Source organism: Pseudophryne corroboree, chromosome 10 (genome assembly GCF_028390025.1).
Source record: "Pseudophryne corroboree isolate aPseCor3 chromosome 10, aPseCor3.hap2, whole genome shotgun sequence".
NCBI lineage: Eukaryota > Metazoa > Chordata > Amphibia > Anura > Myobatrachidae > Pseudophryne > Pseudophryne corroboree.
In genome coordinates this window covers 41,852,877-42,424,882 of record NC_086453.1, presented here as the reverse complement: position 1 = coordinate 42,424,882, position 572,006 = coordinate 41,852,877, and the positions used below count along the sequence as shown (strand labels likewise).

Here is a 572,006-nt window from a genome sequence, read left to right as displayed (position 1 = left end):
TATGTATAATGGAGAGAAATAAAAGCTCCTCCCTAAGTTCCTGGATGCCAAATCACCATCCTTAGTATCTCTGTACAGTATTTTCTATTAGAGTACTAATTAGTACGAACAGCTAATTAGTACCATAATAGAATATACTGTACAGAGATACTAAGTACGTTGATTTGGCATCCAGGAACTCAGGGAGAGCTTTAATCTCTCTCCATGATACATAGAAAGATTAAACTTGCCACTCTACGTTACAAGCTGTTCGTGCTAATTAGTACACTAGTAGAACATACTGTACAGAGATACTAAGGACGGTGATTTGGCATCCAGGAACTTAGGGGGGAGCTTTTATCTCTCTCCATTGTAATCTTTCTATGTATAATGGAGAAAGAAAAAAGCTCCTCCCTAAGTTCCTGGATGCCAAATCACCATCCTTAGTATCTCTGTACAGCATGTTCTACTAGTGTACTAATCAGCACAAACAGCTTGATAACGTAGAGTGGCAAGTTTAATCTTTCTATGTATAATGGAGAGAGATAAAAGCTCCTCCCTAAGTTCCTGGATGCCAAATCACTGTACTTAGGGTCTCTGTACAGTATTTTCTATTAGAGTACTAATTAGCATGAACAGCTAATTAGTACCCTTATAGAACATACTGTACAGAGATACTAAGTTCGGTGATTTGGCATCCAGGAACTTAGGGAGGAGCTTTTATCTCTCTCCATTATACATAGAAAGATTAAACTTGACGTGTACGTTACAAGCTGCTTGTTCTAATTAGTACACTAGTAGAACATACTGTACAGAGATACTGATGGTGATTTGGCATCCAGGAACTTAGGGAGGAGCTTTTATCTCTCTCCATTGTAATCTTTCTAAGTATAATGGAGAGAGAAAAAAGCTCCTCCCTATGTTCCTGGATGCCAAATCACCATCCTTAGTATCTCTGTACAGTATTTTCTATTAGAGTACTAATTAGTACGAACAGCTAATTAGTACCATAATAGAACATACTGTACAGAGATACTAAGTACGTTGATTTGGCATCCAGGAACTCAGGGGGAGCTGTTATCTCTCTCCATGATACATAGAAAGATTAAACTTGCCACTCTACGTTACAAGCTGTTCGTGCTAATTAGTACACTAGAAGAATATACTGTACAGAGATACTAAGGACGGTGATTTGGCATCCAGGAACTTAGGGGGGAGCTTTTATCTCTCTCCATTGTAATCTTTCTATGTATAATGGAGAAAGAAAAAAGTTCCTCCCTAAGTTCCTGGATGCCAAATCACCGTCCTTAGTATCTCTGTAAAGTATGTTCTATTACTGTACTAATTAACACGAACAGCTTGTAACATACAACACAGATTCTCACAACACAGATTCTCTAATGCCGACGATCTACAGTACTGTGTTGCTTGAACAGTTAGTTGCATCAGAATACACTAATTTATATTTACTAGTATGTCTATTGGTGCTCATTACCGCTGTGTTTTTTAGATAGCGAATGAGTCGCTCCTGCAGAATTACCCCAATTTGTGTGAAACCTGTGTGCACCCTTCCATTGAATGTTTTACAATGGATTACAAAGAGAAATAAATAATTAAGTGAATGTCACGGGAACACAAAAAAAAATTTGCACTTTGGGAATCGAACCCGGGACTCTCAGCGTGGCAGCCGGGAGCCTTCATCACTTGCCCACAACACTGCATGGAAGATTCCCAAGTTCATGTGTAAAAGTACTGCAAAGAGCAATTCCTTCCTATTGGTGTTCGTTTATGCCGTTAGGGGACTCGGGCACTCATTTCGTGCACTGTACATACTGTAAAGTCAATGAGCTACATTATTCCTTTCACACATTAGTTGCGTCTGCATACACAAGTATTTTAATATGTTCATTTCCGTCTGTATAAACTATACACACAGTGATTTGGCATCCAGGAAGTTAGGGAGGAGCTTTTATCTCTCCCCATTGTACTTAATACTACGGGATTTGGATGCTCACATATCCCTAACATCAATAGACCATACTGTATCTGTAACTTGTTCATTTGCATCTTTATATGTTATACTATTTGCATCTGTACTGTATATACTGTTATAGACTGTATGACATACTGTAGCATAATGTAGCGTAATGAGATGCACCAGTAAAGTAGTTCTTACGCTGTAGTTCAGTATTGTATTTTAATGGAGACCACACGCATGCGCATGGTGATTTTAAAAAGCGACATCTGGTGGATGATCTTAGGTATTACACTCAAAGGTAACTCCAAACGCTCTGTGCGCCTCCCTTCGGCTAGGCGCACCTCTTTGCGCCCAGGCACGCTGCATATGCCTGATCACGACTAACGCCTCAGTCAGCCAAGATAACAGAGGACCCATCTGTAGGAGTCACTATTTCAGGTGACTTAAAGGCAGGTAAGCAATGTAACAAAGCAGTGAGGAAGACTAGTCAGATGCTTGGCTGCATTGGGAGAGGAATCAGCAGCAGAAAGGAAGAAGTAATAATGCCACTGTATAGGTCATTGGTACGGCCTCATCTAGAATACTGTGTTCAATTCTGGAGGCCATATCTTCAAAAGGATATTAATACATTAGAGATTGTACAAAGAAGGGCAACTAAAATGGTGCATGGCCTACATCACAAAACATACCCAGAAAGACAAAAACATCTCAATATGTATAGTTTGGAGCAGAGAAGGGAAAGGGGGAACATGATAGAAACTTTCAAATATACAGTACAGGTACAGTATCAAGGGTTTTAACAAAGTCCAGGAGGGAAACATTCTCCAAATGAAGAGAAGCAATAGGACATGAGGACATGCACTGAGACTAGGGGGGGGGGGGGGAGGTTCAGGGGAAATTTGAGGAAAAATTACTTCACAGAAAGGGTAGTGGACAAGTGGGATAGCCTCCCATCAGAGGTGGTAGAGGCTAAGACAGTAGAGCGATTTAAACATGCATGGGATAGATATAAGGATATCCTTACAAAGAAATAAGGATCAAATAAGGTTTGAGATAAAAATATGGTAAAAAAAAATGGGGGGGGGGGGCAGACTAGATGTGCCAAGTGGTTCTTATCTGCTGTTAAATTCAATTTTTCTATGTTTCTAAGGTAGAAACATAGAATGTGACAACCGATAAAAAGAAGAACCACTTGGCCCATCTAGTCTACCCCTTTTGTTATCCTAGGGTTTGTCAACCCTACAGTATTTGATCCTTATTTCTTTGTAATGATATCCTTATGGCTATCCCATGCATGTTTAAATTGCTCTACTGTCTTAGCCTCTACCACCTCTGATGAGAGGCTATTCCCTCTACCACCTCTGATGAGAGGCTATTCCACTCATCTACTAACCTTTCTGTGATTTAATTTTTCCTCAATTTCCCCTGAACCTACCTCCATCCAGTCAGTGGCACTACAGGTCTCAGTGTGGCACTACAGGTCTCAGCAAGGTAGCACCTCTCATTACATGTAGTTAGGATGTGCAGTCTAGAAACATAGAAACATAGAATTTGACGGCAGATAAGAACCACTTGGCCCATCTAGTCTGCCCCTTTTTTATTATCCTTTAGGTAATCTCAACCCTTTTTGAACCTTAATTCTTTGTAAGGATATTCATATGCCTATCCCAAGCATGTTTAAATTGCTCTACAGTCTTAGCCTCTACCACCTCTGATGGGAGACTATTCCACTTATCCACTACCCTTTCTGTGAAGTAATTTTTCCTTAAATTTCCCCTGAACCTCCCCCACTCCAGTCTCAGTGAATGTCCTCGTGTTCTAATACTTTTCTTCCTGTGAAGAATGTCTCCCTCCTGTACCTTGTTAAATCCCTTGGTATATGTGAAAGTCTCTATCATGTCCCCTCTTTCCCTTCTCTCCTCCAAACTATACATATTAAGATCTTTTTGTCTTTCCAGTTTTTGTGATGTAGAGCATGCACCATTTTAGTTGAACACAGTGTTCTAGATGAGGCCATATCAATAGCATATACAGTTGCATTATGACTTCTTTTTTTCCTGCTACTGATTCCTCTGGCTATGCAACCAAGCATCTGACTTGCCTTTCTCATTGCTTTGTTGCATTGCTTCCCTGTCTTTAAGTCACTTGAAATAGTGACTCCTAAATACATTTCCTTCTCAGTAGTTTCCATTATAGTATTCTTGATACTAAATTATATTTAGACCTTTAGGTTTTTGAGACCTAACTGCATGATTTTGCTTTTTTTTAGTGTAAAACTGTAGTTGCCACATTCTAGACCATTCCTCAATTCTAACTAGATCATCAATTATTTGTTCTTGTTATGCACACCAGTGCCTGCAGGAAAGTACTGGTGTCAGAACTGTTATGCACTCCAGTGTCTGCAGGAATGTACTGGTGTTTGAACTGTTATGCAAAACAAATGGACTCACAGACAAACTGGGGAATATGACATAACGTACACAGAAGGTAATAGGGTAACAAAATACACACAAAGTGAACAGAGAAGCCCAGAGGCTAAGGAACTGGGTATCTCCCTTGTATTAGAACTGCACAGATGGAAAAAGCAAGATGTTGTGTTTTAATACATAGAGAACCCGAAATGCTGTTGCTAAGGGCAACAGCAAAACCCTAAAGGGTTACCAACGGGTGTGGCAGTAAACTCCTTGGTCAGAGATGGAATGATAGACACAAGGAGAGTCTCCACAATCCTATTTCTCACTTGCAGTGCACAGGTTTTAGCTTACTGCCACTAAACTGACCCCCTGACACCTAGCACAGTGAGACAGGATTAGACAGGCAAGTCTTAGAATACAGCCGCAAACTTGCTAAGTTCACAGAGTAGTAACAGAACCCCAGCAAGCTAAACGACTGACTCCAGTCTTACTGCTAGGTCTGGATTGGCAGAGTGTAATACCAAATCCCCAGGCCTATTTGCAGTAAGCAACAAACAAATACAAAGCTACACAGTACTGGCTAACTTTCATGAACTGACTAACCAACAAAGATTCAGCAGCATCTGCTTACCCTGAAAAGAGGCCTTATAAAGCAGGTGCTGTCCACGCCCCACTCAGACCTCACAGACTGTGAGCACAAAAACCAGCACCGGATCCCCTGCCGTGCACAGAGCCTATAACCACTGCACAGCAAAAGACCCGAACCGGAGTATCAGCTGCGCTCAGGTTACTCCACTAGCACTCGTCTCCCGGTTGCCATGACGACGTGGCAGCACAGGGCAGGAGACCCTAACAGTACCCCCCCTCTGACGAGGGGTCAAAGAACCCCTACCACCGGGTTTATAGGGGAACTGCGAGAAGAAAGAGCGTATCAGTCTGGGGGCATGAAGATCACAACTGCGCACCCACGACCGCTCCTCCGGGCCATACCCCTTCCAGTGCACCAAAAATGACAGCCGACCCCGAACCACCTTGGAGTCAAGAATCCTTTCAACAACAAACTCCCTCTGGCCACGTATCAGAAGAGGGGAAGGTCTTCCACTGGAAGAAGGATTACTAATCGCCCGTTTTAAAAGGGAACAATGAAATGTTTTATTGATACCCAAAGAACGGGGCAGATCTAACTGAAATGCCACCGGATTGATAACCCTGGTGATCTTATAAGGGCCGATGAACCGGGGCCCTAACTTATGAGATGGCTGTCTCAACTTCAAATTCTTGGTAGACAACCAGACGAAGTCTCTTAATTTGAAGCTGCAGGGTCTTTTCCGCTTATCAAAAACCCTTTTGGTCACTAATGACACAGACACAAGGGCTTTCTTCACTTTCCGCCAAATACCTCTAAGGACCGAAACCACAGAGGAACCACCAGGCGTGGAGTCCAGGGGGTCAAAAGAATTGGCCTTAGGATGATGCCCATACACACAAAGGAAGGGAGAGATCCCTGTAGCAGAGTGAGCCGCGTTGTTATAGGCAAACTCCGCCATGGACAGATGAGCAACCCAGTCAGTCTGACACTTGGAGACATAACACCTGAGGAACTGCTCCAAGGACTGGTTCACCCTTTCAGTCTGCCCATTAGACTGCGGATGGTAGCCTGACGACAAGCTGACAGAAATCTGGAGATCGGAACAAAATGCCCTCCAGAATTTGGCCACAAACTGGGATCCGCGGTCAGAGACCACATCAAGTGGCAACCCGTGGAGACGCACAACATGCAGCATAAATAATTCAGACAGGCGTCTGGCTGATGGCAGCCCAACCAGTGGAACGAAGTGCGCCATCTTCGAAAACCTGTCAACGACAACCCAGATGGCTGTCATCCCCGAGGATTTGGGCAAGTCCACCACAAAATCCATTGAAATGTGGGTCCATGGCTTAGATGGGATAGAGAGTGGATGTAATGGGCCAACAGGAACCCCTCTAGGAGTCTTATTTCGGGCACAGATGTCACATGCCCGAACCCATTGATCCACATCCTTAGCCACCGAGGGCCACCACACCGCCCTAGATAGCAACTCCCGAGTTCTGGCAATACCCGGGTGACCTGCCGACTTCTTGGCATGGAATTCCAGGAACACTCGCTGTCTTAACCTAGGAGGCACAAACAAAAGACCTACCGGAAGGTCTGGAGGAGCCTTCTCCTGTGCTCTAAGGACTAATGATAAGAGGTCCTGGGTAATGCCCACTTTAATACATGATGGGGAAACAATGGGCAACGGCTCCTCGGTGGTCTCCTGGATTGGAGCAAAACTCCGCGAGAGCGCATCAGCCTTGATGTTTTTTGACCCAGGGCGATATGTTATCAAAAAATTAAAGCGAGCAAAAAACAAAGCCCATCGTGCCTGCCTGGCATTGAGACGCTTCGCTGACTCTAAATATGCCAGATTCTTATGGTCAGTGAGAATTGAGACCACAAACTTAGCCCCCTCAAGCAAGTGTCTCCACTCCTCGAGTGCATCCTTAATAGCCAACAATTCCCGGTTACCCACGTCATAATTCATCTCGGCAGGCGAAAATTTACGGGAAAAGTAAGCACAGGGATGAAGGCGATTATCAGACACTCCCATCTGAGAAAGCACTGCCCCAATACCCATCTCAGAGGCATCCACCTCCACCACAAAAGGACGCTCTGGATCTGGGTGTCGCAGCACCTTGGCCGAAACAAATGCCCTTTTGAGACGGGCAAAAGCCGCTTTAGCCTCACAAGACCAGTGAGCAACATCCGCCCCTTTCTTAGTGAGTGCCACCAAGGGCGCCACTATAGACGAAAATCCAGCGATAAATCGTCTATAAAAATTCGCAAAGCCCAGGAAACGCTGAAGCGCCTTCAAACTAGTGGGCTGCACCCAATCCAGGACTGCCTGTACCTTGGAACCCTCCATTTGGAAACCTTCTGGGGAGATAATATATCCTAGAAATGCGATTTGCTGAACTTCAAATTCGCACTTCTCCAGCTTCGCCCCAAGCCGGTGGTCTCTGAGTTTCTGGAGGACTAAGCGTACATGCTTCCGATGTTCCTCCAGGGAATGGGAGAAGATTAGGATGTCATCTAAGTATACAACTAAGAATCTATCCAAATATTCCCTGAGCACATCATTCATGAAATCCTGGAAGACTGCCGGGGCATTACAGAGCCCAAAAGGCATCACCAAATATTCATAATGCCCTGAGTGGGTATTAAAGGCAGTCTTCCATTCATCCCCCTCTCTTATTCGGATTAGATTGTACGCACCGCGTAGGTCAATCTTAGAAAAAATGGTGGCAGTACGAAGCTGGTCAAACAAGACCGAAATGAGAGGCAGTGGGTATGAGTTTTTAATCGTGATACGGTTCAATTCCCTGAAGTCGATGCAGGGTCGCAACGAACCGTCCTTTTTACCCACGAAGAAGAACCCCGACCCAACTGGAGACTGTGAAGGTCTGATAAATCCCTTAGCCAAGTTCTCCTGAATGTACTCTGCCATAGCCTGAGTCTCAGGACGTGACAGGGAGTACAACCTGCTCTTGGGAAGCTTAGCATTTGGCAACAAATCAATGGCACAGTCATAGGGGCGATGGGGAGGTAGTACCTCTGCAACTTTTTTGGAGAACACGTCCGCAAAATCTGCATAACACCCTGGCAATCCTGGCAAACTTAGCTGCGAGAGCCTGACTGGAAGGCTCAAGCAACTCCTGAAACAATCAGTACCCCAACTAAGAATCTCCCCAGAGACCCAGTCAAATTGAGGATTGTGGGCCCTTAACCAGGGTAACCCCAACACCAATGGGGCAAAAGTACAGACAGTCACATAAAAGGACAATTTTTCAGAGTGTGTGGCTCCAATAAACAAAGAAATCTGGCTAGTGCAAGAGGTAATTTTACCTTGGGATAATGGTTCCCCGTTTAACCCACAAATCTCAATTTCCGATGCCAAGGGTACTAAGGGAACAGAGTGTTTCAGGGCGAATTGGCGGTCCATAAAAACCCCGTCGGCCCCACTGTCCACAAAGGCCTCAGTCTTGACAGTTTGACCGAGGATCTTCAAGGTCACCGGAATGATAAAAGTCTTCTTGGGAAATTCTGACTTCTGGCCTGACAGGATATTTCCCATCACCCTCAGGCCCTGAAGTTTTCCGGCTTTTCTGGGCATGATACTACCACATGACCTTTATTCCCACAGTACAAGCACAACCCCTGCTGTCTCCTCCGCGTCTTCTCACGCGAGGAGAGGCGGGTAGCCCCAATCTGCATAGGCTCCTCAGAAAATTCCTCAGAGTCTGAGGTTCCCTTGGGAAGGAAGGAAATCTCAGTCTCCCTTTCAAGCCTACGCTCTCTCAGCCGTCTATCCACCCGGATGGATAACTGCATGAGCTGATCCAAGCTATCAGGCAAGGGATATTGTACCAGTTGGTCCTTTATCTGGTTAGAAAGACCTCTTCGGTACTGGTGTCTCAGGGCTGGGTCATTCCACTGGGTATCATGGGCCAACCTCCGAAACTCCGTACAGTAAACCTCAACTGGCCTTCGCCCTTGCTTAAGGATCGAAATCTGAGCCTCGGCTGAGGCCGTCTTGTCAGGGTCATCATACAACATGCCCAGTGCCGTAAAAAAAGCATCAACACTTTTAAGCGACGGACAGTCAGGCTGCAACCCATATGCCCAGACCTGTGGGTCTCCTTGTAGCAAGGAAATCACTATGCCCACCCGCTGAATCTCCGACCCAGAAGACTGAGGCCTAAGCCGGAAGTATAGCTTGCAGCTCTCCTTGAAACAAAAGAACTGCGAGCGATCTCCAGAAAAACGATCCGGGAGATTTACTTTCGGCTCCTTAACCCCTGCAGGTGCTGCTGCTGCGGGAGCTCCACCAGCAGCCTGGGAGGTGTGCATTTTAATGGACAAATCATTAAATTGTCGAGTCAGGACCTGCACCTGATCGACCACCTGTTGCAACGTATTTTGAGGGGTATGCTCCATATTCCCACAAAATTTCAACAGGAGTATTAGGCTGCTGAATATGTTATGCACACCAGTGCCTGCAGGAAAGTACTGGTGTCAGAACTGTTATGCACTCCAGTGTCTGCAGGAATGTACTGGTGTTTGAACTGTTATGCAAAACAAATGGACTCACAGACAAACTGGGGAATATGACATAACGTACACAGAAGGTAATAGGGTAACAAAATACACACAAAGTGAACAGAGAAGCCCAGAGGCTAAGGAACTGGGTATCTCCCTTGTATTAGAACTGCACAGATGGAAAAAGCAAGATGTTGTGTTTTAATACACAGAGAACCCGAAATGCTGTTGCTAAGGGCAACAGCAAAACCCTAAAGGGTTACCAACGGGTGTGGCAGTAAACTCCTTGGTCAGAGATGGAATGATAGACACAAGGAGAGTCTCCACAATCCTATTTCTCACTTGCAGTGCACAGGTTTTAGCTTACTGCCACTAAACTGACCCCTGACACCTAGCACAGTGAGACAGGATTAGACAGGCAAGTCTTAGAATACAGCCGCAAACTTGCTAAGTTCACAGAGTAGTAACAGAACCCCAGCAAGCTAAACGACTGACTCCAGTCTTACTGCTAGGTCTGGATTGGCAGAGTGTAATACCAAATCCCCAGGCCTATTTGCAGTAAGCAACAAACAAATACAAAGCTACACAGTACTGGCTAACTTTCATGAACTGACTAACCAACAAAGATTCAGCAGCATCTGCTTACCCTGAAAAGAGGCCTTATAAAGCAGGTGCTGTCCACGCCCCACTCAGACCTCACAGACTGTGAGCACAAAAACCAGCACCGGATCCCCTGCCGTGCACAGAGCCTATAACCACTGCACAGCAAAAGACCCGAACCGGAGTATCAGCTGCGCTCAGGTTACTCCACTAGCACTCGTCTCCCGGTTGCCATGACGACGTGGCAGCACAGGGCAGGAGACCCTAACAGTTCTACCCTTCCCAGTGTGTCTACCCTGTATTAAAGGGCACTGGTCCAAGTACAAATACATTGGGATCTCCTCTGATAACATGTCCCTTCATAGAATACACACCATGTACTACAATTGTCTGTTTCCTATCCTGCAACCAGGTTCTTCTCCATTCCACTGTTTTATAATTCAATCTCACATTTTCAAGAGTATTTTGCAGTCTGCAATGTAGGAAAGGCCTAAGACAAGTTTAGATATCATAGATCTATGCCTCCCCCCTCACTCACACACACGGACACACACTCTCACACACACACACACACACACACACACACACACACACACACACACCTATTATTTTAGTCATGCAGTAAAAGAAGTAACTTGTTTGGCATGGTCTCCCACCAGTAAATCCATGCTGTTTGGGATTCTGTAATATGTTTGATTTGAGATATTCCACAACTCTTTCTTTTAAAAGTGTTTCTATTACCTTCCATACTACTGATGTAAGGCTTACTGCTTTGTAGTTTGTTGCTTCCACTTTTGTGCAGTGGTACTACTGTACATTTGCTCTTTTCCAGCCCTCTGGAATTGTACCTGTATCTAAGGACTGGTGAATAATTCTGTTAATGGTGCTACCAGCACATCATTAAGCTCTTTTAGTATCCTTGGATGTATCCCATCTGGCCCCATTAATTTACCCACTTTCAGTGTTGAGAGTACTGTTAGGACCCTCTTGACTGTAAATGTACTTTCATCTACCTTATTTTTAGGAATATCCTTGTAACGTAACTGTGGCCCCTTTCCTTCTACTTCTGTAGTAAATACTGAGCAAAAATATTTATATAGACATCTGCAATTGCCAACCAAAACTCACACACTCTGTCTTATGTTTTATTATTCCTCCATTTGATTTTCTTCTTTCACTTATATACTTAAAAACAGTTTTGCCCCTTTTATCTACTGACTGGGCCATTTTCTCCTGAGCTTCTGCTTGTGCACACCTGATTACCTTCGTAGCCTTCTTCCATCTGACAAGATACACCTCTTTTTTATTATTTTGAGTCTGCGAAAGACCATCTTTTTCGCTTTCACACTAGTTGGTCCCACTTTTGTAAACCACTTTGGTTTCCGTTTCATACAATTGACCACAAATGACTAGGTGCACCTCACTTAGTCAATAAAGCAGCACTAGAGTCCTCCTTCTATAGACCGCAGCTCCCTTCCTTCAAAATATCCTAAACACATACTGGAAAAGTGCTCAGAATTATTATATTCATACGGCACCTATTGGCAAAATGTGAGAATAATATGGTTCACAAGAGGAGTTCTCAGAGCTGGGACAGAAATTTATTTTCAGCTTCTAGGTACCAAGCTTAAAATTTCTGACTAAAATGTAAAATTTCCTTGTGAACCACTATTCAATATGCAATGATATGAGATGTCCTAACTATGTCCAATAAAATATCTGAGCTTGTCAACATGTTCTTTGGAGTCTCTATAGATACAGTGCACCCTCCTACCAATAATAACACCCAGAATTGAGGACCAATGGCCCTTTTAATAGAAATGCTTAACATTTTGTTAAAACATATATTCCCACAGAATAGGCAAAAAAATTCCCAATCTTCTTTACCCTTTATATTGAGAGTGTGATCCCCCTTTGACCTACGCGTTTCATCTCCATCTGAGACTTTGTCAGGGCTATATCTAAAAATAAACATAGTGTCTTAATGATTTAACCACTTTATATAAATAATTTACAGCAAGAGAATAAAATTATATAAAATTCAAATTGCCTTATAAAAGGTAGAATATTTTTGAATAATATACTACTGACATCAAAACTTATCTAATTTTGTATATTACTCCAAATCATGCAAAGATAACCAATATTAAATACCTTGAATGGTTGTACAAGTGTAACAGTAAAGATTAATGGTGTATCAAAAATAGTCCTCCAGGTAGATACCGCACGTTATCCAACCTAACAATATCAGAAGGTACTTTAAATTTAAGCAATCATTTAATGGGTTATAGACATCAACTTCACTCAAGTGTATTTGTATTATCCCCAAAACATATCTACATTAATAGTACCCACAAGTATAATCGAATACATAAGGGATCGGAGGCCCACTGCGCTCGCCATAGGATTTATTCCCACTCTATGGGTGTCGTGGACACCCACAAGTGGGAATAGGACTATTTTGCTGGGATTCTGGCTGGCGGCATTGCCAGCTGGCGGGATTCTGGCACTGGTATGCTGACCGCCAGGATCCCGACAGCTGGCAAATTGAACGGATCACACTATAATATGTCTTAGTCTTTGACAGCTATAATAATGTGATTTTCTAAATGGTATAACTCGTTAACATATCATGTCAAAATAAATAATAAATATCCTTCCACCACAAAGGAAAACCAATGGAGTCCTAATGCTCTCTGTACAAATATTAATATTTAACACTTACACATAGGTATGTAGCAGTGACCTCACAGGCTTGAAAGGTTCAACAAGAAACATGGAGAATATGCTTAATTAATTGGGTTTTTATTTAGAAAAAATATTTCCAAGGTATGGTTACAGAGAAATATTGTAACCGTGGACAAACAGATTATATTGCATTCGTTTCAAGAATATAACAAACGGGGAAATAAAAAAAAAAGAGGGGCAGATGTATTAACCTGGAGACAGCATAAGGAAGTGATAAACCAGTGATATGTGCAAGGTGATAAAGGTACCAGCCAATCAGATCCTAACTGTTAATTTACTTATTGGAGCTGATTGGCTGGTGCCTTTATCACCTTGCACATATCACTGGTTTATCACTTCCTTATGCCTTCTCCAGGTTAATACATCTGCCCCAGAGTTCTCTCTGGCTGCTAACAAACGACTGTTCATTCTTTCAGGGTTAATGCACATCTCCTCTATGCTGCTTTCTGGTGGGTACTCATAGTTAGGGTAGAAATCATATCAGATACATTTCCTTACATTTTGTTCACATCACACCCTGGTACTTGTTCCTTGGCATGGTTAGTTGCAGCTCAGATGGGATAAATGTCATTATTAATGCATACAGTGGAACACACGGCTATGTCAGATTGCTTGCCTGCATCATTTTGCTCCTGATATATTATTTTATTTTATAATGTTATTCCGACGACCCTCATCCTCACTGGTTCTGAGATAGGGTCAATCTGTTGCACCAGTTGGAAGGTTTCAATTCTTATCACTTGGTCTAGATGAGGAAGGGGGGGGGGGTTGTGGTTGGCCTTCGTGTGTGTCTGTGTTTGTGCAGAGTGTGAAGGGATGGGAGCTACTATGGGGGTTGTTGCCAGGACAGATATCATTGCATCAGTAATGGCATCACCCTCATTTACGTACAGTATGTGGCGCGTATACTCCCCAGATTGGTCCAACATTTGTGTGCAAATGAGGTAGAACTCCCACCTCCCAGATGCCTTTTTTTCTGAGCCCCAATGCAAATTATCTCCAACCAGGGGTACACTGGGGTACACACCACCTATCCCTTGTACAGAAATAGTATTTACTGGGATAATGGAGCAGATGTATTAACCTGGAGAAGGCATAAGGAAGTGATAAACCAGTGATAAGTGCAAGGTGATAAACACACCAATCAGCTCCTAACTGTCAATTTGTATATTGGATCTGATTGGCTGGTGCATAAGGAAGTGATAAACAAGTGATAAGTGCAAGGTGATAAATGCACAAGCCAATCAGATCCAATATACAAATTGACAGTTAGGAGCTGATTGGTGTGTTTATCACCTTGCACTTATCACTGGTTTATCACTTCCTTATGCCTTCTCCAGGTTAATACATCTGCCCCATAGTTCTCTGGTCTCACTGTGGCTGGGTGAACGAGAGTCTGGTATGTTCCAATATTGAGTACCAAATTTGTGAGAACTGTGTCCTCTGTCCCCACCCAAGATGTCAGTGGAAAAACAGGTTTACATTCTAACACAGTGGCATGTGTGGCATTAACTTTAGACCACATTCAGGGCCGTCTTAACAGCAGTCTAGGCCCCTGGGCATAGCAATGTACTGGGCCCCCTACCCATCCTCCAGCGGTAGGGGTAGGGGTTGCTATCAGTGGCAGCTTTGATATCCCACAGGCAGTAGGGGGTGTTCTATCTTCCGCTCAGCATGTAATACCTGGAGCAGTAATTTATGCTAATTACTCCTTTACTGCACAGATGGGCTTAAACTGTATAAGAGAGCATTGGGCTGAATGAAGAAGCCCTGGTAAATGACTTCCAGAGTGGTAGGTGGTGTTTAATACGTAGGGGAGGGGTGGATAGGGGAGTGGACTTAATATTTATAATTTTCCAGTGGGAGGGCAGCTTGCTTGACCGCAGATATCTCAAGTTCCTGTAAATAGATTTCTTAGCTTGGAATTTGATAAAAATCTAGAGAGTTACAACTTTCAGAAAGTTCTGGGGACTTCGGAATCAGAGTTCAGGAGCCAGAGCAATCCACCAACGGAAATCTAAAACTGCATATTAGGTGTGTGGAGCTGGAGCAGGGACCAGCTGCTTGAATGCTGATATTTCTGGTTCTGGGCATAGTAGAGACAAGTTGCCAATGTCCACCAAAAGGGGAGAATCCCAGCTTTTGGATTGTACCTTCAGAAAAAACTCTAAGTTAGACAGAACCTGAGATATCTGGCTGGGAAGAGCAATTAACAGGCTTGGATGGGGACCACTGCTTTCAAGTTGGATATCTCCGGTTCCCCAGGGCCGATTTTAAAAAATCTGGTACCCCTGTAAAGAGTGGACCCTCAGCTATTAGCCTAAGGCCCATCTACTCCTGGGGCCCCTGGGCAAGAGCCCATTGAGCCTATACGAAAAGACAAAAAGACGGCCCTGACCACATTCCACTATTAGGGGTTTCCAAACTATCCCCGATTACATCAGGTTTCTCAAATAAAGCCACATAATTGCACAATTTGACACTGGCACCTATCCGCCTCCCACCCTTACATCTATCACAATAGAGACTGCAACACTTCAGGTGCTTTACACAGAGTTACACAATTTCAAGATTCAGCATTATCACATACTACCTGAGATGTGTCACATGGTTCAACAGAAATAGAGATAGCAGGTACAACATTTGCAGGAACATATTGAGATATTAATCATCCAAAGTCAGTACTCACTCCACCACATACGAGCGCTCCTGGCGTGACTAGGTGATCCGTCCGCCTAGTCACGCCTTGAGCGCACAGAGATTCTCCCATTCTAGTGAATGGGGCGCGTGCACATCACAGAAGCGCGTGCGCCCCAGAGTTGGTGATAGGAGCGCCCTTGCGAGCGCGCCCAGACACAGATGGAGCCACGATTAGCATGGCTCCATCTGTACTTCCACCTCTCTCACAGAAATAGTCTCCTCAGCAATTACAGTATGTGCTCTTTAAAATCAGCCTCATCTAGTATCACATTTCGGGCATCTTGTGGTAGTATGATGCTTGCTCCATCAGCTTTCACCTGCCGAGTAAACTGGGCCTCTGTATGCGATATCTCAGTAGCATATTCAACATTGACAGTAAATATTTGGATATAGTGTTGGCGCTCATCATATATATATATATATATATATATATATATATAATTAGGTCACAAATGAGGGAATGATGTGTATTTGTAGAAATGTGTTGATATTGTACAGTATGTGTGCTGAATAAGGGATGGATGCCAAAGTACTATAAAATGTCAGGTTGTGTTTATTCAACCAGACTCTAAAGAAAAGTCACAGTGCTATCTGGTATATTTGTGATTTTGAAAGTCAAAGCAGTGTTACTGCCAACAGGGGCCTCAATGATATAGGTATCAGAGAGTCTTTTAGGAACCCCTTTCAACATAGGCCCCTAATCCCAGAGCCTATGTCCCATGTAGGTGACTACACTTGACCTTGCTGTAGTTCATAATTTCCAGTAAAAGTACTTAGGTATTAAGGAGTGTGTGGAAGTAAGTGGTGGCGTCCGGCTCTGCACTCTCTAATTTCTGTTAAGTCTCTGGCAAGGACGTCCTCTACTCCACTGTATGGTGTGTGCCGCTGCCGTGGTCCCTCTGTCGCACAGATGTGCTGCGATTCTTGCAAGTGTTTGGAGCCGTGAGACTAGCACTTGAAACTGATGCTGTTGATGTGCCATGAATGCGGCCTCCATCTCTCAAAACCTTCTAAGGTATGTTGGCACCCGTCTGTCTCTCCCGGTATGCGACTTCTGGGTAAGGGTCACGTGGTTTGATATTGCGTGATGCTGCGATACCTTTGTCCTCTCCAGCCAGGGAGGACTCATGTAGTTGCGGCTGTTAGAGAGAGTTTTACACGGACATTACTAACGCGTTTCACCATAAGGATATCCGTGCAAATAATGAGTGTCGATTTAAAAGAATCCCTGTCCAATCACTGGGACATGGGCGTATCTTATTGGTGTAAATGCAGTCACTTTATGCAATGCAGCATTGCGGGGGTGTGGCTGATGAATTCTCTAGCATCCCGCTGATGTATACCTACATTGTGTACCTGTGATAGGTTGAACAGTGGTATATTGTCTCTTTTCAAAATAAATGACTGAACTATTATGAGACAGTCTGAAGTTTACTGTTTTCTTATCCGTGTTATTACTGCACATGTCCAATGTACAGTATCTATATATTGAACAATCCTTGTGATCTAGTCTATATATATATATATATATATAAAATCACATATACAGAGGCATTAGGAAGTTGAATTAAAAAGGGATAGCTGGTCATTGTTACGTATTAGTGATTACTTTCAGATGTAAGTGTAGAGAGCTAAGGGGGAGGAGAACAAGGGAAAGAGAGCTAGAGAGGGCAGGAGGAGAGGGTAATGGTGGTGAATCTAAATATACTGACATGGGGAATATAAGAATGGAACAATATGCATGAACGGATAATCAGAAAGTGAATGGATGATGACACCTTTTACTTCGGGTGTCTGATAGTATATATCTTCTCATCTCTCTACCCCCCCCCCCCCCCCCCCCACACACACACACACAGTAAAATCCACCACTCAGGTCAGTGTCGGTGAAGCCGACTACACTGGCTTCAATGTGACAGGTAGTGATTTTCTATTGGAAGTCCTACCTGACAGTCACAGACAAACAGGTCAGTCCCATTGGGAGGTGTATCCAGGGCCATCCTAACAGCAGTGTAGGCCCCTGGGCAAAGCAATGCACTGGTGCCCCCTACCCATCCTCCAGCGGTAGGGATGGACGGTGCTATCAGGGGCTGCTTTGATGTGATAGGGGTGGGGTGTGCTCAGCATGTAGGACCTGGAGCAGTAATTTCTGCTAATTACTCTTTTTCTGAAAATACGGTGGGAGAAAGGGCAGGAGGGAGTACAATAAACTGTAGAAGGGGGCATTGGGCTGAATGAAGGGGCCCCAGTACATGACTTCCATGGTGGTAAGGGGTGTTTAATATGCAGGGGAGGGGTAAATAGTGGAGTGGGCTTAATATTTATAATTTTCCAGTGGGAGGGCAGCTTGCTTGACTACAGATATCTCCAGTTCCTGGATATAGATTTCTTAGCTTTCAATGGGATAATAAACTAGAGAGTCTCACCTTTCAAGAGGTTCGGGGGACTTGGGGATCAGGAGCCAGAGCAATCCACCAATGAAAATATAAAACTGCATACCAGGCGTGTGGATCTGGAGCAGGAACCAGCTGCTGGAAGGCTGATATCTCTGGTTCTGGGCACAGTAGAGACAATCTGCTAGTGTTGACCGAAAGGGGAGAGTCACAGATTTTGGAGTTTACCCTGAGAAAAACTTTAAGTTAGACAGAACATTAGATATCTGGCTGGGAGGAGCAATTATTAGGCTTGGATGCGGACCACTGCTTTGAAGTCGGATATCTCCGGTTCCCCAGGTCAGATATTCAAAAATCTGTTACCTCTGGAAAAAGGGGACCCTCAGCTATCACCCTGCGGCCCTTATACTCCTGGGGACCTTGAACAACTGCCCATTGAGCTCATACAAAAAGAAGGCCATGTCTGTGTGTAATTAATGATCACCCCTCTGCTTGTCTTGTATCATAAAACACCCCTCATAACAGTCTCTGTTTTAGCAGTGCCTATTGCAAAATATAAATGCAAGAGAAAGATGAAGTAACCATGAGTGAGGTGGATGCAGAGGTGTAAGACATGATGGCACACCGATCGTTTGAAAGTGCGAGCTCCTGTGCCTAGAGAAGTAAAAAAAAAAATTTTTATAAAAACTAAGCTGCATACCTCTCAACTGTCCCAATTTTCGCCGGACAGTCCCATTTTTTGGATGCTGTACCTCTGCTCCTCCCGTGGACCACAATGTCCCACGGTGGGTAGGCAGTTGGGACGACCCCTGCCACTCACTGTTCTGCTTAGCAGCATCTATTTACAGGTGAGAGGGAGAGGTGGCATGGGTAGTTGCTCCCAGAGTACTGGACATGCCCCCACAGTGGGGAAAACAGGGATGTGGCTCGTGATAGCGACATTCCAGCAAGGCCATGCCTCCTTTTTCTGAGCACCGCCCCCCCCTTTTGGGCGCATGCGACTTTGCTGTGCGCATGACTCCCAATTTCAATGTCAAGCATGATGGGAAGTACTGTATGAAACTGGAATAAAATGTAGGCATTTAAATTATTTGGTGTTTTTATTAATTTAGTGTATTATGTGCGAAACCACCGAAATAACATAAATGAACTGCAGCAGATATCCTGGTGTTATTTTCTACAAAAATATATTATCTCAATGCAGTAAATCCTCAGTGTTTGATACTGTAATTATTGTATTTTGTATCTTCACCCCCACCAGCCCCTTGTTCAGCACTTCCGGATGAGTTGGCTATTTGTAAGAATATGGATTTGAAATTTATTGCTGGCATTGGAGCTGGTAAAATCCTTCTAATGATCCTTATTTTACTGGGACTTCTATATTTTCCAAAGAAATGCATGAAGACAAAACAATTAGGTAAATGCTTATGTGTTCTATTAACACACACACACACACACACACACACACACACACACACACACACACACACACACACACGTATTTGGAATTATTTGCAATTGCATTCATTAATTGTACATTACACATCTGCATACAGTAGATGTGTAGTTATTTACTGCCATGTACAGTATGTATAGTTTTGTATTATGTTTTTTCTTTACTCTTGTTTGAAATGTATGTCCTGTTTTGTTTATACTATACTTTTTATGAACTTGTTGTGCCATATCAATAAGGGATAAAATAATAATAATAATAATAATAATAATAATAATAATAATAATAATAGATATTTGCTACATGGACTTTTTAATTTGCTGTATTTTCTGAAGTATTATATTCAGTACATACTTCCTGTAGGATAAGCCCTCTGAGAAAGAGAAGAACAGTGAAAACAAGTATATCCTTCAAATTAGCACAGAACTATACAGTATGGGGTAAATTTACTAAGGTGGGAGATTTTTAGAACTGGTGATGTTGCCCATAGCAACCAATCAGATTGTATCTATTATCTTCTAGTAGCAGCTAGACAAATGTTAAGTAGAATCTGATTGGTTGCTATGGGCAACATCACCAGTTCTAAAAAACTCCCACCTTAGTAAATTTACCCCTATGTTTGTGGGTGTAGCCATGAAAGTGGTCACATTGAGCGTTGCTGTTGGCAATCAGAGTCTTTAAACTCCTGAGGCCAAGGACCAGCATTCGGGAAGAGATGTTATGGTCCACCCTTGGAAGAACAACCCAAAGATGCTGGGCCAAACACAATATTGCAGAACCAGGTTACAGCAAGAAAAATTTGGGGTAAAGTTGTGAGGTTCAGTGTATGACGTGGTTATGGCTTCATAAATCAAGATGACACCAAGAGAGATGTTTGTGGACTTAATTCTGATTTGTATGCAAACCAGATGGTTTGCGCACAAATCTAAAGGTTTGGAGTCTGCATGTGCAGAATGGGTAATGCATGATCATTCCCACTCCCCCCTTAGCTGCAGCATGATTAACTGAGGGGTGAAGCATGGGTGGTGACTGGGACCATTCTAGAAAACAGAACGTATGGCCCCCATTTAAAAGGCATGCCTAGGTTCTGCATCATCATATGCAGACTTCTTGGACCCTACAGAAGAAGTCAGGTGGCCAGTCTGATAAACTTCAGCTCATGCAGGCTGGCTACGTGCTATGACCATCATGACCCATGGTCGCGATAGTCGCAATGGTTATCTGATGCTGCGCCTTTAGATGCAGCTCCCAGATCACAGATGCATGCAGCAGGTGTCTATTTCCTACAGATGCCTCATGCTGCATTTGAATTGTTATTGTATGGTATTGTGCAACCACTTCATTGCAGCTATGCAATGCCAACCAATCTGAATCATGCCCTTTGTATACTACATAGCCATCCAAAAGAAAAATCCTAACTGTAGTTCCAAAGTCTGAAAGGAGGAGAACCTGTTGAATTGAATGTGGTAAATGGAGAGAAGGGTGTAAAGTCCGCTAATGTGAATGGTCCTGGAGGTGTTCCATTGCAAGGCAGTAGATATGCAGTGGATCACGACCATCGCTGGCTTTATCCAACCCACAGATGGTATTATCAACAGTGGCAAAATAGCAGATGTTACAAGGCCCCATGTCAATGGAGAAAGCAACATGGACACCCAACACAGTTTTCTGTTACCTCTAGGAGGTGCTTACTACATTTGGCGTCACAAACAGGATACCATCATTGACCAAAGAAAGCTTCACCCCCTACCCCTAACAAGATGTCTTAGACAGATCACCAAGATGGCCTAGGAGTGGTGCCATAGAGAAAAATTTAAGTCATAAATACTATTTCACCTATTACTATGCCTTATTATATTTGGGTACCATGATAACCTGAATAATTTCCTAATATAATGACTTAACTTTTAGTACATGCTTGTTCTCATTATACAGAGTTTACCTAGCTGTTTTGTTAGGCTTTATTCTTTCTAAAACCTCATATCCCCTAATACATGTACAGTATATCATTTAACAGCACTTATTGCTACAACCAGGGCCGCAACTAAGTGGGCATGTGACCTGGGCACTGGATTGGAGGGGCACCAAGACAGTCAGTTGAACCCCCCCAAGACAGTCAGTTGAATCCAGTAGTGGTTGCTTAGAGCCCGGCGGAGCTCAGGCTCCAGACTCTTGTATCTGCCACCCAGCAAGGAGCCGGGCACAATGCTTCGCAGTGAAGAAACTCAAAATAAACTGCAACTCCCAGCAGCCCTTGCTGCCAGAAGCAAGGGCTGTCAGGAGCTGTAGTTTACTTTCAGTTTCTTTGTAGAGCGGTGCACCCAGCACCCAGGTGTGTGACTATGCATACCTCCCAACTGTACCAATTTTTGCGGGACAGTCCCATTTTTCTGGGACTGCCCCGCTGTCCCACCCATGGGCAGCAGTGTCCCGCGGTGGTGGTGGGGGGGTGCAGTTGGGAGGCTCCTGTCATCGCTGCCCTGCTTAGCAGAGCATCTGTAAATAGACGCTGTGTGCATGCGCACAGCATCTATTCAGTGAATACAGAGGGAGAGGGGGCATGCCAGCGGCTTACAGAGCGCTGGTCATGCCCCCTTCAGTGACGACAAATGGGGGCGTGACTCGCGATCACGGCACTGCCACGAGGCCACCACCCCTTTCATTTAGGTCATGCCCCCTTGTTGGTAGCTTCATACGGGAGTCCTGCTTATGAATCCCCAAATGTTGGGAGGTAAGCTATGTATCTGTATGTATCTGTGCTTGTGTGTGACTGTATGTATATTTGTGTGACCCTATATATGAATGTATACAGTTAAGTGACTTTATGTATATATGTGAGTGAATATATGCATGCGTGTTTGTGTTTAGGCGTGTTACAGTATGTGTGCATGTGTGTCATAGTATGTATGTGTATAGCTGTGTGATTTTATATATGTATGCATGCATGGGTTATTATCTTCTTTTCTTCAACTGTAGACCAAATATATTAAAATTATTAGCATCCCCTCCGCAAGAAGTTTTACAGCAGATACTAGCCCTTTGCATGGAGTTGTTAGTGGGTCCACACACACACACACACATATATATATATATATATATATATACGTGCAAAGTAGGTGGCACTCAGAGACTTGAGGAAAGATGCAAATGGTGCTTTAATTTGACGTTTCGGGCATCAACCCGTCATCAGGAGTAACAAACAGTGTGTGACATATATATTTATATATATATATATATGTGTGTGTATACTAGAGATGTGCACTTGAAATTTTTCGGGTTTTGTGTTTTGGTTTTGGGTTCGGTTCCGCGGCCGTGTTTTGGGTTCGACCGCGTTTTGGCAAAACCTCACCGAATTTTTTTTGTCGGATTCGGGTGTGTTTTGGATTCGGGTGTTTTTTTCAAAAAACACTAAAAAACAGCTTAAATCATAGAATTTGGGGGTCATTTTGATCCCAAAGTATTATTAACCTCAAAAACCATAATTTCCACTCATTTTCAGTCTATTCTGAACACCTCACACCTCACAATATTATTTTTAGTCCTAAAATTTGCACCGAGGTCGCTGGATGACTAAGCTAAGCGACCCTAGTGGTCGACACAAACACCTGGCCCATCTAGGAGTGGCACTGCAGTGTCACGCAGGATGGCCCTTCCAAAAAACACTCCCCAAACAGCACATGACGCAAAGAAAAAAAGAGGCGCAATGAGGTAGCTGTGTGAGTAAGCTAAGCGACCCTAGTGGCCGACACAAACACCTGGCCCATCTAGGAGTGGCACTGCAGTGCCACGCAGGATGGCCCTTCCAAAAAACACTCCCCAAACAGCACATGACGCAAAGAAAAAAAGAGGCGCAATGAGGTAGCTGTGTGAGTAAGATAAGCGACCCTAGTGGCCGACACAAACACCGGGCCCATCTAGGAGTGGCACTGCAGTGTCATGCAGGATGGCCCTTCCAAAAAACACTCCCCAAACAGCACATGACGCAAAGAAAAAAAGAGGCGCAATGAGGTAGCTGTGTGAGTAAGATAAGCGACCCTAGTGGCCGAGCTTGAGTCTTTTCATTTTTCTAGCGAGAGGCTGAGTGCTTCCATCCTCATGTGAAGCTGAACCACTAGCCATGAACATAGGCCAGGGCCTCAGCCGTTCCTTGCCACTTCGTTTGGTAAATGGCATATTGGCAAGTTTACGCTTCTCCTCCGACAATTTTATTTTAGATTTTTGAGTCCTTTTTTTACTGATATTTGGTGTTTTGGATTTTACATGCTCTGTACTATGACATTGGGCATCGGCCTTGGCAGACGACGTTGCTGGCATTTCATCGTCTCGGCCATGACTAGTGGCAGCAGCTTCAGCACGAGGTGGAAGTCGATCTTGATCTTTCCCTATTTTTGGAACCTCAACATTTTTGTTCTCCATATTTTAATAGGCACAACTAAAAGGCACCTCAGGTAAACAATGGAGATGGATGGATACTAGTATACTTATGGATGACGAGCGACTGCCGACACAGAGGTAGATACAGCCGTGGACTACCGTACTGTGTCTGCTGCTAATATAGACTGGATGATAATGAGATAAAATTAAAATATATATATATCACACTAGTACTGCAGCCGGACAGGTATATATTATGTAATGACGGACCTGCTGGACACTGTCTGTCAGCACTGCAGACTCCTAAAGTAAGCTACTAGTATCAAGAAGATAGAAAAAAAAAAAACCACGGGTAGGTGGTATACAATTATGGATGGACGAGCGACTGCCGACACAGAGGTAGCTACAGCCGTGGACTACCGTACTGTGTCTGCTGCTAATATAGACTGGATGATAATGAGATAAAATTAAAATATATATATATATCACACTAGTACTGCAGCCGGACAGGTATATATTATGTAATGACGGACCTGCTGGACACTGTCTGTCAGCACTGCAGACTCCTAAAGTAAGCTACTAGTATCAAGAAGATAGAAAGAAAAAAAAAACACAGGTAGGTGGTATACAATTATGGATGGATGAGCGACTGCCGACACAGAGGTAGCTACAGCCGTGGACTACCGTACTGTGTCTGCTGCTAATATAGACTGGATGATAATGAGATAAAATTAAAATATATATATATATATCACACTAGTACTGCAGCCGGACAGGTATATATTATGTAATGACGGACCTGCTGGACACTGTCTGTCAGACTCAGCACTGCAGACTCCTAAAGTAAGCTACTAGTATCAAGAAGATAGAAAAAAAAAAAAAAACACGGGTAGGTGGTATACAATTATGGATGGACGAGCGACTGCCGACACAGAGGTAGCTACAGCCGTGGACTACCGTACTGTGTCTGCTGCTAATATAGACTGGATGATAATGAGATAAAATTAAAATATATATATATAGTACTGCAGCCGGACAGGTATATATTATGTAATGACGGACCTGCTGGACACTGTCTGCAGAATGCGTTTATAAAAACACCACACGACGAGTGTTTAACTTTTTCAGGCAGACAATCACAATATACTGGTGGTCAGCAGACAATCACAATACTGGTGGTCAGTGGTCACTGGTCAGTCACACTGGCAGTGGCACTCTGGCAGCAAAAGTGTGCACTGTACTTAAAATATGTACTCCTGCTATAACTGCTCCCCAGTCTCCCCCACAATTAAGCTGTGTGAGCAGTGAGCACTCAGCACAGTCAGATAATGATATACAGTATTACATATGATGCAGCACACTGGGCTGAGCACAGATATGGTATGTGACTGTGTCACACTGTGTATCGTTTTTTTTCAGGCAGAGAACGGATTAATTAAACTGGTGGTCACTGGTCACACTATCAGCAGCAAGTAGTACTCCTCCTAATAATATGCTCCCCAAAATTTGTGTCTCTCTCTAGTACTCTAGTCTAAACGGAGAGGACGCCAGCCACGTCCTCTCCCTATCAATCTCAATGTACGTGTGAAAATGGCGGCGACGCGCGGCTCCTTATATAGAATCCGAGTCTCGCGATATAATACGAGCCTCGCGAGAATCCGACAGCGGGATGATGACGTTCGGGCGCGCTCGGGTTAACCGAGCAAGGCGGGAAGATCCGAGTAGCTCGGCCCCGTGTAAAAAAACCTGAAGTTCGGGCGGGTTCGGATTCTGAGGAACCGAACCCGCTCATCTCTAGTGTATACATATATATATATATATATATATATATATATATACAATGCTCAAAAAAAAAAGGGAACACTAAAATAACACATCCTAGATCTGAATGAATGAAATATTCTTATTAAATACTTTGTTCTATACATAGTTGAATGTGCTGACAACAAAATCACACAAAAATGATCAATGGAAATCAAATTTATTAACCCATGGAGGTCTGGATTTGGAGTCACACTCAAAATTAAAGTGGAAAAACACACTACAGGCTGATCCAACTTTGATGTAATGTCCTTAAAACAAGTCAAAATGAGGCTCAGTAGTGTGTGTGGCCTCCACGTGCCTGTATGACCTCCCTACAATGCCTGGGCATGCTCCTGATGAGGTGGCGGATGGTCTCCTGAGGGATCTCCTCCCAGACCTGGACTAAAGCATCCGCCAACTCCTGGACAGTCTGTGGTGGATGGAGCGAGACATGATATCCCAGATGTGCTCAATTGGATTCAGGTCTGGGGAACGGGCGGGCCAGTCCATAGCATCAATGCCTTCGTCTTGCAGGAACTGCTGACACACTCCAGCCACATGAGGTCTAGCATTGTCTTGCATTAGGAGGAACCCAGGGCCAACTGCACCAGCATATGATCTCACAAGGGGTCTGAGGATCTCATCTTGGTACCTAATGGCAGTCAGGCTACCTCTGGCGAGCACATGGAGGGCTGTACGGCCCCCAAAGAAATGCCACCCCACACCATTACTGACCCACTGCCAAACCGGTCATGCTGGAGGATGTTGCAGGCAGCAGAACGTTCTCCTTGCCGTCTCCAGACTCTGTCACGTCTGTCACATGTGCTCAGTGAGAACCTGCTTTCATCTGTGAAGTGCACAGGGCGCCAGTGGCAAATATGCCAATCTTGGTGTTCTCTGGCAAATGCCAAACGTCCTGCACGGTGTTGGGCTGTAAGCACAACCCCCACCTGTGGACGTCGGGCCCTCATACCACCCTCATGGAGTCTGTTTATGATCGTTTGAGTAGACACCTGCACATTTGTGGCTTGCTGGAGGTCATTTTGCAGGGCTCTGGCAGTGCTCCTCCTGTTCCTCCTTGCACAAAGGCGGAGGTAGCGGTCCTGCTGCTGGGTTGTTGCCCTCCTACTGCCTCCTCCTCGTCTCCTGATGTACTGGCCTGTATATTTATGTATATTTATTTTTATTTATTATCAGTTTCTAATATAGCACAGCAAATTCCGTTGCATATATATGTATTTATATATATATATCTGAATGGGCCCCAGCAATATCACTGTATGGGGCCCCAAGATTTCTGTTGCTGACACTGCTAATAACGCCTGTTGCCCAAACGGCACATCACTCAATAATCACTTGCTTACTTTACAGTTTTCCACAAGAAACGTGCATCATCACACTACGATCAGATTCATATAAATCACACAATGAAACAGGAAGATATAACACCAACTCAGTCAGCATAAAAAGCCACCAAACATATACTAAGGGTAACCACAAGGACATTACTTATAGCGGTTAAAACGCCACCGTGTTCACCCTGGGGGAGCCATGCTAGACTGTCTAATTAGCCATGACTTAATAAAGGTCAAAACCGGAAGTAGAGAGGGGGTAATTCTGAGTTGATCGCAGCAGCAAGTAGGTTAGCAATTGGGCAAAACCATGTGCACTGCGGGGGGGTCAGATGTAACGTGTGCAGAGAGAGTTAGATTTGGGTGGGTTATTTTGTTTCTGTGCAGGGTAAATACTGGCTGCTTTATTTTTACACTGCAATTTAGATTTCAGTTTGAATACACCCCACCCAAATCTATCTCTCTCTGCACATGTTATATCTTCAACACCTGCAGTGCAGATGGTGTTGCCCATAAGCGAACAAAATTGCTGCTACAATCAGGTCTGAATTAGGCCCAGTGTCAGTGAGAGATAGAGAGAGGTAGACAGTGTCAAGTAGAGAGGGCAAGACAGTGTCAGGGATGAGAAAGAAAGAGCGAGAGAGAGAGAAACAGTGTCAAGGAGAGGAAGAGAGAGAGAGACATTGTCACGAAGAGAGGGAGAGAAGGATTGAGAGACACTGTCAAGGACAGAGGGAGAGACACAGTGTCAGGGAGAAAGTGAGAAATAGACAGTGTTAGGGAAAGAGACAGTGTCAGGGCGAGAGATAGAGAGAGTGTCAGGGAGATAGAGAAAGGGGAGAGGGAACGAAAGACAGTGCCAGGGAGAGAGAGAAAGGGAGAATGACAGTGTCAGGAAGAAAGACAGTGTCAAGTAGAGATTGAGAGTATCAGGGAGAGAGGAGTGAGAGATAGACAGAGTCAGGGGGAGAGAGAGAGACAGTGTCAGGGAGAGAGAGCTAGTAACATAGTAACATAGTAACTAAGGTTGAAAAAAGACAATTGTCCATCGAGTACAGAGTGTCAGAGAGGGAAAGAGAGACAGTGTCAGGGGGAGAGGGGGGGGGGGGGGGGAAGAAAGACAGCGCCAGGGAGAGAGAGGGAGAAAGACAGTGTCAGAAAGAAAGACAGTGCTACGGAGACAGTGTCAAGGAAAGAGAGACAGTGTCATAGAGAGAGAGACACAGACAGTATCAACAAGACAAAGAGAGAAGGATAGGGAGACAGTGTCAAGGAGAGAGGGAGATAGTGTCAGAGAGAAACAGTGTCAGGGAAAGAGAGAGTGTCATGGAGAGAGAGAGAGAGAGAGGAGGGTAGAAACACAATGCCAGGGAGGGAAAGAAAGAAAGAAAGAAAGAAAGAAAGAAAGAAAGAAAGAAAGAAAGAAAGAAAGAAAGAAAGAAAGAAAGACAGTGCCAGGAAGTAAAACAGTGTAAAGGAAAGAGAAAGAAAGTGTCAGAGAGAGAGAGAGACATTGTCAAGGAAAGAGACAGTCTGATAGAGAGGGAGAGACAGTGTCAAGGACAAAGGGAGAGACAGTGTCAAAGAAAGAGAGAGGAAGAGAGAGAAAGTGTCATGGAAAGTGCGAGGGAGACAGTGTCAGGGGGAGAGAAAGACAGTGTCAGGGAGAGAGGAAGACAAGGAGAGAGAGACAGTGTCAGGAGGAGAGAGTGTCAGGATGAGAATCAGTCTCAGAGAGAGAGTGGGAGAAAGACAGTGTCAGGGAGAGAGAGAGACAGGGATAGAGAGAAAGCGATGGAGAGGAGCAAGAGAGAGAAAACTATCTGACTGCAGCACAGGTCACGGGCATTAGGCCCGTGAACCGTGGCACTGCTCTGCTGCTGGGAGCTGGCCAGGCTGGGGCAATGGTTGCTGCAATGTGCCCCCTGCTACATCCTCCATGACTGCAGCCTCCAGTAGGGGGGGGGGGGGTTGCTCTTGGCAGCGGCTGTTTTGTCTATCGGGCATGGGCGTAGGGGGAGCGGTGGGCATGGAAGCAGCCCAGGCCCTACAGCAGCTGCACATGTGGTAGTTACCCCACTGGAAGTAGGTATCTGGCAGGCTGTAACAGGAAGAAAAAAAAATCCTGTGTACACCTGTACAGCAGATCATGTGAGTCGATGGGCTATTTTGATAGGAGGCCTGGATCTGCAACTCCATCCACCCTATTGCTAATCTGAGGGGGAGAGAGGGAGGGAGACACAGTGCAAAGGAGAGAGGGAGAGAGAGACAGTGTCATGGAGAGTGAGACAGTGTCAGGGGGAGAGAGACAGTGTCAGAGATTGAGACAGTGTTAAGAAGAGAGATAGAGACAGTGTCAGAGTGAGACAGTGTCAGGGAGGGAGAGAGAGAGAGGGAGAGAGAGTCAAGGAGAGAGTGTCAGAGAGAGGGAGAGAGAGACAGACAGTGTCAAGGAGAGAAAGTGGGAGAGAGACAGTGTCAGGGAAAGAGAGAGGGAGAGAGACAGTGTCATGGAGAATGAGAGTGTCAGGGGGAGAGAGACAGTGTCAGGGAGAGAGAGACATTGTCAGAGAGGGAGAAAGAGACAGTGTCAGGGAGAGAGGAAGAGAGAGGGAAATAGAGACAGATTCAGTGTGAAAGAGAGAGAGAGTGTGTCAGGGAGAGAGAAAGTGAGGGAGAGGAGCAAGAGAGAGAGAGAGAAAAAAAAACACTGCCTGACCACAGCACAGGTCTTTGATGGGGGCGAGCACTTTATGTCATCAGGCCCGTAAATCACGGCACTGCTCTGTTGCTGTGAGCTGGCCAGGCTGGGGACAATGGTTGCTGCAGTATGCTTCCCTGCTACATCCTCCACGGCTGCAGCCTCTGGGGGAGGGGGTTTGCTATTGGCGGTAGCCGTTCTGTCCAGCGGGCGTGGGTGTTGGGGGAGCTGCGGGACCTGGAAACAGCCCGGACCCCATAGCAGCTGCACACATGGTAGTTATGACACTGGCAGGTGGCCTTGGTCAGATGGCTCTGGCAGGCTGTAACAGGAAACATACATTTTCCTGTGTATATCTGCATAGCAGATCCTCTGGGCGCTTGGAGCTGCAACTCCATACGCCACACTGTTAATCCAGCCCTGGTTGTACTTGAAAAGTATTTTACAATTTATATGTATTTTATCAGGTAATACTTTTGGTATATTTTCCAGGGAATGAACGCAATGAGCATGAAGAAGCAGAACCTACTTATCAGGTATGAAATGGCATGATAATAATAGAGATGAGCGCCTGAAATTTTTCGGGTTTTGTGTTTTGGTTTTGGGTTCGGTTCCGCGGCCGTGTTTTGGGTTCGAACGCGTTTTGGCAAAACCTCACCGAATTATTTTTGTCGGATTCGGGTGTGTTTTGGATTCGGGTGTTTTTTTCCAAAAACACTAAAAAACAGCTTAAATCATAGAATTTGGGGGTCATTTTGATCCCAAAGTATTATTAACCTCAAAAACCATAATTTACACTCATTTTCAGTCTATTCTGAATACCTCACACCTCACAATATTATTTTTAGTCCTAAAATTTGCACCGAGGTCGCTGTGTGAGTAAGATAAGCGACCCTAGTGGCCGACACAAACACCGGGCCCATCTAGGAGTGGCACTGCAGTGTCACGCAGGATGTCCCTTCCAAAAAACCCTCCCCAAACAGCACATGACGCAAAGAAAAAAAGAGGCGCAATGAGGTAGCTGTGTGAGTAAGATTAGCGACCCTAGTGGCCGACACAAACACCGGGCCCATCTAGGAGTGGCATTTTTGTTCTCCATATTTTAATAGGCACAACTAAAAGGCACCTCAGGTAAACAATGGAGATGGATGGATTGGATACTAGTATACAATTATGGACGGGCTGCCGAGTGCCGACACAGAGGTAGCCACAGCCGTGAACTACCGCACTGTACTGTGTCTGCTGCTAATATATAGACTGGTTGATAAAGAGATAGTATACTCGTAACTAGTATGTATGTATAAAGAAAGAAAAAAAAACCACGGTTAGGTGGTATATACAATTATGGACGGGCTGCCGAGTGCCGACACAGAGGTAGCCACAGCCGTGAACTACCGCACTGTACTGTGTCTGCTGCTAATATATAGACTGGTTGATAAAGAGATAGTATACTCGTAACTAGTATGTATGTATAAAGAAAGAAAAAAAAACCACGGTTAGGTCACTGGTATATACAATTATGGACGGGCTGCCGAGTGCCGACACAGAGGTAGCCACAGCCGTGAACTACCGCACTGTACTGTGTCTGCTGCTAATATATAGACTGGTTGATAAAGAGATAGTATACTCGTAACTAGTATGTATGTATAAAGAAAGAAAAAAAAACCACGGTTAGGTCACTGGTATATACAATTATGGACGGGCTGCCGAGTGCCGACACAGAGGTAGCCACAGCCGTGAACTACCGCACTGTACTGTGTCTGCTGCTAATATATAGACTGGTTGATAAAGAGATAGTATACTCGTAACTAGTATGTATGTATAAAGAAAGAAAAAAAAACCACGGTTAGGTCACTGGTATATACAATTATGGACGGGCTGCCGAGTGCCGACACAGAGGTAGCCACAGCCGTGAACTACCGCACTGTACTGTGTCTGCTGCTAATATATAGACTGGTTGATAAAGAGATAGTATACTCGTAACTAGTATGTATGTATAAAGAAAGAAAAAAAAACCACGGTTAGGTCACTGGTATATACAATTATGGACGGGCTGCCGAGTGCCGACACAGAGGTAGCCACAGCCGTGAACTACCGCACTGTACACTGGTTGATAAAGAGATAGTAGTATACTCGTAACAACTAGTATGACTGACTATGACGGTATAAAGAATGAAAAAAAAACCACGGTTAGGTGGTATATATTATAATAATAATACAATTATGGATGGACGGACTGCCTGCCGACTGCCGACACAGAGGTAGCCACAGCCGTGAACTACCGCACTGTACACTGGTTGATAAAGAGATAGTAGTATACTCGTAACAACTAGTATGACACTATGACGACGGTATAAAGAATGAAAAAAAAACCACGGTTAGGTGGTATATATTATAATAATAATACAATTATGGATGGACGGACTGCCTGCCGACTGCCGACACAGAGGTAGCCACAGCCGTGAACTACCGCACTGTACACTGGTTGATAAAGAGATAGTAGTATACTCGTAACAACTAGTATGACACTATGACGACGGTATAAAGAATGAAAAAAAAACCACGGTTAGGTGGTATATATTATAATAATAATACAATTATGGATGGACGGACTGCCTGCCGACTGCCGACACAGAGGTAGCCACAGCCGTGAACTACCGCACTGTACACTGGTTGATAAAGAGATAGTAGTATACTCGTAACAACTAGTATGACACTATGACGACGGTATAAAGAATGCAAAAAAAACCACAGTTAGGTGGTATATATTATAATAATAATACAATTATGGATGGACGGACTGCCTGCCGACTGCCGACACAGAGGTAGCCACAGCCGTGAACTACCGCACTGTACACTGGTTGATAAAGAGATAGTAGTATACTCGTAACAATTAGGATGACACTATGACGGTATAAAGAATGAAAAAAAAACCACGGTTAGGTGGTAGGTATATAATAATAAATAATACAATTCTGGTCGGACGGACTGCCTGCCGTGTGCCGACACAGAGGTAGCCACAGCCGTGAACTACCGCACTGTACACTGGTTGATAAAGAGATAGTAGTATACTCGTAACAATTAGGATGACACTATGACGGTATAAAGAATGAAAAAAAAACCACGGTTAGGTGGTAGGTATATAATAATAAATAATACAATTCTGGTCGGACGGACTGCCTGCCGTGTGCCGACACAGAGGTAGCCACAGCCGTGAACTACCGCACTGTACACTGGTTGATAAAGAGATAGTAGTATACTCGTAACAATTAGGATGACACTATGACGGTATAAAGAATGAAAAAAAAACCACGGTTAGGTGGTAGGTATATAATAATAAATAATACAATTCTGGTCGGACGGACTGCCTGCCGTGTGCCGACACAGAGGTAGCCACAGCCGTGAACTACCGCACTGTACACTGGTTGATAAAGAGATAGTAGTATACTCGTAACAATTAGGATGACACTATGACGGTATAAAGAATGAAAAAAAAACCACGGTTAGGTGGTAGGTATATAATAATAAATAATACAATTCTGGTCGGACGGACTGCCTGCCGTGTGCCGACACAGAGGTAGCCACAGCCGTGAACTACCGCACTGTACTGTGTCTGCTGCTAATATAGACTGGTTGATATTTAAAGAGATATTAGTAGTATACAACAATACTATACTGGTGGTCAGGCACTGGTCACCACTCCTGCAGCAAAAGTGTGCACTGTTAATTAATATAATTGTACTCCTGGCTCCTGCTAACAACCTGCAGTGCTCCCCAGTCTCCCCCACAATTAATTATAAGCTTTTAATTTATACATTGATGACTGTGCAGCACACTGGGCTGAGCTGAGTGCACACAGACTGAGTCACACTGTGTGACTGACTGTGCTGTGTATCGTTTTTTTTTTCAGGCAGAGAACGGATATAGCAGAGAGAAGTGAACGGATATATTATATTAAATAAAAGTTAACTAGCAACTGCACTGGTCACTGACTGTGGTAAACTAACTCTGTCTGCGACTCTGCACAATCTCTCTCTATCTAATCTATCTATCTCTATTCTAATGGAGAGGACGCCAGACACGTCCTCTCCCTATCAATCTCAATGCACGAGTGAAAATGGCGGCGACGCGCGGCTCCTTATATAGAATCCGAGTCTCGCGATAGAATCCGAGCCTCGCGAGAATCCGACAGCGTCATGATGACGTTCGGGCGCGCTCGGGTTAACCGAGCAAGGCGGGAAGATCCGAGTCGCTCGGACCCGTGGAAAAAAAAGTGAAGTTCGTGCGGGTTCGGATTCAAAGAAACCGAACCCGCTCATCTCTAGATAATAACAGGTGTAATAGGATCAGTACTAATTTTCAATACTATATTATAATAAAACTTTAGTTATAACATATAGTGTTCTTACAGTAACATAGTAACATAGTACCTAAGGTTGAAAAAAGACAATTGTCCATCGAGTTCAACCTATTTGTGGTCTCCTATGCAGTCTTATTATAGGACTAGTTATTTATGTTAGGACTAGTTATAGTAACTATAATGCGTTCTTAAGCACCATAACCCTGAATATCTTTATCCAATAGGAATTTATCTAACCCATTCTTAAAGGGTTCCGGTATAAAAGATAGACAGTGTCTAGTTAGACAGTCAATAGATAGACACCATATGTTAGACAGACATTAGGTCGACAAGGTCAAAAGGTCGACATGAAAAAGGTAGACAGTACAAAAGGTCGACAGGGTCAAAAGGTCGACAAGAAAAAGGTAGACACCATGTTTTTTGCATATTTGTGGTTTGTGTGGATAGTTTTGTCATCTGGGACCCCCAATTGTAGAAAGGCATCCCCTCGCGGGGCTCGCTTCGCTCGCCATGCTTTGGGCTCGGTGGCTCGCTGCGCTCGTAACAAGGTATATATCCAACTCTATGCCGACATGGATAGAGAAGGTATGAAATAGTCCAAGAATATGTTACATTTAAAAAAAAAAAACATTTGTCTATCTTTTTTATGTCAACCATTTTCATGTCGACCTTTAGACCCTGTCGACCTTTTGTACTGTCTTCCTTTTTCATGTTGACCTTATGACCCTGTCAACCTAATGACTGTCTAACATATGGTGTCTATCTATTGACTGTCTAACTAGACACTGTCTATCTGTCAACTGGATACCCTAGGACACATTATTATTATTGAAGTCATTTTAAGGAATTTCTCTGATCTGACTCACAGAGGGGCAGATTTATTAAACCCGGTGTAGTGATAAAGTGGAAGGTGATAACGCACCAGCCAATCAGCTCCTAACTTCCATGTCACAGGCTGGGTTTGAAAAATGACAGTTAGGAGCTGACTGGCTGGTGCGTTATCACCTTCCACTTTATCACTTCACCGAGCTTAATAAATCTGCCCCACAATGAGATATTTTTACTTAGATTTAATAAAAATGTAAATTTAAGTATAGTGTATCACAACAAGGCAACGTCTGTCTCTCAATGTTTTGGGGGTACCAAGAAGAAAGAAAAAATATATAGTGCACACTGTATGTGAATATCATTCTTATTTTAAATGTATATTTACTCCCCCAGGCATAAAATGTAAAAAAAAAAAAAACCCTGATAGGAGCGCCATGGAGTGTATAGAAGAGAAGACTATGGGGGTCATTCCGAGTTGATCGCTCGCTAGGTTGTTTCGCTGCAGTGCAATCAAGTAAAAATTTGTCAAAACTGCACATGCGTATGCACCGCAATGCGCAGGTGCATCGTACGGGTACAAAGCGGTTCGTTGCTGAGTGATGGATTTAACGAAGAATCCATTCGCACAGCGGATCGCAAGGAGATTGACAGGAAGAAGGCGTTTGTGGGTGTCAACTGACCGTTTTCAGGGAGTGTTTGAAAAACGCAGGCGTGTCCATGCATTTGCAGGGCGGGTGTCTGACGTCAATTCCAGGACCAAAAAGATTGAAGTAATCGCAACGGCTGAGTAAGTCCAGAGCTACTCAGAAACTGCACAAACTGTTTTTACAGACCTCAGCTAAAAAGCCGTTCGCACACTTGCAAAGCGACAATACACTCCCCCATGGGTGGTGACTATGCGTTTGCACGGCTGCTAAAAGTAGCTAGCGAGCGATCAACTCAGAATGACCCCCAATATCATTAAATCCTGGTGCGCCGCTAAAAAAAAGTCTGTGCGGGATCTTAATACAGTCAAAAAAAGAGATAGAAAAAGTAAGCAGCGCTCACAAAAGCAGTGACATACTCTTCATTAAAATATCCAGGGAGACGGAAATAATCAATAAAATGTATTACACATTTATCAATGCAAATATTCAGTTTGACACATTAATATTAAAAGGTCAGAAACCATGTCACAGACTACTCCAATAGGATCAGTAGTGTCTTGCTATTAGCAAGAGAATAGGGAAGCTCACTGCTAGCAAAGGAATGGTTAATAACATGTCATGCACAAATGGATATCCTTGGTTCAAGGCTAGAAAAAAAAAGGAGTAACGCTGTAATAGGATGTATGCAGCTGATAAAAAGTGATACACTGTAGCTGTTGCTTATTCATAGACAGATGAAGCAGCCCAACCACACCAATAATGACTCTTTGTAGCAATTAGTTGCAATCACAATTAATAATTATCCACAATGGCCCTCATTCAGAGTTGTTCGCTCGCTAGCAGATTTTAGCAGCATTGCACACGCTAGGCCGCCGCCCTCTGGGAGTGTATCTTAGCTTAGCAGAATTGCGAACGAAAGATTTGCAGAATTGCGAATAGAAAATTCTTAGCAGTTTCTGAGTAGCTCGAGACTTACTCCTACACTGCGATCAGCTCAGCCTGTTTCGTTCCTGGTTTGACGTCACAAACACGCCCTGCGTTCGGCCAGCCACTCCCCCGTTTCTCCAGACACTCCCGCGTTTTATCCTGGCACGCCTGCGTTTTTCCACACACTCCCAGAAAACTGACAGTTTCCGCCCAGAAACACCCACTTCCTGTCAATCACACTCCGATCACTTCAACGATGAAAATTCTTTGTTCGGACGTGAGTAAATCTACTAAGTTTTGAGCTAAAATACTTAGCGCATGCGCACTGCGTACCATGCGCATACGCATTTTCGCCTTAATCGCTCCGTTGCGAAAATCGTAAACGAGCGAACAACTCGGAATGACCCCAAATATCAGTGAAGGACACAGGCTGTGAGAGTGGTTGACACAATGGTGGTCATTCCGAGTTGGTCGCTCGCTAGCAGTTTTTAGCAGCCATGCAAATGCTATGCCGCGTCCCACTGGGAGTGTATTTTAGCTTAGTAGAAGTGCGAACGAAAGGATCACAGAGCGGAGGCATCATTTTTTTTGTGTAGTTTTAGAGTAGCTCAATACCTACTCAGCGCTTGCGATGACTTCAGACTGTTCAGTTCCTGTTTTGAAGTCACAAACACGCCCTGCGTTCGCCCAGCCACGCCTGCGTTTTTCCTGGCACGCCTGCATTTTTCTGAACACTCCCTGAAAACGGTCAGTTGACACCCAGAAACGCCCACTTCATGTCAATCACTCTGCGGCCAGCAGTGTGTCTGAAAAGCTTTGCTAGAACCTGTGTGAAACTACATCGTTCGTTGTAATAGTACGTCGCGCGTGCGCATTGCACCGCATACGCATGCGCAGAAGTGCCTTTTTTTTGCCTCATAGCTGCACAGCGAACGAATACAGCTAGCGATCAACTTAGAATGACCACCAGTGTTTGAAAGCCACAATGAATGTAGCGGTGTAAGGTCTTATATTACCTCACAGGTGGCTTGGTAAACCTGAGCGTCCTCAGGTTAAGTCCGTTCTGTAGTCAATTCCCGTGGGTTCCTTATTAAGGCAGCACTGTGCGGTGAATGAGGCACTTCAGATATTCCACTGTATGTTCCTCTAGCTTGTACTCCGTGCAGGTTTCATACCAAGCAGTGGGAGTGGAGAGGGAGCGGCAGTGACCGTGCGGATTACACCGTGTAAGCAACAGATCTGGAATAATGGGAGGAGTGTAACGCGTTTCGGCACAGAATTACGTGACTTTCTCAAAGGCACTTCCCCAGGCATGCCTGATTTTTTGGCATAAAAGCTGGAACTTTTCTTTTCAGTAGATGTTTATTGTATAGTGTTCAATCCCAATTACACAACTCTTTCTAGCCTTTTTTTTCTGCAATAAAACATACTTAAAGTAGTGCAATAGTGATGAAACAGTGGCGGTTTCCATATAACCAATTTCACTCACAGGGCCTGATGTGTCTGTTGCCAGAGCCATGGCTACGATAATATGCAAACCCTAGTATCATCCTCCCCCTGGATCAGTTGACAGCATCTGAGTGTGCAAGCCCTGAGACAGCCACTATATTGCTGATATTCTGGCTGCCCCATCCACCATGGAGCGGCCAGGTTGGCACAGCAGGGGGCCTGGCATGGTGGATCGTGGCATGGTTAAATCACACTGTATGGGGGTAGAACAAGGGTCATGACTATGTCATCATGGCCCCACCCCCTAGCAAAGCAATGCCAAGATTACCAGCATTTAGAGGCAGGGGGCGGGCTCACAATGATGCAAATCAGCATTTATTGGGCCTAATTCTGAGTTGATCGCAGCAGCAAATATGTTAGCAGTTGGGCAAAACCATGTGCACTGCAGGGGGGCAGATATAACATGTGCAGAGAGAGTTAGATTTGGGTGGGGTGTGTTCAAACTGAAATCTAAATTGCAGTGTAAAAATAAAGCAGCCAGTGTTTACCCTGCACAGAAACAATATATATCCCACCCAAATCTAACTCTCTCTGCACATGTTATATCTGCCCCACCTGCACTGCACATGGTTTTGCCCGACTGCTAACAAATTTGCTCTTGCGATCAACTCTGAATTACCCCCATTGCGTCATCGGATCCCTGGACCACCCACTATGGACAGCGGTTGGGGGGAGTGGGGGGTACTGGGTCACTATTTTCGGGAGCCTCCCTGCCAGGGGATGCCACTATAAGCATCTCATTATGCTGTAACACCGCTGGTGATTCTGGACACTCCACCATCGGTTCACCATTGAAACATGCTCCAGCTTAGGCAGGTACAGTTTCTTTGTCTGAACAGGGCCTCTCTCCGTGGCGGTGGCTGAGTGTCTAAGAATCCAGCTGCTTTCACCAACATGTCCGCAACATATCACACCCATGAGATGTCATTTCTCTTCTTCATCCACTAGGGAACTCTCAACACTTTGCCGACCCATTTCGGAATCCGTCTCTCCCAATTGCAACAGAATGGTTTAGCGTACACTCTGCGTAATGCAATGGTGGAACTACCATTGGTGCAGCAGGTGCATTGCACCAGGGCCCCTGAGGACGAAGGGGCCCACTGCTGCCCATACCAGCAATGAGTTATCCTCTGTCTCCCCACCCCCTGCCGCCATACCATATTGAGAAATGTTGGATGATTGGCCCAGTGCAGAGACAGGGTGGGTCCTATTGCCTGAGGGACCTACTCCTTACCTTAGGTAGGCAGGGGTGGCCTTCTGTGCCAGACTGATAGAGGAATCCTGCCACCTATCAGCGCTGATGATCACAGTCATATACTGCCTCTAATTACCACACAGCTGTATATTATTTCTGATTCACTGCTGTCTGTGAATTAAAGGCAGCTCACACCCGGTGTAACTGGCGCTGTCAGAGTGTGTCTGACCGAGTGTCAAACTGAGGTAAGTACAAGGGGCAGGGACCCCTGTCACAGACAGAGCAGAGGCCTCTGTGTTTCTGCCCACACCAAGATACATGCCCCCTGTTCTGCACACCACACAGGACATTGTGCTTGTACCCTTGTCACCCACTGCCTCTCCCTGTCACCCACTGCATCCCCTGTCACTCTCTGCCTCCCCCTGCATTCCGCTGTCCCCCTCTGCCTCCTCTTTCCTTCCGCTGTCACCCGCTGCAACCCCATGCCTTACGGTGTCACCCTTTGCATCTTCCTGTCACGCACTGCCATGTGACATATCGTGAACTTAGGTTGAGGTTGAGGAGGGGGCCCCAAATTATATTTTCTCTTAAGTCCTAGAGGATGCTGGGGGTCCACATTAGTACCATGGGGTATAGACGGTTTCACCAGGAGCCATTGGCACTTTAAGAGTTTGAGAGTGTGGGCTGGCTCCTCCCTCTATGCCCGTCCTACCAGACTCAGTTTAGAAAATGTGCCCGGAAGAGCCGGTCAAGGCTAGCGGAGCTCTCCTGAGCTTTTCTATTTAAAGTTAGCTTAGAGTTTCATTTTTTACAGGAGGCATTTGGCAACAGCCTCCCTGACAGCGTGGGACTAAGGGGGGAGCAGTGTCCACCCTGTGGGGTCTGAGCCACTGACTCCGCTGACTGGACACTGAGCTCCAGAGGGGTCAGATCGTTCTCCGAAACAGGGGACCACTCAACCTAGCAGCATGCCGCCAACCCCCTACAGAGCTGAAGAGTGGTGAGTGAGACACCGACCCCCCTAGCATGCGGGGGGTCGGTGTGAAGATGGCGGCACAGGGGAGGGAGTGCAGTATTAACTGCGCTCCTATGAAGGTCCAGAGACACATGGTGCGGTGCTGTGAGGGGCGCCCTCGGCCAGCGCTTACCCCCACACTGGTCAGCAAGTCTGTTGGGGTCCGCGGATCTCAGCCAGCACATTTCTCCTCAGGCCAGTATAATCTGTGAAGAGCGGGAAGACAGCGCCATTAAGGGGGCGGAGCTTCTCCTCAGAGCGGACCCAGCAGCGTTCCAGCGCCATTTTCCTGCCTGCATAACGCTGGATGGAAGAACAGGTCCCTCCACAGCAACTCCAGCTATCAGTACACGGTACCAGGGGGTTGTAGAAGGGAGGGAAGGCTGTAAAACGATTGTGGCTCCTATTAAGGGACACAGTCTGCACTGGTAAGGGGTTTCCCTTTACTGAAAGCGCTGTGGTGAGGGTTGGCTCCGATCTCTGTGTCTCTCTTGCCATTCTTGGGGGGGAAACTCTGTCTGCCCTCACCTGTGTGTGTGTGTGTGTGTGTGTGGAGTGTTTAGTGGTCTCCTTTAGCTATGTCCAGGGACACTGTGTCATATACTGCAGAGGATTTATCCTCCCAGGATGATCCCATTCCATGTAATCAGGATAGCATTGGTTTAGCACAGATACCAGCAAGGGAACCAGAGTGGTTTTCCTCTATCAAATCTTGGATTTCTCAGATTTCTGACAGGGTTGCAAGTAATGAATCTGCAACCCAGGTATTACAGAGCTCTATGGCAGTATGGCCTGTTTCTGGTACCTCAGGACGCTCCGCTATTTACCCCCACAAACGTTTGCTTGTGCATGTCACACAAGACGACACGGATGCCGATTCTGACACTACAGATGGTGATGGGGATGTGTTGCGGGGGTCCGCATCTCTTGCAAAGGGGGTGCAATTGTTGATAGAGGCTATCAGGGATGTTTTAAATGTTAATGATTCCAAACATGAGCAGGTTGAGGAGACTTTTTTCACTGAAAATAAAAAAGCATGGGTAAACCCTGAGAAAAAATTCCAGGTCCCTAAAAGCATCCAGGTGGCATTTCCTTTCCCTGAGGAGGATAGGAAAAAATGGGAAAACCCACCAATTGTTGACGCCTTTGTGTCAAGACTCTCAAAGAATGTGGTTTTACCTGTTCCAGGATCTACCGCCTTAAAGGAGCTGGCTGATAGGAAAATTGATAACACGCTTAAATCGATGTATACTGCTTCAGGGGCCATATTACATCCCACTATTGCTACTGCATGGATTGCAAAGGCAATAGTATAGTGGTCTGCTACCTTACTTGAGGATTTGGATATTATGGATAGGGAAGACATTGCTTTGTATTTACGCAACATACATGATTCTTCAGGTTTTATGGTAGAACCCATGAAAGACCTGGGTTCCATGGCTGTGGGAATTTCTTCCATGTATGTTTCAGCACGTCGGAGACTGTGGCTGCGCCAGTGGTCAGCCGACGCGGAATCCAGAAGGAGTGTGGAGTCCCTAGCCTAAACAGGTCAGGCTCTCTCTGGGAAAGCTGTAGATGCGTGGATATCCACTGCTACAGCGGGTAAGTCTCCGTTTCTTCCCTCAGCATCACCTGCTCTGAATAAATCTATCTCTTCATCTGCACCGCAGTCCTTTCGGCCTAACAAACCCAGAAATGCAAGAACATCCAACACCTTCTTTAGGGGAGGTTAGGTTAAGTCCAAGAAACCTGCCGCTGCAGGTTCCCAGGAACAAAAGCCTACTTCGGGTATGCCAAAGTCCTCCGCATGACGGTGGACGGACCGGCCCGGTGGTGGGGCCAGTGGGAGCGAAACTCAGATACTTCAATCATGTCTGGGTATCGTCTGGCCTGGATCCCTGGGTGATATATATTGTGTCTCAGGATACAGGCTGGAATTTCAAAGTCTCCCTCCTCATCACTTTTTCAAGTCAGGCTTACCAATTCTGTTGGAGGACAGCACAGTACTACAAGGCGCTGTCCAAAAGCTGGTGGAGGCACAGGTCATTGTGCCGATACCACCTCACATGCTGACAAAGGGTTACTATTCAAACCTTTTCGTGGTACCAAAACCGGATGGTTCGGTCAGGCCCATTCTGAACCTAAAATCATTGAACCCCTTTCTAAAGGAGTTCAAGTTCAAGATAGAGTCTCTCAGGGCGGTGATATCAGGTCTGGAAGAGGGAGAATTCCTGGTATCACTGGATATCAAGGATGCGTACCTCCACATCCCGATCTAGCTGCCGCATCAGGCTTATCTCCGCTACGCATTGCTGGACTGTCATTTCCAGTTCCAGGCCATGCCATTCGTCCCCTCCGCAGCACCGAGGGTGTTTACCAAGGTGATGGCGGAAATGATTATTCTCCTCCGCAAACAAGGGGTGAACATCATTCCATATCTGGATGATCTGCTGATAAAGGCATCGTCGAAGGAGAAGCTACTGCAGTCCATTGTTCTCACAACACGACTGCTCCAGAGTCACGGTTGGATTCTGAACTTTCCAAAGTCACATTTGGAACCGACCCAGAGGTTGTCATTTCTGGGAATGATCCTGGATACGGAAGTGCAGCGGGTGTTTCTTCCGCAGGAAAAGGCGTTGGTGATACAAGCTATGGTCAGGGATGTCCTGAAGCCACCCCGGATGTCGGTTCATCAATGCATTCGCCTATTGGGAAAGATGGTGGCCTCTTACTAGGCTCTCCAGTACGGGAGGTTCCACGCTCGAACCTTCCAACTGGATCTCCTGAACAAGTGGTCGGGATCTCACCTCCACATGCACCAGAGAATTCGTCTGTCACCAAGGGCAAGGATTCACTCCTCTGGTGGCTCGAATTGCCTCTCCTTCTGGAGGTCTGCAGGTTTGGGATTCAGGACTGGGTCGTTCTAACCACAGATGCGAGCCTCCGGGGCTGGGGAGCAGTCACTCAAGGAGTAACCTTCCAAGGACGGTGGTCAATCCTGGAATCCGGCCTGCCCATCAACATCCTGGAACTAAGAGCCGTCTACAACGGTCTTCTTCAGGCGGCCCCTCTTCTGAGAAATTGGGCCATTCAAGTGCAGTCGGACAATGTAACAACAGTGGCTTACATAAACCGACAAGGCGGAACGAAGAGCAGAGCGCCAATGTCAGAGTTGACAAGAATACTCCTCTGGACAGAAAGACATGCGTTAGCGCTGTCTGCCATCTTCATTCCGGGAGTAGACAACTGGGAAGCAGACTTCCTCAGCAGACACAATCTCCATCCAGGAGAGTGGAGCCTCCATCCGGAGGTGTTCAAGGAAATAACAGATCTTTGGGGACTACCCCAAATAGACATGATGGCCTCTCCTCTCAACAAGAAGCTTTGGCGTTATTGTTCCAGGTCGAGGGACCCACAGGCAGTGACAGTGGACACCCTAGTGTCTCCTTGGGTGTTCCAGTCAGTGTACGTGTTTCCACCACTCCCACTCATCCCAAATATCCTAAAGCTCATAAGGAGAACAAGAATTCAAGCGATCCTCATTGCCCCAGACTGTCCAAGAAGGGCTTGGTACGCGGACCTTCTGAATCTACTGCAAGAAGAGCCGAGGCCTCTTCCTCTTCAGGAGGACCTGCTGCAGCAGGGGTCGTTCGCTTATCAAGACTTACCGTGGCTACGTTTGACGGCATGGAAGTTGAGCGCCTGACACTTGCTCGGAAGGGTATTCCGAAGAAGGTTATTCCTACACTCATACAGGCTAGGAAAGGGGTAACGTCTAAACATTACCATCGTATTTGGAATAAATATGTCTCTTGGTGTGAATCCAAGAAGTTTCCTACGGTGGAGTTTCAACTGGGACATTTTCTCCTATTCCTGCAAGCAGGAGTAGATATGGGCCTGGGGTTGGGTTCTGTAAAGATCCAAATTTTGTCCCTATTAATTTTATTTCAGAAACAATTGGCTGCCCTCCCTGAGGTTCAGACCTTTTTGAAGGGAGTTCTGCATATCCAACCTCCCTTTGTACCGCCTACGGCACCCTGGGACCTTAACGTAGTGTTGCAGTTCCTCCAGTCGAATTGGTTTGAGCCTCTACAGGAGGTAGTGGTCACGTTTCTTACATGGAAGGCGATCACGTTGTTGGCCTTAGCTTCTGCTAGACGTGTGTCCGAGCTGGGGGCTTTATCCTGTAAAAGCCCTTACTTGATCTTCCACGAAGATAGAGCTGAGCTCCGGACGCGCCAGCAGTTTCTTCCGAAGGTTGTGTCGGCATTTCATATAAACCTATTGTGGTGCCAGTGGCTACTTACTCCTCAATTACATCAAAGTCCTTGGATGTTGTAAGGGCTCTGAAGATATATGTGAAGAGAACTTCTCACAAAAAGTCGGACTCTCTGTTTGTCCTGTATGATCCCAAGAAAATTGGGTGTCCTGCTTCTAAGCAGACGATCTCTCGCTGGATCAGGTTCACTATCCAGCACGCTTATTCTACGGCAGGACTGCCGTGTCCAAAATCTGTTAAGGCCCTCTCTACTCGTAAGGTGGGTTCTTCCTGGGCGGCCGCCCAGGGTGTCTCGGCAGTGCAACTTTGCCGAGCTGCAACTTGGTCTGGGTCGAACACATTTGCAAGGTTTTACAAGTTCGATACTTTGGCCTCTGATGACCTGAAGTTCAGTCAATCAGTTCTGCAGGAGCCTCCGCGCTCTCCCTCCAGTTCTGGGAGCTTTGGTACATCCCCATGGTACTAATGTGGACCCCAGCATCCTCTAGGATGTAAGAGAAAATAGGATTTTGGTTACCTACTGGTAAATCCTTTTCTCGTAGTCCGTAGAGGATGCTGGGCGCCCGCCCAGCACTTCGTTTTCCTGCAAATGTTATTTGGTTCAGTACCACTTCGTTTAGTTGAGTACTGCATTGTTACTTGGTAAGTAATGTTTCAGCAGTTGCTGAGTAGTTCAAGCTACGTTGGCGTGACGTGCCTTGTATGTGTGAGCTGGTATGAATCTCACCACTATCTGTGTATAATGCTTCCCTCGAAGTATGTCATCTCCTCGGGCACAGTTTCTAGACTGAGTCTGGTAGGAGGGGCATAGAGGGAGGAGCCAGCCCAAACTCTCACCCCTCAAAGTGCCAATGGCTCCTGGTGGATCTGTCTATACCCCATGGTACTAATGTGGACCCCAGCATCCTCTACGGACTATGAGAAAAGGATTTACCGGTAGGTAACCAAAATCCTATTTTTGCACCTGTGCCCACCACTCACAAGTCCCGCCACATGTGTAATGCATGCATCGTAAGGGTTTTAATGACTTTTTCCTACGTGCAGTTGCAAATAATAACATGAACATCAGCATTGCACTTGAATCATGTTCCTCTCTGAATCAGGCCAACAAGTCATAGAGAAAATAAACATCGCTGGTACAAGGAAATTGAATCTGCAAAAACCGAATCCTTGGTGCAATTTTCTGGTTTTGACAAACTTGTTACCTTAAAAAGCGCTGGATTGGTATTTCATGGGACTGATGTTTCCGGTAGTTACACAACTTGTCAGTACTATCAGGTCCGGTTCTAGACCTTGTGGCGTCCAGGGCAAAAGTTTCCTTTGACGCCCCTGACAGGTTAAACAGGGTTAGTGCGCACCTAAAAATAGGGTCGTGGCATCATAGGGAAGGGGCGTGGTCACATTTATGCCCCCTGTAGTTTTTCCCCCTGTAGAGTTGTGCCCCCTGTAGCTGTGCCCTCAGTAGTTGTGCCCCCTGTAGCTGTGCCCTCAGTAGTTGTGCCCTCAGTAGTTTTGCCCCCAGTACTGTGCCCTCAGTAGTTGTGCCCCCATTAGTATTGCCTCCTGTATTTGGGCCCCCTGTAGCTGTGCCCTCAGTAGCTGTGCCCCCAGTAGTTTTGTCCCCTGTAGCTGTGCCCACCAGTAGCTGTGCCCCCTGTAGTTTTGCCCCCAGTACTGTGCCCCCCATTAGTTTTGCCTCCTGTATTTGGGCCCCCTGTAGCTGTGCCCTCAGTAGCTGTGCCCCCAGTAGTTTTGTCCACTGTAGCTGTGCCCACCAGTAGCTGTGCCCCCTGTAGTTTTGCCCCCAGTACTGTGCCCCCAGTAGTTGTGCCCCCATTAGTATTGCCTCCTGTATTTGGGCCCCCTGTAGCTGTGCCCTCAGTAGTTTTGTCCCCTGTAGCTGTGCCCACCAGTAGCTGTGCCCCCTGTAGTTTTGCCCCCTGTAGCTGTGCCCCCTGTAGCTGTGCCCCTAGTAGTTTTGCCCCCAGTATCTGTGCCCCTGTAGAGTTGTGCCTCTAGTAGTTGCGCTTACTAAAAAAATACTCACCAGCCCCGCTCCTGCTTCCCGACCGCTGCTGCCCTCTGTCTCCGGCCGCCGGCGCTGCTTCACGGATCTATGGGAGAGACATTGACGTTTCTATAATGGGTGCAGTGTGCGCAAGGCACACAGGTTCCCAGGTCCAGGGGGGCCCACCCCGCACCCATTTGCTTAATACTTACCTCTCTGAAGTCCCCCGTCGGAGCCATCCCTTTTCGGCAGCGCAATAGAGTTTGAACACTAGGGGGAACAAACTCTATTGCGCCTGCTGAAAACTCCAGAAAGACGGCACGGCGGCCATTTTTCCGGAGTTTTGCGCATGCGCATTACCAAAATTTTCGGGAAAATGGCCGCCGCGCCGTGTTCCTGGAAGTTTGCGCATACGCAATAGAGTCTGTTCTCAGACTCTGTTGCCGCTGCCGCAGGGAAGGATGGCACCACCGGGGGACTCCGGAGAGGTAAGTATTAAATCCTGTGCACAGTCAGAGAGGAGGAGGCCCCTGATGCAGAAGGCTGCACACGGGCCTCCTCCTCTCTTAAAACACCCCTGGGGATAGACGTCATGACGTCTCTCCCATAGCACCGCACAGTCACTAGAGGTCAATTATGACCTCTAACGTCTGCGGCCGCTCCCACAATGCCGAGCGGTGCGCAATGATGTAAAGCGCACGGCACCAGTAGCGGCTCTTGGCACGGTGGCGGCGCCCTTGGGACAGGGGCGCCCCGGGCAAAAAGCCTGCTTGCCCGTGGCAAGAGCCACTACTTAGTACAATAGTACATTCGAAGAAATTAAAGAGTACTGGCCATTTTTATTGCAAAAGAAAACATGTTTCTTTAAATAAGTGATTCATAATAACTGTAGGGCTGCAATTGCTATCAAAGAGAAAATTGATCTAAAATGATTTTAAGCTAAGATACACTCAGATTCTTCATCTCTTCTGTGGCTGTAATGTCTATGGATAATAGGGGGCGTGATGTCACTGGAAGGGGCGTGGTCTCACCGCACAACTGTGTTTTCATCACTCTGAGGGTGTGTCCAGAATTCCTGCACCACCTGTGACAGGAGCTAGCAGCTGCATGATAATGTCACAGTGCAGCAGCCGCCTCCCACTCACTGCGCAGGAGGTAGCATTTTGGTGTCACCCCCTGGAAGGGTGACTCACCAGATGCAGTCCATATCCCCTTCACCCCGTTACTGATGCCACTGCTTATATTATATGATTTATGTTTAGGTGGCTACACACTAAGCAGTATATTGTACAACAAATTGTTCTGACGTGGATTGGAAACAATGCGGGTAATTCAGAGTTGATCGCAGCAGCAAATTTGTTAGCAGTTGGGCAAAACCATGTGCACTGCAGGGGGGGGGGGCAGATGTAACATGTGCAGAGAGAGTTAGATTTTGGTGGGGTGTGTTCAAACTGAAATCTAAATTGCAGTGTAAAAATAAAGCAGACAGTATTTTACCTGCACAGAAACAAAATAACCCACCCAAATCTAATTCTCTCTGCAAATGTTATATCTGACCCCCCTGCAGTGCACATGGTTTTGCCCAACTGCTAACAAATTTGCTGCTGCGATCAACTGTGAATTACCCCCAATGTGCGGTATCCTATTACCTGCGAGTAAGCATCTGGAGAAAAAAACGTTTTTTTGGCGATTTTTCCCGATGCTTCACCAATATTTTTTTACAGGGTATCCTATTAGATCTCCTAGAAAATATATTTTTTTGTGCGAAAACACATCGGTTCACTGAAACCTGTGTGTTTTCACCGCCGAGAACCTGAAAAGCCGGCGCTCATCAGGGATTTTGTTTCGCCTGCCTGAGACAGGTGAAACAAACTCCTGATAAGCTGCGGTGACCCATCAGTGTACCATGTCCACCGCTGCAGCAGCAGGCTGCGACTACAGTGAGGGCACCACGGAACCAGCATTCAGTGATGTGACCCCTGGCGGGGAAGCCGGATCCACCGCCGTGACCCGCATCCCCCGTATTTCCCTGCCCCTGATGGCGGTCACATGACGGGGGATTGGTCATGTGACCTGGGAGCCAGAGGTGCCGTGCTACCCTGACTGCAGCAGGAGCTTTCAGGAGCCAGCACCCGGTGCAGAAACACAAAAACCTCAATAAGCTGCAGTTCGTTCCGGCTTATCGGGGCTAATAGGATAGCCTTTGGTGATATCATTACCCGCTGTAATGTACCCCAGGTAATTGGATATCCCCCAATATATCATACTGATCGTCCCATCTGATGTTCTGCATGTCAGATTGTACAATCTTACAAACGATGGCATACAGTTACATGTAACAATACATTGCCCCCTCATGCGATGTATCAAGCAGTGTGTACGGTGGCACAATGTATTGTTAAATTGCAATGCTCTGCTGGCTGGGACACACATAATGTAGTGTGTACCCAACCTTACTGTCGGGTTACCATATTCTGTGTATTCTACAGTAGACTTAAGCTAGTTCTGTCATTTTTCCCAACATCAGCAACATGAAGCTGCATCTGTTTTTTTATTTTTGTGTTTATTTAAGATAATTCCTTTAAAACTCTTATTAGAACAGTAGCAGATCTTGCCACGGGCAAGCAGGACTTTTGCCCGGGGTGCCGCCTTCCAGAGGGCGCCGCACCATGGCAGGATCCGCTACTGTTTGGCAGTGCCCCCTCCCACCAACCCTCCCGCTGTGTCCCCCGCTGTGCAGGGAACTAGACGCTACCCGTCTAGTTTCCCTTCGTGGAGGGGACCTTTTCTGTACGGTACTTGATGACATCATCGCGCACTGCACAGCATTGTGGGATTGGCACAGACTGGCACAGACGCTAGGGGTCATGATTAACCTCTAGTGTCTATGATGTGCGATGGGAGAGACGTGACGTCTCTCCCATAGATCCGAGGAGAGGAGCGGCATCGGCGGAGGTCTGCAGCAGTCGGGATTCAGGAGCGGGGATTGTAAGTATTCATTTTTTTTTAAGCAGCGCTACTGGGGGCACAAATGGGGGCGCTACTGGGGGCACAAATGGGGGCGCTACAAATGGGGGCGCTACTGGGGGCACAAATGGGGTCACAACTCTACAGGGGGCATAAGTGACCACACCCCTCTATGAGGCCACGCCCCTATTTTCCACCCGGGGCGCAACAAGGGCTAGAACCGGCCCTGTATTAGAACATGTTCTTTCAACAGTGACGCTCCATTGTTACGGCTTCTGGAAATGTTTCAAATTGAATATTATTCTTATTATAAACTAACATTTCTTTATTTCTGTTTGTAATATGTAACTCTTTCTTTTATTATATTTTCAGAATCTAAAAAGACAGAAAAAAATGACATCTACAGCAACATGAATACGAAACAGCAAATATCTACGTAGACACCTCTTTTCCTGGAGAAATACACACCAGCTCAGTGTGAAGTGGGGGTTATTCAGACCAGATCGCTCCTCTGTGAATTTGCAGAGGTTTGCGATCAGATAGCCACCGCCCAGACAGAGGGAAAACCTGCTCCGTGCAAGTCTGTGTACGCCGCGCGAAAATCTCAGCGTTCGCCAGTCAGCTGCAAATATGTTCACAACTCACTGACCATCAAATGTTTTTTTCTGGTCTGTTCAGTCTTATGACACAATTCAACATTCTTATCTTCAAAATAATCACTAATTAAAATAAAATATATTATATATAGTATTATATACTGTATCTCCTAAAAAATAAAAAAAATAAAGATTGTGTGGGCTCAGATGCTGACTTAGGGGGTAATTCCAAGTTGATCGCAGCAGAATTTTTTTTAGCAGTTGGCCAAAACCATGTGCACTGCAGGGGGGGGGGGCAGATATAACATGTGCAGAGAGAGTTAGATTTGAGTAGGTTATTTTGTTTCTATGCAGGGTAAATACTGGCTGCTTTATTTTTACACTGCAATTTAGATTGCAGATTGAACACACCCCACCCAAATCTAACTCTCTCTGCACATGTTATATCTGCCTCCCCTGCAGTGCACATGGTTTTGCCCAACTGCTAACAAATTTTCTGCTGCGATCAACTCAGAATTAGGCCCTTAATGCATTGTTTACGGTCATGGGGGTCATTTCGAGTTGATGGTAGCTGTGCTAAATTTAGCACAGCTACGATCGTAAACTCAGAAATGCGGGGGGGACGCCCAGCACAGGGCTATCCCGCCCCGCATGTCAGTACTGCCCCCTCCCCCCGCACAAATGCAAAGCATCACCTTTGCATCTGTGGAGTAACTCCCGGCCAGCCAGCTCCTGCGGCTGGCCGGGAGTTGTGTCACTGCCGCTGGCCGCAGCGGCTGCGTGACACGTCACGCAGCCACCACGCCCCCCCAACGGTCCGGCCACGTCTGCGTAGGTTGGACCGTGCCTACTAAACAGCGGCTTAACGCCGCCGTTCAGCCCCCACCTGCCCAGCGACCGCCTCTGTCCCAGAGGCGATTGCTTGGCACCGACGACTGCGATGCGCCAGCGCATGCGCAGTTCCGACCCGATCACTACGCTGCAACAAACTGCAGCAAGCGATCGGGTCGGAATGACTCCCTATGTCCTGTAGTTAGGAGTTTTTGGGTCTGCGTCTGGAAATTTACTTCAGATAATTTGCTGAACAACAATATGTCCCTCTCTCTCATGAATGGGTCACTTTAGGGATACTTCTCAGAGGCACTAAGATTTATAAAGGGGGCAAAAAGTTACTCTTGGCTGTATCTGCAGCGGCTAGAAAATGCATCCTTTAGATGTGGATTCAACCGAGCCCCCCTTCTCTAGAGTTATGGATCAATAGATCTACAGTAAAAGGGTCGATATTTATTAGGGCGACACCAATTGGTTGACACGGTCAAAAGATCAACAGTAACAAAAGGTTGATATGGAAAAGGTAGACAATGGAAAAGATCCATATGACAATGGTCGACACACAAATGGTAGACACCCTTTTTTTGCCTGGGGGGGGGGGGTACATTTTGATTCTGTTCTCATCTGTGACCACCAATTGTTGAAACAATATGTGTGTCGACTGTTGTCGTGTTGACCATTTGAACCTGTCGATCTTAAGCATTGTTTACCTTTTACCTGTCGACCTTTTGACCATGTCAGCCTAATGCATGTCAACCATATGATGTCGACTTATTGATTGCCTATCTAGACACTGTTGACCTACAATATAGTCCGGAAACCCTTCTCTAGACTTGTTTAAGGGAGAAATTATTATTTTTAATGCACATGAATTGGTTGGAGGCCTCGCTCTAAAAAGAGGGGTATACAGCAAAATTCTTCACAATTTGGGAAAGCTTTTTATATTCCTAATCACCCTCTGTAAAAAGGCAAATTCAAAGTTGTTTCCATTCAACACTCTGATACGAAACTCAGGTATTTTTACATATCCCCCCGATTACTCTATAACTGATTATACAGTATGTTGTTCTTAGTGTCTGGTCTTCTCGTTTCCCTATGTTTAACTATTTTATATTTAATTGATATTGACACTTTTTTTTATTATTTATGTAATCACTACCACATTTATTAACATCTACCTTTTTATTCAGCTTATGCTGTAGAAAATATTTAATGTATGTTCAAGCTGTATGAACATCTTTGTATGTTATTTACTCCAATAAAATTACAATATTTTTGAAAAACGTCTAGCTAAGTGGTCTCAGCCTCAACCCTCTAGTACAGTGGTTCTCAAACTCGGTCCCCAGGACTCCAAACAGTTCACGTTTTCCAAGTCACCTAGCAGGTGCACAGGTGTATTCATTACTCACTGACACATTTCCCAGGTCACCTAGCAGGGGCACAGGTGTATTCAGTACTCAATGACACCTTTCCCAGGGTCACTCAGCAGGTGCACAGGTGTATTCATTACTCACTGACACATTTCCCAGATCACCCAGCAGAGGCACAGGGGTATTTAATACTCATTGACACATTTCCCAGGTCACCGAGTAGGTGCACAGGTGTATTCATTACTCACTGACACATTTCCCAGATCACCCAGCAGGTGCACAGGTGTATTCATTACTCACTGACACATTTCCAAGGTCACCCAGCAGGGGCACAGGGGTATTTAATACTCATTGACACATTTCCCAGGTCACCGAGTAGGTGCACAGGTGTATTTGTTACTCACTGACACATTTCCCAGGTCACCCAGCAGGGGCACAGGTGTACTCATTACTCACTGATACATTTTCAAGGTCACCTAGCAGGGGCACAGGTGTACTCATTACTCACTGACACATTTCCAAGGTCACCCAGCCGATGTACAGGTGTACTCATTACTGACTGACACATTTCCCAGATCACCCAGCAGGGGCACAGGTGTACTCATTACTCACTGACACATTTCCCAGGTCACCCAGCCGGTGCACAGGTGTATACATTATACACTGATACATTTCCCAGGTCACCCAGCAGGAGCACAGATGTACTCATTACTCACTGACACATTTCCCAGATCACCCAGCAGGTGCACAGGCGTAGGTTTCCAAGGTCACCCAGCAGGTGCACAGGTGTATTTATAACTACTCATTGACACATTTCTCAGGTCACCAAGCAGGGGAACAGGTGCATTCATTACTCACTGACACCTTTCCCAGGTCACCCAGCAGGGGCACAGGTGTATTCATTGCTCACTGACAAATTTCCCAGATCACCCAGCAGGTGCACAGGTGTATTCATTATGCACTGACAAATTTCCCAGATCACCCAGCAGGTGCACAGTTGTATTCATTATGCACTGACACATTTACCAGATCACCCAGCAGGTGCACAGGTGTATTCATTACTTACTGACACATTTCCCATGTCACCCAGCAGGTGCACAGGTGTATTTATATTACTTATTGACACATTTCCCAGGTCACCCAGCAGGTGCACAGGTGTATTCGTTACTCACTGACACATTTCCCAGGTCACCCAGCAGGAGCACAGGTGTACTCATTACTCACTGATACATTTTTAAGGTCACCTAGCAGGGGCACAGGTGTATTCATTACTCACTGACACATTTCCCAGGTCACCCAGCCGATGTACAGGTGTACTCATTACTCACTGACACATTTCCCAGATCACCCATCAGGGGCACAGGTGTAGTCATTATTCACTGACACATTTCCGAGGTCACCCAGCAGGAGCACAGGTGTACTCATTACTCACTGACACATTTCCCAGGTCACCCAGCCGGTGCACAGGTGTATACATTATTCACTGATACATTTCCCAGGTCACCCAGCAGGGGCACAGGTGTACTCATTACTCACTGACACATTTCCCAGGTCACCCAGCAGGTTCACAGGTGTATTCATTACTCACTGACACCTTTTAAAAGAGCCACAGGTGAATCTATTTAGTTTACTTGTGTTTCTGTGAGGAGACCTGGAAAACATGAACTGTTTCGGATCCTGAGGACTGATTTTCAGAACCTATGCTCTACCATTCCCAACAGATCATGTTATGAGGATTTATGTCTGTGGAAGGAGGTGGGATAATTACTATTCCAGCAAAATAGATTAACTCATATGGTTAAAGAAATCCACAAAACATGACCTGTTGGGGGTACTTGAGGGTTGGAATTGAGAACTATTCAGGAAAGACAAATCTCAAAACTACTTCAATTATTATCTTTTTTGCTGACATCTATCATATAATACACTTCAAATATATGTTTCTACTGTATATACAGTATGTCTTGTTGAGAAATGTTACTGTATAAGGTGTGGTAATTACTATATGAACACTGCTAAATGTTTGCACAGAAGAGACTGAAGAGCTTAGATTTCCCTTCACACGGTCCATCACAGATTGCCTGTACACAGTAAACTATTTAATGGACAACGGAATTATCTGTTGTTCCATCCTTCATTAAACTGCACTGGGTCACACACGATATCTTCTGATTGGTCGTGCAACACGGCCAACCAGATGTCCCATGCTAACCGCGGGAATGCGCAATGGGGCATTCACATCAGACGATATGCACGATTTATCGTTCCAATACAGCAGTTCATGCCGGTATCATCTTGACATCTTGATGTCTACCTGGCATTACATGAACAGTGAAAGCTCCTATGATACTGATCAAATAGCGGAGCTGTGTAGAATAGCGAGGATTCACTTGCCAGTAGATTTGTATTTCTGCCCATCATTAGCCACCAGATTAAGCCACCGGTGATATACAAGCCACTATTTTGGAGGACCTGACATTTATTGTCCACCAAATTGGATGTATCGCTGAACCATAGACACCATATACTAACCACCAGAATGGAGGACTGCCGAACACTAGCAATCAGATTGTTGTCCTAGTTGAAGGACTTGCCACCAGAATACACTAGCCACTAGAATAAATGTGCTGCCATATACAGTATAGTATAACTGAATGGAGGCTCTGAGGTATACTAGTCACCAGGTTTGAAGTCTTTCTATACACAATAGCCATTAGATTGTAATGAAATCCACACACTTTATGACATATCCGATGTATCGGCCACATTCAGCCACCACATTCGGGTAAGCTTTGTACTGTACTCACCACAATGGCCTCTGTTTTCCCTGCTAGCCACCAGTGAGGACCGACTAGTAACCAGTGTAAATAGGGCCTTTCATATTGGGGGTCCCAATATTTATCATGGAAGTGCAATATATTGTCTCGGCCTACTTCCTATTGCTGTAATGTCAATCTAAGTCTTTTTCATGACTTTCATCTTCCAATGAATCGATTCATCATCAGCAATAACTATATAGCTAATTTGTAAATAAACAATATGGTCTGTTTAGATGCAAACTACAACTAATATCCAAGCCTTATAAAATACATATGATATGGTGATGGAAGTTAAAGTGATTTTAAGGAGAAAACCCTTTGAGTTCTGTTTATTGCACGCCACATCTTCCCATGCAATAGACATTTTTGTGATAATTTCCTCTCATTGGGCCTAATTCAGACCTGATCGGTAGGGTGCATTTTTTGCATCCCTGAGATCAGGTAGTTGACGCCTACAGGGGGAGGGGGAAATCGCTGTGCAGGTGTGCGATCGCATGCGCAGGAGAGCTGCACAAACAGAAGTTTGTGTAGTCTCTGATCAGCCCAGGACTTACTCTTCCAGTGAGATGATCGGGGCCGGAGCTGATGTCAGAAACCCTCCCTTCAAACGCCTGGTCCCTCCTGCGTTTCTCTGCACCCTCCATAAAAATGGTCAGTTGTAACCCACAAACGGCCTCTTCCTGTCAGTCACCTTGCGATCGCCCGTGCAATCACTTTTCTCGCACATCCCGTCACTGCCCGCCGATCCCCATCACTGCGGACAGACGCGCCTGCGCAATACGGTGTATACGCATGCCCAGTTCAGACCTGATTGCAGGCTGTACGAAAATGCAGCCTAGAGATCAGGTCTGAATTAGGCTCATTATTACCATGTGCACAATTGAATTGTATTTCACAAATTGTACCCTTGATCTGTGAAATCCAAGCAACAGACCACAATGCGTATAAGATTCTCCTTTTGGCATTTTTTATTTTAAGTAGCCTCATTTAGACTAAAATATTTGCTAAAGAATCAGCTCCAATGTGGAAGGACTGGGAAGTGTAACTTGGAATCTTAGCTCTAAACATGTTGTAGAGTTGTGCGCAGACCCCCCCGTGTTTTAGTTTTCATTCATCATCGTGTTTTGGTTTTGGCAAATCCACCCTCAAGTTTATTGGTTTGGATTCAGGTTTTGGTTCGGTTTTTGATTCCTTTAAAATCGATTTAAAAAAATGATAGTCATTGATAAAAATAAATAAAAATTGCTAAAACATTTTTGGAAGTTTACATGCAATCCAAAACCCGAGTTTGCTTTTCAAATCCAAGTCCAAACTGACAACAGACCCGAGCCGGTTTTACTTGGAACCCCAAAGTGATTCTGAACTGGGACTCGATTTGACTCAGAACCCCTAAGTTCAGGTATGTTCGTATTTCAGGAAACCAAACCGCACATCTCTAACATGTTGACAATACACAAAAAAGGTGAAACCTGATCAGAAGTGATTTATTTAAATGTATAAACAAATTAATACATTTTCTGATTTTTACCTTTGTAAGCCAAATGCTGAACTGTAATCATACTTTTCTGATCTTCTGTAACATTTCCTGGTATATATGCAAGAGAAGTATCGGCTAATCTGAAAGACCAAAGCTAGAGTGACCAGTGAATAATTATTAAAGTGTTAAGAAATTTAATATGAAGAAAGTCCTAGGTTTTCCCTTTTTTTCGACTAATAAAGTCTATGTAATAGCAAATTATTTTGTGTTTTTTTCTACTAACACTGTGAAAAAAAAATTCTAAAGGGCCCTACACACTTGGTGATATTGATGGATGATATGAACGATATCATTCAAAAAGGAATGATACAGTAAATCGTTAATATGTTTCAGTGTGGATGCATCAATGATATACGATGCGTGTCCTCGCAGTTGTTCATTGTTGGCCGATTATCATTTATTCATGCAAGCCAATTGGATGATATTGATGTAATGTAATGTCATTTTGTCCAAATTAGCCTGAAAAATCGTTCAGTGTGTATGTAAAAAATCGTTGATGAAATATATAATACGATATTTATAAAAATATAATGATAATATCGTTGGTTGTCAAAATCAGCCAAGCTGCCAAGTGTGTAGGGCCCTTTATATTCCTTTAAAAGTCCTGAGCCGAGCGCACAACTGTCTAGGAAGGCATGGTCCCGGTAGTTGAGTTACTGTGTAGGAGGAGCCACTGGCAGATGCTGAGTCAGGAAGGGCCGTTGAGTGTTGGGATGGGACTGGTCCTAGGGGAATGTGAGCAGCCAAATCATAAAAAGATAATGGAGTGGAGTAAGGACCTTACTGTACACCAAATGTAGAAAGCTTGACACCAAACAAAAGGAATGTAAGGATAATTATGGGAGTGTGGCTCCAGTGGGAGACATATAGACAAACTCCAGCACAGAAAGAAATTAAGGACTACTAAATGAAGAGATGGCAATGAATGGCTTCAGAGAGAGCTGTGTGGTTCACATGGAGAGTGGGCAAATGTATAGAGAAAGCTGCCAGTTGTTCCAAAAGAAAATCTAGGAAAAGGAAATCTGTCATGGCAGTTCCAAGATTATAATACAAATCTGCCAGGCACATACAATAGAGGGAATTCTGGCATTACAGAGGGAAGACTTTATTCTCCAGAGTAAGATACCAATGATACAACACAAGCTAAGAACAGAGGCAGCATTCCGTGAAGGGCACTCATGATATTAGAATATTCTATTTCTGTAAATAGTTTGTGATTTATTGTTAAATTACATATTTGAGAGATTGAAAATCCTTATGTACTGTCCTTATGCCCCCAATATCCAAACCATACAAAGGGTAAGTCATGTATACATTTTGATAAGTGAAATAAATAAAAAAAAGTTGATTAAAAATGGTTGTTGGTATCTTATTTTTGTCTATTGCATATTGCAATGTACAGTCTTAGGTCCAGGGTCATCCTCTATTTTATGAGTTTAAGTAGTAATCTTCCAAGTAAGGGTAGTAGACTAATCTTATCAGGATTATAAAGTCATTAATGTATTGTTAATAATCATAGTATGTTTTCATAATATGGAGTCTGCATCAATTTGGTTAACCAAACATGGCCATACTTAAATTATTTGTAAATTATTTTCATGCATCTCAATCCTGGGATAGTAATGGAACAATTTTAAATTGTCACAAAAAGGTAAAGCAACTAGTAATGAAAATTCCTTAATTTTCAACCCTTGGCCCGGGCTTGTTAGTGTGGTCCAGTGGGGCCTGGGTCTGCTGCTGAGGGGGTGGGGTGGGGGATGCTGGGGTGAGGGGGTGGGGGGGGTGTCCCCCTCTGCAATGTGCACATAAAATATTTCACATTTTTTTAGGGAGGAAGCGTGGTCAGGTCTCCCATATTTGGTCATGTCCCCCCAGTACCAGGGCCCTTGTCGGCTTTTGATGGGCCGGAGTTCCTCCACCTACCTACCAGTGTTACTAGAACACTTTGAAAAATTGATAACACACAGTATCACTAGTGTTGCTACTGGTAATTGAAGATTGCAAAAGAAGAAAATTATAAATGACATCTATTCAGTGCAAATTATTAATCATTCTCATTCCCTAGTGTAAGAGGTTATCACTGGAACATCATTTGTGGAATTCAGATAATCTTTAAAGATTTTGAGCCCCTTTCATTGGTCACTAGTAATACTGCACTATCAGGCAAATGTCTTTTACATTTTTTACAGAAATTTCAGTGGGTGTTCCTGGGTGGTAACAATCGGGTAGCTATCCAGACACGGGCATGTCTCAGACCTGTCGCAGCCAGTGACTGTGATTTTTTTTCTGCAGTTACACTGATTTTGGCGGCCATGTTCAGAAGAACATTCTGCACCTCCGTAGGGACAGTGCAATGTCTGATCATGAGACCAATGTGCATCCAATGGTGTAACTTTTTATGTAAAGTGCTGTACAAATCCCATCAGCTTCAACATTAGCTGTCATGCCAGCTTTACCATCCACCTCTGGATTGGGATATAGCAGCAGCTCCTGCATGCTGGCAGGGAGTTACTTGTCTTTGTGATGGTCACAGCAGCTGCGTGTGATGTCACGCAACCGCTGCAGACCCCCCCCCCCCCACGGTCTGGCCACGCCTGCGTTGGCCGGACCGCGCCCACAAAACGGCAGCCAAATGCTGCCGTGCCGCCCCCGCCCACCCAGCAAATGCCTCTGCCTGTCAGTCAGGCAGAGGTGATCGCTGGGCAACGACAGGCAGCCGACGGCTGTCTGGCATGCGACGGCGCACTGCGGCGCTGGCGCATGCGCACTTCTGACCTGATCGCTGGACTGCTATTAATGGCAGCATGCAATCAGGTCAGAATGACCCCAATGTCTTAAGGCAGCAGCGCAGATCTTCAAAATACAAAATTTAAATATGGAGGAAATAAATAAGGCCCTGTAATATCATGATTGCTACAGTAATCAGGTAGACTTTATAAATTAATTTTGGTGTATATTTATAAAAACTTTTTCTCAGATGCTGGAAGGGTAATTTAAAGCATAATGTATGAAATTGTGTCTGTAGCACAAAAATGAATCGTGCGACAGATCTCTTATCACCAATTTTTTATGCTATATAATTGAATAGTCTGCAGATGAATATATGATGGAACCAATCTTTTTACTTACCAGTAAGGTGAGCTATATATAAACAGGAAATGCACAACAACAATGGAGATATCTAAAATTGTTCTCCCTATTATTGTCATGGAAATGCAATAGGATTATGGGGGTCATTCCGACCCGATCGCATGCTAGCTATTTTTTGCAGCGCTGCGATCAGGACAAAACTCAGCAAAACTGCACATGCGTATGCACCGCAATGCGCAGGTGTGTCGTATGGGTACAAAGCGGATCGTTGCTGAGCGATGGATTTAACGGAAAATCCATTCTCACAGCTGATCGCAAGGTGATTGACAGAAAGAGGGCGTTTGTGGGTGTCAACTGACCGTTTTCTGGGAGTGTTTGGAAAAATGCAGGCGTGTCCAAGCGTTTGCAGGGCGGGTGTCTGACGTCAATTCCGAGACCAAAAAGACTGAAGTGATCGCAACGGCTGAGTAAGTCCAGAGCTAATCAGAAACTGCAAAAAACGATTTTTGTACCGCTCGGCTGCAAAAGCGTTCGCACAATTGCAAAGCAAAAATACACTCCCTCATAGGCGGCGACTATCTGATCGCTGCGCTGCAAAAATAGCTAGCGAGCGATCAACTCTGAATGACCCCCCATTTCTGTATCTATTATGATTTAGACAGGTTAACACTAAGAACTTATTGGGCCGGATTGAAATGATATCGCACCCGCTATCTCCGGTCTAAAGTGACGGGTGATAGAGGGGCGATATTCAAATGTGCCCCGCTATCACGCTGATCGCGCTCACTACAGTCTGGTTTAGGTGCATCAAGCACCTAAACCCGACTAAAGTAATGGGCGCGATCGGGAAGAGTCCCGCTTGGGTGCCCAAATGGGTCTCTTGATACGCATTTCAGCACGCTACCTCCGGAGGTAGCGAGCTGAAATTAAGTTGTCGCGCCCGTTGGTGAACGCGATAGGGGGCGGGAGGGGGGACTGAAGATTTGAATCCGGCACTTCGAGTTTTACTGAGGCATGTAAACTGTACATTTATTTTATGCAATTATATATTTTAATATTGGTTATTTTCAGATTAGTATACAAGACAACTGAGCAATTTTTACCATCAATATTTTTTCTTTACATAAAAAGGGACCGTAATAAGAATAGGAGCCCGATGTCATCAATTATACATCCTTGACTAGGGAAGCCAATCCCGGGCCTTTTTTTCAATCCCGGGTATCGGGATTGAAAAATAATCCATCCCGGGATTCCTGGGTCACCCGAGATTGTGTTGAAGGTTTTAAAATTAAAATCTTCTGTGCAACCCCCCCAATTCCAGGGTCCACTTGCTGCAGGTCTTGGGAAGTGAGGTGCGGTCCAGGCAGCACGGGCAGCTGGCATCAGACTGCGCAGCGTGACCTCTGGCTTCACGTCACGCTGAGCAGTGTGCACAGCCAGGGCAGGGTAAGCTGGGAGGAGGGAGCTGGGCAGCATTTAGTCTCCTGAGGATGCTCAACGCTGCCTGGCATTGAAAAAACATTGGGCTTTCTAATCCCGAAATCCCCGGGATTGGAAGCTCCAATCTCGGGATTGAAAGGTCCAATTCCAGGATTGAATACTGGCCAATTTTAGGCGTAAATCCTGGGATCCGGCCGAGCCTGGTATTGGCCACCCTATGCTTGATACTAAACACTGTTATGAGATAATACAATCACTAGAACTCTGGCACAGAAGATATAGTCACCTTGAGATGGTCACAGGATTGTCAGTGACTGATACAGAAAAGCCCATATGTGAAAGCTGTTTACTAGGAAAACAAAGTTGTCAGCCATTTCCAAAGTCAGCACCACTTGAGGCAGTACATACAGATATGTGTGGTCCAATAGAGGTCAAGTCAATAAGTGCATACAGATACTTTGTAACTTTCATTGATGACTTCACAAGAATGAAACATGTATACTTTATCAGAGAGAAGTCTAAAGTAGTGAAGAAAATTGCAAACTAAAAGAGACTTGTGGAGAATCAAACCGGTTAGAGACTTAAGACTCTTAGATCTGAAACTGGTGGAGAATATGTAAATAGACAGGTGGATTCCTTCTTGAAGAAATATGGGATTGAGCATCAATTGACCATTACCTGTACTCCTGAACTACATGGTGTAAGTGAGCAAACCACACACAAGTGGAGAAAGCAAGATGTATGCTGAAGAATGCAGGACAAGACAGTTATGTGTAGAAACCATGGGGGTATTTCAGATCTGATTGTAGATGTGCTAAATTTAGCACATCAACGATCAGTTACTCTGACATGCCGGAGGACGTCCAGCACAGGGCTAGTCCGCCCCGCATGTCAAGTCCTTTCCCCCTCCCCCTCGCACAGGTGCGAAAGCATCACACGGTAGCAATGGCTTAGCACCCGACGAGTAGCTCCCTGCCTGCGCAGCCTAGCTGCGCTGGCTGGTGGCTGCCCGACACTTCCCGGGTCACAGCGGCTGCGTGTGGCTTCACACAGGTTCTGTGGACCGCCCCCTCAATGGTCCGGACATGCCTGCGTTGTCCAGACCGTGCCCCACCAATGGCGTTCTAATGCCATTGGCACGCCCCCTCCCACCCCGCGAACACCCCTGCCTGTCAATCATGCAGAGGTGATCGCAGCCATGAGATGCTTTTAGCATCTCACTGGGCTTCCTGGGGTGAACGTACGCACTCCCCAAAGGGCTTCAGATTGAGAGCGCTACCGCTGCAGCAATGAAGTCTGAATTAATCCCCATGTCAGCAGCATTCTTCCTGAAAATCATCCTCCCACAGTTGTCTTTAAAGACAAAACACATATTGAATCACAATGAAAGAGAAATCCAAGTGTAAAGCATCTCAAAACTTTTGAACAGCCTACATACACATACCACAAGAAAGAAGATGCATGTTGGATTCAAAATCCATGAAGTGTACAATGCTTAACTATTGTCAATAAACTAAAGTCTACAAATTATGGACTCTAAGTACCAGAAAACTTATCAAATCAAGAGATGCCATATTTAAAGAAACTGCACAAATTACAGAAAAGCTGGAATGCAAAGTAAGTATGTGTCTCTGAATATGCCAGCAGCTGGAGAGATATATGAACCAAAAGCTACCAGTGTGGACATTCAACCACAGAAAAGAACTTCTGTGACATCAAATATCAACAATCCACCTTAAAGATATTATGAGGAATTAGCAGATATTGCATTCAATGAACCTCAAGATATCCAGAATCAAAAGTTACAAGATATCTGGTGTGAATGGTAGACCAATATAGGCAAAGAGATGTAGAAATCACAAGTGCAGAAGACATCAAGAACTATAATAATGACAATAGTACTGAGTTATATTTAGACAAGACACTGTAGAAATTGTCCATTCTGTTAGAGTTTTGCTGGTAATACTTCCCCCTCCCCCCAAAAAAATGACTAAAATTACTTGAAATGTTGATGTTTTCTCGTTTATCTCTCAGTTTTTTGTAGGTTGCTATGTGAAAGCTTAAAGTAAATGTTTGTGTAACATGTAGAAGCTTGAAGTGAGGGGAAATTGTTGAAGTTGGAGAACACTACTATTCATACCATATCTTCAGGTTCTTACAGGGAGGCTTCAAGTCCCTAGCTAAGATTGCTGTTGAATCTTTATCTGTGCATGTGTCATCTTGTCACTGTGTCACAGTGCCGCAGTGGGAGATAACTGTCCTCAAGCTTCGCTCAATGACTAATCTGAGTGTGTACGAGTTGTGAGTACTGATGTAAACATGCAGCACTGTCATTGTTACACCATACTGTATGTAAATACTAATACTAATTTCCATATTGCAACTATGACACATCATGCATTTAAAAAAAAAAAAAAGATATTTCCATTTGGGGATTGAAGGATTTATCAGAAAGAAGAGGATGTCCTATGTAATATTTAAAAACAGGTGAAAGAGTATTTGTGGGAATCTTCAAAATGTAGATATATTTTACTTTTACTACAATGGGCAGAGGCAGCTAGCAGAATGTGTATTAAGGTTTGTCATATCTGCACTAGCTATGTATTTTTTATGTGCACTATGGGGGTAATTCAGAGTCATGCAGAGTCATGTGATGGCTACACAACTGATTCGGAGCATCTCCAAATGGCAGGTCTTGTGCGGTGTTCCCAGCATGCAGTATTTAGTACCTACCAAAAGTGGATGAAAGAAGGACAACCGGTGAACCAGCGGCATGGTCATGGGCATCCAAGGGTCATTGATGTGCTTGAGAAGCAAAGGCTGATCCGTATGGTCCACAGAAGAGCTACTGTATGACAAATTGCTGTAAATGTTAATGCTTGCTATGAAGGAATGGTGTTAGCACATACAGTGCATCTCAGCTTGTTGTGTATGGAGCGGTGAAGCCGCAGACCGAGCAGAGTGCCCATACTGACACCTGTCCACCACTGAAAGCACCTACAATGGGCACCTGAGAGTCAGAACTGGACTATGGAGTAATGGAAAAAGGTGGCCTGGTCTGATGATTCATGTGTTCTTATACATCATGTGGATGACCCGGCGTCGTTTATCTCTGGAAGAGATGGCACCAGGAGGCACTATGGAAAGAAGGCAAGCTGGCAGAGGCAATGTGATGCTCTTTGCAATGTTCTGCTGGGAAACCTTGGGTCCTGGCATTCATGTATCACATACCATTCATGGCAATGGTGTTTCCTGATGGCAGTTCCCTCATTCAGCATGCAGTACACCCTGCCACACTGCAAACTTGTTCAGGAATGGTTTTAGGACCATGATACAGGGTCAAGGTGTTGACTTGGTCTCCAAACACCCAATATGGTCAAACATCTGTGGGATGTGCTGGAAAAACAAGTCTGAGCCATGAAGGCACCACCTCGCAACTTACAGGTATGAAGGATATGATGTAAACATCTTGGTTCCGGATACCTTAAGAGTCCAAGCCTCAAGAAGGCAGAGCTGTTTTGGCAGGATGAGGGGGGCCTACATATTAGGCAGGTGGTTTCAATGTTATGGCTAATGGGTGTATATTTATGTTTTTTTAAATTGGGCGCAACTGACAGTGTGTATCCTCTGTTTATAAATAAATTGCAGAAGTGCTGGTTACATACATTTGCTAATGTATGTTAAGTGTTAGGACCATACCGTTAGCAGAAGCTCCATGATGTGGCGGATGGCTTATTTGAAATTGTGTGTTAACTACGACTTCTGCATTTTCTAAATAAATAGGAGGCAGTTTTCATTAGACTTTTTTACTGGTCCAACATCAGAGTGCTGGGGAAATTTGTGCTTTTCTTTTCCGAATGATTACTTTATCTTTATTTATTAGTTTTATATAAAAAGTGAAACAGGAAAACCAATATCCCATGTGGATGTTGGCTTTTCAGGTCATATATATTTACAATCCAAGTTATACAGTTCCAACACAAGAATCCCTATCAGAATAGAGGGGGTTATTCAGAGTTGTTAGCAAACCAAAAAAGTTAGCAATTGGGCAAAACCATGTTGCACTGCAGGTGGGGCGGATGTAACATGTGCAGAGAGAGTTAGATTTGGGTGGGTTATAATGTTTCTGTGCATGGTACATACTGGCTGCTTTATTTTTTACACTGCTATTAGATTTCAGTTTGAACACACCCCAACCAAATCTTACTCTCTCTGCACATGTTACATCTGCCACACCTGCAGTGCACATGGTTTTGCCCATTAGTGTGATTTTTTTGTTTGCTAAAAACTCTGAATAACCTCACTTGGAACTTATGGAACTGCTAATCTTCGCTAGTGAAGCTGCTGCACAGGAAAGAAGATAAATGGCCACCAGAGCAATCGCAAAGTCCTCCGTAATTGTATCCTCATAAGCCGCAATAACGAGTAACATCTACTCCTACACTGGGGTTGACCTATGAATACGCAGACAGGTCATGGCAGCAGCAATGCTGACGAAATGTTTCTCTATGTACATGATCGCAGCTGAAGGAAGATACATGCCTCTAAAAAAAACAGACATGAAATGAATGGGGTGTGGGCACTTATAGTTGATATTAAAAGGTTGGTTACATATTGTAACAGGAGGACCTTATGCTTATAGTGTAACCCAGTGCAACCACACTTGTTGTCCAATGCTTTAATCATATTTGCCAACTTGGGTAAGTGAGGTTCTGGGAGGTTCAAGAAAAGGAGGAGGAGTCATGGCTTTGTGGCACTATGGAAATTTTTCTGACAAGAGTCTGCGCTAATTTCATTAACCCCAGTATATGTATCAAAAAACCACCAGAGAAGTTTTCCATTAAATTTGCTTTTTATTTTCTATCAATAAAAATATTTTTTCTTAATAAATGGTGACATATTTCTTATAAAACAATGTATATCACATATATACAAGCAACAGTATCACATGTATACACTTGCTGATCTATACCTAGATGTAAGTGAACATATATTTTAAGTAAAGTGGTGAAATTAAATGCTTACAGTATCTGTGCACCCTCAATTCTTTCTTATATACCTGCATAATTATATACATAAATGCTTCTAGTAGAGCAGGCTTTTTCAGCCAGTGTGCCGTGCCACACTAGTGTGCCGCGACCAGTTGCAAGGTGTGCCGTGGAGCCAGAGCAGCTTCCTGCATCTACAGAGTGAACTGTTGGCCCGGGCTCTTCTTAGAGGATTAGTCATGCTCCGGCCGTGACCTATGCCTTCAAGACACGGTGGTGTGATATCATAGGTCACGGCCGCTGTGTCTCACCACCCAGCTAGCCCACCTGCCTGCATACACATCTTCCAGTTTCTGCCTGCATAGTATTCGCAGCACTCCACTATGAACAACCCCCGCCACTGAGGGACAGGAAGGAGGACAGCTGACCGGTAGGGGCTAATATTTGTTATTTTAGTTTTCCTGTGGGGAACAATAGGATTTATGTGAGGAGAATAAGGATTTATGGGGGGAACAATGTGAATAATTCATGGGGGAGCAATAGGATTTATGAGGGGAGAATAAGGATTTATGGGGGGAACAATGTGAATAATTCATGTGGGGAGCAATAGGATTTATGTGGAGAGCAATGTGATTGAGTTATGTGGGGAGCAATGTGATTGTTTTTTCTGCGTAGGCCAATGTATGTGTGGATTATTTTACTGTGAGGGCTAATGTGTGTTTTTTTCTGTGGGGAACTAATAGTGTGCCTTGGCAATTTTAAAATATTGGCCCTCATTCCGAGTTGTTCGCTCGCAAGCTGCTTTTAGCAGCTTTGCACACGCTAAGTCGCCGCCTACTGGGAGGGAATCTTAGCTTATCAAAATTGCGAACGAAAGATTAGCAGAATTGCGAATAGACACTTCTTAGCAGTTTCTGAGTAGCTCCACACTTACTCGGCATCTGCGATCAGTTCAGTGCTTGTTGTTCCTGGTTTGACGTCACAAACACACCCAGCGTTCACCCAGACACTCCTCCGTTTCTCCAGCCACTCCCGCGTTTTTCCCAGAAACGGCAGCGTTTTTTCGTACACACCCATAAAACGGCCAGTTTCCGCCCAGAAACACCCACTTCCTGTCAATCACATTACGATCACCAGAACGAAGAAAAAACCTCGTAATGCCGTGAGTAAAATACCTAACTGCATAGCAAATTTACTTGGCGCAGTCGCACTGCGGACATTGTGCATGCGCATTAGCGACTAATCGCTCCGTTGGGAAAGAAAAATAACGAGCGAACAACTCGGAATGACCACCATTGTTCGGTGTGCCGCGAGTAAAAAAAGGTTGAAAATCACTGTAGTAGAGCATGGAACTGTATGCATATCAGGAGCACTGGCTCGCCAGGATGAGGGATACTTGAAATAAAGGTGGGAATCAATGGTTTTTTTTTCCTGCACTGGGGATTTCTGCTGTCATAATCTACTATTTACTACGTTAGAAATACAGGTTATCCTATAATCTACTTGCACCATGGTAACCACTTCCCTAGTTGTGTAAGTACAGAAGTGGTTCATTCAAATGATGACCTCATCTGACATAACATACATCAGATCATAATAGAAGCAAATAATGCTCTACTTACAGCACGTACACTTAAGCAATAATTCAGACAGTTGCAGCAACATCGGGGGAAAAAATACCAAGAAGGTGAAAATGTATAACACCAACAGAGGAGCTATTTCATTATTTTAACAGCTGTGAAAGTAAAATAATTTAATTGTAGCTAGAGATTTTTCTAAGATACTAATATAATCCGGCCGAACCCAATGTAACATGGACAGTTCAGGGAAACTTTTAGGCTCCTATATACACTGCTCAAAAAAAGATCTGAATGAATGAAATATTCTTATTAAATACATTGTTCTTTACATAGCTGAATGTGCTGACAACAAATCACACAAAAATTATCAATGGAAATAAAATTTATTAACCCATGGAGGTCTGGATTTGGAGTCACCCTCAAAATTAAAGTGGAAAAACACACTACAGGCTGATCCAACTTTGATGTAATGTCCTTAAAACAAGTCAAAAGGAAGCTCAGTAGTGTGTGTGGCCTCCACATGCCTGTATGACCTCTCTACAACCCACACAAGTGGCTCAGGTAGTGCAGCTCATCCAGGATGGCACATCAATGCGAGCTGTGGCAAGAAGGTTTGCTGTGTCTGTCAGCGTAGTGTCCAGAGCATGGAGGCGCTACCAGGAGACAGGCCAGTACATCAGGAAACATGGAGGAGGCCGTAGGAGGGCAACAACCCAGCAGCAGGACCGCTACCTACGCCTTTGTGCAAGGAGGAACAGGAGGAGCACTGCCAGAGCCCTGCAAAATGACCTCCAGCAAGCCACAAATGTGCATGTGTCTACTCAAATGATCAGAAACAGACTCCATGAGGGTGGTATGAGGGCCCAACGTCCACAGGTGGGGGTTGTGCTTACAGCCCAACACCGTGCAGGACGTTTGGCATTTTCCAGAGAACACCAAGATTGGCAAATTCGCCACTGGCGCCCTGTGCTCTTCACAGATGAAAGCAGGTTCTCACTGAGCACGTGACTGACGTGACAGAGTCTGGAGATGCCAAGGAGAACGTTCTGCTGCCAGCAACATCCTCCAGCATGACCGGTTTGGCAGTGGGCCAGTAATGGTGTGGGGTGGCATTTCTTTGGGGGGGGGGGCGCACAGCCCTCCGTGTGATCACCAGAGGTAGCCTGACTGCCATTAGGTACCGAGATGAGATCCTCAGACCCCTTGTGAGACCATATGCTGGTGCGGTTGGCCCTGGGTTCCTCCTAATGCAAGACAATGCTAGACCTCATGTGGCTGGAGTGCGTCAGCAGTTCCTGCAAGACGAAGGCATTGATGCTATGGACTGGCCCGTCCGTTCCCCAGACCTGAATCCAATTGAGCACATCTGGGACATCATGTCTCGCTCCATCCACCAACGCCACGTTGCACCACAGACTGTCCAGGGATAGCGGATGCTTTAGTCCAGGTCTGGGAGGAGATACCTCTGGAGACCATCCGCCACCTCATCAGGAGCATGCCCAGGCATTGTACAGAGGTCATACAGGCACATGGAGGCCACACACACTACTGAGCCTCATTTTGACTTGTTTTAAGGACATTACATCAAAGTTGGATCAGCCTGTAGTGTGTTTTTCCACTTTAATTTTGAGGGTGACTCCAAATCCAGACCTCCATGGGTTAATAAATGTGATTTCCATTGATAATTTTTTTGTGATTTTGTTGTCAGCACATTCAACTATGTAAAGAACAAAGTATTTAATAAGAATATTTAATTCATTCAGATCTAGGATGTGTTATTTTAGTGTTCCCTTTATTTATTTGAGCAGTGTAGCATCAGATCATATCCATCCTATAACCTGTAGCGACAAAGCGCTGTCATAAAGCAAACACTTTATCACTCATTCGGAGAAAGTCTGTCCTGCTATCATAGGCATCAGTATGGAATTGCTAGTGATGTTGAGATGACCAAGTTTTTTATATATTGCAGAGTATTCAGTTACTTTGAGTTAATTACGTTGATATATTCTTCTGACCAATATTTTATTACAAAGACATAAAGATAGTGAATTTAGGTTCTGAAAATTAAGACTGAACAGTACTGGAAATGTATTATTGATAGTCTCACTACCTAGACATTGCCAGGATAGGATATACTGTATCTCAGCATCCAAACAGGGGACTTGTGTAAAAATCCACAGGAAGACATTTACATTATTGACCTGTTCAGTTCAGCAGCTGGGAGTCGATTGGCTGGCAAAGTCCTCTTAAACTGCAACCAAATCCTGTAAGACAACAGGAGAACAAAGGCTGAAATATTATGTGTTGGTGACTGCCGGTATAGAATAATGGTGAACAATGGCGAATGCACACACTGGTGCAGTAGTCTAGACTCATGAATCCGAGCAGTATGTGAACACCCATATGGATGATGTAATGTCTGATAACATATGGTTGGTATAGTGGACCTAATTCAGATCTGATCACTGCTGTGCGTTTTCGCACAGCATGCGATCAGATCCAGCTGCGCATGCGTATGCACCGCAATGCGCATGAGCATCGGACAACAACGGCCATCGCCGGTCAGCGATGGGATGGTGCGAGAAAAATCCGATCGCATGGGCGTTTGTAAGGTGATTGACAGGAAGAGGCCGTTTGTGGGTGGTAATTGACCATTTACAGGGAGTGTCCGGAAAAACACAGGCGTTTTCAGGGAGGGTGTCTGACGTCAGCTCCGACCACGATCAGCCTGTTCTCATCGCACTGTAGGAGTAAGTCCTGGGTTGCGCACAGACTGCACAAAGGGAATTTTCGCAGCTCAGCTACGCATGCGATCGCACACTTGCACGGCGACTATCTGATCGCAGGAAAGCAAAATTAGCGGCCCAGCGATCAGATCTAAATTAGGCCCATAATGTGGCCAGCATGTGCAATATAAATAATTTATGGGAGCTCATATCTGATATATTATGTAGGGCATGAGAGGTTCCTTATCCCATCATCATTTCAAGTACCCATGTTTTAAATATGGGCAGTGGTTCCTTCCAGCTCCGTATGATATTTTTCAATCTTGTGATTAGCAGAAATATTATTAGGATCATTTTAATTATTCATGTGTTTATGCACATTTTTTATATAATTGTAATCCAACTATTGATTTATCAGACCTTCTATAATAATTGTTAATTATTTATACAGGTCCTAGATACATCATTAATATCACTTTATTAGTCGCTTGTTTTTTCTTATTTAAAAATTTCTTTTTTACTGTCAATGATTCTCTCAGGATACAATATTTTTCTTATACATTTATACTATATTATATATAATCTTTATTACGCACTCTCTTTTAATTAGAATCAGTTTATAACTTGTTTTTTGTTATGGTATAAGGTTCTGAAAATTTTCAATATATAAAATATATATACAGGCCTATAGTCATTATAGCGTACATTGATAATTACAACTGGAATTAGCATCATAATATATTTCATCAGTATTGCTTTCCGTGTTTATGAAATTTTATCTTACTCTTATTTTATGTATCCATGTGTTAGCTCCGCCATTGCTTTTCAATATATATTCTGTCTTTTAATATATATTTCATTCTTCTTTTATTTGGTTCTATTTTATAAGGTATGTAATTAGCCACATTGTTATCCAAACAGCCAAGGAATTTACCAATAAATGTATGTGGTAATATACTGATTAGTCACATCTGTGTAGGCTAAATTAAGAGCCCTTTAAATAAAGATACGCTTTGGAAAAGGAGTCATCTTTGAAAAAGTCACGGGTCACGTGACGAAACGCGTCAGGACTCCTCCCCTAATGCTCATTCACTGAACACTTACATCCCGGACGCCTTCAGGTCACAGCTACCTCACCCGGCATCCACCCATAGCAGCTGCGGACGGCTTATATCTGGCTTCACATCAGGCCGCAGACGCAGTGCGGCCCCGACGACCGTCTTCAGCATCCTCCATCTCGTTTACTACCGGCGGACGGTGCACGTCCAGGTAGTTTGGAAGGAAGTTTACCATACGTCTGGACACTCCAGACGGCGTTCGATTCAGCAGCCGCACACCTGCCTCTCATCTATCTGCACAGCACTTTTAAGGTGACATCAGCAGGTTTATTAAAAGAAACTAAGCTTGCAGCCGGCTTATTTATTCAGATACCTCACGAATTTTCCAGCTTTCCACCTATTGGGCATACTTCTGGACTAACCCGAGGACGCTCGGGCACACCAGCCCTCCTGGTGAGGTAATCTCTTATATCTATAAAATCAATCAAGCTGGCAATTCCAAATGCGTGCAGCCAGTCACTGTGATTCATTAAGGCATTTCATCCAGTAGCTGTAGCTACATTGTCTCTAAAGGACAGTAACATTTTGACACATATTCCTTGAACTTTTATACAAATCCAGTTCAGTGAAAATTTCACCTACAGAGAGTACTGCAATTAAGGTTCAGATAAATATATGTGTTTTATAAATTTCTGTATTCAAGCAGCAATTTTATCCTAGTAGAGTATTGTTATTAATAAACATATATACCCTTTATTAACACATTTGATTCCTTGGCTGTCATTTGAACCTGTAAAATTTTGGTGTGTGGGTTTTTTCATGAGCGCCCCTATTTGTATCTCATTTACAGGGAGTGTCCGGAAAAACACAGGCGTTTTCAGGGAGGGTGTCTGACGTCAGCTCCGACCACGATCAGCCTGTTCTCATCGCACTGTAGGAGTAAGTCCTGGGTTGCGCACAGACTGCACAAAGTGAATTTTCGCAGCTCAGCTACGCATGCGATCGCACACTTGCACGGCGACTATCTGATCGCAGGAAAGCAAAATTAGCGGCCCAGCGATCAGATCTAAATTAGGCCCATAATGTGGCCAGCATGTGCAATATAAATAATTTATGGGAGCTCATATCTGATATATTATGTAGGGCATCACTGCTATTGTATGCCAGTTTATAGAGCAATATCGACTTATGTACATAGAGCCCATCAGCTTTTTTGTTCCCTTCAATGTTCACTGACACCATTGCTAGGCACAGGATAGGGACATACTGTGGTACCCATTAGGTGTAGGGCTATGTAGGATACCCATTACGGTGCTTCTTAGACAACACAAGACAGGATGCTTGTCTACAAATTCATAACATTTTAGGTCATATACATACAAACCCAAACACTCCCACATATATGTCAGGTGTGACCATCACACAGTCAGCTACCAGGAAAGGACTTTTGGGGGTTGTTGGTGGTTAGGGGTTATCGTTTTTGATTAGGGAAGGCTGAAAGATTAGGAGAGTTTCCATCAACTTCTTTTCCTGCAGTTTGGCCACCCTGTGGCAATGCTCAATTTCAGCATAGTCAGATCACAGGAGGACACATTGAGGTACTTAGAGGATCAGGGACAGCACCTCTCTCTCCCCTTCAGCGCTCTGCAGATTTCTGTGACTTATCACATACAGTAGAGGAGGGAAGGGTACACAGGTGACGAGATAGGGAATCAGAGGAAGAAAATGGGTAAAGACTGAACTGCTGCCTATACAGAACACAGCTGTGTTACAGCAGAAACTCCTTTCAGTTTCAGGGGGTAAAGCCGATTATTTAACTGATCCCTTTTAGTATTGGTAGAACGATTTTGGCCAAGTTAGAGTTGCATGCAATCCTGCCGTAATTGCACTCATATTGCATGCATGGATCCCAAGGCAGAAAAGTCCCCATTTGTACCACCCCTATTCTCTTGGTTAAGGAGCTGCCATCATTATCAGTGAGTGCTTGCACCACCACTTTGTCTAGTGCAAGATATTTTCCTGGAAACATATGAATCTTTGTGTACACACAATTCCACGTGTGCATTCTCATTACACTTAGCCTATACACTAATTCCCCATTAGAACCCAGTAATGCCCCTTTAGTTACATGAGGAGATGCGACTGAGTTGTGTAGGACTCTGAAGCCACCATGGACAAATGTGCATGGCTCCGTAACATGCATAGTATGAAACAATTTGACCACTGAGCTAATATACAATGTCAGATAACTGTGTCACTGTCTGCCTAGCTCTGTCTCCGGAGTCTAGCTTATTGCCTTCAGCAATTGCAACACACTGTAATCTATCATCACCAACTCTTCCTGTAAATATTTCCATTTAGCGTACAGAGCAGGGAACTGAAACTGCGCAGTTTATTTTTATTTTATTTATTTTTTTAAACAGAATGAGCGATGTCACAGCCAGTAATTATTACAGGGGTTGTTGCCAAGATACAGGAAAATATCCCTGAAAATGACAGATGGCAATACAGTGGTATCCGGGTGACAGGTCGACAGTCAGAAGGCTGGCAAGCAATAGGTCGACACTAAATGGTCAACATGGTCAAAAGGTTTACATGACAACTGCAACTGCCAGTGAGTCCTGGCCGGTGATGTTGGACAGTGTTTGGGGTCCAATAGTCGAATATAGAATCCCCTCTATTACTAAAATTCAATTTGCAAATCGATTTTAAGTCAAACTCTAAATAGAACAATGAATTGAATCATGTTAGAAATTCGATTTGTTCTTCTAAACACCATTTTATTGGTAGGAAATTGATTGTGATGACTTTTAAAGTACCCTGAAGCATATGGAGTAGTGTGGCTGTAGGAATAATGGCTGTCCAAGGTTATGGTATGTTGTGCACCTGTCTGCAGTATGCAAATTACCACCTGACTGAGAGAACCCAGGAGCATTAATCAGAGCAACATCAGCAGCTTCATGAGTTGAATACTGCACACGGTTATATAAATGGACATCATACCTAGTCCATGATTGTGCAGTAGATAGCAGAATAGCACAATATGTGACACTTTTGTCGGATGATGTAATGAAACATAAATTCATGAGTGTTGTATCTGGCTATCCTGGTTCGTGCCATGATGCATACATCCTCAGCAAATCATCCCTGTCTGCAAAATTTGAGGTGAGTCAAATGCCAGAGGGGTGGTTGTTGGGTAAGTTACCTGTATGTGTTAATGAAGTAGCTAATAGTACTTGTTACCAGGGCAGTAACTATGTGTGTGCCAGGTGTGCCTGGCACACAGCGCAGTTGCCCTGAGGGCGCAACGGCCAGCGGCATGTAATGAGTCTAATTGACCAATTACATGCCGCCTCTGCTGTGTGCGCTGCGGCCACGCTGATGAGGAGAGCAGAGCCAGAGACAGCGGAGAAGGAGGAGGAGGGAGGGCGACTGGAGCCGCAGCAGCGCTATGTCATTGGTAGTAGCACCGCTGAAGCTGTCCCCTCTCCTTTCATATTGGATGCTCGGCGCTGCTGTGAATGCTGGGATGTGGTTCCTTCATCCCAGCATTCACAGCAGCGCCGGTCAGCCAATACGGAAGGAGAGGGGACTGCTGCAGCGGCGCCTCTACCAATTGCAATGCGCTGCTGTGGCTCCAGTCCCCCTCCCTCCTCTTCCTTCTCCCCTGCCTCCGGAGCTGCCAGCACGAGGAGCCTGACTGCCAGCTGGGAGAGATGGTAAGTATATCTCTCTGTCTCGGTATTTCTCTCTCTCTCTCTCTCTCTCTCTCTCTCTCTCTTTATCTCTCTATTTCTCTATCTTGTCTGCCGCAATGTGTAAAAAGCTGGACTGGCTGCCGTAATGTGTAAAAAGGGGACGCTGTCTGCCGTAATGTGTAAAAAGGGGACGCTGGTTGCAGTAATGTGTAAGAAATGGGAAGCTGTTTGCCGTAATGTGTAAAAAGGGGGACGCTGTCTGCCGTAATGTGTAAAAAAGGGGACGCTGTCTTCCGTAATGTGTAAAAAGGGGACTCTGTCTGCCGTAATGTGTAAAAAGGGGACTCTGTCTGCCGTAATGTGAAAAAAAGGGGACTCTGTCTGCCGTAATGTGTAAAAAAGGGCGCACTGTCTGCCGTAATGTGTAAAAAGGGGGACTCTGCCGTAATGTGTAAAAAAGGGCGCGCTGTCTGCCGTAATGTGTAAAAAGGAGACACTGTCTGCCATAATGTGTAAAAAGGGGGACTATCTGCTGTAATGTGTAAAAGGGGCTCTACCTGGTGTAGTGGCGCTACTGTGCAGCTTAATTTGAATAATGGAGACTACTGTGCCCCATAGTATGAATTGGTATTATTTTGTGGCCACGCACCTTCCCCATGAAGCCACACTGCCCCTGTCTTCCAAGGGGAGGGGGGGCGCCAATGCCGTTTCTTGCACACAGAGCTAAACTGCCTAGTTACGGCACTGCTGGTTACTATATTGTTCTAATTCCCACACCCTCTTCCCCCACAACAGGTGATTTAGGCTATGGCTATTGCTCCTGGCTTCTGACTCCATTGTTAAATCATCAAACTCCTGCTGAGCATAAGTATAAAGAGGCACATATAGCCACCCAATCAATGTCAGAATGCACCTTTAGTCTATTAAAAACAAGGTTGATAATTTGGGGGGCTTATTATAGCATTTGGCAAAAGTGTCCAATATTGTGCTCTGCTGCTGTCTAGTGCATAACTGCACATTAAATAAACCACAATAAACAACTGACCACGGGCCTAATTCAGGTCACATCACAATTGCGATTCAACCAACATTTTTGAGAAAGGTACGCTCTGTGCACACGCAGTTCCCATCCTGTGCATGTGCAAGCAGTTAAATGACTCTGCCTGATTGACAGGCAGAGGCATTCATGGTGCGAGCGTGGGGTGGCAACCAAGCATTTTTGGGGCGGTATCGACTAAGTCATGTTGGCGGCATTTTCGGTCGGCTGGATATCTTAACACGCAGCCACTCTTATCAAAGAATGGCAGCAGGACTCCTGCCAGCGCAGCCAGGCTGTGCTGACAGTAGGCATCCATAGTTTCTGCGACCATGCTGTAATTGCGGTGTGATTGCAGTGGGTAGGTAGCATGCTGGGTGGCCTTGCCCTGTGATGGACTGCCCCCAGCATGCAATTGCAAGGATCTGCAATCCTTAGTGAATGAGGATGCTAATGGCAGCCAGCAATACGATCGCAAACACGATTGCAATCACAAAGCTTAATAAGAGAAGCCCCCTGCCTCCGCAGCCTGGCAGTGAAGGCAGTCAGGCCATCACAATTTCCCGTGTTGCAACAGCTGCATGTGATGTCACGCGGCCTCCCTGAACCCGCCCTCATTTTTACTGTCACATCCCAACACCGCGTTGAGGCCCCCACAACACTGTGTCAACATCCCCGATTATCCCACGAACATCTTTGCCTGTCAATCAAGCAGAGGCGTTCGCATTAATGCGATGCAATTGCATTGGCTGGCCCGCGCATGCACAGATTGGGACCTGCACATGCGCACTGGGCTTGAAGCGGGCATAATGTGACTGCATCGCATTAGTGGCTCTTATGGACTAAGGCCCTATGTAAGCACAGAAAATGTCAGGCAGGCAGGAAGGCAGATTAGGGCTAAGCGTATTCTCTGGGAGTAGGGGTGACAGGTGTCCTGAGGAATTCATCACTTAGCCTTCTTCATAGGATACAAGTAGATGAGGACTGGTTATCACATCATTATAAATACCACCAATCTCCCTGGAGCAATTATAAAGCAGCCCAAAGATGGCAACCCACACTGGCATCTCTCTACATGCAGAAGTAGGCAGGCACCCTCCGCCTACTACTGTGACATCATGATTTGGAAAGAAGTTGGCTGCTCTGATGAAAAAGTTGGCTAGGTGTGTGGGGCAGCGTTTTAGTTGGAGAGATACAGTAAGTTGGACAGTTACATGGTTGGATGGGTAAGCCTGCTAATATGCGCATATAAAGGCATTTGCAGTTTTAAATAGGACTGATCTCCAAGGAACATGATTCCCATGTAAGTGTATGCAGTTTCTGTACTCCCCTCAGCCTCCTCTATACGCACATATGAGGCATATAACTCCAATACCATCAGAAGCATTAGTGCATACATACACCGTGCAGAGAAACACATTATTAAGCTGAGATAATAGACTTACATCTAACTGTAAATGTGTCTCAGTGAGTCCAGGCCAGCACAATTGTGGGTGCAAAGCCAACATGCAGCAGATTAGGAATGGGGTGTTAGATGTTCTGTAAATAGAAAAGGGAAATAGAGAAGAGAAGAACGACCCATGAGAAATGCTAACATCTCACAGTCACAAGACACAAACTAGAGAGAGACACGGATCCTGATCTGTGAGTACAATGGGTTATACAGCAGCTTTTAGTTTTTGAATCCCAGGTGTATTGGTGTTAGTGATGTATTTGTAGTGTTTATATACAGTAGTTTTAGTAAATGTGATCTAGTCCTTTCTCCAGTGTGAAGAATTAGTATCATCTATCATCATCTATCATGTGTAACTTTGATAAAAAAAAGAACAGACTATCTGGGTGCAGAACTTACAGATGTGTCCTCATACTATCCTGTTACGCCGTATGGAGCGATTCCTGTGCGGCACAATGTTTCCTCCATTGTGTTACTTTTTCCACAATTTTGCTTATAGTGTACTGTATATTAAAACAAGCAGACAGTGTAGCATGTATAGTAGTGGGGAAATCAATTAGCCGCGATAACCCATTTTCACGTGAAACGTTTTTACTATTCATAAAAAGTTTTCAAATTCCGTGAAAAGTGGTTATTTCCCAATTCAATTGCAGGTGAAGTTAACACCCGATAATTCTCCATAGGATTAAAAGCAAAACAATTTTCAACACTTCCTGAGCAGGTGAAAAGTTGGGGAAAAATCCCTATTTTAGGGTCAAAATGTTGGGACTTGGGGCCTAATTCTGACCTGGTCACACGCAGGCTATTTTTTGCACTGCTGCGACCAGGTAATCGCCGCCTACAGAGTTTGTGCAGTTTCTGCACAGCCCAGGACTTACTCAGCCGCTGTGACGATCCGGCCCGCTGGGGACTTCAGGAATCCTCCTCCGGAACGGGTGGACACTCCTGCGTTTTTCCTAACACTCCCAGGAAACGGTGAGTTGCCGCCCAGGAACGCCTTCTGCCTGTTAATCGTCTTGTAATCGGCCCTGTGATCACTTTCGTCATAGAAACCATCGCTGTCCGGCGACCCCCATCGCTGGGCAGCGACGTGCCTGCGCATTGCGACCCGTGCGCATGCACAGTACAGACCCGATCGCACGATCTGCAAAAATATGCAGCGTGCGATCGGGTCTGAATGACCCCCCTGGTTCATAACCACTGGGACACCCTCCTTAATAATTGATTAGACACTTAGAATTTTTTAATTATATTCATTTGGCCAATAGTGACATGTAATTAAATGCGGGGAAAAAGGTTAATTGATATGGCACAGGCACAGGTGCTGTATGAATGGGACAGGTGTTTTTAAGATTGCAGGTGGGCCTTTGAGGTGTTTTTTGATAAATTATGTTTGAATGTCAATGACACAAATACATACTTACAGCATTTTTGCACCGCTAATATAAGTAGACCATTTATTTTGCAGAAAAACACTATATTTTTTTACTGTTTTACAAAAATGCTTATAACAGCCATTTGACACACTTTAAGAACCCCAAATACTTTTATTATGGCCGCTAATAGACCTGTATACTGTTATCCAATATTATATTGGGCCTAATTCAGACCTGATCGTAGCAGCAAACTTGTTAGCAGAAGGGCAAAACCATGGCCCTCATTCCGAGTTGATCGCTCGCAAGCTGCTTTTAGCAGCTTTGCACACGCTAAGCCGCCGCCTACTGGGAGTGAATCTTAGCTTCTTAAAATTGCGAACGAAAGATTCGCAATATTGCGAAAAGACATCTCTGTGCAGTTTCTGAGTAGCTCGAGACTTACTCTGCCAGTGCGATCAGTTCAGTGCTTGTCGTTCCTGGTTTGATGTCACAAACACACCCAGCGTTCGCCCAGACACTCCTCCGTTTCTCCAGCCACTCCCGCGTTTTTCCCAGAAACGGTAGCGTTTTTTCACACACACCCATAAAACGGCCAGTTTCCGCCCAGAAACACCCACTTCCTGTCAATCACATTACGATCACCAGAACGAAGAAAAATCCTCGTAATGCCGTGAGTAAAATACCAAACTTCTTAGCAAATTTACTTGGCGCAGTCGCAGTGCAAACATTGCGCATGCGCAATAAGCGGAAAATCGCTGCGATGCGAAGAAAATTACCGAGCTAACAACTCGGAATGACCACCCATGTGCACTGTAGGGGGGGCAGATATAACATGTGCAGAGAGAGTTAGATTTGGGTGGGTTATATTGTTTCTGTGCAGGGTAAATAATGGCTGCTTTATTTTTACACTGCAATTTACAGTAGATTTCAGTTTGAACACACTCCACCCAAATCTAACTCTCTATGCACATGTTATATCTGCCCCACCTGCAGTGCACATGGGGGGGTCATTCTGAGTTGTTCGCTCGCTAGCAGATTTTCGCTGGCGTGCAAACGCTAAGCTGCCGCCCTCAGTGAGTGTATATTAGCTTTGCAATAGTGTGAACGCTTCCATCGCAGAACGGCTACAAAAAAAATTATGCAGTTTTAGAGTAGCTCAAAACCTACTCAGCGCTTGCGATCACTTCAGACCATTCAGTTCCGGATTTGACATCACAAACACACCCTGCGTTCACCCAGCCACGCCTGCGTTTTTTTTGGCACGCCTGCGTTTTTCCGAACACTCCTTGAAAACGGTCAGTTGACACCCAGAAACGCCCACTTCATGTCAATCACTCTGCGGCAGCCAGTGCGACTGAAAAGCATCGCTAGACCATGTGTGAAACTACATCGGACGTTGGGAAAGTACGTCGCATGTGCGCATTGCGCCGCATACGCATGCGCAGAATTGCAGTTTTTTAGCCTCATAGCTGCGCAGCGAACAAATTCAGCTAGCGATCAACTCGGAATGACACCCATGGTTTTGCCCAACTGCTAACAAATTTGCTGCTACGATCAGGTCTGAATTGCCCCCATTGTCTTTTATTGGGGTACAGGTAGACTTCCCCATTTTAACCTATGCTTAATACATGATAAAATAGCAAGAGTTATCATGTGAAATGCTTAACATCATTTTCTAATTGGACTGCATGACAAGTTAACACTCGATAACAGGTGATAAGTGAAACTATTGGGTGATAGGTCCGTTAAGTTAACACTGGAAAACGTATCATTTATCACTACTAATTGAATTCCTCCCTAAGGCAGCAAAGCTCTGATTAGTAGAAATAAAAAAGTGTTTATTTTGTCAATATTAAGTTTTAGGAGCCTGATTTAGAATTGTACACTATTGCACATGCTCAAGAAATCGGCTATGCAGTACCATATAGCCAATATGCAAATACAGCAGGAGGCGTCTGGTATAAATAGATGCATCCTGACTGCTTCCGTGATTTGCTGGTGTGTTTCAAGACGCACCATCGGATCACACTGCGTGACCATCAGTCATCTGAGTTACTTCAGGATGACCAGATCAGGGGGGTGATTTCGAGTTGTTCGCTCGTTAGTTTTTTTCGCTACGGAGCGATTAGTCGCAAACTGTGCATGCGCAATGTACGCAGCGCACCTGCACCAAGTAAATTAGCACAAAAGTTTGGTATTTTACTCACGGCCTAACAAAGATTTTTAATCGTTCTGGTGATCGTAGTGTGATTGACAGGAAGTGGGTGTTTCTGGGCGGAAACTGGACATTTTATGGTAGTGTGCGAAAAAACGCTGGCGTTTCTGGGAAAAATGTGGGAGTGTCTGAAGAAACGGGGGAGTGTCTGGGCGAACGCTGGGCGTGTTTGTGACGTCAAACCAGGAACGAAACTGACTGAACTGATCGCAATGTAGGAGTAGGTCTCAAGCTACTCAGAAACTACTAAGAAATTTCTATTCGCAATTCTGCTAAGCAAAGATACACTCCCAGAGGGCAGCGGCTTAGCGTGTGCAATGCTGCTAAAAGCAGCTAGTGAGCGAACAACTCGGAATGAGGGCCTAGGTCCGCAGCCGAGGTCAGCAAATCTGCGTCGCCAGACATAGACACATGGCCTCGTCAATCCTAGAAAACGGAGTTGACGCGCCTTTGTTTTGAGGAACGGACCTGGTCGCCGCCCCTTTTATGTCGACAAATGCTCTTAGCCTGTCAATCAAGCTGGGGTTTAGGGGACACTGCACGCAATGGTTAATCCAGCGCTGTGTACTGAATGGGGGCATTTCTGAAAACTGATACAAAGGGAAAAGGTTGTTCTGCCAATGGGGGCAAAACTTTTCAACTATTAATGAAGTGGAAGGTATACAAAAAGAAACATTATTTTCCATCTTATTGTAAGTTTTGTTTTATTTTGAAAAAATAAAATTTTATTTTACGCTTTATTATAGTTTCTTTTTTTAATTACATACAGTATATATATATATATATATATTATATAGGGACATAAACATATTTTAAGTGCTTAAGGCCTCTGAAGGTTTTGGGGCCTAATTCAGATCTGATCGCTGTTGTGTAAATTCGCAAGGCGGCTGATTATTGATCGACTGCGCATGCTTACGGAACGTAGTGCGCATGCGTGAGGCCAAACTGTGAACAAATCCAGCTTTTTTTTTAATCGCTAGCCATATGCAAATTTATTGACAGGAAGCCAGCGTTTGGGGTGGTAAATGGCCATTTTCTGGGAGTGTCAGGAAAAATGCAGGCGTTCCTAAACGTTTTCAGGGAGGGTGTATGACGTCAGCTCCGGCCCCGATCAGCCTGTTTATATCGCACTGTAGGAGTAAGTCCTGGGCTACACACAGACGGCTCAGACTGGAAAAATCATTCCATGGTGAGTGAGTTGCGTACAGATTTGCCGCTGACCGGCGATCACAGAGATTTTCGCACGGCGTACGCAGACTTGCACGGGGCGGATATTCACTCTGTCTGGGCGGCGACTACCTGGTCACAAACCTCTGCAAATTCACAGAGGAGCCATCAGGTCTGTATTAGGCCCTTAATCCGGCCCTGGCAGTACACAAAATAAATTATCTGTCAGCTCTACACTTAACGTATATGACTCACTGAGTTATTCGAGCTGCACATGTTTGTCAAATAATCATAATGATGGACCTAATGGAGATAAGAAGTTAACTGGTTTTAAGGGGGGTACTCACGGAGCGATAATCTAAGCAATCTGACTAGATTGCTTAAGGGGGGTACTCACGGAGCGATATTCTAAGCAATCTGACTAGATTGCTTAGAATATCGGCAGGATCGCTCCGTGTGTAGCCCCCTCGGCGATAGCGATGCGCGGCCCCGCACATCGCTATCGCCGCTGCTAGATTGGCCTGCATGCAGGCCAATCTAGCGGGTCGCTCACTTCACCCGCTGGGTGAAGTGAGCGGCCCCCCCGTCTCCCCCCGCACGCTCAGCACAGATCGCGCTGTGCTGAGCGGCAGGAGAGATGTGTGCTGAGCGGTTCGCTCAGCACGCATCTCTCCTTGATCGGCCCGTGAGTACTGGGCTTTAGATTTTAAGCCTGAACGCTCCGTGTGTACCCCCTACAGCGATAGCGATGCGCAGCCCCGCGCATCGCTGGTGCTAGATTGGCCTGCCGTGATGGCCTGCCGTGCCATCATTCCGAGTTGATCGCTCACTAGCTGCTTTTAGCAGCAGTGCAAACGCTAGGCCGCCGCCCACTGGGAGTGTATCTTAGCTTAGCAGAAGTGCGAACGAAAGGATCGCAGAATGGCGGCAAAATATTTTCAAGCAGTTTCTGAGTAGCTCCAGACCTACTCCTACCTTGCAATCACTTCAGTCTATTTAGTTCCTGTTTTGACATCACAAACACGCCCTGCGTTCGTCCAGCCACTCCCCGATTTCCCCAGGCACACCTGCGTTTGTATCTGATACGACTGCGTTTTTCAGCATTTTCCCGGAAAACGTTCAGTTACCTCCCAGAAACACCCACTTCCTGTCAATCACTCTGCGGTCAGCAGTGCGACTGAAAAGCGTCGCTCGACCTTGTGTGAAACTACATCGGGTTTTGTGAAAGTACTTCGTGCGTGCACAGTGCGCACCATACACATGCACAGAAGTGCCAAATTTTAGCCTGATCACTACGCTGCGAACAACGGCAGCTAGTGATCAACTCGGAATGACCCCCTATGTACTAAGACTTGCGGTGAGATGCAATGAAGTCTGAGATTGCCAGTGGTGCGAGATGTTTTTTGTAAAGGGGCAAACACTTACAAGGCATGGTTTTGCCTTGTAAGTGTTTGCCCCATTAAAAAAAAAATGTCCAAGATCAGTCGGCATCCTGAACCTCCGGTGATCCCAGACTCCATTACATCCCGCCGTTGGAGAGAGATAAAGTGGAGAAATATAATCTACCAGCCAATCAGCTCTGAACTGTCAATTTTCAAATACTGCTTGTAACATGACAGTTAGGAGTTCATTGGATTGTACTCTATCTCTGTCCAAGGCTTAGTACATAGACCTCATAGAAATCAGTGGAACCAACTACATGCTGGGATTTGCCAAGGTTTTTTTTTTTTACTTTCTAAACAGAAACCCCCATCTTTCCTGTAAGTTTATAAACCCCATTCCTGCCCCAATAACACAGCATTTTTGAAGCTTTGCATGGAATTCTAGGAACCATGGAGTCTTCTACCTGTATATATTATTATGTGAAATATAATAAAATATGGGCCCCAAAAACTAGACCCGGGGGGGGTGGGGGGGGGGACATAGGTTCCTTGTATTTTTAACTAACCAGAATTAAGCTATGCTAGCCGGCACTTTTGGAACTATAGAAGGTAGAATTCACTGCGTCGAGTTCACATACGCCCACCCCCCACACCCCATAGTGCCAACCAGCCCTGTGCTGGTCCAATATTCTTCTACTACCAGCCTAGGCTTAAATAATGAAGTCATGTTGTTTATAAATTGGGGGGTGGGGGGTTGTCGGAGACATTGTGTTGCCATTCTTTAATATTACATGTAGTTTCTCAACAATTTCCTTTCCAATACTCTTGCTTTGACAAATTAAATATCACTGTTGACCTGTTAGATGCACCATTGTGCCCAGTCTGTGTTAGACAGCAACTCCCTCACCACCCAATATCTCCAGGTGACAGCTGCAAGCCTCTTCTCGGGATCAATATGATGTACAGGCGGACGGGATGCCGACTGTCTATATCCCGACAGCGTGCATCCTGCCTGCCAGAATGCCAACAGCGGGGCGAGTGCAAACAGTACCCTTGCGGACTCACAACGCTCACCACACAAGCTATTCCCACTCTATGGGTGTCGTGGAAACCCACAAGTGGGAATAGCCCCAGTGCATCGGGATTTCGGCTTGTGTCATTGCCGGCTTCCGGGATTCCGACAGCCGGCAAATTGACTGCATCCCCTCTTCTCTGTTGTCCTACAAAACCATACGCCATCATGGAACTAGGTGAACAGCACCAGCAAAGAGGCTTTGGTTATCTCTCCTATCTTGTGCTTCGGGTACTAATACCCATCGTGTATATTTCCCAGTTTGGAGGCATAAATTACATTGCCTCAATCATTAATTAATTTTACCAAATCACACTTTATTACATTTCCTTCCAAAGAGTCTTTAAATAGAAGAAGTTGCGAAAACTTGGTCAATTCTGAGAAAATACCGTATGAGCAAATAGCAAGTTCATAGTAAGCCATTGGACTGGAATATCATGACAACCTTTCCAAAATTGCATGGAGGCCCAACTGTTTGGCTCTAGTATACAGAACTACTATTAGCAGTTATTGTTGTAAAATGAACATCATGGCATTTTTTACACATTTTATATAAATAGAAAGACTGGAAAGATTTAGAAAATACGTTTTTTATGCTTTTTCAAATAATAAATGTTCAGCATGTAGCATATGGTAGATGTGCAGGAGTGTTCTCAGTTTTTAACATCTATTTCAGAATCCACTTATATGTAAAGTAAGCCCTGAGTTCCGCTAAGTATTTGGAAGTGGCTGAGAAAAGGTGTGTGACATGGGGGTCTATCATGTGATCATCACCCTGTTCCTGCTCTGGAAAGGTAAGTGTCATACTCTCCACCTCTCTACAAAGCTTTAAACGGGCTCTCAAGACCCACTTCTTCATCAAACCCAGTCGTCTCTCATCCTAACCCTCTATTCCATGCTCACTGTATACCGCATCTGTGTCACCCCTGTCTGTCTACCCCTCCCCTTTAGAATGTAAGCTCTCACGAGCAGGGCCCTCTTCCCTCATGTGCTTTTCCTTTTTTTATTTAGACTATCTTCTACTCCATATTCCTTACAACAGCACCTCCTCGGTTTCTGTTTCCCTGATGCTTACTGTATGTCTATATACCATGTGCTTGTCCTACATTGTCTTGTACTGTAAGTCGCTGTTTGTCTTGTTTTGCTCATTTGTTTATGTGCTTTGTTAGGTGCTGCAGAATCCTTGTGGCGCCATAGGGATAAAGGTTAATAATAAAACATCATAAAAAGTGTGACATAGTGACATAATAAAAGTGTTGGCGGCGAGTGCACCTGCCATGTGGTTATACTGTATATAGTGATAGAAATTCTGGCCATCAATTGTGAAGCTTGTAACAGCTGTGCAACACCTTCAATGATAGTGTTATACTGTATATCTTTATTTGCACATACGCTACTAGATTTCCATCAAAGTAGAAATGTTTATGGAGCCAGAAAGAGATGTCTGGGCTCAGTAGACGAAAACCAAGCCCACCCGAATTTTAGGGATCTGAGTGAATCCGAGCCTAACTCAGGTTTTCCAACAAAGCTCGGATTCCAAAATGAGGCAAAACGTAATCTTCCCGGTGTCATATCTCTCATGTTTTGGATTTGATATAAGTCGCTCCCCGCAGTGATCGGGTGCCATTTCAGCACTGTATACTGCGCGGAGAGCATGTTGCTGAGCATCTCTTAAGGGCAATAAAAAAACAATAAAAAAATGGTAAGGAGCATTTCAGTGGGTGTTGGGACTAGGCTAAGCATGTGGGGCAGTGGCACTGTGTACTGTGGGACAGTGGCACTGTGTACTGTGGGGCAGAGGCATTGTGCAATGTGGGGTAGTTGTACTGTGGGTCAGGTGTCTGTGGGGCAGTGGCACCGTGTACTGTGGGACAGTGGCAGTGTGTACTGTGTGGCAGTGGCATTGTGCACTGTGGGGTAGTTGTACTGTGGGTCAGTTGTCTGTGGGGCAGTGGCACTGTGTACTGTGGGACATTGGCAGTGTGTACTGTGGGGCAGTGGCATTGTGCAATGTGGGGTAGTTGTACTGTGGGTCAGGTGTCTGTGGGGCAGTGGCACCGTGTACTGTGGGACAGTGGCAGTGTGTACTGTGGGGCAGTGGCACTGTGTACTGTGGGACATTGGCAGTGTGTACTGTGGTGCAGAGGCATTGTGCAATATGGGGTAGTTGTACTGTGGGTCAGGTGTCTGTGGGGCAGTGGCACCGTGTACTGTGGGACAGTGGCAGTGTGTACTGTGTGGCAGTGGCATTGTGCACTGTGGGGTAGTTGTACTGTGGGTCAGTTGTCGGTGGGGCAGTGGCACTGTGTACTGTGGGACAGTGGCAGTGTGTACTGTGTGGCAGTGGCATTGTGCACTGTGGGGTAGTTATACTGTGGGTCAGTTGTCTGTGGGGCAGTGGCACTGTGTACTGTGGAACAGTGGCAGTGTGTACTGTGTGGCAGTGGCATTGTGCACTGTGGGGTAGTTGTACTGTGGGTCAGTTGTCTGTGGGGCAGTGGCACTGTGTACTGTGGGACAGTGGTAGTGTGTACTGTGTGACAGTGGCATTGTGTACTGTGGGGTAGTTGTACTGTGGGTCAGTTGTCTCAGTGACGTGCGGTGAGGTCAATGGCTGGGGGGGCACTGGCTAGTATCCGCCAGTGGGGAGGGGCAGAAATCCTTCACAGTAGAAAATAATATAATGTATAATGTCTTAGAGACATAAACTATATTTTAATAATCAATTCAGAATTAAAAACATACATAACCTAGCAAAGAATCAAACCCATGACCCAGCATTGTAAAGCAGAGCACCTAACCATTAGGCCACCAAACTACTTGCAGCAAGTAGGCTTTGTTTGGAATATTAAAAGTCTATGAAAACAACATTTTGTGAAATAAATAGAAACATTTCACCCTAGTTGGGAATCAAAACCATGGGGGAAATTTACTAAGCTCCCGATTTTGACCGAGATGCCGTTTTTTCATCAAAGTGTCATCTCGGTAATTTACTAAGCACTAATCACGGCAGTGATGAAGGCATTCGTAATTTTTTGCAAGTTCAGGTAAAAAATTACGAATGAATACACCATCGGTCAAAACGCGGCTGTTTAAGTATGAATCTCGGTCATTTACTAAGAAGTGCAAAGCAAAAAACAAACAAACACTGCCGTGAAAAATTACAACTCGTAAAAAAGTGCTAAAAAAAAACAGACCTACTTTTTTTTCCCGTGATTGGATAGGCATGCAGGGATCCATGAGATCCGTGCATGTATATCAGTGGGAAGGGGTGGGAAAGTTGTTATTTTATTAAAAAAAATTGCGTGGGGTCCCCCCTCCTAAGCATAACCAGCCTCGGGCTCTTTGAGCCGATCCTGGTTGCAGAAATATGGGGGGAAAAATGACAGGGGTTCCCCCATATTTAAGCAACCAGCATCGGGCTCTGCGCCTGGTCCTGGTCCCAAAAATACGGGGGACAAAAAGAGTAGGGGTCCCCCGTATTTTTAAAACCAGCACCGGGCTCCACTAGCTGGACAGATAATGCCACAGCCGGGGGTCACTTTTATATAGTGCCCTGCGGCCGTGGCATCAAAAATCCAACTAGTCACTCCTGGCCGGGGTACCCTGGGGGAGTGGGGACCCCTTCAATCAAGGGGTCCCCCCCCCCCCAGCCACCCAAGGGCCAGGGGTGAAGCCCGAGGCTGTCCCCCCCCATCCAATGGGCTGCGGATGGGGAGGCTGATAGCCTTTGTTGTAAAAGAAAAGATATTGTTTTTAGTAGCAGTACTACAAGGCCCAGCAAGCCTCCCCCGCATGCTGGTACTTGGAGAACCACAAGTACCAGCATGCGACGGAAAAACGGGCCCGCTGGTACCTGTAGTACTACTACTAAAAAAATACCCAAAAAAAGACAAGACACACACACCGTGAAAGTATAATTTTATTACATACATACACACATACATACATACTTACCTTAAGTTCCCACGCAGGTCGGTCCTCTTCTCCAGTAGAATCCAAGGGGTACCTGTTGAAGAAATTATACTCACGAGATCCAGGGGTCCAGGCTCCTCGGGAAATCCAGGGGTAATCCACGTACTTGAAAAAAATAACAAAACGGTGTCCCGACCACGAACTGAAAGGGGACCCATGTTTGCACATGGGTCACCTTTCCACGAATGCCAGAAACCCACTTTGACTTCTGTCTAAGTGGGTTTCTGCAGCCAATCAGGGAGCGCCACGTTGTAGCACTCTCCTGATCAGCTGTGTGCTCTTGTCCTCACTGACAGGCAGCACACGGCAGTGTTACAATGTAGCGCCTATGCGCTACATTGTAACCAATGATGGGAACTTTCTGCCCTGCGGTTGACCTAAAGTGACGTCACCGCTGAGCTGAAAGTTCCCATCATTGGTTACAATGTAGCGCATAGGCGCTACATTGTAACACTGCCGTGTGCTGCCTGTCAGTGAGGACAAGAGCACACAGCTGATCAGGAGAGTGCTACAACGTGGCGCTCCCTGATTGGCTGCAGAAACCCACTTAGACAGAAGTCAAAGTGGGTTTCTGGCATTCGTGGAAAGGTGACCCATGTGCAAACATGGGTCCCCTTTCAGTTCGTGGTCGGGACACCGTTTTGTTATTTTTTTCAAGTACGTGGATTACCCCTGGATTTCCCGAGGAGCCTGGACCCCTGGATCTCGTGAGTATAATTTCTTCAACAGGTACCCCTTGGATTCTACTGGAGAAGAGGACCGACCTGCGTGGGAACTTAAGGTAAGTATGTATGTATGTGTGTATGTATGTAATAAAATTATACTTTCACGGTGTGTGTGTCTTGTCTTTTTTTGGGTATTTTTTTAGTAGTAGTACTACAGGTACCAGCGGGCCCGTTTTTCCGTCGCATGCTGGTACTTGTGGTTCTCCAAGTACCAGCATGCGGGGGAGGCTTGCTGGGCCTTGTAGTACTGCTACTAAAAACAATATCTTTTCTTTTACAACAAAGGCTATCAGCCTCCCCATCCGCAGCCCATTGGATGGGGGGGGGACAGCCTCGGGCTTCACCCCTGGCCCTTGGGTGGCTGGGGGGGGACCCCTTGATTGAAGGGGTCCCCACTCCCCCCGGGTACCCCGGCCAGGAGTGACTAGTTGGATTTTTGATGCCACGGCCGCAGGGCACTATATAAAAGTGACCCCCGGCTGTGGCATTATCTGTCCAGCTAGTGGAGCCCGGTGCTGGTTTTAAAAATACGGGGGACCCCTACTCTTTTTGTCCCCCGTATTTTTGGGACCAGGACCAGGCGCAGAGCCCGATGCTGGTTGCTTAAATATGGGGGAACCCCTGTCATTTTTTCCCCCATATTTCTGCAACCAGGATCGGCTCAAAGAGCCCGAGGCTGGTTATGCTTAGGAGGGGGGACCCCACGCATTTTTTTTTATTATTTTACAGTGTTTAATTAAAAAAAAAAAAAAACCCCAGCACGGATCACACAGATCCGGCCGAGATTGATTGTAAAAAAAGTCGGCAGTGTTTTGCTAATCACTGCCGTAAAAATAGGTAAAAAACCACGAATGACATCGACATCGGAACAAAAGAAAAACCCGAATACGACAGCTTAGTAAATCCATCGTAATCAATTCAAAAAGTTGCAATTTTACACTGTCAATGTCATTCGTGATTGAACTTGGACATGAATTTGGAAAATACGAATCTTAGTTAATGTACCCCCATGTCCTCCAGCATTCAACCTAACTGATGCCTATAGCAGATAGTTATGGTTAAAATAGAATCATAAAAATCAATGTGTTAAATGAATATAATTGCAACCCATAATGGGGACTGAACCTAGGACCTCTTGGTTGCTAGCCAGCATGCCTAACCACTACACTACCAGCTCATCCACACAAACATCCTGACTAATCCATATATTACATCTATAGTAAATTGCATTCACTTGTCAGAGTCTTTGTGTGCAGGGTCTGCCCCCAACAGACTGAGTGTCGGAGAGGAAAGGAGCTGTGATGAGAGGGGTAGGGGGTGTCACCAGCCCCTGCTCTGGCAGGTTGGGTGCCTCTGCCTCGGGCTGGGCTGATGTTATGTGGCCAGGTGGCCGGAGCTCATCACATTGGCCAGGGGATAAGCTGCACTGCTGCAGCTTCAACACAAAACTGTATGTACTGTGGCTGTGTTACAGGAGAGGGGAGCCTCGGGGAACATGCTACTCACCCACATTCAAAGCCAGATCCTCACAGACCTCCTCTCCGTGTATGGGAGGGGTGATTGGAGGAAAGGGGCATTGTCAGAATGATAGACAGAGGGGAGAGCCAGACAGGGGCAGGGGCGTGCTCTGTATATAGGCTGAGGGGACAGCCCTGTCATTGAGGCAGAGTTAGAGCTGCCTCTTCTCGTTTTTTTGAATGGGCTTTTTCTGCCGGTAGCTTGGCCCCGCCCCCCGCCTCAGCCACTTTATTATTGACAGCCAGAGGCACTGCTCCCGCTGCCTCCCATCCACAGCTGCCTGCATTTACACAGCCTAAATGATGAGAATAATACAAAGAAGATTTAAATGACACAGAATATGTGTTATAAATATCTTTGTCAGTATGGCACTGCCTCCCCTGACTGCACGTCCCTGAGTTGTCGGTGGGGCAGTGGCACTGTGTACTGTGGGACAGTGGCAGTGTGTACTGTGTGGCAGTGGCATTGTGTACTGTGGGGTAGTTGTACTGTGGGTCAGTTGTCGGTGGGGCAGTGGCACTGTGTACTGTGGGACAGTGGCAGTGTGTACTGTGGGCCAGAGGCATTGTGCACTGTGGGGTAGTTGTACTGTGGGCCAGTTGTCTGTGGGGCAGTGGCACTGTGTACTGTGGGACAGTGGCAGTGTGTACTGTGTGGCAGTGGCATTGTGTACTGTGGGGTAGTTGTACTGTGGGTCAGTTGTCTGTGGGGCAGTGGCACTGTGTACTGTGGGACAGTGGCAGTGTGTACTGTGGGCCAGAGGCATTGTGCACTGTGGGGTAGTTGTACTGTGGGCCAGTTGTCGGTGGGGCAGTGGCACTGTGTACTGTGGGACAGTGGCAGTGTGTACTGTGTGGCAGTGGCATTGTGTACTGTGGGGTAGTTGTACTGTGGGTCAGTTGTCTGTTGGGCAGTGGCACTGTGTACTGTGGGACAGTGGCAGTGTGTACTGTGGGACAGTGGCAGTGTATACTGTGGGGCAGTGGCATTGTGCACTGTGGGGTAGTTGTACTGTAGATCAGTTGACTGTGGGGCAGTGGCACTGTGTACTGTGGGGCAGGATCTTCAGGCACAGTTTAAAAAAATAGGTGCCAGGGTGTCTATAAGTGTGTAATGAGTTACAGTTTGAAGTTGTCATTCAAAAAGAAATAGAAAAAACATTATTTTTTTCTAAAACTTTTGTGTCTTCAGGGCCAGGCAGTGGCACTGTGCTACAATAACACTCAGTCGGTGCTGTGCCACCTACTGCATTAATAATATAAGCACTGTGAGTCACAGTGTGTAAAAAAATAAATATCAAAAACAAGAAAAAAACTTGTGTGTGTTCAGGGCCAGGCAGTGGTACTGTGTTACAATAATGCTCAGTACTGTAGGTGTCGTGCCACCCCCTGTGTTAATAATTTAAGCGCTCTGAGTCAATATGAATCAAAATCAGTCAATGGAAGAAAGTCTAGGGGTGACCACATTAGCTATGTGTGAGTCTGACATTGCTGACACTGTACTTGTAGAGAATCCTCCTCTCATGATTTCTGTACCCTCTGCAAATGTGGGGGCCATTGGTCTTTTTTTGCATAGACATTTTTATTGGTTATAGCTCTATTACATAATTAACTTGCAATACATTTAAAAACAGATATACATGCCGTGTGTTTGTGCCGCTTTTCTGTTGCTAAGTTTAGCCAGCCAGCCTTTGGTCAATATAGGTGAACAAAATTGTGAGCCGTGACGTGGTCAATATTGACTAGAAATGAATGGAACTGAATGTTATTGAGGTCAATAATACTGTAGGAACAAAAATAAGCCCACATTACATCATTTTACCTGTTTTTAGCATTTAAAAAAAACACAATACAGGTCCAATACCAGAACCAAAACCAAAATATGAAAATTAATCCAGATTCAAAGCCAAGATTATGCCATATACATAGACAGAAATCCTCAAATTTGACCTGTTGGGAAAACATGAGGATGAGGTTGAAAACGCCTGCTGTAGATTATGGTTCATCCATTAGCAGCTACTGATCAACATTTTACATTAAATTGCTTACAAACATTAAGCATTATGGAATACCACAAGAAATTCAGTCTGAAAATGACACCAGATTGTCCACATGTGAAGTGTCTATTTTCACAAGGATGACATTAACATAATGTGGACATTGTCATAATGACATGGTGTTTTCAGATGATTCTATCCCTATCCCTAAACCCAGAGCTGTAACTGACCAATTTGATGCCCAAGGCAAGATTCTGGCTGGTCACCTTCCCCACCTCCCACCCACCTATACCCCAGTGTGGGACATGAGAAGGGGGCATAGCCTCACCAAATTGTCATGGCCTTGTAACAGTGGAACATTTTCAGAACCAATATGTTTGGGGTGGTCAATTTGGAGTGAATCTGGTGCTGTATGGCAGGTATATTGATGATATTTGTTTATTATTTGGTAAGGGGACACTGAATCTTTTGTCACATATCTTAAAACTAATTGTTTTGGGTTATGTTTCACTAGCACTTGTCACACCACAGATATCAAATTTCTTGATGTCGTGCTCCAAATTAAAGATCACCAAATAGTCACTATGAGTTGTGTCACTATAGTCACGTGGATTGTGACAGTTTCCTTAATTGTTCTAGTTGCCACTATAATCTATAATCTCTCATTAAGAACATTCTGAAGGGAAAATCTCTCAGATTAAGGTGTACCTGTACTGAAGATTGTCAGTTTGTAGCACAAGGTGAAGATTTTACAAAAGCCTTTAAGAAGGTATGTCCTGAAGGTACAGTATAATCCAGAAAGATTGTTCTGAGGCATGGAATAGACAATCTCTACTAATTCCTTAAAAAATTTTTTACAGGTATGGAGGCACTAACTACTAGAGAAACCCCTTTGTTTGTTTCTAAATATAATCTAAATCTAATATAGTTTAACATATTTTGAGAAAAAAAACTTTTCCATTCTTAAATTGGATAAACTTATCAGCATGTCTTGATGACGAGCTGAAGATGGTTTTCAAAACACCAAACAATTTGAAGAGTTATCCAGCACCTAGTCATTTCAGTTCCACAACATTAGATAATTATAATCCTGAAGGCACATTTTGTTTACACAAAGATTTATTAGGCCATTTAAAAATTGGAAAAATGGGCTGAATAACTTGTCATTTTATACTACATTAAGCCCAGTACTCACGGGCCGATCAAGGAGAGATGCGTGCTGAGCGAACCGCTCAGCACACATCTCTCCTGCCGCTCAGCACAGCGCGATCTGTGCTGAGCGTGCGGGGGGAGACGGGGGGGCCGCTCACTTCACCCAGCGGGTGAAGTGAGCGACCCGCTAGATTGGCCTGCATGCAGGCCAATCTAGCAGCGGCGATAGCGATGTGCGGGGCCGCGCATCGCTATCGCCGAGGGGGCTACACACGGAGCGATCCTGACGATATTCTAAGCAATCTAGTCAGATTGCTTAGAATATCGCTCCGTGAGTACCCCCCTTAAGAGTAAAAAGTTAATCTCTAGCACTTTAGATTCGAAGTTTGAAGCTTGAGGATTTATCAATTGTCAGATAATGTTTGTGGAGTATTTGATCACCTGTGTGTGGGTGGGATATAGTATGATGGTAGGACAACACATACGCTAATCATGAGATTATGTAATGTGATTAAAGGCTGTAGATCACATGGTTTATCCCAACATGTTTCCTTAAAATATAATGGGGATATCAAAGTTCTTTACATTCAAGGTAATGTATAGAACACATAAGACCCACTAAGAGAGGGGGATAGATTTAACCTTGTGTGTAAGAGAGAGGCTTTTGGGATATTCTCTCTCTGGACACTATCACCTACAATATGAGTCTTAATGAGTCCATAGAAATGAATAATATTTGAGGACTATATAGGCATTTGTGGTAGAATGTAAATTTAATATCTGATGCATTATTTCTTTTGTATGTGGATTTTTGATTGGTTCATATATATATATATATATATATATATATCTCCTATATAATAGCCCTATTCTGTGACCTTGTGATTCATTTGCTAACGCTGGGCGGAGTTACAACACTGGGCGGAGTTAGTCAAATGAGTCACAGAGATCTGGCCAAATCTACAGGAGACTAGGAGCAGAAGCAGATAGCATGGGCATTGGGCATGGTACAGGCAGGGGTGCAGACCTCCCAGCTTTCTGCAGGAGCTTTATCCAGGCAGAAGGAGGGAAACACACTCAGCGAAAAGGGGGCGTGGCTTCACGGGAGGGTCCCCGTTTTTTCGTCAGTGAGGGGGCATGCCCAGCGCTCTGTGAGCTGCTGGCATGCTCCCAGGGGCTGATTATGAGTCCGGGGGGCCCAGGGCACTTGTGACAGGGGAGCCCTATCTCATTGCTGTGCCTGCTGTGGGTTGGGGGCGTGGCCTAATCGCGGCCCGCGCGACCACGCCCCCTTATGCAAATTTCGATTTTTATTTTTAATTTTTTTATGGGATTTTGGCCCCTCAGCTAGGGCTAAATCCAGAGGAGGTGGTCGCTCCCCCTACACACCCGCACAGGGAGAAGAAAGCAGGGAGACTGCTGCCTCCCTGCAACACCACAGACCTGCCAATATGCAGCAGCGTGTGCTGACTGTAGCACAATGCTGCCGCTGTTGCTGGCAGGACAGGGGGGGGGGTAGCTTCTGAGCTGGGACAGAGCTACTCCAGCCGGGGGGTCCCCTAAAACTGTGGGGCCAACGGTACGTATCCCCTGCCCCCCCCCACCTTAATCCGGCTCTGCTGCTGGAACCCCCCCATTAATCCGTACCCCCTGATGCCCCCTCTCCCTCTGTCTCCACCATTCACCGCTGATCTGCTAAGCAGAACAGCGAGTACAGGAGCTTTCCAACTGCCCCCCCCACCGCCGGACACTGCGACCCGCGGGTGGGACAGCGGGACAGACCCCAAAAAATGGGACTGTCTCGCGAAAATCGGGACATTTGGGAGGTATGGGGGTGTGTGAGGGGTATGTCATACAGACAGACGGGCACCGGCTCACTGTGTGCTTGACCCCCCACATCGGCATACTCAGCAGGGTCTCTCTGATGCGGAGGAGCGTCACTTTCTGGCACACTCCACGCTTCTTAGCTGCAGTTTAGTGGGGCACCTGCCGCTGTGCAGGTTCCATACTGCCTCTGTTATCTCCAGCCCCGGCAACCCCACCGCTAGCTGCAGCGCTGCCACCCGCAGTGGAGTGCGCCCAGCTCATTCACACACTTTAGCTGGTGGGTAGCGCTGCAGAAATCCGAGCTGCTTGCAGGCTCTGACCCACTCCTCCCTCCAGCCGCAGCGTCTCCTGGGAGCTAACCAGTCACTCCCAGTCTCCCCTTACCACAGTGCCCAGAAGCCGTGAGGTCCGCGCCACGTGCATGCTATGACCCCCTCCTCCCTCCATCCGCAGCATCTCCTGGGGGCTAACCAGTCATTTCCAGTCTCACCTTACCACAGTGCCCGGCAGCTGCGCGAGGTCTGCGGTGTGTGACTGAGGAGGGGGGGAGGGATGCGGACGGGCAGAGGAAGCAGGACTCCAGCCTGAGAGAGTCAGCCATGCCAAGTCTCCAGCAGCAGCAGATCCCAACAGGTTGGAGTGGAACAGCAGCAGCCAGCAGCAGTGACTCCGGTAAGACACATCTGTCTGTCACCACTGTTTTGTCCCTAATACCAATCTCTCCCGTGCCCAGTGTTCTGTCATGTCCCTGTCACCCCTGGCCTTGCCCTGCCACCCTTATCCTGGCCCTTTCACCCTTATCCTGGCCCTGTCACCCTTATCCTGTCCCTATCATTTCTGTCCTGGCCCCGTCACCCCTGTCCTGGCCCCGTCACCCCTGTCCTGGCCCCGTCACCCCTGTCCTGGCCCCGTCACCCCTGTCCTGGCCCCGTCACCCTTGTCCTGGCCCCGTCACCCTTGTTCTGACCCTGTCACCCCTGTCCTGGCCCCGTCAACCCTGTACTGACCCTGTCACCCCTGTCCTGGCTCTGTTACTGCATACCCTCCAACTACCTTTTATGGCATGTACAGTACCCGCAGCGCCTCCAGACCTCTCCCCAATGCACCACACCTCCGCACCTTCCCCTCCACCACATGCGGCACTCCACCCCTCCCCCACATGCTGTGCCTCCAGACCCCCTACACCACCCGTAACTCCCACTCCTCCACCCCTTCACCACCCACAGCACCTCCAGGCCCCTTCCACCATTCACCCCCCTTATATGTCTCCCCCCACACCTGCCCCCCTCCACCCGCAGCATCTGCAGACACCCTCCTCCATCAGCGGTCCCCCTCTCACCCACCCCTCCCCCACCAATGGCACCCCCGCACCTGCCCCTCCACCACCTGCAGCACCTCCGGACCTCCTTTCCCATCCGCCGCAACACCCGTACCTGCCCCTACCCTACCCATGGTGCCTGCGGCCCCCTACCCCACCCCCGGCACTCCCGTCCCTTCCCATCCCACAGCACCTCCGGAACCCTTCATCCATCCACAACATCCCCACACCTGCCCCTCTCCCACCCGTGGCACCCCTGCCCCTCCCCCACCTTCAGTGCCTCCGGACCCCTCCCCCATCTGCATCCCCCACTCCTCTGCCCCTCCCCCACGCGCAGCACCTCCCGAACCTTCCCCATCCGGGCCCCACCCCCACTTCTGCCTCCCTCCACCCGCAGCATCTACAGACACCATCCGCAGTCCCCCCCGCACCCGCTACATTCTGTACATCGTGCCCTGCAGGTGCTGTTCACGCCGTCGCAAGGGGCTACGCCTCCTTCACCATCGCACGCCCTTTCATTGTGCAATATTTAACCACTAACAAAGGAATGCAGGTAATACTCCACATAATACAAATATTAAACCCCAGAAAGGCATGCAAGGGTTAAGGGGGCGTAGCCCCTTTCGACGGTGTGAAGAGCGCCCGTAGGGCGCGATGAAGCACCTAGTATATATATATATATATATATATAAAAATGAAAATGTGTCCTTCTGTCTTTCTATACAAATCCACAGTTTACAAGTGAAGATTGTGTAATCTTACATACGAGCGTATTAAAAAAACGGCGGAGGCACTAAAACAATTTTAAATCCCTAGCACCCATAGGCGGGCAGACAGCAGCACAGAGTATATCAGCATAACGCCCGAATTGCCGGAGCGCTGTTCTCAAAAATTGGTACACATATGCCTTACACTCTGGGAACAAACACTGTGGGGGGAAGACACCCCTAGCACCACTAGGGGTGTGGCAGCAGCACTGAGTATTTCAAGAGACAGCATAACTCCCGAATGCCTGGACCAATTTACACCAAACTTGCTACACATATGACTTACACTCTGGAAACAAACACTGCGGGGGACAGACACCCCTAGCACCCCTAGGGGTGGGACAGCAGCACAGAGTATGTCAGCAGACAGCAAAACTGTGGAAGGCCTGGAACAATTTACACCAAACTTGGCACACATCTGACTTACAATCTGGGAACAAACTCTGTGGGGGTTAGACGCCCCTTGCACCCCTAGGGGTGGGACAGCAGCACAGAGTATTTCAGGAGACAGCATAACTCCCGAATGCCTGGACCAATTTACAACACACTTGGTACACATACTGTATGACTTACAAGCTAGGAACAAACACTGTGGGGGTAAGACACCCCTAGCACCCCTAGAGATAAGGCAGCAGCACAGAGTTTTCCAGCAGAAAGCATAACTCTGGAATGCCTGCAGCAATTTACACCAAACTTGCTACACTTATGACTTACACTCTGGGAACAAACACTGTGGGGTTAACAAACCACTATCACACCTAGGGGTGGGCCAGCAGCACAGAGTATATCAGGACATGCATGATATATCAGTGATGACAGGGCTGCATGTGACAGGGCCAGTGACATGATGTGAGGAGGGGAATGCAGGTAGCACAAACCCACACACTGAGAGTTATATAGTGGATGTAGCACTGTCCCCCAGCAGCACAGAGTATATCAGGAGATACATAATGTGCTGGGCTATATAAGAAACTGTAAAAAAATTATCATTTCACAGGGGCACTGACATGATGTGAGGAGGGGAATGGGGTCAGCAGGAAGCCACAGACTGAGAGTTCTATAGTGGTAAGAGAAGGGTCCCTTGGGGGACCAAAAAGGGGTCTGGCTACTACAAAAAGTGCGTCAGGGAAGCAAGATACAGGGCCGTCTTTTCGTATGGGCTCAATGGGCTCATGCCCAAGGGCCCCAGGAGTTTAAGGGCCCTAGGCTGATAGCTGAAGGTCCCCTCTTTCCAGGGGTACCAGATTTTTGAAAATCGGCCCTGGGGAACCGGAGATATCCGACTTGAAACAAGTGCTCCCCATCCAAACCTGTTAATTGCTGTTCCCAGCCAGATATCTCAGGTTCTGTCTGACTTAGAGTTTTTCTGAGGGTATAATCCAAAAGCTGTGACTCTCCCCTTTCAGTGAACACTGGCAGCTTGTCTCTGCTATGACCAGAACCAGAGATATCAGCCTTCCAGCAGCTGGTCCCTGCTACAGCTCCACACGCCTAATATGCAGTTTTAGATTTCCGTTGGTGGATTGCTCTGGCTCCTGAACTCTGAACCCCAAGTCCCCAGAACCATCTGAAAGGTGGGACTCTCTAGTTTTTTATCCCATAAAGCTAAGAAATATATTTTCAGGAACTTGAGATATCTGCAGTCAAGCAAGCTGCCCTCCCACAAAAAAATAATAAATATTAAGCCTACTCCACTATCCACCCCTTCCCTACGTATTAAACACCCCATACCACCCTGGAAGTCATGTACCAGGGACCCTTCATTCAGCCCAAAGCCCCTTCTACAGTTTAGCCCCATCTGTGCAGTAAAGGCAAAATTAGCAGAAATTACTGCTCCATGTCCTACATGCTGAGTGGAAGATAGAACACCCCCTACCGTCCGCGGGACATCAAAGCTGCCGCTGATAGCACCCCCCACCCCTACCTCTGATGGATGGGTAGGGGGCCTAGCACATTCCTGTGCCCAGGGGCCTACACTACTGTTAAGACGGCACTGGCAAGATATGCCTATATACTAGCTCTCCAAATCTAAATTAACGAACTATCATTCTAATTTACCATCCTCATCCCCCAATGCCGGGTACTCCAGCTAGTGTATATATATATAATGCTGAGTTGATCGAAGCAGGAACTTTGTTAGCAGTTGGGCATAACCATGTGCACTGCAGGGGAGGCAGATATAACATGTGCAGAGAGAGATAGATTTGGGTGTGGTGAGTTCAATCTGCAATCTAAATTGCAGTGTAAAAATAAAGCAGCCAGTATTTACCCTGCACAGAAACAAAATAACCCACCCAAATCTAACTCTCTCTGCACATGTTATATCTGCCCCACCTGCAGTGCACATGGTTTTGCCCAACTGCTAACAAAGTTCCTGCTGCGATCAACTCAGCATTACCCCCTAGGTGAGGTACTACTGATTCTTTTTTTGCTATGGTGGATGCACTCAATAGACTGGATAGCCCCATCAAATTTACTGCTGTTATTAGTACTGTTTCAATAGATTTCCTGGATGTTACCATTCTACATAAACCACCTGTTCTCGAATACATGCTATTCAAAAAACCTATGGACCGAAATACTGTATTATGGGCGACAAGTCATCATCCAGACAAACTGAAATCTAATTTAGCAGTTTCACAGTTCCTAAGGGTTCTCAGGAATAACTCCAATAATGTGACAGCTGATCTCCAGCTGGAGGAATGCGCAAATTGGTTTTGAGAGCGTGGATATAAGAATTCTACGGTGCAAAACTGCCTTGAGAAAAAAACAAGCTGCAATACCAAATTACACGCGGTTGAAAGGTCTATCAAAAAGAACTGGCCAATTATCAGCTCTGATCCAAAGTTTAAGACCATTGGCTCGACACCCCCTTTATTAATTGTACGACGTGGGAACAATTTGAAAGATATTCTATTAAGATCAACCATGCGGCCTTGACCAGTGTGTGAAAACATGTGGTTAAACAAGCACTATGGATGTTTCAGAATAGCAACATTTCCCGTGCTGCTGCTGCTGCTGGATAAACACAGGAAATGCTGCTGTAAACATCCTAGTGACATTTGGTGGACCCGTTCATTCCAAGTAAAGCATTCGTTACCTCTAAACCCAATAAATAAAGACACGGAGACTTGAATTTGGCAGAAAAATTGCTAGCTATTTATTTGACCCTAACCATAGCAAACCTGTAAATGAAAACTTTGTTAAGATGCCGATACAGCCGGCATATGGTGGCAGCAAAAAGAACGGCTCTACTAACCTAAATTAACCGTAAAATACTAAAAATTCAAAACCATCCTAATTTTACTACAACTATCAAAAACCGGTAATAGGTGACAACTCCACCCCCACAGTGACTACCCACCGCTCCTGGGTGCCCTGCCGCTGCCTTCCCGGACGGGTGGTCAAGCGGCCAATAAGTCGATGGAGGTGAGTGCACCTAAACCAAATCAAACTGTAAATCACTACAGCTTACCATACAACCACCAACTGCCGTTCTTTTCCGCCAATAAATAGCCAACGATAAAACCAGCCAACAATTTAATGCCAAGGCACTCCGTGCCAGAAACCTTTACCAACAGGGCGGGAGGGCGGGAAGGCAATTTCACCAACAAGAGAGAGACAAAATGTCTATCCTTCCCTATATATACTAACCCTCCCCTTTTCCCAAAGGGCTGTACTTTCCTTCCAGCTAGGTCCACCCCTCACAAGATGTTTAACTCATTCCTTTCCTATGCTGTCAATTCTCTCTCCTAAACATCCTAGTGACATTTGGTGGACCCGTTCATTCCAAGTAAAGCATTCGTTACCTCTAAACCCAATAAATAAAGACACGGAGACTTGAATTTGGCAGAAAAATTGCTAGCTATTTATTTGCCCCTAACCATAGCAAACCTGTAAATGAAAACTTTGTTAAGATGCCGATACAGCCGGCATATGGTGGCAGCAAAAAGAACGGCTCTACTAACCTAAATTAACCGTAAAATACTAAAAATTCAAAACCATCCTAATTTTACTACAACTATCAAAAACCGGTAATAGGTGACAACTCCACCCCCACAGTGACTACCCACCGCTCCTGGGTGCCCTGCCGCTGCCTTCCCGGACGGGTGGTCAAGCGGCCAATAAGTCGATGGAGGTGAGTGCACCTAAACCAAATCAAACTGTAAATCACTACAGCTTACCATACAACCACCAACTGCCGTTCTTTTCCGCCAACAGCGAAAGACTCCTTCCCAGAGTCTTCGCACCGCCACCATAACCTCACCCTAACTCCAGCAACCCTAGGAACAGATCCTCCAGGAAAAAACATCATCCCCTCATTGGATAGATGCACACCATCAGGCCGAAGAAGGTGACTTTGTCTCTGACTGAATCCTAGGGTGGCGAACCACTTGGCCTCCGTGGGACAACCCACTTCGCCACCGCCCCATTCACCTTCTGCCTGGCCTCCTCAATTTCGCGACCGTCCGTCACACCTTGCCAACTCAACCTTGGCACCATCAAGAAGAACACCAATATACAAGTGGTCCATTCCCCTTCTGCGTGGCCTCCTCAATTTCGCGACCGTCTGCCACACCTTGCCAACTCAACCTTGGCACCATCAAGGAGAACACCAATATACAATTGGTCCACTGCTGCGGCCAAACTTGCCAGATCCTGTATCATGGCCCACCGCATCTCCAAAGAAGTCCTCTTCCCCAGGTCGTTGCCACCTAAATGGACAACCAACACCCTAGGGCTAACATGCTTGCTGGCCTGACTCACTAGTCTACTTCTCCACTCCGTCCACATCATCCCTTGCCAACCAAGCCAACGAACTTCTCGAGCCCTAGGAAACATCTGCGCCCCCTGCGAGGCCAAAACTGGGCGGCCCAATACACATAAGAGTGGCCAACCACCAAAATAGGCCAGTCATCTTCCAACCAACCTGAAGAGGAGGAAAAGGGGTAAAAGTGGTTACTAATCATCTATACCATTGTTTAATTTACTGCATTAACCTGAAGGATCTGCCAAAAAGAAAAATTTTGCTGTCGTATATTGCAGCAGTCTCGTCCTAGCCGATCTGCACGAGCAATCAGCCAATTTGAAGCCTAACATGAACACACAAAAGGGAAAGATGAAAATAACAAAAAAAAGGGGGGGGGGGGGAGGGGTAAAACATGTAATAACTCAGCTGGAGGTGAAAGCATAAAGACCTGCTGAGGGACTCTGATTGAAACAGATTAGCCGAATTGTGGATTAGAATTCAGTCCGTTAAGTCAGGCAAAAAATTGCAAAATAACTCCAGACCCCCGCTGCCGGCTCATGCCAGCAACGGCGAGTAGCTAATCCCTGAGTAGGATAAAAAGGGGAGACAAACAAACGCACTACACCATAACGTACTGAACTGTAATAACATGATTAAACGACTGGGATTGACACACAAGTACGCGCGAGCTAACATCTCATGCAACGGGGCGCATATACCATCTGTAACTTGACGACTTCCATCGCCCCACCGCCTGGATCTCAGCCATGTAAAATCCCGTCGCCGCAGCCGACGTCGCAGCCCCTATGCGGGAGGAATGCGTCCCGAACGCAGCGGGTGGAAGGCCCAAGCTCGCAAGACAGCGACCCAGCATCCCATGAAATAGATACGTCGTCACCGGCAGCCCGTCATAGTGCAGCGGCCATGACCCCCGACCGTCGGGCCGTACTGCCTCATATTGCACTGCCAACCTCACTGGGCAAATGCTCTCCTCAAGAGCCGGAACCAAGGTGACCCATTGACCTCTCCCCACTTGGTCCGTCTTAGAGCGCCGCAATCTGCAAAGCAAGGACTTCTCACCCACCACCACGTCCCCGACCAGCATGCGCGAATCTGCTCGCTTAGAAGGCGCTACCAGTTCCGAAACCCTAAAAGCCCCGTGGTAAGCCATTGAGCACGCCAAAATGAAGAACAACCGCAATCAAAACATGGACGACGCGACACCTCTAACCGCCCTGATGACATCCAGCAACAAGGCCGCCTCAATGGGCCTCCTCCTGTCAAGCGGCGTCGGCGCGACTCGCGCCCACCCTTTCATCGCCTTCAACAGAATCCCGCTCTTAGCCACGTCGGGGACGCCCTTTATTCTGCTGAAAACGAAATCCTGGCTAAGTACCGGGAGACCACCGCTCTGGATCTACCAGAAACATAAAGCTGCCAAATAAAAGAAAGCATCCTCCGTTGCCCGTTCTTACCTTGCTGAATTCGTCCTTAAACAAACTCCTCCTACTCGCTCCAAGCTTACGGCTTACGCGTGGCTGGCGCGACTGACCGCAACGCAAGACCCTCCAATCCGTCCCGATACCTCCCAACATAAACGGGGAAACTGAACACCATGTTCGTCGGCCTCCGGTGCCAACAAACAAACACTTACCCACTGCCCTCGTGACAGAGCGTCGGCAATTCCGTTCTCCAGCCCCGGCACATGTTGCGCGCGGAACCACACGTTCCGACGTAGGCATGTCTACAGCAACCGTCCCAGCACCCGCAGAATGACAGCGACTTCGCCGCCTTGTTATTTATCGCATGCGCCAATGCCCAGATTGTCACATCTAAACAAGATGCTGCGAGGAGCCAGCCGTTTGCCCCAAACCTCCAGCGCCCCCATAATGGGGAAAAAACTCCAGAAGCAAAAGGTCCCTGGTTACGCCTTCGCAATGCCGTCCACGAAGCCGCGCACCAAGATCCCTCCCGATAACATCCGTATCCAGAGGCCCCAGCCGCGTCGGTGAACAACTGCAACCTAGTGCTGACCACCGTTGGAGCCTGCCATATACACACCCCGTTGAGATCCTCCAGGAATGAGGCCCATATTGCTCCATCCCCTTTAATCTCGGAGGATCATCGCACGAAATGATGTGGTCTGGCAGACCCCGCAGTCGCCCTTTCCAGCTTCCGGCAGTGTGATCTTACGCGACCCTTCGAACCGTCCAATAGCTTCGCGGAGCTTCACCACCTTGTCCCGATGCAGCCGACCCGATCCTGCCGATGTGTCGAAATCGATCCCCAAAAGGACAAACAGGAGGACGGTCCCTCAGTTTCCTCCTCGTCCACTGAAACGCCGAAGTGGAAAAAACAGGGCTCGGATGCTGACCAGCAAGTCGCCGCACCGTGCTGAATGTGCCGCCCCGCACACAGGAAGTCATTGAGGTAATGGGCGACCCCATGACCCCTTGGCGAAGACTCCACGAACCAGTGTAGAAACGTGCTAAACCGTTCGAAAAACGAGCATGAAACGGAACACCCCCTCGGCAAACCATTGCCGATGAAATACTCCGCTCCGAAACCCCATAAAACGGAATGAGTCCGGATGTAACGGCAGCAACCGAAAAGCGGACTCAACCTCAAACTTAGCCATGAGTGCCCCAGTCTCGTAACTGCGGACCAGCGCCAATGCCTCGTCAAACGACTGATAAACCACCGAACCATGATCCGGCGGCCTCACGTCATTGACCGCCGTCCCCGATGGGTAAGAAAGATGTTGAATAATCCGAAAAGCGCCCGGCGTCTTCTTCGGAACCACCCCCACTGGAGAGATGACCTCCGTATCCACTGGGCCCGAACCGACACCTCGCTCGCAACAGGCACGCGAAAACAAAACTAAAACCGGAAAACAGAAATTTTGCATCCGCCCTATTTGGATACCAATTTAACCCCTTGCCCATCGTTTCTAAAGCAATTGGCGTTGGAGCTCTGTGGAGCGCTCCCGCCCGCGGCCTGCCTGGGATAAGTCTGCTTACCCCGGGTACCTTGACAACTGCCTTTGAAGCAGGAGGAGGCTGGATTTGGCCGATCCGCCGTCCGCGCCTTACCCCTGGGCGGACAACCCTGCGCGGTGGTGCCCGTCCGCCCCCGGCTTCCGGGGCTCCTCCGTCTGCTGTGAAGCCAGAGTGACTTTGAGCCAGACCTAGACGTCCTTGAACCCAAAGTCCATGACCCGCTAACCATCCTGCTTCTACCTACGCCACTCCGATCCCGAAGAAGTGCGCTGCAAGTCATGTATGAGAAGCATGTACCGAATCACGTTCCTGTGCTCGACCGGCCTATCTTCCAGGTAGCACGCCGCGAAGACCCAAAAACCGGCCAGCCAGTTATCGAAGGTACGGAAGGCCTCGGCCCCGATGTCCCTCTTTGCAGCCGCCGACCTATACTCCTTCTTCGCTTCCTTCGTACAGCCGAACACATGCACGAAGTCCCACTGCGAATCTTCCTACGGCCGCTATCCCGCAGGCCCCGCATCACTGCAGTGCAGTCGCAGCGAACAAAACTGTGCAAATCGATGCGTTTCTTGGCCCTGCGAGCTTCCTTCCTAATCCGCTTACGCCTCTTCGAGCTCCCAGCTGCCCCGCCGCCCTTTTGGCGAATTTAGTCGCCTGATTCCTCGCCCTAGTCGCGCTACTGACTTCGGACGCCTGCGACGACAGAGCAGAGGAAAAGGAGGAAGAGGAAAAGCTGCGAGAACTGGGACTCGTGGATGAGCCCGCTACCGATTGTAACACCTCACCTGAACCCGTCGACTGCACCGACACGGAATCCTCCGGCGTGGCAGAACCGACGTCTTCTTACTCGTACTCCACCATCTCCACTTCGCCGCGATCCCCTGCAGGAGAGAAAAAGGGGCGAAAGACACAGGAAACAACTGCGGCGCATGCCGAGCAACTCGCGAGGGGGTTGTCCCCGCAGCGCGTCCCTGCCCGTCCTGTTCCGGACAGTGCTCCAGGTCTGAGGCGGCCTCTCCGAGCTCCCTGCAGGCGTGGCAATTCGCCGCGCCGCTGAAGCTGACCGCCTTCCGGACCCGCCTTCCATCGTGGCCGCGTCGGAGCTTGCCGCTACCCCCGGTGACGTAGCCGCAGCCAGCGGCCGTAATGCCGCGCCCACCTTGGCCAGAGCCAAAGCCAGAGTTCCGGAGGGGCCCTTACTGGCCCGAACCACGGCGCCGGCTCCCCGGTGCCCCCAGCCGGGGCCCGTGCGCGCATACCCGCATGACGCCCGACGGCGTCACCCGGGGGCCGACGTCTGCCGACCCGTCCGCCTTGGCGGGTAACAAAGGGGGGAGGGGGCGCCCGTCTCTACCGAGGGACCGACCGCCGGCGCCAACGCTGCTGTCGCTCTCCGAACCCCCCGCAGATCGGAGCCAACTCCGCCCACTAGGAGGGATCTGCGGCGAGGCCGGTCAGCGCCCGCAGCAGCCCAGCGACCCCCTACCCCCTCCCCGCCCCCCCTCCCCCCCGCAAGCCACTGGCATCTGGCTCCAGGGGAGCGAGTTGGGGAGACAGAGATATGTGCGGCGTCGCTGCGCGCGCACGCGCGCAAATGGCGCCGCCTGCTGTGAGCAAGGGCTCGCGCGCTCATCGTGCGCGCGCCCCGACTCCTGGTGCCTCTAACCCCCCGTGTTCCCCCTGTTCATCCCTCCCTGCAGAGCCCTGCTTATGTTATCCTGAGGGAACCACCCTCATACCTCTCCTCCCCCCCACCGCCCCCCGCCGGACTCCGGCTGCAGGGGAGCAAGCTGGGGAGACCGGGAGGCTGGCGACGCCGCTGCGCGCCCCCGTGCACGAACGGCGACGCCGGAAGCGAGCGTGGGTGCGTGCGCACCTAGTGCGCGCGTCATACTGCTTCCCGGCCGGCCGCATCCCTCTGCAGATCCGCCGCGCGAGGCCCAGTGACAGACCTCGCGCGGCTAGCAGCCGAACTCCCTTCTGGCCCCTCCACCCTGCAAAGTGCTCAGGGAGCTGAACATGAGCCCCGTGCGGCTCCACGGACGGGCGCCCACAGCGGCGCGCATGCGCGCGCCCGCGGTCGCCCGCCTCACACTAATCACCCGCCGCGCTCGGAGGTGGGGGCAGCCGCCCTTCCACCTCCGGGCGGCCGGGACGCACCGCTGGCCCACCTTGCCGCTCAAGTCCCTCCGGCAAAGCCGGCCCGGAACCCAGCGACAAGGCCGACCCGGGCTGCCGCACCGCGGCCCTGCTCGAGCCCATGGAGGCCCAGCCAAATTGTAGAGGGGGAATGCAGAGGAGGGTGTTAAAATAAAGCTAATGAGCCCCAGGGGAAACACAGCAAAAGTTGGGAAGCCTGCTATGCAGCACTCACCCACTCAAAGGCAATTTCACCAACAAGAGAGAGACAAAATGTCTATCCTTCCCTGTATATACTAACCCTCCCCTTTTCCCAAAGGGCTGTACTTTCCTTCCAGCTAGGTCCACCCCTCACAAGATGTTTAACTCATTCCTTTCCTATGCTGTCAATTCTCTCTCCTTCTGTTTGTATACTAGTGCCTCCTGATGAATGTCTGGGTAAGACCTAAAATGTTTGGGACTACAAGCTGAGTAAGACTATTTAAAATAAACTTTTCTGTGCATTTGAAGTTACCAGTCTGGAGAGTGACCTTTTCATGATTCTCTCTTTCTGTGTATATGTGGTATTCCTCATACTAGAACCAATAACCATGTACTGTATCTTTAGATACTGTGTATTAATCCATTGAGTTATCCATGCACACATTACTGAGAATTGCTCTTTGTATATTTAGCTTAGATTTTTCTTATGCTTATAGACTTGTTAAATAAGTAATAACAATATATTCTCTTAGACTAGCAAATATGACTGGCGCAGGTTTATAAAGATTTAGATGGTTTTGTAATTTGTATTTCTATCTTCTAGAAAAATATGAAACTCTGTGGTGGGTCTTGAACCTGCAACCTTATAGATGCTATATATGGTAGATAATAAGCCAACACAGCTTGGCTTGCTATTGCAGGTCTGACAGTTACTGTATGCTTACAGTGTTTAAACCATTGTGGATTTCAATACAGAGATGAGTGGGTTCGGTGGCCCCCCCTCCCCCCTCCCCCTCCCTTCCCCCCGGACTTCATGCTCCGATCACGGTTTTGGATTCCATATAAACAGCTACGCCATTTTCACTCCAGACTTGGAGAGTGAGGGAGACAGACCTCTGTCTCTCTCTGTGGGTGGTGGTGTCGGGTGGGGTTAGTGTGTGCTCTTTAGGGGTGCTGCTGCAGTCACTGTGGTGTATCTGTGCTGTGTTAGGGGCGCTGTCCTGGCTGTCACTGGTGTTTCATGTGCTGTTACGGCCGGGTGCTGCAGCTGTACATGGGTGTTGCTGTCCTGGCTGTCACTGGGTTATACAAGGGGCAGGGGCACTGTCCTCCTGTATGCTGTCAAATATAGGGGTGCTGCTGGCCAAGTATGTTCTAAAAATTCATGGGTGCAGTTGTTAAAAATTAAAAGCACACTGCTCTTGTATGCTGTCAACTATAGGGGTGCTGCTGTTCATATAACATTACACTGGCCCTGTATGCTATAAAAATTCAGGGGTGCAGTGAAAATAAATGTACACTGGCCCTGTCTTGTATGCTGTAAAAATACAGGGGTGTTGTGAAAATACAGGGGTGCTGGAACTGTCCATGGTTGCGATGGCTAGGCCTGACCTTCACAACACTGTATGGGAAGAGGAGGTTCCTACCACCATTTGCACACCTCACAATATTAATTTTAGTCCTAAAATTTGCACCGAGGTCGCTGAATGGCTAAGCTAAGCGACACAAGTGGCCGACACAAACACCTGGCCCATCTAGGAGTGGCACTGCAGTATCAGGCAGGATGGCACTTCAAAAAATTGTCCCCAAACAGCACATGATGCAAAGAAAAAAAGAGGCGCACCAAGGTCGCTGTGTGATTAAGCTAAGCGACACAAGTGGCCGACACAAACACCTGGCACATCTAGGAGTGGCACTGCAGTGTCAGGCAGGATGGCACTTCAAAAAAATAGTCCCCAAATAGCACATGATGCAAAGAAAAAAAGAGGCGCAATGAGGTAGCTATGTGACTAAGCTAAGCGACCCAAGTGGCCGACACAAACACCTGGCCCATCTAGGAGTGGCACTGCAGTGTCAGACAGGATGGCACTTCAAAAAAATTGTCCCCAAACAGCACATGATGCAAAGAAAAAAAGAGGCGCAATGAGGTAGCTGTGTGACTAAGCTAAGCGACCCAAGTGGCCGACACAAACACCTGGCCCATCTACGAGTGGCACTGCAGTGTCAGGCAGGATGGCACTTCAAAAAAATAGTCCCCAAACAGCACATGATGCAAAGAAAAAAAGAGGTGCAATGAGGTAGCTGTGTGACTAAGCTAAGCGACCCAAGTGGCCGACACAAACACCTGGCCCATCTAGGAGTGGCACTGCAGTGTCAGACAGGATGGCACTTCAAAAAAATTGTCCCCAAACAGCACATGATGCAAAGAAAAATTAAAGAAAAAAGAGGTGCAAGATGGAATTGTCCTTGGGTCCTCCCACCCACCCACCCTTATGTTGTATAAACAGTACATGCACACTTTAACGAACCCATCATTTCAGCGACCGGGTCTGCCACACGACTGTGACTGAAATGACTGGTTGGTTTGTGCCGCCACCAAAAAAAGAAGCAATCAATCTCTCCTTGCACAAACTGGCTCTACAGAGGCAAGATGTCCACCTCCTCCTCATCGTCCGATTCATCACCCCTTTCACTGTGTACATCCCCCTCCTCACAGAGTATTAATTCGTCCCAACTGGAATCCACCATCTCAGGTCCCTGTGTACTTTCTGGAGGCACTTGCTGGTGAATGTCTCCACGGAGGAATTGATTATAATTCATTTTGATGAACATCATCTTCTCCACATTTTGTGGAAGTAACCTCGTACGCCGATTGCTGACAAGGTGAGCGGCTGCACTAAACACTCTTTCGGAGTACACACTGGAGGGAGGGCAACTTAGGTAGAATAAAGCCAGTTTGTGCAAGGGCCTCCAAATTGCCTCTTTTTCCTGCAAGTATATGTACGGACTGTCTGATGTGCCTACTTGGATGCGGTCACTCATATAATCCTCCACCATTCTTTCAATGGTGAGAGAATCATATGCAGTGGCAGTAGACGACATGTTAGTAATCGTTGGCAGGTCCTTCAGTCCGGACCAGATGTCAGCACTCGCTCCAGACTGCCCTGCATCACCGCCAGCGGGTGGGCTCGGAATTCTTAGCCTTTTCCTCGCACCCCCAGTTGCGGGAGAATGTGAAGGAGGAGATGTTGACGGGTCACGTTCCGCTTGACTTGACAATTTTCTCACCAGCAGGTCTTTGAACCTCTGCAGACTTGTGTCTGCCGGAAAGAGAGATACAACGTAGGTTTTAAATCTAGGATCGAGCACGGTGGCCAAAATGTAGTGCTCTGATTTCAACAGATTGACCACCTGTGAATCCTGGTTAAGCGAATGAAGGGCTCCATCCACAAGTCCCACATGCCTAGCGGAATCGCTCTGTTTTAGCTCCTCCTTCAATGTCTCTAGCTTCTTCTGCAAAAGCCTGATGAGGGGAATGACCTGACTCAGGCTGGCAGTGTCTGAACTGACTTCACGTGTGGCAAGTTCAAAGGGTTGCAGAACCTTGCACAACGTTGAAATCATTCTCCACTGCGCTTGAGTCAGGTGCATTCCCCCTCCTTTGCCTATATCGTGGGCAGATGTATAGGCTTGTATGGCCTTTTGCTGCTCCTCCATCCTCTGAAGCATATAGAGGGTTGAATTCCACCTTGTTACCACCTCTTGCTTCAGATAATGGCAGGGCAGGTTCAGGAATGTTTGGTGGTGCTCCAGTCTTCGGCACGCGGTGGCTGAATGCCGAAAGTGGCCCGCAATTTTTCGGGCCACCGACAGCATCTCTTGCACGCCCCTGACGTTTTTTAAATAATTCTGCACCACCAAATTCAATGTATGTGCAAAACATGGGACGTGCTGGAATTTGCCCAGATGTAATGCACGCACAATATTGCTGGCATTGTCCGATGTCACAAATCCCCAGGAGAGTCCAATTGGGGTAAGCCATTCTGCAATTATCTTCCTCAGTTTCCGTAAGAGGTTGTCAGCTGTGTGCCTCTTCTGGAAAGTAGTGATACAAAGCGTAGCCTGTCTAGGAACGAGTTGGCGTTTGCGAGATGCTGCTACTGGTGCCGCCGCTGCTGTTCTTGAAGCGGGAGGCAATACATCTACCCAGTGGGCTGTCACAGTCATATAGTCCTGAGTCTGCACTGCTCCACTTGTCCACATGTCCGTGGTTAAGTGGACATTGGGTACAACTGCATTTTTTAGGACACTGGTGACTCTTTTTCTGAGGTCTGTGTACATTTTCGGTATCGCCTGCCTAGAGAAATGGAACCTAGATGGTATTTGGTACCGGGGACACAGTACCTCAATCAAGTCTCTAGTTGCCTCTGAATTAACGGTGGATACCGGAACCACGTTTCTCACCGCCCAGGCTGCCAAGGCCTGAGTTATCTGCTTTGCAGCAGGATGACTGCTGTGATATTTCATCTTCCTTGCAAAGGACTGTGGGACAGTCAATTGCTTACTGGAAGTAGTACAAGTGGTCTTCCGACTTCCCCTCTGGGATGACGATCGACTCCTAGCAGCAACAACAGCAGCGCCAGCAGCAGTAGGCGTTACACTCAAGGATGCATCGGAGGAATCCCAGGCAGGAGAGGACTCGTCAGACTTGACAGTGACATGGCCTGCAGGACTATTGGCTTTCCTGGGTAAGGAGGAAATTGACACTGAGGGAGTTGGTGGTGTGATTTGCAGGAGCTTGGTTACAAGGGGAAGGGATTTAGTTGTCAGTGGACTCCTTCCACTGTCACTCAAAGTTTTTGAACTTGTCACTGACTTCTGATTAATGCGGTCCAGGTGACGTATAAGGGAGGATGTTCCTAGGTGGTTAACGTCCTTACCCCTGCTTATTACAGCTTGACGAAGGCAACACACGGCTTGACATCTGTTGTCCGCATTTGTGTTGAAATAATTCCACACCGAAGAGCTGATTTTTTTGTATTTTGACCAGGCATGTCAATGGCCATATTCGTCCCACGGACAACAGGTGTCTCCCCGGGTGCCTGACTTAAACAAACCACCTCACCATCAGAATCCTCCTTGTCAATTTCCTCCCCAGCGCCAGCAACACCCATATCCTCATCCTGGTGTACTTCAACAGTGACATCTTCAATTTGACTATCAGGAACTGGACTGCGGGTGCTCCTTCCAGCACTTGCAGGGGGCGTGCAAATGGTGGAAGGCGCAAGCGCTTCCTGTCCAGTGTTGGGAAGGTCAGGCATCGCAACTGACACAATTGGACTCTCCTTGGGGAGTTGTGATTTAGAAGAACGCACAGTTCTTTGCTGTGCTTTTGCCAGCTTAAGTCTTTTCCTTTTTCTTGCGAGAGGATGAGTGCTTCCATCCTCATGTGAATCTGAACCACTAGCCATGAACATAAGCCAGGGCCTCAGCCGTTCCTTGCCACTCCGTGTCGTAAATGGCATATTGGCAAGTTTACGCTTCTCATCAGAAGCTTTTAATTTTGATTTTTGGGTCATTTTACTGAACTTTTGTTTTTTGGATTTTACATGCTCTTTACTATGACATTGGGCATCGGCCTTGGCAGACGACGTTGATGGCATTTCATCGTCTCGGCCATGACTAGTGGCAGCAGCTTCAGCACGAGGTGGAAGTGGATCTTGATCTTTCCCTATTTTAACCTCCACATTTTTGTTCTCCATTTTTTAATGTGTGGAATTATATGCCAGTATCAATAGCAATGGCCTACTACTATATATACTGCGCACAACTGAAATGCACCACAGGTATAGAATGTAGATGGATAGTATACTTGACGACACAGAGGTAGGTACAGCAGTGGCCTTCCGTACTGTACTGCTATATATACTGGTGGTCACTGTGTCAGCAAACTGCACAACTGAAATGCACCACAGGTATAGAATCTAGATGGATAGTATACTTGACGATACAGAGGTAGGTACAGCAGTGGCCTTCCGTACTGTACTGCTATATATACTTATGGTCACTGTGTCAGCAAACTGCAAAACTAAAATTCACCACAGGTATAGAATGTAGATGGATAGTATACTTGACGACACAGAGGTAGGTACAGCAGTGGCCTTCCGTACCGTACTGCTATATATACTGGTGGTCACTGTGTCAGCAAACTGCACAACTGAAATGCACCACAGGTATAGAATCTAGATGGATAGTATACTTGACGACACAGAGGTAGGTACAGCAGTGGCCTTCCGTACCGTACTGCTATATATACTGGTGGTCACTGTGTCAGCAAACTGCACAACTGAAATGCACCACAGGTATAGAATGTAGATGGATAGTATACTTGATGACACAGAGGTAGGTACAGCAGTGGCCTTCCATACCGTACTGCTATATATACTGGTGGCCACTGTGTCAGCAAACTGCAAAACTAAAATGCACCACAGGTATAGAATGTAGATGGATAGTATACTTGACGACAAAGAGGTAGGTACAGCAGTGGCCTTCCGTACCATACTGCTATATATACTGGTGGTCACTGTCAGCAAACTGCAAAACTAAAATGCACCACAGTTATAGAATGTCGATGGATAGTATACTTGACAACACAGAGGTAGGTACAGCAGTGGCCTTCCGTACCGTACTGCTATATATACTGGTGGTCACTGTGTCAGCAAACTGCAAAACTAAAATGCACCACAGGTATAGAATGTAGATGGATAGTATACTTGATGACACAGAGGTAGGTACAGCAGTGGACTACTGTACCGTAATGCTATATATTATATACTGGTGGTCAGCAAACTGTGCAAAACTAAAATGCACCACAGGTATAGAATGTAGATGGATAGTATACTTGACGACACAGAGGCAGGTACAGCAGTGGCCATCCATACCGTACTGCTATATATACTGGTAGTCACTGTCAGCAAACTGCAAAACTAAAATGCACCACAGTTATAGAATGTAGATGGATAGTATACTTGACGACACAGAGGTAGGTACAGCAGTGGCCTTCCGTACGGTACTGCTATATATACTGGTGGTCACTGTGTCGGCAAACTGCACAACTGAAATGCACCACAGGCATAGAATCTAGATGGATAGTATACTTGACGACACAGAGGTAGGTACAGCAGTGGCCTTCCGTACCGTACTGCTATATATACTGGTGGTCACTGTGTCAGCAAACTGCACAACTGAAATTCACCACAGGTATAGAATGTAGATGGATAGTATACTTGACGACACAGAGGTAGGTACAGCAGTGGCCTTCCGTACCGTACTGCTATATATACTGGTGGTCACTGTGTCAGCAAACTGCAAAACTAAAATGCACCACAGGTATAGAATGTAGATGGATAGTATACTTGATGACACAGAGGTAGGTACAGCAGTGGCCTTCCGTACCGTACTGCTATATATACTGGTGGTCACTGTCAGCAAACTGCAAAACTAAAATGCACCACAGTTATAGAATGTAGATGGATAGTATACTTGACGACACAGAGGTAGGTACAGCAGTGGCCTTCCGTACCGTACTGCTATATATACTGGTGGTCACTGTGTCAGCAAACTGCAAAACTAAAATGCATCACAGGTATAGAATGTAGATGGATAGTATACTTGACGACACAGAGGCAGGTACAGCAGTGGCCATCCATACCGTACTGCTATATATACTGGTAGTCACTGTCAGCAAACTGCAAAACTAAAATGCACCACAGTTATAGAATGTAGATGGATAGTATACTTGACGACACAGAGGTAGGTACAGCAGTGGCCTTCCGTACCGTACTGCTATATATACTGGTGGTCACTGTGTCAGCAAACTGCAAAACTAAAATGCATCACAGGTATAGAATGTAGATGGATAGTATACTTGACGACACAGAGGTAGGTACAGCAGTGGCCTACTGTACCGTAATGCTATATATTATATACTGGTGGTCAGCAAACTGTGCAAAACTTAAATGCACCTCAGGTATGGATGGATAGTATACTTGACAACACAGAGGTAGGTACAGCAGTGGCCTTCTGTACCGTACTCCTATATGTTATATACTGGTGGTCAGCAAAATTATGCACTGTACTCCTACTATATACTACACAATGCAGCACAGATATGGAGTGTTTTTCAGGCAGACAACGTATACTGGTGGTCACTGGTCAGCAAAACTCTGCACTGTACTCCTCCTATATAATATTATACTGGTGGTCCGCAGTCCCCACAATAAAGCAGTGTGAGCACAGATATATGCAGCACACTGAGCACAGATATGGAGTGTTTTTCAGGCAGACAACGTATACTGGTGGTCACTGTCAGCAAAACTCTGCACTGTACTCCTCCTATATAATACTGCTGGTCCCCAGTCCCCACAATTAAGCAGTGTGAGCACAGATATATGCAGCACACTGAGCACAGATATGGAGTGTTTTTCAGGCAGACAACGTATACTGGTGGTCACTGGTCAGCAAAACGCTGCACTGTACTCCTCCTATATAATACTGCTGCTCCCCAGTCCCCACAATAAAGCAGTGTGAGCACAGATATATGCAGCACACTGAGCACAGATATGGAGTGTTTTTCAGGCAGACAACGTATACTGGTGGTCACTGTCAGCAAAACTCTGCACTGTACTCCTCCTATATAATACTGCTGGTCCCCAGTCCCCACAATTAAACAGTGTGAGCACAGATATATGCAGCACACTGAGCACAGATATGGAGTGTTTTTCAGGCAGACAGCGTATACTGGTGGTCACTGGTCAGCAAAACTCTGCACTGTACTCCTCCTATATAATACTGCTGGTCCCCAGTCCCCACAATTAAGCAGTGTGAGCACAGATATATGCAGCACACTGAGCACAGATATGGAGTGTTTTTCAGGCAGACAGCGTAAACTGGTGGTCACTGGTCAGCAAAACTCTGCACTGTACTCCTCCTATATAATACTGCTGGTCCCCAGTCCCCACAATTAAGCAGTGTGAGCACAGATATATGCAGCACACTGAGCACAGATATGGAGTGTTTTTCAGGCAGACAGCGTATACTGGTGGTCACTGGTCAGCAAAACTCTGCACTGTACTCCTCCTATATAATACTGCTGGTCCCCAGTCCCCACAATTAAGCAGTGTGAGCACAGATATATGCAGCACACTGAGCACAGATATGGAGTGTTTTTCAGGCAGACAACGTATACTGGTGGTCACTGGTCAGCAAAACTTTGCACTGTACTCCCCCTATATAATAAAGCTGCTCCCCAGTCCCCACAATAAAGCAATAAGCACAAATATTTGCATCAACTCAACAATGAATAAACGGAGAGGACACCAGCCACGTCCTCTCCCTAACATTTCCAATGCACGAGTGAAAATGGCGGCGACGCGCAGCTGCTTATATAGAATCCGAATCTTGCGAGAATCCGACAGCGGGATGATGATGTTCGGGCGCGCTCGGGTGAACCGAGCCATACGGGAGAATCCGAGTATGCCTCGGACCCGTGTAAAATGGGTGAAGTTTGGGGGGGTTCGGTTTCCGAGGAACCGAACCCGCTCATCAATATTAATAATATCGTAGGATCAAAATTACCTCCAAGTTCTGTGATTTTCGCTGTTTTTATGTTTTTTTAAAAATCACCCAGATCCAAAACCCGAAAGGGTGGTTTTGGCAAAACCAATTCAGATACAAAACGTGAGCGGGGATCCAGATCCAAAACACAAAACCTGAAAGTGTCCGCTGCACATCTCTAGCTCCTAATTGATACCTGGTTCTTTTTGGTTTTTATTTTTTATTTTATTTTTTCTATATCTTTCTGGAAATCTTATATAGATACTTATTTTATACATTTATACATAATATATTGTTTTTTTACTATTATTTTTTTATATTTTATTTTTTTATCTTTTTAATCAGGATTACACCTTTGAATATATTTATTTGTACCTGAATTTACAGAGATGTGCGGCTGGCACTTTTCGTGTTTTGTGTTTTGGTTCTAATTCCATTTTCGTGTTTTGGTTTTGGCTTGGTTTTGCCAAAACCACCCTTTCGTGTTTTGGTTTTGGTTCTGGATGATTTTTGGAAAAAAACATAAAAACAGCTAAAATCACAGAATTTGGGGGTAATTTTGCTCCTACGGTATTATTAACCTCAATAACATTCATTTCCACTCATTTCCAGTCTATTCTGAACACCTCACACCTCACAATATTGTTTTTAGGCCTAAAAGTTGCACCGAGGTGTCTGTATGACTAAGCTAAGCGACACAAGTGTGCGGCACAAACACCTGGCCCATCTAGGAGTGGCACTGCAGTTGCAGACAAGATGGCACTATTCAAAAACTAGTCCCCAAACAGCACATGATGCAAAGAAGAAAAAGCGACGCAATGAGGTAGCTGTATGACTGTTCTAAGCGACACAAGTGTGCGGCACAAACACTTGGGCCATCTAGGAGTGGCACTGCAGTGGCAGACAGGATGGTAGATTTAAAAAATAGGCACCAAACAGCACATGATGCAAAGAAGAAAAAGAGGTGCAATGAGGTAGCTGGATGGCCAAGCTAAGCGACACAAGTGGCCGACACAAACACCTGGCCCATCTAGGAGTGGCACTGCAGTTACAGACAGAATGGCACTTAAAATAACTAGTCCCCAAACAGCACATGATGCAAAGAAGAAAAAGAGGTGCAAGATAGACTTGTCCTTGGGCCCTCCCACCCGCCCTTATATTGTATAAACAGGACATACACACTTTAACAAACCCATAATTTCAGTTACATTGTCTGCCATACAACTGTGGCTGAAATGACTGGTTTGTTTGGGACCCCACCAAAAAAGAAGCAATCAATCTCTCCTTGCACAAACTGGCTCTACAGATGCAAGATGTCCACCTCATCATCATCCTCCGATTCCTCACCCTTTCACAGTGTAAATCCTCCTCACTGAGTATTAATTTGTCCCCACTTGCAGGGATGGTGCAAATGGTGGAAGGAGCCACCTCTTACCGTCCAGTGTTGGGAAGGTCAGGCATCGCAACCTCTGACACACTTGGACGCTCCTTGGGGATTTGTGATACCATCTCAGAGCACACAGTTCTTTTCTGTGCTCTTTCCAGCTTAACTATTTTCATTTTTCTAGCGGGAGGATGAGGGCTTCCATAGTCATGTGAAGTTGAACCACTAGCCATGAACATAGGCCAGGGCCTCAGCCGTTCCTTGCCACTCCGTGTGGTAAATGACATATTGGCAAGTTTACGCTTCTCCTCCGACGATTTTAATTTTGATTTTTGAGTCATTTTTTTACTGATCTTTTGTGTTTTGGATTTTACATGCTCTGTACTATGACATTGGGCATCGGCCTTGGCAGACGACGTTGATGGCATTTCATCGTCTCTGCCATGACTAGTGGCAGCAGATTCAGCACGAGGTGGAAGTGGATCTTGATCTTTCCCTATTTTTTGAACCTCAACATTTTTGTTCTCCATATTTTAATGCGCACAACTGAAAGGCACCTCAGGTATACAATGGAGATGGATGGATAGTATACTTATGGATGACGAGTGACTGATGACACAGAGGTAGCTACAGCCGTGGACTACTGTACTGCGTCTGCTAGTATAGAGATGATAATTAATGATATAAAAAAATATATATATAACTACTGTAGGTATATATAATATAATGACGGACCTGGTGGACACTGTCAGCAGACTGCTAAACTACTAGTATGAAGAAGATAGAAAAAAAAAACCCCACCACAGGTAAGTATACAATTATGGACGAGCACTGACGACACAGAGGTAGCTGCAGCCGTGGACTACCGTACTGCGTCTGCTAGTATAGAGATGATAATTAATGATATAAAAAAAATATATATAACTACTGTAGGTATATATAATATAATGACGGACCTGCTGGACACTGTCAGCAGACTCCTAAACTACTAGTATGAAGAAGATAGAAAAAAGAACCCCACCACAGGTAGGTAGGTATACAATTATGGACGAGCACTGACGACACAGAGATAGCCACAGCCGTGGCCTACCGTACTGCGTCTGCTAGTATAGAGATGATAATGATATAAAAAATATATGTATATCACTACTGCAGGTATATATAATATAATGACGGACCTGCTGGACACTGTCAGCAGACTCCTAAACTACTAGTATGAAGAAGATAGAAAAAAAAACCCCACCACAGGTAGGTATACAATTATGGATGAGCACTGATGACACAGAGGTAGCTACAGCCGTGGACTACCGTACTGCGTCTGCTAGTATAGAGATGATAATGATATAAAAAATATATATATATCACTACTGCAGGTATATATAATATAATGTCGGACCTGCTGGACACTGTCAGCAGACTCCTAAACTACTAGTATGAAGAAGATAGAAAAAAAAAACCCACCACAGGTAGGTATACAATTATGGACGAGCACTGACGACACAGAGGTAGCTACAGCCGTGGACTACCGTACTGCGTCTGCTAGTATAGAGATGATAATGATATAAAAAATATATATATATCACTACTGCAGGTATATATAATATAATGACGGACCTGCTGGACACTGTCAGCAGACTCCTAAACTACTAGTATGAAGAAGATAGAAAAAAAAACCCCACCACAGGTAGGTATACAATTATGGACGAGCACTGACGACACAGAGGTAGCTACAGCCGTGGACTACCGTACTGCGTCTGCTAGTATAGAGATGATAATGATATAAAAAAAATATATATATATATCACTACTGCAGGTATATATAATATAATGACGGACCTGCTGGACACTGTCAGCAGACTCCTAAACTACTAGTATGAAGAAGATAGAAAAAAAAACCCCACCACAGGTAGGTATACAATTATGGACGAGCACTGACGACACAGAGGTAGCTACAGCCGTGGACTACCGTACTGCGTCTGCTAGTATAGAGATGATAATGATATAAAAAAAATATATATATCACTACTGCAGGTATATATAATATAATGACGGACCTGCTGGACACTGTCAGCAGACTCCTAAACTACTAGTATGAAGAAGATAGAAAAAAAAACCCCACCACAGGTAGGTATACAATTATGGACGAGCACTGACGACACAGAGGTAGCTACAGCCGTGGACTACCGTACTGCATCTGCTAGTATAGAGATGATAATGATATAAAATATATATATATATATATATCACTACTGCAGGTATATATAATATAATGACGGACCTGCTGGACACTGTCAGCAGACTCCTAAACTACTAGTATGAAGAAGATAGAAAAAAAAACCCACCACAGGTAGGTATACAATTATGGACGAGCACTGACGACACAGAGGTAGCCACAGCCGTGGACTACCGTACTGCGTCTGCTAGTATAGAGATGATAATGATATAAAAAATATATATATATCACTACTGCAGGTATATATAATATAATGACGGACCTGCTGGACACTGTCAGCAGACTCCTAAACTACTAGTATGAAGAAGATAGAAAAAAAAACCCCACCACAGGTAGGTATACAATTATGGACGAGCACTGACGACACAGAGGTAGCCACAGCCGTGGACTACCGTACTGCGTCTGCTAATATAGAGATGATAAAGATGATAGAGATGAACAAAAAAAATATAACACTACTGCAGGTAAATATTTATATAATATAATGAATGACGGACCTGCTGGACACTGTCAGCAGAATGCGTTTATAGAATAAAAAAAAAAAACACCACAGGAGTGTTTGTTTTACTTTTTCAGGCAGACAATATACTGGTGGTCACTGGTCAGTCACACTGGCAGCAAAAGTGTGCACGGTACTCCTGCTATTAACTGCACCCCTGTCTCCCCCACAATTCAGCTGTGTGAGCAGTGAGCACTCAGCACAGTCAGATATACATAGATGATATTATCATGCAGCACACTGAGGCTGAGCACAGATATGGTATGTGACTGTGTATCGTTTTTTTTTTCAAGCAGAGAACGGATTATAAATAAAACTGGTGGTCACTGGTCACTATCAGCAAAACTCTGCACTGTACTGAGTACTCCTAATGCTCCCCAAGTAGTAAATCAAGTGTCTCTCTAATCTATTCTACACGGAGAGGACGCCAGCCACGTCCTCTCCCTATCAATCTCAATGCACGTGTGAAAATGGCGGCGACGCGCGGCTCCTTATATAGAATCCGAGTCTCGCGAGAATCCGACAGCGGGATGATGACGTTCGGGCGCGCTCGGGTTAGCCGAGCAAGGCGGGAAGATCCGAGTCTGCCTCGGACCCGTGTAAAAAGGCTGAAGTTCGGGGGGGTTCGGATTCCGAGGAACCGAACCCGCTCATCTCTAGTTACCACATGTAGAAAATTGAAGCCAGTGTCTCAGCTCCCGTGGCCATTCTCTGTGACTATAATGTTACTCAGATTGCCTATTATTAAAGGATCTGCATATTTGTAAATAGATGCCGAGATTAGCGAGGCCACCGGTGGGTGGCTCAATCCATTTCCAGACAGCTATAGCTTTAGCATATTCTCACACATCCGCTGCATACTGTATGTGTCGCAGCTATGATACATTAGCATTCATCTCTGACCTCTTATAATTGTCTCTTACAGTGTATGTTGTTCTGCAGTATATTATATCATGTGAGTAATCTTTCAGTACATCTCTCCACAGATACCACATGTCAGGAAGCGGCTGTTTATTCAATTCAGGTGAATGATGATGTCTCTGTACAGGAGGGTCTGTGTGTCACCATCCCTTGTAATTTTACTGCAGACAATAGGAGGACATTCACAAGTTCCACAGGATACTGGATAAAATATGTATATAAGACTGTAGCCTCCAATGATAAATCTGCTACTGCGGTAAAGCCAAACTTCCACCTGACAGGAAATCCAAATATCGGGGACTGCACACTGACAATAACTGGTGCTAGGAAAGAAGATGACGGGAAGTATTATTTCAGGTTTGAAGAATCTCCAAGCAGTTCAGTCAAATATAGCTATACATCACTTATGGTATCTGTGAAAGTGACAGGTAAGTTCTGCTTTGATTTATACTTTGTGAATGCATATGAATGTTTACTCTTAGCTAAATGATCATGTAGCACCTTCACAACATAAAAGTGTCTCCATCCCTCCCTTTGAGTCGTACTAGTATGTTATTAGTATCTATCAGTATGTGATAGTTTTACTATTATGTCTAGTGGTCCTGTGGGAGATGAGAGGTGTGATTTTAAAACTGCACCAACAAGCATCTCATACTTCACAGTGAGTGTTGGCCTATATTTCAGATATTATAATTATTTTGCAATACTGCTTTGTACTTTGTTTGGTGACTGGAACACCATCATGCTCTCAATTTACTTTCCCTAAATTCACACTTCTATGGAACCTATACTCTCTCTCAAAGTTCCCTTATTTTTAAATGGATCTAAAAGTATTAAATTTCCTAAGTTTCCACTCTCTTTTTCTGGAGTTTATACCACGTAACTAACTTGTTATATGTTGTCATAGTGTTGTGCAGTAATGTTGTATTGCATTACTGCAAATGTTCCTCGATAATGGAGACTTACCAGTTGCTCCTGTAATAGTCTCTGTAGACTCCCACATGGGCAGCATATAGAGTAGTAAATTTAGACAGATGCATCTGCCTCCCTATGCTCCTTGTGCTTCTAGTGAGCATCTCGCGATGAGTTTTTAAACTCAAGGATGGTTTCTTAACTACTCGTAGTGTGTAATGTGCAGCAAGTCGAGCTGTTGGTATTAGCTAGTCTGTACAATGTAGTAAGTGTCTGGGGTAAAGGAGTGTACTAGCTCCAGCTGTCAGGGTTGTACAGGTATTAATTGACAGCAGAGGTTCATGCAGCCACACGCCTCCTCGCATATCCATGCCTGACTCACACACTGTGTTTGTTTTTTCCCTGTGAGTGCCCAAACTTGTTTTGTTTGTTTGTTAGTTTGTTTTTTTCCTGTGGGGACCAATGTGTATGTTTTTTTCTGTGGGACCCAATGTGTGTGTGTCTTTTACTTTGGAGGCCAATGTGCATCTTTTTTTCCTTTGGGGGATACATTGTTTTGATTTGTTTTCTCTGTGGGGAACTTTATTTCTCTTCTTTGGAAAGATTTCTTTAACTAAAATCTAAGATTTTTTGTTAAAAATTTATTAATTTCGGATATAGTTGGAATGGGGGATCCAAAATTTACTGCACATGGTGCTGGCAGACAGTGGACGGCCCTGATTGATAATACTAGCTGCTGCCAGACTATTTTGTAATACTACTTTTTACTTTGTTTGGTGAGTGGAATACTATCCTACCCTCAGTTTATGTTCCCTAAATTCACACTTCTATGGAACCTATACTCTCTCACAGTTCCCTTATTTTTGAATGGATCTAAATGTATTAAATTTCCTAAGTTTCCACTCTCTTTTTCTGGGGTTTATACCACATAACTAACTTGTTATATGTTGTCATAGTGTTGTGCAGTAATGTTGTATTGCATTACTACAAATGTTCCTCGATAATGGAGCCTTTCCATGGCTCTTGGAATAGTCTCTGTAGACTCCCACATGGGCAGCATATAGGGGGTCATTCCAAGTTGATCGCTCACTAGCAGTTTTTAGCAGCTGTGCAAATGCTAAGCCGCCGCCCACTGTGAATGTATCTTAGCTTAGCAGAAGTGTGAATGAAAGGATGGCAGAGTGGCTACAAAAAAAAATTTGTGCAGTTTCAGAGTAGCCCAATACCTACTCCTAGCTTGCGATCACTTCAGACTATTCCGTTCCTGTTTTGACGTCACAAACGCGCCCTGCGTTCGGCCAGCCACGCCTGCGTTTTTCCTGGCATGCCTGCATTTTTTCAAACACTCCCTGAAAATGGTCAGTTGACACCCAGAAACACCCCTTTCCTGTCAATCACTCTGCGGCTGGCATTGCGACTGAAAAGCGTCGCTAGACCTTGTGTAAAAGTACATCGGCCGTTGTGAAAGTACGTCGCACATGCACACTCGCCGCATACGCATGCGCAGAAGTGCCGCTTTTTCACTTAATCGCTGCGCTGCGAACATTTTTCACTAGCGATCAACTCGGAATGACCCCCCATAGAGTTGTAAATTTAGACAGATGCATCTGCCTCCCTATGCTCCTTGTGCTTCTAGTGAGCATCTCGCGATGAGTTTTTAAACTCAAAGATGGTTTCTTAACTACTCGTAGTGTGTAATGTGCAGCAAGTCGAGCTGTTGGTATTAGCTAGGCTGTACAATGTAGTAAGTGTCTGGGGTAAAGGAGTGTACTAGCTCCAGCTGTCATGGTTGTACAGGTATTAATTGACAGCAAAGTTTCATGCAGCCACATGCCACCATGCATGGCCGTGACTGACTCACACACTGTATTTGTTTTTTTTTCCTGTGAGGACCAAAGCTTGTTTTATTTGTTTGTTTGTTTGTTTTTTCCTGTGGGGGGCAATGTGTCTGTTTTTTTCTGTGGGGCCCAATGTGTGTTTTTTTTCCTGTCAGGGCCAATGTATGTGTTTTTTTTCTGTGGGGGCCAATGTGCATCTTTTTTTCCTTTGGGGATAAATTGTTTTGTGTTGTTTTCTCTGTGGGGTACTTTATTTCTCTTCTGTGGAAATATTTGTTTAACTAAAATCTAAGATTTGTTTGTTATAAATGAATTAATTATGGATATAGTTGGAATGGGGGGATCCAAAATGTATTGCACATGGTGCTGACAGACAGTGGACAGCCCTGATTGATAATACTAGCTGCTGCCAGACCACATTAGGCCATACAAGGCCAATGTTTCAAGGCTCAAACCTCCACAAAACAACAGAAATAAAAGAGAGAGGCCTTGTAAGTCATATAGTTTGAGTTCTATAGAAGCATCATTCCCCTTAACATATTAGGAAAATTGTATGACAGTCTCGTGGGGAGGGTTAATGTACTAGTGAATTGGATCAGTGCTAGCCCAGTGCTACAGACGTAAAAATAGAGTTCTCTTACCCACAATATTATAATGAGCTTAGAACTTTCATTAATGCAACACAATTGTACAGTACTAATTATGAAAGATTTAAGCTCTGTTACTGGGGTCATGTGCAAGCAACTTGGCTGTCATTACTACATTATTTTTATTATACAGTAGATACCTCATTGGCGTACCTATAATGGGTGCAATGTGTGCAATGCACATGGGCCTCTGGGTCCAGGGGGGCCCATGCCGCACACACTGCACCCATATTTTAATACTCAGCTTTCCGAAGTTGGGTGCTGCAGTTGCAGCCAAAATGGCCGACGCGCATGCGCAGTAGCCAAATTGGTCACCAGAACATGGCTGGTGCCATGCTTACAGAGACCTGTGCATGTGTAGTAGACTCTGACACAATGTAGAAGAGGGGGTCCACCTGGAGGTGCACACGGGCCCCCTCCTCAGTTAAATTGCCCCTGTGTTGTGTTGTATTGTATTGTATTGTTGTGGCAATGTCATTCTAGGTTATAGTGCATGTTATTGTGAATATATTCCCATTGTTAAATTACCATTGTTATCTGACGCCATATTCTCTTCTCACATTATATCATGTAATTCTGTTTACAATTGTCTTCAAGTGTTTGCATTTGTCACATTTATGCATAAAGGGGGTCATTCCGAGTTGATCGCTCGCTAGCAGTTTTTAGCAGCCGTGCACACGCTATGCCTCCTCCCACTGGGAGTGTATTTTAGCTTAACAGAAGTACGAACGTTTTTATCGCAGAGCGCCTGCAAAAAAAAATTGTGTAGTTTCAGAGTAGCTTCAGACCTACTCAGCACTTGCGATGACTTCAGACTATTCAGTTCCGGATTTGACGTCACACCCGCCCAGCGTTCGCCCAGCCACACCTGCATTTTATCTGGCACGCCTGCGTTTTTCCGAACACTCCCTGAAAACAGTCAGTTGACACCCAGAAACGCCCACTTCCTGTCAATAACTCTGCGGCAACTAGTGCGACTGAAATGCATCGCTAGACCCTGTGCAAAACTACATCGTTCGTTGTGCCCGTACGTCGCATGTGCGCATTACGCCGCATATGCATGCGCAGAACTGCCATTTTTTAACCTGATCGCTGCGCTGCGAACAAATGCAGCTAGCGATCAACTCGGAATGACCCCCAAAGTGTCATATTTTTACCACTCTACATTTTATCCCATTAATGTCACCTAGAGAACAAATCATTTTCAAACAGAACTCACTACTTATCAGCTGTTAGGCCATAGGTTACCAAGCCTTGAGATGTGTAGAGGTATAGTGGGTGCCGGTGTAATCAGGCACTTACCTTTCTCAATACACTCTCACCTTCTGGCCACTGAGATGTTACAGACAGTCTTGGAACTCAGACTGGACGACTTCTCTCTGGAAAGAGACAGATGTGAGGAGACATTGCATCTAATTAATGTTAAGACACAGGCCATATTAGGCAACAAAGGAGAGGGCACCTCAGTAGCTGGACCAGGCAAGGTTATCAGTGGCAAAATGGCCTCATGTCACAAACACTCAGGTGGATAGAGGATGCAACCTGTTCTTTAGGTATTGGCTGAGACCCAGTAAACAGGTGCGGAGTAAACAGGTGTTGTTCAACAGGGATCTCAACTAGGAGTTTTGGAGTTCAATGCACCTGACACGATGGTTGCATCCCTCCCCCTGGGCTCCCAGGTATGGGGCTGGTATACACTGGAACTGTATAATAATAGTAATATGCAGTGAGGTGTTAAACATGGAGATGACGGACAAGTGTAAATACCAAATTAGTTTCTAATGAATATTTAAAATGCCCGCTCTAATTTATACTGCGGACGCCAGGCGCATCTTTGTACCATATACGATAAAAGTGTGCTGTACGTCGCAAAACACTACATCCCTTAAGAGAAAACAATACACCCACACATAATCTGAGTTCCAAAGCTCATTGATGTATATATTTGTTATTAAAAGGATATGTATTCAATATATCACAATGTACAGTATACATATAGTTACATGGTTACAATTTATACAGTAAGCAGTTAATACAAACTAGATCAAATAAATACAGTTACAGGCCAGCAAATACATCACCATATCTTTCTCATATAAAGTCTTCCCTGCATATCACTCTCTCTCTCTCTCTCTCTCTCTCTCTCTCTGTGTAAAATCATGTAGGCACCGGACTGGCAGCAACTCCACCATCGTCTGGGACAAAACAGCAACTCCTGTGTGTCTGATCGGCAATGTACTATCTAGTTTGGGGGAGTGCACAGACTAGTCTAAGGGAGGGAACTTTCTCATTCATGATGAGTCACTGGTCTGTTCATATGCTAACAAGGTTCAGCCTTAAAGACATCAAAAGGGCTGGCGTGAGTTTCCTGTCCATCACCTGCTTGGAATGTCCATTGTTCTAATAAGAGTGACTTTAGCTTTCATACATTTAATCATAACTACTCATAGCAATGTCCTATAACTTAATAACAAGCATCAAATGAATCTACACATTAATCTGGTTACTGTAATACCAAACACGACATGTCTATCTTGCTTCGTTCCAATAATACACATACATGACGTTACTCCATTATATCATTTTAAATCATTATGATGTCTGGCGCTTGATATGTTATAATTATGTGCTATATGAAATATGTGTCAAATCTATCTCTGTGGCATGTATGTGTAAATGCGTATGTTACCATATATTGCTGTGCTCGCTGCGCGTATTTGCAAGCATAGCGACTCATAATGTGTGGGGTCTGTATGTTCCTCTATGTAATATTTTTGGCTTCGACACAAGAGACAGGGTTGGAGATGGACAAGTAGGTTAGGAACAGGTATAGAGGCAGACACTAGGATGGCAGGAACTGGGAATTAGGGGTGCAGGAACCAGGAATGGAGCACAAGGAAGCTGATTAGTTGGAAGTACAGGGCCACACACTGAAGCAAGTTATTAGAGCATATGCTCGGGCAATGTTCAGTGCCGAAATACTCCCTTTTATAAGGAGGAGATTCAAAACACTCAACAAACATGACATCTTAGTTGGCGCATCTGTCTCTTTAAATCTGGCACAGTGCGGTGGTCTTGGGAATGTCTTAAAAATGTATGGGGAGTGCATAGCAGGTGGCTATGCAGACACATGAATATGGTCCATCTCAGGGCCATAACTACGTGTGTGCCAAGTGGGCTTGGCACACAGCGCAGTTGCCCTGAGGGCGCACGGTCAGCGGCATGTAATGAGTCAAATTGACTCATTACATGCCTCTGAAGTCTGCGCCGCGCGCCGCCGCCGCGCTGTGGAGGAGAGCTACAGCGCCGGGCAGCGGAGGAGGAAGAGGGAGGGGGACTGGAGCCGCAGCAGCGCTATTTCATTGGTAGTAAGCGCCGCTGCAGCATCCCCCTCTCCTTCCGTATAGGCTGCCCGGCGCTGCTGTGGATGCTGGGATGCGGTTCCTCCATCCCAGCATCCACAGCAGCGCTGGGCAGCCAATACGGAAGGAGAGGGGGATGCTGCAGCGGCGCTTACTACCAATGAAATAGCGCTGCTGCGGCTCCAGTCCCCCTCCCTCCTCCTCCTTCTCACCTGCCTGCACCGAGGGAGCTGCACGAGGAGCCTGTCAGCGGGGAGATGGTAAGTATGTCTATCTCTCTCTCTCTCTCTCTCTCTCAGGGGGACATCGTCTGCCATAATGTGTAAAAAGGGGGCCTGGCTGCCGCAATGTGTAAAAAGGGGGACTGGCTGCCGCAATGTGTAAAAAGGGGGACTGGCTGCCGTAATGTGTAAAAAGGGGGACTGGCTGCCGCAATGTGTATAAAGGGGGACACCGTCTGCCGTAATGTGTAAAAACGGGGACGCTGTCTGCTGTAATGTGTAAAAAGGGGATGCTGTCTGCCGTAATGTTAAAAAAGGGGACGCTGTCTGCTGTAATGTGTAAAAAAGGGGACCCTGTCTGCCGCAATGTGTAAAAAGGGGGACTGGCTGCCGCAATGTGTTAAAAGGGAGACTGTCTGCTGTAATGTGTAAAAAGGGGGACGCTGTCTGCTGTAATGTATAAAAGGGGCTCTACCTGGTGTAGTGGCGCTACTGTGCAGCGTAATTTGAATAATGTAGACTACTGTGCACCGTAGTATGAATTGCTATTATTTTGTGGCCACGCCCCTTCCCCATGAAGCCACGCCCCTATATATTTTTCACGCGCCTACGGCGCGCACTGCCCCTATCTTACATGGGGGGGCGCCACTGTCGTTTCTTGCACACAGCGCTAAAATGCCTAGTAACGGCACTGGTCCATCTTATGGGCATATTATGGGAGTATCATGAGCGTGCCACTGTAGTGGTTGCAGACACGGGCACTTAATTATTCACAGGTTGCACCAAGCAGTATTTGAGCTTAAGAAGATGCTGACAGTGGGGGTCTCATATGTCTCATACCTTGCACACGCAGAGACACTGCTGTAAACCAGGGAAGAACTTGTAGGAGCATTTGCATAAAGTCGCAGACGTGCGATCGGCAAATGATGCAGACTTGAATGAGACCCTAAAAGAGATAAAAAGGCATATGTAATAGTATCCGAGTTTGCCGGCGCAAGGTTTTTTTAAAGGGACAATCAGTTACAAGCAGTGGTGCTTGTATGCGGGTACGCTTGGGTACATATAACCCTTAAGAATATGGCAGCGGGTACGTAGTACCACCTGCCACACACTTTGCACCCGTGACCGCCATTACCACAATTATAATGCGCCACAAAGTAACAAGAGCATGGTGCTTGGAAGCATGACAGCGCCTCCCAGTTTGTCAGGGTTACTGGGAGAGCAACGGTGATGGCATGATGCTACATCACACTTCCTGCTCTGGTGGCTGCAGCTGGCGTGAAGAGAGGAGCCTGATTGCACTTTCCCACAGTGTCTCAGGCTGGGAGCATTCATTTCTAATATAATGTGGACACTACTATATATGTCTATTATACCAGGGGCACTACTACGCTATATATTCCTGTTATAATGGAGGCATTATTATATATTGTTAATACATTGGGGACATTACTATATATTTCTATTATACTGGGAGTATCACTATATTTCTCTTACGTCCTAGTGGATACTGGGGTCTTGTACTTTAGTACCATGGGTATAGATCGGGTCCACTGGAGCCTGTCACTTTAAAACCTTTAGTGTTTGTATGCGTGTGCTGGCTCCTCTCCTCTATGCCCCTCCTATCAGACTCAGTTTAGAAAAATGTGCCCAAGGAGCAGGGTGCATTTCTCTGGAGCTTTGGAGATTTTTATTTAATTTTAATTTAGTTTATTATTTTCAGGTAGCTCTGCTTGGCAAACAGACTACCTGCTTTGTGGGACTTAGAGAGAGAACCGAACCAACCTCCTGAGGGTTAATGGTTCGTAATCCCAGCTGACAGGACACTGAGGTATTGATCACTCATCGTCAGTATGTGTGCCCAAGCCAGCAGCTAGCCGCCACCCTCTAACAGATGCCGAAAACCTAGGTGCAGTGAGTATTACACCGGGGCCCCGGTTAGCAGTTTGTCAGCATGTCACATGGCGGTCACGGGCCTGGAGCTGCAGTGCTCGCCGCGGACAAACTGTCTCAGGGCTGTTGTCCCACAGTGCTTACTGTCTTTAAGGCTTTGTGTGGACTGTATAATACTTTTCTCATCGGTTTTAATACTGAGGCCAGTATAATCTCTGTGAGGGACTGTGCGCCATTGCATGGAGAGGGGCTTCCCAGAGCGGGACCAGCGGCGGGAAGGTGTCATTTCCTGCGGCTGTGGATAATCAAGGCTGCATGCACGCTGCTCCTCCAGGACCCACGCTTTTACAGAATGTTGAAACTGGCACCAGGGGGTCATAGACACGGGGGAGCAGGTCAGCGGTAGTGCCGCTGCACTTATATCACATACACTTATTTCCGCACATTGTACTGCTGTGTTCTGTGTGCTGGGTTCTCTCCTCAGTGTCACTACAGGGGCTCTCTAGGGTCTGTGTGGGGTGTTGGTCAAGGGTCTGCGCTGTAGTTTCTGTATAATGTCTGCGGACATGGTTATGTGTGCAGCTTGTAACTCTACCCCGTCTTCAGCGGGGTCACTCATGTGTGAGCAATGTTCCTTATCTCCACAAGTGCCCAGCTTACAGGCACCTGACTGGTTAGATAGCTTTAAGAGCATGATTCAAAATGTAAATTCTGAATTAGCTGCAGCTAAAAAAGAGAGACAGGTGTTAAAACACTCCATTAACTGTGTGGCTAAAGCAGCAGATTACAAGAAGGCTTCTCAGCCCCCTCTAGTGGCTTCACATAAACACTCACTGCCACAAGTTTTCCAGTCTGATTCTGATTTTGATCAGCCAGATGTGGATGATGATGAGGATATGGACAAAGACAGCTCTCTGTCCCCTTGGGTGGAGGCTCTCATTTTTGCTGTAAGAGAGGTCCTCCACATACCGGATCAGGAGGCGGAACCAGATGAGGAGTTATACCTTAATGTTAGACCCAAGAGTTCAGCTACCTTTCCGGTGTCTAAAGATTTAAACTCTCTGGCCAGGGAGGCTTGGTTAAACCCTGATAAAAAAAAAATTGAAAATTCCTCAGAGGTTTTTATCTACCTTTCCCCTTCCAGTTGAGGATAGGAAGGTCTGGGGAAAAAACCCCGTCGGTCGATACTTCTGTATCCAGACTGTCTAAGAAATTGGTACTGCCTGTTCATGGGGCTATATCCCTGAAGGAGCCAGCTGACCGCAAAAATGTGACAACACTCAAGGCAATTTATACGGCAGCAGGCGTAGCACAACGCCCCACAATAGTTTGCGGGTGGATCTCCAGGGCTGTGGTAAAGTGGTCTGATAATGTTATTGATGGTTTTGACTCTCTACCCCGGAGTGAGGTCATTACTCTGCAGTAACATATACAGGATGCTGCAAATTTTATGAGAGAGGCTACTAAGGAGTTGTGTAAGATAAATGGCCGCACTACTGCGATGGCTGTCTCAGCACCCAGAGCTCTGTGGTTATGTCAATCGGCAGCAGATGCTGATTCCAAAAAAGGGTGTCGAAAACTTCCCTTTACAGGTGATGCCTTGTTTGGAGAAAAATTAAATGAGTGGATCTCCCAAGCAACGGCGGGTAAGTCTACCTATCTGCTGTCGGCTGCGCCGCCTGCTAGACGTTCTTACTCTTGACCCTCCTTGCAGTCCTTTAGTGTGGCAAGGTTCAGAGGCAGGGGCCGAGGGGTCTCCACCACTTCCAGAGGATCTCGTGGTAAGTCCCATAAACCTGCACCTGCTGTCTTCCTGGACCAGACTACCGGATCCCCTGCTGCTAAGCCTTTCGAGTGACGGTTGGCCCCAGGGACAAGGCGACTTTCAGGTAGGTGCTTGCATTCAACACTTCGCCCATGTGTGGGCGGAGTCCTGCTGGGATCCTTGGGTGAGGGACCTCATTTCCCATAGATATCGGCTGACATTTCAAGCACTCACTCCTCACAGGTTTTTCAAGTCGGGCTTACCAGCTTTACCTGCAGCAAAAGTTACCTTGCAAGAGGCTATTCATAAACTTTTGAAAACAGGGGTGATAGTTCCTGTACCTCCTCTGTTACGCAACAGGGGTTTTACGCCAGTCTTTTTGTCGTTCCCAAACCAAACGGTTTGGTACACCCCATCTTGAACCTGAAGTCTCTAAACCCGTATCTGCGGGTGTTCAAATTCAAGGTGGAGTCCGTGCGGGCGGTGGTGTCCGCTCTGGACGAGGGAGAGTTCCTGGTGTCTCTGGATGTCAAGGATGCTTGCCTACACATTCCCATGTGGCCCCCTCATCAGGCTTACCTCAGGTTCGCCATCTTGGACGACCATTTCCAGTTTCAGGCCTTACCCTTTGGATTATCCACAGCTCTGAGGGTCTTCACCAAGGTCATGGCAGAGATGATGATGCAGCTGCGCAGGATGGGTGTGAACATAGGGGGTAATTCTGAGTTGATCGCAGCAAGTTTGTTAGCAATTGGGCATAACCATGTGCACTGCAGGGGGAGCAGATATAACATCTGCAGAGAGAGTTAGATTTGGGTGGGTTATTTTGTTTCTGTGCAGGGTAAATACTGGCTGCTTTATTTTTACACTGCAATTTAGATTTCAGTTTGAATACGCCCCACCCAAATCTAATTCTCCCTGCACATGTTATATCTGTCCCCCCCTGCAGTGCACATGGTTTTGCCCAACTGCTAACAAATTTGCTACTGCGATCAACTCAGAATTAGTCCCCATAGTCCCCTATTTGGACGATATCCTAATAAAGGCTGTGTCCGGGAAGCGTCAACTGCACAGCATCGATTTGACTACCTGCCTGCTCACGGATCTTGGGTGGATCCTAAATTTTCAAAAATCTCACCTAGAACCAACCCAGCATCTTCAGTTCCTGGGGATGATACTGGATAAGGTATCTCAAAAGGTGTTTCTCCCGATGGACAAAGCCTTGACTATCCAGGCTATGGTCCGCTCGGTGCTCAGTCCTCACAGGTTGTCCATATATCTTTGCATCCAATTACTGGGCAAGATGGTGGCTGCTTACGAGGCAATCCAATATGTAAGGTTTCATGCCCGGCCATTTCAACTGGATCTGTTAGACAAATGATCGGGTTCTCACCTTCATATGCATCAGGAAGTGACCCTATCTCCGAAAGCCCGTATTTCTCTATTATGGTGGCTTCAAATTCCTCACCTGGTAGAGCACAGAAGTTTCAATATCCACTTGTGGATTCTATTGACAACGGATTCCAGCCTCCGGGGTTCGGGAGCGGTGACCCAAGGGGCCCAGTACCGAGGGTTATGGTCAGTTCAGGAATCGGCTTTGCCAATAAACATCCTGGAACTCAGGGCAATTTACAATGCTCTTCTACAAGCCTCCCATCTCCTGAAGGGTCAAGGTTCTATCGGACAACGCCACGGCGGTGGTGTACATAAACCGACAAGCAGGAACAAGATGCAGAGCGGCGATGCGAGAGGTATGAAAAATCCTCCTCTGGGCGGAGGCCAACGCAAGGGCCATCTCAGGCATATTCATGACAGGAGTGGACAACTGGGAAGCAGCATAGGCGTGCGCAGCACATTTTATAAGGGGGTGCACAACTGGAGTGGCATGCCTTGCTCTGCCTACCGGACATGCCTGGCACCATATATTAGCAGTCAGAGAGAAAGAGGGAGAAAAAGAGAGAGGCGAGACAGAGGGTTAAGAGAGAGGCCCAGGGTAGAGAGAGAGGGCCAGGGTAGAGAGAGAGGGGGTACAGGTGGCACTGTGTAGAATGTTCTGTCCCCGTACCCACTAGTACAAGCATCACTGTGTGTGTATCCCTTCAGTACAAGAGGCACTAGGAACCTGAGGCAGCAGCGGGTCCCCCTTTCAGCACCGGCAGCAGCGGTTCCACTCTTCTGGTTTCTGTTGGATTGTGACGTCGGCAACAGCATCAGAGAGGAGAAGAAAAGGTGAGAGTAGGGACTGGATCGCCTCCTCCCACTAGTACTGCATTGACAGTGCTGCTGTATGCCCCTTCAATGCACCACACTGCCACAGGTCCCTGCTTAAAAAATAATAACATATATATATATATATAAAAAATAAAAGTGTTACAAACCACATGGGGTGGGAAAGGGCCAGTCTGCCTCCTCCCCCTTCCTGGATCATACAGTGCACCCAGTCACCCCACACACATATTGTCTCCTCCAGTCACCACTCTGCCCCCCCATACATACACACATACACACACATACACACACACACACACACACACACACACACATATATATACACACATACATACAGTGGTTGAAGTGGAAATTTTGAAGTGGGGGTATGGAAAAGTGAAGGTGGAAATTCTCCAGAAAAGGGGGTGTGGCCACTCATAGGAGGTGTGCCCTTCAGTGTAGTTTACCACCCCATATAACCCTTATACACATTATGCATCACAATAGTAGGACCCCTTATACTATCTAGTACTATTGCACCTTTCACATTATAGCACACGGTATGAGCCGAAATTCACATTATAGCACATGGTATGAATCAAAATTCACATTATAGCACACGGTATGAGACGAAAATTCACATTATAGCACACAGAATGAGTCGAAATTCACATTATAGCACACAGTATGAGCCGGCATTCACATTATAGCAAGCGATATGAGCCGAAATTCACATTATAGCAAACAGTATGAGCCGAAATTCACATTATAGCACACAGAATGAGCCGCAATTCAGATTATAGCACACAGTATGAGCCAAAACTCATATTATAGCAAACAGTATGAGCCGAAATTCACATTGCAGACAGAATGAGCCGCAATTCACATTATAGCACATGGTATGAGCCGAAATTCACATTATGCCACACTGAATGAGACAAAATTCAGGCAGAGTAACAGCATGGACATAGTGACAGGGAGAGTGACAGCAAGAGCATACAGTAGGGACTAGGGAGAGAAAAAGGCAGCAGGGTAAAATTACCTATTGAGCTGTGGCGGAGGCTGTGGACTGCGGTGCAGTGGATGAAGCGGCTGCGCGGCCGCTCCTGATTGGCTGTCGGTTTGAGAAAGCTCTGTAACCAGTGGATGCAGCGGCGTGGATCTTCAGTCAGTGCTCGAAGTGCCGTTATTCCATACCGATGCATACGGCCCACTCAGAGCACTATATGTATATATATATATATATATATATATATTAGCTGAGCCAAGTAATCAGTGGTTTACTGAGTGCACTAATAGATTGTAGGTACACTCAGTAAAGTATGGATTGTTTGGCCCAGCTAATTATATATATATATATATATACACACAATTATTCAGAGGGCGCACAACATTATTACTATTTCAAAAGAGAAATCAAACCAGCGTGACCCAAAGGACAGTAGATTTAATAGAATGAATTACAATTCTGATACATTAAAATTCAATACAATGGTATAATGTTTCATAAGTACAATAGTCATTTGTACAAAAACATGGTACTTTCCAAAAATATTTTTTACACAAAAATCCAACGCGTTTCGTCCGCTACGGACTTCATCAGGGGTACAGGTCGTAGCTGGTGATGTAGATGGAGGAAAAAAGGGGAAAAGAACAAAAGAGCAAATAAGACATCGGTTGATATCACATTTCTCATTTCTCATTTTTGTACAAATGACTATTGTACTTATGAAACATTATACCACTGTATTGAATTTAATGTATCAGAATTTTAATTCATTTTATTAAATCTACTGTCCTTTGGGTCACGCTGGTTTGATTTCTCCTTTGAAATAGTAATACTGTTGTGCGCCCTCTGAATAATTGTATCTATAACCTATGTTCATCTCCCACTAGCAGGGAGTTTTTTCAAGAGGTGCTGCCCGACTTTAATACAGCGCAAGATAAAGGGTATTGTTGTTTTATTATATATATATATATATATATATCCTAAAGTAACAACCCTTCGTTTATAAAAAAAAATGTATTTCCCCACAGACTCTCACCCAGACTGGAGAGAGACTGAGCGCGGGCAGGACTTGGAGCCGGGAGGACAGCAGAGGGCGCCGCGGCCAGGGAGGAAGGGAAGGAGGGGCCGGGCACACGTCACATCGCGAGGCAGTCACTCCCTGGCTACCGATGACTGGCGGCAGTGCAGCATGATGGGAGTGGATGTAACCGCCGGGCAGCGATGCGCACATGTGATCCGATCGTTGCTATCTGTGTGCTTCTGTAGTAGCACTGCTACAACAGCAGCACACAGACCGCGATGATCGGATCGCAGGCATGACGTGCGGGGGGTGCCGGACATTAGGGGGTGCCTGTGCCAGTGGCGGAACAAGCAAGCGGTGGGCCCAGGTGCGACAAAATGCTTTGGGCCCCCCCCCCATCCAAGTCCACCCCGGGGGCAGTGCGCGCCGTAGGCGCGCGCAAAAATACATAGTGGCGTGGCTTCGTGGGGAAGGGGTGTGGCCACAAAATAATACCAACACAGTAGTCTCCATTATTCAAATTACGCCGCACAGTAGCACCACTACACCAGGTAGAGACCCTTTTACACCTTACAGCGAACAGATTCCTCTTTTTACACATTACAGCAGACAGCGTGCCCTTTTTACACATAACGGCAGACAGCGTGCCCTTTTTACACATAACGGCAGACCGCGTGCCCTTGTTACACATTACGGCAGACAGCGTGCCCTTTTTACACATTACGGTAGACAGCGTGCCCTTGTTACACATTACGGCAGACAGCGTGCCCTTGTTACACATTACGGCAGACAGCGTCCCCATTTTTACACATTACGGCAGGCAGATTCCTCCTTTTTACACATAGCAGCAGGCAGATTCCCCATTTTTACACATAGCGTCAGGCAGATTCCTCCTTTTTACACATTACGGCAGGCAGATTCCCTATTTTTACACATAGCGTCGGGCAGATTACCCCTTTTTACACATAACGGCAAACCGCGTGCCCTTGTTACACATTACGGCAGACAGCGTGCCCTTTTTACACATTACGGCAGACAGCGTGCCCTTGTTACACATTACGGCAGACAGCGTCCCCATTTTTACACATTACGGCAGGCAGATTCCCCTTTTTACACATAGTGGCAGGCAGTCCCCCCTTTTTACACATTGCGGCAGGTAGTCCCCCCTTTTTACACATTGCGGCAGGCAGTCCCCCCTTTTTACACATTGCGGCAGGCAGTCCCCCCTTTTTACACATTGCGGCAGGTAGTCCCCCCTTTTTACACATTGCGGCAGGCAGTCCCCCCTTTTTACACATTGCGGCAGGTAGTCCCCCCTTTTTACACATTGCGGCAGGCAGTCCCCCCTTTTTACACAGTGCGGCAGGCAGTCCCCCCTTTTTACACATTGCGGCAGGTAGTCCCCCCTTTTTACACATTGCGGCAGGCAGGCACAAGAAAGAAAGAAGGAAAGAAAAAGAAAGAAAGAAAGAAAGAAAGAAAGAAAGAAAGAAAGAAAGAAGAATTATACTTACCCTCAGGCTCCTCGGTGCAGCTGCGTCAGACGACGATTCTCGGGCAGTAGAGAATGAGGAGGAGGGAGCCGGAGGACGGAGCCGCAGCAGCGCTTTGTTACTGGTGGAGGCGCTGCAGCTGCTGCCCCTCTGCTTCCCTATAGGCTGTTCTCGGAAGACAGCCTATAGGGAAGCAGAGGAGCAGCAGCAGCAGCGCCTCCACCAGTAACAAAGCGCTGCTGCGGCTCCGTCCTCCGGCTCCCTCCTCCTTCCCCCGTCTGTACCGCTGCTCAGCTCCTATCTCCGGGCGGCTGTGCGCTGCGGGCAGCGGTTGCCTGCAGCGCACAGCGGCATGTAATGAGTCAGTTTGACTCATTACATGCTTGGGCCCCTGGACAGAGGCGGGCCCCAGTGCAGTGCACTGCCTGCACTGCCGGTAGTTCCGCCTCTGGCCTGTGCGCACCAGGCACCCCCCGTGCGCACGCCTATGGGAAGCAGAATTCCTCAGCAGGCACGACCTCCATCCGGGGGAATGGGGCCTACATCCCCAGGTGTTTCAACAGTTAGTTCGCTGGTGGAGCTGTCCACAGATAGATCTGATGGCTTCTCGTCTCAACAAGACACCATTACTGTTCCAGAATGAGGGATCCGCAGGCTGTAGCAGTGGATGCGCTGATGACACCATGGACGTACTGGTTTGTGTACCAGTTCCCTCCTCTATCACTGATCCCAAGGATGCTAAAAGGCTAAGAAGGGAAAGCGTTCAGGCAATTCTAATTGCCCTGGATTGGCCTCGATGGGCGTGGTACTTGGACCTCCTGGCCATGTCTCTGGAGGATCCCTGGCCTCTGCCACTCCAAGATGATCTTCTTCAGAAAGGTCTGTTCATCTATCCAGACTTACAGCGGCTACGTTTGGCGGCTTGGAAGTTGAGAGGGAGATTCTAGTGAAAAATGGTCTTCCCTCCAGGGTTATTTCCAGCATGGTCCAGGCCAGGAAGATGGTTACATTGAAACATTATCATCGTATCTGCAAAAAGTATGTTTCCTGGTGTGACAGTAGAAAGGTTTCTCCCGTGGAATTTAGAATTGGTAATTTTCTACTTTTCCTGCAAGCGGGAGTGGATATGGGCCTATGTTTGGGCTCCATCAAAGTTCAGATTTTGGCGACCTCTTTTTTTTTCGAAAAACAATTTACCAGAAGTACAGACTTTCCTGAAGGGTGTTCTTCATATGCAAATGCCCTTTCTACCTCCCACGGATCCGTGGGACCTCAATGTGGTTCTGTTCTTTCTCCAATCGGATTGGTTTAAACCCTTACATAGGGTGGAGTTGAAATTTCTCACCTGGAAGACAGTAATGTTATTGGCATTGGCGTCTGCCAGACGTATCTCTGAATTAGGGGCCTTATCCTGTAAGAGACCTTTTTTGATTTTTCATGAAGACAGGGCGGAACTTAGGACTCGTCCTCAGTTTTTGCCTAAAGTCATGTCAGCTTTTCATGTGAATCAGCCTATTGTGGTTCCGGTGTTATCTGATGCTTCCGTTGGTCCTGAGTCCTTGGATGTGGCCAGGGCTCTGAAGGTTTAAGTAAAAAGGATGGCCCATCATTGGAAATCTGACTCGATATTTGTCCTTTATGATGCATCCGAGATTGGTCGGCCAGCTTCTATGCAATCTATTGCTCATTGGCTCCGGTTGACCATTCAACAGGCCTATACTTCGGTGGCTCTGCCTTTGCCGACGTCTATTCAGGCCCACTCGATGAGGTCGGTGGGCTCTTCCTGGGCGGCTGCCCGGGGTGTATCGGAACTACAGTTGTGCCGAGCTGCAACGTGGTCTGGTTCGAACACGTTTGTTAAATTCTATAAGTTCGATACCGGGGTCAAGGATGACCTTCGGTTTGGTCAGGCGGTTTTACAGGGTTCTCAGCACTCTCCCATCCGTTTGGGAGCTTTGGGACTTCCCCATGGTACTAAAGTACAAGACCCCAGTATCCACTAGGACGTAAAAGAAAATAGGAATTTTAATACCTGCTGATAATTCCTTTTCTCCTAGTCCGTAGTGGATACTGGGCGCCTCCCTCAGTACTTCATTCCTGCTTACCTGTGTAAGTATTTGGCTGGACCGACATTGCGGTCCCATTATGTTGTTGGGATAGCCGTGCTATCCAGGTTAGGTTGGTGTTTCCATCCTCTGTTCTGGTTAGCGCCCTCCTTTCGTTCATGGATGTGTGTTAGCTTGTTGCCTCACTGCTGTTGCATTGTTCTTCTCTCATATTATGTCCATTTCCTCGGGCACAGTATTCCTAGACTGAGTCTGGTAGGAGGGGCATAGAGGGGAGTAGCCAGCACACACATACACACACTAAAAGTTTAATGTGCCAGGCTCCAGTGGACCCGATCTATACTCATGGTACTAAAGTACAAGACCCCAGTATCCACTATGGACTAGGAGAAAAGGAATTACCGGCAGGTATTAAAATGTCTATTATTTCTATTATACTGGAGGATTTACTATATATATCTAGCCTTGCCTCCAAAGTGCAAAGAAAAGGGGCTTTGTAGTGTGGCCACGCCACTAGTGTCATGTAGCCACTCCCACTTGTGGCATGTGGCCACGCCCCCTCACCACACATGACCACGCCCATTTTTAAGCACTGAGTACCACTAAGAAAATATTTCTACTTGCACCACTGCTTACATGCCTTGTAAATGATTGCTGCTTTAAAAAAAAAAGTAATCCCGCACCTTCGGCAAACTCGGACCCTATTACATATGCCCCATTGAGTCATATGCAACTCATCCTGATAAATACTGTAGCACGATACTGAGTCTTTCTCAAGGGGCATACAAAGTAGACCATTTAAGTGGACGATATGCACGATAAAGATATTATCGTGCATATCATCAAGTGTGTATGCGCAATAACTATGTGTGCTCCCGCGGGTCGTTATCATTTATGTTTATCAACTAGACATGCAGTCCAATTTAGGCTATATCTTTCATGACTGCATGTTCAGGAATGGGAGGCGTGACGTCATTGAACCATATTGTTCACTATATCGTTCAGTGTGTATGCACTTTATCTTTCATTCTGCTGTTGGGGACATTTCTAGGGAAATCTTTATCATTATCTTTATTGGTACAAAATTGTCTAGTGTGCAGGGGCATCTTAACAGAGGAGGGGACCCGTGTGCACAATCCGGGTGGGCTCCCTCCTCTCCATGGCGCCGTAGGCTCCGGCAATATGCCGGAGTCTACTGCGCATGCGCAGGTCTCCCGAAACATGGTGCCCACCATGTTTTGGAGACAAAAATTGAACTGCGCATGCGCAGCGGCCATTTTTGATGTGTTCTTTGGCCGCGACGGCTGCCGCTGCAGCGCCCGGCGGTGGACTTCGGACAGGTGAGTATGAAATATGGGTGCAATGTGTGCGGTGTGGGTCCCCCTGGACCCAGGGGCCTGTGTGCACCGCACAGATTGCACCCATGATAGAAACGCTAGTGCTAGTGTGTACCTGCCTTCAGGGTTGAAAAGTCCAGCACAATAAGGAGCAACAACAAATGCTATATTTACTGTAAGAAGGAAAGCAGTTGATAGTTCATGTGCGCGCTCACCCCATTACTCTCCATGGTGCCGCCGGCTCTAAAGGTTGAAATGCCAATCACACCAAATGTGCTCCAGGAGTTGTGTGCAAGGGCTGAACTGCACAGGATTGGGGTGATTCTGAGTTGTATGCGTGTGGCCACTTTTCTGTGCCTTCTGAGCCATATACCTCACCGTGGGTATACTACAATTGGCCGCCTGTCGGGATCCCTGCGTCCAGCATAACAGCCCATGGATCCTGACTGCCAAAATGCAGACAGCGGGGAGAGCGCAAAAGAGCCCCTTGCGGGGCTATTTATTCTCCCTCCAGGGGTGTCGTGGACACCCCAAGAGGGAGAATAGTTGTCGGTATACCGGCTGTCGGGATCCCGGCGCCGGTATGCTGAGCGCTGGGATCCCGACAGCTGGTACAACGAGTGCCTCCCCTCACCTCATGTCCCTGACACACGTGCATTCTATTTACTTTTATATGCTAATGTGAGATTTACCTGACGTCTGCAGAATGTTCATGTGACTGATAGTGGGAGCCAGGGGCGCAGCCAGAACTTTGTGGGCTCCATAGCAACATTTTTAAGGGCTCCCTGTTCCACTGCACCGCCCCACAACAGTTGTTAATGTTGTGCCCCATAATAGTGCCCTAGGTCATTTTTTGAACAATAGTAGAGCCCTAGTCACTGTTACAGTATATCACATTGTACGGCTGCCAGTGTACATTATGCCACACTATAGTGCCACCATTTCATATTATGTGACATTATTAATGTACTCCAGTTCTTTTTATGCCACATTACAATGAGCAGGTGCAAGGACATACCTAGATATATTGTAGGCAACAAGGCAAAATTTTGTAAGGGACCCTGTGTACCACCCAATGGTGAAAAATGTATATAACACGTAACTTTGTCAGCAAATGTGCGCCCCATAGCAGCTGCACTCCCTGCACCTATGGTAGCTACACCCTGTATATAACACATGTAACTGTGACAGGGAAGGTGGCCTCTCTCAGCTCTGGTCCCCATAGCAGCTGCACTCCCTGCACCTATGGTAGCTACACCCTGTATATAACACATGTAACTGTGACAGGAAGGTGGCCCCTCTCTGCTCTGGGCCCCATAGCAGCTGCACTCCCTGCACCTATGGTAGCTACACCCTGTATATAACACATGTAACTGTGACAGGGAAGGTGGCCCCTCTCAGCTCTGGGCCCCATAGCAGCTGCACTCCCTGCACCTATGGTAGCTACACCCTTGTATATAACACATATAACTGTGACAGGGAAGGTGGCCCCTCTCAGCTCTGGGCCCCATAGCAGTTGCACTCCCTGCACCTATGGTAGCTACACCCTTGTATATAACACATGTAACTGTGACAGGGAAGGTGGCCCCTCTCAGCTCTGGGCTCCTTAGCAGCTACACTCCCTGCACCTATGGTAGCTACACCCTTGTATATAACACATGTAACTGTGACAGGGAAGGTGGCCCCTCTCAGCTCTGGGCCCCATAGCAGCTGTACTCCCTGCACCTATGGTAGCTACACCCTGTATATAACACATGTAACTGTGACAGGGAAGGTGGCCCCTCTCAGCTCTGGGCCCCATAGCAGCTGCACTACCTGCTCCAATGGTAGCTACACCCTGTATATAACACATGTAACTGTGACAGGGAAGGTGGCTCCTCTCAGCTCTGGGCCACATAGCAGCTGCACTCCCTGCACCTATGGTAGCTACACCCTGTATATAACACATGTAACTGTGACAGGGAAGGTGGCCCCTCTCAGCTCTGGCCCCATAGCAGCTGCACTCCCTGCACCTATGGTAGCTACACCCTTGTATATAACTCATGTAACTGTGACAGGGAAGGTGGCCCCTCTCAGCTCTGGCCCCATAGCAGCTGCACTCCCTGCACCTATGGTAGCTACACCCTGTATATAACACATGTAACTGTGACAGGGAAGGTGGCCCCTCTCTGCTCTGGGCCCCATAGCAGCTGCACTCCCTGCACCTATGGTAGCTACACCCTGTATATAACACATGTAACTGTGACAGGGAAGGAGGCCCCTCTCAGCTCTGGGCCCCATAGCAGCTGCACTCCCTGCACCTATGGTAGCTACACCCTTGTATATAACACATGTAGCTGTGACAGGGAAGGTGGCCCCTCTCAGCTCTGGTCCCCATAGCAGCTGCACTCTCTGCACCTATGGTAGCTACACCCTGTATATAACACATGTCACTGTGACAGGGAAGGTGGCCCCTCTCAGCTCTAGTCCCCATAGCAGCTGCACTCCCTGCACCTATGGTAGCTACACCCTGTATATAACACATGTAACTGTGACAGGGAAGGTGGCTCCTCTCAGCTCTGGGCTCCATAGCAGCTACACTCCCTGCACCTATGGTAGCTACACCCTTGTATATAACACATGTAACTGTGACAGGGAAGGTGGCCCCTCTCAGCTCTGGGCCCCATAGCAGCTGTACTCCCTGCACCTATGGTAGCTACACCCTGTATATAACACATGTAACTGTGACAGGGAAGGTGGCCCCTCTCAGCTCTGGGCCCCATAGCAGCTGCACTACCTGCTCCAATGGTAGCTACACCCTGTATATAACACATGTAACTGTGACAGGGAAGGTGGCTCCTCTCAGCTCTGGGCCACATAGCAGCTGCACTCCCTGCACCTATGGTAGCTACACCCTGTATATAACACATGTAACTGTGACAGGGAAGGTGGCCCCTCTCAGCTCTGGGCCCCATAACAGCTGCACTCCCTGCAACTATGGTAGCTAAACCCTGTATATAACACATGTAACTGTGACAGGGAAGGCGGCCCCTCTCAGCTCTGGGCCCCATAACAGCTGCACTCCCTGCAACTATGGTAGCTAAACCCTGTATATAACACATGTAACTGTGACAGGGAAGGTGGCTCCTCTCAGCTCTGGGCCCCATAGCAGCTGCACTCCCTGTACCTATGGTAGCTACACCCTGTATATAGCACGTGTAACTGTGACAGGGAAGGTGGCACCTCTCAGCTCTGGGCCCCATAGCAGCTGCACTCCCTGCACCTATGGTAGCTATACCCTGTATATATTATAACACATGTAACTGTGACAGGGAAGGTGGCCCCTCTCAGCTCTGGGCCCCATAACAGCTGCACTCCCTGCAACTATGGTAGCTAAACCCTGTATATAACACATGTAACTGTGACAGGGAAGGTGGCTCCTCTCAGCTCTGGGCCCCATAGCAGCTGCACTCCCTGTACCTATGGTAGCTACACCCTGTATATAGCACATGTAACTGTGACAGGGAAGGTGGCACCTCTCAGCTCTGGGCCCCATAGCAGCTGCACTCCCTGCACCTATGGTAGCTATACCCTGTATATATTATAACACATGTAACTGTGACAGGGAAGGTGGCCCCTCTCAGCTCTGGGCCCCATAACAGCTGCACTCCCTGCACCTATGGTAGCTACACCCTTGTATATAACACATGTAACTGTGACAGGGAAGGTGGGCCCCTCTCAGCTCTGGGCCCCATAGCAGCTGCACTACCTGCTCCTATGGTAGCTACACCCTGTATATAACACATGTAACTGTGACAGGGAAGGTGGCCCCTCTCAGCTCTGGTCCCCATAGCAGCTGCACTCCCTGCACCTATGTTAGCTACACCCTGTATATAACACATGTTACTGTGACAGGGAAGGTGGCTCCTCTCAGCTCTGGGCTCCATAGCAGCTACACTCCCTGCACCTATGGTAGCTACACCCTTGTATATAACACATGTAACTGTGACAGGGAAGGTGGCCCCTCTCAGCTCTGGGCCCCATAGCAGCTGCACTCCCTGTACCTATGGTAGCTACACCCTGTATATAGCACGTGTAACTGTGACAGGGAAGGTGGCACCTCTCAGCTCTGGGCCCCATAGCAGCTGCACTCCCTGCACCTATGGTAGCTATACCCTGTATATATTATAACACATGTAACTGTGACAGGGAAGGCGGCCCCTCTCAGCTCTGGGCCCCATAACAGCTGCACTCCCTGCAACTATGGTAGCTAAACCCTGTATATAACACATGTAACTGTGACAGGGAAGGTGGCTCCTCTCAGCTCTGGGCCCCATAGCAGCTGCACTCCCTGTACCTATGGTAGCTACACCCTGTATATAGCACGTGTAACTGTGACAGGGAAGGTGGCACCTCTCAGCTCTGGGCCCCATAGCAGCTGCACTCCCTGCACCTATGGTAGCTATACCCTGTATATATTATAACACATGTAACTGTGACAGGGAAGGTGGCCCCTCTCAGCTCTGGGCCCCATAACAGCTGCACTCCCTGCAACTATGGTAGCTACACCCTGTATATAACACATGTAACTGTGACAGGGAAGGTGGCCCCTCTCAGCTCTGGGCCCCATAGCAGCTGCACTCCCTGCACCTATGGTAGCTACACCCTTGTATATAACACATGTAACTGTGACAGGGAAGGTGGGCCCCTCTCAGCTCTGGGCCCCATAGCAGCTGCACTCCCTGCTCCTATGGTAGCTACACCCTGTATATAACACATGTAACTGTGACAGGGAAGGTGGCTCCTCTCAGCTCTGGGCCACATAGCAGCTGCACTCCCTACACCTATGGTAGCTAAACCCTGTATATAACACATGTAACTGTGACAGGGAAGGTGGCCCCTCTCAGCTCTGGGCCCCATAACAGCTGCACTCCCTGCAACTATGGTAGCTAAACCCTGTATATAACACATGTAACTGTGACAGGGAAGGTGGCTCCTCTCAGCTCTGGGCCCCATAGCAGCTGCACTCCCTGTACCTATGGTAGCTACACCCTGTATATAGCACGTGTAACTGTGACAGGGAAGGTGGCACCTCTCAGCTCTGGGCCCCATAGCAGCTGCACTCCCTGCACCTATGGTAGCTACACCCTGTATAGAACACATGTAACTGTGACAGGGAAGGTGGCTCCTCTCAGCTCTGGGCTCCATAGCAGCTACACTCCCTGCACCTATGGTAGCTACTCCCTTGTATATAACACATGTAACTGTGACAGGGAAGGTGGCCCCTCTCAGCTCTGGGCCCCATAGCAGCTGCACTACCTGCTCCTATGGTAGCTACACCCTGTATATAACACATGTAACTGTGACAGGGAACGTGGCTCCTCTCAGCTCTGGGCCACATAGCAGCTGCACTCCCTGCACCTATGGTAGCTACACCCTGTATATAACACATGTAACTGTGACAGGGAAGGTGGCCCCTCTCAGCTCTGGGCCCCATAACAGCTGCACTCCCTGCAACTATGGTAGCTAAACCCTGTATATAACACATGTAACTGTGACAGGGAAGGTGGCCCCTCTCAGCTCTGGGCCCCATAACAGCTGCACTCCCTGCAACTATGGTAGCTAAACCCTGTATATAACACATGTAACTGTGACCGGGAAGGTGGCTCCTCTCAGCTCTGGGCCCCATAGCAGCTGCACTCCCTGTACCTATGGTAGCTACACCCTGTATATAGCACGTGTAACTGTGACAGGGAAGGTGGCACCTCTCAGCTCTGGGCCCCATAGCAGCTGCACTCCCTGCACCTATGGTAGCTATACCCTGTATATATTATAACACATGTAACTGTGACAGGGAAGGTGGCCCCTCTCAGCTCTGGGCCCCATAACAGCTGCACTCCCTGCAACTATGGTAGCTAAACCCTGTATATAACACATGTAACTGTGACAGGGAAGGTGGCCCCTCTCAGCTCTGGGCCCCATAACAGCTGCACTCCCTGCAACTATGGTAGCTAAACCCTGTATATAACACATGTAACTGTGACAGGGAAGGTGGCTCCTCTCAGCTCTGGGCCCCATAGCAGCTGCACTCCCTGCACCTATGGTAGCTACACCCTGTATATAACACATGTAACTGTGACAGGGAAGGTGGCCCCTCTCAGCTCTGGGCCCCATAACAGCTGCACTCCCTGCAACTATGGTAGCTACACCCTGTATATAACACATGTAACTATGACAGGGAAGGTGGCCCCTCTCAGCTCTGGGCCCCATAGCAGCTGCACTCCCTGCACCTATGGTAGCTACACCCTTGTATATAACACATGTAACTGTGACAGGGAAGGTGGGCCCCTCTCAGCTCTGGGCCCCATAGCAGCTGCACTACCTGCTCCTATGGTAGCTACACCCTGTATATAACACATGTAACTGTGACAGGGAAGGTGGCTCCTCTCAGCTCTGGGCCCCATAGCAGCTGCACTCCCTGTACCTATGGTAGCTACACCCTGTATATAGCACGTGTAACTGTGACAGGGAAGGTGGCACCTCTCAGCTCTGGGCCCCATAGCAGCTGCACTCCCTGCACCTATGGTAGCTATACCCTGTATATAACACATGTAACTGTGACAGGGAAGGTGGCCCCTCTCAGCTCTGGGCCCCATAACAGCTGCACTCCCTGCAACTATGGTAGCTACACCCTGTATATAACACATGTAACTGTGACAGGGAAGGTGGCCCCTCTCAGCTCTGGGCCCCATATCAGCTGCACTCCCTGCACCTATGGTAGCTACACCCTTGTATATAACACATGTAACTGTGACAGGGAAGGTGGGCTCCTCTCAGCTCTGGGCCCCATAGCAGCTGCACTCCCTGTACCTATGGTAGCTACACCCTGTATATAGCACGTGTAACTGTGACAGGGAAGGTGGCACCTCTCAGCTCTGGGCCCCATAGCAGCTGCACTCCCTGCACCTATGGTAGCTATACCCTGTATATAACACATGTAACTGTGACAGGGAAGGTGGCCCCTCTCAGCTCTGGGCCCCATAACAGCTGCACTCCCTGCAACTATGGTAGCTACACCCTGTATATAACACATGTAACTGTGACAGGGAAGGTGGCCCCTCTCAGCTCTGGGCCCCATATCAGCTGCACTCCCTGCACCTATGGTAGCTACACCCTTGTATATAACACATGTAACTGTGACAGGGAAGGTGGGCTCCTCTCAGCTCTGGGCCCCATAGCAGCTGCATTCCCTGCTCCTATGGTAGCTACACCCTGTATATAACACATGTAACTGTGACAGGGAAGGTGGCCCCTCTCAGCTCTGGGCCCCATAGCAGCTGCCCTCCCTGTACCTATGGTAGCTACACTCTGTATATAGCACATGTAACTGTGACAGGGAAGGTGGCTCCTCTCAGCTCTGGGCCCCATAGCAGCTGCACTCCCTGCACCTATGGTAGCTACACCCTGTATATAACACATGTAACTGTGACAGGGAAGGTGGCTCCTCTCAGCTCTGGGCCCCATAGCAGTTGCACTCCCTGCACCTATGGTAGCTACACCCTGTATATAACACATGTAACTGTGGCAGGGAAGGTGGCCCCTCTCAGCTCTGGGCCCCATAGCAGCTGCACTCCCTGCACCTATGGTAGCTATACCCTGTATATAACACATGTAACTGTGACAGGGAAGGTGGCTCCTCTCAGCTCTGGGCCCCATAGCAGCTGCACTCCCTGTACCTATGGTAGCTACACCCTGTATATAGCACGTGTAACTGTGACAGGGAAGGTGGCACCTCTCAGCTCTGGGCCCCATAGCAGCTGCACTCCCTGCACCTATGGTAGCTATACCCTGTATATAACACATGTAACTGTGACAGGGAAGGTGGCCCCTCTCAGCTCTGGGCCCCATAACAGCTGCACTCCCTGCAACTATGGTAGCTACACCCTGTATATAACACATGTAACTGTGACAGGGAAGGTGGCCCCTCTCAGCTCTGGGCCCCATATCAGCTGCACTCCCTGCACCTATGGTAGCTACACCCTTGTATATAACACATGTAACTGTGACAGGGAAGGTGGCTCCTCTCAGCTCTGGGCCCAAAGCAGCTGCACTCCCTGCACCTATGGTAGCTACACCCTGTATATAACACATGTAACTGTGACAGGGAAGGTGGCCCCTCTCAGCTCTGGGCCCCATAGCAGCTACACTCCCTGCACCTATGGTAGCTACACCCTGTATATAACACATGTAACTGTGACAGGGAAGGTTGCCTCTCTCAGCTCTGGGCCCCATAGCAGCTGCACTCCCTGCACCTATGGTAGCTATCCCCTGTATATAACACATGTAGCTGTGACAGGAAGGTGGCCCCTCTCAGCTCTGGGCCCCATAGCAGCTGCACTATCTGCACCTATGGTAGCTACACCCTGTATATAACACATGTAACTGTGACAGGAAGGTGGCCCCTCTCAGCTCTGGGCCCCATAGCAGCTGCACTACCTGCACCTATGGTAGCTACACCCTGTATATAACACATGTAACTATGACAGGGAAGGTGGCCCCTCTCAGCTCTGGGCCCCATAGCAGCTGCACTACCTGCACCTATGGTAGCTACACCCTGTATATAACACATGTAACTGTGACAGGGAAGGTGGCCCCTCTCAGCTCTGGGCCCCATAGCAGCTGCACTCCCTGCACCTATGGTAGCTACACCCTGTATATAACACATGTAACTGTGACAGGGAAGGTGGCTCCTCTCAGCTCTGGGCCCAAAGCAGCTGCACTCCCTGCACCTATGGTAGCTACACCCTGTATATAGCACGTGTAACTGTGACAGGGAAGGTGGCACCTCTCAGCTCTGGGCCCCATAGCAGCTGCACTCCCTGCACCTATGGTAGCTATACCCTGTATATATTATAACACATGTAACTGTGACAGGGAAGGTGGCCCCTCTCAGCTCTGGGCCCCATAACAGCTGCACTCCCTGCAACTATGGTAGCTAAACCCTGTATATAACACATGTAACTGTGACAGGGAAGGTGGCTCCTCTCAGCTCTGGGCCCCATAGCAGCTGCACTCCCTGTACCTATGGTAGCTACACCCTGTATATAGCACATGTAACTGTGACAGGGAAGGTGGCACCTCTCAGCTCTGGGCCCCATAGCAGCTGCACTCCCTGCACCTATGGTAGCTATACCCTGTATATATTATAACACATGTAACTGTGACAGGGAAGGTGGCCCCTCTCAGCTCTGGGCCCCATAACAGCTGCACTCCCTGCACCTATGGTAGCTACACCCTTGTATATAACACATGTAACTGTGACAGGGAAGGTGGGCCCCTCTCAGCTCTGGGCCCCATAGCAGCTGCACTACCTGCTCCTATGGTAGCTACACCCTGTATATAACACATGTAACTGTGACAGGGAAGGTGGCCCCTCTCAGCTCTGGTCCCCATAGCAGCTGCACTCCCTGCACCTATGTTAGCTACACCCTGTATATAACACATGTTACTGTGACAGGGAAGGTGGCTCCTCTCAGCTCTGGGCTCCATAGCAGCTACACTCCCTGCACCTATGGTAGCTACACCCTTGTATATAACACATGTAACTGTGACAGGGAAGGTGGCCCCTCTCAGCTCTGGGCCCCATAGCAGCTGCACTCCCTGTACCTATGGTAGCTACACCCTGTATATAGCACGTGTAACTGTGACAGGGAAGGTGGCACCTCTCAGCTCTGGGCCCCATAGCAGCTGCACTCCCTGCACCTATGGTAGCTATACCCTGTATATATTATAACACATGTAACTGTGACAGGGAAGGCGGCCCCTCTCAGCTCTGGGCCCCATAACAGCTGCACTCCCTGCAACTATGGTAGCTAAACCCTGTATATAACACATGTAACTGTGACAGGGAAGGTGGCTCCTCTCAGCTCTGGGCCCCATAGCAGCTGCACTCCCTGTACCTATGGTAGCTACACCCTGTATATAGCACGTGTAACTGTGACAGGGAAGGTGGCACCTCTCAGCTCTGGGCCCCATAGCAGCTGCACTCCCTGCACCTATGGTAGCTATACCCTGTATATATTATAACACATGTAACTGTGACAGGGAAGGTGGCCCCTCTCAGCTCTGGGCCCCATAACAGCTGCACTCCCTGCAACTATGGTAGCTACACCCTGTATATAACACATGTAACTGTGACAGGGAAGGTGGCCCCTCTCAGCTCTGGGCCCCATAGCAGCTGCACTCCCTGCACCTATGGTAGCTACACCCTTGTATATAACACATGTAACTGTGACAGGGAAGGTGGGCCCCTCTCAGCTCTGGGCCCCATAGCAGCTGCACTCCCTGCTCCTATGGTAGCTACACCCTGTATATAACACATGTAACTGTGACAGGGAAGGTGGCTCCTCTCAGCTCTGGGCCACATAGCAGCTGCACTCCCTACACCTATGGTAGCTAAACCCTGTATATAACACATGTAACTGTGACAGGGAAGGTGGCCCCTCTCAGCTCTGGGCCCCATAACAGCTGCACTCCCTGCAACTATGGTAGCTAAACCCTGTATATAACACATGTAACTGTGACAGGGAAGGTGGCTCCTCTCAGCTCTGGGCCCCATAGCAGCTGCACTCCCTGTACCTATGGTAGCTACACCCTGTATATAGCACGTGTAACTGTGACAGGGAAGGTGGCACCTCTCAGCTCTGGGCCCCATAGCAGCTGCACTCCCTGCACCTATGGTAGCTACACCCTGTATAGAACACATGTAACTGTGACAGGGAAGGTGGCTCCTCTCAGCTCTGGGCTCCATAGCAGCTACACTCCCTGCACCTATGGTAGCTACTCCCTTGTATATAACACATGTAACTGTGACAGGGAAGGTGGCCCCTCTCAGCTCTGGGCCCCATAGCAGCTGCACTACCTGCTCCTATGGTAGCTACACCCTGTATATAACACATGTAACTGTGACAGGGAACGTGGCTCCTCTCAGCTCTGGGCCACATAGCAGCTGCACTCCCTGCACCTATGGTAGCTACACCCTGTATATAACACATGTAACTGTGACAGGGAAGGTGGCCCCTCTCAGCTCTGGGCCCCATAACAGCTGCACTCCCTGCAACTATGGTAGCTAAACCCTGTATATAACACATGTAACTGTGACAGGGAAGGTGGCCCCTCTCAGCTCTGGGCCCCATAACAGCTGCACTCCCTGCAACTATGGTAGCTAAACCCTGTATATAACACATGTAACTGTGACCGGGAAGGTGGCTCCTCTCAGCTCTGGGCCCCATAGCAGCTGCACTCCCTGTACCTATGGTAGCTACACCCTGTATATAGCACGTGTAACTGTGACAGGGAAGGTGGCACCTCTCAGCTCTGGGCCCCATAGCAGCTGCACTCCCTGCACCTATGGTAGCTATACCCTGTATATATTATAACACATGTAACTGTGACAGGGAAGGTGGCCCCTCTCAGCTCTGGGCCCCATAACAGCTGCACTCCCTGCAACTATGGTAGCTAAACCCTGTATATAACACATGTAACTGTGACAGGGAAGGTGGCCCCTCTCAGCTCTGGGCCCCATAACAGCTGCACTCCCTGCAACTATGGTAGCTAAACCCTGTATATAACACATGTAACTGTGACAGGGAAGGTGGCTCCTCTCAGCTCTGGGCCCAAAGCAGCTGCACTCCCTGCACCTATGGTAGCTACACCCTGTATATAACACATGTAACTGTGACAGGGAAGGTGGCCCCTCTCAGCTCTGGGCCCCATAGCAGCTACACTCCCTGCACCTATGGTAGCTACACCCTGTATATAACACATGTAACTGTGACAGGGAAGGTTGCCTCTCTCAGCTCTGGGCCCCATATCAGCTGCACTCCCTGCACCTATGGTAGCTACACCCTTGTATATAACACATGTAACTGTGACAGGGAAGGTGGGCTCCTCTCAGCTCTGGGCCCCATAGCAGCTGCACTCCCTGTACCTATGGTAGCTACACCCTGTATATAGCACGTGTAACTGTGACAGGGAAGGTGGCACCTCTCAGCTCTGGGCCCCATAGCAGCTGCACTCCCTGCACCTATGGTAGCTATACCCTGTATATAACACATGTAACTGTGACAGGGAAGGTGGCCCCTCTCAGCTCTGGGCCCCATAACAGCTGCACTCCCTGCAACTATGGTAGCTACACCCTGTATATAACACATGTAACTGTGACAGGGAAGGTGGCCCCTCTCAGCTCTGGGCCCCATATCAGCTGCACTCCCTGCACCTATGGTAGCTACACCCTTGTATATAACACATGTAACTGTGACAGGGAAGGTGGGCTCCTCTCAGCTCTGGGCCCCATAGCAGCTGCATTCCCTGCTCCTATGGTAGCTACACCCTGTATATAACACATGTAACTGTGACAGGGAAGGTGGCCCCTCTCAGCTCTGGGCCCCATAGCAGCTGCCCTCCCTGTACCTATGGTAGCTACACTCTGTATATAGCACATGTAACTGTGACAGGGAAGGTGGCTCCTCTCAGCTCTGGGCCCCATAGCAGCTGCACTCCCTGCACCTATGGTAGCTACACCCTGTATATAACACATGTAACTGTGACAGGGAAGGTGGCTCCTCTCAGCTCTGGGCCCCATAGCAGTTGCACTCCCTGCACCTATGGTAGCTACACCCTGTATATAACACATGTAACTGTGGCAGGGAAGGTGGCCCCTCTCAGCTCTGGGCCCCATAGCAGCTGCACTCCCTGCACCTATGGTAGCTATACCCTGTATATAACACATGTAACTGTGACAGGGAAGGTGGCTCCTCTCAGCTCTGGGCCCCATAGCAGCTGCACTCCCTGTACCTATGGTAGCTACACCCTGTATATAGCACGTGTAACTGTGACAGGGAAGGTGGCACCTCTCAGCTCTGGGCCCCATAGCAGCTGCACTCCCTGCACCTATGGTAGCTATACCCTGTATATAACACATGTAACTGTGACAGGGAAGGTGGCCCCTCTCAGCTCTGGGCCCCATAACAGCTGCACTCCCTGCAACTATGGTAGCTACACCCTGTATATAACACATGTAACTGTGACAGGGAAGGTGGCCCCTCTCAGCTCTGGGCCCCATATCAGCTGCACTCCCTGCACCTATGGTAGCTACACCCTTGTATATAACACATGTAACTGTGACAGGGAAGGTGGCTCCTCTCAGCTCTGGGCCCAAAGCAGCTGCACTCCCTGCACCTATGGTAGCTACACCCTGTATATAACACATGTAACTGTGACAGGGAAGGTGGCCCCTCTCAGCTCTGGGCCCCATAGCAGCTACACTCCCTGCACCTATGGTAGCTACACCCTGTATATAACACATGTAACTGTGACAGGGAAGGTTGCCTCTCTCAGCTCTGGGCCCCATAGCAGCTGCACTCCCTGCACCTATGGTAGCTATCCCCTGTATATAACACATGTAGCTGTGACAGGAAGGTGGCCCCTCTCAGCTCTGGGCCCCATAGCAGCTGCACTATCTGCACCTATGGTAGCTACACCCTGTATATAACACATGTAACTGTGACAGGAAGGTGGCCCCTCTCAGCTCTGGGCCCCATAGCAGCTGCACTACCTGCACCTATGGTAGCTACACCCTGTATATAACACATGTAACTATGACAGGGAAGGTGGCCCCTCTCAGCTCTGGGCCCCATAGCAGCTGCACTACCTGCACCTATGGTAGCTACACCCTGTATATAACACATGTAACTGTGACAGGGAAGGTGGCCCCTCTCAGCTCTGGGCCCCATAGCAGCTGCACTCCCTGCACCTATGGTAGCTACACCCTGTATATAACACATGTAACTGTGACAGGGAAGGTGGCCCCTCTCAGCTCTGGGCCCCATAGCAGCTGCACTCCCTGCACCTATGGTAGCTACACCCTTGTATATAACACATGTAACTGTGACAGGGAAGCTGGGCCCCTCTCAGCTCTGGGCCCCATAGCAGCTGCACTACCTGCTCCTATGGTAGCTACACCCTGTATATAACACATGTAACTGTGACAGGGAAGGTGGCTCCTCTCAGCTCTGGGCCACATAGCAGCTGCACTCCCTACACCTATGGTAGCTAAACCCTGTATATAACACATGTAACTGTGACAGGGAAGGTGGCCCCTCTCAGCTCTGGGCCCCATAACAGCTGCACTCCCTGCAACTATGGTAGCTAAACCCTGTATATAACACATGTAACTGTGACAGGGAAGGTGGCTCCTCTCAGCTCTGGGCCCCATAGCAGCTGCACTCCCTGTACCTATGGTAGCTACACCCTGTATATAGCACGTGTAACTGTGACAGGGAAGGTGGCACCTCTCAGCTCTGGGCCCCATAGCAGCTGCACTCCCTGCACCTATGGTAGCTACACCCTGTATAGAACACATGTAACTGTGACAGGGAAGGTGGCTCCTCTCAGCTCTGGGCTCCATAGCAGCTACACTCCCTGCACCTATGGTAGCTACACCCTTGTATATAACACATGTAACTGTGACAGGGAAGGTGGCCTCTCTCAGCTCTGGGCCCCATAGCAGCTGCACTACCTGCTCCTATGGTAGCTACACCCTGTATATAACACATGTAACTGTGACAGGGAACGTGGCTCCTCTCAGCTCTGGGCCACATAGCAGCTGCACTCCCTGCACCTATGGTAGCTACACCCTGTATATAACACATGTAACTGTGACAGGGAAGGTGGCCCCTCTCAGCTCTGGGCCCCATAACAGCTGCACTCCCTGCAACTATGGTAGCTAAACCCTGTATATAACACATGTAACTGTGACAGGGAAGGTGGCCCCTCTCAGCTCTGGGCCCCATAACAGCTGCACTCCCTGCAACTATGGTAGCTAAACCCTGTATATAACACATGTAACTGTGACAGGGAAGGTGGCCCCTCTCAGCTCTGGGCCCCATAACAGCTGCACTCCCTGTACCTATGGTAGCTACACCCTGTATATAGCACGTGTAACTGTGACAGGGAAGGTGGCACCTCTCAGCTCTGGGCCCCATAGCAGCTGCACTCCCTGCACCTATGGTAGCTATACCCTGTATATATTATAACACATGTAACTGTGACAGGGAAGGTGGCCCCTCTCAGCTCTGGGCCCCATAACAGCTGCACTCCCTGCAACTATGGTAGCTACACCCTGTATATAACACATGTAACTGTGACAGGGAAGGTGGGCCCCTCTCAGCTCTGGGCCCCATAGCAGCTGCACTACCTGCTCCTATGGTAGCTACACCCTGTATATAACACATGTAACTGTGACAGGGAAGGTGGCTCCTCTCAGCTCTGGGCCACATAGCAGCTGCACTCCCTACACCTATGGTAGCTACACCCTGTATATAACACATGTAACTGTGACAGGGAAGGTGGCCCCTCTCAGCTCTGGGCCCCATAACAGCTGCACTCCCTGCAACTATGGTAGCTAAACCCTGTATATAACACATGTAACTGTGACAGGGAAGGTGGCTCCTCTCAGCTCTGGGCCCCATAGCAGCTGCACTCCCTGTACCTATGGTAGCTACACCCTGTATATAGCACGTGTAACTGTGACAGGGAAGGTGGCACCTCTCAGCTCTGGGCCCCATAGCAGCTGCACTCCCTGCACCTATGGTAGCTATACCCTGTATATAACACATGTAACTGTGACAGGGAAGGAGGCCCCTCTCAGCTCTGGGCCCCATAACAGCTGCACTCCCTGCAACTATGGTAGCTACACCCTGTATATAACACATGTAACTGTGACAGGGAAGGTGGCCCCTCTCAGCTCTGGGCCCCATATCAGCTGCACTCCCTGCACCTATGGTAGCTACACCCTTGTATATAACACATGTAACTGTGACAGGGAAGGTGGGCTCCTCTCAGCTCTGGGCCCCATAGCAGCTGCACTCCCTGTACCTATGGTAGCTACACCCTGTATATAGCACGTGTAACTGTGACAGGGAAGGTGGCACCTCTCAGCTCTGGGCCCCATAGCAGCTGCACTCCCTGCACCTATGGTAGCTATACCCTGTATATAACACATGTAACTGTGACAGGGAAGGTGGCCCCTCTCAGCTCTGGGCCCCATAACAGCTGCACTCCCTGCAACTATGGTAGCTACACCCTGTATATAACACATGTAACTGTGACAGGGAAGGTGGCCCCTCTCAGCTCTGGGCCCCATATCAGCTGCACTCCCTGCACCTATGGTAGCTACACCCTTGTATATAACACATGTAACTGTGACAGGGAAGGTGGGCTCCTCTCAGCTCTGGGCCCCATAGCAGCTGCATTCCCTGCTCCTATGGTAGCTACACCCTGTATATAACACATGTAACTGTGACAGGGAAGGTGGCCCCTCTCAGCTCTGGGCCCCATAGCAGCTGCCCTCCCTGTACCTATGGTAGCTACACTCTGTATATAGCACATGTAACTGTGACAGGGAAGGTGGCTCCTCTCAGCTCTGGGCCCCATAGCAGCTGCACTCCCTGCACCTATGGTAGCTACACCCTGTATATAACACATGTAACTGTGACAGGGAAGGTGGCTCCTCTCAGCTCTGGGCCCCATAGCAGTTGCACTCCCTGCACCTATGGTAGCTACACCCTGTATATAACACATGTAACTGTGGCAGGGAAGGTGGCCCCTCTCAGCTCTGGGCCCCATAGCAGCTGCACTCCCTGCACCTATGGTAGCTATACCCTGTATATAACACATGTAACTGTGACAGGGAAGGTGGCTCCTCTCAGCTCTGGGCCCCATAGCAGCTGCACTCCCTGTACCTATGGTAGCTACACCCTGTATATAGCACGTGTAACTGTGACAGGGAAGGTGGCACCTCTCAGCTCTGGGCCCCATAGCAGCTGCACTCCCTGCACCTATGGTAGCTATACCCTGTATATAACACATGTAACTGTGACAGGGAAGGTGGCCCCTCTCAGCTCTGGGCCCCATAACAGCTGCACTCCCTGCAACTATGGTAGCTACACCCTGTATATAACACATGTAACTGTGACAGGGAAGGTGGCCCCTCTCAGCTCTGGGCCCCATATCAGCTGCACTCCCTGCACCTATGGTAGCTACACCCTTGTATATAACACATGTAACTGTGACAGGGAAGGTGGCTCCTCTCAGCTCTGGGCCCAAAGCAGCTGCACTCCCTGCACCTATGGTAGCTACACCCTGTATATAACACATGTAACTGTGACAGGGAAGGTGGCCCCTCTCAGCTCTGGGCCCCATAGCAGCTACACTCCCTGCACCTATGGTAGCTACACCCTGTATATAACATATGTAACTGTGACAGGGAAGGTTGCCTCTCTCAGCTCTGGGCCCCATAGCAGCTGCACTCCCTGCACCTATGGTAGCTATCCCCTGTATATAACACATGTAGCTGTGACAGGAAGGTGGCCCCTCTCAGCTCTGGGCCCCATAGCAGCTGCACTATCTGCACCTATGGTAGCTACACCCTGTATATAACACATGTAACTGTGACAGGAAGGTGGCCCCTCTCAGCTCTGGGCCCCATAGCAGCTGCACTACCTGCACCTATGGTAGCTACACCCTGTATATAACACATGTAACTATGACAGGGAAGGTGGCCCCTCTCAGCTCTGGGCCCCATAGCAGCTGCACTACCTGCACCTATGGTAGCTACACCCTGTATATAACACATGTAACTGTGACAGGGAAGGTGGCCCCTCTCAGCTCTGGGCCCCATAGCAGCTGCACTCCCTGCACCTATGGTAGCTACACCCTGTATATAACACATGTAACTGTGACAGGGAAGGTGGCCCCTCTCAGCTCTGGGCCCATAGCAGCTGCACTCCCTGCACCTATGGTAGCTACACCCTTGTATATAACACATGTAACTGTGACAGGGAAGGTGGGCCCCTCTCAGCTCTGGGCCCCATAGCAGCTGCACTACCTGCTCCTATGGTAGCTACACCCTGTATATAACACATGTAACTGTGACAGGGAAGGTGGCTCCTCTCAGCTCTGGGCCACATAGCAGCTGCACTCCCTACACCTATGGTAGCTAAACCCTGTATATAACACATGTAACTGTGACAGGGAAGGTGGCCCCTCTCAGCTCTGGGCCCCATAACAGCTGCACTCCCTGCAACTATGGTAGCTAAACCCTGTATATAACACATGTAACTGTGACAGGGAAGGTGGCTCCTCTCAGCTCTGGGCCCCATAGCAGCTGCACTCCCTGTACCTATGGTAGCTACACCCTGGATATAGCACGTGTAACTGTGACAGGGAAGGTGGCACCTCTCAGCTCTGGGCCCCATAGCAGCTGCACTCCCTGCACCTATGGTAGCTACACCCTGTATAGAACACATGTAACTGTGACAGGGAAGGTGGCTCCTCTCAGCTCTGGGCTCCATAGCAGCTACACTCCCTGCACCTATGGTAGCTACACCCTTGTATATAACACATGTAACTGTGACAGGGAAGGTGGCCCCTCTCAGCTCTGGGCCCCATAGCAGCTGCACTACCTGCTCCTATGGTAGCTACACCCTGTATATAACACATGTAACTGTGACAGGGAACGTGGCTCCTCTCAGCTCTGGGCCACATAGCAGCTGCACTCCCTGCACCTATGGTAGCTACACCCTGTATATAACACATGTAACTGTGACAGGGAAGGTGGCCCCTCTCAGCTCTGGGCCCCATAACAGCTGCACTCCCTGCAACTATGGTAGCTAAACCCTGTATATAACACATGTAACTGTGACAGGGAAGGTGGCCCCTCTCAGCTCTGGGCCCCATAACAGCTGCACTCCCTGCAACTATGGTAGCTAAACCCTGTATATAACACATGTAACTGTGACAGGGAAGGTGGCTCCTCTCAGCTCTGGGCCCCATAGCAGCTGCACTCCCTGTACCTATGGTAGCTACACCCTGTATATAGCACGTGTAACTGTGACAGGGAAGGTGGCACCTCTCAGCTCTGGGCCCCATAGCAGCTGCACTCCCTGCACCTATGGTAGCTATACCCTGTATATATTATAACACATGTAACTGTGACAGGGAAGGTGGCCCCTCTCAGCTCTGGGCCCCATAACAGCTGCACTCCCTGCAACTATGGTAGCTACACCCTGTATATAACACATGTAACTATGACAGGGAAGGTGGCCCCTCTCAGCTCTGGGCCCCATAGCAGCTGCACTCCCTGCACCTATGGTAGCTACACCCTTGTATATAACACATGTAACTGTGACAGGGAAGGTGGGCCCCTCTCAGCTCTGGGCCCCATAGCAGCTGCACTCCCTGTACCTATGGTAGCTACACCCTGTATTTAGCACGTGTAACTGTGACAGGGAAGGTGGCACCTCTCAGCTCTTGGCCCCATAGCAGCTGCACTCCCTGCACCTATGGTAGCTATACCCTGTATATAACACATGTAACTGTGACAGGGAAGGTGGCCCCTCTCAGCTCTGGGCCCCATAACAGCTGCACTCCCTGCAACTATGGTAGCTACACCCTGTATATAACACATGTAACTGTGACAGGGAAGGTGGCCCCTCTCAGCTCTGGGCCCCATATCAGCTGCACTCCCTGCACCTATGGTAGCTACACCCTTGTATATAACACATGAAACTGTGACAGGGAAGGTGGGCCCATCTCAGCTCTGGGCCACATAGCAGCTGCACTACCTGCTCCTATGGTAGCTACACCCTGTATATAACACATGTAACTGTGACAGGGAAGGTGGCCCCTCTCAGCTCTGGGCCCCATAGAAGTTGCCCTCCCTGTACCTATGGTAGCTACACCCTGTATATAGCACATGTAACTGTGACAGGGAAGGTGGGCTCCTCTCAGCTCTGGGCCCCATAGCAGCTGCATTCCCTGCTCCTATGGTAGCTACACCCTGTATATAACACATGTAACTGTGACAGGGAAGGTGGCCCCTCTCAGCTCTGGGCCCCATAGCAGCTGCCCTCCCTGTACCTATGGTAGCTACACTCTGTATATAGCACATGTAACTGTGACAGGGAAGGTGGCTCCTCTCAGCTCTGGGCCCCATAGCAGCTGCACTCCCTGCACCTATGGTAGCTACACCCTGTATATAACACATGTAACTGTGACAGGGAAGGTGGCTCCTCTCAGCTCTGGGCCCCATAGCAGTTGCACTCCCTGCACCTATGGTAGCTACACCCTGTATATAACACATGTAACGGTGGCAGGGAAGGTGGCCCCTCTCAGCTCTGGGCCCCATAGCAGCTGCACTCCCTGCACCTATGGTAGCTATACCCTGTATATAACACATGTAACTGTGACAGGGAAGGTGGCTCCTCTCAGCTCTGGGCCCCATAGCAGCTGCACTCCCTGTACCTATGGTAGCTACACCCTGTATATAGCACGTGTAACTGTGACAGGGAAGGTGGCACCTCTCAGCTCTGGGCCCCATAGCAGCTGCACTCCCTGCACCTATGGTAGCTATACCCTGTATATAACACATGTAACTGTGACAGGGAAGGTGGCCCCTCTCAGCTCTGGGCCCCATAACAGCTGCACTCCCTGCAACTATGGTAGCTACACCCTGTATATAACACATGTAACTGTGACAGGGAAGGTGGCCCCTCTCAGCTCTGGGCCCCATATCAGCTGCACTCCCTGCACCTATGGTAGCTACACCCTTGTATATAACACATGTAACTGTGACAGGGAAGGTGGCTCCTCTCAGCTCTGGGCCCAAAGCAGCTGCACTCCCTGCACCTATGGTAGCTACACCCTGTATATAACACATGTAACTGTGACAGGGAAGGTGGCCCCTCTCAGCTCTGGGCCCCATAGCAGCTACACTCCCTGCACCTATGGTAGCTACACCCTGTATATAACACATGTAACTGTGACAGGGAAGGTTGCCTCTCTCAGCTCTGGGCCCCATATCAGCTGCACTCCCTGCACCTATGGTAGCTATCCCCTGTATATAACACATGTAGCTGTGACAGGAAGGTGGCCCCTCTCAGCTCTGGGCCCCATAGCAGCTGCACTATCTGCACCTATGGTAGCTACACCCTGTATATAACACATGTAACTGTGACAGGAAGGTGGCCCCTCTCAGCTCTGGGCCCCATAGCAGCTGCACTACCTGCACCTATGGTAGCTACACCCTGTATATAACACATGTAACTGTGACAGGGAAGGTGGCCCCTCTCAGCTCTGGGCCCCATAGCAGCTGCACTACCTGCACCTATGGTAGCTACACCCTGTATATAACACATGTAACTGTGACAGGGAAGGTGGCCCCTCTCAGCTCTGGGCCCCATAGCAGCTGCACTCCCTGCACCTATGGTAGCTACACCCTGTATATAACACATGTAACTGTGACAGGGAAGATGGCCCCTCTCAGCTCTGGGCCCCATAGCAGCTGCACTCCCTGCACCTATGGTAGCTACACCCTGTATATAACACTTGTAACTGTGAAAGGGAAGGTGGCCCCTTTCAGCTCTTGGTCCCATAGCAGATGCACTTTCTGCACCTATGGTAGCTACACCCTGTATATAACACATGTAACTGTGACAGGGAAGGTGGCCCCTCTCAGCTCTGGGCCCCATAGCAGCTACACTCCCTGCACCTATGGTAGCTATACCCCTGTATATAACACATGTAACTGTGACAGGGAAGGTGGCCCTCTCAGCTCTGGGCCCCATAGCAGCTGCACTCCTTGCACCTATGGTAGCTACACCCTGTATATAATACATGTAACTGTGAAAGGGAAGGTGGTCCCTCTCAGCTCTGGGCCCCATAGCAGCTGCACTCCCTGCACCTATGGTAGCTACACCCTGTATATAACACATGTAACTGTGACAGGGAAGGTGGCCCCTCTCAGCTCTGGGCCCCATAGCAGCTGCGCTCCCTGCATTTATGGTAGCTACACCCTGTATATTACACTTGTAACTGTGACAGGGAAGGTGGCCCCTCTCAGCTCTGGGCTCCATAGCAGCTGTACTTCCTATACCTATGGTAGCTACACCCTTGTATATAACACATGTAACTGTGACAGGGAAGGTGGCTCCTCTCAGCTCTGGGCCCAAGGCAGCTGCACTCCCTGCACCTATGGTAGCTACACCCTGTATATAACACATGTAACTGTGACAGGGAAGGTGGCCCCTCTCAGCTCTGGGCCCCATAGCAGCTACACTCCTTGCACCTATGGTAGCTACACCCTGTATATAACACATGTAACTGTGACAGGGAAGGTGGCCTCTCTCAGCTCTGGGCCCCATAGCAGCTGCACTCCCTGCACCTATGGTAGCTATCCCCTGTATATAACACATGTAACTGTGACAGGGAAGGTGGCCCCTCTCAGCTCTGGGCCCCATAGCAGCTACACTCCCTGTACCTATGGTAGCTTTCCCCTGTATATATCAAATGTAACTGTGACAGGGAAGGTGGCCCCTCTCAGCTCTGGGCCCCATATCAGCTGCACTCCCTGCACCTATGGTAGCTACACCCTGTATATAACACTTGTAACTGTGACAGGGAAGGTGGCCCCTCTCAGCTCTTGGTCCCATAGCAGATGCACTTTCTGCACCTATGGTAGTTACACCCTGTATATAACACATGTAACTGTGACAGGGAAGGTGGCCCCTCTCAGCTCTGGGCCCCATAGCAGCTACACTCCCTGCACCTATGGTAGCTATACCCCTGTATATAACACATGTAACTGTGACAGGGAAGGTGGCCCTCTCAGCTCTGGGCCCCATAGCAGCTGCACTCCTTGCACCTATGGTAGCTACACCCTGTATATAATACATGTAACTGTGAAAGGGAAGGTGGCCCCTCTCAGCTCTGGGCCCCATAGCAGCTGCACTCCCTGCACCTATGGTAGCTACACCCTGTATATAACACATGTAACTGTGACAGGGAAGGTGGCCCCTCTCAGCTCTGGTCCCCATAGCAGCTGCACTCCCTGCACCTATGGCAGCTACACCCTGTATATAACACATGTAACTGTGACAGGGAAGGTGGCCCCTCTCAGCTCTGGGTCCCATAGCAGCTGCACTCCCTGCACCTATGGTAGCTACACCCTGTATATAACACATGTAACTGTGACAGGGAAGGTGGCCCCTCTCAGCTCTGGGCCCCATAGCAGCTACACTCCCTGCACCTATGGTAGCTACACCCTTGGTGGGAGCCAGTCCCACCCCCTGAGTCTCCATCTGCAGACACAGCAATCATCATTAACAACTTGTCTTGCAGCTACGTGCAATAGATCCATCAGAAATATCCTATCTCGGTCTGAGACTGCTACGATCACACATGGAAGCTGGATTATGACACTCCCATAACACGCCCACAAATTTGGGCTGTTGCTTTGGAACACATGGTCGCCGACCCATAATTGCCCAGAAATGCCCATTTTGCAAAAAATTGTCATCTGTCAACAGTTAGATCAGTCCAAATGAAACAAAGGAAGAGTAATGATCAAAGGCGCCCAATGATATAAGGAAAAATATGAAGAAATGAAAAGGAATAAATAAATAAATTTAACAATACGATCTGGTTTTTCTCAAACAAAAGTCCTGGGGTCACTCGTCTTGAGCCAAATGTCCACAGCGAATATGCGAAACAAAAAAGAAATGGGAAATCCAATGTGTAGTAATATTAAAACAGTCTATTTCATGGTGTCCGGAAATGGAACCCTGGTGTGTTGTCGAATATTTAATAGAAGAAAGGATAGGGTCTCACCACCAGTTAAAATGCAGAATAAGGCGTACCAAAACTCACATAAAGGAGAGTAAAGAGAAGCACATAAAGGTATATTTTATCATCAATGTATATTGGTACAGCGTACCCCACTCACGTATAAGTTGAATTCATTCCATGTGTAAAGTTTTCTTTAAATGATGATCCAAACAGAGTTTTATTAAAAAGGATAAATTTTATTTTTCCAAAACAGAATTGCCAATTAAAAATAAGCTAAAATGAAGCTAAACAATTTTGTTTACCACTTTAAGGAGCCTGCTGGGGAATAGGAGCATGTGTAAAAAACTCCAATAACAGGTGGGAAATCCGGAATACCCACTGTATTAAACCCCAGCATACCTTAAGTGTGGAACAGGCAGTGAAACTTATACAAAATCACAGAAGGTGGTGAAAGTTCCGCTCTCAGCATGCATCAACGTCGTTTCGACCATATAGGTCTTTTTCAAGGTGTGTATGCTGAGTGTGGACTGAATCTATTTAAACCCATAAGACAGGAAGTGGAGGGAAACAATGCATGATGGCATTTGAAAAAACTTTCAATATTAATTTCAAAAGCATATACGCATATTAGAGGATGATTGAGAACTGGTAAAGAATGTTAGAAACAAATATAAACAAATACCAGAAGGGAAAATACAGGAGAGCAATGTTAACAATTGATTTTTACAATAATCTCGCCGGACCGGAAGTGCACGCGGTCCGCGATGCGTTCCACATAGCCCGGAAGTGCGCTGTGTGTTCCACATAGCTGTATATGCGTTTCACCTATCCGGAAATGTGCATCGTGCATGCGCACCTGGTAATAAAATCTATAGAGAAGGGGTAGCGGTATTGTGCATTTGAAAAATCTTCAGTGTATTACACCACGCGCCACATCACACAAGGGGTAAGCTTACACCAAAATGAACACAGATACAGACACAATTTCAGAGCTAATGGCGCCGGACCGGAAGTGCCCGTGGTATGCAAATGCATTCCACCCGGCTGGAAGACACACAATGCTTTCCACGCACCAGGATATAAATGTCACCTTAAGAGTTGTATATATTGAGCATGCGCACTGGGTCTAAATGATTGTAATGGATGAGAAACTGTTTCATAACATAACTGTATTGCACATAAGGATTAAACTGTAAAAAATATAAACATACAATAAATGGTTTTCAAATTTGATGGAAATGAACTGAAAAATTATTAAACAGAGTAACATAACATGAATAATCTGCTTAATCGTAATGGTTTGGTGAAAAAATGAAATCTATACCATGATGCACCCAGGTCATATAAAGATACGCATGATTCCATATGTAATAAATAGTAACAAAATTTAAAAATCACAAAAAAAACATTTTAATTCAAATTCAGAGTTAAGGCCTGCAGGGATAAGAGTGTTCAATTTGAATATCCACTGCATCTCTGCCTTGGCGAGATTCCCCTCTGTATCTCGATCTTTCCAAGAAGCTCTGATCTGTTGTATCCCCATAAATGAAACTATATGTGACATGGAACAGTTGTGTTTATTACAGAAGTGTTCTGATAGGGTATGGGTGGTGACACCCTTTTTTATATTGTGTAAATATTCGGAAATGCGCGTTTTAAGGGCTCTTCCTGTTCTTCCTATATAAAGAAGACTACAACTGCATTTGATAAGATATATTACATTGGTGGTGTGGCAGGTAATAAAATCTTTTATTTGATATTTAATATTATTATGGAAAAAATCAGTGATTTTGGAAGTAGTTGCAGGTACAGTCCTACAAACTATGCAGGTTCCGCATTGATGAAATCCTTTGGTACGGATTGGATTATTGGATTCAAAAGGTAGGACACTTTTTACCAAGGAATTTTTTAAGTTATTGCTTCTAATATAAATAAACCTAGGTTTTTCCGGTATTATGTTTTTTAATATCGGATCTCTCATCAACAATTGCCAGTGACATTTAATTATCCGTTCCCGTTTCTTATAATCTGAAGTAAATCCAGATATAAACACCCATTCACAATTTTTGTCGGCAACTTTATTTGGATTTTTTGCTAAAATGTCTTTCCTTTCCATATTTTCTACCTCACATTCTGCTTTCTCTAAAATTTCTTTTTTATAACCCTTTTCCAAGAATTTATTTTTCAAGATATTCCTTTGATTGTGATAATCATGTTTGTTGCTGCAATTTCTCTTTAGTCTGATGAATTGACGCTTCGGGATACCCTTTAACCAATTCGGATGATGTTGACTGTTATATGGAATTATACTGTTGCAATCTGTTGGTTTAGAGTACCCTCTAGTAAGTAGGTTATTTTCTTTGATGAAAATGGTTAAGTCAAGGAAATTTACACTCTCTTGGCTTATGGTAAAGGTAAGTTGAATATTGAGACAGTTGGAATTGAGAAAAGAACAAAAGCTGTCTAACTCCGATTGGTTTCCTCACCAAATAAAGAGAATGTCGTCAATGTATCGGTACCAGGACACCAAGTTCGCACAAGCCAGCAAATTGACCCATATGGCATCCTCTTCCCATCTTTCCATAAACAGATTCGCATAACTGGGTGCGATCTTGGTGCCCATGGCGGTACCGACTTTTTGAAGGAAGTATTCTCGCTCAAAGAAGAAATAATTATTTTCTAAAATGAATGAAATACTTTCAATGATGAAATCAACTCTTTCAGTGGTCATGGTGGTCTTTTCTAGATGCCATCTAATTGCTTCGATACCATCTTTGTGATTGATTATAGTGTACAAAGAAGTAACATCTGCTGTTACCAAATGGAAATTCTCATTCCAATGTACACAATTGAGCTTATTGATTTAATCCGTGGTATCCTTTAAATATGATCATCCTTTGACCACTAATGGTTGTAGAAAAAAGTCTACCATTTCTGACAGGTTAGTGGTTAGGCTACCTGTACTGGAAATTATAGGACGACCTGGCGGTTTCTCAGAGTTTTTGTGTATTTTTTGTAAAGTGTAAATTGTGGGAGTTTTAGGATGTTGAATATCTAAAAAAATCAAATTCTTTTTTTGTTAATACTCCCTTTTCTAAATATTTATTGATCAGTCTACTATAGTTGTTCTTGATTTTTGAAGTAGGGTCAGTTCTAAGTTTCTGGTAAGTGCCATTTGAATTCAGTTGAGACTTCCATTCTTATGGGTTTAAATAGATTCAGTCCACACTCAGCATACACACCTTGAAAAAGACCTATACGATCGAAACGGCATAGGTGCATGCTAAGAGTGGAACTTTCACCACCTTCTGTGATTTTTTATAAGTTTCACTGCCTTTTCCACACTTAAGGTATGCTGGGGTTTAATACAGTATGTATTCCGGATTTCCCACCTGTTATTGGAGTTTTTTACACATGCTCCTATTCCCCAGCAGGCTCCTTAAAGTGGTAAACAAGGTTGTTTAGCTTCATTTTAGCTTAATTTTAATTGGCAATTCTGTTTTGGAAAAATAAAATTTATCCTTTTTAATAAAACTCCGTTTGGATCATCATTTAAAGAAACCTTTACACATGGAATGAATTCAACTTATACGTGAGTGGTGTACGCTGTACCAATATACATTGATGATAAAAGATACCTTTATGTGCTTCTCTTTACTCTCCTTTATGTGAGTTTTGGTACGCCTCATTCTGCATTTTAACTGGTGGTGAGACCCTATCCTTTCTTCTATTAAATATTCGACAACACACCAGGGTTCCATTTCCGGACACCATAAAATAGACTGTTTTAATATTACTACACATTGGATTTCCCATTTCTTTTTTGTTTTGCATATTCGCTGTGTACATATGGCTCAAGACGAGTGACCCTAGGACTTTTGTTTGAGAAAAACCAGACCGTATTGTTAAATTTATTTATTTATTCCTTTTCATTTCTTCATATTTTTCCTTATATCATTGGGCGCCTTTGATCATTACTCTTCCTTTGTTTCATTTGTTCTTTATTTCACCTGTATTTGGGCAGGTAGAAGGGCTTTGATTAGGTGACCATTTCTGGTGGGCCAGAATTCACTTACCGTCTCTTTATCAGTTTTATCCCAAATATTGTGAATTACAGGCAGTCACCATGTTTAGACACTTAGAATCGAGACAAAATTCTCTTAATGAAGCATTTAAATTAGTTTGTTGTGATGATAGTGAGGAAATAACAGACAAAGATTTAGAAACAGCTATGACTAAATTGGGAACTTTGCTTATAAAGGAAAATGCATTATGGTGGGAAGTTGTAACCTTGGATAAATATCTGAGACGATATTATACCAAAAGATCTGAGAATTAAGAAATCCCCCACCTTTAAAGATGCAAGTGACCATTTCAAAAAAGAATGGGAAAAAATTATTGAGACTTGTTCATTTTTCCTAATGCATCTTATTATAAAGGAAAGGAAAGATAAATTACTAGATCTCAATGACAAAATAAAAAAATTACAAACTTTGGTAGAACCTTTCCAGGAACTCCCAGAGTACATAACTTTAGATAAGGAATTAGAAATCAGGATAGATAAAGATATGAAGGCTCATGTGGAGAAGAAACAGAGAAAATTAAAGAGGGATCACAAATTCTATAGGAATGGGGGAACATGTGAAAAAAGAAAATGAAGAAAAACAAAAAGGAGTATGAACACGATGATATACCTATCCCACCTATAAAGAAGAATAAGAACAAAAGGAAGGTTCACTTCCAAAACCAAAGCACAACAGAGGAAGAAGAATTGAAAGAACACATTCCTGAACATGAAAATTATCATTATCCATCAAGGGATAATTTTGAGTATAGAAATACATAGATAGGGAATATTTTTCACAAAATGATTGGTTATATCCTAAAAGACCTCATCGACCGAATTACAAAAACACTAGATGGGACATAAGGTCTCCAATCACCACTTATAATAGATTTGAACCTTTTAATTTCAGGCAGGACAGGAGACCTTTTGTAGGACAGAGAGAGAGGTAGAGGAACACCAGGTTCTAATTAAGAGAAAGAGGGGGAAATGAGGGGGAAGTAAAATAAAGATCAGGTAAAACTGTTCAACCTAAGCTCGAGAACCTTAACTACAGATGAGGAAAATATCCTTCAAAAAGGTCTCAAATTTACACCTACCTCACAAGTAGACCCTTTTAATGCACATATTGATATTCACAAGTTCTCCAGGAAGTTGACCCTAAAGAAATTTTTCGCTACTAACACCACCGAAACACAAAAAGAAAAGGAAAAAGTTACTCCTTTTAAGAAAAAATCCACTTTCCACCCAGCTCATGTAAGAGGATGCATGATAGAGAGCTTTACTAAGTCAGTTCTTGAAGGTGTCCACAATATGAAACAAATCAAGAACAACTCTATCAATAAAAAGGGAAATCATCCTCGATCTAATATAACATGAAAAGAGAAATTGGCAATTAAATCACTTAGGGAAGACAAGGAAATTGTGATCAAACCATGTGATAAGGGAGGAGGTATCACGATCCAAGATCGTAAAGACTACAAGGAAGAAATATTATCTCAACTGAATTCAAATGGCACTTACCAGAAATTTAGAACTGACCCTACTTCAAAAATCAAGAACAATTATAGTAGACTGATCAATAAATATTTAGAAAATGGAGTATTAACGAAAAAAGAATTTGATTTTTTAGATATTCAACATCCTAAAACTCCCACAATTTACACTTTACCAAAAATACACAAAAACTCTAAGAAACCGCCAGGTTGTCCCATAATTTCCAGTACAGGTAGCCTAACCAATAACCTGTCAGAAATGGTAGACTTTTTTCTACAACCATTAGTGGTCAAAGGAAGATAATATTTAAAGGATACCACGGATGTAATCAATAAGCTCAATTGTGTGCATTGGAATGAGAATTTCCATTTGGTAACAGCAGATGTTACTTCTTTGTACACTATAATCAATCACAAAGATGGTATCGAAGCAATTAGATGGCATCTGGAAAAGACCACAATAAATAAATAAACACAACTGTTCCATGTCACATATAGTTTCATTTATGGGGATACAACAGATCAGAGCTTCTTGGAAAGATCGAGATACAGAGGGGAATCTCGCCAAGGCAGAGATGCAGTGGATATTCAAATTGAACACTCTTATCCCTGTAGGCCTTAACTCTGAATTTGAATTAAAATGTTTTTTTGTGATTTTTAAATTTTGTTACTATTTATTACATATGGAATCATGCGTATCTTTATATGACCTGGGTGCATCATGGTATAGATTTCATTTTTTTCACCAAACCATTACGATTAAGCAGATTATTCATGTTATTTTACTCTGTTTAATAATTTTTCAATTCATTTCCATCAAATTTGAAAACCATTTATTGTATGTTTATATTTTTTTCAGTTTAATCCTTATGTGCAATACAGTTATGTTATGAAACAGTTTCTCATCCATTACGATCATTTAGACCCAGTGCGCATGCTCAGTATGTACCACTGTTAAGGTGACATTTATATCCTGGTGCGTGGAACGCATTGTGTGTCTTCCAGCCGGGTGGAACGCATTTGCGAACCACGGGCACTTCCGGTCCGGCGCCATTAGCTCTGAAATTGTGTCTGTATCTGTGTTCATTTTGGTGTAAGCTTACCCCTTGTGTGATGTGGCGCGTGGTGTAAAACACCTAAGATTTTTCAAATGCACAATACCGCTACCCCTTCTCTATAGATTTTATTACCGGGTGCGCATGCGCGATGCACATTTCCGGATAGGTGAAACGCATATCTGGCTATGTGGAACGCACAGCGCACTTCCGGGCTGTGTGGAACGCATAGCGGACCGCGGGCACTTCCGGTCCGGCGAGATTATTGTAAAAATCAATAGTTAACATTGCTCTCCTGTATTTTCACTTCTGGTATTTGTTTATTTCTCTTACATCCTAGAGAATGCTGGGGACTCCGTAAGGACCATGGGGATAGACGGGCTCTGCAGGAGACATGGGCACTTTAAGAAAGACTTTAGATCCTGGGTGTGCACTGGCTCCTCCCTCTATGCCCCTCCTCCAGACCTCAGTTTGATACTGTGCCAAGTGGAGACTGGGTGCTTTTCAGGAGCTCTCCTGAGCTTTCTGACAGAAAGTATTTTGTTAGGTTTTTTATTTTCAGGGAGCCTGCTGGCAACAGACTCCCTGCATCGAGGGACTGAGGGGAGAGAAGCAGCCCTACTCCTGTGAGTTGCAAGGTCCTGCTTCTTAGGCTACTGGACACCATTAGCTCCAGAGGGATTGGTACGCAGGATCTCACCCTAGCCGTCCGTCCCAGAGCCTCGCCGCCGTCCCCCTCGCAGAACCGAAAGATAGAAGCCGGGTGAGTATGAGAAGAAAAGAAGACTTCAGAGGCGGCAGAAGACTTCATGATCTTCACTGAGGTAACGCACAGCACTGCAGCTGTGCCCATTGCTCCCATATACCTCACATACTCCGGTCACTGTAAGGGTGCAGGGCGCAGGGGGGGGGCGCCCTGGGCAGCAATATAAACCTCTTATTTGGCAAAAGAGAGCATATATACAGATGGACACTGTATATATACATGAGCCCCCGCCAATTTTACACTATTAGCGGGACTGAAGCCCGCCGCCGAGGGGGCGGGGCTTCTCCCTCAGCACTCACCAGCGCCATATTTTTCTCCACAGCACCGCTGAGAGGAAGCTCCCCGGACTCTCCCCTGCTTATTCCACGGTAGAAGAGAGGGTTTTAAAGAAGAGGGGGGGCACATAATTTGGCGCAGATAATAACAGCGCTACTGGGTAAACATTAAATTGCTGTGTTTTTTCCTGGGTCATATAGCGCTGGGGTGTGTGCTGGCATACTCTCTCTCTGTCTCTCCAAAGGGCCTTGTTGGGGAATTGTCTTCAGAAGAGCATTCCCTGAGTGTGTGGTGTGTTGGTACGTGTGTGTCGACATGTCTGAGGTAAAAGGCTCTCCTAAGGAGGAGATGGAGCAAATGTGTGTGTGTGTGGTGTCTCCGTCGACAACGCCGACACCTGAATGGATATGTGAAATTAAGTGCTAAGGTAAATTTATTAAACAAAAGATTGAAGAACAGACAGGGAATCTACCCATGTCTGTCCCTATGTCGCAGAGACCTTCAGAGTCTCACAACGCTCACTATCCAAAATAATAGACACTGATATCGACACAGAGTCTGACTCCAGTGTCGACTACGATAATGCAAAGTACAGCCAAAACTGGCAGAAAAGTATTCAATATATTATTGTAATAAAAGATGTTTTGCATATCACTGATGACTCATCTGTCCCTGACACGAGGGCACACATGTTTAAGGGGAAGAAAGCTGAGGTAAATTTCCCTCCTCTCATGAAGAAAAAGAGCGGGAATCTCCAGACAAGAGACTGCAGATTCCCAAAAAGAATTATCAGGGAGTATCCTTTCCCTACTAGGGCCAGGATACCATGGGAATCTTCCCCTAGGGTGGACAAGGCATTGACACGTTTACCCAAAAGGTAGCGCTGACTTAACAGCTATCCTCAAGGATCCTGCAGATAGCATGCAGTAAAAGTACTTTGAAATCCATTTACACACATTCTGGTACACTACTCAGACCGGCGATTGTGACGGCATGGGTTTATAGCGCTGTAGCAGCGTGGACAGATACCTTATCAGCGGAGATTGAAACCCTAGCTAAGGATACCATGTTATTGACCCTAGTATATATGTATATATATATATATATATATATATATATATATATATAAAAGATGCTGTCTTATATATATATATAAGACATGCCCAAAGAGACATTAGTCTACTGGGTTCTAGAGTCAACGCTATGTCGATTTCTGCTAGACGTGTCCTGTGGAACATGCAATGGACAGGTGATGCCGACTAAAAGAGGCATATGGAGGGTTTACCTTACAAGGCTGAGGAATTGTGTGGAGAAGGGCTCTCGGACCTGGTCTCCACAGCTATAGTTGGTAATTCTGATCTTTTGCCTTATATTCCCTCACAGCCTAAGAAAGCACGACATTATCAAATGCAGTCCTTTCGGTTGCAGATTAACAAGAAAGTACGAGGAGCATCCTTTCTTACCAGAGGTAAGGGCACAGGGCATAGCTAGTTCGCAGGAACAGAAGTCCCCCCCCGGCCTCTACTACATCCACCGCATGATGCTGGAGCTCCGCTAAGGGAGTCTGTCCCAGTGGGAGCACGTCTTCGACCCTTCAGCCACATCTGAGTTCACTCACAGGTGGATCCCGGGGCAATAAAAATTGTTTCTCAGGGTTACAAGCTGGGATTCGAAGGGTGCCTCCTCGCCGGTTTTTCCTTATCGGACCTACCGGCTTCTCCCCCAGAAAGGGAGATATTAAATACAATTCACACATTGTATCTCCAACAGGTGGTGCTCAAGGTTCCCCTCCTGCAACAAGGAAGGGGATATGACTCAACCTTGGCTGTATTCCCGAAACCGTACGGTTCGGTAAGACCTATTTTAAAATTAAAATCTCTGAACCTATACTGGAAAAGGTTCAAATTTAAAGTGGAATTGCTCAGAGCGATCATCGCCAGCCTGGAAGGGGGGATTTGATGGTGTATCTAGACATAAAGGCTGCATACCTTCATGTTCCCATTTATCCACCCCATCAGGCGTACCTGACAATTGCGGTACAGTATTGTCATTACCAATTTCAGGGTAATTGGCAGAAATGATGGTGCTCCTACGCAAGCAAGGAGTCACAGTTATCCCATACTTAGACGATCTCCTAATAAGGGCGAGATCAAATGAGCAGTTGTTGAACAGCGTGTCACATTCGCTGAAGGTGTCACAGCAACACGGCTGGATTCTCAATATCCCGAAGTCACAGTTGGTTCCTAGGACTCGTCTGCCCTTCTTGGGTTTGATTCTGGATACGGACCAGAAATGGGTTTACCTTCAGATAGAAAAGGCCCAGGAGCTCATGACTCTAGTCAGGAACCTATTGAAACCAAGACAGGTGTCAGTGCATCACTGCACTCGAGTCCTGGGAAAAACATCCCCTTTGGCAGGTTCCATGCGAGGACTTTCAAATGGGACCTACTGGACAAGTGGTCCGGGTCACATTTACAGATTCATCAGTTAATCACCCTATCCCCCAGGGCCAGGGTATCTCTCCTGTGGTGGCTGCAGAGTGCTCAACTTCTATAGGGCCGCAGGTTCGGCATTCAGGACTGGATCCTGGTGACCACGGAGCGAGCCTCCGAGGTTGGGGAGCAGTCACACAGGGAAGAAATTTCCAAGGTCTTTGGTCAAGTCAAGAGGCTTGTCTTCAGATCAACATCTTGGAACTAAGGGCCATCTACAATGCCCTACGTCAAGCGGAAACCTTACTTCGCGACCAACCGGTTCTGATCCAGTCAGACAACGTCACCGCAGTAGCTCATGTAAACTGCCAAGGCGGCACAAGGAGCAGAGTGGCGATGGCTAAAGCCACCAGAATTCTTCGCTGGGCGGAGAATCATGTAAGCGCACTGTCAGCAGTGTTCATTCCGGGAGTGGACAACTGGGAAGCAGACTTCCTCAGCAGACACGACCTATGTCCTGCAGAGTGGGGACTTCATCAGGAAGTCTTCGCACAGATTGCAATTCGGTGGGGACTGCCACAGATAGACATGATGTCGTCCCGCCTCAACAAAAAGCTGCAGAGTTATTGCGCCAGGCCAAGAGACCCTCAGGCAGTAGCGGTAGACGCCCTAGTGACACCGTGGGTGTTCCAGTCAGTTTATGTATTTCCTCCTCTTCCTCTCATACCCAAGGGTTGAGAATAATAAGAAAAAGAGGAGTGAGAACAATCCTCATTGCTCCAGATTGGCCACGAAGGACCTGGTATCCGGATCTGCAGGAAATGCTTACAGAAGATCCGTGGCCTCTTCCTCTAAGGCAGGACCTGTTGCAACAGGGCCCATGTCTGTTCCAAGACTTACCACGGCTGCGTTTGACGGCGTGGCGGTTGAACGCCGGATCCTAGCGGGGAAAAAAAGGCATTCCGTATGAGGTCATTCCTACGCTGATAAAGGCTAGGAAGGACATGACATCTAAACATTATCACCGTATATGGCGAAAATATGTTTCTTGGTATGAGGCCAGGAATGCTCCTACGGAAGAATTCCATCTGGGCCGTTTCCTTCACTTCCTACAAACTGGAGTGAATTTGGGCCTAAAATTAGGCTCCATTAAGGTTCAGATTTCGGCCCTATCCATTTTCATTCAAACAGAATTGGCTTCTCTCCCAGAAGTTCAGACTTTTGTGAAGGGAGTGCTGCATATTCAGCCTCCTTTTGTACCTCCGGTGGAGCCTTGGGACCTTAACGTGGTATTAAGTTCCTTAAGTCACACTGGTTTGTACCACTTAAAATGGTGGAGTTGAAATATCTCACTTGGAAGGTGGTCATGTTATTAGCCTTGGCTTCGGCTAGGCGAGTGTTGGAATTAGCGGCTTTGTCACATAAAAGCCCCTATCTGATTCTCCATATGGATAGAGCGGAATTGCGGATCCGTCCTCAATTCCTGCCAAAAGTGGTGTCATCCTTTCATATGAACCAACCTATTGGGGTGCCTGTGGCTACGCGTGACTTGGAGGATTCGGAGTCACTTGATGTGGTCAGGGCTTTGAAAATTTACGTAGCCTGAACGGCTAGAGTCAGAAAAACAGATGCACTGTTTATCCTGTATGCGACCAACAAGATTGGTGCCCCTGCTTCTAAGCAGACTATTTCTCGCTGGATCTGTAGCACGATTCAGCAAGCGCATTCTACGGCTGGTTTGCCATTGCCTAAATCAGTCAAGGCCCATTCCACTAGAAAAGTGGGCTCTTCTTGGGCGGCTGCCCGAGGGGTCTCGGCACTACAGCTGTGCCGAGCTGCTACTTGGTCGGGTTCAAACACCTTTGCAAAGTTCTATAAGTTTGATACCCTGGCTGAGGGGGACCTTCCTGTTTGCTCAATCGGTGCTGCAGAGTCATCCGCACTCTCCCACCCGTTTGGGAGCTTTGGTATAATCCCCATGGTCCTTACAGAGTCCCCAGCATCCTCTAGGACGTAAGAGAAAATAAGATTTTAAACCTACCGGTAAATCTTTTTCTCGTAGTCCGTAGAGGATGCTGGGCGCTCGTCCCAAGTGCGGACTACTTCTGCAATACTTGTATATAGTTATTGCTTGAATAAGGGTTATTGTATAGTTGCATCGGTCTTGAACTGATGCTATGTTGTTTTCATACTGTTAACTGGGTAGTTTATCACAAGTTATACAGTGTGATTGGTGTGGCTGGTTTGAATCTTGCCCTTGGATTAACAAAAATCCTTTCCTCGTACTGTCAGTCTCCTCTGGGCACAGTTTCTCTAACTGAGGTCTGGAGGAGGGGAATAGAGGGAGGAGCCAGTGCACACCCAGGATCTAAAGTCTTTCTTAAAGTGCCCATGTCTCCTGCGGAGCCCGTCTATCCCCATGGTCCTTACGGAGTCCCCAGCATCCTCTACGGACTACGAGAAAAAGATTTACCGGTAGGTTTAAAATCTTATTATTTGTTTCTATCATTGTTTACCAGTTCTCAATCATCCTCTAATATGCGTATTTGCTTTTGAATTTAATATTGAAAGTTTTTTCAAATCCCATCATGCATTGTTTCCCTCCACTTCCTGTTTTATGGGTTTAAATCGATCCAGTCCACACTCAGCATACACACCTTGAAAAAGACCTATATGGTCGAAACAGCATTGGTGCATGCTGAGAGCGGAACTTTCACCACCTTCTGTGATGTTGTATAAGTTTCACTGCCTGTTCCACACTTAAGGTATGCTGGGGTTTAATACAGTGGGTATTCCGGATTTCCCACCTGTTATTGGAGTTTTTTACCCTGGTTCTATTCCCCAGCAGGCTCCTTTAAAGTGGTAAACAAGGTTGTTTAGCTTCATTTTAGCTTATTTTTAATTGGCAATTCTGTTTTGGAAAAATAAAATTTATCCTTTTTAATAAAACTCCGTTTGGATCATCATTTAAAGAAACCTTTACACAAGGAATGAATTCAACTTATACGTGAGTGGTGTACGCTGTACCAATATACATTGATGATAAAAGATACCTTTATGTGCTTCTCTTTACTCTCCTTTATGTGAGTTTTGGTACGCCTCATTCTGCATTTTAACTGGTGGTGAGACCCTATCCTTTTTCTTCTATCAAATATTCGACAACACACCAGGGTTCCATTTCCGGACACCATGAAATAGACTGTTTTAATATTACTACACATTGGATTTTCCATTTCTTTTTTGTTTTGCATATTCGCTGTGGACATTTGGCTCAAGACGAGTGTCCCCAGGACTTTTGTTTGAGAAAAACCAGACCGTATTGTTAAATTTATTTATTTATTCCTTTTCATTTCTTCATATTTTTCCTTATACAGCAGAAGAAAAAGAAAAAAGGACTGTATTTGTCGATGCACAAGGAGAAGGGTGACCTGATTGTCACAACTTTCTGAAAAATTGCTAAGATTTAACTTTTAATTGTGTCAAATTAAAATAGTGTGACAATAACTAACACACAAACTACGAGTATAGACGAAACATAGAGGTTAAAATCAAGACATATACAACATATACCACAAGTGCAATGAAATAATAAATGTGATTAAAGATTAAAATATGTATCCGCGTGTCTGTTATTCTATCCAGTTATGTGATATTGCTCACAATTTTTACTCAGTCTGATGATCGTTGTCAGCAATTGGTCTTCATATATTCATATGACTATTTATCAGTATTTATAATGTCTGGAGTGTCCCACTCCTATGTTTATAATTGTAGCTGACACTATGATTCCAATGGTATCTATAATATTCACACTGTGTACATCTTATATTCTAGGCTTGATGGTCTATCTTATTCCCCACTTCCAATAAAGTGCTTTTAATCACACTTAAGTGGGTCACACTCAGTCTGTATACTTTTATATACTGATATGCAGCTTTGTCAGGATGGACTATCATTTATGTATATATCATTTATTCAATATTAAATGCATTTTTCCTGAGCCTTCTCAAGGGCATTCATTAAGAATACAGGTTGACTTCTTCTGCTTAAGAGTTGACACATTCAATATATTAGTTGGTACTTGTGTGTAAATTATTATTATAGGCAGTACAAATAGGTTACAATGTACCAATATCTCTATGTAGTTATGTTACGTGCACCCTTAATTTAAGTAAGACTCTCTGTAGTCATGTAGGATAATTATATCAGGAGACATGCCATTCCTATAGTGAGAGTGAATATTTACCTCACACTTCAATATCGATATTATGAATGTGCAGCAGTATACCGTGCTACAATACCCCTCTTAAAGGTGACACCTCCTATATTAACAGACTAAATATATCTGATTTGGATAGGGCTAGTTGTGTCCCCTGTCAGTTATAGAGGGCCAGCTGGTTATTGATAGTAAGTTATATAATGGTGGTTTATATTCCCACCACACAAGATGTATCAATGTTGAATTAGATAGGTTAATTGTTAAATAAACAGTGCGGGCTCTGAGGTATTTGTTATAGTATCAATATACCTACTACATAAATTGATATTGCTGCACTTTATTCATTGGCATTGATTAAATTGTATCGTATGTGTTTCCACATGCCTTTTAAATTATAGATGACCAAACAGTTATAATTGGAACCTTGCTGGCTTAATTATTCCTTCTAAAGACAAAAATATGCTGTATTGTATGTGCTGATAATTTTCAAACAGCACAGATTTGGGGGATGTTTCTTATAATGTTTCTGTATCTGCTGCACAGATTGAAACTGTAGTGTTTATTCTATTGGCATTGGTTAGATTGTATCATACATATCTCCTCCTGACTACCAGTTTCTATATCTGCTGCACAGATTGAAACTGTAACGTTTGTACTATTGGCATTGGTTAAATTGTATCATGCATGTCTCCTCCTGACTCACAGGTGGCTTAAAGAGTCAGCTGTGAAACACTGTAGCCTTTCTATCTGTATAAGCCACAACACTGTCAATTACTGCTTTCTCACTGACATCGATAGACTGACTGTGTCTGCTAGCTTAGCACCATTTATCCATCTGCCTGCTATTCAATGCTGTGGATACCATTGGAATCTAACTAATCACATAATCAGAACTGGTTATACATTGAATTGATTTATGAGCAAGGACATAAACTGACACGCGGACACACGCTGCCCACACGCGTGTTCCCACACGCGTGTTCGCCGTTACTACGAAGCTGTCAGAGTAACGGCGGAACACGCGTGTGGGCAGCGTGTGTCCGCGTGTCAGTTTATGTCCTTGCTCATAAATCAATTCAATGTATAACCAGTTCTGATTATGTGATTAGTTAGATTCCAATGGTATCCACAGCATTGAATAGCAGGCAGATGGATAAATGGTGCTAAGCTAGCAGACACAGTCAGTCTATCGATGTCAGTGAGAAAGCAGTAATTGACAGTGTTGTGGCTTATACAGATAGAAAGGCTACAGTGTTTCACAGCTGACTCTTTAAGCCACCTGTGAGTCAGGAGGAGACATGCATGATACAATTTAACCAATGCCAATAGTACAAACGTTACAGTTTCAATCTGTGCAGCAGATATAGAAACTGGTAGTCAGGAGGAGATATGTATGATACAATCTAACCAATGCCAATAGAATAAACACTACAGTTTCAATCTGTGCAGCAGATACAGAAACATTATAAGAAACATCCCCCAAATCTGTGCTGTTTGAAAATTATCAGCACATACAATACAGCATATTTTTGTCTTTAGAAGGAATAATTAAGCCAGCAAGGTTCCAATTATAACTGTTTGGTCATCTATAATTTAAAAGGCATGTGGAAACACATACGATACAATTTAATCAATGCCAATGAATAAAGTGCAGCAATATCAATTTATGTAGTAGGTATATTGATACTATAACAAATACCTCAGAGCCCGCACTGTTTATTTAACAATTAACCTATCTAATTCAACATTGATACATCTTGTGTGGTGGGAATATAAACCACCATTATATAACTTACTATCAATAACCAGCTGGCCCTCTATAACTGACAGGGGACACAACTAGCCCTATCCAAATCAGATATATTTAGTCTGTTAATATAGGAGGTGTCACCTTTAAGAGGGGTATTGTAGCACGGTATACTGCTGCACATTCATAATATCGATATTGAAGTGTGAGGTAAATATTCACTCTCACTATAGGAATGGCATGTCTCCTGATTAATTATCCTACATGACTACAGAGAGTCTTACTTAAATTAAGGGTGCACGTAACATAACTACATAGAGATATTGGTACATTGTAACCTATTTGTACTGCCTATAATAATAATTTACACACAAGTACCAACTAATATATTGAATGTGTCAACTCTTAAGCAGAAGAAGTCAACCTGTATTCTTAATGAATGCCCTTGAGAAGGCTCAGGAAAAATGCATTTAATATTGAATAAATGATATATACATAAATGATAAATGATAGTCCATCCTGACAAAGCTGCATATCAGTATATAAAAGTATACAGACTGAGTGTGACCCACTTAAGTGTGATTAAAAGCACTTTATTGGAAGTGGGGAATAAGATAGACCATCAAGCCTAGAATATAAGATGTACACAGTGTGAATATTATAGATACCATTGGAATCATAGTGTCAGCTACAATTATAAACATAGGAGTGGGACACTCCAGACATTATAAATACTGATAAATAGTCATATGAATATATGAAGACCAATTGCTGACAACGATCATCAGACTGAGTAAAAATTGTGAGCAATATCACATAACTGGATAGAATAACAGACACGCGGATACATATTTTAATCTTTAATCACATTTATTATTTCATTGCACTTGTGGTATATGTTGTATATGTCTTGATTTTAACCTCTATGTTTCGTCTATACTCGTAGTTTGTGTGTTAGTTATTGTCACACTATTTTAATTTGACACAATTAAATGTTAAATCTTAGCAATTTTTCAGAAAGTTGTGACAATCAGGTCACCCTTCTCCTTGTGCATCGACAAATACAGTCCTTTTTTCTTTTTCTTCTGCTGACTAACCTTAGCTGTAGTCGATAGCACCCCCACAAACAATTGTGATTACTTGAATATAATAGGGGTTATTTTGGAGCTGTATACAGTTCCAAATTTGATATAATACAATTGTGTGTGTGCAGATACAATCCCACTTTATTTTTCCTTATATCATTGGGCGGCTTTGATCATTACTCTTCCTTTGCTTCATTTGTTCTTTATTTCACCTGTATTTGGGCAGGTATAAGGGTTTTGATTACACGACCATATCTGGTGCGCCAGAATTCGCTTACCGTCTCTTTATCAGTTAGATCAGTCCATTCACAGATACGGTCTCCGTCAGTTAGTGTAAGGCTGATGTGGAGCGTGCGCACTCACCGATTTCTTTCTCTCGTGCATGTGCATTATGCTGAAACCTGTGAGATCCGTGCACTTTTCCACTTGTGTCTGACCCAGAATCACCCGCCATTTGTTTTTCATGACATTTTAAGCAAACTTATCAATGGAATTTAACATTTACAATGTACATGGTGGGATAAATAAATATTAAATTAGTAAAATATAAAACTATTTAGGCACAGATACAGTAGGAAACACCTATAGCTGACTGCAGGGGAGTTACACAGATCCTATGCATATCTTACGTGAAAATATACTGTATGTTCTCTGTGCAACTCTGGGATCTATTAGTAAACATAATAATTAAATGTTTCCAACATAATAGCAGGATAATGAGATTTTTAGATTTTCACCATATTTAAGAGGAGTGTGCAGCTAGGAGAAATCACTGATTTTTCAGACTGCTGACCGGTCACTGATCAACCTGCAGCAAATTAGCATATACACTAGGGATGTGCACTTGAAATTTTTCGGGTTTTGTGTTTTGGTTTTGGGTTTGGTTCCGCGGCCGTGTTTTGGGTTCGACCGCGTTTTGGCAAAACCTCACCGAATTTTTTTTGTCGGATTCGGGTGTGTTTTGGATTCGGGTGTTTTTTTCAAAAAACCCTAAAAAACAGCTTAAATCATAGAATTTGGGGGTCATTTTGATCCCAAAGTATTATTAACCTCAAAAACCATAATTTCCACTCATTTTCAGTCTATTCTGAATACCTCACACCTCACAATATTATTTTTAGTCCTAAAATTTGCACCGAGGTCGCTGGATGACTAAGCTAAGCGACCCTAGTGGCCGACACAAACACCTGGCCCATCTAGGAGTGGCACTGCAGTGTCACGCAGGATGGCCCTTCCAAAAAACACTCCCCAAACAGCACATGACGCAAAGAAGAAAAAAAGAGGCGCAATGAGGTAGCTGTGTGAGTAAGCTAAGCGACCCTAGTGGCTGACACAAACACCTGGCCCATCTAGGAGTGGCACTGCAGTGTCACGCAGGATGGCCCTTCCAAAAAACACTCCCCAAACAGCACATGACGCAAAGAAGAAAAAAAGAGGCGAAATGAGGTAGCTGTGTGAGTAAGCTAAGCGACCCTAGTGGCCGACACAAACACCTGGCCCATCTAGGAGTGGCACTGCAGTGTCACGCAGGATGGCCCTTCCAAAAAACACTCCCCAAACAGCACATGACGCAAATAAAAATGAAAGAAAAAAGAGGTGCAAGATGGAATTGTCCTTGGGCCCTCCCACCCACCCTTATGTTGTATAAACAGGACATGCACACTTTAACCAACCCATCATTTCAGTGACAGGGTCTGCCACACGACTGTGACTGAAATGACGGGTTGGTTTGGACCCCCACCGAAAAAGAAGCAATTAATCTCTCCTTGCACAAACTGGCTCTACAGAGGCAAGATGTCCACCTCATCATCATCCTCCGATATATCACCGTGTACATCCCGCTCCTCACAGATTATCAATTCGTCCCCACTGGAATCCACCATCTCAGCTCCCTGTGTACTTTGTGGAGGCAATTGCTGCTGGTCAATGTCTCCACGGAGGAATTGATTATAATTCATTTTAATGAACATCATCTTCTCCACATTTTCTGGAAGTAACCTCGTACGCAGATTGCTGACAAGGTGAGCGGCGGCACTAAACACTCTTTCGGAGTACACACTTGTGGGAGGGCAACTTAGGTAGAATAAAGCCAGTTTGTGCAAGGGCCTCCAAATTGCCTCTTTTTCCTGCCAGTATAAGTACGGACTGTCTGACGTGCCTACTTGGATGCGGTCAGTCATATAATCCTCCACCATTCTTTCAATGGTGAGAGAATCATATGCAGTGACAGTAGACGACATGTCCGTAATCGTTGTCAGGTCCTTCAGTCCGGACCAGATGTCAGCATCAGCAGTCGCTCCAGACTGCCCTGCATCACCGCCAGCGGGTGGGCTCGGAATTCTGAGCCTTTTCCTCGCACCCCCAGTTGCGGGAGAATGTGAAGGAGGAGATGTTGACAGGTCGCTGTCACTGACCTGGTTTGGGAGTGTTGTGGACTCGGGGCTTCTTCCGATGACCGGGAAGAGGAACCGCCACTGGGTCGTAGTAGAGATGGCCGGATGTAGGTCTTCCTCATGCAGGACTAAGACGGCAGGCGGGAGGCCCAGAGGAATTCTTGAAGGTCTCCTGTAAGACAAGACTTGTAGAAATACTGAAGGCTGGGGTACTGAGATATTGGAGACACTGTGGTATTGGAGGCACTGAGGTGCTGGGAGTACAGGGAGTGCAGGGAGGCCCTTGGGGGCACGGAGGTGCTTGGAGGCACGGAGGTGCTTGGGTGCACGGAGGTGTTTGGAGACACCGAGGTGTTTGGAGGGATGAGGTGCTTGGAGGCACGAGGTGCTTGGAGACACGGAGGTAACTGGAGGCACGGAGGTGCTTGGAGGCACGGAGGTGCTTGGAGGCATGGAGGTGTTTGGAGACACCGAGGTGTTTGGAGGGATGAGGTGCTAGGAGGCACGAGGTGCTTGGAGACACGGAGGTAACTGGAGGCACGGAGGTGCTTGGAGGCACGAAGGTGCTTGGAGGCACGGAGGTGTTTGGAGACACCGAGGTGTTTGGAGGGATGAGGTGCTTGGAGGCACGAAGGTGCTTGGAGGCACGGAGGTGTTTGGAGACACCGAGGTGTTTGGAGGGATGAGGTGCTTGGAGGCACGAGGTGCTTGGAGACACGGAGGTAACTGGAGGCACGGAGGTGCTTGGAGGCACGGAGGTGCTTGGAGGCTCAGGATGCTTGGAGGCACAGGATGCTTGGAGGCACAGGATGCTTGGAGGCACAGGATGCTTGGAGGCACAGGATGCTTGGAGGTACGAGGGAGCTCTGGAATCACAGCTTCCGCAGGAGAAACGAAGATACTCAGGCACCGGATCTCTGCCTGGTATCCGATTTTAAATTCCTCGCCCTAGCCTGATTGGCGGAGCAGGCAGGTGACGTCAGACCTGCTCCGCCTCCTTGCCCTCGCTTGTGATGGCGGCGTCCTTGCTTCCGGGAAGCCGCCGGAGAGCAGCGCCGACCCGCCGCTGAAGCCGGAGACCGTCAGGGGAAGAGAGGCGCCGGGCAGACCAGGCCACCCGCAGGGACAAGCGCGGTCGCCGCTGCCCGAGGTTCGTGACAGTACCCCCTCCTCCAGGAGTGGCCCCTGGACACTTCCCGGGCTTAGTCGGATGTCTGGAGTGGAAGATCCGAATCAGACGAGGAGCCGTTACTTCAGTAGCCCCAATCCAACTTCTCTCCTCAGGACCATAACCCTTCCAGTCCACCAAGTACTGTAATTTTTTATGAAGATAACGAGAGTCAAGAATAGCTTTGATTTCAAACTCCGTTCCAGCTTCTGCCACTACGGACGTTGGCCTAGGGAGTGCTGAGTGGAACCGATTCAGAATGAGAGGACGGAGTAGAGAAACATGAAAGGCGTTAGGTATTCGAAGATGGGCAGGCAAACCCAGTTTACAGACCACAGGATTTAAGACTTGTAGCACAGGGTAAGGACCGATGAACCTTGGAGCGAATTTCATGGTGGGTACCTTCAACCGGAGATTCCGTGTGGACAGCCATACCCTGTCCCCAACTTTATATTGAGGTGCGGCTTGCCGTTTCTTATCTGCGAAGAACTTGTACCGAACAGAAACCTGCTTAAGATTAGCATGAACCTTTCTCCAAATTTGTCCAAAGTGTCGTAGAGTGGACACTACCGCAGGAACCTCTATTATCGGAAGGCTTGGAAATTCCGGAACACGGGGATGGAACCCGTAGTTGACGAAAAATGGTGATTCCCCAGTGGAAGAATGAAACAAATGGTTATGGGCAAACTCCGCCCAAGGCAACAACTCCACCCAGTTGTCCTGTGAAGGAGAGAGATACAAACGAAGAAAAGTCTCTAGATCTTGATTGACTCGTTCCGTTTGCCCATTAGTTTGGGGATGATAAGCAGACGAAAACTTAAGTTTAATGTGTAGAGTTGAACAAAGGGCTTTCCAAAACCTGGCGGTGAACTGTACTCCACGGTCAGAAACAATCTCTTGTGGCAACCCATGCAAACGAAAATGTTCTCGGATAAACAATAGAGCCAGTTTCGGTGCTGTCGGGAGACCAGTCAAGGGCACAAAGTGTGCCATCTTCGAAAAACGGTCAACGATAACCCAAACGGTGTTGCAACCCTTGGAACAGGGCAAGTCAGTGATGAAGTCCATGGAAATGTGAGTCCAGGGTCTCACAGGGATAGGCAGAGGACGAAGTAACCCTGCAGGAGGCAGACGAGGAGATTTATGTTGTGTACATTGGGGACACGAATTAACGCAATCTTGTACATCCTTCCTCATGGTGTTCCACCAGTAAGACCTTTGCAGAAACTTGTACATCTTCTGAGCGCCGGGATGACCGGAATACTTGGAGTTATGGGCCCACAGTAGTATTCCTGGGCGGAATCTAGCTGGCACGGACATTCTTCCAGGAGGAGGAGCTGGAGTAGTTAAAGCAGCAGAGACAGAAACTGGATTCAGAATTAAACCCCGCTCCGGAGGTTCATCCTCGTCTGTGGGAACTTGTGAACGAGAAAGCGCATCTGCTTTAATATTGAGAGTCCCGGCCCGGTACTTGATAATGAACGAGAATCGGGAAAAGAAAAGTGCCCATCTCGCCTGGCGAGGATTCAAGCATTGTGCGGATTTGATGTACAGCAAATTCTTGTGATCCGTGTAGATGGTAAACACATGTTTAGCCCCTTCTAGAAGATATCTCCATTCTTCCAAGGCAGATTTGATTGCCAAGAGTTCCTGGTCTCCAATAGTGTAATTTCGTTCGGCTGGAGAGAATTTACGAGAATGGAAGCCACACGGATGTAATTTTTTATCAGAGGAATACTGGGAGAGAACAGACCCAACCCCGACTGAAGATGCATCAACTTCTAAGAAGAAGGGTTCCTCGAAATTTGGTTGTTGGAGAACTGGAGCCGTCATGAAAGCTAACTTTAAGCGAGAAAAAGCTACAATGGCTTCCGGAGGCCACAAACTAGGATTAGAACCCTTCCTCGTCAGGGCAGTAATGGGCGCAACAATGGTGGAGAAACCCTTAATGAATTTCCTGTAGTAGTTCGCAAAGCCCAGGAACCTTTGTATTGCTTTCAGGGAAAGAGGCTGAGTCCAGTCACGAATGGCCGACAACTTTTCCGGATCCATGCGAAGCTCCGTCCCCGAGATGACATAACCGAGGAACGGAATAGATGTTACTTCAAAGGTACATTTGGAAAGCTTGGCGTAGAGATGATTCTCTCGTAAACGGTGTAGCACCTCTTTGACTTGAGTCCTGTGTTCGACAAGATTCTTGGAAAAAATCAGTATGTCGTCCAGATATACCACAACGCTCTGATACAGCATATCACGAAAGATTTCGTTGACGAACCCCTGGAAAACCGCGGGAGCATTACTAAGACCAAACGGCATCACCAAGTATTCGTAATGCCCATCTCGGGTATTAAAGGCAGTCTTCCATTCATCCCCCTCTCGGATGCGTATAAGATTGTAAGCTCCTCTCAAGTCGAGTTTTGAAAAAATGCGGGCACCACGAACCCTATCAAATAACTCTGTGATTAGTGGCAAGGGGTATTTATTCTTAATAGTAATGTCGTTTAGGCCGCGGTAGTCGATGCATGGTCTCAACCCCCCGTCCTTTTTCTTCACGAAAAAGAAGCCTGCACCGGCAGGGGAGGAAGAGGGGCGAATGAATCCCTTGAGCATATTGGACTTAATATACTCCGACATGGCTTGAGTCTCGGGAAGAGACAGAGGATATGTGCGACCACGAGGTGGCGTCTTCCCTGGGACAAGGTCAATAGGGCAGTCCCAAGGCCTGTGAGGTGGTAACAGGTCAGCAGCTTGTTCCGAAAATACGTCCTTGTACCCTTGATATGCCTCCGGAATGTGCTCTTCATCCGTTTTGGAGGTAACACGGAGCGGACAAACAGGAGTAAGACAATTAATGTGACAAAAGGGACTCCAGGACAGAATTTGTGACGACTTCCAGTCGATGTGCGGATTATGACTTTTCAGCCAAGGCATTCCAAGAACCAGATCATGAGGCATTTCTGGGATTACCAAGAGTTCCAAATCTTCCTGATGTAGAGCCCCGACCTGCAGCTTAACTGGCCCCGTGCGCCACATTATAAGACCTTTGGAAATTCTAGTCCCGTTGATAGCCGTCAGTGAAATTGGCCGCTCGATAGGCCGTAACTTTAAACCCAAACTTTGGGCACAGAAAGAAGAAACGAAGTTCCCTGCAGCTCCGGAATCCAATAGGGCTTCACAAGACCTGGAGACTGAATTGGAGACTAGAGTTACTGGAAGCAAGCAGTCCGAAGTTGGAGAAGCTTTTGTCGTAACTCCCAGCTTGACTCCTCCGGAACAAGCTAGGCCTGCCCGTTTCCCGGACGGGCTTTACAAGATTTAAGAAAATGATCTGCGGCTCCACAGTAAAGACAGAGTTTACCCTCACGACGACGCTGTCGTTCTTCCGGAGACAGTCGGGAGCGGTTAATTTGCATGGGCTCATCTGAGCTGGGTGAGGCCACCGGCCTAGGAGTAGGATTCCGGAACCTGGAACGATCCGAACGGCTACGTTCTCTTCCACGCTCCTGCATCCGAAGATCCACCTTGACGCAAAGGGAAATCAAATCTTCTAATGGATCCGGCAGATCTCTAGTAACCAGCTCATCTTTCAGCCGGTCGGAAAGACCGTTCCAGAAGGCAGCTCTCAGGGCGTCATTATTCCAGCGTAGTTCGGAAGCAATGGTCTGGAAATGAACCACGTACTGGCCCACGGAACGGGCGCCCTGCCGAACACGGAGCAAATCGGAAGAAGCAGTGGTCATTCTGCCGGGCTCGTCGAAAATCCTTCGAAAGGACGAGATGAAGTTGGTGTAGTTGGAAACCATGGGATCAGATCGTTCCCATAATGGAGACACCCAATCCAAAGCAGAACCTTCCAACAGAGAAATAATATATGCTACCTTGGACCGGTCTGTAGGAAAGTTGTGTGCAAGTAGCTCGAAATGTACCTCGCATTGGTTTAAGAAACCACGACAATTTTTGGGATTCCCATTATAGCGGGACGGAGTAGGCAACTGAAGGCGTGGAGTGACACCGGCCGATGGTTGAACATTGCTGGCAACGGCAACTGGTGCGACTACTGGAACAGGTGCCGGAATTACTGAGGCCAGAGACGCCTGAATCTGATCCAGACGCCCGGACAACTGCTGGAGGTACTGCATCACCTGGCCTTGCGCTGCTTCCTGACTTTGCACTCGAGAAGCCAGGTTCTGAATGGCACTCGAGTCCGTGTTCCGATTCCCCGAGTCCATCAGGCCTGAGTATTCTGTCACTGACCTGGTTTGGGAGTGTTGTGGACTCTGGGCTTCTTCCGATGACCGGGAAGAGGAACCGCCACTGGGTCGTAGTAGAGATGGCCGGATGTAGGTCTTCCTCATGCAGGACTAAGACGGCAGGCGGGAGGCCCAGAGGAATTCTTGAAGGTCTCCTGTAAGACAAGACTTGTAGAAATACTGAAGGCTGGGGTACTGAGATATTGGAGACACTGTGGTATTGGAGGCACTGAGGTGCTGGGAGTACAGGGAGTGCAGGTAGGCCCTTGGGGGCACGGAGGTGCTTGGAGGCACGGAGGTGCTTGGGTGCACGGAGGTGTTTGGAGACACTGAGGTGTTTGGAGGGATGAGGTGCTTGGAGGCACGAGGTGCTTGGAGACACGGAGGTAACTGGAGGCACGGAGGTGCTTGGAGGCACGGAGGTGCTTGGAGGCACGGAGGTGTTTGGAGACACCGAGGTGTTTGGAGGGATGAGGTGCTAGGAGGCACGAGGTGCTTGGAGACACGGAGGTAACTGGAGGCACGGAGGTGCTTGGAGGCACGGAGGTGCTTGGAGGCACGAAGGTGCTTGGAGGCACGGAGGTGTTTGGAGACACCGAGGTGTTTGGAGGGATGAGGTGCTTGGAGGCACGAAGGTGCTTGGAGGCACGGAGGTGTTTGGAGACACCGAGGTGTTTGGAGGGATGAGGTGCTTGGAGGCACGAGGTGCTTGGAGACACGGAGGTAACTGGAGGCACGGAGGTGCTTGGAGGCACGGAGGTGCTTGGAGGCACGGAGGTGTTTGGAGACACCGAGGTGTTCGGAGGGATGAGGTGCTTGGAGGCACGAGGTGCTTGGAGACACGGAGGTAACTGGAGGCACGGAGGTGCTTGGAGGCACGGAGGTGCTTGGAGGCTCAGGATGCTTGGAGGCACAGGATGCTTGGAGGCACAGGATGCTTGGAGGCACAGGATGCTTGGAGGGACGAGGGAGCTCTGGAATCACAGCTTCCGCAGGAGAAACGAAGATACTCAGGCACCGGATCTCTGCCTGGTATCCGATTTTAAATTCCCCGCCCTAGCCTGATTGGCGGAGCAGGCAGGTGACGTCAGACCTGCTCCGCCTCCTTGCCCTCGCTTGTGATGGCGGCGTCCTTGCTTCCGGGAAGCCGCCGGAGAGCAGCGCCGACCCGCCGCTGAAGCCGGAGACCGTCAGGGGAAGAGAGGCGCCGGGCAGACCAGGCCACCCGCAGGGACAAGCGCGGTCGCCGCTGCCCGAGGTTCGTGACAGTCGCGTTCCGCTTGACTTGACAATTTTCTCACCAGCAGGTCTTTGAACCCCAGCAGACTTGTGTCTGCCGGAAAGAGAGATCCAAGGTAGGTTTTAAATCTAGGATCGAGCACGGTGGCCAAAATGTAGTGCTCTGATTTCAACAGATTGACCACCCGTGAATCCTTGTTAAGCGAATTAAGGGCTCCATCCACAAGTCCCACATGCCTAGCGGAATCGCTCCCTTTTAGCTCCTCCTTCACTGCCTCCAGCTTCTTCTGCAAAAGCCTGATGAGGGGAATGACCTGACTCAGGCTGGCAGTGTCTGAACTGACTTCACGTGTGGCAAGTTCAAAAGGTTGCAGAACCTTGCACAATGTTGAAATCATTCTCCACTGCGCTTGAGACAGGTACATTCCACCTCCTATATCGTGCTCAATTGTATAGGCTTGAATGGCCTTTTGCTGCTCCTCCAACCTCTGAAGCATATAGAGGGTTGAATTCCACCTCGTTACCACTTCTTGCTTCAGATGATGGCAGGGCAGGTTCAGGCGTTTTTGGTGGTGCTCCAGTCTTCTGTACGTGGTGCCTGTACGCCGAAAGTGTCCCGCAATTCTTCTGGCCACCGACAGCATCTCTTGCACGCCCCTGTCGTTTTTTAAAAAATTCTGCACCACCAAATTCAAGGTATGTGCAAAACATGGGACGTGCTGGAATTTGCCCATATTTAATGCACACACAATATTGCTGGCGTTGTCCGATGCCACAAATCCACAGGAGAGTCCAATTGGGGTAAGCCATTCCGCAATGATCTTCCTCAGTTGCCGTAAGAGGTTTTCAGCTGTGTGCGTATTCTGGAAACCGGTGATACAAAGCGTAGCCTGCCTAGGAAAGAGTTGGCGTTTGCGAGATGCTGCTACTGGTGCCGCCGCTGCTGTTCTTGCGGCGGGAGTCCATACATCTACCCAGTGGGCTGTCACAGTCATATAGTCCTGACCCTGCCCTGCTCCACTTGTCCACATGTCCGTGGTTAAGTGGACATTGGGTACAACTGCATTTTTTAGGACACTGGTGAGTCTTTTTCTGACGTCCGTGTACATTCTCGGTATCGCCTGCCTAGAGAAGTGGAACCTAGATGGTATTTGGTAACGGGGGCACTCTGCCTCAAGAAATTGTCTAGTTCCCTGTGAACTAACGGCGGATACCGGACGCACGTCTAACACCAACATAGTTGTCAAGGCCTCAGTTATCCGCTTTGCAACAGGATGACTGCTGTGATATTTCATCTTCCTCGCAAAGGACTGTTGGACAGTCAATTGCTTGGTGGAAGTAGTAAAAGTGGGCTTACGACTTCCCCTCTGGGATGACCATCGACTCCCAGCAGCAACAACAGCAGCGCCAGCAGCAGTAGGCGTTACACGCAAGGATGCATCGGAGGAATCCCAGGCAGGAGAGGACTCGTCAGAATTGCCAGTGACATGGCATGCAGGACTATTGGCATTCCTGGGGAAGGAGGAAATTGACACTGAGGGAGTTGGTGGGGTGGTTTGCGTGAGCTTGGTTACAAGAGGAAGGGATTTACTGGTCAGTGGACTGCTTCCGCTGTCGCCCAAAGTTTTTGAACTTGTCACTGACTTATTATGAATGCGCTGCAGGTGACGTATAAGGGAGGATGTTCCGAGTTGGTTAACGTCCTTACCCCTACTTATTACAGCTTGACAAAGGCAACACACGGCTTGACAAATGTTGTCCGCATTTCTGGTGAAATACTTCCACACCGAAGAGCTGATTTTTTTGGTATTTTCACCAGGCATGTCAACGGCCCTATTCCTCTCACGGACAACAGGTGTCTCCCCGGGTGCCTGACTTAAACAAACCACCTCACCATCAGAATCCTCCTTGTCAATTTCCTCCCCAGCGCCAGCAACACCCATATCCTCCTCATCCTGGTGTACTTCAACACTGACATCTTCAATCTGACTATCAGGAACTGGACTGCGGGTGCTCCTTCCAGCACTTGCAGGGGGCGTGCAAATGGTGGAAGGCGCATGCTCTTCACGTCCAGTGTTGGGAAGGTCAGGCATCGCAACCGACACAATTGGACTCTCCTTGTGGATTTGGGATTTCAAAGAACGCACAGTTCTTTGCGGTGCTTTTGCCAGCTTGAGTCTTTTCAGTTTTCTAGCGAGAGGCTGAGTGCTTCCATCCTCATGTGAAGCTGAACCACTAGCCATGAACATAGGCCAGGGCCTCAGCCGTTCCTTGCCACTCCGTGTGGTAAATGGCATATTGGCAAGTTTACGCTTCTCCTCCGACAATTTTATTTTAGATTTTGGAGTCCTTTTTTTACTGATATTTGGTGTTTTGGATTTTACATGCTCTGTACTATGACATTGGGCATCGGCCTTGGCAGACGACGTTGCTGGCATTTCATCGTCTCGGCCATGACTAGTGGCAGCAGCTTCAGCACGAGGTGGAAGTGGATCTTGATCTTTCCCTAATTTTGGAACCTCAACATTTTTGTTCTCCATATTTTAATAGGCACAACTAAAAGGCACCTCAGGTAAACAATGGAGATGGATGGATACTAGTATACTTATGGATGGACGAGCGACTGCCGACACAGAGGTAGCTACAGCCGTGGACTACCATACTGTGTCTGCTGCTAATATAGACTGGATGATAAGGAGATGAAATTAATATATATATATATATATATATATATATATATATATATAATATCACTAGTACTGCAGCCGGACAGGTATATATATTTATTATGTAATGACTGATGACGGACCTGCTGGACACTGTCAGCTCAGCAGCACCGCAGACTGCTACAGTAAGCTACTATAGTAGTATGTATAAAGAAGAAAGAAAAAAAAAAAACCACGGGTAGGTGGTATACAATTATGGATGGACGAGCGACTGCCGACACAGAGGTAGCTACAGCCATGGACTACCGTACTGTGTCTGCTGCTAATATAGACTGGATGATAATGAGATGAAATCAATATATATATATATATATATAATATCACTACTACTGCAGCCGGACAGGTATATATATTTATTATGTAATGACTGATGACGGACCTGCTGGACACTGTCAGCTCAGCAGCACCGCAGACTGCTACAGTAAGCTACTATAGTAGTATGTATAAAGAAGAAAGGAAAAAAAAAACACGGGTAGGTGGTATACAATTATGGATGGACGAGCGACTGCCGACACAGAGGTAGCTACAGCCGTGGACTACCGTACTGTGTCTGCTGCTAATATAGACTGGATGATAAGGAGATGAAATCAATATATATATATATATATAATATCACTAGTACTGCAGCCGGACAGGTATATATATTTATTATGTAATGACTGATGACGGACCTACTGGACACTGTCAGCTCAGCAGCACCGCAGACTGCTACAGTAAGCTACTATAGTAGTATGTATAAAGAAGAAAAAAAAAAACCACGGGTAGATGGTATACAATTATGGATGGACGAGCGACTGCCGACACAGAGGTAGCTACAGCCGTGGACTACCGTACTGTGTCTGCTGCTAATATAGACTGGATGATAATGAGATGAAATCAATATATATATATATATATATATAATATCACTAGTACTGCAGCCGGACAGGTATATATATTTATTATGTAATGACTGATGACGGACCTGCTGGACACTGTCAGCTCAGCAGCACCGCAGACTGCTACAGTAAGCTACTATAGTAGTATGTATAAAGAAGAAAGAAAAAAAAAACCACGGGTAGGTGGTATACAATTATGGATGGACGAGCGACTGCCGACACAGAGGTAGCTACAGCCGTGGACTACCGTACTGTGTCTGCTGCTAATATAGACTGGATGATAAGGAGATGAAATCAATATATATATATATATATAATATCACTAGTACTGCAGCCGGACAGGTATATATATTTATTATGTAATGACTGATGACGGACCTGCTGGACACTGTCAGCTCAGCAGCACCGCAGACTGCTACAGTAAGCTACTATAGTAGTATGTATAAAGAAGAAAGGAACAAAAAAAACCACGGGTAGGTGGTATACAATTATGGATGGACGAGCGACTGCCGACACAGAGGTAGCTACAGCCGTGGACTACCGTACTGTGTCTGCTGCTAATATAGACTGGATGATAAGGAGATGAAATTAATATATATATATATATATAATATCACTAGTACTGCAGCCGGACAGGTATATATATTTATTATGTAATGACTGATGACGGACCTGCTGGACACTGTCAGCTCAGCAGCACCGCAGACTGCTACAGTAAGCTACTATAGTAGTTTGTATAAAGAAGAAAGAAAAAAAAAACCACGGGTAGGTGGTATACAATTATGGATGGACGAGCGACTGCCGACACAGAGGTAGCTACAGCCGTGGACTACCGTACTGTGTCTGCTGCTAATATAGACTGGATAATAATGAGATGAAATCAATATATATATATATAATATCACTAGTACTGCAGCCGGACAGGTATATATATTTATTATGTAATGACTGATGACGGACCTGCTGGACACTGTCAGCTCAGCAGCACCGCAGACTGCTACAGTAAGCTACTATAGTAGTATGTATAAAGAAGAAAGAAAAGAAAAAAACCACGGGTAGGTGGTATACAATATTATATATATATTATATACAATTATATATATATATATATATATATATATATTAAACTGGTGGTGACTGGTGGTCAGGTCACTGGTCACACTATCAGCAACTTGCAAGTAGTACTCCTAAGCAGACAATCACAATATATATTATACTGGTGGTCAGTGTGGTCACAATGGCAGTGTGGCACTCTGGCAGCAAAAGTGTGCACTGTACGTTATATGTACTCCTGAGTCCTGCTCTCAGACTCTAACTGCTCCCCACTGTCAGTGTCTCCCCCACAAGTCAGATAATATACAGTCACACTATCTATCACTTCAGCAAGTAACTAGTACTCCTCCTAATGCTCCCCAAAATTACTACTGTGTCTCTCTCTACTGTCTCACTCTCTTCTCTATAAACGGAGAGGACGCCAGCCACGTCCTCTCCCTATGAATCTCAATGCACGTGTGAAAATGGCGGCGACGCGCGGCTCCTTATATAGAATCCGAGTCTCGCGATAGAATCCGAGCCTCGCGAGAATCCGACAGCGGGATGATGACGTTCGGGCGCGCTCGGGTTAACCGAGCAAGGCGGGAAGATCCGAGTCGCTCGGCCCCGTGTAAAAAAACATGAAGTTCGGGCGGGTTCGGATTCCGAGGAACCGAACCCGCTCATCCCTAATATACACCTGATGATATTTATATAAATTGGAGATGAGAAGTTTAGCCTTTTTCAAACAAACACAATGCCACCTCTAGATGGTGTTATGTGTGCTTCCCCCTTTAGTAACTTTGCAGTCGGCTCTCGGTCTCTTCATTCCAGGAACTTGCCTCTTCCTACAGTAGTTCCCCTGATACTCTGCTTCACAAGATCCCTGCTTGGCATCTGATGTCAGTCAACCACCCACTCTCTCTCAGAGCACTTGCACGAAGCAGCACATGCGCAGTACTCAATGCATTAGATGTATGAAGCTGTGACAAGAGTGGAGAAGTGTGCCACGGCAACCAGTCAGTTGCTACCTATCATTTTATGGAATGCACTTGACAAATCTTACTTCAAAGCTGATTGGTTGCCATGGGTGCACTTCTCCATTTTTTCACTGCTTCATACATCTATTCCCCTGTATTTCGCCCAGTAACTACTGTAGTGGGAGCTTTCTGGGACAGCCCCTTTCATCTGTCCTGGCAGTTCATTTCAATTAAATATGGATGAAGAGTTTTGGTGAAAAATTATGATATTTTACATAGTGCGAGATGATCTTTAGTAAATAGACCCCTTATAAATGTCCCTCTTTGTGTATGCCTTGTTCTGCACATTATTTTGGCATGTGAGTAATCTTTCTGTACATCTCCCCACAGACATCATACATCAGGAAGCGGACGGTTATAGAATCCAGGTGTATTGTGATGTTACTGTACAGGAGGGTCTGTGTGTCACCATTCCTTGTAGTTTTATGGCTAACAACATCAAACAATTCACAAATTCCAGAGGATACTGGAGGGACCATGGCTCTGATGACATTGTAGCCTCAAATAATATATCTGTTACTGGGGTAAAATCCAACTTCCAGCTGACAGGAAATCCAAATACTGGAAACTGCTCACTGACAATAACCAGTGCCAGGAGAGAGGACAGTGGGACATATTATTTCCGGTTTGAAGAAACTCCAGACTCTACTATCAAATATAGCTATAAATTATCCAAAACTACAGTGAGAGTAACAGGTAAGTTTTGCATTTATTTACATTTCATGAATGAATATAGACAATATAGAAGTAATACTCTATCTTAGCCTAATGTCCATGTACATACAGTAATGTTTTTTTACCCCATTATCTTAGCTCAGACTACGGGGGGGGGGGGGGGGGGGGGATTAATCCAATTAGGCAATCAAATCCACGATAGGTGGGCTTTTTTTCAGAGATAGTGGCTGCGAAAATACATAGGTCTGCGGCTTTTCGTGGAACCTGTATATTTTTCCACGAAAAACTGGAGTTTTCACTCGTAGCAGAGATGTGCGTTGTTTTAGTTTTGGTGTTGAATCTGTATCACCTTCGTGTTTTGCATCTGTATTTGGTTTTGCCAAAACCGCCCATGTGTGTTTTGGTTTTGGCTTTGGATCTGTATTTTTTTTTAAAATAAATCATAAAAACAGCTAAAAGCACAGAATGTGGATCTGTTTTTTGTTCCTACAGTATTATTAACCTCCTCAATAACATTCATTTCCATCACATTTCCAGTCTATTTTGACCACATCACAGCTCACAATATTGTTTGCATCCGGTTTATGCCAATAGGTTGCACCAAGGTAGCTGAATGACTAAGCTGAGCCACAGAAGTGGGTGGCTCAAACACCTGTCACATCTAGGAGTGGCACTGTAGTGACAGGCAGGATATCGGCTTTATAAACTATGCAAAAAAAAATAAAAAAATGCTCCAAAGAGCACAAAATGCAAAGAAAAGAGGTGCAAGATGGAATTGTTCTTGGCTGATTGTGGCTGAAATGATTGGTTTGTTTGAACCCCCACAAAACAAGCTGGCAATGGGCAATGCACAAACTGGCTTTAGAACCATAGACAGGCAAGATGTCATCATCAGCATCTGATTCCACACCCCCATCAGTGTGTACATCCTCTTCTTCACAGACTATTAATTCATCCCTGCTGGAATCCAGGGACGTGCAGTCAGGGGAGGCAGGGGAGGCAGTGCCTCCCCTGTCATTTATGATTAAAATAATATAAAACAAGATACTTATGACACAGATTCTGTGTCATAAGTATCTGCTTTTGCCTTTATATTATTTAAATCATTTGTAGTAGGAAAAAAATAATATAATTCACTGTCTGGAGGCACTGCTCCCGGTGCCTCCGGCTGCCAATAAGGGAGGGCCGGAAATGGGGGGCGGGGCCAAACATCGGGCAGTAAAAGCCCATTGAAAAAAGACCCATATGCGGCACCTAATAGCAGTGCCTCTGTGATAGGGGCGTGCTTTAAGCCCATACGAAAGCACGCCCCTGTCACTATGTCTGGTGTGATTGGGCACCTAACTCCCGGGGCTGGCTGGCTGATGCGAGCATTAGCTGGCCGCCCGCCCGCAGACCCCCCCCCTCCCCTCCTCCTCCTCCCCGCGAGCTTACAGTGGCGGCCGATAATACATTGCATACCCCCAGCTGGAGTTTACAGCGCGGACGCGGTGGGCACATCATACGGCGGGAGAGAAGTCCTGCACCAGAGGTCCCCGCTCTGCTACCCTGTGCTGCTGGGTCCACCTACGTTACTGCCGCTGCACTTGTCAAACTGACAGGCAGCGGCGTGGACAATGTAGACAGCGGCGGATTTCAGCGCCGGGGCCTGCCATGTGGTGCTTAGCAAGCTGCCGCTGCAGGGTTCCCAGAGGCAGCAGTAAAGAAGACCAGGATGGGTGAGGAGACTTACAGTCCGCCGGCTGCAGAGACCCCATAGCAGGATGTGCCTGGAGGTTAGGCTGCATATAACTAAAGTACCAGGACTTCAGGCTGAAGGTGGACTCCAGATAGCAGCAGCCAGAAGGTAAAGTAGTGTAACTCTAATCCTACCCCCCCCCCAGCCTAACCCCAACTCCCCCCCAGCCTAACCCCAACTCCCCCGAAGGCCTAACCCTAACCCAACCACGCCCCGCAGCCTAACCCTCCCTCCCCGTAGCCTAACCCTCCCATTCTGCAGCCAGACCCTAACCCTCCCCTCCCGTAGCCTGACCCTAACCTCCCCTCCCGCAGCCTGACCCTAACCTCCCTGTCCTCTCCCACAGTCTGACCCTAACCTCCCCTCCCGCAGCCTGACCCTATCCTCCCCTCCCGTAGCCAGACCCTAACCTCCCCTCCCGCACCCTGACCCTATTCTCCCCTCCCACAGCCTAACCCTAATCTCCCCTCCCGCAGCCTAACCATAACCCTCCCCTCCCGCAGCCTGACCCTAACCTCCCCTCCTGCAGCCTAACCCTAACCCTCCCCTCCCGCAGCCTGACCCTAACCTCCCCTCCCGCAGCCAGACCCTAACCCTCCCCTCCCGTAGCCTGACCCTAACCTCCCCTCCAGCAGCCAGACCCTAACCCTCCCCTCCCGTAGCCTGATCCTAACCTCCCCTCCCGCAGCCTGACCCTAACCTCCCCGTCCTCTCCCACAGTCTGACCCTAACCTCCCCTCCCGCAGCCTGACCCTATCCTCCCCTCCCGCAGCCTGACCCTAACCTCCCCTCCCGCAGCCAGACCCTAAAATCCCCTCCCGCAGCCTGACCCTACCCTCGCCCTCCCGCAGCCTAACCCTAACCTCCCCCTCCCGCAGCCTGACCCTATCCTCCCCCTTCCGCAGCCTGACCCTAACCTCCCCTCCCGCAGCCTGACCCTACCCTCGCCCTCCCGCAGCCTGACCCTACCCTCGCCCTCCCGCAGCCTGACCCTAACCTCCCCCTCCCGCAGCCTAACCCTAACCTCCCCCTCCCGCAGCCTAACCCTAACCTCCTCTCCCCTTCCCCCTAGCAGCCTAACCCTCGTCATCATACTTATGTTCAGGATTCTGGCACTGGTCTCTTGATGATCGGCATTCGTACTTTGGGATGCCAACTAGATCCTGCTGAAATTATGTTTGTCCTTACTACTACTCCCAACCAGTACCTACCGCTACTATGATCACATAGATTATAGATTATTTCTGTTGAAGTGTTGGTAGGGGCAGCGGCAGTAACGGGGATTAAGTTGGCGGTGGTAGGAGTCACCGTCTGTACTCACAATGACATTTTGACTGCAGTGCCTCACCAGCCACTAACCTCACCGCACGCCACTGCTGGAATCCACCATCACAGGTCCCTCTCTACTTTTTGCAGGTAATTGCTGGTAAAGGTCGTCCTCATGAAATTCGTAATTTATTTTTATAAATATCATCTTTTCCACATTTCGGGGAAGTAACCTCCTACGCCAATCGCTGACAAGGTTCCCGGCTTTCGGAGGGGGGGCAACTTAAGTAAAAACAAGCCTGTTTGTGCAAAGGCCTCCAAATTGCCTTTTTTTCTTGCCCGTATTGAAACAGACTGTCTGACATGCCTATTTGTATGCTATCACTGAAATAATCAGCAACCATTCTTTCAGCATCATATGCAGTAACAGTAGACATGTCAGTAATTGTAGGCAGCTCCTTCAGTCCGGACCAGATGTCAAAACTTGTTCCTGACTGATCTGCATCACCCCCAGCGGGTCTCTTTGGAAAATGTAGTTTTTTCCTTGCAGCCGCAGTTGCCGGAGAAAATGAAGGAACGGATGCTCTTGCTTCAGCTCAGGGAAAATTCAAGCATGTTTGCTGGCACTCCAGTCTTCGACATGCAGTTGCTGAATGTCTCAAATGTCTACAAATTTTTCGGGCCATCGACACCATCTCCTGCACGTCCCTTTTAAAAAAATTTTTAGCACCACCAATTTAATTGAGTGAGCAAAACATGAGACGTGTTTGAGATCGCCCAGATGTAATGCTCTCACAGTATTTGTGGCATTGTCAGATATCACAAATCCCAAGGAGAGTCCAAGTGGGGTAAGCCATTGTGCAATGATTTCCCTGAGTTTTTCTAAGAGGTTCTCAGTGGTGTGCCTCTTACCGAAACTGGAGATACGCGTAGCCTGCCTCTAAATGAGTTGGTATTTGTAACATGCTGCTGGTGCTGCTGCTGCTTTTGGTGCTGCGGAAGGCAATACATCTACCCAGTGGGCTTTCACAGACATGTAGTCTTTAGTTTTCCGTGTTCCACTTGTCCATATATCCGTGGTTACAGTACAGTACAACGGCATTTCTGAGGACACTAATAACACTTTTTTTAATGTCCTTGTACAGTCTGGGAATTGCTTGTCTAGTGAAGTGGAATCTAGATGGGATTTTGTACCCGGGACACAGTATGTCCATCATCTGTCTAAATCCCACTGCACTGATGGCGAATACTGGACACACGTCTAACACCAGCATAGTTGTAATCCGCTTTGCAACAGGGTGACTGCTGTCATATTTCATCTTCCTCGCAAAGGATTGTTTGAATTGACAGTCAATTGTTTTGTTAAACTACAAGTAGTCTTCCTGGTCCCCTTCTGGGATGAAAGTCGACTCCCAGCAGCAGCAGTAGGTGTAGCACTCAAGGATCCTCTGGAGGAATCCCGGATAAGAGAGGAGTCAGTCATGCCTATGAAATTGGATACAGGACTACTTCTGACCCTGACTGAGGAGGATATTGACAATGTTGGTGTTAGTGGTGGGGATTGCAGGCGCTTGGATCCAACAGAGAAAAGGGAACTAGGTGTCGCTGGACTGGTAACGTTCTTAGCCGAAGTTTCTGAATGTATGCGCTGCAAGTGGCGTAACAGGGAGGAGGTTTCTAGGTGGTTACGGTCCCTACTTATACTTACAATGCCTTTACAAAGACTACAGATGGCAAAACAGTGATTGTTCGGGTTTGTGAAGAAATAATTCCACACAGGAGAGGTGGGTTTTTTAGTCTTTTGCCCAGGTATGACAATGGGCTTTTTCATACCATGGGCGACAACTGTCTCCACTGGTGCCTTATTTAAACAAACCACATTCCCATCATCAAAATCCTCATTGTCAACATTCTCATTAGCACCAGCTACACCAATAGCCTCGTCATCCTGTTGTACTTCTACAGTGACATCCTCAATTTCAATGTCAGCACATTGACTGGCGCTGCTCCTCCCAACACTTGCAGAGGGCATGCAAATGGTGAAAGGAGCCTCCTCTTCCCATAGAGTATTGGAAAGTTCAGGCTTATACATCGCAACCGCGGACACACTTGGACTCTCCTTGGGGATTGGTGATATTTCTGAATGCACAGTTGGTTCCTTTGCATTAACAAGTTTAATTTTTTTAACTCTTCTACAGGGAGGAGGGCTTACATCATCATTGAGATGCAGAACCACTAGTCATAAACACACGCCAAGGCCTTAGCCTTTCCTTTCCACTTCGTGTAGTGAATGGCTCTGTTATGTATATGGGGGGGCGCCGATGCTGTTTCTTGCACACAGCACTAAAATGTTTAGTTACGGCACTGATATGAATTATTATTTTTTATATCACACACTGCACCCCAGGAGGACACAGCCCTTGATGGACAGACAGAGCATCCCCTTTCAGTCAGACTTCCCCAGTTTATGGACAGAGCACCCCTGAAGCAGCCCCTTGTGTACACCAGAGTACCACAGCAGCCCCTTCCTTAAGTTCAGGCAGCCCCTTAAAAAATAGCACACAGCACAGCACTGACAGGCAGCACATGTACACTGTACAATCTCCAATGCCTGAGTCAAGATAGCGCAGATCCCCAGGGACTTATATAGAATCCAAAACCCGCGAGAATCCAACAGCAGGATGATGACGTTTTGCCTTGCTTTCAGATCTGAGGCTGGTGGGAAAACCCGAGCAGGGCTCGGATCTTGTCTCGGATCTCAGTGTTCCAGTGGGCTTGGTTCTTGGAGAACAAAACCCATTCATCTTTAATATTCACAGTTGTTAATTTGCATTATGCTGGTGTATTACAATGCTCTGATGTGCTCTTTGCTTAGATTATAAATGCAGGAATATAGGAGGTCATTCCGAGTTGTTCGCTCGCAAGGCGATTTTAGCAGAGTTGCTCACGCTAAGCCGCCGCCTACTGGGAGTGAATCGTAGCTTCTTAAAATTGCGAACGAAAGATTCGCAATATTGCGATTACAAACTTCTTAGCAGTTTCAGAGTAGCTTCAGACTTACTCGGCATCTGCGATCAGTTCAGTGCTTGTCGTTCCTGGTTTGACGTCACAAACACACCCAGCGTTCGCCCAGACACTCCCCCGTTTCTCCAGCCACTCCCGCGTTTTTTCCGGAAACGGTAGCGTTTTTTCCCACACGCCCATAAAACGGCCTGTTTCCGCCCAGAAACACCCATTTCCTGTCAATCACACTACGATCGCCGGAGCGAAGAAAAAGCCGTGAGTAAAAATACTACCTTCATAGCAAATTTACTTGGCGCAGTCGCAGTGCGGACATTGCGCATGCGCACTAAGCGGAAAAATCGCTGCGATGCGATTAAATTTACCGAGCGAACAACTCGGAATGAGGGACATATTGTAGTGTAAATATTGTATTCTAGAGCAAAATAAATCAGCGTTAAAGAGACACGACTAATAAAAACTTTGCTTGGGGGCAAAGCTTATGTATCTAGTAAATTAGTAGTTGTTGGGGACTGTGATCAAGATCAGTTGTAGCCAACCCTGGTCCTCAAGAGCAACCAACAGTTCACATTTTCCAGCTCACCCAGCAGGTACACAGGTGCAGTCATTACTCACTGACACATTTTAAAAGATCCACAGATGGAGCTAATTACTTAACTTGTGATTCTGTGAGGAGACCTGGAAAACGTTAACTGTTGGCAGGGGCGGATTGGGATCGAAAACCAGCCCGGTACATTTATGGAAGCAGCACTCATAGGGGGTGGGGGGGTCCTTTGAGGGGATGGTGTCTGTCAAGTGGGAGGGATTACTGCTCAGAAGGCCTGATTATATGCATGTATGAAGAGTGCGCGCAAAATTCTAGGGGGGGTCGCTTCGTGGGGAAGGGGCGTGGCTACATAATAGTGCTAATTCATATTACACCACACAGTGATGCTGCTTATACACATTGCACCATATAGAACCTCCTATACACACTGTACCAGGTAGAGCACGTTATACATATTACGCCAGAGAGAGCACATTTTATACTTTGCGCCAGGTAAAGCACATTATATACTTTGCGTCAGCCAGAGCACATTATATACATTGCACCAGGTAAAGCACATTATACACATTGCACCATGTAGAGCACGTTGTACACATTGCACCAGGTAGAGCATGTTATACACATTGCACCAGGTAGAGCACGTTGTACACATTGCACCAGGTAGAGCATGTTATACACATTGCACCAGGTAGAGCACGTTGTGCACATTGCACCAGGTAGAGCATGTTATACACATTGCATCAGGTAGAGCACGTTGTACACATTGCACCAGGTAGAGCTTGTTATACATATTGCACCAGGTAGAGCATGTTATACACATTGCACCAGGTACAGCACGTTGTACACATTGCACCAGGTAGAGCATGTTATAAATATTGCACCAGGTAGAGCATGTTCTACACATTGCACCAGGTAGAGCATGTTATACACATTGCACCAGGTAGAGCACGTTGTACACATTGCACCAGGTAGAGCACATTGTACACATTACACCAGGTAGAGCATGTTATACACATTGCACCAGGTAGAGCACGTTATACACATTGCACCAGGTAGAGCACGTTGTACACATTGCACCAGGTAGAGCACATTATACACGGCATGGGCCCGAAACATTAATTATATATATATATATATATATATATAATAGTTACAAACAATATCTCCGTGCACTAATGTACACAGGACTGTAGTTTCAGTATAGTAGTGCCTCTATCAACCAAATCGATGTTTAGACCGTCAGGGGTTAATTGTTCAATGGGTCAGATACAGTGTTCCCTACAAAAGACCCACTCACCAAAATATCACCCAGATAAAAGAAAAAAATTAGACATACATATTTGCTAAAAATAAGATTTTACTTACCGATAAATCTATTTCTCGTAGTCCGTAGTGGATGCTGGGGACTCCGTCAGGACCATGGGGAATAGCGGCTCCGCAGGAGACAGGGCACAAAAGTAAAAGCTTTAGGATCAGGTGGTGTGCACTGGCTCCTCCCCCTATGACCCTCCTCCAAGCCTCAGTTAGGATACTGTGCCCGGACGAGCGTACACAATAAGGAAGGATTTTGAATCCCGGGTAAGACTCCTACCAGCCACACCAATCACACTGTACAACCTGTGATCTGAACCCAGTTAACAGCATGATAACAGCGGAGCCTCTGAAAAGATGGCTCACAACAATAATAACCCGATTTTTGTAACAATAACTATGTACAAGTATTGCAGACAATCCGCACTTGGGATGGGCGCCCAGCATCCACTACGGACTACGAGAAATAGATTTATCGGTAAGTAAAATCTTATTTTCTCTGACGTCCTAGTGGATGCTGGGGACTCCGTCAGGACCATGGGGATTATACCAAAGCTCCCAAACGGGCGGGAGAGTGCGGATGACTCTGCAGCACCGAATGAGAGAACTCCAGGTCCTCTTTAGCCAGGGTATCAAATTTGTAGAATTTTACAAACGTGTTCTCCCCCGACCACGTAGCTGCTCTGCAGAGTTGTAATGCCGAGACCCCTCGGGCAGCCGCCCAGGATGAGCCCACCTTCCTTGTGGAATGGGCCTTGACAGATTTAGGCTGTGGCAGGCCTGCCACAGAATGTGCAAGTTGAAATGTGCTACAAATCCAACGAGCAATCGTCTGCTTAGAAGCAAGAGCACCCAGTTTGTTGGGTGCATACAGGATAACAGCGAGTCAGTTTTCCTGACTCCAGCCGTCCTGGAAACCTATATTTTCAGGGCCCTGACAACATCTAGCAACTTGGAGTCCTCCAAGTCCCTAGTAGCCGCAGGTACCACAATAAGCTGGTTCAGGTGAAACGCTGACACCACCTTAGGAAGAAACTGGGGACGAGTCCGCAGTTCTGCCCTGTCCGAATGGACAATCAGATATGGCTTTTGTGAGACAAAGCCGCCAATTCTGACACTCGCCTGGCCGAGGCCAGGGCCAACAGCATGGTCACTTTCCATGTGAGATATTTCAAATCCACAGATTTGAGCGGTTTAAAATGTGATTTGAGGAATCCCAGAACTACGTTGAGATCCCACAGTGCCACTGGAGGCACAAAAAGGGGGTTGTATATGCAATACTCCCTTGACAAACTTCTGGACTTCAGGAACTGAAGCCAATTCTTTCTGGAAGAAAATTTACAGGGCCGAAATTTGAACCTTAATGGACCCCAATTTGAGGCCCATAGACACTCCTGTTTGCAGGAAATGCAGGAATCGACCGAGTTGAAATTTCTTCGTGGGGCCTTCCTGGCCTCACACCACGCAACATATTTTCGCCACATGTGGTGATAATGTTTTGCGGTCACCTCCTTCCTGGCTTTGACCAGGGTAGGAATGACCTCTTCCGGAATGCCTTTTTCTCTTAGGATCTGGCGTTCCACCGCCATGCCGTCAAACGCAGCTGCGGTAAGTCTTGGAACAGACCTGGTACTTGCTGAAGCAAGTCCCTTCTTAGCGGCAGAGGCCATGAGTCCTCTGTGAGCATTTCTTGAAGTTCCGGGTGCCACGTCCTTCTTGGCCAATCCGGAGCCACGAGTATAGTTCTTACTCCTCTACGTCTTATAATTCTCAGTACCTTGGTCATGAGAAGCAGAGGAGGGAACACATACACCGACTGGTACACCCACAGTGTTACCAGAACGTCCACAGATATTGCTTGAGGGTCTCTTGACCTGGCGCAATACCTGTCCAGTTTTTTGTTCAGGCGGGACGCCATCATGTCCACCTTTGGTCTTTCCCAACGGTTCACAATCATGTGGAATACTTCCCGATGAAGTCCCCACTCTCCCGGGTGGAGGTCGTGCCTGCTGAGGAAGTCTGCTTCCCAGTTGTCCACTCCCGGAATGAACACTGCTGACAGTGCTATCACATGATTTTTCGCCCAGCGAAGAATCCTTGCAGTTTCTGCCATTGCCCTCCTGCTTCTTGTGCCGCCCTGTCTGTTTACGTGGGCGACTGCCGTGATGTTGTCCCACTGGATCAATACCGGCTGACCTTGAAGCAGAGGTCTTGCTAAGCTTAGAACATTGTAAATTGCCCTTAGCTCCAGTATATTTATGTGGAGAGAAGTCTCCAGACTATATCACACTCCCTGGAAATTTTTTCCCTGTGTGACTGCTCCCCAGCCTCTCAGGCTGGCATCCGTGGTCACCAGGACCCAGTCCTGAATGCCGAGTCTGCAGCCCTTTAGTAGATGAGCACTCTGCAGCCACCGCAGAAGAAACACCCTTGTCCTTGGAGACAGAGTTATCCGCTGATGCATCTGAAGATGCGATCCGGACCATTTTTCCAGCAGATCCCACTGAAAAGTTCTTGCGTGAAATCTACCGAATGGAATCGCTTCGTAAGAAGCCACCATTTTTCCCAGGACCCTTGTGCAATGATGCACTGACACTTTTCCTGGTTTTAGGAGGTTCCTGACTAGCTCGGATAACTCCCTGGCTTTCTTCTCCGGGAGAAACACCTTTTTCTGGACTGTGTCCAGAATCATCCCTAGGAACAGCAGACGTGTCGTCGGAAACAGCTGCGGTTTTGGAATATTTAGAATCCACCCGTGCTGTCGTAGAACTACTTGAGATAGTGCTACTCCGACCTCCAACTGTTCTCTGGACCTTGCCCCTATCAGGAGATCGTCCATTTTCTTTGAAGAAGAATCATCATTTCGGCCATTACCTTGGTAAGGACCCGGGGTGCCGTGGACAATCCAACCGGCAGCGTCTGAAACTGATAGTGACAGTTCTGTACCACGAACCTGAGGTACCCTTGGTGAGAAGGGCAAATTGGGACATGGAGGTAAGCATCCCTGATGTCCCGGGACACCATATAGTCCCCTTCTTCCTGGTTCGCTATCACTGCTCTGAGTGACTCCATCTTGATTTGAACCTTTGTATGTAAGTGTTCAACTATTTCAGATTTAGAATAGGTCTCACCGAGCCGTCTGGCTTCAGTACCACAATATAGTGTGGAATAATACCCCTTTCCTTGTTGTAGGAGGGGTACTTTGATTATCACCTGCTGGGAATACAGCTTGTGAATTGTTTCCACTACTGCCTCCCTGTCGGAGGGAGACGTTGGTAAAGCAGACTTCAGGAACCTGCGAGGGGGAGACGTCTCGAATTTCCAATCTGTACCCCTGGGATACTACTTGTAGGATCCAGGGGTCCACTTGCGAGTGAGCCCACTGCGTGCTGAAACTCTTGAGACGACCCCCCCCCCCACCGCACCTGAGTCCGCTTGTACGGCCCCAGCGTCATGCTGAGGACTTGGCAGAAGCGGTGGAGGGCTTCTGTTTCTGGGAATGGGCTGCCTGCTGCAGTCTTCTTCCCTTTCCTCTATCCCATGGCAGATATGACTGGCCTTTTGCCCGCTTGCCCTTATGGGGACGAAAGGACTGAGGCTGAAAAGACGTTGTCTTTTTCTCCTTTATACGGCAATACTTCCATGTGCCGTTTGGAATCTGCATCACCTGACCACTGTCGTGTCCATAAACAACTTCTGGCAGATATGGACATCGCACTTACTCTTGATGCCAGAGTGCAAATATCCCTCTGTGCATCTCGCATATATAGAAATGCATCCTTTAAATGCTCTATAGTCAATAAAATACTGTCCCTGTCAAGGGTATCAATATTTTCAGTCAGGGAATCCGACCAAGCCACCCCAGCGCTGCACATCCAGGCTGAGGCGATCGCTGGTCGCAGTATAACACCAGTATGTGTGTATATACTTTTTAGGATATTTTCCAGCCTCCTATCAGCTGGCTCCTTGAGGACGGCCCTATCTGGAGACGGTACCGCCACTTGTTTTGATAAGCGTGTGAGCGCCTTATCCACCCTAAGGGGTGTTTCCCAACACGCCCTAACTTCTGGCGGGAAAGGGTATACCGCCAATAATTTTCTATCGGGGGAAACCCACGCATCATCACACACTTCATTTAATTTATCTGATTCAGGAAAAACTACAGGTAGTTTTTTCACACTCCACATAATACCCTTTTTTGTGGTACTTGTAGTATCAGAAATATGTAACACCTCCTTCATTGCCCTTAACAAGTAACGTGTGGCCCTAAAGGAAAATACGTTTGTTTCTTCACCGTCGACACTGGAGTCAGTGTCCGTGTCTGTGTCGACCGACTGAGGTAAAAGGACGTTTTAACGCCCCTGACGGTGTTTGAGACGCCTGGACAGGTACTAATTGGTTTGCCGGCCGTCTCATGTCGTCAACCGACCTTGCAGCGTGTTGACATTATCACGTAATTCCTTAAATAAGCCATCCATTCCGGTGTCGACTCCCTAGAGAGTGACATCACCATTACAGGCAATTGCTCCGCCTCCTCACCAACATCGTCCTCATACATGTCGACACACACGTACCGACACACAGCACACACACAGGGAATGCTCTGATAGAGGACAGGACCCCACTAGCCCTTTGGGGAGACAGAGGGAGAGTTTGCCAGCACACACCAAAAACGCTATAATTATACAGGGACAACCTTTATATAAGTGTTTTTCCCTTATAGCATTTTAATATATATAGTCATATCGCCAAATAAGTGCCCCCCCTCTCTGTTTTAACCCTGTTTCTGTAGTGCAGTGCAGGGGAGAGCCTGGGAGCCTTCCCACCAGCATTTCTGTGAGGGAAAATGGCGCTGTGTGCTGAGGAGAATAGGCCCCGCCCCCTTTTCGGCGGGCTTCTTCTCCCGTTTTTCTGAGACCTGGCAGGGGTTAAATACATCCATATAGCCCCCAGGGGCTATATGTGATGTATTTTTAGCCAGAATAAGGTACTATCATTGCTGCCCAGGGCGCCCCCCCCAGCGCCCTGCACCCTCAGTGACCGCTGCTATGAAGTGTGCTGACAACAATGGCGCACAGCTGCAGTGCTGTGCGCTACCTTATGAAGACTGAAAAGTCTTCTGCCGCCGGTTTCTGGACCTCTTCACTTTTCGGCATCTGCAAGGGGGTCGGCGGCGCGGCTCCGGGACGAACCCCAGGGTGAGACCTGTGTTCCGACTCCCTCTGGAGCTAATGGTGTCCAGTAGCCTAAGAAGCCAATCCATCCTGCACGCAGGTGAGTTCACTTCTCTCCCCTAAGTCCCTCGATGCAGTGAGCCTGTTGCCAGCAGGACTCACTGAAAATAAAAAACCTAACAAAACTTTTACTCTAAGCAGCTCTTTAGGAGAGCCACCTAGATTGCACCCTTCTCGGCCGGGCACAAAAATCTAACTGAGGCTTGGAGGAGGGTCATAGGGGGAGGAGCCAGTGCACACCACCTGATCCTAAAGCTTTTACTTTTGTGCCCTGTCTCCTGCGGAGCCGCTATTCCCCATGGTCCTGACGGAGTCCCCAGCATCCACTAGGACGTCAGAGAAAAATGTTTCTTTACTTGTTACAAATGTTTAAAAGATATAAGTTCTTTAACATAACACCAAAAATCCATATACAGGTCAGGGTACAATAGCTGGAATGGATCCCACCTTCACATTAACAAAGGTGCGAGCTCAGGGTGGAAATCAAATGCATAAGGCAGTAGTTTCCAAACTTTTTTGAATCATGGCACCCTAGAATATCAGAATTATATTCGTGGCACCCCTAGGCCAAAAATTTCTTATTGAGAAATGTAGAAAGAAATATTACACTAAGTAGATGGCGTTTATATGTCATACTTAGGGTCAGTTGTGTGGTGAGGGACAAGATTTGCTTCTGTTTGGCCACATATTTTATGACTGGCAGCCACCAGCACTGGTTTTGCCTATTATATTGACCATGAATACTTTTAATTGGTTCTGGACCACCAACCCAGGGCACCCCTGCAAGTGTCCCGAGGCACCCCAGGGAGCCACGGCACACAGTTTGGGAACCTCTGGCGTAAGGACGTGATGAATGTTGATTGGTGAATCCTACGCGTTTCGTGTTAGCAACTTCATCAGGGGTAAACAAACAATTTGGCTTCAAAGTGTGTGTAAACATGTTGATTCCTTAATTGATCTGCAAATTGGGACCTAAATCGCATAGAATGATACTGCAGATTCTTTAAATGTCAAGGCAAATTGAAAAAATGGCATCTGAAAATGCCCTATATTTATACAACACTTTCTCTCTGTTGACCAAACCCACTCATTGGTATGATGCAATGGAATCGCAATAATCAGTGATTACACTCCCAATCTCCTATATAATAGCCCAGATCTGTGACTTTGTGACTAATTTGCAAACGCTGGGTGGAGTCACAACACTGGGCGTAGTTAGTCAAATGAGTCACAGATCTGGGCAAATCTATAGGAGACTAGGAGCAGAAGGCCAGAAGCAGATAGTATGGGCATGGCACAGGCAGGGGTGCATACCTCCCAGCTTTCTTCAGGTAGACAGGGATGCATACCTCCCAGCGACGAAAAGGGGGAGTGGCTTCACGGGAGGGCCCCCATTTTCGTCAGTGAGGGGGCATGCCCAGTGCTCTGTGAGCTGCTGGCATGCCTCCAGGGGTGGATTATGAGTCCGGGGGGCCCAGGGCACTTGAGACAGGGGAGCCCTATCTCATTACGATGCCTGCTGTGGGGTTGGGGGCGTGGCCTAATCGTGGGATGCCTGGCCACGCCCCCTTATGCAAATTCCGGGATTTATTTTTTTATATGGAATTTTGGCCCCTCAGCTAGGGCTACATGCAGAGGAGGTGGTCGCTACCCCCTACACACCCGCACAGGCAGAAGAAAGCAGGGAGACTGCTGCCTCCCTGCAACACCACAGACCTGCCAACACACAGCAGCGTGTGCTGACTGTAGCACAATGCTGCCGCTGTTGCTGGCAGGACGGGTGAGCTTCTGAGCTGGGACAGAGCTACTCCAGCCGGGGGGGGGGCCTAAAACTGTGGGGCCCACAGTACGTACCCCCTGCCCCCCCCCCCCTTAATCCGGCTTTGCTTCCAGAACCCCGGGACAGTTGGGAGGTATGGGGGTGTGTGAGGGGGTATGCCGGACAGACAGATGGGCACCAGCTCACTTTGTGCTTGACCCGCCACATCAGCATACTCTTTGGCACGGAGGAGCGTCACTTTCTAGCACACTCCACGCTTCTTAGCTGCAGTTTTGTGGGGCACCTGCCGCTATGCAGGTTCCATACTGCCTCTGTTATCTCCAGCCCCGGCAACCCCACTGCTAGCTGCAGTGCTGCCGCCCGCAGTGAGGTGCGACCAGTTCCTTCACACACTTTAGCCAGCGGGTAGCGCTGCAGAAGTCCGAGCTGCTTGCAGGCTCCGACCCCCTCCTCCCTCCAGCTGCAGCATCTCCTGGGAGCTAACCAGTCACTCCCAGTCTCCCCTTACCACAGTGCCCAGCAGCCGCGAGGTCTGCGCCGCGTGCATGCTATGACCCCTTCCTCCCTCCAGCTGCAGCGTCTCCTGGGGGTTAATCAGTCACTCCCAGTTCCCCTTAGCACAGTGCCCGGCAGCTGCGCGAGGTCTGCGGTGTGTGACTGAGGAGGGGGGAGGGATGCTGACAGGCAGAGGAAGCACCCCTGTCCTGGCCCCGTCACCCCTGTCCTGACCCCGTCACCCCTGTTCTGACCCTGTCACCCCTGTCCTGGCCCTGTTACTGCATGCCCTCCAACTACCTTTTTGGCAGGAACAGTATCTGCAGTGCCTCCAGACCCCTCCTCAATGCACCACACCTCCGCACCTTCCCCTCCACCACATGCGGCACTCCACCCCTCCCCCACATGCTGTGCCTCCAGACCCCCTACACCACCCGTGGCTCCCACTCCTACGCCCCTCCACCACCCACAGCATCTCCAGATCCCCTCCACCATCCACCCCCCATATATGTCTCCCTCCATACCCTACACCCATCCACAACATCCCCGCACCTCTCCCACCCGTGGCACCCCTGCCACTCCCCTACCTACAGTGCCTCCGGACCCCTCCCCCATCTGCAGCCCCCACTCCTCTGCCCCTCCCCCACCCGCAGCACCACCCGACCCTTCCCCACCCGGGCCCCCCCCCCGCTTCCACCCCCCTCCACCTGCAGCATCTACAGACACCATCCGCAGTCCCCCCCGCACCCGCTACATTCTGTACATCGTGCCCTGCAGGTGCTGTTCACGCCATCGCAAGGGGCTGCGCCTCCTTCACCATCGCACGCCCTTTCATTGTGCAATATTTAACCACTAACAAAGGAATACAGGAAATACTCCATATAATACAAATATTGAACCCCAGAAAGGAATGCAAGGGTTAAGGGGGCGTAGCCCCTTGCGACGGTGTGAAGAGCGCCCGTAGTGTGCGATGAAGCACCTAGTAGATGCATGTGCATGGATCAACAGTCAGAGAAGAAACTGTGAAAGTGTCAGGCTTCTGGATGTGTGTGTGTGTGTGTGTGTGTGTGTGTGTGTGTGTGTGTGTGTGTGTGTATATATATGTACATATATATATATATATATATATATATATATATATATATATATATATATAAAAATCAGGCGCATCATGGTGTAGGTGTAGCTTTGAGGCTTTGACTTACTAAGCATTTCCTGGCTGCTGCGGCTGGCTGGGGCTGGAGGAAGCCTCAGGGCTGAAGACAGTCCTAGAGGTGGAGACGTCCTACAAAGGCTAATGGCGGGGCTGCTGCAGCTGCACATGTGCAGCAGCTCTGACGGCGGCCATCTCTTAGTTAGCTTCAGGTTAACGCTGCCGCGATCGGAGCTAAGCTCCACTAGCGGCAGCCGGCCAGCATGGGGGATGATGGCGACCAGTGAGAGGACATCCGGACCAGCCAAATGGAATCTGGTCCAGCGTCCTGGCATGCCAATCCACCGTTGACTGTTGGTAGCTCTCGAGCACCAGGGTTGGCAACCCCTGATCTAGATAATGCAGATAATCTGAAGGTGGAACTAACCTTCTTTACTCATTGTCCTATCAAGTAACAGCGCAAGATTAGGACAATTAAAAAGAAGTGTAAAACAGGTGAAACTTTTGGTTTTTTATTTTATATTCAACAATGCATAAATATGTAAGAGAAATATCAGATCAAAATAAATACATATAACAGAACACATAATGGTATTATGCTGATAATCTATTTTCCAAGAAAAGGGAATTATTTATTGCTTTCTTGTGAATTACAAACAGAAATAGTAAATAATTTGTTCTCTCTGTTTCCAATTTACCATATAGCTCTTTCCAGAAAGCCAGAAATCTACATTCCCAGGAATATAACTGCAGGTCAGGAGGTGACACTAACCTGTTCCTTTCCTGTCACCTGCCCTGGACTTTCTCCAACTTTCCAATGGACAAAGGGTGATCAGAATATGTGTAAAGACTCAACAGTGACATTTACCCCAACTCGGAGTGATAACAAGAAACCTATGACCTGTAAGGTGACCTTACCAAATGTTACGCCTACACAGACATCTATAAACTTGGATGTTCAATGTGAGTATATAGATTCCCTTACACATACTATTCCTCCTTGTCAAATCAATGCCTTATATCTTGTTTGCTCATAACACATTGCAACAATCTTTACCAGACACTGTGACCAGTGGCGTAACTAGAAATTTTTCTCCCCCAAGCCAAAAAATCCTTTGGCGCCCCCCCCCCCATACCCCCCATAATGGGCACTAGTAAAGGGGGTGTGGCTTCGTTGGAATAAGCGTGGCTTTGTGTAAAGGGGCGTGTCATTGCAGGAAAAGACTACCTTATACCCCAGTTTTGCAACCTGCACGCCCAGACGTTAGCCACCACAGGAAAGAAAAATAATCCTGATTCATGCCCCTTACATTATTTGTCATTTTTCCTCCTTATAGTAATGCCCAGTATACATTATGCCACATACTGCAATGGCCCTTAGACATTATTCCACACACAATAATGCACATGACACAATATGCACACACTTTAATGACCCCGACACATTATGCCACACACCGTAATGCCTGTGACACATTATGACAGGAATCGCAATGCCCGTTATACATTATGCTACACACTGCAATGCCCCTGATACATTATAGCACATACAATGTCTGTGACACATTATGACACACACTGCAATGACCCTGAGACATTATACCACATACCACAATGCCCGTGATATAGTATACCACACACCGTAATGCCTGACTCATTATGACACACACCGCAATGTCCGTGATACATTATGCCAAACACTGCAGTGACCCTGAGACATTATACCACATACCACCACACCGTAATGCCCATTACACATTAAGTTCTACAGTAAGGCTTCCAATTACTTTTAAATTACCTGCTCGTTGCCAGGGGTTTCATGCTCTTGGTTCCATGCACGGTGCGAGGGGTTTTCATGCTCAGGGTGTCATGCTCGTTGCCAGGGGTTTCATGCACTGGGTGTCATGCTCGTTGCTAGGGGGTACTGCTTGTTGCTAGGGCCGTGCTCCCAGTGCCACATATGCTCCCAGTGCCAGATATTCCCCCACAGTGCCAGGTATATGCCCCCAGTGCCAGGTATATGCCCCCCAGTGCCAGGTATATGCCCCCAGTGCCGGGTATATGCCCCCCCAGTGCCAGGTATATGCCCCCAGTGCCAGGTATATGCCCCCAGTGCCAGATATTCCCCCCCCAGTGCCAGGTATATGCCCACAGTGCCGGGTATATGCACCCCCAGTGCCAGGTATATGCCCCCAGTGCCGGGTATATGCCCCCCCAGTGCCAGGTATATGTCCCCAGTGCCAGGTACATGCCCCCAGTGCCGGGTATATGCCCCCCCCCCCCCAGTGCCTGCTTCCCCTCCCCCTCCTTTGTGTTGGAGGGACACGGAGCGCATAGCGCGCCTCTTCTGTGTCCCTCCCTCCTGGCTCTCCCCCGGCCGGTCTAATAAAGGAAGTGCCGGTTCGTGAGCCAATCAGAGCTCACGAACGGCACTTCCTTCCTTAGACCGGCCGGGGGAGAGCCAGGAGGGACACAGGAGAGGCGCGCGATGCGCTCCGTGTCCCTCCAACACCGCAGGGAGGGAGAGGAGACCGCAGATTGACAAGCGGACGCTCGTCCGCATGTCAATCTGTTCTGTCAGTGGCGCCCCCGCAGCCCCTCGCCCCCAAGCCACCGCGAGGACTGCGGGGGCAGTAATTACGCCACTGACTGTGACCATGGAAACAACCAGTCTATGTCGTTGGCAGGCATGGATTAGTCTGCTGGGAGATTGTTCCCAGTGGGAATATGGGATCAGGGAAACCCAGGTTGCACAATCCTCAAAGTAAGATACAGACACAGATATTTCGATAAATGTAACAGATTTATTGAAATATACTTAACTACAGGTCTTCAACCAGCACAAATATGTCCAACACTGCAATCACATCAGCAATCCTAGGAGCTCTTCCTCGGTCAGTAAGGCTAAGATAGGTTTCAGGGTCCTTAGTGTTTCTGCTTTTAATGTGGCTCTAAGGAGAAGGCTGCCCCGCCCTTCTTGCTTCTCACTTAGGGGCCTATTTATTAACATAATTTTTACTAAAATAATGTGAAAAGGGTGTTTTCTGTTTTCACACCTTTTTCACATTATTTTAGTATCACCTAAATGTATTAAAGGGAATTTGGAGCAGTTTTCATGAAAAACTGCTCCAAACCCTTTAATTGTCAGTTTTTTAGTAACCCAGATCGCATTCCCCATACTTGTAATGGGAAATGCGATCTGGCCCGAATTTACAAAAAAAAAAAAAGTAAAATAATACCGCATCGTGCCGTGTGATAATCTCGCCAGCTCAGGCTGGCGAGATCACAGGGCAGCACTGCAATCTGTACCCTTTTGCCCAGTTTTCTCTGCTCCTGGCAGACAAAGCTGTGCAGGGACCCGGTAGTATGATCAGCTATGTGTGTCCGATAGAAAAAAATAGTAAAAAATCAAACAAAACATACTTACCAGCCCCAGCAGCCAGAATCCGCTGCCGGGCACCAGGTCCCCAATATGCTGTGCTGTGACCCTGATGCAGTAAAGTGAAGCAGCAAAGCACCTGCGCACTTTACAGCACTGGGGGTCACATCGCAGAAGAAGGACCCAACGCCCGGCAGCCTCCTGAAGCAGTGGACATCGTCTCCTGGACTGGTAAGTATAAAATCCGGGGTGGGGGGTTCTTTTGCACGTGGGGGTAGTCACGGGGGGGGGGGGACCCAGCAACTAGCACATGCACAGCACGACATTGGGGTATTTTTTATGAAAAATACCCCGTTGATGCTGCGAAAAATACCCCAATGATGCTGCGAAAAATACCCCGATGATGCTGCCCACAAGCTCTGTCCCTGCATGTGATAATTGATACATCCATGCGATGTACTCAATTATCGCAGTGCGAGTTGGGTTGAGTTTATCACCTGTCATCCACATCATCAGATGCGGATGGTGATAAATAGACCCCTTATACAGATGTGTCTTCACATATCTTTGATGTTTTTACAGCCATGGCGTGGCGTTTCCGCAATGCAAATGCATCCCAAGAATGCGCACCGCCATGGCTGCTTTGATATGCTAATGACTGCAGGCATGTGCGTATACGCGCGCACCACGATCGCACACAGAATAGGCATTAATACTACGGGTAGTGGGAGCATATCCTCCCACTACCTATCCACACAGTGTCTCCCAATCCCCCTATCACTATACACATTAGCGGGAGCCTCTTTCTCCCCCTGCCTGGCCGCTGCTGCCGTACTGCTTCCATGTGTGTAAAGCGTTCAATGTAGCCTGCGTATGCATGCACCCGTGAACGCCAAACCATGGTGATGTATAGAGGCACATCTGTATAGCATAGCTAGCAAAGTGTGGATATAAGTGACAGATGGGGTTTGAAACACATAATTGGTTTACATGAGCTATGATATAGTTACATACCATACATAGTAACAAGCTAAACTTATCAGTGGTCCTTACATATATGGTAAACATCAAAACAAGTTGCACCCCACCCCAGGTGTTGTTGATGTCTCAGGATGTGGTAAAGAGACTCAAACTTTCCAGCATGATGCAAGACAGATTTGAAAGCAGTGAAATGACAAAATGAATGAGAGCCGCCATCTTGATACATCATTTTGTGTCTCCTATCAGAAACCATCCTTGCTCTCTTTCTGGATGGCATCATACACCTGAGCTTGTTGTACAGAATTGCATAATTTGTTTACAATCCAAAATATCACCTTTATAGCAATATAAATACACACAAGCAAAAGCAAGCCATACCATAGTATATGCAGTAATGCCTGTTACCCACTCTTTGATTCATGAGAACCAATTCCTCGGTCAGTAAGGCTAGGATAGGTTTCAGGGTCCTTGGCATTTCTGCAGTCAATGCTGACCAACAATATATAGCACCAGGCAGCACTGATAGGGTGGCAATTTTAATCTTGTTTTGGAATTATCAATAAAACATGCAATATATAACATTAATTAAATAGCCGGGATTCCATATAATTATAAAAACTACATACTATTTAAAACATATAAAATAAAATCAATTTAATATATAAGATGCTACAAAGAATGACTCTATATACCTAAAACCTGGACCGTTGGGGTGCCTTGAGGACCGCATTTGGGAACCTCTGCTCTATGGGCCTAATTCAGCATGAATCACAAAAGCAAAATCTTTCTCTAATGGGTAAAACCATGGGCCTAATTCAGACCTGATTGTATACTGTATGTGCTAAATTTAGCACATCTACGAACAGCTTTTCAACCATGCGGGGAGACACCCAGCACAGGGCTAGTCTGCTCCACATGTCTGGTCCTAGCCCCCCCACCCCCCCTTCCACACACACACACACACACACACACACACACTGGTGAAAAAGCATCGCACGGCAGCGATGTTTTTGCAACCGTCGAGTAGCTCCCTGCCTGCACAGCTTCCTTTGAACCTGCCACCCCCCAGTCTCAATGCATGTCCTCATGTTCTAATACTTCTTTACCTTTGAAGCATGTTCCCTCGCGGACTTTGTTACAACCCTTGATATACAGTATTTGAAAGTGTCTATCATGTTCCCCCTTTCCCTTCTCTGCTCCAAACTATACATATTAAGATCTTTTAGTCTTTCAAGGTAAGTTATGTGATGTAGGCCATGCACCATTTTAGTTGCGCTTCTTTGTACAGTCACTAATGTATTAATATCTTTCTGAAGATATGGCCTCCAGAACTGAACACAGTATTCTAGATTAGGCCGTACCAATGACCTATACAGTGGCATTATTACTTCTTTCTGTTGCTGATTCCTCTCCCAATGCAGCCAAGAATCTGACGGGTCTGGGACTCAGGGTCGACAGCACAAAGGTCGACACACTTTAGGTCGACACACCTTAGGTCGACATAGACAAATGGTCGACATGGACAAAAGGTCGACAGGAACAAGGTCGACATGGAAAAAGGTCGACATGAGTTTTTTATGCTTTTTTGATGTCGTTTTCTTCGTAGAATGACCGGGAACCCCAATTAGTGCACCGCGTCCCCTCGCATGGCTCGCTTCGCTCGCCATGCTTCGGGCATGGTGCCTTCGCTTCGCTCGGCACACTTTACCATTCCAATCGTAGTCCACGTGGATCGTTAAGTATGAAAAGGTTCAAAAAAAGAAAAATATTGTGAAAAACTCATGTCGACCGTTTTCCATGTCGACCTTGTTCCTGTCGACCTTTTGTCCATGTCGACCTTTTGTCCATGTCGACCTAAGGTGTGTCGACCTAAAGTGTGTCGACCTTTGTGCTGTCGACCTGGAGTCCGGATACCGAATCTGACTAGCCTTCCTCATTGCTTTGTTACATTGCTTACAGCCTTTAAGTCACCTGAAATAGTGACACCTAGATCCCTTTCCTCCTCAGTAGTTCCCAGTATAGTGCCATTAATACTATATTTACATAGCCTTTAGGGTTTTGGCATTAAAATGTTGTTGACAGATTCTTGACCATTTCTCTAGTCTACCTAGTTCAATCATTTGGCATACTTTCCCTGCTGTCACTGTAATCAGCACATGGAATAACTGAGTTTATAATACCAATCTTTGTCAGTGACTAATATACTGTAGGTAAGTAAACAATACACACTTATATTCCTATAATGTATTATTTTTGTTTGTTACAGATCCTCAAATTATCACTATCACAGGCGAGATCAAAGGTAATATAATTACAATGAAAAAAGAGGTAACACTGTTCTAGTGTATATATATATTTACATAGCTGAACACAGGCTCATTGGTACAGTATTTAAGGCTGAAGGCATTCATTTATATAACAGCTATTATTGTGGCATATCAGGGATGCACTGTTTCCCAGAAACTCCCCTCTCATACACATTTACATTTTAAAGTGGCACTAACATTCAGTGTAAAGCATGACAGGCCGTACACGGAATGCGAGTGTCACTTTACATTTTCAGCTTCAACCCGCTGAGAAGCGTCAGCTTACAAAGTCACCACTTTGTAACTATACAGTAGCCCAGAGTATCTGAGAACCCCATGACTGGTGTATATTGTGCCATACACAGGTAGATCTGCCTCTTGAGAATGCGTCTAACTTTCATTCTGTTCACATGGAGCTGCAGATCACAGAATAACTATTTGGCGACGAGATGCAGGCAATAATTGTTTCCCTCTCCCTATCTCCTGACCTCCCACCCCTACCCCATCCACAGAACACCCTCTCTGAATGCCCGGCAGAATGTAGTTCCAGCTTTGCCTCACCCAGGTAAGATCTGGGTACCTAACACTGCACATGATGCCTTCCTAAGAATACTTTCAGCAGGACTTGGGCTTGTGTCCCACGCGAAGAAATTCCTGCACATGTGTGACAGGTAGCTGTTAAGAGCTCCTCTAAAAGATGCAGGGGATCTTATTGGGCCTCACTCCAGCCGTCACGATATAAATAACAATTCAAGTATTTCACCATGGGCAGTAGTCCCGTAATAAAAATAATGAAAATGGCCTCAAGTAGATTAGGCCAACACAAAAGTGTAAAGGAAAAAATAAATCACATTGCCTTTGCCAAACTGTAGCCAAAGCATAGAGTATCCTAGTGACCACCATACAATGCAGAAAGCATTCATGTGACTTCCATACAATACAGAGAGCTTTTTAGTGAATTCCATACAATACAGAGAGCATCATTGTGACCTCCATAAAATACAGAGAGCCCCTTAATGATCACCATACAATACAGAGAGCATCCTCATGATCATCATAAAACACAGAGAGCCGCACAGTGACAACCATTATCCCAATTAGTATTATTAAAGCCATACTTTCAAATACAGCCTCATATTATTAACATTCCTTTCCGTTAATTGAACTTGCTGATGATTGATCTTTCTGTACAGCCTGTGCTGCTCTCACACTATACAGCTATAGGGGGTTAATCAATTACATCCGAGCACCCCCACACATATTGTAGTTAACAATGAGCTTTTTCTTGCACACCCCTTAAGAGGGTGCATGATAAAATACATGATTTATAGGTGATGTAATAGTGATGCCAGCATTCACATGTCATCCCAATTGCAACATCACTGACATCACCCCTAATTAAAATGACCACATGGAGTACAGAAATTCTGGTTATTCCAATGCTTTTCGATAGGAGGGGCCACCAGAGAGGATGAAAAGGTCATGAATAGCAGCAATAGGCTGCATAGTCCATTCAGTAAGAGGGATTGAGAAAAGAGCATGTATTAGAGCAGCTGCAGACTGCTAGACCAGCTCCTTGCCCTCCTAACCAACTGGACCCTGCACTTCATCAGTGTGAGGGAGGGGGAGGGTATGGACATGCAATGAGAAAAGATCAGGTTTCAGATGGTGTCATTTTGATCTGAAGAGGTGGAAAAGTTGTTTACAGCAAGGGAAGAGGGAGAGGATCGGTGGGGTATGCTGGGGATGGAGTTGATGGTGGTGTACAGTTGATTAGGTTGGATTGCCAGGGCAAATTTGAGTGATCTAAACATAGTATTTATTGGTAAGAGAGGGTGTGGCAAAGTAGGAGGATGGGATAAGATTATAGTGCAGGAAATTAGCAGTGGAATGGGGATCCACCAATGGCAATCAACTGTTGGGAAGCGTTTTTGCAAAAAACATCTGTTTTTAATGCCAAGATGAGGATTGGTTGGTCATAGGCAGCTTTATTGTAAAAGACTTCAGTGGAACTGTTTAATTAGAAAGCTGCTTTATGGCAAGACAGGGTGGAACATGCAGGAGAGGTGAGGTCAAAGTGGGGCAGAAAACAGATTAGAGTCAATACCATTTAGGAGTCACAGTGACATACTAGCGGAAGGAGGGGTGTAGAGGATAGTGTAAGGAAGGACAGATGGCTGTGGTCACAGAGTGGGAAGACAGAGTTAGAAAAATAAGATATGACACTGAGATGGGAGAGGTCATCACCATGGGTGTGAGAAGATGTCAACTGTGAAAGACCATAGCAGGAAATGAGATAGAGTCATTAGTGCTGGTTGAGACTTCCAAAGGGTTGTTGAAATCTCTGGTAATGAGAGTGGATAGGTCAGAGTAAAGAGTGAACAAGCCTGTTGTAGAGGTTGTCAAGAAACTGTGAGGATGAATGAGGGGGACTAAAGGTGGCAGCAGGAGATAAGATTCTAATGAAGTGGTCTTCAAAAGTGGAGAGTGAGGGCTTTGGTGGCATGACACAGAAGTGAACAATAAAAGGCTGACTCCATCACCTTGTTGGTGACCTGGTCAACTCACGTTGAAGAAGAAAAGACATACAGTAGGAGAGTCACAGGGGAAACTAGTAAGGGAGCAAGAGAGATGTTTCAGTGATAGCAAGGAGATGGAAATAGTGAGAGAAGAAGAGCTCATGAATAGAAGCTACTGTAGTTTGTTGCAGACAGGTGAAGTGGAGAGGAGAGAGTCATGGACAGCTTTGTGGTGGTGGTTTAGTATGAGTGTACAGTATAGTGTGGAGTATTAGAAGATCAGAGTTGCTAGAGTACCACTCTATTAATGGACACAGGGAGGCTGGTGGTGAGGGGGACAGAAATGAGACACAGGGAGAATGGAGGGAAGATGGACAGATGAGAAACAGGGGACAGAGATGGGGGATGATGAGGACAGATATGGGAGACAGGGAGATGGGGGGGCAGACATGAGCTAAAGTAAGATGGAGGGGATAGGGGTTACAAAGATGAGGGGCAGGAGGAAAAATCCCTTCAATACGGGACACAATAACTAGTGACCTGGCATATGATGGGTTTGAAATATGACTTCACATGCAAAACCATTGTACAATAAATAAGTACCACAGAGGTTTAGATATCAAGATACAATCACTAGCTTTTTTGTCAGTATTCACAAATTCAATAAATACATTGAATTCTTTCATTTAAAGTTTAAGTAACATGGTGATAATTCTAAGATATTAAAATGGATCAAACTCACTCCTGAAATTCACTGTCTTTCATTCCATGCTTATACATTCATTATCTCTGACACTTGTGTTATTATGCCTTTATGTGATTTTTTTCCCTTTAAAATTTTCTGGGATCCATTACAAACCTTTCTAGGAACACCGGCCTGCACAGTACATTTCAATTATCTCTTACAGTAGCTTACATTGACCCAACATTTTCCTGTGTGCTCTCCACCTTACATTATGACTGCCTGAAGAAGTGGGCTGGTGCTGTGAAATGCGTAGCAGGTTTTTAGTGATTTTGGATTTCATTCTATGCTTTTTTTATGCTTATGCATTTTCTGCCATTTGTTTTTACTATTTAAAACTGTGATCTCATTTAAAATGATTTTCAGTAAATTTGTGCAATGTCTGTATATTGTCTGTGATAGTGAGAATCAGTGTGAATTTTTATATCGACATACATTCATATATTCTAATTTGTCATGTTATATATAAAGAGTATATATAAAGAGTATGTTCAATAAAATATTGATTTAATTCACAGTTTTGAATGGACATTAATGGTTTGCAGAGCTCATTATATTTGAGTAAATTATTTTTTTCTATAAAACTAGTGTCAAAGACAGTGACAGCTCCTTCCCTTTTAGGTGAAGGGGCTGACCATGCTGCAGTCCATGCAGTGGTCTGGCTCCTTCCCTTTGGCACTTGCCTGGTGTTTTGCGCATGCACAATGCATCTGGCAGTGCATACAACTGGCGCAAATGTGCAAAAACACCGGCTTCTAAGGAACTCCATTGGGTGCATCCCATAGAAGAGGATAGGGCTTACAGAAAGGCCGGAAAGTGGCTTCCCATTGGAAGAGCTTTCTCTGCTACATAGAAACATATAATTTGATGGCATATAAGAACCACTCTCCCATCTAGTCTACCCCTTTTGGTAACCTCAACCCTATTTGATGATGATCCTTATTTCTTTTTAAGCCTTTGTGTGCCTATCCCAAGCATGTTTAAATTGCTCTACTGTCTTAACCTCTACCACCTCTGATTGGAGGCTATTCCACTTATCCACTACCCTTTCAGTGAAGTCATTATTCCTTAAATTTCCCTTGAACCTACCTCCCTCCAGTCTCAGTGCATGTCCTCGTGTTCTAATACTTCTCTTCCTTTGAAGAATGTTTCCCTCCTGGATTCTGTTAAAACCCTGGGAATATGTGAGCATTTTTATCAATTTTTAACAGGAACCAACATGGATTTGTGAAGGAAAGATCCTGCCAAACAAACTTATTAGGCTTTTATGAAACAGTTAGCTCTAACCTAGATCATGGTAAGGAGGTGGATGTAATCTTTATATACTTTGCTAAAGCTTCTGACACAGTACTGCACATGAGACTTAACTATAAGCTACAAGAACTGGGGCTGGGAAGCATAATATGCACTTGGGTTACAAATTGGTTGGATAATAGGGAGCAGCGGGTTGTGGTAAATGGTACTTTTTCAAATTGGATTAAAGTACTAAGTGGTGCGCCACAAGGGTCTGTACTTGGATCACTATTCTTCAACATTTTCATACATGATCTAGCAGTAGGTCTTGAGAGCATGGTGTCAATTTATGCAGACGATACCAAACTGTGAAAGGTTATATATTCACAGGGAGATGTTGAGTCTCTTCAGAACGACCTATTTAAACTGGAAGCATGGGCAGCAAAATGGGGAATGAGGTTCAATATAGACAAGTGTAAGGAAATGCACTTTGGTAGCAAGAACAAAAATATCACCTACCTACTAAATGGGGAAATATTAGGGGATTCTGTACTGGAAAAAGATTTAGGTATTCACATAGATAACAAACTTAACAGTAGTATCCAAAGTAGGATTGCAGCAAAGAAAGCAAACAAGGTATTAGGAACTGATGCAAGGTATAAGAGTGTTATACTCCCGTTATATAAATCACTAGTGAGGCCACATCTCGAATACTGTGCACAATTTTGGGCACCATACTTCAAAAAGGATATCCTGGAACTAGAAAAGGTTCAGAGACAGGCGACTAAATTGATTAAGGGGATGGAGACGCTAGAATACGAGGAACGGCTTGATAGGTTAGGCATGTTTACACTGGAAAAGAGATTAGGAGGGGACATGATAAACATTTACAAATATATAAGGGGACAATACACAGATCTTGTGGAGGATTTATTTTTGGTAAGAGCAACACAGAGGACACGAGGACATCTGCTTAGGTTGGAGGAGAGGAAATTTTGCATACAGAGACGGAAAGGTTTCTTCACAGTAAGGACAATATGTGTCTGAGAGAGTGGTAATGGCGGACTCGGTAATTACTTTTAAGAATGAACTAGATAAATTCCTAATGGATAAGGATATAAAAGGTTATGGTGGATAAATCATGCACTCTAGTTAAAAAAACAAAAAAGAGGAATAAATAGAATGGCTGACATTCACAATAGATAAAATTAGTCTTAAAAATTATAGTGTAGGAGATCGCTAATAGGTTGAACTTGATGGACAAATTGTCTTTTTTCAACCTCAGAAACTATGTTACTATGTCTCCCCTTTCCCTTCTCTGCTCTAAACTATACATGTTAAGAACTTGTAGACTTTCCAGGTAAGTTTTGTGGTGTAAACCATGCACCATTTGAGTTGTTCTTCTTTGTACGCTCTCCAGTGTATTTATAGCCTTCTTGGAGATGTGGCCTTCAGAACTGAATATAGTATTCCAGATGTTGCCGTATCAATGACCTGCATATACAGTGGCATTATTGCTTTGTTTTTCATGCTACTGATTCCTCTACATATGCAACCAGGTGGTATCATTACTAAAAGTCGATTTTGGTTTATGTTGATTTATTTTTGGTCAATGTTGGGTCGATTTTTGATCAATTTTGTGTTTTAGGGTCTAAATCACACATGTACTAACAGATGTTTTTTTTGACATTGTTTTAAAAATAAATATGTAAAAAATCATCTGTTAGTAAATGTGGATGTTGGGTTTTATTTACTAAGAACCCATCTGGGTCAATTTTTGGTCGATTTTGTATGTCAGGGTCTGAATTCTACATTTACTACCAGATGACTTTTGACATTTTTTTTTAAAAACAATGTCAAAAATCATCTGTTGGTAAATGTGTGATTTAGACCCTTAAACACAAAATCAATAAAAAAAAATTGACCAAACATAAACAAAAAAGACTATTAGTAAATATACCCCCAAGCATGCGACTTGCAATTCTCATTGTTTTGTTACATTGCTTCCCAGCATTTAAGTCACTTGAAATAGGGACTCCTAGATCCCTTTCCTCCTCAGTAGTTTCCAGTATAGTACCTTCGATACTACAGTATATTTATCCTTTGGGTTTTTGAGACCCAAGTGCATGCTTTTTCATGTTTTAATATTAAACTGTAGTTGCCACATTCTTGACCATTTCTCTAGTCTATTTAGATCCTCAATCATTTGTTTTACCCTGCCCAGTGTGTCTACCCTGTTGCATACATTTGTATCTTCTGCATTCCTTCCCTTCAATACCATTATCAATGTCACCAACATAAATATTAAAGAGCACTGGTCCAAGAACAGATTTCCAGGGTACACCAATGGCAACATTTCAGTCCACATAATGCACTCCAGTTTTTATCCATTCCACTGTTTTATAATCCAATCCCATGCTTTCAAGTTCCTTTAGTAGTCTGCGATGTTGGACCTTGTCAAATGCCTTACTAAAGTCTAAATATGCTTAATCTATGGCCCCCCCTTGATCTATTATTTTAGTCACGGAGTAAAAAAATTCAATAAGATTTGTTTAGCATGATCTGCCCCCAGTAAATCCAAGCTGTTTGGGATACTGTAAATTGTTGTACAGTATTTAAGATATTCCACAACTCTTTCTATTAATAGTGTTTTCATTACTTTCCCTATAACTGATGTAAGGCTTACAGGTCTGTAGTTACTTTCTTCTTCCTTGCTTCCACTTTTGTGCAGTGGTACTACATTCACTATTTTTCAGTCCTCTGGAATTGCTCCTGTTGCTAGTGATTTGTTTAATAATTATAGTAATGGCACTACCAGCACATCTTTAAGCTCTTTTAGTATCCTTGGATGTATCCCATCTGGCCCCATAGATTTATCTACTTCCAGTTTAGAGAGTTCAATTAGGACCATCTCCTCTTTAAATATACTATTATCCACCTTATTTTTAAAAATGTCCTTGCAGCTTAACTGTGGCCCCTTCCCCTCTACTTCTGTAGTGAATACTAAGCAAAATAATTATTTAGCTAATCTATTGCTTTGTCTCCCTCCACCAAGGTCTCACTCTCCATATATAAGTCTTATTATTCCTCTGTTTGATTTTCACAATCCTAACTAGAAGTCCCAGGGGCAGAAAGCACCTCCACCGAGGACTGAGTGACTAGCAGTTTTAAGCAGGAAAAACTTCTAATAGGAAGTCACTGCCTCTGCTAGAAGACTCATTGTGTCACTAGGGGTGGTAGATTTTCTCGGAGGAGGGCTTCAGTCCTGCAACTCATCATACACACTAAACACAATATTAGCCCATGTTTATGAAAGAAGGGGTTTCCAATATTTTTATTTATTTAATAATTATCATACTTAGGTGGGTTTTCAAATAGACCCCTCAGGGCTATTCAATTAGCCCCGAAGCCAGCACTGTCAGGGTTTTTTTTTTCACCTGCCCGAGGCCCATTTTCGTGATTACGGCTGCAAAACTCATAGGTCCGGGAACATATCACACGAAAAAGGTAATTTAAAGGACATAAAAATGAGATACAATTTAATTTTCCCCAAAAAAAAACCATCAGGAAAAAACCCTGTTGTTTTTTTTTTTCTCCGGAAAAACTTTCTTGGCTAATTGAATTCCCCATTACACTTTAATTTAGAAATATTGGGCCCAATTCAGGTTCAGACGCAAAAGTGCTAAAATCACTATTTGGTGATTTCAGCACTTCAGTGCATGCGCGCACTGGTGCGTACATGTGCAAGGTCCTAAACTGTGATCGCCGATGATTGCAATCTAAGACCTGGAGGTGGGCGGTAACGGGGCTTCAACGCCGCATTTTTTGGGTGTTGACACTCTGTTTTAGGGGTGCGCTCCGGACAACTGAGGCGTGACCAGACTATTGGAGGGGTGGGAAGTGGCGGCTGCATGTCATTACATGTAGCCGCTGTGACGCAAATGATGGCGGCTCTCCAACTGCTTTGTAGTCAGGGGGCTACCTTAATCATGCAATACGCTCGCATGCTGATTTAGCAATGGGTTTTATCATACACAATGAGGTTTAAAACTTACTGAGTATGATAAATGGTGCTCCAGCCAATCAGCTCCTGTCATGTGTATGAAACGTATGCAAACAATAAAATGACCAAGATACTGTAGCAATTTTACCCCAATCTTATTTCTGTCAAGTAGCTTCAGACATGTTCCAATATAACACCTGTGTGGATTTGTTCTGCTCCTGTCTATACGCTCATGAGCATCTAAAGGGAGGAGGGTTAGAAGCAGGTACTAAATACCAGGGTATCCTAGGTCCCCCTTCTTACCTGTCAGTGGCTGCAGCCACTCTCCACAGCCCTCCTGGTCACTGAGAATTGACAGTATCCTTTACCTGTAGTCTATAAGCAGAACCACCACCCCTTAAGGCCAGGGGTGTACCCATTCCATTTGGGGCCCAATAGCATAATTCCATGCTCCCTCCCACCTGCCCTGATTGCACAGAGGCACCCCCTAGGGATTACTCAAAGATTCCCCCACCCCACCTCCCGACTACTTAAAGATCCCCTTCCCCAGTGGCCTATCAGCAGAACTCACCATTGGGGCCCCATTTGTTTTTAACTTGTCAGCGCAGCCACCACAGCCGCTCTCCCGGCTGGCCCAGCTCTGTCTCCTGTCTCATCACAGATGCTGGGAGGAGGCGTGGTCATGGTCCGGGGATGTCTGGATACTCAGTCACGCCTCCTCCCAGCATTAGTTAGTACCAAGGGGAGGCGGAGCCGGGCGGGGGAGCAGGTCTGGCTGCAATACAGCAGCACAGCTGTAATGTAAAAAGCTTCCAGCATCAAGATTTCATTGTTCACAACCGTCGTTATCTTTGGAAAATATCTTCTACTGTGTGTGAACCTTTAGTGTCATGTTGTAAATACACAGCTGTGTCACCAAAATATTTTTTAAATAATAAAAAATAACTACCTTATTCTTAAATCAAAAATGCTAACATTTATGTAACCCTCCCCTACATGTAGCAGATGGGTAACTAACAATTGTGCCTCCACCCAAGCTATTATTTTATTACTAGGCCGCCTGGGTAGCCTGTATTATTATAGTAAATTATTAACTGTGTTTAAATTATGTTACACTAATATACCTGTTCTTCTTTTATTTTTCAGCTCTCCGGAGTCAACCTCCAGCAAGTCAGACAGATGGTAAGTATAACAGTTTTAATACCACCACATGACACAAGTATTACACATTCGTATAAATTTGTATACACGTGACATTTATAACATTCACTAAGTTTCCCTCTGTACCTATACATATAATTTTTTTTTTGCATGCAATACAAAAATATAGGATTTTAATTACCTACCGGTAAATCCTTTTCTCGTAGACCGTAGAGGATACTGGGGTCCAGATTAGAACCATGGGGGTATAGACGGGTCCACTAGGAGCCATGGGCACTTTAAAGAAATTAATAGTGTGGGCTGGCTCCTCCCTCTATGCCCCTCCTACCAGACTCAGTCTAGAAACTGTGCCCGAGGAGACGGACATACTTCGAGAGAAGGATTTAACTGAACAGTGGTGAGATTCGAAACAGCACACACAACCAGAGGAAAGCCATGCTAACCCAACTTGAATAGGAACAGCAACAGCTGAACCAATAACAATACTAAACCAAGTAACAGTGCAGAAACGAAGAACCGGACAGGAGCCCAGTATCCACTACGGACTACGAGAAAAGGATTTACCGGTAGGTAATTAAAATCCTATTTTCTCTTACATCCTAGAGGATAATGGGGTCCACATTAGTACCATGGGGATGTACCAAAGCTCCCAAACCGGGTGGGAGAGTGCTGTGGTTCCTGCAGAACTGATTGACCAAACTGAAGGTCCTCAGCGGCCAAAGTACTGAACTTGTAGAACTTAGCAAACGTGTTCGAACCAGACCAAGTATGTCAGAGTCCGGAGTCTTACCGGTACGCTGGGGCCACGGGGCTGGCTTCCTTGGCGATGTGCAGGCAGCGGCGGAGGTGGGCTGCTGCGCCAGATCCGTGGGCAGCAGTAGCGGCGGTGAGGGGGTCCGCTCGGGGTGGTGGGACGTCGCTACAGTGGGTCGCTCTTGCTGAGCCGTTGCTAGGAGACATGGGGCAGTGAGCAGTGTGGCTTTGCAAAAAGGTCTGCATTACTGGGCGCCGCCATGTTGGAGACAAAGTTTTGAGCATAGTTCCTGTTTCCTGTCTCTTCCAGCCAATCCAGGGGAAGCTCTCCCTATAAAAGGGGGCTGGTTTAGGACAGGGATGCCAGTGCTTCAAGTTATAACCCTGTTGTAGGTGCTTTAGCCTGTGCTCCCAGGATTCCTGCTGTATTCTGGTTCCTCCTGATCCTGCTTGGTCGGTTCTCTGTTGCTGCTGCAGCCCTGCTGTTTCTACCCTGCCACTGCCTGTGGAAGCGCCCCTGGAAAACCCGGTCCAGTAAGACTCTTTGGGCACAGTCGGCCCCGGGTCTTCTTCCTCGTCTTACAAGCCACACTCCACAGATCTCCTTCACCAGCCACGCCTTTGTACCACCGACCACCGCCTGCAGATTATCTTCAGCCTCGTTTTCCAAACCACAGTCCACAGTCCTTGTCTCCAGCCACGTCTTCAACCATCATCCACAGTTCCACAGTTCATCATCTACAGTCTCGTCTTTCAAATCACAGTCCACAGTTCTTTGCCTCCAGCCACGTCTTAACCATCGTGCTTCAACCTCGGTTCTCTACCTCAGCCCTGTACATAATAAATACTTTCCATTGACTCACAAACCCCGCCTACGTTCTTCATTGCTCCGTGTCCCATGCGAAGGAACTATATCCAGCCCCCTCATCTGGTTCATTCACAGCCTGCTACCTCCTCGGGCAAATCTCATGTGCCGGATCCTCAAACTCTGCTAGATGTGACAGTAAGCACTGGCCCAATGGATTCGACGGGTGATCAGGCCTCAGGAGTGGATTCAACTGCTGATATCTTGTCTCGCTTAAGTAAGCAGGAGGCCACACAATCTCAAATCGTGCAGTTCATGCAGAGTATGTCCGAACGTCTCGATTCTCTCTGTGTTGCCATGACGGCCTCTCAAGTATCTACAGCTGCTCCCACATTAGCACCCCCGGTCCCGCTTCCTCCTGTACCAGTACCACTTCCACGAGTGCATTTGCCACCTCCCAATAAATTTGATGGGAATCCAAAACAATGCAGTGGGTTTCGTAACCAGTGCGAAATCCAGTTCGTACTACAGTCGGCCAATTTCTCATCGGCACGAACCAAAGTACCCTATATAATTTCTTTACTTTCCAGGCAAGCGTTGAAATGGGCTTCACCTTTGTGGGAGAGGATGGATCCCATCTTATGTAACTATCCAGAATTCGTGGCCACCTTCCGAAAAATCTTCGGCAAACTGGACAGGACTTCAGCTTCCTCATTGGAGATCCTGCGTCTGCGTCAGGGCACGCATACGGTCAGTCAGTTCGTGATCCAGTTTCGCACCCTTTCCTCGGAACTGAACTGGAACGAGGAGGCTCTCATTGCAGGTTTCTGGAGCGGTCTCTCCGAAAAGATCAAAGATGACCTCGCAACTCAGGACGTACCTGATAAGTTGGATACACTAATTTCTTTATGCAATAAGTTAGACCTGAGGTACAGTGAACGCTGTATGGAGAGGTTGCGGTCAGATCGCCCTAAGCCTAGAGTTGTTCTTCCACCAACACCATCATCACCAACTGCGGAAGAACCCATGCAGATTAATCGCTCCCGCCTCTGCAATGAAGAACGTCAGAGACGGCGACAAGGGAACCTCTGCCTGTATTGTGGTGCATCTGATCACTTTGTTAAAACTTGCAATCTACGTCCGGGAAACGCCCGCTCCTAGTTTGGGCTGGAGAGGTCAAGCTAGGAGAATTCTCAGAATTACATACCATGAAAGAGTCTGTCCTGTTAACCCAATTGGAGTTCCCTTCTTCTTCTCTTCTCATCCATGCACTACTCGACTCCAGAGCCGCCGAAAGCTTCATTAAGTCAGCTCTGGTCAAACGATCTAGAATACAAACAGTTCCTTTGGATCAGGGATGGGGAACCTTCGGCTCTCCAGCTGCTGTTGAACTACACATCCCACCATGCCCTGCAACAGTTTTAGCATGACCAAATAGCAAAAATGTAGCAAGGCATGCTGGTATGTGTAGTTCAACAACAGCTGGAGGGCCGAAGGTTCCCCATCCCTGCTTTGGATCATACCATTTCTGTTACCGCAGTGGATGGAAGTTATATTCCTGAGGGTATTATATCCTTTCATACTATTCCTTTCAAGATGAAGGTTGGAGCTCTCCATTCAGAAGAAATCTCTTTCCTTGTAATTCCTAAAGCCTCTCATGAACTAATCCTAGGGTTTCCATGGTTAATCAGACACAATCCCCACATAGATTGGCAAACTATGGATGTTCTCTCTTGGGGACAAGACTGTTTTCAGAACTGTTTATCTTCAGTTAGACCTCTCTGTTCTTCCAGCCCTTCCAGCCTTCCTGTGGAGGACCAAGCTTTTCAAGATGTTTTCAGTAAGCAAGGGGCGGACACCTTGCCTCCGCATCGTACTTGGGATTGTCCCATTGAACTAGTACCGGGTAAGTCTCCTTCCCGAGGTCGAATTTACCATCTCTCACTTCCCAAGACACAGGCCATGTCGGAGTATATCCGGGAGAACTTGGAGAAAGGGTTCATCAGGTCTTCTACATCTCCAGCTGCAGCGGGGTTTTTCTTTGTCAAAAAGAAAGATGGGGGGTTGCGGCCCTGTATTGACTATAGAGGTCTCAATGACATAACAGTTAAGAACAGATATCCGTTACCTCTGATTCCAGAACTGTTCGACCGTGTTACAGGAGCTACTGTATTTACTAAGTTGGACTTACGGGGGGCCTACAATCTTACACATATTCGCCCAGGGGACGAATGGAAGACGGCATTTAATACCCACGACGACCATTACGAATACCTGGTAATGCCTTTTGGCCTATGTAACGCCCCAGCCGTCTTTCAAGAGTTCGTTAACGAAATCTTCAGAGATCTTCTCTATGACTGCTTGGTAGTATACCTGGATGACATCCTCATTTTTCCTAAGGATCTGAAGACCCATCGGGAACAAGTCAAAGAAGTGTTAACTCGTCTACGAAGGAATCGGTTATTCTGTAAGTTAGAGAAGTGCACCTTTGAAGTACCCACGATTCCATTCCTCGGTTACATTCTTTAAGGGCAGAAGTTACAGATGGAACCCGCTAAAGTCCAGGCAATTCAGAATTGGGCATTTCCAGCTACCCTTAAAGGAATTCAACGTTTCCTGGGGTTTGCTAACTTCTACCGAAGATTCATTCAAAAATATTCTTCTGTCATAGCTCCTATTAATTAATTAATTAATTAGGAAGGGAGCCGATCCTGCCAAGTGGTCTCCTAAGGCTTTGGAAGCTTTTTCATCTTTAAAGAAGGCCTTCACAACTGCTCCAGTTCTTCGACAACCCGATCTCAGCCGTCCGTTCTTGGTGGAGGTTGATGCCTCTACTGTGGGAGTGGGAGCAGTATTATCCCAGCTTTTCGAGGACAAGAAGGTCCATCCCTGTGCGTTCTTCTCGCGAAGATTCTCCCCCGCTGAACAGAATTATGCTATTGGGGAAAAGGAATTACTGGCAATTAAGTTGGCCTTTGAGGAGTGAAGGTATTTGTTGGAGGGAGCTCAGCATCCAATTTCGGTAACCACAGATCACAAGAACCTCCTGTATCTACAGTCAGCCCGATGTGTGAACCCACGCCAAGCAAGATGGGCACTCTTCTTTACATGTTTTAATTTTAAACTCAGTTACCGACCAGGTTCCCTCAACAAAAAGGCCAGTGGCGCACGCAGGGGGGGTTTCCGAGCACCCAGAAACCCCCCTCACTATAAAAAAAAAAAATCATTTTTTTGTCCTGCATGACTATTATTATGCCTGCTGTCTTCCTGGTGGTACTTATAAGTACTTACAAAAAGTTTAATTTACTTTAATTATAGTACATATATATCCATGTGCATACATATATACACATGTATATACATACAAATAAACACACACATATGATATATATACATGTGTGTATATATATGTATACTGTATATATATGCATGTTTAATATGCTATATATATATATATATATATATATAGAGAGAGAGAGAGAGAGGTGTATATATACGGTATATATATGTGTTTAGATATATATATATATATATGTATACATACATACACACAGACACACTAGTTTTACGGACCCATCATATACTGGGTCACCTCAGTCCCCACCCCCGTGCTTGACTCCTCCCAGTTCTGGAACCCCCCCCCATGCAAATCCTGCGTTTGCCACTGAAGGCAGATGCCTAATCTCGCTCCCTAAGTTCAGAAGAACCCTCTGACCGTTCAAAAGAGCAATTTATCCTGGAATCCACCTCTTTTTCTTCAACTAATACCTCTCCACTTCCTCCTCCAGGGAAGATCTTCGTTGCACCAAATCTGCGCAAAAAAACTTCTTACATGGGCTCACTCCTCTTCCTTAATGGGCCATGCGGGCGGTCATAAGACACTTAAATTCATTCAGCGCTCCTACTGGTAGCCTCATCTCAGCACTGTTGTTCAGGAAATCGTGGCTGCCTGTCCAAAATGTGCTCAGCATAAAAGTCCCAAAGGTCCACCAGCCGGGTTACTCCATCCTTTACCGGTACCACTAAGACCATGGACGCATATTTCTATGGACTTTATTACAGACTTACCTATGTCTGGTGGGCGGAACACCGTATGGGTCATAGTTGACCGATTCTCTAAAATGACACACTTTTTTCCTCTGGCTAATCTTCCATATGCATCTCAGTTGGCAAAATTGTTTATAGCAGAGATCTTTCGACTCCATGGTCTACCACAGGAAATCGTGTCTGATAGAGGTCCTCAATTTGTGGCCAAGTTTTGGAGATCCCTATGTTCTCCTCAGGCTATCATCCCCAAATGGATGGTCAAACAGAGAGGGTGAACCAGGATCTGGAGACTTTTCTGCGTTTATTCATGTCCTCCTCACAGGACAACTGGCTGGACTTCCTCCCATTCGCAGAATTTGCCTATAACAATCTTTATCACTCTGCCACAAAATCTTCTCCATTCTTCATTAATTATAATTACCATCCGAGAGTTCCTGACTTCCAACTTCTGCCTACGCTCGAGGTTCCTGCCGCAGAGTCAACACTTCAACAACTTACTGAAGCCTGGACAAGTTCACAAGACTTTGCTCAAGACTTCCAAGAGATATAAGACCTATGCAGATCTGAAACGAAAAGCTGTACCAAGCCTTAAGGTAGGACATCGTGTTTGGGTTTCCACACGTAACCTAAGATTAAAGGTCACTACAAAAAATTTGGCTCCCAGATTTATTGGGCCTTACCCAATCGAAAAAGTGTTGAATCCTGTGGCTTACAAAGTGAAATTACCTCCGCAGTTAAGAATTCCTAATGCATCTCATATTTCTCTCTTAAAACCATTGGTACTTAATCGGTTCAGAGCCGCTCTGCCTAAATCACCCAAGATCCAATCAGCACAAGGAGACAAATTTGAGATTCACAAGATCCTTGATTCTCGCAGACGTTATGGTCGCATCAAGTACCTTGTCGATTGGAAGGGGTATGGGCCAGAGGAGAGATCTTGGGTAGATGCAGAGGATGTCCATGCTCCAAGACTTCTTCGGACATTTCATGCCAAGTTTCCAACTAAACCACATAGGTGTCCGGAGTCCCCCCGCAAAGGGGTGGGTACTGTCAGCGTCCGGAGTCTTACCGGTACGCTGGGGCCGCGGGGCTGGCTTCCTTGGCGATGTGCAGGCAGCGGCGGAGGTGGGCTGCTGTGTCAGATCCATGGGCAGCAGTAGCGGCGGTGAGGGGGTCTGCTCGTGGCGGCGGGACGTCACTACAGTGGTTTGCTCTTGCTGAGCCGTTGCTAGAAGACCAGGGGCAGTGAGCAGTGTGGCTTTGCAAAAAGGTCTGCATTACTGGGCGCCACCATATTGGAGACAAAGTTTTGAGCATAGTTCCTGTTTCCTGTCTCTTCCAGCCAATCCAGGGGAAGCTCTCCCTATAAAAGGGGGCTGGTTTAGGACAGGGATGCCAGTGCTTCAAGTTACAACCCTGTTGTAGGTGCTTTAGCCTGTGCTCCCAGGATTCCTGCTGTATTCTGGTTCCTCCTGATCCTGCTTGGTCGTTTCTCTGTTGCTGCTGCAGCCCTGCCGTTTCTACCCTGCCACTGCCTGTGGAAGCGCCCCTGGAAAACCCAGTCCAGTAAGACTCTTTGGGCACAGTCGGCCCCGGGTCTTCTTCCTCGTCTTTCAAGCCACACTCCACAGATCTTCTTTACCAGCCACGCCTTTGTACCACCGACTACCGCCTGCAGATTATTATCTTCAGCCTCGTTTTCCAAACCACAGTCCACAGTCCTTGTCTCCAGCCACGTCTTCAACCATCATCCACAGTTCCACAGTTCATCATCTACAGTCTCGTCTTTCAAATCACAGTCCACAGTTCTTTGCCTCCAGCCACGTCTTAACCATCGTGCTTCAGCCTCGGTTCTCTACCTCAGCCCTGTACATAATAAATACTTTCCATTGACTCTCAAACCCCGCCTACGTTCTTCATTGCTCCATGTCCCATGCGTAGGAACTATATCCAGCCCCCTCATCTGGTTCATTCACAGCCTGCTACCTCCTTGGGCAAATCTCAGCTGTCGGATCCTCAAACTCGAGCAAACATAGAATAAAGAAGACTCTTTTTTGGGTGCACTCTTGTTAAATGTGTATTTATGAATAATATTAAAACATAAAGTTTTATTATGCTTAATTAAAATATTGTCCGTATCCACTCATTCTCCCCATGAAATTAATATGTATCATATATCACAAGACGGAGATACCCATAAATGTATTTGTTGGGGAAACAAGGTTACAAACGGGGTTAGTATGTCCTGGTTTAGTCTATCCCAATATAGACTGGCATGGAGGTGTAGATATAATCACCGTACACCTGTTCTCATGCCATACCAGTACAAGCAATGCTTGTTTTAATGGGACCAAAATTGGTCATGCAAAAGTAGGTATCAATTACACCGGGAGTGTGTATAACATGTATATTACCTAGTCCTGTCCTCGGCACTCAGACCCTAATGGGTGTGCCTGATATAGTGGAATAAATAATTCCTAATTAATTCTCGCCTGAGAGAGTAATCATACATCTATTCTCATACCGTATCAGTACAGGCAGCGCATGTATTAATGAGACCAAAAATAATCATGTACAAATATTCTTGCCTGAAAGAAATTATCAGGAAAAATAAATACAGGTGGGAAAGAAGAGGTAGTGGTGATACTGCTGTTGGTATTGAGTTTTAAATTGAAACAGCCTCCTCAAACTCTGCAAGACGTGACAAAGTAGCTGCTCTGCAGAGCTGTAAAGCGGAGACACCCCGGGCAGCTGCCCAGGAGGAACCCACTGACCTAGTAGAATGGGCCTGTACCGATTTTCTGAGCCGGCAAACCTGCTGTAGAATAAGCATGCTGGATAGGAATCCTGATCCAGCGAGCAATAGACTGCTTAGAAGCAGGACACCCAATTTTCTTGGGATCATAGAGAATAAACTAAAATGTTGAAACCAAGGTTTCAATAGGAAGCGCTGTCCAGTCACAAATCAATTAATCAAATCAATTTAATTCCACAAACAACATATATGGCCATATATTGACATAAAATAAGAATTCATAAGACTTTAGTACAATGATAACAAATAAATAATTTAAAATTGTGAATCAATTATAAGCAATTAGTGTTGCTCCAAAATCACGGGCATGCAGTCTCATTCATTTATGTGGTTAGTCATCCACTCCTAATTTATATTCCAATAGCCAGATGGCAATCTTAATTAGTGAATCCAGAGAATGCAGGTGTCCTTTAAGAACAATGTTCAATGTCCTCCTCCCACCCGTATTTAACAATTTCACGTCTGAGGAAGCCGCCGAGTATCCGGAAACGGAGAGGCGGAGAAACGCGTCACGTGATTTGGCGTAGCAGTCCGGCAGTCTGAGAGTGCGAGTGTTCGTCTGCTGCCGTGTTAGAGCTGGGACCAGCAGTTGCATGGACATTGCAGAGGGTCGAATGCTCTCTGGCTGAGAGATCCCCTGTGTCCGGATATCCATAAGAAAAACCTCCATTCAGCAAGACATCCCCGGTAAGAAAGTTACGGGAGGGAGGAGTATTTTCTAAACACTCAGCAAGGAGTGAACAACAAAAAAGTTATAAGGAATAACAGTCCCCGTCTTTTGAAAAAGCCCCCGTTAATTGTTAAATACGGGTGGGAGGAGGACATTGAACATTGTTCTTAAAGGACACCTGCATTCTCTGGATTCACTAATTAAGATTGCCATCTGGCTATTGGAATATAAATTAGGAGTGGATGACTAACCACATAAATGAATGAGACTGCATGCCCGTGATTTTGGAGCAACACTAATTGCTTATAATTGATTCACAATTTTAAATTATTTATTTGTTATCATTTTACTAAAGTCTTATGAATTCTTATTTTATGTCAATATATGGCCATATATGTTGTTTGTGGAATTAAATTGATTTGATTAATTGATTTGTGACTGGACAGCGCTTCCTATTGAAACCTTGGTTTCAACATTTTAGTTTGCTTGCTACAAAGGGTATTTGCAATAACCCTGATTAGGAAGCTGCAGCTCAGTCTCAGGTGTAGTTTGCCAGTGGTCTAAAGGAACAGGCGCCGAGTATATACGGTTGGTTTTTTTCTGTTAAACAATCATAGAGAATAAACAGCGAGTCAGATTTCCTGTGACTAGCTGTCCGCTTCACATAGATTTTCAAAGCCCTCACAGTGTCCAAGGACATCGAAGAAGCAGAGGTGTCAGTAATCACTGGAACCAAAATAGGTTGGTTGATATGAAATGCAGACACCACCTTTGGGAGAAACTGCTGACGCTTTCTGAGCTCAGCACGACCCTCATGAAAAATCAAATAGGGGCTCTTGTGAGACAATGCCTCCAGTTCGGACACATGCCTGGTCGAAGCCAGAGTCAGGAGTGTAATGGTCTTCCATGTAAGGAACTTTACGACCGTAAGCTGTAAGGGTTCAAACCAATCCAATTTGAAAAACTGCAACACTGCGTTGAGATCCCAAGGTGCCGTAGGAGACACAAAGGGCGGTTGCATGTACAGAACACCTTTCAAACAGGTCTGAACCTCCGGAAGAGATGCCAAATGTTTCTGGAAGAAAATGGTCAAGGCCGAAATCTGGACTTTCAAGGAGCCCAAATGAAGGCCCACATCCACTCTCGCCTGCAGAAAAAGGATTAACCATACCAGTTTAAATTCCGCCATAGGAATTTTCCTGTTCTCACTCCAAGAGACGTACTTTTTCCAAATATGGTGGTAATGCTTAGACGTTACCCCCTTCCTGACTTGGATCAAGGTAGAGATAACCTTGTTTGGAATCCCTCTCCGGGCTAGAAATTTGACGCTCAACTTCCATGCCGACAAACGTAGCCGTGGTAAGTCTTGATAGATGAGCATCCCTTGTTGAAGAAGGTCCTCTCGAAGAGGAAGAGGCCATGGGTCCTCCAGGAGCATCTCCAGTAGGTCCACGTACCAGGCCCTTCTTGGCCAGTCTCGAGCAATGAGAACTGCTTGAACCTTTTCTCTTTTTATCCTTTTGAGAATAATTGGGATTAACGGAAGTGGTGGAAACATGTACACCATCTGATAGACCCACGGGGTCACCAGGGCATCCACCGCCACTGCTTGTGGGTCTCTTGACCTGGAACAATACCGCTTGAGCTTCTTGTTGAGACAAGAAGCCATCACGTCGAGCTGTGGAATTCCCCACCAACGTGTCAAGGAATCGAACACCCGAGGGTGAAGGCCCCACTCTCCTGGCTGGAGGTCATGTCTGCTGAGGAAGTCTGCTTCCCAGTTGTCTACTCCCGAAATGAAGATCGCGAACAACGCTACCGCATGTCTTTCTGCCCAGAGGAGAATCCTTGTGACCTCTGACATTGCAGCTCTGCTCTTCATTCCGCCCTGTCGGTTTATGTACGATACCGCCGTCACATTGTCCGACTGAACTTGGATGGCATGATCTTGAAGAAGATGGGATGCCTGTTGAAGGGCATTGTATATGGCCTTTAGTTCCAGAATGTTGATTGGAAGAATGGATTCCTGACTTGACAATTTTCCTCGGAACTGTTCCCCTTGGGTGACTGCTCTCCAACTTCTGAGGCTAGCGTCGATGGTTAGTAGAATCCAGTTGTGAATCCCGAACCTTCGTCCATCAGTCAGGTGAGAAGTCTGAAGCCACCACAAAAGAGAAATCCTGGCTTTTGGCGACAGACGTATCCTCTGGTGCATGTGAAGATGCAATCCGGACCATTTGTCCAGTAGATCCAGCTGGAAGGGCCTTGCATAAAACCTTCCATACTGCAGTGCTTTGTAAGAGGCTACCATCTTTCCCAGGAGGCGAATGCAGAGATGCACCGATATCTGGGTCGGTTTTAGAATGTCCCGCACCATCGACTGGATCACCAATGCCTTTTCCATTGGAAGGAACACCTTCTGTGTTTCTGTGTCCAGTATCATCCCCAAGAATGGAAGCTTCCGTGTTGGTTCCAGGTGAGATTTTGGCAGGTTCAGAATCCACCCGTGATTCGGGAGAAATCTCACTGACAGGGCAATGCTGCTCAACAACTTTTCCCTGGACGGTGATGTGATCGGTAAGTCATCCAGGTACAGTATAATGTTCAGTCCCTGCATGTGGAGGAGAAACATCATCTCTGTCATTACCTTGGTGAACACCCTCGGTGCCATGTAGAGGCCAAATGGCAGGGCCTGGAACTGGTAGTGACAGTCCTGTAATGCAAACCTGAGATAAGCCTGATGAGGCGGCCAAATTGGTAGATGAAGGTAAGCATCCTTGATGTCCAGAGACACCAGGAATTCCCCTTCCTCCAGACCTGAGATCCCCGCTCTTAGAGACTCCATCTTCAATTTGAATACCCATAAGTACGGGTACAGTGACTTGAGGTTTAAAATTGGGCCTTACCGAACCGTCCGGTTTCGGTACTACAAACAGGCTGGAATAATAATCCTTGTCTTGAAGGTGCTGAGGAAATGGAACAATGACCTGAGTTTGTACTAGTTTTTGAATTGCTGCCTGTAAAATCAAAGTTGCTTCTGGAGAAGCTGGTAAGCAGGATTTGAAGAATCTGGGAGGTGGGCGTTCCTGAAACTGCAGTCTGTACCCCTGGGCGATGAGCTCTTTGGCCCAGGGATCCTGGCATGATGTTGCCCAAACGTGACTGAAATAATGTAACCGGGCTCCCACCTGCCTGCCTTCTAGGCAGTGCGTTCCACTGTTATGCTGAAGGCTTTGAGGAAGCAGAACCTGAGGCCTATTCCAGAGAACCTGCAGCTGTGGGTTTACTGGGTGTACAGAACCCTTGGATTTGCCCTTAAATTTTGCTGTCCCGAAAGGACTGCAACATTGGAGCAGTGTAGGTTTTCCTAGCCGGGGTCGCTGCAGAAGGAAGGTATGTTGACTTACCCGCCGTAGCCTTGGATATCAATGAATCCAGTTAATCCCTGAACAGAGCCTCGCCCGTGAATGGTAGGCTCTTCACGCCCTTTCTGGAATCTGCATCCGCAGTCCACTGGCGCAGCCACAAACCCCTGCATGCAATCACTGCCATGGCAGTGTTGCGTGTGTTGGGCAAACCAATTTCTTTTATCGCCTCCACCATAAAGTCAGCAGAATCCTGGATATGCTGCAGGATTAAAAGAATATCATCCCTGGTTAAGGAATATATATCATCCAAAAGATTACCTGACCATTTAGCAATTGCCCTAGTGATCAATGCACAGGCAATAGTAGGTCTCTGGGCTACCCCAGCCGCCGTGTATAAAGATTTGAGAGAGGTCTCAATCTTGCGGTCAGTCGCATCCTTTAAGGATCATATCACCGTACATAATTTGGGGCAGAGTACTTTTTTGTGGGCAAATGGCGAGAGCTTGGGGTGCAGGTATGGTAACTGAATCTCTATGTATCAGGTCATCCATAGACTGCCTCAAAAATTGTGTCTTTTTCATAAATAGCCAGTTTAGTTGAAATATTTGGAATCTTCCCTTTAATGGAAGCCAACCATGGGGGTTCAACCCCACTGGACTGGGAGTGAACCCTATCCGGAGTACAGGGTAGTAAAGTCCCCAGGGGATGAGAGACATTCAGCTGTACAAGAAACACAATCCCTGGACATGATTGTAAAGGGACACCTAACCACACACGCAATAGGTGAAAACACAGTATATGCAGGCAGAGTCTCAGAGAGACACAGAGTTCAGAGCCAGCCACACAGCGCACCTTTAGCAGTAGTAAAACTAAGCTGGGTCGCAACAAACAAGCACCAGATTAGTGCTTATAATATGTACACTGCTCCCCCCTCACTAATACCCCCGGTACCGCTGAGGAGACTTGGGGTCCAGTCAGTGGAGCTGCACGTCCCTGTGTAGAGCGGTTATTCTGAGCTTCAGAGGGAAATGGCACTGGAGAGCCACTGGATCCGCTCAGTGGGAAGTCTCGCCCCCTATAATGGCGTGCTGCTTCCCGCATTTTTATCTTATTTATACTGGCCCTGAGGTATTTTTGTTTGCTAAGTGTAGAAACACTAGTTAGTAGTATTGGCCAGTGTGTGTCCTTCTGAGCCTACCTGGAGCACCCTCTGCATTCAGAGCTGAACTCCTACCCTAGTGCCACCATTCCCGCCGGCGACTTGCTAACCAGGATGCCGGCGCTGTACTCACCACTCTTCAATCTTTAGGCTCTGTTAGGGGGTGGCGGCGTTGCTGTGGGAGGGTACACTGCACCATGGTGGAGCTTGCGAATAACTCCCTCAGGAGCTCAGTGTCCTATCAGCAGAGAAACGGGACCATTAACTCTAAGGAAGTTGGGCCGTTCTCCCCCCTAAGTCCCACGAAGCAGTCAAGCTGTTGCCTAAACAGCCCTGGCTGAAAATAACAAACATAGAAAATAAATACAGAAAACTCTTCAGGAACTCTCCAAAGCGTGACCGTCTCCTCTGGGTACATTTTCTAAACTGAGTCTGGTAGGAGGGGCATAGAGGGAGGAGCCAGTGCACACTATTAATTTCTTAAAGTGCCCATGTCTCCTAGTGGACTCGTCTATACCCCCATGGTACTAATGTGGACCCCAGCATCCTCTAGGATGTAAGAGAAATATTAATAACTTTACTTACTGAGTGACCCGAGTACTCTTAAACATAGATTGCGCAGTTGGGGCCCATTAAGTCAGTGGCATATGCAAGAGTTGTGTTCCAGGTCTGAAATAGTGTGATAAATCCCTTGAAGGAAAGTCTATAGCTAGTTATTCCAGCCAATAAATAATAACACAGTCTCCTTTTCTATTTTAAGTTTTGTTTATTACCAATCAGTTGCAGTTACAATTCCAACTTTTGTGTAACTTGTTTGTATCCAGTGGGCTGAAAGTTGCTATATGAACTTGTTCTGTATGAATCTGAATTGTGCTCTCAACCTTCTCCTAACGCTGTGTTTGAATGAGACGAATAAGTCCTCCACTTTTGATGCTTCCTAATTATAGTCCCTTCCACTGTCTTATCACACTGTAAGTGTATATATATATATATATATATATATATAGGAGACTGAATGTAGCATATGAAGCTAATATTAGTTTATTCTGCTCAGCTTCTGATGAAGTTTCATTGCCACAATGAATGAATATATATATATATATATATATATATATATATATATATATATATTTATTTAGGAGACTGAATGTAGCATATGAAGCTAATATTAGTTTATTCTGCTCAGCTTCTGATGAAGTTTCATTGCCACAATGAATATATATATATATATATATATATATATACATATATATATATATATAGATATAGATAGACATACATAGATAGACATATATAGATATATATATATATATATATATAGAAATATATATAGATATAAAAGGTGGTTGTGCGATCAATGTCCTTTGTTCTTTTTCCAATTAAAGGCCCTCATTCCGAGTTGATCGCTCGCTAGCTGCTTTTAGCAGCATTGCACACGCTAGGCCGCCGCCCTCTGGGAGTGTATCTTAGCTTGGACAAAAGAAAATTAATACAATACCAGAGTTGCACAGTGAAACAGAAAAAGCTGCCCAGACACACTGTTCTGTGGGGGAAGAAACACCAACTCCCAATGTTACAAAGAGGAAAGAATGGTGAACAGAGTGTCACTGGCGCTGAATCCGTATGGATGTGTATGCAGTGGCGGAAGTCCGGGAGGCAATGGAGTCGGTTGCCGCCGGGCTCCAGCAGTGACGGGGGCACCTTCTCCATTGCCTCTGACAGTGCAGCTGTCTGCCTGCGGCTCCTGTCTCTCACATGACACACCGGCTCCCGCCCCCTGACAAGTGCGGCTGGCCGGCTCCGGCTCCCGCACAATGATTCCACGTCTGGCCGGCTCCCGGCCCCCCTTCCCCCTGATGGCGCAGCTGCCCAGCTCCGGCTTCACAACAGCTGGCCGGCTCCCGCCCCACAGGGTAGCTGGCCGGCTCCGGACTCACAGCACAGCTGGCCGGCTTCGCCTACTTACCCTCAGCGCCACTGCCCGACTCCTACATGCTGACACCGGCCAATGGTGAGGACTAAGCTGTAACTGATGAAGGAGAGTGTGAGGGCTGGGACAGTGTCAATGTGGCTGTGTGTGTGTGTATTTGTATAGGTGTGTGTGTGTGTGTGTGTGTGTATATGTGGCTGTGAGTATGTAGCTATGTGGCTGTGTGTGTGTGTATATGTGGTTATTTGAGTATAAGTGATATAGTGTGTGTGTGTGTGTGTGTGTGTGTGTGTATATGGCTGTGTGTATATGTATATATATATGAGTGTGTGTATTTGTGGCTGTGTGTGTATACCATAACTGGGCCAAGAAGGGGGGGGGGGGGCAAAATATTTTTTTTGCCTCCGGGCGTCTGGCATTAACTTACGCCCCTGTGTGTATGGGCCCCCTAATATCGGGATCCTGTACCCCTATAGTAGGACTGTGTCCTTGGGGTGGTAAACAGTAACTGGATGACAATGGATATGAAATAACGAGTAAAAATTTATTAATAAAAACATACAATACGTAAACACTGAAAGTGCAAGGTGACCGTGGGCATTCCAAGAAAAGTGACTTGTGCTTTCTTTCAAAACCCACAAAGATGCTCTCACCCTCACACTGTGTTGCGGTGGGCTAGCTTATGAATAAGCTGGTGTGGTCCTAGGCTGAGTTAGCCAAGCCCACCGCAGAAGGATTATCAGCATGGATTCACTTCCAGTTCACCTGTGTTTATCCTCAGTCCAAAGCAACGCGTTTTGGTTCCACAAAACCTTTCTCAAGAATTAGATGAGGTTTCATATCCTGTAGTGTCTTTTATACCTGGTTAATGAGCTACTCAATTGATTAATCAGCTATGATGTCACTTCCTGTCTCTGAAAACGGAAGTGACATGTATGCGTTCTAGTACTGTTTTTCCATAGGTTCTTTCCCTTAAAACACTTTTTCTCCATTCATATATAATATGCCGCTTTACTATGTGACGCTCCCGCTTCATCATATTTAGAAATGTGTCCAGATACACCAAAGTTTCACTGTGCCTTCACTTCCGTTTGCGCTGACCGGAAATCACGTGGACGCTGTCTCGCATCCGCTTCGTGTCGTGATTGTTTCAGGTGTATCTTCTCACTCCGGAAGTGATGCGGTCCATACATGCGTTCCACACGGAGCCGCGGGGATCCATTACAAGGAAGCCTCTTCAGCCATCTTGTTTCAGGGATAAAGTGCTGGCGTGCATGTACTGGGAGCGGCCGGAAACACCCACTCGTTACCTTTCTTTGTGGTACTTGGTATTCCCAGCCTGTCCTTCCCTTTTACCCGAGTGGGGTCCCATACCAGCTCCGTTAATTCCACATTGAGATGCATATGGGGATGGTGTAGTGACAAAGATAAAAAGGATAAAAAAAGATAAAAAAGGACAAAGATTAGAATCATAGCATAAAGGACCTATAATTACAGACTGCAAAAGAACATGAAATGAACCAATGAATCATTTAAAAATACCAGTAAATCATTTAAAATACCAGTGGATAATTTAATTTAAAATACACTCCAGGGACATACATAATTACACCTCGCCAAAGAATATGTATTAGTCTAAAAACCACTTTAATTCGAAGTCCACGTTATGCCCCCTGGGTTTCAAAGTATATAAATAAAAAATCCACTTCATTTCACATTGTGCAAGTCGCTTTTCCAAATTTTTGTTCTTCCAATTTGGTTTGATTTGCTGTAGTCCTAAAAATCGTTTAAGATGTCCTTCACATTTATTATGTGTGGTCCTAAAATGGTCAGATAGAGGATGGGTTTCTAACCTCTTGCGAATATTGTATATATGCTCCGCAGCACGAGTTTTCAAAGGGCGCGAGGTCTTTCCTACATATATCAATCCGCGTTTACATTCCAGTAAATTGTTATGCACACCAGTGCCTGCAGGAATGTACTGGTGTCTGAACTGTTATGCACACCAGTGCCTGCAGGAATGTACTGGTGTCTGAACTGTTATGCACACCAGTGCCTGCAGGAATGTACTGGTATCTGAACGGATAGGGATGCAAAACAAATGAACTCACAGACAGACTGGGGAATATGACAGTACGTACACAGAAGGTGATAGGGTAACGAAATAAACATAAAGTGAACAGAGAAGCCCAGAGGCTAAGAAACTAGGTGTCTCCCTAGTATTAGGAATGCTCAGATGGAAAAAGCAAGATGTTGTGTTTTAATAGGTGGAGAACCCAAAATGCTGTTGCTAAGGGCAACAGCAAAACCCTAAAGGGTTACCAACGGGTGTGGCAGTAAACTCCTTGGTCAGAGATGGAATGATAGACACAAGGAGAGTCTCCACAATCCTAATCCTCACTTGCAGTGCACAGGCTCAGCTTACTGCCACTAAACTGACACCTGAACACCTTGCACAGTGAGAAAGGATTTAGGCAGGCAAGTCTGAGAATACAGCCGCAAACTTGCTAAGTTCACAGAGTAGCAAAAGAACCCCAGCAAGTTAAACAACTGACTCCAGTCTTACTGCTAGGTCTGGATTGGCAGAGTGTAGTACCAAATCCCCAGGCCTATTTGCAGTAAGCAACAACAAATACAAAGCTACACAGTACTGGCTAACTTTCAGGAACTAACTAACCAACAAAGATTCAGCAGCATCTGCTTAACCTGAGAAGAGGGTTTATAAAGCAGGTGCTGTCCACGCTCCACTCAGACCTCACAGACTGTGAGCACAAAAACCAGCACCGGATCCCCTGCCATGCACAGAGCCTGTAACCACTGCACAGCAAAAGACCCGAACCGGAGTATCAGCTGCGCTCAGGTTACTCCGCTAGCACTTGTCTCCCGGTTGCCATGACGACGTGGCAGCACAGGGCAGGAGACCCTAACAGTACCCCCCCTCTGACGAGGGTTCAAAGAACCCCTACCACCGTCTTTATCGGGGAACTGCGAGAAGAAAGAGCGCATCAGTCTGGGGGCATGAAGATCACAACTGAGCACCCACGACCGCTCCTCCGGGCCATACCCCTTCCAGTGCACCAAAAATGACAGCCGACCACGAACCATCTTGGAGTCAAGAATCCTTTCAACAACAAACTCCCTCTGGCCACGTATCAGAAGAGGGGAAGGTCTTACACTGGAAGAAGGATTACTAATCGCCCGTTTTAAAAGGGAACAATGAAATGTTTTATTGGTACCCAAAGAACGGGGCAGAGCTAACTGAAATGCCACCGGATTGATAACCCTGGTGATCTTATAAGGGCCGATCAACCGGTGGCCTAACTTATGAGATGGCTGTCTCAATTTCAAATTCTTGGTAGACAACCAGACGAAGTCTCCTAATTTGAAGCTGCAGGGTCTTTTCCGCTTATCAAAAACCCTTTTGGTCACTAATGACACAGACACAAGGGCTTTATTCACTTTCCTCCAAATACCTCTAAGGACCGAAACCACAGAGGAACCACCAGGCGTGGAGTCCAGGGGGTCAAAAGAATTGGCCTTAGGATGATGCCCATACACACAAAGGAAGGGAGAGATCCCTGTAGCAGAGTGAGCCGCGTTGTTATAGGCAAACTCCGCCATGGACAGATGAGCAACCCAGTCAGTCTGACACTTGGAGACATAACACCTGAGGAACTGCTCCAAGGACTGGTTCACCCTTTCAGTCTGCCCATTAGACTGCGGATGGTTGCCTGACGACAAGCTGACAGAAATCTGGAGATCGGAACAAAATGCCCTCCAGAATTTGGCCACAAACTGGGATCCGCGGACAGAGACCACATCAAGTGGCAACCCGTGGAGACGCACAACATGCAGCATAAATAATTCAGACAGGCGTCTGGCCGATGGCAGCCCAACCAGTGGAACGAAGTGTGCCATCTTCGAAAACCTGTCAACGACAACCCAGATGGCTGTCATCCCCGAGGATTTGGGAAAGTCCACCACAAAATCCATTGAAATGTGGATCCATGGCTTAGATCGAATAGAGAGTGGATGTAATGGGCCAACAGGAACCCCTCTAGGAGTCTTATTTCGGGCACAGATGTCACATGCCCAAACCCACTGATCCACATCCTTAGCCACCGAGGGCCACCACACCGCCCTAGATAGCAACTCCCGAGTTCTGGCAATACCCGGGTGACCTGCCGACTTCTTGGCATGGAATTCCAGGAACACTCGCTGTCTTAACCTAGGAGGCACAAACAAAAGACCTACCGGAAGGTCTGGAGGAGCCTGCTCCTGTGCTCTAAGGACTAATGCCCACTTTAATACATGATGGGGACACAATGGGCAACGGCTCCTCGGTGGTCTCCTGGATTGGAGCAAAACTCAGCGAGAGCGCATCAGCCTTGATGTTTTTTGACCCAGGGCGATATGTTATCAAAAAATTAAAGCGAGCAAAGCCTGCCTGGCATTGAGACGCTTCGCTGACTCTAAATATGCCAGATTCTTATGGTCGGTGAGAATTGAGACCACAAACTTAGCCCCCTCAAGCCAGTGTCTCCACTTCTCGAGTGCATCCTTAATAGCCAACAATTCCCGGTTACCCACGTCATAATTCATCTCGGCAGGCGAAAATTTACGGGAAAAGTAAGCACAGGGATGAAAGCGATTATCAGACACTCCCATCTGAGAGAGCACTGCATCAATACCCATCTCAGAGGCATCCACCACCACCACAAAAGGACGCTCTGGATCTGGGTGTCGCAGCACCTTGGCCGAGACAAATGCCCTTTTGAGACGGGCAAAAGCCGCTTTAGCCTCACAAGACCAGTGAGCAACATCCGCCTCTTTCTTAGTGAGTGCCACCAAGGGCGCCACTATAGACGAAAATCCAGCGATAAATCGTCTATAAAAGTTCGCAAAGCCCAGGAAACGCTGAAGCGCCTTCAAACTAGTGGGCTGCACCCAATCCAGGACTGCCTGTACCTTGGAACCCTCCATTTGGAAACCTTCTGGGGAGATAATATATCCTAGAAATGCGATTTGTTGAACTTCAAATTCGCACTTCTCCAGCTTCGCCCGAAGCCGGTGGTCTCTGAGTTTCTGGAGGACTAAGCGTACATGCTTCCGATGTTCCTCCAGGGAATGGGAGAAGATTAGGATGTCATCTAAGTATACAACTAAGAATCTATCCAAATATTCCCTGAGTACATCATTCATGAAATCCTGGAGGACTGCCGGGGCATTACAGAGCCCAAAAGGCATCACCAAATATTCATAATGCCCTGAGTGGGTAATAAAGGCAGTCTTCCATTCATCCCCCTCTCTTATTCGGATTAGATTGTATGCCCCGCGTAGGTCAATCTTAGAAAAAATGGTGGCAGTACGAAGCTGGTCAAACAAGACCGAAATGAGAGGCAGTGGGTATGAGTTATTAATCGTGATACGGTTCAATTCCCTGAAGTCGATGCAGGGTCGCAACGAACCGTCCTTTTTACCCACGAAGAAGAACCACGACCCAACCGGAGACACTGAATGTCTGATAAATCCCTTAGCCAAGTTCTCCTGAATGTACTCTGCCATAGCCTGAGTCTCAGGACGTGACAGGGAGTACAACCTGCTCTTGGAAAGCTTAGCATTCGGCAACAAATCAATGGCACAGTTATAGGGGCGATGGGGAGGTAGTACCTCTGCAACTTTTTTGGAGAACACGTCCGCAAAATCTGCATAACACCCTTGCAATCCTGGCAAACTTAGCTGCGAGAGCCTGACTGGAAGGCTCAAGCAACTCCTGAAACAATCAGTACCCCTACTAAGAATCTCCCCAGAGACCCAGTTAAATTGAGGATTGTGGGCCCTTAACCAGGGTAACCCCAACACCAATGGGGCAAAAGTACAGACAGTCACATAAAAGGACAATTTTTCAGAGTGTGTGGCTCCAATAAACAAAGAAATCTGGCTAGTGCAAGAGGTCATTTTACCTTGGGATAATGGTGTCAGGGGCTGGTCTGATTGTGTTCCCGGAAATGACCTGGGTGAGCCAGTAGAGGGCGCAGGGAGGCAGAAGTTAGGGAGCTTGAGACATGGATAAGTCATATGCTGGAGCACCCCGGAAGTTTCCACAGTGAGCACAGAGAATTGGCCAGACCTGAAGCAGAGGCGCGGAGTCTAACTCGCCAGGGGTTTTCGCCAGTGACCCCCTCAAGGGGATATGGTCTTCGCTGCGCCTGACGGGCAGGTCGCGGCCCTCTGCTCAGGTTCCTCTGTGGAGGCTGTGAGACACTCGGGTATACAGGGATGCTCAATACCGGATTATACTGAAGTGCTTAACCATCGATGGTGAGTCCGATGGTGACATGAAAAGGTAATTATAGCGGAGATGGTGAACTCTGGAGTGCTTGGGTAGCTGAGGATATCCGGAGCCTGTGAGGGGAATCCTGGGCTGAGCACCGCAGACTGGTAACACACTGAGATGGAGATAGTGGAAGTCTCTGGCAGCAAATAAGTAACCAAGAAAGGCAGGTACAGCAGGACACAGGTAAACGGATCTCTGGAGCAAGCTTGGAGCCTTGAGAGCGATCCTGAAGAATTTGCAGGAGAACTGACAAGTTGTTCAAGGCAATGAGGACTCTGGGAAGCCTGCTTATATCCCCCCAGAAGGATGCTGATTGGTTGCTGCCGGCAGCAGCAGCAGCATGCACAGAACCAGGAAGTAATTACCTGGATACCTGGATCATGTGACTCTGGATCATGTGACTCTGTATCATGTGACTCTGCCAGAGTCAGTGGAAATCATGCTAGTAACTACTGAAAGCACCAGTGGCTGATCTGCGGCACAGAATACACCAGCGTACCGGTAAGTGGCGTGTGTGAGCAGTGCGTGAACTGTGGTTCCTGACAGTACCCCTCCCTTTTAGGGTGGGCACCGAACACCCACGAGGCTTGGAAGGATTGTCCCTGTGGAAGGCTGAGATCAGACGAGGGGCGTTAACATCAGAGGCATTAACCCAGCTTCTCTCTTCTGGGCCACAGCCCTTCCAATCGATAAGATACTGGATATGCCCATATCTCTGGCGAGAATCCACAATTTTATTGACCTCGAACTCAACTCCTCGACGGGTGTAGACTCTGGGGGACTCAGGGAAAGATTTTTGGAAGCGGTTAAGAATGAGAGGCCGCAGCAAAGAGATGTGGAAAGAATTAGGTATTCTCAGGTAAGCTGGTAGTTTTAACTTGTATGCCCAAGGATTGATCATTTGTTCCACGGAGTATGGGCCTATGAATCGAGGGGCAAACTTCATGGAAGGAACCCTTAACCGTAGATTCCGAGTGGAGAGCCAAACTTTGTCTCCAGGTTTCAGCAGAGGAACAGCTCGCCGTTTGCGATCAGCAAAGATTTTATATCGCTTGGAAGCTTTCTTGAGCGAGACATGGACATTTTTCCAAACTAGAGAGAAGTGCTTGAGTGTAGAAGATGCAGCTGGCACTTCTAAAGCTAGTAGCGCCTCAAAGTTAGGTGGACGTGGATGTTGACCGTACACAATATAGAATGGTGAATAACCCGTAGCCGTATGGTACCTGAAATTATGGGCGAACTCTGCCCAAGGAAGTAGACCAACCCAGTTATCCTGTGAAGAGGAAATGTATAGCCTGAGGAATGCTTCAAGGTCCTGGTTGACCCTCTCCGTTTGCCCATTGGACTGGGGGTGGTACGCTGTGGAGAAATTTAACTTCACTTGTAAAGCAGAACAAAGGGATTTCCAGAAGCGGGCTACGAATTGCACACCACGGTCAGAGACAATTTCTGTAGGAAGTCCATGAATCTTGAAAATATGCTGTATGAATATTTGGGCGAGCTTGGGAGCCGAAGGTAGACCGGTGAGTGGTATAAAGTGTGCCATCTTTGAGAATCGATCCACCACTACCCAGATGGTATTACACTTTTGGGACTTTGGGAGCTCTGAGATGTAGTCCATGGATAAGTGTGTCCATGGACGCATAGGAATGGGCAATGGGAGTAGAGCACCTGCAGGAGCTTGGCGATGTACTTTATGTTGGGCACATGTGGAACAAGAGGCCACAAAATCTTGGACGTCTTTCCTAATTTTGGGCCACCAGTAAGAGCGACGAACAAGTTCAAGTGTCTTGAGAACCCTAGGATGACCAGAAAATGGTGAGGCATGAGCCCAGGATAGTAACTTCGGCCGAAGTTCAGACAACACATACATTTTCCCTGGAGGTGGCACAGGAGACACGTGAGTGGTGGCAAAGGCAGTGGGACTGATGATGGGATGCTGGTCATGAGGCTGAACATCTTCCTCCATGGACCGTGATAACGCATCCGCCTTTACATTCTGGGAGCCTGGACGATACAAGATCTTGAAATCAAAACGCGAGAAGAATAATGACCAGCGGGCTTGGCGAGGATTCAGGCACTGGGCCGCTTGGAGGTAGAGCAAGTTCTTGTGGTCTGTAAAAATGGTTACGGTGAATTTGGCACCCTCTAACAAGTACCTCCACTCTTCCAATGCCAACTTGATCGCTAACAACTCTTGATCGCCAATGGAGTAGTTTTTCTCTGCAGGAAGGAATTTTCGTGAGAAAAACCCGCATGGATGTTGCTTCCCATCTTCCGCGGTCTGGGATAGCACTGTGCCAATACCCACATTAGAGGCATCAACCTCAAGGGAAAAGGGCTTATCAGGGTCTGGTTGCTGGAGAATAGGTGCCGAGATGAAGGCTTGTTTTAGCAGATGGAATGAGGACAAGGCTTCTTCAGACCAGGCAGCGGGATTTGCTCCTTTTTTCGTCAGGGCTGTAATTGGAGAGATGAGCGTGGAGAATCCCCTGATAAATTTTCTGTAATAATTGGCAAAGCCAATGAAGCGCTGGACAGCCTTTAGTGTAGTTGGTTGGGACCAACCGTTGATGGCCTCAAGTTTTTCGGGGTCCATCTGTAATTTTGAGCCGGAGATAATGTACCCCAAGAAAGGTATAGAAGGTACTTCAAAGGTACACTTGGAGAGTTTACCGTACAATTTATTTGCACGTAAACGGGACAGGACTTCTTTCACCTGACTGCGATGGGTTTGGAGATCTTGGGAAAATATCAGGATGTCGTCGAGATATACTACGAGGAACTTGTATAATACATCTCTGAATATATCATTCACAAACTCTTGAAAAACTGCAGGAGTGTTACTTAATCCGAAGGGCATTACAAGGTACTCGTAATGCCCATCCCTGGTGTTGAAAGCTGTTTTCCATTCATCGCCCTCACGGATTCTGATTAAGTTATATGCTCCTCTGAGGTCCAGTTTGGTGAAGACCTTTGCTCCCTTGACACGATCGAACAGCTCAGTTATGAGAGGAAGATGATAACTGTTTTTGACTGTTATGTTGTTTAAGCCTCTGTAATCAATGCAGGGACGCAGGCCTCCATCTTTCTTTTTTACAAAGAAGAAACCCTCTCCAGCGGGAGAGGAGGAAGGGCGGATGAAACCTTTTTGCAGATTTTCCTGAATGTAATCAGACATTGCTTTAGTCTCGGGTACAGAGAGTGGGTATGTGCGCCCCTTAGGAGGGGACTTTCCGGGAAGAAGGTCAATGGGGCAATCCCATTTACGATGAGGAGGTAACACATCAGCAGCCTGTTCACTGAATACATCACAAAATTCTTCATATGCTGTGGGTAGGCCAGGCAAGGGCTTAATCTTAGTAGACCGGATAGGAGTTACTTCACTGGTGCAATGCTTCTGGCAATAATCACTCCATTCCTCTATTTGAAGTGAGGCCCAATTGATGCGAGGATTGTGGAGTCGTAACCACGGCAACCCTAGCACAATGTCATATGAAGATTTAGGAATGATGAGAAACTCAATACGTTCCTGATGAAGAACCCCCACTTGGATGGTAACAGAAGCTGTCTGATGTGTGATATCACTGCCAAGAATTTTATTACCATCGACTGCAGTCAGATAGAGGTGCGGAGACAATGACGAGACTGAAATATTACTTTTTTTGACAAGGTCTGAGGTAATGAAGTTCCCTGCTGCCCCAGAGTCCGCCAGGGCAGAGACGTGATAGGAACCTGCTGGAGTCACAAGGGTAACTGGAAGTACTAAGTCAGGAGAAGGAGGAGACTTTATTAAATGGCCTAACCTGACTCCCCCATTGCAGGTTAGGGCTTGGTGTTTTCCCGGACACTCAGGACAGAACCCGATAAAGTGACCGGAAGCAGCACAATACAAACACAATTTCTCTTTTTGCCTCCTAGATCGTTCTTCCGGTGAGAGCCTAGATCTACCTGCTTGCTTAGGTTCTTCTGTACTAGCAGTCACTGGACGATGCAGAGGCGTGGAAGCAACTCTGGAGAAAACTTTTTCCTGCTGCTCTAGACCTCTCTCTCTGAGACGTAGGTCTATTTTGACACACAGGGAGATTAAATCTTCTAACTGAACTGGAAGATCACGGGTAGCCAACTCGTCCTTAATGCGCTCCGAAACTCCTAGCCAGAAAGCAGCAGTTAGTGCTTCATTGTTCCACTTTAATTCGGAAGCCAAGGTCAGGAATTGGACTACAAATTGTCCCATGGGACGGGAGCCTTGTTTAATACGGAGTATCTCTGTAGAGGTGGACGCTGCTCGACCTGGCTCGTCGAATATGCGTCTGAATGCGGAAACAAATTTGACGTAATCAGTGAGTAAAGGGTCAGACCTTTCCCACAGTGGTGATACCCAGCTTAAAACTGAACCAGTTAGCAGGGAGACAATGTAAGCTATCTTGGTCCTAGCAGAAGGGAAATTCTGTGGTTGTAGTTCAAATTGGATATCACATTGAATGAGAAATCCTCTACAGAGCTTGGGGTTGCCAGCATATTTATTAGGAGCAGGAAGCTGTAAGTGAGAGACAGACACAGAAGAATGAGCAGCTGGTGGAGTGGACACTACAGGGGTAGGTGACCTGAGTGACTGCTGGAGGACATCCAAGTGAGTGGACACTTGCTGTAGGTAGGTAGTGACTTGCTGCTGCGTGGCTTCCTGTGTCTCTATTCGTGAAATAACATCCCGAAGAGCCGCTGGGCCCACACTGTGGTCATGTGCCGAGTCCATCGGCCTTGAACAATCTGTCAGGGGCTGGTCTGATTGTGTTCCCGGAAATGACCTGGGTGAGCCAGTAGAGGGCGCAGGGAGGCAGAAGTTAGGGAGCTTGAGACATGGATAAGTCATATGCTGGAGCACCCCGGAAGTTTACACAGTGAGCACAGAGAATTGGCCAGACCTGAAGCAGAGGCGCGGAGTCTAACTCGCCAGGGGTTTTCGCCAGTGACCCCCGCAAGGGGATATGGTCTTCGCTGCGCCTGACGGGCAGGTCGCGGCCCTCTGCTCAGGTTCCTCTGTGGAGGCTGTGAGACACTCGGGTATACAGGGATGCTCAATACCGGATTATACTGAAGTGCTTAACCATCGATGGTGAGTCCGATGGTGACATGAAAAGGTAATTATAGCGGAGATGGTGAACTCTGGAGTGCTTGGGAAGCTGAGGATATCCGGAGCCTGTGAGGGGAATCCTGGGCTGAGCACCGCAGACTGGTAACACACTGAGATGGAGATAGTGGAAGTCTCTGGCAGCAAATAAGTAACCAAGAAAGGCAGGTACAGCAGGACACAGGTAAACGGATCTCTGGAGCAAGCTTGGAGCCTTGAGAGCGATGCTGAAGAATTTGCAGGAGAACTGACAAGTTGTTCAAGGCAATGAGGACTCTGGGAAGCCTGCTTATATCCCCCCAGAAGGATGCTGATTGGTTGCTGCCGGCAGCAGCAGCAGCATGCACAGAACCAGGAAGTAATTACCTGGATACCTGGATCATGTGACTCTGGATCATGTGACTCTGTATCATGTGACTCTGCCAGAGTCAGTGGAAATCATGCTAGTAACTACTGAAAGCACCAGTGGCTGATCTGCGGCACAGAATACACCTGCGTACCGGTAAGTGGCGTGTGCGAGCAGTGTGTGAACTGTGGTTCCTGACAAATGGTTCCCCGTTTAACCCACAAATCTCAATTTCCAATGCCAAGGGTACTAAGGGAACAGAGTGTTTCAGGGCGAATTGGCGGTCCATAAAAACCCCGTCGGCCCCACTGTCCACAAAGGCCTCAGTCTTGAGAGTTTGACCGAGGATCTTCAAGGTCACCGGAATGATAAAAGTCTTCTTGGGAAATTCTGACTTCTGGCCTGACAGGATATTTCCCATCACCCTCAGGCCCTGAAGTTTTCCGTCTTTTCTGGGCATGATACTACCACATGACCTTTATTCCCACAGTACAAACACAACCCCTGCTGTCTCCTCCGCGTCTTCTCACGCGAGGAGAGGCGGGTAGCCCCAATCTGCATAGGCTCCTCGGAAAATTCCTCAGAGTCTGAGGTTCCTTTGGGAAAGGAGGAAACCTTGGTCTCCCTTTCAAGCCTATGCTCTCTCATCCGTCTATCCACACGGATGGATAACTGCATGAGCTGATCCAAGCTATCAGGCAAGGGATATTGTACCAGTTGGTCTTTTATCTGGTTAGGAAGACCTCTTCGGTACTGGTGTCTCAGGGCTGGGTCATTCCACTGGGTATCATGGGCCAACCTCCGAAACTCCGTACAGTAAACCTCAACTGGCCTTCGCCCTTGCTTAAGGATCGAAATTTAAGCCTCGGGTGAGGCCGTCTTGTCAGGGTCATCATACAACATGCCCAGAGCCATAAAAAAAGCATCAACACTTTTAAGCGACGGACAGTCAGGCTGCAACCCATATGCCCAGACCTGTGGGTCTCCTTGTAGCAAGGAAATCACTATGCCCACCCGCTGAATCTCCGACCCAGAAGACTGAGGCCTAAGCCGGAAGTATAGTTTGCAGCTCTCCTTGGAACAAAAGAACTGCGAGCGATCTCCAGAAAAACGATCCGGGAGATTTACTTTCGGCTCCTTAACCCCTGAAGGTGCTGCTGCTGCGGGAGCTCCGCCAGCGGCCTGGGAGGTGTGCATTTTAATGGACAAATCATTAAATTGTCGAGTCAGGACCTGCACCTGATCGACCACCTGTTGCAACGTATTTTGAGGGGTATGCTCCATATTCCCACAAAATTTCAACAGGAGTATTAGGCTGCTGAATATGTTAGGGATGCAAAACAAATGAACTCACAGACAGACTGGGTAATATGACATTACGTACACAGAAGGTGATAGGGTAACGAAATAAACATAAAGTGAACAGAGAAGCCCAGAGGATAAGAAACTGGGTGTCTCCCTAGTATTAGGAATGCTCAGATGGAAAAAGCAAGATGTTGTGTTTTAATACGTAGAGAATCCGAAATGCAGTTGCTAAGGGCAACAGCAAAACCCTAAAGGGTTACCAACGGGTGTGGCAGTAAACTCCTTGGTCAGAGATGGAATGATAGTCACAAGGAGAGTCTCCACAATCCTAGACCTCACTTGCAGTGCACAGGTTCAGCTTACTGCCACTAAACTGACACCTGAACACCTTGCACAGTGAGAAAGGATTTAGGCAGGCAAGTCTGAGAATACAGCCACAAACTTGCTAAGTTCACAGAGTAGCAAAAGAATCCCAGCAAGTTAAACGACTGACTCCAGTCTTACTGCTAGGTCTGGATTGGCAGAGTGTAGTACCAAATCCCCAGGCCTATTTGCAGTAAGCAACAACAAATACAAAGCTACACAGTACTGGCTAACTTTCAGGAACTAACTAACCAACAAAGATTCAGCAGCATCTGCTTAACCTGAGAAGAGGGTTTATAAAGCAGGTGCTGTCCACTCCCCACTCAGGCCTCACAGACTGTGAGCACAAAAACCAGCACCGGATCCCCTGCCGTGCACAGAGCCTGTAACCACTGCACAGCAAAAGACCCGAACCGGAGTATCAGCTGCGCTCAGGTTACTCCGCTAGCACTTGTCTCCCGGTTGCCATGACTACGTGGCAGCACAGGGGAGGAGACCCTAACATAAATATACAATATTTCGGGAATGACAAGTCACGAAGTCATTAATCCTGTATTTGGAACCATTCACTTCGAATTCAGTGATTTTGCGCGGTATGTCCTTCTTACTAGTGGTGCGGCACATCAGACATTCCCCGCACCTGTGGAAACCCTTGTTACAACTTCTGACCCCTGTATTCTCCGTAAGACTGCTCTGTACCAAATGGTCCTTCAAACATTTGGCTTTTTTGTAGATGAACACCGGTTTGGGGGGTAGATAGTCCCCAAGTACCGGGCCATCTTTCAATATACGCCAATTGTTCCTGAATATATTTTCAATCTTCTTGTGGTAGCCCCCATATCTTGTGATAAAGGCCCATTGATACGGATTATCTCCTTGGTGCTCCTTCACTTTTTCTACAAGCAAGTCCTTTCTATCTATTTTCTGGACCTTCTCTTTTGCTTTTTCCAGAAGTACATCGTCATATCCTTTTTCCCGAAAACGATCTGTCATTTCATCCATCTGTATGTCCAAAATCGCCTTATTGATACAATTTCTTTTCAGTCTTTTGTACTGGCCAACAGGAATATTCTCTACCCACCTATGGTGGTGTTCACTGTTGATGTTCAGGTAGGCATTAGAGTCCGTTGGCTTGCGATGAGTTTTAGTACAAATCCCGTTGTTTTCTATGTATATACTCAAATCCAGGAAGGATAATTCTTCTTTAATTTGAGTATACGTAAGGACGATGTTAAACTGGTTACAGTTGAGAAGGTCCTGGAATTCACACAGGGATACCTCACTACCTTTCCAGACCATGAAGATATCATCAATGAACCGCCACCAGCATACCAGGCCCGCCCCCAGCTCTCTCAAAGGGTCCACTGTGGATGCCTCCCAGTAGGCCATGTAGAGGTTGGCATAGCTGGGGGCAAACCTGGTGCCCATGGCGGTCCCCCTGATCTGCAGATAGTAGGTGCCCTGGAAATAAAAATAATTATTTCTCAAAATGAGGTCAATCGCTCCCAGTACATGCACGCCAGCACTTTATCCCTGAAACAAGATGGCTGAAGAGGCTTCCTTATAATGGATCCCCGCGGCTCCGTGTGGAACGCATGTATGGACCGCATAACTTCCGGAGGGAGAAGATACACGTGAAACAATCACGACAGTTAGCGGATGCGAGACAGCGTCCATGTGACTTCCAGTCAGCGCAAACGGAAGCAAAGGCACGGTGAAACTTTGGTGTATCTGGACACATTTCTAAATATGATGAAGCGGGAGCGTCACATAGTAAAGCGGCATATTATATATGAATGGAGAAAAAGTGTTTTAAGGGAAAGAACCTATGGAAAAACAGTACTGGAACGCATACATGTCACTTCCGTTTTCAGAGACAGGAAGTGACATCATAGGTGATTAATCAATTGAGTAGCTCATTAACCAGGTATAAAAGACACTACAGGATATGAAACCTCATCTAATTCTTGAGAAAGGTTCTGTGGAACCGAAACGCGTTGCTTTGGACTGAGGATAAACACAGGTGAACTGGAAGTGAATCCATGCTGATAATCCTTCTGCAGTGGTGCTTGGCTAACTCAGCCTAGGACCACACCAGCTTATTCAAAAGCTAGCCCACCGCAACACAGTGAGAGGGTGAGAGCATCTTTGTGGGTTTTGAAAAAAAGCACAAGTCACTTTTCTTGGAATGCCCATGGTCACCTTGCACTTTCAGTGTTTACGTATTGTATGTTTTTATTAATAAATTTTTACTCGTTATTTCATATCCATTGTCATCCAGTTACTGTTTACCACCCCAAGGACACAGTCCTACTATAGGGGTACAGGATCCCGATATTAGGGGGCCCATACACATCCATACGGATTCAGCGCCAGTGACACTCTGTTCACCATTCTTTCCTCAGTGTATCTTAGCTTAGCAGAATAGCGAACAAAAGATTAGCAGAACTGCTACTAAATAATTATTTGCAGTTTCTGAGTAGCTCCAGACCTACTCACAGATTGCGATCAGCTCGGTCCGTTCAGTTCCTGGTTTGACGTCACAAACACACCCTGCGTTCGGCCAGCCACTCCCCTGTTTCTCCAGACACTCCCGCGTTTTTCCCTGGCACGCTTGAGTTCTTTAGCACACTCCCGGAAAACGCTCAGTTACTACCCAGAAACACCCCTTTCCTGTCAATCATTTTCCAATCAGCAGAGCGACTAAAAAGCGCCGCAGAATCCACAGCAAATCTGCTAAGTTTGTAGTTAAATAACTAAGCACATGCACCCTGCATGCCTTGCGCATGCGCAATTAGTAACAAATCGCAGCATAGCGAAAATCTGCAACGAGCGAACAACTCGGAATGACCCCCAAAATCCGTTATTCAGATGATGCGAGTGCAGGCACCTCATAAACAGTGTTACCAACAACTGTTCATCCAAATGCACATGAACTAAAACAAAGTGAAGGCGCACTCACACGTTTTTACTAAAAAGTAACAAGCTCACATACATCATAGTTTAAAATCACAAGTTTATGGATGGTTCACCAGTGCCTCCAGATAGCATCTAGCAGCACGTTCCACACGGCTTTGACAGTGAAATTTCTTCCTTAGTGTCTCAGCTCACGGACCTGGTGTTCGGCTGAAACAAGTCATACATGTCCTCCAAGGTCACAACCAACGCGTTTCGTCACAGTTGGACTTCGTCAGGGGGTGTGGTCTATGTCCCTTAGACTACGTATTTATAGCCAGTGCTCTAATTGATTCAATTGTCTCATTACTAAATTGCTATACACACAACGGGGTATATTTACTAAGGTGTGAGTTTTTTTAGAAGTGGAGATGTTGGCCAAAGCAACCGATAAAATTCCACTTAACATCTATCTAGTTGCTTCTAAAAGATAATAGGTAGAATCTGATTGGTTGCTATGGGCAACATCTCCACTTCTAAAAAAACTCACACCTTAGTAAATATACCTCCAATGTGTTTCACAAAATACAAAACCAATCTCAAATGCACTTGCAGCATACATGTACATCCAGCAATGTCACCATACGTAGATATTTAGACGAGTATTTAAATATTTAAACATCTAAAAGTAAAATATTTATACATAATTTATATCTCTATATTTTATTATGAAAAAAGATTTTTATAAGAAACATTTATTACTTCTCAATTAAGATATCTAAAAAATATATATGTATAAAAAAAAAGAACATACCATGGGGGTCATTCCGAGTTGATCGTTTAGCTACGATCATGTTCCCTGACATGCGGGGGGACGCCCAGCACAGGGCTATCCCACCCCGTATGTCTGTCTACCCCCCACCCCCCCCAGCACAAATACAAAAGCATCTCACAGCGGCAATGTTTTTGTATTTGTGGAGTAACTTCCGGCCAGCGCAGCTCCTGCAGCTGGCCGGGAGTTGATTGCCACTGCCACTGGCCGCAGTAGCTGCGTGAGACAACACGCAGCCACCGCAGCCCGCCTCCCCCAATGGTCTGGCCACGCCTGCGTTGGCCAGACCACGCCCCCTAAATGGCAGCTTAATGTCGCCGTTCAGCCCTCCCCCGCCCAGCGACCGCATCTGCGTCAGAGGCGATCGCTAGGCAATGACAGCTGCCATGTGCTGGCATATGCACAGTTCTGACCTGATCACTGCGCTGCGACAAACTGCAGCGAGCAATCGGGTCGGAATGACCCCAATATTTCCACCTTAAAGTGTCTATACAAAAAGAAATATCAAAATACATTAGGATCATAAATATCCCACATATATATATATATATATATAGAGAGAGAGAGAGCAGACTGGAACAGCCCGGCACTCCACTCCAAAATATGGTAACTGCTGCGGTGCCCTCCCGATCGGAAACACAAAGTCCCGGATAAACAGACAGGGTGGTGTGGGCGGCACTCAATGCAGACTTCACAGCGTAACAAGAAAAAACTTTAATCAGCCAACATGTTTCGGGGACCAAACCCCGTCTGGCCCTGAGGACGGGGTTTGGTCCCCGAAACATGTTGGCTGATTAAAGTTTTTTCTTGTTACGCTGTGAAGTCTGCATTGAGTGCCGCCCACACCACCCTGTCTATATATATATATATATATATATATATAAGAAATAGACATAGAGAGTGAGACATTTAAAAGTCTCACTCTCTCTTTATGTATATTTCTTTTTCCTTTTTTAGGGTTCTAATGTAAATCTTATTAACAGATAATGTAATATTGTAGTTGTGTTTATACTAGTGGTAAGCAGAGAGGATAACTAGTGTGCTTTATTGCAGCCGGTCCCTGACGCAGCACTGTAGGTGGTGTGTGTCCAGTTGGAGTGCTTTTTGACTTCTGATGGCCTTGCGGGCATGACGGGGGGACACTTGCCCTGAAAGTGCGGCTTCAGCTACCAGATTCTCTCCCAATAATATATATTTTTATAGGTGGGATATTTATGATCCTACTGTATTTTCAGTTTCCCAATATATTTGTATGTTTAAACACGTATGTTTTATATCTTTTTGTATAGACACTTTAAGGTGGCAATAGAGTACGTTCTATTTTTTATACATACATATTTTTTAGATATCTTAATTGAGAAGTAATAAATGTTTCTTATAAAAATCTTTTTTAATAATAAAATATAGAGATATAAATTATGTATAAATATTTCTACCTTAAGGTGTTTAAATATTTAAATACTTGTCTAAATATCTATGTATGGTGACATTGCTGGATGTACATGTATTGTGCTGCAACTGCATTTGAGATCGTTTTTGTATTTTGTGAAACACATTGGGGTATATTTACTAACATTCGTAATTTCCGAAAATAGGTCAAAGTTCAATCACGAATGACATCGAGAGTGTAAAACTGCAACTTTTTGAATTTATTACGATGGATTTACTAAGCTGTCGTATTCGTGTTTTTCTTTTCTTCCGATGTCGATGTCATTCGTTTTTTTTTTCCTAATTTTACGGCAGTGATTAGCAAAACACTGCCGTTTTTTTTTACAATCAATCTCGGCCGGATCTGTGTGATCCGTGCTGGGGTTCTTTTTATTTTTTATTTTTAATTAAACAATGTAAAATCCCCCCAAAAAATGCGTGGGGTCCCCCCTCCTAAGCATAACCAGCCTCGGGCTCTTTGAGCCGATCCTGGTTGCAGAAATATGGGAAAAAAATGACAGGGGTTCCCCCATATTTAAGCAACCAGCATCGGGCTCTGCGCCTGGTCCTGGTCCCAAAAATACGGGGGACAAAAAGAGTAGGGGTCCCCCGTATTTTTAAAACCAGCACCGGGCTCCACTAGCTGGACAGATAATGCCACAGCCGGGGGTCACTTTTATATAGTGCCCTGCGGCCGTGGCATCAAAAATCCAACTAGTCACCCCTGGCCGGGGTACCATGGGGGAGTGGGGACCCCTTCAATCAAGGGGTCCCCCCCCCCCAGCCACCCAAGGGCCAGGGGTGAAGCCCGAGGCTGTCCCCCCCCATCCAATGGGCTGCGGATGGGAGGGCTGATAGCCTTTGTTGTAAAATAAAAGATATTGTTTTTAGTAGCAGTACTACAAGTCCCAGCAAGCCTCCCCCGCATGCTGGTACTTGGAGAACCACAAGTACCAGCATGCGGCGGAAAAACGGGCCCGCTGGTACCTGTAGTACTACCACTAAAAAAATACCCAAAAAAACACAAGACACACACACCGTGAAAGTATAATTTTATTACATACATACACACATACATACATACTTACCTTATGTTCTCACGCAGGTCGGTCCTCTTCTCCAGTAGAATCCAAGGGGTACCTGTTGAATAAATTCTACTCACGAGATCCAGGGGTCCAGGCTCCTCGGCAAATCCAGGGATAATCCACGTACTTGAATAAAACAAAAAAACGGTTGCCCGACCACGAACTGAAAGGTGACCCATGTTTGCACATGGGTCACCTTCCCACGAATGCCAGAAACCCACTTTGCCTTCTGGCTAAGTGGGTTTCTTCAGCCAATCAGGGAGTGCCACGTTGTAGCACTCTCCTGATCAGCTGTGTGCTCCTGTACTGAGTGACAGGCAGCACGCGGCAGTGTTACAATGTAGCGCCTATGCGCTACATTGTAACCAATGATGGGAACTTTCTGCTCAGCGGTGACGTCACTTTAGGTCAACCGCAGGGCAGAAAGTTCCCATCATTGGTTACAATGTAGCGCATAGGCGCTACATTGTAACACTGCCGTGTGCTGCCTGTCAGTGAGGACAAGAGCACACAGCCGATCAGGAGGGTGCTACAACGTGGCACTCCCTGTTTGGCTGAAGAAACCCACTTAGCCAGAAGGCAAAGTGGGTTTCTGGCATTCGTGGGAAGGTGACCCATGTGCAAACATGGGTCACCTTTCAGTTCGTGGTCGGGCAACCGTTTTTTTGTTTTATTCAAGTACGTGGATTATCCCTGGATTTGCCGAGGAGCCTGGACCCCTGGATCTCGTGAGTAGAATTTCTTCAACAGGTACCCCTTGGATTCTACTGGAGAAGAGGACCGACCTGCGTGAGAACATAAGGTAAGTATGTATGTATGTGTGTATGTATGTAATAAAATTATACTTTCACGGTGTGTGTGTCTTGTGTTTTTTTGGGTATTTTTTTAGTGGTAGTACTACAGGTACCAGCGGGCCCGTTTTTCCGCCGCATGCTGGTACTTGTGGTTCTCCAAGTACCAGCATGCGGGGGAGGCTTGCTGGGACTTGTAGTACTGCTACTAAAAACAATATCTTTTATTTTACAACAAAGGCTATCAGCCCTCCCATCCGCAGCCCATTGGATGGGGGGGGACAGCCTCGGGCTTCACCCCTGGCCCTTGGGTGGCTGGGGGGGGGGGACCCCTTGATTGAAGGGGTTCCCACTCCCCCAGGGTACCCCGGCCAGGGGTGACTAGTTGGATTTTTGATGCCACGGCCGCAGGGCGCTGTATAAAAGTGACCCCCGGCTGTGGCATTATCTGTCCAGCTAGTGGAGCCCGGTGCTGGTTTTAAAAATACGGGGGACCCCTACTCTTTTTTCCCCCCGTATTTTTGGGACCAGGACCAGGCGCAGAGCCCGATGCTGGTTGCTTAAATATGGGGGAACCCCTGTCATTTTTTTCACCATATTTCTGCAACCAGGATCGGCTCAAAGAGCCCGAGGCTGGTTATGCTTAGGAGGGGGGACCCCACGCAATTTTTTTTGAAAAAATAAGCACTTTCCCACCCCTTCCCACTGATATACATGCACGGATCTCATGGATCCGTGCATGCCTATCCAATCACGAATAAAAAAAAAAGGTCTGTTTTTTTTTAGCACTTTTTTACGAGTTGTAATTTTTCACGGCAGTGTTTGTTCTTTTTTGGCTTTGCACTTCTTAGTAAATGACCGAGATTCATACTTAAACAGCCGCGTTTTGACCGATGGTGTATTCATTCGTAATTTTTTACCTGAACTTGCAAAAAATTACGAATGCCCTCATCACTGCCGTGATTAGTGTTTAGTAAATTACCGAGATTAACCGAGATGACACTTTGAAGAAAAAACGGCATCTCGGTCAAAATCGGGAGCTTAGTAAATATACCCCATTGTGTGTATAGCAATTTAGTAATGAGACAATTGAACAAATTAGAGCACTGGACATAAATACGTAGTCTAAGGGACATAGACCACACCCCCTGACGAAGTCCAACTGTGACGAAACGCATTGGGCGTGGCGTGCAGGACGTGTATGACTTACTTCAGTCGAACACCAGGTCCGTGAGCTGAGACGCTAAGGGAGAAATTTCACTGTCAAAGCCGTGTGGAACGTGCTGCTAGATGCTATCTGGAGGCACTGGTGAACCATCCATAAGCCTGTGATTTTAAACTATGATGTATATGAGCTTGTTACTTTTTAGTAAAAACGTGTTTATACTTTTCCTCATTGAGTGCGCCTTCACTTTGTTTTAGTATATTATGTATGTATATATATATATATATTAGAGATGAGCGGGTTCGGTTTCTTTGAATCCGAACCCGCACGAACTTCACTTTTTTTTTCACGGGTCCGAGCGACTCGGATCTTCCCGCCTTGCTCGGTTAACCCGAGCGCGCCCGAACGTCATCATGACGCTGTCGGATTCTCGCGAGACTCGGATTCTATATAAGGAGCCGCGCGTCGCCGCCATTTTCACACGTGCATTGAGATTGATAGGGAGAGGACGTGGCTGGCGTCCTCTCCATTTAGATTAGATTTAGAAGAGAGAGAGAGAGAGAGATTGCTGTGATACTGTAGATTAGAAGAGAGTGCAGACAGAGTTTAGTGACTGACGACCACAGTGACCAGTGACCACCAGAGACAGTGCAGTTGTTTGTTTTATTTAATATATCCGTTCTCTGCCTGAAAAAAACGATACACAGTCACACAGTGACTCAGTCTGTGTGCACTGCTCAGCCCAGTGTGCTGCACATCAATGTATTGTATATAAAGCTTATAATTGTGGGGGAGACTGGGGAGCACTGCAGGTTGTTATAGCAGGAGCCAGGAGTACATGATAAATAATATTATATTAAAATTAAACAGTGCACACTTTTGCTGCAGGAGTGCCACTGCCAGTGTGACTAGTGGTGACCAGTGCCTGACCACCAGTATATTAGTAGTATTGTATACTATCTCTTTATCAACCAGTCTATATTAGCAGCAGACACAGTACAGTGCGGTAGTTCACGGCTGTGGCTACCTCTGTGTCGGCACTCGGCAGGCAGTCCGTCCATCCATAATTGTATTATAATATATACCACCTAACCGTGGTTTTTTTTTCATTCTTTATACCGTCGTCATACTAGTTGTTACGAGTATACTACTATCTCTTTATCAACCAGTGTACAGTGCGGTAGTTCACGGCTGTGGCTACCTCTGTGTCGGCACTCGGCAGGCAGTCCGTCCAACCATAATTGTATTATATACCACCTAACCGTGGTTTTTTTTTCATTCTTTATACCGTCGTCATACTAGTTGTTACGAGTATACTACTATCTCTTTATCAACCAGTGTACAGTGCGGTAGTTCACGGCTGTGGCTACCTCTGTGTCGGCACTCGGCAGGCAGTCCGTCCATCCATAATTGTATTATAATATATACCACCTAACCGTGGTTTTTTTTTCATTCTTTATACCGTCGTCATACTAGTTGTTACGAGTATACTACTGTCTCTTTATCAACCAGTGTACAGTGCGGTAGTTCACGGCTGTGGCTACCTCTGTGTCGGCACTCGGCAGGCAGTCCGTCCAACCATAATTGTATTATAATATATACCACCTAACCGTGGTTTTTTTTTCATTCTTTATACCGTCGTCATACTAGTTGTTACGAGTATACTACTATCTCTTTATCAACCAGTGTACAGTGCGGTAGTTCACGGCTGTGGCTACCTCTGTGTCGGCACTCGGCAGGCAGTCCGTCCAACCATAATTGTATTATATACCACCTAACCGTGGTTTTTTTTTCATTCTTTATACCGTCGTCATACTAGTTGTTACGAGTATACTACTATCTCTTTATCAACCAGTGTACAGTGCGGTAGTTCACGGCTGTGGCTACCTCTGTGTCGGCACTCGGCAGGCAGTCCGTCCAACCATAATTGTATTATAATATATACCACCTAACCGTGTTTTTTTTTTCATTCTTTATACCGTCGTCATACTAGTTGTTACGAGTATACTACTATCTCTTTATCAACCAGTGTACAGTGCGGTAGTTCACGGCTGTGGCTACCTCTGTGTCGGCACTCAGCAGGCAGTCCGTCCATCCATAATTGTATTATAATATATACCACCTAACCGTGGTTTTTTTTTCATTCTTTATACCGTCGTCATACTAGTTGTTACGAGTATACTACTATCTCTTTATCAACCAGTGTACAGTGCGGTAGTTCACGGCTGTGGCTACCTCTGTGTCGGCACTCGGCAGGCAGTCCGTCCAACCATAATTGTATTATAATATATACCACCTAACCGTGGTTTTTTTTTCATTCTTTATACCGTCGTCATACTAGTTGTTACGAGTATACTACTATCTCTTTATCAACCAGTGTACAGTGCGGTAGTTCACGGCTGTGGCTACCTCTGTGTCGGCACTCGGCAGGCAGTCCGTCCAACCATAATTGTATTATAATATATACCACCTAACCGTGGTTTTTTTTTCATTCTTTATACCGTCGTCATACTAGTTGTTACGAGTATACTACTATCTCTTTATCAACCAGTGTACAGTGCGGTAGTTCACGGCTGTGGCTACCTCTGTGTCGGCACTCGGCAGGCAGTCCGTCCATCCATAATTGTATTATATACCACCTAACCGTGGTTTTTTTATACCACCTAACCGTGGCAGTCCGTCCATAATTGTATACTAGTATCCAATCCATCCATCTCCATTGTTTACCTGAGGTGCCTTTTAGTTCTGCCTATAAAATATGGAGAACAAAAAAGTTGAGGTTCCAAAATTAGGGAAAGATCAAGATCCACTTCAACCTCGTGCTGAAGCTGCTGCCACTAGTCATGGCCGAGACGATGAAATGCCAGCAACGTCGTCTGCCAAGGCCGATGCCCAATGTCATAGTACAGAGCATGTCAAATCCAAAACACCAAATATCAGTAAAAAGCCTCTTTTTTTCTTTGCGTCATGTGCTGTTTGGGGAGGGTTTTTTGGAAGGGACATCCTGCGTGACACTGCAGTGCCACTCCTAGATGGGCCCGGTGTTTGTGTCGGCCACTAGGGTCGCTAATCTTACTCACACAGCTACCTCATTGCGCCTCTTTTTTTCTTTGCGTCATGTGCTGTTTGGGGAGGGTTTTTTGGAAGGGACATCCTGCGTGACACTGCAGTGCCACTCCTAGATGTGCCCGGTGTTTGTGTCGGCCACTAGGGTCGCTAATCTTACTCACACAGCTACCTCATTGCGCCTATTTTTTTCTTTGCGTCATGTGCTGTTTGGGGAGGGTTTTTTGGAAGGGACATCCTGCGTGACACTGCAGTGCCACTCCTAGATGTGCCCGGTGTTTGTGTCGGCCACTAGGGTCGCTAATCTTACTCACACAGTCAGCTACCTCATTGCGCCTCTTTTTTTCTTTGCGTCATGTGCTGTTTGGGGAGGGTTTTTTGGAAGGGCCATCCTGCGTGACACTGCAGTGCCACTCCTAGATGGGCCCGGTGTTTGTGTCGGCCACTAGGGTCGCTAATCTTACTCACACAGCTACCTCATTGCGCCTCTTTTTTTCTTTGCGTCATGTGCTGTTTGGGGAGGGTTTTTTGGAAGGGACATCCTGCGTGACACTGCAGTGCCACTCCTAGATGGGCCCGGTGTTTGTGTCGGCCACTAGGGTCGCTTATCTTACTCACACAGCGACCTCGGTGCAAATTTTAGGACTAAAAATAATATTGTGAGGTGTGAGGTATTCAGAATAGACTGAAAATGAGTGTAAATTATGGTTTTTGAGGTTAATAATACTTTGGGATCAAAATGACCCCCAAATTCTATGATTTAAGCTGTTTTTTAGTGTTTTTGGAAAAAAACACCCGAATCCAAAACACACCCGAATCCGACAAAAATAATTCGGTGAGGTTTTGCCAAAACGCGTTCGAACCCAAAACACGGCCGCGGAACCGAACCCAAAACCAAAACACAAAACCCGAAAAATTTCAGGCGCTCATCTCTAATATATATATATATAAGTGATGAGCGGGTTCGGTTCCTCGGAAACCGAACCCCCCCGAACTTCACCCATTTTACACGGGTCTGAGGCATACTCGGATTCTCCCGTATGGCTCGGTTAACCCAAGCGCGCTCGAACGTCATCATCCCGCTGTCGGATTCTTGCGAGATTCGGATTCTATATAAGCAGCCGCGCGTCGCCGCCATTTTCACTCGTGCATTGGAAATGTTAGAGAGAGGACGTGGCTGGCGTCCTCTCCGTTTATTCATTGTTGATGCAAATATTTGTGCTTGCTTATATCTTAATTGTGGGGAATGGGGAGCAGCTGTATATTAATATAGGAGGAGTACAGTGCAGAGTTTTGCTGATCAGTGACCACCAGTTTTATTCGTTCTCTGCCTGAAAAGAACGCTCCTTATCTGTGCTCAGTGTGCTGCATATATCTGTGCTCACACTGCTTTATTGTGGGGACTGGGGAGCAGCTGTATTATATAGGAGGAGTACAGTGCAGAGTTTTGCTGACAGTGACCACCAGTATACGTTGTCTGCCTGAAAAACACTCCATATCTGTGCTCAGTGTGTTGCATATATCTGTGCTCACACTGCTTTATTGTGGGGACCGGGGACCACCAGTATAATATTATATAGGAGGAGTACAGTGCAGAGTTTTGCTGACCAGTGACCAGCAGTATACGCTGTCTGCCTGAAAAAACTCCATATCTGTGCTGCATTGTAGTATATTGTAGGAGTACAGTGCATAATTTTGCTGACCACCAGTATATAATATATAGGAGTACGGTACAGAAGGCCACTGCTGTACCTACCTCTGTGTCGTCAAGTATACTATCCACCCATACCTGTGGTGCATTTAAGTTTTGCACAGTTTGCTGACCACCAGTATATAATATATAGCATTACGGTACAGTAGGCCACTGCTGTACCTACCTATGTGTCGTCAAGTACACTATCCATCCATACCTGTGGTGCATTTCAGTTTTGCACAGTTTGCTGACCACCAGTATATAATATATAGCATTACGGTACAGTAGGCCACTGCTGTACCTACCTCTGTGTCGTCAAGTATACTATCCATCCATATCTGTGGTGCATTTCAGTTGTGCGCAGTATATATAGTAGTAGGCCATTGCTATTGATACTGGCATATAATTCCACACATTAAAAAATGGAGAACAAAAATGTGGAGGTTAAAATAGGGAAAGATCAAGATCCACTTCCACCTCGTGCTGAAGCTGCTGCCGAGACGATGAAATGCCATCAACGTCGTCTGCCAAGGCCGATGCCCAATGTCATAGTAGAGAGCATGTAAAATCAAAAAAAACAAAAGTTCAGTAAAATGACCCAAAAATCAAAATTGAAAGCGTCTGATGAGAAGCGTAAACTTGCCAATATGCCATGTACAACACAGAGTGGCAAGGAACGGCTGAAACCCCGGCCTATGTTCATGGCTAGTGGTTCAGATTCACATGAGGATGGAAGCACTCATACTCTCGCTAGAAAAATGAAAAGACTTAAGCTGGCAAAAGCACAGCAAAGAACTGTGCGTTCTTCTAAATCACAACTCCCCAAGGAGAGTCCAATTGTGTCGGTTGCGATGCCTGACCTTCCCAACACTGTACGGGAAGAGCATGCGCCTTCCACCATTTGCACGCCCCCTGCAAGTGCTGGAAGGAGCAGCCGCAGTCCAGTTCTTGATAGTCAAATTAAAGATGTCACTGTTGAAGTACACCAGGATGAGGATATGGGTGTTGCTGGCACTGGGGAGGAAATTGACAAGGAGGATTCTGATAGTGAGGGGGTTTGTTTAAGTCAGGCACCGGGGGAGACACCTGTTGTCCATGGGACGAATATGGCCATTGACATGCCTGGTCAAAATACAAAAAAAAATCAGCTCTTCGGTGTGGAATTATTTCAACACAAATGCGGACAACAGGTGTCAAGCCGTGTGTTGCCTTTGTCAAGCTGTAATAAGTAGGGGTAAGGACGTTAACCACCTCGGAACATCCTCCCTTATACATCACCTGCAGCGCATTCATCATAAGTCAGTGACAAGTTCAAAAACTTTGGATGACAGCGGAAGCAGTACACTGACTACTAAATCCCTTCCTCTTGTAACCAAGCTCCTGCAAACCACACCACCAACTCCCTCAGTGTAAATTTCCACCTTACACAGGAAAGCCAATAGTCCTGCAGGCCATGTCACTGGCAAGTCTGACGAGTCCTCTCCTGCCTGGGATTCCTCTGATGCATCCTTGAGTGTAACGCCTACTGCTGCTGGCGCTGCTGTTGTTGCTGCTGGGAGTCGGTCGTCATCCCAGAGTGGAAGTCGGAAGACCACTTGTACTACTTCCAGTAAGCAATTGTCTGTCCAACAGTCCTTTGCGAGGAAGATGAAATATCACAGCAGTCATCCTGCTGCAAAGCGGATAACTCAGGTCTTGTCAGCATGGGTGGTGAGAAACGTGGTGCCGGTATCCATCGTTAATTCACAGGCAACTAGAGACTTGATTGAGGTACTGTGTCCCCGGTACCAAATTCCATCTAGGTTCCACTTCTCTAGGCAGGCGATACCGAAAATGTACACAGACGTCAGAAAAAGAGTCACCAGTGTCCTAAAAAATGCAGTTGTACCCAATCTCCACTTAACCACGGACATGTGGACAAGTGGAGCAGGGCAGACTCAGGACTATATGACTGTGACAGCCCACTGGGTAGATGTATTGCCTCCCGCTGCAAGAACAGCAGCGGCGGCACCAGTAGCAGCATCTCGCAAATACCAACTCGTTCCTAGGCAGGCTATGCTTTGTATCACTGCTTTCCATAAGAGGCACACAGCTGACAACCTCTTACGGAAACTGAAGAACATCATCGCAGAATGGCTTACCCCAATTGGACTCTCCTGGGGATTTGTGACATCGGACAACGCCACCAATATTGTGTGTGCATTACATCTGGGCAAATTCCAGCACGTCCCATGTTTTGCACATACATTGAATTTGGTGGTGCAGAATTATTTAAAAAACGACAGTGGCGTGCAAGAGATGCTTTCGGTGGCCCGAAGAATTGCGGGCCACTTTCGGCATTCAGCCACCGTGTGCCGAAGACTGGAGTACCACCAAACATTCCTGAACCTGCCCTGCCATCATCTGAAGCAAGAGGTGGTAACGAGGTAGAATTCAACCCTATATATGCTTCAGAGGATGGAGGAGCAGCAAAAGGCCATTCAAGCCTATTCTTCTGCCCACGATATAGGCAAAGGAGGGGAAATGCACATGACTCAAGCGCAGTGGAGAATTATTTCAACGTTGTGCAAGGTTCTGCAACCCTTTGAACTTGCCACACGTGAAGTCAGTTCAGACACTGCCAGCCTGAGTCAGGTCATTCCCCTCATCAGGCTTTTTCAGAAGAAGCTGGAGACATTGAAGGAGGAGCTAAAACAGAGCGATTCCGCTAGGCATGTGGGACTTGTGGATGGAGCCCTTAATTCGCTTAACCAGGATTCACGGGTGGTCAATCTGTTGAAATCAGAGCACTACATTTTGGCCACCGTGCTCGATCCTAGATTTAAAACCTACGTTGTATCTCTCTTTCCGGCAGACACAAGTCTGCAGAGGTTCAAAGACCTGCTGGTGAGAAAATTGTCAAGTCAAGCGGAACGTGACCCGTCAACAGCTCCTCCTTCACATTCTCCCGCAACTGGGGGTGCGAGGAAAAGGTTAAGAATTCTGAGCCCACCCGCTGGCGGTGATGCAGGGCAGTCTGGAGTGAGTGCTGACATCTGGTCCGGACTGAAGGACCTGTCAACGATTACTGACATGTCGTCTACTGTCACTGCATATGATTCTGTCACCATTGAAAGAATGGTGGAGGATTATATGAGTGACCGCATCCAAGTAGGCATGTCAGACAGTCCGTACGTATACTGGCAGGAAAAAGAGGCAATTTGGAGGCCCTTGCACAAACTGGCTTTATTCTACCTAAGTTGCCCTCCCTCCAGTGTGTACTCCGAAAGAGTGTTTAGTGCAGCCGCTCACCTTGTCAGCAATCGGCGTACGAGGTTACTTCCAGAAAATGTGGAGAAGATGATGTTCATCAAAATGAATTATAATCAATTCCTCCGTGAAGACATTCACCAGCAATTGCCTCCAGAAAGTACACAGGGAGCTGAGATGGTGGATTCCAGTGGGGATGAATTAATAATCTGTGAGGAGGGGGATGTACACAGTGAAAGGGGTGAGGAATCGGAGGATGATGATGAGGTGGACATCTTGCCTCTGTAGAGCCAGTTTGTGCAAGGAGAGATTGATTGCTTCTTTTTTGGTGGGGGCCCAAACCAACCAGTCATTTCAGTCACAGTCGTGTGGCAGACCCTGTCGCTAAAATGATGGGTTCGTTAAAGTGTGCATGTCCTGTTTATACAACATAAGGGTGGGTGGGAGGGCCCAAGGAAAATTCCATCTTGCACCTCTTTTTTCTTTCATTTTTCTTTGCATCATGTGCTGTTTGGGGACAATTTTTGGTGCCATCCTGCCTGACACTGCAGTGCCACTCCTAGATGGGCCAGGTGTTTGTGTCGGCCACTTGTGTCGCTTAGATTAGTCACACAGCTACCTCATTGCGCCTTTTTTATTCTTTGCATCATGTGCTGTTTGGGGACTATTTTTTTGAAGTACCAACCTGTCTGACACTGCAGTGCCACTCCTAGATGGGCCAGGTGTTTGTGTCGGCTACTTGAGTCGCTTAGCTTAGCCATCCAGTGACCTCAGTGCAAATTTTAGGACTAAAAATAATATTGTGAGGTGTTCAGAATAGACTGAAAATGAGTGTAAATTATGGTTATTGAGGTTAATAATACTATGGGATCAAAATGACCCCCAAATTCTATGATTTAAGCTGTTTTTGAGGGTTTTTTGTAAAAAAACACCCGAATCCAACAAAAAAATTTCAGGGAGGTTTTGCCAAAATGCGTCCGAATCCAAAACACGTCCGCGGAACCGAATCCAAAACCAAAACACAAAACCCGAAAAATTTCCGGTGCACATCACTAATATATATATATCCTCATTATACAGAGACTTGGCTGTCAGCACTGCACCACTGGAGGGTCTACCACGTGTTCTAAATTGGTTAGACATTATACCCATTTGAATTGCCTTCACTCCTGAGTCTCTGAGTGTCAGGTTCAAGCTGCTGACTGACGAGGTTCCTTATGCTTGCGAACCAGTTAGATTCTATACACATATGAATCTTCCCCATATTCGAATATCTGAATGTCAGACTCAAGCTGATGATATATGAGGTATGGTCCTCGCTGTATCAATCAAGTCCCATTGAAATATTGAAACGTTGTTATTACATCTTTGAATGACCTTTTATGTGCTGACAATATGTTCTGAAATGAAGAGATTTTACCCCTGATGAAGTCTTGGAACAAGACGAAACGCGTTGGGTTATTTATCTATCTATTATCTGATGTTACCTCCGAATCTACAATAAGGAGAAGGAGGAAATCGTAGTGATATATCTACGCTTTTTTCTCATCACTACAAACTGATTGTTCAAATTGTGCGACAAATGTAAATGTATCAACTCTGTATACTTATGAACATTTGTGTCGGGTTTATATGTTGTTTTAATAAATTTTTATGTTAGTATTTGTTATCTGATGTAATTTATCCGGAGAGTACTGTAAGGGTCCGTTTATAGGTAGGGCGTTGATATAACTCCCTTGGCGCCATCTCCTCTATTTCGTTTCAGATTTTCACACATTTAGTTCCTCCTAACAGGGAACTTAGAGGATACAGGCAGCCATATAATTAATTAATTTTAGTGTTTTATTTGAAATAGCGCAGTGGGAGAGTAATTCTTGTCATATATATATATATATATAATATATATATATACAAATGCAGGAATGGTTGTGCAATAAATGTCCTCAGTTCTCCTGTTTGTTTGGTCCGTGAATAAATTGATGCAAGTGCAGGCATTTCAATGAACAGCGTAACCACAGCTGTATAGTTCCAATGTGCACTAAAAAAGAGTGAAGGCGCACTCAATGAGCAAGTATAACAAGTAATTTAATACAATAATAAAGGCTCACATACATCTCAGTTTAAAATAAGAATTTACTTACTGATAATTCTATTTCTCGTAGTCCGTAGTGGATGCTGGGGACTCCGTCAGGACCATGGGGAATAGCGGCTCCGCTGGAGACAGGGCACAAAAGTAAAAGCTTTAGGATCAGGTGGTGTGCACTGGCTCCTCCCCCTATGACCCTCCTCCAAGCCTCAGTTAGGATACTGTGCCTGGACGAGCGTACACAATAAGGAAGGATTTTGAATCCCGGGTAAGACTCATACCAGCCACACCAATCACACTGTACAACCTGTGATCTGAACCCAGTTAACAGCATGATAACAGCGGAGCCTCTGAAAAGATGGCTCACAACAATAATAACCCGATTTTTGTAACAATAACTATGTACAAGTATTGCAGACAATTCGCACTTGGGATGGGCGCCCAGCATCCACTACGGACTACGAGAAATAGAATTATCGGTAAGTAAATTCTTATTTTCTCTGACGTCCTAAGTGGATGCTGGGGACTCCGTCAGGACCATGGGGATTATACCAAAGCTCCCAAACGGGCGGGAGAGTGCGGATGACTCTGCAGCACCGAATGAGAGAACTCCAGGTCCTCCTCAGCCAGGGTATCAAATTTGTAGAATTTTTCAAACGTGTTTGCCCCTGACCAAGTAGCAGCTCGGCAAAGTTGTAAAGCCGAGACCCCTCGGGCAGCCGCCCAAGATGAGCCCACCTTCCTTGTGGAATGGGCATTTACATATTTTGGCTGTGGCAGGCCTGCCACCGAATGTGCAAGCTGAATTGTACTACACATCCAACTAGCAATCGTCTGCTTAGAAGCAAGAGCACCCAGTTTGTTGGGTGCATACAGGATAACAGCAAGTCAGTTTTCCTGACTCCAGCCGTCCTGGAAACCTATATTTTCAGGGCCCTGACAACATCTAGCAACTTGGAGTCCTCCAAGTCCCTAGTAGCCGCAGGTACCACAATAAGCTGGTTCAGGTGAAACGCTGACACCACCTTAGGGAGAAACTGGGGACGAAACCGCAGCTCTGCCCTGTCCGAATGGAAAATCAGATATGGGCTTTTGTGAGACAAAGCCGCCAATTCTGACACTCGCCTGGCCGAGGCCAGGGCCAACAGCATGGTCACTTTCCATGTGAGATATTTCAAATCCACAAATTTTAGCGGTTTAAACCAATGTGATTTGAGGAATCCCAGAACTACGTTGAGATCCCACAGTGCCACTGGAGGCACAAAAGGGGGTTGTATATGCAGTACTCCCTTGACAAACTTCTGGACTTCAGGAACTGAAGCCAATTCTTTCTGGAAGAAAATCGACAGGGCCGAAATTTGAACCTTAATGGACCCCAATTTGAGGCCCATAGACACTCCTGTTTGTAGGAAATGCAGGAATCGACCGAGTTGAAATTCCTCCGTGGGGGCCTTCCTGGCCTCACACCATGCAACATATTTTCGCCAAATGCGGTGATAATGTTGTGCGGTCACCTCCTTCCTGGCTCTGACCAGGGTAGGGATGACCTCTTCCGGAATGCCTTTTTCCCTTAGGATCCGGCGTTCAACCGCCATGCCGTCAAACGCAGCCGCGGTAAGTCTTGGAACAGACATGATCCTTGCTGAAGCAAGTCCCTTCTTAGTATCTCTTGAAGTTCCGGGTACCAAGTCCTTCTTGGCCAATCCGGAGCCACGAGTATAGTTCTTACTCCTCTCCGTCTTATAATTCTCAGTACCTTGGGTATGAGAGGCAGAGGAGGGAACACATACACCGACTGGTACACCCACGGTGTTACCAGAGCGTCCCAGCTATTGCCTGAGGGTCTCTTGACCTGGCGCAATACCTGTCCAGTTTTTTGTTCAGACGGGACGCCATCATGTCCACCTTTGGTCTTTCCCAACGGTTCACAATCATGTGGAAGACTTCCAGATGAAGTCCCCACTCTCCCGGGTGGAGATCGTTCCTGCTGAGGAAGTCTGCTTCCCAGTTGTCCACTCCCGGAATGAACACCGCTGACAGTGTTATCACATGATTTTTTGCCCAGCGAAGAATCCTTGCTGCCATTGCCCTCCTGCTTCTTGTGCCGCCCTGTCTGTTTACGTGGGCGACTGCCGTGATGTTGTCCGACTGGATCAGCACCCGTTGACTTTGAAGCAGAGGTCTTCCTAGGCTCAGAGCATTGTAAATTGCCCTTAGCTCCAGTTTATTTATGTGGAGAGAAGTCTCCAGACTTGACCACACTCCTTGGAAATTTCTTCCCTGTGTGACTGCTCCCCAGCCTCTCAGGCTGGCATCCGTGGTCACCAGAACCCAGTCCTGAATGCCGAATGTGCTGCCCTCTAGTAGATGAGCACTCTGCAGCCACTACAGAAGAGACACCCTTGTCCTTGGAGACAGGATTATCCGCTGATGCATCTGAAGATGCGATCCGGACCATTCGTCCAGCAGATCCCACTGAAAAATTATTGCGTGAAATCTGCCGAATGGAATCGCTTCGTAAGAAGCCACCATTTTTCCCAGGACTCTTGTGCATTGATGCACTGACACTTGGCCTGGTTTAAGGAGGTTTCTGACTAGCTCGGATAACTCCGGGAGAAACACCTTTTTCTGGACTGTGTCCAGAATCATCCCTAGGAACAGCAGACGTGTCGTCGGAAACAGCTGCGATTTTGGAATATTTAGAATCCACCCGTGCTGTCGTAGAACTACTTGAGATAGTGCTACTCCGACCTCCAACTGTTCTCTGGACCTTGCCCTTATCAGGAGATCGTCCAAGTAAGGGATAATTAAGACGCCTTTTCTTTGAAGAAGAATCATCATTTCGGCCATTTCGGCCATTACCTTGGTAAAGACCCGGAGTGCCGTGGACAATCCAAACGGCAGCGTCTGAAACTGATAGTGACAGTTCTGTACCACGAACCTGAGGTACCCTTGGTGAGAAGGGCAAATTGGGACATGGAGGTAAGCATCCTTGATGTCCAGGGACACCATATAGTCCCCTTCTTCCTGGTTCGCTATCACTGCTCTGAGTGACTCCATCTTGATTTGAACCTTTGTATGTAAGTGTTCAAAGATTTCAGATTTAGAATAGGTCTCACCGAGCCGTCTGGCTTCAGTACCACAATATAGTGTGGAATAATACCCCTTTCCTTGTTGTAGGATGGGTTCTTTGATTATCACCTGCTGGGAATACAGCTTGTGAATTGTTTCCAATACTGCCTCCCTGTCGGAGGGAGACGTTGGTAAAGCAGACTTCAGGAACCTGCGAGGGGGAGACGTCTCGAATTTCCAATCTGTACCCCTGGGATACTACTTGTAGGATCCAGGGGTCCACTTGCGAGTGAGCCCACTGCGCGCTGAAACTCTTGAGACGACCCCCCACCGCACCTGAGTCCGCTTGTACGGCCCCAGCGTCATGCTGAGGACTTGGCAGAAGCGGTGGAGGGCTTCTGTTCCTGGGAAGGGGCTGCCTACTGCAGTCTTCTTCCCTTTCCTCTATCCCTGGGCAGATATGACTGGCCTTTTGCCCGCTTGCCCTTATGGGAACGAAAGGACTGAGGCTGAAAAGACGGTGTCTTTTTCTGCTGAGATGTGACCTTGGGGTAAAAAAAAAGTGGATTTTCCAGCTGTTGCCGTGGCCACCAGGTCCGATGGACCGACCCCAAATAACTCCTCCCCTTTATACGGCAATACTTCCATGTGCCGTTTGGAATCTGCATCACCTGACCACTGTCGTGTCCATAAACATCTTCTGGCAGATATGGACATCGCACTTACTCTTGATGCCAGAGTGCAAATATCCCTCTGTGCATCTCGCATATATAGAAATGCATCCTTTAAATGCTCTATAGTCAATAAAATACTGTCCCTGTCAAGGGTATCAATATTTTCAGTCAGGGAATCCGACCAAGCCACCCCAGCGCTGCACATCCAGGCTGAGGCGATCGCTGGTCGCAGTATAACACCAGTATGTGTGTATATACTTTTTAGGATATTTTCCAGCCTCCTATTAGCTGGCTCCTTGAGGGCGGCCGTATCTGGAGACGGTAACGCCACTTGTTTTGATAAGCGTGTGAGCGCCTTATCCACCCTAAGGGGTGTTTCCCAACGCGCCCTAACTTCTGGCGGGAAAGGGTATAACGCCAATAATTTTCTATCGGGGGAAACCCACGCATCATCACACACTTCATTTAATTTATCTGATTCAGGAAAAACTACAGGTAGTTTTTTCACACCCCACATAATACCCTTTTTTGTGGTACTTGTACCTCCTTCATTGCCCTTAACATGTAACGTGTGGCCCTAATGGAAAATACGTTTGTTTCTTCACCGTCGACACTGGAGTCAGTGTCCGTGTCTGTGTCTGTGTCGACCGACTGAGGTAAATGGGCGTTTTAAAGCCCCTGACGGTGTTTGAGACGCCTGGACAGGTACTAATTGGTTTGCCGGCCGTCTCATGTCGTCAACCGACCTTGCAGCGTGTTGACATTATCACGTAATTCCCTAAATAAGCCATCCATTCCGGTGTCGACTCCCTAGAGAGTGACATCACCATTACAGGCAATTGCTCCGCCTCCTCACCAACATCGTCCTCATACATGTCGACACACACGTACCGACACACAGCACACACACAGGGAATGCTCTGATAGAGGACAGGACCCCACTAGCCCTTTGGGGAGACAGAGGGAGAGTTTGCCAGCACACACCAAAACGCTATAATTATACAGGGACAACCTTATATAAGTGTTTTCCCTTATAGCATCTTAATATATAATAATATCGCCAAATAAGTGCCCCCCCTCTCTGTTTTAACCCTGTTTCTGTAGTGCAGTGCAGGGGAGAGCCTGGGAGCCTTCCTAGCAGCGGAGCTGTGTAGGAAAATGGCGCTGTGTGCTGAGGAGAATAGGCCCCGCCCCCTTTTCGGCGGGCTTCTTCTCCCGTTTTTCTGACAACCTGGCAGGGGTTAAATACATCCATATAGCCCCAGAGGCTATATGTGATGTATTTTTAGCCAGCATAGGTACTTTCATTGCTGCCCAGGGCGCCCCCCCCAGCGCCCTGCACCTTCAGTGACCGTTGGTGTGAAGTGTGCTGAGAGCAATGGCGCACAGCTGCAGTGCTGTGCGCTAACTCATGAAGACTGAGAAGTCTTCAGCCGCCGATTTCTGGACCTCTTCTCTCTTCAGCATCTGCAAGGGGGCCGGCGGCGCGGCTCCGGTGACCCATCCAGGCTGTACCTGTGATCGTCCCTCTGGAGCTAGTGTCCAGTAGCCTAAGAAGCCAATCCATCCTGCACGCAGGTGAGTTCACTTCTTCTCCCCTAAGTCCCTCGTTGCAGTGAGCCTGTTGCCAGCAGGACTCACTGAAAATAAAAAACCTAACAAAACTTTTACTCTAAGCAGCTCTTTAGGAGAGCCACCTAGATTGCACCCTTCTCGGCCGGGCACAAAAACCTAACAGAGGCTTGGAGGAGGGTCATAGGGGGAGGAGCCAGTGCACACCACCTGATCCTAAAGCTTTTACTTTTGTGCCCTGTCTCCTGCAGAGCCGCTATTCCCCATGGTCCTGACGGAGTCCCCAGCATCCACTTAGGACGTCAGAGAAAACAGCAGGCTCACGAACAGATCCCTAATGCCTCCAGATAGCAGCTGGTGAATCGTTCCTTGTAGTTCATTCAGCAAACAGTCTCTTTCGCGTTTGAGCTCACGCGTTGGGCGTGGCCGGGAAGGACAGCTCTAATCTGTTGGAGTGTGTTACAGAGTCCGTGAGCTCAAACGCTAAAGAGACTGTTTGCTGAATAAGCTACAAGGAACGATTCACCAGCTGCTATCTGGAGGCATTAGGGATCTGTTCGTGAGCCTGCTGTTTTAAACTGAGATGTATGTGAGCCTTTATTATTGTATTAAATTACTTGTTATACTAGAGATGAGCGGGTTCGGTTTCTCTGAATCCGAACCCGCCAGAACTTCATGTTTTTTTCCACGGGTCCGAGCGACTCGGATCTTCCCGCCTTGCTCGGTTAACCCGAGCGCGCCCGAACGTCATCATGACGCTGTCGGATTCTCGCGAGGCTCGGATTCTATCGCGAGACTCGGATTCTATATAAGGAGCCGCGCGTCGCCGCCATTTTCACACGTGCATTGAGATTGATAGGGAGAGGACGTGGCTGGCGTCCTCTCTGTTTAGAATTAGAATAGATTAGAGAGACACTTGATTTACTAATTTTGGGGAGCATTAGGAGTACTCAGTAGTGTACAGTGCAGAGTTTTGCTGATAGTGACCAGTGACCACCACTTTTATTTATAATCCGTTCTCTGCCTGAAAAAAGCGATACACAGCACACAGTGACTCAGTCACATACCATATCTGTGTGCACTGCTCAGGCTCAGGCCAGTGTGCTGCATCATCTATATATATTATATATCTGTCTGACTGCTCAGCTCACACAGCTTATAATTGTGGGGGAGACTGGGGAGCACTACTGCAGTGCCAGTTATAGGTTATAGCAGGAGCCAGGAGTACATAATATTATATTAAAATTAAACAGTGCACACTTTTGCTGCAGGAGTGCCACTGCCAGTGTGACTAGTGACCAGTGACCTGACCACCAGTATATAATATTAGTAGTATACTATCTCTTTATCAACCAGTCTATATTAGCAGCAGACACAGTACAGTGCGGTAGTTCACGGCTGTGGCTACCTCTGTGTCGGCACTCGGCAGCCCGTCCATAATTGTATATACCAGTGACCTAACCGTGGTTTTTTTTTCTTTCTTTATACATACATACTAGTTACGAGTATACTATCTCTTTATCAACCAGTCTATATATTAGCAGCAGACACAGTACAGTGCGGTAGTTCACGGCTGTGGCTACCTCTGTGTCGGCACTCGGCAGCCCGTCCATAATTGTATATACCACCTAACCGTGGTTTTTTTTTCTTTCTTTATACATACATACTAGTTACGAGTATACTATCTCTTTATCAACCAGTCTATATATTAGCAGCAGACACAGTACAGTGCGGTAGTTCACGGCTGTGGCTACCTCTGTGTCGGCACTCGGCAGCCCGTCCATAATTGTATATACCACCTAACCGTGGTTTTTTTTTCTTTCTTTATACATACATACTAGTTACGAGTATACTATCTCTTTATCAACCAGTCTATATATTAGCAGCAGACACAGTACAGTGCGGTAGTTCACGGCTGTGGCTACCTCTGTGTCGGCACTCGGCAGCCCGTCCATAATTGTATACTAGTATCCAATCCATCCATCTCCATTGTTTACCTGAGGTGCCTTTTAGTTGTGCCTATTAAAATATGGAGAACAAAAATGTTGAGGTTCCAAAATTAGGGAAAGATCAAGATCCACTTCCACCTCGTGCTGAAGCTGCTGCCACTAGTCATGGCCGAGACGATGAAATGCCAGCAACGTCGTCTGCCAAGGCCGATGCCCAATGGCATAGTACAGAGCATGTCAAAACCAAAACACCAAATATCAGTAAAAAAAGGACTCCAAAACCTAAAATAAAATTGTCGGAGGAGAAGCGTAAACTTGCCAATATGCCATTTACCACACGGAGTGGCAAGGAACGGCTGAGGCCCTGGCCTATGTTCATGGCTAGTGGTTCAGCTTCACATGAGGATGGAAGCACTCAGCCTCTCGCTAGAAAACTGAAAAGACTCAAGCTGGCAAAAGGCAAAGCACCGCAAAGAACTGTGCGTTCTTTGAAATCCCAAATCCACAAGGAGAGTCCAATTGTGTCGGTTGCGATGCCTGACCTTCCCAACACTGGACGTGAAGAGCATGCGCCTTCCACCATTTGCACGCCCCCTGCAAGTGCTGGAAGGAGCACCCGCAGTCCAGTTCCTGATAGTCAGATTGAAGATGTCAGTGTTGAAGTACACCAGGATGAGGAGGATATGGGTGTTGCTGGCGCTGGGGAGGAAATTGACCAGGAGGATTCTGATGGTGAGGTGGTTTGTTTAAGTCAGGCACCCGGGGAGACACCTGTTGTCCGTGGGAGGAATATGGCCGTTGACATGCCAGGTGAAAATACCAAAAAAATCAGCTCTTCGGTGTGGAGGTATTTCACCAGAAATGCGGACAACAGGTGTCAAGCCGTGTGTTCCCTTTGTCAAGCTGTAATAAGTAGGGGTAAGGACGTTAACCACCTCGGAACATCCTCCCTTATACGTCACCTGCAGCGCATTCATAATAAGTCAGTGACAAGTTCAAAAACTTTGGGTGACAGCGGAAGCAGTCCACTGACCAGTAAATCCCTTCCTCTTGTAACCAAGCTCACGCAAACCACCCCACCAACTCCCTCAGTGTCAATTTCCTCCTTCCCCAGGAATGCCAATAGTCCTGCAGGCCATGTCACTGGCAATTCTGACGAGTCCTCTCCTGCCTGGGATTCCTCCGATGCATCCTTGCGTGTAACGCCTACTGCTGCTGGCGCTGCTGTTGTTGCCGCTGGGAGTCGATGGTCATCCCAGAGGGGAAGTCGTAAGCCCACTTGTACTACTTCCAGTAAGCAATTGACTGTTCAACAGTCCTTTGCGAGGAAGATGAAATATCACAGCAGTCATCCTACTGCAAAGCGGATAACTGAGGCCTTGGCATCCTGGGTGGTGAGAAACGTGGTTCCGGTATCCATCATTACTGCAGAGCCAACTAGAGACTTGTTGGAGGTACTGTGTCCCCGGTACCAAATACCATCTAGGTTCCATTTCTCTAGGCAGGCGATACCGAAAATGTACACAGACCTCAGAAAAAGAGTCACCAGTGTCCTAAAAAATGCAGCTGTACCCAATGTCCACTTAACCACGGACATGTGGACAAGTGGAGCAGGGCAGGGTCAGGACTATATGACTGTGACAGCCCACTGGGTAGATGTATGGACTCCCGCCGCAAGAACAGCAGCGGCGGCACCAGTAGCAGCATCTCGCAAATGCCAACTCTTTCCTAGGCAGGCTACGCTTTGTATCACCGCTTTCCAGAATACGCACACAGCTGAAAACCTCTTACGGCAACTGAGGAAGATCATCGCGGAATGGCTTACCCCAATTGGACTCTCCTGTGGATTTGTGGCATCGGACAACGCCACCAATATTGTGTGTGCATTAAATCTGGGCCAATTCCAGCACGTCCCATGTTTTGCACATACCTTGAATTTGGTGGTGCAGAATTTTTTAAAAAACGACAGGGGCGTGCAAGAGATGCTGTCGGTGGCCAGAAGAATTGCGGGACACTTTCGGCGTACAGGCACCACGTACAGAAAACTGGAGCACCACCAAAAACTACTGAACCTGCCCTGCCATCATCTGAAGCAAGAAGTGGTAACGAGGTGGAATTCAACCCTCTATATGCTTCAGAGGTTGGAGGAGCAGCAAAAGGCCATTCAAGCCTATACAATTGAGCACGATATAGTAGGTGGAATGCACCTGTCTCAAGTGCAGTGGAGAATGATTTCAACGTTGTGCAAGGTTCTGATGCCCTTTGAACTTGCCACACGTGAAGTCAGTTCAGACACTGCCAGCCTGAGTCAGGTCATTCCCCTCATCAGGCTTTTGCAGAAGAAGCTGGAGGCATTGAAGGAGGAGCTAACACGGAGCGATTCCGCTAGGCATGTGGGACTTGTGGATGCAGCCCTTAATTCGCTTAACAAGGATTCACGGGTGGTCAATCTGTTGAAATCAGAGCACTACATTTTGGCCACCGTGCTCGATCCTAGATTTAAAGCCTACCTTGGATCTCTCTTTCCGGCAGACACAGGTCTGCTGGGGTTGAAAGACCTGCTGGTGACAAAATTGTCAAGTCAAGCGGAACGCGACCTGTCAACATCTCCTCCTTCACATTCTCCCGCAACTGGGGGTGCGAGGAAAAGGCTCAGAATTCCGAGCCCACCCGCTGGCGGTGATGCAGGGCAGTCTGGAGCGACTGCTGATGCTGACATCTGGTCCGGACTGAAGGACCTGACAACGATTACGGACATGTCGTCTACTGTCACTGCATATGATTCTCTCAACATTGATAGAATGGTGGAGGATTATATGAGTGACCGCATCCAAGTAGGCACGTCACACAGTCCGTACTTATACTGGCAGGAAAAAGAGGCAATTTGGAGGCCCTTGCACAAACTGGCTTTATTCTACCTAAGTTGCCCTCCCACAAGTGTGTACTCCGAAAGAGTGTTTAGTGCCGCCGCTCACCTTGTCAGCAATCGGCGTACGAGGTTACATCCAGAAAATGTGGAGAAGATGATGTTCATTAAAATGAATTATAATCAATTCCTCCGCGGAGACATTGACCAGCAGCAATTGCCTCCACAAAGTACACAGGGAGCTGAGATGGTGGATTCCAGTGGGGACGAATTGATAATCTGTGAGGAGGGGGATGTACACGGTGATATATCGGAGGGTGAAGATGAGGTGGACATCTTGCCTCTGTAGAGCCAGTTTGTGCAAGGAGAGATTAATTGCTTCTTTTTTGGGGGGGGTCCAAACCAACCCGTCATATCAGTCACAGTCGTGTGGCAGACCCTGTCACTGAAATGATGGGTTGGTTAAAGTGTGCATGTCCTGTTTTGTTTATACAACATAAGGGTGGGTGGGAGGGCCCAAGGACAATTCCATCTTGCACCTCTTTTTTCTTTTCTTTTTCTTTGCATCATGTGCTGATTGGGGAGGGTTTTTTTGGAAGGGACATCCTGCGTGACACTGCAGTGCCACTCCTAGATGGGCCCGGTGTTTGTGTCGGCCACTAGGGTCGCTAATCTTACTCACACAGTCAGCTACCTCATTGCGCCTCTTTTTTTCTTTGCGTCATGTGCTGTTTGGGGAGGGTTTTTTGGAAGGGACATCCTGCGTGACACTGCAGTGCCACTCCTAGATGGGCCCGGTGTTTGTGTCGGCCACTAGGGTCGCTAATCTTACTCACACAGCTACCTCATTGCGCCTCTTTTTTTCTTTGCGTCATGTGCTGTTTGGGGAGGGTTTTTTGGAAGGGACATCCTGCGTGACACTGCAGTGCCACTCCTAGATGGGCCCGGTGTTTGTGTCGGCCACTAGGGTCGCTAATCTTACTCACACAGCTACCTCATTGCGCCTCTTTTTTTCTTTGCGTCATGTGCTGTTTGGGGAGGGTTTTTTGGAAGGGACATCCTGCGTGACACTGCAGTGCCACTCCTAGATGGGCCCGGTGTTTGTGTCGGCCACTAGGGTCGCTAATCTTACTCACACAGCTACCTCATTGCGCCTCTTTTTTTCTTTGCGTCATGTGCTGTTTGGGGAGGGTTTTTTGGAAGGGACATCCTGCGTGACACTGCAGTGCCACTCCTAGATGGGCCCGGTGTTTGTGTCGGCCACTAGGGTCGCTTATCTTACTCACACAGCGACCTCGGTGCAAATTTTAGGACTAAAAATAATATTGTGAGGTGTGAGGTATTCAGAATAGACTGAAAATGAGTGTAAATTATGGTTTTTGAGGTTAATAATACTTTGGGATCAAAATGACCCCCAAATTCTATGATTTAAGCTGTTTTTCAGTGTTTTTTGAAAAAAACACCCGAATCCAAAACACACCCGAATCCGACAAAAAAAATTCGGTGAAGTTTTGCCAAAACGCGTTCGAACCCAAAACACGGCCGCGGAACCGAACACAAAACCAAAACACAAAACCCGAAAAATTTCAGGCGCTCATCTCTATGTTATACTTGCTCATTGAGTGTGCCTTCACTCTTTTTTAGTATATATATTTCTATAAAATCTATGTGAAAGTTTGTGATAGAGTAGGACTTGCGGTGAAATGGGGTCCCGTGGAGTGGGCCGCAAGCTTAAATGATTTGTACAATTCATAAACCAAAACCCCATTATTTATTTAGATGTATATTAAAGCATTAAGGTGAATGAAGCTGCTTAGGAGAGTGCTGGGTTCTTTGTTTGGTATATATATATATATATATATATATATATATATATGAGAATGATTAAAATTTCCATCTCTATAGAATACAGCATCTGACACAGCAATATAGTCTATTAAGTTCTCTTTGTCCCACCAATGTACTATATACTGTACTTCTTTGCAGCTGTAGCAGTTTACTTATAACATTTACTTTAATAACTCAGTTTCCTGAAGCTAACATATGCTTTACTTACAAATAGTCCATACATTACAGTGTGAGTATATATATATATTATATATATATACACTATATATATATATATATATATATATATATATACATATATATACACATATATATATATATATATGTATATATATTACTGGTATAGTATAGAAACACTCACACTCACTGAGTTATTGACTGCTGTAATGGTAAAGGGATAATACTTTTTCCAAGCTCTTATTGAATAAAGTCTAGTCTCTTTTTCTGTTTCAATATTAGAGAGAGCCAGTGCTTAAAGTGGTCCTAGAGAGGTGATGGAACTCACCACCCCCGTTCCCCAGCGCCCATGCAATAAAAGTATTGTGCGCACCAAAAAAGAGCATGGTCTCAAACCGGAAGGGGCGTGGTCACACAATAGTAATAATGCCCACAGTAGTAGCACCCCGTAATACACAATGCCAACAGCAGTAGTGCCCCTTTTACAATGACCACAGTAGCAGTTCTCCTTATGCAATGTCCACTGTACTGGTAGTGCCCCTTTTATAGAGCCCATAGTAGTGGTGCCCCTTATGCAATGCCCCCAGGAGTGATGCCCCTTTTGAAGTGCCCCCTTTACAATGCCCTCATTAGTAGTGCCCCCATTAGTAATGCCCTTAATGGTAATGCCCCTGTGTAGTATTGCCGCCATTAGTAATGCCCCCAGTCGTTTAGCCCCCAGTAGTAATACCCCCTTGTAGTTAAGCCCCACTGTAGTAATGCCCCTGTAGTTTGCCCCCAGTAGTAATGCCCCAGTAGTAATGCCCCCCTGTAGTTTAGCCCCATGTGGCTTGCCCCAAGTTGTAATGCCCCCAGTAGCAATTCCCTCTGTAGTTTGCCCCCTTGTAGTTTAGCCCCCTGTAGTAATGCCCCTTGCAGTTTAGCCCCCCTGTAGTAATGCCCCCCTGTAGTTTAGTCCCCAAATAGTAATGCCTCCAGTAGTTTAGCCCCTGTAGTTATGAACCCAGTAGTGTGCCCCAAGTAGTAATGCCCCAGTAGTAATGCGCCCCTGTAATTTGCCCCCAGTAGTTTACCCCTTGTAGTTTGCCCCCTGTAGCTTGCCCCCAGCAAACATGCCTTAAAAAAAAACAAAAAGCACCATACTTACCAAGCCCCGCTCCCGCGTCCGACCGCTGTGGTCCTCCCGGCATCCGGCTCCCAGCACTATGAGAGAGACGTCATGACGTTTCTCTCATAGTGCACACTAGAGCTGGGAGCCAGAAGCAGGAGCTCAGTACTGAGCTCCTGCGGCCTGGCTTCCACTGTGCAGGGAGAGCCGGGTGCCACTGATAACAGTGAGCGCCCGGCATCTCCCTGCGGCGCTGGCACACATCGGGTTAGGTGATCCAGAGGAGGCGGAACTGCATTCCGTCTTCAAGTGGAACTGACGGAACGCAGTTCAGCCCCATTCCGGCTCACTTTAACCCCTGGAGAGAGCCTGCTCATAGTCCCATTAGAATAGCCCTCTCCCTCAGTCTCTCTGCTGTGTACAGCTATACTGTATATCCAAAGCCAGATAACTTGGCTTCAATATCCTCCAATTGGATTATTTATGCTAATTCCTGAGCTGGGATTGGGTGAGGTGGTGAGTGATGCATAGTTTTGATCTCACCCTTCCTATAACACACTGCATCCACAGCCTCCTTTACCAATTCAGCTTCTGCTGACTGGCCACTACCCCGACTCTCTAATTGGCTGTAACTGACAGCTATAGCTCAGCCTGCTCTTTCAGCCTCAACCCGGACTACCAATGTATTCACCTGCCTTACTTTTAAATATCAGGTCTCAGACCTCTGCTCCGCTTGCTGGCGCCACCACTGCAGCTCTCTACCGCTGTTTACTGCTCATTGCGGGCAGATAGTCTTCTGCAAATCAGGTGGAGGCTTCATCCCTAACACCCCGTGGCCTCTGGTGATTGGTAAGCGGACCCTGCAACTGGTGCTCACACCACTCCCCCCAGCCACCGCTGTGTTTACAGCCAGTTCTTTTGCTAGCAGCGGCTTGTGGGGTGGATGCACACTATGACATACATGAGGAGGAAAGGGCGCTTCTAGCCAGTGGGGAGTCAGTCTGCAGTTCCCCCTAACTGCAGACTGACTCCCCACCGGCTAGAGGCGCCTTTTATACACCCCCTTATACCGGCGCATGACTCCTCTCTGCACACGGCTCTCCCCTGTTACCGGTGCGCGGGTCCTCTCTGCACACGGCTCTCCCCTGTTATCGGAGTGCGGGTCCCTCTATGCACACAGCTCTCTCTGTTACCGGTGCACGGGGCACATAATAATAATTTCTATCCCTATATGATGACAAAGTTAGTGGAAGGTGTGATGTCCTTAAGAAAGACAATAGGGATTTAGGCAAGAAACTTAAGGCAAGGACTTCTAAGGTAATATTCTCCGAATTATTACCCATGCCACACGCTAGTCCAGGGAGGCAGAGGGAGATTAGGGAGGTAAATGTGTGGCTTAGGGATTGGTGCAGGAAAGAGGGGTTTGTGTTCCTGGAACACTGGGTGGACTTCTCAGTCAGGCGCCATCTTTTTTGTCACGATGGACTGCACCTGAATAAGGAGGGGCCAGCGGTGCTGGGGGGAAGGATGGTTAGAAGGTTGGAGGAGATTTTAAACTAGGTGTCTGGGGGGAGGGTTTAGCTATAAGTTATGGGTCAAACAGTGAGAACAGTAAAGATGGGGGTAGTGATCAATTTGGGGGTGGAGAAGGGGGGATCGTAAGATCAGCCGGCAAGAGCAAAGGTATTTGCATGGGTATTGGCACAGGATCTACGGACACAGGTATTGCCCACGATATTTCCAATTTATTACTTAATGATGATTATGGCTCAACAATATGTTTTATAGAAAATTATGTTAGGTCAAATAGAGATAGTAATGGGGAAGGTTGTATTAATTATGATGGGGGTGGAATGGGAGGGAGGAGAATAACAGTCGGTTAGGGTATTTCTAGAAAGACACTCGTACACAAGATACCATTAAAACAAATGGGCAGGGCAAATACTAAGTTGAAAAGTATGCTTGCGAATGCAAGAAGCCTATCAGGTAAAATGGGGAAATTGGAATGTCTTGCAACAAAGTCTCAGTATGATATTATAGGTATTACGGAAACATGGTTGGACAACTCTCACAACTAGGCTGCGTATTTGGAGGGATATTCTCTTTTCAGGAGGGATAGGGCTACCAAAAGGAGAGGAGGGGTATGTCTCTTTGTTAAACCATCTCTTAAACCAATCTTAGTAGATGTCATTTGCAAGGGGACTGGAGATAACGTGTAGTCGCTATGGGTTGAGATCACTAGTGGGGGCACTGAAGCAAAGAAACTAGTCATTGGCACGTGCTACAAGCAACCGGATATTAGTGTACATGACGAGGAACAACTCTTACACCAAATTGAGAAACAACGTGTACCAGCGCTGGCTGAATGGGGTTAAAATAATATATTATCAAAAAATAAAAATAATAATACGGATGGTTTTGTTCTATGTAAAAAAGTTACAATTTAATAATATATCACATATAACAATTCTAAAAAAGAAGGAATTCCTCTTAACTCAGAGTAGTAATAAAAGCTTGGGTATAGCTTCTCTGGACAAGATTTAAGAACTCTCACGTGCTCCAATGTTAGATTTGTCCATTCCTAAAGGCTAGGACAGCCTCCCTCTGTGCATTCACTGTACTTGGTAAATATTTACCAGATCCCCTTGTAGATGAGCATCAGCCTTGGAACAAGTCCCTTGTATAGCTGTAGGGGTATAACCAGTTTGATGAAACATCCAGTGATGGGAGAGAAGTCCAAATTGTGCCAGTGGAGGACACGGCTTTTGCGGGCCGGTTGGGAGAACGGAGTCCAGATGGAACAGGTAAGCTCAGGTCCAGATAATAAAGGCTCAACGCGTTTCACTGGTATGATCCAGCTGCGGGAATGGGGGACATCTTAGTGTTAGAGGATTTTAACTATCCTGATATAAATTGGAGTAACAATTCATGTGTAAAAATTAGGAGCAGCAGGTTCTTAAATACATTAAAGGCTCAATACTTGTCTCAATTAGTCGAGGACCCAACTAGAGGTAATAATACTGTATTCTGGACCTAGTTATTACCAATAATGTGGACTTTATATCATACATTACAGTTGGGGAGGATCACTATATGATCACATTCAACATCAGTTTCAAGAAACATACCTATAAGGGATCAACCAAATTATTTAACTTTAATAAAGCTAACTTCAATATGCTAAGACGGGCACTAAGCGACATTGACTGGGAAGTTTTGTTTCAAGGTAAAGACAAACCAGAAATGTGGGTAGCTTTAAAAGGGTTGCTTGATAGCAATATTCACACATTCCCATGAGCAATAAACGCAGGAGTACTAAACACAAACCAATGAGGCTTAATAAGAAGGTCAAAGTAGCAATGGCTAAAAAGAGGAGTGCTTTCAAAACATTTAAATCCAATGGTGGGGAGGAGTCATTCCAGTATTATAAGGAATGCAACAAAAGATGCAAAAAGTAATAAGAGCAGCTAAAATTGTAAACGAAGTCAAATCTCTATAGAGATTAAAACCAACACTAAAAATTTTTATAAGTACATAAACAGTAAAAGGTTTCAGCAGGAGAGCATACGCCCATTAAAAGATGAACTGGGAGCTTTGATAAATGATGACAAAATAAAAGCGGAAATACTGAACAATTTTTTTTCCTCAGTATTCACCAGGGAGGATCAGACGGTGAGATTAGTGCATAATGATAATGAAGATAATGACTCTTGGCTTTATACTCTTTTAAGTGAGGAAGTAGTCCTGGAGAGATTAAGCAAAATAAAGATTAATAAATCACCAGGCCCAAATTGTATTCATCCGAGGGTTATTATGGAGCTTAGGTCACAGCTAGCAAAACCCCTATACTTGATTTTCTATAATTCTATTAGATCAGGCATGAAGATAGGCGCATAGCTGAGGTAGTGCCCTTATTTAAAAAGGGAACTAAAATAATCCGGGTAACTGTAGACCTGTTAGTTTAACTTCTATAGTGGGTAAAATATTGGAAGGATTTTTGAGGGATAACATAGAAAATTAACTGCATACTACTAAAATTATTAGCAAAAGTCAGCATGGGTTTGTAAGGGGCAGATCATGTCAAACTAACTTAATTAGCTTCTACAAGGAAGTTAGCGAGAAGCTTGACCAGGGAAAAGCAGTGGATGTGGTCTATTTAGATTTTGAAAAAGCCTTCGATATAGTGTCTCACGGGAGACTGATCCTCAAATTAAGGGAACTTTGCCTAAGATATATTATTTGTACATGGACAAGTAATTGGCTGGATAACAAAGTACAATGTGTAGTGGTCAATGGGATGTTCTCTAGCTGGGCACCAGTAGTCAGTGGAATACTGCATGGGTCCGTACTTGGCCCGCTACTGTTCAATATATTTATCAATGATCTAGGATTAGGCCTAGAAAGCACATTGTCAATTTTTGCAGATGCTACTAAACTGTGTAAGGTAATTAATTCAGAAAGTGATGTGGATTCTCTACAAAATGACTTATTTAAACTTGAAACCGGGGCGTCTAAATGGAGAATGAAGTTCAATATAGAGAAATGCAAAGTTATGCATTTTGGGATAAAAAACACATATGCATCCTACACTCTACAAGGGGAAAATATAGTGGCAACTGTGGTGGAAAAAGATTTGGGGGTGCTCATAGATAAAAGGCTTAGTAACAGTACACAATGTCAAATTGCAGCAAAGAAGGCAACTAAAGTGCTTGCGTGCATAAAACGGGGCATTGAGTCGAGGGACAACGATGTAATCCTGCCGCTGTACAAATCATTGGTACGCCCGCACCTGGAATATTGTGTACAGTTCTGGGCACCATATTATAAAAAAGATATAGGGGAGCTAGAAAGAGTTCAAAGGCGAGCTACTAAATTGATTAAAGGGTTAGAGACACTGGAGTACGAGGAAAGGCATACTAGGTTAAATATGTATACACTAGAAAAGCGGCGTCTAAGAGGAGACCTTATTAATATCTTCAAATATGTAAAAGGTCACTATAAGGAGTTAGCAGGGGATTTGTTCATTAAAAGAATTCTGAATAGGACACGTGGGCACTGGCTGAGGCTAGAGGAGAGAAAATTCCATACACAACGTAGGAAAGGGTTCTTCACGGTAAGGGCAATAAAGATTTGGAACTCCCTGCCGGGACAGCTAATAATGGCGGACTCTGTAAATACATTTAAAAACAAATTGGACAAATTTCTAACTGGAAAAAGTATCCAGGGCTATAACATCTAACATATGGACAGTATATATCTGGGACTGGCAAGAACCATAGTTGTCAATAGATACGAAACAATTACCTCAGCAGGTGCATTATAATATGCACAGCTTAACACAGAATACAGGTTGAACCCGATGGGCATTTTGACTCTTTTCAACCTCACTAACTATGTAACTATGTATCTGTGTAACTATAAATTGCTGCACCTTACTACTCCCTGCCAAGTGTACACTTCTTCAACTATATACCTACATAATAAAAATATACACACACTATTTACATTACAATTCATATAACACTTTCTACATGTACAGTATTTCATACATATATACAAAGTAAAATAACCAATAGCCATGCTTACATTTTTAAAGCAATTTGATACATGTTGCTGTCCTTGAAACTCTGCTGCCTGTTGTAAGTGTTGTCATGATAGGTACACACTCTTGTAGACATTTTAACTTCTGCATGTGTAAAGCCATGCTAGTGGTCACGAGATAACAGGGAGAGCCATCTCCTAATCTTTCTGCAGACCACACTGTATATTTATGTAATCATTGTTTTATGATTTTATAGTAAAAAGAATACCGAAAACTGAGACAGTGACAGTGCTGGAAGGAGACTCCCTGAGATTAACCTGCTCGGTAGACAGTAACCCCGCAGCTAATGTGACCTGGAAGAAGGGAGGAGACGATGTTCCCAGCAGTGCGACTGGACAAGGGCTGGAGCTCAGTCTGACGGACATACAGTCTAGCGCTGCTGATACATATTACTGCGTAGCAGAGAGTGAACATGGAGAAATAAACCAAAGTGTCACCTTAATTGTACAATGTAAGTTTTGTTACAGTATAATAAAGTAGAAATAAAACATTATTATGGGCTATGTTTAGTAAAAAAAAAAATATATAGAAAATGGTTAGAAATATACCACTAGTTTTCATGGTATATCTTGAACTAACTTGCGCTAAAGGTATGTCCTGGCTAAGTCCCACCTTTGCTTCTGTAGGTGGGGGATGGTAGATGCTAGATCCAAGTGGCCTAAGGGACCTTTTACATCAGGGGGAGGAGCCACGACAGAAGGGGGAGGAGCCAGGCAAGCGGGATAGTTCCTCTACTATAAACGCCACCAACTCTTACCTTTAGTAACCCGGTGGTACTTTTCGGGTACCCTGTTCGGCCATAGCTCCTCCCCCTGGTGACGTGTCTCCTCCCCTAGTGACATCAGAAGGTCCTTTCTCCCACTCTGATTTAGAACCAACCGGTGGGGGATCCCGTGTGAGCCGATGCCACTGGCTGTGAGAGGAGAGGCTTAAGGTGGGTACACACTATTAGATATATCTGCAGATCAATTGATCTGCAGATATATCTATGTACGGATCGGGCAGTGTGCTGAGCATACACACAGCCCGATCCGTCGGGGGACTGACGTCATGAACTGGGCGGGCGGGCGCTCGCGCCCGCCCAGTTCACCTGTCAATCACCGCCGGCCGCCGCAGCATGTGTACGGGCGGTCGGCCGACCGCCCCGTACACACACAGCGACGCGCCAATATATCGTTAGATATATTGGCTGTCGGCTGTGCTGCGCGGCCGACGCGATACGTCTGTGAACGACGGAGTTCACAGACGTATCGCCCGTACACACTGGCCGACGGTCCCGCGATGTATCGGCCGTTCAAGAGAACGGCCGATACATCGACCAGTGTGTACGGGCCTTTAGGCACTGTGACCCCCAGCAGTACCAATCACATGCTGCCATCCTGCTGAGTAATCTCCTTGATCGGGGTCCCAACACTCCATGAGCCACTAGAAACACAGAATATTTGGGCAGCGAAGGGGGAGGGAGGGGGGGGGGGTGGCTTTCTGCAGACTTCCCACTGCCATATGCCTCCAGTGCCCACACCCAGCACCCGGAGCCTGGGACACAGCTGAAGCCAAGGGCACTGATCAGACATTCCCATAACACTTTCCTTCTCCTGCATCCCTCTGCACGAGTCCCCTGCATGGCATTGTGAAGGTGCCAACAGCCCTCCCCCATTGACTGCCAGTGTCGGACTGGGGCATGTAGGGCCCACCGGGGGAATAGAGTTTTAGGGGCCCATGTTTAGGGGTGTGGCCAGTGTCTAAAGGGGGTGTGCCCAGCCACCACATTGGTTTGCCTAACCTTTTTGCAAGTGTCCCCTAGATAGATATATACAGTAAATACTTTTGTGCATGCATAATAATGTATTAGATCAGTAATAGCACAGTCTGGAACCTGATCCCTAGAGGAGGAGGTGGGGCCCCCAGGCAGTAGGACCCACCGGTGGTTTCCCCTGTACCCCTGTGGGCCAGTCCAACCCTGGATCCTGCACCCGTGGCAAACAGTTCACCATGCACCATTGTTCTTTCTGCATGAGGGTGCAGAAGGTACTGCATGGCAGCACTGTCTCGCTGCTTGATAAACCCTCAGACTGCACTGCCATATGCTACCTGTGCCCACACCCAGAGTCAGGCATACAGCCGACAGCCTGGGCACCCCCGCACTCGCCTGGCACACAGCGCTGGTGCTATGCAGAACTAATTGAGGATGCTGAAGGTGCTGCATGGCACTGTTACACACAAGGCCATATTAGGGTGATTGTGACTCTGCACTGCACATAGGGGGTCATTCCAAGTTGATCGCTCACTGACGATTTTCGCAGCGCAGCAATCAGGTTAAAAATTGGCAAAACTGCGCATGCGTATGCGCCACAATGTGCACCAGCAATGTACGGGTACAAAGAGCATTGTTGCTGTGCAATGGTTCTAGCAAAGAATCCATTCGCACAGCCGATCGCAAGGAGATTGACAGGAAGAGGGCGTTTATGGGTGTTAACTGACCGTTTTCTGGGAGTGTTTGGGGAAATGCAGGCATGTCCAGGCATTTGCAGGGCGGGTCTCTGACGTCAATTCCGGGACCTCCGTCACTGCAATCATCGCACAGAATAAGTAACTGCAGGTCTGGTCTTGTTTTGCACAAAATGTTTTTGTTCCGCTCAGCTGCACACATGTTCACATACTCGCAAAGCGAAAATACACTCCCCCATGGGCGGCGACAATGCGTTTGCACGGCTGCTAAAAGTAGCTAGCAAGCGATCAACTCGGAATGAGGGCCATAGTGCATTTGCCCTGTGGGCGGAACCAGCCACATCCAGCCGTGATTGTGTTTGTGACCTGTATGCACAGCCACCAGCTGCAGTGTATAACAGTATAGATGTGCCGGGCTCCTTCTCTGCCAAGCATACCACTACTATTACACACTGCAGTGGGAAGTGCTACAAATGCCTGCCCATTCTAGTCTGCCCCCTCCCCCGGCTCCAGCAGTGTCTCTTAGAACTGGGAAAGATGTCATGATGTCTCTGTCAGTCCATTCCCACAGTGCCCTGCATCAAAGAGCCATTAGGACGGTCATGGCAGTGGGGCGGGCTGCAGGCAGTGCACAATGACAGTTATAGCAGGACTCAGATTCAGGAGATCTTGAAGAGCTGGCAAGGTGGGCACTGACAGGAGGAAGGGGAATGATGCTAGCAGCACTGCAGCTCTCTGGGTGGGGTGGGGAGGGGGAGGAGGAATGATGATGAAAGAGGAGGAGGAATGTTGATGATGAGAAGCAATGTAAAGGAGGAATGATGATGATGTGAAGGAGGAAAGAGGAGAAGGAGCTTTATTGTGGCATAATGTGTATAAGGGGTACTACTGTGTGGCATAATGTGTATAGCGAGTACTAATGTGTTGCATATCATGTATAAGGGGTTTACTGTTGTGCAATTTGTATAAGGGACTCTGTTATCTGGTGTAACATGTATAAAGGGATCGGCTGACTGGCCTAACGGGTATAAGGGGCTTTACTGTATAGCATAACATGTACAAGGGTACTACTGTGTGGTGTAAAATGTATAAGTAACACTACTGTGTGGTATAATGTGAATAACGGACAATACTGTGCATTGTAATGTGAATTGATACTATTCTGTGGCCACGCACATCCACCGTCAAACCATGCCCCACCAGTTCTCTTTCATGCACAGGGCACCAAAATATCTAGTTACAGCACTTCTGTTACATATGAGGTGATCAGAGATTTCTTATATTCTGGAAGGCTGTTAAGTACCAACAGCAATTTCTGTTTTAATTATTTGCAGTAACAAAGTTGGATTAATTGATGAAACAGATCTCATTTACGGGTAAATTTACTAAAGGTCAAATTTAATTCTAAACCAAAATTGACCAACAACAATGGACACTGCTGCCATTTAGAAGTGCAACAACCACATATTTATCATCAACAGGGAATATCATCGGGAGGTATAGATAGGATCTTGATCCGAAGCACCAACAGGCTAAAAGCTTTGACTGTTCCCAGAATGAATAGTGCCGCCTCGTCTATAACCCCGCATCCGTGCACAGGAGCACAGTTTTGTTAAACAACCCAATGCAGTAACAGGTAAAAAGAGACGACAACCGTTAGTAGCCACAAACACCACACTCTCACGACAGGAGAACGTGTCAGCAGCTAATGCCATACAAACCCAAAGAAGCTAAGTGCGTTTGGGTGGGCGCCCTATGGAACCCAGTGTACCTCGCAGAAAGAGATTTAACAACGGTTCTTACCATAAATCTTGTGTTCTGCAGCGTGGTACACTGGGTTTCACAGGGAATAACATTGGGGATGTCCTAAAGCAGCTCCTCATGGGAGGGGATGCACTGTAGCAGGCACAAGAACCCAGCATCCAAAGGAAGCATCCTGGGAGGCGGATGTATCAAAGGCATAGAACTTTATTAACATGTTCACTGAGGACCATATAGCCACCTTGCACAATTGTTCAAGAGTCACACCACGGTGAGCTGCCCAAGAAGGTCCAAGAGACCGAGTAGAATTGGCTTTAATGGTAGCAGGAGCTGGAAATCCAGCCTATACATAAGCATGTGCAGTCACCATTCTAATCCATCTGGCCAAGGTCTGCTTGTTAGCAGGCCAGCCACGTTTGTGAAAACAAAACAGTATAAAGAGACAATCAGACTTCCAAATGGGAGCTGTCCTTTTTACATAGATATGTAGAACCCGTACCACATCCAAAGACCGCTGTTTGGAAGACAATTCAGGAGAGACAAAGGCCGGAATCACAATCTCCTGATTAAGGTGGAAAGAAGACACCAACTTAGGTAGGTACCCAGGACGTGTCCTAAGCACGGTGAAAAATCAAAATGGGAGACCTACAAGACAAGGCATCCAAATCTGACACCCGTCTAGCAGAGGCAATAGCCAGTAGAAATAATACCTTAAGGGAAAGCCACATAAGGTCTGCAGATTCAAGAGGCTCAAATGGAGGCTCCTGTAATGCCTCTAGAACTACCAACAGATCTCAAGGAGCCACAGGCGGGATGTAAGGAGGCTGAGTGAATGTATGAACTCAGGCAGAGTGGCAATTTTTCTCTGAAACCAAACCAACAAGGCAGAAATATGAACCTTGATGGAGGCGAGACAAAGGCCCAAGTCCAGGCCCTGTTGTAGAAAGGCCTAAAGTTTGGCCGTACTGAACTTGCAAGCATCATGATTGTTATATGCGCACCAACAAAAGTAAGAATATGGCAGTGGTTCCCAAACTTTTTGGAATCATGGCACCTTAGAGTATCACATTTTATTCATGACACCCCTAGGCCAAAAATTTCTTAGCGAGAAATTTTGTTTTAAATATTAAATCAAATATTGTGTTTATATGTCATCTTTAGGTTCCATTATGTGGCGAGGAACAAGATTTGCTTCCGTTTGTCCACATATTTTATGATTGGCAGCCACCAGCACTGGTTTTGCCTATTACATTGACCAGAAAAATGTTGATTGGTCCTGGACCACCAATCCAAGGCACCCCTGCAAGTCTAGGCACACAGTTGGGGAACCACTGCCCTATGGTAAATTCGAACAGAAGCTGGCTTAAGGGCCTTCAGCATAGTCTGAATGACCGCCTTAGAAAAACCTTTGCCCTTAGTATGGATACTTCAAGAGCCACGCCGTCAAAGCCAGATGGGCCAATTCCTGGTAAACACACGGGCCCTGAACGTGGAGGTCTGGTCGTTGTGGAAGCAGAAGAGGATGCTCTAACAAGAGACCCTGAAGGTCTGAGAACCAATGCCGTCTGGGCCACGCAGGAGCGATCAGAAGTAGGATTCCTCCTTCTTGCTTGAACTTCTTTATTACTCTGTGCAGGAGTGACAACAGAGGGAACATGTATGGCAGCCGAAAGTTCCATGTAATTGCCAGAGCATCCACGAATACCGCTAGAGGATTCCTTGTCCATGCTCCGAAGACCGGAACCTTGTGATTGTGAACCTTGTTGGAGATCCAGAAGGGCCGAACCCTGCTCAATCGTTTGTCCTGCAGCCACCAATTGAGTGACAGACAGACCTCCGGAGACAAGGAGATAATGTGAGATCTGATCCGGTGAGGCAGGCTATCCCACTTGGCGGGAACGTAATTGAGCATACTCCGCCATGTCGAAAGCTGACACCATGAGACCTTGCACTTGCATCACCGAATGTATCGACAATTGCGGATGAGATAGGAAGCATCGAATCCTGTCCTGAAGTTTCAGGACCTTCTCCTGAGACAAGAACAACCGCTGGTTGTGAGTGTCCAACAATGCCCCCAGGTGCACCATGCTCTGAGCTGGGACCAGGGAAGATTTCTTCCAGTTGATGAGCCACCCGTGGGCTTGCAGAAACTGGAATGGCATTTCCAGATGGCGTAGGAGAATTTTTGGGGAATTCGCCAGGATCAAAAAATCGTCCAGATACGAGAGGATCCTGACCCCTTGACGGTTGAGTACAGCCATCATTATCGCCATGACCTTCGTGAAGACTCACGGAGCCGTGGTCAAACCAAAAGGTAAAGCCCAAAATTGATAATGGAGGTTCACCATGGCAAACTTCAGGTACTGTTGATGCAACATTGCAATAGAAATATGCAGGTAAGCATCCTGAATGACCAAGCAGACCATATAGTTCCCGGGCTCCAAGGCCAGAACAATAGAGCGAAGAGTTTCCGTACAAAACTTGGAGACTGCCAAATTTGTTCAAGGACTTGAGGTTGAGAATGGGCCGAGAGGACCTAATCGGTTTCGGGACTAGGAACAGCGGGGAATAGTACCCCTTGCCTCTCTGAGCCAGAGGTACCTGTACCACCACTCCTGTGTCCAGGAGGGACTGTACCACTGAATGAAGAGTTTTTGTCTTCACCTGATCCGAAGGGACTTTTGTCAGGCAAAATCGATGAGGGGGACGATTCTTGAAGGATATGGTGTAACCGTGAGTGACGACTTCCTATACCCAGGCATCGGAAGTGGTCTTCAACTATTCCTAGGTAAACCGTAGAAGTCGGCCTCACATCCTGGGATCCCCCAGAGGGAGGCCCGCCCCGTCATGCTGCAGGCTTGTCAGTTTTGGAAGCAGGCTGACGGGCAGCCCAGGCACGTTTAGGTTTGGGCTTAGAGGTTTTGGAAGTGCGAGCCTGTTTCGGGTACGCCTGACCTTTTGCTTTACCTGTAGGACAAAAGGAGCGAAAGGAAGTACACTTAAACTGCGGCACTGAAGGAGCAGTACTAGGAAGACACGCTGTTTTGACAGAAGCTAAGTCAGCCACTATCTTGTTGAGGTCCTCTCCAAAAAGAAAGTCTCCCTTAAAAGGGAGCACCTCCAGGGTTTTCTTTGAATCCAGATCCACAGACCAAGATCGCAACCATAAAATCCGGCGAGCCAAAATGGACGTAGTAGAAGCCTTGGCCGCCAGAATACCGGCATCAGAAGCCACCTCCTTAATGTAATGAGAGGCCCTGACAATATACGAAAGGCATTGTCTAGCATTATCAGAAAAGCTGGAAGGCAGCTCTGCTTCGACCTCCTGAGCCCACGCTTCAATAGCCTATGCTGCCCATGTTGCTGTAATAGCGAGCCGATGCACAGCACCCGCTAGGGTGTAAATAGCCTTAAAACAACCCTCCACACATTTATCCATCGGTTCTTTCAGAACAGGCAGGGCTGATGACGCTACCAGCCGCACCACTTGCGAATTTACTGCGGGGGTGTCTCCCAATTTTTACTTAGCTCCGCAGCGAGAGGATAGCGAGCCAGCATCTCCTTGTGAGGTGTGAATTTCTTTCCTGGATTTTCCCAGGTATGTTAACTAAATGGTCAGAATGAGGTAAAACTTGTTTAACAACCTTCTGATGTTTAAATCTGTCCGGTTTCTTAGAGGTAGTTTCAGGCTCAGCGTCATCAGAAATTTGAAGAATCAGCCCGATAGCCTCCAATAAGTCAGTAACATCCACCTGTGAGGCCGATTCCCCATCAGAAGTATCTGGATCAGTGTCTGTGGGGTTAGTATACATGACCTCCTTATCAGACGAGGTGTCTGGGACGTGAGTGGATTGGGAGGAAGTAATGGCCCGCTTAGAAGACCCCTTGGTCTTAGGCGGGCGAGGGTTAGATTTCTGTTTAGTCAGTGAGCGGTTCAATTGCTGTAACTGAGTGGACAGGTGATCTGCCCATGGCAGATTAACCGCAGGGACCATAAGCGGTTGTACCGGCATTTGAGGTCCCATAGGGGGCGTAAGTCTAGTTACCAGGGTACTTAATAATGTGGAGAAAGTAGCCCAAGGTGGGTCGTTATGCACCCCCATTGCTACTGTCCCAGCGGGGGGGTAGGGAACCCCCAGAACCTGAACCCTCTGCTGCTATGTTTTCCTCTAATGTGTCAGAAGCATCACCACCACACACTGTGGGATCAGCCGTAGCACCGTCGCCCCTTGTAGCTGACATATCCATAAGCTCAAATTACAGGCAACAGTACAATATCAGCAGTCTAATACCTTAACAAGAACGCCCTGTGCAGTTAGCACAAACAGAGAATTCAACAGCTATTTGGTGACTGAAAATCACAGTGAAAAATACACAATAAGTATATCCTATGAAACACTTATATTAATCAATAAACCTGACACACCTAAACCCCTCAGGGTACAAAATATAGGGATAGCAAGGTGAGTGAGATACACAAAATGGAAGTCACGCAGCAGCTGTATATGAACACACACACAGTCACATGTACAATGCAGAAATTAAGACATGCAATAAAACTGTACTGGACTAGCAATGCAAAGTAATACTAAGTACAGCTATACAATCAATAGATAATGATATATCAATGCACAGTAAATACTGGATGTATATCACAAGGTACTTGTACTAAATAACCCTGACGAAATGCACTGTTTCTTAACTAACACTGTCAGCAGACATGTAGAATACTTAAGTGTCCTGTAAAATGCACAGCGCTGACATGCAGGCGGCTTTACAGGGAAAGATTTGCCCAAACAGTCCCAAGATCAGCTCAGTTTGTCCTAATGGTACCCAAACATTGACAGGGAGTGAGGGAGGGAGAGAGAGATGCAGCTCCAGGGTGGGAACATTTACTCTAAATGGCGCCCTGGGGCTGGGGAAGAGGCAACAGGTCAATGCCTTATCCCCTTGCTGGACTTCCCCATCGGGTACTGTGGGCCATATAACAAACAGTTTTTAGTAAAACCAACCAGTACCCTTGCCCTGGTGGTCTAGTGGGGTCGCTGTACTGCCACAGTATCCACGCTAGCACACGCGGCCCACCTCCCACCGGCCACGCCGGATCGCGATTTGCAGCGGGTGATGCCTGGAGGACCCTCTTACCTCCTCCCTAAGTTCGGCCATGCGATCCTGAAGAGCTGCGGTGGTGTGTGTGTCTAACTGAAGAAAACCGGAGCCTCCGCTGTAAGTACCCGGCAACCAGGGCACGGGAGTATACAACGCCGCTGGGGGAGATGATGGAGCTGCAGCAGGAGATGTCTGACTGACATCTAACACTAAGTGTTTCTGTTGCAGCCCCTGAAGTCTTCAAAATTCACTTAAAAAGCTCTTCTGAGGGCTACTTGGAGCAGCCCTGCCTGTTGTCTGCCTGCAGGCACCAACTACAAAACTGATCTCCTGTGCACGGAGGCGGGGTTATAGAGGAGGCGGCGCTATGCATTCTGGGAACAGTCAAAGCTTTTAGCCTGTTGGTGCCACGGATCAAGATCCTACTCTACATCCCCAATGTTATTTCCTGTGGAACCCAGTGTACCCTGCTGCAGAAAAAGTATTCGTTCGGCAGGTCAACTCGGACTCTATTACCTCTCCCCCCCCCCCCCATGATGTCCAAAACTAAGCACTACGCAGATCACTATGACCTGTGCAGGCTTCTGTACAATAAAAAGTAAAGAAAGGTTTAATATTAAGAAAAGATGTGGGGTCCCCCCAATCAGTAATCAACCCAGGGCCTCTTTGCCTGCACTGGTACAGGAAAATATGGGGAAAAACAAGCGCAATGTTGCTCCCACTCCTGATTTTCCAGTAAAAAGAACTGGGCTGATTTCCCCACAAAAAAGGGTTTCCCCCTCCTAAGAAACCCCTAGGCTTGGGATGAAAGCTCGGGGCTATTCCCCGCACTCCTGGGGCAGCGAATCTAGGTTTAATGGTGTGAAAAATAGAAAATAATATTGTCCTTTATGAATTGGGGCCCTTTTTTTGGGGGAAGGGGGGTCCACTATTTCCAAGGAATTCCAGGCATGGGCTGACTAGTTAGGGGCTGATTTAAGCTATAGTAGGGGACCCTATCTGGTTCAGCATGGAGCTGCTAATCGGAAAATCTGGACCCCACACTGGTTTTTCCCCTGATTTTCCAGTAACAGAAAAGGCTGAGAGGTCCAGTGGCTGGTTGTTGATTGGCTGGGGACCTCATACAATTTTTTTTCCCTGTAACCTTACTTTACGTTTTATCCTACGAATCCTGTGCTTCTCCCAAACTCGCTAGCCACAGGCAGGTCTATTGTTTTGGCAGGTTAGTGTAGTGTCAGTCCCTATTTTAGGGGCCAGGGAAGGGTCCTCTCTCAATCCGGGATCAGTGCTCCTGTCCCAGCAGTCCCCCCCTAATGGCGACCCTGTGTGTAAATCCATCTCTTGTGATTTCCAGTGCCATTTCACACAGGAGAGTATATCGTGAGGTTGGCAAAACTGACTGAAAATTAATGTTACTAATGTTAATAATACTATATATACTTGAGATGTGTGCAGATCCCCGTGTTTTGGTTTTGTATCTGTATTAACTTTGTGTTTTGGTTTTGCCAAAACTGAACTCATGTGTTTTAGTTTTGCTTTTGTATTTTTGTAATTGATAAAAACTGCTAAAATCATAAAATGTGGGTCTATTTTTGTTCCTACAGTATTATTAATCTTAATAATATTAATTAGCCGTCATTTCCAGTCAATTTAGGACCACCTCACAGCTCACAATATTTTTTTCATCTAGTTTAGGCCAAAATGTTGCACCAAGCTAGCTGGCTAAGTAAGCTAAGCGACAGCAGTGGGCGGCACGCACAGTGTGGCTGTTCAACTTCAAAAAGTGGTACAAGATGAAATGGTCCATGGGCTCTTCCTCCCACTTTTATGACGGGCATGCACAGTTTAACAAACCAAGCACTTTTGTGACAGGGACTGGGGATGAAGTGCTTGATTTGTTTGTGCCCCCACAAACCAACATTTTGGAAAGACTACCTCTGATCACTAATGAGGTTGATAAAGAGGGAGTGTTAATGACAAGAAATTATTATAATTTGTCAAATTATTTTCATGAACTTGCCACAAATGATGTAACACGGAGAGGTGCCTAGATTATTACCGTCCATTCTGTACTTCTACTATCTTTGGCTCACAAATGGAGCAGATGCCTTTAAAAATTGGCAGGATTGATAAACATACAGTAATTCCACATCCAAGAGGTGTCTTATTGGTCTTATGCCCAGGAATCACAATGGCTTTCTTTTTATCATAGGGAAGAACTGCTGCCCCCTCATCCTGTTTAGCTTCCAAAGTAGTCTCTTCAATTTCTAGTATGTCCTCATTATCATCATCACCATCTTTACTTACTGCTCACCCCACATTTTTATATGGTACAGAAATTGTGGAATGAGGTGATGAAGGCTACACAGTACGAGCACAGTCTGAGAAATGTCAGACTCACACATAGCTAAAGTGGACATCACACGACTCACCTCAGTTTGGTTTTCAGCCTTAGTGTTCATTTTTTTGGGCACTGATTTGTCGGTTTTAAATGTAACACCTCTACCTATTTTTATAACAGTGTGAAATATTTTGATTTCAGGTGCCCTTTCCTAAACTTTCTGCTCCCTGAACAACCTTCTTTTGTTCTACTACTAACATGACTGTTAGCAGCCATGGCACTAGTACTTGGTTGCTGATCCTGTTCTTCTATTGACTGATCATGATCCATATTGACTCAGTGCTAATACTTTTTTGAACATAGTGGGGTACGGCAATTACAGCACACACAAGTTGTAAAAAAAAGAACTATAGAATTTATTAATTTAAACATGTTTGCATATGACAACTCACACTGCAGACTGACAGTACTTATATTTATGTGAACGCAGTGGGGCATGGCACTGACAGCAAACACAATTTGTACAGAAAATGAACTCTAGTATTTATTTAAACAGTTGCAGCAGAATGATTATTGAGCATGGGAAGTGCTAAGACCTTTTATGTTCTGAAGGTACCTGTATGACCTGGCCCAAGTCTATGTATGCTATGCACAGTTGGGGTAATTCTGAGTTGATTGCAGCAGCAAGTTTGTTAGCAGTTGGGCAAAACCATGGCCCTCATTCCGAGTCGTTCGCTCGCAAGACGATTTTAGCAGAGTTACACACGCTAAGCCGCCGCCTACTGGGAGTGAATCTTAGCTTCTTAAAATTGCGAACGATGTATTCGCAATATTGCGATTACTAACTTCTTAGCAGTTTCAGAGTAGCTTCAGACTTACTCTGCATCTGCGATCAGTTCAGTGCTTGTCGTTCCTGGTTTGACGTCACAAACACACCCAGCGTTGGCCCAGACAGTCCCCCGTTTCTCCGGCCACTCCTGCGTTTTTTCCGGAAACGGTAGCGTTTTTATCCACACGCCCATAAAACGCTGTGTTTCCGCCCAGTAACACCCATTTCCTGTCAATCACACTACGATCGCCGGAGCGAAGAAAAAGCCGTGAGTAAAAATACTATCTTCATAGCAAAAATACTTGGCGCAGTCGCAGTGCGAACATTGCGCATGCGTACTAAGCAGAAAAACGCTGCGATGCAAAGAAATTTACCGAGCGAACGACTCGGAATGAGGGCCCATGTGCACTGCAGGGGGACAGATGTAACATGTGCAGAGAGAGTTAGATTTGGGTGGGGTTTATTCAAATTGAAATCTAAATTGCAGTGTAAAAACAAAGCAGCCAGTATTTATTCTCTCTGCACATGTTATATCTGCCCCCCCCCCCCCTACAGTGCACATGGTTTTGCCCAATTGCTAACAAACTTGCTGCTGCAATCAACTCAGAATTAGACCCTGTGTCTGATGCCAGTAAAGACACAGTGTTTCAATGGAAAATCTGGCTACCGAGTCCTTTATATCAGTACTCATTTTACACCCCCTAACCTTCCCCTCCAGTGGCCTAAACCTAACCCTTCCCCCATGCAGCCTATCCCTATCCCTCCCTTGTGATGCCTAACCCTAACTGGAGCCTAAATAACCGCCACAGAAACTTATATTGAATCCAAAACTCACAACACTGGGATGATGATACAAATCCACAGTTTACAAGCGAAGATTGTGACATTTTACATACGAGCGTATTAAAACACAGCGGAGGCAACTAAAAAAATTAGAAGTCCCTAGCACCCCTAGGGGGGGAGACAGCAGCACAGAGTATATCAAGAGACATCATAACTCTGGAATTGCTGGAGCAATGTACTCCAAATTTGGTACACATATGCCTTACAATCTGGAAACAAACACTGTGGGGGAAAGACACCCCAAGCACCCCTAGTGGTGAGGCAGCAGCACTGAGTATTTCAGCAGACAGAATAACTCTGGAATGCCTGCAGCAATTTACAACAAACTTGGTACACATATGACTTACACTCTGGAAACAAACACTGTGGAGGTCAGACACCACTAGCACCCCTAGATGTGGGACAGCAGCACAGAGTATGTCAGCAGACAGCAAAACTGTGGAAGGCCTGGAGCAATTTACACCAAACTTGGTACACATCTGATTTACAATCTGGGAACAAACTCTGTGGGGGTCAGACACCCCTAGCACCCCTAGGGGTGAGGCAGCAGCACATAGGGGGTAATTCCAAGTTGATCGCAGCAGGAATTTTTTTAGAAATTGGGCAAAACCATGTGCAGTGCAGGGGGGGCAGATATAACATGTGGAGAGAGAGTTAGATTTGGGTGTGTTCAATCTGCAATCTAAATTGCAGTGTAAAAATAAAGCAGCCAGTATTGACCCTGCACAGAAATAAAATAACCCACCCAAATCTAACTCTCTCTGCAAATGTTATATCTGCCACACCTGCAGTGCACATGGTTTTGCCCAATTGCTAACTTTCTTGCTGCTGCGATCAACTCAGAATTACCCCCATAGTTTTTTTTAGCACAGCATAACTCTGGAATGCCTGGAGCAATTTACACCAAACTTGCTACACAAATGACTTACACTCTGAGAACAAACACTGTGTGGGTAACACACCACTAGCACCCCTAGGGGTGGGCCAGCAGCACAGAGTATATCAGGACATGCATGATATGTCACTGATGACAGAGCTACATGATGTGAGGAGGGGAATGGAGGCAGCAGGAAGCCACAGACTGAGAGTTGTATAGTGGGAAGAGCAGGGTCCCTTGGGGGACCAAAAAGGGGTCCAGCCACTACACAAAGGCCCTCATTCCGAGTTGTTCGCTCGCAAGCTGCTTTTAGCAGCATTGCACTCGCTATGCCGCCGCCCTCTGGGAGTGTATCTTAGCTTAGCGGAATAGCGAACGAAAGATTAGCAGAATTGCTACTAAATAATTCCTTGCAGTTTCTGAGTAGCTCCAGACCTACTCCTAGATTACAATCACCTCGGTCCGTTTAGTTCGTGGTTTGACATCACAAACACGCCCTGCGTTCGGACAGCCACTCCCCCATTTCTCCAGACACGCCCGCGTTTTTACCTGACGCGCCTGCGTTTTTTAGCACACTCCCAGAAACCGCTCAGTTACCACCCAGAAACGCCCCTTTCCTGTCAATCATTCACCGATCAGCAGAGCGACTGAAAAGTGCCGCACGAACAACAGCAAAACTGCTAAGTTTATAGTTAAATAACTAAGCGCATGCGCCCTGCGTACCATTTAGCAACAAATCGCAGCATAGAAAAAAATCGGCAACGAGCGAACAACTCGGAATGACCACCAAAGTGCTCTAGATCTCCAACCAACATAAATTAGCGAACAACTATTATTCTCATTTACCATCCTCATCCCATAGTGAAGCACGGGTATTCAGCTATCTACAATGTTATTTATACTGTGTGTTAAATATTTACATTTATTTTTGTAAACAGGCATTCTTAACATCCCGGGCAACGCCGGATACTCCAGCTAGTAAATAATACATTTTAAAAAAAATATATGCACGCTTGCAAACTACTATTTGAACAAAGACAGGTCAAAGTTACATGATTTTAGCTGTTTTTATAAATTTTTATAAATTTTAAAAGAAACCCTGATCCAAGACCAAACCCAAAACACTTGATGGTGGTTTTGAAAAACCAAAACACGATCTGTGCACATCTCTGAATTAGAATGACTGTAGGTCCAATGTTATAAAGTGTTCTAGATGGATTTTTAGTAGAGATGGACTATTTTTGCTGGTTTTGGTTCTAATTCATTGACTGGTTTTGGATTCGGTTTTGGATATCGCCGTGACTGGTTTTGGTTTTGTATTTTCTCCCAAAAACTTACAATAAAAAGCTAAAACTACATTATTTGGCCTGTTTTGGATCTTAGAGTATCATTAACTTCAATAACAGTAATTCCATTAATTTACAGTCAATTTTGAAGCACCTCACAGCTCACAATATTGTTTTCATCCGCCAAAGGCTGGAGCTAGCTGGCTGGTTACTAAGCGACAGAGCAGCGGCACAAACACACGTCAGTTTATAGCACATCTATGAAACATTGCCACACAGCAGTCATAGTACTTATATGTTATGTATACACAGTGGGTACAGCCTGCAGAGTCACAGTACTTGTACACAGGGGTGTAGTATGGTATGCCGGCGGTCGGGCTCCCGGCGACCAGCATACCGGCGGCAGGAGCCCGACCGCCGGCATACCAACAGTGTGGCGAGCGCAAATGACCCCCTTTGCGTGCTTGCTGCGTTCGCCATGCTATTTTAGTCTCCTTCCAGGGGGGTCGTGGACCCCCATGAGGGAGAATAAGTGTCGGTATGCCGGCTGACGGGATTCCGGCGCCGCTATACTGTGCGCCAGGATCCCGACCGCCGGCATACTGAAGACCACCCGTACACAGTCGGGTACAGCACACACAATTTTTTTTTTTTTTTTACTTTTTGTAACTTTTTGAGTGCTTTGTTTACTTTTCTTAATTTTTTTTAAAACCTTTGTTTACACTGGAGTGGATGGGCACTGGACAGGTGCATTTTTAGCAATCAAGCCGATGGACACTGGACAGGTGCATTGGCATGTCTAGAGCAGATGGACACTGGACAGGTGCATTGGCAGTGCTAGAGCAGATGGACACTGGACAGGTGCATTGGCAGTGCAAGAGCAGATGGACACTGGACAGGTGCATTGGCAGTGCTAGAGCAGATGGACACTGGACAGGTGCATTGGCAGTGCTAGAGCAGATGGACACTGGACAGGTGCGTCGGCAGCACTTGAGCAGAATTGTAGTGAACAGGTACATCAAGACTGGAGCGGATGGACACTGGACAGGTGTGTCGGCAGCATTGGAGAAGGACACTGGACAGTCACTTCTGGATGGACACAGCACAGCCACTCTATATGGACACAGTACAACCAATTGTATGGAGTATGGACACAGCACTGCCACTTGTAAGGACAAAGCACCAACACTTGTATGGAGTCTGGACACAGCACAGTCACTCGGGTTCTGGTGGCAACCCCAAGCTGTGGATCGGGTAGACTTGGATCCCAGAAGATCAGAGCAGCTTGGATTCCATGTAATCCGCTCATCTCTCGTTTTTAGTCGGTTTGGCCCGATAAACAGTCTTTTTGAAAATAGGCAGTTTTGGTCAGTTTACAAAAGCGACAGAAAATTGCCCAAAAACTTGATGCCAATGGCTTGTAAATTTACCTCTTGCAGTGTGTGTAATTAGATTAATATATTAAGCTCTCAGTATACTACCTCCATCCTCCACTGTCAGCTGTACAGTTTTCATCTGGCTAGTAAAAGCCTCATTTCTTGTATGATGTCTGTTGCCCATTAATCAATGCAGCGTTTATGTTACAGTAAGAACAGTACATTTACCAAAAATAAAACCCCGCAAAAAATGAACAATCATTTCTAAAACATCCATTGTCATTTCATTACAGATCAACCGAGAAAACCAGTGGTGTCCATCTCCTCATCTACAGGTACAGTGAGATATTTAGCTTCAATATTTATTTGTCTATTTATTTATTTATTGTTCTTAAATAGCGCAGTATATTCCGTTGTGTTCTGCAATCGGAAGAACAAAAGTGATAAGATAAACTGGGTAATAACAGACAGACATAGAGGTAGGAAGGCCCTGCTCGCAAGCTTACAATCTATAGGGAACAGTGGCATAACTAAAAAATGTTCTCCCCCAAGCCAAAACATTCTCTGGCAATAATTGGCAGTACTAAAGTGGGCGTGGCTTTGCTGAAATGGGCATGACTTTGCATAAAGGGGCGTGGCATTGCAGGAAAAGACTACCTCATACCCCAGTTTTGCAACCTGCACGCCCAGACGTTGGCCACCACAGGGAAAAAAATTATCCTGATTCATGCATCTTACATTATTTGTTATTTTTCCTCCGTATAGTAATGCCCAGTATACATTATGCAACATACTGCAATGGCCCTTAGACATTATGCCACACACATTAATGCCCATAACACAATATGCCACACATCATAATGCCCCCGACACATTATGCCAAACACCGTAATACCTGTGACACATTATGCCACGTATCGCAATGCCCTTTATACATTATGCTACACACTGCAATGCCCCTGATACATTATAGCACATACAATGCCTGTGACACATTATGACACACACTGCAATGTCCCTGAGACATTATACCACATACCACAATGCCCGTGATATAGTATTCCACACACTGTAATGCCTGTGACACATACCGCAATGCCCATTATACCCTATGCCACACACCACAATGCCCATTACACATAAAGCCCTCCCATTACACATTAAGCCCTACAGTAAGGCTTCTAATTACTTTTAAATTACCTGCTCGTTGCCAGGGGTTTCATGCTCTTGGTTCCATGCACGGTGCCAGGGATTTTTTTATGCTCAGGGTGTCATGCTCGTTGCCAGGGGTTTCATGCACTGGGTGTCATGCTCGTTGCCAGGGATTTCATGTGCTAGGTGTTATGCTTGTTGCCAGATGTATCGTGCTGGATTTCAAGCTTCTTGCCAGGGGGTAATATTTGTTGCCAGGAGTTTCATTCACTGGGTGTGATGCTCGTTGCTAGGGGCTAATGCTTGTTGCCAAGGATTTCATAAGCTGGGTGTTGTGCTTGTAACCAGGGGGGTAATACTTTTTGCTAGGGCTGTGCTCCCAGTGCCACATGTGCCCCCAGTGCCAGATATTCCCCCACAGTGACAGATACACATATGCCCCCAGTGCCAGCTATACACATACCCGAGTGCCAAATATGCCCCCCCAGTGCCAGGTACACATATAGCCCCAGTGGAAAATATGCCCCTCCAATGCCAGGTACACATATACCCCCACTACCAAATATGCCCCCCCCCCCCAATGCTAGGTACACATATACCCCCAGTGCCAAATTTGCCCCCCCAGTGCCAGATACACATATACCCCCAGTGCCAAATATGCCCCTCCAGTGCCAGGTACACATATACCCCCAGTGCCAAATTTGCCCCCCCCAGTGCCAGGTACACATATACGCTTGAAAGTTTGGAGACTGCAATTGTGAATGGGAGCAAGTAATCTGTACAGATGAGAGACACAGATCTATTTCAGAGTGGAGAGGTCTTGTTTGGAGATATTTTGAGATAAGCGTAGAGATATATGGTGTATTGTAGGATGAGTGTAGTACAATGTGTTTTGGTGGGAATTTCATTAATTGAAATGAGAAATAGTAGTGTGGTTAACACACTGTGGTTGTTTTAAAGGTAAAGTTAAGTTTAAGTGGTTTAGGAATAATTTGCCTTAGATGTACAATTACCTTTCCCTTGATGTTGGTCAATGTTTTTCAACAGATTTTTTAACTGTTCAGATAGTACACTTTGTTTAGCCACACTATGTTAGCTGACCCCTACACTGAATCTAAAGAATTACTATATCTGATTAAGATACAGGCCTGCATCTGAATATTTGGTCACCTGATTGAAATGCTATCAAAGAACATAGACTGAACTGTGTTGGTAAACAGGCAGCAGGCTACCATAAACTAAGGTTCAGTGAATCCCATCATATAGATACTGTAGGTAATGACAATTACAAGAAACTCCTTATAGAACATACATGTAAACAGATGGAAAGCATAAGACTTGACGTTGATTGCAAGTTGCATGTGGGTTAAGGCAGTCTGAGACTTGTGGTGCAATAGAAGTGATTCTCACATACCTGATAGATGAAAAGGAATAGATAATTGTGCAGAATAAGACTGTTCAGATAGTACACTTTGTTAATTCACACTTTGTTAAATCCACACTAGCTGACATCCCCAGCTAGCTGACCCCTACACTGAATTTCCATACTGCTATAATGGTGTTTTGACCATTTCCTGCAATGTAAAACAACAGGTGTTATGTTCTGTCATTACTATCAAGAGAACTATACAAGAAGGGATTTTTGCGTAAGATGCAAAAGGAAGGCGACTAAAAATGCCTTTTCCGGGGCACACTTATAAATTCATATATAGATATATGGTTAAAAAGTAGCTTTTAATTCATACTTTTTAAAACAAAAATAAATATACAAGGTTGCATTGCGTAATAACCTTGCCAATTTTTAAAACCAAATTGGATTTAGCGTAAATCAATCAAAAAACTCGTATAGCGAAAATGTGACAAAAATATATAAATTGATATCCCGAGACCAGACTCTCATAAATGTATCTGTAGATAGGGTTTATTGGAAGGTCTGATCGTCCTATTCATCACCACACAAAATTAATTCGAACATGTAACAAAGGTATAAACAAAGTTGTTTTTTTTAAGTTTATGTGTGCTCCCTTTTTTTGTATTTTACCTAAAACGAGTATCCAAACTTGAGCTCATGAGTAGTAACCCACTGTTACGCACACCAGTGCTAACAGGTGTATACCGGTGTATGAACAGAGAGGGATGCGAAGCAAACGAACTCACAGAAAGTATAACATAACAAACACAGGAGGTGATGGAATAACTAATAAACACAAAGTGAACGGAGAAGCCCAAAGGCCCAGGAACTGGGTGTCTCCCTAGTGTCAGGAATGCTCAGATGGAATAGAGCGGACAATGAAGCGAGATGTAGTGATTTAACATGTGGAGCACCCGAAATGATGTTGCTAAGAGCAACAGAAAAAACCCCAAAGGGTTACCAACGGTGTGGAAATAAACTCCTTGGTCAGAGATAGAAATATAGACACAAGGAGAGTATCCACAATCCTAACCCCCACTTGCAGGGCACAGGTTCAGCTTACTGCCACTAAACTGACACCTGGACGCCCTGCACAGTGAGGGAGGATTAAGCAAGCAGGTCTGAGAGTACAGCCGAACACCTGCTGGGTTCACAGAATAGCAAAAGAACCCCAGCAGGTTAAACAACTGACTCCAGTCTTACTGCTAGGTCCGGATTGGCAGAATGAAGTACTGAATCCCAAGGCTTATTTGCAGTAAGCAACAAGTAAATACAAAGTCACACAGTACTAGCTAACTCTCTGGAACTGACTAACAAACAAAGATTCAGCAGCATTTGCCTAGCCTGAGTGGATGGTTTATATAGCAGGTGCTGTCCACGCCCCACTCAGACCTCACAGACTGTGAGCACAAAACCAGTGCCGGATTCCCTGCCGTGCACAGAGCCTGTAACCACTGCGCAGTAAAAACCCGGACCGGAGTATCAGCTGCGCTCAGTTTACTTTGCTAACACTTGCCTCCCGGTTGCCATGGCGACGTGGCAGCACAGAGCAGGAGATCCTAACACCCACCAATCAGTCATGTGGGTAACCACCTATCCTGCAAATATTAACAAATGTCAACCTGTCCAAATGCCTCTGATGAATACCAAAACATAGACTATAGGTGGTGCTCCACCAATCAGTCGTGTGGACAGCACCCCTTCAACACCAGTTGTTATGTAAGTGTAAAAATCATGCAGAGTATACAGTCAAATGAATATAATTCAAATTGCAGAAATGTAATGCAATTGCTCAAAGTGTGCGTACACTGTCTGTGCATTCAACCTTATATTGTATTAGATATGGGTTCATGATTGCAAATCACAAAATGGAGGGTATATAGCATAGGTATTAATAAAACACAAAAAATGCTGTACCCTTGTTGAAAAAAAGATACAAAGAAAAAAGAGTGTATGGAGGTGAGGAGTCTTCTGCTGTCCTGTATCTGTTTTTTTAACATCGAATACTCGATGAGAGAGACACCTGAAAGAACGCCGCTCTATTTTGAAAAGTGAAGAGAGGAGCTGGCTTCTGCTTTTTCTTCTTGCTGCACAGGGAACCCTGATGCCTGATGTGCAGCGCAGGGTATCCCAGCTGCTGAAATGAGAGAGCCTGTTCCTATTGAAAGGAAAAATTGAAATAGAGACAGTGGGCAGGGTTGTAATAAACCTGCTGGCTGGATTAGCCTAGTGCCGCTATGTTTCCTCTGTATGAAGGGCTGCTGAGGTGTGGTGGTGTGAGGAACGATCTCCGGCGTCCATTATCCCCGTGAGAGGAAGTCGGACCCAGACCGGAACTGGAAGTGACGTACATTTCGCTAGTTACAGCTTGGTCACAGTTGCCTGGTAACGGATCCCCTGGCTTCATGCTTTATACTTTGCGGCCGCCATTTTTGCTGTGATATTCACCTATCTTACAGACTCTGGATAGGACTACTTTATCTCTCCTAGTGTCCGTAGCCGTATTAATGCAGATGAGAGTTTCGGGAATGTTAACTATCCTATTGTGCTCATGAAGCTAAATTGAACACATACAGCTGCTCATTCATTAAGCACGTAGTTCATAGTTTACTTTCAGAACTTTATTGCAAATATAAAAATATATAAATTCCCGGAATGTACGATGCCATCTTATACTGGCGGTAGATATAGATTGATTATGTATTGTTCTCTTTTTGTTTTGCAGATGGTTTGTCACTGCAATGCGGAGCTATTAATCCAAATAGATGTAGAAGCACCAAAAAAAATAAAAAAATATGAAAAATAAAAAATAAATAAAGTAATAACTGTAAATACTATTAATTGTAAGTATATATAGATAAATAAATGCCAGTAGCAATAAAAAAGGGGGGAAAAACTAGTGAAGATAGAAAAAGATTTTTAAACATAGAGTATTTAAGAAAAACGATCCATATATTATATATTGTTTTTACGGGAAAATCTTTCAAAAATTATATATAAATAGATAGTAATAGTGATAGCTCTGTGCGGAGGAGGAATCCTTTCGTACTGTATCTATTGAGTATTTCGATGCCTATATAGAACTGTCCATGCACATTCCCAACCGTGGTCATGAACAGTAGATCTTATCAATCATATCAGTAATCATTCATATGTATATGTTATCCAGTAAGGAATATCTGTAGGTGACTTTCAGAGACAGGGTCTGTGTAATCATATTGAGTTGCCATTATAGTGTCTGCAAAATTTGACTTACCAAATGGTCCTTACTAAGGTAAGTGTACAATTAATTTTTAGGGAGGGATAAAGGTACATGGATCTTGTTGCACAATTAGTCCACCTAAGGTGCATAAAAACATCTTAGGTCCACCCGGCAGACCAATAGTGTTGGGCAACGGAGGTCTCTTAGAGAAAGCTAGCATCTTTTTGGATCTTCATCTCAGGGACTACGTGATGCAGTTACCATCCTACACATGGGACACCACAGAAGTCTTAAGGAAAATGTATGATATACACTTGGAGGAAAACCATATTCTAGTAAGTCTAGATGTTGAAGCCCTGTATTCCAGTATAGACCACAATCAGGGAATACAAGTGGTCAAATATTTTGTGGATACAGGGGAAGCAGAGGACTTCCACAATTTCCTGTTCACATTACTGAATGTGGTACTCCGCAAAAATGATTTCCTATTTGACAATCACTTCTACACCCAGGTAAGAGGGACAGCAATGGGGGACGCATGTGCCCCCCACATATGCAAACCTCTTCCTGGGTTGGTGGGAGAAGGAAGTAGTGTTCCAGGATACTCTGGAGAATTTCAATAGGCATATTTGCCTTTGGACACGCTATATTGATGATATACTTGTCATCTGGGATGGCACATCACAAGAACAAGAATACCGAAATGAGAGTTCTTAAGATTGAGAAGAAACTGTTCTGATGAGGAGGTGTTTGAAACAAGGAGTAAAGAGCTAAGTAACAGACTCAAAGAACGGGGCTACAGCTCCAGAACAATTAAAAAAGCCAAGAAGGCTTTGAATAATACAAGAGATTCTTTGGTGTTTCAGGATAAACCCGACAAACCAGCAGAAGATAAGATCAGATTTGTGAGCGATTTTTGTGCAGAGTGGAGAACCATCAAATCTATTATACAATAAAGCAAGAAGAAAGAATATGAGTGCGCTGTCAGCGGCAGCCAGTAGAGGGGGGGTCAGCCCCTAAATGAAGTGAAACAGCAATATAGAGATATATACTGGCGCCGGCTGTGAAACCAATAAGGGACGATAATTTGTTAAGATAAAAAATCACAAACTTTTAATAAACATAGTAAAATGATTTATATAAATAAATCAGATATAGTCATACTATCTTTATCTGTTCCTAAATCAGAAACAAAGGATGTTAAAAGCTGTTGATTATGACCAATTGGATCCCACTCATGGTGTATATTATATGTACACAGTCTCCGGTTAGGACTCCCTCCTCATTATTTTTTGGTTCACTTGAGATAATAGTAGTTACCCAGTCCTTATGGATGTTGTCCCCAGGATCTCAGTTTAGCAGGTGAGAATCCAATTAGCAGCAGTGGAATAATTCCAGGTTGCAATGGGCTTGTAGTGTCCAATAGGGGCAAAGAGTCCAATTGTTACCGGAGATGCCAGGTGGGTCCAAAGCTGATGGTCAGTGTCCTTAGCTCAACGCGTTTCGCTGGTCTAATGGCTCTGCCAGCTTCCTCAGGAGCATGTGATGCTATACATACTTTGCCCCTATTGGACACTATAAGCCCATTGCAACATGGAATTATTCCCCTGCTGCTAATTGGATTCTCACCTGCTAAACTGAGATCCTGGGGACAACATCCATAAGGACTGGGTAACTACTATTATCTCAAGTGAACCAAAAAATAATGAGGAGGGAGTCCTAACCGGAGACTGTGTACATATAATATACATCATGAGTGGGATCCAATTGGTCCTAATCAACATCTTTTAACATCCTTTGTTTCTGATTTAGGAACAGATAAAGATAGTATGACTATATCTGATTTATCTAATTAATCATTTTACTATGTTTATTAAAAGTTTGTGATTTTTTTATCTTAACAAATTATCGTCCCTTATTGGTTTCACAACCGGCGCCAGTATATATCTCTATATTGCTATTACACAATAATATTGTCCGATAGCCCTTTTGGACCAAGACCTTGGGGCACACTTAAAGACACAAGTAGATATGAGCTAGCGTAGAGCTTCAAATTTAAAAGACCAATTGGTTAAAAGCCATTTTGTTATGCAACCTCCCAAGGAACCCACAATTACAGGGAGTTTCCCTTGGGGCCACTGCAAAATTTGCCAATATATCTCTATGGTGAAAACCATAGAAGACAGATATGATGACACCATCAAAATCAAAGGTCACATTAATTGCAGAAGTATTAATGTTATTTACTGCATAGAATGCACCTGTCCAAAAAGATATATAGGGATGACAACCCGTATGCTCAAAGTATGAATACTTGAACATATAGGATCAATCAGGAATGCAAGAATCGATTTACAAAAGAAGAAGCAAATTACTACGGTAGCTCAACATTTCCTGCAGACACATTCCGGCTCCCTTGAGAGCTTCAGTGTTTTTGGCTTGGAACGTGTCAGTTTAGGCATCAGAGGAGGAGACATAACCAGAGCCTTACTCAGAAGGGAAAGTGAGTGGACATTCAAACTTAATACGGTCGCACCGAAAGGTATGAATGAACACATAAACTACAGCGTGTTCCTACCTTAAAAACAGGATTCAATCCTTCTCTGAATTCATCTGCACATTAGAATACACGATCCGTCTGTACATTCATAATTTTACTTTTTATCTAATACGTTTTTCTATACTTCGGCTGAGGTATTATATTATTGGCACCCACTATATCAATATGGAAGGACAACTGATGGGAAAAATTCAATATTCTCAACCAAGGACAGTATAACTTCCTCTCACGGGGATAATGGACGCCGGAGATCGTTCCTCACACCACCACACCTCAGCAGCCCTTCATACAGAGGAAACATGGCAGCACTAGGCTAATCCAGCCAGCAGGTTTATTACAACCCTGCCCACTCTCTCTATTTCTATTTTTCCTTTCAATAGGAACAGGCTCTCTCATTTCAGCAGCTGGGATACCCTGAGCTGCACATCAGGAATCAGGGTTCCCTGTGCAGCAAGACGAAAAAGCAGAAGCCAGCTCCTCTCTTCACTTTTCAAAACAGAGCGGAGTTCTTTCAGGTGTCTCCCTCACCCAGTATTCAATGTTAAAAAACAGATACAGGACAGCAGAAGACTCCTCACCTCCATACACTCTTTTTTCTTTGTATCTTTTTTTCAACAAGGGTACAGCATTTTTTGTGTTTTATTAATACCTATGCTATGTACCCTCCATTTTGTGATTTGCAATCATGAATGTATATCTAATACAATATAAGGTTGAATGCACAGACAGTGGGGTATATTTACTAAGGTCCCGATTTTGACCGAGATGCCGTTTTTTCTTCAAAGTGTCATCTCGGTCATTTACTAAACTCAAATCACGGCAGTGATGAGGGCATTCGTATTTTTTTGGAAGTCCAAGAAAAAAATTACGAATGAATACACCATCGGTCAAAACGCGGCTGTTTAAGTATGAATCTCGGTCATTTACTAAGAAGTGCATAGCAAAAAAAAAAAAAAACACTGCCGTGAAAAATTGCAACTCGTAAAAAAGTGCTAAAAAAAAACAGACCTGCTTTTTTGATCCGTGATTGGATAGGCATGCACGGATCCATGAGATCCGTGCATGTATATCAGTGGGAAGGGGTGGGAAAGTGCTTATTTTCTAAAAAAAAATTGCGTGGGGTCCCCCCTCCTAAGCATAACCAGCCTCGGGCTCTTTGAGCCGATCCTGGTTGCAGAAATATGGGGGAAAAAATGACAGGGGTTCCCCCATATTTAAGCAACCAGCATCGGGCTCTGCGCCTGGTCCTGGTTCCAAAAATACGGGGGACAAAAAGAGTAGGGGTCCCCCGTATTTTTAAAACCAGCACCAATGGTGGGAACTTTTTGCACACAGATCCGGCCGAGATTCATTGTGATAAAGTCGGCAGTGTTTTGCTAATCACTGCCGTAAAAAACAGTAAAAAAAACACGAATGACATCGACATCGGAAAAAACGAAAATGCAGAATACGACAGCTTAGTAAATTAGTCGTAATAAATTTAAAAAGTTGCAATTTTACACTTTCGATGTCATTCGTGATTGAACTTTGACCTTTTTCCGAAAATTACGAATGTTAGTAAATTTACCCCAGTGTATTTAATCTTGATGTTTAATCGTGAATGCATATATAATAGTAGGTTGAATAGATAGTACAGTGTACGCACACTTTGAGCAATTACATTACATTTCTGCAATTTGAATTATATTCATTTGACTGTATGCTCTGCATGATTTTTACACCTACATAACAACTGGTGTTGAAGGGGTGCTGTCCACACAACTGATTGGTGGAGCACCACCTATAGTCTATGTTTTGGTATTCATCAGAGGCATTTGAACAGGTTGCCATTTGTTAATATTTGCAGGATAGGTGGTTACCCACATGACTGGTTGGTGGGTTACTACTCATGAGCTCAAATTTGGATACTCGTTTTAGGTAAAATACAAAAAAAGGAGCACATATAAACTCCAACAAAACAACTTTGTTTATACCTTTGTTACCTGTTCGAATTAATTTTGTGTGGTGATGAATAGGACGATCAGACCATCCAATAAACCCTATTTACAGATACATTTATGAGAGTCTGGTCTCCGGATATCAATTTATATATTTTTGTCATATTTTCGCTATACACGTTTTTTTATTGATTTACGCTAAATCCAATTTAGTTTTAAAAATTGGCAAGGTTATGCCGCAACGCAACCTGTTATATGTATTTTTGTTTTAAAAAGTATGAATTAAAAGCTAATTTTTAACCATATATCTATTTATGAATTTATAAGTGTGCCCTGGAAAAGGCATTTAGTCCCCTTCCTTTTGCATATTACGTAAAAATCCCTTCTTGTATAGTCTACTTGGACTAATTATCTGGGAGCACCACCAACCAAGAGCTAATACAAATTTGCTCATAGCTATAGCCAGTATGTTGGTACATAATGAATCAATTAGCTATTCATCTCTTGATAAATTAGGTCCAATGCGGTCTCAAAACCTTTTCTCCATCATTAACTAGACTAAATGTAATTTAGCACCATTGCATAAGAAAAAATTCAGATGTCTCATTACTACATTATGCGAGTATCCCGCTATGTATACTTAAAATCTTTCAAACTGCATGTGGTAGCTCGCACCACCCATTGTTCTTATGTCTGTAGCTGTCACAATTAGTGTTGGGACTTCTTACACCATTCCCGTGCTGGGTGCAAGAGATTCGTCTGATACAGACAACCCTTCTCCATATGCACACTGTGGATGAGCACTGAATTGCCCGACAAATCCATGACTCCATGGCATTCCCATGAGATGGATGAGTTCTGTGTGATCGCATGGATGGTGCCCAATCACCACCCACAAACACCATTTCATATATAGTGTGGTACATTCGTGTACTTAAGTCTGATTTGCTGCATGCGCAGTCCCCAATTTATTTCTTTGCCCCATGAGTACTAAGCTGAAATCCATAAGAACCGTCCACAATTCCACATTCCTCCAATTCAGAACCGCCCCATAATCACATCTATAAAGATGAGTGGTTTTAAAACGGCAGCACTACACATCCCTGATTCCTTCTAGAGCTGGATACAGGCTGTTAGAGGTTTCAGTTATGTGCTTAATAATTTGGGTAGAGAATCCCCATTACATATGTAAGCCCCTGCTTGCCTGGTGGGCGATGTAGGTTTATTGTCTCAATGACACAGCAGTGTGGAACATTCCTGAGCTACCTGCCTCTACCTCAGTTTCTCTCACTTCAGTCTTCTGCAGGTGAATCACCAGACATATGGAGGTTGATACAGCAGGAGAAGCTGGACACCTCTCCTAATGAAAATATAAGGGTTAGGACTTTATTCACATCTTCCAACTTTACATTCCATCACAGGTTATTGAATGACTTTAGACAGCGCAGTTACTTGACACCAGAGCTAACATTCTCACGATGTTGACTATCCCTCAAAATCTCTTTCCTGCACAGCTGTGGTTGCCCTAGTACACGGTACCGTATATTGGTTGACAATATGTTATTTTAAGCTACTTTATGGACACAGGCAAGACTCAGGCCTCACATGTGTTTCCTGGAGAGAAACCCTCACTCACACCACCAACAGAACAGTGTAACAGCCTCCAACACTTATTAGCTTATATCGGCCATTCTCTGCATGTTCAATAGTTATCAGGACTGCATTTCAGAGACTTCCCATCAGAACTATTTTAAACTGGAGAGTTAACAGTATCTCAGTCGCCAGGTTTCATGATCACATAGTAGTCAGGTTTACTCAGTATCACTTGGCTGGTTAGATTTAAAAGGATGCTGATGGAAATTATGTATGTGCAGGTGTGATATTTTACCAGCAGACGACAAAAGCTATAAACTATAAAGGTACAGTTTAACAGATATTACTGTTTGATTTACTGTTTGAGTTTGAGACGCCGGCAGTCACATGGCTGACCGTGGCAAAGCGAAACCAAGAATCCTGACACCTCGGGGGGGGGGGGGGGGGGGGGGTTAAATACACTAACCTCCGTCCCCACCCTAAGTCTCCTGGGGTGGTGGCTAGGGAAAAACCTAGGGGGCGGAGTTTAGGGCTAAATCTTGGGTGGTGGCAGCTATGGCTAACCACCCCCCTAGTGCCTAACCCAAACCCGCCACCCCCCTCCCCCCGGTACTAACCCTAACATCCACTCTAATACTTACCTTCAGGATGCTGGCTGTCTGTGTTCCGTGCCGGTCTCCTGAGCACTGGCTGATTTGACCATTTATCATAAAGCATCATAACATTGTGTGCTCTCAGATTTCATTTAAACAATTGTTATATATAATTATTTGGAAAGGATGACTAGCACCAAAGGACAGACCTTTCCATAATAAAGTGTCATCCAATACGCTACAGCCAGACATGATTTGGAGCTTTCAAACTTGCTTCTAAAACTAACATTGTAAATGGGATATACCAGTGGCATACAGACTAGATATATACAGTGGGGATCGAAAGTTTGGGCACCCCAGGGAAAAAATCCATTTTATTGTGCAAAAAGAAGCCAAGGAAAGATGGAAAAATCTCCAAAATGCATCAAATTACAGATTAGACATTCTTATAACATGTCAAAAAAAGTTTGATTTTATTTCCATCATTTACACTATCAAAAGAACAGAAAACAAAAAATAGCGTCTGCAAAAGTTTGGGCACCCTGCAGAGTTAATACCTTGTAATGCCCCCTTTGGACAGCTGAGACCTGGCAGTGTCATGGATTGTTCTCAATCATCGTCTGGAAAGACCAGGTGATGTCAATCTCAAAGGTTTTAAAAGCCCAGACCTTATCTGACCTTGCTCCAACAATCAGCACCATGGGTTCCTCTAAGCAGTTGTGTAGAACACTGAAACTGAGAATAGTTGACGATCACAAAGCAGAAGAAGGCTATAAGAAGATAGCAAAGCATTATCAGATGCCCATATCCACTGATCGGAATATACTTAAGAAATGGCAGTAATCAGGAAGAGTGGAAGTTAAAGCAAGATCTGGAAGACCAAGAAAAATATCAGACAGAACAGCTCGCAGTATTGTGAGAAAAGCAAGTCAAAATCCACGTTTGACTGCACAATCCCTCCAGGAAGATCTGGCAGACACTGGAGTTGTGGTACACTATTCCACTATAAAGATATACTTGTACAAATATGGTCTTCATGGAAGAGTCATCAGAAGAAAACCTCTTCTACATCCTCACCACAAAAATCAGCGTTTGAAGTTTGCAAATGAACATATAGACAAGCCTGATGCATTTTGGAATAAAGTTCTGTGGACCGAAGAGGTTAAAATAGAACTTTTTGGTCGGAATGAGCAAAGGTACGTTTGGAGAAGGAAGGGCACAGAATTTAATGAAAAGAACCTCTGTCCAATTGTTAAGCATGGGGGTGGATCAATCATGCTTTGGGGTTGTATTGCAGCCAGTGGCACAGGGAACATTTCACGAGTAGAAGAAAAAATGGATTCAATAAGATTCCAGCAAATTTTGGACGCTAACTTGATGCCATCTGTGAAAAAGCTGAAGTTAAAGAAAGGCTGGCTTCTACAAATGGATAATGATCCTAAACACACCTCAAAATCCACGGTGGATTACATCAAGAGGCATATACTGAAGGTTTTGCCATGGCCTTCACAATCTTCTGACCTCAACATAATTGAAAATCTATGGATAGACCTTAAAAGAGCAGTGCGTCACAGACAGCCCAGGAATCTCAAAGAACTGGAAGACTTTTGTAAGGAAGAATGGGCGAAGATACCTCAAACAAGAATTGAAAGACTCTTGGCTGGCTACAAAAAGCGTTTACAAGCTGCGATACTTGCCAAAGGGGGCAGTACAAGGTATTAACTCTGCAGGGTGCCCAAACTTTTGCAGATTACAGTTTTTGTTTTCTGTTCTTTTGATAGTGTAAATGATGGAAATAAAATCAAACTTTTTTTGACATGTTATAAGAATGTCTAATCTGTAATTTGATGCCTTTTGGAGATTTTTCCATCTTTCCTTGGCTTCTTTTTGCACATTAAAATGAATTTTTGCTTGGGGTGCCCAAACTTTCGATCCCCACTGTATATATATTGAATATAGTAGATGAACAAGTATGGACGTTTATATGAAAATATTTTCAATTAGGTGAGAACATTTTCAGATCCATTTATAACGCTCAAAACTTTCTGAAAACAGTGCATATGGCCCTCATTCCGAGTTGTTCACTCGTTAGCTGCTTTTAGCAGCATTGCACACGCTAAGCCGCCGCCTACTAGGAGTTAATCTTAGCTTTGCAGAATTGCGAACGAAAGATTAGCAGAATTGCGAATAGAAATTTCTTAGCAGTTTCTGAGTAGCTCCAGACTTAACTCCTACACTGCGATCAGTTCAGTCAGTTTCATTCCTGGTTTGACGTCACAAACACACCCAGCGTTTGCCAGACACTCCCCCGTTTCTCCAGCCACTCCCGCGTTTTTCCCAGAAACGGCAGCGTTTTTCCGCACACACCCATAAAACGGTCAGTTTCCGCCCAGAAACTCCCACTTCCTGTCAATCACACTCCAATCACCATAATGAAGAAATTTCTTCGTTAAGCCGTGAGTAAAATACCAAACTTTTTTGCAAATTTACTTGGCGCAGATGCACTGCGAACATTGCGCATGCGCAGTTTGTGACAAATCGCTCCATTGCGAAAAACACTAACGAGCGAACAACTCAGAATGAGGGCCATTATGGGGCTGATTGTGAGCCAGATACATTTGCGCACACTTTACTGTTCGGTCCAGGCAGCCTACTAACCTCATTGTGCTAATGTGGGAATCTGCCCGCATATGCTGAACATACGTACAACTGCATGTGGAAACCAATCCCACCTATTGGTTAAAAACAAGAAATGCTTGTTTAAAATAGGGTCCATTGATGAACATATCTATCAGAACCATCTAGCAATCTCCGTCCATGTGCGTATTCCTGATCCAGCACACGCTCAGTTGCCCATTCCTTTGCATTTATAGAAACATAGAAACATAGAATTTGTCGGCAGATAAGAACCACTTGGCCCATCTAGTCTGCCCCTTTTTTTTTTTTTTTTAATATTATTTTTTTTTATCACTAACCTTATTTGATCCTTATTTCTTTGTAAGGATATCCTTATGTCTATCCCATGCATGTTTAAATTGCTCTACTGTCTTAGCCTCTACCACCTCTGATGGGAGGCTATTCCACTTGTCCACTACCCTTTCTGTGAAATAATTTTTCCGCAAATTTCCCCTGAACCTCCCCCCCCTCCAGTCTCAGTGCATGTCCTCGTGTCCTATTGCTTCTCTTCATTTGGAGAATGTTTCCCTCCTGGACTTTGTTAAAACCCTTCATATATTTGAAAGTTTCTATCATGTCCCCCCTTTACCTTCTCTGCTCCAAACTATACATATTGAGATTTCTTAGTCTTTCTGGGTATGTTTTGTGATGTAGGCCATGCACCATTTTAGTTGCCCTCCTTTGTACAGTTTCTAATGTATTAATATCCTTTTGAAGATATGGCCTCCAGAACTGAATACAGTATTCTAGATGAGGCCGTACCAATGACCTATACAGTGGCATTATTACTTCTTTCTTTCTGCTGCTGATTCCTCTCCCAATGCAGCCAAGCATCTGACTAGCCTTCCTCATTGCCTTGTTACATTGCTTACCTGCTTTTAAGTCATCTGAAATAGTGACTCCTAGATCCCTTTCCTCCTCAGTAGTTTTCAGTATAGTGCCATTAATACTGTATTTAGCTTTAGGATTTTTGAGACCCAAGTGCATGATTTTGCATTTTTGGGCATTAAACTGTAATTGCCAGACTCTTGACCATTCCTCTAGTCTACTTAGATCCTCAATCATTTGTTTTACCCCACCTGGTGTGTCTACCCTGTTGCATACCTTTGTGTCATCTGCAAAAAGGCATACTTTCCCTTTAATGCCATTTGCAATGTCACCAATAAAGATATTAAAAAGCACTGGTCCAAGTACAGATCCCTGGGGTACTCCACTGGTAACATTTCCCTCCTGTGAATGCACTCCATTTACCACAACTCTCTGTTTTCTATCCTTCAACCAAGATCTTATCCATTCAATAATCCTAATATCCAATCCCAAACTTTCAAGTTTATTTAGCAGTCTGCGATGTGGAACTGTATCAAAAGCCTTACTAAAGTCTAGATAAGCTATATCCATGGCTCCACCTTTATCCATCACTTTAGTCACACAATCAAAAAATTCAATAAGATTTGTTTGACATGATCTCCCCCCAGTGAATCCATGCTGTTTGGGATCCAGTAAATTGCCGGATTTGAGATGATCTACACATCTTTCTTTTAAGAGTGTTTCCATCAATTTCCCTACTACTGATGTAAGACTCACTGGTCTGTAGTTGTTTGCCTCTTCCTTGCTTCCACTTTTGTGCAGTGGGACTACGTTTGCTCTTTTCCAGTCCCCTGGAATTTCTCCTGTAGCTAATGACTGGTTGAATAATTCTGTCAATGGTGCTACCAGCACCTCTTTAAGTTCTTTTAGTATCCTTGGATGTATCCCATCTGGCCCCATAGATTTGTCCACTTTCAGCTTTGAGAGTTCTGTTAGGACCTTCTCCTCTGTAAATGTACTTGTTTCATTTTCCTGAATATCCCTGCAACTTAACTGTGGCCCCTTCCCCTCTCTTTCAGTAGTAAATACTGAGCAAAAATAATCATTAAGATGATCTGCTATTAAATTGTCTCCTTCAACAAGACTCCCAGTGTCCGTCTTTAGTTTTATAATTCCGCCTTTTGTTTTTCTCTTTTCGCTTATATACCTAAAAAAAGTTTTGCCTCCTTTACCCACTGACTGGGCCATTTTCTCCTCAGCTTGTGCCTTTGCACATCTGATTACCTTCTTTGCCTCCTTCTGTCTAACAAGATATATTTTTTTGTCTTCATTATTTTGTGTCTGCTTATATTTCCTAAAAGCCATCTTTTTTGCTCTCACAATATTTGCTACTTCTTTTTCAAACCACACTGGCTTCCTTTTCCTTGTGTTTTTCCTAACAGTTTTGATACAAAGGTCTGTTGCCTTCAATATTGCACATTTGAATGTTTTCCACCTCTCCTGCACTGTTTCCAAGTTCCTCCACTCTGCCAAAGAATCGCTTACACATTTTCCCATCCCTACAAAATCAGCCTTCCTAAAATCCAACACCTTTGTTTTTGTATGGGACGAGTCAGTCTCTGTCTTAATGCTGAACCATACTGCTTGATGATCACTGGATCCGAGGTTTTCACCCACTTTTACGTCCGATAATCTGTCTCCATTTGTAAGTATTAAGTCTAATATTGCGTCTTTCCGAGTGGGCTCCCTCACCAATTGGTGGAGGGATGCTCCCTGAAGGGAATTTAAAAAGTTCCTACTTCTAGTGGAACTAGCAACAGACACCTCCCAGTTTACATCAGGAAGATTAAAGTCTCCCATGATTATTACCTCTCCTTTTAATGCCATTTTAGTTATGTCCTGCAATAGGTTCTTGTCAAGTTCCTCTTCCTGACCTGGTGGCCTGTATATCACACCAATACGAATAATCAACTTTTCCCCTGTTTCTATGGTCACCCAAAGGGCCTCAGTTTTTTCTTCAATACTTTGTATTAATGTAGTATTTATGGCATTTTTTACATACATTGCTACCCCTCCTCCAATTTTTCCAATTCTGTCCTTCCTAAACAAAGTATATCCTGGTATAGCTATGTCCCAGTCATGATTTTCATTGTACCATGACTCTGTAATTGCCACAATGTCTAGATCATCCCTTGTCATTATTGCAGTTAGTTCTGGGATTTTATTCCCTAAGCTCCTAGCATTTGCACACATAGCTTTTAGAGTTTTGTTTGTGCTTTTTCTGTTCCTAGCTATGTTCTTCTCTCTGCCTATTTTTATTTGGTTTTGATCTGAATTATTTTCTGTTGCTGTGGATATGCTTCCTATTCCCTTTGCCTGCAGAAACAATACCTCTGTGTTGGGGGAGCAGATTTCTTTATTCCTATTTGGTTCACTGCCCCCCTTTGTTAGTTTAAATAGCTCTTGATGAAGCATCCAAACTGTTCAGTTAGTATTCTTGTTCCCCTTGAAGATGGGTGCAGGCCGTCAGACATTTGCACTTGTGTCTGATGCAGAAGCAGGCCCTACATATTTTTCTTGCTATTTCTCTTGGTCCTTGTGTTCTGGAATAATACTATTTTGTCCATTCTTTATAAAGCCAGTTTGACTCTCTGTTTCTAGGTGGACCACTTGAAGCAAGCCAGTCTGTGATCACAAATGAAGACGGAGGTCTGTCTATAAACTGCTCTGTGGACAGTAACCCAGCAGCTGTTCTGAGCTGGATAAAGGGGGAACATAAAGACTCAAACAATAGAATTGCTGAAGGAATTACATGGTTACTGGTAAAAATAACATCCTCAGAGGCAGGTATCTACAGGTGCTTAGCAAGGAACAAGTATGGGTCCAGTGAAACCCGTATCCAAATCAACAGAAAACCAGGTACTACTTATACTTTTACTTCTGTATAAAGTAATTTGAAAGTCGTTGTTTTACAGTAGATATGTTTAATTGTAAAGTTACATTTAGGGATGAGCAGGTGACCTGTACCCACCCGAACTTTGCAATCTGAGTCCGGATCCAAGTCCGGCTCGGGACATCCTGCCTTACTCGGATCCCAAATCTAGGCCAAGCATCATTATCCCGCTGTTGGTTTCTCTCGAGTTTTGGATTCTATAAAGCTCCTCGGGGATTGGCGCCATATTTACTCCGGCTGTGAAGAGTGCACTGGATGGACGTGTCCGTCTCAGTACTGTGTCTGGCGTGGGGCGGGTGCTCTGTCTGCTGTTTCTGAAAGGGGTGATCTGTCTGCTGTATAATTCCAGGTGGGGTGCTCTGTCTGCTGTATCTTAAAGGGGTGATCTGTGCATCCATCCAGGGGCCCCTCCCCAGTGTAAAATTAAAATAATAAAAGCTAAAAACAAAAAGCCTAATATATATATATATATATATATATATATATAATTCATTATTATTTTGTTTTGTGTGCTGTACCCCAGTGTACTATACATTTTTTATTTTATTTTCATAAGTACTGTGACTCTGCCAGTCAGACCGCAGTATATTATTATTTCGTACTCATACACGTATTGTGCAACACTGTTGGTGAAAGTTAACCGCAGTGTTCGATTACTATTTCAGACACAAACATGTATTGTGTGAAGCTGTGGGTGAAGGTGGTCCCATAGTAATATATTTTATTTCCTACGCATAAACGTATTTTGCCACACTGTTGGCAACATTAAACCGCAGTGTTTAATTACTATTCCTAGTGGGTGGAAGGGCCCAAGGACAATTCTATCTTGCATCTATTTTCTTTGCATTATGTGCTGTTTGGAGCATTGCTATCTACTTGTGTAGACAACAAACATTTGTATAGTATTTTAAACTGCCACCCTGTCTGCCACTGTAATGCCATTCTGTTTCCTTGATGTGCCATGTTGGAAGTTTAAGTTCCACATGTTTGTACCACCCACTGCTGTCACTTAGCTTAGTCATCCAGCTACCTTGGTACAACCTTTTGGCGTAAACTGGATAAAAACAATATTGTGAGCTGTGAGGTGGTCAAAATTGACTGGAAATGACTGGAAATTAATGATATTGAAGTTAATAATACTGTAGGAATAACAACAGGCTAAAATTCTGTGATTTTAGCGGTTTTTATGATTAAAAAAAAAATACAGATCTAAAACAAATACAGATCCAAAACATGAAGGAGATACACATCCAAAACAGGGACCCAAAACTAGAGATGAGCAGGTTCGGGTTTTACTTGGATTTACTCGGTTCTCTAAACGGCATCTTATTAGCTATCCAAAACATGAGACATCTGTGAGCCAATAAGATGCTGTTTTGAGAACCGAGTAAATCCGAGTAAAACCGAACCCACTCATCTCTACTCAAAATCCGAGATTTGGGGGGGGGGCGCACATCCCTAGTTACAGTATATTCAGACATTCAGACAAGTGACTTCCCATGGTAACACATCGTTGGAATACATCACATGGGCCGAACTACTGTACTGTAATTCATGCACTTGTATAATGTGTAGATGCATATCTACGGTATACAAGGATTCTAGATCTCCAACATGGAAATGGGACTATAATATTCCTTAATAAAGGCTTCTCAAATTCAAATGTAAAAACACGGTACGCCTAAAAAATAAATATTAAAAAGGGATCACAGATAATGCTACTGCATATAGCACTATAGCATACCTAGGTGCAAGTGTGCAGATATGTTTGGGACCCCTCAACTGGAAAAGTGGCAGTTTGGAATAAACCACCACTGATTTAAGGGTTCCAAAGTCTCCAAACTTTTGGATAATAAATCCGACAGTTTAAAAGTTAAAAAGAGGAGTTATTGTAAAACTTACCTTTGTTAACTCTCTTTCTTTGAGGTCCATGGGATCCACCGGGTTAATTCTTAACCTTGGGGTATGATGCTGGTGGAGACCAGGACTGACACAGAACAATAAGCTTGTGAGCCTCCTAGAATACACTAGGCTACTCCCCCTTCATACCCCGCCCCCATGCTCAGGCACTTCAGTTTTAGTAACAAGCCCAAAGCAGGAGCTAGAGAGGAGAGAGAGAGAAGGAAGGATGGTACACACAGAAACACACTCTCACATATAGAAGGGAGCTGGTAACCAAAGAAGTAACAAATTGAAGCCTCTGGATCCCATGGACCTCAAAGAAAGAGAGTTAAAAAAGGTAAGTTTTACCCAAACTCCTATTTTCTTCTTCGGGATCCATGGTCTCCATAGTGTTAACTCTTAACCTTTGGAAGTTCCAAAACAGTTGTAATAGGGAGGAAACGCTCCTAAACTGATAGGAGAACATTGTGGCCAAAGTTTGCATCCTGAGAGGCAAACGTATCAAAGGCATAGAACCTAAGAAACATATGGGCAGTAACCTCATAGCTGCCTTGCAGAGTTGGTCCGCAGATGTGCCACACATGCTGCCCATGAAGGACCCACAGAGCGAGTAGAATGAGCAGAGACTGTACTTGGAACTAGGACTGGATTAAGGTCCACATGGGTCTGGGGCTGAAAATGACCCAGGGCCTATTGTGAGAAGTTGAGGAGGTGTGGCTAATGCTGTGTGGGTGTTGATGGTGACATATGGGCATGTAATATAAGTCCCAATGTCTCCCAAAATACGTAAAAGTAGAAAAAAAGCAGCACTTTGTGAAGAAATTAGAAATATAATTTTAATTCTTATGATTTATGGCAACCATGTGACCAGCTGAGAATCATGCAGTCACGGTGATGGGCCTATTTTTATCTGGCACCTGGAGCTGTAGCTCCATCCGCCCCATTGTTAATATGGCCCTGCTTGGAACAGGCAAATCCACTTCTGTATACACCTGTGAAATGGCCATGCGGAGCCATCGTGTTAACGTTTGTTTAGTGGCTGACCAGCCCCACTTGAGGAATCCATAAAGGATGAATAAAGAATCATCTTACGAAGGGAACCAGTATGGCCCATGTAGATCCGGAGAGCATGGACCACATCTAATAATGCTTCCTCTTGTGAGAGGCTGGATTCCTGAAAGGCCGGTACCACAATGGGTTTGTTAATATGAAATGTAGATACTACCTTAGGTAAGTATCCTTTTCTTGTTCTAAGGACTACCTGGTCCTGGTAAAAAATTAAAAATGGCGAGCGTCATGAGAGAGCTCCCAAGTCTGAGACCCTGCGTGCTGAGGTGATTGCCAGGAGAAAGAGGGTTTTTGCGGTTAACCACTTGAGGTTTACTGACGAAGGTTCGAAAGGGGACCAAGATAAGGCCTGTAGAACCACAGACAAATACCACATAGTCACCGGAGGGACAAATGGAGGATGTATTCGCAGTACCCCCTGAAGGAAGGTATGTACATCTGGCAATTGAGCCAGTCTCTTCTGTAATCAGACGGAGAAAGCCGAGATCTGAACCTTCAGAGAAGCCAGACGAAGACCCATGGCTAGGCCTGCCTGTAAGAAGACTAACAGCCGAGGTAACCTGAGAATTTTAAGATTGTAGTCACGGTGAGCACACCACTAGAAGTAGGAGTGCCATAGCTGGTAGTATATCTGGGCTGAGGCTGGTTTCTGAGCCTGAAGCATAGTCTGAACTACTGCACCGGAGAAGCCTTTGTCCCTTAGGAGAGAAGTCTCAAGAGTCACGCCGTCAAAGACAGATGTGGCAGGTCCAGATGGAGACAAGGCCCCTGAGAAAGTGAAGAGGTAGAAAGAAGGGCTCGTCTATGGAGGGATCCCTCAGATCCGAGAACCAATAGCGTCTGGGCCATGCTGGAACTACCAGGAGTACTGCCTTCCTCCATGAATTTGCGCTGTACTCTGAGAATGACAGATACTGGAGTGAAGAGATATGTTCCATGGATATGCCGGAGGGAAGTTCCATGGAACTGTAATTGCATCCATGAAGGTCGCTTCTGGATCTATTGTCCTGGCCCTGTACACTAGAACCTTGTGGTTGTGTCTGAAGGCCATGAAAGCCACGGCTGGCAAACCCCATTTGCGTACCAGGATTTGAAAGATGTCTGGGTGGAGAGACCCCTCTCTGGCGTGGACATCTTGGCAATTGAGAAGTCTGCCTCCCAGTTGAGGACTCCTGGAATGAAGATGGCCGAGATGGCTGAAAGATGGATTTCTGCCCAGACGAGAATCCATGACACTTTCTGCTTGGCTGCCACACTTTGAGTGCCGCCTTGCTAATTTGTGGAGGCCGACTGGACTTGCACTGGCGAACCGTGAAGGAAGTCTTTAGCCATTTGAAGAGCCCTGTAAACTGCTCGGAGCTCTAGTACATTGATCGGGAGAGTTCTTTCTGCTGGGGACCAACTGCCCTGAAAGGAGTAAATAGATTTCTAGGTGCGCTATCAACAGCAGCTGGTGTAGGGAAGATCAGTTCCCTAAGTAAAGGCAGAAAGATACAATTATATATACACCAGCGCTAGCAAACAGAACGGCTTACTGAATGTAAATTATAATACATTTATTAAATAACAGACAATAAAATCATAAAATCCTCTCCTATATAATAGCCCAGATCTGTGACTCTGTGCCTGGGCCTCTAACGTTGGGCGGAGTCACAGCGCTGGGCGGAGGCTAATGCATCTCCATGGGCTATGGCAGCAGCAGAGTCAGGTATACAGACAGGGTATACTGAGGATACATGGAAGCAGCAGGTGGACGGGACCCACACCTCTGCCGGGTGCACACCATGCGTACCCCCTTATACCCCACGCCGGGACCATCTCCCTTATGCACCCCCATTCCACTGCTTGCCGCATACAGCCACTGGGGGGGGAAAGGTGCCAGGGAGGCAGCGGGGATTATGTTCAGCGGCCCACCACACGAACCACACACTGACCAATACCCATTGCCTGCGGCTCACCACCAGCCTGCCGCCCCAGGAACACAGTGTGGAGGACAGCACTGCAGATGGGATGGAACAATACAGCCAGCGCTCCCTCCCTCTGCAGCAGTCAGGGAGTGCACACCCGTAGCTGCATATTCCCTGCGGTTCACCCACAGCCCGCCGCCCTGGGGACACGTGCGCGGAAGCAGCGCCATCACATCCCCTGGCCCCAGGAACACAGTGTGCAGGCATGTTGCCATTCACAAGGGACAGATCAAGCGCTGCAGAACTGCCACAGGATGGATCAATGCTGTTGGAGAATAACAAACCAGAGGAACCGTTGGTTGCAGGGTGCTCTAATTACATGCAGGTACGCATCCTGGATGTCCAGGGAAACCATATAATCCCAAGGTATCATTGCTAGTACAATTGAGCAGAGAGTTTCCATACAGAGCTTGGGTACTCTAAGGTACTTGTTTAGCATCTTAGATTCAGAATGGGACGGTAAGACTCATTTTTGTTTATGAACCTAAAACAGTGTAGAATAGAACCCTTGACCCTGTTGATGTTGTGGCATAGGGATGACCACTCCAGACTGCAGTAAGGAGAGAATAACTCCCTGCAATGCCTGTGCTTTGCCAGGATCCGGTGACAGAGAGGTAGGGAAGTACTGTCTGGGAAGTCTCAGGACTGAGAGAGTGTACTTATAAGAGACCACTTCTTGGACCCAGGAGTCGGTTGTGATAAGACTCCATCCCTGGACAAACTGAATAAGCCGGCCTCCCGCCCTGGGGTCTGCCAGCGGGAGGCCCGTCCCATCAGGCTAAGGGTTTATCCTCAGGTTTGGTAGTAGGACGTCTGGCGACCCAAGCCTGCTTGTCCTTGGGTTTGGAGGCCTTGCCTGCGCTAATTAAAGTGTGGGAAGGACTGACCTTTGGGTTTGCCTTGTGAACGAAACAAGTCCAAAAGTACAAAGTCCGAGGTCTTCCTGAGGAAGCTGAAGGCAGATGAGCCATCTTAGATGTTGCTAGTTTCTCAATAATCTTGTCCAGCGCTGGACCAAAGAGGAACTTGCCCGTGTATGGGAGGGCTTCCGGGGCTTTCTTGGAGTCTGTATCCGCCTTTCATGAGCGGAGCCACTCAACGCTGCAAGCTGTAATGGATACAGACGAAGCCTTAGAGGATAACAGTGCAAAGTCAAGAGCAGCTTTACCAACGTAATAGGCCGCATCACTAATGTTGGCAAAAATGGATAACTGAGCAGTGGACAGAACAGGTGTGAAACTGCACGCCCTTGGGTAATGGAAACAGTGAGTAAGTGGTTAGGAAAGGCCAGGAGGGATTGCACCCTGAGAATTGTACCATGGCAACCATACTGCAAGAAACTTGTCCACCGTGTAGTTTGGAGACTTATTATATACAGTACTAAGAGGGGATATGATCAACATCTACAAATATATAAGGGGACAATACTCAGAGCTTGCGCGGGACCTGTTTTTGGTTAGATCAACACAGAGGACTCGTGGACACTCGCTCAGGTTAGAGGAGAGGAGATTCCGCACAATACGGCGTAAAGGCTTTTTCACGGTAAGGACAATACGTGTTTGGAATTCCCTGCCCGAGGGAGTTGTAATGGCGGAATCTGTCCACACCTTTAAGAATGGGTTAGATAAATTCCTATTGGATAAGGATATCCAGGGGTATGGTGCATAGTCATGCATTATAGTTACTATTTAGTCAAATCATCATGCAGAGGACACCACAAATAGGTTGAACTCGATGGACAATTGTCTTTTTTCAACCTCAGATACTATGTTACTATGTTACTATGTTACTATTGGCCCCAAACCAGATGCGGTTGAGAAACTGTTGATGGGTTGGAGGGAGTGACTGCTTCCATGACCTAGCAATTTGATATTTAGCGGCACAAGAGATATGTAGGACTAATTTATTCTCGTATTTGGATAATTGGCAGGCCGTGGCACACAGAAGCAATGAGGCTGTGGTAAGGGGAATATTAAGGGAGATTAATAAAGAAATAAGGGATTGGACCGTCGACCAGAAAGGAGCAATACAGTATGTGGACATGTCCACCAGATGTAGAAAAAGGAACCTATTTGTCCACATTGTCTCTAGCAGTGGTTAGAGGTGTCAGGATATATTCGGTGTAAACACCCTGGAATGAGGTACCATAATAACTAGAGATGAGCGGGTTCGGTTTCTTTGAATCCGAACCCGCACGAACTTCACTTTTTTTTTCACGGGTCCGAGCGACTCGGATCTTCCCGCCTTGCTCGGTTAACCCGAGCGCGCCCGAACGTCATCATGACGCTGTCGGATTCTCGCGAGACTCGGATTCTATATAAGGAGCCGCGCGTCGCCGCCATTTTCACACGTGCATTGAGATTGATAGGGAGAGGACGTGGCTGGCGTCCTCTCCATTAGAATAGATTAGAAGAGAGAGAGAGAGAGAGAGATTGTGCAGACAGAGTTTACCACAGTGACCAGTGCAGTTGTTGTTAAGTTAACTTTTATTTAATATATCCGTTCTCTGCTATATCCGTTCTCTGCCTGAAAAAAACGATACACAGCAGTCACACAGTGTGACTCAGTCTGTGTGCACTCAGCTCAGCCCAGTGTGCTGCACATCAATGTATAAAAGCTTATAATAATTGTGGGGGAGACTGGGGAGCACTGCAGGTTGTTATAGCAGGAGCCAGGAGTACATAATATTATATTAATTTAAAATTAAACAGTGCACACTTTTGCTGCAGGAGTGCCACTGCCAGTGTGACTAGTGGTGACCAGTGCCTGACCACCAGTATAGTAGTATATTGTTGTATACTATCTCTTTATCAACCAGTCTATATTAGCAGCAGACACAGTACAGTGCGGTAGTTCACGGCTGTGGCTACCTCTGTGTCGGCAGTCGGCAGGCAGTCCGTCCATCCATAATTGTATTATAATATATACCACCTAACCGTGGTTTTTTTTTCATTCTTTATACCGTCATAGTGTCATACTAGTTGTTACGAGTATACTACTATCTCTTTATCAACCAGTGTACAGTGCGGTAGTTCACGGCTGTGGCTACCTCTGTGTCGGCAGTCGGCAGGCAGTCCGTCCATCCATAATTGTATTATAATATATACCACCTAACCGTGGGTTTTTTTTTCATTCTTTATACCGTCATAGTGTCATACTAGTTGTTACGAGTATACTACTATCTCTTTATCAACCAGTGTACAGTGCGGTAGTTCACGGCTGTGGCTACCTCTGTGTCGGCAGTCGGCAGGCAGTCCGTCCATCCATAATTGTATTATAATATATACCACCTAACCGTGGTTTTTTTTTCATTCTTTATACCGTCATAGTCAGTCATACTAGTTGTTACGAGTATACTACTATCTCTTTATCAACCAGTGTACAGTGCGGTAGTTCACGGCTGTGGCTACCTCTGTGTCGGCACTCGGCAGGCAGTCCGTCCATCCATAATTGTATTATAATATATACCACCTAACCGTGGTTTTTTTTTCATTCTTTATACCGTCATAGTGTCATACTAGTTGTTACGAGTATACTACTATCTCTTTATCAACCAGTGTACAGTGCGGTAGTTCACGGCTGTGGCTACCTCTGTGTCGGCAGTCGGCAGGCAGTCCGTCCATCCATAATTGTATTATAATATATACCACCTAACCGTGGTTTTTTTTTCATTCTTTATACCGTCATAGTGTCATACTAGTTGTTACGAGTATACTACTATCTCTTTATCAACCAGTGTACAGTGCGGTAGTTCACGGCTGTGGCTACCTCTGTGTCGGAACTCGGCAGGCAGTCCGTCCATCCATAATTGTATTACAATATATACCACCTAACCGTGGTTTTTTTTTCATTCTTTATACCGTCATAGTCAGTCATACTAGTTGTTACGAGTATACTACTATCTCTTTATCAACCAGTGTACAGTGCGGTAGTTCACGGCTGTGGCTACCTCTGTGTCGGAACTCGGCAGGCAGTCCGTCCATCCATAATTGTATTATTATAATATATACCACCTAACCGTGGTTTTTTTTTCATTCTTTATACCGTCATAGTGTCATACTAGTTGTTACGAGTATACTACTATCTCTTTATCAACCAGTGTACAGTGCGGTAGTTCACGGCTGTGGCTACCTCTGTGTCGGCAGTCGGCAGGCAGTCCGTCCATCCATAATTGTATTATAATATATACCACCTAACCGTGGTTTTTTTTTCATTCTTTATACCGTCATAGTCAGTCATACTAGTTGTTACGAGTATACTACTATCTCTTTATCAACCAGTGTACAGTGCGGTAGTTCACGGCTGTGGCTACCTCTGTGTCGGAACTCGGCAGGCAGTCCGTCCATCCATAATTGTATTACAATATATACCACCTAACCGTGGTTTTTTTTTCATTCTTTATACCGTCATAGTCAGTCATACTAGTTGTTACGAGTATACTACTATCTCTTTATCAACCAGTGTACAGTGCGGTAGTTCACGGCTGTGGCTACCTCTGTGTCGGCACTCGGCAGGCAGTCCGTCCATCCATAATTGTATTACAATATATACCACCTAACCGTGGTTTTTTTATACCACCTAACCGTGGCAGTCCGTCCATAATTGTATACTAGTATCCAATCCATCCATCTCCATTGTTTACCTGAGGTGCCTTTTAGTTCTGCCTATAAAATATGGAGAACAAAAAAGTTGAGGTTCCAAAATTAGGGAAAGATCAAGATCCACTTCCACCTCGTGCTGAAGCTGCTGCCACTAGTCATGGCCGAGACGATGAAATGCCAGCAACGTCGTCTGCCAAGGCCGATGCCCAATGTCATAGTACAGAGCATGTCAAATCCAAAACACCAAATATCAGAAAAAAAAGGACTCCAAAACCTAAAATAAAATTGTCGGAGGAGAAGCGTAAACTTGCCAATATGCCATTTACCACACGGAGTGGCAAGGAACGGCTGAGGCCCTGGCCTATGTTCATGGCTAGTGGTTCAGCTTCACATGAGGATGGAAGCACTCAGCCTCTCGCTAGAAAACTGAAAAGACTCAAGCTGGCAAAAGCACCGCAAAGAACTGTGCGTTCTTTGAAATCCCAAATCCACAAGGAGAGTCCAATTGTGTCGGTTGCGATGCCTGACCTTCCCAACACTGGACGTGAAGAGCATGCGCCTTCCACTATTTGCATGCCCCCTGCAAGTGCTGGAAGGAGCACCCGCAGTCCAGTTCCTGATAGTCAGATTGAAGATGTCAGTGTTGAAGTACACCAGGATGAGGAGGATATGGGTGTTGCTGGCGCTGGGGAGGAAATTGACCAGAAGGATTCTGATGGTGAGGTGGTTTGTTTAAGTCAGGCACCCGGGGAGACACCTGTTGTCCGTGGGAGGAATATGGCCGTTGACATGCCAGGTGAAAATACCAAAAAAATCAGCTCTTCGGTGTGGAGGTATTTCACCAGAAATGCGGACAACAGGTGTCAAGCCGTGTGTTCCCTTTGTCAAGCTGTAATAAGTAGGGGTAAGGAAGTTAACCACCTCGGAACATCCTCCCTTATACGTCACCTGCAGCGCATTCATAATAAGTCAGTGACAAGTTCAAAAACTTTGGGTGACAGCGGAAGCAGTCCACTGACCAGTAAATCCCTTCCTCTTGTAACCAAGCTCACGCAAACCACCCCACCAACTCCCTCAGTGTCAATTTCCTCCTTCCCCAGGAATGCCAATAGTCCTGCAGGCCATGTCACTGGCAAGTCTGACGAGTCCTCTCCTGCCTGGGATTCCTCCGATGCATCCTTGCGTGTAACGCCTACTGCTGCTGGCGCTGCTGTTGTTGCCGCTGGGAGTCGATGGTCATCCCAGAGGGGAAGTCGTAAGCCCACTTGTACTACTTCCAGTAAGCAATTGACTGTTCAACAGTCCTTTGCGAGGAAGATGAAATATCACAGCAGTCATCCTACTGCAAAGCGGATAACTGAGTCCTTGACAACTATGTTGGTGTTAGACGTGCGTCCGGTATCCGCCGTTAGTTCACAGGGAACTAGACAATTTATTGAGGCAGTGTGCCCCCGTTACCAAATACCATCTAGGTTCCACTTCTCTAGGCAGGCGATACCGAGAATGTACACGGACGTCAGAAAAAGACTCACCAGTGTCCTAAAAAATGCAGTTGTACCCAATGTCCACTTAACCACGGACATGTGGACAAGTGGAGCAGGGCAGGGTCAGGACTATATGACTGTGACAGCCCACTGGGTAGATGTATGGACTCCCGCCGCAAGAACAGCAGCGGCGGCACCAGTAGCAGCATCTCGCAAACGCCAACTCTTTCCTAGGCAGGCTACGCTTTGTATCACCGCTTTCCAGAATACGCACACAGCTGAAAACCTCTTACGGCAACTGAGGAAGATCATCGCGGAATGGCTTACCCCAATTGGACTCTCCTGTGGATTTGTGGCATCGGACAACGCCAGCAATATTGTGTGTGCATTAAATATGGGCAAATTCCAGCACGTCCCATGTTTTGCACATACCTTGAATTTGGTGGTGCAGAATTTTTTTAAAAACGACAGGGGCGTGCAAGAGATGCTGTCGGTGGCCAGAAAAATTGCGGGACACTTTCGGCGTACAGGCACCACGTACAGAAGACTGGAGCACCACCAAAAACTACTGAACCTGCCCTGCCATCATCTGAAGCAAGAAGTGGTAACGAGGTGGAATTCAACCCTCTATATGCTTCAGAGGTTGGAGGAGCAGCAAAAGGCCATTCAAGCCTATACAATTGAGCACGATATAGGAGATGGAATGCACCTGTCTCAAGTGCAGTGGAGAATGATTTCAACGTTGTGCAAGGTTCTGATGCCCTTTGAACTTGCCACACGTGAAGTCAGTTCAGACACTGCCAGCCTGAGTCAGGTCATTCCCCTCATCAGGCTTTTGCAGAAGAAGCTGGAGGCATTGAAGAAGGAGCTAACACGGAGCGATTCCGCTAGGCATGTGGGACTTGTGGATGCAGCCCTTAATTCGCTTAACAAGGATTCACGGGTGGTCAATCTGTTGAAATCAGAGCACTACATTTTGGCCACCGTGCTCGATCCTAGATTTAAAGCCTACCTTGGATCTCTCTTTCCGGCAGACACAGGTCTGCTGGGGTTGAAAGACCTGCTGGTGACAAAATTGTCAAGTCAAGCGGAACGCGACCTGTCAACATCTCCTCCTTCACATTCTCCCGCAACTGGGGGTGCGAGGAAAAGGCTCAGAATTCCGAGCCCACCCGCTGGCGGTGATGCAGGGCAGTCTGGAGCGACTGCTGATGCTGACATCTGGTCCGGACTGAAGGACCTGACAACGATTACGGACATGTCGTCTACTGTCACTGCATATGATTCTCTCAACATTGATAGAATGGTGGAGGATTATATGAGTGACCGCATCCAAGTAGGCACGTCACACAGTCCGTACTTATACTGGCAGGAAAAAGAGGCAATTTGGAGGCCCTTGCACAAACTGGCTTTATTCTACCTAAGTTGCCCTCCCACAAGTGTGTACTCCGAAAGAGTGTTTAGTGCCGCCGCTCACCTTGTCAGCAATCGGCGTACGAGGTTACATCCAGAAAATGTGGAGAAGATGATGTTCATTAAAATGAATTATAATCAATTCCTCCGCGGAGACATTGACCAGCAGCAATTGCCTCCACAAAGTACACAGGGAGCTGAGATGGTGGATTCCAGTGGGGACGAATTGATAATCTGTGAGGAGGGGGATGTACACGGTGATATATCGGAGGGTGAAGATGAGGTGGACATCTTGCCTCTGTAGAGCCAGTTTGTGCAAGGAGAGATTAATTGCTTCTTTTTTGGGGGGGGTCCAAACCAACCCGTCATATCAGTCACAGTCGTGTGGCAGACCCTGTCACTGAAATGATGGGTTGGTTAAAGTGTGCATGTCCTGTTTTGTTTATACAACATAAGGGTGGGTGGGAGGGCCCAAGGATAATTCCATCTTGCACCTCTTTTTTCTTTTCTTTTTCTTTGCATCATGTGCTGATTGGGGAGGGTTTTTTGGAAGGGACATCCTGCGTGACACTGCAGTGCCACTCCTAGATGGGCCCGGTGTTTGTGTCGGCCACTAGGGTCGCTAATCTTACTCACACAGCTACCTCATTGCGCCTCTTTTTTTCTTTGCGTCATGTGCTGTTTGGGGAGGGTTTTTTGGAAGGGACATCCTGCGTGACACTGCAGTGCCACTCCTAGATGGGCCCGGTGTTTGTGTCGGCCACTAGGGTCGCTAATCTTACTCACACAGTCAGCTACCTCATTGCGCCTCTTTTTTTCTTTGCGTCATGTGCTGTTTGGGGAGGGTTTTTTGGAAGGGCCATCCTGCGTGACACTGCAGTGCCACTCCTAGATGGGCCCGGTGTTTGTGTCGGCCACTAGGGTCGCTAATCTTACTCACACAGCTACCTCATTGCGCCTCTTTTTTTCTTTGCGTCATGTGCTGTTTGGGGAGGGTTTTTTGGAAGGGCCATCCTGCGTGACACTGCAGTGCCACTCCTAGATGGGCCCGGTGTTTGTGTCGGCCACTAGGGTCGCTAATCTTACTCACACAGCTACCTCATTGCGCCTCTTTTTTTCTTTGCGTCATGTGCTGTTTGGGGAGGGTTTTTTGGAAGGGACATCCTGCGTGACACTGCAGTGCCACTCCTAGATGGGCCCGGTGTTTGTGTCGGCCACTAGGGTCGCTTATCTTACTCACACAGCGACCTCGGTGCAAATTTTAGGACTAAAAATAATATTGTGAGGTGTGAGGTATTCAGAATAGACTGAAAATGAGTGTAAATTATGGTTTTTGAGGTTAATAATACTTTGGGATCAAAATGACCCCCAAATTCTATGATTTAAGCTGTTTTTTAGTGTTTTTGGAAAAAAACACCCGAATCCAAAACACACCCGAATCCGACAAAAATAATTCGGTGAGGTTTTGCCAAAACGCGTTCGAACCCAAAACACGGCCGCGGAACCGAACCCAAAACCAAAACACAAAACCCGAAAAATTTCAGGCGCTCATCTCTAATAATAACCTTATAAGAGTTTTCCTTGATAGAAACATTAATGGAATATTTCAATATGTTGAGGCACATTGCCTCCCATGTGTCTACACCTAGAGAGGGGCCTCAGTCCTTTTCCAGCATCGATCATGGGACTCAAGGAGAGGAGGGTCCTGGACTAAAATGGAGTGGTAAATCGGAGATATGATGCCCTTGTCCAGGGGTCTATAAATAGAAAGGTGTTCCATTGCCGTGGGGTTATGTAAAGAATCTGGAGAAGGAAGAGATGAAGTAATAAAGTGATGATTCTGGAGGTGTTGGTAGAAACAGGACTGTGGTAGAGAGTGTTTCTCCTGTAATTCAGAGAAAGATTCTGGCAAAAATCCCCCTAGAATATGATGAAAACAGAAGATGCAAGTCGCCGACCAAGTAGAGCCCATGTGGGGTGAGTCACTGGGGGGAAAAGAGGGATGAAACCATAAAGGTTTTTGAGGCGATGGTTGATTAAACAGGGCAAACTTAGAGTTGAGAGAGTCCCAAACAGAGAGAGTATAATTGAGGGAACTGTCAAAATTGAGGCAGGTCTATGTTTTTGGGGAAACGCGGACAGTTAGAAGCCAAAGAGACCTTTACTAAGAGGAGATTCAAAATTAACCCAGCACTTGGTACCTACTGGAGAATGCCAGGCAGCTAGTTGGCTAAGTCTAAAAACAAATATTTTTTAACACTAAGAGTTAAACAATTATATCACTGTAATATAATTGTTTAACTGTTTGTGCGTAAAAATTTTTTTTACATTTTATATTATTACATACAGTAGCTACACTTTACCAGCAATGAAAAACAGAAATGTGCATGGGAATAACTGTTCTTATAAAACTGTTTGTCAGCGACCAGCGGTGCAAGTATGCGGCTACGGGTGGGTACGGCGTATCCTTAAGAATTTTGCGGTGGGTATGCCTTACCCACACCGACGGGCCGCCGCTCGCTACCGCTAATGTGAGGGAGGAGAGCACAGCCTGCGCCTCTCCTGCCCCTCAATGTCTCCTTTCAAATCAGCGCCGCCCGTGAGCCAATCAGAGCTCGCAGAGCTTTGATTGGCTCACGGATCGGCGCTGAATTGAACTCACCCGCCGGAGACTGAGGGGAAGGCTGCGCTCTCCTCCCCTCACACAAGACAGCAGCAGTGGTGAGCAGGGGAAGGGGAGGGGGGCTGCTACTTCATGAATACCTGGCACTGTGGGGGGCAATGTATACCTGGCACTGTGGAGGGCAATGTAAATCTGGCACTGTGGGGGGCAATGTATACCTGGCACTGTGGGGGGCAATGTATATCTGGCACTTTGGGGGGCAATGTATACCTGGTACTGTGGGGGGCAATGTATATCTGGCATTGTGGGGGGCAATGTATATCTGGCACTGTTGTGGGCAATGTATATCTGGCACTGTGGGGGGCAATGTATATATGGCACTGTTGTGGGCAATGTATATATGGCACTGTGGGGGACAATGTATATCTGGCACTGTGGGGGGCAATGTATATCTGGCACTGTGGGGGCAATGTATATCTGGCACTGTTGGGGCAATGTATATCTGACACTGTGGGGGGCAATGTATATCTGGCACTGTGAGGGGCAATGTATATCTGGCACTGTGGGGGAAATGTATATCTGGCACTGTTGTGGGCAATGTATATCTGGCACTGTGGGGGCAATGTATATCTGGCAGTGTTGTGGGCAATGTATATCTGGCACTGTGAGGGGCAATGTATATCTGGCACTGTGGTGGGCAATGTATATCTGGCACTGTGAGGGGCAATGTATATCTGGCACTGTGGGGGCAATGTATATCTGGCACTGTTGTGGGCAATGTATATCTGGCACTGTGGGGGGCAATGTATATCTGGCACTGTGGGGGCAATGTATATCTGGCACTGTTGTGGGCAATGTATATCTGGCACTGTGGGGGCAATGTATATCTGGCAGTGTTGTGGGCAATGTATATCTGGCACTGTGGGGGCATTGTATATCTGGCACTGTGGGGGGCAATGTATATCTGGCACTGTGGGGGGCAATGTATATCTGGCACTGTGTGGGTTTGTGGGGGGCAATGTATATCTGGCACTGTGGGGGGCAATGTATATCTGGCACTGTGGGGGGCACTGTATATCTGGCACTGTGGGGGCAATGTATATCTGGCACTGTGGGGGGCAATGTATATCTGGCACATTTTCATTGGCCACGCCCCATATGGCATTTGGCCACACCCTTCGGCAAGCGCAAACAGTACCTGTAAGACATTTTTTCTACTTGCACCACTCTCAGCGACTAATGTATATTATTAAACAATCCACACTGCTATTCTTATCATTTATTCTCTGTTTGTGTTACAGATCCTCCATCCATCACTATCACAAGAGAGGTAACAACAGGTAATACTATAATTATTTAACACAAGAAAGAGATTCTGATTTCAAAGTGCAAATTAAAACAAGACACCTTGATATAATAAACACTAGGTAACCATACACCTAGGCTGTTTCTGAGTCATACGCAGCGGCATCCATGTCTGCACCTTTTGCCATCGCAGCACATGTAACCAGGGTCGTATCAAGAGAGGAGGGGGCCCACGTACAGTATCGTCCAGGCCACTTCCCCTCACCTCTAGCCAGCAGTGTTGTACCGTTGATTTGCAGTGCTGTGGCTGCCGACACTGGAAATGCAAATACCAGTAGAAGCCCTTCCCTGATATATGTGCATATATGTGTGCAAGGACTGAGATGCCCATTTCAGCTACTGCTTGGTGCATCTTTAAACGCAACTATTGGACACACCATCGGAACTTGCATCGGCTCCATGCTTGGTGTAGAGTCTTCATCAGGAAAATGCCTCCACTGTGAATGCTTGTTCACTACCGCAACAGCGACATTACCATAACACACTGCGCCCCATGCCGCTAAGTACCGATTATCTGCACTTTGCACATGTGCAGGACCCGTACTGCGTGTGCGTGCAGAGCCGGCTCTAACCAATATGATGCCCTAGGCAAGATTTCGGCTGGTGCCCCCTAGCACCGCTGCTAGTTCTGCAGGAGATGCCTGGCATGAGTCAGCTGGCAGCTCTGCTAATGTCAGGCGCCTTTTGTTTATAAAAATGCATCTTATTTGCATTACTATGTGGCTAGGATGCACAAGCAGCTTCTGCTGATTAAAATGATATGCAGCAGGCCTATATTCTGTGTGCGACTGTGGCTGTATCTGCATATGAAATGCTACATTACAGTGATTTCCAGGACTACACTGCAACGTAGCATTTTGTATGCAGATACAGCCGCAGTCACACACAGAATATAGGCATGCCGCATATCATTTTAATCAGCAGAAGCTGCTGGTACCCCTAAGCATACCAAATGCCCTAGGCAATTTCCTAGTTTGCCTATGCCTAAGGCCGGCTCTGTGTGCATGAATAGACCCTGTGACACAGTACGCAGGACGGTAGCAGACTGTCAGTGATTGAGAGTCTGCTGCTGTCTGAGGGGCGGGGAGGGGGCAGCGACGGCCTCTGCTTGTGAACACTATTTGGATTCCATGTGCTGTGAGAGATAAAATTAAATTAAATTATTTTTTTTTTTTATAATAATAGTTTTCTTTTCCTAGGTAGAAGAGTACCGGTATCAGAAACTGTGACAGTGCTGGAAGGAGCCTCACTGACAATAATCTGCTCAGTAAAAAGGAAGGAGGCAGCTTCTGTGACCTGGATGAAGGAAGGACATAATGTTACAAGTAACAAGACTGGACAAGGGCTGGAGCTCCATCTGACAGACGTGAAGAATAGTGATAATGACACATATTACTGCATGGCAGAGAATGATTACGGGAGAATTAACAAAAGTGTAACTTTAGCTGTACAATGTAAGTTTTATTACAGTATAAAAAAGCAGAAATAAAACCTCATATACTGTATGTAGGGCTCCCATAATGTGTAAGTAAAAAAAGGGGGTCGCCCATGTGACATGAAAATCACCCCATCTCACACCCTCCATCAGTGAGTGCACAAATCAACACCTCTCACACACCAAACCTCCTGCTGGAAGTCCAAAGACTTGTCACTCTCACAACTATTCCCCATTGCCTGAGGTTCTGCACATTGGCATATCCTGCACCCCTCTTCCCCACCGGAGGTCCAGTGCTACTCCATCAAATGGAGAGGGTCTGGAAACCAGCCACCCCCATCGCCCCTACTGCCCTAGAGAGACATATTGACCCTGCTGAGAACTGTGAGTAGAACTGCTGGCATCAGGTGGAGTAAGTAAGAACATGGGGAGTTGGTAGGACAAGGCGAGATGGGAAAAACTGGGTGATGTGTGAGAAAAGGGGGAAGAACATGAGGAAATCAGAAGCAAAAGAAGGAAGGACAGAAGAAGAGGAGAGGAACAGGGAGATTGAGGGAACATGGCAAGGGATAAAATAGGGGAAAAGAAAGGAAAATGGGCATAATTCTGAGTTGATCGCAGCAGCAAATTTGTTAGCAGTTGAGCAAAACCATGTGCACTGCAGGGGGGGGGCAGATGTAACATGTGCAGAGAGAGTTAGATTTGGGTGGTGTGTATTCAAACTGAAATCTAAATTGCAGTGTCAAAATAAAGCAGCCAGTATTTACCCTGCACAGAAAATAAATAACCCACCCAAATCTAACTCTCTCTGCACATGTTATATCTGCCTCCCCTGCAGTGCACATGGTTTTGCCCAATTGCTAACAAAGTTCCTGCTGCGATCAACTCTGAATTACACCCAATATACAGTATGTGCACAATAACTAGCAATCTGCCCAAACTGTTCTAATGCAATCTACAGAAATAATTGTAAACTAGCTGATGTGCCATGTTTCAACTGGGCAAAGTTTTGCGGGGTAGAAAATGTATCTCTTTTCACCCCCATTAGGAGTGGAAGTTGAAACCCCCCCTGCTTAGTGGGTGGCTACAAATAACTGTCACAGTTTCCAGAACATTCAGCAGGTCACATGTTCCAGGTCACCCAGCAGGCGCACCGAAAGAGTTCACCAATTGTCACATTTTTCAGAGCACAGTGGTGATGCATTTTAAATGGCAGGCAGACATTTTGCCACATAACTCCAAAATGAAGCAACCAATTGCTTCGCCAGTGACCAAATGAATGGACCAAGACCTTAATTTGGTTTATGATATGCCCTGCTCAGGCAACAGTGTCATATAAATCATGCTTGCCTACCTGACCCTCTCCATGAGGGAGAAAATGCTCTGTTCCTGGACTTTCCTGGTAATGTATGATTGCCATCACCTGTGGTGAGCTAAGTAATTGATAAGAAAGGTGTTTCACCACAGGTGATGGCAATCATACATTACCAGGAAAGTCCAGGAACAGAGCATTTTCTCCCTCATGGAGAGGGTCAGGTAGGCAAGTATGATATAAATATGTCACTCATAAACATTATCCATCTGCTATTAATATGTTAATATTTAAGAAATAATTAATGGGTCATGTCCTCATCCTGAAATCTCTACTCAGCTCTAATGATATACAGTTTGAGTTAGTTCAAATAAAAAGCAACAAGATGAGACAGGCTTGAATTTTATATTGGAGGGAAACTGAAGCCTCTGTTGCAAGGACAAGCTGTGAAAAAAAAACACTCCCAAAAGGTTCTGGGGTTCTTCCCATGCCATACCTCCCAACATGACCCTCTCCAGGAGGTACACAATGCTCTGCTCCTGAACTTCCCTCTTAATGTATGATTGCCGGAACCTGTGTTGAACAGGTTAATGTATAAGAAAGGTGTTTCAGCACAGGTGATGGCAATCATAAATTAAGAGGGAAGACCAGGAGCAGAGCATTGTGTCCCTCCTTAGAACGCCGTTGACAGGCCATGGTCCGGACAACGCAGGCATGTCCAGACTGTTGGGGGGGGCGGGCTGCAGTGGCTGTGTGATTGTGTGATGTCACACGCAGGTGCTACGCTGGCAGGCAGCTACTCGTCAGGTACAAAAGCACTTCCGTTGTGCAATGCTTTTGTACCTGTGCGGGGGAGGGGAGAGAGCCAGACATGAGGGGCAGACTAGCTCTGTGCTGGACGTCGCCCCCGCATGTCTGTGAAACTGATCGCAGATGTGCTCATGGCCCAAAGGGAACCAGAAAGAGCCACAATGCTTTTCAGCTTAGGGTTGGTAATCTTAGGGTCCTCTCTGACCAGGTTGAAGCTGGTTTCCATTATGATAGATGGATCCAATTTTGCAGGTTTCCACGTTAGAGTGACAACCTTCCGATCCTGTCTATCCTGAGGGAGGTTTCTACTGTGACTACATTGATTTATTTTTAAGTTTTATTTGCTGTTTGCGTTCTTTAAATCACCATACAATGCATGGAATGTCATGCAAATCGCAGCTGTGGTACGTTACGCAATTTTTGTTTCCAAGCTCATTCTAAGTCTGGTGTAATGAAATACAATAAACAGCACAGTCCGGGAATCGTCTTTAATAAATCTGGAAAGATTTTCACATTTTGATCTACAGATGTGTCCTCATATATTATTACTGCAGTGTCTCCGAACAGCCTCTCTCGGCGCGTTTGGTCACGTGAGACTCTGCTAGCACCGGCCGACTTTTTTATATCTTTTTACCTGAAATTGCTGTATTGATTAATTTGATATGTGACACTTGTATATCTGTGTGTGACTGAGTCTGCATCTCTATATGAAGTGCTATGATGCAATGGCCACCAAGTCCTGTGGTGCTCCATAAACTATACATATTCAGTCGCACACAGATATACAAGTGTTGCATGTCAATTAATTCGTACAGTATCTTGGTGCATCCTAGTCGCATCATGTAGCAACTCAGACACATTTTATGGTAAAAAGACACAGAAAAGACGCCCGTGTTGGCAGCTCACCATATCCAGGTGTCTCACACCACATAGTATATTGAGGCTAGTATGAGGACACATCTGTGTTTAGTGTAAGCATTTTCCAATAAGGTGAACAATGGTGCAGTGATTGACCAGCAGGTCATGAGTTTGATTCCCAACCAGTGCCTTACCTGTGTGGATTTTCACGTTAAGTTTTCGTGGAGGAAAAATGGGACTTTACCCAATTTTCTTTTTTTTATAAATGTTATCCAAATTGAGACCGTTTTTACCACATGAAGAATTACCCGTCTTCAGCCGAAAACACATAGGATCCGGGATAACTTCCTGGACCTAAGTGTTTTTACGATCGTGGCCGTAAAAATCGGTCACTTATAGGAGATATTTTTTTTCGGGACCTCAGTGGGTCCCGAAAAGAAATCCTTGATAAGTGCCGGCATTGGGACTAATTGGATAGACTCTGGGGGAGCAAATAGCTGTGGTAAATTACTGCGGCTAATTGAATAAAGTGTAAGTTCCCCTGGGATAGGGGCTGATGTGAATGGTCAGTACTGGTACTGCATTATTAGTACTGCTACAGTATATAAATAATAGTTAGATTAATGTAAAAGATTATGCTGTTCATCAATCTATGCAAAAGTTATCTACTTTATATTAAAAAAAATGACAAACGAATATAATAATAAAAGATGTAAATAAAATTTTAATAAGAGTTTTACCATTGCTGTTTTATTACAGACCCGCCTAGAAAACCAAACGTCACAATTGTCACGCCCGAAGGTATGGTGATCTAATTGTTTTTACTTCTTTGTGGTCATATAAAATAACAGGATCACTATTCAATTTTCAGTAACTAATAAAATAAATAATATGCAGCGTATTGCATCATCGGGGTGATGTCTGCTGCCTAAAATACATGAGTTTAACTATTTCTCAACCACCGAAGGACTCATAATGACAGATCAGACATCAATGACTTCAGTGAAGTCTGAGCAGCTACAATGAGCAGCTAGAATGACACACGGAAAATGGCCTCCTCCTTCTAGTGCTGGAACCAGGCTACGCTGCACAGTTTCTGGTTTCAGTAATGTGCCCATGTTAGAGAAGCAAGAGACGACCAATTGTGCTGTAACAAGGTCACTGATTACAGTGACTTATGGCTAGCTGGCATATCAACTGACTTCTTATGACGGTGATACAGGGGAAAAGTCCTTTCCCTACCAAACATACCATGGGGCAGATGTACTAAGCCTTGGAGAGTGATAAAGTGGAGAGAGATTAAGCACCAGCCAGTCAGCTAATAACTGCTGTCTTATAGGCTGTGAGCCAGATGTACTAAGCCTTAAGAAGGTGGAGAGAGGTAAACTACCAGCCAATTAGCTCCTAACTGTCATTTTTCAAGCACAGCCTGTAACATGTCAGTAAGGAGCTGATTGGCTGGTACTTTATCACTGTCCACTGTATCGCTTTTTTAGGCATAGACACGGAAAAATTATACCCACGATGTGGGCATTACCAATCGATCAGAATGACCATTGGACCTAATTCTGAGTTGATCGCAGCAGCAAATTTGTTAGCAGTTGGACAAAACCATGTGCACTGCAGGAGGGCAGATATAACATGTGCAGAGAGAGTTGTATTTGGGTGGGGTGTATTCAAACTGAAATCTTAATTGCAGTGTAAAAATAAAGCAGCCAGTATTTACTCTGCACAGAAACAAAATAACCCACCCAAATCTAACTCTCTCTGCACATGTTATATCTGCCTTTCCCTGCAGTGCACATGGTTTTGCCCAATTGCAAACAAACTTGCTGCTGCGATCAACTCAGAATTACTCCCATTGGCCCTCATTCCGAGTTGTTCGCTCGCAAACTGCTTTTAGCAGCTTTGCACACGCTAAGCCGCCGCCTACTGGGAGTGAATCTTAGCTTAGCAAAATTGCGAACGAAAGATTCGCAATATTGCGAAAAGACATCTCTGTGCAGTTTCTGAGTAGCTCGAGACTTACTCTTCCAGTGCGATCAGTTCAGTGCTTGTCGTACCTGGTTTGACGTCACAAACACTCCCAGCGTTCGCCCAGACACTCCCCCGTTTCTTCAGCCACTCCCGCGTTTTTCCCAGAAACGGCAGCGTTTTTTTACACACTCCCATAAAACGGCCAGTTTTCGCCCAGAAACACCCACTTCCTGTCAATCACATTACGATCACCAGAACGAAGAAAAAACCTTGTAATGCCGTGAGTAAAATACCTAACTGCATAGCAAATTTACTTGGCGCAGTCGCAGTGCGAACATTGCGCATGCGCAGTTAGCGGAAAATCTCTGCGATGCGAAGAAAATTACCAAGTGAACAACTCGGAATGACCACCTTTGTCTTTATCGTTCCTTGAGTAAGAACGATAACGATGTTGATGCACGCACCAGCATGGCCTCGCACCCCCACCCTTGTTTGTCGCTGCCGACATTGGCAAGTGTGTATACACACGATGTGTCGTTCAGTGATATATCGTGCCGTTGTAGGCACAATTAGTACATCAAACCCTGTGTTTGAAAACTGACAGGAGCTGATTGGTCGGTACTTTATCTGTCTCCATTTTATCACTCTCTAATGCTTAGTACGCTCCCTATTGCTGCAACCAAACACCGGCTACATGTATATCAGCATATTACAGAAACATTGCAGGGCCTGATAAGCACATGCATAGATCATTAAACATTGGAAATTTTTGGAAAAATCTGAAACAGGCCCAGTGTGTTTTCTGTTGTTGTTTTTTGGTCTGTGCTGTTACTGTGACATCCTACCCCTCTCTCTCCTCCCCCATAATATTATGACATGCTGAGAGCTGTGACGATGTGGCATCCATTAATGTTACCCCTCATAAAGGTATTGAAAGACCAACAGATTCCCGCTTATAATTACTTGACAAGCTATTCAGTGGAGGGAAATAACCCTAGGGGGAGCTGCTACTTTTTGCTGAGTTTGCTACTGACATAGATGAAGTTTATGATGATTTGTCTTACAGGTCGTATTGTCACCTGTTATCAGGGGTATGCTACAGATGATAGACATTAAAAAGATAGACAGATTAGGTCGACAGGATAGATCAAAAGGTCGTCAGGGTCAAACGTTTGGCAGCCAAAAGGACGACAGATGCAAAAGGTCGACAGGTCAACACATAAAAAAATAGATTGTTTGCATTTTTAAACTTTTTTACCCCAATTTGTTGAAATGGGTCCACTCGCCACGCTTCCCGACTCGGTGGCTCACTCCACTTCGCTCGCCACAAGGTTACTAAAGGTAATAGTTTGTGACATTGATAGTAAATGCAGCAAAAGTTGTAAAAATGTGAAAACCCTAAAAAACATGTGTCGGTCATATGTTGACCTTTTGCCCCTGTATAAAGTACAGTTTGAACTCTGACCTAGTAACCTTTGTGTAAAACATCCAGACAATCTGATTTGTTTATCTCAACCCTATTACGATCATATCAGTTTGATTTCTTCTACTTCAAGGTGAAACACTTGAAGAAAATCAGTCTGTAGTTATGAGGGAAGAAGAATCTCTGACTCTGAACTGCTCTGTGGATGGTAAACCGAAAGCTCTTGTGCGCTGGATAAAGGAAGGCGGTGATGAAGTCTCAAGCAAAACACTTGGTGAAGGATGGGCGCAATCACTGGTCAACATAACACCCTCAGGGGCAGACACCTACAGATGCTTAGCATGGAATAAGCATGGCGCCATTGAAAAACGTACCCAAATCATTAGTAAGATACAATTTATTCTTTTATCATTGTATGCAATATATTCTGATGTAAAAGTGATATTATAGAATATATGTTTATTCTGTGCACCAATTATTATTTATATACTGTCTGTGCTAAGATAAGACAAATAACTTCTGTCGTTTGACTAAGAGACAGAAAATGGAATTAACCATATATTTGCCAGGACAATACAGAATCACATCTTCTCTCAATTCTAATTTGTTATAACATCACAGCAATATCATACAAAACAGAATAAATATACTGTAAAAGCAAATAATATCTTCAACCAGTAGATGGCGGTAAAACCTTATCTAAGTTTACAATAACAATGGTGGTCATTCCGAGTCGTTCGCTCGGTAAATTTCATCGCATCGCAGCGATTTTCCGCTTAGTGCGCATGCGCAATGTCCGCACTGCGACTGCGCCAAGTAATTTTGCTATGAAGTTAGTATTTTTACTCACGGCTTTTTCATCACTCAGGCGATCGTAGTGTGATTGACAGGAAATGGGTGTTACTGTGCGGAAACAGGCCGTTTTATGGGTGTGTGTGAAAAAACGCTACCGTTTCCGGAAAAAACGCAGGAGTGGCCGGAGAAACGGGGGAGTGTCTGGGCGAACGCTGGGTGTGTTTGTGACGTCAAACCAGGAACGACAAGCACTGAACTGATCGCAGATGCCGAGTAAGTCTGCAGCTACTCTGAAACTGCTAAGAAGTTTGTAATCGCAATATTGCGAATACATCGTTCGCAATTTTAAGATGCTAAGATTCACTCCCAGTAGGCGGCGGCTTAGCGTGAGCAACTCTGCTAAAATCACCTTGCGAGCGAACAACTCGGAATGACCACCAATGGCCCTCATTCCGAGTTGTTCGCTCGCAAGCTGCTTTTAGCAGCTTTGCACACGCTAAGCCGCCGCCTACTGGGAGTGAATCTTAGCTTATCAAAATTGCGAACGAAAGATTAGCAGAATTGCGAATAGACACTCGGCATCTGCGATCAGTTCAGTCAGTTTCGTTCCTGGTTTGACGTCACAAACACACCCAGCGTTCGCCCAGACACTCCTCCGTTTCTCCGGCCACTCCCGCGTTTTTCCCAGAAATGGCAGCGTTTTTTCGCACACTCCCAAAAAACGGCCTGTTTCCGCCCAGAAACACCCACTTCCTGTCAATCACATTACGATCACCAGAACGAAGAAGAAACCTCGTAATGCCGTGAGTAAATTACCTAACTGCATAGCAAATTTACTTGGCGCAGTCGCACTGCGGACATTGCGCATGCGCATTAGCGACTAATCGCTCCGTTGCAAAAAAAAAAATAACGAGCGAACAACTCGGAATGACCCCCAATGTTGGATAATACACTGCTCAAAAAAATAAAGGGAACACTAGAATAACACATCCTAGATCTGAATGAATGAAATATTCTTATTAAATACTTTGGCGGTGATTCCGAGTTGTTCGCTCGTTAGTTTTTTTTGCTACGGAGCGATTAGTCGCAAACTGCGCATGCGCAATGTTCGCAGTGTGCCTGCGCCAAGTAAATTAGCTCAAAAGTTTGGTATTTTACTCACGGCGTAACAAAGTTTTTTCATCGTTCTGGTGATCGTAATGTGATTGACAGGAAGTGGGTGTTTCTAGGCGGAAACTGGCCGTTTTATGGGAGTGTGCGGAAAAACGCAGCCGTTTCTGGGAAAAACGCGGGAGTGTCTGGAGAAACGGGGGAGTGGCTGGCCAAACGCTGGGCATGTGTGTAACGTCAAACCAGGAATCAAACTGACTGAACTGATCGCAGTGTAGGAGTAAGTCTCGAGCTACTCTAAGAAATTTCTATTCACAATTCTGCTACTCTTTCGTTCGCAATTCTGCTAAGCTAAGATACACTCCCAGAGGGCGGCGGCTTAGCGTGTGCAATGCTGCTAAAAGAAGCTAGCGAGCGAACAACTCGGAATCACCCCCATTGTTCTTTACGTGGAGGCCACACACACTACTGAGCCTCATTTTAAATTTGTTTTAAGGACAATACATCAAAGTTGGATCGGCCTGTAGTGTGTTTTTCCACTTTATTTTTGAGTGTGACTCCAAATCCAGACCTCCATGGGTTAATAAATTTGATTTCCATTGATAATTTTTGTGTGATTTTGTTGTCAGCACATTCAACTATGTGAAGAACAAAGTATTTAATAAGAATATTTCATTCATTCAGATCTAGGCTGTGTTATTTTAGTGTCCCCTTTATTTTTTTGAGCAGTGTATATTAGGTCAGCAATAATGTACAATCCCATCAGATAAGGGAACAATACCATAGAGATAAGAGACATTGGGGTGTCAAATTAGTCCCAGGGTTTACCACGCGGAGTCACACCCAGTGTGGCACCTATGGACTCCTCGTGTGACAAATATATGAACTTTCACTAACTTTTGGGGGCCACAGCTATGGACCCTGGAGGTCCCAAACTTTGCAGTATGTGTGCAAAAGAAGGTGTGGCCTTGTCACAACCCCTCATGTGTGACTTTTTTTGGTCATACCGTTCTATTCACTTATTCTGCATTTTGTCTGTGCGATAAACCCTCATGTAACATGAGTTAACACATAGATTCCATATCAAATGCTGGAATCTATGAGTATCCTTCGCACATCAAACCCCAGAGGGTGTATATACTGCAGATTTTTCCTTGCAGCTCCTTAGGCTGCAACGAACTCTCCGTGTTACACGTCGGGATGCAGGACCTAATTGAATAGGTTGGGTCTGACGATTAATATATAAAATATAATATATAAAATGACAGAATTTCCAACACCACCACTGACATTTTGCATGAACCAAACTCACACAAACACCTTGGTAGAAATTGAATCCAATACCTTAGCGTTGTAAAGAAGCAATGCTAGCCACTGTGCAACTGTGCTCCACCGTGTATCCAGGGGGTTCCAAACTACACACCCTGCACCCATTGAATATACTTACCATGCTGCCACCCCTGAAGAAATACCAGTGATAATGACATTGGCGCCATTTACCTGGGGATACACGAATACAGTAATCACAGTGAAAATAGCATCACTGTGCATTGGTGTATCTATAGTGGGTGCAAAATGTGTGGTGCCAGGTCCGTAACTAGGTGTGTGCCGATGGTGCCTTGCCCACAGCGCTAAAGCCCTGAAGGCGCACCATTTGGCAGCACACCCCCGTACGGCCGTTCTCGCCAGTCAGTGACTATTGAAAGTCCTGCCGCAACCGCTTGTCCCCCACCTCCACAAAGGAGTGGGAACCCTGCCGTAGGCGCCATGTGGCATTACACACCTTCCCGTTGTCCCGCTGCCCCTGAGTGTCGCTGTGCCTGTAAGGGAGTGGGAGCTGTGCAGCAGTCATCCCCCCATTCCGGACGTGAGAGCCGCTGGCGCCGGCATCTGTGTATTGCAGCTTCAGTATTGGACTGTGGAACGTCGACGCAGCTGCCAGGTCACGGACCCGAGCAGAGGCTGTGAGATCCCTGGATGCTGGATCGCGCACGCCCCAGGTGACTGACTGACACACACACACACACACCTCCCCACCAATGTGTAAAGAAAGGTTAACTGCCGATGTAATGTGAAAAAAGGGGCTCTACCTACTTAATGTGTAAAAGGGGGGCCTCTGTTACTGTAATGTCTAAAAGGGGGGCTTCTGTTACTGTAATGTGTAAAAGGGGGGTCTCTGTTACTGTAATGTGTAAAAGGGGGGTCTCTGTTACTGTAATGTGTAAAAAGGGGGCCTCTGTTACTGTAATGTGTAAAAAGGGGGACTCTGTTACTGTAATTTGTAAAAAGGGGGCCTCTGTTACTGTAATGTGTAAAAAAGGGGACTCTACTGCCATAATGTGTAAAAAAGGGGACCCTGTCTAATGTGTACAAAGGAGGACTCTGCCTGCCTAATGTGTAAAAAGGGAGACTCTGCTGATGTAATGTGTAAAAAAAAATGGTGGACTCTGCTGCCTAATGTGTAAAAAGGGGACCTGGAGCAGCGAGGGAAAGGAGAGGCGCTGCGCTCTCCTCCCCTCACAGGTGAGTGACGGGGCACGTGGGTCCGGCGGCGGCACGGGGGTGGCCTGGCACTGTGGGGCATTGTATCCAGCACTGTGGGGCACTGTAACTGGCACTATGGGGCATGTAACTGGCACTGTGGGGCATTGTATCCAGCACTGTGGGGCATGTAACTGGCACTGTTGGGCATTGTATCCAGCACTGTGGGGCACTGTATCTGGCACTGTGGGGCACTGTAACTGGCACTGTGGGGCATGTAACTGGCACTGTGGGGCATGTATCTGGCACTGTGGGGCATGTATCTGGCACTATGGGGCATGTAACTGGCACTGTGGGGCATTGTATCCAGCACTGTGGGGCACTGTATCCGGCACTGTGGGGCACTGTATCCGGCACTGTGGGGCACTGTATCCGGCACTGTGGGGCACTGTAACTGGCACTGTGGGGCATGTATCTGGCACTGTGGGGCATGTATCTGGCACTGTGGGGAATGTAACTGGCACTGTGGGGCATGTATCTGGCACTGTGGGGCATGTAAATGGCACTGTGGGGCATGTAACTGGCACTGTGGGGCATTGTATCCAGCACTGTGGGGCATGTAACTGGCACTGTGGGGCAATGTATCCGGCACTGTGGGGCATAGTATCCGGCACTGAGTGGGGCATTGTATCCGGCACTGAGTGGGGCATTGTATCCGGCACTGAGTGGGGCATTGTATCCGGCACTGAGTGGGGCATTGTATCCGGCACTGAGTGGGGCAGTGTAACTGGCACTGAGTGGGGCATGTATCTGGCACCATGGGTCATGTATCCGGCACCGTGGGGCAATGTAACTGGCACTGTGGACCATTTTCAGTGGCCACACCCCTTCTGGAGTGTAGCCACACCCCTTCTTGAGTGTGGCCACACCCATTTTTTGGCGCGCGCGCACATGCTTCTTTTAGTGTTTTTTTTTTAAGGGGGGAGGGGGGGGCGCCATTTTCCATCTTGCCCTGGGCTCCAAAAACCCTAGTTACGCCTCTGATTCCCAGAGAGGTATAACTCAACCTTACAGTGATTAGGAAGATATCTTAAAGGTCCAATAGGTCCCAGTAGGTACTATAGCTTGCACACTAATGTATCTAACCCCAGAGAGCCGGAGCAGCACATTTCCACTGAAAGGACCATGGGCAGATTGCCCAAGGTGTGACCAGAGGCCACTGACAGGAGCTGAAGAGGGATGTGACGTGCTTTATGCATTTTGTACCTATAACTAGAATTTTTTCAAGATCTAGTGCCACCAGTGTGTATTATATGATGTGTCACATGATGCTATTTTATATCTTTGCAGGCGCATATGGAACTACAAAATATACTACAGATCCTAGCACCAGTGGTATGTTCTTCCTTATGTGTTTGGTATTCAATACTTGTGTTTTTCCATCATAGAAAATATAATGTTGTTATTATTATTATTATTATTATTATTATTATTATTATTATTATCATCACAGTTGTTGTCATTAATATTTTAATACTTTAAAGTATGTAAACAGTTTATTCAATTCAGTTTATTTCATGACTGTCAGAGTTTGTGTTCTGGTTACATTGAAATAAACTAAATAATGCACTAATTTTAAAGTCCTTTAAATTTAAAATCTACAGTAGTCATGCATGTGAACGATTAAAAGATTATCGCCTACATGGAGCTACAATCTTAATTGGCTAAAGAAGCATAATGCACAGCAATTCTGTGAAAACTGGAGTTTTTACATTATTTGAGGATTGTATTTATCAAAACCCGCCTGCTGCTGACTGTTACGCTTGACCAGCCGTCTTCTAGCCTCCTGCAATACTAGGCTTCACCTATAGCAGCCGCCTTTCCCGGGTGAATTTAGGTCCACCCAGTACTCAGATGTCTTATTGATGGACAAGGTGACTATAGGAGGAATATCAACTGATTAAATGCAACAATGCACAGGATGGTATAAACAATTGATAATGTGAGTACTGAATTCTTATGCAACAACGCACAGGATGATATAAATAATCAAATATAAGAGGTAACTCAGACTCAGAAAATAGCTAATGCAAAATCCCAGGACTTACAGTAGCTTGAACTGTCTGATGTGGATTCTGGGGAAGCCCGGAAACTGGAATGGAACCACCCACAGGGAAGCAGAGATCCAGAGAAACTGAGACTGAAACCGGCTTCAGGGCAGTATTTCACTGTGTACAGTGACAGTAAGCTTGGCAACTGGAGCAAACAGCACTAATAGCACAGGCTCAAGATTAAACCACAGGACAAGGACCGGAACCAGGTACAAACAGGAACTAGAACTTATAAACGACTTCAGGTAAAGGGCAGGCTGGGTAATAAAGGGAGACTCTCCCAATCAGAACAGCCAAAGAAACCAAGCCTCCTGATGAAGAGATACTGGGGGTCATTCCGAGTTGTTCACTAGCTGCATTCGTTCGCTGTGCAGTGATGAGGCAAAAAAAACGGCACTTCTGCGCATGCGTATGCGGTGCAATGCGCACTCGCGACGTACTGTTACAGCGAACGATGTAGTTTCACACAGGGTCTAGCGATGCTTTTCAGTCGCACTGGCTGCCGCAGAGTGATTGACATGAAGTGGGCGTTTCTGGGTGTCAACTGACCGTTTTCAGGGAGTGTTCGAAAAAACGCAGGCGTGCCAGGAAAAACGCAGGCGTGGCTGGGCGAACGCAGGGCGTGTTTGTGACGTCAAAACAGGAACTGAACAGTCTGAAGTCATCGCAAGCGCTGAGCAGGTTTTGAGCTACTCTAAAACTGAACAAAAAAAACTTTGTGGCAGCTCTGCGATCCTTTCGTTCACACTGCCGCTAAGCTAAAATACACTCCCAGTGGGAGGCGGCATAGCGTTTCCATGGCTGCTAAAAACTGCTAGCGAGCGAACAACTCGGAATGACCACCACAATGCACCTGGACGACTGTCGCTGGGATTGAAGGGGATAATCTTTGCTGAAGAACTCCTACAAACCATCCCAATGAAAATATAACTGTCACAGGATAGCATTAGCCATGGTTGTCCATCTGACAAAATAATCTCTTGCAATTATGTTATTGTTTTTAAATAATTTTTCTAATTCTTTTTAATATGAATTATTATTATTCATTTTATTATTATTATTATTATTATTATTATTATTATTGTTATTATTATTATTATTATTATTATTATTATTATTATTATTATTATTATTATTATTATTATCTGTAACTGGAAGTCCATGTCTGGACCTCTGGTCCCAGTTCCCATGCACATGATGCCTCTTGCCTGGGAATGACATTGGAGAGAAAATCAATTACAAATGTGTAATTTGTTACCTTTGTTTTGTAGATATTACATCCAAAATCCGTGATATAATGATCGGAATGATATGTGGAATCAGCATTGTTCTCGCTGCCCTTCTTTTGTTGAAATTATTTACAAAGTAAGAATTCCTATGCAGTGTTTGCTACTTGTAACATGGTTATACACGGTCACGTCACATTATTATGGCCGCCAGGTAATAGCCAGAGTAACCGACGTGTGCAGCACGGACAGCAGCTAGACACGTCTGGTAGCCCCCAGGTTATTTTGACAATGAGCTGCTCCACTGTAGTGCGTCGGTCGGCTCTCACGCACCTTCGTAGCCGATGTTCACCTCTCACATCAATGGCATGTGGTGCTCTGCAGTTTCCACGTCAGTTATTCACAATGGTGCCATCTATCCTGTCACGATACACCTTCACCGCAGCAGCACGCGGACAGTTCACAAACTGCGCTGTGTCAGAAATACCGCCACCCTTGGCCCGAAACAGATAATCATCCCTTTTTGCAACTCAGATAAATCTCCCCTTTCATCCATGACAGCAACGAGTGATATGTGTGCAGACGGCCTATCACACACCTTATATACCCACCAAGACAGCGCACGACACGTGATGTACTTCATGGGCTACACGCTGCCGACGTCACATGTAGGAGGTGGTCATAATAAAGTGACCCGGTCGAGTATTTGTACTGTATGTGTGTAAAGAATAATGGGGCAGATGTATTGAGCCTGGAGAAGTGATAAAGAAGTGATAAGTGAAAGGTGATAACGCACCAGCCAATCAGCTCCTAACTGTCATTTTTCAAACCTGTAATGATTGGCTGGTGCGTTATCACCTTGTATTTATCACTGGTTTATTACTCCTTTATTCCTTCTCCGGGTTAATACATCTGCCCCAAAGTCAGCAATTTAAGAACGTAGATAAGAGAAATTCTGTGTATTGCATTCAATAAATGGGTTCAAAACTAGAGATGAGCGGGTTCGGTTTCTCTGAATCCGAACCCGCCAGAACTTCATGTTTTTTTTCACGGGTCCGAGCGACTCGGATCTTCCCGCCTTGCTCGGTTAACCCGAGCGCGCCCGAACGTCATCATGACGCTGTCGGATTCTCGCGAGGCTCGGATTCTATCGCGAGACTCGGATTCTATATAAGGAGCCGCGCGTCGCCGCCATTTTCACACGTGCATTGAGATTGATAGGGAGAGGACGTGGCTGGCGTCCTCTCCGTTTAGACACTTGATTTACTAATTTTGGGGAGCATTAGGAGGAGTACTCAGTAGTGTACAGTGCAGAGTTTTGCTGATAGTGACCAGTGACCACCACTTTTATTTATAATCCGTTCTCTGCCTGAAAAAAGCGATACACAGCACACAGTGACTCAGTCACATACCATATCTGTGTGCACTGCTCAGGCTCAGGCCAGTGTGCTGCATCATCTATATATATTATATATCTGTCTGACTGCTCAGCTCACACAGCTTATAATTGTGGGGGAGACTGGGGAGCACTACTGCAGTGCCAGTTATAGGTTATAGCAGGAGCCAGGAGTACATAATATTATATTAAAATTAAACAGTGCACACTTTTGCTGCAGGAGTGCCACTGCCAGTGTGACTAGTGACCAGTGACCTGACCACCAGTATATAATATTAGTAGTATACTATCTCTTTATCAACCAGTCTATATTAGCAGCAGACACAGTACAGTGCGGTAGTTCACGGCTGTGGCTACCTCTGTGTCGGCACTCGGCAGCCCGTCCATAATTGTATATACCAGTGACCTAACCGTGGTTTTTTTTTCTTTCTTTATACATACATACTAGTTACGAGTATACTATCTCTTTATCAACCAGTCTATATATTAGCAGCAGACACAGTACAGTGCGGTAGTTCACGGCTGTGGCTACCTCTGTGTCGGCACTCGGCAGCCCGTCCATAATTGTATATACCACCTAACCGTGGTTTTTTTTTCTTTCTTTATACATACATACTAGTTACGAGTATACTATCTCTTTATCAACCAGTCTATATATTAGCAGCAGACACAGTACAGTGCGGTAGTTCACGGCTGTGGCTACCTCTGTGTCGGCACTCGGCAGCCCGTCCATAATTGTATATACCAGTGACCTAACCGTGGTTTTTTTTTCTTTCTTTATACATACATACTAGTTACGAGTATACTATCTCTTTATCAACCAGTCTATATATTAGCAGCAGACACAGTACAGTGCGGTAGTTCACGGCTGTGGCTACCTCTGTGTCGGCACTCGGCAGCCCGTCCATAATTGTATATACCAGTGACCTAACCGTGGTTTTTTTTTCTTTCTTTATACATACATACTAGTTACGAGTATACTATCTCTTTATCAACCAGTCTATATATTAGCAGCAGACACAGTACAGTGCGGTAGTTCACGGCTGTGGCTACCTCTGTGTCGGCACTCGGCAGCCCGTCCATAATTGTATATACCAGTGACCTAACCGTGGTTTTTTTTTCTTTCTTTATACATACATACTAGTTACGAGTATACTGTCTCTTTATCAACCAGTCTATATATTAGCAGCAGACACAGTACAGTGCGGTAGTTCACGGCTGTGGCTACCTCTGTGTCGGCACTCGGCAGCCCGTCCATAATTGTATATACCAGTGACCTAACCGTGTTTTTTTTTTCTTTCTTTATACATACATACTAGTTACGAGTATACTATCTCTTTATCAACCAGTCTATATATTAGCAGCAGACACAGTACAGTGCGGTAGTTCACGGCTGTGGCTACCTCTGTGTCGGCACTCGGCAGCCCGTCCATAATTGTATACTAGTATCCAATCCATCCATCTCCATTGTTTACCTGAGGTGCCTTTTAGTTGTGCCTATTAAAATATGGAGAACAAAAATGTTGAGGTTCCAAAATTAGGGAAAGATCAAGATCCACTTCCACCTCGTGCTGAAGCTGCTGCCACTAGTCATGGCCGAGACGATGAAATGCCAGCAACGTCGTCTGCCAAGGCCGATGCCCAATGGCATAGTACAGAGCATGTCAAAACCAAAACACCAAATATCAGTAAAAAAAGGTCGCTAATCTTACTCACACAGCTACCTCATTGCGCCTCTTTTTTTCTTTGCGTCATGTGCTGTTTGGGGAGGGTTTTTTGGAAGGGCCATCCTGCGTGACACTGCAGTGCCACTCCTAGATGGGCCCGGTGTTTGTGTCGGCCACTAGGGTCGCTAATCTTACTCACACAGCTACCTCATTGCGCCTCTTTTTTTCTTTGCGTCATGTGCTGTTTGGGGAGGGTTTTTTGGAAGGGACATCCTGCGTGACACTGCAGTGCCACTCCTAGATGGGCCCGGTGTTTGTGTCGGCCACTAGGGTCGCTAATCTTACTCACACAGTCAGCTACCTCATTGCGCCTCTTTTTTTCTTTGCGTCATGTGCTGTTTGGGGAGGGTTTTTTGGAAGGGCCATCCTGCGTGACACTGCAGTGCCACTCCTAGATGGGCCCGGTGTTTGTGTCGGCCACTAGGGTCGCTAATCTTACTCACACAGCTACCTCATTGCGCCTCTTTTTTTCTTTGCGTCATGTGCTGTTTGGGGAGGGTTTTTTGGAAGGGCCATCCTGCGTGACACTGCAGTGCCACTCCTAGATGGGCCCGGTGTTTGTGTCGGCCACTAGGGTCGCTAATCTTACTCACACAGCTACCTCATTGCGCCTCTTTTTTTCTTTGCGTCATGTGCTGTTTGGGGAGGGTTTTTTGGAAGGGACATCCTGCGTGACACTGCAGTGCCACTCCTAGATGGGCCCGGTGTTTGTGTCGGCCACTAGGGTCGCTTATCTTACTCACACAGCGACCTCGGTGCAAATTTTAGGACTAAAAATAATATTGTGAGGTGTGAGGTATTCAGAATAGACTGAAAATGAGTGTAAATTATGGTTTTTGAGGTTAATAATACTTTGGGATCAAAATGACCCCCAAATTCTATGATTTAAGCTGTTTTTTAGTGTTTTTGGAAAAAAACACCCGAATCCAAAACACACCCGAATCCGACAAAAAAAATTCGGTGAGGTTTTGCCAAAACGCGTTCGAACCCAAAACACGGCCGCGGAACCGAACCCAAAACCAAAACACAAAACCCGAAAAATTTCAGGCGCTCATCTCTATTCAAAACCAGAAAAGATTTTGGGATTTGGGGTGTACAGAGCGTTTGGAGAGAAACTGATGTCATGAGACAAACTTGAGACAGATGGGCATCCGGTCAAATCATCGACACGAACCATCTCAACGTTCATAAGGTCAACGCCACAATGTAAACATCAGAACGTTGAATGGTTCAGTGTCTACAGGCACTAAGTCAACATCCTCAAGCTGTCAACCAACAAGTTCACATTGTCAACATCTGTAATGTCAACTTTAGGATGCCGACTTTTATGGTTAGGCTCTGTCGCAAGGGTTATGGTTATGCTGTCAGGAGGGTTAGGGTTAGATGCCACCAGGAGGATTACAGATAGGCTGCAGGGCGATGGTTAGGGTTAGGGTGCAGGAGGAGGGTTAGGGTAAGGTGCCACCAGGAGGATTACAGTTAGGCTGCAGGGCGATGGTTAGGGTTAGGCTCCGTCAGGAAGGTTAGAGCTAGCCTGCATGGCGATGGTTAGGGTTAGGCTGCAGGAGGAGGGTTAGGGTTAGGCTCCGTCAGGAAGGTAAGAGCTAGCCTGCATGGCGATGGTTAGGGTTAGGCTGCAGGAGGAGAGTTAGGGTTAGGCTCCGTCAGGAAGGTTAGAGCTAGCCTGCATGGCGATGGTTAGGCTGCAGGAGGAGGGTTAGGCTCCGTCAGGAAGGTTAGAGCTAGCCTGCATGGCGATGGTTAGGGTTAGGCTGCAGGAGGAGAGTTAGGGTTAGGCTCCGTCAGGAAGGTTAGAGCTAGCCTGCATGGCGATGGTTAGGGTTAGGCTGCAGGAGGAGAGTTAGGGTTAGGCTCCGTCAGGAAGGTTAGAGCTAGCCTGCATGGCGATGGTTAGGCTGCAGGAGGAGGGTTAGGCTCCGTCAGGAAGGTTAGAGCTAGCCTGCATGGCGATGGTTAGGGTTAGGCTGCAGGAGGAGAGTTAGGGTTAGGCTCCGTCAGGAAGGTTAGAGCTAGCCTGCATGGCGATGGTTAGGGTTAGGCTGCAGGAGGAGAGTTAGGGTTAGGCTCCGTCAGGAAGGTTAGAGCTAGCCTGCATGGCGATGGTTAGGGTTAGGCTGCAGGAGGAGGGTTAGGCGCCTCCAGGAGGGCTAGGGTTAGGCTGCAGGGGGAAGGTTAAGGCAAAGGGATAGGGATAAAGGGAGAAATACTCATCGGAACGCTGCAGCATTGAAAGTCTGCCCGGAGTGGCTCTCACACCACCACCAGGTCCCAGAAGAAGATGCTGGAGCTGATGCTGCAGCCAGGTGAAGGTAAGAAGCCACTAGACCACCAGGGACGGTTTGTTGACAGTTCATTATGTTGACATATAAATGGGTTAGACACAATAATGAACGTCAGCATTCTCATGTCGACATGAGTTATTTTCTGATTAACTATATAAATTAATAAAAATATATTTCTTAGGAATTTTACCAATTAGCACCTTAGAAAAACCAGTGTTCTGTATTTTATTATACGGAATGGAAATATATATTTAGCCTTTCAGCCATTTCCAGGAGTTATAAAAATCAGATTCCTTTTAATACAACTGTATATCAAATCTCATCATGTAAAAATGTTTTGACTTAATTGATAGATATCACAAAAATGAATTATTGATAAACTACAGAGTGACCCCAGATATTAAATTTAATTAAGTTGTTTGGCAACATAACGAGAAGCACTGACTCCAGACACTATGCTGTTCTCATAAACTCATCAATTTCAAATTTCCCTGATTCCAAAAACATTATCAGCAAAACATTGATTATAGCTATGGAATACTACCAAACATTTGCAAATAGATCTGCCTGCTTCTGAATTCCAGCCAAAGTCATGAAGTACAGTATATCCATAATGATTTGTTAATTTATGTCCACTGGGGATTCAAGCCAATCACAGGGCATGGAAAGCAGATTAACCAAATAAATATCAACTAATGGGGGTCATTCCGAGTTGATCGTAGCTGTGCTAAATTTAGCACAGCTACGATCATTCACACTGACATGTGGGGGGACGCCCAGCACAGGGCTAGTACGCCCCACATGTCAGTGCTGGCCCTTCACCCGCAGAAGTGCAAAGGCATCGCACAGCGGCGATGCCTTTGCACTTCAAGAGTAGCTCCCGGGCAGCGCAGCTTTAGCGTGCTGCCCAGGAGCTACTCTTCACTCCACAGCCTGCAGCGGCTGCGTGTGACGTCACTCAGCCGCCGCGGCCCGCCCCCCCCAACGGTCCGGCCACACCTGCGTTAGCCGGACCGCTTCCCCTAAACGTTGGCTTAACGCCACCATCCAGCCCCCTCCCACCCAGCGACCACCTCTGCCTCAGAGGCGATAGCTAGGCAACGTGGCTGCCATGTGCCGGCGCACTGCGGCGCTGACGCATGCGCAGTTCCGACCCGATCGCTGCACTGCGACAAACTGCAGCAAGCGATCGGGTCAGAATGACCCCCAATATTCCATATCTATAACATTCCTTCTTCCTGTATTGTCCTAGGCTGGTGAACACATGCTAAGATGCTCCTTTTTAACAGACTGGATTAAAATGCTGTTGTTTTTGTACTTGACATTAGCAAGAGTCAAGATTTATATTTAAAGACAAGAAATAAATTTGTTTGCATATTTTTCACTTATTTTAGAACACAATTACTTAAAAAAAAAAATCTACGCCACTTTATTTTGTATTCCAAAGCCACAGTATGAAGTTTATTGTATTTACCATCGGTTAGATGGCAGCTTGCAAAAGCTTGAAGACAAGGTCCCCTTATATTTTGTAAATATAATTCAAAAGGAATGATAATATATGATAATACAGATTGTGTGACATGGTCATATAGAGAGGCAGATGCTTCTGTTTAAAGGATCTACTTACAGATCCGTTATTACAGGTTGAGTCTTTCGTATTCAAAAATCCTAGTCCCGGAACAGGACTTTTTGGTGCCCTGTGACAGAGAGAGAATTGGTGCCCCCCCTCCCCTTTCCCCATTTTTTCAATAGGTACATAAGGCACATGCCTCGTGGGGAAGGGGCATGACATGATTGATTCCAGAGAAAGCTCACGCTACCACATTATATTGTATAATACACACAAATTTATAGACCACTGCAAGAAAATGGATTTGGACACTGTGACAGGACGGTACCGTACGGAAGCACTCGCCGCTTGCCGCGTCCCGTCGACTGCGCACAGAATGGAAGGTCAAGCCGCACGAGGCCTGACCACATAGGGGATTCCCGCTTACCGTCAGTAACCGCCTGTTACTGACTCCACCCACTACGCTGTGGGCGGGTTCTCGCTGCCACCACCAAACTCCTAACCTGCCGTGGCGTTTGGAACCACGGTTCTGCTCTGTATGTGCCGACGCACTGCCTTACCACAGCTGTGTGGTGCTGACGAATCCCCACTAGCCACTTGCTAGGCCTCTACCGGTAGCTGGCGGAAGGCGGAGCTTGGAGACGTTAGGTGCTTCCCTGGACAGCCGGAGGACGGGGCTAGGTTTGGCCTAACCCTGTTGGTCACAAGATGAAGCAATCTTCTTGAGGCAATGATGTTTATTTGCTCAAATATAGTTCTAAAGAGAACTCTTCCCTATTGCTAGGGGCAACAGCATACAGCCTGATGTTCCAGCAGAATAAAGATGGTACAACTACAACTCTGGAGGCACGCAGGTCTCCTTTTTATGTCAGTTTTCCACACAGTACCACAGGGGGGTAAGCCCTCCCTGTCTTCTCCAACCAATCAGGTTATTTCACAAAATACCAATAAATTACATTTTACAAGGATATAAGTGCAATAAAACAATATCCTCCTTTCTGTCACCCAGACAACGTTTGGTATCAGATTAACATTCACTATTGATAAATTTATCACATATCTTCAAAATACAGATGTTTCTGGTCATTCACATCTCCAGGCAATCCCAGTGTTTAAGATTACAACAGGAATGGCTACAATACAAACAGTCTTCCTTCCTGCATAGGTCGTTCGTATGTCAATTAAATCAGGTACATGAAACAAGTTCCAAGCCCATAAACCCAGTGATTAGCATCTCTCTCTAAGGAACTTACACATCAAAAGGTATTGTCCTTCACACCTTTCTGCTAGCACGGAGCCATTAGCATGCCCCTTCCTATTTCCAGAGGATAAGAGATGCCTTTTCAGACATCTAAAGTAACTGCATTTTTTCCTTTAAATACATTTCATTTAAACACGTGTTTCCCTTTAAATATACACCAAGCCTGTCTTGAATATAAAATAAATACATTTAAACATGTCTTCCTGCAATGGTGCACAGAGCACTACATATGACATGTTAAAACACATCATTCAACAAACTTTTAAACAGTCCGCAACATGGCGCTGGGCACGAGGGTTAGCCCCTTCAGTGCCGCAGACACCATTAAACGTGTGGCTGGCTTGTCTCTCCGGCCACATTCCTTCCCCCCCATTCAAGCGGGTCAACCAGGGACCCATGTCCCAACGATTTGGGTCCTGGTCCCGCAGTCCCTTGTGTTGAAGGGGATGCTACCTAGGGTGTGTAGGCTCCGGCCTAGACAGTTCATCCATAGTGCAGTGGGCCTCTCTTCGTGGGTGCACAATGTTCCAATAGTCCACCTGAAGTCCAAGTGCAAGGCTCCACCACAAAAGTCTGTCCAATTTCCCCAAGGTAGGTTGCCGCCACCTAACGGGTAGGTGGTAAGTCACCACGGTGGGGGGCCGATTACAAACAAGTGCCACCCAAGGTGTCCCAATCGTGGCATACCCCACCTCCCACAATAGCAGTATACTGCTCAACCAGGCCACAGGGTGCTCCTGCCCATATGGCTCTTTCTGGCTCTGTACAGCTCCCAGTCCGTGCAGTGGCGCAATAGTTCGTAACACACAGTCCTGGTCAAAAATGTGCGCCATCAGCACTGGAGCGGGTACCCAAGCCTCCTTCAATGACTGGAATGCCAACTCGCAAGCGGGTGCAAAGTCCACTGACTTGGGAATGCCCTTCCTAGCCATCTCTGTCAAGGGGTTCACTACAGGACTAAAGTCAATGACAACATGTCCGTAGGGCCTTACAGGTCCTAAGGTCAGTACCTGTCTGGGTGATGTGGGTCGGGGACAGCCTCTGGTTGCCTCCACCCCCTCTGGGTTGGGCCTACCCCTGTCTCCTCCCACATGGTGCCCCAGGCACTGCACCTTCGTCATACCTATCTGGCAACTGTCTGCCCTAACTGTCAGACCTGCCCTCAAATCCTCTTCTGTCGACCTATGACTCGGGAAACCTACCCTGTCACCTAGGCCTACTCCTTCCTCCTCGTCCGCTACCTGTGCCACAGTGATGGCGGCCAGACCACCAGCCTCTGGATCCTGTGTGGCATCCACTAGAGGGAGGCTGCGTGTCTTCCCCGATCTACTGCGCACAGGCAGGGGACCTGCTATGTCCACAGCAACTTGCTGCAAGGGTTCTCCTATGGGCAGAGGCCCAGAGACAACACAAACGCCGGAGTGCCTCAGCTGCCAACACATGGCACCAGCCTTACATTTGGTCTGGGCGTCATCCGACATTCCAGACCAGGGTAAGCTCTCTGTCAGGCACTTCAGGGTACGGTCTGTCTCCGGGTTACTGTCCAAAGGGGTTTCGCTGGCAACCGACACCGGTTGCACAGGAAAGTGCCCTGAGGGGACCAGTTGGACACATTCCCTATCTGGTCTATCCCCTCCCACTTTCCTGGCTACCCTGTACCTTAACCCTTCCCGCAAGGTCAAACTCCCCGCCCCAACCCTGTCAAGGCCGCTGCCAGAGTGGTGCCTCATGCCTTTCGGGGATGGGTCAGAGAGTTGCGCCTCCCTAAACTCCTGCCTGTGGCCCTCAATCTCTCCTAAATTGGGACACTCTACAGGGGGATCTAGGTGGGGACTACTAGGGTCAGTCTGGTAGGGGTCAGTCATGGAAAAGTCAGTGTGGTTTCTCATACTCACCGCCGGAGTTGGCAAACCACTTGGGTCAGGAGCATCATTGGGCACCCCCACAGGATCACACGAGCTGGAACCGACATCCTCTGCGTTGCTAGGGGACGTAGGCATACCAGAGGCAAAAGGCATGCGGGGTCGATGTGCTGATCTAGCCGCTGTAATCTTTCCCTCTGGGCTGGTTGATGCTGTGGTTGGCTGTGCTGGCAGTTGTCTAGCAGCTGTAGTCTTTTCCTCTGGGCTGGGCTGTGCTGGAGTAGCTGATGTCAACGGTGGTTTTGGAACTTGACTCCGGGGAATGGCGCCAACAAACGTAGTGACGATCCCACCACCCAGATCATTTCCTAGGACCACATCAGTTGGGAGACCATCCATGACGGCAACTTCTCGCAACTCTGGTCCAGCTCCCCAGTCAAGGTAGACTCTTGCCATGGGAACCGCTTTTTCTGTTCCTTCTGCCAGGGTGACTGTGGCAGTGCGACCCTGCAATACTGCAGCAGGATCTATAAGGTGGGGGCTCACCACAGTGATTGAGGCCCCAGAGTCTCTTAGGCCTTCTCCCTGCAGAGGTCCCACGTGGACTGGCTGCAGGTGCCTCCACATGTTGTGTAGGGGCTGTTTGGCCATGCAGGTGACTCTCTCCGCAGAGTGCACCTGTCTCTCGCCACACTCCATCGGACTGACTGGAGGGGGAACAGTCTCTGTAGGCTCATCTCCTCTCGTCAAACAAGCGAGCCGGGCTCCAGCACTCGGATTTGGGGCACGAGTCTGGGATGCTTGGGATGCAGGACAAGTTATCCTCAGATGTCCGATTTTCCCACAGCCGTAGCACTGCTTCTCCAGTCGTGGCACCGATGATCTCTGATCAGTTGCGGGGACGCTGCGGTGCGGTTGCTGGCCAAGAGCACCCGGGTTGGAAGATGCTTGTCTTTGGGGGTGATGAGCTGAAGAGGGGGGTCCCCTTGGTGGTACAGTCTGTTGGAGCTGGCTGCTGGCGGGGCACTTCTGTCCCCGTGGCCGAATTGCCACATATTTGTCGGCTAATTGGGCAGCCATTTTTAAGCTGGGTGGCTCCCGATCTAGCACCCACTCCTTCACTTCTTGGGCGCACCTGCGGTAGAACTGCTCCCTGCAGATCAGGTCGATGAGTGCGTCCCATGTAGTGGCTTCCGAATCCTTCACCCACTTCACCACGTACTGCCGCAGCTGGGTGGCGAACTGCCCATGGGTGCTGCTAGGATTCTTGGGCAAGTCTCTGAACTTCTTCCTGTAAGACTCCGGAGTGATGAAGAATCGCTGGAGGAGGGCCTTCGCGACTTCATCGTAATCCCCACAGTCCTCCGTGGCCACTCCTCGATAGGCCTCCAAGGCCTCTCCATGCAGAGTGGGCACAAGGTGTCTCACCCACTCTGACTTGGGTAGATCGTGTAGTTTGCAAGTCCTTTCAAAAACTTGTAAATGTCCATCAATGTCCCCATCACTGTCTGCAAACTTGGCAAACTGAATACGTCCTGATCTGTGTACAACAACTGACAACGGCTCCCGAGGTACCACGGCCTGTGGTGCCCGCTCATCACGCCACATCTGGATGATGATCAATCGCTCTTGCTCCGTTGCCTTTTCCCCCAATTCCGCTAGCCGATCTGCTAGGGTATCCGGGCCGCCCCCCCTGGGACGTTGGGATCCTGGCCCTGCTAGGGATTGCTGGGAAACATTGCTGCTGTGAGAGAGGGCGGGGTTTGTGGTTCTCACCGGTTCCTTACGAAGGTCCACTGTTGGGCCGTCCTCTGCGATGCTGACGCTGTCAGTGCTTTCCACCTCCGCCCGATGAGACTCCTCCCAGCTCCTGAGCGCCGCCTTCATGACGCTTCTGGACGCGTTGGAAGGGATATCCACACCCTTCCCCTGGCATACGATCTCCAGATCCTCCTTGGACATTCCGCTGAATTCCGCCATCTTGTGCGTTCTCCTGCGCTGCAGTTACTCCTCTCCTGAGTAACTCGGCTTCTCCAATCAGGTGATGAAAAGCCGCCTGGGATTATCCCACCACTATGCCACCAATTTCTGTGACAGGACGGTACCGTACGGAAGCACTCGCCGCTTGCCGCGTCCCGTCGACTGCGCACAGAATGGAAGGTCAAGCCGCACGAGGCCTGACCACATAGGGGATTCCCGCTTACCGTCAGTAACCGCCTGTTACTGACTCCACCCACTACGCTGTGGGCGGGTTCTCGCTGCCACCACCAAACTCCTAACCTGCCGTGGCGTTTGGAACCACGGTTCTGCTCTGTATGTGCCGACGCACTGCCTTACCACAGCTGTGTGGTGCTGACGAATCCCCACTAGCCACTTGCTAGGCCTCTACCGGTAGCTGGCGGAAGGCGGAGCTTGGAGACGTTAGGTGCTTCCCTGGACAGCCGGAGGACGGGGCTAGGTTTGGCCTAACCCTGTTGGTCACAAGATGAAGCAATCTTCTTGAGGCAATGATGTTTATTTGCTCAAATATAGTTCTAAAGAGAACTCTTCCCTATTGCTAGGGGCAACAGCATACAGCAAGATGTTCCAGCAGAATAAAGATGGTACAACTACAACTCTGGAGGCACGCAGGTCTCCTTTTTATGTCAGTTTTCCACACAGTACCACAGGGGGGTAAGCCCTCCCTGTCTTCTCCAACCAATCAGGTTATTTCACAAAATACCAATAAATTACATTTTACAAGGATATAAGTGCAATAAAACAATATCCTCCTTCCTGTCACCCAGACAACGTTTGGTATCAGATTAACATTCACTATTGATAAATTTATCACATATCTTCAAAATACAGATGTTTCTGGTCATTCACATCTCCAGGCAATCCCAGTGTTTAAGATTACAACAGGAATGGCTACAATACAAACAGTCTTCCTTCCTGCATAGGTCGTTCGTATGTCAATTAAATCAGGTACATGAAACAAGTTCCAAGCCCATAAACCCAGTGATTAGCACCTCTCTCTAAGGAACTTACACATCAAAAGGTATTGTCCTTCACACCTTTCTGCTAGCACGGAGCCATTAGCATGCCCCTTCCTATTTCCAGAGGATAAGAGATGCCTTTTCAGACATCTAAAGTAACTGCATTTTTTCCTTTAAATACATTTCATTTAAACACGTGTTTCCCTTTAAATATACACCAAGCCTGTCTTGAATATAAAATAAATACATTTAAACATGTCTTCCTGCAATGGTGCACAGAGCACTACATATGACATGTTAAAACACATCATTCAACAAACTTTTAAACAGTCCGCAACATGGCGCTGGGCACGAGGGTTAACCCCTTCAGTGCCGCAGACACCATTACACGTGTGGCTGGCTTGTCTCTCCGGCCACAGACACAAATCTTCTTTATACCTCATTCATGCACTTAACTCAAGTTCTCATTGTTATTCAGTTACAATACCCTTTATTAAATAACACATTTCAATATACTGCCATACCCAGGATTCAAACCTATAACCTATTACATTCTAATCAAACACCCTAGTCACTGATGTATTTGATCCTGCATAAAAACTATGAACACTATACGAAGCTACTGGTACTTTGTAAATAAAAAAATAAAAAAAAAAGCATTGCAATTGAGCAGAACTATGTAGTATGCAGCCACACATCCAATCTCTTGCAGCCACACACTACATAGATCTGCACAGCCGCAATGCTGATAATTTTTTCACAAAATACAAGCTAAGTTTCAAATAGAATTCTCTAGCTTTCTATGCAAGGGCATATAGCTCAATGAATAGATTGTCTGACTGCAGTGCCACAGGCAATGGGTTCGAATCCCGGGTATGTTAGCATTTTGAAATGTAATAAAGGACAGTGTGACTGAATATCAAAGAGCTCTCAAATTGAGTACATGCATGTTGTATAGGCATTAGTGACAGAAGTGGTCAGGGTAGGAGACAGGGGCAGATAGAAGATGCTGGGCTTCAAAAAGGGGGCGGAAGCTGCAAGTGAAAGTAATTAAAAAGTACACACCCACGCACACACATATTTACGCCCCTTAAAAATCCTACATATATCTAAAATATTCCGAAATCCTAAAAATGTTTGCGCAACTGAGATAGTGGCACCTTTACCTTCTGATGGTTAAATGTACACAAACGTTGTTTCATTCACACAATTAGTAAAAATGGTCTTCAGGCTTTGTGTATAAGGTGTACATGAAACATAAATGCATTTCATATTTAAACTTGTGCCCCATCCCCAAGATATCTCATTACGTTATGCACATTTCTTAAAATATGGAAAAATCTGAAATCCAAAATATTTCTGGTCCCAAGAATTTTGGATATGGGAGACTCAACTTGTACTTGTTTGTGGCGGGATGAAGGAGAGACCACTCTCACTGTCCTCAGCTGCAATATCATTTCATCCTTTTCTCCACACCACAGCAGAGAGGCAGGGTTCTCACTTACCTAGACACAGTAAATAGAAACTTGGAAAAAGAGTTCTTCTGTATTATGTATTGTTTACTCTCCAATGACCCCTGGAAGGAAGTTTAAGCAGGTTACTTTGCTTAGGTTAAAACGGTTTAAGTTTCTCTTTGTTTTTTAGATATTCTAAACAATTTACATCAGCATTAAAACAGAGGGGCAGATTTATTAAGCTCAGTGAAGTGATAAATTGGAAGGTGATAAAGCACCGGCCAGTCAGCTCCTAACTGACATTTTTAAACCCAGCCTGTGACATGGCAGTAAGGATCTGATTGGCTGGTCCTTTATCACCTTCCACTTTATCACTTCAGCGAGCTTAATAAATCTGTCCCACAGTATTTTTGTATATCAACACGTGAATATCACCCTATCACTTTTATTTACAATACATTTCCTGTGTACATTGCCTATATTACTACTGTATATGCTTTACAGAGTTAATCTTAGGTATTTTTGTATATCAACACTTGAATATCACCCTATCACTTTTATTTACAATTAATTTCCTGTGTACATTGCCTATATTACTACTATATATGATTTACAGAGTTAATCTTAGGTAACAATTATTTACAGAAACTAAATCCTGCCTGGTAATATATTACCATATTCCCCTTATTTAATAATGTGTTACATTATTACAAATAGACTTTGTAAAATGAATAGGCTACTGTAAAATCTCACTGTTTCCTTTTCTTATTTAGTAATCCTACTGTCGTAGCTATAAGACAAACATTAATGCAGTGTGGTACACAAAATAAACGATTGCACTTAATAAGCTTTACTCAATAAACACAATTTTAAATAATGTCAGTTTTTTAACCTGAATAAACAAGGTCTAAGTCATTGTGCCAAATATAGGGATAGTTTTATTAGGACTGTATTCAGAAGGAAATTGAGAAAAAGATAAGATCCATTCACGAGAAATAAAACTTGCAATTTTACAGCAATGTATCATCATCTTAAAAGGGTGTGGATCGTTGGGTGGACTGTAACTAGGTTGACAGTCATTACGTTTACCACTATTGGTCAATAGTGACTAGGTTGACACGGTAATTACAGTAGGTCGACATGGATTTTGTTGACATGGACAAATGTCGACATGAGGTATTTTTGGGGTTTTCTTTCTTAGTAAGGTGACCGGGAACCCCAATTAGTGCATGGCTCACTTCACTTACTATTACTATTCCCAATTGTAGTCCATGTGGATAAAAGTATGAAAAAATAAAAAAAATAAAAAAAATTGAAAAACTCATCTGGACCTTTTCTTGTGTCGACATTTGCCATGTCGGCCTTGCAACCACGTTGACCTAATGATCATGTCGACCTAATGCATGTCAACCAATAGTGGTCGACCTAAACACCGGATACCGTCTTAAACCTAGTGACTGTAATTTTGGCTACCTGACAAGACAATGGCAGAAATACATTCTACTGATCATTGATACGTTCTTATGCACCGTCCCTGTTATTGGTAGGAAGCGGAAAGCACAATCTGATCCCAGGGAAGGACCAGATGCAATAGATGATCCCAGCCAGTTGTACATGAATGTCATGAAAATTCCAGAAAGGTCTCAGGTGAGTGGAGTTGATGGAATTTATAATGTGTACCATAAGTCACACTTTGGGGCTGATTCTGAGTAGTATGGATCCATGCCATCTTAATGTATGGGCTCACTGAGCAGCTGCCCAGGGACCCACGATTCTAGGGACCTCTAAGCAGGGGCAGGCTGGCTCGGGACCATTTGTCCACTGTACTTGTGCCTCTGGAGTTTGTTGGTAGGTAGGTAGAGAATGCTGCCTGGCTGCTCGGATTGTAAATTACACAGAATGTCCAGGCAGCATTCTCTACCTGCCTTCCAGCCTGCAGCCAGACAGTGAGTGGCTGTCAGCATGCTGATTGGTGGATGCTTGGATCTATCTACCAATCAGATTGCAGCATTATTTACATGCCTCCCAGCCTGCAGCCAGAGAATGAATGGCTGTCAGCATGCAGATTGGTGGATTTTTGGAGTTTATGCAAATGCCGATACAAACTGCTTCTCTTGTTCGGTACTTTGTGTATGAAGAGGTGATTTTTCAGGGAACACTTGAAGGTTTGGAGACTAGATGTGACTCTTATTGTGCATGGGAGGGAATTCCACAGAGTGGGTGCAGCCCAGAATGGATTGTAGTGGTGAGAGCCTATTTTTGATAAGACTAGTAAGAAGACAATTGCAATAATCAATTTGAGATAGAATGAGAGCATGGATTAGAGTATTTGCAGTGTCTTGTGTAAGATATGGTCGTATTTTGGATATTTTTCTTAGATGTATGTAACAATGTATTTGTGGGCCAAATACTATGAAAAACAATGTCATACAATAATGTCTGAGGTTATCACTGGTATTGAGTGTAAGAAATTTTAATTTCTAATTTATCATCTTTTGCTTAGGAGGACAATGATACAAGCACACAAGTGGATTCAAAGAACATGACAGCTGCCCAAGAGGAGCTGCATTACTCCACCATAACCTTCACCGCTGCTCCTTCCAGAATCTCCTCCAGCCAACCAAACACGGACTATGCAGAGATAAAGCTGAAACAGAGCCAGGAACCCACCACTCACAATGGTTGATGCAGAGTTGAACATCTGCCTGTTTGCGGAGCGCATCGCTTGGGCTTTTGCTCTGCACATGCGCCAAAGGCTGAGCTGCACAAGTATGGGTGATGCAGAGCCATAAACATTTCTATCACATTGACATTTACTACCAAAGAAGAGCAACTGGACTGTAACAGGGCGTTTACTTTTCATGTAAGCAAGGTTTAGTGAGGGCGTGCCTACAGAACTGCAGGCTATGCAGATGCCTACAGAACTGCAGGCTATGCAGACCCAGATGTGCTGTAAGTCTGCCCTGGCGATGGCGATAAATGTAGGAAACCAATAATGCACATACTGTAGTGGGGGAACGTACCGCAAGATGCCTACAGCTCTGCATGTGGCCGATTAAACACATACGTTCCATGCACTTAGTTTGGAAGAAACATATACCCAAATTTAATTCAACACTGCATCAGTCCTATAGTCCTTCTCCTCCGTCATTCAGGATTGACTCATATACTGTACTGTGCATGCCTTCAGTTCTTGGGTGGTATCCAATTAGCCGCGATCATTTAATGGATCATCTAATGGATTCGCCAGGCTATCAAATTAGCCCCAATACCCAGCACTTATTGAGAATTATGTGCATGAAGCTTAATCCATGATGACCTGGGAATTTATCCTGGATTCCATTATTGGCCGGATATGGGACATTTTTCTGCCGATAAAAACGGGCTATAATTAGATAGCCTGAAAAATGACCATCGGGCTAAAATCTCGATAATAGCCTGTTTTTATCAGCCAAAACCTTAGCGCACTTAATTGGATACCCCCCTTTGTGACAGAACCTACTACCTTATATTACTGTACAGTATTCAATTTCTAAATGAGGAACATACTTTAAAATGATATACAGTACTGTATGTGTACTCCTACCTTTTTGTGTCACATGACACAAGGCACCTGATGCGACTTAGGGACAAATTCAGACCTGATCGCGGTTGTGCGATATCACACAGCGGACGATTATTGAATGACTGCACATGCGTATGAACTGTAATGCGCAGGCGTGAGGCCAAACGCAGACTGATTGACAGGAAGAGAACGTTTGTGGGTGGTAACTGGCAGTTTTCTGGTAGTGTCAGGAATAATGCAGGCGTTCCGGAGCCTGAGCGTTTTCATGGCGGGTGTGTGACGTCAGCTCCGGCCTGATCAGCCTGATTCTATAGCACTGTAGGAGTAAGTCCTGGGCTACAAACAGACTGCCCAGACTGGAAAAACCATTAGATGGTGAGTGAGTTGCAAACGGATTTGCAGCTGACCGGCGTTTGCAAAGCTTTTCGCACGGCGTATGCAGACTTGCACAGGCGGGTTTTTTACTCTGTCTGGGCAATGACTATCCGATCGCAAACCTCTGCAAATTCACAGAAGAGCGATCAGGTCTGAATTAGACCCTTAGACAATCCGCCATGGTTACCGATTCCTGAACTTTCATACTTTTTCATTGTAGTGCCCTAGGCACTTAGGATTAGTATTTTTGTCACATTGTCACAGGAATTGGTATAGAGTTGCAGGTGAAGCCCAATAACGCGTAGAACGATGCCTGGTGCATCTCATTTGTCATGGACCCCAGTCTTTTGCCTTTTTACCCATTTTAATGTCGGTATCTGGACTCTGGGTCGACACCACTTAGGTCAACACCCACTACGTCGACATCCATTGGTCAACAGTGATTAGGTTGACACTAGAAATAGGTCAACACGACCATTAGGTCGACCTGAACAATGTCGACATGCAAAAAAAAGTCGACGCGAGTTTTCCACTTTTTTTCTCCTTTTTTAACTTTTTCATAATTTACGATCAACGTGGACTATGATTGGGAACGGTAACTCGCCATGCGAGGGAGCATGGTGCACTAATTGGGGTTCCCGGTCACTTTACGAAGAAAACGGCAGAAAAAAACCTTGAAATACTCATGTCAACCTTTTTACATGTCGATCTTGTTCATGTCGACCTATTTCTAATGTTGACCTAGTCACTGTTGGGTGTTGACCTAGACACTGCCGACCCTGAGTCCCATACCCGTTAATGTCTTAGTCGGGCATATCAGCTGCATGCGATGTCTGCGCCACTTTTGTTGCAGAACTGATGCAAATAGGATGTATATTTTGTGAAAAAGTGTGTGGGGGACACATAGGGGGTCATTCCGACCTGATCGCTCCCTGCAGTTTATCAGAGCGCAGCGATCGGGTCGGAATTGCGCATGCACCGGCGCAGCAGTGCGCCGGCGCATGCCGGATGGCCGAAGGCCGACGTTCAGTAGCGATCGCCTCTGCCTGATTGACAGGCAGAGGCGGTCGCAAGCTGCCGTTAAGGGGGCACGGCTCAACCAACATAGGCGTGGCCGGACCGTTTGGGGGGTGGGCCTCGGCGGCTGCGTGACATCTCACCCGGCTGCTGCGGCCAGTGGCAGCGACAAGTAACTCCCGGCCAGCTGCAGGAGCTGCGCTGGCCGGGAGTTACTCCTCAAATACAAAAGCATCGCCGCTGTGCGATGCTTTTGTATTTGTGCGGGGAAGGGGGGGGGCGGCACTGACATGCAGGGTGGACTAGCCCTGTGCTGGGCGTCCCCCCGCATGTCAGGGAAGATGATCGCAGCAGCACAGCTACGACCAACTCGGAATAACCCCTATGGTGCAGCTTAGTCACAAAGTCCCTCCCACGCCCAATGGGGCAATTTGTGCGATTTGAGGACAGTCGTATGTGCACACATCTCTATTGAATTAATGAGTTTTCCAACATGTCGAGGTCATTTTGACAATACAGCCGCTAGTTTTAAAGAAGTCATTTGTTTTAAATCAAAAACCAAACTGGTTTTAAATAAATAAAACAATTGATGCTTTAAATCTAGCGCCTACATCAGGGACAGCTCGCTCCTGCCCGCAATTCACAGGCTATTACATTTGGGCCTGAATGGAGATTTGTATTATTGAAAGATTCCTTTGTTCCCAGCATTATACGCTCAGATGTGACGCTCAGCTGTGAGATGTCCCTTAAAGCTATTTTCAAATATTAATACCTACATATTTATTATAATGATGATGATTATTATTTTTACGCTGAGTGTTTATAATAGTCAGTTACTGCTAAGCTGTAATGCAGAGGAACATTTTTTATGCTTGCACCAATAAAAATGTATAATATAACCATACAGACCATACTTTCGGCTAAGTCAGGGGTTATAAAGATGTAATTTGTGCCACCGTGGTGCTGCTCCCTGATGCACAAGACTGCAATTAGCACTACCTGCAGTGGAGGCAGAGCAGTAACGTGATTTGCTTCATGAAGGACCCAGCCGTCCCACTCCACTAGGGAGGTGGACAGGTGACAGAGGAGCTCCATACTCAGGGAAGTCTGCTACCCACAATTCAGGAGTCTCCTGGGTACTACAGAACAATGGACATTGTGTATGGGAAATATTGTAGTAGCCCGGTTCCTAGTGGGTGGAGTTAGTAAATATAGTGGGCGGGACAGGTTGGAGCATTGGCTGACATGGTGTCACTGACTTGTGAAGTGTTGCAGAGTTCCCCACTTGAGAGTTTATGGATTATAAAAGGCTACATCGTCATATAATACACAAGCCTCATGTATCCAGGTCCTGGCCTTCGGCTGCACCACTGCGGTATAGCACTGCACATCCACTTGTTAGAGAGATGAGAGGAAACTGTGTAACCTGTAGGAGCCGCAGAACACAATATTAAGCATTAACACTGTAATATCTGACATCCCGGCACTGTTAGGTCTACATCTCATTGCTAGTAAAAGTCTCTCTTACTGCACATCTGGATCACCCACTGTCATCATAAGAGACAATTACAGTATACTTTGTCTAAAAAAGAAATGACTTTATCTATTGATGTTTTGTCTTCCTAATAATTGTTTCACCCTATAATGTACAACTGACACAAAGCAGTGTATGTATCCATCTAACTACAGTATACAGTATCAACTGAAATAATCACCAACCCATCCACTTTGGCTTTTGCAGCACATTATATTTAGAAGCCAAGGGCCTGATTCTTTCTCCACGGATACAAATATTGATTTTTACCATACTGTACATGCACGGAAGCGAATTTACGCAGTGTTGCTCAACTCCAAGCATTTCGGAGTCAGGCGGATCTTTGCCGGATATCTCTTTGGAGGATATTTAGTGGAGAGAGATAAAATACCAACCAATCAGCTCCTAACTGTCATTTTTCAAACACAGCCTGTAACATGACAGGAGCTGATTCGTTTATACATTGGGGGAGATTCAAATGTTTGAAAAGTCAGTTGGGAGTCTGTTTTTTCCTATCTAACAGACAGGAAAAAACAGACACCCAACTGACTTTTTCAAACATTTGAATTCCACCCTTTATGTCTGTCCACTTTATCTCACTCCAAGCTTTGATAAATATCCCCTTCTATATGAAATGGACGTTACTGAGCAGCAGCTGGGCAGCGTCCATGCAAACATGTGAAATATAGCTTGAGAACGTAATGGGGAAATAGGTAGAGTTCCGTACATTTGGGAAATGGACGCCTAGATCTGATGGATCTCCCTAGCAAGTTCCTTCCTGCTTGTAGCCATAGGAACACACGCATTAGCTGTACGGAAACTCATATTAGTCTAAGGTAGTAGATCTGCCTTCACACAAAAAGAGCATCCAACTAAGAATCTGGTCCCAAGTGTCATGTTGCACTACGTAAAATTATTCAAATAAATTGCGTGTTTTGAGCATGTATATATAAATAGAGATGTGCGTGGACACCGTGTTTTGGTTTTAGTTATATAGTAATTCATCATCATGTTTTGATTTTGGCAACAACGCGCTCAAGTGTTCTAGTTCAGATTCAGTTTTGGATTCCTTTAAAACTGATTAAAAAATCATTTAAAAAATACATTAAACAGCTACATTCATGTCAACAGTTGGGGTCACAAGGGACCCCCTGGCACAAGATTCATGCTCCGGACTTTTGTTTTCTAGACTGGGCACTAGACGTGGGGGTCGCAGTTGACCCCCTGACACCAGTTTCAGGCTCCAGCCGAATATTTGTTAGACTGGGCACTAGTTGTAGGGGTCACAAGGGACCCCCTGGAACCAGATTCAGGCTCCGGCCTTCTGTTTTTTAGAGTAGGCACTAGCCATGGGGGTTGCAGGTGACCCCCTGGCAACAGTTTCGTACTCAGGCCAGTTGTTAGTTAGACTGGGCACTAGATGTGGGGGCGCAGTTGACCCCCTGGTACCAGTTTCAGGCTCCGACTTATTGTTTGTTAAACTGGGCACTAGACGTAGGGAAGGGGCCCCCTGGCACCAGTTTCAGGCACCGGCCTTTTGTTTGTTAGACTGGGCACTAGACATAGGGGTCACAAGGGACCCCCTGGAACCAGTTTCAGGCTCCGGCATATTGTTTGTTAGACTGGGCACTAGATGTAGTGGCCGCATAGGACCCCCTGGCACCAGTTGCAGGCTTTGGCCTTTTGTTTAATAGACTGGGCACTAGTTGTAAGGGCCACAAAGGATCCCCTGGCACCAGTTTCAGGCTCCAGCCTTTTGTTCTTAAGACTGGGCACTAGACGTGGGGGTCTCAGGTTACCACCTGGCACCAGTTTCGTACTCAGTCCTGTTGTTAGTTAGACTGGGTACTAGACGTAGGGGCCACAAGGGACCCCCTGGCACCAGTTTCATGCTCCGGACTTTTGTTTTCTGGACTGGGCACTAGACGTGGGGGTCGCGGTGAACCCCTGGCACCAGTTTCGTACACAGGCCTGTTGTTAGTTAGACTGGGCACTAGATGTGGGGGCACAGTGTACCCCCTGGTACCAGTTTCAGGCTCCGGTCTTTTGATTTTTAGACTAGGCACTAGACATGGGGGTTGCAGGTGAACCCCTGGCACCAGTTTCGTACTCAGGCCTTTTGTTTGTTAGACTGGGCACTAAACGTAGGGGTCACAAGGGACCACCTGGCACCATTTTGAGGCACCGTCCTTTTGTTTTTTATACTGGGCACTAGACGTGAAGGTCGTAGGTGACCCCCTGTCACCAGTTTCGTACTCAGGCCTGTTGTTAGTTAGACTGGGCACTAGATATGGGGGCACAGTTGACCCCCTGGTACCAGTTTCAGGCTCCGGCTTAAAGTTTGTTAGACTGGGCACTAGACGTAGGCATGGGGCCCCTGGCACAAGTTTCAGGCTCCAGCCGATTGTTTATTAGACTGGGCACTAGTTGTAAGGGCCACAAGGGGCCCCCTGGCACCAATTTCAGGCTCCGGACTTTTGTTTTTAAGACTGGGCACTAGGTGTGGGGGTCACAGATCTCCCCTGCACCAGTTTCGTACTCAGGCCTGTTGTTAGACTGGGCACTAGACGTAGGGCCACAAGGGACCCCCTGGCATCAGTTTCATGCTCCGGACTTTTGTTTTCTAGACTGGGCACTAGACGTGGGGGTCGAAGGTGACCTCCTGGCACCAGTTTCGTACTCAGGCCAGTTGTTCGTTAGACTGGGCACTTGATGTGGGGGCCGCAGGTGACCCCTTGGCACGAGTTTCAGGCTCCGACCTATTGTTTGTTACACTGGGCACTAAATGTGGGGGTCGAAGGTGACCTCCTGGCACTAGTTTCAGGCTCCGACCTGTTTGTTAGACTGGGCACTAGACGTGAGGGTCGCAGATGACCCCCTTACACCAGTTTTGTACTCAGGCCTGTTGTTAGCTAGACTGGACATTAAATGTGGGGGCGCAGTTGATCCAGTGGTTCCAGTTTCAGGCTCCGACCAATTGTTTATTAGACTGGGCACTAGTTGTAGGGGCCACAAGGGAACCCCTGGCACCAGTTTCAGGTACCAGCCTTTTGATTTTTAGACTGGTCACTAGACATGGGGGTCGCAGGTGACCCTCTGGCACAAGTTTCGTACTCAGGCTTGTTGTTAGTTAGAATGGGCACTAGACGTGGGGGCGTAGTTGACCCCTGGTACCAGTTTCAGGTACCGGACTTTTGATTTTTAGACTGGGCACTAGACATGGGGGTCGCAGGTGAACCCCTGGCACCAATTTCATACTCAGGCCTGTTGTTAGTTAGACTGGGCACTAGATGTGGGGGCGCAGTTGACCCCCTGGTGCCAATTTCAGGCTCTGACCTATTGTTTATTAGACTGGTCACAAGACATAGGGAAGGAGCCCCCTGGCACCAGTTGCAGGCTCTGGCCTATTATTTGTTTGACTGGGCACTAGTTGTAGGGGTCACAAGGGACCCCCTGGCACCAGTTTCAGGCACCGGCCTTTTGTTTTTTAGATTGGGCACTAGACGTGGGGGTCGCATGTGAACCCCTGGCACCAGTTTCGTACACAGGCCTGTTGTTAGTTAGACTGGGCACTTGTTGTAGGGGTGCAGTTGACCCCCTGGTACCAGTTTCAAGCTCCGGCCTATTGTTTATTAGACTGGGCACTAGACGTAGGGAAGTGGCCCCTGGCACCAGTTTCAGGCTCTGACCGATTGTTTATTAGACTGGGCACTAGTTGTAGGGGCCACAAGGGAACCCCTGGCACCAGTTTCATGCTCCGGCCTTTTATTTTTAATTCTGGGCACTAGGCGTGGGGGTCGCAGGTTACCCCCTGGCACCAGTTTCGTACTCAGGCCTGTTGTTAATTAGACTGGGCACTAGACGTAGGGGCCACAAGGGACCTCCTGGCACCAGTTGCATGCTCCAGACTTTTGTTTTCTACACTGGGCACTAGACTAGGTTGTCCAAGGTGACCTCCTGGCTCCAGTTTTATACTCAGGTCAGTTAGTTAGACTGGGCACTTGATGTGGGAGCCGCAGGTGACCCCTTGGCACCAGTTTCAGTATCCAACCTATTGTTTGTTAGACTGGGCACTAGATGTGGGGGTCACAGCTGATCTCCTGGCACTAGTTTCAGGCTCCGGCCTGTTGTTTGTTAGACTGGGCACTCGACGTGGGGGTCACAGATGATCCCGACATCAGTTTTGTACTCAGGCCTGTTGTTAGTTAGACTGGATACTAGACGTAGGGGCCACAAGGGACCCCCTTGCACCAGTTTCATGCTCCAGACTTTTGTTTTCTAGACTGGGCACTAGATGTGGAGGTCGCTGTAATCCCCTGGCACCAGTTTCGTACACAGGCCTGTTGTTAGTTAGACTGGGCACTAGATGTGGGGGCGCAGTTGACCCCCTGGTACCAGTTTCAGGCACCAACCTTTTGATTTTTAGACTGGGCACTAGACATGGGGGTCGCAGGTGAACCCCTGGCACCAGTTTCGTACTCAGGCCTTTTGTTTGTTAGACTGGGCACTAGACTTGGAGGTCGCAGTTGACCCCCTGGCACCAGATTCAGGCTCTGACCTTTTGTTTTTAGACAGGGCACTAGACTTGGAGGTCGCAGTTGACCCCCTGGCACCAGTTTTGTGCTCAGGCCTATTGGTAGTTAGACTGGGCACTAGATGTGGGGACGCAGTTGACCCCCTGGTACCAGTTTCAGTCTCCGGCCTATTGTTTGTTAAATTGGGCACTAGACGTAGGGAAGGGGCCCCCTGGCACCAGTTTCAGGCTCTGGCCAATTGTTTATTAGACTTGGTACTGTCACAACTGAGGGCTGGTGAAGGTAACTGGAAGTCATATAAGGTGCAATGATACAAATAATAGTGACAGGTACTCGTTGTAAGGGTCACAAAGGACCCAGTGGAACCAGTTTCAGGCTCCAGACTTTTGTTTTCTAGACTGGGCACTAGACTAGGTTGTCGAAGGTGACCTCCTGGCTCCAGTTTTATACTCAGGTCAGTTGTTAGTTAGACTGGGCACTAGATGTGGGGGTCACAGTTGACCTCCTGGCACTAGTTTCAGGCTCCGGCCTGTTGTTTGTTAGACTGGGCACTAGACGTGGGGGTCGCAGATAACCCAGACATCAGTTTTGTACTCAGGCCTGTTGTTAGTTAGACTGGGCGCTAGATGTGGGGGCGCAGTTGACCCCCTGGTACCAGTTTCAGGCTCCGGCCTATAGTTTGTTAGACTGGGCACTAGACGTAGGGAAGGGGCCCCCTGGTACCAGTTTCAGGCTACGGCCGATTGTTTATTAGACTGGGCACTAGTTGTAGGGGCCACAAGGGACCCCCTGGCACCAGTTTCATGCTCCGGCCTTTTGTTTTTAAGACTGGGCACTAGACGTGGGGGTGGCAGGTGACCCCCTGGCAGCAGTTTCGTACTCAGGCCTGTTAGATAGACTGGGCACTAGACGTAGGGGGCCACAAGGGACCCCCTGGCACCAGCTTCATGCTCCGGACTTTTGTTTTACTAGACTGGGCACTAGACGTGGGGGTCGCAATTGGCCCCCTGACACCAGTTTCAGTCTTCGGACAATTATTTGTTAGACTGGGCACTAGTTGTAGGGGTCACAAGGGACCCCCTGGCACCAGTTTCAGGACCCGGTCTTTTGTTAGTTAGACTGGGCACTAGACATGGGGGTCGCAGGTGACCCTCTGGCATCAGTTTCGTACTCAGGCCAGTTGTTAGTTAGACTGGGGGTCGCAGTTGACCCCCTGGCACCAGTTTCAGGCTTCGGCATATTGTTTGTTAGACTGGGCACTAGATGTAGGGGCCGCAAAGGACCCCCTGGCACCAGTTTCAGGCTACGGACGATTGTTTATTAGACTGGGCACTAGTTGTAGGGGCCACAAGGGACCCCCTGGCACCAGACTCAGGGTCTGGCCTTTTGTTTTAAGACACAGCACTAGACTTGGGGGTCGCAGGTGACCCCCCTGGCACCAGTTTCGAGCTCAGGTCTGTTGTTAGTTAGACTGGACACTAGATGTGGGGGAGAAGTTGACCCCCTGGTACCAGTGTCAGGCACCGGCCTATTGTTTGTTGGACTGGGCACTAGACGTAGGTAAGGTCCCCCTGGCACCAGTTTCAGGCTCCGGCCGATTGTTTATTAGACTGGGCACTAGTTGTAGGGGCCACAAGGGACCCCCTGGCACCAGTTTCATGCTCCGGACTTTTGTTTTTAAGACTGGGCACTAGACATGAGGGTCACAGGTTACCCCCTGGCACCAGTTTCGTACTCAGGCCTGTTGTTAGTTAGACTGGGCACTAGACGTAGGGGCCACAAGGGACCCCCTGGCACCAGCTTCATGCTCCGGACTTTTGTTTTCTAGACTGGGCACTTGACGTGGGGGTCGCAGATGACCCCCTGACAGCGGGATCCGGTCTGAAGATCGACAGTGTCTAGGTCGACAATGTTTAGGTCGACCACTATAGGTCGACAGTCACTAGGTCGACATAGATGGAAGGTCGACAGGATTTCTAGGTCGACATGTGCTAGGTCAACAGGTCTAAAGGTCGACATGAGTTTTTCAAATTTTTTATTTTTTTTATTTTTTCATACTTAACGATCCACGTGGACTACGATTGGAACGTTAAAGTGTGCCGAGCGAAGCGAAGGCACCATGCCCAAAGCATGGCGAGCGAAGCGAGCCATGCGAGGGGATGCGGTGCACTAATTTGGGATCCCGGTCACTCTACGAAGAAAACGACACCCAAAAAAATTAAATTCCTCATGTCGACCTTTAGACCTGTCGACCTAGCACATGTCGACCTAGAAACCCTGTCGACCTTCCATCCATGTCGACCTAGTGACTGTCGACCTATAGTGGTCAACCTAAACATTGTCGACCTAGACACTGTCGATAAAACGAACCACACCCACGTAGGGGCCACAAGGGACCCCCTGGCACCAGCTTCATGCTCCGGACTTTTGTTTTCTAGACTGGGCACTAGACGTGGGGGTCGCAGTTGGCCCCCTGACACCAGTTTCAGTCTCCGGACGATTATTTGTTAGACTGGGCACTAGACATGAGGGTCGCAGGTGACCCCCTGTCAGTAATTTCGTACTCAGGCCTGTTGTTAGTTAGACTGGGCACTATATGTGGGGGCCGCAGGTGACCCCCTGGCACCAGTTTCAGGCTCCAGCCTATTGTTTGTTAGACTGTGCACTAGACATGAGGGTCACAGGTGACCCCCTGGCACCAGTTTCGTACTCAGGCCTGTTGTTAGTTAGACTAGGCACTAGACGTAGGGGCCACAAGGGACATCCTGGCACCAGATTCATGCTCCGGACTTTTGTTTTCTAGACTGGGCACTAGACATGGGGGTCGCAGGTGACCCTCTGGCACCAGTTTCGTACTCAGGCCAGTTGTTAGTTAGACTGGGCTTTAGACGTAGGGGTCACAAGAGACCCCCTGGCACCAGTTTCAGGCACCGGTCTTTTGTTAGTTAGACTGGGCACTAGACATGAGGGTCAAAGGTGACCCCCTGTCAGTAATTTCGTACTCAGGCCTGTTGTTAGTTAGACTGGGCACTAGACGTAGGGGTCGCAGTCGACCCCCTGGCACCAGTTTCAGGCTCCGGCATATTGCTTGTTAGACTGGGCACTAGATTTAGGGGCCGGAAAGGACCCCCTGGCACCAGTTTCATGCTCCGGCCTTTTGTTTTTTAGACTGGGCACTAGACATGGGGGTCGCAGGTTACCCCCTGGCACCAGTTTCGTACTCAGGCCTGTTGTTAGTTAGACTGGGCACTATATGTGGGGGCCGCAGTTGACCCCCTGGCACCAGTTTCAGGCTCCAGCCTATTGTTTGTTAGACTGAGCACTAGACGTTGGGGTCACAAGGGACCCCCTGGAACCAGTTTCAGGCTCTGGACTTTTGTTTTTTAGACTGTGCACTAGACATGAGGGTCACAGGTGTCCCTCTGGCAGCAGTTTCGTACTCAGGCCTATTGTTAGTTAGACTGGGCACTAGACGTAGGGGTCGCAGTCGACCCCCTGGCACCAGTTTCAGGCTCCGGCATATTGTTTGTTAGACTGGGCACTAGATGTAGGGGCCGGAAAGGATCCCCTGGCACCAGTTTCATGCACCGGCCTTTTGTTTTTTAGACAGGGTACTAGACATGGGGGGTCACAGGTAGCCCTCTGGCACCAGTTTCGTACTCAGGCCTGTTGTTAGTTAGACTGGGTACTAGACGTAGGGGCCACAATGGACCCTCTGGCACCAGCTTCATGCTCCGGACTTTTGTTTTCTAGACTGGGCACTAGACGTGGGGGTCGCAGTTGGTCCCCTGACACCAGTTTCAGTCTCCGGACGATTATTTGTTAGACTGGGCACTTGACATGAGGGTCGCAGGTGACCCCCTGTCAGTAATTTCGTACTCAGGCCTGTTGTTAGTTAGACTGGGCACTATATGTGGGGGCCGCAGTTGACCCCTGGCACCAGTTTCAGGCTCCAGCCTATTGTTTGTTAGACTGAGCACTAGACGTTGGGGTCACAAGGGACCCCCTGGAACCAGTTTCAGGCTCCGGACTTTTGGTTTTTAGACTGTGCACTAGACATGAGGGTCACAGGTGACCCTCTGGCACCAGTTTCGTACTCAGGCCTGTTGTTAGTTAGACTGGGCACTAGACGTAGGGGTCGCAGTTGACCCCCTGGCACCAGTTTCAGGCTCCGGCATATTGCTTGTTAGACTGGGCACTAGATTTAGGGGCCGGAAAGGACCCCCTGGCACCAGTTACATGCTCCAGACTTTTGTTTTCTAGACTGGGCACTAGACATGGGGGTCGCAGGTGACCCTCTGGCACCAGTTTCGTACTCAGGCCAGTTGTTAGTTAAACTGGGCTTTAGACGTAGGGGTCACAGTTGACCCCCTGGCACCAGTTTCAGGCTTCGGCATATTGTTTGTTAGACTGGGCAGTAGATGTAGGGGCCGCAAAGAACCCCCTGGCACCAGTTTCAGGCTCCGGACGATTGTTTATTAGACTGGGCACTAGTTGTAGGGGCCACAAGGGACCCCCTGGCACCGGTTTCATGCTCCGACCTTTTGTTTTCTAGACTGGGCACTAGACATGGGGGTCGCAGGTGACCCTCTGGCACCAGTTTCGTACTCAGGCCAGTTGTTAGTTAAACTGGGCTTTAGACGTAGGGGTCGCAGTTGACCCACTGGCACCAGTTTCAGGCTCCGGCATATTGTTTGTTAGACTGGGCACTAGATGTAGGGGCCACAAAGGACCGCCTGGCACCAGTTTCAGACACCGGCCGATTGTTTTTATTAGACTGGGCACTAGCTTTAGGGACCACAAGGGACCCCCTGGCACCAGATTCAAGCTCTGGCCTTTTGTTTTAAGACAGGGCACTAGACTTGGGGTTCGCAGGTGACCCCCTGGCACCAGTTTCGTGCTCAGGCCTGTTGTTAGTTAGACTGGGCACTAGATGTGGGGGCGCAGTTGACCCCCTGGATCCAGTGTCAGGCACCGGCCTATTGTTTGTAAGACTGGGCACTAGACGTAGGGAAGAGCCCCCCTGGTACCAGTTTCAGGCTCCAGCCGATTGTTTTTTAGACTGGGCACTAGTTGTAGGGGCCACAAGGGACCCCCTGGCACCGGTTTCATGCTCCGACCTTTTGTTTTTTAGACTGGGCACTAGACATGGGGGTCGGAGGTTACCCCCTGGCACCAGTTTCGTACTCAGGCCTGTTGTTAGTTAGACTGGGCACTAGACGTAGGGGCCACAAGGGACCCCCTGGCACCACATTCATGCTCCAGACTTTTGTTTTCTAGACTGGGCACTAGACATGGGGGTCGCAGGTGACCCTCTGGCACCAGTTTCGTACTCAGGCCAGTTGTTAGTTAAACTGGGCTTTAGACGTAGGGGTCACAGTTGACCCCCTGGCACCAGTTTCAGGCTTCGGCATATTGTTTGTTAGACTGGGCAGTAGATGTAGGGGCCGCAAAGAACCCCCTGGCACCAGTTTCAGGCTCCGGACGATTGTTTATTAGACTGGGCACTAGTTGTAGGGGCCACAAGGGACCCCCTGGCACCGGTTTCATGCTCCGACCTTTTGTTTTTTAGACTGGGCACTAGACATGGGGGTCGGAGGTTACCCCCTGGCACCAGTTTCGTACTCAGGCCTGTTGTTAGTTAGACTGGGCACTAGACGTAGGGGCCACAAGGGACCCCCTGGCACCAGCTTCATGCTCCGGACTTTTGTTTTCTAGACTGGGCACTAGACGTGGGGGTCGCAGATGACCCCCTGACAGCAGTTTCATACTCAGGAATGTTGTTAGTTAGACTGGGCACTAGATATGTGAGTCGCTGTTGACCCCCTGACACCAGTTTCAGTCTCCGGACGATTATTTGTTAGACTGGGCACTAGTTGTAGGGGTCACAAGGGACCCCCTGGCACCAGTTTCAGGCACCGGCCTTTTGTTTTCTAGACTGGGCACTAGACATGGGGGTCGCAGGTGACCCTCTGGCACCAGTTTCGTACTCAGGCCAGTTGTTAGTTAGACTGGGCTTTAGACGTAGGGGTCGCAGTTGACCCCCTGGCACCAGTTTCAGGCTCTGGCATATTGTTTGTTAGACTGGGCACTAGATGTAGGGGCCGCAAAGGACCCCCTGGCACCAGTTTCAGGCTCCGGCCGATTGTTTATTAGACTGGGCACTAGTTTTAGGGGCCACAAGGGACCCCCTGGCACCAGATTCAAGCTCTGGCCTTTTGTTTTAAGACAGGGCACTAGACTTGGGGTTCGCAGGTGACCCCCTGGCACCAGTTTCGTGCTCAGGCCTGTTGTTAGTTAGACTGGGCACTAGATGTGGGGGCGCAGTTGACCCCCTGGTACCAGTGGCAGGCACCGGCCTATAGTTTGTTAGACTGGGCACTAGACGTAGAGAAGGGGCCCCCTGGTACCAGTTTCAGGCTACGGCCGATTGTTTATTAGACTGGGCACTAGTTGTAGGGGCCACAAGGGACCCCCTGGCACCAGATTCATGCTCCGCCCTTTTGTTTTTTAGACTGGGCACTAGACGTGGGGGTGGCAGGTGACAGACTGGCAGCAGTTTCGTACTCAGGCCTGTTGTTAGATAGACTGGGCACTAGACGTAGGGGGCCACAAGGGACCCCCTGGCACCAGCTTCATGCTCCGGACGTTTTGTTTTCCTAGACTGGGCACTAGATGTGGGGGTCGCAGTTGGCCCCCTGACACCAGTTTCAGTCTTCGGACAATTATTTGTTAGACTGGGCACTAGTTTTAGGGGTCACAAGGGACCCCCTGGCACCAGTTTCAGGCACCGGCCTTTTGTTTTCTAGACTGGGCACTAGACATGGGGGTCGCAGGTCACCCTCTGGCACCAGTTTCGTACTCAGGCCAGTTGTTAGTTAGACTGGGGGTCGCAGTTGACCCCCTGGCACCAGTTTCAGGCTCCGGCATATTGTTTGTTAGACTGGGCACTAGATGTAGGGGCCGCAAAGGACCCCCTGGCACCAGTTTGAGGCTACGGACGATTGTTTATTAGACTGGGCACTAGTTGTAGGGGCCACAAGGGACCCCCTGGCACCAGATTCAGGGTCTGGCCTTTTGTTTTAAGACACTGCACTAGACTTGGGGGTCGCAGGTGACCCCCCTGGCACCAGTTTCGAGCTCAGGTCTGTTGTTAGTTAGATTGGGCACTAGATGTGGGGGAGAAGTTGACCCCCTGGTACCAGTGTCAGGCACCGGCCTATTGTTTGTTAGACTGGGCACTAGACGTAGGTAAGGTCCCCCTGGCACCAGTTTCAGGCTCCGGACGATTGTTTATTAGACTGGGCACTAGTTGTAGGGGCCACAAGGGACCCCCTGGCACCAGTTTCATGCTCCGGACTTTTGTTTTTAAGACTGGGCACTAGACATGAGGGTCACAGGTTACCCCCTGGCACCAGTTTCGTACTCAGGCCTGTTGTTAGTTAGACTGGGCACTAGACGTAGGGGCCACAAGGGACCCCATGGCACCAGCTTCATGCTCCGTACTTTTGTTTTCTAGACTGGGCACTAGACGTGGGGGTCGCAGATGACCCCCTGACAGCAGTTTCATACTCAGGAATGTTGTTAGTTAGACTGGGCACTAGATGTGTGAGTCGCTGTTGACCCCCTGACACCAGTTTCAGTCTCCGGACGATTATTTGTTAGACTGGGCACTAGTTGTAGAAGTCACAAGGGACCCCCTGGCACCAGTTTCAGGCACCGGTCTTTTGTTAGTTAGACTGGGCACTAGACATGAGGGTCGCAGGTGACCCCCTGTCAGTAATTTTGTACTCAAGCCTGTTGTTAATTAGACTGGGCACTATATGTGGGGGCCGCAGTTGACCCCCTGGCACCAGTTTCAGGCTCCGGCATATTGTTTATTAGACTGGGCACTAGTTGTAGGGGCCACAAGGGACCCCCTGGCACCAGTTTCATGCTCCGGACTTTTGTTTTTAAGACTGGGCACTAGACATGAGGGTCACAGGTTACCCCCTGGCACCAGTTTCGTACTCAGGACTGTTGTTAGTTAGACTGGGCACTAGACGTAGGGGCCACAAGGGACCCCCTGGCACCAGCTTCATGCTCCGTACTTTTGTTTTCTAGACTGGGCACTAGACGTGGGGGTCGCAGATGACCCCCTGACAGCAGTTTCATACTCAGGAATGTTGTTAGTTAGACTGGGCACTAGATGTGTGAGTCGCTGTTGACCCCCTGACACCAGTTTCAGTCTCCGGACGATTATTTGTTAGACTGGGCACTAGTTGTAGGGGTCACAAGGGACCCCCTGGCACCAGTTTCAGGCACCGGCCTTTTGTTTTCTAGACTGGGCACTAGACATGGGGGTCGCAGGTGACCCTCTGGCACCAGTTTCGTACTCAGGCCAGTTGTTAGTTAGACTGGGCACTAGATGTAGGGGCCGCAAAGGACCCCCTGGCAACAGTTTCAGGCTCCGGACGATTGTTTATTAGACTGGGCACTAGTTTTAGGGGCCACAAGGGACCCCCTGGCACCAGATTCAAGCTCTGGCCTTTTGTTTTAAGACAGGGCACTAGACTTGGGGTTCGCAGGTGACCCCCTGGCACCAGTTTCGTGCTCAGGCCTGTTGTTAGTTAGACTGGGCACTAGATGTGGGGGCGCAGTTGACTCCCTGGTACCAGTGTCAGGCACCGGCCTATAGTTTGTTAGACTGGGCACTAGACGTAGGGAAGGGGCCCCCTGGTACCAGTTTCAGGCTACGGCCGATTGTTTATTAGACTGGGCACTAGTTGTAGGGGCCACAAGGGACCCCCTGGCACCAGTTTCATGCTCCGCCCTTTTGTTTTTAAGACTGGGCACTAGACGTGGGGGTGGCAGGTGACCCCCTGGCAGCAGTTTCGTACTCAGGCCTGTTGTTAGATAGACTGGGCACTAGACGTAGGGGGCCACAAGGGACCCCCTGGCACCAGCTTCATGCTCCGGACTTTTGTTTTACTAGACTGGGCACTAGACGTGGGGGTCGCAGTTGGCCCCCTGACACCAGTTTCAGTCTTCGGACAATTATTTGTTAGACTGGGCACTAGTTGTAGGGGTCACAAGGGACCCCCTGGCACCAGTTTCAGGCACCGGCCTTTTGTTTTCTAGACTGGGCACTAGACATGGGGGTCGCAGGTGACCCTCTGGCACCAGTTTCGTACTCAGGCCAGTTGTTAGTTAGACTGGGCACTAGATGTAGGGGCCGCAAAGGACCCCCTGTCACCAGTTTCAGGCTACGGACGATTGTTTATTAGACTGGGCACTAGTTGTAGGGGCCACAAGGGACCCCCTGGCACCAGATTCAGGGTCTGGCCTTTTGTTTTAAGACACGGCACTAGACTTGGGGGTCGCAGGTGACCCCCCTGGCACCAGTTTCGAGCTCAGGTCTGTTGTTAGTTAGATTGGGCACTAGATGTGGGGGAGAAGTTGACCCCCTGGTACCAGTGTCAGGCACCGGCCTATTGTTTGTTAGACTGGGCACTAGACGTAGGTAAGGTCCCCCTGGCACCAGTTTCAGGCTCCGGACGATTGTTTATTAGACTGGGCACTAGTTGTAGGGGCCACAAGGGACCCCCTGGCACCAGTTTCATGCTCCGGACTTTTGTTTTTAAGACTGGGCACTAGACATGAGGGTCACAGGTTACCCCCTGGCACCAGTTTCGTACTCAGGCCTGTTGTTAGTTAGACTGGGCACTAGACGTAGGGGCCACAAGGGACCCCATGGCACCAGCTTCATGCTCCGTACTTTTGTTTTCTAGACTGGGCACTAGACGTGGGGGTCGCAGATGACCCCCTGACAGCAGTTTCATACTCAGGAATGTTGTTAGTTAGACTGGGCACTAGATGTGTGAGTCGCTGTTGACCCCCTGACACCAGTTTCAGTCTCCGGACGATTATTTGTTAGACTGGGCACTAGTTGTAGGGGTCACAAGGGACCCCCTGGCACCAGTTTCAGGCACCGGTCTTTTGTTAGTTAGACTGGGCACTAGACATGAGGGTCGCAGGTGACCCCCTGTCAGTAATTTTGTACTCAAGCCTGTTGTTAGTTAGACTGGGCACTATATGTGGGGGCCGCAGTTGACCCCCTGGCACCAGTTTCAGGCTCCGGCATATTGTTTATTAGACTGGGCACTAGTTGTAGGGGCCACAAGGGACCCCCTGGCACCAGTTTCATGCTCCGGACTTTTGTTTTTAAGACTGGGCACTAGACATGAGGGTCACAGGTTACCCCCTGGCACCAGTTTCGTACTCAGGACTGTTGTTAGTTAGACTGGGCACTAGACGTAGGGGCCACAAGGGACCCCCTGGCACCAGCTTCATGCTCCGTACTTTTGTTTTCTAGACTGGGCACTAGACGTGGGGGTCGCAGATGACCCCCTGACAGCAGTTTCATACTCAGGAATGTTGTTAGTTAGACTGGGCACTAGATGTGTGAGTCGCTGTTGACCCCCTGACACCAGTTTCAGTCTCCGGACGATTATTTGTTAGACTGGGCACTAGTTGTAGGGGTCACAAGGGACCCCCTGGCACCAGTTTCAGGCACCGGCCTTTTGTTTTCTAGACTGGGCACTAGACATGGGGGTCGCAGGTGACCCTCTGGCACCAGTTTCGTACTCAGGCCAGTTGTTAGTTAGACTGGGCACTAGATGTAGGGGCCGCAAAGGACCCCCTGGCAACAGTTTCAGGCTCCGGACGATTGTTTATTAGACTGGGCACTAGTTTTAGGGGCCACAAGGGACCCCCTGGCACCAGATTCAAGCTCTGGCCTTTTGTTTTAAGACAGGGCACTAGACTTGGGGTTCGCAGGTGACCCCCTGGCACCAGTTTCGTGCTCAGGCCTGTTGTTAGTTAGACTGGGCACTAGATGTGGAGGCGCAGTTGACTCCCTGGTACCAGTGTCAGGCACCGGCCTATAGTTTGTTAGACTGGGCACTAGACGTAGGGAAGGGGCCCCCTGGTACCAGTTTCAGGCTACGGCCGATTGTTTATTAGACTGGGCACTAGTTGTAGGGGCCACAAGGGACCCCCTGGCACCAGTTTCATGCTCCGCCTTTTTGTTTTTAAGACTGGGCACTAGACGTGGGGATGGCAGGTGACCCCCTGGCAGCAGTTTCGTACTCAGGCCTGTTGTTAGATAGACTGGGCACTAGACGTAGGGGGCCACAAGGGACCCCCTGGCACCAGCTTCATGCTCCGGACTTTTGTTTTACTAGACTGGGCACTAGACGTGGGGGTCGCAGTTGGCCCCCTGACACCAGTTTCAGTCTTCGGACAATTATTTGTTAGACTGGGCACTAGTTGTAGGGGTCACAAGGGACCCCCTGGCACCAGTTTCAGGCACCGGCCTTTTGTTTTCTAGACTGGGCACTAGACATGGGGGTCGCAGGTGACCCTCTGGCACCAGTTTCGTACTCAGGCCAGTTGTTAGTTAGACTGGGCACTAGATGTAGGGGCCGCAAAGGACCCCCTGTCACCAGTTTCAGGCTACGGACGATTGTTTATTAGACTGGGCACTAGTTGTAGGGGCCACAAGGGACCCCCTGGCACCAGATTCAGGGTCTGGCCTTTTGTTTTAAGACACGGCACTAGACTTGGGGGTCGCAGGTGACCCCCCTGGCACCAGTTTCGAGCTCAGGTCTGTTGTTAGTTAGATTGGGCACTAGATGTGGGGGAGAAGTTGACCCCCTGGTACCAGTGTCAGGCACCGGCCTATTGTTTGTTAGACTGGGCACTAGACGTAGGTAAGGTCCCCATGGCACCAGTTTCAGGCTCCGGACGATTGTTTATTAGACTGGGCACTAGTTGTAGGGGCCACAAGGGACCCCCTGGCACCAGTTTCATGCTCCGGACTTTTGTTTTCTAGACTGGGCACTAGACGTGGGGGTCGCAGTTGGTCCCCTGACACCAGTTTCAGTCTCCGGACGATTATTTGTTAGACTGGGCACTTGACATGAGGGTCGCAGGTGACCCCCTGTCAGTAATTTCGTACTCAGGCCTGTTGTTAGTTAGACTGGGCACTATATGTGGGGGCCGCAGTTGACCCCCTGGCACCAGTTTCAGGCTCCAGCCTATTGTTTGTTAGACTGAGCACTAGACGTTGGGGTCACAAGGGACCCCCTGGAACCAGTTTCAGGCTCCGGACTTTTGGTTTTTAGACTGTGCACTAGACATGAGGGTCACAGGTGACCCTCTGGCACCAGTTTCGTACTCAGGCCTGTTGTTAGTTAGACTGGGCACTAGACGTAGGGGTCGCAGTCGACCCCCTGGCACCAGTTTCAGGCTCCGGCATATTGCTTGTTAGACTGGGCACTAGATTTAGGGTCCGGAAAGGACCCCCTGGCACCAGTTACATGCTCCGGCCTTTTGTTTTTTAGACTGGGCACTAGACATGGGGGTCGCAGGTTACCCCCTGGCACCAGTTTCGTACTCAGGCCTGTTGTTAGTTAGACTGGGCACTATATGTGGGGGCCGCAGTTGACCCCCTGGCACCAGTTTCAGGCTCTGGCATATTGTTTGTTAGACTGGGCACTAGATGTAGGGGCCGCAAAGGACCCCCTGGCACCAGTTTCAGGCTCCGGCCGATTGTTTATTAGACTGGGCACTAGTTTTAGGGGCCACAAGGGACCCCCTGGCACCAGATTCAAGCTCTGGCCTTTTGTTTTAAGACAGGGCACTAGACATGGGGGTCGCAGGTGACCCTCTGGCACCAGTTTCGTGCTCAGGCCTGTTGTTAGTTAGACTGGGCACTAGATGTGGGGGCGCAGTTGACCCCCTGGTACCAGTGTCGGGCACCGGCCTATAGTTTGTTAGACTGGGCACTAGACGTAGGGAAGGGGCCCCCTGGTACCAGTTTCAGGCTACGGCCGATTGTTTATTAGACTGGGCACTAGTTGTAGGGGCCACAAGGGACCCCCTGGCACCAGATTCATGCTCCGCCCTTTTGTTTTTAAGACTGGGCACTAGACGTGGGGGTGGCAGGTGACCGACTGGCAGCAGTTTCGTACTCAGGCCTGTTGTTAGATAGACTGGGCACTAGACGTAGGGGGCCACAAGGGACCCCCTGGCACCAGCTTCATGCTCCGGACTTTTGTTTTACTAGACTGGGCACTAGACGTGGGGGTCGCAGATGACCCCCTGACAGCAGTTTTATACTTAGGAATGTTGTTAGTTAGACTGGGCACTAGATGTGTGAGTCGCTGTTGACCCCCTGACACCAGTTTCAGTCTCCGGACAATTATTTGTTAGACTGGGCACTAGTTGTAGGGGTCACAAGGGACCCCCTGGCACCAGTTTCAGGCACCGGTCTTTTGTTAGTTAGACTGGGCACTAGACATGGGGGTCGCAGGTCACCCTCTGGCACCAGTTTCGTACTCAGGCCAGTTGTTAGTTAGACTGGGGGTCGCAGTTGACCCCCTGGCACCAGTTTCAGGCTCCGGCATTTTGTTTGTTAGACAGGGCACTAGATGTAGGGGCCGCAAAGGACCCCCTGTCACCAGTTTCAGGCTACGGACGATTGTTTATTAGACTGGGCACTAGTTGTAGGGGCCACAAGGGACCCCCTGGCACCAGACTCAGGGTCTGGCCTTTTGTTTTAAGACACGGCACTAGACTTGGGGGTCGCAGGTGACCCCCCTGGCACCAGTTTCGAGCTCAGGTCTGTTGTTAGTTAGACTGGACACTAGATGTGGGGGAGAAGTTGACCCCCTGGTACCAGTGTCAGGCACCGGCCTATTGTTTGTTAGACTGGGCACTAGACGTAGGTAAGGTCCCCCTGGCACCAGTTTCAGGCTCCGGCCGATTGTTTATTAGACTGGGAACTAGTTGTAGGGGCCACAAGGGACCCCCTGGCACCAGTTTCATGCTCCGGACTTTTGTTTTCAAGACTGGGCACTAGACATGAGGGTCACAGGTTACCCCCTGGCACCAGTTTCGTACTCAGGCCTGTTGTTAGTTAGACTGGGCACTAGACGTAGGGACCACAAGAGACCCCCTGGCACCAGCTTAAGACTGGGCACTAGACGTGGGGGTCGCAGGTGACCCTCTGGCACCAGTTTCGTACTCAGGCCTTTTGTTAGATAGACTGGGCACTAAACGTAGGGGCCACAAGGGACCCCCTGGCACCAGCTTCATGCTCCGGACTTTTGTTTTCTAGACTGGGCACTAGACGTGGGGGTCGCAGGTGACCCCCTGGCACCAGTTTCGCACTCAGGCCTGTTGTTAGTTAGACTGGGCACTAGACGTAGGGGTCGCAGTCGACCCCCTGGCACCAGTTTCAAGCTCCGGCATATTGTTTGTTAGACTGGGCACTAGATATAGGGGCCGGAAAGGACCCCCTGGCACCAGTTTCATGCTCCGGCCTTTTGTTTTTTAGACTGGGCACTAGACATGGGTGTCGCAGGTTACCCCCTGGCACCAGTTTCGTACTCAGGCCTGTTGTAAGTTAGACTGGGCACTAGACGTAGGGGCCACAATGGACCCCCTGGCACCAGATTCATGCCCCGGACTTTTGTTTTCTAGACTGGGCACTAGACGTGGGGGTCGCAGTTGGCCCCCTGACACCAGTTTCAGTCTCCGGACGAATATTTTTTAGACTGGGCACTTGACATGAGGGTCGCAGGTGACCCCCTGTCAGTAATTTTGTACTCAGGCCTGTTGTTAGTTAGACTGGGCACTATATGTGGGGGCCGCAGTTGACCCCCTGGCACCAGTTTCAGGCTCCAGCCTATTGTTTGTTAGACTGAGCACTAGACGTTGGGGTCACTAGGGGGCCCCTGGAACCAGTTTCAGGCACCGGCCTATTGTTTGTTAGACTGGGCACTAGACGTAGGGAAGGGGCCCCCTGGTACCAGTTTCAGGCTCCGGACGATTGTTTTTTAGACTGGGCACTAGTTGTAGGGACCACAAGGGACCCCCTGGCACCAGTTTCATGCTCCGACCTTTTGTTTTTTAGACTGGGCACTAGACATGGGGGTCGGAGGTTACCCCCAGGCACCAGTTTCGTACTCAGGCCTGTTGTTAGTTAGACTGGGCACTATATGTGGGGGCCGCAGTTGACCCCCTGGCACCAGTTTCAGGCTCCGGCATATTGTTTGTTAGACTGGGCACTAGATGTAGGGGCCGCAAAGGACCCCCTGGCACCAGTTTGATGCTCCGGCCTTTTGTTTTTAGACTGGGCACTAGACATGGGGGTCACAGGATACCCCCTGGCACAAGTTTCGTACTCAGGACTGTTGTTAGTTAGACTGGGCACTAGACGTAGGGGCCACAAGGGACCCCCTGGCACCAGCTTCATGCTCCGGACTTTTGTTTTCTAGACTGGGCACTAGACGTGGGGGTCGCAGATGACCCCCTGACACCAGTTTCATACTCAGGCCTGTTGTTAGTTAGACTGGGCTTTAGACGTAGGGGTCGCAGTTGACCCCCTGGCACCAGTTTCAAGCTCCGGCATATTGTTTGTTAGACTGGGCACTAGATGTAGGGGCCGGAAAGGACCCCCTGGCACCAGTTTCATGCTCCGGCCTTTTGTTTTTTAGACTGGGCACTAGACATGGGTGTCGCAGGTTACCCCCTGGCACCAGTTTCGTACTCAGGCCTGTTGTTAGTTAGACTGGGCACTAGACGTAGGGGCCACAATGGACCCCCTGGCACCAGATTCATGCTCCGGACTTTTGTTTTCTAGACTGGGCACTAGACGTGGGGGTCGCAGTTGGCCCCCTGACACCAGTTTCAGTCTCCGGACGAATATTTTTTAGACTGGGCACTTAACATGAGGGTCGCAGGTGACCCCCTGTCAGTAATTTTGTACTCAGGCCTGTTGTTAGTTAGACTGGGCACTATATGTGGGGGCCGCAGTTGACCCCCTGGCACCAGTTTCAGGCTCCAGCCTATTGTTTGTTAGACTGAGCACTAGACGTTGGGGTCACTAGGGGCCCCCTGGAACCAGTTTCAGGCACCGGCCTATTGTTTGTTAGACTGGGCACTAGACGTAGGGAAGGGGCCCCCTGGTACCAGTTTCAGGCTCCGGACGATTGTTTTTTAGACTGGCACTAGTTGTAGGGGTCACAAGGGACCCCCTGGCACCAGTTTCAGGCACCGGCCTTTTGTTTTCTAGACTGGGCACTAGACATGGGGGTCGCAGGTGACCCTCTGGCACCAGTTTCGTACTCAGGCCAGTTGTTAGTTAGACTGGGCTTTAGACGTAGGGGTCGCAGTTGACCCCCTGGCACCAGTTTCAAGCTCCGGCATATTGTTTGTTAGACTGGGCACTAGATGTAGGGGCCGCAAAGGACCCCCTGGCACCAGTTTCAGGCTCCGGCCGATTGTTTATTAGACTGGGCACTAGTTTTAGGGGCCACAAGGGACCCCCTGGCACCAGATTCAAGCTCTGGCCTTTTGTTTTAAGACAGGGTACTAGACTTGGGGTTCGCAGGTGACCCCCTGGCACCAGTTTCGTGCTCAGGCCTGTTGCTAGTTAGACTGGGCACTAGATGTGGGGGTGCAGTTGACCCTCTGGTACCAGTGTCAGGCAACGGCCTATAGTTTGTTAGACTGGGCACTAGACGTAGGGAAGGGGGCCACTGGCACCAGTTTCAGGCTCCGGACGATTGTTTATTAGACTGGGCACTAGTTGTAGGGGCCACAAGGGACCCCCTGGCACCAGATTCAGGCTCTGGCCTTTTGTTTTAAGACAGGGTACTAGACTTGGGGGTCACAGGTGACCCCCTGGCAGCAGTTTTCGTACTCAGGCCTGTTGTTAGATAGACTGGGCACTAGACGTAGGGGGCCACAAGGGACCCCCTGGCACCAGCTTCATGCTCCGGACTTTTGTTTTACTAGACTGGGCACTAGACGTGGGGGTCGCAGTTGGCCCCCTGACACCAGTTTCAGTCTTCGGACAATTATTTGTTAGACTGGGCACTAGTTGTAGGGGTCACAAGGGACCCCCTGGCACCAGTTTCAGGCACCGGTCTTTTGTTAGTTAGACTGGGCACTAGACATGGGGGTCGCAGGTGACCCTCTGGCACCAGTTTCGTACTCAGGCCAGTTGTTAGTAAGACTGGGCTTTAGACGTAGGGGTCGCAGTTGACCCCCTGGCACCAGTTTCAAGCTCCGGCATATTGTTTGTTAGACTGGGCACTAGATGTAGGGGCCGCAAAGGACCCCCTGGCACCAGTTTCTGGCTCTGGCCGATTGTTTATTAGACTGGGCCCTAGTTTTCGGGGCCACAAGGGACCCCCTGGCACCAGATTCAAGCTCTGGCCTTTTGTTTTAAGACAGGGCACTAGACTTGGGGTTCGCAGGTGACCCCCTGGCACCAGTTTCGTGCTCAGGCCTGTTGTTAGTTAGACTGGGCACTAGATGTGGGGGCGCAGTTGACCCTCTGGTACCAGTGTCAGGCAACGGCCTATAGTTTGTTAGACTGGGCACTAGACGTAGGGAAGGGGCCCCCTGGCACCAGTTTCAGGCTCCGGACGATTGTTTATTAGACTGGGCACTAGTTGTAGGGGCCACAAGGGACCCCCTGGCACCAGCTTCATGCTCCGGACTTTTGTTTTACTAGACTGGGCACTAGACGTGGGGGTCGCAGTTGGCCCCCTGACACCAGTTTCAGTCTTCGGACAATTATTTGTTAGACTGGGCACTAGTTGTAGGGGTCACAAGGGACCCCCTGGCACCAGTTTCAGGCACCGGTCTTTTGTTAGTTAGACTGGGCACTAGACATGGGGGTCGCAGGTGACCCTCTGGCACCAGTTTCGTACTCAGGCCAGTTGTTAGTTAGACTGGGGGTCGCAGTTGACCCCCTGGCACCAGTTTCAGGCTCCGGCATTTTGTTTGTTAGACTGGGCACTAGATGTAGGGGCCGCAAAGGACCCCCTGTCACCAGTTTCAGGCTACGGACGATTGTTTATTAGACTGGGCACTAGTTGTAGGGGCCACAAGGGACCCCCTGGCACCAGACTCAGGGTCTGGCCTTTTGTTTTAAGACACGGCACTAGACTTGGGGGTCGCAGGTGACCCCCCTGGCACCAGTTTCGAGCTCAGTCTGTTGTTAGTTAGACTGGACACTAGATATGGGGGAGAAGTTGACCCCCTGGTACCAGTGTCAGGCACCGGCCTATTGTTTGTTAGACTGGGCACTAGACGTAGGTAAGGTCCCCCTGGCACCAGTTTCAGGCTCCGGCCGATTGTTTATTAGACTGGGAACTAGTTGTTGGGGCCACAAGGGACCCCCTGGCACCAGTTTCATGTTCCGGACTTTTGTTTTCAAGACTGGGCACTGGACATGAGGGTCACAGGTTACCCCCTGGCACCAGTTTCGTACTCAGGCCTGTTGTTAGTTAGACTGGGCACTAGACGTAGGGACCACAAGAGACCCCCTGGCACCAGCTTAAGACTGGGCACTAGACGTGGGGGTCGCAGGTGACCCTCTGGCACCAGTTTCGTACTCAGGCCTTTTGTTAGATAGACTGGGCACTAAACGTAGGGGCCACAAGGGACCCCCTGGCACCAGCTTCATGCTCCGGACTTTTGTTTTCTAGACTGGGCACTAGACGTGGGGGTCGCAGTTGACCCCGACACCAGTTTCAGTCTCCGGACGATTATTTGTTAGACTGGGCACTAGACATGAGGGTCGCAGGTGACCCCCTGTCAGTAATTTCGTACTCAGGCCTGTTGTTAGTTAGACTGGGCACTATATGTGGGGGCCGCAGTTGACCCCCTGGCACCAGTTTCAGGCTCCAGCCTATTGTTTGTTAGACTGAGCACTAGACGTTGGGGTCACAAGGGACCCCCTGGAACCAGTTTCAGGCTCCGGACTTTTGTTTTTTAGACTGTGCACTAGACATGAGGGTCACAGGTGACCCCCTGGCACCAGTTTCGCACTCAGGCCTGTTGTTAGTTAGACTGGGCACTAGACGTAGGGGTCGCAGTCGACCCCCTGGCACCAGTTTCAAGCTCCGTCATATTGTTTGTTAGACTGGGCACTAGATATAGGGGCCGGAAAGGACCCCCTGGCACCAGTTTCATGCTCCGGCCTTTTGTTTTTTAGACTGGGCACTAGACATGGGTGTCGCAGGTTACCCCCTGGCACCAGTTTCGTACTCAGGCCTGTTGTTAGTTAGACTGGGCACTAGATGTAGGGGCCACAATGGACCCCCTGGCACCAGATTCATGCTCCGGACTTTTGTTTTCTAGACTGGGCACTAGACGTGGGGGTCGCAGTTGGCCCCCTGACACCAGTTTCAGTCTCCGGACGAATATTTTTTAGACTGGGCACTTGACATGAGGGTCGCAGGTGACCCCCTGTCAGTAATTTTGTACTCAGGCCTGTTGTTAGTTAGACTGGGCACTATATGTGGGGGCCGCAGTTGACCCCCTAACACCAGTTTCAGGCTCCAGCCTATTGTTTGTTAGACTGAGCACTAGACGTTGGGGTCACTAGGGGGCCCCTGGAACCAGTTTCAGGCACCGGCCTATTGTTTGTTAGACTGGGCACTAGACGTAGGGAAGGGGCCCCCTGGTACCAGTTTCAGGCTCCGGACGATTGTTTTTTAGACTGGGCACTAGTTGTAGGGACCACAAGGGACCCCCTGGCACCAGTTTCATGCTCCGACCTTTTGTTTTTTAGACTGGGCACTAGACATGGGGGTCGGAGGTTACCCCCAGGCACCAGTTTCGTACTCAGGCCTGTTGTTAGTTAGACTGGGCACTATATGTGGGGGCCGCAGTTGACCCCCTGGCACCAGTTTCAGGCTCCGGCATATTGTTTGCTAGACTGGGCACTAGATGTAGGGGCCGCAAAGGACCCCCTGGCACCAGTTTGATGCTCCGGCCTTTTGTTTTTAGACTGGGCACTAGACATGGGGGTCACAGGATACCCCCTGGCACCAGTTTCGTACTCAGGACTGTTGTTAGTTAGACTGGGCACTAGACGTAGGGGCCACAAGGGACCCCCTGGCACCAGCTTCATGCTCCGGACTTTTGTTTTCTAGACTGGGCACTAGACGTGGGGGTCGCAGATGACCCCCTGACACCAGTTTCATACTCAGGCCTGTTGTTAGTTAGACTGGGCTTTAGACGTAGGGGTCGCAGTTGACCCCCTGGCACCAGTTTCAAGCTCCGGCATATTGTTTGTTAGACTGGGCACTAGATGTAGGGGCCGGAAAGGACCCCCTGGCACCAGTTTCATGCTCCGGCCTTTTGTTTTTTAGACTGGGCACTAGACATGGGTGTCGCAGGTTACCCCCTGGCACCAGTTTCGTACTCAGGCCTGTTGTTAGTTAGACTGGGCACTAGACGTAGGGGCCACAATGGACCCCCTGGCACCAGATTCATGCTCCGGACTTTTGTTTTCTAGACTGGGCACTAGACGTGGGGGTCGCAGTTGGCCCCCTGACACCAGTTTCAGTCTCCGGACGAATATTTTTTAGACTGGGCACTTGACATGAGGGTCGCAGGTGACCCCCTGTCAGTAATTTTGTACTCAGGCCTGTTGTTAGTTAGACTGGGCACTATATGTGGGGGCCGCAGTTGACCCCCTGGCACCAGTTTCAGGCTCCAGCCTATTGTTTGTTAGACTGAGCACTAGACGTTGGGGTCACTAGGGGCCCCCTGGAACCAGTTTCAGGCACCGGCCTATTGTTTGTTAGACTGGGCACTAGACGTAGGGAAGGGGCCCCCTGGTACCAGTTTCAGGCTCCGGACGATTGTTTTTTAGACTGGCACTAGTTGTAGGGGTCACAAGGGACCCCCTGGCACCAGTTTCAGGCACCGGCCTTTTGTTTTCTAGACTGGGCACTAGACATGGGGGTCGCAGGTGACCCTCTGGCACCAGTTTCGTACTCAGGCCAGTTGTTAGTTAGACTGGGCTTTAGACGTAGGGGTCGCAGTTGACCCCCTGGCACCAGTTTCAAGCTCCGGCATATTGTTTGTTAGACTGGGCACTAGATGTAGGGGCCGCAAAGGACCCCCTGGCACCAGTTTCAGGCTCCGGCCGATTGTTTATTAGACTGGGCACTAGTTTTAGGGGCCACAAGGGACCCCCTGGCACCAGATTCAAGCTCTGGCCTTTTGTTTTAAGACAGGGTACTAGACTTGGGGTTCGCAGGTGACCCCCTGGCACCAGTTTCGTGCTCAGGCCTGTTGTTAGTTAGACTGGGCACTAGATGTGGGGGTGCAGTTGACCCTCTGGTACCAGTGTCAGGCAACGGCCTATAGTTTGTTAGACTGGGCACTAGACGTAGGGAAGGGGGCCCCTGGCACCAGTTTCAGGCTCCGGACGATTGTTTATTAGACTGGGCACTAGTTGTAGGGGCCACAAGGGACCCCCTGGCACCAGATTCAGGCTCTGGCCTTTTGTTTTAAGACAAGGTACTAGACTTGGGGGTCACAGGTGACCCCCTGGCAGCAGTTTTCGTACTCAGGCCTGTTGTTAGATAGACTGGGCACTAGACGTAGGGGGCCACAAGGGACCCCCTGGCACCAGCTTCATGCTCCGGACTTTTGTTTTACTAGACTGGGCACTAGACGTGGGGGTCGCAGTTGGCCCCCTGACACCAGTTTCAGTCTTCGGACAATTATTTGTTAGACTGGGCACTAGTTGTAGGGGTCACAAGGGACCCCCTGGCACCAGTTTCAGGCACCGGTCTTTTGTTAGTTAGACTGGGCACTAGACATGGGGGTCGCAGGTGACCCTCTGGCACCAGTTTTGTACTCAGGCCAGTTGTTAGTTAGACTGGGGGTCGCAGTTGACCCCCTGGCACCAATTTCAGGCTCCGGCATATTGTTTGTTAGACTGGGCACTAGATGTAGGGGCCGCAAAGGACCCCCTGTCACCAGTTTCAGGCTACGGACGATTGTTTATTAGACTGGGCACTAGTTGTAGGGGCCACAAGGGACCCCCTGGCACCAGACTCAGGGTCTGGCCTTTTGTTTTAAGACACGGCACTAGACTTGGGGGTCGCATGTGACCCCCCTGGCACCAGTTTCGAGCTCAGGTCTGTTGTTAGTTAGACTGGACACTAGATGTGGGGGAGAAGTTGACCCCCTGGTACCAGTGTCAGGCACCGGCCTATTGTTTGTTAGACTGGGCACTAGACGTAGGTAAGGTCCCCCTGGCACCAGTTTCAGGCTCCGGCCGATTGTTTATTAGACTGGGCACTAGTTGTAGGGGCCACAAGGGACCCCCTGGCACCAGTTTCATGCTCCGGACTTTTGTTTTTAAGACTGGGCACTAGACATGAGGGTCACAGGTTACCCCCTGGCCAGTTTCGTACTCAGGCCTGTTGTTAGTTAGACTGGGCACTAGACGTAGGGACCACAAGAGACCCCCTGGCACCAGCTTAAGACTGGGCACTAGACGTGGGGGTCGCAGGTGACCCTCTGGCACCAGTTTCGTACTCAGGCCTTTTGTTAGATAGACTGGGCACTAAACGTAGGGGCCACAAGGGACCCCCTGGCACCAGCTTCATGCTCCGGACTTTTGTTTTCTAGACTGGGCACTAGACGTGGGGGTCGCAGTTGACCCCCTGACACCAGTTTCAGTCTCCGGACGATTATTTGTTAGACTGGGCACTAGACATGAGGGTCGCAGGTGACCCCCTGTCAGTAATTTCGTACTCAGGCCTGTTGTTAGTTAGACTGGGCACTATATGTGGGGGCCGCAGTTGACCCCCTGGCACCAGTTTCAGGCTCCAGCCTATTGTTTGTTAGACTGAGCACTAGACGTTGGGGTCACAAGGGACCCCCTGGAACCAGTTTCAGGCTCCGGACTTTTGTTTTTTAGACTGTGCACTAGACATGAGGGACACAGGTAACCCCCTGGCACCAGTTTCGTACTCAGGCCTGTTGTTAGTTAGACTGGGCACAAGACGTAGGGGTCGCAGTCGACCCCCTGGCACCAGTTTCAAGCTCCGGCATATTGTTTGAGAGACTGGGCACTAGATATAGGGGCCGGAAAGGACCCCCTGGCACCAGTTTCATGCTCCGGCCTTTTGTTTTTTAGACTGGGCACTAGACATGGGTGTCGCAGGTTACCCCCTGGCACCAGTTTCATACTCAGGCCTGTTGTTAGTTAGACTGGGCACTAGACGTAGGGGCCACAAGGGACATCCTGGCACCAGATTCATGCTCCGGACTTTTGTTTTCTAGACTGGGCACTAGACGTGGGGGTCGCAGGTGACACTCTGGCACCAGTTTCGTACTCAGGCCAGTTGTTAGTTAGACTGGGCTTTAGACGTAGGGGTCACAAGGGACCCCCTAGCACCAGTTTCAGGCACTGGTCTTTTGTTAGTTAGACTGGGCACTAGACATGAGGGTCGCAGGTGACCCCCTGTCAGTAATTTCGTACTCAGGCCTGTTGTTAGTTAGACTGGGCACTAGACGTAGGGGCCACAATGGACCCCCTGGCACCAGCTTCATGCTCCGGACTTTTGTTTTCTAGACAGGGCACTAGACGTGGGGGTCGCAGTTGGCCCCCTGACACCAGTTTCAGCCTCCGGACTAATATTTTTTAGACTGGGCACTTGACATGAGGGTCGCAGGTGACCCCCTGTCAGTAATTTTGTACTCAGGCCTGTTGTTAGTTAGACTGGGCACTATATGTGGGGGCCGCAGTTGACCCCCTGGCACCAGTTTCAGGCTCCAGCCTATTGTTTGTTAGACTGAGCACTAGACGTTGGGGTCACTAGGGGCCCCCTGGAACCAGTTTCAGGCACCGGCCTATTGTTTGTTAGACTGGGCACTAGATGTAGGGAAGGGGCCCCCTGGCACCAGTTTCATGCTCCGACCTTTTGTTTTTTAGACTGGGCACTAGACATGGGGGTCGGAGGTTACCCCCAGGCACCAGTTTCGTGCTCAGGCCTGTTGTAAGTTAGACTGGGCACTATATGTGGGGGCCGCAGTTGACCCCCTGGCACCAGTTTCAGGCTCCGGCATATTGTTTGTTAGACTGGGCACTAGATGTAGGGGCCGCAAAGGACCCCCTGGCACCAGTTTGATGCTCCGGCCTTTTGTTTTTAGACTGGGCACTAGACATGGGGGTCACAGGTTACCCCCTGGCACCAGTTTCGTACTCAGGACTGTTGTTAGTTAGACTGGGCACTAGACGTAGGGGCCACAAGGGACCCCCTGGCACCAGCTTCATGCTCCGGACTTTTGTTTTCTAGACTGGGCACTAGACGTGGGGGTCGCAGATGACCCCCTGACACCAGTTTCATACTCAGGCCTGTTGTTAGTTAGACTGAGCACTAGACGTGTGGGTCGCAGTTGACCCCCTGACACCAGTTTCAGTCTCCGGACGATTATTTGTTAGACTGGCACTAGTTGTAGGGGTCACAAGGGACCCCCTGGCACCAGTTTCAGGCACCGGCCTTTTGTTTTCTAGACTGGGCACTAGACATGGGGGTCGCAGGTGACCCTCTGGCACCAGTTTCGTACTCAGGCCAGTTGTTAGTTAGACTGGGCTTTAGACGTAGGGGTCGCAGTTGACCCCCTGGCACCAGTTTCAAGCTCCGACATATTGTTTGTTAGACTGGGCACTAGATGTAGGGGCCGCAAAGGACCCCCTGGCACCAGTTTCAGGCTCCGGACGATTGTTTATTAGACTGGGCACTAGTTTTAGGGGCCACAAGGGACCCCCTGGCACCAGATTCAAGCTCTGGCCTTTTGTTTTAAGACAGGGTACTAGACTTGGGGTTCGCAGGTGACCCCCTGGCACCAGTTTCGTGCTCAGGCCTGTTGTTAGTTAGACTGGGCACTAGATGTGGGGGTGCAGTTGACCCTCTGGTACCAGTGTCAGGCACCGGCCTATAGTTTGTTAGACTGGGCACTAGACGTAGGGAAGGGGGCCCCTGGCACCAGATTCAGGCTCTGGCCTTTTGTTTTAAGACAGGGTACTAAACTTGGGGGTCACAGGTGACCCCCTGGCAGCAGTTTTCGTACTCAGGCCTGTTGTTAGTTAGACTGGGCACTAGACGTAGGGACCACAAGAGACCCCCTGGCACCAGCTTAAGACTGGGCACTAGTCGTGGGGGTCGCAGGTGACCCCCTGTCAGTAATTTCGTACTCAAGCCTGTTGTTAGTTAGACTGGGCACTATATGTGGGGGCCGCAGTTGACCCCCTGGCACCAATTTCAGGCTCCAGCCTATTGTTTGTTAGACTGAGCACTAGACGTTGGGGTCACAAGGGACCCCCTGGCACCAGTTTCATGCTCCGGCCTTTTGTTTTCTAGACTGGGCACTAGACGTGGGGGTCGCAGGTGACACTCTGGCACCAGTTTCGTACTCAGGCCAGTTGTTAGTTAGACTGGGCTTTAGACGTAGGGGTCACAAGGGACCCCCTAGCACCAGTTTCAGGCACCGGTCTTTTGTTAGTTAGACTGGGCACTAGACATGAGGGTCGCAGGTGACCCCCTGTCAGTAATTTCGTACACAGGCCTGTTGTTAGTTAGACTGGGCACTAGACGTAGGGGCCACAATGGACCCCCTGGCACCAACTTCATGCTCCGGACTTTTGTTTTCTAGACTGGGCACTAGACGTGGGGGTCGCAGTTGGCCCCCTGCCACCAGTTTCAGTCTCCGGACGAATATTTTTTAGACTGGGCACTTGACATGAGGGTCGCAGGTGACCCCCTGTCAGTAATTTTGTACTCAGGCCTGTTGTTAGACTGGGCACTATATGCGGGGGCCGCAGTTGACCCCCTGGCACCAGTTTCAGGCTCCAGCCTATTGTTTGTTAGACTGAGCACTAGACGTTGGGGTCACTAGGGGCCCCCTGGAACCAGTTTCAGGCACCGGCCTATTGTTTGTTAGACTGGGCACTAGACGTAGGGAAGGGGCCCCCTGGTACCAGTTTCAGGCTCCGGCCGATTGTTTTTTAGACTGGGCACTAGTTGTAGGGACCACAAGGGACCCCCTGGCACCAATTTCATACTCCGACCTTTTGTTTTTTAGACTGGGCACTAGACATGGGGGTCGGAGGTTACCCCCAGGCACCAGTTTCGTACTCAGGCCTGTTGTTAGTTAGACTGGGCACTAGACGTAGGGGCCACAAGGGACCCCCTGGCACCAGATACATGCTCCGGACTTTTGTTTTCTAGACTGGGCACTAGACGTGGGGGTCGGAGGTTACCCCCTGACACCAGTTTCGTACTCAGGCCTGTTGTTAGTTAGACTGGGCACTAGACGTAGGGACCACAAGGGACCCCCTGGCACCAGATTCATGCTCCGGACTTTTGTTTTCTAGACTGGGCACTAGACGTGGGGTCGCAGGTGACCCTCTGGCACCAGATTCAGGCTCCGGCATATTGTTTGTTAGACTGGGCACTAGATGTAGGGGCCGCAAAGAACCCCCTGGCAACAGTTTCAGGCTCCGGACGATTGTTTATTAGACTGGGCACTAGTTGTAGGGACCACAAGGGACCCCCTGGCACCAGATTCATGCTCCGGACTTTTGTTTCCTAGACTGGGCACTAGACGTGGGGACGCAGTTGGCCCCCTGACACCAGTTTCAGTCTCCGGACGATTATTTGTTAGACTGGGCACTAGTTGTAGGGGTCACAAGAGACCCCCTAGCACCAGTTTCAGGCACCGGGATTTTGTTAGTTAGACTGGGCACTAGACATGAGGGTCGCAGGTGACCCCCTGTCAGTAATTTCGTACTCAGGCCTGTTGTTAGTTAGACTGGGCACTATATGTGGGGGCCGCAGTTGACCCCCTGGCACCAGTTTCAGGCTCCGGCATATTGTTTGTTAGACTAGGCACTAGATGTAGGGGCCGCAAAGGACCCCCTGGCACCAGTTTGATGCTCCGGCCTTTTGTTTTTAGACTGGGCACTAGACATGGGGGTCACAGGTTACCCCCTGGCACCAGTTTCGTACTCAGGACTGTTGTTAGTTAGACTGGGCACTAGACGTAGGGGCCACAAGGGACCCCCTGGCACCAGCTTCATGCTCCGGACTTTTGTTTTCTAGACTGGGCACTAGACGTGGGGGTCGCAGATGACCCCCTGACAGCAGTTTCATACTCAGGAATGTTGTTAGTTAGACTGGGCACTAGATGTGTGAGTCGCTGTTGACCCCCTGACACCAGTTTCAGTCTCCGGACGATTATTTGTTAAACTGGGCACTGGTTGTAGGGGTCACAAGGGACACCCTGGCACCAGTTTCAGGCACCGGCCTTTTGTTTTCTAGACTGGGCACTAGACATGGGGGTCGCAGGTGACCCTCTGGCACCAGTTTCGTACTCAGGCCAGTTGTTAGTTAGACTGGGCACTAGACGTAGGGGTCGCAGTCGACCCCCTGGCACCAGTTTCAAGCTCCGGCATATTGTTTGTTAGACTGGGCACTAGATGTAGGGGCCGCAAAGGACCCCCTGGCACCAGTTTCATGCTCCGGCCTTTTGTTTTTTAGACTGGGCACTAGACATGGGTGTCGCAGGTTACCCCCTGGCACCAGTTTCGTACTCAGGCCTGTTGTTAGTTAGACTGGGCACTAGACGTAGGGGCCACAAGGGACATCCTGGCACCAGATTCATGCTCCGGACTTTTGTTTTCTAGACTGGGCACTAGACGTGGGGGTCGCAGTTGGCCCCCTGAAACCAGTTTCAGTCTCCGGACGATTATTTGTTAGACTGGGTACTTGACATGAGGGTCGCAGGTGACCCCCTGTCAGTAATTTCGTACTCAGGCCTGTTGTTAGTTAGACTGGGCACTATATGTGGGGGCCGCAGTTGACCCCCTGGCACCAGTTTCAGGCTCCAGCCTATTGTTTGTTAGACTGAGCACTAGACGTTGGGGTCACTAGGGGCCCCCTGGAACCAGTTTCAGGCTCCGGCCGATTGTTTATTAGACTGGGCACTAGTTTCAGGGGCCACAAGGGACCCCCTGGCACCAGATTCAAGCTCTGGCCTTTTGTTTTAAGACAGGGCACTAGACTTGGGGTTCGCAGGTGACCCCCTGGCACCAGTTTCGTGCTCAGGCCTGTTGTTAGTTAGACTGGGCACTAGATGTGGGGGCGCAGTTGACCCCCTGGTTCCAGTGTCAGGCACCGGCCTATTGTTTGTTAGACGGGGCACTAGACGTAGGGAAGGGGCCCCCTGGTACCAGTTTCAGGCTCCGGCCGATTGTTTTTTAGACTGGGCACTAGTTGTAGGGACCACAAGGGACCCCCTGGCACCAGTTTCATGCTCCGACCTTTTGTTTTTTAGACTGGGCACTAGACATTGGGGTCGGAGGTTACCCCCAGGCACCAGTTTCGTACTCAGGCCTGTTGTTAGTTAGACTGGGCACTAGACGTAGGGGCCACAAGGGACCCCCTGGCACCAGATTCATGCTCCGGACTTTTGTTTTTTAGACTGGGCACTAGACGTGGGGGTCGGAGGTTACCCCCTGGCATCAGTTCCGTACTCAGGCCTGTTGTTAGTTAGACTGGGCTTTAGACGTAGGGGTCGCAGTTGACCCCCTGGCACCAGTTTCAGGCTCCGGCATATTGTTTGTTAGACTGGGCACTAGATGTAGGGGCCGCAAAGAACCCCCTGGCACCAGTTTCAGGCTCCGAACGATTGTTTATTAGACTGGGCACTAGTTGTAGGGGCCACAAGGGACCCCCTGCCACCAGATTCAGGCTCTGGCCTTTTGTTTTAAGACAGGGTACTAGACTTGGGGGTCGCAGGTGACCCCCTGGCACCAGTTTCGTACTCAGGCCTGTTGTTAGTTAGACTGGGCTTTAGACGTAGGGGTCGCAGTTGACACCCTGGCACCAGTTTCAGGCTCCGGCATATTGTTTGTTAGACTGGGCACTAGATGTAGGGGCCGCAAAGGACCCCCTGGCACCAGTTTGATGCTCCGGCCTTTTGTTTTTAGACTGGGCACTAGACATGGGGGTCACAGGTTACCCCCTGGCACCAGTTTCGTACTCAGGCCTGTTGTTAGTTAGACTGGGCACTAGACGTAGGGGCCACAAGGGACCCCCTGGCACCAGCTTCATGCTCCGGACTTTTGTTTTCTAGACTGGGCACTAGACGTGGGGGTCGCAGATGACCCCCTGACACCAGTTTCATATTCAGGCCTGTTGTTAGTTAGACTGAGCACTAGACGTGTGGGTCGCAGTTGACCCCCTGACACCAGTTTCAGTCTCCGGACGATTATTTGTTAGACTGGGCACTAGTTGTAGGGGTCACAAGGGACCCCCTGGCACCAGTTTCAGGCACCGGCCTTTTGTTTTCTAGACTTGTCACTAGACATGGGGGTCGCAGGTGACCCTCTGGCACCAGTTTCGTACTCAGGCCAGTTGTTAGTTAGACTGGACACTAGATGTGGGGGCGAATTTGACCCCCTGGTACCAGTGTCTGGCACCGGCCTATTGTTTGTTAGACTGGGCACTAGACGTAGGGAAGGGCACCCCTGGCACCTGTTTCAGGCTCCGGACGATTGTTAATTAGACTGGGCACTAGTTGTAGGGGCCACAAGGGACCCCTGGAACAAGTTTCAAGCTCCGGACTTTTGTTTTTAAGACTGGGCACTAGACGTGGAGGTCGCAGGTGACCCCCTGGCAGCAGTTTCGTACTCAGGCCTTTTGTTAGATAGACTGGACACTAGACGTAGGGGGCCACAAGGGATTCCCTGGCACCAGCTTCATGCTCCGGACTTTTGTTTCCTAGACTGGGCACTAGACGTGGGGGTCGCAGTTGGCCCCCTGACACCAGTTTCAGTCTTCGGACAATTATTTGTTAGACTGGGCACTAGTTGTAGGGGTCACAAGGGACCCCCTGGCACCAGTTTCAGGCACCGGCCTTTTGTTTTTAAGACTGGGCACTAGACGTGGGGGTCGCAGGTGACCCTCTGGCACCAGTTTCGTACTCATGCCTTTTGTTAGATAGACTGGGCACTAAACGTAGGGGCCACAAGGGACCCCCTGGCACCAGCTTCATGCTCCGGACTTTTGTTTTCTAGACTGGGCACTATACATGGGTGTCGCAGGTTACCCCCTGGCACCAGTTTCGTACTCAGGCCTGTTGTTAGTTAGACTGTGCACTAGACATGAGGGTCACAGGTGACCCCCTGGCACCAGTTTCGTACTCAGGCCTGTTGTTAGTTAGACTGGGCACTAGACGTAGGGGTCGCAGTCGACCCCCTGGCACCAGTTTCAAGCTCCGGCATATTGTTTGTTAGACTGGGCACTAGATGTAGGGGCCGGAAAGGACCCCCTGGCACCAGTTTCATGCTCCGGCCTTTTGTTTTTTAGACTGGGCACTAGACATGGGTGTCGCAGGTTACCCCCTGGCACCAGTTTCGTACTCAGGCCTGTTGTTAGTTAGACTGGGCACTAGACGTAGGGGCCACAAGGGACATCCTGGCACCAGATTTATGCTCCGGACTTTTGTTTTCTAGACTGGGCACTAGACGTGGGGGTCGCAGGTGACCCTCTGGCACCAGTTTCGTACTCAGGCCAGTTGTTAGTTAGACTGGGCACTAGACGTGGGGGTCGCAGTTGGCCCCATGACAGTAATTTCGTACTCAGGCCTGTTGTTAGTTAGACTGGGCACTATATGTGGGGGCCGCAGGTGACCCTCTGGCACCAGTTTCGTACTCAGGCCAGTTGTAAGTTAGACTGGGCTTTAGACGTAGGGGTCGCAGTTGACCCCCTGGCACCAGTTTCAGGCTCCGGCACATTGTTTGTTAGACTGGGCACTAGATGTAGGGGCCGCAAAGAACCCCCTGGCACCAGTTTCAGACTCCGGACGATTGTTTATTAGACTGGGCACTAGTTGTAGGGGCCACAAGGGACCCCCTGGCACCAGATTCAGGCTCTGGCCTTTTGTTTTAAGACAGGGCACTAGACTTGAGGGCCGCAGGTGACCCCCTGGCACCAGTTTCGAGCTCAGGCCTGTTGTTAGTTAGACTGGACACTAGATGTGGGGGCGAAGTTGACCCCCTGGTACCAGTTTCAGGCTCCGGCCGATTGTTTATTAGACTGGGCACTAGTTGTGGGGATCACAAGGGACCCCCCGGCACCAGTTTCAGGCACCGGTCTTTTGTTAGACTGGGCACTTGACATGAGGGTCGCAGGTGACCCCCTGTCAGTAATTTCGTACTCAGGCCTGTTGTTAGTTAGACTGGGCACTATATGTGGGGGCCGCAGTTGACCCTCTGGCACTAGATTCAGGCTCCAGCCTATTGTTTGTTAGACTGAGCACTAGACATTGGGGTCACAAGGGACCCCCTGGAACCAGTTTCAGGCTCCGGCATATTGTTTGTTAGACTGGGCACTAGATGTAGGGGCCGCAAAGGACCCCCTGGCACCAGTTTCATGCTCCGGCCTTTTGTATTTTAGACTAGGCATTAGACATGGGGGTCACAGGTTATCCCCTGGTACAAGTTTCGTACTCAGGCCTGTTGTTAGTTAGACTAGGCACTAGACGTACGGGCCACAAGGGACCCCCTGGCACCAGCTTCATGCTCCGAACTTTTGTTTTCTAGACTGGGCACTAGACGTGGGGGACGCAGATGACCCCCTGACACCAGTTTCAGTCTCCGGACGATTATTTCTTAGACTGGGCACTAGTTGTAGGGGTCACAAGGGACCCCCTGGCACCAGTTTCAGGCACCGCCTTTTTGTTTTCTAGACTGGGCACTAGACATGGGGGTCGCAGGTGACCCTCTGGCACCAGTTTCGTACTCAGGCCAGTTGTTAGTTAGACTGGGCTTTAGACGTAGGGGTCGCAGTTGACCCCCTGGCACCAGTTTCAGGCTCCGGCATATTGTTTGTTAGACTGGGCACTAGATGTAGGGGCCGCAAAGGACCCCCTGGCACCAGTTTCAGGCTCCGGCCGATTGTTTATTAGACTGGGCACTAGTTTTAAGGGCCACAAGGGACCCCTGGCACCAGATTCAAGCTCTGGCCTTTTGTTTTAAGACAGGGCACTAGACTTGGGGTTCGCAGGTGACCCCCTGGCACCAGTTTCGTGCTCAGGCCAGTTGTTAGTTAGACTGGGCACTAGATGTGGGGGTGAAGTTGACCCCCTGGTACCAGTGTCAGGTACCGGCCTATTGTTTGTTAGACTGGGCACTAGACAAAGGTAAGGGGCCCCCTGGCACCAGTTTCAGGCTCCGGCCGATTGTTTATTAGACTGGGCACTAGTTGTAGAGTCCACAAGGGACCCCCTGGCACCAGTTTCATGCTCCGGACTTTTGTTTTTAAGACTGGGCACTAGACGTGGGGGTCGCAGGTGACCCCCTGGCAGCAGTTTCGTACTCAGGCCTTTTGTTAGAAAGACTGGGCACTAGACGTAGGGGCCACAAGGGACCCCCTGGCACCAGCTTCATGCTCCGGACTTTTGTTTTCTAGACTGGGCACTAGACGAGGGGGACGCAGTTGACCCCCTGACACCAGTTTCAGTCTCCGGACGATTATTTGTTAGACTGGGCACTAGTTGTAGGGGTCACAAGGGACCCCCTGGCACCAGTTTCAGGCACCGACCTTTTGTTTTCTAGACTGGGCACTAGACATGGGGGTCGCAGGTGACCCTCTGGCACCAGTTTCGTACTCAGGCCAGTTGTTAGTTAGACTGGGCACTAGATGTGGGGGCGCAGTTGACCCCCTGGTACCAGTGTCAGGCACAGGCCTATTGTTTTTTAGACTGGGCATTAGACGTAGGGAAGGTGCTCCCTGGCACCAGTTTCAGGCTCCGGACGATTCTTTATTAGACTGGGCACTAGTTGTAGGGGCAACAAGGGACCCCCTGGCACGTTTCATGCTCCGGCCTTTGTTTTTAAGACTGGGCACTAGACGTGGGGGTCACAGGTTACCCCATGGCAGCAGTTTCGTATTCAGGCCTGTTATTAGTTAGACAAGGCACTATATGTGGGGGCCGCAGTTGACCCCCTTGCACCAGTTTCAGGCTCCAGCCTATTGTTTGTAAGACTGGGCACTAGACGTTGGGGTCACAAAGGACCCCCTGTAACCAGTTTCAAGCTCCGGACTTTTGTTTTCTAGATTAGGCACTAGACGAGAGGGTCGCAGGTGACCCTCTGGCACCAGTTTCGAATTCAGGCCTGTTGTTAGTTAGACTGGGCACTCGATGTAGGGGTCGCAGTTGACCACCTGGCACCAGTTTCAGGCTCCAGCATATTGTTTGTTAGACTGGGCAATAGATGTAGGGGCCGCTAAGGACCCCCTGGCACCAGTTTCAGGCGCCGGCCTTTTCTTTTTAAGACTGGGTACTAGATGTAGGGGCCACCAGTTTCGTACTCAGGCCTGTTGTTATTTAGACTGGGCCCCAGACGTAGGGGCCACAAGGGACCCCCCGGGCACCAGCTTAGTGCTCTGGACTTTAGTTTTCTAGACTGGGCACAAGACGTGGGGGTCGCAGATGACCCCCTGACACCAGTTTCGTACTCAGGCCTGTTGTTAGTTAGACTGGGCACTAGACATGGTGGTCGTAGTTGACCCCCTGACACCAGTTTCAGTCTCCGGTCGATTATTTATTATACTGGGTACTAGTTGTAGGGGTCAAAAGGGACCCCCTGGCACCAGATTCAGGCACCGGCCTTTTGTTTTTTAGACTGGGCACTAGAAATGGGGGTCGTAGGTGACCCCCTGGCAGCAGTTCCGTAATCAGGTCTCTTGTTAGTTAGACTAGGCACTAGACGTAGGGGTCGCAGTTGACCCCCTGGCACCAGTTTCAGACTTCGGCATAATGTTTGTTAGACTGGGCACTAGATGTAGGGGCCGCAAAGGACCCCCTGGCACCAGTGTCATGCTCCGGCCTTTTGTTTTTTAGACTGGGCACTAGACATGGGGGTCACAGGTTACCCCCTGGCACAAGTTTCGTACTCAGGCCTGTTGTTAGTTAGACTGGGCACTAGACGTAGGGGCCACAAGGGACCCCCTGGCACCAGCTTCATGCTCCGGACTTTTGTTTTCTAGACTGGGCACTAGACGTGGGGGACGCAGATGACCCCCTGACACCAGTTTCAGTCTCCGGAATATTATTTCTTAGACTGGGCACTAGTTGTAAGGGTCACAAGGTACCCCCTGGCACCAGTTTCAGGCACCGGCCTTTTGTTTTCTAGACTGGGCACTAGACATGGGGGTCGCAGGTGACCCTCTGGCACCAGTTTCGTACTCAGGCCAGTTGTTAGTTAGACTGGGCTTTAGACGTAGGGGTCGCAGTTGACCCCCTGGCACCAGTTTCAGGCTCCGGCATATTGTTTGTTAGACTGGGCACATGTTTTAGGGGCCACAAGGGACCCCTGGCACCAGATTCAAGCTCTGGCCTTTTGTTTTAAGACAGGGCACTAGACTTGGGGTTCGCAGGTGACCCCCTGGCACCAGTTTCGTGCTCAGGCCTGTTGTTAGTTAGACTGGGCACTAGATGTGGGGGCGAAGTTGACCCCCTGGTACCAGTGTCAGGCACCGGCCTATTGTTTGTTAGACTGGGCACTAGACGTAGGTAAGGGGCCCCCTGGCACCAGTTTCAGGCTCCGGACTTTTGTTTTTAAGACTGGGCACTAGACGTGGGGGTCGCAAGTGACCCCCTGGCAGCAGTTTCGTACTCAGGCCTTTTGTTAGATAGACTGGGCACTAGACGTAGGGGCCACAAGGGACCCCCTGGCACCAGTTTCAGGCACCGGCCTTTTGTTTTCTAGACTGGGCACTAGACATGGGGGTCGCAGGTGACCCTCTGGCACCAGTTTCGTACTCAGGCCAGTTGTTAGTTAGACTGGGCACTAGATGTGGGGGCGCAGTTGACCCCCTGGTACCAGTGTCAGGCACAGGCCTATTGTTTTTTAGACTGGGCACTAGACGTAGGGAAAGTGCTCCCTGGCACCAGTTTCAGGCTCCGGACGATTCTTTATTAGACTGGGCACTAGTTGTAGGGGCAACAAGGGACCCCCTGGCACGTTTCATGCTCCGGCCTTTGTTTTTAAGACTGGGCACTAGACGTGGGGGTCACCCCATGGCAGCAGTTTCGTATTCAGGCCTGTTATTAGTTAGACAAGGCACTATATGTGGGGGCCGCAGTTGACCCCCTTGCACCAGTTTCAGGCTCCAGCCTATTGTTTGTTAGACTGGGCACTAGACGTTGGGGTCACAAAGGACCCCCTGTAACCAGTTTCAGGCTCCGGACTTTTGTTTTCTAGACTAGGCACTAGACGAGAGGGTCGCAGGTGACCCTCTGGCACCAGTTTCGTATTCAGGCCTGTTGTTAGTTAGGCTGGGCACTAGATGTAGGGGCCGCAGTTGACCACCTGGCACCAGTTTCAGGCTCCAGCATATTGTTTGTTAGACTGGGCAATAGATGTAGGGGCCGCTAAGGACCCCCTGGCACCAGTTTCAGGCGCCGGCCTTTTCTTTTTAAGACTGGGTACTAGATGTAGGGGCCACCAGTTTCGTACTCAGGCCTGTTGTTATTTAGACTGGGCCCCAGACGTAGGGGCCACAAGGGACCCCCCGGGCACCAGATTAGTGCTCCGGACTTTAGTTTTCTAGACTGGGCACTAGACGTGGGGGTCGCAGATGACCCCCTGACACCAGTTTCGTACTCAGGCCTGTTGTTAGTTAGACTGGGCACTAGACGTGGTGGTCGTAGTTGACCCCCTGACACCAGTTTCAGTCTCCGGTCGATTATTTGTTAGACTGGGTACTAGTTGTAGGGGTCAAAAGGGACCCCCTGGCACCAGATTCAGGCACCGGCCTTTTGTTTTTTAGACTGGGCACTAGAAATGGGGGTCGTAGGTGACCCCCTGGCAGCAGTTCCGTAATCAGGCCTGTTGTTAGTTAGACTGGGCACTATATGTGGGGGCCGTTGACCCTATGGCACCAGTTTTGTACTCAGACCTGTTGTTAGTTAGACTGGACACTAGACATAGGGGTCGCAGTTGACCCCCTGGCACCAGTTTCAGACTTCGGCATAATGTTTGTTAGACTGGGCACTAGATGTAGGGGCCGCAAAGGACCCCCTGGCACCAGTGTCATGCTCCGGCCTTTTGTTTTTTAGACTGGGAACTAGACATGGGGGTCACAGGTTACCCCCTGGCACAAGTTTCGTACTCAGGCCTGTTGTTAGTTAGACTGGGCACTAGACGTAGGGGCCACAAGGGACCCCCTGGCACCAGCTTCATGCTCCGGACTTTTGTTTTCTAGACTGGGCACTAGACGTGGGGGACGCAGATGACCCCCTGACACCAGTTTCAGTCTCCGGAATATTATTTCTTAGACTGGGCACTAGTTGTAGGGGTCACAAGGGACCCCCTGGCACCAGTTTCAGGCACCGGCCTTTTGTTTTCTAGACTGGGCACTAGACATGGGGGTCGCAGGTGACCCTATGGCACCAGTTTCGTACTCAGGCCAGTTGTTAGTTAGACTGGGCTTTAGACGTAGGGGTCGCAGTTGACCCCCTGGCACCAGTTTCAGCTCCGGCATATTGTTTGTTAGACTGGGTACTAGATGTAGGGGCCGCAAAGGACCCCCTGGCCCCAGTTTCAGGCTCCGGCCTATTGTTTATTAGACTGGGCACTAGTTTTAGGGGCCACAAGGGACCCCTGGCACCAGATTCAAGCTCTGGCCTTTTGTTTTAAGACAGGGCACTAGACTTGGGGTTCGCAGGTGACCCCCTGGCACCAGTTTCGTGCTCAGGCCAGTTGTTAGTTAGACTGGGCACTAGATGTGGGGGCGAAGTTGACCCCCTGGTACCAGTGTCAGGTACCGGCCTATTGTTTGTTAGACTGGGCACTAGACGTAGGTAAGGGGCCCCCTGGCACCAGTTTCAGGCTCCGGCCGATTGTTTATTAGACTGGGCACTAGTTGTAGGGGCCACAAGGGACCCCCTGGCACCAGCTTCATGCTCCGGACTTTTGTTTTCTAGACTGGGCACTAGACGTGGGGGACGCAGATGACCCCCTGACACCAGTTTCAGTCTCCGGAATATTATTTCTTAGACTGGGCACTAGTTGTAGGGGTCACAAGGGACCCCCTGGCACCAGTTTCAGGCACCGGCCTTTTGTTTTCTAGACTGGGCACTAGACATGGGGGTCGCAGGTGACCCTATGGCACCAGTTTCGTACTCAGGCCAGTTGTTAGTTAGACTGGGCTTTAGACGTAGGGGTCGCAGTTGACCCACTGGCCCCAGTTTCAGGCTCCGGCATATTGTTTGTTAGACTGGGCACTAGTTTTAGGGGCCACAAGGGACCCCTGGCACCAGATTCAAGCTCTGGCCTTTTGTTTTAAGACAGGGCACTAGACTTGGGGTTCGCAGGTGACCCCCTGGCACCAGTTTCGTGCTCAGGCCAGTTGTTAGTTAGACTGGGCACTAGATTTGGGGGCGCAGTTGACCCCCTGGTACCAGTGTCAGGCACCGGCCTATTGTTTGTTAGACTGGGCACTAGACGTAGGTAAGGGGCCCCCTGGCACCAGTTTCAGGCTCCGGACTTTTGTTTTTAAGACTGGGCACTAGATGTGGGGCTCGCAAGTGATCCCCTGGCAGCAGTTTCGTACTCAGGCCTTTTGTTAGATAGACTGGGCACTAGACGTGGGGGTCGCAGTTTGCCCCCTGACACCAGTTTCAGTCTCCGGACGATTATTTGTTAGACTGGGCACTTGTTGTAGGGGTCACAAGGGACCGCCTGGCAACAGTTTCAGGCAGCGGACTTTTGTTTTTTAGACTGTGCACTAGACATGAGGGTCACAGGTGACCCTCTGGCACCAGTTTCGTACTCAGGACTGTTGTTAGTTAGACTGGGCACTAGACGTAGGGGTCGCAGTCGACCCCCTGGCACCAGTTTCAGGCTCTGGCATATTGTTTGTTAGACTGGGCACTAGACGTAGGGGCCATAAGGGACCCCTTGGCACCAGCTTCATGCTCCGGACTTTTGTTTTCTAGACTGGGCACTAGACGTCGGGGTCGCAGTTGACCCCCTGACACCAGTTTCAGTCTCCGGACGATTATTTGTTAGACTGGGCACTAGACATGAGGGTCGCAGGTGACCCCCTGTCAGTAATTTCGTACTCAGGCCTGTTGTTAGTTTGACTGGGCACTAGTTGTAGGGGTCACAAGGGACCCCCTGGCACCAGTTTCAGGCACTGGCCTTTTGTTTTTAAAACTGGGCACTAGACGTGGGGGTCGCCGGTGACCCTCTGGCACCAGTTTCGTACTCAGGCCTTTTGTTAGATAGACTGAGCACTAGACGTAGGGGCCACAAGGGACCCCCTGGCACCAGCTTCATGCTCCGAACTTTTGTTTTCTAGACTGGGCACTATACATGAGGGTCACAGGTGACCCCCTGTCAGTAATTTCGTACTCAGGCCTGTTGTTAGTTAGACTGGGCACTAGACGTGGGGGTCGCAGTTGGCCCCCTGACACCAGTTTCAGTCTCCGGACGATTATTTGTTAGCCTGGGCACTAGTTGTAGGGGTCACAAGGGACCCCCTAGCACCGGTTTCAGGCACCGGACCTTTGTTCGTTAGACTGGGCACTAGACATGGGGGTCGCAGGTGACCCCCTGTCAGTAATTTCGTACTCAGGCCTGTTGTTAGTTAGACTGGGCACTATATGTGGGGGCCGCAGTTGACCCCCTGGCTCCAGTTTCAGGCTCCAGCCTATTGTTTGTTAGACTGAGCACTAGACGTTGGGGTCACAAGGGACCCCCTGGCACCAGTTTCATGCTCCGGCCTTTTTTTGTAGACTGGGCACTAGACATGGGGGTCACAGGTTAGCCCCTGGCACCAGTTTCGTACTCAGGCCTGTTGTTAGTTAGACTGGGCACTAGATGTAGGGGCCACAAGGGACCCCCTGGCACCAGATTAATGCTCCGGACTTTTGTTTTCTAGACTGGGCACTAGACGTGGGAGACGCAGATGACTCCCTGACACCAGTTTCACTCTCCGGACGATTATTTGTTAGACTGGGCACTAGTTGTAGGGGTCACAAGGGACCCCCTGGCACCAGTTTCAGGCACCGGCCTTTTGTTTTCTAGACTGGACACTAGACATGGGGGTCGCAGGTGACCCTCTGGCACCAGTTTCGTACTCAGGCCAGTTGTTAGTTAGACTGGGCTTTAGACGTAGGGGTCGCAGTTGACCCCCTGGCTCCAGTTTCAGGCTCCGGCATATTGTTTGTTAGACTGGGCACTAGATGTAGGGGCCGCAAAGGACCCCCTGGCCCCAGTTTCAGGCTCCGGCCTATTGTTTATTAGACTGGGCACTAGTTTTAGGGGCCACAAGGGACCCCTGGCACCAGATTCAAGCTCTGGCCTTTTGTTTTAAGACAGGGCACTAGACTTGAGGTTCGCAGGTGACCCCCTGGCACCAGTTTCGTGCTTAGGCCAGTTGTTAGTTAGACTGAGCTCTAGATGTGGGGGCGAAGTTGACCCCCTGGTACCAGTGTCAGGTACCGGCCTATTGTTTGTTAGACTGGGCACTAGACGTACGTAAGGGGCCCCCTGGCACCAGTCTCAGGCTCCGGCCGATTGTTTATTAGACTGGCCACTAGTTGTAGGGGCCACAAGGGACCCCCTGGCACCAGTTTCATGCTCCGGACTTTTGTTTTTAAGACTGGGCACTAGACGTGGGGGTCGCAGGTGACCCCCTGGCAGCAGTTTCGTACTCAGGCCTTTTAAGATAGACTGGGCACTAGACGTAGGGGCCACAAGGGACCCCCTGGCTCCAGCTTCATGCTCCGGACTTTTGTTTCCTAGACTGGGCACTAGACGTGGGGGTCGCAGATGATACCCTGACACCAGTTTCAGTCTCCGGCCGATTATTTGTTGGACTGGGCATTAGACATAGGGGTCACAACGGAGCCCCTGGAACCAGTTTCAGGCTCCGGACTTTTGTTTTCTAGACTGGGCACTAGACGTAGGGGTTGCAGTTGACCCCCTGGCACCAGTTTCAGGCTCCGGCATATTGTTTGTTAGACTGGGCACTAGATGTAGGGGCCGCAAAGGACCCCCTGGCACCAATTTCAGTCTCCGGCCGATTGTTTATTAGACTGGTCACTAGTTGTAGGGGCCACAAGGGACCCCCTGGCACCAGATTCAGGCTCTGGCCTTTTGTTTTAAGACAGGGCACTAGACGTGGGGTCACAGGTGACCCCATGGCAGCAGTTTCGTATTCAGGCCTGTTATTAGTAAGACAAGGCACCAGTTTCAGGCTCCAGCCTATTGTTTGTTAGACTGGGCACTAGACGTTGGGGTCACAAAGGACCCCCTGTAACCAGTTTCAGGCTCCGAACTTTTGTTTTCTAGACTAGGCACTAGACGAGAGGGTCGCAGGTGACACTCTGGCACCAGTTTCGTAGTCAGGCCTGTTGTTAGTTAGACTGGGCACTAGATGCAGGGGTCGCAGTTGACCACCTGGCACCAGTTTCAGGCTCCAGCATATTGTTTGTTAGACTGGGCAATAGATGTAGGGGCCGCTAAGGACCCCCTGGCACCAGTTTCAGGCGCCGGCCTTTTCTTTTTAAGACTGGGTACTAGATGTAGGGGCCACCAGTTTCGTACTCAGGCCTGTTGTTAGTTAGACTGGGCCCCAGACGTAGGGGCCACAAGGGACCCCACGGGCACCAGATTAGTGCTTCGGACTTTAGTTTTCTAAACTGGGCACTAGATGACCCCCTGACACCAGTTTCTTACTCAGGCCTGTTGTTAGTTAGACTGGGCACTAGACGTGGTGGTCGTAGTTGACCCCCTGACACCAGTTTCAGTCTCCGGTCGATTATTTGTTAGACTGGGCACTAGTTGTAGGGGTCAAAAGGGACCCCCTGGCACCAGATTCAGGCACCGGCCTTTTGTTTTTTAGACTGGGCACTAGAAATGGGGGTCGTAGGTGACCCCCTGGCAGCAGTTCCGTAATCAGGCCTGTTGTTAGTTAGACTGGGCACTATATGTGGGGGCCGCAGTTGACCCCCTGGCACCAGTTTCAGGCTTTGGCATATTTTTGTTAGATTGGTCACTAGACATAGGGTTCGCGGTTGACCCCCTGGCACCAGTTTCAGACTTCGGCATAATGTTTGTTAGACTGGGCACTAGATGTAGGGGCGCAAAGGACTCCCTGGCACCAGTTTCAAGCTCCAGCCTATTGTTTATTAGACTGGGCACTAGTTTTAGGGGCCACAAGGGACCCCCTGGCACCAGTTTCATGCTCCGGCCTTTTGTTTTTAAGACTGGGCACTAGACGTGGGGGTCGCAGGTGACCTCCTGGCAGCAGTTTCGTACTCAGGCCTTTTGTTAGATAGACTGGGCACTAGACGTAGGGGCCACAAGGGACCCCCTGGCACCAGCTTCATGCTCCGGACTTTTGTTTTCTAGAGTGGGCACTAGACGTGGGGGTCGCAGTTGGCCCCCTGACACCAGTTTCAGTCTCCGGACGATTATTTGTTAGACTGGGAGCTAGTTGTAGGTGTCACAAATGACCCCCTGGCACCAGTTTCAGGCACCGGCCTTTTGCTTTTTAGACTGGGCACTAGAAATGGGGGTCGTAGGTGACCCCCTGGCAGCAGTTTCGTACTCAGGCCTGTTGTTAGTTAGACTGGGCACTATATGTGGGGGCCGCAGTTGACCCCCTGGCACCAGTTTCAGGCTTTGGCATATTTTTGTTAGATTGGTCACTAGATGTAGGGGCGCAATGGACTCCCTGGCACCAGTTTCAGGCTCCAGCCTATTGTTTATTAGACTGGGCACTAGACGTAGGGGCCACAAGGGACCCTCTGGCACCAGTTTCATGCTCCGGTCTTTTGTTTTTAAGTCTGGGCACTAGACGTGGGGGTCGCAGGTGAACCCATGGAACCAGTTTCGTACTCAGGCCTGTTGTGAGTTAGACTAGGCACTAGACGTAGGGGGTCACAAGGGACCCCCTGGAACCAGTTTCAGGTTCCAGACTTTTGTTTTCTAGACTGGGCACTAGATGTAAGGGTCGCAGGTGACCCTCTGGCACCAGTTTCGTACTCAGGCCTGTTGTGAGTTAGACTAGGCACTAGACGTAGGGGGTCACAAGGGACCCCCTGGAACCAGTTTCAGGTTCCAGACTTTTGTTTTCTAGACTGGGCACTAGATGTGGGGGTCGCAGATGACCCCCTGACACCACTTTCGTACTCAGGCCTGTTGTTGGTTAGACTGGGCACTAGACGTGGGGGTCGCAGTTGACCCCCTGATACCAGATTTAGTCTCCGGACGATTATTTGTTAGACTGGGCACTAGACGTAGGGGTCATTAGGGACCCCCTGGCACCAGTTTCAGGCACCGGCCTTTTGTTTTTTAGACTGGGCACTAGACGTGGGGGTCACAGGTGACCCCATGGCAGCAGTTTCGTATTCAGGCCTTTTATTAGTTAGACAAGGCACTATATGTGGGGGCCGCAGTTGACCCCCTTGCACCAGTTTCAGGCTCCAGCCTATTGTTTGTTAGACTGGGCACTAGACATTGGGGTCACAAAGGACCCCCTGGAACCAGTTTCAGGCTCCGGACTTTTGTTTTCTAGACTAGGCACTAGACGAGAGGGTCGCAGGTGACCCTCTGGCACCAGTTTCGTATTCAGGCCTGTTGTTAGTTAGACTGGGCACTAGATGTAGGGGTCGCACTTGACCCCCTGACACCAGTTTCAGGCTCCGGCATATTGTTTGTTAGACTGGGCACTAGATGTAGGGGCCGCAAAGGACCCCCTGGCATCAGTTTCAAGCTCCGGCCGATTGTTTTTTAGACTGGGCACTAGTTGTAGGGGCCACAAGGGACCCCCTAACACCAGTTTCGTATTCAGGCCTGTTGTTAGTTAGACTGGGCACTATATGTGGGGGCGCAGTTGACCCCGACACCAGTTTCATGCTCCAGCCTATTGTTTGTTAGACTGGGCACTAGACGTGGGGGTCGCAGGTTTCCCCCTGTCACCAGTTTTGTACTCAGGCCTGTTGTTAGTTAGACTGGGCACTAGACGTAGGGGCCACAAGGGACCCCCTGGCACCAGTTTCATGCTCTGGACTTTTGTTTTCTACACTGGGCACTAGACGTGGGGGTCGCAGGTGACATCCTGGCACCAGTTTCTTACTCAGGCTGGTTGTTAGTTAGACTGGGCACTTGATGTGGGGGCCTCAGGTGACCCCTTGGCACCAGTTTCAGTCTCCGACCTATTGTTTGTTAGACAGGGCACTAGACGTGGGGGTCACAGTTGACCTCCTTGCACTAGTTTCAGGCTCCGACCTGTTGTTTGTTAGATTGGGCACTAGACAGGAAGGTCGAGGATGACCGCCCCGTGTCGCAGGAGACCTCCCGTCACCAGTTTCGGGCACCGGCCTGATGATTGTCAGACTGGGCACTAGACGTAGGGGTCGCAGATGACCCCCTGACACCAGTTTCGTAATCAGGCCTGTTGTTAGTTAGACTGTGCACTAGACGTGAGGGTCGCAGTTGACCCTCTGGCACCAGTTTCAGGCTTCGGCATATTGTTTGTTAGACTGGGTTCTAGATGTAGTGGCCACGAAGGACTCCCTGGCACCAGTTTCATGCTCTAGCCTTTTGTTTTTAAGACTGGGCACTAGACGTGGGGTCGCAGGTTTCCCCCTGGCACCAGTTTCGTACTCAGGCCTGCTGTTAGTTAGACTAGGCACTTGATGTGGAGGCTGCAGGTGACCCCTTGGCACCAGTTTCAGGCTCCGACCTATTGTTTGTTAAACAGGGCACTAGACGTGGGGGTCACAATTGACCTCCTGGCACTAGTTTCAGTCTCCAACCTGTTGTCTGTTAGATTGGGGCACTAGACAGGAAGGTTGAGGATGACCGCCCTGTGTCGCAGGAGACCTCCCGTCACCAGTTTCGGGCTCCGGCCTGATGATTGTCAGGCTGGGCACTAGACGTGGGGGCCGCAGTTGACCCCCTGACACCAGTTTCAGTCTCCGTCCGACTATTTGTTAGACTGGGCACTAGACGTTGGGGTCACAAGGGACTCCCTGGAACCAGTTTCAGGCTCCGGACTTTTGTTTTTTAGACTGGGCACTAGACATGAGGGTCGCAGGTGACCCTCTGGCACCAGTTTCTAACTCAGGCCTGTTGTTAGTTAAACTGGGCACTAGACGTAGGGGTCGCAGTTGACCCCCTGACACCAGTTTCAGGCTCTGGCCGATTGTTTGTTTGACTGGGCACTAGATGTAGGGGCCGCAAAGGACCCCCTGGCACCAGTTTTAAGCTCCGACCGATTGTTTATTAGACTGGGCACTAGACGTAGGGGCCACAAGGGAACCCCTGGCACCAGTTTCATGCTCCGGACTTTTGTTTTCTAGACTGGGCACTAGACGTGGGGGTCTCAGATGACCCCCTGACACATGTTTCTTATTCAGGCCTGTTGTTAGTTAGACTGGGCACTAGACGAAGGGGCCACAAGGGACCCCCTGGCACCAGTTTCAGGCTCCGGCCTTTTGTTTTTTAGACTGGGCACTAGACATGGGGGTCGCAGGTGACCCCCTGACAGCAGTTTCGTACTCAGACCTGTTGTTAGTTAGACTGGGCACTAGATGTGGGGGCCGCAGTTGACCCCCTGGCACCAGTTTCAGGCTTCAGCCTATTGTTTGTTAGACTGGGCACTAGACGTAGGGGTCGCAAGGGACCCCCTGGCACCAGTTTTGGGCTCATGCCTGTTGTTTGTTAAACTGGGCTCTAGACGTGTGGGTCGCAGGTGATCCCCTGTGTCGCAGGAGACCCCCTGGCACCAGGTCGATATAAACAATGTCGACATGGAAAAATGTCGACATGGGTTTTTTATTTTTTGGGGTGTCGTTTTCTTCGGAAAGTGACCGGGACCCCAATTAGTGCATCGTGTGCACTCACATGTCCCTCTTCGCTCGCCATGCGTTGGGCAGGTTACCTTTCCCAATCGTAGTCCACGGGGATCGTAAAGTAAGAAAAAGTTCATAAAATTAAAAAAAATTAAAAACTCATGTCGACCTTTTTCCATGTCGATCTTGTTTATGTCAACCTATTGGCCGTGGCGACCTATTTCTGGTGTTGACCTAAGGTCTGTCGACCAACTGGTGTCGACCTAAGTGGTGTTGAGTCTGGATACTGTACAGTACATGGGTGGTGATCCTGCAAGAATGGGAACTTCAGCCTTATCCCTATGTGCAGAGCATATCTTACATGGCATCGCACTCCGCATAGTCTAGAACCGAGCACACAGAAGTATGGGTAACATCTGCACTTGCAACCGAGAAGGTGTAATTGTGCTGTAAGGGGGCGTTCCTACTGGGGCAATGCTGAGTGAGGGCGTGTCAATACAATTGCGGTCTATGCAGCATTAGACTTTTGCGCAAATACGCTGCATTACATTTGCTGGCTGCTGCAAGTCTGCACTGATAATGATTACAGGTATCAAACCAAGGGTACGTTGTACTAAGCCTTGGAGAGAGATAAAGTGGAGAGAGATAAAGTAGCAGATAATCAACTCCTGTCTTTTTTCAAACACAGCATGTGACATGGCAATTATGAGCTGATTGGCTGGTACTTTATCTCTCTCCAAGGCTTGGGACATTTTACAAAATATATGCAAAAAAAATAACAATAGGTAGGTACCATGAAATGCGCACACTGCCAAAGCTGCCTGTAAAGAGGACACACATAAGGAGAACCTCACTCCTTGGGGGAGATTCAATTGTTTGAAAAGTCAGTTGGGTGACTGTTTTTTCCTATCTAATAGACAGACACCCAACCGACTTTTCAAATATTTGAATTCCCCTCCTTAACTAAACAACTAATGCAACCAAACATTTTGAATGTCTTTTCTATTGGCACTGATTATTGAAATCAGTCAGTATATAATAGAGTGATACACCCCTTATTGTATAAGGACGCCTCCTCATCTCCGACCACAGTGCAATTGTGGGTTTGTTGTCAGAGCAGGGTGTAGTATGTTATGCCGGCGGTCAGGACCCCGGCACCCAGCATAGTGGCGCCGGGATCCCAACCGGCGGCATACCGGCAGCGAGGCGAGCGCAAAAGAGACACGCTATTTATTCTCCGTGCAGGGGGGTCAAGAGGGAGAAAAGTTGTCGATATGCCGACTGTCTGGATTCCGGCGCCGGTATGCTGTGAGCGCTGGGATCCCGCCAGCCGGCATATCAAATACCACGTGCCAGAGCATATGGAGCCTTTTAATCTCTCCTTCTTCACAATCTCCCACAAGACATTATAGACAGAGGCATAAAATAGGTGAGACACAAAAATGTATTTTGGACCTTATTGAGCTTCAATTGCAGTATTGCTAAATTAGTACAGGGCAAGGCCGCCCAGCCCCCCCCTCCCCCCCCACAATGCTGCGCTGCAACCCGCAACTGCCTCTGTCCGTCAATCAGACGGAGGCATTCACATCACTGAGATGTGAACGCATCTCCCGGGCCGCGTATGTGCAGAACAAGTGCTAAGCATGCGCACTGGTCCATAAATCATCCGTATGCGATTACATCTCAGATACGATCCATACTGAATAGGGTCCATAGTCTAGCTAACATATTTTAAACTAAACATGCATTTAAAAAAAAATAAAAAATAAAGGTATAAAAAACCACATATAAAAGATAAGCATTCCACAAGATGGTGTGAATAAAGGTACAATTGCCAATTGTGCGTGAGAACCAATGTAAATTAGCTCTCTGTATAGATAAAGACATACCAGCGGGTGTCCCGGATCACAACCACGGCATAGCTCCCAGTCAGGCAATGGCTCCAGAATCCTTCACCATCTACCTTATAGTCCACAGAAATGTCAACGCGTTTCACTCACATTCTGGGATCTTTTTCAAGGCCAGTAATAGTGTATGAAATGCAGCATCGCTTGGAGAGTGATAAAATGGAGAGAGAGAGATAAAGTACCAGCCAGTCAGCTCCCAACTGTCATTTTTTCAAACACAGCATGTGACATGGCAGTTAGGAGCTGATTGGCTGCTTTTTCTCTCTCCATTTTATCACTCTCCAATCAATGATGCATCTAGCCCAGTGTGCTATCCTTATCTCCTACACAGAATGAAATACCAAATCTAACCAATCATCTGTCAGTATAGGTAATCTCGCTATACTGACACACCTGCCTAAACAGGGCTTCCTCTCAGTGTGGTCCATCCCTGCACCACTCATGGCAACTTGATACTCTGTACAGTGCACCCGATCGGTTACCTTATACATCACATCTGGTCAGGGCACTTTTGCCAGGTTACCTTCTAAGTCCTGATACGTCATCTACGGAGAGGGTCACGTTGCCAAGGAGTGGACATCTCTTAATGGTAGTGTTCAGTTTCAGGTTTGCCTAGCAACCGTCTCCAAGAGATCGTAATTATAGTTTCCATATATATATATCTGTCCAGCGCCTATTTTGAACTGAAAACAGTGATCCTTTGGAAATACAGAAAAGGGCAGAATAAGAAAAACTTCACCACGTAAAAGACTTTGATTTTCTAATCTAAACATATTTAAAAATTGCCTAAAACAGTAGCATAAATAGACAATGCTGAAACTGAGATTCCCATTTATCGCCAGTGGCATCAGAAGTGGGGTGCGGGGGGTGCGGCCTATAGCCGGGTGTCACCCTCAGAAGGGGTGACACCGAATGCCGGCTTCTACATAGTGACAGGAACCAGGTGCTGCAGTGTAACATTCTCCTGCAGCACCCATCTCCTGTCATAGGTGATCATTCCGAGTTGTTCGCTCGCTGCCGTTTTTAGCAGAATTGCGATCAGGCTAAAAACCGGCAATTCTGCGCATGCGTATGGGCCACAGGGCGCACGCGCTAAGTACTTTTACTCAAAACTACGCAATTTTACACAGGTCCGAGCGACACTTTTCAGTCGCACTGCTGATCGGTGAGTGATTGACAGGAAAGGGGTGTTTCTGGGTGGTAACTGACCGTTTTCCGGGAGTGTGCTAAAAAATGCAGGCGTGTCAGGTAAAAACACAGGCATGCCTGGGGAAACGGGGGAGTGGCTGGCCGAACGCAGGGCGTGTTTGTGACGTCAAACCAGGAACTAAACTGTCTGCAGTGATTGCAGTCTAGGAGTAGGTCTGGAGCTACTCAGAAACTGCAGGGAAATATTTAGTAGCAATTCTGCAAATCTTTTGTTCGCAATTCTGCTAAGCTAAGATACACTCCCAGAGGGCGGCGGCCTAGCGTGTGCACTGCTGCTAAAAGCAGATAGCGAGCGAACAACTCGGAATGATGGCCATAGTGGAGGAGCCCATATCATATTTGTTGTGGCTTAGGCCAGAACAGAAAGAAAATTCCTTTGTGTGGAATACTCTGTTATGTTTTGTTAATGTAATGAAGTCATTTAAAATATAACTTTTATTCTTAAACTTCCTTTAAAATTGGTGTGTGTATAATTGTAAGACAAATTCTATGTTATTATACCGCTATGTCAGTAAAAATAAATATAAATAATAGAAGTGAAATTCGTCCTGTGGTGAAAATATTAATGAGGGATTTTCATCCCCCGTTGTATGGATTCGTTCTCAATTTTTTATTTCAGGACAATTTATTTTAAACCCCACAAGACACTAATCAAACCCAGATGGAAAACATATGGTAAATGGACTAGTAAGAAGGCTGCTGTTCAGAGGCAGTTTCACAGGGGGCCCGTGTGCGGGCTCCATGCGGGCCCCCACCTCTCTGGCAGTAGACTCTGGCCAATGGCGTATTTATAATGGGTGCAGTGTGTGCGGTGCACAGGGACCCCTGGGTGTCCCTGAGCGCCCACACCACACACCCTGCACCCATTAATTTAAAAACTGTCCCTATAGAGTACAGCAGCAGCGCTGTCAAAATAACTGGGAAAATGCCATTTTCCCGGGGATCCGTGCATGCACAGTAGGAAAATCACTGGAAAAATGGCCACCGCACCATTTCACTGTGATTTGCACATGCGCTCTAGGCTCTGGGACAGTGCTAGGGTCCCCGCCGACCAACCCCCATTTTCCTGGACTGCCTCCACAATGCCATAACTCCGCCCCCGCATTGCCCGCCACTGTCAATCACATTGCAGTGCAATGTGTATTGCCACGCAATGCATGTAGCCACCACCGGCAAACTGCGCTGCAGGTTACTCTTGCGGCCGGGTCTGAATGACCCCCGAAGTGTAGAAGTTATCCCTAGAACTAATCAGCTTCTAGCAATCATTTATATAGCACAGTCTGAAAAGACAATAAGCAGCTGATTGGTTGCCATGGGCAACTTCTCCACTTTATCTTTCTTTAAAGTTTGATACATCTCTCCCTAAGCCTGGAGTCCAGGGGCACACTGCCAGCTCATCTCTCTCAAAAACAAGACTGCAGGCTTTCCCAACCACGGTCCTCATGGCACACTAAAGGGCCCTACACATTAATAGATCTGCCGCCGAGCTGCTCGACGGCGGATACGGCCGACGGGCGACCCAGCGGCGGGGGGCAGTGATGGGGGAGTGAAGTTTCTTCACTCCCCCGTCACACGGCTCCATAGAACTGCAGGCAAATATGGACGCAATCGTCCATATTGGCCTGCATGCACAGCCGACGGGGCACCAGCGATGAACGAGCGCGGGGCTGCGCATCGTTCATCGCTGGAGCCTCCACACTGAAAGATATGAACGGTATCTAGTTCATTAACGAACGAGATCGTTCATATCTTTGACTTTTGTCACCAAGTGTGTAGAGCCTATAACAGTGCACGTTTTAGTGATATCCATGCTTGAACACAGGTGACTTAATTAGCAGCTCACTTATTTTGATTTAACCATCTGTGCTGCACTGTTGGTGTGCCTTGAGGACCGTGGTTGGGAAAGCCTGTCCTACTGGGACGGTTGCCATTCCAATTTCTGAGTTCCCGTCTCTGCTCTTGGAGCAAGTGCTGGGATGGAGAGGGGAAGTATCTTCTGTATCTATGCTTTCAGGTGCCCTGTGTGGCTTCATGGCCCGGACATGGAGTTATTTCTGCTCACCACTTTTAAAAGTCTGAGGATGTGGCCATGGGGACCAATGAGATGCAGCAATCTCCATGACATAACAGTGATTGCAGCTTCTGATTGGTCCTCCTGCTCACACACCCCCTGTGCAGTGTCACGCAGTCTCGGTTATCTGCTGACTGTAGAAGAACCTTGAAGCCCCGAGAATATGACGCTGAAAGCAGCATCTCCCGGGCACTCTGAATAAAGCACATTGTGTATACTAACCAGTGGTATACATGCTTTTATAGACACACTCACAAACTGGAACTTCTTTGGCCAGTGGTTCACAAAAATGTTTTGAGTCACAACGCCCTAGAGCAGGCATTCCCAACCACGGTCCTCAAGGCACACCAACAGTGCAGGTTTTAGTGATATTCAGGCTGCAGCACAGATGGTTAAATCAAAATAAGTGAGCTACTAATTAAGTCACCTGTGCTGAAGCCTGGATATCACTAAAACCTGCACTGTTAGTGTGCCTTGAGGACCGCGGTTGGGAATGCCTGCTCTAGAGTATTAGAATTTTTTTCATGGCACCCCTAGAACAAAAATTTCTTATTGAGAAATTTAGTAAAAAAATATCAAATTAAGTAAATTGTGTTTATATGGTATCCTTAGGGACAGTTGTGTGGTGAGGGACAGGAATTGCTTCTGTTTGTCCACATATTATATGATTGACAGCCACCAGCTCTTGTTTTGCCAATTACATTGTCCAGAAATTATTTTGAATTGGTCCTGCACCACCAATCCAAGGCGCCCCTGCCGTGGCTATAAATACTGTATAGCCTTTGGCTATAAATAAGGTTAGCAATAAGACTGCTATACACAGCAAAATACCACAGGACACACTCACATCATGCAAAATAGTTGCTATTTTAGAGTCAAACACTTTCGAGTGAATATAAACCAGTACTGTAGTTCCAAACTCCAGTCATCAACAAACCAATATCTGCAAAACATGACTTATTGGTGGGACTGGAGGTCTGAAGGTGGGAATTACTGATATAGGGGTGTATTCAATAAATGTCGGAGGCTGCCCTCTTGTTGGAAAGACGGCCGCTTCCGACAGAAATAGGTTGGAAGGGGTTCCGACCTATTCAATAGGGGCTGATTTTTTCCGACTAGTCTGGAATTCCCGACTTGTCGGAAAACACGTGGATTGGTGGAATAGACGCCGATCCACGTGCTTCTGTCGGAAATGGGGCCAAATCCGACAGGTTTTGACCCCCTTTCGGACAAACTCTATCCGACTTGAAAACAAGTCAGATTGAGGTGAGGAGAGGAGCGGTGCTGCGGGCGGCTGGGGAGCTGAGGTCGACGGCCATCAGGGGGAGCTGGCTGCGGGGGACATGTCTGCGGCGGCGGGGGGAGGTGCTTGCTGCAGGGAGAGGTGCCTGGTCATCTCCAGCCAGGCATCTCTCTCCCTGCAGCGACTCCCCACGCCGCAAACATGTTCCCACCGCTGCCAGCCCCTCCCACTGGCCGCCGATCTGTGCTCCCCTCGCCACCCGCAGCGCATCACCCCGCCGCTCCACACGTCCCCCGCAGCCAGCCCCTCCCGCTCACGGCCACCGATCTCTGCTCCCCTGGCCGCTGCTGTCAGCGCATCCGCAGCCGCTGACAGCAGCGGCCTGACAGGACCCAGTGTACGGCCAAATCCGCCAGTCGGATTTGGTCGTCCATTGAATAGTGGTTGTCGGATCCATTCCGACAACTGCATGTCGGAATGGATCCGACTCTTATTGAATATACCCCTTAGACTAATACTGTACATTAGACTGGTACATCCTTGCAAATATAAATGAGGAAACATAAGCTGCACATACACAAAGGCAGCTGTTGACTAGGTAAGTTACCAATTGGCTGCTTGAGATGTCCTTCCTGATATCACAAGTGGGCGGCATGTCTAGCATTCAAATTTGCCCGCCCAGTTGTGATGTCAGTTTTGGCACCCATGCCCACAGCCAGACATGCCGGTATATCTGCAAGATACATCATCTGTGCTGCAGGCCCGATGCAATATGTCAACCTGAGTTAATCGCACGTAGCAACTTTTTGCTGCTCGTGTGATCAACTAGACGCCGCCTATGGGGGAGTGTATTTTAGCATAGCAGGGCTGTGATCGCTTGTGCACCCCTGCTATGCTAAAAAAGTTTCCTGCAAAACAAGACCAGCCCTGCAGCTACTTACCCAGTGCGACGGATCCAGCGATGAAGGTCCCGGCTGTGAAGTCAGACATCCGCCCTCCAAACGTCTGCGTTCGTCTCACCACGCCTGGGAAACGGTGAGTAGACGCCCCAATCCTTTTTCCCGCTGTCAATCTTCTTGCAATCCGGCCTACGATCGCTTCCTTCGGTCCTGGCGTCGTTGCCCGTCAACTGACGTCGCTGGGCAACGACGCGTGTGCGCAATGCCGGCGCTGCGCAGCCGCAGTTCCAACCCGTTCACACCGCAGCGAAGAACCGCTGCGTGCGATCGGGTCGGAATGACCCCCAATGTATCTGTCTAGTGTGTATCCAGCAAAACAGGCAACTTTTACCTTCATCTCTAAATCAATGCCACGGCGTTATCTCCCAACCAACATTTTGCTAAGTCATAAGATGCAACAGATTGCAGTTCCTGTACTCCGTGAAGAGCCACTAAATGAAAAAGCCTGGGCTAAGGAAGGAAACTGAGATATGCACACTTAAACCCAAAGCAAGCATAGTATACAGAGCACCAGCTCCCACCCGGCAACAGAAATCCTGGGGCCCAGTACAGTGATATCTCTGGGGCCCCCTCAGATTTTAAATATATCTGTATATTTGCTGCGCTATGTAAGAAACTATGAATAAATTATATATAGAGATATATATATATATATAATCCTCCAAGTCAGTCGGCACTCAGGTCCTAAATCAACAGCTTCCCCCGGTGCCCGATTCCTTAAGAAAGTAGCTCTCCAAACGCGGCATGAACGGCACTCACAGGGTTTGATAAATGAAAAACGCTGGTACATTTAATCGTGTATTTAACACGATTAAATGTACCAGCGTTTTTCATTTATCAAACCCTGTGAGTGCCGTTCATGCCGTGTTTGGAGAGCTAGCTATATATATATATATATATATATATATAACCAGAGGATGAGGGTAAAAGTGACCAATGGTGTCATACAATCTATTTAGATTAAAAAGCGGATCAGATATTCAATAAAACATAACAATTTATAACAATACATATGGATATAAAAGCATAAAGGGGGATAATTAAAAAAAAAAATATTAAAAATACAAAAGAGAAAAATAGGATTTTAATTACCTGCCGGTAAATCCTTTTCTCGTAGTCCGTAGAAGATGCTGGAGTCCATTTTAGTACCATAGGGTATAGACGGTTCCGCAGGAGCCTTCGGCACTTTAAGACTTTTCAACAGTGTGAACTGGCTCCTCCCTCTATGCCCCTCCTCCAGACCTCAGTATAGGAACTGTGCCCGAGGAGACGGACATTCTCGAGAGAGGAATTACTATTAAACTTGTGGCGAGATTCACACCAGCTCACACCATCCATAAACATGTTGGCTAACATGACCTTAAACATAAGTCATGCCAACCAGCATGCATAACGCAACAGCAACAGCTGTTAACAACTGAACACATGAAAAAATGTGCAGAAAGATAAACGTAATCAGCAGGAAAAATGAGCACTGGGCGGGCGCCCAGCATCCTCTACAGACTACGAGAAAAGGATTTACCGGCAGGTATATTAAAATCCTATTTTCTCTTACGTCCTAGAGGATGCTGGGGTCCATTTTAGTACCATGGGGATATACCAAAGCTCCCAGTATGGGCGGGAAAGTGCTAATGTTCCTGCAGAACGGACTGACCAAATTGAAGGTCGTCAGCAGCCAAGGTGTCAAACTTGTAAAACTTATCAAATGTGTTTGCACCCAATCAAGTAGCAGCTCAGCAGATTTGCAAAGCCGAGACCCCCCGGGCAGCCGCCCAGGACAATCCCACTTTCCTTGTAGAGTGGGCTTTTACCGAAGTCGATAACGGCAATCCTGCCGTGGAATGAGCGTGCTGAATGGTACCTCTGATCCAGCGCGCAATAGTCTGCTTAGAAGCAGGACCCCCAATCTTGTTGGGGTCATAGAGGACAAAAAGCGATTCTGTTTTCCTTATCCGAGCCGTTCTTGCAACATAAGTCCTCAGCGCTCTGACGACATCCAAGGGCTTTGAGACGGCTGAGGTGTCAGAAGCTACTGGCACCACCAATGGTTGGTTGATATGAAAAGAAGACACAACCTTCGGAAGAAAGTGCTGACATATTCTCAGTTCAGCCCTATCTTCATGAAATATCAAATAAGGACACTGTGACAGAGCTCCTAACTCAGACACTTGTCTGTCTGAAGCCAAGGCCAACAGCATGACCACTTTTCAAGTGAGGACTTTAACTCCACCTCTTGCAGAAGCTCAAAACAGTCCGATTTAAGGAACTGCCACACCACATTAAGATCCCATGGCGCCGCAGGAGGCACAAAGGGAGGTTGGATGCGCAGGACCCCTTTCACGAACGTCTGGACCTCAGGAAGAGAAGCCAATTGTTTCTAAAAGAAAACTAACAAGGCCGAAATCTGAACCTTGATAGATCCTAATCTCAATCCAGCATCCACAACTGCCTGTAGAAATAGGAGAAGTCGTCCTAATTGAAACTCTACCGCAGGAGACTTCTTGGATACACACCAAGATACATATTTCCTCCAATACGATGGTAATGTTTGGACGTTACCCCTTTCCTGGCCAGAATAAGTGTGGGAATGACTTCATTGGGAATACCCTTTAGAGGCTAGGATCTGGCGCTCAACAGCCCTGCCGTCAAACGCAACCGCGGTAAATCCTGATAAGCTAACGGCCCCTGCTGAAACAGGTCCTCGCGAAGAGGAAGAGGCCGAGGATCTTCCATTAATAACTCTTGAAGATCTGGATACCAAGCCCTCCTTGGTCAGTCCAGAGCAATGAGTATTGCTCGAACTCCTGTTCTTCTGATGATCTTGAGAACTTTTGGAATAAGTGGAAGTGGAGGGAACAGATATACCGACTGAAACACCCACTGGGTCACCAGTGCATCTATCGCTATTGCTTGTGGGTCTCTTGACCTGGAACAATATTTCTGAAGCTTCTTGTTGAGGCGTGATACCCTCATATCCACTTGAGGAACACCCCCACAACTTGCCACCTCCGCAAAGACTTCTGGGTGAAGGCCCCATTCTCCTGGATGGAGATCGTGTCTGCTGAGGAAGTCTGCTTCCCAGTTGTCCACTCCCGGGATGAAAATTGCCGACAGAGCTTTTGCATGTCTTTCTGCCCAGAGGAGTATCTTTGTCACCTCTGCCATTGTTGCTCTGCTTTTTGTTCCGCCTTGACGGTTTATGTAAGTTACTGCCGTTACATTGTCTGACTGGATCTATATGGGACGACCTTGAAGAAGGTGTGCCGCTTGATGAACACTGTTGTACACAGCTCTCAACTCCAGAATGTTTATGTGAAGGCGAGTTTCTTAACTTGACCATCTTCCTTGGAAGCTTTCGCCTTGCGTGACTGCTCCCCATCCTCGGAGACTTGCATCCGTGGTCACCAGGATCCAGGCCTGAATCCCAAACCTGCGTCCCTTCCAGGAGGTGAGAAATTTGTAGCCACCACAGGAGCGAAATTCTGGCTTTCGCTGAAAAGGTTATCCTTTGAGGCATGCGGAGATGCGACCCGGATCACTTGTCCAGTAGGTCCCACTGGAAGACCCTGGCATGGAATCGGCCATATTGTAGCGCCTCGTAAGCCGCTACCATTTTCCCCAACAGGCGAATGCACTGATGAATTGATACTGTTCTTGGTGTCAAACGTTGTTTGACCATGCTCTGGATCTCCTGAGCCTTTTCCACTGTAGAAATACTCTCTGTATCTTGGTGTCCAGTATCATTCCCAAAAATGATCATCTCATTGTCGGTTCCAACTGCGATTTTGGAAAGTTGATGATCCATCAACCTTCGGGGACAATGCTATGTTCTGGAGTAGCTTTTATGAGGAGATCGCCCAAGTATGGATTTATGTTGACTCCTTGTTTGCGAAAGATAACCATCATCTCCGCCATCACCTTGGTGAATATTCTCGGAGCCGTGTAAAGCCCGAAAGGTAATGTCTGGAATTGGTACTGGAAATCCTGAACCGCAAACCTCAGGTATGCTTGATGTGGCGGGTAAGTGGGGACATGCAAGTAAGCATTCTTGATGTCCACCGACACCAGAAATTCCTTTTCTTCCAAGATGGAAATCACCGCTCTCAAGGATTCCATCTTGAATTTGAACCTTTTCAAATAAAGATTCAGAGATTTTAGGTTTAAAATAGGTCAGACCGAGCCATCCGGCTTCGGCACCACAAACAGGCTTTAATAAAAACCTTGGTTTCTTTGTTCGGCAGGAACCAAGGCAATTATTTTGTCTTGACAATTTGTGTGTTGTGCCGACCTGAGCAGAAAACTGGCAAGGCTGATTTGAAAAATCGGCATGGGGAAAGGTCTTGAAATTCCAACCTGTAACCTTGGGATACTATCTGTAATATCCAATGATCCAGGTCTGACTGAAGCCAGAGCTGGCTGTAATATAATAGACGTGCCCCCACCCGATCGCACTCCCGCAAAGGAGCCCCAGCGTCACACTGTGGCTTTTGCAGAAGTAGTTGCTGACTTCTGCTCCTGGAAGCTTGACGGTGTTGTAGATTTTCTACCTTTTCCTCTCCCTTTTCCTGTGACAAAAGGGGTACTCTTAGCCTTTTTGTACTGGTTGGGCCGAAAGGACTGCATAGTATGAGAATGATATACTTTTTTTTTTTTTAGCTGGTGTAGCTGCCGACGGCAGAAATGCTGGCTTGCCAGGTGTAGTAGTTGATATCATGGCATCTAGTTTCCAAAGAGAGCCTCATCATTGTAGGGGAGCGCCCAATATTTCTTTTGGATTCAGCGTCAGCATTCCATTGGCGGATCCAGAGCGCCCTGCGGCTGAAATCACCATAGTAGAGGCCCTTGAGCCCAGTAAGCTTATGTCTTTCATAGCCTCAACCAAATAACCTGCAGAATCTTTGATATGACCTAGAATTTGCAGCATATCCTCTTTATCGACCATGTCAATATTAACAATTAAATTGTCTGCCCACTTTTCCACTGCTTTACCTACCCACGCAGAAGCAATCGCGGGCCTGAGTAACGTACCTGTAGCAATATAGATGGACTTTAAAGTCGTCTATAATTTGCGGTCAGCAGGTTCTTTTAATAAAGCTGATCCCAGGGCAGGTAAAATTATTTTCTTTGACAACCTAGAGACTGAGGTGTCTATCATTGGGGGTGACTCCCACTTACGCCTATCCTCTTCAGGGAAAGGGTATGCTATCCTTAGACGAAGGAAATGTCACCACCTGTTTTTTTATTTAATTTAAAATAATCTTTTTCCTCAGGTGGAGGTGTTGTGTCAGGAAATTCCAACACCTCTTTTATAGTGACTATCATACATTGAATGCTCTTAGCCAGTTTGGGATCTACCCCCCTCAAATCTCCAGTGTCGACTTCAGTGTCGGAATCTGTGTCAGTGTCCCTTTGCATAATTTGGGTCAGAGACCTTTTCTGGGAACAGGAGGGGTCCCGAGTGGGTGACGTGGAGGAATCAGCAGAGCATCCTCCACAGACTGTCTTGCTTTGTCTGTTGTTCAGACTTAAAGAATTTACATATTACTCTGCAGCTATCACACCCACACAGGCTCAGAACACTCTTGTGCCTCCAAAATGGTTTCCTTTGGGGAAGAACTTTCTCTAGACATGTTACACACATGTACAGTCACACCACTCACACACACAGGGGAGCTATTGTGGGGACAGATCTACCTAAAGTCTGTCAGAGAGACCCAGAGGGGATTGCCAGTCCACACCATGCGCCCTATATGAATTACATACGATTAATATACATATATATACCAAAACAGCGCTTTTTATCCAATGTGAAGCCCGCAGACTTCAATAAATTATGTGCTCCCCTGCCCTTCTATAACACCCTGGTACTTGTATCAGCAATGTGTGAGGAGAAGCAGCCTGTAGGATCAGCGCTCCGGCGTCTCTGTGAGGAGAAAATGGCGCCAAATGAGTGTTACAAGCAATTCTGAGGTGAAGCCCCGCCCCCTGTAATGGTGCGGTCCAGCCACAGTAATATTTATACTGGCGGGGGTAGTGTACATCAGCGGCTCACTTGTATGTACATTTTGCCAGTGAGAGTAAGGATTTATCATGTCCCTCAGAGCGCCCCCCATCCCCCCCCCCCCCCCCGTGCGCCCTGCACCCTGTGCTGAGAGACATGTTGCTGCGCAGCATCCCGCGCTGCGCTGGTACCTTTATGCTGCCATGATGACCAGTGGGTCCCTCTCTGCAGGTCTCCGGTTAATACTCACCAGCCTTCTGACTTCTGGCTCTGTTAGGGGGTGGCAGCAGTGCTGTGGGAGTGAGCAGCAGCCAGGCAAGGGCTGTGTTCAGTGCCCTTCAGGAGCTAATGGTGTCCTGTCAGCGGAAGCAGAGCCATTAAACTAACTGAAAAGTTGGTTCCTACTTCCCCTCCTAAGTCCCACGAAGCAGGGAAGCTGTTGCCAGCAACTTCCCTGTAAAATAAAAAACCTAACAAAGTCTTTTTCAGCAAAACTCAGTAGAGCTTCACTGATGTGCAGCCAGTTTCCCGGGCACATTTTCTAAACTGAGGTCTGGAGGAGGGGCATAGAGGGAGGAGCCAGTTCACAGTGTTGAAAAGTCTTAAAGTGCCGAAGACTCCTGCGGAACCGTCTATACCCCATGGTACTAAAATGGACCCCAGCATCCTCTAGGACGTTAAGAGATATATGGACTCTAAATAGACAATTTTCCTACAAGACAAGGAGAAAGATATTCTTATCTTAGAGGTCAATAGGGTCGGCCCAACGAGTTTCGTCACTCAGACTTCATCAAGGTCCCCACTCTACCAAAAACTTAAATATCTGTCCCGGAGCGCTCTGGAGAACGTAATAGCAAACAAACAGGCAGCGGCACTCAACTGAAAAAAGCTTGTAGAAAACGGGTCACTTACATAGACCAACGTTTCGGGACTAACTTGCCCCTTTGTCAAGGTGAAAACCTTTTCAGTCATAGGGGTAAATTTACTAAGATGGGAGTTCTATTTAAGATGGGATGTTGCCCATAGCAACCAATCAGATTCTACTTCTCATTTATCTAGCACCTTCTAGATCAGGGGTGGGCAATTATTTCAGCTGAGGGGCCACTTGACATTTCCTGTCAGTATCCGAGGGCCACATACAAAATAGCAGCTCGCCCCACTTGCCAAAAATATAGGGACGTGGCTTCATGTGGAAGGGGTGTGGGCAAAAAATAATACAGATTCCTATTAGGCTGCACAATAGTCTCCATTATTCAAATTGCGCCACACAGCGCCACTTACACACATTACACCAGGTAGAGCCCCTTTTACACACATTATGGCAGGTAGAGAGCCTTTTTACACATTAACATTTTATTTAGGATAATTATTGTGCAGCAAGCAAATTATCCAGTGTCTTATGGCCCCTGGGGAAAGGTGTGACACGGTGACAGAACACGGTGGGGGTGACACAGTGACAGAACACGGTGGGGGTGACACGGTGACAGAACACGGTGGGGATGACAGAACACGGGGGTGTGACACAGTGACAGAACACGGTGGGGGTGACACGGTGACAGAACATGGGGGGTGTGACACAGTGACAGAACACGGGGAGGGGGGGTGACAGTGACAGAACACGGGTGTGTGACACGGTGACAGAACACGGTGGGGGTGACACGGTGACAGAACACGGGGAGGGGGGGGGGTGACAGTGACAGAACACGGGTGTGTGACACAGTGACAGAAAACGGTGGGGATGATACAGTGACAGAACACGGGGAGGGGGGGTGACAGTGCCAGAACACGGATGTGTGACACGGTGACAGAACACGGGGGGTGTGACACAGTGAAAGAACACGGGGAGGGGGGTGACAGTGACAGAACATGGTGGGGGTGACACGGTGACAGAACATGGGGAGGGGGGTGACAGTGACAGAACACGGGGAGGGGGGTGACAGTGACAGAACACGGGGGGGTGACACAGTGACAGAACACGGTGGGGGTGACAGTGACAGAACACGGATGTGTGACACGGTGACAGAACACGGGGAGGGGGGGTGACAGAACACAGTGGAGGTGACAGTGACAGAACACAGTGGAGGTGACAGTGACAGAACACGGGGGGTGTGACATGGTGACAGAACATGGTAGGGTTGACAGCGACAGAACACAGGGAGGTGACACAGTGACAGAACACGGGGGGTGTAACACAGTGACAGAACACGGGGAGGTGACATAGGGGTATATGCAATTGCGGTCGAATTCCCGAAATTGTCGAATTTCGGGTCATTTTCGACCAAAAAAAAAAATCGCCTATGCAATTCAGTGCTTTCCGACCAAAAAACGGACTTTCAAAATTCGACTTTTTGAAATTCGAATTTTTGCAAATTCGACTTTTCTGCAATGATACAAGTGCTGCAATTCGACCAAAGCATATTCAATTCAAGTTTGGAAATTCGACAGCAGGGCTTTTAGACAGCAAATTCGTCATTTTCAATCCGCCACACTTTGGAGGGTGAAAACAAATAAAAAAAATGTAAACATGTTTTTTTTTGTGTTTTTTTGGGGGGGAATAGCAGATCTATTTATATTAGAAGGGATTAGGTACTTTTTTTTTTTTTTTGGAGGCACAAATATTATTTATATATTTTTTAAAATATTATTTTTTTAATTTTTTTTTTTTAATGCTGGAACGGTAAAATCATAAAAAAATGGCGTGGGGTCCCCCCTCCAAAGCATAACCAGCCTCGGGCTCTTCGAGCTGGTCCTGGTTCTAAAAATGCGGGGAAAAAATTGACAGGGGATCCCCCGTATTTTTAAAACCAGCACCGGGCTCTGCGCCTGGTGCTGGTGCCAAAAATACGGGGGACAAAAAGAGTAGGGGTCCCCCGTATTTTTAACACCAGCATCGGGCTCCACTAGCTGGACAGATAATGCCACAGCCGGGGGTCACTTTTATGCCGTGCCCTGCGGCCGTGGCATTAAATATCCAACTAGTCACCCCTGGCCGGGGTACCCTGGGGGAGTGGGGACCCCTTCAATCAAGGGGTCCCCCCCCCCAGCCACCCAAGGGCCAGGGGTGAAGCCCGAGGCTGTCCCCCCCCATCCAATGGGCTGCGGATGGGGGGGCTGATAGCCTTTTGTGATAATAAAAAGATATTGTTTTTTCCAGTAGTACTACAAGTCCCAGCAAGCCTCCCCCGCAAGCTGGTACTTGGAGAACCACAAGTACCAGCATGCGGGATAAAAACGGGCCCGCTGGTACCTGTAGTACTACTGGGGAAAAAATACCCAAATAAAAACAGGACACACACCGTCGACAGTAAAACTTTATTACACACTACCGACACACACATACTTACCTATGTTCACACGCCGACATCGGTCCTCTTCTCCATGTAGAATCCACGGATACCTGAAAAGAAAAGATCAATATACTCACCTCAGCCATGGTCCAGAGATACATCCACGTACTTGGCAAAAAAACAAACCGCAAATACCCGACCACCGGACTGAAAGGGGTCCCATGCTGACACATGGGACACCTTTCCACGAATGAGACCTGTCAGTGACAGCTGTCACAGACAGGTCTCTAAGCCAATCAGGAAGCGCAACTTCGTTGCGCTCACCTGATTGGCTGAGCGCTGTCTGTACTGTGACAGCGCATCGCACAGCTCCCTCCATTATATTCAATGGTGGGAACTTAGCGGCTAGCGGTAAGGTCACCCGCCGGTCAGCGGCTGACCGGCGGGTGACCCCACCGCTACCCGCAAAGTTCCCACCATTGAAAGTAATGGAGCGGCTTTGCGATGTGCTGTCACAGTACATACAGCGCACAGCCAATCAGGTGAGCGCCACGGAAGTAGCGCTTCCTGATTGGCTGAAGGGACGTCAGTGACAGGAGTCACGTGATGTCCCGGCATTCGGGAGAAAGGGGTCTGATGTGAAAACATTGGACCCCTTTCATTAGTCCGCTGGATCGGTGTTCGTTTTTTTTTTTTTGCCAAGTACGTGGATTATCTCTCTGGACCTGGATGTACCTCTGGACGCTGGAAGGTGAGTATAATTTTTTTACAGGTACCTCGGATCGTCGGAGACCGTGGCAGTCGGCGTGTCAACATAGGTAAGTATGTGTGTGTCGGCGTATGAAATAAAGTTTTACTATCAAGGTGTGTGTCTCCTGTTTTTATTTGGGTATTTTTCCCCCAGTAGTACTACAGGTACCAGCGGGCCCGTTTTTCTCCCGCATGCTGGTACTTGTGGTTCTTCAAGTACCAGCTTGCGGGGGAGGCTTGCTGGGACTTGTAGTACTACTGGAAAAAACAATATCTTTTTATTATCACAAAAGGCTATCAGCCCCCCCATCCGCAGCCCATTGGATGGGGGGGGGACAGCCTCGGGCTTCACCCCTGGCCCTTGGGTGGCTGGGGGGGGGGGGGGACCCCTTGATTGAAGGGGTCCCCACTCCCCCAGGGTACCCCGGCCAGGGGTGACTAGTTGGATATTTAATGCCACGGCCGCAGGGCACGGCATAAAAGTGACCCCCGGCTGTGGCATTATCTGTCCAGCTAGTGGAGCCCGATGCTGGTGTTAAAAATACGGGGGACCCCTACTCTTTTTGTCCCCCGTATTTTTGGCACCAGCACCAGGCGCAGAGCCCGGTGCTGGTTTTAAAAATACAGGGGATCCCTGCCCAATTTTTCCCCTGCATTTTTAGAACCAGGACCAGCTCGAAGAGCCCGAGGCTGGTTATGCTTTGGAGGGGGGACCCCACGCCATTTTTTTTCCGGGTTTTTCCCGTTTTTTCCCGTTTTTTAAAATCGCGGCAAAATCCGCCAAATCGGACGATTTTCGCCCGCGACTCTGGCGAATCCGTTTTTCATTGAATATGGTGAATTCCGGAAGCCACCTTCCGGAATTCACCTGGCGAATTTGGTCGAATTAAAAAACGGCGAAAATTGCCGCGAATTCGACCGCAATTGCATATACCCCATAGTGACAGAACACGGGGAGGTGACACAGTGACAGAACACGGGGAGGTAACACAGTGACAGAACACGGAGGGTGTGACATAGTGACAGAACACGGGGAGGTGACACAGTGACAGAACACGGGGAGGTGACACAGTGACAGAACACGGGGAGGTGACACAGTGACAGAACACGGGGGGTGTGACATAGTGACAGAACACGGGGGGTGACAGTGACAGAACACGGGGAGGTGACACAGTGACAGAACACGGGGAGGTGACACAGTGACAGAACACGGTGGGGTGACAGTGACAGAACACGGTGGGGGTGACACGGTGACAGAACACGGGGGGGGTGACACAGTGACAGAACACGGAGGGTGTGACATAGTGACAGAACACGGGGAGGTGACACAGTGACAGAACACGGGGAGGTGACACAGTGACAGAACACGGGGAGGTGACACAGTGACAGAACACGGAGGGTGTGACACAGTGACAGAACACGGAGGGTGTGACATAGTGACAGAACACGGGGAGGTGACACAGTGACAGAACACGGGGAGGTGACACAGTGACAGAACACGGGGAGGTGACACAGTGACAGAACACGGGGGTGTGACATAGTGACAGAACACGGGGGTGACAGTGACAGAACACGGCGAGGTGACACAGTGACAGAACACGGGGAGGTGACACAGTGACAGAACACGGGGGGGTGATATAGTGACAGAACACGGGGGTGACAGTGACAGAACACGGCGAGGTGACACAGTGACAGAACACGGGGGGGTGACACAGTGCCAGAACACGGGGGGGTGACATAGTGACAGAACACGGGGGGGTGACAGTGACAGAACACGGTGGGGGTGACACGGTGACAGAACACGGGGAGGTGACACAGTGACAGAACACGGGGGGGGGGGTGACAGTGACAGAACACGGAGGTGACATGGTGACAGAACACGGGAGGGGTTGGTACAGCGAGAGCTAAAGATCTCTCCCCCAAACCTAAAAACAGTCTGACGCCACTGCCCGCACACACAAATATATGCACACTATCACACACACACACACACACACACACACACACACACACACACACTTTCTTTTACTTTTCCCATTAACTTACTGATCTGGCTGGCAGTGGCAGGAAGGATGGATCTCTAGCAGTCTGGCTCTTGTCCCGTGTAGCTCCGCCCCCTGAGGTCCCGTGTAGCCCCGCCCCATCATCTGCACCTAGCCCCGCCCCCTTCTCGGCTGAACACAGCCGTTGTCACTGGGGACTCTGGAGGAGGCTGCTACAACGCAGCAGCAGGAGCAGCAGGGGAGAGAGGCGCCGCTGTCAGCTTGGAGGTACTGCAGTGCAGAGCAATGACAAGCAGCTCAGCCGGTCGGGCCACTTGTCATTGCTCGCTGGTGGGAGGCAGTGGGCCGGGCAGGATTGGTTTGCGGGCCGCATCCGGCCCGCGGGCCGTATTTTGCCCACCCCTCTTCTAGATGATAGTACCTGGAATCTGATTGGTTGCTATGGGCAACACACCATCTTAAATAGAACTCCCATCTTAGTAAATTTACCCCATTGAGTGATACTGCATGTTTGGATGTTCCAAGTGGCAGAATCTGAATTTAGGAGATTGGCTGCAGTGTTATTAATAAAAGTGCAATATTTGTATGAGATATGAAGGGGCAGGTGCAAGATTCAGATTTTCATCAGGGTGCTGACAGACATAATACCAAGCTAAATACCCACACTGGACCACCCATGGTGCCGCAGGATCCCAATTGCATTCTTAATTTACAGGACACCTGTGGTGTAAATGCTCTGTAACTATATATATATATATATATATATATATATGGTATGCGGTTAAAATACTACCTGTCGAGATCCTGGCGGTTGCAATACTGATGCTGTAATCCCAACAGGGGTACTATCCTGCAGCCGGAATACTGCTGAGGTAGTTGATTCTCCCTCTGTGGGTGTCCAGTGTCCACGACACCTATAGAGGGAGAATAGAACCTGTAGTGAGTGAAGCGAGCCACCATGCCCGTAGCGTGGCGAGCGCAGTGTGCACCCAAGGGGCCTTGATGTGCTCACCCCGCTGCCAGCATTTGTGTATCTGGGATGCCGATATCGTTATAGTGACACTGTACGGTGGGATCCCATACAGATCCCATATATACACATATGGTTTACATTTACTTATATTAAGTTTGTTTTGCTGCATCCAAACACTGCTGCATTCTTATTTTCCATTGGTCAAAGCTGTGCTGTAGCTCATTATCTGCCAGCTGTCTCAACAGCTCTATAATTTTCTTCTTTACCTCAGTAACTGATATAAAACTGGTTCCCTTGAGTACAGATTTGACATTAGGGAAAAGAAAGAAGTCACACGGTGCTATGACTGGCAAGGATGGAGGTGTTCTAGCACTGCAATCTGTTTCTCGGCCAAAAACTGCTTTGCAGAGAGAGCTACAGTATGTGGGCTGGTATGTTTTCCTAATGGAGGATTAAACCATTTTTACAGCTCTGGCCTTTTTCTTCTGATTGTTTCAATAGAACGTCCACTATATCGGCCAGTGTGTACCCAGCATAAGCAGGGTTGGAGTGGCCCACAGGGGCACAGGGAAAAACCCCGGTGGGCCCCACTAACTGTGGGCCCCACTAACTGTGGGCCCAAGCCTTCCTCTAGGTTCAGGTTCCAGATTTTGCACTTGAATTATACATTATACTTATGTTACCTTATACTGCACATGACTATGGTGCATTTTCTACAGCGCATTGCTGTTATTAATCTGGTATATTGTCATGCATGCACTAGCAGTATTTACCATATTATATACAGTATATAGATTTATCAAGGGGCCCAGCCCAAGCATTAATGGTTAGCCAAGCCTGTAAGCATGGTCCCCTACCAATGCAATTTCCCGCTGGGCCCTTCATGTCCTAGTCCGTCACTGAGCATAAGAATCAGAACCTTATTGTACTTTGTGCTGGCTTTTACTGCTGCTGTTAGTAATAAATAATAAATCAGACTTTTTAAAATGTTTAATCAGCAGTTTTCACTTTGTATTAAGGGGAGGTACGATCATTTAGTTTTGTAGTCTTGGGCCCAGAGCAGGGCCACCAGTCTCTCTGCCCACTCTGCAGATGGCCAGAGTCCCGGGCTCTGGTGATTAGTCAAGGTTTCCCCTCCAGGGCTGATTTAACAACAGGGTAGGTGGAGCTGCAGCTCCAGCCCCCCATCAGAATAGGCCCACAGGATCTGTACTGCAGGGAGAAAGACTTCTTCCTTTCACCCACCAACTGCATTCCAAACACCTCCTATTCACCGTCCAGCTGCCCAAAGCATTTCCCATCATTCCCACGATCAGTCTAAGCCCCACCTACCCTCGATGCTGAATGATGCTCCACCCCTGGGCAATCCAAAGCTCTGTACCTGGGTCACCTGAAACCCCACCTCCTGCCCATTCAACCCCCCAACATCTCCTTCGGCAACTGAGCTGGCTGGCAGCAGCCGGGCACTGAATTATGGAAAAAGTCAATGCTGCATGGAGCAGTGGGGTAGATACAGACCTGCTTAGCAGAGGAGAGAACAGGTACAATAAGTTGCACTGTACTATGCAGTCCTGGTGATACTCCAGTATATAAATGTCTCATGTGACTAGTCCGGTTTCTGTACTTTATTCTCACCACTGTCCTTAGTAATAGAGGTGACTGATGACGGTTCAGGCATGGTCCACAGATAAAGTGCATGGGGTAATGTTACCTGACTGGTAAACAGATATTATTTCCTGCAAGCCAGTAGATGCAATATGTACAACAAGCTAGATACTCATAAATGATGGGAATAGGTATACGCAAATTCTGTTGGCCCTTCTTCCTTTAAGATTGTCTACTGTTTAGGTCTAATGTATATACAGCTGGCCCTAACCAATTTGACGCCCTAGGCAAGTGGCTTCCAAACTTTTGTAAATCACGGCGCCCTAGACTATCAGAATTTTGTTTCGAGGCACCCCAGGGCCAAACGTTTCTTACTGGGAAATCTAGAAAGAACAATTAAATTAAGTTAATTGTGATTATATGTCATCCTTTTGTTCCGTTGGGTGGTGAGGGACAAGATTTGCTTCTGTTTGTCCACATATTTTATAATTGGCAGCCACCAGCACTGGTTTTGCCTATTACATTGACCATAATTTGAACTGGTCCTGGACCACCAACCCAAAGCACCCCTGCAAGTGTCCCGAGGCACCCCAGTTTGAGAACAAGGCCATAACTAAGTGTGTGCCAGCGGTGCTGGCACACAGTACAGTCACCCTGAGGGCGCAACTCCCTGCATCCCCGTTCCAAGGGACCTAGAGTCTGCGCCATCCTGGCATCGTATCACTCCTTATTCACATTACACTACACCGTCTCACTCCTTATTCACATTACACTACACCGTATCACTCCTTATTCACATTACACTACACCGTATCACTCCTTATTCACATTACACTACACTGTATCACTCCTTATTCACATTACACTGCACCGTATCACTCCTTATTCACATTACACTACACCGTATCACACCTTATTCACATTACACTACACCATATCACTCCTTATTCACATTTCACTGCACCGTATTGCTCCTTATTCACATTACACCGCACCGTATTGCTCCTTATTCACATTACACTACATCGTATCACTCCTTATTCACATTACACTACACCGTATTGCTCCTTATTCACATTACACTGCACCGTATTGTTGCTTATTCACATTACACTGCACCGTATTGCTCCTTATTCACATTACACTGCACCATATTGCTCCTTATTCACATTACACTGCACCGTATTGCTCCTTATTCACATTACACCACATCGTATCACTCCTTATTCACATTACACTGCACCGTATTGCTCCTTATTCACTTTACACTGCACCGTATTGCTCCTTATTCACATTACACTGCACCGTATTGCTCCTTATTCACATTACACTATACCGTATTACTCCTTATTCACATTACACTACACCGTATTGCTCCTTATTCACATTACACTACACCGTATTGCTCCTTATTCACATTACACTGCACCATATCACTCCTTATTCACATTACACTGCACCGTATTGCTCCTTATTCACTTTACACTGCACCGTATTGCTCCTTATTCACATTACACTGCACCATATTGCTCCTTATTCACATTACACTATACCGTATTACTCCTTATTCACATTACACTACACCATATTGCTGCTTATTCACATTACACTACACCGTATTGCTCCTTATTCACATTACACTATACCGTATTACTCCTTATTCACATTACACTACACCGTATTGCTCCTTATTCACATTACACTACACCGTATTGCTCCTTATTCACATTACACTGCACCATATCACTCCTTATTCACATTGCACTACACCGTTTTGGCTCTTATTCACATTACACTACACCATATAACTCCTTATTCACATTACACTACACCATATTACTCCTTATTCACATTACACTACACCATATTACTCCTTATTCACATTACACTACACCATATTACTCCTTATTCACATTACGCTATAGATTGTAAGCTTGCAAGCAGGGCCCTCCTACCTCTCTGACTGTTTGTTATCACCCAGTTTGTTATATCATTGTTATTTCCAATTGTAAAGCGCAACGGAATTTGCTGCACTGTATAAGAAACTGTTAATAATAAAATAATAATAATTACACTACACCATATTGCTGCTTATTCACATTACACTGCACCATATTGCTGCTTATTCACATTACACTGCACCGTATTGCTCCTTATTCACATTACACTGCACCGTATTGCTGCTTATTCACATTACACTGCACCGTATTGCTCCTTATTCACATTACACTGCACCGTATTGCTCCTTATTCACATTACACTGCACCGTATTGCTGCTTATTCACATTACACTGCATCGTATTGCTGCTTATTCACATTACACTGCACTGTATCACTCCTTATTCACATTACACTGCACCGTATTGCTCCTTATTCACTTTACACTGCACCGTATTGCTCCTTATTCACATTACACTGCACCGTATTGTTGCTTATTCACATTACACTACACCGTATTGCTCCTTATTCACATTACACTATACCGTATTACTCCTTATTCACATTACACTACACCGTATTGCTCCTTATTCACATTACACTACACCGTATTGCTCCTTATTCACATTACACTGCACCATATCACTCCTTATTCACATTGCACTACACCGTTTTGGCTCTTATTCACATTACACTACACCATATAACTCCTTATTCACATTACACTACACCGTATTACTCCTTATTCACATTACACTACACCATATTATTACTCCTTATTCACATTACGCTATAGATTGTAAGCTTGCGAGCAGGGCCCTCCTACCTCTGACTGTTATCACCCAGTTTGTTATATCATTGTTATTTCCAATTGTAAAGCGCAACGGAATTTGCTGCACTGTATAAGAAACTGTTAATAATAAAATAATAATAATTACACTACACCATATTGCTGCTTATTCACATTACACTGCACCATATTGCTGCTTATTCACATTACACTGCACCGTATTGCTCCTTATTCACATTACACTGCACCGTATTGCTGCTTATTCACATTACACTGCACCGTATTGCTCCTTATTCACATTACACTGCATCGTATTGCTGCTTATTCACATTACACTGCACTGTATCACTCCTTATTCACATTACACTACACCGTATTGCTGCTTATTCACATTGAACCACATTTCTTCTTATTGACATTACAATACTCTTCATAGACCTACCTGTGCTGTCAGGGATTGATTGATAGCTGGATCAGGCTCTGGTTGGTGAATGAATGGCACAGCTGAGAGGGGAGCTGCTGGTATTCCACATGATGTCATATTGTCTGTAGGCCCCACCCAGGCTCTGCTCATCATGTGACCTGGCAACTGTCAAGTTCCTTCTAAGCTCCGCCTTCTCTATGCTTCTGGCCACAGTTACATTGCTTATGTCTATACAGATTGTACATCACCAGCATGGCCGGACTGGCAATCTGGCACTTCTGGCACATGCCAGATGGGCAGGTGGGCCGAACCTGCAGAAAGCTGGAAAGGCCGCGCGCAGTGCAGCCTCCGGCTCTCTGGTTCCGTGGTCTCCATGGAAATGGGGGGGTGCCGCGAGTCGACGCCCCGGGACTCGTTGCGCGTTCCCGCCCCTAGCAACCGTCGTCTGTTACAAACAACTGCTCGAAGAGAATACAGTATGACCAAAGGGGTTAAAGTGATACCAATGAACCAAAATCTGCATTATTTCCGACACAGTACAATAGTTGTGCATATAAAATGAAATCTATTATTAAGAAAAACTCCTCATTATTGAGATTAGATAATGTTCTTAGGGAAAATGTGGATCTTAACGGAATGGATATCTTTAGGAAACCTATTCATTTACAGTCCCACTAAAACCCCTTTTACACCGGCAGCATATAACACGGGTTATTGCACATGAGCGTGCATAATCCGTGTTGCTGGCTGGTGTTTAAGGGCAGAGTTGGAATAATCCAGGTCGAGTGACCCGGTATTCCAACTCAGGAAGTTTGCGGGGTTGAACACGTGTTCAACCCGGCAAACTGTGCAGTGTAAACGGGAGCCGGATCACACGACCCGGCTTCCCATTTAAAATGGATGGATGGGCGGTGCTTGGAGATCATGTGATCTCAAAGTGCCGCCCCCATCGTGTCACAGACAACGTCACCAACCGGTCAATATGCCGGGCTGGTGACTTCGGTGGAAAAGGTGGCTGACGCGGATCGCAGCCGGGTAGCTCCCATGTCAGGCTCCCGGCTGTGACCCACGATTTAGGTATAAAAGAGGTATTAGTGAAAGTCATTTTCAACAAGAGGATGACTAAATGTACATGGATCCACAAGAAACCGGAAGGATTTAATGTATGTGGGAAACAGACTAGTAAAACATGTACATGTAATGTGTCCGCGTACCCGAAGTCTCACGTATGTCCAGTTGCGGCCCGTCTGGTCGACCAGTTCTCACTTGCCTTGGCTCTCGCCGAAATCTGCGTAGAATACCTGTATAGGATTTGGGCAGAAGGACGGAGATACCCCAGTACGGACAACACCCCAAAGTGTGCAAGGACCACTACGGTGGGACACGGTAACAAAGATTTATTGCAAAAGAGATTAGTCCCGTTTAAGGAAACTGGATTTGCGGGTTAATAAACCTAGCACATTTCAATCAGGCACATTACCTTTTATTACATATCATTTGCATGGTAACATAAACATAGCACAATAACGACATAGGTGCATTTCAGAACTTCAGCATCCCAAGCGTACCTTTAGAAAGGACAGTTTCATGAATATTCAAACAGTATACCACGAGCCACTAAGTGGCGCTATGAGCTCAATAACGGGGTTTGCTAACCCTGCACAAAATCATGAGAAGTTCAAAATATTGTCTCTTACGGTGTCTCCGGTAACACATCCAGATATTGGTGCATACAACAAGTGGGGTGCAGATTAATGATGCTGCTCCTTTGGAGAGAGAATTGACTGAATAGGAAAGGAAAGAGTTAAACATCTGGTGAGGGGTGGACCTAGCTGTAAGGAAAGTACAGCCTTTTTAAGGGGAGGGTTTGATATATATAGGGAAGGGGAGGCCATCTTAGATCTCTTGTGTGGTGATTTGCTTTGGGGTGAGTGCTGCAGTGCATGCATTTTGTTTATACATTACTGTGCAAGCTTTTACACAGATTGTCCCCCTTGGTAGTACATTCTCCTCTCTGCCTTTAATTATCCCTGCTGTCATGTCTGCCCGCCCTCAACGTGTGTTACGGCTCCCGGCTCGGTACCGCGGGTCAGGCGGTCGAGCTGGACCGGGTGATGGGATGGGTGGCCTGGGGGACGGGGCTCCGTCCCCCGGGGCCTCCTCAGACGCGGGCACGGGTGTTACACGGCGGGCCAGGTCGGCCTCGCCGCTGGGAGCCGGGTCGGCCGAGCCGGCCAGGCGGGGGAGGCGTGGGGGACCGGAGGTCCTTGCAGGCCGCCCTGAGGCCGACGGGCTGCGGCCCTCGCCTCAGGGATCAGCAGAGTCCACGGCGATGTCGGGCGCCCGCGCGCCGCGGAGGGCGCTCCGTAGGTGCAGCCTCGGCCCCTATCTCTCCTCCCTTGCCGCGGCCGAGTGCAAGTGCCGGGCGGGGAGAGAGGGAGGAACGGGAATCGGGCGGTCGCCGTGCGGGGCCTGTCCGGGAGCCTCGCGCGGCGGCTTTGGACGACGAGCAGGCCGGGACATCTATGGCGGGAGGAGGTGGGACGCGCGCAAGAGGTGCGCGCGCGCCCACGCTCGCACCAGGCGGCGCCGGCCGCGCACGGGTGCGCCGTCAGTGCCTCTGTCCCCGCTTTTGGCTCCCCGGATGCCGGAGTCAGGCAGGGGGAGGGGGCGCGACAGGGGGGTGCAGCGTTTGTCGCTTGAGGGCAACGCTGGGCGGAGGCGAGTTGCGCTGGCGGATGGGGCCACGGCAAGGAGCGAAAGGGGGGAGCGCGCACAGTGTGCGCGTGAGCACTCTGCGGCCCGCGCAATACGCGGGGGAATGCGCGCTGCTACACCGCAGCTTTCCCTGTATTCCCATGCCACTCCTCCGGGGACGGGGTGCAGCGGCCCTCGGGGGAGGAAAGGGGACAGGGAATGGGTCAGCGGCCGCAGGGCCGCGAGACGCGCCGCTTCGCGTTACAGCGGGTCCTCCCCGGGATCGGGTGATGTTACTGATCCGCTAGGCGGGGACGAGGCGTTCTCCGAGGGGGAGAGTGGGTGGCTCAGTCGGGGGGCCCCCGCTTTCCCGTCGGGTCGGAGGGTGCCGGGTCCCCGTGTCTCGTCTGACGGTCGGCGGGCGCGGGTTCGCGCCCAGGCACGGACCGGAGGCCCTTCGGGGGCCGTTGAAGGGGGTCGCGGCAAGCGGGATCCTCCCGAGGCGCTGGCGTCGGCTCTGGCCACAGTGGTGGAAGCGTTGGGGCCGCTAGCCGCAGTAGCCTCCCCGGGGGCGGTGAGAGATTTCGGCCAGTCTGCGGGAGCCAGTGGGCCTGGCAGACAGAGGGCCTCAGCGGCGCAGCGGGTGGCACGAGCCTGCCGAGAGCTTGGGGCGGCCGCTGCGGAGCTTGAGCTAGGTACGGAACAGGATGGGCCCGGCGTGCGCCGCAAGCGCGGGCCGGGTCCCCCTCTGCTTTGTCTATTACAGGGAACCGCGAAGAGGTGGATTTGGCGGACTTCGGGGAGGACGACGTATGGGCCGAAGCGGATGAGGATTCCAGGTCGGAGCGGTCGACAGCATCCGGTGAGTTGGTACAGTCTGTATCGGTTTCCACCACGAGCTCGAGTTCGCGTAGCTTTTCTTCTTCCTCCTCTTCATCTTCTCTGTCGTCGCAGGCGTCCGAGGTGGATAGCACTTCTAGGGCAAGGAAGAGGGCGGCGAAATTTGCCAGGCGGGCAGCGAAGCAGCAGAAGAGGCGTAAGCGGCGCAAGCGAGCTAGTGAGGAGGATCGTAGGGCTAAGAAGCGGCGCGATCTGCCTGGGGTTGTGCGCTGCGAGTACACCGCAGTTATGCGGGGACTGCGAGACAGCTGCCGCAAAAAGATCCGTAGGGGTGACTTCGTGGACATATTCGTATTGACAAAGGCCATGAAGAAGGAATATAAGGCGGCGGCCGCTAAGAAGGGCATGGGGGCGGAGGCTTTCAAGTCCTTCGATAATTGGCTGGCCGGGTTCTGGGTATTTGAGGCATGCTACTTAGAGGATAGGCCGGAGGAGCACATGAACGTTATCCGGTATCTGCATCTCGTACACGACATGCAGCGCACATCCTCGGGCTCGGAATGGCGCCGGTATGATCAGGAGTTTCGGGAGAAACAAGACGGCTTACGGGTCATGGACTTCGGATTTAAGGATGTGGAGGTCTGGCTTAAAGTAACCCGGGCCTCGCAACAGGAGGAGGAGCCCCAGAAACAGGGGGCGGGTGGGCGACGCGCAGGGGCATCAGCCCAGGGGTCCGGCGCGGACGGAGGATTTGCCAGGACAGGTGGATTGGCCGTTCGCGCGGGAGGGCGTTCTGCCACACGAGGAAAGTGTTTCGCGTTTAACAGCGGAACATGTTCCTTTGGCAAGCAGTGTCGTTTTCGACACTCCTGCCAGCAGTGTGGCGGAGCCCACCCAGCCTCCTCTTGTTTCAAAGGCGGGCGACAGGGGACTCGGGGTAAGCAAGCGTACCCCAGGCAGGCCGCGAGCGGGACCGCTCTGCAGAGCTCCAACGCCAATTAAGTTGGAAACGATGGGCCGGTGGTTGGACTTGTATCCGAATAGAGGGGATGCAAAATTTTTGTTCGACGGTTTTAAGTTTGGTTTTCGCTTGCCTGTTGCGAGTGAAGTGTCCGTGCGGGCGCAGAGGAACCTCCAATCTGCCCGAGCCTTGCCGGTAGTGCTACGGGAGAAAGTGGATAAGGAGGTCAGGTTGGGCAGGATGGAGGGACCGTTTAGGTCACCCCCGGTGGATGATTTGGTCATCTCTCCGGTTGGGGTGGTTCCGAAGAAGACTCCAGGAGCTTTTCGGCTCATTCAGCATCTGTCTTACCCGTTGGGGGCGTCGGTCAACGACGCAATACCGCCAGCTCATTGCTCGGTGGTATATCAGTCATTTGGCGAGGCGCTAGGGATGGTCCGCGGCTACGGGACCGGGGCCCTCATGGCTAAGATTGATGTTGAGTCAGCTTTTAGGTTATTGCCATTGCATCCGGACTCATTCCGTTTTATGGGTTTCCGGATTGGGGCGGAGTATTTCATCGACAAATGTTTGCCGATGGGATGTTCCGTTTCATGCTCATTTTTCGAGCGCTTTAGCACGTTTCTTCATTGGTGCGTGGAGTCTTCATCAGGGGGTCACGGGGTTGCCCATTACCTCGATGATTTCCTGTGTGCGGGTCCGGCGGATGATACAAGGTGCGCCGATCTGCTTTTTAGCATCCGAGCTCTCTTTTACCACTTTGGTGTTTCCGTGGCCGCGGACAAGACAGAGGGTCCGGCCTCCTGCTTGTCATTTTTGGGGATTGAAATCGACACGGTGGCAGGAGAGTGTCGCCTGCCCCGGGACAAGGTTTCGAAGCTACGCGACACCATTTGCCGGTTCAAAAGGTCGCGTAAAGTCACGCTGCGACAGGCACAGTCCTTGCTTGGCATGTTGAACTTTGCTTGTCGAGTAATACCGATGGGCAGGGTTTTCTGCCGGAAGCTTGAAAGGGCGACGGCGGGGTGTGCCAGGCCACATCATTTTGTGCGTTTGTCCTCCGAAATAAAAAGGGATTTGGCCGTATGGGCCTCGTTCCTGGAGGATTTCAACGGAGTGTGTATATGGCAAGCGCCAGCGGTGGACAGCGAGCGGTTGCAGCTGTTCACCGACGCAGCAGGTGCCTCTGGATTCGGTTGTTTTTTGGAGGGATCTTGGTGCGCGGCATCTTGGCCGGCAAAATGGCATAGCGAGGGTCTAACAAAAGATCTGGTGCTTCTGGAGCTTTTTCCCATTATGGTAGCGTTGGAGGCCTGGGGCGATCGGCAGGCTAATCGCAGCATATTGTTTAGATGCGATAATCTGGGCGTGGTGCATGCGATTAATAATCAGAGGGCAAAATCTTTGGTGGTTCTGCGGGTGCTTGGGCAATTGCTTTTGACGTGCTTGCGTAGGAACCTATGGTTCCGGGCACAACACGTGCCCGGTTTGGAGAATGGAATTGCCGACGCTTTGTCGCGAGGACAGTGGGAGAGGTTTTGGGTTTTGGCACCCGAGGCCGAGGAGGAAGGTTTTCACTGTCCCGGTTATGTTTGGCAGGTGATCGGGCCGGACTGGAGGGTCTAGCGTTGCGGTCAGTCGCGCCAGCCACGCTTAAGGCTTACGGACAAGCTTGGAGCGAGTGGGAGGAGTTTGTCCAAGGTCGTCAGCATCAAGGTAAGAGCAGGCATCGGCTGATGCTTTCTTTTATTTGGCAGCTTTACGTTTCCGGTAGGTCCCGAGCGGTGGTATCACGGTACTTGGCTGGGGTCTCATTTTTCTGCAAGCTGCGGGGCGTCCCTGATGTGACAAAGAGCGAGGTTCTGCGGAAGGCGATGAAAGGGTGGGCGCGAGTAGCGCCGACGCCACCAGATAGGAGGCGGCCCATCGATGCGGCTTTGTTGCCGGCCGTCATCGCGGCGGTGGGGCGAGTCGCGTCGTCCAGGTTTGAGACGCTTTTGTTCAGTTTGGCGTTCTCAATGGCTTACCACGGGGCCTTTAGGGTTTCGGAGTTGGTAGCGCCTTCCAAAAGAGCAGATTCGCGCATGCTGGTCGGAGACGTGGTAGTGGGTGAGAGGTCCTTGCTGTGCAGATTGCGGCGCTCTAAGACGGACCAAGTGGGGAGAGGTCGCTGGGTCACTTTGGTTCCAGCGCAAGAGGAGAGCGTTTGCCCAGTAGGTCTGGCGGTGCAATATGTGGCGGTGCGACCCGTTAGGAAGGGGTCATGGCTATTGCATTATGACGGGCTGCCAGTGACGAAATACCAGTTTCGTTGGATGCTGAGTCGTTGTTTGGCAAGCTTGGGCCTCCCACCCGCTGCGTTCGGTACCCATTCCTTTCGAATAGGCGCTGCGACGTCGGCTGCTGCGGCGGGTTTCTCCAGATCTGAAATCCAGGCGGTGGGGCGATGGAAGTCGTCAAGTTACAGACGATATATTCGCCCTGTGGCATGAGAGGTCGGATTGCGCTTGGTGCTTTGTTTTATTTGCATTGTATTATGTTGTTCCAGTTCTGTGAGTTATGGTATTGTGCGTCTGTTGGTGTTTCCCCCTTTTATCCTACTCAGGGATTAGCTACTCGTCGTTGATGGCACGAGTCGGCAGCGGGGGTCTGGAGTTATTTTGCGATTTTTTGCCTGACTTGACGGACTGAATTCTAATCCACAATTCGGCTAATCTGTTCTAATCAGAGTCCCTCAGCAGGTCTTTACGCTTTCACCTCCAGCTGAGTTATTACATGTGTTTCCCATTTTATACCCCCCCCCCTGTTTTGATTTCGTTTGATTTTATTTGAACTTCCCCTTTTGTGTGTCTATGTGCGCTTCAAATTGGCAACGAAGCATGGTGCAGATCGGCTAGGCCGTGACTGCTGCAATAGCGAGAGCTAAGTTTTTTCTTTTGGCAGATCCTTCAGGTGAAAGCAATTAATAAAGCCTTTTAGTAATCAATTTTACCCCTCTTTTCCCCTTCAGGTTGGTTTGAAGACAATTTGGCTATTTGGGTGGGCGGCCACTCTTACGTATACTGGGCAGCCAAGTTTGTGGCCTCGGAGGGGGCTCAGGCGTTGCCTGGAGCACAGGGTGTCAGATGGCTTGGCTGGCGAGGGATGATGTGGAGCGAGCTGAAGAGTAGGCTAGTTAGTCAGGCCAGCAAGCATGGAGTCCCTAGGGTCTTGGTTGTCCATCTAGGTGGCAACGACCTGGGGAAGAGGACATCCTTGGACCTGCGGTGGGCCATGATACAGGATCTGGCAAGTGTGGCCGCAGTATGGACCAATTGTGTGTTGGTTTTTTCAATGATGGTGCCAAGGTTGTCTTGGAGGGGTGTGGCGGATGGGCGCCAGATTGACGAGGCCAGGAAAAAGGTGAACGGGGCAGTGGCGAAGTGGGTGCTGTCCCACGGAGGGAGGGTGGTTCGCCACCCTAGGATTCGATTCAGAGACAGCCACCTTTTCCGGCCTGATGGAGTACATCTATCCAACGAGGGGATGATGTTTTTTCTGGAGGATCTGGGTTTCGTTTTGCAGGAGTTAGGGTAGGTTTATGGTGGCGGTGCGAAAGACTTTGGGGATGAGTCTTTCGCTGTTGGCGGAAAAGAACGGCAGTTTTGTATTTGTAGGGTAAACTGTAGTGTTTTACAGTTTTGGTGTGGTTTAGGTGCACTCACCTCCATCGACTTATTGGCCGCTTGACCACCCGTCCGGGAAGGCAGCGGCAGGGCACCCAGGAGCGGTGGGTAGTCACTGTGGGGGTTGAGTTGTCACCTATTACCGGTTTGTGATAGTTTAGTAATTTAGGATCGGTTCGAATGGTTAGTAATTTAAGGTTAATTTAGGTTAATTGAGCCGTTCTTTTTGCTGCCACCATATGCCGGCTGGATCGGCATCTTAATTAATTCTCTATTACAGGTATGCTATTGGATAGGGACAAATAAATAGCTAGCAATTTTTCTGCCAAAATTCAAGTCTCCGTGTCTTTATTTCTGGTTTCAAGGTAATGAATGCTTTACTTTAAAAGAAGGGGGTCCACCAAATATCACTAGGATGTTTAGGAGAGAGAATTGACTGAATAGGAAAGGAAAGAGTTAAACATCTGGTGAGGGGTGGACCTAGCTGTAAGGAAAGTACAGCCTTTTTAAGGGGAGGGTTTGATATATATAGGGAAGGGGAGGCCATCTTAGATCTCTTGTGTGGTGATTTGCTTTCCCACCCTCCCGCCCCAGTGGTCAGAAATTCTGGCACGTGGTGCCTTGGCGTTAAGTTGTTGGCTGGTTTATCGTTGGCTATTTATTGGCGGAAAAGAACGGCAGTTTTGTATTTGTAGGGTAAACTGTAGTGTTTTACAGTTTTGGTGTGGTTTAGGTGCACTCACCTCCATCGACTTATTGGCCGCTTGACCACCCGTCCGGGAAGGCAGCGGCAGGGCACCCAGGAGCGGTGGGTAGTCACTGTGGGGGTTGAGTTGTCACCTATTACCGGTTTGTGATAGTTTTTAGTAATTTAGGATCGGTTCGAATGGTTAGTAATTTAAGGTTAATTTAGATTAATTGAGCCGTTCTTTTTGCTGCCACCATATGCCGGCTGGATCGGCATCTTAATTAATTCTCTATTACAGGTATGCTATTGGATAGGGACAAATAAATAGCTAGCAATTTTTCTGCCAAAATTCAAGTCTCCGTGTCTTTATTTCTGGTTTCAAGGTAATGAATGCTTTACTTTAAAAGAAGGGGGTCCACCAAATATCACTAGGATGTTTAAAGCTCAGTATGTCTCTGTACTTTTATAACTGCGTGCACATGTAGCGGCTGTGAGTAGGGTAGTGGCTAAGCGCTATGATGGCCAAGGCACTGGGGTGGCTCAGAGTCCTGTCTATAATAATAAAGTCTCTGCAGCTGCAGAGAAGATATAGTTCTTATAGATGCACAGTTCCTGTTATAGCGCTGCCAGGCACATCTAGGGGTTACATAAGGCGCTCATAACTTTATTGTGATTACATAAACCTTTTCTTTAAGCTAGCTTATCACTAAATTAAACAACACCACACACTGAAATAAAGACACGGACACAGTAGCTGGAGTTAAAGGTCAGACAATGTTTATTAATCGCTGACCAACTCTTTAAACTATAATTGTGATCGAATTAGAATTGATTTTGAATATAGACTTAAATTTAGTTTGGAGGATGGCAAACAGAAAGTCGCTGCCAAACACCAGCACCAGTCACCTAGATGAAAACCACCAAACCAAGGAGGGGAGTACACATACCCCGCCTCCTTCCCGCATAACCCGCATTGTGCTGGCCTTACCCCTCTTTCTCTGGCAAACGTTCGGTTCCCGCAGGGGAACGTCTAAATGTCCAACCGCAAGAAAAGGACACACCTGCCATCCTTCTAAAGAGGGAGCCCCACAATGACCACTTATGCCTGTGTGACAGCTGGTTGGTAGCGACTTCCCGCCACCAAGGTTTACCAAACCGCCACCGCCATCCGCAACCACAACAATAACCAACTAAGAAAAATAAATATCCCTACCGAAAAAGACCAAAATTATCCTCCAGGAAAAACTGCACTCCTTCCGGAGAAAGATGAACCCCATCCTCCTTGTAGAACTGCCTGTTCCTAAGCACCAGCAGAGGATGCCTGATCGCCACTCCACCTATGGCCCTGACAAAAAGAGACACCACCGAGTTCGCCTTCTCCAATGCCGAGAAACGCACCGCACCACGCCAATGGAAACGTGGCACCATCTCCGACCAAACAATGCAGACTCCCGGCCAGTGACCACGGATCGCCACCAAATCCGCCTTAACGGACAAAATCAAGTCTATGCCTTAACTCGACCTAGATCATTACCACCTAAATGAATGATGATACAACTAGGGCGACCCCAGCGGCGCTCTCGAGAAAAAAGGAGCCGCAACAAATCGCCCCATAACATACCTCGAACACCTAGCCATCGTAATTGCCTAGACCCAAAAACCGCACCTGCCCTAAGTGCCATGGGATGCTTTGCCGCCCAAAAAATATAGGAATGGCCAACCAGCCATACATGGTCCCCAAAATTGATGATAGCTGCAAAAGAAAATATCCTAACATCAGATTGTGACATAATAATACATAAACACACGCAACACAAAAAACCCAAGTGAAGGAGAAAAATCAAAAAACCTCCCGTGGACCTTGATAGAACAGCCAATTGAAATTAGGCCCCCTCGGAGGAAAAATTTTAAAAATTCAATTCACACCCTCGATTCCTGAACGATAAGCGTTCAGAAACCGACGAGTAAACACGTTTTTGGGTTAGCGCAACAGGCGCACTTATAACTTATCTAAACAGACATAGGACCTATAGGAGGCCGACTTCCAACGGCCCAGCTCCCGAATAGCCGCAGGTGATGAACCTGTAGCCGCTGCATGAGTAGCCGCCCCAATCCGAAAGGAATGGGTACCGAAGTCCGCCCCCTGCAAGCCCAATGCCGCCAAACATTTTTTGAACACAGCAGCAAATTGAAATTTTGTCAGAGGGTCAACCTGCGCGTGCACCAGCAGCTGGTCGCCCCCCGGAGGCCTCAACCGTACATACTCCTGCGTCAAACACAGCGGGCAAACCCCCGTTTCCTCCTGAGCCTCCAAAGACAACCAGCGGCCCCGACCTGTTTGATCTGTCTTGGATCGCACAATCCTACAGAGCAACAGGCCTTCCTGCAAGCGCACATTTCCGTAAAGTAAACCCGACTCCCGAGACGCCTTGCTGCATGCCACCAACTCGCTCACTCTAAAAGCCCCAAAAAAGGCTAGGGCATACGCACAACGAAACAGCGCCACCTCGAAATCCGAGGACGCAATTTGGGGCAGCACACGCATCAACTCTGCTAGAAGCTGCAACGTCATGGGTCTACGTGAGACCGCAGGCGCCGGGCGCAACCTAGCCCAGCCTTTCAGCGCTCTGGAAAGGATAAAAGACCCCGTGGGGTCCGTCATCCCGTGGAGCCGCGAGTGAAAAGAAATGCCCGCAAGGGCAGATGCCATGGCCGCTTTTGACCTACCGTTTTGGTAATGTTCCCAAACAAAGGTCATCAGGGCGTCGGCCGAGGACTCACCTGCTACCCCGTACCTACGCTGAAAAACCGACCAATCCCGCCAGGCCGCATCGTATGCTCTGAGAGTGGAGGGAGCCAGAGCACACCTTGCTAAAGCAGCTAACCCGACTCGACAATCTGCCAGACAGAAGGCGGGCACTGTAACCCCTCTGCCGCCGCTCCCGGAACCAACGCCCTGAATTTGTCAAATTGGAACCGAGACAATGCATCCGCAATTCCATTGTCAATTCCGGGAACGTGGCGGGCACCGAAATTAATATTGCGCCGCAAGCAAACTAACACTAGATGCCGTAGCAGCCTCAGAGCCTGCGGCGAAGATGAACGCTGATTGTTAATCGCATGTACCACCCCCAAGTTGTCGCAACGAAACGAGATGTGCCTATTTGCGAACTGGCAGGCCCATAATTCAAGCGCCACTATGATCGGGAACAATTCCAGCAAATGGAGGTTCTTGGTAAACCCACGCATTACCCAAGAGGCCGGCCAAGCAGCCGCGCACCATGCCCCAGCAAAAAACGCGCCAAAACCTTGACTGCCTGAGGCATCCGTGAACAATTGCAGCTGCTTACTGGAACAACAAGGCGCCGGCCACAAAACCTCCCTGTTGAAGGACACCAGGAAAGAGGCCCAAATCCGCAAATCATCTCTGATCTCGCGGGAAAGGTACACGGTGTGATTCTGCCGGACCGTCCCCGCCGTGGCCCGTTCAAGTTTGCGACAGAAAATCCTACCCATGGGGATGATCCGGCACGCAAAATTGAAAGAACCCAGCAAAGACTGCACCTGCTTAAGCCGAACCCTGCGTTTGCCTAAACAGTCAGTAATTAAACCCAAAAGCTTACGCACTTTATCCTCGGGTAGGCGACAGCAACCCCCCACCGTGTCAATTTCGATACCTAGATAGCTAAGACAAGTGCAAGGGCCCTCACACTTGTCCTGCGCGACCGGCACCCCTAACTTGTCGAATAATGATCTAGCCACCGACAGAATATCCCCACAGATCGAACTGTCCCCCGGCCCTACGAAGAGAAAGTCCCCCGGTTGGCCGGAGGCGGTCTGGACGCACCAGTGCAAAAATGTGCTAAAACACTCAAAGTAGGCGCAGGAGACAGAACAACCCATGGGGAGACACCGATCCACGTAAAATTCGCTCCCTAGTTTGAAACCCAGAAACCGCAGGGAATCCGGGTGCAGCGGGAGTAGCCGAAAGGCCGACTCCACGTCCAATTTTGCCAACAGCCCACCCGGACCACAATCTCGCACCAAGCGCAGCGCGTCATCAAAAGACTGATAACGTACCCTGCACTGTGCCTCCGGAATAGCGTCGTTGACCGACAAACCCGGAGGGTGCGACAAGTGCTGTATCAAGCTAAACTTGCCCGCGGCCTTCTTGGGCACCACCCCTACTGGGGAAATGCACAAGGAGGGCAGCGGGGGAAAGGCGTAGGGCCCTGCCATGTGCCCCAGGCCAATCTCCCCGTCCATTTTCCGCCGGACCTCCTGTGGGAATTCGCGAGCCGATCTCAAATTCTGGCGCGCCACCACGTGCACCGAATCCGAAATGGGCAAACGAAAACCGTTACGAAAACCCTCCAAGAGAAACGTCGCAGCCGACTCGTCGGGGTAAAGGCTAGGCCAGCGCCGCAACTCGGGAACTAGAATCGGGGAGAAAGCCGTACTTGCCAACTCCCCCGGCCTCGGCGGGAGCGGAGGGCTTACCGCTTGCTGCTGAGGAGCAATCCTTGGCCGGGTGACTTGCCCCGCACAATTTACACGAGTGGCGAAAACGACAACTCGCCCCTTTAACGCATTTGCCGTCGTTGTAGGCAAAGCACTTACCTTTCCCTATCAAGCGGGAACCCGTAGCCCCGGCCGCGCCGGGCTTCTTGACAGTGACGTCCGGGGTGGGCTTAACCTGCTGTGTAACTTCCAACCACACCTCAACATCTTTAAAACCCGCGGGCAGGATGGGGTTGCCATCCTGATTGCGACGGAACTTCTCGTCGTAATCCCGCCAAGCGGAGCCCTTGGATTTTAAGTACATGTCATGTACCAAAAACAAATACCTAACTAAGTTGGAATACTCAGAGGGCCACAATTCCGTGTAGCAAGCGGTAAAAACCAAAAACCCTCGCAACCACTGGTGAAAATTGCGAAACGCATTTTCCCCAATGCCACCCGGCATCTTGGCAGCGTCAAAACCCTGTCGCATTTCCTCCGTAAGGGTGAATATGTCTACGTACTTCCCCTTCCGGATTTTATCTCGCATGCGCTTACGAACCCCCCGCGTAACTGCCGTGTTGGCGCAATGTACCATCTCCCCATAACGGGGGGGTCAAGCGGGACCGCCGGCGCAGGCGTGGCCACCTTCTGCGCCTCCTTCGCCATACGCCGCGCGATGAGTCTAGCTAATTTACGCGGGCGCCGCGGAGAACCTGACGAAACACTGCTAGATGATGAGGAACTACAGGTCGAAATGTGTAAAGGAAGGGTTAGCTCACCTGTGTTAGAAGGACCCGGAACCGCGTCGTCCGTCGTGCCCGCCTCCGTTGGTGGCCGTACTTCCCCCGTCGATGTTGCGGCCGTCCGCGACCGTCGCCTCCCACCGGACGTAGCCCCGGCACTAGCCAGTACCTGTGCGGGAGAAACAGAGGGGACAACAGGCGCGGAGGAGACCAACGCTTCATTAGCAATGGGGTGAGCCTGAGGGGGAGGAGGCCCCGCCGCTCCGCGGCGGAGGGCCGGCGGGAAGCTGCAGGTGAGGACTCCCAACCGAGGTGTACCCGACGGGGTGTGTGAAAGCAGCCCCGCCCCCAGCACTGAAACCCACGGGGTAAGCAGGCCGCCATGCAGTATGCGGCGTGTAGCCGCTCGCCCCCGTGAATCCGGATGACACTGGGAGGAACCGAGGGGGTGCCGGGAGGGGTGGCCAACGTCGGGCTAAATGATTCCCACCGACCAGGGACTGCCCCGGTTGCGAGCCCGCAAAGGCAGGGAGGGGCACCGTGACCCGGGGGCCGACGACCGACCATGTGGTCTGGACGCCTGCGCCCGAGCCGGCAAAGTACGGGTAAAATTGTGAAGCGGGCGCCAGCGGTATGCCCACGGAGGGCGCTCCTGTAGCTGTAGGGAAAGCCGGCGCGAGAGATCCCGCAAGGCCACCGGGGAAAAATTGGCCTGCAGCGAAGCCTTGCGGTGCCACAAACGAGTGAGCAGGGCCGGGCAGCTGGTAAGCCGCCGCTATGGATGCCTGAGTTGCCACCAGCTGAAATGCCCCCGGCGGGCCGGGGGACACGGTCTGCAGCCCGACGTACGGGGACCCCGCTACGGGTAGCGTAGCCATGGGTAACCGTGGGCCTAACCCAAAATCCCCTGATCCGGCATTCCCATCCGGGAACCACAGCCATGAGACTAATGACGGGGCGGGCGTTGCGGCGGTCCCCACCACGCCCCCAGCCCCATGTACACTGAGCCCCGATACTATCCCTCCATCCCCACTTCTATATGTGGGCGCCGCAGGCCCCTCTGCAGGGAGGGGTACATGCGCAGTGAGGCCAGAGCTGGGGACCACGGGCAACTCACCCAGCAGTCCCCTATCCAAGTCCCCCCCTGATGGACTCATCCCCACCCCGCCCTCCGTCGCCCCGTCACGGCCGCCCGGCACCACTTGGGCACCCGAGCCGCCGCCCGGCACCACGTGGGCACCCGAGCCGCCGCTGGGAGCCGCTTGCGGGGAAGGCGGGGGAGGCCTGGCGCTGACCAGCGCACCCATCGAGGGAGCCGACGCTGGAGACTGCGCTGCCGTGGACGCCGATGACCGCGGCCCGGCCGCGTGTCCCGGCACCGCGCGGCCGCTGGCCGCCTGTCTCCGACTGGCAGGGCAGCGGGCCGCCGCGGCCCGACCCCGCCGCATGGCCGCCGCCGTCATAGGCAGCCTGCGGGGAGCAGCACTAGGGGAGCGGGAGCGGGGGGTGCCCAAAGCCTCCATGAGGCGGCGGGGTGGAGGGGCAGAGCGGCGTGGGCGCGGCATCATAGGGGGGGGTGGTGAGCAGCGGATAAAATCAAAATCTTGCAGCAGTGGGAACAATTTATGCAGCAGTGGAAACAAATGAGAGGGGAGAGGGTACAGAAACAGCAAGGAGAATATAACAGGAATCAAAGCAAGTGCTGTAACAGGTACTTATCCTTCCTGGGCCATAAAATGAATGGCAAGAGGAAGTCTAGGAAAATGGCCCCCACCTATATACTATCCTAAGACCCTCCTATTAAGCTTGATGCACAACCTTCTAATCCAATAGGAAAAAACCAACAGGGAAAACTGATCTGGCTAGCAACTGCTTAGTCATTTAAACAACCAATCACAAAAAGTTGATCTCTTATATGGCCTCAGGCTTATGCAGCCTTCAGCTTATCTAAGCAGTGCGTCTCTTGATCAGTGGGAGTGAAAGGAGGGGGGTTGAAAGGACTGTCCATGAGGTGGCTACCTGTACTCTGGTCCTCCTCCGTCTGGCCGGCACAGCTCCTCTGTCCCGAGACACTCTCTCTCCAGTCCCCGCACACACAGCTCCCTGCAGTCCCACCGTCCCCTGATCGCAGCGTCTCTCCTCTGCTCCACAAACACTGCACAGTGCTTCTCCAACCCGCTCAGCCGCAGCAGCGCCACATGTCTCTCCTCTCCTGTCAGCGGCAGCGTTCTCCTCTCTGCGCACCGCTTCACTCCCCGTCTGCCGCTGGCCCCGACAGCGTGTTTCCTCTCCTTCACCCGGCAGCGTGTCACGTCACTGTGCACGGCCCGGCGCCAACCCGGCCTCCCTTCTTCTGCCGCTCTGCAGCAGCCAATCACTGCCCCATCCGGCGTTCCGCTCTGCAGCAGCTCATTCTCTCCCTGCTGGGTCCTAGTGCTCGCCGGCATTGCCTGGCAACCGGCCGTGGCTCCAGATCCAAAGTCCTGCATACCACCAGCTCGGATGCAGGGAATTGGGACCATATACTGGGGCATCACATACACATGCCCCCAAAATAAGACTACAGAATTTACCTCTTATAGGAATAGCGAAACATTTAAGATAAAAGATTTTTTGAACTGTAGGTCCACATCATACTTACCGACTTCTGGGCTGCTCTCTCCGGGAGAGAGCAGCCCGTCGGCTCAGCAGGGGGGGCTGGCAGTCAGGTGACGTGCAAGGGGGGCGGACCGGAGGCGGACCGGAGGCGGACCGGGGGCGGGCCGGGGGCGGAACGGGGTGTGGCTTTTGGAACGCGTCATTTAAGCCACGCCCCCGCGGTGTAATGCCGCGATTACCGGCATTATACAGCAGGGGGCGTGGTTACGATGACGCGATTCAACAAGAAACGCGTCATCGCCTGCCCGGACCGCCCACTTTACTCGTTAAGTGGGCGGCGGGCAGGGGGTGACCCCCGTAAATCGGGAGACTTGCCTGCTCTTCCGGGGGGCCGGGAGGGTCACCCGTTTTTCGGGAGCCTCCCGGCCATTCCGGGAGGGTAGGCAAGTATGGTCCACATACGTCATTTATATGATACAATGCAGCTGTGGAAAACAGTACATAGGAAGGACGACACCAACTGCCAATAAGTCCCAGCAGGCAATGTTTGGCAGTTTGGGGTGTCAGTTGGTGTGGCTCCCCTATCTGAATTTTGGACAGCGCTGTAGCCCCACCTCCTGGAGCCGCCACGGGAAAGGAAGTCCAGGAACAGAGCATTTTGTACCTAATGGAATAGGTCATGTTGGAGGATTTGCATCAGTGATGATGGAGAAATTGAATCGTCCGGTGAGTTCACCATTGCTCATATATGCAAAGTGGGCGTGGCAGAGTGTGCTCAATCCGTCGCACGGTGGTGCACAAGTGGTATGCTTACACTGGCATTTGCATATTTTGGCAATTGAGAATCTGTGAGAAATTGCAGTCACACATAATCTGCGCGCACCTCGGGGTCATTGTTTCCATGGACTGAAGCACTAACAGTAGCTGTGTTTGATGTGGTGAAAGGATAAATAAATAGGCAATTACATTTTAACAGAAGGAAGGAAGGTGTAAGAGCGGAGACTGTCATCTTTTCAAACTTGTTCCCAAAATATTCAGCTCACAAGATGATAGGTTAGAAGCAAACGCAATACACTGGCTGCAATACACTGGCTGCCGCTATATACAACACTGGGGGCTAATGTGCATTTGTGGGATGTGGTGCAAGAGGAGACTTAAAGAAGAAAATGGTAGCAAGTTAAAGGAGTCAGGCAGATCAATATATAATCAGGAAATAATACAGGCTCTGCAACCACAGTAGCCTTATGATATCAAAAGAGATGCATTCACCCAGCCCCAAAGTGCACAGCTAGAAGGCAATATCTCCTCCATAATCACGCCAATAAGGTGAGATCCATCTGGCAAGACGGAGTTACTGGCCTCTGGAATAACAGTCAACACAGAGGGTAGTATTCAATTCTTTTCACCCCCTTCCACACCTGTTCTGTTTCTGCTGAAGTGTGTGGTATAATCATTTTAGCTCGCTAACCCTCGGGTAGGGAGGGTGCCCAACCCTTTACGCAGCTAAACCTGATTACTATAGGCGTGATATGGCGATAACGGGGATCACTTTGGAAAGGAGATTGGGCGTGATATATCATTTGAATACCGCCCAGAGAGTGTACCTGCTGTGCACCATTAATGATGTAACCTCGCCATGACACTGTAAAGGGAAAATGTAAGAGGAGAGTTGTCAGCAAACATGACGCCCCAGTTCCTGCTCAGCAGACACAAAAGATCACAGTAATTAGGCCAAGACCTACCTTCCAATTAATGTGAAAACTGCACTGTGCCATAAACCACAATGGGACCAATGCAAATCTCAGCAATAATAATTTACATAAATGTTATATCTCTGACGTCCTAGTGGATGCTGGGTACTCCGTAAGGACCATGGGGAATAGACGGGCTCCGCAGGAGACTGGGCACTCTAAAAGAAAGATTAGGTTCTATCTGGTGTGCACTGGCTCCTCCCTCTATGCCCCTCCTCCAGACCTCAGTTAGAATCTGTGCCCGGCTCGAGCTGGTTGCACACTAGGGGCTCTCCTGAGCTTCTAGTAAAGAAAGTATTTGTTAGGTTTTTTATTTTCAGTTTGATCTGCTGGCAACAGACTCACTGCTACGAGGGACTAAGGGGAGAGAAGCGAACCTACCTGCTTGCAGCTAGCTTGGGCTTCTTAGGCTACTGGACACCAATAGCTCCAGAGGGATCGAACACAGGCCCAGCCTCGGTCGTCTGGTCCTGGAGCCGCGCCGCCGTCCCCCTTGCAGAGCCAGAAGCAAGAATTACATCCTGAAAATCGGCGGCTGAAGACTCCGGTCTAAGGTAGCGCACAGCACTGCAGCTGTGCGCCATTGCTCCCTATGCACACCACATACTCCGGTCACTGATGGGTGCAGGGCGCTGGGGGGGGGGCGCCCTGGGCTGCAATTAGAGTACCTTACATGGCGAACAGCACATAATATAGTCTAATAAACTATATATGTGCAAAAATCCCTCGCCATAATATAAAATAAGAATTTACTCACCGGTAATTCTATTTCTCGTAGTCCGTAGTGGATGCTGGGGACTCCGTAAGGACCATGGGGAATAGACGGGCTCCGCAGGAGACTGGGCACTCTATAAGAAAGATTTGGTACTATCTGGTGTGCACTGGCTCCTCCCTCTATGCCCCTCCTCCAGACCTCAGTTAGGATACTGTGCCCGGAAGAGCTGACACAATAAGGAAGGATTTTGAATCCCGGGTAAGACTCATACCAGCCACACCAATCACACCGTACAACTCGTGATATTATACCCAGTTAACAGTATGAAATATAACTGAGCCTCTCAACAGATGGCTCAACAATAACCCTTTAGTTAGGCAATAACTATATACAAGTATTGCAGACAATCCGCACTTGGGACGGGCTCCCAGCATCCACTACTGACTACGAGAAATAGAATTACCGGTGAGTAAATTCTTATTTTCTCTGACGTCCTAGTGGATGCTGGGGACTCCGTAAGGACCATGGGGATTATACCAAAGCTCCCAAACGGGCGGGAGAGTGCGGATGACTCTGCAGCACCGAATGAGAGAACTCAAGGTCCTCCTCAGCCAGGGTATCAAATTTGTAGAATTTAGCAAACGTGTTTGCCCCTGACCAAGTTGCAGCTCGGCAAAGTTGTAAAGCCGAGACCCCTCGGGCAGCCGCCCAAGATGAGCCCACCTTCCTCGTGGAATGGGCTTTCACTGATTTAGGATGCGGCAATCCACCCGCAGAATGCGCCAGCTGAATTGTGCTACAAATCCAGCGAGCAATAGTCTGCTTAGAAGCAAGAGCACCTATTTTGTTGGGTGCATACAGGATAAAAAGCGAGTCAGTTTTCCTGACTCCAGCCGTCCTGGAAACATAAATTTTCAAGGCCCTGACTACGTCCAATAACTTGGAATCCTCCAAGTCCCTAGTAGCCGCAGGCACCACAATAGGTTGGTTCAAGTGAAAAGCTGATACCACCTTAGGGAGAAACTGGGGACGAGTCCTCAATTCTGCCCTATCCATATGGAAAATCAGATAAGGGCTTTTACATGACAAAGCCGCCAATTCAGACACACGCCTGGCCGAAGCCAAGGCCAATAACATGACCACTTTCCACGTGAGATATTTCAGATCCACAGCTTTAAGTGGTTCAAACCAATGTGATTTTAGGAAACTCAACACCACATTGAGATCCCAAGGTGCCACAGGAGGCACAAAAGGGGGCTGAATATGAAGCACTCCTTTTACAAAAGTCTGAACTTCAGGCAGTGAAGCCAGTTCTTTCTGGAAGAAAATCGACAGAGCCGAAATCTGGACCTTAATGGAACCCAATTTTAGGCCCATAGTCACTCCCGACTGTAGGAAGTGCAGAAAACGACCCAGCTGAATTTCCTCTGTAGGGGCCTTCCTGGCCTCACACCACGCAACATATTTTCGCCAAATACGGTGATAATGGTTTGCGGTTACTTCTTTCCTGGCTTTTATCAGCGTAGGAATGACTTCCTCCGGAATGCCCTTTTCCTTTAGGATCCGGAATTCAACTGCCATGCCGTCAAACGCAGCCGCGGTAAGTCTTGGAACAGACAGGGCCCCTGCTGTAGCAGATCCTGTCTGAGCGGTAGAGGCCATGGGTCCTCTGATATCATTTCTTGAAGTTCTGGGTACCAAGCTCTTCTTGGCCAATCCGGAACCACGAGTATCGTTCTTACTCCTCGCCTTCTTATTATTCTCAGTACCTTTGGTATGAGAGGCAGAGGAGGGAACACATAAACCGACTGGTACACCCACGGTGTCACTAGAGCGTCCACAGCTATCGCCTGAGGGTCCCTTGACCTGGCGCAATATCTCTTTAGCTTTTTGTTGAGGCGGGACGCCATCATGTCCACCTGTGGCCTTTCCCAACGGTTTACCAACAGTAGGAAGACTTCTGGATGAAGTCCCCACTCTCCCGGGTGTAGGTCGTGTCTGCTGAGGAAGTCTGCTTCCCAGTTGTCCACTCCCGGAATGAACACTGCTGACAGTGCTAGTACGTGATTTTCCGCCCATCGGAGAATCCTTGTGGCTTCTGCCATCGCCATCCTGCTTCTTGTGCCGCCCTGTCGGTTTACATGGGCGACTGCCGTGATGTTGTCTGATTGGATCAGAACCGGCTGGTTTTGAAGCAGGGGCCTTGCCTGACTTAGGGCATTGTAAATGGCCCTCAGTTCCAGAATATTTATGTGTAGGGACGACTCCTGACTTGACCAAAGTCCCTGGAAATTTCTTCCCTGTGCGACTGCGCCCCAGCCTCGAAGGCTGGCATCCGTGGTCACCAGGACCCAGTCCTGTATGCCGAATCTGCGGCCCTCTAGAAGATGAGGACTCTGCAGCCACCACAGTAGAGACACCCTGGTCCTTGGAGACAGGGTTATCAGTTGATGCATCTGAAGATGCGATCCCGACCACTTGTCCAAGAGGTCCCACTGGAAGGTCCTTGCATGGAACCTGCCGAATAGAATTGCTTCGTATGAAGCCACCATTTTTCCCAGGACTCGTGTGCAGTGATGCACCGATACCCGTTTTGGTTTTAGGAGGTCTCTGACTAGAGATGACAGCTCCTTGGCTTTCTCCTGCGGGAGAAACACTTTTTTCTGTTCTGTGTCCAGAATCATCCCCAGGAACAGTAAGCGTGTGGAAGGAACCAGTTGTGACTTTGGAATGTTTAGAATCCAGCCATGCTGTTGTAGCACTTCCCGAGATAGTGCTACTCCGACCAGTAACTGCTCCCTGGACCTCGCCTTTATTAGGAGATCGTCCAAGTACGGGATAATTAAAACTCCCTTTTTTCGAAGGAGTATCATCATTTCTGCCATTACCTTGGTAAACACCCTCGGTGCCGTGGACAGTCCAAACGGTAGTGTCTGGAATTGGTAATGGCAATCCTGTACCACAAATCTGAGGTACTCCTGGTGAGGAAGGTAAATGGGGACATGCAGGTAAGCATCCTTGATGTCCAGGGATACCATGTAATCCCCCTCGTCCAGGCTTGCAATAACCGCCCTGAGCGATTCCATCTTGAACTTGAATCTTTTTATGTATGTGTTCAAGGATTTCAAATTTAAAATGGGTCTCACCGAACCGTCCGGTTTCGGTACCACAAAGAGTGTGGAATAGTAACCCCGTCCTTGTTGAAGTAGGGGTACCTTGACTATCACCTGCTGGGAATACAGCTTGTGAATTGCCTCTAGCACAGCCTCCCTGCCCGAGGGAGTTGTCGGCAAGGCCGATTTGAGGAAACGGCGGGGGGGAGGCGCCTCGAATTCCAGCTTGTACCCCTGAGATACTACTTGAAGGATCCAGGGATCCACCCGTGAGCGAACCCACTGATCGCTGAAATTTTTGAGGCGGCCCCCCACCGTACCTGGCTCCGCCTGTGGAGCCCCACCGTCATGCGGCGGATTTGGAAGAAGCGGGAGAGGACTTTTGTTCCTGGGAACCTGCTGTGTGTTGCAGCTTTTTTCCCCTTCCTCTGCCTCTAGACAGAAAGGACCCGCCTTTTCCCCGCCTGTTTTTCTGGGGTCGAAAGGACTGTACCTGATAATAAGGCGCTTTCTTAGGCTGTGAGGGGACATGGGGCAAAAATGCTGACTTCCCAGCTGTTGCTGTGGAAACAAGGACTGAGAGACCATCCCCGAATAACTCCTCACCCTTATTAGGCAAAACTTCCATGTGCCTTTTAGAATCTGCATCCCCTGTCCACTGCCGAGTCCATAAGCCTCTCCTAGCAGAAATGGACAATGCACTTATTCTAGATGCCAGCCGGCAGATCTCCCTCTGTGCATCTCTCATGTACAAGACAGAGTCTTTTATATGCTCTACGGTTAGCAATATAGTGTCCCTGTCTAGGGTGTCAATATTTTCCGACAGGGAATCTGACCAAGCAGCAGCAGCACTGCACATCCACGCTGAAGCAATAGCTGGTCTCAGTATAACACCAGTGTGTGTATATATAGACTTTAGGATAGCCTCCTGCTTTCTATCAGCAGGTTCCTTTAGGGCGGCCGTATCCGGAGACGGTAGTGCCACCTTTTTAGACAAACGTGTGAGCGCTTTATCCACCCTAGGGGGAGTTTCCCAACGTGACCTATCCTCTGGCGAGAAAGGGAACGCCATTAGTAATTTTTTTTAAATCACCAATTTTTTATCGGGGGAAGCCCACGCTTCTTCACACACTTCATTTAATTCTTCAGATGGGGGAAAAACTATTGGTAGTTTTTTCTCCCCAAACATAATACCCTTTTTTGAGGTACCTGGGTTTATATCAGAAATGTGTAATACCTCTTTCATTGCCTCAATCATGCAACGAATGGCCCTAGTGGACATTAAATTTGACTCATCGTCGTCGACACTGGTATCAGTATCCGTGTCGACATCTGTGTCTGCCATCTGAGGTAGTGGGTGTTTCAGAGCCCCTGATGGCCTTTGAATTGTCTGGGCAGGCACGAGCTGAGAAGCCGGCTGTCCCGCATTTGGCATGTCATCAAATTTTTTATGTAAGGAGTCGACACTTGCACGTAATTCCTTCCATAAGTCCATCCACTCAGGTGTCTGCCCCGCAGGGGGTGACATCACATTTATAGGCATCTGCTCCGCCTCCACATAAGCCTCCTCATCAAACATGTCGACACAGCCGTACCGACACACCGCACACACACAGGGAATGCTCTTAAAGGAGACAGGACCCCACAAAAGCCCTTTGGGGAGACAGAGAGAGAGTATGCCAGCACACACCAGAGCGCTATATAATGCAGGGACTAACTGAATTATGTCCCCTTATAGCTGCTATAAGTTATACTGCGCCTAAATTTAGTGCCCCCCCTCTCTTTTTTACCCTTTCTGTAGTGTAGACTGCAGGGGAGAGTCAGGGAGCTTCCTTCCAGCGGAACTGTGAGGGAGAAATGGCGCCTGTGTGCTGAGGGAGATGGCTCCGCCCCTTTTTCGGCGGACTTTTCTCCCGCTTTTTTCTGGATTCTGGCAGGGGTAATTACCACATATATAGCCTCTGGGGCTATATATTGTGGTTATTTTGCCAGCCAAGGTGTTTTTATTGCTGCTCAGGGCGCCCCCCCCCAGCGCCCTGCACCCTCAGTGACCGGAGTGTGAAGTGTGCATGAGGAGCAATGGCGCACAGCTGCAGTGCTGTGCGCTACCTTGGTGAAGACTGAAGTCTTCTGCCGCCGATTTTCCGGACCATCTACTTGCTTCTGGCTCTGTAAGGGGGACGGCGGCGCGGCTCCGGGAACGAACACCAAGGACGGGTCCTGCGGTCGATCCCTCTGGAGCTAATGGTGTCCAGTAGCCTAAGAAGCCCAAGCTAGCTGCAAGCAGGTAGGTTCACTTCTTCTCCCCTCAGTCCCTCGTTGCAGTGAGCCTGTTGCCAGCAGGTCTCACTGTAAAATAAAAAACCTAACATATACTTTCTTTCTAGGAGCTCAGGAGAGCCCCTAGTGTGCATCCAGCTCGGCCGGGCACAGAAATCTAACTGAGGTCTGGAGGAGGGGCATAGAGGGAGGAGCCAGTGCACACCAGATAGTACCAAATCTTTCTTATAGAGTGCCCAGTCTCCTGCGGAGCCCGTCTATTCCCCATGGTCCTTACGGAGTCCCCAGCATCCACTAGGACGTCAGAGAAATATAAGAGCGGGAGAAGTCCGCCGAGAAGGGGGCGGGGCTATCTCCCTCAGCACACTGGCGCCATTTCTTCTTCACAGCTCCGCTGGAAGACAGCTCCCCAGGCTCTCCCCTGCAGTTTCCAGGCTCAAAGGGTAAAAAAGAGAGGGGGGGCACTAAATTTAGGCGCAAACTGTATATGTAAAGCAGCTATAGGGAAAAATCACTTTTGTGTTAGTGTAAATCCCTGATTATATAGCGCTGTGGTGTGTGCTGGCATACTCTCTCTCTGTCTCCCAAAAGGACTTGGTGGGGTCCTGTCCTCAGTCAGAGCATTCCCTGTGTGTGTGCGGTGTGTCGGTACGGCTGTGTCGACATGTTTGATGAGGAGGCTTATGTGGAGGCGGAGCAGGTGCCGATAAGTGTGATGTCACCCCCTGTGGGGTCGACACCAGAGTGAATGGATATGTGGAAGGTATTAACCGACAGTGTCAACTCCTTACATAAAAGGATGGATGACGTAACAGCCGTGGGACAGCCGGCTTCTCAGCCCGTGCCTGCCCAGGCGTCTCAAAGACCATCAGGGGCTCACAAACGCCCGCTACCTCAGATGGCAGACACAGATGTCGACACGGAGTCTGACTCCAGTGTCGACGAGGATGAGACATATACACAATCCACAAGGGGCATACGTTGCATGATTACGGCAATGAAAAATGTGTTACACATTTCTGACATTAACCCAGGTACCACTAAAAAGGGTATTATGTTTGGGGAGAAAAAGCAGCCAGTGTTTTTTCCCCCATCAGATGAGTTGAATGAAGTGTGTGAAGAAGCGTGGGGTTCCCCCGATAAGAAACTGGTAATTTCTAAAAAGTTACTGATGGCGTACCCTTTCCCGCCAGAGGATAGGTCACGTTGGGAGATATCTCCTAGGGTGGATAAGGCGCTCACACGCTTGTCAAAAAAGGTGGCACTGCCGTCTCAGGACACGGCCGCCTTGAAGGAGCCTGCTGATAGAAAGCAGGAGGCTATCCTGAAGTCTGTATATACACACTCAGGTACTATACTGAGACCTGCAATTGCTTCAGCATGGATGTGTAGTGCTGCTGCAGCGTGGTCTAATACCCTGTCAGATAATATTGATACCCTCGACAGGGATACTATTTTGCTAACCATAGAGCATATTAAAGACGTCGTCTTATATATGAGGGATGCACAGAGGGATATTTGCCGGCTGGCATCTAGAATTAATGCAATGTCCATTTCTGCCATGAGGGTATTATGGACCCGGCAGTGGACAGGTGATGCTGATTCTAAAAGGCACATAGAGGTTTTGCCTTATAAGGGTGAGGAATTGTTGGGGGATGGTCTCTCGGACCTCGTATCCACAGCAACAGCTGGGAAATCGACATTTTTACCTCAGGCTCCCTCACAACCTAAGAAAGCACCGTACTATCAGGTACAGTCCTTACCGCCTCAGAAAGGCAAGCGGATCAAAGGTGCTTCCTTTCTGCCCAGAGGCAGGGGGAGAGGGAAAAAGCTGCACCAGACAGCCAGTTCCCAGGAACAAAAATCCTCCCCTGCTTCTACTAAGTCCACCGCATGACGCTGGGGCTCCACAAACGGAGCCAGGTGCGGTGGGGGCGCGTCTCCGGAACTTCAGCGATCAGTGGGTTCGCTCACAGGTGGATCTCTGGGTTCTACAAGTGGTATCTCAGGGATACAAGCTGGAATTCGAGGCGTCTCCCCCTCGCCGTTACCTCAAATCAGCCTTGCCAGCTACTCCCCAGGACTGGGAGGTAGTACTGGCGGCAATTCACAAGCTGTACCTCCAGCAGGTGAAAATAAAAGTTCCCCTCCTTCAACAGGGACGGGGTTACTATTCCACAATGTTTGTGGCACCGAAACCAGACGGTTCGGTGAGACCCATTCTAAATTTGAAATCCTTGAACACTTATATAAGGAAGTTCAAGTTCAAAATGGAATCGCTCAGGGTGGTTATTGCAAGCCTGGAAGAGGGGGATTATATGGTATCACTGGACATCATGGATGCTTACCTACATGTCCCCATTTGTGGTACAGAACTGACATTACCAATTCCAGACGTTGCCGTTTGGTCTGCCCACGGCACCGAGGGTGTATTCCAAGGTAATGGCCAAAATGATGATACTCCTTCGAGAGAAGGGAGTTATACTTATCCCGTACTTGGACGATCTCCTTATAAAGGCGAGGTCCAAGGAGCAGTCGTTGATCGGAGTAGCACTATCTCAGGAAGTGCTACAACAGCACGGCTGGATTCTGAATATCCCAAAGTCGCAGCTGGTTCCTACGACGCGTCTGCTGATATTGGGCAAGTTTCTGGACACAGAACAGAAGCAGGTGTTTCTCCCGGAGGAGAAGGCCAAGGAGTTGTCATCTCTGGGCAGAGACCTCCTGAAACCAAAACAGGTCTCGGTGCATCATTGCACGCGAGTCCTGGAAAAGATGGTAGCTTCTTACGAAGCAATTCCCTTCGGCAGGTTCCATGCAAGGAACTTTCAGTGGGACCTGTTAGACAAGTGAGGATCGCATCTTCAGATGCATCGGCTGATTACCCTGTCCCCGAGGGTCAGGGTGTCTCTGCTGTGGTGGCTGCAGAGTGCTCGTCTTCTCGAGGGCCGCAGATTCGGCATTCAGGACTGGGTCCTGGTGACCACGGATGCAAGCCTCCGAGGTTGGGGAGCAGTCACTCAGGGAAGAAATTTCCGAGGACAATGGTCGAGTCAGGAGACTTCCCTACACATAAATATTCTGGACCTAATGGCCATTTACAATGCCCTAAGGCAAGCAGAACCCCTGCTTCGAAACCAGCCGGTGCTGATTCAGTCAGACAACATCACAGCTGTCGCCCATGTAAACCGACAAGGCGGCACAAGAAGCAGGATGGCGTTGGCAGAAGCCACAAGGATTCTCCGATGGGCGGAGTATCATGTGCTAACACTGTCAGCAGTGTTCATTCCGGGTGTGGAAAACTAGGAAGCAGACTTCCTCAGCAGGCACGACCTCCACCCGGGAGAGTGGGGACTTCATCCAGAAGTCTTCACGCAGATTGTGAACCGTTGGGAACGGCCACAGGTGGACATGATGGCGTCCCGCCTCAACAAAAAGCTAAAAAAGTATTTCGCCAGGTCAAGAGACCCTCAGGCGATAGCTGTGGACGCACTAGTGACACCGTGGGTGTACCAGTCGGTTTATGTGTTCCCTCCTCTTCCTCTCATACCCAAGGTACTGAGGATAGTAAGTAAGAGAGGAGTAAGAACTATACTCGTGGTTCCGGATTGGCCAAGAAGAACTTGGTACCCAGAACTACAAGAAATTATCTCGGAGGACCCATGGCCTCTGTCTCTCAGACAGGACCTGTTACTGCAGGGGCCCTGTCTGTTCCAAGACTTACCGCGGATGCGTTTGAAGGCTTGGCGGTTGAACGCCGGATCCTAACGGAAAAGGGCGTTCCAGATGAAGTGATTCCTACACTGTTAAAGGCTTCGAAAGACGCTGCCTGAAGTTCAGACGTTGTTAAGGGAGTGCTGCATATTCAGCCCCCTTTTGTGCCTCCAGTGGCACCTTGGGATCTCAACGTAGTGTTGGTTTTCCTAAAATCACATTGTTTTGAGCCACTTCAGAACGTGGAGTTGAAGTATCTCACGTGGAAAGTGGTCATATATATTTGGCCTTGGCTTCGGCTAGGCGTGTTTCAGAATTGGCGGCTTTGTCATGTGAAAGCCCTTATCTGATCTTCCATAGGGACAGGGCAGAATTGAGGATTCGTCCCCAATGTCTCCCTAAGGTGGTATCAGCGTTTCATTTGAACCAACCTATTGTGGTGCCTGTGGCTACTCTGGACTTGGAGGCCTCCAAGTTGCTGGATGTAGTCCGGGCCCTGAAAATCTATGTTTCCAGGGCGGCTAGAGTCAGAAATACTGACTCGCTATTATCCTACATGCACCCAACAAGCTGGGTGTTCCTGCTTCTAAGCAGACTATTGCTCGCTGGATCTGTAGCACGATTCAACTTGCTCATTCTGCGGCTGGACTGCCGCATCCTAAATCAGTAAAAGCCCATTCCACGAGGAAGGGGGCTCTTCTTGGGCGGCTGCCCAAGGGGTCTCGGCATTACAACTTTGCCGAGCTGCTACCTGGTCGGGGTCAAACACGTTTGCAAAATTCTACAAGTTTGATACCCTGGCTGAGGAGGACCTTGAGTTTGCTCATGCGGTGCTGCAGAGTCATCCGCACTCTCCCGCCCGTTTGGGAGCTTTGGTATAATCCCCATGGTCCTTACGGAGTACCCAGCATCCACTAGGACTTCAGAGAAAATAAGAATTTACTCACCGGTAAATTCTATTTCTCGGAGTCCGTAGTGGATGCTGGGAGCCCGTCCCAAGTGCGGACTCTCTGCAATACATGTATATAGTTATTGCTTAACTAAAGGGTTTTGTTAAGAGTAGAGATGAGCGGGTTCGGTTCCTCGGAATCCGAACCCGCCCGAACTTCATGTTTTTTTTCACGGGTCCGAGCGACTCGGATCTTCCCACCTTGCTCGGTTAACCCGAGCGCGCCCGAACGTCATCATGACGCTGTCGGATTCTCGCGAGACTCGGATTCTATATAAGGAGCCGCGCGTCGCCGCCATTTTCACACGTGCATTGAGATTGATAGGGAGAGGACGTGGCTGGCGTCCTCTCCATTTAGATTAGAAGAGAGAGAGTGAGATTGATTTGAGACAGAGACACTTGATTTACTGGAGCTTAGGAGTACTGTAGAGAGTGCAGAGTTTAGTAGTGACTGACCACAGTGACCACCAGACAGTGCAGTTTTATTTAATATAATCCGTTCTCTGCCTGAAAAAAACGATACACAGTGACTCAGTCACATACCATATCTGTGTGCACTGCTCAGCCCAGTGTGCTGCATCATCTATGTATATATCTGACTGTGCTCACACAGCTTATAATTGTGGGGGAGACTGGGGAGCAGTGCCAGTTATAGGTTATAGCAGGAGCCAGGAGTACATATTATTAAAATTAAACAGTGCACACTTTTGCTGCAGGAGTGCCACTGCCAGTGTGACTGACCAGTGACCTGACCACACTGACCACCAGTATAGTTAGTAGTATACTATATTGTGATTGCCTGAAAAAGTTAAACACTCGTCGTGTGACTTGTGTGGTGTTTTTTTTTTTTTTATATAAAAAACTCATTCTGCTGACAGACAGTGTCCAGCAGGTCCGTCATTATATAATATATACCTGTCCGGCTGCAGTAGTGATATATATATATTTTTTATATCATTATTTATCATCCAGTCGCAGCAGACACAGTACGGTAGTTCACGGCTGTAGCTACCTCTGTGTCGGCACTCGGCAGTCCATCCATAATTGTATACCACCTACCCGTGGTTTTTTTTTCTTTCTTCTTTATACATACATACTACATCTCTTTATCAACCAGTCTATATTAGCAGCAGACACAGTACAGTAGTCCACGGCTGTAGCTACCTCTGTGTCGGCACTCGGCAGTCCATCCATAATTGTATACCACCTACCCGTGGTTTTTTTTTCTTTCTTCTTTATACATACATACAACATCTCTTTATCAACCAGTCTATATTAGCAGCAGACACAGTACAGTACGGTAGTCCACGGCTGTAGCTACCTCTGTGTCGGCACTCGGCAGTCCGTCCATAATTGTATACCACCTACCCGTGGTTTTTTTTTTCTTTCTTCTTTATACATACATACTACATCTCTTTATCAACCAGTCTATATTAGCAGCAGACACAGTACAGTAGTCCACGGCTGTAGCTACCTCTGTGTCGGCACTCGGCAGTCCATCCATAATTGTATACCACCTACCCGTGGTTTTTTTGTCTTTCTTCTTTATACATACATACTACATCTCTTTATCAACCAGTCTATATTAGCAGCAGACACAGTACAGTACGGTAGTCCACGGCTGTAGCTACCTCTGTGTCGGCACTCGGCATTCCGTCCATAATTGTATACCACCTACCCGTGGTTTTTTTTTCTTTCTTCTTTATACATACATACTACATCTCTTTATCAACCAGTCTATATTAGCAGCAGACACAGTACAGTAGTCCACGGCTGTAGCTACCTCTGTGTCGGCACTCGGCAGTCCATCCATAATTGTATACCATCTACCCGTGGTTTTTTTTTCTTTCTTCTTTATACATACATACTACATCTCTTTATCAACCAGTCTATATTAGCAGCAGACACAGTACAGTACGGTAGTCCACGGCTGTAGCTACCTCTGTGTCGGCACTCGGCAGTCCGTCCATAATTGTATACCACCTACCCGTGGTTTTTTTTTCTTTCTTCTTTATACATACATACTACATCTCTTTATCAACCAGTCTATATTAGCAGCAGACACAGTACAGTAGTCCACGGCTGTAGCTACCTCTGTGTCGGCACTCGGCAGTCCATCCATAATTGTATACCACCTACCCGTGTTTTTTTCTTTTCTTTCTTCTTTATACATACTACATCTCATTATCAACCAGTCTATATTAGCAGCAGACACAGTACGGTAGTCCACGGCTGTAGCTACCTCTGTGTCGGCACTCGGCAGTCCGTCCATAATTGTATACCACCTACCCGTGTTTTTTTTTTCTTTCTTCTTTATACATACTACATCTCATTATCAACCAGTCTATATTAGCAGCAGACACAGTACGGTAGTCCACGGCTGTAGCTACCTCTGTGTCGGCACTCGGCAGTCCATCCATAATTGTATACCACCTACCCGTGGTTTTTTTTTCTTTCTTCTTTATACATACTACATCTCATTATCATCCAGTCTATATTAGCAGCAGACACAGTACAGTACGGTAGTCCACGGCTGTAGCTACCTCTGTGTCGGCACTCGGCAGTCCGTCCATAATTGTATACCACCTACCCGTGGTTTTTTTTTCTTTCTTCTTTATACATACTACATCTCATTATCAACCAGTCTATATTAGCAGCAGACACAGTACGGTAGTCCACGGCTGTAGCTACCTCTGTGTCGGCACTCGGCAGTCCATCCATAATTGTATACCACCTACCCGTGGTTTTTTTTTCTTTCTTCTTTATACATACTACATCTCATTATCATCCAGTCTATATTAGCAGCAGACACAGTACAGTACGGTAGTCCACGGCTGTAGCTACCTCTGTGTCGGCACTCGGCAGTCCGTCCATAATTGTATACCACCTACCCGTGGTTTTCTTTTCTTTCTTCTTTATACATACTACATCTCATTATCAACCAGTCTATATTAGCAGCAGACACAGTACGGTAGTATACGGCTGTAGCTACCTCTGTGTCGGCACTCGGCAGTCCATCCATAATTGTATACCACCTACCCGTGGTTTTTTTTTCTTTCTTCTTTATACATACATACTACATCTCTTTATCAACCAGTCTATATTAGCAGCAGACACAGTACAGTAGTCCACGGCTGTAGCTACCTCTGTGTCGGCACTCGGCAGTCCATCCATAATTGTATACCACCTACCCGTGGTTTTTTTTTCTTTCTTCTTTATACATACATACTACATCTCTTTATCAACCAGTCTATATTAGCAGCAGACACAGTACAGTAGTCCACGGCTGTAGCTACCTCTGTGTCGGCACTCGGCAGTCCATCCATAATTGTATACCACCTACCCGTGGTTTTTTTTTCTTTCTTCTTTATACATACATACTACATCTCATTATCATCCAGTCTATATTAGCAGCAGACACAGTACAGTACAATAGTCCACGGCTGTAGCTACCTCTGTGTCGGCACTCGGCAGTCCATCCATAATTGTATACTAGTATCCATCCATCTCCATTGTTTACCTGAGGTGCCTTTTAGTTGTGCCTATTTAAATATGGAGAACAAAAATGTTGAGGTTCCAAAATTAGGGAAAGATCAAGATCCACTTCCACCTCGTGCTGAAGCTGCTGCCACTAGTCATGGCCGAGACGATGAAATGCCAGCAACGTCGTCTGCAAAGGCCGATGCCCAATGTCATAGTACAGAGCATGTCAAATCCAAAACACCAAATATCAGTAAAAAAAGGACTCCAAAACCTAAAATAAAATTGTCGGAGGAGAAGCGTAAACTTGCCAATATGCCATTTACCACACGGAGTGGCAAGGAACGGCTGAGGCCCTGGCCTATGTTCATGGCTAGTGGTTCAGCTTCACATGAGGATGGAAGCACTCAGCCTCTCGCTAGAAAACTGAAAAGACTCAAGCTGGCAAAAGCACCGCAAAGAACTGTGCGTTCTTCGAAATCTCAAATCCACAAGGAGAGTCCAATTGTGTCGGTTGCGATGCCTGACCTTCCCAACACTGGACGTGAAGAGCATGCGCCTTCCACCATTTGCACGCCCCCTGCAAGTGCTGGAAGGAGCACCCGCAGTCCAGTTCCTGATAGTCAGATTGAAGATGTCAGTGTTGAAGTACACCAGGATGAGGAGGATATGGGTGTTGCTGGCGCTGGGGAGGAAATTGACCAGGAGTATTCTGATGGTGAGGTGGTTTGTTTAAGTCAGGCACCCGGGGAGACACCTGTTGTCCGTGGGAGGAATATGGCCGTTGACATGCCTGGTGAAAATACCAAAAAAATCAGCTCTTCGGTGTGGAAGTATTTCACCAGAAATGCGGACAACATTTGTCAAGCCGTGTGTTCCCTTTGTCAAGCTGTAATAAGTAGGGGTAAGGACGTTAACCACCTCGGAACATCCTCCCTTATACGTCACCTGCAGCGCATTCATAATAAGTCAGTGACAAGTTCAAAAACTTTGGGCGACAGCGGAAGCAGTCCACTGACCAGTAAATCGCTTCCTCTTGTAACCAAGCTCACGCAAACCACCCCACCAACTCCCTCAGTGTCAATTTCCTCCTTCCCCAGGAATGCCAATAGTCCTGCAGGCCATGTCACTGGCAATTCTGACGAGTCCTCTCCTGCCTGGGGTTCCTCCGATGCATCCTTGCGTGTAACGCCTACTGCTGCTGGCGCTGCTGTTGTTGCTGCTGGGAGTCGATGGTCATCCCAGAGGGGAAGTCGTAAGCCCACTTGTACTACTTCCAGTAAGCAATTGACTGTCCAACAGTCCTTTGCGAGGAAGATGAAATATCACAGCAGTCATCCTGCTGCAAAGCGGATAACTGAGGCCTTGACAACTATGTTGGTGTTAGACGTGCGTCCGGTATCCGCCGTTAGTTCACAGGGAACTAGACAATTTATTGAGGCAGTGTGCCCCCGTTACCAAATACCATCTAGGTTCCACTTCTGTAGGCAGGCGATACCGAGAATGTACACGGACGTCAGAAAAAGACTCACCAGTGTCCTAAAAAATGCAGTTGTACCCAATGTCCACTTAACCACGGACATGTGGACAAGTGGAGCAGGGCAGGGTCAGGACTATATGACTGTGACAGCCCACTGGGTAGATGTATGGACTCCCGCCGCAAGAACAGCAGCGGCGGCACCAGTAGCAGCATCTCGCAAACGCCAACTCTTTCCTAGGCAGGCTACGCTTTGTATCACCGCTTTCCAGAATACGCACACAGCTAAAAACCTCTTACGGCAACTGAGGAAGATCATCGCAGAATGGCTTACCCCAATTGGACTCTCCTGTGGATTTGTGGCATCGGACAACGCCAGCAATATTGTGTGTGCATTAAATATGGGCAAATTCCAGCACGTCCCATGTTTTGCACATACCTTGAATTTGGTGGTGCAGAATTTTTTAAAAAACGACAGGGGCGTGCAAGAGATGCTGTCGGTGGCCAGAAGAATTGCGGGACACTTTCGGCGTACAGGCACCACGTACAGAAGACTGGAGCACCACCAAAAACTACTGAACCTGCCCTGCCATCATCTGAAGCAAGAAGTGGTAACGAGGTGGAATTCAACCCTCTATATGCTTCAGAGGTTGGAGGAGCAGCAAAAGGCCATTCAAGCCTATACAATTGAGCACGATATAGGAGGTGGAATGCACCTGTCTCAAGTGCAGTGGAGAATGATTTCAACGTTGTGCAAGGTTCTGATGCCCTTTGAACTTGCCACACGTGAAGTCAGTTCAGACACTGCCAGCCTGAGTCAGGTCATTCCCCTCATCAGGCTTTTGCAGAAGAAGCTGGAGACATTGAAGGAGGAGCTAACACGGAGCGATTCCGCTAGGCATGTGGGACTTGTGGATGGAGCCCTTAATTCGCTTAACAAGGATTCACGGGTGGTCAATCTGTTGAAATCAGAGCACTACATTTTGGCCACCGTGCTCGATCCTAGATTTAAAACCTACCTTGGATCTCTCTTTCCGGCAGACACAAGTCTGCTGGGGTTGAAAGACCTGCTGGTGAGAAAATTGTCAAGTCAAGCGGAACGCGACCTGTCAACATCTCCTCCTTCACATTCTCCCGCAACTGGGGGTGCGAGGAAAAGGCTCAGAATTCCGAGCCCACCCGCTGGCGGTGATGCAGGGCAGTCTGGAGCGACTGCTGATGCTGACATCTGGTCCGGACTGAAGGACCTGACAACGATTACGGACATGTCGTCTACTGTCACTGCATATGATTCTCTCAACATTGAAAGAATGGTGGAGGATTATATGAGTGACCGCATCCAAGTAGGCACGTCACACAGTCCGTACTTATACTGGCAGGAAAAAGAGGCAATTTGGAGGCCCTTGCACAAACTGGCTTTATTCTACCTAAGTTGCCCTCCCACAAGTGTGTACTCCGAAAGAGTGTTTAGTGCCGCCGCTCACCTTGTCAGCAATCGGCGTACGAGGTTACATCCAGAAAATGTGGAGAAGATGATGTTCATTAAAATGAATTATAATCAATTCCTCCGCGGAGACATTGACCAGCAGCAATTGCCTCCACAAAGTACACAGGGAGCTGAGATGGTGGATTCCAGTGGGGACGAATTGATAATCTGTGAGGAGGGGGATGTACACGGTGATATATCGGAGGATGATGATGAGGTGGACATCTTGCCTCTGTAGAGCCAGTTTGTGCAAGGAGAGATTAATTGCTTCTTTTTTGGGGGGGGTCCAAACCAACCCGTCATATCAGTCACAGTCGTGTGGCAGACCCTGTCACTGAAATGATGGGTTGGTTAAAGTGTGCATGTCCTGTTTATACAACATAAGGGTGGGTGGGAGGGCCCAAGGACAATTCCATCTTGCACCTCTTTTTTCTTTTCTTTTTCTTTGCACCATGTGCTGTTTGGGGAGGGTTTTTTGGAAGGGCCATCCTGCGTGACACTGCAGTGCCACTCCTAGATGGGCCCGGTGTTTGTGTCGGCCACTAGGGTCGCTTATCTTACTCACACAGTCAGCTACCTCATTGCGCCTCTTTTTTTCTTTGCGTCATGTGCTGTTTGGGGAGGGTTTTTTGGAAGGGACATCCTGCGTGACACTGCAGTGCCACTCCTAGATGGGCCCGGTGTTTGTGTCGGCCACTAGGGTCGCTTATCTTACTCACACAGCTACCTCTGTCACAACTGAGGGCCTGAGCTGACGGGAGGCAGCCTCAGTTGTAGGGGCTGAGATGTACCGGAACCTGGGAGGTTGTATCAGACCCCTGGACATGTAAGTAACATGAATAATAACTGCCCGAAGGCGTGACCACGACAACTTGGATAAAAGTCAATGATGTTTATTATGACAACTCCGCAACACAGCAGCAGTAAAAGAAAACGTAAAAGTCAGCAAAGAATAAATACAGTTCCTGGGTACTACAGGATGGCAGGAGCCACAGGGCACTGGTAGTGTGAGATAGTTCTTATGATCTTCTAGATGGAAAGTCCTTACCAGACCCGACTGTAGCAATGGAGATAACCCAGGATTGTGCCAGCTGGTGTTCCAGGAAAAGCTGGGTTGCTGAAGATAAAACAGCTGCTGTGGATACTGGCTGGAACCAGACTGTTGTTAGCACGGAGTGGATACTGGCTGGAACCAGTTAAATAATAAATGAACTTGGGAGCGATGAAATATGAACTGAAATGTAGAACTTGAGAGCGGAGAAATAATAATACCGGTGGAGAGTGGTAAAGTGTAGAAAGGACACCGGCCCTTTAAGGGAAGCTGTACTCTGCTGGAAGCTGAGCTGGAAGCAGGTAATGTTGTAGCTGGAAACAGATGAATCCACAATGGATTGGAGAGTCAGGCTACACCGCAGGTGGAATGCTGGTGCGGGTCTCTATGGTGGAAGTCTTGAGACAGGAGCTGGAACCTGGAAGACAATCACAGGAGAGAGACAAACAGGAACTAGGTTTGACAACCAAAGCACTGACGCCTTCCTTGCTCAGGCACAGTGTATTTATACCTGCAGCAAGGAAGGGATTGGCTAGGCAATTATGCAGATATTCAATACTGAGAACAGATTGGTGGAAATGATCAGCTGACAGAATCCAAGATGGCTGCGCCCATGCAGACACTTGGAGGGAAGTTTGGTTTGTAATCCATGTGGTAATGAAAACAGTAATGGCGGCGCCGGCCACCGGAGACAGGAGGCGCCAGGCTGACAGATGCACATCCAACCACGCGGACACAGCGGAGGCCGCGGCTGACGTAATCGCCACTCAGACACTCTGCATGCAGAAGTTCAGGGACGGCGGCGGAGGCCGCGGGAGACGCCATGCCAGGTGTAATATGGCGTTTACTGTGACAGCGTCCCAGAGTGACAGGAGAGGATACAGGAATGTACACATCAGGATAACAGATGGGATCCGGTCCTGGAGCGCTGAGCCAGCCTTAGGAGGCATCTGATGGGTAAGAAATGGCGTCCAGATACCCGGATCGTGACAGCACCCCCCCCTTTAGGAGTGGCCCCAGGACACTTCTTTGGCTTTTGAGGAAACTTGGAATGGAATCTCCGGACCAAGGCAGGAGCATGGACATCAGAAGCATTGGTCCATGAACGTTCCTCAGGACCATAACCCTTCCAGTCAATAAGATATTGTAGTTGACCGTAACGGTGACGTGAGTCCAGGATCTTGGCCACTTCATACTCAACGCCTCGTTGAGTTTGGACTTTCGGAGTTGGAGGAAGTGAGGAATGAAACCGATTCAAGATCAGCGGTTTCAACAGGGAAACATGGAATGTCCTGGATATTTTTAAGAAGGGAGGCAACTGGAGTCTGTAAGCAACAGGATTGATGACTTGTTCAATCTTGAAAGGACCGATATAGCGAGGTGCAAACTTCATACTGGGAACTCTTAACCTCAAATTCTTCGTGGATAACCATACCCGATCACCCACCTTGAGAGCAGGAACTGCTCGACGCTTCTTATCCGCAAACTTCTTGTACCTGAACGATGCCTTGAGCAGAGCTGATCGTACGCTCTTCCAGATATTGGCAAACTGATGCAAGGTGATATCCACTGCGGGAACAGAAGTTGCTGGAAGCGGTTGGAACTCAGGGACTTTAGGGTGGAATCCAAAGTTAGTGAAGAATGGTGTTGAAGCAGATGAAGAATGATACTGGTTGTTATGACAGAACTCGGCCCAGGGAAGTAATTGAACCAAGTCATCTTGAGAGGAGGACACATAGATGCAGAGGAAGGCCTCCAAGTCCTGATTCATCCTCTCGGTTTGACCATTGGTCTGAGGATGGTAAGCCGTGGAAAACTTTAGCTTGACTTGGAGGACTTGACATAAACTTCGCCAGAATTTGTCTGTGAATTGAACTCCTCGATCTGAGATAATTTCTTCAGGAAGACCGTGGAGTCGGAAGATCTCTTGTATGAATACTTGAGCCAACTTGGAAGCTGACGGAAGACCGGTGAGAGGAATGAAGTGTGCCATCTTGGTGAACCGGTCAACTACCACCCAGATGGTATTGAACTTGTTGCACATGGGTAAGTCTGTAATGAAATCCATCGACAAGTGGGTCCATGGTCGACGGGGAACGGATAGTGGAACCAGTTGCCCCGCAGGCGACTGGCGGGATACTTTATGTTGGGCACACTTTGGGCAAGATGCAATAAACTCCAAGACGTCCTTTTTCAGAGTTGGCCACCAATAGGACCTAGAGATAAACTCCAGGGTTTTTTGGATACCTGTATGTCCGGCAAAACGGGAAGCATGGGCCCAATGCATGAGCTTCTTCCTTAGCATCGGCTTCACAAAACTTTTCCCTGATGGGGGCGTAGAGTCCATCCCTACCGTGGAGAATGCCAACGGATTTATAATAGGATGCTTGTCTGAAGACTCTGACTCATTTTCTTGCTCCCATGAGCGGGAAAGGGCATCGGCCTTGCGATTCTGAGAGCCCGGACAGAACTGGAGTTTAAAGTCGAACCTGGAAAAGAAAAGTGCCCATCTGGCCTGACGAGGGTTGAGACATTGTGCGACCTTCAGGTATAAAAGGTTCTTGAGGTCTGTAAGTATGGTGATTGAATGAGAAGCTCCCTCCAACAGATACCTCCACTCTTCTAGAGCGAGCTTGATGGCTAGCAACTCCTAGTCGCCAATGGCATAGTTGCGCTCAGCTGGGGAGAACTTCCGGGAGAAGAAACTGCAAGGGTGTAAATGGCCATCTTTAGCCCTCTGAGATAACACCGCTCCTACTCCAACGGAGGAGGCATCCACCTCTAAGATGAAAGGAGAGTCGATGTCAGGCTGTTTCAGAACAGGCGCAGAGATGAACCTTTGTTTTAAAAGATGAAATGCTTGCATGGCTTCTTCAGACCACATGGACGGGTTAGCACCCTTCTTAGTGAAAGCAGTAATAGGCGCCACAATGGTGGAAAAGTCTCGTATAAACTTTCGGTAATAGTTGGCGAACCCTAAGAACCTCTGGACCCCTTTGAGGGTTAAGGGTACCGGCCAATTTTGGATTGCTTGTAGTTTCTCAGGATCCATCTCTAGTCCGGAACCGGACACAATGTACCCTAGAAACGGAATGGACTTGACTTCAAAGACGCATTTTTCTAATTTGCAATAGAGATGATTGACACGGAGACGGGACAGAACCTCTTTAACCCAAAAACGATGTTCCTCTAAATCGTTGGCAAAAATGAGGATATCGTCTAGATAGACCACGACATGACGGTATAGAATGTCTCTGAAGATCTCATTGACAAAATGCTGGAAGACAGCTGGAGCATTGCTCAATCCGAAGGGCATGACGAGGTACTCATAATGTCCGTCACGGGTGTTAAAGGCGGTCTTCCACTCGTCACCCTCACGGATCCGGATGAGATTGTATGCACCTCGCAAGTCCAGCTTTGTAAAGATGGTAGCTCCGCTAACTCTGTCAAAGAGCTCAGTAATCAGGGGTAAAGGATAACGGTTCTTGATGGTAATGTCGTTCAAACCTCTGTAGTCGATGCACGGCCGCAGACCACCATCTTTCTTTTTTACAAAAAAGAAGCCTGCGCCGGCTGGAGAAGAAGAAGGTCGAATGAACCCCTTTGCTAGGTTCTCTTTAATATATTCCTCCATAGAATGCGTCTCAGGCAGAGACAACGGATAAGTTCGGCCTCGAGGTGGAACCTTCCCTGGAACGAGATCAATCGGACAGTCCCATTCTCTATGAGGAGGAAGGATATCAGCAGAAGCTTTACTGAACACATCCGTGAAATCTTGATATGGAGGAGGTGGAACATCAGACGACCTGGGGGAGGAAGAACAGACAGGCAATACTTTAAACAAACATGTCTCAGCACAGGAGGAACCCCATGCCAGGATTTGCGTAGTCGTCCAATCAATTGTAGGATTGTGAAGACGGAGCCATGGAAGGCCCAGGACCACAGGATGTGTGGCTCTTGGAATCACTAAAAAAGAAATAAGTTCGGAATGAAGAACTCCCACTCTCAGACGAACTGGTAGAGTCCTTAAAGAAATAACTGCATCAAAAATTTTGCTGCCATCCACGGCAGTTAAAGAAATGGACGAAGGAAGTCTCTCGGTGGGTAGGGACCACCGTTTAACATAGGCTTCGGTAATAAAGTTCCCAGCTGCTCCGGAATCAAGGAGGGCAATGACGTTCCGATAACGTTGAGCAACTTGAAGCGAGATTGGGAGATTACAATCTTGAGGAGATGGAGAGGAGATCATTACTCCTAGCCGGCCCTCTCCTTGGCGAGCTAGGATTTGGAGTTTCCCGAACGTTTGGGACAGGCATTAATGGTGTGAGACGGAGCTGCACAATAGAGACAGAGAAACTCGGAGAGACGTCTTCGGCGCTCAGCAGGAGTTAAACGGGAACGGCCAAGTTGCATGGGCTCATCTTTAGATGGTGACAGTTGACGAGGAGGAGGAGCAGAAGATTTTGGAGCAGATGATCTTCCACGCTCAGTTGCTCTCTCTCTGAAACGTAAATCAACTTTCGTGCAGAGTGAGATTAGCTCATCTAACTTAGAAGGTAAGTCTCTGGTAGCTAACTCATCTTTAATACGCTCAGATAAGCCATGCCAGAATGCAGCATACAGGGCCTCGTCGTTCCATGCCAGTTCGGATGCCAGGATCTGGAACTGTATCAGATATTGTCCTACAGTACGTGACCCCTGGCGTAAACGGAGAATCTCGGATGAAGCTGAGGTTACCCGGCCTGGCTCGTCGAAGATGCGCCTGAATGTTGACACGAAGGCAGTGTAGGAAGATAGCAGGGTGTCGGACCTCTCCCATAACGGTGATGCCCAATCAAGCGCTGAGCCACTGAGAAGAGAAATAATGTAGGCAATTTTTGTACGGTCACTGGGAAAATTGCCAGGTTGTAGCTCAAACTGAATCTCACACTGGTTGAGAAATCCCCTGCAGAATCTTGGAGATCCGTCAAATTTTGCTGGCGTTGGAAGATGAAGACGTGGAGCAGAAATGGGTAAGGTGGGTGGGGTTATAGCTGGAGTCACTGTGGTTGACGCACCAGACGCGCCTGATCCACGGAGAGTTGTCTGAATCCCATCCAGCCGAGTAGAGAGATCCTGGAGACAGCGGATGATGTGGCCCTGTGCAGCCTCCTGATGTTCTAGTCGGGCTGCCAGTTCTTGCATCGGCCTGGCCGCTTGATCCTGGTCTCCGGCTGGATTCATTAGGTCAGTGCTTACTGTCACAACTGAGGGCCTGAGCTGACGGGAGGCAGCCTCAGTTGTAGGGGCTGAGATGTACCGGAACCTGGGAGGTTGTATCAGACCCCTGGACATGTAAGTAACATGAATAATAACTGCCCGAAGGCGTGACCACGACAACTTGGATAAAAGTCAATGATGTTTATTATGACAACTCCGCAACACAGCAGCAGTAAAAGAAAACGTAAAAGTCAGCAAAGAATAAATACAGTTCCTGGGTACTACAGGATGGCAGGAGCCACAGGGCACTGGTAGTGTGAGATAGTTCTTATGATCTTCTAGATGGAAAGTCCTTACCAGACCCGACTGTAGCAATGGAGATAACCCAGGATTGTGCCAGCTGGTGTTCCAGGAAAAGCTGGGTTGCTGAAGATAAAACAGCTGCTGTGGATACTGGCTGGAACCAGACTGTTGTTAGCACGGAGTGGATACTGGCTGGAACCAGTTAAATAATAAATGAACTTGGGAGCGATGAAATATGAACTGAAATGTAGAACTTGAGAGCGGAGAAATAATAATACCGGTGGAGAGTGGTAAAGTGTAGAAAGGACACCGGCCCTTTAAGGGAAGCTGTACTCTGCTGGAAGCTGAGCTGGAAGCAGGTAATGTTGTAGCTGGAAACAGATGAATCCACAATGGATTGGAGAGTCAGGCTACACCGCAGGTGGAATGCTGGTGCGGGTCTCTATGGTGGAAGTCTTGAGACAGGAGCTGGAACCTGGAAGACAATCACAGGAGAGAGACAAACAGGAACTAGGTTTGACAACCAAAGCACTGACGCCTTCCTTGCTCAGGCACAGTGTATTTATACCTGCAGCAAGGAAGGGATTGGCTAGGCAATTATGCAGATATTCAATACTGAGAACAGATTGGTGGAAATGATCAGCTGACAGAATCCAAGATGGCTGAGCCCATGCAGACACTTGGAGGGAAGTTTGGTTTGTAATCCATGTGGTAATGAAAACAGTAATGGCGGCGCCGGCCACCGGAGACAGGAGGCGCCAGGCTGACAGATGCACATCCAACCACGCGGACACAGCGGAGGCCGCGGCTGACGTAATCGCCACTCAGACACTCTGCATGCAGAAGTTCAGGGACGGCGGCGGAGGCCGCGGGAGACGCCATGCCAGGTGTAATATGGCGTTTACTGTGACAGCGTCCCAGAGTGACAGGAGAGGATACAGGAATGTACACATCAGGATAACAGATGGGATCCGGTCCTGGAGCGCTGAGCCAGCCTTAGGAGGCATCAGATGGGTAAGAAATGGCGTCCAGATACCCGGATCGTGACAACCTCATTGCGCCTCTTTTTTTCTTTGCGTCATGTGCTGTTTGGGGAGGGTTTTTTGGAAGGGACATCCTGCGTGACACTGCAGTGCCACTCCTAGATGGGCCCGGTGTTTGTGTCGGCCACTAGGGTCGCTTATCTTAGTCACACAGCGACCTCGGTGCAAATTTTAGGACTAAAAATAATATTGTGAGGTGTGAGGTATTCAGAATAGACTGAAAATGAGTGTAAATTATGGTTTTTGAGGTTAATAATACTTTGGGATCAAAATGACCCCCAAATTCTATGATTTAAGCTGTTTTTTAGGGTTTTTTGAAAAAAACACCCGAATCCAAAACACACCCGAATCCGACAAAAAAAATTCGGTGAGGTTTTGCCAAAACGCGGTCGAACCCAAAACACGGCCGCGGAACCGAACCCAAAACCAAAACACAAAACCCGAAAAATTTCCGGCGCTCATCTCTAGTTATGAGCCATCTGTTAATGAGGCTCATTTGTTGTTCATACTGTTAACTGGGTATAGTTATCACAAGTTGTACGGTGTGATTGGTGTGGCTGGTATGAGTCTTACCCTGGATTCCAAATCCTTTCCTTGTAGTGTCAGCTCTTCCGGGCACAGTTTCCCTAACTGAGGTCTGGAGGAGGGGCATAGAGGGAGGAGCCATTGCACACTAGAGATGTGCACTTAAAATTTTTCGGGTTTTGTGTTTTGGTTTTGGGTTCGGTTCCGCGGCCGTGTTTTGGGTTCGACCGCGTTTTGGCAAAACCTCACCGAATTTTTTTTGTCGGATTCGGGTGTGTTTTGGATTCGGGTGTTTTTTTCAAAAAACACTAAAAAACAGCTTAAATCATAGAATTTGGGGGTCATTTTGATCCCAAAGTATTATTAACCTCAAAAACCATAATTTCCACTCATTTTCAGTCTATTCTGAATACCTCACACCTCACAATATTATTTTTAGTCCTAAAATTTGCACCGAGGTCGCTGGATGACTAAGCTAAGCGACCCTAGTGGCCGACACAAACACCTGGCCCATCTAGGAGTGGCACTGCAGTGTCACGCAGGATGGCCCTTCCAAAAAACACTCCCCAAACAGCACATGACGCAAAGAAGAAAAAAAGAGGCGCAATGAGGTAGCTGTGTGAGTAAGATAAGCGACCCTAGTGGCTGACACAAACACCTGGCCCATCTAGGAGTGGCACTGCAGTGTCACGCAGGATGGCCCTTCCAAAAAACACTCCCCAAACAGCACATGACGCAAAGAAGAAAAAAAGAGGCGCAATGAGGTAGCTGTGTGAGTAAGCTAAGCGACCCTAGTGGCCGACACAAACACCTGGCCCATCTAGGAGTGGCACTGCAGTGTCACGCAGGATGGCCCTTCCAAAAAACACTCCCCAAACAGCACATGACGCAAAGAAGAAAAAAAGAGGCGCAATGAGGTAGCTGTGTGAGTAAGATAAGCGACCCTAGTGGCCGACACAAACACCTGGCCCATCTAGGAGTGGCACTGCAGTGTCACACAGGATGGCCCTTCCAAAAAATACTCCCCAAACAGCACATGACGCAAAGAAGAAAAAAAGAGGCGCAATGAGGTAGCTGTGTGAGTAAGCTAAGCGACCCTAGTGGCCGACACAAACACCTGGCCCATCTAGGAGTGGCACTGCAGTGTCACACAGGATGGCCCTTCCAAAAAACACTCCCCAAACAGCACATGACGCAAAGAAGAAAAAAAGAGGCGCAATGAGGTAGCTGTGTGAGTAAGCTAAGCGACCCTAGTGGCCGACACAAACACCTGGCCCATCTAGGAGTGTCACTGCAGTGTCACGCAGGATGACCCTTCCAAAAAACACTCCCCAAACAGCACATGACGCAAAGAAGAAAAAAAGAGGCGCAATGAGGTAGCTGTGTGAGTAAGATAAGCGACCCTAGTGGCCGACACAAACACCTGGCCCATCTAGGAGTGGCACTGCAGTGTCACACAGGATGGCCCTTCCAAAAAACACTCCCTAAACAGCACATGACGCAAAGAAGAAAAAAAGAGGCGCAATGAGGTAGCTGTGTGAGTAAGCTAAGCGACCCTAGTGGCCGACACAAACACCTGGCCCATCTAGGAGAGGCACTGCAGTGTCACGCAGGATGGCCCTTCAAAAAAACACTCCCCAAACAGCACATGACGCAAATAAAAATGAAAGAAAAAAGAGGTGCAAGATGGAATTGTCCTTGGGCCCTCCCACCCACCCTTATGTTGTATAAACAGGACATGCACACTTTAACCAACCCATCATTTCAGTGACAGGGTCTGCCACACAACTGTGACTGAAATGACGGGTTGGTTTGGACCCCCACCGAAAAAGAAGCAATTTAATCTCTCCTTGCACAAACTGGCTCTACAGAGGCAAGATGTCCACCTCATCATCATCCTCCGATATATCACCGTGTACATCCCGCTCCTCACAGATTATCAATTCGTCCCCACTGGAATCCACCATCTCAGCTCCCTGTGTACTTTGTGGAGGCAATTGCTGCTGGTCATTGTCTCCACGGAGGAATTGATTATAATTCATTTTAATGAACATCATCTTCTCCACATTTTCTGGAAGTAACCTCGTACGCCGATTGCTGACAAGGTGAGCGGCGGCACTAAACACTCTTTCGGAGTACACACTTGTGGGAGGGCAACTTAGGTAGAATAAAGCCAGTTTGTGCAAGGGCCTCCAAATTGCCTCTTTTTCCTGCCAGTATAAGTACGGACTGTCTGACGTGCCTACTTGGATGCGGTCACTCATATAATCCTCCACCATTCTTTCAATGGTGAGAGAATCATATGCAGTGACAGTAGACGACATGTCCGTAATCGTTGTCAGTTCCTTCAGTCCGGACCAGATGTCAGCATCAGCAGTCGCTCCAGACTGCCCTGCATCACCGCCAGCGGGTGGGCTCGGAATTCTGAGCCTTTTCCTCGCACCCCCAGTTGCGGGAGAATGTGAAGGAGGAGATGTTGACAGGTCGCGTTCCGCTTGACTTGACAATTTTGTCACCAGCAGGTCTTTGAACCCCAGCAGACTTGTGTCTGCCGGAAAGAGAGATCCAAGGTAGGTTTTAAATCTAGGATCGAGCACGGTGGCCAAAATGTAGTGCTCTGATTTCAACTGATTGACCACCCGTGAATCCTTGTTAAGCGAATTAAGGGCTCCATCCACAAGTCCCACATGCCTAGCGGAATCGCTCCCTTTTAGCTCCTCCTTCAATGCCTCCAGCTTCTTCTGCAAAAGCCTGATGAGGGGAATGACCTGACTCAGGCTGGCAGTGTCTGAACTGACTTCACGTGTGGCAAGTTCAAAAGGTTGCAGAACCTTGCACAACGTTGAAATCATTCTCCACTGCGCTTGAGACAGGTACATTCCACCTCCTATATCGTGCTCAGTTGTATAGGCTTGAATGGCCTTTTGCTGCTCCTCCAACCTCTGAAGCATATAGAGGGTTGAATTCCACCTCGTTACCACTTCTTGCTTCAGATGATGGCAGGGCAGGTTCAGGCGTTTTTGGTGGTGCTCCAGTCTTCTGTACGTGGTGCCTGTACGCCGAAAGTGTCCCGCAATTCTTCTGGCCACCGACAGCATCTCTTGCACGCCCCTGTCGTTTTTTAAAAAATTCTGCACCACCAAATTTAAGGTATGTGCAAAACATGGGACGTGCTGGAATTTGCCCATATTTAATGCACACACAATATTGCTGGCGTTGTCTGATGCCACAAATCCACAGGAGAGTCCAATTGGGGTAAGCCATTCCGCGATGATCTTCCTCAGTTGCCGTAAGAGGTTTTCAGCTGTGTGCGTATTCTGGAAACCGGTGATACAAAGCGTAGCCTGCCTAGGAAAGAGTTGGCGTTTGCGAGATGCTGCTACTGGTGCCGCCGCTGCTGTTCTTGCGGCGGGAGTCCATACATATACCCAGTGGGCTGTCACAGTCATATAGTCCTGACCCTGCCCTGCTCCACTTGTCCACATGTCCGTGGTTAAGTGGACATTGGGTACAACTGCATTTTTTAGGACACTGGTGAGTCTTTTTCTGACGTCCGTGTACATTCTCGGTATCGCCTGCCTAGAGAAGTGGATCCTAGATGGTATTTGGTAACGGGGGCACACTACCTCAAGAAATTGTCTAGTTCCCTGTGAACTAACAGCGGATACCGGACGCACGTCTAACACCAACATAGTTGTCAAGGCCTCAGTTATCCGCTTTGCAACAGGATGACTGCTGTGATATTTCATCTTCCTCGCAAAGGACTGTTGGACAGTCAATTGCTTGGTGGAAGTAGTAAAAGTGGGCTTACGACTTCCCCTCTGGGATGACCATCGACTCCCAGCAGCAACAACAGCAGCGGCAGCAGCAGTAGGCATTACACGCAAGGATGCATCGGAGGAATCCCAGGCAGGAGAGGACTCGTCAGAATTGCCAGTGACATGGCCTGCAGGACTATTGGCATTCCTGGGGAAGGAGGAAATTGACACTGAGGGAGTTGGTGGGGTGGTTTGCGTGAGCTTGGTTACAAGAGGAAGGGATTTACTGGTCAGTGGACTGCTTCCGCTGTCGCCCAAAGTTTTTGAACTTGTCACTGACTTATTATGAATGCGCTGCAGGTGACGTATAAGGGAGGATGTTCCGAGGTGGTTAACGTCCTTACCCCTACTTATTACAGCTTGACAAAGGCAACACACGGCTTGACAAATGTTGTCCGCATTTCTGTTGAAATACTTCCACACCGAAGAGCTGATTTTTTTGGTATTTTCACCAGGCATGTCAACGGCCCTATTCCTCCCACGGACAACAGGTGTCTCCCCGGGTGCCTGACTTAAACAAACCACCTCACCATCAGAATCCTCCTTGTCAATTTCCTCCCCAGCGCCAGCAACACCCATATCCTCCTCATCCTGGTGTACTTCAACACTGACATCTTCAATCTGACTATCAGGAACTGGACTGCGGGTGCTCCTTCCAGCACTTGCAGGGGGCGTGCAAATGGTGGAAGGCGCATGCTCTTCACGTCCAGTGTTGGGAAGGTCAGGCATCGCAACCGACACAATTGGACTCTCCTTGTGGATTTGGGATTTCGAAGAACGCACAGTTCTTTGCGGTGCTTTTGCCAGCTTGAGTCTTTTCATTTTTCTAGCGAGAGGCTGAGTGCTTCCATCCTCATGTGAAGCTGAACCACTAGCCATGAACATAGGCCAGGGCCTCAGCCGTTCCTTGCCACTCCATGTGGTAAATGGCATATTGGCAAGTTTACGCTTCTCCTCCGACAATTTTATTTTAGATTTTGGAGTCCTTTTTTTACTGATATTTGGTGTTTTGGATTTTACATGCTCTGTACTATGACATTGGACATCGGCCTTGGCAGACGACGTTGCTGGCATTTCATCGTCTCGGCCATGACTAGTGGCAGCAGCTTCAGCACGAGGTGGAAGTGGATCTTGATCTTTCCCTAATTTTGGAACCTCAACATTTTTGTTCTCCATATTTTAATAGGCACAACTAAAAGGCACCTCAGGTAAACAATGGAGATGGATGGATACTAGTATACTTATGGATGGACGAGCGACTGCCGACACAGAGGTAGCTACAGCCGTGGACTACCGTACTGTGTCTGCTGCTAATATAGACTGGATGATAATGAGATGAAATTAATATATATATATATAATATCACTAGTACTGCAGCCGGACAGGTATATATATTTATTATGTAATGACTGATGACGGACCTGCTGGACACTGTCAGCTCAGCAGCACCGCAGACTGCTACAGTAAGCTACTATAGTAGTATGTATCAAGAAGAAAGAGAAAAAAAAAAACACGGGTAGGTGGTATACAATTATGGATGGACCAGCGACTGCCGACACAGAGGTAGCTACAGCCGTGGACTACCGTACTGTGTCTGCTGCTAATATAGACTGGATGATAATGAGATGAAATTAATATATATATATATATAATATCACTAGTACTGCAGCCGGACAGGTATATATATTTATATTATGTAATGACTGATGACGGACCTGCTGGACACTGTCAGCTCAGCAGCACCGCAGACTGCTACAGTAAGCTACTATAGTAGTTGTATGTATCAAGAAGAAAGAGAAAAAAAAAACACGGGTAGGTGGTATACAATTATGGATGGACCAGCGACTGCCGACACAGAGGTAGCTACAGCCGTGGACTACCGTACTGTGTCTGCTGCTAATATAGACTGGATGATAATGAGATGAAATTAATATATATGTATATATAATATCACTAGTACTGCAGCCGGACAGGTATATATATTTATATTATGTAATGACTGATGACGGACCTGCTGGACACTGTCAGCTCAGCAGCACCGCAGACTGCTACAGTAAGCTACTATAGTAGTTGTATGCATCAAGAAGAAAGAGAAAAAAAAAACCACGGGTAGGTGGTATACAATTATGGATGGACCAGCGACTGCCGACACAGAGGTAGCTACAGCCGTGGACTACCATACTGTGTCTGCTGCTAATATAGACTGGATGATAATGAGATGAAATTAATATATATGTATATATAATATCACTAGTACTGCAGCCGGACAGGTATATATATTTATATTATGTAATGACTGATGACGGACCTGCTGGACACTGTCAGCTCAGCAGCACCGCAGACTGCTACAGTAAGCTACTATAGTAGTTGTATGTATCAAGAAGAAAGAGAAAAAAAAAAACCACGGGTAGGTGGTATACAATTATGGATGGACCAGCGACTGCCGACACAGAGGTAGCTACAGCCGTGGACTACCGTACTGTGTCTGCTGCTAATATAGACTGGATGATAATGAGATGAAATTAATATATATATATATATAATATCACTAGTACTGCAGCCGGACAGGTATATATATTTATATTATGTAATGACTGATGACGGACCTGCTGGACACTGTCAGCTCAGCAGCACCGCAGACTGCTACAGTAAGCTACTATAGTAGTATGTATCAAGAAGAAAGAGAAAAAAAAAACCACGGGTAGGTGGTATACAATTATGGATGGACCAGCGACTGGCGACACAGAGGTAGCTACAGCCGTGGACTACCGTACTGTGTCTGCTGCTAATATAGACTGGATGATAATGAGATGAAATTAATATATATGTATATATAATATCACTAGTACTGCAGCCGGAAAGGTATATATATTTATATTATGTAATGACTGATGACGGACCTGCTGGACACTGTCAGCTCAGCAGCACCGCAGACTGCTACAGTAAGCTACTATAGTAGTTGTATGTATCAAGAAGAAAGAGAAAAAAAAAAACCACGGGTAGGTGGTATACAATTATGGATGGACCAGCGACTGCCGACACAGAGGTAGCTACAGCCGTGGACTACCGTACTGTGTCTGCTGCTAATATAGACTGGATGATAATGAGATGAAATTAATATATATATATATATATAATATCACTAGTACTGCAGCCGGACAGGTATATATATTTATATTATGTAATGACTGATGACGGACCTGCTGGACACTGTCAGCTCAGCAGCACCGCAGACTGCTACAGTAAGCTACTATAGTAGTATGTATCAAGAAGAAAGAGAAAAAAAAAAACCACGGGTAGGTGGTATACAATTATGGATGGACCAGCGACTGCCGACACAGAGGTAGCTACAGCCGTGGACTACCGTACTGTGTCTGCTGCTAATATAGACTGGATGATAATGAGATGAAATTAATATATATATATATATATATATATATAATATCACTAGTACTGCAGCCGGACAGGTATATATATTTATTATGTAATGACTGATGACGGACCTGCTGGACACTGTCAGCTCAGCAGCACCGCAGACTGCTACAGTAAGCTACTATAGTAGTATGTATCAAGAAGAAAGAGAAAAAAAAAAACCACGGGTAGGTGGTATACATATACAATTATATATATATTATGTACAATTATATATATATATATATATATATATATAGAAAAACAGCTTTGTCCCATACAGCGGCACTCGGAGACTGGTTCAGAAAGTGCAATAAAGTGCTTTTAATTCATCAAAATGACAGGTTGCAATACGTATTAGGTATTGCAACCTGTCATTTTGATGAATTAAAAGCACTTTATTGCACTTTCTGAACCAGTCTCCGAGTGCCGCTGTATGGGACAAAGCTGTTTTTCTATCATGGATTTCCAGATGGCACCGGAGCTATATTACTCAATAGGCGAGTGCCGATCCGCCTTTGAAATCTATATATATATATATATTAAACTGGTGGTGATTAATTAAACTGGTGGTCAGGTCACTGGTCACACTATCAGCAACTTGCAAGTAGTACTCCTAAGCAGACAATCACAATATATACTGGTGGTCAGTGTGGTCACAATGGCAGTGTGGCACTCTGGCAGCAGAGTGCCAGCAAAAGTGTGCACTGTACGTTAAAATATGTACTCCTGCTCTCAGACTCTAACTGCTCCCCACTGTCTCCCCCACAAGTCAGATATACAGTCACACTATCACTTCAGCAAGTAGTAGTACTCCTCCTAATGCTCCCCAAAATTACTAAAGTAAATAATACTGTGTCTCTCTCTACTCTAGTAGTCTCACTCTCTATAAACGGAGAGGACGCCAGCCACGTCCTCTCCCTATCAATCTCAATGCACGTGTGAAAATGGCGGCGACGCGCGGCTCCTTATATAGAATCTGAGTCTCGCGATAGAATCCGAGCCTTGCGAGAATCCGACAGCGGGATGATGACGTTCGGGCGCGCTCGGGTTAACCGAGCAAGGCGGGAAGATCCGAGTCGCTCGGACCCGTGTAAAAAAAACTGAAGTTCGGGCGGGTTCGGTTTCCGAGGAACCGAACCCGCTCATCTCTATTGCACACCAGATAGTACTTAATCTTTCTTTTAGAGTGCCCAGTCTCCTGCGGAGCCCGTCTATTCCCCATGGTCCTTACGGAGTACCCAGCATCCACTACGGACTACGAGAAATAGAATTACCGGTGAGTAAATTCTTATTTTATCTTGACTGCTACACAGAGGTGTAGCGTGCAGCCATGGCGCCCAGAACTAGCGTGGCTGCGGCGCACCCCCCCCCCCCCCCAAAAAAAAAAAAAAAAAGAGGGGAAGGAATATATATATATATATATATACACACACACACACACACACACACACACACACACATATATATATGTATATATACACTGCTCAAAAAAATAAAGGGAACACTAAAGTAACACATCCTAGATCTGAATGAATTAAATATTCTTATTAAATACTTTGTTCTTTACATAGTTGAATGTGCTGACAACAAAATCACACAAAAATTATCAATGGAAATCAAATTTATTAACCCATGGAGGTCTGGATTTGGAGTCACCCTCAAAATTAAAGTGGAAAAACACACTACAGGCTGATCCAACTTTGATGTAATGTCCTTAAAACAAGTCAAAATGAGGCTCAGTAGTGTGTGTGGCCTCCACGTGCCTGTATGACCTCCCTACAACGCCTGTGCATACTCCTGATGAGGTGGCGGATGGTCTCCTGAGGGATCTCCTCCCAGACCTGGACTAAAGCATCCGCCAACTCCTGGACAGTCTGTGGTGCAACGTGGCATTGGTGGATGGAGCGAGACATGATGTCCCAAATGTGCTCAATTGGATTCAGGTCTGGGGAACGGGCGGGCCAGTCCATAGCATCAATGCCTTCGTCTTGCAGGAACTGCTGACACATTCCAGCCACATGAGGTCTAGCATGGTCTTGCATTAGGAGGAACCCAGGGCCAACCGCACCAGCATATGGTCTCACAAGGGGTCTGAGGATCTCATCTCGGTACCTAATGGGAGTCAGGCTACCTCTGGCGAGCACATGGAGGGCTGTACGGCCTTCCAAAGAAATGCCACCCCACACCATTACTGACCCACTGCCAAACCGGTCATGCTGGAGGATGTTGCAGGCAGCAGAACGTTCTCCTTGGCGTCTCCAGACTCTGTCACGTCTGTCACATGTGCTCAGTGAGAACCTGCTTTCATCTGTGAAGAGCACAGGGCGCCAGTGGCGAATTTGCCAATCTTGGTGTTCTCTGGCAAATGCCAAACGTCCTGCACGGTGTTGGGCTGTAAGCACAACCCCCACCTGTTGGCGTCGGGCCCTCATACCACCCTCATGGAGTCTGTTTCTGATCGTTTGAGTAGACACATGCACATTTGTGGCTTGCTGGAGGTCATTTTGCAGGGCTCTGGCAGTGCTCCTCCTGTTCCTCCTTGCACAAAGGCGGAGGTAGCAGTCCTGCTGCTGGGTTGTTGCCCTCCTACGGCCTCCTCCACGTCTCCTGATGTACTGGCCTGTCTCCTGGTAGTGCCTCCATGCTCTGGACACCACGCTGACAGACACAGCAAACCTTCTTGCCACAGCTCGCATTGATGTGCCATCCTGGATGAGCTGCACTACCTGAGCCACTTGTGTGGGTTGTAGGGAGGTCATACAGGCACGTGGAGGCCACACACACTACTGAGCCTCATTTTGACTTGTTTTAAGGCCATTACATCAAAGTTGGATCAGCCTGTAGTGTGTTTTTCCACTTTAATTTTGAGGGTGACTCCAAATCCAGACCTCCATGGGTTAATAAATTTGATTTCCATTGATAATTTGTGTGTGATTTTGTTGTCAGCACATTCAACTATGTAAAGAACAAAGTATTTAATAAGAATATTTAATTCATTAAGATCTAGGATGTGTTATTTTAGTGTTCCCTCTATTTTTTTGAGCAGTGTATATATATATATATATATATATATATATATATAGAGAGAGAGAGAGAGAGAGAGAGAGAGAGAGAGAGAGAGAGAGAGAGAGAGAGAGAGAGAGAGAGAGAGAGAGAGAGAGAGAGGCGGATTGGCCATAGGGTTTATAGGGAAGTTTCCCGGTGGGCCGACGCACCCGCGGGGCCTGTTTTGTTTGAGGACATGTGGTCCTTTTTATAAACATAATGAATAAGATGCAAAATAATTTGCATATATGAAAATGACTTTGCCACTTAGCCTGTGATTGCAGATGATCTAGTGTATGCTCTGTCTGCCTGCTTGGCTGACATATAAGATTGAGTGAATAGTGATTGGGATATGGTTGGTGTAATAAGCAAGAAAATATATCTTTCTAAAGAATGATACAGTTTCCTAAATTCTGAAGGTGTATCATATAATGTGCTCATAACATTTAATTGTATTTCTTTTTAACTTCCCCCTTGATGCTGGACATCCCAACTATCTGGAAAGTCTTGGGGGGAGGGTGCTGCTGCCATGGCCCATGGCTAGACCTTACACCTCTGGTGCTGCCCATGTGGGGCCACTAGTACAGATTTTCCAGGGCCGCTTTTTGTTCCCAATCCGCCCCTGTATATATATATATATATATATATATATATATATATATTTACTTCCACATTCCGGCACTCCACGGGTACACTTGTAGAATAATTTTCCCGGGTGCCAAGCAGTATACAGATACAAGTAAATAAATATATATATAATGTGAGGAGCAGGAGCAGCAATTTTCACACACTTCTGTGAACAGTCTGAGCTCTGCCCTGACGAGAGCTCCGTGCAGCAGCAGCAGCAGCTTCAGTGATCACGGTCGCGGTTTGTACTGAGATGGAGACAGCTGTCTCCATCTCAGAAAAAAAAGAATTTGGCTGGTCAGGGAGGGGGTGTATCTGGGTACACCCCCTCCCCCCACCCTGCGTGCCCCACTGACTCCCCAAGGGACAACTCACCCACCTTCTCCACAGATGACCAGTGTCACTGCCAGCAGCCGGAGCTTCCCCCCAGCCCAGCCCGTCACTGATGCCTGGTCTCCTCGGGTGATTCCTTTGTCAGGGTGCTGCTGCGCTGCCCAATCGTCCAGGCTAGGGTGTCTGCCCGCAGAGCTCCCGGGCAGTCCGCTGAAAGGGAGAGAGGAATGCGCAAAGGCTCATGGGAGCTTCTGTTCCTGATCTCCTGCCCTGCTCGAGGCTGCAAGAAGCTTCCGCAGCAGCAGCACAGAATCACAGCGGGAGCTCTTTCATGTTGACAGTGCGGCGCCCGCTGACATTTTTGGCACCTGGAGCTCGCGCTTCACTACAACCGCCCTCGCTACACCCCTGCTGCTACACTACACAATATAACATAGCATACCGACCAACAGGGACTATCCCCCCCCCCCCCTCCCCCCCTGCCGGCATTCCGCTGCCTGGCATTCCACTCCTGACCGTCGGTCAAACATACGACGCCCGCATGAAGTCTACCATCAAATCTAATATTCTGCACAAATACCAGTGTATGGGCGTAGAGGAACAGTGGTATCATGGCCGATCTGCTAATCTAATGTCCTTAAACGTCTTATTATTTAGATATACATCAGAATCAGCTTTATTGGCCAGGTGTACTCACGTACACTAGGAATTTTCTCTGACGTCCTAGTGGATGCTGGGGACTCCGTCAGGACCATGGGGAATAGCGGCTCCGCAGGAGACAGGGCACAAAAGTAAAAGCTTTAGGATCAGGTGGTGTGCACTGGCTCCTCCCCCTATGACCCTCCTCCAAGCCTCAGTTAGATTTTTGTGCCCGGCCGAGAAGGGTGCAATCTAGGTGGCTCTCCTAAAGAGCTGCTTAGAGTAAAAGTTTTGTTAGGTTTTTTATTTTCAGTGAGTCCTGCTGGCAACAGGCTCACTGCATCGAGGGACTTAGGGGAGAGAAGTGAACTCACCTGCGTGCAGGATGGATTGGCTTCTTAGGCTACTGGACACCATTAGCTCCAGAGGGAGTCGGAACACAGGTCTCACCCTGGGGTTCGTCCCGGAGCCGCGCCGCCGACCCCCTTGCAGATGCCGAAAAGTGAAGAGGTCCAGAAACCGGCGGCAGAAGACTTTTCAGTCTTCATAAGGTAGCGCACAGCACTGCAGCTATGCGCCATTGTTGTCAGCACACTTCATAGCAGCGGTCACTGAGGGTGCAGGGCGCTGGGGGGGGGCGCCCTGGGCAGCAATGATGGTACCTTATTCTGGCTAAAAATACATCACATATAGCCCCTGGGGGCTATATGGATGTATTTAACCCCTGCCAGGTCTCAGAAAAACGGGAGAAGAAGCCCGCCGAAAAGGGGGCGGGGCCTATTCTCCTCAGCACACAGCGCCATTTTCCCTCACAGAAATGCTGGTGGGAAGGCTCCCAGGCTCTCCCCTGCACTGCACTACAGAAACAGGGTTAAAACAGAGAGGGGGGGCACTTATTTGGCGATATGACTATATATATTAAAATGCTATAAGGGAAAAACACTTATATAAAGGTTGTCCCTGTATAATTATAGCGTTTTTGGTGTGTGCTGGCAAACTCTCCCTCTGTCTCCCCAAAGGGCTAGTGGGGTCCTGTCCTCTATCAGAGCATTCCCTGTGTGTGTGCTGTGTGTCGGTACGTGTGTGTCGACATGTATGAGGACGATGTTGGTGAGGAGGCGGAGCAATTGCCTGTAATGGTGATGTCACTCTCTAGGGAGTCGACACCGGAATGGATGGCTTATTTAAGGAATTACGTGATAATGTCAACACGCTGCAAGGTCGGTTGACGACATGAGACGGCCGGCAAACCAATTAGTACCTGTCCAGGCGTCTCAAACACCGTCAGGGGCGTTAAAACGTCCTTTTACCTCAGTCGGTCGACACAGACACGGACACTGACTCCAGTGTCAACGGTGAAGAAACAAACGTATTTTCCTTTAGGGCCACACGTTACTTGTTAAGGGCAATGAAGGAGGTGTTACATATTTCTGATACTACAAGTACCACAAAAAAGGGTATTATGTGGAGTGTGAAAAAACTACCTGTAGTTTTTCCTGAATCAGATAAATTAAATGAAGTGTGTGATGATGCGTGGGTTTCCCCCGATAGAAAATTATTGGCGGTATACCCTTTCCCGCCAGAAGTTAGGGCGCGTTGGGAAACACCCCTTAGGGTGGATAAGGCGCTCACACGCTTATCAAAACAAGTGGCGGTACCGTCTCCAGATAGGGCCGCCCTCAAGGAGCCAGCTGATAGGAGGCTGGAAAATATCCTAAAAAGTATATACACACATACTGGTGTTATACTGCGACCAGCGATCGCCTCAGCCTGGATGTGCAGCGCTGGGGTGGCTTGGTCGGATTCCCTGACTGAAAATATTGATACCCTTGACAGGGACAGTATTTTATTGACTATAGAGCATTTAAAGGATGCATTTCTATATATGCGAGATGCACAGAGGGATATTTGCACTCTGGCATCAAGAGTAAGTGCGATGTCCATATCTGCCAGAAGTTGTTTATGGACACGACAGTGGTCAGGTGATGCAGATTCCAAACGGCACATGGAAGTATTGCCGTATAAAGGAGAAAAAGACAACGTCTTTTCAGCCTCAGTCCTTTTGTCCCCATAAGGGCAAGCGGGCAAAAGGCCAGTCATATCTGCCATGGGATAGAGGAAAGGGAAGAAGACTGCAGCAGGCAGCCCATTCCCTGAAACAGAAGCCCTCCACCGCTTCTGCCAAGTCCTCAGCATGACGCTGGGGCCGTACAAGCGGACTCAGGTGCGGTGGGGGGGGTCGTCTCAAGAGTTTCAGCACGCAGTGGGCTCACTCGCAAGTGGACCCCTGGATCCTACAAGTAGTATCCCAGGGGTACAGATTGGAAATTCGAGACGTCTCCCCCTCGCAGGTTCCTGAAGTCTGCTTTACCAACGTCTCCCTCCGACAGGGAGGCAGTAGTGGAAACAATTCACAAGCTGTATTCCCGGCAGGTGATAATCAAAGTACCCCTCCTACAACAAGGAAAGGGGTATTATTCCACACTATATTGTGGTACTGAAGCCAGACGGCTCGGTGAGACCTATTCTAAATCTGAAATAGTTGAACACTTACATACAAAGGTTCAAATCAAGATGGAGTCACTCAGAGCAGTGATAGCGAACCAGGAAGAAGGGGACTATATGGTGTCCCGGGACATCAGGGATGCTTACCTCCATGTCCCAATTTGCCCTTCTCACCAAGGGTACCTCAGGTTCGTGGTACAGAACTGTCACTATCAGTTTCAGACGCTGCCGGTTGGATTGTCCACGGCACCCCGGGTCCTTACCAAGGTAATGGCCGAAATGATGATTCTTCTTCAAAGAAAATGGACGATCTCCTGATAGGGGCAAGGTCCAGAGAACAGTTGGAGGTCGGAGTAGCACTATCTCAAGTAGTTCTACGACAGCACGGGTGGATTCTAAATATTCCAAAACCGCAGCTGTTTCCGACGACACGTCTGCTGTTCCTAGGGATGATTCTGGACACAGTCCAGAAAAAGGTGTTTCTCCCGGAGAAGAAAGCCAGGGAGTTATCCGAGCTAGTCAGGAACCTCCTAAAACCAGGAAAAGTGTCAGTGCATCATTGCACAAGGGTCCTGGGAAAAATGGTGGCTTCTTACGAAGCGATTCCATTCGGTAGATTTCACGCAAGAACTTTTCAGTGGGATCTGCTGGAAAAATGGTCCGGATCGCATCTTCAGATGCATCAGCGGATAACCCTGTCTCCAAGGACAAGGGTGTTTCTTCTGCGGTGGCTGCAGAGTGCTCATCTACGAAAGGGCCGCAGACTCGGCATTCAGGACTGGGTCCTGGTGACCACGGATGCCAGCCTGAGAGGCTGGGGAGCAGTCACACAGGGAAAAAATTTCCAGGGAGTGTGATCAAGTCTGGAGACTTCTCTCCACATAAATATACTGGAGCTAAGGGCAATTTACAATGTTCTAAGCTTAGCAAGACCTCTGCTTCAAGGTCAGCCGGTATTGATCCAGTGGGACAACATCACGGCAGTCGCCCACGTAAACAGACAGGGCGGCACAAGAAGCAGGAGGGCAATGGCAGAAACTGCAAGGATTCTTCGCTGGGCGAAAAATCATGTGATAGCACTGTCAGCAGTGTTCATTCCGGGAGTGGACAACTGGGAAGCAGACTTCCTCAGCAGGCACGACCTCCACCCGGGAGAGTGGGGACTTCATCGGGAAGTATTCCACATGATTGTGAACCGTTGGGAAAGACCAAAGGTGGACATGATGGCGTCCCGCCTGAACAAAAAACTGGACAGGTATTGCGCCAGGTCAAGAGACCCTCAAGCAATATCTGTGGACGTTCTGGTAACACCGTGGGTGTACCAGTCGGTGTATGTGTTCCCTCCTCTGCTTCTCATAACCAAGGTACTGAGAATTATAAGACGTAGAGGAGTAAGAACTATACTCGTGGCTCCGGATTGGCCAAGAAGGACGTGGCACCCGGAACTTCAAGAAATGCTCACAGAGGACTCATGGCCTCTGCCGCTAAGAAGGGACTTGCTTCAGCTGCGTTTGACGGCATGGCGGTGGAACGCCAGATCCTAAGGGAAAAAGGCATTCCGGAAGAGGTCATTCCTACCCTGGTCAAAGCCAGGAAGGAGGTGATCGCAAAACATTATCACCACATGTGGCGAAAATATGTTGCGTGGTGTGAGGCCAGGAAGGCCCCACGAAGAAACTTCAACTCGGTCGATTCCTGCATTTCCTGCAAACAGGAGTGTCTATGGGCCTCAAATTGGGGTCCATTAAGGTTCAAATTTCGGCCCTGTCAATTTTCTTCCAGAAAGAATTGGCTTCAGTTCCTGAAGTCCAGAAGTTTGTAAAGGGAGTATTGCATATACAACCCCCTTTTTGTGCCTCCAGTGGCACTGTGGGATCTCAACGTAGTTCTGGGATTCCTCAAATCACATTTTAAACCGCTCAAATCTGTGGATTTGAAATATCTCACATGAAAAGTGACCATGCTGTTGGCCCTGGCCTCGGCCAGGCGAGTGTCAGAATTGGCGGCTTTGTCTCACAAAAGCCATATCTGATTGTCCATTCGGACAGGGCAGAGCTGCGGACTCGTCCCCAGTTTCTTCCTAAGGTGGTGTCAGCGTTTCACCTGAACCAGCTTATTGTGGTACCTGCGGCTACTAGGGACTTGGAGGACTCCAAGTTGCTAGATGTTGTCAGGGCCCTGAAAATATAGGTTTCCAGGACGGCTGGAGTCAGGAAAACTGACTCGCTGTTATCCTGTATGCACCCAACAAACTGGGTGCTCTTGCTTCTAAGCAGACGATTGCTCGTTGGATTTGTAGCACATTTCAACTTGCACATTCTGTGGCAGGCCTGCCACAGCCTAAATCTGTCAAGGCCCATTCCACAAGGAAGGTGGGCTCATCCTGGGCGGCTGCCCGAGGGGTCTCGGCATTACAACTCTGCCGAGCAGCTACGTGGTCGGGGGAGAACACGTTTGTAAAATTCTACAAATTTGATACCCTGGCTAAAGAGGACCTGGAGTTCTCTCATTCGGTGCTGCAGAGTCATCCGCACTCTCCCGCCCGTTTGGGAGCTTTGGTATAATCCCCATGGTCCTGACGGAGTCCCCAGCATCCACTAGGACGTCAGAGAAAATAAGATTTTACTTACCGATAAATCTATTTCTCGTAGTCCGTAGTGGATGCTGGGCGCCCATCCCAAGTGCGGATTGTCTGCAATACTTGTACATAGTTATTGTTACAAAAATCGGGTTATTATTGTTGTGAGCCATCTTTTCAGAGGCTCCGCTGTTATCATGCTGTTAACTGGGTTCAGATCACAGGTTGTACAGTGTGATTGGTGTGGCTGGTATAAGTCTTACCCGGGATTCAAAATCCTTCCTTATTGTGTACGCTCGTCCGGGCACAGTATCCTAACTGAGGCTTGGAGGAGGGTCATAGGGGGAGGAGCCAGTGCACACCACCTGATCCTAAAGCTTTTACTTTTGTGCCCTGTCTCCTGCGGAGCCGCTATTCCCCATGGTCCTGACGGAGTCCCCAGCATCCACTACGGACTACGAGAAATAGATTTATCGGTAAGTAAAATCTTATTTTTTGTGGTACAGTGCATCGCCAAGCAGCAACATGTAGGGGGGAATACATCAGAGATGTGCACTGGAAATTTTTCGGGTTTTGTGTTTTGGTTTTGGATTCGGTTCCGCGGCCGTGTTTTGGATTCGGACGCGTTTTGGCAAAACCTCCCTGAAATTTTTTTGTCGGATTCGGGTGTGTTTTGGATTCGGGTGTTTTTTTTTCAAAAACCCCTCAAAAACAGCTTAAATCATAGAATTTGGGGGTCATTTTGATCCTACAGTATTATTAACCTCAATAACCACAATTTCCACTCATTTACAGTCTATTCTGAACAGCTCACACCTTACAATACTATTTTTAGTCCTAAAATTTGCACCGAGGTCGCTGGATGACTAAGCAAAGCGACCCAAGTGGCCGGCACAAACACCTGGTCCATCTAGGAGTGGCACTGCAGTGTCAGACAGGATGGCACTTATAAAAAATGGGCCCCAAACAGCACATGATGCAAAGAAAAGAGAAAAATAGGTGCACTGTGGTCGCTGGACGGCTAATCTAAGCGACACAAACACCTCAATATCACAGGAATTATTCGTTCTAATCAATGGTATTATTGGTCCAAATCACTGGAAGAAAATGACAAAATCACTGGAATTATTCGTTCTAATCAATGGTATTATTAGTCCAAATCACTGGAAGAAAATGACAAAATCACTGGAATTATTTGGCAAGATCACTGTAATTAATAATGATAAATCACTGATATTAATTGGTAAAATCTCGCTGCCTGCCTAGTGAAGTGGAATCTAGATGGGATTTTGTACCGGGGACACAATAACTTCATCAATTGTATAAATCCCACTGCACTAATGGCGGAAAATGGGCACACGTCTAACAGCGCACTGATTATACTGAGAACTGATTAATTATACTGATCACTGATGATACTGCGGAGAACTGACACTGAGCAGCGAGAACAGCACTGGACTATTGTACTGTAGTATACTGGTCACCACAATGCAGCACTGACACTGAGCACAGATATTAAGCACTGATCAGGATACTAGAAGTGACACAGAGCTGCAAGGTACAGCAATGGCCTACTGTACTGTACTGTACTACTATATACTGGTGGTCACCACAATGTTGCACACTGAGCACAGATATTACCAGGTGTATCTCACACATCGCTCAGTACAGAATACAGGATGTATAATCACCAGGTGTATAACACACGTCGCACAGTACAGTATACAGCATGCAGCTCTGGAGGGATCAGTATTTGGCAGGAAGGCGAGGCCTGGTCCTGGCAGCAGAGTGACAGGCGGCCGTATAGTAGCAGCCAGCTCCAAATCTGGCAGTGTGTGGAGATGGAGGGGGTGAGGGAAGGGAACGAGCGCTGGAGTGTCTGAGCGGAAGGCTTGGAAGTTCAGGGGAGTGAGGCGGGAGCTGCTCTTCCATAGCAGCGCACAGTGGTGGTGACGGAGTCTGACAAAGGAGGGAGGAGGAGGATTTGGGCAACTGGCCGCAGGGGAGCACTGTGCCGCAGCCATCACCTGCAGGGGGAGTGGAGGGAAACACATCCTATCTGCCCCAGATAAGTGACTTCTGATCAGAGCAATCGAGGGTCGGAGTTTTTCTGAAAGGTGGAAAGGAAGGGGTTCTTTTTCATGTAGACTGGAAGGACTACAACAAACTTGGAGTGACTACACTTTTCACCCTAGTTCGGCAGCCCTGCTGCCCTTTAATACACAGATGAATGAAGACTCCATTTGGAAAGGCGGGTGTTTCTGCAAATATGATGAAGAAAAGAACATCTCATAAGAAACATCGAAACAATATGGGAACAAGTAAACCAATCTCCCAGCCAAGGCAAAATATTGTAGGCTGTAGAATACAGCATGGGTGGAAAGAGGGCAGTGGGCCAATAACCCAGTGGAAAGGAACAGTTCTGGATCAAGTACCAGTGAATCCCTCCCTCTATCTTATAAAGTATGATGGATTTGATTGTGTCTATGGACTTGAGCTTCACAAGGATGAAAGGGGGTCTGCTCTTGAAGTTATACCAGACAGAGTTGCCTCATCCCGAATCAGCGATGCCCATTTGGCTGACACAATGACTGGTAAAGCAGTGGAGCATATGTTTGAAACAGAGGATGGTTCCAAGGATGAGTGGCGAGGGATGGTATTAGCACGAGCACCTATTATGAACACATGGTTTTATTATTATTTTTTTTGAATTCAATAAGTTTTTATTGATTTTTCCAGACAAACAGACAAACCAAAACATTGAGTACATAAGTATGCACTATGTGTATACAGATAAAAACCAGCGAATGTTGTATGCATCAACAGACATACATAAAGTTGCAAACAGCTACAAGTTATACATAACGATTGTCGTGACTTCTTTTCATTTGTTCATACAATATAGTTACATTAAGTGACCAGATATCAATGCGGAGCAGAGACACGAGTCCCCTGGTAGAGTGGAGACGATAACCACCTATCCCATATCTTGTAAAATTTATCCGGGGCTTTCCTAGAAATATAAACAAACTTTTCATGGGATACAACCGAGTTCACTAACGGGATCCATTTATTAATATCAGGGCCCGTAGTCGCCATCCATGAGCGTGCTATCAATACTTTGGCCAAAGCGCATAGGTTCAGAATATATTTTCTAGAATGTGCATCCAATATCTCCTCATCTATAACCCCAAAGATACACACAAGGGGGGTAAACACGTCAAGGGGGATTCCCGTAGAGGCCACCAACCGTGTCACCGCCCGCCAAAAGTCCTGCACCACCGGGCAAGCCCACAATAGATGCCAGAAGGTACCGTCCGGAGAGGCGCACTTCGGGCACCTAGAGTCACTCCGCCCCCCTATGCTAACAAGACGGGTGGGAGTGATATAGACTCGGTGCAATATAAACAAATGTATCTGCTGAAAACGAGCCAAGGTGGTAGCAGTACGAGAGAGTGGGTGCTAGACCGAGAGCCACCCAGCTTAAAGATGGCTGCCCAGTTAGCAGACAAGTATGTGGCAATTCGGCCGCAGGGGCAGAAGCGTCCAACCAGCAGCCAGCCCCAAAAGACTGTACCACCAGGGGGACACCCCTCTTCAGCTCATCGCCCCCCAAAGCAAGCATCTTCCAACCCGGGTGCTTTTGGCCAGCAACCGCCCCGCAGTGCCCCTGCCAGTAATCAGAGGACATCGGAGCCACGCCTGGACAAAAAGTGCTATGGCTGTGGGAAAATCGGACATCTGAGGATGAATTGTCCTGCATCCCAAGCACCCCAGACTCGTGCCCCAAATCCGAGTGCTGGAGCCCGGATTGCTTGCTTAACCCGTGGAGATGAGCTTCCAGAGACTGTACCCCCTCCAGTCAGTCCGATGGAGTGTGGCGAGAAGCAGGTGGACTATGCGGAAAGAGTCACCTGTATGGCTAAGAAGCCCCCACCATATATGTGGCGGCACCTGCAGCCGGTCTAAGTGGGGTCCCTGCAGGGCGAAGGCTTAACAGACTCTGGGGCCTCCATAACTGTTGTAAGCCCCCACCTTGTCGATCCTGCTGCAGTACTGCAGGGTTGCACTGCAAAAGTTACAGTGGCCGATGGGCTAGAGCGAGAAGTGCCCATGGCCAGAGTCTACCTCGACTGTGGAGCTGGACAAGAGCTAAGAGATGTTGCCATAATTGATGGCCTCCCAACTGATGTCGTCTTGGAGAATGATCTCGGTGGAGGAATCGTTACTGCCTTTGCGAACGCCATCACCCGGAGTCAAGCGGCCAGACTACAGTCTTCATCGTCTCTGCCAGCACAGCCCAGCCCAGAGGAAAAGACCACAGCGGCTGAACAACCGCCAACCACAGCGTCAGCCATCCCAGAGGAAAAGACCACAGCGGCCAGATCAGCACATCTGCCCCTTGCCTCTGGTGGGCCTACGCCCCCCAGGTAGCATCACCTGCAACCCCATTAAGGACTGCGGGACCAGGGACCAAATTGTTGGGACATGGGTCCCTGGTTGACCCGCTTGAATGGGGGGGGGGGGGGAGTGTGGCCGGAGAGACCCCCAGCCCACGTGGACAATGGCCGCTGCGGCACTGAGGAGGTTAACCCTCGTGCCCGGTGCCATATTAAGGGACAATGGGCGCTTGGCGTCACTGTTAAATGTACTTACGGTGCTGGGCGCGGACTGTTTAAAAGTTTGTTTAATGATGTGTTTTAACATGTCATATGTAGTGCTCTGTGCACAATTGTAGGATTACATGTTTAACTGTATTTATTTTATATTCAAGATATGGTCACCTGTACTTTAAAGGGAAAAATGCACTTACTCTTATCAATGTCTGAATAATCATCTCCTGTCAGTAGGAAGTGGCATGCTAATGGCCCTGTCCTAGCAGAGAGGTGTGAATGGCAAAACCTTTTGATGTGTAAGTACCTTAGAGAGAGATGTTACTCACAGGAATCTCCTTATCCCATATGTAAAGTAGTTCTGGGCTTGGAACCTGTTTCATATCACTTTTTTAATTGATATACGAACACTGAATGGCAGATGCAGGAAGGAAGACTGTTTGTTTGTATTGTAGCCTTTCCTGTTGTAATCTCAAACACTGGGTTTGCCTGGAGATGTGAATGAGACAGAAACATTTGTATTTTGAAGCTATGTGATAAATTTATCAATAGTGAATGTTAATCTGATACCAAACGTTGTCTGGGTGACAGGAAGGAGGATATTGTTTTATTGCACTTATCTCCTTTTGAAATGTAATTTATTTATTGGTATTTTGTAAAATAACCTGATTGGTTGGAGAAGACAGGGAGGGCTTACCCCCCCTGTGGTACTGTGTGGTAAAATGGCATAAAAAGGAGGCCTGCGTGCCTCCAGATTGTAGTTGTACCATCTTATTCTGCTGGAACATCTTGCTGTATGCTGTTGCCCCTAGCAATAGGGAAGAGTTCTCTTTAGAACTATTGCAAATAAATACCATTTGCCTCAAGAAGACCGCGTCATCTTGTGACCTACAGGGTTATGCCAAACATAGCCCCGTCCTCCGGCTGTCCAGGGAAGCACCTAACGTCTCCAAGTTCCGCCTTCCGCCAGCTACCGGCAGAGGCCTAGCAAGTGGCTAGTGGGGATTCGTCAACACCACACAGGTGTGGCAAGGCAGTGCGTCGGCACATACAGAGCAGAACCGTGGTTCCAAACGCCACTGCAGGTTAGGAGTTTGGTGGTGGCAGCATAAACCCGCCCACAGCGCAGTGGGTGGAGTCAGTAACAGGCGGTTACTGACGGTAAGCGGGAATCCCCTATGTGGTCAGGCCTCGTGTGACCTGACCCTCCATTCTGTGTGCAGGAGACGGGACACGAAAGCGGCGAGTGCTTTCGTACAGGACCGTCCTGTCACACCCCCGCAGTGCAATGCCAGATACACATTATATGCCCCCAGCAGTGCCATACCAGATACACATTAAATGCCCCCACAATGCTGCCAGATGCACATTAAATTCCCCCACAGTGCTGCGCTGCCAGATACACAAATGCCCCCACAGTGCTGCCAGATACACCAATGCCCCCACAGTGCTCCCAGATACACAAATGCCCCCACAGTGCTGCCAGATACACAAATGCCCCCACAGTGCTGCGCTGCCAGATACACAAATGCCCCCACAGTGCTGCGCTGCCAGATACACAAATACCCCCACAGTGCTGCCAGATACACAAATGCCCCCACAGTGCTGCCAGATACACAAATGCCCCCATAGTGCTGCCAGATACACAAATGCCCCCATAGTGCTGCCAGATACACAAATGCCCCCATAGTGCTGCCAGATACACAAATGCCCCCATAGTGCTGCGCTGCCAGATACCCAAATGCCCCCACAGTGCTGCGCTGCCAGATACACAAATGCCCCCACAGTGCTGCGCTGCCAGATACACATTAAATGCCCCCACAGTGCTGCCAGATACACAAATGCCCCCATAGTGCTGCCAGATACACAAATGCCCCCATAGTGCTGCGCTGCCAGATACACATTAAATGCCCCCATAGTGCTGCCAGGTACACATTAAATGCCCCCACAGTGCTGCCAGATACACATTAAATGCCCCCACAGGGCTGCCAGATGCACCAATGCCCCCACAGTGCTGCCAGATACACATTAAATGCCCCCACAGGGCTGCCAGATGCACCAATGCCCCCACAGTGCTGCCAGATGCACCAATACCCCACAGTGCTGCGCTGCCAGATACACAAATGCCCCCACAGTGCTGCGCTGCCAGATACACAAATACCCCCACAGTGCTGCCAGATACACAAATGCCCCCACAGTGCTGCCAGATACACAAATGCCCCCATAGTGCTGCCAGATACACAAATGCCCCCATAGTGCTGCCAGATACACAAATGCCCCCATAGTGCTGCCAGATACACAAATGCCCCCATAGTGCTGCCAGATACACAAATGCCCCCATAGTGCTGCGCTGCCAGATACCCAAATGCCCCCACAGTGCTGCGCTGCCAGATACACATTAAATGCCCCCACAGTGCTGCCAGATACACAAATGCCCCCATAGTGCTGCCAGATACACAAATGCCCCCATAGTGCTGCGCTGCCAGATACACATTAAATGCCCCCATAGTGCTGCCAGATACACATTAAATGCCCCCACAGTGCTGCCAGATACACATTAAATGGCCCCACAGTGCTGCCAGATGCACCAATGCCCCCACAGTGCTGCCAGATACACATTAAATGCCCCCACAGGGCTGCCAGATGCACCAATGCCCCCACAGTGCTGCCAGATGCACCAATACCCCACAGTGCTGCCAGATGCACCAATGCCCCCACAGTGCTGCCAGATGCACCAATGCCCCCACAGTGCTGCGCTGCCAGATGCACCAATGCCCCCACAGTGCTGCGCTGCCAGATGCACCAATGCCCCCACAGTGCTGCGCTGCCAGATGCATCAATGCCCCCACAGTGCTGCGCTGCCAGATACACAAATACCCCCACAGTGCTGCGCTGCCAGATACACAAATGCCCCCACAGTGCTGCCAGATACACAAATGCCCCCACAGTGCTGCACTGCCATATACACAAATGCCCCCACAGTGCTGCGCTGCCATATACGCAAATGCCCCCACAGTGCTGCGCTGCCATATACACAAATGCCCCCACAGTGCTGCGCTGCCATATACACAAATGCCCCCATAGTGCTGTGCTGCCAGATACACAAATGCCCCCACAGTGCTGCGCTGCCATATACACAAATGCCCCCACTGCCAGATAACCGGATCCCAGTGCAGCGGGGATGGGCAGTGCGCAGTGTGCTGAGGTCTGGGAGCTTAGCTCCCGGCACCTCAGCTACATGCAGGCAGAGAGCTGCCGTACACCCGTCCCACCCACAACCCCGGGCTCACTCACCGCGATCTTGATGTTTGTCCGCGACGTGGCGCAGCTCTCCCCTCCATTCCCAGCCACCAGTCGTCTCAAATATGGCGCCGGTCCGTGAGCCAATCAAAGCTCGCGGCCGGCAGCCAATCAGGGCCCGTCGCTGCCAGTCCGCGAGCTGTGATTGGCTGACGGCTGGCACCATATTAGAAATGGGCAGCCGCCCTTAAATAGCCGGTGCCCTGTTCGGCCGCTCCAGACGAACGTGTCTGGAGCCGGCCCCTGCTCCTCTGTGAGGGGGGGGGGTTCCCAATAATCATCTCACCACTCTTAACCCCTTTGTGGGTGTAATTTAGAAAAATCCCTTCTTAGTGGGTGCCTACGTCACAAAAGTAAGCTACTGTCCAAATTTCAAATTCCTAGTCCTTATGGATCAGTTTTGTGATAAGTTGTTGGTATTTGACTTTTATATATATATATATATATATATATATATATATATATATATATATATAGATTAATACCTCTTTTTTTAGATAATACTATTGAAAGACAGTGTGACCAGAAAGAGGTGTAATTCTTAATAAATAGGCTCTCCCAATGACTGTTAGGGCCAGCAATAAACCCAGTAATATATAGAGTAAAGTAAATACAAGCCATTCCACTGGCAAGAACACCAGTGTTTCCCAGCAGAAATGCTTTTTTGCTCTATGATAAATACAGCCACTGAGTTATATATCTACTTCAGGACTACCTTTTAGGGATGGTTCATGGGCTAGTGCAGTATAGTGTATTCTCCAGGTAAGGCAGTTGTCAGCATAAGGCTTGGTTACATTATTTTGCATGCAATACCACATAGTCAACACTAGGTGTAGCTAAAAGCCAGACAAATATGTACAGGTCTTTCCTGCTCACAATTCAAACTGCAGCTGCCAGTAATAAACTGGATTTAGGGTTAACCTAGCAGTCTGTACCCTGCTGTTACTGACGTCTGGGCCGCACTCCACCACCAGACACTCACCAACTGTGCACTAGTCAAAGGAGAGCATACACTGCCACCACCAGGGTCCTTCACCAGCACGTGGAACCACCCACTTCTGGGTGTTTGGTGTAGCTGCTGCAGCACCTCTTTGCTGGTGATTACAATTTTTTCCTCCAGACTGCTTACTTTGCATCAAGACTGCTGGGCAGCGGGCAGAGCGCTAAATCCATTTCCTGAGTTCAATACAGGACAGATGGACAACAGACAAAAGTGTCAGCTCTGTAGGTCACAGATTACAGGAGAGAACAGGCTCAGGCAGAATCTTCAAGCAGAATGATGCTTATGATGCTTAAGTCTCCACAAGTATAACCTGATCAATGCATAATCTAAAATGGTATAAGATTGCACCAAGCACTAATTTCCCAAATGACTTGCTGAGTCCATTTTGTTGAGACACTGGGGTAAATTTACTAAGGTCCCGATTTTGACCGAGATGCCGTTTTTTCATCAAAGTGTCATCTCGGTAATTTACTAAACTCAAATCACGGCAGTGATGAGGGCATTCGTAATATTTGGAAGTCCTAGGAAAAAATCACGAATGAATACACCATCGGTCAAAACGCGGCTGTTTAAGTATGAATCTCGGTCATTTACTAAGAAGTGCAAAGCAAAACAAAACAAAACACTGCCGTGAAAAATTACAACTCGTAAAAAAGTGCTTTAAAAAAACAGACCTGCCTTTTTAATCCGTGATTGTATAGGCATGCAGGGATCCATGAGATCCGTGCATGTATATCAGTGGGAAGGGGTGGGAAAGTGATTATTTTCTCAAAAAAAATTGCGTGGGGTCCCCCCTCCTAAGCATAACCAGCCTCGGGCTCTTTGAGCCGATCCTGGTTGCAGAAATATGGGAAAAAAATTGACAGGGGTTCACCCATATTTAAGCAACCAGCATCGGGCTCTGCGCCTGGTCCTGGTTCCAAAAATACGGGGGACAAAAAGAGTAGGGGTCCCCTGTATTTTTAAAACCAGCACCGGGCTCCACTAGCTGGACAGATAATGCCACAGCCGGGGGTCACTTTTATATAGTGCCCTGCGGCCGTGGCATCAAATATCCAACTAGTCACCCCTGGCTGGTGTACCCTGGGGGAGTGGGGACCCCTTCAATCAAGGGGTCCCCCCCCCCAGCCACCCAAGGGCCAGGGGTGAAGCCCGAGGCTGTCCCCCCCATCCAATTGGCTGCGGATGGGGGGCTGATAGCCTTTTTTGAAAATGAAAAGATATTGTTTTTAGTAGCAGTACTACAAGGCCCAGCAAGCATCCCCTGGAGAACCACAAGTACCAGCATGCGGCGGAAAAACGGGCCCGCTGGTACCTGTAGTACTATTACTAAAAAAATACCCAAAAAAAGACAAGACACACACACCGTGAAAGTAAAGATTTATTACATACATGCACACAAACATACATACATACTTACCTTATGTTCACACGCAGGTCGGTCCTCTTCTCCAGTAGAATCCAAGGGGTACCTGTTGAATAAATTCTACTCACCAGATCCAGGGTCCCAGGGTCCTCGGGGCAACCATTTGTAATCCAGGTACTTGAATAAAATAACAAAACGGATACCCGAGCCACGAACTGAAAGGGGCCCCATGTTTTCACATGGGACTCCTTTCCCCGAATGCCAGAAACCCACTCTGACTTCTGTCTAAGTGGGTTTCTTCAGCCAATCAGGGAGCGCCACGTTGTAGCACTCTCCTGATCGGCTGTGTGCTCCTGTACTGAGTGACAGGCGGCACACGGCAGTGTTACAATGTAGCGCCTATGCGCTCCATTGTAACCAATGGTGGGAACTTTCTGCTCAGCGGTGACGTCACTTTAGGTCAACCGCAGGGCAGAAAGTTCCCCCCATTGGTTACAATGGAGCGCATAGGCGCTACATTGTAACACTGCCGTGTGCCGCCTGTCACTCAGTACAGGAGCACACAGCCGATCAGGAGAGTGCTACAACGTGGCGCTCCCTGATTGGCTGAAGAAACCCACTTAGACAGAAGTCAGAGTGGGTTTCTGGCATTCGGGGAAAGGAGTCCCATGTGAAAACATGGGGCCCCTTTCAGTTCGTGGCTCGGGTATCCGTTTTGTTATTTTATTCAAGTACCTGGATTACAAATGGTTGCCCCGAGGACCCTGGGACCCTGGATCTGGTGAGTAGAATTTATTCAACAGGTACCCCTTGGATTCTACTGGAGAAGAGGACCGACCTGCGTGTGAACATAAGGTAAGTATGTATGTATGTTTGTGTGCATGTATGTATTAAATCTTTACTTTCACGGTGTGTGTATGTCTTGTCTTTTTTTGGGTATTTTTTTAGTAATAGTACTACAGGTACCAGCGGGCCCGTTTTTCCGCCGCATGCTGGTACTTGTGGTTCTCCAAGTACCAGCATGCGGGGGAGGCTTGCTGGGCCTTGTAGTACTGCTACTAAAAACAATATCTTTTCATTTTCAAAAAAGGCTATCAGCCCCCCATCCGCAGCCAATTGGATGGGGGGGACAGCCTCGGGCTTCACCCCTGGCCCTTGGGTGGCTGGGGGGGGGACCCCTTGATTGAAGGGGTCCCCACTCCCCCAGGGTACCCCGGCCAGGGGTGACTAGTTGGATATTTAATGCCACGGCCGCAGGGCACTATATAAAAGTGACCCCCGGCTGTGGCATTATCTGTCCAGCTAGTGGAGCCCGGTGCTGGTTTTAAAAATACGGGGGACCCCTACTCTTTTTGTCCCCCGTATTTTTGGAACCAGGACCAGGGGCAGAGCCCGATGCTGGTTGCTTAAATATGGGGGAACCCCTGTCAATTTTTTTCCCATATTTCTGCAACCAGGATCGGCTCAAAGAGCCCGAGGCTGGTTATGCTTAGGAGGGGGGACCCCACGCAATTTTTTTTTTATTTTACACTGTTTAATTAAAAAAAAAAAAAAAAAATGAACCTCAGCACGGATCACACAGATCCGGCCGAGATTCATTTTTAAAAAGTCGGCAGTGTTTTGCTAATCACTGCCGTAAAAAAAAAAAAAAAAACACGAATGACATCGACATCGGAACAAAAGAAAAACCCGACTACGACAGCTTAGTAAATTAGTCGTAATAAATTCAAAAAGTTGCAGTTTTACACTTTCGATGTCATTCGTGATTGAACTTTGACCTGAAACGGGAGAATACGAATCTTAGTAAATTTACCCCACTGTCCCTAGATCTCTAATCACGCAAATTACAGGAGGACCTACACCCCTGCTGACCCCAGATCAATTGCCTAATTAACAAGTGAATGTTACACAAACAACTTTTCTTAAACTACCACAATCTAAAATACACTTTTTGCCTTCACAATATTATACCTTTTGCATTTTTTTGGGTTGCTGGTGTTTTTTAATGTAATTGGTGTTGTTCATCATTTATTTTAGAGGTTCCAGTACTCAACTAAAGTTACAAGTTGATACCAGATTTATAGCAGGTTCCTCATTCTAGGGGTGATGCACTAACCTTGAAAATACGGGCAAAACTCAGAAAATGCTGTTTTCGGAGATTTGACCGCATTCCCATATGTACCAAGCTCCAGGATGCAATACATCAGGAAATTGCTCAGGCGCCGGACCCGTTCGGGGCAGAGACGGATGGCATTTCTGGAAACGGGGCCATGTCGCCTCCGTTTTCCGGTAGTGGCAAGGCCAAGATCTGCATCTCAGACGCAGATTTCTTGGCCTTGCAAGGCCCTCTGTGATGGCCAGCCTGTGTAAATAACTCAGCTGGCAGTCTATGGGAAACATCACGATCGATGGTAGCAATGCTGGTCCCAGGCTGCGACACGGTTGCAGCACTGGGATCACAAATGCAGCAGGGAGGTGTTTAACCTGAGCACATAGCAAATACTTGAAGCAGCAAGGACAAGGTATAATAGTACTGGCACTTAGCTGAAAGTATCCTAGGAACAGGGCTAAGCAAGGCAGGGACTGTTTTTGAAACAGGGACCAGCTGACAAAGTTTCCAACTAGGAAAAAAACTAGGGCCCTCATTCCGAGTCGTTCGCTCGGAAAATTTCTTCGCATCGCAGCGTTTTTCCGCTTAGTACGCATGCGCAATGTCCGCACTGCGACTGCGCCAAGTAAATTTGCTATGAAGTTTGGATTTTTACTCACGGCTTTTTCTTCGCTCAGGCGATCGTAGTGTGATTGACAGGAAATGGGTGTTACTGGGCGGAAACAGGCCGTTTTATGGGCGTGTGGGAAAAAACGCTACCGTTTCCGGAAAAAACGCAGGAGTGGCTGGAGAAACGGGGGAGTGTCTGGGCGAACGCTGGGTGTGTTTGTGACGTCAAACCAGGAACGACAAGCACTGAACTGATCGCAGATGCCGAGTAAGTCTGAAGCTACTCTGAAACTGCTAAGAAGTTTGTAATCGCAAAATTGCGAATACGTCGTTCGCAATTTTAAGTTGCTAAGATTCACTCCCAGTAGGCGGCGGCTTAGCGTGAGCAACTCTGCTAAAATCGCCTTGCGAGCGAACAACTCGGAATGACCTCCTAGAAACTAGACACTGGAACAGAAACTATCACTGGCAAGGCTGTGCAGGGCTGGCTGCCTTTTACCAGGAGCAGAGACCAATGGCAGAGAGCCAGGCAGACCAGCCCAATTAAAGAAAACTTGATGCAGTTGAGAAGCAGCACGTACAACAGGCATCCTGGCTGCTAGGCAACAGCCGGGACTGGAAAACAGAGTGGCCAGCTGGAGGTCCCAGTTGCCCGGCAATCGCCGGGACTGCAACCCCCATGACCAGTGTGACACAGCGTCCCGGTCCTGCTACTAAAACCCAAGCTACTATCTGGTTGCTAAGGGCAACACCACCGCTTTTGATTATTATAAACTTTATTAAATCTACCTAGTCCATGATCAGCCCTCCCTCATTACTAACTGACCCCGCCTAAAACACAAGGCCACTTTCAAAATTATCTGCAATAATTTCCCAATTTTAACTTCCCAAAGTGTCCCTGGGGTATAGTGGGGGGACGGGACAATACCTACATATCATCCAGAGAACCCAAAGTCTGAGCTCAATGCTTTCGCAATGAACGGATTCACCGGCAATTACTCAGGAACAATAATTTGTTGGTCGGATCAGTAGGGAATAGGAGGTTGTTGAATTTGCTGAGGTCTGTCCACATAGCAGAAGTAGTCTCCAGTTACCACATACATTAAGTCAGGTAACTGCAAAAATGTCATTTTCTAGGAACACTGGAAATATATCTGTAACAATGGAAAATTCACGGCGTGTGTCCGGAGAGTGAAATCATACAAAGTTTCCTCCTAAGGCCCATACATTGCTATTGAGCTCTCCCCCCATGGCGGCTCAGCCTTTCTGTGCATGGCTACCCATATATTATTCTTCATGTTGTGAATCTTTTATTAAATGTTGCCTAGGAGCAGTTGCATAAAATATACCCTGTTCTATATATGACCAGCAAGATGGACCTGCGAATAGAGGACGGACTGACTACCAAGGTTTTCCTGTAGTAATGTAAATGAGGATATTGGGGGAAATGTAATAGGGTGTGAGAATCAGAAAATGAGAGATTTTGGTCAAATTCTCCTGGTTTTTTTAAAGTGGCAATCATTTACATTGTAAAATCAGCCTGGTTTTGCCATGTAAACGATTGCCACTTTAAAAAAAAAACAGGAGAATTTGACCAAAATCTCTCACTTTCTGATTCTCACACCCTATTACGTTTCCCCTCATTATGTTGTTCTGCTGAATTGTCGTTACTAGAGTTGGCTAAGCCTTGGGTGGTAAAGAATTGTCCCCAGGAAGTGATGTCAGCAAAAATGTGGAAAAACCGAATCGGAGCCATGTGGATCACACATTCACAGGAGTGCTGTAATTATGCCGACACATGCATGTTACCATAGTGACATAGGCAGTTTCACCAAGAGGGGAGGAGTGGGTACTCATTAACTGGGCCTGTTGGAGGCCCCCAGGACACCCCACTGCAAACAGCGGCACATCGGACTGGGAGACAGAAGACTGACTGCAGCACACAGTGCTGTGTGCTGGGATGCGGTGAGAGGCAGGTGCAGAGGCAGTCAGTCCTCTCTCTCTGCGTGATGTGCTGCCCACTGGATCTGACGCCAGTGATCCCCTGTGCAGCGCGGTGCAAATGCTTTGCGGCCACAAATAAGTTATTATATTTAATATTTTCTATGGAGAGGGTCTGACTACACCTCCCTGCATTGGCCATTCCCACCTTACCAGTACCTGGGCCCAGCAGATCTGTCGGTGCCCATGGACATAGGGGTACGTGTAAGCAGTGATAACTCCGTTTTCCAGCTCTGTAGATAAATACAGAGGTTATTTCCACTTCTCTGAAATGTCTGCGCAGAAGTCTCCAGTGAGGCCTTTGCCTTCTGTTAAATAACGTTATGGGAACTTACTGAGCTTGCCCACTAACACACCTGAGTGTAACACCACTAGTGGTGCTGTTGTGCGTCAGCTTCTTTTCAGGACCCCCACGCAGAGCCGGCCATAGGCATAGGCAACAGCCGGGACTGGAAAACAGAGTGGCCAGCTGGAGGTCCCAGTTGCCCGGCAATCGCCGGGACTGCAACCCCCATGACCAGTGTGACACAGCGTCCCGGTCCTGCTACTAAAACCCAAGCTACTATCTGGTTGCTAAGGGCAACACCACCGCTTTTGATTATTATAAACTTTATTAAATCTACCTAGTCCATGATCAGCCCTCCCTCATTACTAACTGACCCCGCCTAAAACACAAGGCCACTTTCAAAATTATCTGCAATAATTTCCCAATTTTAACTTCCCAAAGTGTCCCTGGGGTATAGTGGGGGGACGGGACAATACCTACATATCATCCAGAGAACCCAAAGTCTGAGCTCAATGCTTTCGCAATGAACGGATTCACCGGCAATTACTCAGGAACAATAATTTGTTGGTCGGATCAGTAGGGAATAGGAGGTTGTTGAATTTGCTGAGGTCTGTCCACATAGCAGAAGTAGTCTCCAGTTACCACATACATTAAGTCAGGTAACTGCAAAAATGTCATTTTCTAGGAACACTGGAAATATATCTGTAACAATGGAAAATTCACGGCGTGTGTCCGGAGAGTGAAATCATACAAAGTTTCCTCCTAAGGCCCATACATTGCTATTGAGCTCTCCCCCCATGGCGGCTCAGCCTTTCTGTGCATGGCTACCCATATATTATTCTTCATGTTGTGAATCTTTTATTACTCCTTCCTCTGTGTTCTCTCATCAATATTCAAAACATCTGCTGTAAAATACCACCTGATTGGGCTGCGGACCGGCAGGGGTCAGGCCGGAGCTGAGCTGTTGAAAGGACACATTTTTCTCAATAACCCGGCAATCGTCTGTCTCCTGCTGGCTTCTCGGGATTCTCTCCGGCCCCTGGGGCCTATTCCTTTTACATCTTTTTGTTTAAGCCAATTTATAAGAGGTAGATACATCCTAACCATGCAGAACCCAGGAAGAGAAATTTATATTCAGCACCGGTTCGCTATACCTTCTAAACTCCTGTGATGCCGTTAAAGAAAAGAGCCAGATTGAAAGATTCTCTCATCCTACAATATTAAACTATAATTGATGATTTGGTAAATGTTGCCTAGGAGCAGTTGCATAAAATATACCCTGTTCTATATATGACCAGCAAGATGGACCTGCGAATAGAGGACGGACTGACTACCAAGGTTTTCCTGTAGTAATGTAAATGAGGATATTGGGGGAAATGTAATAGGGTGTGAGAATCAGAAAATGAGAGATTTTGGTCAAATTCTCCTGGTTTTTTTAAAGTGGCAATCATTTACATTGTAAAATCAGCCTGGTTTTGCCATGTAAACGATTGCCACTTTAAAAAAAAAACAGGAGAATTTGACCAAAATCTCTCACTTTCTGATTCTCACACCCTATTACGTTTCCCCTCATTATGTTGTTCTGCTGAATTGTCGTTACTAGAGTTGGCTAAGCCTTGGGTGGTAAAGAATTGTCCCCAGGAACTGATGTCAGCAAAAATGTGGAAAAACCGAATCGGAGCCATGTGGATCACACATTCACAGGAGTGCTGTAATTATGCCGACACATGCATGTTACCATAGTGACATAGGCAGTTTCACCAAGAGGGGAGGAGTGGGTACTCATTAACTGGGCCTGTTGGAGGCCCCCAGGACACCCCACTGCAAACAGCGGCACATCGGACTGGGAGACAGAAGACTGACTGCAGCACACAGTGCTGTGTGCTGGGATGCGGTGAGAGGCAGGTGCAGAGGCAGTCAGTCCTCTCTCTCTGCGTGATGTGCTGCCCACTGGATCTGACGCCAGTGATCCCCTGTGCAGCGCGGTGCAAATGCTTTGCGGCCACAAATAAGTTATTATATTTAATATTTTCTATGGAGAGGGTCTGACTACACCTCCCTGCATTGGCCATTCCCACCTTACCAGTACCTGGGCCCAGCAGATCTGTCGGTGCCCATGGACATAGGGGTACGTGTAAGCAGTGATAACTCCGTTTTCCAGCTCTGTAGATAAATACAGAGGTTATTTCCACTTCTCTGAAATGTCTGCGCAGAAGTCTCCAGTGAGGCCTTTGCCTTCTGTTAAATAACGTTATGGGAACTTACTGAGCTTGCCCACTAACACACCTGAGTGTAACACCACTAGTGGTGCTGTTGTGCGTCAGCTTCTTTTCAGGACCCCCACGCAGAGCCGGCCATAGGCATAGGCAAACTAGGCAATTGCCTAGGGCATCATATTGGTTAGGCCGGCTCTGCCCCCACGCCATGGGAGCGAGACAGGAAAGTTCCCCAATACAATGACAAGACCAATTGTCATTTTTATTGTCCGTTTTATGGAACGGGGTCACTTTGTCACTTTATATCTGTTTCACAGGCTTGTAGCAGTATTTGCATAAAGTCAAAAGATACACACAGGGATGCTGCAGCATCTAGCTGATAATCAGCTGCTATTGGGCAGTACGGATGGGATGGTCTTCAGTATGCCGGCTGTCGGGATCCCGGCGCACAGTATACCGGCGCCGGAATCCCGACAGCCGGCATACCGACACTTATTCTCCCTCGTGGGGGTCCACGACCCCCCTGGAGGGAGAATAAAATAGCGTGGCGTGCGTAGCGCGCCACCGTGCCTGCAGCGTGGTGAGCGCAGCGAGCCCGCAAGGGGCTCATTTGCGCTCACCACACTGTCGGTATGCTGGTCGCCGGGAGCCCGACCGCCGGCATACCATACTACACCCGTACGGATGCTGTATTGGTTAGCATTACTGCCTCACACCACTGAGGTCATGGGTTCACTTTCCACCATGGCCCTGTGTGGAGTTTGTATATTCTCCCCCTATTTGTGTGGGTTTCCTCCGGGTACTCCGATTTCCTCCCACAATCCAAAAATATACTGGTAGGTGAATTGGCTCCTGACAAAAATTAACCCTAGCGTGAATGTATATACATGTGGTAGGGAATATAGAGTGTAAGCTCCACTGGGGCAGGGACTGATGTGAATGGCCAAATATTCTCTGTAAAGCACTGCGTAATATGTGTGCACTATATATAAATAACTGGTAGTAAATACATTTACTGTATGATAAGGTCTCATATTCACCCAAAAATCTACTTAAGCCACTGAGTACTCCCTGAAATGACGATTTGAACCCCCTGGATATGGAGGAGACTGTGGAAAAGAGGGTTGGAGAGCAGCAGGGTGTAATATATATATATATATATATATATAAAAAATATATCATGAGAGTGGGCTGTAAGAATAAATGACAGATCGGAGGCTCCCGGAGGTTGGGGGGGGGGGCGACCGTGAGCTCTGCTGCCAGTCAGTGAAATTCCTTTAATGGATCAGAGTGCTACACACGGTAAAGTATCTACATAATATACAGGCACTTAGCTGCATCAGCACAGGCTTTGGCGGCATTACCCTTGCGTGAATGACCTCCGCTGCAGCAAGCTATGCAGAAAGAGCGACTGAGGAAACCTGCCGTCAGCAGCTGCAGAAAGGGGGGGAAGAAAATGCAAGTGACAGGAAAGAAAAGGATTTACTGTGCCCAACCTTCGGAAGGAGAACGCAGCTGTTTGTGAATTAGGCTTCACAGATACCCTGCGGGGGAGAGGAGTCTGCAGCATTGCTGCCTAACTGTCCTGCAGACCGTCGCAATCAGCTGTTACTAAGCCACACATAGGGGAGGTGTACCAAACCTTGGAGAGAGATCCAGCGGAGTTGCCCAAAGCAGTCAGCTCCTGTCCGTCACTTATCTAGCACAGTCTATGAAACAACAGTTAAAAGATGATTTGTTGCTATGGCAACTTCTCCATTGCATCTCTGGCAAAGGTTTTATACATCTGGCATATAAAATGGGAAGCCGCATAGGCCACGGCTCAAGACGGTAAAACTGCTCAGTATCAGAGCACTTACCTGCTTTTTACAACTTCCCTCTCAGAGATCCCCGAGTTGAGGTCCAAGGAACCCATGCGGGTGGTCATTTTGCAGCATTACTCAGTGGCAAACGCAGGATTTCCAGAGGGGGGCTTCCAAATGCAATCTGCAAATATCCCACTCTGCAGAATATAGAATATAGTATAGATGATCTATAGTATAGGCTGAATCAAATATATTTCAATAAAATAAATACGATAAGTGGTCAGGAAAAGGTTAAACATACTATAATAAATAAATGCACAAACATTATAGAACCAGTACTGCACTTTCTAAACACACATTCTCCCACCTCACAGTAAGGCTCCTGTCTCTTCTTCCTGGTAGCTACTCTTTGGTCCAGTGCACTGAATGAGGGCTCAGAACCACACACACAGCAAACTTAATAGAAAAAACTGCTACCACTGGGCATGATGCGCCAGTGACTTTAGTAATTGTATTATATACCATTGGTATTATTGTCATAATTTGCCACTTTGCAAGAGGAGGGGGGGGGGGGTTTCTGGGCAACCGGAAACCCCCCCTGCGTTTGCCTATGTTACTGTGTCAGTAGGTGAGGCCCACGGTGATACCCAGATCTGTGAGACACAGCAGTAAGGGAGGGCTGAGTACTAAGGACATGGCATAGCTTTGTTTAAATGGATTCCCTTACTTTTTATTTTTTGAGGAAATGTAAAATCCTGAGAACTTTACACCTGATTTTAGAATTTGTATTTTTTATTTTATGCTAGATCCCTTTAAGTGAAGAAACAGGGAAGATGGATGCCCTGGTAGTGTTACTTAGGGCCACTTGCAGTTTTAGGTGTGAGCAGGCCGCAGTAATCCCGAAAGCGCCATCAGTGCCCGCCCGCTGCCAACACTGCGATGGCCACCTCGCCTCCTGCTTCTCGCACCCTGCTGACACCCCTCCGCTACTCACTTCCTTCCAGCATCACACACACACATACATACACACAAACACATACATACATACACACATGCACAATGTGTATAAGGGGCTACCTGGAGCAATGTATATAAGGGGCTACCTGGAGCAATGTGTATAAGGATCTACCTGGTGCATGGTGTACAAGAAGCTCTACCTGCTGCATTGTGTATAAGGCTCTACCTAGCACAGTGTGTATAATGGGCTCCCTGGCGCAATGTGTATAAGGGGCTACCTGGAGCAATGTGTATAAGAAGCTCTACCTGCTGCATTGTGTATAAGGTACTACCTGGCACAGTGTGTATAATGGGCTACCTGGCGCAATGTGTATAAGGGGCTACCTGGTGCAATGTGTATAAGAAGCTCTACCTGCTGCATTGTGTATAAGGCTCTACCTGGCGCAGTGTGTATAAGGGGCTACCTGGTGCAATGTGTATAAGGGTCTACCTGGTGCAATGTGTGTAAGGGGCTACCTGGTGCAATGTGTATAAGGGTCTACCTGGTGCAATGTGTATAATGGTCTACCTGGTGCATGGTGTATAAGAAGCTCTACCTGCTGCATTGTGTATAAGGCTCAACCTGGCGCAGTGTGTATAAGGGGCTACCTGGTGCAATGTGTGTAACAGGCTTTACCTGGCATAACAGTATGTGGCGAGGAGCAGGATTTGCTTCTGTTTGTCCACGTATTTTAGGATTGCCAGCCACCAGCAATTGTTTTGCATGTTACATGAACCATAAATAATTTTGTTTTGGTTCTGGACCACTAACCCGCATTACCCCTTCAAGTACCCCACAGCACAGCAGGTTACCATGACACCCAGTGTTGAAACTACTGTCCCGGCAGCGGATGACAGATCTGGTCCAAATGCATAATAAATAAGCATTAGACCAAAACATGATATAAATATACATAACGGCATGAGACAAGTGGTGTGAAGTCGCTCAGCTTTATTATTTAAATAAAATAGTCATGTGGCTGGAGAAAAAGTGGCCAGCTAATCAGTGAAGCAACTCAGCAAAACATAGGTTCACTTTAAACAACATACAATGTACGTGGAACAAACAGCAACAGCAGAAAAGTGAGAGGTCTCGGACTCCCATACTGTACCAATAACACACACAAAACCCATCCGGGCAGGTGGGCTGCTGACTCCAGCAGGATTAAATCAGCCTACACAGTGTATTGAAGGGGAGCGCACATCACCAAATGCAGCAAGATGGCTGCCGCTCCAATACACATGAAGACACGCCCAGTCTCCGCCTCCACACACCTACAGTCTGATTAACCTGGCACCACACCACAATCCCAAAATGGAGATTATAATGCAGACTACATTTTACATACAGCCTGTCCCAGTCTTTGGGTTTATAGGTTGCTGTACTTACTTCAGCACTGCGTAATTCTGTCCCGCGCAAGGCGAGAGTGGGCAGGTGCAGTATGTCCCTCCCTACAACAAGTTGTCTGGGGCAATAATTATCTGGACATAAAGGAGCGAAAAGTAACCTTCTGAGGCTACTTACCAGTGTTTCGTCTAAAGGGAAAGTACATGGGCAAATGCAGGGAGGGAGTTTTTCCGGTTGCCTGGAAACCCGCTCCTCTTGGCAAGTGACTGAAAATATGACAACAATAGCAATGGTATATAATACGATTACTAAAGCTGCCGCCACATCATGCAGTGTAAGGGACAGAGCAGAACTGCTGCACATGCCCAGTGGTAACAGCTTCTTCTACCAAGTTTGCTGTGTGCGTGGTGATCTCAATCAGTGCACTGGACCAAAGAGTAGCTACCAGGAAGAAGAGACAGGAGCCTTACCATGAGGTGGGAGAATGTGTGCTTAGAAACTGCAGTACTGGTTCTATTATGTTCGAGTATTTATTTATTATGGGAAGTTTAACCTTTTCCTGATCCATTTATTTATATTATTTAAATGTTTGATACAGCCTATACTATAGACCATCTATAGCTTTGAATATTAATACTGTATTCCATACAGTATCCAGTTTATAAAAAGACCATTGTTTACATTAATGTCCAGGGTCGTTACTAGGTTCTTCTACCGATCCCCCAGACTCCCGCACTTTCTCTAATGTTCCGCAGAGTGGGAGAATGTGGACTGCATTAGGAAACCCCCCTCTAGAAATCCTACATTTGCCATTGAAGTGCAAGTGTTAATAAAATAATATAAACATAAGTATTTATTTTATATATAATGCACAAGTGATGTGATCCCCTTGGATTTTTGTGCTCTGTCGCCATTAGTGATGAGCGGGTTCGGTTCCTCGGAATCCGAACCCCCCCGAACTTCAGCCTTTTTACACGGATCCGAGGCAGACTCGGATCTTCCCGCCTTGCACGGCTAACCCGAGCGCGCCCGAACGTCATCATCCCGCTGTCGGATTCTCGCGAGGCTCGGATTCTATCGCGAGACTCGGATTCTATATAAGGAGCCGCGCGTCGCCGCCATTTTCACACGTGCATTGAGATTCATAGGGAGAGGACGTGGCTGGCGTCCTCTCCATTTAGATTAGAAGAGAGAGAGTGAGAGTGAGACACTTGATTTACTGGAGCTTAGGAGTACTCAGAGAGTGCAGAGTTTACTAGTGACTGACCAGTGACCACCAGTGCAGTTTTATTATATTATTATTTAATATAATCCGTTCTCTGCCTGAAAAAAAACGATACACAGTGACACAGTAACAGTATACCATATCTGTGCTCAGCCTCAGTGTGCTGCATCATCTATGTATATCTGACTGTGCTGAGTGCTCAGTGCTCACACAGCTTAATTGTGGGGGAGACTGGGGAGCAGTAGCAGGAGTACATATTATTTAACAGTGCACACTTTTGCTGCCAGAGTGCCACTGCCAGTGTGACTGACCAGTGACCACTGTCTGACCACCAGTATATTGTGATTGTCTGCCTGAAAAAGTTAAACACTCGTCGTGTGGTGTTTTTATTCTATAAACGCATTCTGCTGACAGTGTCCAGCAGGTCCGTCATTAATTATATAATATATACCTGTCCGGCTGCAGTAGTGATATATATATATATATTTTTATATCATTATCATCCAGTCTATATTAGCAGCAGACGCAGTACGGTAGTCCACGGCTGTAGCTACCTCTGTGTCGGCAGTCGCTCGTCCATCCATAATTGTATACCACCTACCTGTGGTGTTTTTTTTTTTTCTATCTTCTTGATACTACTAGTAGCTTACTTTAGGAGTCTGCAGTGCTGCTGACAGTGTCCAGCAGGTACGTCATTATATAATATATACCTGTCCGGCTGCAGTAGTGATATATATATATATTTTTTATATCATTATCATCCAGTCTATATTAGCAGCAGACGCAGTACGGTAGTCCACGGCTGTAGCTACCTCTGTGTCGGCAGTCCCTCGTCCATCCATAATTGTATACCACCTACCTGTGGTGGTTTTTTTTCTTTTCTATCTTCTTGATACTACTAGTAGCTTACTTTAGGAGTCTGCAGTGCTGCTGACAGTGTCCAGCAGGTCCGTCATTATATAATATATACCTGTCCGGCTGCAGTAGTGATATATATATTTTTTATATCATTATCATCCAGTCTATATTAGCAGCAGACGCAGTACGGTAGTCCACGACTGTAGCTACCTCTGTGTCGGCAGTCGCTCGTCCATCCATAATTGTATACCACCTACCTGTGGTGGTTTTTTTTCTTTCTATCTTCTTGATACTACTAGTAGCTTACTTTAGGAGTCTGCAGTGCTGCTGACAGTGTCCAGCAGGTCCGTCATTATATAATATATACCTGTCCGGCTGCAGTAGTGATATATATATATATATTTTATATCATTATCATCCAGTCTATATTAGCAGCAGACGCAGTACGGTAGTCCACGGCTGTAGCTACCTCTGTGTCGGCAGTCGCTCGTCCATCCATAAGTATACTAGTATCCATCCATCTCCATTGTTTACCTGAGGTGCCTTTTAGTTGTGCCTATTAAAATATGGAGAACAAAAATGTTGAGGTTCCAAAAATAGGGAAAGATCAAGATCGACTTCCACCTCGTGCTGAAGCTGCTGCCACTAGTCATGGCCGAGACGATGAAATGCCAGCAACGTCGTCTGCCAAGGCCGATGCCCAATGTCATAGTACAGAGCATGTAAAATCCAAAACACCAAATATCTAAAATAAAATTGTCAGAGGAGAAGCGTAAACTTGCCAATATGCCATTTACCACACGGAGTGGCAAGGAACGGCTGAGGCCCTGGCCTATGTTCATGGCTAGTGGTTCAGCTTCACATGAGGATGGAAGCACTCAGCCTCTCGCTAGAAAAATGAAAAGACTCAAGCTGGCAAAAGCACAGCAAAGAACTGTGCGTTCTTCGAAATCACAAATCCACAAGGAGAGTCCAATTGTGTCGTTTGCGATGCCTGACCTTCTCAACACTGGACGTGAAGAGCATGCGCCTTCCACCATTTGCACGCCCCCTGCAAGTGCTGGAAGGAGCACCCGCAGTCCAGTTCCTGATAGTCAGATTGAAGATGTCAGTGTTGAAGTACACCAGGATGAGGAGGATATGGGTGTTGCTGGCGCTGGGGAGGAAATTGACCAGGAGGATTCTGATGGTGAGGTGGTTTGTTTAAGTCAGGCACCCGGGGAGACACCTGTTGTCCATGGGAGGAATAGGGCCATTGACATGCCTGGTCAAAATACAAAAAAAATCAGCTCTTCGGTGTGGAAGTATTTCAACAGAAATGCGGACAACATTTGTCAAGCCGTGTGTTGCCTTTGTCAAGCTGTAATAAGTAGGGGTAAGGACGTTAACCACCTCGGAACATCCTCCCTTATACGTCACCTGCAGCGCATTCATCATAAGTCAGTGACAAGTTCAAAAACTTGTTGGAGGTACTGTGTCCCCGGTACCAAATACCATCTAGGTTCCATTTCTCTAGGCAGGCGATACCGAAAATGTACACAGACCTCAGAAAAAGACTCACCAGTGTCCTAAAAAATGCAGTTGTACCCAATGTCCACTTAACCACGGACATGTGGACAAGTGGAGCAGGGCAGGCTCAGGACTATATGACTGTGACAGCCCACTGGGTAGATGTATGGACTCCCGCCGCAAGAACAGCAGCGGCGGCACCAGTAGCAGCATCTCGCAAACGCCAACTCTTTCCTAGGCAGGCTACGCTTTGTATCACCGCTTTCCAGAATACGCACACAGCTAAAAACCTCTTACGGCAACTGAGGAAGATCATCGCAGAATGGCTTACCCCAATTGGACTCTCCTGTGGATTTGTGGCATCGGACAACGCCAGCAATATTGTGTGTGCATTAAATATGGGCAAATTCCAGCACGTCCCATGTTTTGCACATACCTTGAATTTGGTGGTGCAGAATTTTTTAAAAAACGACAGGGGCGTGCAAGAGATGCTGTCGGTGGCCAGAAGAATTGCGGGACACTTTCGGCGTACAGGCACCACGTACAGAAGACTGGAGCACCACCAAAAACGCCTGAACCTGCCCTGCCATCATCTGAAGCAAGAAGTGGTAACGAGGTGGAATTCAACCCTCTATATGCTTCAGAGGTTGGAGGAGCAGCAAAAGGCCATTCAAGCCTATACAACTGACCACGATATAGGAGGTGGAATGCACCTGTCTCAAGCGCAGTGGAGAATGATTTCAACGTTGTGCAAGGTTCTGCAACCTTTTGAACTTGCCACACGTGAAGTCAGTTCAGACACTGCCAGCCTGAGTCAGGTCATTCCCCTCATCAGGCTTTTGCAGAAGAAGCTGGAGACATTGAAGGAGGAGCTAACACAGAGCGATTCCGCTAGGCATGTGGGACTTGTGGATGGAGCCCTTAATTCGCTTAACAAGGATTCACGGGTGGTCAATCTGTTGAAATCAGAGCACTACATTTTGGCCACCGTGCTCGATCCTAGATTTAAAACCTACCATGGATCTCTCTTTCCGTCAGACACAAGTCTGCTGGGGTTCAAAGAACTGCTGGTGACAAAATTGTCAAGTCAAGCGGAACGCGACCTGTCAACATCTCCTCCTTCACATTCTCCCGCAACTGGGGGTGCGAGGAAAAGGCTCAGAATTCCGAGCCCACCCGCTGGCGGTGATGCAGGGCAGTCTGGAGCGACTGCTGATGCTGACATCTGGTCCGGACTGAAGGACCTGACAACGATTACGGACATGTCGTCTACTGTCACTGCATATGATTCTCTCCCCATTGAAAGAATGGTGGAGGATTATATGAGTGACCGCATCCAAGTAGGCACGTCAGACAGTCCGTACTTATACTGGCAGGAAAAAGAGGCAATTTGGAGGCCCTTGCACAAACTGGCTTTATTCTACCTAAGTTGCCCTCCCACAAGTGTGTACTCCGAAAGAGTGTTTAGTGCCGCCGCTCACCTTGTCAGCAATCGGCGTACGAGGTTACATCCAGAAAATGTGGAGAAGATGATGTTCATTAAAATGAATTATAATCAATTCCTCCGTGGAGACATTGACCAGCAGCAATTGCCTCCACAAAGTACACAGGGAGCTGAGATGGTGGATTCCAGTGGGGACGAATTGATAATCTGTGAGGAGGGGGATGTACACGGTGATATATCGGAGGATGATGATGAGGTGGACATCTTGCCTCTTTAGAGCCAGTTTGTGCAAGGAGAGATTAATTGCTTCTTTTTTGGTGGGGGTCCAAACCAACCCGTCATTTCAGTCACAGTCGTGTGGCAGACCCTGTCACTGAAATGATGGGTTGGTTAAAGTGTGCATGTCCTGTTTATACAACATAAGGGTGGGTGGGAGGGCCCAAGGACAATTCCATCTTGCACCTCTTTTTTCTTTCATTTTTCTTTGCGTCATGTGCTGTTTGGGGGGTGTTTATTGGAAGGGCCATCCTGCGTGACACTGCAGTGCCACTCCTAGATGGGCCAGGTGTTTGTGTCGGCCACTAGGGTCGCTTATCTTAGTCACACAGTTACCTCATTGCGCCTTTTTTTTTTCTTCTTTGCGTCATGTGCTGCTGTTTGGGGAGTGTTTTTTGGAAGGGCCATCCTGCGTGACACTGCAGTGCCACTCCTAGATGGGCCAGGTGTTTGTGTCGGCCACTAGGGTCGCTTAGCTTACTCACACAGCTACCTCATTGCGCCTCTTTTTTTCTTTGCGTCATGTGCTGTTTGGGGGGTGTTTTTTGGAAGGGCCATCCTGCGTGACACTGCAGTGACACTCCTAGATGGGCCAGGTGTTTGTGTCGGCTACTAGGGTCGCTTATCTTAGTCACACAGCTACCTCATTGCGCCTCTTTTTTTCTTCTTTGCGTCATGTGCTGCTGTTTGGGGAGTGTTTTTTGGAAGGGCCATCCTGCGTGACACTGCAGTGCCACTCCTAGATGGGCCAGGTGTTTGTGTCGGCCACTAGGGTCGCTTAGCTTACTCACACAGCTGCCTCATTGCGCCTCTTTTTTTCTTTGCGTCATGTGCTGTTTGGGGAGTGTTTTTTGGAAGGGCCATCCTGCGTGACACTGCAGTGCCACTCCTAGATGGGCCAGGTGTTTGTGTCGGCCACTAGGGTCGCTTAGCTTACTCACACAGCTACCTCATTGCGCCTCTTTTTTTCTTTGCGTCATGTGCTGTTTGGGGAGTGTTTTTTGGAAGGGCCATCCTGCGTGACACTGCAGTGCCACTCCTAGATGGGCCAGGTGTTTGTGTCGGCCACTAGGGTCGCTTAGCTTACTCACACAGCTACCTCATTGCGCCTCTTTTTTTCTTTGCGTCATGTGCTGTTTGGGGAGTGTTTTTTGGAAGGGCCATCCTGCGTGACACTGCAGTGCCACTCCTAGATGGGCCAGGTGTTTGTGTCGGCCACTTGGGTCGCTTAGCTTAGCCATCCAGCGACCTCGGTGCAAATTTTAGTACTAAAAATAATATTGTGAGGTGTGAGGTGTTCAGAATAGACTGAAAATGAGTGGAAATTATGGTTATTGAGGTTAAATATACTTTGGGATCAAAATGACCCCCAAATTCTATGATTTAAGCTGTTTTTTAGGGTTTTTTGAAAAAAACACCCCGAATCCAAAACACACCTGAATCCGAAAAAAAAAATTCGGTGAGGTTTTGCCAAAACGCGTTCGAACCCAAAACATGGCCGCGGAACCGAACACAAAACCAAAACACAAAACCCGAAAAATTTCCGGTGCTCATCACTAGTCGCCATACCTTAATATGGTCAAAAAAACTCCCTGTGACTTCTAATATCCCTTTAATTTACAGTAGGGAGTGCAGTATCCCATGCATATATTTTACTAGTGATTAAACTATAAAGTACAGGGCCACCGAGAGCTGATAGGGGCCCGGGGCACTGGGGAGAGTGTCCAGATATGGGAGGCATAGTCTTATCCCCTCCACAGAAAAAAATGAACTGGCGGCGTGCGCTGCACTGGAGGCCATTTGTCCCATTCAGCAGGTGACTCAGGTCCCTCCAACAAACCCTGGTTGCTATGGGCAACTGCCAATTTCTCCACTGTTGCACTCTTTTTAGAAGGCTTGATACATGTCCCCCAGTCCCCCCCCCCCTCCCCCCCCTTTCCCCGCTTGCTAAGATCTGGCACCTTGGTATCTATTTATTATCAGCTTACAGTTCTATCACTGGGCATTTAAAACAAGTTTCTTTCTTTTTCTCAGATCCAGTCACGTTTGGGTTATAAGGAATAATGACTGGAAACTGCATCACTGCCCTGAGCACCGGGACGGACAGAGCCTCAGTTTATTAGATGCATGAATTTCATTTTATTTATCTGGCTCAGCATTGAGACAAACTGGCACTTAGGGCTCCCGTAACTGCACTTGGCTAAATCCAGAGCTTAATGTCCCCTGAAGAATCCAGCTTATGGCCAGGTAAGGGACATCAGTCTAATTATTAATGCTAACCATGCATCTTTTATTTCCAAACTACCGTCCTGGAATTAGAGGCAAATGTAGCATATTTACTAATCTTCTCTGGAGCATCAGATGGATCCGTCCGTCAAGCTTGTGTCAAAACAGTCCAAGGACTGTCACAGTACTGTGCACTCAGTGCTATGGCATCTGGGGGTGCAATGTGATATGGGGGACAGTTTTACAGATCTTCACCTAAATCAATAGTTTCAATTAACATCACACAACAGCCAGTCCATTAAGATGCAATTAAAGTCAAAATACCCAGCACAGTAACTGGTCTCCTGAATGTCATGTGAGCTGGATTTTTGTTGTAGTTGTTGAATTATTCAGCAGACTTCCTTTTCAATATTTGGGCATAGGTTAGTAGTTTTTTTCTAATCCTCATTATTATTATTATTATTATTATTATTATTATATAAATACAGCACATCAAACACCTTACAGTACTCCAAGCTAGGCTACGTGTGTCCATTTCCGCTGCGCATCACTACGTATTTGACTTTCCGCTTTGGCTCCACAGAATGAACAATCAGGGCCGTCGAGACATATGCGGGGCTCGGGTAATACTGAGGGGGCTTGGTCAGACTCAGGAGGCGTGGCCAAGCCCCCTCCATAAAACAAAAAATATAATGAAAAGTTCTATGTGGGCTGTTAGGGGGAGCATTTGTTCCCTTCAATAGCTGGCCCAAGACCTCGCTGGGACTGGGCCATAGTGATTAGTACCTGCTCCCACCCCCCTCTTGGCGTTCCTGTGTATTTTAAAGTCACATACTTACACAACAATGGCGTAGTATAGAGCTATACAGATTGTGTTGCAATAACAGCTAGCACATCTTACTGTACAGCTACAGTGACCCTCAGCATAAACCTCAAATGGCTAAATGATTACAGAATGCATGGCCAGCATATTACAGCCCAAATGTCCAGCTAAATTCATCCCAAATGATCACCGTAGTGATTACAGCTTGGGCAACTGGGATCATTGCCCTCGATCGGGTCTTTGCCTTCTAGTGTGGTCTGTGTTGGACTGAAGCATGAAGGGCCCGCCGGGAGAATGCAGTGGTAGAAGCTCATGTCAGTGCCGCAACTAGACATTTTAGCGCTGTGTGTGTGTGGGAATGTGTCCTGTTTTACAGGACACATTCCAGCTGCAGCAGCTAGGGAGCCTGTGTCCCCTGCGGGACAACGTCGCTGACAGCGCTGGGACAGCTTGTCTGTCCCCAGCGCCTGTCAGTGTGTGGCGGCGGCGGGTGTCCGGTGCAGGGATTACCCTTTTCCCTGCACCGGACCAGAGGCTGCAGGGGCATTTAAATGTTGGCGCCCTCCGGGAGCCAATCGCGGCTCCCGGAGCGGCAACCAATCGGAGAGGGGCGCGGCGAGCCAATCGGCGCTCGCCGCGTTATAGGCCTCGCCCCCGGCATCTGACGTCGGGAGCCTGAAGATAGGTCCGCGCGCAGGAGCGCGAAGAGAAGAGACGCCGGGCGGGAACAGCGGAGGAAGGAGGCCGCGCCGAAGAGCGGCGAAGAAGCGGACGGGACCCGGAGAGAGAAGACCGCGCGGGTGAGCGGAGAAGACGACGCGAGGAGGAGAAGACGGCCGTGGAAAGAGGAGCTCCGGCGGCCGCTGAAGAGGCCAGAAGACGTCGGCCGGCAGGAGGAAGATGTCCAGCGGCTGGACGCGGAGCAGCGGAGGCAACGCCGCTGGCCAGGACGGGTCAGCGGCAGAAGAGGGCGCTGGAGATCCCTGGGGCAGGTGAGGCCTCAGTGAGGCAACTTTCACCCCCTCTCTTTCCTCCCTCGACCACCAGGGACGGGCATTAGGCCCGGGGCACAATTCAGGCACTAGGCCTGTTGCGCAGATAGGAGTTTGGGGGACACCATCTGAGTCGGTGGTTTGGGCGTTAGGCCCAAGCCACCTAAGCGGCACAGTAGGCGGGCATTAGGCCCGAGAGGCAATCCAGGCAATAGGCCTGTGGGGCATTAGAGGGCATTAGGCCCTAGTGTATTCTGGCCAATTAGGTAAACAGGTGACGCTGGGTACTAGGCCCAGGTCACCCAACGGATGACAAGTTAGGCGGGCGCTAGGCCCGTGGGTGAAGTCAGGCCTCCGGCCTGTGTGCAGTCAGGGGGGCGCTAGGCCCAGTGAATAAGTGTTCCCCCGAGGTAAATAAAGGTGGTACCGGGCACTAGGTCCAGGCCACCCTGAGGTGTTAGGTAGGCAGGTCCGCTTGACCTGAGCCCCCGGAAGTGTACAGGAGGTGGGCAGGCTGTGTGGCGCCCACCCTCTTTCAGCAGCAGGTAGGGATTTGAAGGGACAGTACCGTGTGATCTTGTATTCCGATATTGTGATGTGGGTTGTTACCGTGCAGGGCAAAGTGTCTGTTTGTTTAAGTTGTGCATAGTTGTGTTGCACCACTCACACGAGCTAGTTTGAGGGCTCTGTTTATGTAGCTAGTGTAGCGGACGCACACTAGGGTAGTTCTAGGCCCTGCACGGCTGTTTGTTTGTTTGCCTCCTTACAGGGACCTGTAAGTGGAGAAGATCGGAGTGCAAGACTTGTGACGATGAGTAGCATCCGTGTACGTTTGTCCCTTTGTCTGTCCCCGAGCGCCGGAATAGGGATTGCTCACGGACGTGAGAATCCCCTTCATCACACTACGCTCGAGAGTGCGAGTGTGTGAATTCTGGGTGGCTGAGGCTTTGTGCCTGTGCTGACCTTTCACCCAACCGGTGAAGGTCGCCGTCACCCCTGGGGTATCCCCTTTTCCGGTGGAAGAAGGGTTGATACCCCCTTGAGGTAACCTATTCTCTCCTCAGCTCAGTCGTCGGTCAGCTCCGAGAGGGAATCGCCGTGTCCGGATCCGATTGAAGATTGCCAGGTCCGTTGAAGGTTCCGGTACCTGAAGGTGAGAGAGAGCGGCGCCTGGTGAGTACCGACTCTACACCTGCACGGCAGCAGGCACCACCACACGCAGCCGCACCTCTTACATGTGCAAGAAACATCATCGGCGCCAACCCTCCGCCTTCCCCCTTATATACAAGACAGGGACTGTGCGCGCCGTAGGCGCACGGCAAACATATAGGGGCATGGCTTCATGGGGAAGGGGAGTGGACACAAAATAATACCAATATATATTACGCTGTACAGAAGTCTCCATTATTCAAATTACACCACACAGTAGCGTCACTTACACACATAACACCAGGTAGAGCCCCATTTTACAAATTTTTCCAAGTAGAGCCCCTATCACACATTATGCCAGTTAGAGTCCCCTTTTACACAGTACAGCAGGCAGAGTCCCCTTTTTACACATTACGGCAGCAGAGTCCTCATTTTTACACATTAGGCAGACAGAGTCCCCTTTTTATACATTAAGCAGACAGAGTCTCCTTTTTACATATTACAGCAGCAAAGTCCCCCTTTTTACACATTACGGCAGGCAGAGTCTCCTCTTTATACATTACGGCAGCAGAGTCCCCCTTTTTACACATTACGTCAGCATAGTCCCCTTTTTACACATTAAGTGAGCACAGTCCCCCTTTTTACACATTATGCCAGACAGAGTCCCCCTGTTTTACATTAGGTAGACAGAGTCCCCTTTTTACACATTACGGCACAGTCCACCTTTTTTACACATTAGGCAGGCATAGTCCCTCTTTTTTTACACATTAGGCATCAGAGTACATGGGATCACCAATTACACTGTGCCCCAGGCCTCACTTTCCTTCTTCTAGTATGTGAAGAGTGGTACCACAGGCAGACCCAGACTGTTCAGATCACTGGAGCAGCAGCAACAGCAGCAGCAGCCGCCTCTCCTTCCAACCCCAACTCCGGCTCCGAGCTCATTCCAGAACCGGGTCTTCTCTTCATCTGTCACAGCAATGGCCGCGCAGATTGTAAATCCAGCCCCGCTGTAGAGAGATCACGTGATTGTGGCTGCAGCCGACAGCAGGGGTGTATCTATGGGTCCAAGTGCCCTGGCAAAGTAAGGGACTGGAACCCCTTATTTTCTATGTTATAGATATAGATATATATCTATACAATGGTTGAAGCAGCATTTTGAAGTGGGGTCATGGGGATTTTGTGTTCACCCTACAAAAGGGTGAGTGTCCTTAAGAGGACAGGGGTGGTGAGGCAGACTGGAGTGGTGAGCTCTTCATCTGCCCCTTCCTCCGCCACTCAACACCCTACTGACCCCTCAGTACATTAATTTGCACTTCATCACTGTCCTGAGCCACACTCCTTTCCTCAGGGAGAGGAGAAGTAGGGGGAGAGGAGAGAAAGAGGGGGAGAGAGAGAGGGAGAGGATAGAGAGGGAGGGGGGAGAGAGAGAACGAGGAGAGAGGGGAAAAGGAGAGAAGATAAAAGGGGAGAGAGAGAGAGGGGTGAGAAGAGAGAGGGAGAGGAGATATGTGTAAGGAGAGAGATGGAGGTGAGAATGAGAGGAGAGAAAGAGGAGAGGGGAAAGGAGAGAGCGGGAGAGGATAGAGAGGGAGGGGGAGAGAGAGCAAGGAGGGAGAGGAGAGAGTGGAAAAGGAGAGAAGATAGAAGGGGTGAGAGAGAGAGGGGTGAGAAGAGAGAGGGAGAGGAAAGAGGTGTAAGGAGAGAGATGGAGGTGAGAATGAGAGGAGTGAAAGAGGAGAGGGGGAAGGAGAGAGAGGGCGCATGTGGATGAGAGAAGGAGTATTAGGGTCCAGTTCCTTAGGGCAACTGGGGGATGGGGTCTGTTTAGAAGCAGAGCTTTCTCCAGCTGCAGTATGCTGGTATTTATTGATTTCCTGCTGCAATTAACACAGGGTACATTAACTCAACCCTTAGCATGGGTAGAATACTTACTTGTGTAGGAGCGTGATGATGCGGGAGTGGCTAGTGTGCCCATAAGTTAGATCATGCCTGCGGCTCCTTTATTCTGTAATCATCGCACCTCATTCCTTCTTTCTTTCTTTCTATCTTCTGCTGGGCTGCAGCCAGATGCTTTTTTGGCTGCCGTGCACAGTCAGTTCTGCTGCATACCGGACCCCTGCAACTGCGATAGCTAGCGTGAACGACACCAGATAAGGCGGGAAGAGGTTTGCCGCAGGCTACCCGATCACTGCAAGCCACAGTGATGGGGACGCGGCCACTGATGACACAGCGTTTCATGTGAGCGCTGCAGCGGCCGCTGTATAGTAAACAGCTAAGCCGCTGAGCACAGGCAGCTATATGCTGTTCTACAGTCACAGTTAAATAGCAGCCGCGGCTATAGCCGCGTGAAACATTAGACCACCGGGGCTGTCAGAGGAGCGGAGGACCTGGAGAAGACTTTGCATGGTCAACCCCGGCTGCTCCGCAATGCAAAGTCTTCTCTTCTCTTAGGGGTGTGGCTATTCTCCTAAGGGGGTGTGGCCAACTGCCACAGAGGCTTGGCTAACCATTAGAGAATGCATGGTCTGGGCCCCTTGATAAATCATATACACACACACACACACATATATATATATATATATGTAATACCCTGAAGCTATTGCACCATGGAGATCCCCTTGTGATTTTTTTTTTTGTTTACATTGTGGAACTACAAGTCCCAGAGTAGATTGTGGGCTGAACTTTATGTGACCCTGTCAGCTTGGGACAGGGATTTTGCCGCCAATTCTCTGGTCCTGTCACTTCTTACCCAGCAACATAAAAAGTCTGGGAAACATGTCCCCAGCTGATTGGGTCCCCTGGGTTGTAGGGCAGAGTGACCAGGAGGTAGTCTGTTGCTGGGGCCCCGGGAGCCAGTCATCATAGAGGAGAGGGGAGGTGGAGGAGCACCAGGACCCTTAAAAGAAGCCTCACAGCACAGGAGAAAGAGACCTGGAGGAATGGGAATATGTACCTGGGGAAGTGGAGCCATGTAGTGTCCAGAGCCTGAAGACTGGAGTATGCAGCGCTGGGAGGATCGCTGCCAGAGGAGACCTGGAGGAATGGGAATATGTACCTGGGGAAGTGGAGCCATGTAGTGTCCAGAGCCTGAAGACTGGAGTATGCAGCGCTGGGAGGATCGCTGCCAGAGGAGCCCTGGAGGAATGGGAAGATTACCTGGGGAAGGTGTCGCCATGTAGCCCCAGGAGCCGCCTGCCAGTGTGTGAGGACCGTCTGCGCAGAGAAGAAGCCGAGGGGAGAACCAGCGACCGGAGCACCAGTGCCAGAAGAATGCCGGAGACCCTGCCTGAGGAGAAGAGCTGGCCGCGTCAGTGCCAGCGGGGATGGAGTGCGGAGAAGAGCCGCCGCTGCTGAGAGACTGGAGCGCTGGGCCGGAGGAACCGCAGCCCGTCCAGCAGAGCAGTGATGACATTCGTCCCCTGGATTCCAAGGAGCGGCAGATGAGAAGCGCGCAGGCACCGCGAAGGACGACCCCGGGAAGAAGACCCCAGCGAGGACCCCTGGCGGCTGGAGTATGGCGAGGACCCGAGAAGACCCCAGCGTAGAGATGACGGCGCGGACCGGAGTCTGCTGCACAAGAGGAGTGAAGACCCGGAGACGGCACGGCGGCAGCTGAAGAGGAGTAGACCGGACCGGAGACTGAGGAGGGAGACTCCAGACAGCCACGCTGAAGATGCGGAGGATCGGAGGTGGCAGAAGCGCCGCAGCGATGGGTGAGAACTTGCAAACAACCCTTCCGCTGCCAGAAACTCTGCCCCTGTTGTGCCCTCCGCTGCAAAAACTCTGCTAATAGGGGACATAGTATTTGAAAAAAGGTGTAGACACCCCTAAGATCCCCTGTGTCCGGTATTTAACCCCTTCCGCTGCATGAACTCTGCATTTGGGGAACATATTTACTAAGTGGGTAGGTTGCCCTTCATGAGTGCCCCGGTGAGACAATTAATAATAAAAGGGGTGGGCTCCCCTCATCACAGTACCCCCGCAAGTTTAGATAATTAGGAGTTGCGCTCCCCTCATTTGTATGTGCCCGGCTTAACCCCTTCTGCTGCAAAGACTCTGTAATCTGGGGGCAATATATTGTATTCCAGGGGAAGAGGCTCCCCACTAGTGCTGTGCCCCGCATATTTGTTTTGGAATGTTGTAAAAGGGGGTAGACTGCCCTTATATATTTGTGAATGTATTTATCTGCTATTAAGGAATGCTGGTACTGATAGTTCTTTTTATGCAAGTTCCGCCCAGCAGTGTGAAAGCTAATGTTAATGTATTTATCTGCTATTAAGGAATGCTGGTACTGATAGTTCTTTTTATGCAAGTTCCGCCCAGCAGTGTGAAAGCTAATGTTAATGCATTTATCTGCTATTAAGGAATGCTGGTACTGATAGTTCTTTTTATGCAAGCTCCGCCCAGCAGTGTGAAAGCTAATGTTAATGCATTTATCTGCTATTAAGGAATGCTGGTACTGATAGTTCTTTTTATGCAAGCTCCGCCCAGCAGTGTGAAAGCTAATGTTAATGCATTTATCTGCTATTAAGGAATGCTGGTACTGATAGTTCTTTTATTGCAAGCTCCGCCCAGCAGTGTGAAAGCTAATGTTAATGCATTTATCTGCTATTAAGGAATGCTGGTACTGATAGTTCTTTTTATGCAAGCTCCGCCCAGCAGTGTGAAAGCTAATGTAAATGCATTTGTCTGCTATTAAGGAATGCTGGTACTGATAGTTCTTTTTATGCAAGCTCCGCCCAGCAGTGTGAAAGCTAATGTTAATGCATTTATCTGCTATTAAGGAATGCTGGTACTGATAGTTCTTTTTATGCAAGCTCCGCCCAGCAGTGTGAAAGCTAATGTTAATGCATTTATCTGCTATTAAGGAATGCTGGTACTGATAGTTCTTTTTATGCAAGCTCCGCCCAGCAGTATGAAAGCTAATGTTAATGCATTTATCTGCTATTAAGGAATGCTGGTACTGATAGTTCTTTTTATGCAAGCTCCGCCCAGCAGTGTGAAAGCTAATGTTAATGCATTTGTCTGCTATTAAGGAATGCTGGTACTGATAGTTCTTTTTATGCAAGCTCCGCCCAGCAGTGTGAAAGCTAATGTTAATGCATTTATCTGCTATTAAGGAATGCTGGTACTGATAGTTCTTTTTATGCAAGCTCCGCCCAGCAGTGTGAAAGTTAATGTTAAAGCATTTATCCGCTATTAAGGATTGCTGATACTGATAGTTCTTTTTTATGCAAGCTCCGCCCAGCAGTGTAAAAGCTAATGTTAATGCATTTATCTGCTATTAAGGAATGCTGGTACTGATAGTTCTTTTTATGCAAGCTCCGCCCAGCAGTGTAAAAGCTAATGTTAATGCATTTATCTGCTATTAAGGAATGCTGGTACTGATAGTTCTTTTTATGCAAGCTCCGCCCAGCAGTGTGAAAGCTAATGTTAATGCATTTATCTGCTATTAAGGAATGCTGGTACTGATAGTTCTTTTATTGCAAGCTCCGCCCAGCAGTGTGAAAGCTAATGTTAATGCATTTATCTGCTATTAAGGAATGCTGGTACTGATAGTTCTTTTTATGCAAGCTCCGCCCAGCAGTGTGAAAGCTAATGTTAATGCATTTGTCTGCTATTAAGGAATGCTGGTACTGATAGTTCTTTTTTATGCAAGCTCCGCCCAGCAGTGTGAAAGCTAATGTTAATGCATTTATCTGCTATTAAGGAATGCTGGTACTGATAGTTCTTTTATTGCAAGTTCCGCCCAGCAGTGTGAAAGCTAATGTTAATGCATTTATCTGCTATTAAGGAATGCTGGTACTGATAGTTCTTTTTATGCAAGCTCCGCCCAGCAGTGTGAAAGCTAATGTTAATGCATTTATCTGCTATTAAGGAATGCTGGTACTGATAGTTCTTTTTTATGCAAGCTCCGCCCAGCAGTGTGAAAGCTAATGTTAATGCATTTATCCGCTACTAAGGAACGCTGGTTACCTGAGACTGTCGTTTAATAGCCATAACCAGCCTGCTTTAATCGTGCACAAGTTCCTGCTTACCTGCTACCTGTATTGCTGACGCTGGTTACCTGAGACTGTCGTTTAATAGCCATAACCAGCCTGCTTTAATCGTGCACAAGTTCCTGCTTACCTGCTACTTGTATTGCTAACGCTGGTTACCTGAGATTGTCGTTTAATAGCCATAACCAGCCTGCTTTAATCGTGCACAAGTTCCTGCTTACCTGCTACTTGTATTGCTGACGCTGGTTACCTGAGACTGTCGTTTAATAGCCATAACCAGCCTGCTTTAATCGTGCACAAGTTCCTGCTTACCTGCTACCTGTATTGCTGACGCTGGTTACCTGAGACTGTTGTTTAGTAGCCATAACCAGCCTGCTTTAATTGTGCACAAGTTACCTGCTGACCTGCTACTTGTATTGCTAACGCTGGTTACCTGAGACTGTCGTTTAATAGCCATAACCAGCCGGCTTTAATCGTGCACAAGTTCCTGCTTACCTGCTACCTGTATTGCTGACGCTGGTTACCTGAGACTGTTGTTTAGTAGCCATAACCAGCCTGCTTTAATTGTGCACAAGTTCCTGCTTACCTGCTACCTGTATTGCTAACGCTGGTTACCTGAGACTGTCGTTTAATAGCCATAACCAGCCTGCTTTAATCGTGCACAAGTTCCTGCTTACCTGCTACTTGTATTGCTAACGCTGGTTACCTGAGACTGTCGTTTAATAGCCATAACCAGCCTGCTTTAATCGTGCACAAGTTCCTGCTTACCTGCTACCTGTATTGCTGACGCTGGTTACCTGAGACTGTTGTTTAGTAGCCATAACCAGCCTGCTTTAATTGTGCACAAGTTACCTGCTTACCTGCTACTTGTATTGCTAACGCTGGTTACCTGAGACTGTCGTTTAATAGCCATAACCAGCCTGCTTTAATCGTGCACAAGTTCCTGCTTACCTGCTACCTGTATTGCTGACGCTGGTTACCTGAGACTGTTGTTTAGTAGCCATAACCAGCCTGCTTTAATTGTGCACAAGTTACCTGCTGACCTGCTACTTGTATTGCTAACGCTGGTTACCTGAGACTGTCGTTTAATAGCCATAACCAGCCTGCTTTAATCGTGCACAAGTTCCTGCTTACCTGCTACCTGTATTGCTGACGCTGGTTACCTGAGACTGTTGTTTAGTAGCCATAACCAGCCTGCTTTAATTGTGCACAAGTTACCTGCTTACCTGCTACTTGTATTGCTAACGCTGGTTACCTGAGACTGTCGTTTAATAGCCATAACCAGCCTGCTTTAATCGTGCACAAGTTCCTGCTTACCTGCTACCTGTATTGCTGACGCTGGTTACCTGAGACTATTATTTAGAAGCCATAACCAGCCTGCTTCAATTGTGCACCAGTTACTTGCTTACCTGCTACCTGTATTGCTAACGCTGGTTACTTGAGACTGTTATTTAGAAGCCATAACCAGCCTGCTTCAATTGTGCGCCAGTTTCCTGTTTACCTGCCACTTGTAAATTTTGTTAGGATAATAAAATGGAGTTGGATACTATATTATGTTTGTGTTGTCATTGTGTCTGAGAGGTAAAGCAGGTCTGCCGCTCTGATCACCCGAACCTGACTCACACTAGCACCCCACAATTTAGTTCAAGTTTTCGGCACCGTAAATGTCATGTGTTTGTTTGTGGGTGGACATTACATAAAATTTTGGCGTCACGAACAGGATCAGAGAATCGCAGGCGGGCCTGTGCTCCAGACACAATGACTTGTTTGCCAACAGAGCTGTACCCAGTTCAAGGCTTATGTTAACCGATGTATAGTGTTAAGGTGTATACGTGAGGACACGTATAATTTTAGGGGGGAAGAATGTAATACCCTGAAGCTATTGCACCATGGAGATCCCCTTGTGATTTTTTTTTTGTTTACATTGTGGAACTACAAGTCCCAGAGTAGATTGTGGGCTGAACTTTATGTGACCCTGTCAGCTTGGGACAGGGATTTTGCCGCCAATTCTCTGGTCCTGTCACTTCTTACCCAGCAACATAAAAAGTCTGGGAAACATGTCCCCAGCTGATTGGGTCCCCTGGGTTGTAGGGCAGAGTGACCAGGAGGTAGTCTGTTGCTGGGGCCCCGGGAGCCAGTCATCATAGAGGAGAGGGGAGGTGGAGGAGCACCAGGACCCTTAAAAGAAGCCTCACAGCACAGGAGAAAGAGACCTGGAGGAATGGGAATATGTACCTGGGGAAGTGGAGCCATGTAGTGTCCAGAGCCTGAAGACTGGAGTATGCAGCGCTGGGTGGATCGCTGCCAGAGGAGACCTGGAGGAATGGGAATATGTACCTGGGGAAGTGGAGCCATGTAGTGTCCAGAGCCTGAAGACTGGAGTATGCAGCGCTGGGAGGATCGCTGCCAGAGGAGCCCTGGAGGAATGGGAAGATTACCTGGGGAAGGTGTCGCCATGTAGCCCCAGGAGCCGCCTGCCAGTGTGTGAGGACCGTCTGCGCAGAGAAGAAGCCGAGGGGAGAACCAGCGACCGGAGCACCAGTGCCAGAAGAATGCCGGAGACCCTGCCTGAGGAGAAGAGCTGGCCGCGTCAGTGCCAGCGGGGATGGAGTGCGGAGAAGAGCCGCCGCTGCTGAGAGACTGGAGCGCTGGGCCGGAGGAACCGCAGCCCGTCCAGCAGAGCAGTGATGACATCCGTCCCCTGGATTCCAAGGAGCGGCAGATGGGAAGCGCGCAGGCACCGCGAAGGACGACCCCGGGAAGAAGACCCCAGCGAGGACCCCTGGCGGCTGGAGTATGGCGAGGACCCGAGAAGACCCCAGCGTAGAGATGACGGCGCGGACCGGAGTCTGCTGCACAAGAGGAGTGAAGACCCGGAGACGGCGCGGCGGCAGCTGAAGAGGAGTAGACCGGACCGGAGACTGAGGAGGGAGACTCCAGACAGCCACGCTGAAGATGCGGAGGATCGGAGGTGGCAGAAGCGCCGCAGCGATGGGTGAGAACTTGCAAACAACCCTTCCGCTGCCAGAAACTCTGCCCCTGTTGTGCCCTCCGCTGCAAAAACTCTGCTAATAGGGGACATAGTATTTGAAAAAAGGTGTAGACACCCCTAAGATCCCCTGTGTCCGGTATTTAACCCCTTCCGCTGCATGAACTCTGCATTTGGGGAACATATTTACTAAGTGGGTAGGTTGCCCTTCATGAGTGCCCCGGTGAGACAATTAATAATAAAAGGGGTGGGCTCCCCTCATCACAGTACCCCCGCAAGTTTAGATAATTAGGAGTTGCGCTCCCCTCATTTGTATGTGCCCGGCTTAACCCCTTCTGCTGCAAAGACTCTGTAATCTGGGGGCAATATATTGTATTCCAGGGGAAGAGGCTCCCCACTAGTGCTGTGCCCCGCATATTTGTTTTGGAATGTTGTAAAAGGGGGTAGACTGCCCTTATATATTTGTGAATGTATTTATCTGCTATTAAGGAATGCTGGTACTGATAGTTCTTTTTATGCAAGTTCCGCCCAGCAGTGTGAACGCTAATGTTAATGTATTTATCTGCTATTAAGGAATGCTGGTACTGATAGTTCTTTTTATGCAAGTTCCGCCCAGCAGTGTGAAAGCTAATGTTAATGCATTTATCTGCTATTAAGGAATGCTGGTACTGATAGTTCTTTTTATGCAAGCTCCGCCCAGCAGTGTGAAAGCTAATGTTAATGCATTTATCTGCTATTAAGGAATGCTGGTACTGATAGTTCTTTTTATGCAAGCTCCGCCCAGCAGTGTGAAAGCTAATGTTAATGCATTTATCTGCTATTAAGGAATGCTGGTACTGATAGTTCTTTTATTGCAAGCTCCGCCCAGCAGTGTGAAAGCTAATGTTAATGCATTTATCTGCTATTAAGGAATGCTGGTACTGATAGTTCTTTTTATGCAAGCTCCGCCCAGCAGTGTGAAAGCTAATGTTAATGCATTTGTCTGCTATTAAGGAATGCTGGTACTGATAGTTCTTTTTATGCAAGCTCCGCCCAGCAGTGTGAAAGCTAATGTTAATGCATTTATCTGCTATTAAGGAATGCTGGTACTGATAGTTCTTTTTATGCAAGCTCCGCCCAGCAGTGTGAAAGCTAATGTTAATGCATTTATCTGCTATTAAGGAATGCTGGTACTGATAGTTCTTTTTATGCAAGCTCCGCCCAGCAGTATGAAAGCTAATGTTAATGCATTTATCTGCTATTAAGGAATGCTGGTACTGATAGTTCTTTTTATGCAAGCTCCGCCCAGCAGTGTGAAAGCTAATGTTAATGCATTTGTCTGCTATTAAGGAATGCTGGTACTGATAGTTCTTTTTATGCAAGCTCCGCCCAGCAGTGTGAAAGCTAATGTTAATGCATTTATCTGCTATTAAGGAATGCTGGTACTGATAGTTCTTTTTATGCAAGCTCCGCCCAGCAGTGTGAAAGTTAATGTTAAAGCATTTATCCGCTATTAAGGATTGCTGATACTGATAGTTCTTTTTTATGCAAGCTCCGCCCAGCAGTGTAAAAGCTAATGTTAATGCATTTATCTGCTATTAAGGAATGCTGGTACTGATAGTTCTTTTTATGCAAGCTCCGCCCAGCAGTGTGAAAGCTAATGTTAATGCATTTATCTGCTATTAAGGAATGCTGGTACTGATAGTTCTTTTTATGCAAGCTCCGCCCAGCAGTGTGAAAGCTAATGTTAATGCATTTATCTGCTATTAAGGAATGCTGGTACTGATAGTTCTTTTATTGCAAGCTCCGCCCAGCAGTGTGAAAGCTAATGTTAATGCATTTATCTGCTATTAAGGAATGCTGGTACTGATAGTTCTTTTTATGCAAGCTCCGCCCAGCAGTGTGAAAGCTAATGTTAATGCATTTGTCTGCTATTAAGGAATGCTGGTACTGATAGTTCTTTTTTATGCAAGCTCCGCCCAGCAGTGTGAAAGCTAATGTTAATGCATTTATCTGCTATTAAGGAATGCTGGTACTGATAGTTCTTTTATTGCAAGTTCCGCCCAGCAGTGTGAAAGCTAATGTTAATGCATTTATCTGCTATTAAGGAATGCTGGTACTGATAGTTCTTTTTATGCAAGCTCCGCCCAGCAGTGTGAAAGCTAATGTTAATGCATTTATCTGCTATTAAGGAATGCTGGTACTGATAGTTCTTTTTTATGCAAGCTCCGCCCAGCAGTGTGAAAGCTAATGTTAATGCATTTATCCGCTACTAAGGAACGCTGGTTACCTGAGACTGTCGTTTAATAGCCATAACCAGCCTGCTTTAATCGTGCACAAGTTCCTGCTTACCTGCTACCTGTATTGCTGACGCTGGTTACCTGAGACTGTCGTTTAATAGCCATAACCAGCCTGCTTTAATCGTGCACAAGTTCCTGCTTACCTGCTACTTGTATTGCTGACGCTGGTTACCTGAGACTGTCGTTTAATAGCCATAACCAGCCTGCTTTAATCGTGCACAAGTTCCTGCTTACCTGCTACCTGTATTGCTGACGCTGGTTACCTGAGACTGTTGTTTAGTAGCCATAACCAGCCTGCTTTAATTGTGCACAAGTTACCTGCTGACCTGCTACTTGTATTGCTAACGCTGGTTACCTGAGACTGTCGTTTAATAGCCATAACCAGCCGGCTTTAATCGTGCACAAGTTCCTGCTTACCTGCTACCTGTATTGCTGACGCTGGTTACCTGAGACTGTTGTTTAGTAGCCATAACCAGCCTGCTTTAATTGTGCACAAGTTCCTGCTTACCTGCTACCTGTATTGCTAACGCTGGTTACCTGAGACTGTCGTTTAATAGCCATAACCAGCCTGCTTTAATCGTGCACAAGTTCCTGCTTACCTGCTACTTGTATTGCTAACGCTGGTTACCTGAGACTGTCGTTTAATAGCCATAACCAGCCTGCTTTAATCGTGCACAAGTTCCTGCTTACCTGCTACCTGTATTGCTGACGCTGGTTACCTGAGACTGTTGTTTAGTAGCCATAACCAGCCTGCTTTAATTGTGCACAAGTTACCTGCTTACCTGCTACTTGTATTGCTAACGCTGGTTACCTGAGACTGTCGTTTAATAGCCATAACCAGCCTGCTTTAATCGTGCACAAGTTCCTGCTTACCTGCTACCTGTATTGCTGACGCTGGTTACCTGAGACTGTTGTTTAGTAGCCATAACCAGCCTGCTTTAATTGTGCACAAGTTACCTGCTGACCTGCTACTTGTATTGCTAACGCTGGTTACCTGAGACTGTCGTTTAATAGCCATAACCAGCCTGCTTTAATCGTGCACAAGTTCCTGCTTACCTGCTACCTGTATTGCTGACGCTGGTTACCTGAGACTGTTGTTTAGTAGCCATAACCAGCCTGCTTTAATCGTGCACAAGTTCCTGCTTACCTGCTACCTGTATTGCTGACGCTGGTTACCTGAGACTATTATTTAGAAGCCATAACCAGCCTGCTTCAATTGTGCACCAGTTACTTGCTTACCTGCTACCTGTATTGCTAACGCTGGTTACTTGAGACTGTTATTTAGAAGCCATAACCAGCCTGCTTCAATTGTGCGCCAGTTTCCTGTTTACCTGCCACTTGTAAATTTTGTTAGGATAATAAAATGGAGTTGGATACTATATTATGTTTGTGTTGTCATTGTGTCTGAGAGGTAAAGCAGGTCTGCCGCTCTGATCACCCGAACCTGACTCACACTAGCACCCCACAATTTAGTTCAAGTTTTCGGCACCGTAAATGTCATGTGTTTGTTTGTGGGTGGACATTACATATATATATATATATATATATATATATATATATATATATATATTAAATACTGCTATTCAATGCATGATAATGTACCAGATTAATAACAGTAATGTACTATAGAGAATACATCATAAACCTGTGCATTATATCATATGTATGGTGTATAATTCAAATGTACAGTCTGGAACCTGATCCCTAGAGGAGGATTTGGGGCCTCAAGGCACTAGGGCCCACCGGGGGTTCCCCCGTTCCCCTGTGGGACAGTCCAACCCTGAGTGTGATGCACACTCACACTTTCCCAAGTGTCGACTACATCATGAAAGTTCTTTGTTGTATATATGTTCACTGACAGTATGCAAGCACTATGGTTATTATGTAGATCAATTGTTTATAGGATTGCAATTATCAAAGGCAAGCTGTATGTGAATGTGTTAAAAAGCAGAGGAGGACCACACAACATTGACATTAATGTGTATATAATTAGCCTGCGAGTTTGATTTTAATTTGATAGGATAAAAACATTTTCACTAATGTAACTTTGGGACACATCTCTGTCCATTTGCCCCAAAACTGAACCAAATAGTAGGTGATATTGGTGCCAGGTTGCAGTTGCCTTAATCAGTCTCCCCAATGGCTGAGCAGATATCAACGGACCTCAATCTCCTGCAAACTTCCTATCCCCACTTGCACAAATGGTAAGCTCAGTGAGAAGGGACATTTACAGCACTTCCGCTCCCTGGTTCAATCAGTTAAGTTGCTCATCCCTGATGAAGTCTATTTGATGAAACGTGTAGGGTGGCCTCTGACGTGTTTATTCAAGTTCCTTCCAGTTTGGAGACACGGTGAAAGAGAAGCATACTTTCGCAGGAGCAATGGTGCCGTATCTGGGTTCTTAAGGAAGCAATGGTGCTGTGTCTTGGTCCTTGAAGAAGCAATGGTGTTGTAACTGGGTCCTTGAGGTGCTGTGTCTGAGTCCGTGAGGAAGCCTACGTTTGAGATAAGCTTGTTATATTTAATTTCCATGTGAGCACATTTGAAAGAATAGTTTATGGTTTCATACTATGGAAGTCTCCTTTTATTTGATCTACAGCAATACCAGATCTCCTATCAAAGGTGCTGGAGAGATTGTTGGTGGAGAGGTCGTTGGGTTTGCGATAAGCCTTTTAACATTATTACAAAGTACGGGTCCATTTGGCTCGGATTCATTATTCCATTTGTTGTGGTTAATTTAAGAAACTATGGGCTCCTTTGTGTTATAGAAGTTGCAGTAAGATAGAGTAGATGTGTTGGGTCATTGGAGTCATTGGAGATGAAAACAGCAGATTAGAGAGCTGTCACACCGTATATGTGTAAAACTATGCATTGTACTTAGTGAGCTCCATTCATATCTAAACATTTTGTTGCTTTGGATGGATTTATTCTTAAAATGACTGTTGCCTAGTTTAGAAGATTGATTTGCAAATGCCATTGTATTCATTAATCTTTGCAAATTGGCCACAGATAACATTTTGCAATAAACCTGTGTACGCATATCCAACATTTACTTGGGGAAAGTGATTGAAAAGTTAGGAAGAGAACCCACCAGAGTCCTTGGCAAATCACATTTCAATCTAATTCAATTACAAGTGAATTGGTTGTAATTCACTCCCCATTCGTCCTGCGTTCAGTGTTTATGACAGCTGGACCGTTTCCAGGTAAACTAATCATTTTTGAGAAGTGTGAAAGGGGGCTGTTTTATTTAAGGCCGTACGTGACACGTGAAGGTCACCCTCTATTACATAATTTGGTGCTCCAGTCCTCCACTGACATTTTGCCTAATTGCGTCTCCACAAATGGATTGGCACCATTAGCAGGAATTGATTTAGAATATGAGCTGTAGAGTTCACATATAAAGTCACGGCCCTGGCTAGACTATAAAAACACAGATTCCCCTGTTATCTCTTATACTTTCTATAGTTAATAAAACATTGTTTTTGCTAGAAAACGCTTGCAATGTTTTTGCTGCATGTCATATGTGTCTATTCCCTGTCGCTTGTTCTAATGCATTTTAATGTAGTGGAACGTTAAACTGACATGTAATATTCTTATAATACATGAAAGCGGACAACCTACAGTGACTGCGGAGGGGTATGGCCACTACGAGGCTTGGAATCAGAGGTCAAATCTACAAGATATAGCGCTGTAATCATTGAGTAATAATGCCACAAAATATCTGTCATTTATTTAAATGTTGCATGCTTACCTCAGTATTAAGCACGGGCGTAACTAGACCTTTGTGGGCCCCATAGCAAAATTTTGAAAGGGCCTCCAATGTGTTCCTCAAGAGCGACGGGGAGTTGGGGATTGGTGGTTCTGAGGTAATGGGGGTAAGAACAGCAGAGAGGGGGTAGGGCCGGGATCCGGTCTGAAGGTCGACACTGTCTAGGTCGACAATGTTTAGGTCGACCACTATAGGTCGACAGTCACTAGGTTGACATGGATGGAAGGTCGACAGGGTTTCTAGGTCGACATGTGCTAGGTCGACAGGTCTAAAGGTCGACATGAGTTTTTCACATTTTTTTTTTGGATTTTTTCATACTTAACGATCCACGTGGACTACGATTGGAACGGTAATCTGTGTCGAGCGAATCGGTAGTGGAGCGAAGGCACCATGCCTGAAGCATGGCGAGTGAAGCGAGCCATGCTAGGGGACGCGGTGCACTAATTGGGGATCCCGGTCACTCTACAAAGAAAACGACACCCAAAAAAAAATTAAACCTCATGTCGACCTTTAGACCTGTCGACCTAGCACATGTCGACCTAGAAACCCTGTCGACCTAGTGACTGTCGACCTATAGTGGTCGACCTAAACATTGTCGACCTAGATACTGTCGATTTGATGAACCACACCCGTAGGGCCTTACAGTGGAGAAGGGTAATGGGCAAAATGGACACTGAGGTGTCAGATTAACCAAATAAGTAAATGTATGTACACATATTATATATATATATATATATATATATATATATACGGCCAGCGAACAAGGGCGGCGGGGTGGTAGTCCAAGACCTTAGTGCATACAAAACAGAAGCATATCGACAGTTGGACAACTCTGAAGTATACGAATTATTACAAGAAGATCCTACCAAAGCCTATAAGGTGGAACTTGACAACATCCTACAACAAGCAGTTCTTGATAATCATATTACATCATATACCAAAGAAGCATTAAGTACAGAATGGCCTGCTATCCCAGTATTTTACACTATACCTAAACTTCACAAAGACGCTGTGAATCCTCCCGGTCGTCCTATTATAGCAGCAAGGGACTCGCTATATTATAATCTCTCCCACTATCTGAACTATTATCTTCAACCACTGATTCAAAAATTACCGCTATGTTTAAAATTACCGCTATGTTTAAAGGACACCACTTCATTGATTCTCACTCTACAAGCTCTGTCACCTTTGCCATCCAGATAGCTGCTCTGTACCATTGATGTCATCAATTTATACACAATCATCCCACATCACCGGGGCCTACAGGCCATGGAAACCTTTCTCACGAATCAATCTGAATATATGGGCCTAGATGTCAAGTTATTTCTGACCTTACTGGGTCTCACCCTCAAGAGAAATTATTTCCTCTTTGATAAAAAAATCTATCGCCAGCGAACTGGATGTGCCATGGGATCTTGCGTGGCACCCAGTTTCGCTAACGTATTTATGAGTGAGCTAGAGCAAAGTCTATTCTTTGACACTAGGGATGCAGTCAAGAATATCAAATTGTTTTGTCGTTATATTGACAATATTTTGATGATCTGGGCCGGCACTGAACAGGAATTCATCTCTATGATGGAGGAGGTCAATTCAAAAGATCCAGCTATCAAATTCACTTATGAATGTAGTTTCGAAAGCATCCATTATTTAGATGTGGCCATCTCTGTAGACATGGCTCATAACATCAATACCAGCATTTACTATAAACCGACTGATCGGAACACGATTCTAAGAGCGAATAGCCATCATCCTGAATCACTAAAGTGGAGTTTACCATATTCACAGTTTCTCAGAATCATACGGATCTGTAATAATGAAGTGGATGCCAATTTGCAGATCCAAAATATGTCTTTGAAATTTGAAGCACGTGGATATTCAGCAGAATCTTTGCAGAAAGCCAGATCTAAAGCACTGTCGACTTCCCGACAGACAGCATTAATGCAGAAGGAGGAAAAGTCCATTAAAGATAGGATGATTTGGACGCAGGACTTCACCACGGCAAGCAAACATCTTGTTACCAAAGCCAAAAACATCTGGCTGGTTATCACCAGGGACAAAGACTTGCGAGTACTGAAGGACAGTTCGTTGATGGCCTCATACAGGAGGGGCAGGAATATCAAGGACATTGTAGTCCATAACGATATATCAGAAATGAGCCCAGGAAAACCAGCCCATTTTCTTACACGTAAACCCGACAACTACAGGTGCACAGGGTGCACTACCTGTAGTTGCCTGGAAATAGGAGATGAATTTCAACATCCCAGATCAGGAAAGTCCTTCAAGATTAGGCATGCATTGACATGCACTAGCAAGTTCATAGTATATTACATCAAGTGTCCTTGTGGTCAGTTGTACGTAGGTAAGAGCATACGGCAGTTTAAAGAGCGTATTGCTCTACATAGATCCAGCATTCGTGCAGCTTTAGAAGACAAGGGTAGTGACTTACCAGTGGCCAGACATTTCAAGAACTTTGGTCATTCATTGGCCACCATACATTATCGTATGATTGACCATGTTCCTGCTAATAGGAGAGGAGGTGATAGAGGAAAGACTCTCCTCCAGAAAGAGGCATGGTGGATCCATAAACTTCAAACAGTTCAGCCATACGGATTGAATGAAGCCTTAAGCTTCAACTGCTTTTTATAAATCTTAAACTTCTGTTTTGGTTTAAACCATTAAATTGTATTGACTAATAGTATCTGCACTACCTGGACGGATGGAGCACATTCCTCTATCTAACCTGGGAACTGCATGTACTATTTATTTTAGTCAGGATCTTGTTCTTGTTTATCATTAATTTGAATATTTAGATACTTCTGATTTGATTGATTAGTGTTTATCTTCAGCAGCAATCACAAGAACGGGACGGACTTAGAGCTTTGTGCTTCTGATGTCCTATATTTTTAATATGTGGACTTTAGGTTCACTGATATTTCCATTCTCTCAGTGTATCACTTGTATTGTGTTTTTGTTTTGTTTTTTCACTTGTGTACACATTATGTCTAGCCATTTACTCAGTGTTGTGAGGTTGCCTGGCAACCTATCCCTATGGGTGATCCGGGGCCTCCCTCCGCCCATGGCCATGGAGCGTCTGACGTCATGACGCCGGGCCGTGAGGACGGAGGTAGGCGTCAGTTAGGCCACCAGGGGATCATTGCTAGGCATCCGAGATACACTGCACTGCAGGACCGCGCACCTCGCACAGCTGACGGGGATTTCACACACAAGATCGTGTGTGTGAT

The 572,006-nt window shown here is 47.4% G+C and overlaps 2 protein-coding genes and 1 long non-coding RNA gene across 3 annotated transcripts; all 3 read left to right on the top strand.

Annotated features, from left to right (window-relative positions):
- The first annotated feature begins 19,207 nt into the window (after positions 1–19,207).
- Positions 19,208–50,063, top strand: LOC134966982 (uncharacterized). The gene is made up of 3 exons (XR_010188757.1): positions 19,208–19,348; positions 30,107–30,150; positions 49,722–50,063. It is a non-coding gene; the product is annotated as an uncharacterized LOC134966982 (long non-coding RNA).
- A 35,408-nt stretch (positions 50,064–85,471) lies between these two features.
- Positions 85,472–351,021, top strand: LOC134965156 (sialic acid-binding Ig-like lectin 13). The gene is made up of 11 exons (XM_063941678.1): positions 85,472–85,577; positions 122,649–123,011; positions 198,215–198,580; positions 215,810–216,067; positions 221,731–221,766; positions 231,414–231,449; positions 297,812–298,066; positions 314,779–314,820; positions 333,078–333,335; positions 349,729–349,757; positions 350,992–351,021. Exons 1-11 carry the CDS (start codon positions 85,532–85,534, stop codon positions 351,019–351,021), a joined length of 1,719 nt encoding a protein of 572 aa, XP_063797748.1. The 5' UTR covers positions 85,472–85,531.
- On the top strand, positions 350,996–385,445 carry LOC134965919 (fibroblast growth factor receptor-like). Its single transcript, XM_063942319.1, has 7 exons — positions 350,996–351,246; positions 354,967–355,008; positions 357,741–357,992; positions 363,344–363,388; positions 365,376–365,469; positions 381,429–381,528; positions 382,385–385,445. Exons 1-7 carry the CDS (start codon positions 351,093–351,095, stop codon positions 382,565–382,567), a joined length of 870 nt encoding a protein of 289 aa, XP_063798389.1. The 5' UTR covers positions 350,996–351,092; the 3' UTR covers positions 382,568–385,445.
- Positions 385,446–572,006: the final 186,561 nt, after the last annotated feature.

Excerpts from the sequence above, each read along its gene's own strand:
- LOC134965156 (XM_063941678.1), top strand. The coding sequence starts at position 85,532 with ATGGGGGTCTATCATGTGATCATCACCCTGTTCCTGCTCTGGAAAG. Across the intron at positions 221,767-231,413 it reads TATCACAGGCGAGATCAAAG|CTCTCCGGAGTCAACCTCCA; the intron begins GTAATATAATTA and ends TTTATTTTTCAG. Across the intron at positions 314,821-333,077 it reads GTCCATCTCCTCATCTACAG|GTGGACCACTTGAAGCAAGC; the intron begins GTACAGTGAGAT and ends CTCTGTTTCTAG.
- LOC134965919 (XM_063942319.1), top strand. The coding sequence starts at position 351,093 with ATGAAGGAAGGACATAATGTTACAAGTAACAAGACTGGACAAGGGCTG. Across the intron at positions 355,009-357,740 it reads CACAATTGTCACGCCCGAAG|GTGAAACACTTGAAGAAAAT; the intron begins GTATGGTGATCT and ends TTCTACTTCAAG. Across the intron at positions 363,389-365,375 it reads TACAGATCCTAGCACCAGTG|ATATTACATCCAAAATCCGT; the intron begins GTATGTTCTTCC and ends TTTGTTTTGTAG.